Here is a 576,716-nt window from a genome sequence, read left to right as displayed (position 1 = left end):
ACTTGTTGAAGAAACTCTTTTCTCCATTGTATATTCTTGCCTTCTTTGTCATAGATTAATTGACCATAAGTGCGTGGGTTTACTTCTGGTCTCTCTATTATGTTTCATTTATCTACTTGACTGTTTTTCTGCCAGTGCTTTATTTATTTATTTTTTTATTTAACACCTTTACTGGAGTATAACTGCTTTACAATATTGTGTTAGTTTCTGCTGTATAACAAAGTGAATCAGCTATATGTATACATATATCCCCATATCCCCTCCCTCTTGCATCTCCCTCCAACCCTCCCTATCCCACCCCACTAGGTGGCCACAAAGCACTGAGCTGATCTCCCTGTGCTATGCAGCTGCTTCCCACTAGCTATCTGTTTTACATTTGGTAGTGTATATATGTAATGCTACTCTCTCTCACTTCGTCCCAGCTTACCCTTCCCTCTCCCTATGTCCTCAAGTCCATTCTCTACGTCTGTGTCTTTATTCCCGTCCTGCCCGTAGGTTTATCAGAACCATTTTTTTCTTTTTCTTTTTTTTTTTTAGATTCCATATATATGTGTTAGCATATGGTATTTGTTTTTATTTGTTTTTCTCTTTCTGACTTACTTCACTCTGTATGACAGATTCTGGGTCCATCCACCTCACTACAAATAACTCAATTTCATTTCTTTTTATGGCTGAGTAATATTCCATTGTATATATGTGCCACATCTTCTTTATACATTCATCTAATGATGGACACCTAGGTTGGTTCCATGTCCTGGTTATTGTAAATAGTGCTTCAATGAACATTGTGGGACATGACTCTTTTTGAATTATGGCTTTCTCAGGGTATATGCCCAGTAGTGGAATTTCTGGGTCATATGGTAGTTCTATTTTTAGTTTTTTAAGGAATCTCCGTACTGTTCTCCATAGTGGCTGTATCAATTTACATTCCCACCAACAGTGCAAGAGGGTTCCCTTTTCTCCACACCGTCTCCAGCATTTATTGTTTATAGATTTTTTAATGATGGCCATTCTGACCGGTGTGAGGTGATACCTCATTGTAGTTTTGATTTGCATTTCTCTAATGATTAGTGATGTTGAGCATCCTTTCATGTGTTTGTTGGCAGTCTATATATCTTCTTTGGAGAAATGTGTATTTGGGTCTTCTGCCCATTTTTGGATTGGGTTGTTTATTTTTTTGATATTGAGCTGCATGAGCTGCTTGTATATTTTGGAGATTAGTCTTTGTCAGTTGTTTTGTTTGCAAGTCTTTTCTCCCATTCTGAGGGTTGTCTTTTCATCTTGTTTATGGTTTCCTTTGCTGTGCAAAAGCTTTTAAGTTTCATTAGGTATCATTTGTTTATTTTTTTTATTTCCATTTCTCTAGGAGGTGGGTCAAAAAAGGATCTTTCTGTGATTTATGTCAAAGAGTGTTCTTCCTATGTTTCCCTCTAAGAGTTTTATAGTGTTTGGCCTTACATTTAGGTCTTTAATCCATTTTGAGTTTATTTTTGTATATGATGTGAGGGAGTGTTCTAATTTCATTCTTTTACATGTAGCTATCCGGTTTTCCCAGCAGTACTTGTTGAAGAAACTCTTTTCTCCATTGTATATTCTTGCCTTCTTTGTTATAGATTAGCTGACCATAAGTGCATGGGTTTATTTCTGGGCTCTCTATTATGTTTCATTTATCTACTTGTCTGTTTTTGTTTCAGTACTTTAGATTTCTTTCTTTTATGTCTAAAATTTTTGGATAGTTCTTCCCAAATCCACAGTATCTCCATCTTTCCCAACTTCCAAATTTAATTTTTTCTATACTCTCAAAACAAAATCTCTCTGTAAAAATTGGGAAATGTCATGACCATAGTAATGACAAAGTGAATAATTTACAAAAATTCTAAAAAAGAAAAAAACTCTATAAAATAGTGTCTTCTTATGACCCTTAAATATGTTTTAAGAAGTAAGTAAAACCCATGCTTTTATTATCATATTTTCTTTGGTACCAGGATGTCTCTTTATGGGCAGGGTTCTCATTTATCACTTAAGTAAGCTATTATGAGGCACAGCTTGGCCAAAAGTCCTAGAATGCTGAAGTCAGTGACCCGAGCTTCCTGAGGGACTAGTTAAGTAACTTCATATGATATGCCTAGAAACGCTAACAACAATATTACTTGATAAATCAGGGCAGGGCTGGAGATCCTCTTTTTGATAAGTATTACTGTAGGTCATATTGCAATAAGGATCTCCATTTAAATATGGTGTATTTAACACCATGTTTATCTCTACTATCTACCAAGACTCACTAAAGCTAGAGTAAGGAAATTTAAAAGATATGAAGCCAGAAGAATAAAGAAAAATGGAGATAAGAAAAAGAAAAGAAAGAGGAAATGAGAAAAAAGCAGGTAAAATGTCAACATTTTGGAAACTAGAAAGTAGACAGATGAATAATAACTGATGTATAAAGCTGAACTTGAATTGTTACCAGGAGAAAAGCCAATAAAAAGTAAGGTATTTCCAACTACAGTGCACCTCCTCCTCTTACTGCTGCCACTGAAAAGTTGTGGAAGCACCAGGTCCACCTGCAGGTGGATGTTAGGAGCAGGGCTAAAAACTGGAGGATTGACTGAAATTTGATATAAGGAACAAATATACTAATTATAAAGAGTTCAAGATACCCATGCACACCCTATGTAGCCAGGCTAGTTCCTCACTCTGGCAGAAGACAGTTGATTCGCTTGGGACCATGCAGTCCATGGAGCTAGAGACATTGTAACAGAGAAGAGCAAACCTGACTCCATATTGAATCTATTCCTTTAGCTCTAACCTTTGTGCTCTGTTGCCTATGCTTAGTCAGCTAGCTCTGCACCTCTGTAAAAGAGTGTTGCCTGTAGCCTGAAATGTACATAATAGCCCTTTCTCAAGGCTCTGCCTCCCATGCTTGACCCTTAAAAGTATAACACTTTAAAGCTAAAAAGTTGCAAAATAGAAAATTTGAGGTTTACAGGAACACGGTGACCAGACCTACCTGGGCAGCTGTAAGAATAAAGGATTATCACATCTGCTCTGTGCAACAACCAGCCACACCCCCTTACCTTTTAGTATAAAAGGAGGCTGAATTCTAACATGGATAAGATTGTTCTTTGGGACACTAGTCAACCATCTTTGCAGTCTACTCGCTTTTCAAATAAAGTTGCTCTTCCTTGCCCCAACATTTGTGTTTCAATTTATTGACCTGTCATGCAGCGAGCAGTATGAGCTGGGATTCAGTAACAACATTACATACAGCTGCAAGTGGTGGTACGGGACTGAATTGAAGGCAAGTATAGAAATCTACATTCTCAAAAGTGAGACTTCTAAATCTACACCTGTCCACCACTAACCTCCATACGGCTTCCAAAACATGAGTGATAAATCCATAGGCAGAAGACCGGAGAATTTCTCTCTGAGGAAACTGACTAAATCAAGAAAAAAAGAGAAAAATAATATTGATATTCAGGGGCCTCCACTTGATCATGAAGTGATGAAGACCACCAGTTGGCAAGGCCTACAATACACAGGAATTCCTAGCAGCTTTTTAGGGGTCCTGTTGCTGGCTGCAGAGCTCCAGACAATTGCTCTCTGATTGTCCCTGAGATTTCTTAAACTGCTCTCGTCTGTTTAAATCATCCAGAGGAAATTCTGGTGTGCACGACTAAGAATCATGAAAATTACCATACAATGAAAAATAGAATGCTACCCAGACATTAAAATTATGAAGTTCACTGATGTGTCCTCATATACAAAGAGTTCCAAGGTATATTGTTAAACAACAAAAAAGAAAAGATGCAGAACAATGTGCAGTATTCAAAATAAATAAATATAAGAAGGGCCCTTAGGGTCACTGAAATATATTAACTTGATAGAATGCTGAAATATCGCCATATATGGGTAGTCAGATCGTCATTGTGGAAAGAACAAAACCTTAATATAAAGCAGACCTATGTTCAAACCCTAGTTTTGGCAGTGAATGACCATTAGGTCTTTGACAAATCTCTATCCTTACCTTCTCTGAACCTCAGTTTAGAAACATGTAAAATAATGGCAATATCTGGTGCCATCATTGTAAAAATTTAAAAAGATTGTGGTAAAGCTCTGAGTATAGTGCCTGGCCACTTTCAGGCTCTTAATAAGTGGTACCCACTTACCTAGTGATGCTCCCCCCTAGCTTACCACGTGGATGGGAAACCCTAAACCCTGCTTTGGTTCACATCGTGGGGTGTCCGAGGGAAGTGGAGGAAGGCTGGAACAGACAACGGACTGGTTGTCTATCCTGCATTAAAGCAGAGTGTGGATCATTGGCAATTACACTTTGGGCTGAGGAATCTTAGCATTATGAGAAAAGAAACTTGGCTGGCATCCCTTTTCTCCCATTTCCCTCATCCCCAAGGTCTGGCTCTAGAAATGGACACCCTAACCAGTGGAGTGGGTAGGCATGTGTGACTGGGAGAATGAGGACTGAATAGCTAAGCCATCAAGGCTTGAGGTTGTGAGAGGCTAGGTGCCACTTAGGATGGCAATGTAGTGGATACGCTGGGAAACCAGCAAGGAGTAGGCACCACCAAACCCCTCCTAGCCCCGTCACAGGTGTAGCACTGCCACATCAAGCCAACTGTTTGAGGCTCTACTTCACAGAGAGGTAGAATTAGGAGGAAAAATTCCTGTGAAATCCAGGCCTTAAAAGTTGTGCTTGGGGAAATGCTTTATACTATTAAGCGAAGGGGAAAAAAAAAAAAGACTAAAATGCAGCGTGTGGAGATGCTTGTGTGTGTGTATGTGTGTATATGGCCATCCCTCAGTATCCCTGGGGGATGGATTCCAAGACCCTCTGTGGATACCAAAGTCCACAGAAGCTCAAATTCCTTCTATAGGATGATGTAGTATTTGCGTATAACCTATGCACATCCTCCTGTATACTTTAAATCATCTCTAGATTTCTTATAATATGTAGTATGATGTAAATGCTATATAAATAGTTGTCAGGCATGCAGCAAATTCAAGTTTTGCTTTTTGGAACTTTCTGGAATTTAAAAAAATATTTTCAATCGACGGTTGTTGGAATCTGTGTATATAAAACCTGCAGATAAGGAGAACTGACTGTGTGTGTGTGTTTGTGTCTGTAACTAAAGAAGACTAGAAGGGACTATACCAAAACGTCAGCAATAATTTACAGTTTAAAGGAAGATTTCAGAGAAATCCAAATCCTGGAAAAACAATATAACCATTTTAAAGGGTAAGAGTTAATAAACAAACCAACCCAAACCTCATATAATTCACTTCAGTTTTGGCCAGAAAAAAAAAAAAATCAAAGTGATCATCCTATCAACATGAAATAAATAATCCTTAGGCTGTTAGTGTTCTTTTCATCTCCTTGCTCTAGAGGCATGCTGATTTGTGGGCTTTGGTTCTTTGTTTAGATAATGATCTTTAAGATTGTTTCTGGGTGTGGCCGAAGAAGCCAGCAGGGTAGTGAAAGCTGGAACTCCACAGCCCTGCAATTCTTATTTTAGTTTCTCCTTTGCACAGAAACCTGATACTCTGGGTTCAGTCTTTTCCTTTGAGTTGCAGGGCTCAAGTAGAAGAAAACAAAGAAATCTTTTCCTGATTAACATATTGAAATACACTTGGAGAAGTTAGGCTGTCATTATCTGCTTTTAACTTCCTCCTGGAAAGAGATACTGTTTGTGCTTAAGGATATTTCAGAGCAGCAAATAATTTTCAGTGTTATAAGCAGCATGTGGAAACAGGAATAACATCTTTAAGCGGTAACATCCTACTAGCTATAATTAAAATAACACTCCTTGAGCAAAATATAAAATAAAACGACACTCTTTTGTGGGAGTTCCCTGGTGGTCCAGTGGTTAGGACTCAGTGCTTTCACTGCTGTGGTTCTGGGTTCAATCCCTGGTAGGGGAACTAAAATCCCACAAGTTATGCTGCATGGCCAAACAAAAACAAAAACAACCTCTTTTTTCCTTGCCCAGCTGAGCCAATGGTTTTCAATAACTGGAATGCCTGAATAAAACTGCTAATTAGAATGATAACAAGTCTTAAAAACTAATGTAAGTAGAAAGTATTTCTTGTTTTATAAATTTCACGTCAACCCTATGAGGTTTATAGTATCATTTGTTCAGTTTTACAGATGAGGAAACAGGCTTATGGAGATTAAATAGCTTGCCTAAAGCTATTCACATGTCAGGAAGTAAAAGAGCCAGAATGACAAATTAGGGCAGCCTGCCTGGGAAGCCCAGGCTCTTACCCAATGGATGACATGGCCTTGCTACAGCCAACCACCCAAAACGGCTTAAAGTGTCAGGTCACCTCTCCTTCCCAACTCTCAGTCTCCCAATCCCCTCCCTCCACTGTCTCCACTACTGCCTACTACACACTGACACTGATTTGCCAGGGCAAATCTAGAACTATTGAAAAGTTTGACTCTCCTGAGGTCAGAAGGACTGAGGTCAGAAAGAATGTGTACTTTAGAACAAGATTTTAAACAAGCCAGGAAGAACTTGCTCTTTAAAGTAATACCATAAATAAATCATTTCCAAGGCAATAGTTGTGTTTGTGTGTTTTTTTGTGTGTGTGCATGCATGCATATGCATGTTTATTTGGGCAAATTTGGATTTCTTTTTTTTTAAATTAATTATTTTTCTCTGTGTTGGGTCTTCTTTGCTGCCCGTGGGCTTTGTCTAGTTGCAGTAAGTGGGGGCTACTCTTTGTTGAAGTGCGCAGGCTCTAGAGCATAGGCTCAGTAGTTGTGGCACCTGGACTTAGCTGCTCTGTGGTATGGGGGATCTTCGTGGACCAGGGATCAAACCCATGTCCCCTGCATTGGCAGGTGGATTCTTAACCACTGCGCCACCAGGGAAGTCCCAAATTTGGATTTCTTTTTTTTTTTTTTTGTGCTGTACGCAGGCCTCTCACTGTTGTGGCCTCTCCCGTTGCGGAGCACAGGCTCCGGACGCGCAGGCTCAGCGGCCATGGCTCATGGGCCCAGCCGCTCCGTGGCATGTGGGATCCTCCCGGACCGGGGCACGAACCCGTGTCCCCTGTGGACTCTCAACCACTGCGCCACCAGGGAAACCCCAAATTTGGATTTCTTGATATTCAGTTCGGATGTGTAGGTAGAACACACTCCTACAAAATACATTTCAGAATTGAGCAGTCAGGAAACATAGAATGAAAACAAGATTAAAGAACCATATTGGATTTATTATGAAATAGAGGTCATTTTATTTAAAAAGAGTAAGTAGATACTGAGGAACCCAACTGCGTATATGGAGGGCCAACTATAAATTATGCTTGGATTTTGACTCTGTGGAGGGTGGGCGTCCCTAACTCCTGCGTTGTTCAAGGAGCAACTACATTTGCCTTTTATTAATCAGTGTTGGGGTTTGCACATATTTTATATATTAAAGGAAATAGCATCTGAGAGTATTTTCAGCTCCATCAGGGCAGACATCAATGCAGGTCTGTTTCACAGACAAAACTATAATTCAAAATATTCATTCACCCCTATGATGATGAGCATCTTTTCATGTGCCTATTGGCCATCTGTATGTCTTCTTTGAGGAAATGTCTATTTAGATCATCTGCCCATTTTTTGATTGGGTTGTTTGTTTTTTTTTTCTATTGAGTTGAATGAGCTGTATTTTGGAAATTAAGTCCTGTCCGTTGCATCATTTGCAAATATTTTCTCCCAGTCTGTAGGTTGTCTTTTCATTTTGTTTATGGTTTCCTTTGCTATACAGAAGCTTGTAAGTGTGATTAGGTCCCCTTTGTTTATTTTTGCTTTTATTTGTATTTCCTTGGGAGACTGACCTAATAAAACATTCGTTCAATTTATGTCAGAGAATGTTTTGCCTATGTTCTCTTCTAGGAGCTTTATGGTGTTATGTCTTATATTTAAGTCTTTAAGCCATTTTGAGTTTATTTTTGTGTATGGTGTGAGGGTGTGCTCTAACTTCATTGGTTTACATGTGGCTGTTCAACTTTTCCAACACCACTTGTTGAAGAGACTGTCTTTTCCCTTTTGTTGAAGATTAATTGTCCATAGGTGTGTGGGTTTAATTCTGGGCTCTCTATTCTGTTCCATTGATCCATATGTCTGTTTTTGTGCTGATATATGCTGTTTTGATTACTGTAGCTTTGTAGTATTATCTGAAGTCTGGGAGGGTTATTCCTCCTGCTTTCTTCCTTCTTTTTCCTAAGGATTGCTTTGGCAATTCTGAGTCTTTTATGGTTCCATATAAATTTTAGGATTATTTGTTCTAGTTCTGTGAAAAATGCCATGGGTAATTTGATAAGGATCACATTAAATCTGTAGATTGCTTTGGGTAGTATGGCCATTCTAACAATATTAATTCTTCCAATCCAAGAGCATGGGAATATATCTTTTTACATTAATGTTTTTATTTTCTTCAGATATATACCCAGGAGTGGAATTGCTGGATCTTATGGTAGTTCTATTTTTAGTTTTTTGAGGACACTCCATACTGTTTCCACAGTGCCTACACCAATTTATATTCCTACCAACAGTTACAAGGGTTCCCTCTTCTCCACATCCTTGTCAACATTTGTTATTTGAGGTCTTTTTGATGATAGCCATCTGACAGGTGTGAAGTGATATATCACTGTGGTTTTGATTTGCATTTCTGTGATAATTACTGATGTTGAGCACATTTTCATGTGTCTGCTGGCCATTTATATGTCTTCTTTGGAAAAATGTCTACTCAGGTCTTCTGCCCATTTTTTAATCAGGTTTTCTTTTATATATATTGAGCTGTATGAGCTGTTTATATATTTTGGGTATGAATCCCTTATTGGTCATAACATTTGCAAATATTTTCTCCCATTCAGTAAGTTGTCTTTTCATTTTGTCAGTGGTTTCCATTGCTGTGCAAAAGCTTTTAAGTTTAATTAGGTCCCATTTGTTTATTTTTGCTTTTGTTTCTTTTGCCTTAGGAAACAGATCGAAAAAATATCGCTATGGTTTATGGCAAAGAGTGCTCTGCCAATGTTTTCTTCTAGGATTATGATTTCCAGTCTCACATTTAGATTTTTAATCCATCTTGAGTTTATTTTTGTGTATAGTGTGAGAAAATGTTCTAACATTACATGTAGCTGTCCAGTTTTCCCAGCACCACTTATTGAAGAGACTGTCTTTTCTCCATTGTATATTCTTGCCTCCTTTGTCATAGATTAATTGACCATGAGTGTATGGGTGTATTTCTGGGCTCTCTATTATGTTCCATTAATCTATGTGCCTGTTTCTGTGCTAGTACCATACTGTTTTGATGACTGTAGTGTTGTAGTATAGTCTGAAGTCTGGGAGCATTACACCTCCGGCTCTGTTCTTTTTCTCAAGGTTGTTTTGGCTATTTGGGTTTTTTTTTTTTTTTCAGTTTCCATAAAAAATTTTAAATTATTTGTTCTAGTTCCGTGAAAAATGCTATTGGTATTTTAATAGGGATTGCATTGACTGTAGATTGCCTTGGATAGTATGACCACTTTAACAATATTAATCAATATTAATTCTTCCAATCAATGAACATGGTATATTTTTCCATTTGCTTATGTCATCTTCAATTTCTTTCATCAGTGCCTTATAGTTTCTCAGGTACAGGTCTTTTACCTCCTTAGGAAAGTTTATTCCTAGGTATTTTATTCTATTTGATGCAGTTGTAAATGGGATAATTTTCTTAATTTCTCTTTCTGGTAGTTCATTGCAAATGTGTAGACATGCAACGGATTCCTCTTTATTAATTTTGTATCCTGCAACTTTACCGAATTCATTGATAAGCTCAAGTAGCTTTTATTAGCATCTTCAGAATTGTCTATGTAAAATATCAGGTCATCTGCAAACAGTGACAGTTTTACTTCTGCCTTTCCAATTTGGATTCCTTTTATTTATTTATTTCTTTTCTGATGTCTATGGCTAGGACTTCCAATACTGTATTGAATAAAAGTGGCAAGGAAGGACATCTTGTCTTATTCCTGATCTTAGATGAAATGCTTTCAGCTTTTCACTGTTGAGTATGTTGTTAGCTGCAGCTTATCATATATGGCCTGTATTGTGTTGAGATATATTCTCTCTATACTCACTTTGTGGAGAATTTTTATCATATATGGATGTTGAATGTTGTCAGAAGCTTTTTCTGCATCTATTGAGATGATCATATGATTGTTATTCTTTAATTTGTTAATGTGATGTATCACATTGATTGATTTGTGGATATTTAATCATCCTTGAATCCCTGGGATAAATCCCACTTGATCATGGTGTATGATCCTTTTAATGTATGGTTGAATTCAGTTTGCTGATACTTTATTGAGGATTTTTGCATCTATGTTCATCACTGATATTGGCCTATGATTTTCTTTTTTGTGTGATATCTTTGTCTGATTTTGGTATCCCAGTGATGCTGGCCTTGTGAAATGAGTTTGGAAGTGTTCCTTCCGCTGCAATTTTTTGGAATAGTTTGGGAAGGATAAGTGTTAATTCTTCTCCAATTGTTTGGTAGAAATCACCTGTGACACCATCTGGTCCTGGAATTTGGTTCATCAGGAGTTTTTTAAAACTACTGATTCAATTTCATTACTGGTAACTGGGCTGTTCATATTTTATATTTCTTCCTGGTTCAGTCTTGGGAGTTTGTACACTTTTAGGAATTTGTCCATTTCTAAGTTGTCCACTTTATTGGCATAGAGTAGTTCATAGTAGTCTCTTATGATCTTTTGTATTTCTGTGGTATCGGTGTAACTTCTTTTTCATGTCTGATTTTATTGACTTGGATTCTCTCTCTTTTGTTTCTTGATGAGTTTGGCTAAAGGTTTATCAATTTTGTTTATCTTTTCAAAGAACCAGCTCTTAGTTTCATTGATCTTTTCTGTTGATTTTTTAGTCTCTATTTCATTTGTTTCTGCTCTGACCTTTATGATTTCTTTCCTTCTACTAACTTTGGGCTTTGTTCTCCTTTTTCTAGTTCCTTTAGGTGTAAAGTTAGGTTGTTTATTTGAGATTTTTCTTGTTTCCTGAAGTCAGCTTGTACTGCTCTAAACTTCCCTCTTAGAATTGCTTTTTCTGTGTCACGTAGCTTTTGCATCATTGTGTTTTCAGTTTCATTTGTCTCCAGGTATTTATTTACTTCCTTTTTGATTTTTTCAGTGATCCATTGGTTGTTTAGTGGCATATTGTTTAGCTTTCATGTGTTTGTATTTTCTGAATTTTTTCTTCTAATTGATTTCTGGTCTCATAGTGTTGTGGTTGGAAAAAATGCTTGATATGATTTCAAGTTTCTTAAATTTACTGAGGTTTGTTTTGTGGCATAGCATGTATAGCATGTGATCTATCCTGGTGAATGATTCATGTGCACTTGAGAAGAATGTATATTCTGCTGCTTTTGGATGGAATGTTCTATATATATATATCTATCTATTAATCCATTTGGCCTAATGTGTCATTTAAGACCAGTGTATTCTTATTGATTTTCTGTCTGGGTGATCTGTCCATTGATGTAAGTTGGGTTATTATTATTAACACACTACTATTATTGTGTTACTGTCAGTTTCTCCCTTTATGTCTGTTAATATTTGCTTTGTGTATTTAGGTGTTTCTATGTTGGGTGCATATGTATTTACAATTGTTATATCTTCTTCTTGGATTGATCCCTTGATTATATCATTATGTAATGTCACACTTTTTCTCTTGTAATGGTCTTAAAGTCTATTTTTTCTGATTCAAGTATTGCTACCCTGGCTTTCTTTTGATTTCCATTTGCATTGAATACCTTTTTCCATCCCTTCACTTTCAGTCTGTGTGTGTCTTTAGATTTAAAGTGAGTCTCTTATAAGCAGCATATATACAGGCCTTGTTTTTGTATCCATTCAGTCACTCTATGTCTTTTGGTTGGAACATTTAGTCTATTTACACTGAAAGTACCTATTGATACATATGTTCTTATTGCTATTTTGTTAATTGTTTGGGGGTTGTTTTTGTAGTTCGTTTTTGTTCCCTTTTTCTTCTGTTCTTGTATGATTTGATGACTATCTTTAGTGTTATGCCTGGATTCTTTTCTTGTTTTTGTGTGTGTATCTATTATTGATTTTTGGCTTGTGTTTACCATGAGATTTATACACAGATATAAAAAAATCACAGATATTTATATCTATCTGTCTATCTATCCATCTAGCTATCTACATATGTATGATTGTTATAACAATCATATCTATATATAGCTCTGTGATTTTTTTAAGTTGATAAACTTTTAATTTCAAACGCATTTTATGAAAACTGTGTTTATACTCTCCTCTCCTCACAATTACTGTTTTTGACAATATATTTTACATCTAATTGTTTTGTGTATCCCTTATCTGCTTATCCTGGATATAGATGATTTTACTACTTTTGTCTGCTAACCTTCCTACTACCTTTGTATGTGGTTGATTTTCTAACTTTACTGTATATTTGCCTTTACTGATGAGCTTTTTCATTTGTAATTTTCATGTTTCTCATGGCCTTTACTTTTTGCTTAGAGAAATCCCTTTAACATTGCTCATAAACTCATTTGGTGGTGCCAAACTCTTTTAGATTTCATTTGTTTGTTGCTCTCTCCATGAAATCTGAACAAGAGACTTGCCGTGTAGAATATTCTTTGTTGTAGGTTTTTCTCTTCCATCACTTTATGTATATTGTGACACTCCTTTCTGCACTTCAGAGTTTCTGCTGAAAAGTCAGCTAATAGCCTTGTGGGAATTCCTTTTTATACAACTTACTGCTTCTCCTTGTTGTTTTTAATAGTCTCTCTTCATCTTTAATTTTTGCCATTTTAGTTGCAATGTATCTTGGCATGTTCCTCTTTGGGTTGATCCTGTATGGGACTCTGTACTTTCTGAACTTGGAAATCTGTTTCCTTTCCCAGGTTTGGGAAGTTTTCAGCCCTTATGTCTAATATGTTCTCTGCCCCTTTCTCTCTTTCTTCTGGGACTCTTATAATGTGAATGTTAGTATGCTTGATGTTGTCGCAGAGTTCTCTTAAACTGTCCTCATTTGTTTTTATTCTTTTTTCGTTTTTCTGTTCACCTTCAGTGATTTCCACTGTCTTCCAGCTTGCGGATCCATTCCTCTGTATCATTTAATCTACTGTTGATTGCTTCTAGTGTATTTTTCATTTCAATTACTGTATTCTTCATCTCTGTTTGGTTCTTCTTTATATTTTCCAACTATTTGTTTAAAACTTCTAACTTCTTGCTCTGTGTATCCTCTGGAGTTCTTTGATCATCTTTACCCTGAACTCTTTCTTGGGTAGATTGTCTATCTCCACTTCACTTAGTTCCCTTCATTTGGAATATTCCTTTGTTGACTCATTTTGCCTAACTTACTGTTATTTTCTTTTCTATATATGCGGTAGGTTGGTTACATTGTCCTGCCTTGGAGAAGTGGCCTTTTGTAGGAGATGTCCTGTGCATCTCAGCAGTGCACTGCCCTCTGGTCATCAGAGTTATATGTTATAGGTGCCCCCTCTTTGGGCTGTGTGGATCCTTCTGTTGTGGTGGACTGACAATTGTGTTTGGTTTGGTAGGCTTGGTTGGCCCCTGGTCTGGTTGGTTGCCAGGGCATGCCTCATGTGGAGCCTTCCAGCTGCTGGCTGATGTGCCAATTTGGGGTCCAGGAGATCCCAGGGCTGGTGTCTGCCCACCAGAATGTAAAATCAGACCTGCGTCTAGTGCCAGCCCACTGGCAGAGCCAGGTCCTGGGGTCTGGTTGCAGGGCCCAGGGGTCCTAGAGCTGGTGTTGGACCACTGATGGGGGGTGTCAGCTCCTGATGCAGCTGGCTGTAGCGTCCAGGGTATCCTGAAACTTGTTTTGGCCTTCTTGTAGGTGGGGTCAGGGCCCAGCCAGTCCCGGGGCAGGTGTTGGCCTGCTGACTGGTGGGCTGGGTCTGTGGGCTGTGGAGCTGTTGTTGTCCTGGAGCTGGTGTCTGCCTGCTGGTGGGTTAGGCTGGTCCCAAGGCTAGGCATGCTTCATGGTGGTTGGGGCTTGGTATTTTGGGGTTGATACCTGCCCACTGGTGGATGGAGCTGGGTCATAGGGTTTCTGGCTGCAGGGCCCTAGGGGTCCGGAGTCTAGTGCCTGCACACTAGTGTGTGGGACCAGGTCCTGGACTCTCTGGTGGGCAGGGCTGTGCCCAGGGGAAGCTGTGGGCTGAGGGAGTTTTAAGGCAGGCTCTCTTCTGGTGGATGGGGCTGTGTGCCTGCCCAGTTAGTTGCTTGGCCTGAGGTGCCCCAGTACTGGTGCCTACAGGTGGTAGGCAGGGGAGTGGGGCTGGGTCCCAAGGTCAGTACGCTAAAGGGAGGATTCCAGAATGGTGCTTGCCAGCCCCAGTGTCCATGTGGTAGAACAAACTCCCAATAATGGCTTCTACCAGTGTCTGTGTCCCCAGGTTAAGCTCCAGTTGCCTCCTGCTGCTCTTAGAGACTCACCAAGATTAGCATGTAGGTCTGACCCAGGCTGTTATCAAATTACTGCTTCTGCCCTGGGTCCCAGAGCATGAGATTTTGTGCGTGCCCTTAAGAGTGGAGTTTCTATGTCCCACAGCCCTCTGGGTCTTTCAAAAGTAAGCCCCGCTGGCCTTCAAAGCCAAGCGTTCTGAGGTTCATCTACTTGGCGCAGGACCCTTGGGCTCGGTAACCTGATGTGGAGTTAGACCCATCACTCCTTAGAAGGAACCTCTGCAGTTGTAGTCATTCTCCTGTTTGTGGGTCACCCACCTGGCAGTATGGGACTTGACTATACCTCAACTCTGCCCATCCCACTTGTCTTGGGGTTCCTTCTTTTTTTTTTTTTTTTTTTTTGCAGTACGCGGGCCTCTCACTGCTGTGGCCTCTCCCGTTGCGGAGCACAGGCTCCGGATGCGCAGGCTCAGCGGCCATGGCTCACGGGCCCAGCCACTCCGCGGCATGTGGGATCTTCCCGGACCGGGGCACGAACCCGTGTCCCCTGCATCGGCAGGCGGACTCTCAACCACTGCGCCACCAGGGAAGCCCTGGGGTTCCTTCTTTATATCTTTAGTTGTAGACAGTCTTTTCTGGCAGGTTCCAATCTTCTTCACTGATGATTGTTCTGTGAATAGTTGTAATTTTGCTGTGCCCATGAGAAGAGGTGCACTTAGGGTCTTTCTATGCTGCCATCTTGGCTGATCCTCTGCAATCACATTTCTTTCTGATTAGATTTTTAAAATAGTTTTATAGATAAGGAAAAGGGTCTGAAATTAGTATAGTATATAGAGAGTGAGAAAGTGGGTAACCCAGTAGACAATTAGGTTACCTCAAGACTTAAACCGGATGCTTAAAACTAAAAACGAAAGGCTCTGGAGGGACTTCAAATAGTTATTTACTTGATTTAAATAAATTCGAAAATGTCAGAAATGACCGTAATTTTCAATGAGATAGATTTAGCCAGTGAATACTCAAATTCACTATGAAACCAGACAGCTGCAAGTCACCCAGATTCAAATTACAGCACAAATAAAATTTCATTCTATGTTAGCTGCATCTCCATGCTCCTTTGCCTGGGGAATGTGGGCATCCTTGCACATAGCATCAGAGTACTCAGGAAATGTGGTTTATAAATATCTCTAGGTGAGTTCAAATGGAACAGCCTTTCAGATGCACCATTTTGCACCATTTCTCATTTTGTACCATGAATTACTGGGTTGTATTAATTTGAATTGCCAACTCCAAAAAAAATGACCTGAATTCATAGTCTGGTATAGTTGCCAGATAAAATACAGGATGCCTAGTTAAATTTCAATTTCAGATAAACAGTGAATATTTATTTTTAGTATAAGTATGTTCCAAATACTGCATGGGACATACTTATACTAAAAAAAAAATATTTTTTAACTGAAATTCAAATGGGCATCCTTTATTTTTATTTGCTAAATCTGGCCACCCTACCTTCTGCTCATAATAAAAACATAAAATTTCCCTTTAACCACTGCTCCCGTATCCATTCATGGGTGAGGGGAGGAGAGAATACTAGTTTAAGAGGTGATGGAAAATATTTACTATTTGTCCTGGCTTTGAGCAGAGAGAAAAGAAATAGAGAAGGAAAAAAGTAAAGAATACCTACATGACTGACAGTTTTGCCACATTAGGACAGTCAGCTATTTTCTAATATTAACTAAAATCTGCTCAACGAAGACTATTGGGCCCTTCAGAAACTTCAACTTCCCTGCAATGGTTGAGAAGAACAAAAATGAGAAAAGGCAGCAGGAGACCATGGAATGGATAAGATGTTAGGATTTTCTGAGAGGCTGAGCCTGCAAGGTGGACACAGTGTAAGGAGACAGCTGACACAGGTTAAGACGTTGGCTTTCAAAGTTTCATCCTGTGGAATATATTGCAGAGTGAGAAAGGGCTTGATGTTTCTTAACTGCTGAAATGGAATAATGGCTTCCCCCCACCCCCTTAACCTTTTTTTATATAAACTCTGGAACAGACTGACAGAGTTCAAATCTCAGCTCCATTACTTAACCATGTAGTTTTGGGTGAGTTACATAACACTTCTCTATATTTTATTTGGGGATAGTAGACCTTCAGAGTGTGGAAAATTCAGTAAGTATATAAAAGACACGTAACAGAGCCTGGTATGCAATGAGGATTAAATAATTGCACAGAAACTCTGGATTCTCAAATGCATCCTGTAGAGTAGTGTGAAGGAACTTGGATTTTTAGGGTCCTAGTAGTCTTGATTTGACTACCAGCTCTATGACTTCAGACAAAATTATGTAAGCTTCCTAAGTCAGTTTCCTCATTAGTGAGAAGAGGTATAATAACAGTACTTCAATCATATAGTTATTGAGAATTTCAACTGAAATAATGCATGCTATTATTAAAAGCTCATAAATGTTAGCTACTGTTTTTGTTGAATGTTTTTCTTGTTTGGCTTCCATATTGCTGTAACATTCTGATTCTCTTCTTACCTCTCTGTCCTTTCTTTGCTTGTTGTTGTCTTGGATTCTTTCTCTTTGCCCTGCCTCACTCAATCAACATTTTGCATGTATTCTCTGAGGGAGTCTTTCCAGTCTCTCTGCTCCAGCCCACACCTATATGCTGTCAATTCCTAAGTCTTTTATCTTCAATCTTTTTCCCTCCACTTATACCACACTCATATACAATTTCTACTACCCTAATGTTTTACTTCAGAGTATTACTATCATCTCAAAATGTGCATGTCCAAAATAAAATTCTCAGTTCCCACCCACCACTAATTTCCATTGGGATTAGGGAGGAAGTAGCAGCTTTTTCCAATTTCCCTGTTTTTGGTGAACATGACCATTCTCTTGTCGTCCCCAATGTCAAGACCTTGTAGTCATCCTTGACACATCCATTCCTATCATCCTTCATATCCAGTCAATCACCAAAGCACTAAGCAACCTCCCAAATACCAGGAAAAGAGAAGTAAAAATCCTTGAAAAACAAAAACAAAACTAACTTACAAAGACACATCTTATAGGAAAACAAAATTAGTTATTATTTAAAATTACCCTCCTGCTCCATACACACACTTCCAACCACCCTTCCCAGGAGGATGAATATTGGTTGGTAATTGAAATATCTTTTGCTTGTCATCTTCAGGATAAATGCTTTTGCATATTTGAAATAGTAGGAGTAGGAAGGACAACCGAGACAGCTGGAACAGAGCTAAGTTGTACTGTATGAAAAGGAGGAGAGATGAGGGGGTCAAGAAGGTGATGATGGGGAGGTAGAGACGCTGCAAGGGAAGGCTAAGGAGACCACTTCAGCAGCACGTAGCTGAAGATGAACTGCAGGAGAAAACAGAAGTAGTGCTGACAAACTCTTCCATTAAGCGTGGGACCTGGTTTGGTCCCGGCTGTACCACTGTGATGGTTAATTTTATGTGTCAGCTTGACTGGGATAAGGAATGCCCAGACAGCTGGTAAAACATTATTTCTTGGTGTGTTTGTGAGGGTGTTTCCAGAAGAGATTAGCATTTGAATCTGTAGACTGAGTAAAGGTTGCCCTCACCAATGTGGGTAGCATCATTCAATCCTTTGAAGGCCTAATAGAAAGAAGTAGTGGAGGACGAGTGAATTTGTTCTCTTGCTTGAGCTAGGGCATCCATCTTCTCCTACCCTTGGACATCCACACTCCTGGTTCTTGGGCCTTCAGACTCAGATGGGGATTTACACCATTGGCTTCCCTGGTTCTCAGGCCTTTGGGTTTGTACTGGAACTACATCACCCAGCTTCCCTAAGCTTCCAGCTTGCAGACAGCAAATAGACAGTAGGACTTCTCTATCAGACAAAATTCACTTACATTGCCATGAACAAGAACCATATGCATGGTTATCAGTTTTCCACAGATTAACTTTCATCCCTACAGAGTTGTAAAATAGCCTAATTAGATCAAAGGCAATTGCTATAGACTGAATGTTTGTGTCCCCCCCCACCACCCAACAAATTCAAATACTGAACCCCTACCTCCCATGTGATGGTATTAGGCAGTGGGGCCTTTGGGAGGTAATTAGGATGAGATGAGGGTGGAGTCTTTATGAATTGGATTAGTGACATTACAAGAGTCATGTGAGAGCTGGTTTTCTCTCTCTGCTCTCTATTATGTGAGAATACAAGGAGAAGTCAGCAGTCTACAACATGAAAGAGGGCCCTCACAAGAACTCAACCATGCTGGCACCCTGATCTTGGATGTCCAGCCTCCAAAACTACAAGAAGTAAACTTCTGTTTATAAGTCACCTGGTCTATGGTATTTTTGTCATGGCGGCCTGATCTAAGACAACAAAGGTGCATCCCTCTTTAGTATCAGATAATCCTCAGCAGGACTGCTAGGTAATGCCTAACGCCTACTGCAAGGACAGCCAGGGACCCTTTTGCTCATTACTGAAGCTTTGTCAATTTTTCCTGACATTGCTATATTAACAATTTTCTTGGTGTTTTGAAGCACTTATAAACCTCTTTTCTAGTATATGTCAATGATTGCATAGTTTTGAGTAATTTCTTTAATCTATATTTATGCAGAGTGATACTATTCATGCATTCTCTTGACTGGATTGCCAAATGACAAAGTTGTCTAAATTTGCTCCGCAAGTAAGCTAATTGAAAGTCTTGCCTTATAAAAAACTCAGTGTCCTTGCACTGGATTTTTAAATCAATAAAATGTTTTCATTGCACCACTAATTCCTCCTCAAACATACTGGAAATAACTTGGCAGAACCAGTTAGTAAGTCATTTTGGCATTTGTTCCCTGAACACAGCAGTACAGTATTTACCGTCTGAGTGGTATGTTGCTGAAGCCAGGTTTGCTGAGAAAAAAACACACACTGCAGTATTAGGTCCTTCTTAAGCATATTAGGTTAACAACCTCTTCTGGTCCACCCAAAGATACTCTAATCGATTTCCTGCTTTAGGCTCTTCCCAACTTCCTGGGGGGCACAGTGAAGGCCACAGCCCCTTCCCACTCCCATACATCAACCCATACCAGTTAAATGCAGAAAATGCATCAGATACTAAATGATCAAGGCACAAATTATTGTTGTTAAGAAGATGGATGAGATTGATTTATGTCCATGATAATTTAGGATATTAATATTAATTCGGGGAGCAAATCAATTAAATCTCTTAATATATGATAAATATATTTTTTCTAAATCAAACTGTGAGAAAAGAGGAGCAACAGACAATAGGCATTACTAGAAATACATCTAATTTTAAAAGCCTTTTGTAATATGCGGGAATAAAATAGATTCACTACTGAAATAATCTTTTTTTTTTTTTTTTGGGGGGTGGGGTACGCGGGCCTCTCACTGTTGTGGCCTCTCCCGTCGCAGAGCACAGGCTCTGGACGCGCAGGCTCAGCAGCCATGGCTCACAGGCCTAGCCGCTCTGAGGCATGTGGGATCTTCCCGGACCGGGGCACGAACCTGTGTCCTCTGCATCGGCAGGCGGACTCTCAACCCCTGCGCCACCAGGGAAGCCCTGAAATAATCTTTTAAGCATGCTTGCTGACGATATTTTCCAAACCAAAAATTAGGCTTCATAAAGTCTAGCAAAATGTATCTTTTGTTTTTGTTTTTTGCTATGAGAATATAAAGACATGGGAAAGTTTTGTAGATTTTTTAAAACCATTGTCATACATGGTTATATATTTAATAAATACACTTACTGAAAAAAATACATATAATTGGGACGATCTGGAAAAATCCAAGATGTGTAATCTTCCTGACCAACAATAGTCAATCTTTAAAGTGCTGTATTTCATTGACTCAATTAAACCATCATCTAAAAATCTCACCATTATTTTATGTACTGCTAAGAAAAATAAAATGGCCAATTAAAATATAAAACAATGTTTTCTTATTACTTATTATTCTTATCAACTGTAAGACACACTATGATTTCAGAGAGGTTAAAATGTAAATTAAAAAGGGTGTCTTAGAAGAGATATGGTATTTGATATGGCTTCAACAGACATGAATCGTTTAGCTTTTATTTCTCTGATCAGTAAGGCTTTTTTCACAAAGAGATCTTATGGCTATTATTGCGTCTTATAAGGAAATGATTCCATTGTAAAAGTATAAGTATACAAGAGTTTGTAAAATAAAACATAAGTGGGAAAGGTGAGCTATGGCAACGGTGGCACCCAGTGGCTGGCGCCCTCACAGTGATGGTGCAAGCTGTGGTGGTCTGTGCCAGTGGGTCTAGCAATGTGGGCCCTAGTTGGCTGGTATGGGTATGGCTTTGACTATGGTCCTTGCTGCTGCTGGGCATCCTTTGTTTCTGCCAGTTTTCTATGCTGGGTCCTCCAGCTTTCCAAAGAGTTCTGTGAGCTTCTTATTAACCTTTCAATAAATTCTTTGCCTAAGTCAGCCAGACTTGCATCTAAGGACCTTGACTGATACTTCTGGATTTCAGCCATTTGTTGAACAGAGATAATTGATATAATTTGAAGCAAATCAGTGATTTACTCTTCTAAGGACAGTTACCAATCTCTTCCACTTCTCTAAATGACCATCTCCAAAAAAGATATAAATCCAGCTATATTCAACATTTAAAAAATAGTTGAATCATGCAGCATCAAAAGCACACATACACCCATTCTTTTAGAATATAACTTACAAAGTCCTAGAAGGAATAGGGACTTCCCTCGTGGTGCAGTGGTTAAGAAACCACCTGCCAATGCAGGGGACACGGGTTCAAGCCCTGGTCTGGGAAGATCCCACATGCCGCAGAGCAGCTAAGCCCAACTAAGTCCACAACTACTGAGCCTGTGCTCTAGAGCCCAGAAGCCACAACTACTGAGTCTGCATGCCTAGAGACTGTGCTCTGCAACAAGAGAAGCCACCACAATGAGAAGCCCACACACCGCAACGAAGAGTAGCCCCCGCTCACCGCAACTAGAGAAAGCCCGCACGCAGCAACAGAGACCCAATGCAGCCAAAAATAAATAAATAAATAAATAAGGAATATACTACCTATTTTCCAAAGGAATTAAATCACCAAAATATAATTTGCTCAGATTTACTATGATTCAGTGGAGAAGCTAGAAATGGAAGGAATTCTGTAGTCATCATAAATATGCAAACTACATGGTAGTAAATTGATTCTAGTTCTTACTACTGCTGAAGGATAAAGCAAAAATTAATTAATTTGATAGGCTGATGATTTCTTTGCAATTATTTGCAGAGTTTCCCTACCTCATTTCATAATTTCTATGCACTTTACCAAAGCAATGTCAGCATGTCCCTTTTTCTTCAAAGTCTTCTGGGGTGTTGCAGCTTTAGTGAGTTTAGAAGCTGAATATTGCTCTCCTTGAGACATGCAGCTTTTAATAATATATTGATAAATGGTAATAATAGGTAACACCTGTATAGTGCTTCATTAGGCCCAAGCATTGTTCTAAGTACTTTACGTATATTAACCAATTCAATCTTCATAAGAATTCTGGGAGGAAAATAGTATCTCCCTTATCCTCATTTTTTTTTTTTTTTTGCGGTACGCGGGCCTCCCACTGCCACGGCCCCTCCTGCCGCTCCGCGGCATGCGGGACCCTCCCGTACCGGGGCACGAACCCACATCCCTCCCCCGCATCGGCAGGCAGACCCGTAACCACTGCGCCACCAGGGAAGCCCACCTTTGTCCTCATTTTATGCATGAGGACACTGAGGCACAGAGGGGTTAAGTTACCTGACTGGTGACACGGGCCAGTAGGTGGCAGAGCTGGGACTTGAATTCAGGCAGGTTTGCTGATGAATTCCTGTGCTTAATTGTTATAACAAGTTGTCTTCTCTTAGAATTTACTTGTTTTTGCTACTACTTACTTGCAGTACATAGTGAACCTGACAGAATTTAAAATACAAAAACCCTGGGTTTCAATTCCAAATTTCCTTGGCAAACCTGGGTAGTTTACAGGCTGAACCTCATATTTTTTTCCATGTAAAATAAGAATAGGGCTTCCCTGGTGGCGCAGTGGTTGAGAGTCCGCCTTCCGATGCAGGGGACACGGGTTCGTGCCCCGGTCCGGGAGGATCCCACATGCCGCGGAGCGGCTGGGCCCGTGAGCCATGGCCGCTGAGCCTGTGTGTCCGGAGCCTGTGCTCTGCAATGGGAGAGGCCACAGCAGTGAGAGGCCCACGTACCGCAAAAAAAAAAAAAAAAAAAAAAAAAGAATAATAATATTTGTCTTGCCTACTTCATAGGTTGTTGACTAGAATAAATAAAATCATGTGAAAATGCTTTTTAAAGTGTTACATAAAGAGTTATTACTTAAACTTTGGGCACTTCAGTTAGGATGTACCTTCAGCTGTGTGTGATCAAATGTTCTATAAATTTAATTGGGTCACACCTAGAAGATGGCGGAGCTATGACTTGAAACCAGGGTCGCCCGTATATAAAACCGTGCTTCTTACTATATCACTGTACTTGCTCCTCTGATAGTCAGATGTAATTGATGGTACACTGTTGTTTTCCTGTGCAGTTTCATTGAAAATAAGAATGTAAACATAAATTGTCCTTCAATAATTTACCACAAAATGTTTCTCTGGTTGGCCTAAATCATAAATTTCTATCTCTGACTTACAGATGGAACTGGACGGAGGGCAACAGAGGAAGATAGGTCAAGCGACAAAAACTATAATGCGGGTGTCCAAGCAACCAGAAACGCTTGGCTGAGGAAGATTTCTTCTTTCCCTGGCAGGCTGGGGACATTCCAGTTGAGCGCCTTTGAGCCTCTGATGTGGAAAGCAGCTCAAATCCCCACACAAGAGGGGAATGTTTATCACTCTGGGAACATTTTGAGGGTACTCAGGGAAGAGGGTGATAAGGGGTCTCTCCATCTCATAAGCTTACTACTTCGGGCAAGGTCCCTCCATCTTTGGGCAAAAGCGGAGGTAAAAAAAAAAATCTAATAAAAATCATATAAATAGTTAGGACTTTCTCTTTCCTCTTTAGCAAATGCCTTGCTAAGAGTTACAAATCATTTCAATATCACTAAAGTAGAAAATCTATAATCAACCAAGAAATGTTGGCCGAGTGTCTCCTGTGATTAGCCTATGCATGTGCTTTGAGTTTACATGGTGCCCTTTAGCAGATTAAATTCTTTTTTTTTTTTAATTATTTATTTATTTATGGCTGTGTTGGCTCTTCATTTCTGTGCGAGGCTTTCTCCAGTTGCGGCAAGTGGGGGCCACTTCTCATCGCGGTGCGCGGGCCTCTCACTATCGCGGCCTCTCTTGTTGCGGAGCACAGGCTCCAGACGCGCAGGCTCAGTAATTATGGCTCACGGGGCTAGTTGCTGCACGGTATGTGGGATCTTCCCAGACCAGGGCTCGAACCCGTGTCCCCTGCATTGGCAGGCAGATTCTCAACCACTGCGCCACCAGGGAAGCCCTAGCAGATTAAATTCTTATAAACCTAACAGGTGAGGCCTTAGAAACCATTACGTGCCAGATTTTGTGTCATCGAACATAAATGTAATAAACTTTGAGAACGTAAGCTCTCTGAATGAAGAAAAATGAAAGATAAAAATGAAAAAGAAAAGAAGACGTTAAAAAAGTTTGAGACTATACGGCTCAGTAAGGCCAGTTCTGGTTGACTATATCATAATATACCTTAAGTAAACTGCACCAGTCATTACTGTAACCCCGTTTTAATACATCTTAAAATCAATCTTTCTCCTTTTCACATAAAGTGAAAACAAAGACACGTGAGTACCTTTCTAAGACTAATATAGACCTTTTTAGTTAAAAAAAATACAAATACTATATATCTTTCCCTGGTTATGCTATACCTCTGCCATTCATTCATTTCTTCGTTCATTTTTTCAACAAAAGTGTTGACTGTATGAGAGTGGGGACCAGCCCTGTGGCAAGGGATTGGGCTGTGAAGATGAATAAACAGTGGTTCCGTCTGTCTGGGTTCAGTGTAATCACTCAACGAGTGGCAATAACTATAATGAAGGCAGAAAGAAATGACCATTTCCACTGAAATACAGAGCTTAAAGAAGGGTGAGATAAAGTAGTAAACCACTCTAGTCTGGCAGTCTCTGCCCTGGTCCCACATTTCCTGGGTCAGGGAATACTATTTCGCGTGGCGTGCATTCCTGTCCTCTGTTGTTCCCTCCTGCCACTTTTCTCATTACCACTTTTTCTCCTGCAGCAAAGGGTGGAGAAAGTCAATGGAGCTATTGGGTTTACTAGGGGAAGGGGAAGGAGGAAATCATTCAGGTGCAATGCTAGGTCCCCTTTTCTTGAGGCATGGGAGAAAGGAAGGTCTGGGTTCTGATAGAGAGAGGCTTTAGTTGCAGAATCGTGTGTAAGCTGGAAGGGACCACAGAGGCCATCCTCCTTACTATCCACTTCATAGTTGGGGACATTGAGGCTTAATGACTTATCCAAGGCCACACCCAGTTAGTGGCATTGGTGGAACTAGGACTCAGGTGGGAAACTCCACCACTGCCTTCAGCAGTCTCTTCAACCTTATGTTCCTGACCATCAGGCAGTGTTTCATCTCTGGTCCTCCAAAGAAATGAAGAACAATTGATTAAACTAGTCACCCCATAGTCTTCTGTTCCTTAAGGAAAACCGCACCATGACTGTGACTCAAAGGACTTATTTGCATATCTTTTGTCATTTTTGTTACTCTTCCCATAAGACTGACTGATTCTTCTCTCTATCCCTTTGATAATATGGTGACCTAATCTGAGCTCAGAGCTTTAAAGATTTGTTTGATGAAGTAAAATAATGTCTTTGTGCTCTGCTTTTCAATGCCTCCTACTTTGACTTTCTGTTTTTGCTTGTTATTCAATTTTTGGAACAACCTTACTTATTTTCAGGGTGTCAGTAATGACCTGAAGAAATTTCTATTTTTGATTTATTTCTATAAGGGTGCTTTCCTGAACGTTGTCCTGTTTGTATGACGGCCTGTCTCCTCCCCCCGCCTCCCATTTGTCAGCTTGTCAGTAATGACCAGGTGGTACATACATGTCAAGAAAACTAATCACCTTCTAACAGGATTTGGAACGGAATTAATGCGGATCTTGTGCCCTTCCTGTTCCAACTTTAGCAGCCCAAGGTCTATGACTGCTTAGAGATTAGCTGGTTGGCAACTGCATCCCCTGGCACCTCAGGGTCTTGGTTCTCTCTTCAGGCCCTAGGCAGTGAATTTTGAGAGATTCAATACTCGAGTTCCTTGGAGACAGAGTTTGGGTATGTGGTTGAAACTGGCCAACCCGGGACGCCCAGTGAGGCAAAGGCATCTCCTATTTTGCAAGCGATGCCACTGGGTCACAATGCCGCGAAGTCATCGAGTTCCTCCTGCCAGACAAGTTTCTGCTTCTGGTCGCCTCTGAACCTCCGACACTCCGCGGTGTATCAAGCTGCGGCGGCCGCGGAGCCGTTCGAAGGGGTAGTGCTGAGTGCTGTCAGTATTGACCAGGCGTCTTCGAGTAGTTCTTTCAGCCCAGTTGCTCCGTGACGAGTCCACAAGTTCTCACGCCTCACTTCTAAGCAAGCTGCTCATCCCTCCTCCACCTCCCTGCTCCTCACCTTTGTTCCAGCCCGCACATTTTCTCAGCGCCGCCACCTGTGTGCTCGCAGAGACCCGGGCGGAGCCTCGGTCCGGACCCATGACGTCACCCCTCCGCGATGGAGGCGGGGCTGTGGGAACCGCAGTGCAGCGCAGAGGGGCGGGGTGGGGCGGGGCTTGCGGCGCGTGACCTGGCTGCGGGAGGCAGCAACCCAGAGAAAGGTGTAGGGGGGCCGGGACCTGCCGACTCCTGAGTCTGGGGGCGGGGCGGGGAGTGGCAGGGCCCGGGCGGCCGGAGCCCGGTGAAGCGCTAAAACGGGTCACGCTTCCTCCTTCCCTCCCCGTCCTTTCTTCTCCTCCCACCTGGGCCTCTGCGTGGGGACGCGCACCTGGCAACCAGCGGCCGGGCTCCGCCGTGCCCCCACCTTCTCCGCTCGGGCCGGGCGCCCCGAGCCTGCCCCGCACTCCGAGCTCGCCCCCGGCTCCCGCCCCTCTTCTCTCTACCGGCCCCGCGCTCGCAGGGGGCGGCCTCGAGCGCTCGCTCGTTGATGCCGTTTTGGGGGTGACCCGGCGCGGCAGGAGGCGGCGGCGGCGCCTCCACGGTGGGGGCGTGTTAGTGGCCGTGGCTTTGCGGGACGTCGGTTGTGTAGCTGCGGGGTGGCAGGGCGGCCAGCCGGCGAGTCCGCGCGTGCAGCTCGGGTTTCGGGACGCTGGAGGAGAGCGCCACGGCCGCGCGGGAGCGGGACATGTGGGAGCTCAGGCACCGGGGAGGCTGCCCCGGCCCCGTGGGAGCGGTGGCGCCGCCACCCCGCGAGGGAGAGGCGGCCGGCGGCGACCACGAAACCGAGAGCACCAGTGACAAAGTAAGTAGAGCCGCGAGAGGCGCACACCCGCGCCCCGGCTGGGTCCTGGCTGGGGCCGGGACACCTGGGAGGGAGGGTGGGGCCCCACTGAATGTCAGGTGAAGTTGCGGGCTGCGCCGCCCTCCCGGCCTGGCTTTGTTTCCTTCTCCCTCAAGTGGGACCCGGACCCTAGCGATGGTGCGTTTCCCAGTATGACCTCGACCGCTGCCAGGGTAGCTGGATGATTCAACTTGACTCTAATTTAGTTTCTGCCCATTCCAGTCCCCCTTCCCGGGATCTGGGGCCGACGCTAGAATCGGGATGGAGCCTGCCACCCTGAGAGCTGCAGCTTTCTAGTAGCTGCCACTTCACACCTCTTCTCGGGAGAGGAGCACAGTTAGTAAGAACTAAACTTAAGTCATGCACCTTCGCTTCTAACATGTCATTGGATCCTGACGCTGGAGGCTTGGCTTCTCGCGCTCCCCCATCAGCACTTTCGTTTCCTCTCTCCTTTTTCAGTATAATAGATTTTGGACGTTTGAGAGGCTCCTACACGTGACCCAGTTGTGACCCTCCACGGCCGACAGTGCAGCAGTAGATTTCATTTTACCTGACACGTTAATTCATGAGGACTTTTAAAATTCCCATTTCTGTAGATTGCCTTTGTAAGCAGATGTAATGCCACTATTCTTTTTAAAGGTAGAAGAAAGTCAAAGTGCAGCTTATTTGGTAATAAGTTTAGGAAATTGGGCCAGGCAATAGATTGTTTTATGAAATCTTCTGTTTATAAAATTCCATTTTATCTTAGAAACTCAAAGCACTTAAGCTATTCCTAGAAGCATTCTTTTTTGGAAGCAGGTATTGCAGTTTGAATTACAGAAGTGAAGTAGATTGCTCAAGGTCAAGTCGGTGGCCTTTTGGAACTAGAAACTGTTTCCTGATTTCCTTTTTTCTGGTTTGCACTGTTGCTGAGACTCATTCACTCATCAGAACTCAGAAGTTCTGATTTGGGGGAGGTTCCACGTGGAACTTGCTGTTGATGAACTTGAGGTCACCCCTTATAAAGCTCTGGCAGGAACATATCCCACAATATCATGAAATAATAAATTTAACAGTGATTTTAGGCATGAAACTTTAGAATCAATGGGAAGACAGATCCTATTTTTCCCCCTACCCTTGATAGGCAGGTGGAATACAATGAGTCTGTGATAGAACATATGTATCAAGGAATTATACAAAGTGTAACAGTTTCTAGCTTCTGAAGGTTGATGTTACAAAGCTAAAAAGAGTGGGCAAAGAATAGTTTTTGTGAAAACTGCCTTGGAAACTAGAACAAAAATAGAATTAATTAGGTTGGGGTTTGTTTTGTTTTAGCACTGATACAGTTTAGAATCAAGGAAATACCAGCTTCCCCATGTTCACTTCCTTAACTGGAACAAGCTTTTAATAAGAAAAAACATGTTCAAGGAAGCCATCCATAAAATAACTTTTGAATTAATTAGTTTCTTAACACCCTAATATATTTAAAATGGAAACTACTTCTCTGGTTTGATTTGACTCATTAGAACTGTTGTCTCTAGCTATCTGTGAGTGGGTTACCTCACTGCATATTTATTTATTTATTTATAGATGCCACACTATTGGTTTTCATTAATACATACCCAGCGGGATTTTTTTCCTGAGAGTAGGTGTTGCCATGTGTAACCTGTTCTGTTAAGATTTCTTAGACAAGGATGAGCATTTTCTAAACCATATCTAAAATATTGCATACTTTTAGAGTTTATTGCAAGGAACTTTTGACTTGGCAAGCTTTGTGTCACTGAACTCTATCCTCTGTATGTCCTTTCTTATCAGGGTGTATATTTGAATGCACCTGTATTTCCAGGTCAAGGACCATTATAAAATCAGTTTGCACATCGGAGGCTGGTTAATATTTGGTCCATTGAAATTCTTTTAAGTGCCTTCTCCATTCAAGTTGCAGTAAAGGCAAAACTCTTATGGAATTAATGAAAGAAGTGCAGGAAGTGTGTTATATTCTGCTGTTATGGTATACTCCTGTGCCATTTTGTAGTCTTTTCTTATAACGGCATTATTAACATGACCTTCTCATTGTTTAGGACCTGGAGACATACTGAGAGAAAGTTCTGTGGTCCAGAGAATTGCTTAGAGGATATTCTCACTAGTATTTAGAAATGAGGAAGGGGCAGAGAACATGGAATTTAGCAAAAGATCTTTTATATTTTTATAATACTCATTCATTTAATTTCCCTCTCAATTTCTTTCTTTATTTTTATTTATGGCTGCATTGGGTCTTCGTTGCTGTGCACAGGCTTTCTCTAGTTGCGGCAAGTGGGGGCTACTCTTCGTTGTGGTGCACGAGGTTCTCATTGCAGTGGCTTCTTTTGTTGCGGAGCACGGGCTCTAGGCGCGTGGGCTTCAGTAGTTGCAGCACACGGGCTCAGTAGTTGTGGTACACGGGCTTAGTTGCTCTGTGGCATGTGGGGTCTTCCCGGACCAGGGCTCGAACCCGTGTCCCCTGCATTGGCAGACGGATTCTTAACCACTGTGCCATCAGGGAAGTCCCAGCAAAAGATCTTAAGAGAAGCCACGTTTTAGGCCGAGGAACGTGAGATGTAAAATATTGGTAGTAATTGTAGGAAGTGCCGGTGGAAGGGAGTACAGGATAGCAGCTAGAGAGGACTTGGAGGATCAAGTGAAAATATCCTTTTTCAAAGAAGGGAAGATAGGTATTCATATAAAGAAGTCAGTGGACTTCTGGTGGTGCAGTGGTTAAGAATCCGCCTGCCGATGCAGGGGATACGGGTTCAAGCCCTGGTCCGGGAAGAACCCACATGCCCCAGAGCATCTAAGCCCGCGCGCCACAACTACTGAGCCTGCGCTCTAGAGCCTGCAAGCCACAACTACTGAAGCCTGAGTGCTGCAACTACTGAAGCCCACGTGTCTAGAGCCTGTGCCCCACAACATAGGCAAGCCACCGCAATGAGAAGCTCGTGCACCTCAACTAGAGAAGGCCCGTGTGCAGCAAAGAAGACCCAACGCAGCCAAAGATAAAGAAAGAAAGAAAGAGAGAGAGGGAGGGAGGGAGAAAGAAAGAGAGGAAGGGAGGGAGAGAGGGAGGAAGAAAGGAGGAAGGAAGGAAGGAAGGAGGAAAGAAGTGGGAGTGCAGATGCTGATATGAGGGTGGGCAGTCCCTAGGAAAAAGAAAGTAGACATGGTGTGGAGAGTACAGGTGGTTGGAGTATTCAAGGAAAGGAAAGAAGGAATCGAGGTTAGATACAGAAACATTTTGAAAAGCAGAAGAGGAGAGATCAGTGTTTGATGCTTTAAATTTTCCCAGTAAAGTAGGGTCTGAGAAACACAGAGCGTCAAGAGATCTTAGAAACAATTTAGTTCAACCATACATATATACATATATATGTGTGTGAGTGTGTATATATATATGTGTGTGTGTGTGTGTGTATTTTTAAATAATAAACTTGCCCTAGACTGCGTTTGTTATTGCCCGAAATGACCTTAAATGGGTAGCAGAGCTGGAACTAGAGCTCATCTCTGACTGGGACACCTTTGGAATGTCATTTTAGAGAGTGTGATGTAAGATGACCAAGAGGCAACTGACAGAATTATCAAACTCAGTGAAGCTTCAGTTGAACTAAAATAACACAAATTTGTTATGTATTGAATTAGCATGGTTCTTAACTCAGTAGCAGTAGTAGTCATAATAGTTGATGCTTGTAGAGTGATATAGAGAAAACAGTAATTTCACATCTTTCTTTTTTTGTTCCTCAGCTATATGGGTTAGGAATATTTCCCATTTAATAACTGAGAATAAGAAAGGCACTGGGAGTGATTGTGGTCGGGAATGCCAGGACAAGGATGCCAGAGAGGAGTGAGTGAGCCAGGGGGGCCAGGATTGAACACAGTTAGGGTAGGCAAGAAAGTGGACGGAAGCTCAAAGAGGGCTGTTGAAGCCCTGGATGGATTGAGAGAGATTGAGCAATTGAAGTGAAGCTAAGACCTAACTGACTGGACAGGAAGTGAGAGAGAAGGGGGTGCACAGGGAATCCGTGGCCAGTACAGGGAGCACAGGTGGAATAGTGCACTGGTCAGACGAGGACCCCATGTACTCATATGTGGGGATGCTACTCTGATACAGATTTGGGTTTGCGAAGTTGAGGGTGAAACAGTCTGGAGGTCAATTAACTTCTGTCCTTCCTCATTTGAGATGGGTGTAGTTTCTTTCAAAAATATTCTAATATTTAAAAAATAAATTTTTAATTTTGGAACTTGTATTTCCATAAATTCTTCACTTTGGTACACTTCACTGTGAGTTGTCTTGGTGTCACTTGAAGGTGTACTAAACATTTTCTATATTTTTTCCATCTAAATATAGGCCATTAATAAAATATGAATATGTAGATCTAGATGTCCAGAATAAAATGTAAGTTGGTATTCCCCAATTGTTCATCAATTGTTAGTCACTGTTATCACCCAAATAAGTTTCCATGTTGTCATTTGCAGCATATTCATTTTATTTAACAACAGTTTTTGAATGCTGGCTCCCCAGATATCACGAACCCACCAGCTGATAAGACAAAGTTGAGTTTATTGCTTCCTGTGGTGAGGAAAAACACCACCTCACTACTAAGCTTTGGCAGAGCTTGGAGGGGGAAAGGCAAGGTTGGATTTTATTGAGAATTGGAAGTTTGGTTTAAGGCAGGTCTTTCAATGCAGGGTCTTGATCAGGACTGGGTAAGGATCACAATGTAACAGTTTGGGATTGGTGGCAATTGCCAGGCAAGGATTTTGAGGCAAGGGATCAAAGAGTTTTAGGAGGAAACTTGTTCGTTGGTGCTTCCTATTAAAGGATTGATGTTTTTCAGAAGTTCTTGTGATGAACGGTTAGCTCCAGAGCAAGCATCTGGGAATAGTAAAGCTATGGTAATGAAGATGATTGGATTCTAAAGTCATGTTCATGGAGGCAGTAAGCTTTGTGGGGTGAAGGCATGTAGTTTCTTTCTCACATCTTTAAAATACATGGAAACAATGAAGAGACTGAGAGAAAATGCTGAAATGAGTAGTATAACCTACCATTCTTTCAAGTAAGACCTGTTAAGCTTCAAGATTTTTAAAAGGCCCCCTCCTTTTAGGCACAGAGCTCTGTGTCATTTGAGGGTTTCCTTTTGCTTGTTTGCAATTTTAATGCTGTACTAGGTACAGCATGGGATCAGTGTGAACCTCAAGGGACGTATAGTGGAGAAGCTGACCCTGATTGACTCACTTTTTATGGGACCAGGTGTAAAAGGGGTGGAAATTGTGATTGATTTAGTACGTTATCCTTTGTTTCATTCTAAATTGCTGCTTACCTTCATTAGTTTAGAGACTTTGGAGCCATCATCTTGAATGGTCTGGAATCCCATGCCCTTGTTCTTCCTGCTTTCCATTCTCCAGTATTGAGAAGCACCTCAGTCCTCTTTCCTTGTCCGCTGGCTCCTGCGCACTCTTCAGGAGTCACCATAGCTACAAGTGACAAACACTAAAGTGACCATACTTACACTGTGCAGTTGGACATGTGCAACACTGATGAGTTCATCACTGCAGTAAAGATGATTAACAAACCCTGTCACCACTAAAAGTCTGCTCCTGCCCTTCTGTAATTCCCCTTCTACACCTTGATAACCACTGATCTGCTTTTTGGCACTATAGATGAGTATGTATTTTCTAGAATGTTATATAAGTGGAATTCTAAACATACGTGTATGCATATACGCATATGCATATGTATGTATACATATACGTACTATATGTACATTTTGTCTGGCTTCTTTTATTTGTTTATTTTTAATTTATTTTTTGGCTGCATTGGGTCTTTATTGCTGTGCGCAGGCTTTCTCTAGTTGCAGTGAGCAGGGGCTACTCTTCATTGCAGTGCGGGGGCTTCTCATCGCGGTGGCTTCTCTTGTTGCGGAGCACGAGCTCTAGGCACATGGGCTTCAGTAGTTGTGGCTTGTGGGCTCAGTAGTTGTGACTCGTGAGCTCTAGAGCACAGGCTCAGTAGTTGTGGTGCACAGGCTTTGCTGCTCCGTGGCATGTGGGATCTTCCCGGACCAGGGCTCGAACCTGTGTCCCCCGCGTTGGCAGGCGGATTCTTAACCACCGCCCCACCAGGTAAGTCCATGTCTGGCTTCTTTTTACTGAGCATAATTTTGAAATTCATCCATATTGTTGCATACTTCAATAGTTCATTTTTGTTGCCGAGTAGTATTCCACTGTATGGATGTAGCCCAATTCGTTTTTTTCAACATTTGAGTTGTTTCCAGTTTGGAGCTATTACAAATATAGCTGCCATGAACATTGTGTACAGTCTTTGTGTGGATATATACTTTCATTTATTTGGGGCAGATACCTAGGAATGAAATGACTATGTCATAGGGTGGATGTATTACTTAACTTTTTAAGAAACTGCCAAACTGCTTTCCAAAGTGGTTGTACCATTTCACACTTCCACCAGCAGTGTGTGAGAGGTCCAGTTTCAACACATCTTCTCTGAGACTTGGTATGTTCAGTTTTAAATTTTAGCTATGCTAGAAGATGTGTCATAGTATCTTACTGCGGTTTTGATTTGCATTTCCCTAGTAACTAAGATGTTGAACATTTCTTCATATGCTAATTTGCCATCTGTGTATTGCCTTTGGTGAGATGTCTGTTCAAATATTTTGCCCATGTATTTTAATTGAGTTGATTGTTTCCTTATTGAATTTTGAGAATTCTTTATGTGTTCTGGACACAAGACCTTTATTTGACATGTGATTTGCAAATATCTTTTCCCAGTCTATAGCTGTTTTTTCATTCTCTTAACACTGTCTTTTTTTTTTTTAATAATGATTTTGGAAATCTTCTAGGATTTACTATTTATTTTTAAAATTTTATTTACTTATTTTTGGCTGTGTTGGGTCTTCATTGCTGCATGCGGGCTTTCTCTAGTTGCAGAGAGTGGGGGGCTACTCTTCGTTGCAGTGCACGGGCTTCTCATTGCGGTGGCTTCTCTTGTTGTGGAGCACGGGCTCTAGGCGTGCAGGCTTCAATAGTTGTGGCTCGCGGGCTCTAGAGCACAGGCTCAGTAGTTGTGGCACACGGGCCTAGTTGGTCTGCAGCATGTGGGATCTTCCCGGACCAGGGCTTGAACCCGTGTCCCCCGTGTTGGCAGGTGGATTCTTAACCACTGTGCCACCAGGGAAGCCCAACACTTTCTTTTGAAAAGCAGAAAATTTTAATTTTGAAGTACTTTTATTTATCAGTTTTTCTTATATAAATCATACTTGTTTTCATATTTAAGAAATCTTTGCCTAACCCTAGGTCCCAAAGATTTTATGGAATTTTTATATCTTTATGTAAATGTCTATGATTTGTTTTGAATTAATTTTTGTAAATGGTGTGAAGTACAGATCAAAGTTTTTTCTTCTTCCTTCCTTCCTTTCACATATGGATATTTAATTATTCCAGCATCATGTATTGAATTTACCTTTCAACTTTGTTGAAATCAGTTGGCCATAGAAATGTGGATTTATTTCTGGACTCTGTCTTCTGTTCCATTGACATTTTTTTTTCTTTTATGCCAGTACCGCAGTAACAACTTTATAATAACTTTTGAAAACAGGTAGTGTAAGTCCTTCAGTTTTAGTTCTTTTCCCCAGGTGGTTTTCGCTCTTCTAGGTCCTTTGCATTTTCATATAAATTTTAGAATCAGTCTGTACATTTCCACACACAAAAAAAGCCTAATGAGATGATTGCGGTTGCATTGAATTTGTAGATCACTTTGGAGGAAAATTGTCATTTTAATTTCCTTTCTGCATCCTGGCTACATTGCTTAGAGCTGTGTAAACTTGGGCACTTTACTTAACCTTTCTGAGCCTAAATTTTTTCAGTTACAAAAAGGATGTGATTACTTATCTGTAAGGTAATGTGAGGTATAAATAAATCAATATTTGTAAAGTACTTTTGCTCTTATTTTCTAAGTACATTTCACTGTAGGAATTAGATTTACAGGGTAATAAAGAAAATTTAATTTTTTCAACTTTCATCCACCATTTACCAGAAATACTTTCATTATCATTTTACATTTGGAAAAGAGTAGTCTTTCATAGTCAGAAGCCCTCATTTTATGTAAGTGCTACTGAGCTCCCAAGCAAGGTGACTTGGCCAAAATTACTCACCTAGCAAGAACAGTTGAGAACTATTTTAATCTTAAATGTTAGCATGAGCTGACAGACTCAGTTCATTCAACACATATTTACATAGTGCCTAATAAATGCCAGCCACTGCGCAAGGTCGTCTGCCAGCCTCTTGTGAGTCAAAAGTGAGGCCAATAGTATTTCTTCTTCTCACAAAGCTTATGAACTACTGGGGAGGGTTGTGGCACATCACCATTATTGCCAAGTGGACTTTGAGGTGGTGTGCTGAAAGTCCAATGGCTTTATTTTTTAAGGAAACTAAGGGCTGAGTTTCTTTAGGGTTAAGTGTTTTGCCTTTTGTCATAGTGCTAGTTAGAGGTGGAATCAGTACCGTCAGCCCTCATATCCGTGGGTTGCAAATCCGTGGATTCAACCAACTGTGGATCAAGATATTTGAAAAAAAAAAAAATCCTAGACGGTTCCAACAAGCAAAACTTGAATTTTCTGCATACTCACAACTGTTTACATTGTACTTACAACTATTTACATTGTATTGGGTTTTATAAGTAATCTAGAGATGATTTAAAGTGTATGAGAGGATTGTGTAGGTTATATTCTCTGATTTTTGTATCTGAGGGTGTCCAGGAACTATTCCCCACCCCCTTCCCCTACTCCCACCAGGTACTGAGTGATCACTGTACTTGCAACTCCTGACTCCTAGTCTGGTGCTCTTTCTGCAACCTGGTCATGTGCCCTTATGGAGCCATTTCCATTAGTCACTGTCTCGACTACCACTCACACTAAGTCTGCAACGCTCTGGGTTACTGAAGGTGAAAAAAAAGAGAGCAAAGCAAAGAAAAAAATGTGATGTGTTCCATCATTCTAGATGTCAAAACCCTGCTGGCACATCCGACTAACAGCAGGTTCCCTGATGTTTTCAGGAGATGTCCTGTCTGGTGGTTTACTAGTCAACATCTCTCTTTGTTTAAGTTGCTGTGGGGCCAACTGACTCAGTGTCACAGTGGAAATGCGACATTTGTTTCATTTGTCATTTTTGGTATAATGTCACATTTAATTTTATAATTGTTTAGTAAGAAAGTTGTAGTTAGTAAACAAAAGTTTATTATTGCTTTATGAAAACTGATAATACAGCCTCAAGGCTAACATTTTATTTGTTAAGCCACTTAATGAGGAATTGGATTCGATAGTAATAATAGCTTACTATTTCATTGACTTAACTGAGTCCTTGGCATTATATTAAATGTTTCCATTTTATGGATAAAGGATCAGTTAGAAGGGGTGATGAAATTTGCCAAAACCTTGGTGCTAATAAAGCCTGAGTTTGGTTTGAGATTCCTAAACGTTTTGAATCCCTAGGCGCTTTCATTCCTAGTATCACTTCTGGCCCAAGATTCTGCTCAATGCTCCTTCTGCCTGTATTCACTTCCTGTGAATATTCTCTTCCCTCTGACCCAGTTCAGTCCCCTTCCCCCAATTCCCCCCTCAGTAAACCACTCTCCCAAGGCATTTGTGTGTGTAGCACTCTTTAATGAAGGTTGCTGCTAGGGGTGGGTATAGGAGACGGGAGGACATAGGAGTGGAGGCTGTTCCTTACAGCAGAATGAACAACTTCAAAACTGAGCATGAGGCAACTCTTTTCTTAAAATTCCTTAGCCACTCTATCCCTGGAGGTTCTACAGTGACCATCTGTGTGTAACGGCCCCAGCATACACACATAGTTCTTGTCCATGCACTCTTAGAAGTCAGTTTGGGTTTTAAATAACTTTATAAAAAATCACACCACCAGAGCAAATGCTTTTGATCATAGTTTACCTATAAGTAAAACAGCAATGATAGTGTCTGTTTGACCTGTTTCATTAGGATTGTCTCCTTTTTTGAAAAAACATATTTTTTTTTCTGTACCTTATATCCTTGTAGTTATTTACTTTATACACAGTAATTGGTACCTTTTATCCCCTACCCCTATCACGCCTGTCTCCCCTTCCCTCTCCCCCCTGGTAACCAGTAGTCTGTTCTCTATATCTGTGAGTCTGTTTCTGTTTTGTTAGCTTCGTGTTTTTTGTTTTGTTTTGTTTTTGTTTGTTTGTTTTAGAGTCCGCAGGTAATTGATAAGATGCACTGTTTGTCTTTCTCTGTTTGACTTATTTCACTAAGCATAATACACTCCAGGTCCATCCACGTTGTTACAAATGGCAAAATTTATTCTTTTTATGGTTGAGTAGCATTCCATTGTATATATATATATATATACACCACATCTTCTTTATCCATTCATTGGTTGATGACACCTAGCTTGCTTCCATATGTTGGCTATTGTAAATAATGCTGCTTTGAACATTGGGGTGCATGTATCTTTTTTAATTAGTGTTTTTGATTTTTTCAGATATATACCCAGAAGTGGAATTGCTGGATCATATGGTAGTTCTATTTTTAGTTTTTTCAGAAACCTCTGTACTGTTTCCACAGTGCCTACACCGATTTACAATCCCACCAACAGTGCACAGAGTTCCTTTTTCTCCATATCCTTGACAACATTTGTTATTTGTGGTCTTTTTGACGATAGTCATTCTGACAGGTGTGAGATGATATATCATTGTGGTTTTGATTTGCATTTCTATGATAATTAGTAATGTTGAGCACCTTTTCATGTGCCTTTTGGCCATTCCTATCTCTTCTTTGGAAAAATGTCTATACAGGTCTTCTGCCTATTTTTTGATTGAGTTGTTTAGATTTTTTGATATTGAGTTGTATGAGCTGTTTATATATTTTGGATATTAATCCCTTATCAGTCACAACATTTGCATATATTTTCTCTCATTCAGTAGGTTGTCTTTTTGTTTTGTTGATGGTTTTCACTGCTGTGCAAAAGTCTTTAAGTTTAATTAGGTCTCATTTATTTATTTTTGCTTTTATTTCCTTGCTTTAGGAAACTGATCCAAAAAAATACTGCTACAATTTATGTCAAAGAGTGTTCTGCCAGTGTTTTCTTATAGGATTTTTATGATTTCCAGTCTTACATTTAGGTCTTTAATCCATTTTGAGTTTATTTTTGTATATGGTATGAGAAAACGTTATAATTGCACTCTTTCACATGTAGCTGCCCAGTTTCCAGCACCAGTTATTGAAGAGACTGTTTTTTCTCCATTGTATATTCTTGCCTCCTTTGTCATAGATTAATTGACCATAAGTGCCTGGGTTTACTTCTAGGCTCTCTATTCTGTTCCATTGATCTATGTGTCTGTTCTTGTGCCAGTACTATACTGTTTTGATGACTGTGGCTTTGTAGTATAGTATGAAGTCAGGGAATGTGATGCTTCCAGCTCCATTCTTCTTTCTCAAGATTGTTTTGACTATTTGAGGTCTTTTGTGATTCCATACAAATTTTAAAATTATTTGTTCTACTTTTGTGAAAAATGCCATTGGTATTTTGTTAGGGATTGCATTGAATCTGTAGATTGCCTTGGGTAGTATGGTCATTTTAACAATATTAGTCTTCCAAATTCATGAACATGGTATATCTTTCCATCTGTTTGTGTCGTCTTCAATTTCTTTCATCAGTGTCTTATGGTTTCCTGAGTACAGGTCTTTTATTTCCTTAGGAAAGTTTATTCCTAGGTATTTTATTCTTTTTGATGTGATTGTAAATGGGATAGTTTCCTCAATTTCTCTTTCTGGTAGTTCACTGTTAGTGTACAGAAATGCAATAGGTTTTTGTATATTAATTTTGTATTCTCCAACTTTATCATCATTGATGAGCCCTAGTAGTTTTTTAGTGGCATCCTTAGGGTTTTCTGTGTATAATATGTCAACTGCAAACAGTAACAGTTTTACTTCTTCCTTTCCAGTTTGGATTCCTTTTATTTCTTTTTCTTGTTTGATTGCTATGGCTAGGACTTCCAATACTGTGTTGAATAAAAGTGGCAAGAGTGGGCATCCTCACCCTGTTCCTGATCTTAGAGGAAACGCTTTCAGCTTTTCACTGTTAGGTATGATGTTAGCTGTGGGCTTATCATATATGGCCTGTATTATGTTGAGGTATGCTCCCTGTATACTTACTTTGTTGACAGTTTTTGTCATAAATGGGTGTTTTACATAAAAATTTTTGTCAAAAACTTTTTCTGCATCTATTGAGACAATCATATGATTTTTATTATTCAGTCTATTAATTTGTTGTTGTATCATGTTGATTGATTTGTGGATATTGAAAAATCCTTGCATCTGAGACAGATCCCACTTGATCATGGTGTATGATCTTTTAAATATATTGTTGGATTCAGTTTGCTAATATTTTGTTGAGGATTTCTGCATCTATGTTTATCAGTGATATTGACCTGTAATTTTCATTTTTTGTGATATCTTTCTCTGGATTTGGTATCAGGGTGATGCTGGTACCATAGAATGAGTTTGGAAGCATTCCTTCCTCTGCAAATTTTTGGAATAGTTTGAGAAAAATAGATGGTAACTCTTCCCTAAATGTTTGGTTAGAATTCACTTGTGAAGCCATCTGGTCCTGGACATTTTTGTTGGAGTTTTTTTCAAATAAATTTATTTATTTATTTATTTATTTATTTTTGGCTGCATTGATTTCTTCAGTGAGCCATTGGTTGTTTAGTAGCATATTGTTTAGCCTTTTGTGTTTAGCCACGTGTTTGTGGTTTTTTGCATTTTTTTCTTGTAATTGAAATAGTGTTGTAGTCAGAAATGATGCTTGATATGATTTCAGTTTCCTTAAATTTATCAAGGCTTGTTTTGTGCCCTAACACGTGCAGCTTGTGATCTATCCTGGAGAATGTATTCTACGTGCACTTGAAAAGAATGTGTATTCTGCTGCTTTTGGATGGTATGTTCTATATATATCTATTAAATTCATTTGGCTTAATGTGTCATTTAAGGCCAGTGTTTCCTTATTGACTTTCTGTCTGAATGATCTGTCCATTAATATAAGTGGGGTGTTAAGGTCCCCTACTATTTTTGTGTTACTGTCAATTTCTCCCTTTATGTCTGTTAATATTTGCCTTATTTATTTAGGTGTTCCTATGTTGGGTGCATATGTATTTGCAATTGTTATATCTTCTTGAATTGATCACTTGATAATATCATTATGTAATATTCTTTGTCTCTTATAACAGTCTTTGTCTTAAAGTCTATTTTTGTCTGATATAATTATTACTTCCCTGGCTTTCTTTTGATTTCCATTTGCATGGAATACCTTTTTCCATCTCCTCACTTTTAGTCTTGTGTGTGTCTTTAGATCTGAAGTGAGTCTCTTATAGGCAGCATATATACAGGCCTTGTTTTTATATGCATTCTGTCACTTTGTGACTTTTGATTGGAGCATTTGGTCCATTTACATTGAAAGTAGTTATTGATATGTATGTTCTTGGTGCCATTTTTTAAATTGTTTTTGCAGTTCTTTTTTGTTCCTTTCTTCTTTTGTTGTCTCTTATGATTTGATGATTATCTTTAGTGTTATGTTTGGATTATTTCCTCTTTTTTGTGTGTGTGTCTATTTTTGATTTTTGGTTTCTAGTTATCATCAGGTTTATACATAGCAATCTGTATACATACATGATTGTCTTAAGTTGCGGATTTCTTAATTTCAAATACATTTTAACAACAGTGCATTTGTTCTCACCAACCCTTACAATGACTGTTTTCAACATTATATTTTACATCTTTTTGTTTTGTGTATTCCTTGACTCCTTATTACAGACATAGATGATTTTACTAGTTTTGTCTTTTAGCCTTCCTACTAGCTTTGTATGTAGTTGATTTACTACCTTTACTATATATTTGCCTTTACCAATGAGCTTTTTCCTTTGTAGTTTTCATGTTTCTAGTTGTGGCCTTTTCTTTTTCTCTTAGAGAAGTCCTTGTGACTTTTCTTGTAAAGATGATTTGGTGGTGTTGAACTCTTCTAGCTTTTGCTTGTCTGCAAAACTTTTCATCTCTTCATCAAATCTGAATGAAAGCCTTCCCAGGTAGAGTATTGCTGGTGCTAGGTTTTCCCCTTTCAACACTTTAAGTATATCGTGCCACTCCCTTCTGGCCTGCAGAGTTTGTGCTGAAAAGTCAGTTGATAAACTTATGGGAGTTCCTTTTTATATAACTTGTTGATTTTTACCTTGCTGCTTTTAATATTCTCTCTTTATCTTTAATTTTTGCCATTTTAATTATGATGTGTCTTGGTGTGTTCCTCTTTGGGTTGATCCTGTATGGGATGCCCTGTGCTTCCTGGACCTGTATGTTTGCTTCCTATTCCAGGTTAGGGAACTTTTCAGCTATTATGTCTGCCAATATGTTCTCTGCCCCTTTCTATTTCTCTTCTCCTTCTGGGACCTCTGTGATGCAAATATTAGTATGCCTGATGTTGAAGTGGAGCTCTCTTAAACTGTTCTCATTTCTTTTTGTTTGTTTTTCTTTTTTCTGTTCAGCTTCAGTGGTATCCACTATTCTGTCTTCCAGTTCACTGATCTGTTCCCTTGTATCATTTAATCTCCTGTTGATTCCTTCTAGTGTATTTTTCATTACAGTTATTGTGTTCTTCATCTCTTTTTGGTTCTCCTTTATATCTTCTAACTCTTTGTTATGAACTTCTAACTTCTCACTCATCCATTCTTCTTCCAAGTTCTTTGATAGTCTTATGATCATTACCCTGAACTCTTTCTTGGGTAGATTGCCTATCTCCACTTCACTTAGCCTTCTTCCAGGGTTTTATCTTGTTTCTTCATTTGGAACATGTTCCTCTGTTGCCTCATTTTGCCTAATTTGCTGTTATTATTTCTATGTATCTGGTAGACTGGTTACATTTGACCTTGGAGAAGTGGCTCTTTGTAGGAGATGTCCTATCAGCACATTCCCCTCTGATCATCAGAGCTATATACTATAAGCATGCCCCCTATGTGGACTGCATGGCACCTTCTCTCATGGAGGGCTGTCTAATGGGGGTGGTCTGGTTGGCATGGCTGGCCCCTCGTCCAGTTGGTTGCTGGACCCTGCCATGTGCACAGGCTGCCAGCTGCTGTTTGGCAGGGCTGGGTCACAAGGTCACTGGGTGCAGAACCCCAGGGGGTCCCAGGGCTAGTGCTGGCTCACTGATGAGCAGAGCGAGATTCTGGGGTGGGAGGTTGTGGGGCCTAGGCATCAGAACTGGTGTCAGACTGCTATTGGCTGGGACTGGTTCCTGACATAGCTGGTGTGGAACCCAGGGTGTCCAGAAGCTTGTGTCAGCCCCCTGGTTAGTGGGGCCAGATCCAGGAGTGACTGGCTGAGGGGTGTCTCAGAGCTGGTGTTGTCCTGCTGGTGGGTGTGGCTGGCTTGTCCTGAGGCTAGAGGTGGCTCACTGGTGGGCAGGGCCTAAACCCATAGCATTTGGGGGCCAGTGCCTGCTCACTGGTGTGTGGAGCTGGGTTCCAGGGTCTCTGGCTGTAGGGCCATGGGGGTTCTGAGTCTAGTGCCTGGGCACCGGTGTATGGCGCCAGGTCCTGGGCCCTCTGGTGGACAGGGATGTGTCCACGGGTGGCTGTGGGCTCAGAGGGGCTGCAAGTAACATGCTCAGCTACTTACTAGGCTTGACGTATCCCAGTACTGGTGCCTGTAGCCTGGTGGGTGGGGGTGGGGTGGGGTGGCAGACGGGGTCCCAAGGCTAGTAAGCTAGAAGGAGAATTCCAGATGGACATTTGCCAGCATCCAGCATCACTCGACAGCATCAGAATTCTAGATGGACACTTCTACATGGTAGAAGGAGCTCCCCAAGATGGCTGCCACCAGTGTCTGCTTCCCTGGGGCAAACTCCAGTTGTCTCCTGCCTCTACTTGAGACTTGCCAACATTAGCAGATGGATCTGATCCAGGCTCCCTTCAAATTACTGCCTCTGTCCTGGGTCCCAGAGTGTGAGAAGTTTTCTGTGCACTCTTTAAGAATGGAGTTTCTATTTCCCACAGCCTCTGGGTCTCCCAAAAGTAAGTCCACCGGCCTTCAAAGCCAAGTGTTCTGAGGGCTCGTTTTCCCCGTGTAAAACCCCCAGGCTGGGGAGCCTAATGTGTGGGGCTCAGACCCTTCACTCCTAGGGGAGAACCTCTGCAATTGTAATTATTCTTCTGTTTGTGGGTTGCCCACCTAGTGGTATGGCTCTTGACTATACCACAACACTGCCCCTCCTACCCATCTCCTGTGGTTCCTTCTTTGGATCTTTAGTTGTAGAAGATCTTTTCTGGTAGATTCTATCACTCTCATCAGTAGTTGTTCTGTTAATAGTTGTAAAGTTGGTGTGCCCATGAAAGGAGGTGAGCTCAAGGTTTTTGTACTCCACCGTCTTGGCCGTGATTGTCTCTTGAGGGTCTAATAAAATGATGGAAGTTTAAACACTTAAAAAAACTATATATGTGTGTGTGTGTATATATATATATATATTCATACATATATATATGTGTGTATATCTATATATCTACATATCTATACCTATCTATCGATTGATACAGAGCAGGGCCCTGTGGGGCTCTTGGGCACAAAGACTTTCTGAGTCCCCCATTTCTTTGATTACAGGAAATAGCCTTCATTCAGCCTCCATGACTTTCCCTGAGTTCCAGTGAGCAGATTCAAGCGGTTGTTAATTAGGGAAGGGAAGGGATGTGAGACAAGAGAGAAACAGTCAAGAGACACAATAGTGCAGGCTTGGGGCAAGGTCCTGGTTCCCCATCAACGGATACACACAACCATACCTTTGAGCTGTTTTGCAGATACTGAAATCCCCTCCAGGTGGGAAGTGCTAACAAGTAATGATGGTATGCTTCCCACAAGCATGTAGACCCCAGACCAGTTGGAACCTGAAGGTTGATGATGCTGACTCCTACTTAGCTCACTGCCAACCAACCAATCAGAAGAATGTCCACAAGCTGATCACACCCCATTACTGTAAAACTTCTCACTACCCTCTCCAAGTTGGGACACACGGTTTTGAGGGCATTAGCCTGCTGTGGCCCCCTTTGCCTGGCAAAGCAATAAAGCTATTCTTTTCTACTTCACCCAAAACTCTGTCTCCAAGATTTAACTCGGTGTCGGGGTACAGAGGCCGGATTTGGCTTCAATTTTGGTGTGCAGCGTGGGACTGACTTAGGGACAGTCCCAGGTCGGGGTGGGGGGTCCCTTGGCTTGATTGGACGCTCCGAGGTTTTCTCCATGCCAGCCTCTTTCAAGAGAGCAGAAGGTTGGAGAATTCCTTTAGAGGCCAGATCGCCTGGGACTCTTGCCTGGAAAGGCCAAGCCCCAGTTTATCCTGTCCGCCATCCTGGCAGCTGGAACTCCAAGGCGGGAGTAGGGCAGAAGAGGGACCACCCTAGCAGCTGCCAAGGCCATCTCTGCCTTGAGGACATTCCTCTCTTCCTCCCCCCTCACTGCCCTGGACTTCCTACTCCAAGGAATTGTTTTGGGGAAGCAGAAAAGTAGCGTTTGGGATGTTACGACACCTCTGCCAGTGTTTTGGTAAGCCCCCTCAGCTTGCATTGCTGAGGCCACTTGGTTTGGTCTGTTTGGCGAACCTCTGGTTCCCGTTTGGGGATTTTTCCATTAGGAAGATCCAAGGCCACCGGGTTAGTGGGAGTTGGAAGCCAGTTTGAGCCTTGGGCTGTTTGTTTCTTTTTGTGTGTGTGTGGCTTCTGTTTGGCGGCGAGGATTCTGGTTTTGCTTTCCATTTTGTGTGCGAGGCTGTTTAATTTGACTCAACATGGGAAGCGCTTCTTCTTGTATTCCATCTGATAGCCCCCCGGGAAAATGTTGGCAGATTGGTCGACCTATAACTATGAATCTATGACTAAAAAGAATAAGGTTCTATTGTAATTCTGTTTGGCCAAAGTATATTCTTAAAAGTGAGGAGAGGTGGCCTTTGCATGGTGGCCTAAATTATTATACTATTCTTCAGGTAGAATTGTTTTGTCACAGGAATGGAAAGGCTGGTAATTCTCTCCACTCCATCTGGGCTAGCCACTCTGGGCTCCCTGAGAGCCACCTCCGGGTTTGTTCTCTTTCAAGAACTGACCCAATCTATTTGCAAGCCTTTCTCTGGGAATGGAAGTGGAATTTTTAAACTATACCTCCTCTGATATTCTGTCTGTGTGGCCGTAGTTTATCTGTTGTTTGTGTTTTTGTGGATATTGTTTTGGGGTACGCCACTCAGGCTTGCACAGGATGGGAAAATTCTACCCAATCATTGCAAGCCATTTTGAGTTCTCAGTCTGGGAGTGGAAATGGAATCTTTGGGCTACACCTTGTCTGATCTTTTGTTTGTGGGACCGTGTTTGTTGTTTGTATGTATGTGTGTCAGTACTTATATTGACTGGTCGAGATGTCTTTGCTAAATAACAGGGCTCACATGAGACAATACCAGGGAATCCTTCCCTGTAGTGTCAGGCTTTGCCTGTGGCAGAATGCTGGTTGGGATTTTCCCTTTGGGACAAGCCTTGTTATGGGTAACCAGAGTTCTGTTCCATCTTGTAACCGCCCCCTGCCCCCCAGGGTATTGTTACAAAACTTCGAGAGACCACTGTGCCCAGACCCTCAGGAATACTTATCTTATCTAGACTATCTGTAGAAAAAAAAAAAAAAGATGGGGGGCAGAGGGGGGAAGCCTTTTTAAAATCAAGTGGAAAAACTGAGATTCTGGTTGTCTTTATGTAAAAGTTAACTTGTAAATGAGCTCTATTTAATTCACTTAAAATTGAGCACTTACAAATTAAATCTAAATGTGTAGAAAATGGCCAAGATAAATTTTGGGACCACATGATCTGGGGATTATTCAGTACTGAACTGATATTTGCTATTGAAGGTGGCTTAAGCTTGTTGGTTTGATTAATATAGACCTTTCTTTAGAGTTATCAATGTTAAGTAATGCAAGTGAGATAAGAGCTTTTGGGTAAAACTCTTTAGGAATAATTGTTTTAGGAATGTGTACTTAAGAATAATCTTTTCAGCTGCTTGGTAGCTTAATAATTTAGAGTTAAGTTAAATGATGGAAGTTTATTGAATAGATAGATCATTTCCAAATAAAATATTAAGATACTGAAACATTAATTAGTGAATGTTGGCTTCCCTTGGCAGAGAGGAGACTAAAGGAGGAATCTAAAGGTATTTGGTGCCACCCTGGGATATTCTCCATAAGAAAGCACATGTTTTGAGAATTGTGCGCGGTCAGGATTTTCTAAGATTGGATTATTAAATCTAGTTAGGTAGATGGATTTTGTTGGGAGTGGGCTAGAGCAAGACCAGATTCAGATTCGGTTTCTCCCTTCAAAGTTTTCTTAGAATACTGCTTTTGACGACAGCTCGTGAGTTTCTTTGCCTTTAAGCGATCTATATTTGCTTTTGAAGTCTCTTCACTTTGGTTAAATGAAATAAGTATTGTGTGACAGATTCTAAAAGTTCTTTCAACCTCCAACTAACGTTAAGATGCTTTAGAAGGCCGAGGCATCTCAGAGAGAAATATTTAATTAGTATGTTAAATTACATGGCATTCCTAAAAATCTAGTATGTCCTTGTAAAATGTTATCAGTCGTAATTCTAGTTATTTAAAAATGTTGCACGTTACAGCAATAACTAAGTTTCTTTTTGTCAATCCCATTGTGATCAAATGTTTAACCATGACTTTTTAAGTCTATGATTTGTAGACAGTTATTATTTTGTATTTTGATAAATCTCAGGTTGTACTGGGAAACTGGGTAAGAAATTAAAAAAAAAAATCCTAAGGGAAAGCTTGATGGTTTCATAAAAAGTTAACAAGAGGATTGGTTACTAAATGAACTGGTGAATATGGTTATAATTTTTATGGGTTTTGTCTGAAATGTTACTGGCTTTGATCTGTGTTTTCCAGATATAGGAAAAAAACTTCCCCTCAAGTTGGTTATGATTTGCAACAATTTGGTAAATTACACCTCTGTGAGTAAAATTGAGATATTTTTCTTTTCCCTCTGCCTGTTCCCTTCAAAAATTGGAGACTCTTGGGTTCTGAGCAGCCTTATCAGGCGAATGAGAAAAACTGTCTCCTGGCATGTGCAGAAATCTTGATATTTTGGGGACCTCTAAAAGAGAGAAATCAACCTAGGCAAAATCTGATGGCAGGCCTTTGATATGGCTTTCTTGGCCTTGAGAGGCCTTTTGGAAATTTAGTCTGAGACTTCTTCTGAGGAATTACACCAGAGTCAATGTGGAAGAACCTATGTGGTCAATGGACCAATCTTATTTTAGAAACAAATTAGTCTTGGCTATACTTGATGAACATGGGGGCAATTTTAGAAAAAAATTATGTTTCACTGAATATTAAATTCTAGTTTTGTTAATTAATGTCTGTGCTTACCAAGACTTACTTCCCAGATAGTTCCTTGTGGTTATGTTATATTGTTCCAAAATTTAATTAAATTGTCAGAAGAACACTCTAAGTTTGTTTCTGAAGCCTAACTTTGTAATCAATCTTTGGATAAAGATCAGATGCTCCATGATCTAGGAGATTAACACCAGGAGATTAACACCAGGTTATGTTCATTCAAATTTAAAGGGTCACTTATGTTGGGGACAATTAAACCCATACTAGGGATAACCAGACTAGTAACACTAGGAAACTGGGCTGGGTGCCTTATGGATAATGCCAATATATAATTTCCCTTAAAGATGAGGATTGGTACAGAACAGACTAAGTCAGAAGACCTGGGATATACTGGGCTGCACCTAATGGAAGTTCTTAACTTATATTCTGAATTATGACCTTACTAATCTGCTAGCTATATTGTTTTTTATATTGCCTGTTTTGCAAAATTGTTGTTTCTTGCATTACCAAATGTGTGACTGAGCCTCTGATAAAATGATGATGTATAGTTCCATATGAGATCAATGATTGTAATAGTGTAACTAGATATGGGAAGAAGCAACAAGAGGGAATAGTTTCCTGGACCATAAGAGACTAGTAAGACAGGTGGCCCAGAGACTTTTGGTTACTAGTAAGGCCTAGTCCAGTAAGTAAGAGCACATTGAGTGGCCTATCAGCAAAATCTTTGCCAGACCTGGGAATGAGCATTCCTAGCACTGTGGGACAAAATGGTCATGAAATGCCCCCCAAACCATGGTCAAGTTTATGATCCTGAAGGGGCTCTGCCAACTGCAAATTGCCATCTGCCTCTGCAAGGATTAGGCCAATGGCCACTGTGGCCACTGACCTTCAACACCCCCTGAAAGGAATTCAGGGTGGAGATCAGGAATGAGTCACTCTGCTCTGAGAAAAACTGGCAGAACAGGGCTTTAGATAGTTAGATATTTTCAGAAGATTTTATGAGCCCAAATTCTTGCATCTTCTCATATCTAGAAAAGCACTGAAATCATTAACGGTGACATCTGCTTTGGCCATTAAGAAGAGAAATGCAATTGGAAGTCAAAATGGAGGAGCTGTTGGTTCAGACATATGGATGTGATTTCAGACATGTTCCTGTATTGCTGAGAGCTTGAATTTTCTGAGCTGTGTCAGACCTAGGGGATGGCACCAGCCAATCTCAAAACAGTGTCCACTGGTAACTGCAACCTTATGGTTTCAAGGTATCCCCTTGTAACTATTAAACTTTTTAGACAATAAAATTGCTTTAGATCAGATATTAACAACAAAAGAGGAGACATATTTAATGGCCAATGGCTCCTGTTATATATATCTGAATACCATATCAGAAGTTAAAACCTAGTTAGATAAAATTAGACAACTGGCTACCTGGCTACAAGTCTCCCTTAAAGAGCCAGGTCCAGACTGGGTTTCAGGCTTAAATTCCCAGGGGATTGAGACCTTAATCATACTAAACTCAGATCCAGGACTTGGAACTCAGTAATATTTCCAACTCGGTGTCCCAAATTGAGGCAGGACTATGCCCCATTTCAGCTGGAAGTAGTCAGAGCGGTTGTCACCCTATTCCCTAAAAGATTCAGGGAAAGTTAAAAAAGGGAGATTAAAACCAAGTCCCCTGAAACCAAGTTCCTCTGCTGAGTTTATGATTAATGTCTCTATCCAAAACAGTTATTCCCTTCCTTGTCCAACATCTGTTCTCAAGATTGAGGAATATCAAAGAAAAGGGGGGATTGATACTGAGCAGGGCCCTGTGGGGCTCTTGGGCACAAAGACTTTCTGTGTCCCCCCATTTCTCTGATTGCAGAAAATAGCCTTCATTCAGCCTCCATGACCTTCTCTGAGTTCCAATGGGCAGATTCAAGCAGTTGTTAATTAGGGAATGGAGGGGATGTGAGACAAGGGAGAAACAGTCAAGAGAAACAATAGTGCAGCCTTGGGGCAGGGTCCTGGTTCCCCATCAATGGATACACACAACAGTATCTTGAGCTGTTTTGCAGATACTGAAACCCCCTCCAGGTGGGAAGAGTTAACAATTAATGACGGTATGCTTCCCACAAGCACGTAGACCCCAGACCAGTTGGAACCTTAAGGTTGATGATGCTGACTTCTACTTACCACATCAACCAACCAATCAGAAGAATGTCCACAAGCTGATCACACCCCATTACTGTAAAACTTCTCACTACCCTCTCCACGTTGGGACACATGGGTTTTGAGGGCATTAGCCCACTGTGGCCCCCTTTGCCTGGCAAAGCAATAAAGCTATTCTTTTCTACTTCACCCAGAACTGTCTGAGATTTAACTCAGGGTCGGGGTACAGAGGCTGGATTCGGCTTCTCTATCTATCTATCTATCTAAAATGCTATGCCAGTGTAAGACATTTCTCTTGTTGTTGATGCTTTGATTGTAATCAAATAAGAAAAGAGACTATGTACAGTTGATCAGAATCTATGTGGCATTAACACCATATTCTTTGTTAAGTAGAAAAACAATGAATGTTTGATTCTGTGGAAAATTTCTGATTTAGATAATATAAGAGTTTCTTTTTGTGTCTTTTGTTTAAATTAATCCTTTATATTGATAGACTTTAGCAAAGATAATCAAACTTTCCTAACTAGGATGTACAACAGTGCTTGGATATTCAAGGTAAGTTAATAGTTATTTTTTTGTTTTAAGTTATGTAAATGAGAGTTGGCACACTGAGCAATAAATAAATGCATTGGCAAGCATGTGCTTTTTCTTCCTTTTATTTTGCAAAGTGATTTTCTTTTTTCTTTAATTTCAGGAAACAGATATTGATGACAGATATGGAGATTTGGATTCCAGAACAGATTCTGATATTCCAGAAATTCCACCATCCTCAGATAGAACCCCTGAGATCCTCAAGAAAGCTCTATCTGGTTTGTCTTCAAGGTAAGGTTGTTTGAAGATGAATCTAATGGGTACACAAGATAAACTGTGAGGTTATCCTGGACCATGTCCAATGTAATAAATTTCACTTTTGGTGAGTTTTAGAGCTATGAGAGGAGGCTTTACACTTTTTCACCATATATGAGCACAGTATTAGAGGCTTGATGTACATCCTTTCGTTCATCCTTAAAATCTTGTTAAGTGTGAGAAAACCAAGTCTGAGAGGTTAACTGGTGAAGGTTACAGAGCTAGCAAGTTGTGGACCTGGCATTTCTGCCCTTGTCTGACAGGTTTCTGAAGCCAGTGACCCATTTACCAAATCAGGTTGCCTTTTCTGGTATTGGAACATCTAAAAAAGAAAATTCTATATTCTCTGTTCCCTGTTTTTCAAATGCCAGATGGAAATAGGTATTTTTTTTACTTTTAACAGAGTTTAAAATCATTGTCCAAAACTCTACAACCCTTTACCACTTTATATTTGTGCTATACTTTTAAATGTTTAATAACCACCCAATTTCAGCTAATTTTATATTGCCCTTCATTGTAGTCTTTGTAATATGAATTATAAAATTTATAAAAGCAAAATAAATACAATATCAAGATTAACATATGAAACCTGAAATATTGGTACAGAACACTCTTTTTTCAAGTTTTTAATACTGTTACACACGGTAAGAGGTCCATTTTACACCATGCCCCAAGAGACACACAAATGTATATTTTAACTGCTGTAAAAATGTTATAAAGCAATTCTTGCCATTGCTATGTGTGATGCTCTCTGATTTCTTTTATTTTTGATAGCTGTTCTATGTTATTGAACAAAAATACGCTGGATTACTAAATTGATTTTACTACCCATGGGTCATAAATTGGAGTTTGAAAAATACTGATTTAGTCATATCTAGTGAATATAATGTGAGCTTTTCTGATTTTTAATTTCCTAGAGGATGATCATAGTAGAATAAATTGGTTCAAAACAAAATTTTCATAATTTTTAGCCAATAGATATATAGTTTTTTGCTGTCCATTATTAAAAGCATGGTTATCATTTTAGTAGTTCTTGTTCCCAGTTGTTTTCATGACCTAGTTCACAGATGTACCTTTTTTTAAAAATCTCACCTGGTCTTTCTCAGATCTGGATTTTTTTTCATATTGATGTTATATAAGAATAATGCTGGATTCCTTTGTGTCACTCATAACAAGATTTTCCTTAATAATTTTTTTTTCCTGGCATAAAGCAACAATGGCAAGTAGTAGTAGCTGGTATTTATTGAGCATGTATATTTGCTAGGTGCTGCTCCAAGCACTTTATATGTGTTGACTAATTTATTCTCACAACAACCCTGTAACTGTATAAATGGAGAAACTGAAGCACAGAAATGTTTTATATCAAGGGTCGTGTAGCTAGCAAGTGATAGAGCCACATTCTGAACCTAGGCATTGTGCTCTATTTATGAAAGAATTGGTTTTAACAGCAGATAATATATGACTAGTTTCAATCTTTTTGAGAAACTTCTCTGTAAAGATTAAATAAATGTTTTAAAATCTACATTTTACACATTTTAGCCTCTTTTTAATACCCCAAATAGTCTGCCTTACAAAGATTTAGAAATTGTAGATGCATAGGATTAAAAATACTAATTGTATAAGGAATGTACATGGTTTGTCGAAGAAAACCCTATAATCCTCCTACCAAGACATTAATATTTAAAATACTGTGATGTTTATCTTTGAAACTTTTTTTTTACATTGTGTGCATGTGTGTGCCTGTGTGTGTAATGTAAAAATAGCACTGTACTGTTTTCTGCCTTGTTATTTTCATTTTCATTCCATGGTATTAGGAACAACATCCTGAAATATGTGTAAATATTTTAATGACTGTATGATATATTTCTTTGTAGAGCTATAGTTCAACTTACTTAACTTAAACAGCAACTGCTAGACATTTAGCCAATTTCTAAATTTTCACAAAACCAACTCTGCTTTAAATATATTTCTTTATAGCTAACTTTTATTTAGAATCAATAATTATTTTCTTAGTATAAAACTTTAAAAGTGAAATTCCTTGGTCAAAATTTATGTTCATTTTTTAAGGCTCTAATATATAATGCCAGAAAGAGCATAAGCCATTGAAATTGGAAAGAGCGTGAAAGGTCTTCAGTCACTTGGCAGTTGTCCCAGTCTGTTTCTTGACCCGTGTATGGGTCTGTGGAAATGAATATTCATTAGCTAGTGAAGTCTGGCTGTCTCCTTTAGTAAAGAGCTTCTTCAGCAATGAATCTAACTTAGTAGTTCTCTCTGGAAGGGGCAATGCCTTGGATTTTGTACCTTCCCCCAACCAGTGAACATTTGGCAGTGTCTGGAGACATTTTAGGTTGTCACAATAAGAGATGGTGCTGCTGGGGCTTCCCTGGTAGCGCAGTGGTTGAGAGTCCGCCTGCCGATGCAGGGGACACGGGTTCGTGCCCCAGTCCGGGAAGATCCCACATGCCGTGGAGCGGCTGGGCCCATGAGCCATGGCCGCTGAGCCTGTGCGTCCGGAGCCTGTGCTCCACAACGGGAGAGGCCACAGCAGTGAGAGGCCCGCATACTGCAAAAAAAAAAAAAAAAAGAGATGGTGCTGCTGGCACTTAGTAGGTAGAGGCCAGGGAAGATCCTACAGTACACAGAACAACTCTTCACAACAAAGAATGATCTGGCTCAAATGTTACTATTGAAGGTTGAGAAACCGTGGAAATACCCAGGCATAGTCTTGCTGGTGCTCTTGTACTCTATAATGCCATCTTCTTTGTCCCTGGGAACTTGCACACATCCCGTTAACTTCCTTCTAAGGCTGGTAGATAGACTTTCTCAAAACCCCTGCTCTTTGCTAGATGGCCCACCAAGTTCTTGTTTGTTCTTGAAGAGTGCTTCTGTGCCCTAATTCTTGGCTCAGGTGAACTGCCTTGCCAACCTAGGTCTTTCTCATTATGCTTGTACCACTAGGAAAATTTTTTTAAAAATTTTATTACTTTTGGGACTTCCCCAGCGGTCCAGTGGTTAAAACTCCGCATTTCCACTGCAAGGGGCATGGGTTCGATCCCTGGTCGAGGAACTAGGATCCCACATGCTGTGTGGCATGGCCAAAAAAAAAAAGCCAATAAATTTTTATTACTTTTTTTGTTTTTGCGGTACGCAGGCCTCTCACTGTTGTGGCCTCTCCTGTCGCGGAGCACAGGCTCCGGACGCGCAGGCTCAGCGGCCAGGGCTCACGGGCCCAGCCGCTCCGCGGCATGTGGGATCTTCCCGGACCAGGGCACGAACCCGTGTCCCCTGCATCGGCAGGCGGACTATCAACCACTGCGCCACCAGGGAAGCCCAAATTTTTATTACTTTTGAAATAAAAACCCCTTAAGAGTTGTAGTAACAGTAAGACATTGTGCATCACATAACTGATTTGAGCAATAAATGTGTAACCACTTTAGATAATCACTTTAAAGGACGCTGCTTAATTATATACTTTTTAGAAATTTCATTTCTAGCTCATATAGGTCCTGGAAACATGAGACTTGAATGGATTTCCCTACTGATTCTGAGTTCCTTTACCTAAAACAATCTGTGAGGTGATGACTTGGACTCAAAATTAAGGCTTACTCTAATGTGATCATGGTGGCATGGTAAAGGAAATCAAGAATTTTGAATTCGGAACCAGACTTTCCTCTGGATTTTAGTTACAATGGTACATATTCTTTTACATATCAGTGCTCTGTTTTGAACTCAGTGCTTCTCCCCTGAGAGATAACTTTGGGTTACTGTATCAATGGATATATATATTAAGTTTAAGTGTGTGCTTTTATGTGCTTAACTTTGTGTTAGGTATTCTTGGGAGATTTGGGGAGTCATTTAAATTAAAATAAGGCAATTAAGTCTTGTTGGGGAGGGGAATTTTTCTGCCTGGAGTAACATCTGTATAATAAAAGAGAGTAGGTCTTTGTTTAAATCTCTGGTTCTCAGAAGCTACCGTTCTCTGCTGGTCAGAGCCACCCCTTTAACATTAGAGGTACACTTGGCCCTTTCAACTCCCACCAGAGTCTGATTTCTGACACTTGGGTAGTGTCCTCTTCTCTAGAAGAGGTTCTCAGTAATTCTGAGTCTAAGAATCAGTTATGAAGGAGGGCTAAGTACATTTCTGAGGTTCGTGCAAGGAAGACAGGATTATTATCAGGAGACTGGCTTATGGTCTTTTATTTACCTCTGACTAGCTGTGCGACCTAGCCCAGTTTCCTAATCCATTCATTCATCCTCAAAGAGTTCGTTCTATTAAGTCAAATAGAACCTTTCAGCTGTAGCATTTTTGATTCTGCATTCATTTCAGTTCAGCCCCAAAGCTTACAGTCTCATGAAAAATGTATGAGTCTACATACTTATAACAGTAGAGGGAAATAAAGTTGGGTAAGTACAATTTGACCACCATGTGAAAAACCTTGGAAACTATATAAAAGAGTTTGGACTTACTGTTGGCATTTTAGGTCTTGTGTGGACATGATCAAAGGGATATTTGAGGAAGAGTAGTTAGGGGTATCTAGGCTATATAGGAGAGTGATTGAAAGCAGGGAGTGTAATCAGTATTCGATAAATGGATGAAATCAGCTAATATTTCTGTTACAGAGAGGAGAACGAGGGCTTGTGCTTAGAATACAGTGCATATATGCTACTATACGTTGGGTCAAAATCTCTTGTGATATAATTTAAATGTTAGCATTTGAATTAGTAGAAATCAGAAAATTATTTAAAAACTTTACTGTGAGTATAATGTAAAATGAGTGTAGAATGAATAAACTCAGAGGGCAGCAGTTTTAGATTCAGAAAGCATCATGCTTCTATAGGTGTTGTTAGAACGATCTGAGGTGTTTCATACAGTGGCTGCTGACATTTCTTATGACGTAGCCACATAAAGAGTGAAAATATTTGTAAGGTACACTGGGGGTGAAGTGTGAGGCTCCTGCGGTGATGGAGGGCAGGCAGATGGGCTCCCCAGGCTCTTACTGACAGCAGAGGGTCGAGGAGGTCAATTCTCAGTCTACCGGGGACCAGCCAGGTGTGCCTCAGGGAAGCTGTGCTCTAAGCACCAGCAGAGGCCCAAGGAGAAGAGAATACTTTTCTGTGAAAGGCTCTGTCCTCGCAGGAAAGCAGGCAGCACACGCTGAGCAACAGAAAGAACTGACCTTCAGTCTGGCCTTGCCCTCAATGACGGACCTCCCCACACCTTCCTCATTTCCTTGAAATCATGGTGCTTTCCAGTTTCAGTTCCGCATTTTCCTTTCTTTACTTTTTCTCACTGCAAGGCCGTGCTCTCTGTTCTACACCACCTTAAAATCCGTACTCTTTTTATCCACCACACAGAAGGACAGACACCCTTTGGGAGGGCTGTGCACCTGGCCCCTCCTTCCCACCTGAGTGGCCCCGGGCGGACACGTGCGCACACCTGCGTTGGCCACCTCACCTCCCAGCCTCGTGATTCATCCTGTTCACATGGAGCAAAAACTAGTTCTTTTCTTCGGCTAACAGGATTTTTACATTTCCTTTAGCTCTCAGTGAGTGAGCGAATGCTATTGGTTTGTTTGGTTGGTTTGCGTTGTTGTTATTGTATAAGGTAAAGTATAGGGGATTCCTAAAATATAGTTAAGGGAAACCTGTAAGTCTGGCAACTCATTACTGTAACAACACACAGAAATTTAAGAACACGTTAATGCTAACTCTACAAATATTTCCTTTTTAGGTGGAAAAACTGGTGGATTCGTGGAATCCTTACTCTAACTATGATTTCATTGTTTTTCCTGATCATCTATATGGGATCCTTTATGCTGATGCTTCTTGTAAGTGTTTGCCCAAGTGTCTCTTGCTTTGTTTTTCAGCACTGATATTGAAGTAAATTTGAGCATGTCATGAAAAAGAAGGTGGTTCAAGACTTGACAGCAACAAATTTAGTTCCTTTAAGCATCTTCTGGTTCATGAAATGACCTGGACTAATCTTTTCCATTTGCAAATTGGCCATTCAGTGTGTATCAAGTATACGTGATATTCAGTAGATACACAACTTTGTGTCAGACATTGCACCAAGCGTTAGGTAGAACAGAAACACACGACTTCAACGTATATGACTGTTAGCTAGATCCCTGACTTCAGGGGACTCATTCTAATGGCAGAGACATGTAAGTAACCATATGAATAAATGGTGTAGTAAATGAGTGGAATAAACCCCATGATAGATCTTGTTGGAAGAGCACAGCAAAAAAATGACCTCATCCAGTGTGAGAGAGAGATGAGGGAAGACTTCCAGAGGAGGTGATGTGAAAGCTGAGTCATAAAGAAGCACTGGATGGGGGAGGGCATTCCAAGTTGGGGATATCAGGGGCAGGGGTGTAGTAAGGAGAGATTGTGGTCCGTTGGGGGGTTTGTGAGTTATACATGTGGAGAGTGTCTAGGGATGAGACTAGAGAGGCAAGCAAAAGCCATTCTGGGAGTTGGATTTTGTTGTATATGGGAAGCCCAACAAGTTATGAAGTCAGACACATTTTTTCAGCTTTGTAATTCATTCATTTAACACATGCTTCAGGATGCCTGCTACATGCCAGGCAGTTCTGGGGAATGATGCAGTCATGCTGAGAAAAATGCACCTGTGTCTGCCCTCATGGAGCTTACTGTCTACATATTAAAGAACTGATCAGATATGTAATCATAAACTGCAGTAAGCATTTGAAAACAAGAATTGGATGCTATGAGAGCAAAGGGGGGGAGCCAGGAGACTTTCCAGACTTTATCCAGTGCCCAGCATCTGCACTGCGGTCTTGAAAGTTGAGTAGGATTCACTGGGGTGAAGGGAGACCTTGGAGGAAGGATTTTGCTTTTTGCGGTACGCGGGCCTCTCACTGTTGTGGCCTCTCCCGTTGCGGAGCACAGGCTCCGGATGCGCAGGCTCAGCGGCCATGGCTCATGGGCCCAGCCACTCCGCGGCATGTGGGATCTTCCCGGACCGGGGCACGAACCCATGTCCCCTGCATTGGCAGGCGGACTCTCAACCACTGCGCCACCAGGGAAGCCCCTGGAGGAAGGATTTTCACAGCAAACGATTCCCTGTGTATAAAAGCCTTTATATCTAAAGAAGTATGAAACACTTGAAGCCCAAAGTGATAGAAGTAAGAAGGAGAAATACATTCATGACAAACATCACGCATTTCCTGGGTGCTGAACATGGTTTAGCAGTGAACAGCGAGGGCCTGCTCTCGGGGATATGTACAATGTCCCTCCTTTTTATTATTTGTCTTCATCCATCGCAATTGTATTTATGATGTTTATGTTAAGGGAACATGAATGGATATACACACACTTGGTGCTCAATTGATACTACCTTTATGTGTTTTAAGGTATTATTTACATTCACAACCCTGACTAGGTCATTTATATTTTGAGAAGTACATTTTGTACCTAGCTTGCATTTGCCTTATAATATCAGCACTCAAAAATGACGAATTCAAGAGAGTTTTATTAAAAACTTACTTCTAGCAAATGATAGTTACTATTCTAAGATGGAACTCATACTCATATTCCTTAAAATAAAAGGAGTTTTTTCCCTCCAACCTTCTATTTATAGTGCTTTAATTGTTGCAGTCACAGCTTGGAATCACGCTTTCTAAGTGATGGAGTTGCTAAAGCGTATTTTGATTTAAAGGTAGATGTGAACATATAAAAGATATGAGGTTCCCCCACCCCTTCCTGGAACTCCTATAATAACTGTTTTAATTCACATTATTTAACTTATTTTTAAATAGTGCATTAGTTTTTTTCCCATTGTGAGAGTTATAAAAGTATATTGAAATTACTTTGGAAAAGAGATAATTAAAAAAAAAATCACCCCAACCCTATCATCAACCACCACAACTCAATTAATACTGCCATTTGATGTATTTCCTTTCATCTTTTTTTTCTTTTAAAAACCATGATTGTAATTATAGTGTGACTAAAATTTTGTATCCTTTTTAAACTAAATATTGAATGTTTTGTGTTGCTCCATGGTCTTTATAGCCATCAACTTTAATACCTTCATCTACTCAATGAAATGTAGTACATCATAAGTTATTTAGAGCAGCGTGTTATTTTTAGACATTCAGGTTATAGTCTGGTTTTTATTTATTGTGAATAACATTATCCTAAACATATTAGAATATAAAGCTTTTTCATATGCAGGATTATTTTCTTCAAATAGATTCCTAGAGTGAAAATAGGCACTTTTATTTGGATAACACATAGTTCCAGCTCAACATATCTAAATCTGAACTTCTGTTCTATCACCAGCCATTCTGCATAACTCTGTCTACTTTACCAAGCCTTCCCTGGTGTTGTCCTGCGTTTCCCTCTCTCCCTTAGCTCCCCAGTTTCCTCAAGCACCAAATCCAGTCAGTTCTACCTCCTTGATGTCTCTCATTCCTTATACTCCACCCTCTTCTGGCACTTATCCATACTCATCTGGATGGTGGTATCTTGCCTGCCTTACTGTCTCTTCTCTTGCTGCTTCTCCAGTCAGTTCTTTCTACCTCTGTTATCCCCAGAAATTCACGTCTGATCACGTCCTTTCATGATCGGCACCAACTCCTTTGTGCAGCCTTTCATGCTGTTTCCTGTGGTGCTGTGACCAGACTCATCTCTCTCTACTTCTCACCCCAGCTTTGTGTTCCAGCAGCTCTGGACTACTTGTAGTTCCCTTAACATCCTCCTCCTCTCCTATGTACATGACTCTGTACATCCTTCTCCTTCACCCCAACTAAGCCCATCCCCACCCTTACCACAGGTTTTTTGTCTGCCTGTGCTTATATCCATGTGGCTGTTTCCATGTAGCTGGTAAGCTATAAGTGACAACCATATACATGGATGTGTGTGATATTAAAAATTCTTTTTTTCTTCTTTCAGTGAAACACCATATATAGTGCTAATGGTTGCTCTTGAACAAATGTATTCATAGAAGTAGCATCAGTTCATTTGATATTCTAAAAGCCCTTGGTTCTATAAATAACATGACTTTGCCATTTTATCTTAACATCTAGCATTGTCCCCATTCTCGGATTATTACTGTTAAAAAAATGACTTGATGTTACACACAAAGGCTATTTGAAGGACAGTATTTAAATTTCCTCTTGTGTTTATAATATAACACATTTATGAGTTTTTCTTAAAAGAACTATTTGTAATAGTTAGGCATAATATTTTCTTACTGTATGGCTGAGGGGACACAACTACTTCTTTTAAGTATGTCATTGGACATGTACTAGGTATAGTGGGAAAAAATAGCTTAAGAATATCCTGGGTAGTAGGATTGGGAAAGCTGGTTTGTGGCGATCTCAAAAAGAAATCCCAAAGTATATTCTTTGGCAGACTTTGGTTAGCTCTTTCTGTAAAGGACCAGATTGTTGTATTTTAGGCTTTAAGGAGCCACATATGTGTCTGTCATATAATCTTTGTTTTTTATTTTTAACTCTTTAAAAATAAAAAATCCAGGGTCTTCCCTGGTGGCGCAGTGGTTGAGAGTCCGCCTGCCGATGCAGGGGACACGGGTTCGTGCCCCGGTCCGGGAAGATCCCACATGCCGCAGAGTGGCTGGGCCCATGAGCCATGGCCATTGAGCCTGTGCGTCCGGAGCCTGTGCTCCGCAATGGAAGAGGTCACAACAGTGAGAGGCCCGCGTACCGCAAAAAAAAAAAAAAAAAAAAAAAAATATATATATATATATATATAAAATCCATTCTTAACTCCAGGGTTGTACAAAAACAAGCCCTTGGGTATATTCTCTAGAGGTTGAAAAAGTCTGCTATATTCACAAAGCTGTTAGTTTACGGTGATGAGTGTTCAGCTTGCCATTTGCTCTTTGAGTCTTGGAATTGTCTTAAGCCAAACACTGGATATGATGCTACAGTCTCAGAAATTACCTTTACCCAGATTGGTGGATTTAGCAGTTTGAAGGACAGCTACATAGACCATCAAAAAGGGATTCTTGAATATAAACCCATTTACTAGGCATGTGTATTGGACACTATTCAGAGAGAACCGCATGGACTCACTTGACTGGCCAGTGGGGCTGCAGATGTAGAAGGCTGCTTATAATTTGTCAAGGAAGCACTGCTTGGGTTGATCAGAGATGTGTGTAGCTGGCTATGGGAGAGTTGGCATGGAGGGAAGAATGAAAAGCTCATGCCCAAACCCCTGGGTGACTGGGTAAAGATATTTTAGCCATTTGTCCTGATAGTATCTTTATCCTTGGCAAGAATACCAGGTTGAACGGTTAAAAATATATACAAGCAAACTTTCACTTATGATCATTTTCCTAGGATAACTCAAGAAACAAATGGACAGAAAGACCATCCATCTTGAGATGGACAACCACAAGAAATGAAGCAGTAATTAGGGATAAAGCCAAGTCAGCTGTGATCCCAATCAGACTACACCCCTCAAACTCTAAACTACAATGCCACCTCCTACCCCGGGAAGGATCTCTCAAACTTTTTGAATAAAACATTGTTTTGCTTGCCTCTTTGGGATATCACTTGATTATAGAGAAGTTGAATATTGAATTTTTGCTGCTGATATTTAGACTAACTAAAAGTGGGTAGGCTGAAGATTTTTAAAATACATGTGACAACAAGCTACTTATTAAATAACTAACCATAAATGTAAATATTGAGAAATGTATGTTAATGTTTTCTCTTGGTTTCAGGTTCTAGGCATCCAAGTGAAATGCTTCCATGAAATTATCACTATAGGTTACAGAGTCTATCGTTCTTATGACCTACCTTGGTTTAGAACACTAAGCTGGTAAGTGACTTAAAACTGTTTCAGATATGAAAATCTGATTCTTTTCTGAAGTTTGTAAGGAAGCATCCTGATCAATCAGTATCTACATGGTTGACCTTATAGATTGATTTTAAATAAATATAAAAAAGAATGAAATTGAATTTTGAAAGAAGGAAATTACCTTTAACTCTCCCATTTCAACACAACTATTTTCATATCTCATCTTTCACTCTTTGTAGAGATACCTGATTTAAATTGAATATAAACATTATTCTTGTGCCCTTTTTAAAAACCTCAGCATTATATTTGACACATTTTTATATCCTTTATAATTACAATTTTAACAGAAAGTTTCATTTTGTAAAATGTTATGAATATGTGTAATCTTTTGCCTTATTTCCCCTCAGTTGATATGAGACCACACACAAAATTTGATATTTCTACAAAGACTTGAAGATGAGATATGAAAATAGTTTGGGGTTTTTTTGTTTTGTTTTGTCTTTTTTTTTTTTTTTTTTGAGTGATCAGTGGTTTATTCAGAACGGGAAAGCCCAAGCTGAATGTCTGTCTCCCTCCTCCCCTCCCATCCACCCCTGCAGGCTGGCCCACCTTCTCCAAAGCCCCCATAGGCCCCAGGATGCCGTTGGGGGGTGGGGGGCAGGGCAGTGAGAGGAGGGATGACCTCACCTTTGCTGCTTCTGGTTTGGTCTCCTCCAGGCCCTGGGCCCTGTGACATGCAACAAGGAGGGTAGTCAGAGGGATGAGGAAGACTCTGGGGTCAGTGCGTAAGGCACCCTGCTAAATATTTCAGGGCAGTTACCAGCCTCTGAAATATTGTATATGTACAGATGCATGCAAAATTAGTAAATAAAAATCACCAAATAATTTTAATATTTAAAGCTTTATATATTTTTAAAACTTTCTAGGTTTCTTAGTTATCAGGACCTTGACCATGAAACATGATAATATGATAGTTCATAATTAACCTAACAGGCCATGTCTTTGAATATAGTTGTTTGATTAGTATCAGCCAGAGGGGCCAGTGTCTTATTATAACAAACGTATCACTTTTTGGGTTTACAGTAGTCAAAAACAGTTTCTTGGTTTTGTTAACACTTAATTTTTCCTTCTGGAAAGTTTCTTCATGAGTGGCAGTGTGTACAGGGAGTGTTAGGTAGATTAAGTAGTCGGAGAGTAATTAAAAGCTAAACTGTGCAGGATTGATTTTAAGTGTAGGGGGAAGAAAAAGGTAGGTCAAGATGGGCTCCAGTGATTGTAGAGGCTTCTTGGAGAAGGTGAGAGAGAAACTGTTACTTGAAATAAAGACAGGCTTTGGCTAGAGAAGAGTGTTCTGGGTTGGGGAAGCAGCATCCATCAGGTTTCAGATGCGGGACAGAGGAGGCATGTGCCACAGATGGTGAGATCTTCCTGGCCCTCCTGAGCAGAAGGTGTATATTTATTAGGAAGTAGTGGCCAAAAAGTTGGATTGGTGGCTGGAGTAGGCTTTGACAGCCTTACAGAGGCGACACAGACAGTTTCCATTGTAGGAGAGAGAAAAATGGTAATACAGCTGATAAAAATTAAAATACTTCCCTTTGGGAACAGTAGGGTATAATTCCATTCATTAGAACCAGAGGGAAACCACCCCTTTCGTCTTCTACTGCCCTCCTGGCTGCCTAGGACTCTGCCCTTCTAAGGAGGATTCCGGGAGGAACCCTAAGGCAGTGTTTCTCAGCCTTTTTTTCTGGCTCACACATGCTCCCATCAGCAAAATCTCATGGGTTCAACTTCTCCCCGGGGACAAAGATATACCAGAACTGGGAGAAGGGATAGGCCATTTATCAAGTTTTTAAAGTTTTTCCAGAGATTTTTACCCGCTGCTAGCTCCGTTCCCCACAGCTACCCTTTTTGAGTCACTGCTCAACTAGAGTGCATCTGGAGCATTGAGAAGAGGGGGCAAGACCCCAGTATGTGCAGGGCAGGAGGGTGAGGTTAGAGGTCAAATTACCTCTACCTTCTTTTCCTGTTGATCTTCCCTAGGGCAGGTGGGAATTTGGCTTAGGATCTTTACAAAGCATTAGACCTGTGAGTAGCTGGGAGTGAATTTTCATTATAAACTTAATGCTGTGTGTGTGTGTGTCTGAGAGTGTATGAGAGTGAGTGTATGTCTAGTATTTTCTACAATGTTTCCTAATTATCTGTTTCTGGCATTTAGATATTGAGCTAAATAAAGGCATGAACTATTCAGTAAGTTTTTATTGACTGATAAGTTTGAAATTAAGTTTAAAACAGGAAAAAAAGCATTTGGTGGAATATATCATGAACTGGTCTTCTCGACTTGGTTCTGAACTTTTTGTCATCATCAAACTGTAGAAAATAGTTTTGTTGAGTTTGAGGGGGAAAAAATTCAAATCTAAAGAAGCTAATTGTTTTAAAATTGTAGGTACTTTCTACTGTGTGTAAACTACTTTTTCTATGGAGAGACTGTAGCTGATTATTTTGCTACATTTGTTCAAAGAGAAGAGCAACTTCAGTTCCTCATTCGCTACCACAGATTTATATCATTTGCCCTCTATCTGGCAGGTAAGTTAAGGAAAAGTCTTTATTGATATGTAGCCAATATATGTTACATGCTTATTTTTATTTAAATTTATAACATCCTTTATTTGTTACATTTTAATCCAGCTTCTCTTTGTAAAAAGTCTCATATATAAAGCTATTTCTTTCATCACAGTCTTAAGCAGTAGTCACTCCCTAATGGTGGTTTAAAAAAAAGTACTTGCTTAATAGTCACTCCATATATTTGAAAATTTTCTTCACAAATTATAGTAAAGGCACTTTTAAATATATGGGTTATTTACCAAGTATAATTTACAAAGAAACTTTCACATATGTATTGCTTTATTTGTTCCTAGGAAATAGAGTTTTCATATAGAATTATTCGGGGTACTTAGTTTTCCTGACATGGTTTATTATATGTTCATTTATATATATATATATATATATATATATAAAATATACATATTTGTTTATAGTAGGCTATGCCACATGTTTTTATGATTTTAGATTAAGAATCAGATAGTTAGGATAACATTAGAATTAATAGATTTGTTTTCCATTAAAGTTTACCAATCATAAAAGAAATTTCTAAGAAATTGATTTAGATATGTACCATTTAAAAATCAGATTGCCAGTATGAATCCTGGTTCCACCCTTTACTAGCTGAATAAACCTTGGGAAATTTAATTAATTTACCTGTGCCTCAGTTTCTTTGTCAAGCACTTAGAACAGTACCTGGTACTATTTAAGTATTTATCATTATCATTATTTCCACTTTTAAAGGAGGAAATGAAATTTATTTGTGAGTTTTCACTTTAGCTTTTAATAGTTACTGTTTTAGCTCTTAGGAGTTTCTCATAAATAAATTCTTCTCCAGTTAATACAATTCTGGAAACTGAATACAATATGGATGACTTCCATTTCTCATTAAACAAAAAATATACAGAATATGTGGGGAAGAATGTCCAGTCCTTTAAAAGTATGTCATTTATATTCAGTAATTATGATCTTTTTCATGGTGTTCAATTTTAATAAACATCCCTGCAGATCTTGGTCTCTATTTTATTTCTGATTCTAGGAAGCCAGAGAATGAAATACAATCTGAAATGATAATGGTAATTTTCAGAGAATCATTTTTGGGGCAGGGGAACCTACATTTTCCAAAGAAATTGCCTGTTTTACATTCAGGTTTTTTGTTAAGTCCAGTTTTCTCAGTCCATTACTTAATTTTTTAAAATTATAAATGATATGTCTAACATACATTCTTGGAAATAGATATTGAATGTAGGTATCTTCATTCTTGGAAATAGATATTGAAAAGTATTTTTGTTCTTTCAAGGGCAAAAGAAGTTATTCATTCTAAGGTAGCTATTTCATTTTAAATTCTAATCAGTTTAGAAGAATCATGATTATTAGAGAGATTAATTATGACTGCTAACAGCTAAAATTTTGGAGAATAATATGCTTGACTCTGATTTTACGTTCATTAAACATCATCTGTGACATTTTTTTTCATGGTAGAAAGAAATTTTGCATAGTTTCTCTTATCAAACAAACACGTTTGATTCATTTTGTTAAATGTAAGGTAAATTCTGGGATGGATTCTTTACTATTACAGGAGAGAAGCATACTGTACCTTCTTAGTCTATATTTTTACAGACAAGACTTCTTATTAGCAAGAAAAGTGTCTGTAATAACAATAACTTTATTTCATATATAATTCTTATAATTACTTAATAGTAAAATTGTGATTAATTAAAATATAAATCATTAACATATGTGCATTAGTTAAAAAATCTGATATGTCAAAAGAATCTGATAATGTTATTGTTAATGTAAACAATAACCCTGCACCCCAACACTTGCAGATTGTTTTCATTTTTCTAAGTAATACGCCTATTTCTTAATTTATTTAGGCATTATCTATTGACTTCCTGTAATAACCTCTGTCTCTTCTCCATACTCAGTTTTTTATTGTCATTATTTATATTATTAAATAGGTACCTAAAATATCACTTTCTATAGAGCCAGATAGTATCTTTGATTACATTTCCATTCTTTTACGATTTTTTGCTTTTCCTGCCCTTAATAGCTGCTCTTTACCTTTTCTTTTCCACCTTCATAAATTTCTGTGTAGGAATCCTTAATTTTCCTTTTGAGTCTGTCCCACGTCTGTTGGTCATTTTTTCAGATGTTCACAGAAATCAGAGAGTTCATTAGTTCCCGTTTTTCCTGGTGACCTTTATCCCAGGGACGTCTGGGCTCCTGTTCCTGTTTGGACTGGCTGCTTGTAGGCCTGCTGTCAGCTGTCCCCTCATGATTTGGCTTTTCCTGTGTCTTCCAATTTCTAGGATAACACCCTCATTCTGCTGCAGCATAGCCTCTAATAGTTTCCTATGAAATGTGCTTAGAAGGTAAATATTTTATGTTCATACATTTCTAATAATATCTTTGTTCTGTTCTCACAATTGACTGCTTTGGCTAGGGTTCCACTTACTAGTAGTAGACTTGTACTTAGTCCTCTAGTTTAGAAGCCCAAGCCTTAACCTTGCCTTCCAGTGAGCCTTTCCTGTTCAGTTTTCTCTAGAAAATACTTCTACTTGTCCCTGATTTCTCAGATCTGCTGAAAGTCATCCAGTCGGTTTTCCAGCTTCCAAACTTTGTAGCCATTTTTCTTCTTTTTTCCTTGACATTTCTTCAATTCTCTTTGCTCTGTAGGTTTTTGCCTTAATTTCTTTTAACATGATTTAGTGGGCTACCAGGACGGAAGAGAAAGAAATGTAATACATGAACAATCAACCATTTAAAAACAGAAATCCTTGATTAGTATTTTATTTTTCCCTTGGCTTAAAACAACAACTAATTTTTTTCTCCTGGTCCTGTGGATTGACTGGGCTTCACTGGGCAGTTCTAACTTAAGACCTCCCCTACAGTTGCAGTCAGATGGCGGTAGTGCTGGTCATGTGTGTCCTAAGTGGGCTAGACGTCCAAGGTGGCTCACTCTCACGGGCACGGTTAGTTCTGGCTGGTGACCCGTAGTGCTGGCTGGTGGCCCGTAGTGCTGGCTGGTGACCCGGGCTCCCGAGTGTGGGCTCTCCATGGGGCTTGGCTCTCTCAGCACCACGCCTGAGTTCTGAATAGGGAGGGCACCAAAAGCCAAGCATCTCAAGAGTCCTTACCTAGGATGTTTTGTTTTGTTTTGTTTTGTTTTTGCGGTACACGGGCCTCTCACTGTTGTGGCCTCTCCCATTGCGGAGCACAGGCTCCGGACGCGCAGGCTCAGCAGCCATGGCTTATGGGCCCAGCCGCTCCACGGTATGTGGGATCTTCCCGGACCGGGGCACGAATCCGTGTCCCCTGCATCGGCAGGCGGACTCTCAACCACTGCGCCACCAGGGAAGCCCCCTAGGATGGTTTTTTAAAACTAGTTTTTAAAAATGAAAACATAATACGTTCCCACAGTAAAAATTCGGGCTGAAAAGGAGTATTCCATGATATCTCCCTCCCCGCTCAGAGCCTTACTTACTCTTTCCAGGGGCTTCCTACCACTATTCAGACATTATCTGAGTATTCAAGCTTATATGTTTATATCCTCCTTCCCTCATTTTTGTACACAAATGAGAGCAGACCATCCTGTACCTGTTTTTTCCCACTTAATGTAGCTTATTTGTGGTTTTATATTGGCACATCTAAACTTATCTCACTTTTTCCGTATCTGCAGTTACATCTGATGTGCATACAGCAAAATTTGATGGGTAGCATGTCAGAAAATAAGGCAACTACTATTTCCTTGCTTTGCATTTGCTCTAACTTATACTTGAAAATAACTTCTCAATTGAGAGGGTAAAGACAATATAATTTATTTTCTTTCTTGTTTCTTTTTATAACATTGTATACATGATAGCCTCCCAACCAACCCTTTTCAGTCATTGTTTCTTCATTCCCTAAAATTTCTGACTCTACTTTTATAAAACAAAATCAGTATTTCTTCTTTTTTCTAACTGATTTCCACCATGGACATAGCTTACCACTTGCTCTTTTATAGAATCATGGAAGCTTATTGAAAATCATCAGTGTTGTTCCTTCAACAAACATTTGAGTGCCTTCCAAGTGCCAGTACTGTACATGGTGTTGAGGATACCAAGGGAAATAGGCTGGTAGCGTGCCTTCCAGGGTATTGCAACTGCTGAGACACATGTCCCCTAGTTCATTGCTGGAATGTGAACAAGGACCTCTAAGAGCATAAAGAAGGGGAAGGAGGGCCTTGCTTTGCGGGGGTGGGAAGGCCATAGAACACCTTGAAGAAGAGATGACAGGTGTCGTGAGAAGCAAAGAACAATCAGGTGTTTGCCAGGTGGACAGAAGGAAAGGGCATTCCAGGAGGAGGGAACAGCTGTACAGTCTTGAGAACGAGAGAGGGTGGCGTGTTCAGGACCAGTGAGAGGCAGTGCAGGTTGCAGAGGTAAGCAGGAGCCCCGTCTTGAGAAGCTTTGTGTATTCTGGGAAGAGTTTGGGCTTTATCCCAGGAAAACTACTGGAGGATTTTAAGCTAAGAGATGATATAACCAGATCTGTAATTAAATGAAGGATGAGTTGGATAACGTTAATAGAGTGACAAGATAGGAACCTGTTGCTCTAATTCATACTAAATATAATGTAGGCTTGGCCTGAGGTTTATATTTAATAGTAAGAGGGTTATAAATTTTAAAAAATTATGGGACTTCCCTGGCGGTCCAGTGGTTAAGACTCCGAGCTCCCACTGCAGGGCGCGGGTGTTCATTCCCTGGTTGGGGATCTAAGATCCCACATGCTGCGTGGCACAGCCAAAAAATTAAAAAAAAAAAAACCTAAAATACTGTGGGCTGATCTTAGAAACCAACTGCTATTTATGATAGTCTATGAAAAATTGCTTTTGTATCCCAAATTATTGGCTTGAAATGTACTTTTTGTTGAGATAATTATGTATTTCCATGTAGTTTTAAGAAATAATAGAGAGTCATTTATGCACTTTGCCTAGTTTCCACTAATGGTAATATTTTGAAAAATTACAGTGTAAGATAACACCAGGATATTGACATTATTACAGTCTTACAGAAGTATTTTTAAAGCAAAACTTTTTTTTGTTTTAAAGTGTAGTTGATTTACAATGTTGTGTTAGTTTCTGGTGTACATCAAAGTGATTCATATATAAATTCTTTTTCATGTTCTTTTCCATTTTGGTTTGTTATAGGGTATTGAATATAGTTCCCTGTGTTATACAGTTGGCCCTTGTTGTTTATCTATTTTATATATATTTTATAGATTGCATCTGCTAACCCCCAAATCCTAATTTATCCCTTCCCCACCCCTTTTCCTCTTTGGTAACTGTAAGTTTGTTTTTTATGTCTGTGAGTCTGTTTCTGTAAAACACAACTTTGTAGTAAGCTAGGAGCTACTGGGATAAGAGATGAAACTTCCAATATAAATTATTCATAGTATTCTATATCTGTTATCATTTTACACGTGTCCTAAATATGGTCCTATTAAATGACCATAAGCACTCACTTTATGTTTCTCTTGTTTTTTTAATTTCCAGTGCCTAGCACAGGGTCTGGCATTTAGGTTCCCAATACACATTTACTAGATGAATGATCAGAGGCTGAGAACATGCACATCCACACACAGTGCTTTTTAGAGAGATTTTTTTTCAGCATCAGTGTTTTGGTTGCTGGGTCTTGAGGCCTTACTGGTGATTCTTGAAGTGATTAGCAACATTCATGAGCTTAGTCTAGCAAATGAAGGTAGACTTTAAAACAGGAGTAAGGAAATAGAAAGTGTGCTCTGTTGAGAGATTTGTACCTTTCTCTCAAATTATGCTGATAAAAATCTCTGGAATTCTTCTCGTTAAACAGCATTCCAAGGGTCCTGCCCAAATTTTAGTTCTGCAGTGGTCAAATGACTTTTATAGGTCTTAGTAGATTTAAAAACCAGAGACAACACAAGCTCTTTCATTGACGTTGAATTTTATTAAAATAAAATGTATGTATATCCAGGTCTGACCCACTCACCAAGGCCCACCACATTAAATGACGTGTTTAATATTATACCAGATGACTCACTGACTAGGACCTGGAAATCATCCTGACACTTAGATAATTTTGTTGTAAAATGAATTTGAGTGATAGCAAAAAGAAAATTATAGGAACAACATTTTCTCTAGAGTCTGGATATATTTTAAAAAGATCTTGGGGCCTTGGATTTGGGGCTCTTTAGAAACCAGAGCAACTATGTGATTACATGTCTAGTAATGATGGGTGAATAAGCTTAAGATGTTGGACCCTTAATATCATCACCTTAAGATCTCTTTATCCAACCAGTGATAGGCATATTAAAGGCGTATTAAGTTTAGTGGTTTGGTTGTTTTGTTTTGTTTTGTTTTTGCTTGTATTTGTGCATGGCTAACTGTTTTGACTTCTTTTTAAAAACCCTTAAGGGTAAGTTATAACTTGAATATAATACTTTGAATTCAAGAAAAATCAATGGACTTATAAGATTAAATTATAGCTAAAATTAATGCATGATTAAGAATGTTTTTCCAAATATCCTGAATATGTTTTATCTCAAAGGATGGTGATGAAATCTTTGAAAGATGTCACAAACAACTGTTCATAAAGGACTGTATCTTCAAAACCACTTACAGTTTTTAAATTCAGATGATTAGAATCTATACACATATCAGTCTTGTTCTATACCTTAAACTCACCGTGCAGATTAAGAGAAAACTTTTCTCTATCTTAGCCAATATAATGGTTGGTTTGTGTGAATTTCTACAGTGCACGTTCAAACTTTTTTAAAACAACTCAGTTGTATTCTAGTGGCTGAATATGGGCACACATAATGCAGTGTGCTTCTGAATTTGTTGAACATGATGTTTGAAATGTTTTGGAGTTAGATTAGTTAGGGAAGTGTAATGAAAAATACAGCCATGTGAAAGTAAAGGATGAGTCAGTAAGCTCCAGTATTTAATCCTGGGTCCATCTTTGTTTTTTGAGTTAAGGACTGCATGTGTTTACTGAATTGGTTAATCACCAATAAGAAATTTTAAAAATAACTTGATTATTTCTTTATATTTTCCTGTCTCTTCAACTAGATTATGAGCTCCTTGAGTGGAATGACTATCTTATCCATTTTTTTGTATCTTGTGTCTAGTGCTCCATAAATATTTTTTGATTGTCCATTTTTTCGGAAATTTCCTCTATCCCATCTTTTGGACTTTTCAGTGTCTTTTTTTTTTCCCTTCACTTCTCCTGACTGCTTTAGAAATCTCATTCTTTTTTGTTCTTTTTGAATATAATTGTCTGTAATCTGTTGGGTAACTGGCTCTCCCTAACCACCTGGGAACTCCTTGATACTGGGCAACAGGATATACACATCTTTGCATGGACAGCACAGTGCTGTTTATATAAATGGTGATCAGTAAGTGTAACTAAACATAATTATATATCAAGAACTGTATGTTAGGAAACTTTTTCAATGAATACTTTTGTTTACAATACTGTAACAAATCCTATGATTTTAATTGGAAATATAACCGTACAAATGTTCTTTGTTAATTGGGGAAAAAGTAAAACTATGGATCTAAATGTATAAAGTTATGCTTTCCATAGATTTATTGAAATATAGCATGTATGTATTTTTACACGGTTAAACATAAAATATACACATAGCTAGATGGTTGTGAATGAAAAAGTAAACTTATGTTTCTTTTTTGGATTCTTTTTCTTTGAAAATAATATTTAACCTTAGATATGCTAGGAAAACACTTTACATCCTCCTCTTCCACATTAAGAGAACTGTATTATTTTAATGTATCTAGGAGTCAGATAATTATATCCTTTATTAGAGCACCCTAAACAGCTGCATTGCTACTGGTTGATTTAACAGTGAAATTGGATCAGGTAAAAGTGAGTTGCCAAGACTGTCCTGGATAAAAATCATCATTAGGAAAGTACTGAATAAGTCTGCTGGTAATTTTATTTGAAGAAGTGCTTAAGGGTGAATGGTATTATATAATTTCAAGAAAGAGACCAACCAAACGTGTTGTACTAGTATTTGTGAAGAGGTAATTCATAGTTAATGATGTTGAGAGGTTCCCGAGGCTGTGCAGGGAGAGCCAGAGAGGTCCGTTTGGACAGAAGGGGAGGGTCCAGAGGCATCTGTCTTGCCTCTGCTTTGCTTTTACCCTATTAGCCTCTGAACCAAGTCCAATCTACCTTTAACCATGGACCAATGGCATAAAGCAGCATAGAAATTTCATTATTCCTTAAGCAAAAAAATAAATCTACCTGCTATTGAAGAGAAATTTAAAAGCAATGATTTTTAAAGAGGTCTTTTATGCTACTGGTGATTTCAGTGCCATGAATTCCATGTTTTAATCTCCCCCTGCCCCACCTTGCTTTCTTTTTCTCAAGAAAGTGACATATGGCTGTCAGTTTGCCTCTACTCAGAGAATGTTTCCATATTTCTTTTGCAGTTCAATCAGTTAGATTCTATAGGTGACAAATAGGAGGTGAGGTAGGATCTGGGAGCCAGTGTGCATTCTCTTCCTTTATCATTATCCTTTACACTGACATTACAAATCGGTCATCAAAAAATAGCTGCCGGCAGCTGCTGTTTGATTCTTTGCTCTGGTCAGAGTAGTATCAACCTTGCTTACTCCAGTGGGTAGAATTGCCTTGGTAAGTATAACTTAGATATACAAAGTCTAGTACTTTATTTCATATGGGATAGATTAGGTGACAGTTCGTTTTCTATCTTAGAGAACTCTCTAAAGATATTGCAGAATAGAATGCATGAGTAGCTGTTTAGCTGAAATTAAACTTGGCTTATGCATTTCCAGTATCTACTTCTGTAAAAAAAAAATTATCTTTAAAACTTCACAGATATATTGGGCAAAAAGTGCTTCATATTGCCTCCCATTACTTAGTATATAACTATTAGATTTCATTTCATTAGTTTAGAATTTTTATTTAGTAAAATTTTATGGTAATAAATTTGTAGGATATAAACAGAAACACAAATACTGTTTGTACATCATGAAATTATTAAGAGTATTATGTTTTACTGTAATTATTATAACATGGGTCTGAGAAATTTCAAATCACTCTTAACCTGAATCTTGCTGATGATAGTTTATGGAACCACAAGACTCTTGAGAGTCATTAGGATCTAAGGGTTTAACTCTTTTCTAGCGCTGTGATCCCCAGTAAATTAATGAAGTCCTTTGTGTATTTTTCTTCATCTGTAAATTGGAGATGATAATGGGTACTTACATCATAGGAAGGTTGGAAGGGTTAAATGAGTTAATGCTTCTCAAATGCTTATACAAGAGCCTGGAACATAGTAAGTGTTCAGTAGATGTCAGCTGCCATAATAATTATTATTAATTTTTATATTATATAGAGATTGAAACATTCTACACAGACATTTGATGGATTGACTAGCAAATAAATTTTAGTGAACTGAAATTCAGGATCTGTTTTTCCATGTCCACACATTAGCAAGGGACTAATTCACTTAATTAATGTAGAAGATGTTTATTGAATTTATGCCATGGACTATATTAGGCATTTTGAAGAATACAGGGTCATTTCCCTCTAGAAGCTTTTACTTAAAATGCTTAATAGAAGAGCAGGAGAGCGTATGAGTGAGTAGCTAAAGCATAGCTAGATGTGGTATAGAAATTTGGCTTATATGAGCTCAGTGAATCTTAAACTTTGTAACAAATTATACAATAAGCCATGTTTTTTGTTCTTGAACAGGTTTCTGCATGTTTGTGCTGAGCTTGGTGAAGAAACATTATCGTCTGCAGTTTTATATGGTGTGTATTAACCATTATTCTGTAGTCACTGTATGTAATAAAAACCTTTACCTTTATTTTTTTCTGTGGTGAGAAGATATAATCTAATCTTCTAGTTGCCTAAATGTGAGGGATATTTGAATTTTGGATTACTATTATATATAAAAAGTTGAAGTTGAAAATTTTTTGAGGATTTAAAAATTTTAACTGTTTCCAAAGTTTTCCTAAAAACTTTTTCTTTGAATATTTTCAAAGGCTATAAAATTAAATTCAAGTATTTGGGTTCCCTAAATTTGTAGAAATTTGAGGTGTTTCCACAGTCTCCTGGACAGTTAGTAAGTCTTGGAAACATCTACCATCTTTTTGTATGGAAAGTAGCTATGTTTACTTGCCCTTAGCCTGGGCATAAGGGGAACAGAGCTTACATTTTCTTGGCAGCTATAGTTAGTTATACAGTCACATGATTCTTCGTGGCCAAAGATACTTCATTCAGTGTATCATTGAACAGTGTTCAGTGTTTTATGAAGTTTATCATTGTACATGATGACCTTCTCTTATTTCCTTAAAAGGTAGCTAATTATAAGACTGTAAAACGCAAAATGTAGTATTTAGATCTGTGAATTCATGTATTAGTAAGGCTTGTTTTGGATTTGGGGTATATTTCCTATTTTTCATGCTGTGCTTTTTCCCATTAAGACATCCTGCTGAGCACCATAGCTGGGAACTTGTAGTATTTCTTACATTTCTAATTTCTGGGGGTCTTGAGAGGAAAGAGTAGAATTCTCAGTGAAAATCTAGAAACCATCAAGACAATTAGAAATACTAGAATCTGCTATGAAAATATAAATGGTTCCTACTGGAAAAAATCATTTATGCATTTGGAAGCAATCAAGGTAGAAGAGAATTGGATTGTATAAGCAGATGAAAATTAAAAAAAAAAAACCAACCAATATAATATATTTTTTGCTGAAATGGAAAATAGGTTTATTTTGAATAAATCAAAATCCTAAGAATTTTGAAAAGTCATAACTTCCAATAAAAATTATGAGACTAGTACATAGAAATGTTAGCGCTTTTTGTTCACAATTTGCTTATACTAATGATGCTAAAAGTGGTTAAAGTGGCCATCTCTCAGGCTAGATGGAATTGATGAAACACAGAGGACTTTGAAATTTGAAATGGAGTACTGTCATTGCACAGAGCTGTGAAGATCAGCTTTCAAGTATGAAAAGATTGAGTTTAAGGGCAATTGATCCCTGCTGGTTTGAATCATTTGAAGTTAGAAATAACTCTTTATTGGAAAATGGTACCATAGTGAACTCAGAGAAAAACCGTTTTTAGCAATTCTAATAACTAGAGAATGCAGCCAGAGTAGAGTTTTAGCTCCTATCTAAATGCCATAGCAACAGCATAAACTTCTCATTATCATTTTAATCTCATGATTCAAGATTATGTTTTTTTTAATATGTCTTTTTTAAACTTAGTAGTGTATCTCAATATTATTAGCATTCGATTTGTGTATAAATTAAGGTTACTTTGTTAAATGTGTTCATGGTTTTCAGATCTCAGTAGGCACTAAAATTAATATAATTTACTAACGGCATTTATTTTGTATGACCTTATCTTATGAAATGTGACCAACAGTCATGCTAGAAATTTGTGATTCAGAATTGCTTCGTGGGCTGCACTGATCCGTTGTGTTCACTAATTGTTGTATTGTTGTGCTATTAACAGTTCGCATGGACTCATGTCACTTTACTGATAACAGTTACTCAGTCACATCTTGTCATCCAAAATCTGTTTGAAGGCATGATATGGTAAGGGGACAGTATTATGCTGCTTTATATTTAAGTCATAGCACTTTTAAAGCTCTTTTACATTCGACAATGTCTTACAGATTTCTACTAAAATGTACTATTTGTTGTTGCTCTATTCCATTAAAATAGCTTACTGAGTTTTGCTTACTGTTTGACAACTGAAGACAAATGCTTTGTTAACAACTGGAAAGCTTCCTTATTCAGGTTTCAAATAAAATGCAGGAAGTCCTCATAAAAGCACCAAACAATTAATTACATTTTCAGGTGTTACTACACCTTAATATGACTTTTTTTAAAAAAACAAAGAATTGTGTTTAAAAAGAGTGTATTGTTTATGTGGGATGCAAAAAAAAAAAAAGAAAAAAGGGAAAGTTTGCTTTTCGGCAAACAATGTGAAAGTTGGGTAAGTTCTACTCTGCCTTTATAATAGGAGTTGGTGTCCAGATTTCGGGTATTTGGAGTTACTTGCTATATAAGCAGTGGGTTGCAGATTCAGAAAGCATTTTTATCAGTTAAAAATTAACTTAAATTATAACAATTATTATAAATTAAAAATAAGAGTGGAGAAAAACTTAAGATTTTAAGAAATCTGACTATATTTTCTCCACATACTTTTAAAATACAGTAATTAAAATCTTCTATAATTGATGGGTTTATTCAAGATAAATTTGTTCCCTTGACAGGTTTGTGTTTTTTTAACCAAGATATGTATGTGTGTGTAAACAATTGGAATCATTTTAAGATTGTCTTCCATATACAAACTTTTAGTTGATGGGAGGCAGTTACTGAAATTAGTAGGGTCTGTACAGTTAGTAGGGTTTTAATGCAACTACAGGCTAAGATAGTATTAAAATAATTTTTCCTGAAGGAGTTTGTATTAAGAGCTTGGTGTAAGTTTATCAGATTATACTGTCTGAACAATTGACTCATTTCTCTTTTGAAAGGCTGTTTTTAAAAAATTATACCATTGTAACTTGTTCCTGTCAGCTGAAAAAAATGCACAACGTGAACGTTGTGAGTTAAGTTTTATTTGGAGCCAAATGAGGACTATAGCCTGGGAGAACAGCCTCTCAGATAGCTCTGAGGACCTGCTGCGAAGAGGTCGGAGGGGAGGTCAGTAATACTTGGTTTTAGTGAAGGGGGCACGTGCCAGCAAGCACACATTTTGGCAGAAGGTTGCTGCTGGTCATGGGGAGCAGATGCCTCCGTTAATGATTTTAGTGCTTTTCTAGATATGAGAAGATGTAAGAAATGGGGCTCATAAAATCTTCTCCTAAAAAATATCTAACTCTCTGAAGGACTGTTCTGCCAGTGTTTCCCAGAGCACACAAGTGCCTCATTCCTGATCTCAGTGCTGAACTCCTTTCAGGGTGTGTTGGAGGTCAGCGACTGCAGTGGCTAGTGACCTAATCCTTGTAGAGCCAGATGGCGAGTGACAGTTTTTAGTTGGCATTGCTCATAAAACTGAAATTTGAAAGTCCATAGCTATAGAAATTGATTGTTTAATTTTAAAGTTAAGTTGATTATTTAATATTTTCATTAGCAATATTCTTCTCATATGTTTATAGATTTTGCTCTGCTTAATTGCTAAATGGGCAAATTTGGTTGGTATTTATTGTGTCTGTTAATTAATCTTTTAGTACGTGCTGTGTTCTGGGCTAGGCTGCAATGTAATCCAAAGGATTATTGCATTGGTTCATTATGAGTCATAAGCTGTAGAAATAGTTGCCACTTAATCATACGGACTTTTTTTTTTTTTTAAGGTTCCTTGTTCCAATATCAAGTGTTATTTGCAATGACATAACTGCTTACCTTTTTGGATTTTTTTTTGGAAGAACTCCATTAATTAAGGTAATGGAAAAATACCACAAGCGAACCCTGACCATAACTTAAAAGATTAGCCACTGGAGAAATTCCCAGCCATTTGGTGCTGTTGCACATTTTTGATTTCTGAGGTGCTTTGATTTTCCTTAGTTGCCCTCAGCAGCCACAGTGCAGAGGCAGTGATCTGTATTTCCCAATGATTCCGTCTGGTTCTTCATCAGATACTCTCTTGGCTCCTTGGTCATTTCCCCTCTCTCGTGAAGGCTCATGTCATCTTTTTGCTGGTTTCTTTCCCTTGGCTGTTGTGCGGTTCTTTATTCTGCTTCCCAACAACCCTCTAAACAGGCCTGTCCTTGACTCTGCTTTCCTCTCAAGCCATCTCATTTGTCTCCTCCTTCACCAGATTGTTTGAAAGTGTATATTATACCATTGTCACATACTCATGTCCATTTGAAAGACTTTTATACCCAAATTTGTTTTAAGAAAAAATTTGAGGTCCTACAATAAAACACTGATGAATGATGCAAGTGATAAGGAAAAGTGAAGATAAGGGACAGGAAAGTACACATGAGGAGACCATGTAGTTTTGCCTTAGATTTGGTTCTGTTTACAGTCAGTGGAGGCAAAGAAGAAAATGAAGTAATTTATACAGTTCCCATCTTGGGAAAGAAAGAAAGAAACCAACTCCTCATGGAAAAACAGACCTTTTTCTAGAACTGATTTCTTTTAAAAATAAAAATAAAAAAGCTTTTCACGCTGGGGCTACATAGAGGATTCACTCAGTTCAGATATTGGGCAAAGTCTTTTATAACATTCTGACAAATGCATTAATTGGCTATTTTGATGTAATCACATGAAGGCATTTATGGAGGGACTGAGACAATTGTTGAGATAGAAAACCTGTTTTGTTCAGAGTGATGTAAGGATAGTTTATCATTCCTAGAGGAGTGCGTGGACGGCCTGTCCTTCAAAAACACCTTCCTTAAATTCTTCCCCACATAGGAGTCCAGCACACAGCATTAAGCTGAGCTGTGGGGATACTGGCCAGTAAGCTATATACATTTTTAAAGTCTCTAAAGCTTATTTCAGCACAAGAGCAAGTGGTGAAGTAGTCAAGGATTTTATACCAGCTGAGAAGTTGTTGGCTTAGGAGCCCTCAGAGGCTGTAGAAGAATCTCACTGTCTGATTTTGAACATCAATTTCTAGTGAATTACCAGGCTGGATTAGTTGTATAATATACGCAGATGTAATTAAGCAAGTTAACCCCTAAATCAGTATGATATGGGGGGCTTCCCTGGTGGCGCAGTGGTTGAGAGTCCGCCTGCCAATGCAGGGGACACGGGTTCGTGCCCTGGTCCGGGAAGATCCCACATGCCGCGGAGTGGCTAGGCCCATGAGCCATGGCCGCTGAGCCTGTGCATCCAGAGCCTGTGCTCCGCAACGGGAGAGGCCACAACAGTGAGAGGCCCACGTACCACAAAAAGAAAAAAATTAAAATAAAAAAAATATATATATATGATATGGGTCAATTTAATTCGATGAGCTATCTTTAAAATAATCAGCAGGCACTTCTGAATTTGAGTCAACTCCTACTTCATGACAATAATATTGAATTATCCTAGGAGACATTGTATATCAGTCACTTCTCTATGGCGGAATTGTTGTCAGATTGGTCAAGAAAGCCTTGGTACTTTATAAACTTCAGGACAAGCGCTCATGTAGTTTAGCATATCACCCATTTCTATCTCAGAAACTTCCCTCCGATATTTATTTGGCTTCTGTTCCCATTGATCCACTGAAAGGAACATCACAGAGGCTGTCAGTGATCTCCTGACGATCATAGCCCTGTACTGAGTCCTTATCTTACAGAGCACCTCAGCCAGTTAGCACTGTCTACTCCTAAATCTTTTTCTCCTGCCCCTGCTTCACCAAGTTCTAGACTTTCCTCCAGATTTCTCTCCCTGAATGCTCCATGGACTAATAAACAATAGCCGGAATTTGAAACAAACAGTATTCTCAGAAGCCCAATATGTTTCTTCATGGAGAAAGACATATATAGTGACTAAAGGAGGGAGGATATGTGCATACTTGTGAGGCAAATACTGTACCTAGGGCTGTGGAGCTTTTTGCCATTTCAGAAAGAGGACTGTTGTAAGCTTGGCATTTGGGAATATATGAAAATCTGGGGTGCTGCAGAATCCATGTTTTGTTATACTCATTCTATTTTTGATCAGTAGTAGGTCAACACAGACCGTGTATACTTAGAATGAATGAATATGTCTCATCCTTATTACATTATTCTGGGGGTTTATATAAGCATGAACATTATGGGACAATTATTTCAGCATAGAGTTTATAGTCCTTTGAGTGAAAAAAGCAAATTGAGGCTATTTACAGAAACAAACATATTCACAGTATGTAGGATGTCTGAAGGCCTAATATGTGTTCGACTCTACTAGAGAGATTTGCACAAATAAATCACCATCATGGACTGAAGGAAAAAGGGTTGCAAAGCCTTTCCAATATGAAAAAAAGAAGGAGAGAGGTACAAGGTATTATGGGAATTTATTGAACATATGTATCTGTGTGTTTTGTGAGTGCAGTAACTCTTTCTAATTCTATTTGGCCTTTTTCAGTTGTCTCCTAAAAAGACTTGGGAAGGATTCATTGGCGGTTTCTTTTCCACAGTCATCTTTGGATTCATTGTGAGTTTCACTAGGATTTTTATTTTATTTATATTTTGAAAAGTGGTAGCAAGTTTATTAGTCTAGTCTGAACCTAAAAGAATTAAATCAGAAAATGCTAATAATGTATTAACTGAAGCCCACTAGACGGAATCCACAGGCATACCTCAGAGATATTGCAGCTTCAGTTCCAGGCCACCACAATAAAGCGAGTATTGCTATAACGCAAGTCACGTGAATGTTTTGGTTTCCCAATGCATATAAAAGTTACAGTTACATTATACTGTAGTCTATTAAGTGTGTACTAGATTAAGTCTAAAAAAAACAGTGTATATGCCTTAATTTTAAATACTTTATGGCTAAAAAATGCTAAGCATCATCTGTGCCTTCGTTGAGTCATAATCTTTTTGCTGGCGGGGGGTCTTGCCCGGATGTTGATGCTGCTGACTGATCAGGGTGGTGGTTGCTGAAGGTGGGTGGCTGAGGCAGTCTCTTGAATAAGACAGCAAGGAGGTCTGCCACATCGATCGTCTCTTCTTTCATGAAGGATTTCTCTGTAGCATGCAAGGCTGTTTGATAGCACTTTACCCTGCTCAGTAGAACTTCTTTCAGAATTGGAGTCAACCCTCTCAAACTCTGCAACTGCTTTACCAACTACGTTTATGTAATATTCTAAATCCTTTGTTGTCATTTCAACAGTCTTCACAGCATCTTCACCAGGAATAGAGTTCATCTCAAGAAACCACTTTGTTTACTCATTCATAAGTAATTCCTCATCCGTGAACGTTTTATAATGAGATTGCAGCAATTCATTCCCCTCTTCAGGCTCCACTTCTAATTCTCTTGCTATTTTACCACATCTGTAGTTACTTCCTCCACTGAAGTCTTGCAGTTGGAAGAATGGTGCCATTAGACTTGTTTGAGGCAGGGTTGCCATAGACCTTCAATTTGTGAAAAACACAGTACCTGTGAAGCACAATAAAGTGAGTGCAATAAAATGAGGTATGCCTGCATTGTATAGCCCAGTAACTCTCATCCTGGCCTCATAACAGAACCACCTGGGGAGCTTACACAACACCTATGTCCCAGCCCTCTTCCAGGTCAATTAACTCCCTCAGCTGATTCTCATATAAAGCTAGGCTTGAGACCTGCTGTTGTGTTTTGGTAGTTTCTAACAGCTGTTCTGCCTTGTGGGTGCACAGGTGCTGGGACGGGTGGTGGCTTTGAATAAAAGCAGAGAATGCAAATGATATTGAAGAGTTCTGTCTCTTTAACACGTGCCAGCTGCTTGGCCTAGTGGGTGCTTACTGCTGTGAGTCCAGTTTACAGAAAAAGCTTGTTAAAAATAATTGATGTTTACTTTTAGCTATGAATAATGGATATTGTTAATGTTTTAAAAATTAGTGTACAGTTATGGAATTTATGTTTTTATTCAAAGGTGTCTTGTGAGAAATCAAAAAAGGTACAGAAAAATGGCTGGATATAAGATAAATATACCAAAAAAAATTACTGTCAGGAAGTTTAATTTTTTAAGAGTCTTGTCCCTAACAGTTCTAGAATATATTCTATAGCCAAATATAGAGTGACTAATAACAACATGGAGCTTTGAGAGGGAGCAAATATACGAATAAGTGGAAATGGGCCAGGCTGGAGGGGAAAACCACCATAATTCCTGTTTATCAGTGTAGTTCATTCTCAATGAAAATTGCGATAGAATTAAAAAAATTATTCCAGTGTTTATTTGTTAGAATATCAATGAGGTAATAACTGATGAACAGAATAATGAAAAGGGATCTGGTCCTGTCCAATGATTATACATTACGAAGAAGGGATTATTAAGTTAAATACTACTACAAGAGTCTAGTATCATTAAAGACAATTTAGAAATACTACAAGAACAGCCATATCATTGGAAGAAAATAAAGAGCTATCCTATAAGAATGTAATGCATGATGAAATAAGGAGGAGGGAGCTTATATATTTTTTAATAAGTAATTTTGAGGAAACTGGTTGTTTGGAAGCAAAATCAACTTATATCCATTTCTAGTGTCATATTTGCACTTCTATCAACCATTTTTGAGCAGTATAATGGTGTGAATGTCTGTAAAAGAAAGAAAATGAACTATTGTATAGCAATTTAAATTTGTAATAAGATATTTTGTTTTTATGTATCTTCTTCCATGGCTGAGGACAGATAGTTTTAAAAATTGCAGTGATGTGTCCAGGGAAAGAATAATTTAGTCAACATTGTCTGGGTTGGTTAAGAACAATGGTGTTTTTCACCTGTGCTGTTTTCTTAGTAATTTTGAATCACTGTTTATTTTTTTAATTGATGAAATTAATATAACCTTTATGCAAGAAACTTTAGTCCTGTACTCTCCCATACCTTTATAATTGTTAGCTTCTGCTGACATTAAATGTGTTCTTAAAAAAAGTAAAACCTTGCTATAATTCTTGTCTAAATGTTCAAATTGGCTTCTTTTTCTAACTTTCCCCTTCCCTCTTTCCCTATACTGAGATTATAATCATACGGATTTCCAAAAAGTTTTGTTTTCTAATGGCTTTTTAAAGTTTTTTATTCCATCAGTTATGGTCAGTTAACTTTGAAAATACATGGCAGGATGTGAATGCGAGGAAAATTTGGCATTCTGTTTCTGGCCTTTCTGACACATAACATATATACGTTTAAAAAATTTTATATATATACACACACGCACACACACACACACACATACACATACATATATTTTCATGCAATGTTTTACAAACGCTTGCTTTGTTATTTAGGCCGCTTACGTGTTATCCAAATACCAGTACTTTGTCTGCCCAGTGGAATACCGAAGTGATGTAAACTCCTTCGTTACAGAATGTGAACCCTCAGAACTTTTCCAGCTTCAGAGTTATTCACTTCCTCCCTTTTTGAAGGCATTGTTGAGACGGGTAAGATAAACATGGTGGGGATCCTCCCTCCCAAAAATTAAGCTTCATTTATTGCAAGAGATCGATTTCTGCAGAATTTTTAACTCTGTAATACAGATCATTGTCTGCTTGACATCAATCATATATTCTATCCCCTTGTGATTTCCCTTTTTTGTATATAAAGTGAATATTACTGTCACAAACCAGTTGTCTGTTAGAAACTTACTTGCCTAATGGTTTGAATACTGGTGGTAATTTATCTTGAAAACATTTTTAAATGTCTCTTAGATTTCTACAAATCAAATGAGTTATAATGAGTTTCACGTGTAACTGGTATAAATTGACTCAATTTAAAACTTAATTAAAATTCACCAGCTCAAAAATTACTTGATTTTTAGGGGACTTTTACTAGTACAGAAAGCTGCTGTTTCTAAAAATCACTTTCCCTTCCAAAAACACTGCTGCCATTTAAAGGTAACCTTGAAGGATGTTGACATGCTGTCCAGTAGATCCCTGCTGATCTATGCTACCAGGACTAGTGGGTGGTTGGTTAAAGTGGGGAATCAAATAATTGTGTGTGTGTACACATGAATGCATCTGAAACATTTATTATTTATTTATTTATTTGGCCGTGCTACACAGCTTGCGGGATCTTAGTTCCCTGACCAGGAATTGAACCCTGGGCTCTGGCAGTGAAAGCACCAAGTCCTAATCACTGGACCTCCAGGGAATTCCCTGAAATATTTAACTTTTAACTAAAGTTACTTTTTAAGAAGAAGGTTAACCAACAAATTATTTCTCTACTTGAGGGCTCAATACATTGATTCCAAGAATTTTTTCAGTGTCCAAGCCATCTATTATCTGCTGTAAAACTCTTTGATACTGCTCATCTTTGATTGGGGCAAGGCCGTTCCTTTGCGAACAGGTCCAAAGATTGGAGTTCTTAGTGATCTTTCTTAAACCACACCCATTATGCACTCTCTACAATTTGTAGTTTCAGTTTATTTAAAGTGGAATAAGAACTAAGAATTTACAAAATAATTTGGCTGCAGAATTCTTCTCAACTTTTCATAATTGTCTTGCTGATGTTAATTTTGGTAGAAAATAAAGCATTTTATTTTCAGGTGTTTCCACAGCATTTAACTTAATTTTAAGAGAAAGACCAACTTTCCCATCATTTGTCATATAAAATTAAAGTGAAATAAAATACAAGTACAAAATACATTATATAATTACAAAAACAAAGTGCTACTGGTAAAAAACAATGTCAGAAATTAACTGATTCTTGGTAAGCCTATGACCCAAGTGATGTAGAAGTTTCTAGACAAATTAGAAAAGTAGCCTATCAGATTTTAGCACACCAGGCGCTTTCAGTACGCTTACACAGGGAATAGGGAGTGCTGGCTGAATAAGCAGAGTGGTAACGAGAGCTTACACATTTATTTTTTCCTATGATCTTGAAAGTTTGTGAAATTAACAAAAATATGGCATGTGCTTTGACTTAGTGTTTATATATAATGGCTCTGAGTTTAGGTGGCGTGCTCGAATACATTTTTCATGCAGTTAGCCCCAACCCCTCTCCTTTTTCTTCCCTCTTTAGGAAACAATAAGCTTGTATCCTTTCCAGATACACAGCATTGCTCTTTCCACATTTGCATCTTTGATTGGCCCATTCGGAGGATTCTTTGCCAGCGGATTCAAAAGAGCTTTCAAAATCAAGGTGTGTGTTTTAGATTCCTTGTTACAGTGTTACAGAATATAATTAGAGAATGTAATATAGTTGGAATTTGGTTCTCTTTTGGTCTCCCGCATTAAGCCCCTGGGCAAAAACTTTTCCACCCTATTTGTGTCAGCCTCACAGAGTATATATTCTTTCTTGTTAGGTTTTGGTCATGCCGTGTTAATACATTTTAAAGTGGTATATCACCCTTTTTTCTAGAAATGGCATGTGTCACTTGATGCTGGGACAGACACAGAATCTTGGTCCTTCAAGTGTTCATCCAAGAATCCAGCTATGAATTGTCTAAGTTTAGTGTCCTGTCACAGTCTCAAGTGAAGGGAAGTGCAAGAGTGCCTTTGGATATGTAACTCTCCATTCTGCTGGACCAGGGGTCAGCAAACTCTTTCTGTAAAGGGCCAAATCATACGCTAATAGCAACAATATCGCAAACTACTCAGTTCTGAAGTCTTCCACCATAGTGTGAGAGCCCCATGGACAATACATCAATGAGTGAGTGTGGCTGGGTTCTAATAAAACTTTACTTACAAGAAACAGGCAGCGGGCTGGAATTGGTCTGTGGGACATAGTTTGCTGATCCCTGTTCCAGATACTTAAAATTAGCCCTATGTTTTGTTTACCTTAAATTCTCGTAAAGTGAGATATATTTGGCCTATTATCTCAACTCTCCTCACATGGCTTCACTAAGTTAAGACTGAATGTGTGCCATTGGGAGTTAGAGAGTGTCTACTGAAGGTGGGGTGCTCAGGGCAAGCTTCTCTGAGGAGGTGGCGTTTAAGCAGGGATACCAGGAAAGGAAGAGAATGAGTCCTGCAGAGAAATTGAAGGAAGGGAGTTCCAGCAAGTGCAAAGGAGTAGAGGAGATCAGCTGCTGGAAGGGGAAGAGGAACACTGTGGCCATGGTAGGGAGTAGGTGGTCAGACTACAGAGAGTGGTGGCCAGATCCCAGAGGCCAGGGAAATAAATACGCGAACTCAGCGAGCACTTGCAATGGGGAAGATACTACCTTAGGTGGAATGCAATATGCAAAAGTGTACAAGATGTTGTCCCTGTTCTCATGATGCTCACCACCGACTAGGGGAGATAATACACATCCACAAAGAATCGTAGCAATAGCTATGCAAGACGAGAAGCCTGTAAAGGCTGCAAACAGCAAAGTGGGATGGAGTTACCACGGCTCTATTGTGCTTGGGTTAGTAGGGAAGAGAAGGAAGGAAATGTGTTGGCAAAAATTAACCAAAGAGTTTTTCAATAGTTGTTTTAAACAGAGAAATGTTATGTTTAGAATGGTCTTTAATGGTCTCCAATCCAAGGTTTCTTGGTGAATGGTGAGGTTTCTTTTCATGTCTGAAATGAAGGTAGAATCGCTGTTGCATTTTAGAGGTTTTTAGGCTGCTTGAGTAAACGAGAAGGACAATTAGTCATTTACATTTCCTGGGCCCTGACACGTGTAGATGGATCTATACAGGGTCAATCTGCAGAGGCTTACTAACCATTCCCTTAATCTGGCCATTTAATGGACTAACATGTCCCAAATGAACTATCTATTTTGATTTCCTTTTTACCCCAACACATTAAAAAAAAGAAATATTTATCACAGTAGTAAAATATTTATTTCAGAGTAAGAACCATTAGGATAAACATGAGCTAGAACCAGTTGTATATCTGTCAACAACACTAAAATAGCTCCCCAAATAGTTTCTGATTAAACAGAAGAGCCAGCTATAAGATTAGATTAGTAATAGCTGATAGCATTTTTGATTTAGAAAAAGTTTTATTAACTAAAAAAAGTTAGTGCTAGATTTAATTAATATTTAATTAGTGTTATTTGAAAGCTGTGTGTCAATTCAATAGTCATTCTAACATAGGCACATATTCCAACATGCAGTTTTAATCTGTTGGACATGTTCTAATAAGTTTGTATTTAGTGGGAAAATCCAATAGTAAAGTATTTTCCTTCAAGTCCATGATGTCAAGGAGACATTTACAGGTAGGAATTTTAGAGCAGGTGATTTTTTTGAAAAGTTACTAATATGTTTGTTTTTTTCTGAAGGATTTTGCAAACACCATTCCTGGACATGGAGGGATAATGGACAGATTTGATTGCCAGTATTTGATGGCAACTTTTGTGCATGTGTACATCACAAGTTTTATAAGGTACTTCTAGATTTTTAAAAAATGTTTTATTAGATGATTTCTTGGAGTTCTCATTTCGATAGGCATTAGTTTGAATTCGTTACTTTTTTTGTCATTGGTAATCTATAATAGCGAAGGGAACGGTGGCTCCTGGAACCGTGTCACACTGTAGCCTTGGGCAGTATGATTAAATTATAATTATTTCCCTTACATTTGAACAAGTTAAAAAAATAGTATATGTCATAGTCTAATAGGGCTGAGTTAAGATTCAGTTAGAGTGGGTGAATGGTACTAGATTTGGAACAGCAGGAGATTTAATTTCTCAACTGTGGACATTGTGGTGACAGTGAACCCTAAGAGTTACTTAAAAAGGAGGAGGACATAATGATTCATCCAGTCCACCAGTTATTGCTTGAGTGCCTGTTATGTGTTGGGGCATGTTCTGGGCATGGATATAGCAGAGAACAAAACAAACCAAGTTCCTGTCCTCAGGGCTTATTTTCTTCCTGGGGAGTTGGAGGGAGAAGGGGCAGAAGTGGAGAACAAACAAATGTAGCTTGTCTGGTGGTTATAAGAGCCATGGAGAAAAACAGAGCAGTCCGCAGGATTATGGGTGTGTATGTGGTGGGGGTGGGGGGTGGAGAGGCGGGGAGGGGTAGGTGGAGGGTGTTGCTGTTTTATATGGGGTGCTTTATTCTCATTACTAAACTTTAATGTTTTGGATCTGCCCTGAAATGCCAGTTTGAGGTGTGAAAGCTAACCACATCAACCACATGTTTACTTTATATGCCATGGCCTCTACTGGTGTCTGAGCCTAGAAAACCTGTATTTCCTTTAGAGTTATGTGGATTGAAACTCATATTTATAGGTCTCTAAATATGCATTTTAAATATATACCCATAGTAGTGTGAGCATTTCTGTATTAACTTTTATTTTCCTTGAGCCGTCTTGTTAGGAGTTTATCTATTTCATTAATCTTTTCAAAGAATCAAATTCTGACTTCACCTTTCTCTGTTGTGTATTTGTTTTCTATTTCATTGATGTCTACTCTCATCTTTCATTCCTTTATCTTTTTTAAAAACTGTATTGCCGTATAGCTGATTTACAATGCTGTGCTAGTTTCAGGTGTAGAGCAAAGTGATTCAGTTTTACAAATATTCATTCTTTTTCAGACTATTTACCCATATAGGTTATTATAGAATATTGAGTAGAGTTCCCTGTGCTATACAGTAGGTCCTTGTTGGTTATCTATTTTATATATAGTAGTGTGTGTATGTTAATCACAAGCTCCTAATTTATCGGCCCCCCCCGCCATGTTTCGCCTTTGGTAACCATAAGTTTGTTTTCGAAATCTGTGAGTCTGTTTCTGTTTTGTAAATAAGTTCATTTGTAAAAATTAGATTCCATATATGAGTGATATCGTATGGTATTTGTCCTTGTCTGACTTACTTCACTTACTTTACTTAGTATGATAATCTCTAGGTCCATCCGTGTTGCTGCAAATGGCATTATTTTGTTCTTTTTTATGGCTGAGTAATATTCCATTGTATATATGTACATCTTCTTTATCTACTCCTCTGTCAATGAACATGTAGGTTACTTCCATGTCTTGGCTATTGTACCATAGTGCTGCAGTGAATATTGGGGTTGCATGTATCTTTTTGAATTATGGTTTTCTCTGAATATATGCCCAGGAGTTGGATTGCTGGATCATATGGTAGTTCTATTTTTAATTTTTTAAGGAACCTCTGTAGTGTTCTCCACAGTGGGTTTACCAATTTACATTCCCACCAACAGTGTAGGAGGGTTCCCTTTTCTCCACACCCTCTTTAGCATTTATTGTTTGTGGACTTCTTGATGATGGGCATTCTGACTGGTGTGAGGTGATACTTCATTGTAGTTTTTTAATTTTTTAATTTTATTTTTTTATACAGGAGGTTCTTATTAGTTATCCATTTTATACATATTAGTGTATACATGTCAATCCCAATCTCTCCATTCATCGCACCACCACCACCACCACCTCACCAGTTTCCCCCCTTGGTGTCCATACGTTTGTTCTCTACATCTGTGTCTCTGTTTCTGCCCTGCAAACCGGTTCATCTGTACCATTTTTCTAGGTTCCACATATATGCATTAATATACGGTATTTGCTTTTCTCTTTCTGACTTACTTCACTCTGTATGACAGTCTCTAGATCCATCCACGTCTCTACAAATGACCCAGTTTTGTTCCTTTTTCTGGCTGTACCTCACTGTAGTTTTGATTTGCATTTCTCTGATAATTAATGATGTTGAGCATCTTTCCATGTGCTTCTTGGCCATCTGTATGTCTTCTTTGGAGAAATGTCTATTTAGATCTTCTGCCCATTTTTTGACTGGGTTGTGTTTTTTTGACATAGAGCTGCATGAGTTGTTTGTATATTTTGGAGATTAATCCCTTGTTAGTCTCTTCATTTGCAAATATTTTCTCCCATTCTGTGGGAGGTCTTTTCATTTTGTTTGTGGTTTCCTTTTTCTGTGGAAAAGCTTTTAAGTTTAATTAGGTCTCATTTGTTTATTTATTTTTGTTTTTATTTTCATTACTCTAGGAGGTGGATCCCAAAAGATATTGCTGCAATTTATGTCAAAGAGTGTTCTCCCTATGTTTTCCGCTCAGAGTTTTATAGTGTTCGGCCTTATATTTAGGTCTTTGATCCATTTTGAGTTTATTTTTGTGTATGTATAGTGTTAGAGAATGTTCTAATTTCATTCTTTTACATGTAGCTGTCCAGTTTTCCCAGCACCACTTATTGAAGAGACTGTCTTGAGAATTCTCCATTGTATATTCTTGCCTCCTTTGTCACAGATTAATTGACCATAGGTGTGTGGGTTTACTTCTGGGCTTTCTATCCTGTTCCATTGATCTATATTTCTGGTTTTGCATCCTTTATCTTTCTTTAGGTTCAATTTTCTGTTCCTTCTCAAGCTTCTTGAGATAAAGCTTAGATTACTGATTTTCAGCTTTCTTGTGTAATATATTTATCTAACATTATATATTTCCTCTTAACTACTGCTTTTTGAGTGCTCTTTTTAAGTACTTTCAAGTATTCTCATCCCACATGTTATATGTGTAGTTTCATTTTTCAGATACAAATATTTTCTGATTTCCAGTTCTATATCTTCTTTGACATGGGATTATTTAGAAGTATATTAGAAGTATATTGATTTGCTTCCAAAGAAATGGAGATTTTCTCATTCTCCTTCCTTTTTTGATTTTTGCTTTAATTCCACTGTGGTCAGAAAACATACTCTTTATTACTTCAGTATTAATATTTGTCATGACTTCCTTTGTGCCCAGGCACATTGTCTACTCAGATATACATTGTATGTACACATGAACCAAATATGCATTGTGCAGTTTCAGGATTAGTGTTGTAAGTCAACTGGGTGAAGTTTAGCTAAATCTTCTGTACTGAATTTTTTGGTTTGTTTTTCCATCTGCTTGTTCTGTATCAGTTACGAAGAGAGCTTTGTCAGAATCTCCCAGTTTTTGCTTTATATACGTTGAGGTTGTATTAGGTGTCCACACATTTAGAACTCGTGTCTCACTGTTGAATCACTCTTAGTATCATTCTATAATGCCCATCTTTATATACTACTTGTTTAAAGCTTATTTTGTTGAATATAAGTATAGCTACATCAGCCTTCTTCTTAATTGTGTTTGCATAATATTTCTTTGTCTATCCTTTTATTTTTTGTGTGCCTTTTTCCTTATATTTAAAGTGTGTTTCACTCTTTTCTTCTCACAAGGATTTTCTTTTTTTTATAACCCAGCTGACAATCTTTGTCTTTTTAATTGGAGTATTTAATCCATTTGCATATGATTTATTTACTGATATATTTGAGTATTAGTAATTAGTGGCTTTAAATCCTTAGAACTCTTTATCTGCAGAAGATGGCAGCTTTTAGAGCATTAACTCATACTTTTTTTTTTTTTTGATCTGCTGTTCTCTCAGTAGGGAAAAGTTGTGCTGAGCCATGTTGTCCTCCATTTGAAAGTACACATTTAGACGATTAGAAATACAGAGCTAGAGCCAGTGTGCAACTAGCTGGAAGCCCCTGCTGACAATTTTGCATTTAGCTGAAGTTGCTAGAATAGCATTCCTTTTCTCTGTGGGCCCTACTCTGGGTTTATGTTAGGAAGTTGCTGAATCTTTTGAAGAAACGTAAGGCAAGTTGTGTCCTGACTTGAGTAGACTGTAGCTGCGAGAGACATATGGCTTCAGTTTCTGGCAAATGAGTTGAGCCACGTGTACAAAGGTGACCCATGGGACAGCTAATCCATGCTATTGTGCAATAAGTCATAAATTTAATTACCCATGTAGATGTCTTTCTCAGAATTCTGTGCCATTCTCCATCTTGCTTTTTCTCATTGGATTTCCCTAATCCCTCTCCACAAAAAGTAAGCCCACTCTGCTTTTCCTATTCAAGTGGATTGTAGAAATTGCAAAGAACAATACATCTACATCACAGTCTGAATTAGGTTCATTCTGAATTTAACAAAATAGCACTTTAGCAGTGTAAGTGCAGAAACACAAGTGATCTCCAGCTTATAAATGGGTTGAGTTCTAGTGTGCAAAGGTAGGAAATTGCAATCCCCTTACTGTCATGGTGTCTCTGGAGGGTGGGAATCCTGGTTGGGGTCTTTTCTGACCCAGAGTGCACCATCAGAAGGTGCAGAGAGAAGGGCTGGCATGGGGATGTTGGAGGAGCTTCCCCAGAAGGAGCCGCCCAGGGAGAGGCCCCTGCACAGGCTGGTATGATACCTGTTGGAGAGCAGTGTCACTGCCCAGTGGATACTTTACTTAACACTGCCTGGGCTTATTTCCTCCCCAGTGGGGATGCTGGGCAAGACGGGCAGGGCTCTCCACCTGCTAAAGGAGATCCGCTTTTATTTTGTTTCCTATATTGGGGTTTACCTAAGACCTTCTTTGAAAAAAGGCTGTTGTTCCCATTGTAGATCCCAGGTGGGGGCTTCAGGGCTGGGCTCGGGAAGTGTTCCCCGATGGTATTTCTTCAACAGGGTACCTTCCCTGTCTGACGTTTCTTTGAAGCTAAAGACTTATATTATGTCTTCATGTTCTCTTTTGGTTTATCCTCATCAGGAATGGTCCTTTTTTTTACAGAATGGTTTCCGTGTCTTGTCCAATCTCAGGATTTGCCTTTTTGCAGATTTTTGTGAAACTTAGATCTGCACTCCCTAAATTGCCTCGTGTTCCTGTCTTCTGTGTTTGCACATTCTTCCCACATCTAGACTGTATGCCTCTCAATGCAGATAGTTCTAGGGTTTTTTTTTTTCTCCCTTTGACACTAACGTTGGGCATTAAAGTGGGCTCTGATCAAGAGCTGTTCCGATTCTGTAAAGATTGATCCTCTGCACTTAAATGCATGGTTTATTTTAAATTACAAGTATATGCTTCCTTTAGCTCTCTTAAAATAATAGTGTGAACTTTGTCTTTTCTGCTCTGTTATCAGGGGTCCAAATCCCAGCAAAGTGCTACAGCAGTTGTTGGTGCTTCAACCAGAACAGCAGTTAAATATATACAAAACGCTGAAGACTCATCTCATTGAGAAGGGAATCCTACAGCCCACCTTGAAGGTATAACTGGATCTGGAGAGGGAAGGACTGACAGTAAAGAATTCTACAGGAAAGCACCGACAGATGACATTTTGTAATTGTACAGAAAAGTGTCGAAAATGCAATAGATTGAAGTTTTACAGACATGAATGTTTCTTCTCTGAAATTACTGTGAATATTTAACACTTACTTGATCTAAGTTATGAAATAAGTAGCAAATGCCAGGCAAAATATCCTGTACTTTTTCTAAGTGTATTTTCTGATGTTAACTTCCTTCCCATTACTTGCTAGGTTTCATCACTTAAAAGACTTGTGTTTTAAAGAGTCACAACACTATGAGTAAATTGAGGATGTCTTGAGATTGCACCTGGCAAAGTGCCCTTTGCACAAATATTTACTTTTGTAGTCGGAGTGGCTCTTCATTTCAGCAAAATGTTTTATGTAAGGCACGATAGGAAGTTAGTTCTCCTCTACTTCCTCCTCTTTCAGTCTGAAGTATTTTCTGAAGGGCTGAGTTGGATCCAAAAAAGAAAGACTGTCCACTTTTCAAAGAAGTAAGTAATCATTTGCCAGCGAAAAACATTCCACTTTTAGGTGAGTTTGAAATTCAAGAGAGAGGCTGAAATTTCTACCATTATTGGTTTGCCAGAAAGAGCAGACATCAGACTCTACTTTGATCGAATTGTCTGGAAAAACAAACATAACCTTCTCAAAAACTTTCAAGAGAAACACAGGAGAATTCTGCTATGAAGAACATATGTTCCCATCCTCCACCCATGATCACAACAGACAGTAGCTCAGGAGGCAGCACTGGATGATGACACATGCATAGCCCACCTCTTGGTTGAGTTCTCCACTTTTGTTTCCCTGTGAACTGGTTTCCATAAGTTCTGTAGCCACGAGCATCAGTACATAGGGTAGTGAGTAGGGGTGGTGAATGAGGCAGAGAAGGGGGTGCTCAGCTGAGCCAGAGTGACCCGTCCCTGGATGCGGCTCAGCACACCTGGGTCCTAGGCACCTACCTCTTGGTTCCCGTGAAGCCCACTGGACCCTCACCTGGGAAGAAGCGAGATCTGCCTGGAAACCCATTCCCAGACTAACTCCATGGTAGCAGCTAATTTTTATCACATTCTTCTTTCACATCATGTCAGAAAATCTGAGGCCATCAGCTGATTTTTTTTTTTCTTCCAACAATGAAAATCAAGCAGAAGTGATTCCCACCAAGAACAAAAAGCACACGAATGCCAAACCTTTCCTTTGGGGGACTGGACACTGTAACCAGATGAGAATAAATTTCTTCTCAGTGGATGTAAATAAGCTATTGTTGCTGTGTGCTCTCTACAGCTGTATTTATTGTATTGTACAGTCAGCATTGAAACCTTCAAAAATTGCCTAGTGCTCCTTGGCTAAATGTTCAGAGGAAAAATAGATATATTTTAAAGAATGTTTTGCTAATGAAAAGAGTAAATATTTTTGTTTAAATCAGAAACAAATTTTAATTCTTTTATATTTCTGTTCTATTACTCAAAAAAAAAAATTGCAGATATGCCTGGGTTCCACAGATGTCATCTATAACTAGCAGCCTCATCATGTGTACTACAGGATTATGGTGGATATAGTTAAAGTCAGTCCCAAGAGTCTCATTTCTTGGCGTGGCATGCACTCAGTCAATTCATCGCCACTGGATGTGTGCAGTCAGCATTATTTCACACTATTCCATAAAAATTTAGAATTGGCATTGGAGGTATTATTACAGAAGGAAGTGATTATTTTTAAAATCAGGCTACCTTTAAGTTAATTTTCAACATTGCTCATTTTTACTTGCTGCATTAAAAGCTCCAAATGTAGATCATAAAAGAATTTACTTACCAAAATTTAAAAAATAAAATTAAAATTTTGTAATAGGAACTTATGTTGAAAACATGGTGAATTGCACCGTAAGAACTTGGAGATATGCAGTTCCCTCTGCATTTTTCTTTAAAGTGATGAGTGAGGCACTGCAAAACAGAATTATGAGCACATTACTGAATACGTATTATAAAATCAATATTATGGTAAACAAAATATGAAGCTAGAAATATTTGGGGTCACAGTAATAGCTATCCTCAAATACATTTAGAGTTGGATGTATATTATTCTATATGTAAAAAAGTAAATTCTTAATTTTAACAACACTCTAAAGGTTGACGTTTTTAGTGTACTTTTATAGCATGTATATTAAAATAGAATATATTTTATCAAGAATATACTTTAGGGCTTCCCTGGTGGCGCAGTGGTTGAGAGTCCGCCTGCCGATGCAGGGGACACGGGTTCGTGCCCCGGTCCGGGAAGATCCCACATGCCGCGGAGCGGCTGGGCCCGTGAGCCATGGCCGCTGAGCCTGCGTGTCCGGAGCCTGTGCTCCGCAACGGAAGAGGCCACAACAGTGAGAGGCCCGTGTACCGCAAAAAAAAAAAGAAAAAAAGGAAATAAAAAAATATACTTTAGCTAAGATTGCCATAAAACCCTGACTTTGATCATTTTTATATTTGCACTCTGAAGAGGGTTTATATTCCAGTGTAGCAATGTGATGGCAGAAAAATGAAAGACTAGGAACTTCCTTTACAGTAATGGCTAATTGTTCCAAATTTGCTGTTTGGAGAGGTACTCTAATGGTACTAACTGCTTAGTACAAATGTTTCCTCAGTGCTTTTCCCCTTGTGGTGGTGGGTATACATTTTACTGTCTGAGAATAAAAAGACCACACCCACACACACGCACACACCACCGTTTTATTCTCTTTTATAGTATCTCTTCATTTGTAATTTGGTTTGAACAAAGATAGTACCACCTTGTTCAGGGGAAAAGAAAAAGTGGAAACAGTGTATACTGTATATGGGTGGGAGATAGCTTTTGATACGTGTCAATCAGTTCGCTGAACCTTTTACTGAAACTGAGATAGGAAAATAAAACTGAAACAAATCACATTTTGACTCTGTTGTGCCATTTTCTCTTTGGAGAGGAAACATTCATTCAACTAGTGTTTACAAAATGACAAATACAGAAATACTGTATGCTGTGTATATTTCATCACCGATACCTACAGTGACATCTTCAGGGCTGGGAATACATAAGTTCTGGTGATCACTGAACATGTGTGTTTGTCTAGAGGTGATGTCCTCTTAATTGAAACAGCACCGAATTTCTAGGGTACTTTTTAGTTTATAATTACGTATTTATTTTTGTGAATCTTTGATCCAGTCACCACTAGAGCTTTAAGCTACTTGGACAGTGAGAGGCGTCTGTTTTGATGGCCACTGTGTTCTGGCTCAATGCTGGCAACTCCCTAGGCCCTCAAGCTTCTGAACAAATGAAAGGTTTGGGGTCTGAAGACCCAACTGTGTACATTCCCATTTGTGTCTCTTGGACAGCCCCTCCACACTCATCCCAGTTTTCAATTTTGTGTGGTTCTAAGACAGGCTTCATTATTCTTAGTTCCTAGGGTTGTTTTAAGGGTTAAGTGAAAACTCATATGAATGTGCCTTTGTGTTCAACATAGAGGAGTTGATCCTGAGTTCCTTCCTTCTTCCTATCTGCTCCTTTCCTGTTGTCCGTCTCCACTGGGAAGAGACAGTTTGATAGGACCGAACAGAAAGGTAAGCACGTCTCTGGTCACATCTGATTTAGGTAGTGTTAATGTAAGTGTTCCTTGAATGGACACCATCATTCTGACCTCCATGGAGGAGCTGTCTGTCCTGCAGAAAGTCCACAGCCAGATCTTGCCACTGGCTCCTGAAACTTAAGAGCTTACAATTCACTCCTTCGGCGGAGGGGGGCTCTATTTGGGAATCTGCGTGTAGTGGCTGCAAATAAAAGCAGATCTAGACAATTTAACCAAAATCAAAAGCCTGTCCTACCTTAATTCCATTGTCTTCCTGCACAGAAGGGGAGAAGGTTTTAGAATCATCAGATAACAAGGAGAGTCATTTAGTAAGGGCCGATAAACGGAATGTTATCATCTGTTGATGGCAAATTGAGTTTCCAAAATGAGCTGAGAGAATACAGTCTGGTCCTCTAATGTGTACAACGGACATGGGCGGTAAAGCAGCCTTGTTTCCCAGAGAGAGAAAATCATTGAGGGACAGCCTGCCCAAAGATGTCCTCTTGGGGAGAGAATGAAATGTCAAACTGCTCTGTCAAACTTATAGGACGACAGGTTATGGATTGGGGGTTTAAGCTCTTAGACTCTCCTTTTCCACTGTGTGTCCAGCTTGAGTTTAATGGATCCAGGTGGTTTTCAAGAAGGTTCATTGTCAAACTTCAGACAGGACCTAGAAAAGTGATAAGTTTGGAGAACATTCTTGAGTAATAAGTATATTTTTGATCAGTTTTAATAAATCTCAAAACTTTGTGAAGGAACCAGAAGCTTCAGCTAGTACAGGTAAGAGAGACACATTTGAATCATTAGCAATTCTGTTTTTTTCAATAGCTTTATTGAGATATAGTTTATGTACCATAACACTGTGCAACTATTACCACCTCTGATTTGAGAATATTTCCATCACTCCAAAAAATTCCCTGATGCCCATTTGCAGTTAATCGTCACTCCAACCCCCAGCTTTAGGCAACCACTGATTTGCTTTCTGTCTCTATAAATTTGCCTTTTCTGGACATTGCGTGTAAATAGAATCATACACTATGTAGTGTTCTGTGTCTGGCATAATATTTTTGCATGTATCAGTACTTTGTTCTTTTTTATTAATACCGTATTTTGATGACCCATTTTCCTGTTGATTATTTGGGTTATTTCCAATTTTTGGTTCTTATGAGAAATGCTGCTGTAAATACTTGTGGACATGTCGTGTGGGCATGTCTGCATTTCTGTCAGATTTCTAGGGTGGAATTCCTGGGTCGTATAGTAAGTTTATGTTTAACTTTTAAAGAAATGGCCAAACTGTCCAAAGTGGCTATACAATCTTACATTCCTACTGCAGTGTACAAGGTTCCAGTTTCCTTACATCCTCACCAAAACTCAGCTTTGTCTTTTTAAAGATAGCCTTTCTAGCTGGTGTCCAAGGTGGTTTTAGTTTGCATTTCCCCAATGGCTATTGGTATTGAGCATCTTTTCATGTGCCACTTGTATACCTTCTTTGATAAAATGTTCATATCTTTGCACATTTTTCATTTGATGTTTTTTCTTAAGTTGTAAGACATTGTTATATATCCTGGATATAAATCCCTTATCAGATATATGACAACAAATATTTTCTCCAAGGCTGTGGCTTTTTTCTTTTTTCCTTCATTCTTAAGACAATTTAGAGCAGTTTAAGGTTCATGGGGAAACTGGGGGGAAGGTACAGAGATTGCCCATATACCCTCTGCTCTGCCCCACCCTCCAGCCCTGCCTACCACATGCAGAGCCTCTCCCACTGTCAGTATCCCCAACCAGAATGGTACGTTTGTTACAACTGATAAACCTACAGTGACACATCAAAGTCACCCAAAGTGCATAGTTCACATTATGGCTCATTCTTGGTAGTGTACATTCTTTGGATTTGGAGAAATGTATGACATGTACCCATCACTATCGTTCCATACAGAGGATTTTCACTGCCCTAAAAATCCTCTGTGCTTCCCCTATTCATTCCTCCTACACACCCCCAACCCCTGATCTTTTTACCGTCTCCATTGTTTTGCCTTTTCCAGAATGTCATACAGTTAGAATCATACAGTATGCAGCCTTTTCAGATTGGCTTCTTTCACTTAGTAATATGCATTTAAGATTCTTCCATGTCTTTTCATGGCTTTAACTCATTTCTTTTTAGTGCTAAATGATATTCCATTGTCTGGATGTACCATAGTTATTTACCCATTCACCTACTGAAGGAATCTTGCTTGCTTCCAAGTTTTGGCAAAAATGAATAACGCTGCTGTCAACATCAGTGTGCAGGTTTTATTTATTTATTTATTTATTTTTGCGGTACGCGTGTTTCTCACTGTTTTGGCCTCTCCCGTTGCGGAGCACAGGCTCCGGACGCGCAGGCTCAGCGGCCATGGCTCACGGCCCAGCCGCTCTGCGGCATGTGGGATCTTCCCGGACCAGGGCACGAACCCGTGTCCCCTGCATCGGCAGGCAGACTCTTGACCACTGCGCCACCAGAGAAGATCAGTGTGCAGGTTTTTTGACGGACATAATTTTTCAACTCCTTTGGGTAAATACCAAGAATTGTGGTTGCTTGATCACATGGTAAGAATATGTTCAGTTTTGTCAGAAACCACCAAACTGTCTTCCAAAGTGGCTGTACCATTTTGCATTCTCACCATCAATGAATGAGGGTTCCTATTGTTCCACACCCTTGTCAGCATTTGGTTCTGTCAGTGTTCTGGATTTTGGTCATTTTATACATAATGTAATGTTTTAACTTGCATTTCCCTGATGACATATGGTGTGGAGCATCTTTTCATATGCTTATTTGCTATCCGTATATCTTCTTTGGTGAGGTGTCTGTTAATGTCTTCAGCCCATTTTAAAATCAGGTTATTTTCTTACTGTTGAGTTTTAAGTGTTCATGGTATATTTTAGATAACAGTCCTTCATCACATTTGTCTTTTGCAAATATTTTCTACTAATCTGTGGCTTGTCTTCTCCTTCTCTTGACAGTATGTTTTGCAGGACAAAAGTTTTTACTTTTAATGAAGTCTGCTTTACCAATTCTTTCTTTCATGGATTGTGCCTTTGATGTTGTAACCATGATGTACCAACAATTTTAATGTTGTAAATCACTGCCATACCCAAGGTTATCTAGGTTTTCTGTTAAATTCTAGTTTTATAATTTTGCATTTTACATTTAGGTTTATGAACCATCTTGAGTTAATTTTTCTAAAAGGTGTAAGGTCTGTGACTAGATTCATTTTTTTGCATGTGGATGACCAGTTGTTCCAGTACCATTTGTTAAAAGACTATCTTTGCTCCATTGTGTAGGCTTTGTTCCTTTGTCAAAGATCTGTTGACTGTATTTATGTGCTTCCATTTCTGGGCTCTGTATTCTGTTCCATCGATCTATTTCTCTGTTCTTTCACCAATACCACACTGTCTTGATGATTGTAGCTTTATGGTAAGTCTTGAGGTCAGGTAGTGTCGGTCCTCTAAGTTAGTTTTCCTACAGTATTGTCCTGGTATTCTAGGTCTTTTGCCTCTCCATATGAACTTTAGAATCAGTTCACTGATAGCCACAAAATAACTTGGGATTTTGATTGGGATTGCATTGAATCTACAGATCAAGTAGGGAAGAAGTGATATCTTGACAATATTGAGTTTTCCTATCCATGAACATGGAATATCTCTCTCCATTTATTTATTCTTTGATTTCATATACAGACACACCTCATTTTATTGCACTTTGCAGATTTTGTGTTTTTTTTTTTTTTTTTACAGATTGAGGTTTAGTGACAGCCCTGCATTGAGCAAGGGTTGGAGCTATTGGAGATATTTTTCCAACAGCATTTGTTCACTTGGAGTCTCTGTATCACAAATTGGTAATTCTCGTGATATTTTAAACTTTTTCATTATTATATTTGTTATAAATATCAAACTAATGGATGAGGAGTTGCTTCTTATGGATGAGAAGTGGTTCCTTGAGATAGAATCTACTCCCGGTGAAGATGTGAAGACACAAAGGATTTAGAATGTTACATAAAGCAATTCATAAAGCAGCAGCAGGGTTTGAGAGGACTGACTCTAATTTTGAAAGAAATTCTACTAAGGGTAAAGTGCTATCAAACAGCATTGCATGCTACAGAGAAATCGATTATGAAAGGAAAAGTCAATCAATGGGGCAAAATCATCATTATTTTAAGAAATTGCCTCAGCCACCCCAACCTCAGCAACCACCACCCTGATCAGTCAGCAGCATCAACACTGAGGCAAGATCCTCCAGCAGCAAAAAGATTGCAGCTCACTGAAGGCTCAGGTGATGGTTAGCATTTTTAGCAATAAACTAGTTTTCTTTTGGCTGCACAGCATGCAGGATCTTAGTTCCCCAAACAGGGATCAAACCCCCTGTGGTGGAAGTGCAGTCTTAAGCACTGGACTGCCAGAGAAATCCCTATACCTAAGTATTTTATTTTGGGGGTTGCTAATGTAAATGGAATTGTGTTTTTAATTTCAAATTTCACTTGTTCATTGCTGGTATATAGGAAAGTGATTGACTGTTTTATACTACCCTTATAATCTGCAAACTTCCTATAATTGCTTATTAGTTCTAGGAGTTTTTGATCAATTTTTTGGGGGGTTTTCTACATACGATCCTGTCATCTGCCAACAAAAACAGTCATGTTCCCTGCTGTATACTTATTTCTTTTTTGTGTCTTATTGCATTAGGTAGAACTTCCAGTATGATGTTGAGGAGCAGTGAAAGGAGACATCCTTGCTTTGTAGCTGATTTTAGTGATAAAGCTTTGAGTTTCTCACCATTGAGTACAATGTTAGCTGTAGTATTTTTAAAGACAGCCTTTATCAAGTTGAGGTGGTTCTCCTTCTATTCCTATTTTACTGAGTTTTTTTTTTTTATCATGAATGAGTTGGATTTTGTCAAATGCTTTTTTATTTTTGCATATGATATGATCATGTGATTTTTCTTTTTCAGCTAAATGATGTGATGGATTACATTAATTGATTTTCAAATGGTGAACCAGTCTTGAACACTTGAAATAAATCTCACTTGGTTATGGTACATAATTCTTTTTATACATTGTTGGATTTGATTTGCTAATATTTTGTTGAGGATTTTGCACCTATGTTCATGAGAGATTGGTCTGTAGTTTTCTTATAATGTCTTTGTCTGGTTTTGGTACTAGGGTAATGCTAGCCTCATAGAATGAGTTAGGAAGTATTCCCTCTGCTTCTGTCCTCTGAATAAGATTGTAGAGAATTGGTGTAATTTCTCCTTGTTTGGTAGAATTCACCAGTGAACCCACCTGGGCCTGTTGTTTTCTGTTTTAGAAGGTTATTATTTCTTTGATAGATATACGCCTATTCAGACAATTTCTTCTTGTGTGAGCTTTGGCAATTTGTGCCTTTCAAGGAATTGGTCCATTTCATCTACGTTATCAAATTTGTGGGCATAGAGTTGTTCACAGTGTTGCTTTATTATCTTTTTGATTTCACAGGATCTGCAGTGATGGCCTCTATTTCTTTTCTAATATCAGTAATTGGTGTCTTCCCTCCTTCTTCCTCTCTTTCTCCTTTTTTTCTTTTAAGGTAGACTGGCTAGAGGCTTATTGATTTTTATTGGTATTTTCAAAGAGCCAGATTTTGGTTTCACTGATTTTTTGGTATTGATTTCCTATTTTCAATTTCACTAATTTCTGATCTAATTCATATCATTTCTCTTCTTCTGCTTACTTTGGATTTAATTTGCTCTTCTTTTCCTGGTTTCCTAAGGTGAAACCTTAGGTTATTGATTTTTTGTCTTTTCTAATACATGCATTCAATGGTATAAATCTCCCTCTATGCACTACTTTCACTTACAAATTTTGGTAAGTTGCGTTTTCATTTAGCTCAAAATATTTTAAAATTTCTTTTGAGATTTCTTCTTTGGCTGATGTGTTATTTAGAAGTGTGGTGTTTAATCTCCATATATTTGGGGATTTCTAGTTTAATTCCTTTGTGGTCTGAGAGCGGACATTATATGATTTCATTCCTTTTAAATTAAGATGTATTTTATGGCCCAGAATGTGGTCTATTTTGGTGAATTGCATGGGAGCTTGAGAAGAATGTGTATTCTGCTGTTGTTGGGTGTATATGGGTGTCAATTTTATCCAGTTGATTGACGGTGCTGCTGAGTTCAACTATGTCTGTACTGAATTTCTCTCCGCTGCCTCTGTCCATTTCTGATAGTGAGGTGTTGAGGTCTCCAACTATGATAGTGTATCCATCTGTTTCTCCTTGAAGTTCTATCTCATCATTCCCAGGGTGCTAGTGCAGGCTGTTGCTGTCAGCTACTTTCTTAACAGATACCTTCTTGAGAGTATATTCAAAAGTGGCCTGTCTCTAAATCAAAGAAACATTTTAAAGAGGGCTTGTAGGTGACCGAGAAAGGAGTGAGGGTTGGTTGGTGCTGTTCCCTGAGAATAAAAACCAGTTGGACGCATTGCTGGAGTGAATGTAAAACAGTTTGATGGTTCCTCAACATGCTAAAGATTTACCATATGATCCAGCAATTCCAGTCTTTGGTATATACCCAAGAGAAATGAAAATGCCCATCCACACAAAAACCTGTACATGAATGTTTACAACAGCATTACCTACAATAGTAAGAAAGTAGAAGCAAACTAAATGTCCATCAAGTGGGAAATGGATAAATAAAATGTGGTATATCCACACAACGGACTAAAGTACTTGGCAATACAAAGGAAGGAAGTTCTGATACATGCTACAATATGAATGAATCTCCAAAATACTATGTTCACTGAAATGAGATAGTTCCTAAAGACCACATATTACACAATTCCATTATACAAAATGTCCAGAATAGGCAAATCTATAGACAGAGGGTAGATTAGTGGCTGCCAGGGGGTGGGGAAAGAGAGAATGGGGAGTGACGGCAAAAGGTGTGAGGTTTCCTTTGGTGTGATGAAAATGTTCTGAAATTAGACGATGGTGATAGTTGCACAACTGTAAAGATACTAAACCCATTAAGTTGCATACTTTGATGAATTTTACAGTATGTTAATTATATCTCAATATAGTTGTTTAAAAATCTGACTAGAGAATCTGTAATGGTAGGATCTACAGAGGAAGGTGTTTCGGGTCTGGGGAGGGGTGGGAAAGGGATGCCAGTTGACTCTGCCACTGGGGACCCCACAGCTTGTTCAGTCTCCCATCCTTGCTATCTGATGGGCAGCGCTGAGGGATGGGTGGCTCAATACTGCAGGGTGGTCAGGGAAGGCTTCCCTTAGAAGGTGACCATTGAGACATGACTGAAACGGGTGAGGGGTTGGGGGAGCAGAGCACAGCTGGGTTAGGAGCCACAAGGCAGAGGTTATGGTGGGGCGGGGGGGGGGCGGGTGCGGGCGCAGGCGTGGCAAGTATTCGAGCAGACTAGCAGAGTGAAAGAGGGGAGGAGGTGAGGAGACCTGCAGGGTTTTAAGCAGGGACTGACAGGATCAGGTATCTTAGTGGGCTTGCCTGGCTGCTGAGTTGAGAATGGACCATAGCGGCAAAGGCAGAGGTAGAAAAATATTCACTTTGCTGTACAGCAGAAACTAACACAACATTGTCAATCAACTATACTCCAATAAAGACTAATAAAAAAAAGAAGCCCACAGCCAGCCCCAAACTAAGGATGAATTCACTCACACTTTATGTCAGCAAATGCAAAGTCTGGGTTGGAGTATCCACATTTAAAAGGAGGAAGATGCAAATTAATGCTATGACACCAACACAAAACAAAGGCAGGCAGGTAAGAAGGCAGGAAAGTATTCACACATGACCAAGAACCCAGTCTGGAGGGAAAACAACCCTAAAAGAAGAGAATTTTCTGGAAAGCCTTTGTATTATGTAACTTACTGAAAACATATATGAATTCAATAAAGGATCAAAGATGAGATGATATAAAAATACAATGATATGAAAATGAAGATCACAGAGCTAAGAAAACCAGTTGTGATGACAGTGTCCTTCTTACTGAATTAGACACGGTGAGAAATGTAATAGACTTGCTGAAAATTCAGTTACAGATACTATACCTACATGAAGGCAAGCCCCTGGTTTATAGGCTAGACAGTTCTTGAACAGGGTAGTTATGTCATTTTTATATTATCCTCAAGGCTCAGTGTAATATGTATCATCAAGGACATGTAAATTGCTACCTTAAGAGAAGGGAAAATAAATCTACGTGGGTGGATCCAAACTTGAGCCACAAGCATACTCGATAACATTGCTGGAGTATGTCTGTGTTCCTTCCTCTTAGCAGAATCAGCCCGCAGGGCCAGACTGTAATGATCCTTAAGTTTACAGCCAGGCTCCTTAGGTTGACCTTTGCTCCCTGGTTTATTTCTGTCTAAATCAGTTTGCAAAGGAGTGTCTGGCTTTTATGAACAGAAAGTGTTTTTAGGATATAACTTTTGTTTGAAATGGACAGCAGTGCTTCAGAGCAAGATCAAGAAGGATTTGTTTTCCTTTAATGGTCCTCTGTTCTGGAATGCAGCTTGCAACTTTCCTTTGTCTTTGTTGAGCAGGAAGTGTAATACTGCAGTTGAAGGCCAAGGTTGAAGTTCCAACCCTTTATCTTCATGATAAAGCAGGGCAGGATGGTAGGGAAATGATATCCTAAGTACATTTTCATTGTAGTCCCCACTCCTACAAAAAAAAAAAAAAAAGACCTGGAAGCTGTTTCTAAAGATCATTGGCCTAAGAGTCGGAAGTTTAGGGGTAGAGCAGGGAGTTAAACTTAACAAGCAACAGGGCTTTGGGAATGTCAAAACATCTGAGTCCCTTTCCTCTTGTGCTAAATGAAGGTTTGAGCGGCATGATTTCCCAGGGCTCTTTCCAGGCTAACATTCTGCCTGCTGTGTACCTGACTGAAGACAAACTCCCCATCAGTGGATTTAAATATTTAGGCTTTAGGAAATGTTCTAGTGCACCACTTCATGTTCATATTTCTAAATTAATGCTACAATATATTGAGAACATCTGGTCAAGCACTACATGTCCTACATATATTACCTGATTTAATCTTTGTAACAATTGTCTGGAGGCAGGTATCATAATACAAAATTTACTTATGAGGAAGTTCAGATGTGGAGAAGTGGCCTAATATCACACAGTAAGTGGTAGAACGAGAACTTAAATCCCAGACTGACTCTTGGTCATCAATCTCCTGATCAGTGCACCATATTAGGTAGAACAGTATCCAATATCAAAGGATTACAGTTTTTTTTTTTTACATTATCAAAAATTTGGAGTCTTGACTAGAAGAATGTTACTATAAAAAGACCTTCTTAGAAACTCCAGCACTTCAGAGATGCACTCTTGGTCCCTGTGTGCTTTGGGCTGGGGAGGCAGTATTCCAGCAGATGGCCATGGCCCCAGTGGCGAGCCCAGTGAGGCAGGGCCTGGTCTTGCACTTGGCAGGTTTCAACAGGAGCCCCGCTGAAAGCCCTGGGTCTATGATTAGGAACACTGTTCCCAGATGAGATTCAGACCTGCCGCTTTACAATTTAGGGATCATCTCACGTATCTTCTCCTTGGACAACTGCTTCTCAAAGTCTGGGAGTCCCAGACCCCTGGGAGTCCTGAAGACCCTTTCATGGGGTCTACAAGATGAAGACTATTTTCATAATAATATTGAAATGTTGTTTGCCTTTTTCACTGCATTGATATTTGTACAGAACTCAGGTGCAACAGCAACAGTGAGTAAAACTGCTGGAATCCAAGCATGAAATCAGGCAGTGGCACCAAACTACTACTAGTCATCATCAAGCACTCCCAGTAGAAAGAAGGCTCTGTTTCGCTTAAGCATGTCCTTGGAGAAGCAGTAAAATTACTTTTATTAAACCTTGAACCTTAAGTTATGTGACACAAAATGAGAGGTACCCACAAGGCGTCTGCATCCTTAAGTACAATGTTTGTCTCGAAGTACTTGTGCAATTGAGTTGCGGCTGGCCTGCTGCTTTTCTCACAGCACATCTTTTCGCCCTGAAAGAACAGCTGACAAACCACGGTTCTTTGACAGAAATATTCTTGAAATTAACAGAGTGAGACTATTGCTTCAAAGAAAACAGCAAACAGTAACTGGTGCCAATGAAAAAATGTTAGGTTTTAAGCAAAAATTCTAATTTTGAAAAACCTGTGATATCCACAACTGTTTGACTTAGAATTTTCTGAGACTGCTGGAGATATTCTGATATTATGTATGATGTGATTTTTTTGATATATTACAGAATAAAACGTCTTGGAAGATGTACACACACTGTAGTAGTAGTAATGATGTAGTGCTAAATGGCCAATGGGTGCTATAAAATTACATATTGGTGGGGCTTCCCTGGTGGCGCAGTGGTTGAGAGTCCGCCTGCCGATGCAGGGGACGCGGGTTCGTGCCCCGGTCCGGGAAGATCCCACATGCCGCGGAGCGGCTGGGCCCGTGAGCCATGGCCGCTGAGCCTGCGCGTCCGGAGCCTGTGCTCCGCAACGGGAGAGGCCACAACAGTGAGAGGCCCGCGTACCGCAAAAAAAAAAAAAAAAAAAATTACATATTGGTAAAAGATAGATTCAATGTACCAGACAGACTAATGGAGTTTAAAGTAGTAGAGTATAAAAAGTTCACTGATGTAGTTTCAAATGCCACATAGTGATCAATCTTTAAGAAACTGAAAGCTATTCAGAAACAATGACCTGCATAAGGTATTAAAATATCCTTCTCCCCGCCCCCTTTTAACCACATACCTGTGTGAGACTGGATTTTCCTCATATGCTTCAACCAAAACGAAGAATCACAAGAGACTGAATGTAGGCGCAGATATGAGAATCCACCTGTGTTCAATTAAGCCAGACATAAAAGAGATTTGCAAAATCGTAAAACCATTCCACTCTCTTCACTAATATTTTTTGTTTATTTGGAAAAGTTTTTTTTCATATAAACACGTAATTGATGTTATTGCATAATAGTTTCATCATTGCTACTTCTAAATAAATTATTTTTAAGATCTCAGTTTTGATCTCTAATACAATGACTACTTATAGATGCAGCCCCTATAAACAAAAATGGTTGGAGGCCTCAAGTTTTTAAGGATCAAAAGGTCTTAAGACCAGAAAGTTGAAAAAGCATTACTTTAGTCTCATCCCATTCTCAGGGTCAGTGTTGACACAGGAAACCTGGTGCACCAAGAGGGATCACATGAGGGGCTTCGGAAGTCCACAAGCTGGGGAGAGCTGCAGGCTCCATCTCTGAATTATTGTGCCAGGGCTCTCCCAACACCATGCTATCTCTGAGTGTGGTAGCTTGGTTTGGTGCCATTTCTAGCAAAAGTCAACAGGAACAATAAATAAATAAAAAGGAGCTTTGCAATGGGTGGGAGAAAATGAGAATATTGATAAGACAAAAAAGACTAAGCTAGTGCTAAGCCAATTCCATTGGACTGCTTCTTCAACACTCCAAAAGGGCCAAAATGAGGGCTGAAGAGGAAATTTTATTAAAGATGAGAAGCAAATGGCAGAAAAGGGACTCACTGAAGATCATTTGCACATTTAAACCCTGAAAAGAATTTTTGCAAGCCCGTATTTGATAGCAACTCTTCTTGAGGTCATTAGAATTATGAGTAGTATTGCATTAAAACAATGAGAACTGCCCTAGGTTTTCTCTCTTACCACTGAGTTATTTTTGAAGAAATATCTACTGTCATAGAAGTTGTTAGCATTCTCTATCTTCTGCCTCTAAAGTGGAGTTGCACTGGGGTGGAATTTGTAATAAGCACAATATCCTCAAATGTGGAACTCTGCTGATCATACTAAAAATGAACTGGGAATTTTGTTAGTATCTTTAGAAAGAAGAAAAATCACTAAAGCACCCTAAATAAACTTAAAAATTGTTTTCTACATTCTCCTGTTCTGGGAAGTCAATTTTCAAACCAAATAAGTGAGTAACTATAAAAACGGATGTAAGTTGCTAACACTCTCAAAGACTGAAATGGCAAATTATCTAGCTAATGACAGTGGGGCACTGTGCTTCCAGAAAGGGGGGGCAGGACACCAGAGTATTCCTGATGTGAATATGGCAGGGGCGGGAAATAGACAGTTAGATGTATAATTTATTACTGCTTACTTTCCACAATATGATGGGTAGAGAATAGGCTCAGGGAAAAGGAGCCCAAACCATGCGATGCAGTCCTTTTCCACAGGTCCATTCAAGTCTGAGGGTCGTGTCTCCCAGAAGCCACTTGCCTCTCCCTGCGGCTGTGCACACAGCCCCAGGAGTCCAGCACAACTGGGAAGCTCAGGATGCAGAAAGCCTGGTTTTTAAAGATGGATCGCACTAGAACTGGAACCAGACCCTAGCAGCCAACAACTCTGCAAGCAGAGACTTTAAGCAGGCACTTCTGAAAGATATATTCACAACTAGAAAAGAACTACACAAAGTTTTATTAGACCTCAGTTTTGTTTTGTTTGTTTTTCCTCCCCTGAAGAGCTGGCTTAAAAACTTTCCTTTTTCTTTTCTTTTTTTTTGGGAGGGGGGTGAGAAGGGGTGGTGGTAGATAGTAGGTATTTATTTGAAATGAAAAAAAAAAGTATCTGGACTATTGCATTTAATCATGTATTGTAATTGTGTTACTCTACCTTTTTGCATCAGAGACAGATATACAATGAACATTCAGTTATCACAGATTGCACACTAGATAGTAATTCTTCAGGCCTTTTACATAACCACCAAAGAACAGATATTGGATTCTGCAATATAGTACAAAAGTCCACAATCAATCCAGTCTTAGCCAGTATCTTCAATTTACTTCTGTTGCTGTACAAATAATTGGCCATTACTAGGGCTTACAAGTTAATAACAGGACAAAAAAATATACATTGCACTGACACAAAAAGTCAGCTGTGTTAATAGTCATGCAACAAGTAACCAAACTTGCTGAAATTAAAAATACTTTCTAAAAACAGTTTTAATGGCATAAATATTTTATACACAGTTCATTTACCAAAACAAAATGTATTTAAATGATACAAAGGAAAAATAAGTTTCTACCAACTTTATACATAAGAAAGTGCAAAATAACTTATCTAGAGTGTTTTGCTATCATTCAGATGGATGGCTGCTAGGGGCAGCTATTCTTCTCTTCAAAAGCATGACATTACAGTTGCACAATACACACGAATGTTAGAGGACATGGATGGATGGATGGATGGACAAACTACAAAGATCAGGCAGAAGCCCTGTGAGGTACTCTCAGAGAAAGAATATGGACCACACAAAGGTGGATGTACATGCTGAGAATATATGTTGGTAAACAAATTTACATGGAACAAAGGACATTCAGAGGAACGATTAGTTTACGTGAGTGTACTTGTATGTGTGAGTGATTTGTGATTTCTACATTAAAAGCAAAAAGAAAAGAAACCCACTGAACAAATCAGTTGCCCACAGCACCAGCTGCCAGAGGAAATACTATCATGAGGGTTTTGGTTTCCACCTTCTAGTTATGGAAGTTGTGTTGGAAAGTTTAAAAGTGTTCATCCCATATAACTTCATATCACATAGAGGAATAACCTTTAAATAGCTACATACAGACATTCATATATTCAAGTCTTTAAAGAACATCTCTGCCATTGGGTTTGGGGTAAACATGGTTTGTGGACACAAGGAGGACGCCTCTTTTAAAAAGTGTAGAATAACACTGCTACAACTCATCTCTAGGGCCGGACAGGGGCAAAGCCCATGATTATGTGAGAGCACAAGTCCTGCAACTGTTGAACATCCAGCATTATTTATTAGAATTGAAGAAAGAAGGTGAGGGGGGAAGAGGAAGGTGGGGAGGAGTGAGACACAGAAAGGAAAACAGAACACAACTTTTCTTCAAGTTAAAGTATTAATGCCAATAATCCTTTTATTAACAAGTATATTTGAACTTTTAGAAATGGAAGTGTTTTAATCAATTTTGATATGTAATCATAAATAGACTGTAGGCTCAAACCTAGGTAAATAAAGGTTTAAATTTAGTAAGCATAAGGCACTAAAGCAGCCTTTATATTTTCTCTTGGAGACCTAGTTATCAGGAAGAACAAATTTGTTCTTAAGCTGGTTTCAGCCCATTAGGTACAAGATTACTATTGTACCAATGCCTATTTTTGAATGCATGTGCATATATGTGCATTTTAGTGCATAAGTGTGCCTGTCACCAGGGCCTAAAGATGAAAAATCGGGAAAGCCAAAGCCGCTGTCCTTCATATGATAACTCCATGAGGTGTGAAGGCCTCTCCTTCCTTTCTTGGGCCATAAATGCTTCTACATTTTCCAAATCACAGGGCTTTTAGAATTGTTCATAATATTATCACTAAATATCTGAAAATGTTAAAATCTAGATTAATTGTTTCATTTGTTTTATATATATATATTTATATATGTACATAACACACATTTAAAAAAATCCCACCACCAAAGCTTTTTTTCTGTAAACTAATCTCTTAGCCCCCACCAGCTTTAGTCTCCCTGGATTTGTGTGTTCTGTATCCAACTAGAACAAATTAAATAACTAAATATTAAAATACTGTAATTATATTCATAGCAAAAACAAAAAAATAGACATTGATACAGTATAAATCTCACTGTTTTCAGGTAGATGGCATTAAATGGTAAAGGTTAATTATAAGCAGTTCTGACATGATTCAGTTTTACAACAAGGTTTATATGTTAATTCTGTACACTTCTTTTTTTAACCCTTTTTTGAAAATAAGCTATAGTAGAACATTAGTGTCACCAAAGACACATACCTCTTATGTTCTATGCAGGAGAAGTTAAAGTGGGTTACATGCAAATATGTTTCCATTAGCTGAGGCAGGGCTGTTTCCTGCACTGCGTCGATTGCCCGACCACCGCTATGTAGTGCTAAGAGGAGACGCTATGACCAAAGGGCAGTCCAAAGAGAAGTTTACAAGGGGCCTTATGACATTAGAACAACACTGAGGTGGTGCGTAGCCACGTGTGAGATGTAGCCACGTATGACATGCCCAAAGATTTCCAGGGTATCTCATGACCAGACTCTTATTCTCCCACACTGTTTCCTAAAGAAGGTCCACATGACACTGTTTTGGTTACTAGCTTAGGTTAAGTGGAGATACTGCGGGCAACTTGAAAGAAATGACATCAGGCACATGGGCTGGGTTTGAAAGGGGGGGGGCGGAAAGACCACAGATAACGTCTTTGAGGATTAAAAAATAAAACATATTTATAATTAATTGGTAAGCAATGTCAGACAAACCATACGTATTTCATTGAGTTAGTGGTTTAGTTTGAAGTCTCATGTTACAGGCAGTTAAGTCCTTATTTAGAAAAAAGGCCTTTGTACCTATTTACAATATACACAGTTACTTGCAAAGAAGTCAGATTTACAACTATTTTCTAAAAGCCTTTTTTTTTTTTTTTTTTTTTGTAGTCGTTGGTTTTTCCAAATAAGGATGAGGAGCTCTACAAAAATGAGATGCAAGAAAAGGGCAGTTAATACATGAGGATTTTCTCTTGGAGACAGCTATTGTTAAGGGAGAATCGGATATTGAAATGTTGCTCCTAGGAACCACCTTGTATTCTTCTTGTGCTGTTCACCTGAATAGTGTCTGCCCCATGACTGTACTCTACACCCGTTTATTCAATGTTCCCTTTGAATCCCACACTTCAAACACGTGGTATGAAGAGATGTGTAAACGGAGACTGTTTTGATGCCTTCCGAGCTGCGAGTTGTGACAGGGGAATAGGGAAGGGGGTCTACAGACCGTGGTCTCCAATCGGCTTGTTGAATCTTCAGCAATTTCGAGGCCCATCTTCTGAACCTCTCTCATGCTGTAAATTGTAATAACAGTTCTGACAAACACGTACCGGGGATGAGATTTTCAAGCGTTTGATTTCTGACTGAAATCGGCTGCACCTAAAGGAAAGGCAAAATGAGGTAGTTATGGGTCTTCTCCATGTTTGATCACTGGGCTCAGAAACACGAAATTAAAATCTGAATGGACAGCTTGCAGTATAACACCCAAGACTGTATGGGGCCAGAAGAATGCCCAGAGCCATACTGGTTTGGGTCATGTGGTTTGACCAAGGACCAAAATGAGTGCTGTATTATTTGTGTCATTCTATGAAAAAAAGTAACATTAAACCATTTATTTGACTGCAGAGAATTTAAAAAAAAAAAAAAAAGATTTTTCTACAGGATGAAGCCAAGGAAGTGAACATCTATGAGGCTACTCTTCCTGTGCAGGATGGAAATGCATTCTTCCTCATGCCCTATAAACTTGGGCAGTATGCCAATGTCTTTACTTGGAGCCTTTTTTCTCTTGGCAAGAGAGGACTTACCACCCATTTCAAAAGACACTTTGGTCACTATCAACTTCCTTTGGGCTTTTAAACACTTTGGTTCACTCCTCAGTCATTTCTTAAACAGGTAGTTTGGCTTTTCTGTCTGGCCCAAATTTTCTCATTTTCTGTTTATCTTGACAGAATTCCCTGAAGTGGACTATACTTAGCGATGTCAGAGTCCTTCATAGAAAGCACTCCTATTCCCAGCCTAAGGCAGGGTATGACCTTGGGTGTGGCACTTCATCACTTTGACCTTGGCTCTTCATAAGACTGAAACAGTTTTATTTCTTCCATTAGACCAGTAAAAGTAGCCAGAGAATACATGAAGTGCAAGCAGCCTAGGGGGTTTAAAGAACTGGACTTTGAGGAGACCCTCAAGAATGAAGGCTGGCAAGCTCCCTCAGCAACAGAAGGGCACAAAGATCACGGTAGAGCTACGCCCTCCTGGACAGCATTCCTTCTGTGCCTGCTCTGTCATCATCAATCACTTGTTTGGTTTGTATTTCAAATAAAGCCTCCCTCCCACATTTGAGAGCAATAGCTAATTTAAAGAATTACCTACATTTAAACAGTACTTTACAAATTAAACTCTATAAAGAACAGATGTGTGCCAGCATGCAAATGGAGGTGCTGACTATCAGAAATTATTAGATTGGGGACTTCCCTGGTGGCACAGTGGTTAAGACTCTGTGCTCCCGAAGCAGGGGGCCCTGGTTCAATCCCTGGTCAGGGAACTAGATCCCATATGCATGCTGCAACTAGGAGCTTGCATGCCACAACTAAGGAGGTGGTGAGCTGCAACTAAGGAGCCCACGTGCTGCAACTAAGGAGCCTGCCTGCCACAATTAAGACCCGGTGCAATCAAATAACTAACTAACTAAATAAACATTAAAAAAAAAAAGAAATTATCAGATCACTAGGCTTTACAGAGTGGGTGTCTCAAAGCACAGGACCGCAAGACAGAATCCTCTGCCAGCCTCATAGAAATTCCTATAAGAAACGGCTGGCAGCAACATTCTGCTGCTTCATCTTGAATAAGACTTCCCAGGAGAAAAGGAAGACATTAGTCTGAAAAAAATTAATAATTATAATAACACTTCTTACTGAACACCTATATCACCAGACTTTGCACCTGGTGCTTTACAAAACTCATACACAATTTCATTTAATTCTCTCAACACCTCTGTTGGGCAGGTGTAATTATCCACATTTTACAGATGAAGAAACTGAAGCTCAGAGAGGTTAGTAATGTGCCTGAGATGGCACAATGGACAGCAGCCCAGGGAGCATTTGTCAGTGTAAACCCAAGGCCACCCCCTTTCCAATAAGCCAATGCCCCTCAATAACTAACTCAGAAGCAATGATATAATTTGCGTTTTCTGTGAAAGCATCTCTCTAGTAAGGCAATATAAGCATTAGAGGGTACTGCCCATGGGATCTTTTCTGTTGTCTGCCATGGAAAGGACTGTACATGCATATGTGGGACCCCAGGGTATAACAGAGAAGGTATCCAAATCAATGGTGATGGGACAGCTGACTCTTCATACTGGGGAAATATAAGTGATCCCCACCCCATGTCATACTCTCAAATAAATTCCAAATGGATTTGGACCTAAAGACCTCAACATGAAAAACAAAACTTTGAGGACTTCCCTGGTGGCGCAGTGGTTAAGGATCTGCCTGCCAATGCAGGGGACATGGGTTCGAGCCCTGGTCCGGGAAGATCCCACATGCTGTAGGGCAACTAAGCCAGTGTGCGCCACAACTACTGAGCCTGTGCTCTAGCGCCCGAGAGCCACAACTACTGAGCAGCCCGAGTGCCACAACTACTGAACCCTGCGTGCCTCGAGCCGGTGCTCTGCAACAAAAGAAGCCACCGCAATTAGAAGCCCGCGAACCGCAACAAAGAGTAGCCCCAGCCTGCCACAACTACAGAAAGCCCGTGCATAGCAACGAAGACCCAATGCAGCCAAGAATAAATTAAAAAAATAAGAATAAAAAAATAAAAATAAATACCAGGTGCTTTGCACATATTAGCCAAAAAAAAAGAAAAAAGAAAAACAAAACTTTGAAACTTTTAAAAGAAAATAAATAAGGCTATCTTTATGACCACAGGACAGGGAAAGATTTTTTAAGACCAAAAAACAGCAAAAGTCATAAAAAGCAATACATGCTACTACATCAAAATTAAAAACTTGTGTGACAGAAAAAACATACATAAAGTTAAAACACAAGCCACAGACTGGCAGAAGGTATCTGCAAGACATGTGAAAGACAAAGGATTAGAGCCCAGAATACATAAAACAACTCCTCAAGTAGGGGGAAAAAAATCGAAGAGCAAACGCAAAAGGAAACTGGGCCAAGTTACCCAAGAGGAAACTCAAACTGGCAATAAGCATATGAAAAGATGTTCAACCTCAGAAGCACTGCAAGTTAAAACAACAAAGCACTACTGGCTATCAGATTGGCAAAAGTGGAAAAGTTTGGCAATACCAGTTGTGAATAAGAACAGGGAGAATTTGCATATCCTGCTGGCGGTGGAGTAAACTAGCACTACTGTTCTGGAGAGTATTTTGAATAACTAGTTAAGCTCACGAGTATGTCTACCATCTTCAAGTCCGTTCTGTGGTATCTCCTCTAGGGAAACTCTGGCTTGTGTATTAAGAGGGCATTTATACGGGTGTGCATTGCAGCATTGTTTGTAGTACTGATAAAATGAAAGAAAATCCTTTAACAGTCCATCAAAAGGGAAGGAGATAAATACTGATATATTCATACAAAAAATATGACAGCAGTTAAGATGAAATTATTAGAATAATAGTTATTTATGTGAATGAATTTCAAAAACAATGTTGAGTAAAAAAAAAAAAAAAGTTACGGAGGGGTACAGACAGTATGCTACATTTATGTAAAACTGAAAACACAATAAACAATAATATAGTGTTATCTATGAACACAACGTATGCACTCAAAGTAAAAACACATGGAGAAGAGGGTGTGATGGGTGAGGGTGAAGAGAGGACCTAAAATGAATCTGTACTGTTTTATATGCAAATGTGATCAAATGTTAGCACCTTCCCAGCCTGAGTCACGGGTGGCCATGTGTTTGTGATGATTACCTCTGTATTTTCCAATGTGACAAATATTTCACAATGGCAGTAAAAAAGAACAAGGAGGAAGTGAAGGCTGGTTTAGACAGACACAGCGTATGGGCATAACGCACATCCTCAGAGCTTAACCCACAGACACTCAGGAAGCTTGTATCTCATCTTACTTCTGGCAGAAGAGCTGACCGCAGTTCCTGCAATGGTGCCGTCTTTCCGTGAGAGAAAACCGCACGGAGCAGCCCGAACAGCTGTCCCCTCCTTCGTCCTTCACCCAGTGGTCAGCGGCGGAACGGCCCGGCTGGTCACTCACAGACCAGCTGAAAACCCGGCCTCGACTATCGCCCACGAGGATCCTACTGTGGTCCCTGCAGGAGACACGACGCAGAGTCACCGCATGGAAGGCCCCGGCCCCCGGCCCCGCCATGCGGCCGGAGAGCTTCCGGTGACGCCAGTTCCCAGGGGGCGTGTGCGCTGGGGAGGGGGTCGTGCGTGCAAAGGGACAAAAATGGGACTGAGCCCGAATGTACGCTTCCGTTTCAGCTCCCCTGGAATCGAACCGTGCCGTACCTTTGAAGAACACAGAAGGTGAAGTTTTCGTTTTTGTTTTATTTTTTTTTTGAAGGCAAAGCTTTTTGGTTTTTGACATTCGGAAGTGAAATCCACACACCGGCAGGTTTCTTCTTCTGATTCGTCTGTTGGAGCCACACATGATGATGCAGATGAAACCTGTGCTCCCAGAGACTGCCTGAGTGTGTGCGCCCAGGCTGAGCAAATGGCCCCGTGGGGAAGAGTGGCCGAAAGAGCTTGGACACTTACTTGGAGACGCCCAGGGCAGTGATCTCGGCCGGGTGTGCGTTGTCCTTCCGGTCAAAGGCCGTGTGCATAGTCAGCTTACTCCTGAACACCAGCTGCCGTTCCCACCGGTACCCTGGGGTGGAAAAGTGCGACGTGTGACTGACAAAGTGAGGGGAGCCAGCGTTTGTTAGGTGCACCCTAACCCGCTGCCCTCAAACGTCAGGGTGCTGCAACACACAGCTCCGGCAGCCTCTCTGTTCTTGGCAGCTGCTGCCTCAGTTAGAGGCACAGAAGTCTGGCTTGACACTGACCATGGACCAGTTCAGGCCTTCACAAAGACACACACGGAGAAGGGGAAATCCTCAGTGCAAGAAGACACAATTTCTCCGGTTGAGGACCCTGCCCCAACTCTATCATAGGCAAAGTTACCCGTGAATACAATTTTATCTATTTATCTATAATCAACAGCTTGCCCATTTTCAAAGGCTTTCATAATCTGTGAATGAACTAAGTTTTGGTCTGAGGTGTTATTCTTTAAAAAATGCCCAACGTATTGCAAACACCATGGTAGGAGAGAATGCCCAAGGGCCTTTAAGTCTGCCTTACACAAGAAGAAACTTGAGGCCCTCTTTGTGGGGGGTCTTTGTCACAGGAATGGGGCAAGGGAGAGCTACAGCTCACTGCCTCCGTCCACCAACCCTCGCGCCACCCACAAGAGGTGAGAAACAGACACCAGGCTTCAAGTTACCGGGCTTCAATCTGCTGAAATTCCGCGCTTCAGCGGGATTGGGGTGGGGGTGATTAAGGGGAGCCTGCAGGTGAGGTCTGGTCTGGCCCTCTGAATAGTTCACAAATACGAAGCCGTCTTTCTCATCGAGGCTGAGCTGGTCGGACCAGCGCCTGGAGTCATCGGAGCCACTGTCATTACACCAGGTGGCTGTGGCTCGGCAGGAGGCCGCCCGGGGCCTGTGGCTGGTGCTGCTGGGCTGGCTGGGAGTGTCCCCGGGGTCCTGGATGATGCTCTGCTCATCTGCTTCGGAGTCGCTGCTGTCCTCTTCCTGGGCTTCTGGCCCTGGGTATTGCGGTGGGAGAATTAGAGAACACACACACATTAGAGTTAGACCCAGCGTTGTCCCGTTGGTATTTTTCCTCTACTAGTTAAGACACAAGAGACATACTATTTTAAGCTCAATATTACAGTAAGAGAAAATAAATTGCCAGAATTTCCAGCTAGGTACAGATATCAAAACGGTAGAATTCCGGAGTTCACAGAATGCTTCTGGCCAAAATCCTTAGCTTGGCATTCATTCTTTCACAATCTGGCCCAAACCTGCCTTTGTGGATTCTCACTACCTGCCTCACATTTCTACCACAGTTCAGCTGGATGGTGCCAACTCTGCTCTCCACGCAGCCTGGCTGCTCCTCTGTAGAGCTAATTTTGCACACTCGGGTTGGCCCTACCTAGACTCACCTTCCCAATCTCTGTGTGTTCCGATGTTACCTATCTTTGAAAGCACAGCTTAAATACTTCTTTCTCTAAAATCTTACCTGGTTCCTGCAACAGAAAGTAACTCTCTCTTCTGGACTCCTTTAACAGCTGTATGGCTCTCACATATTTAAAATTTTCACCCCAAACTATTACTTTCCGTCATTCTTTCTACAACACAGTGGTCAGTTGGAGAGAAGGGGTCCCAAGCACAGTGCCTTCCATACAGCAGTCAATATAAATGACAACATAGATGAACGAACTGTGGATGTAAGCTTTAATTTAGAGTTTTGTTCTTCCTCCTCTTTCCATTGTTACTGTGCATTTCTTCATCTCAATTCCCTTGCAGTAAAGTCTACTGCAGGGAAAATTTATGGGAAATAAATATATGTAACTGGAAAAAAGGAGAGCAAGAACAAGTGAGCAAGCACCAGCCCACTACAAATATTTTTTAGCAAGACAAATACTTAATTTGGCTTATGATCATGAAAGTCTTCAAACAGCAGTCTTTGAAGCAGCTTTGATTTCCAGAGAACCATTAGCTTATCTTCCCTTTCACCCAGGCCACTGTCCTCAAGTCCCACCACTTCGACACCGTCCCAAGTCATTCCTTCCTGTGGGCTGCTCTCCCCTCTGCCGCTTCTGCCAAACTTCGTCCACAGTGTGAAACATAAGGAAGACGAAGACATACAAATGTCTCTCCTCCCCAAATCCAACCCCTTCTTCTATCTCTCTTATTCATCTTTCGCTGTTATCTACTTAACACGCTTTGTTAAAAGGAAGGGAAGGGACCCACTTCTCACTGGACCACACAATCCAATGTCTGACACACAATAGCTATTAACCCCCAAATACTAACTGAATTGAACTGAATTTTTAGGTCCCCAAATGCCCAGATGACTTTCTCAGTGGAGCTACATTTGACTATGGAAATTTACATGCATTAAAGTAATACAAGCTTTAAAATGTTCTGTCCACCGGTTCTGGCAAAGAAAGTAAAGACTACTTTCAGCTTACAAGGGCAGGGGATTTGTGTCTCTCTGATAATGAGCCTTTTTCCTTAACAACTCCCTCACATCGTCAAATTCACGCTGAATTCCCAGTGTACAAAAATTAACCATGGAGAGACGATTTAGAGGTTGAACTTAAAAAAAAAAAAACCCTGTTCCTTTCTATGAAGTGTCTTACACCAACTGTTCTAAATTGATGAGGGGTAACTTCTCTGGAATTCAGTAACCCAAAGCACATCTTAGCCTGATTCTCTGGCATTGTTTCCAAACATTCTGCATAAATATAATCTATCTTTATATTTCACGGGAAAATTTTAAAGTGCTTCACAAATAACAGATAGCAGAATACAGATCACCAAGTTTCTGTTTGATGAATGTTCTTCTTGAGCAGGTCCAGGGCGTGGACCCTGGTCTGCCTCTGTGAATAGTTTACAAACACGATACTGCCCTGTCACTCATAGGGAGCTGTTCAAGTGAAGGGTGAGACAGATGTGGGACTGAGGTGTGGCCCTCTGACTCATCCAACACTGTGCCCTCTGGATCTGCTTTGTATTTTTCAGAACTGAAAGCCCAAGCCTCTGGTATTCCAGGAAGCTTGTAACTGTATTTATTATGGGATGTGGAAGCCGACCACAAAGACACTACCACAAGGGTTGCTGCCTGGTGAACCACACAGAACTTTGCATGCCTGCTCAGCTGGCTTACTAGGCAGTGATCCTGCTTCTGACAGCAACGCCCAGCCTCAGGCTCTTGCTTATCTTGGTTGATGTAAGTTTACGCATAATGACTTAAAAAAAAAGAAACATGAAAACTATTGAAAAACTTTTTAGAAAGTATTAAATACCTATTTGTGCTTCTGGACAGTCTTCCTGCATTTCTAGGACTTCAACAGTCTCAGGAGCTGGTGTTTCAGGAACTTGCAAAAATTCCATTCTCCAAAACTGAATTTAAGTAAGTATGGAAATGAAAAACAGTTGAACTGATTACAGAAACAATTTACCAGTTACTGGATGAAGATTGGTTCGCAGGGTTAAACAGATAACTTAATTCCTATTATTGTGTATAGTTAATTTCCCTGTATCTTGAAAAATGTGGCAGGGACTGCTTACAAATAAACAGTTCTCCCCAAACCGTGTTCCATGAGATATGAGTGGGTGTTTCATGGTTGACAGAAAAGGACTGGGGTCAAAGAGATTTCAAAAACATAGTTCAACTAAGTACACGTCTTTGGTTCTGACAAAGAACCTTGCATATACTAACATATACTCTAGATCTCCAAGAAGGCATACAGGAAGCAGGATCCCCAGACATATTTGGCTACGGAGCTCTTCACGATGCCCCACAGATGGGGTAATGTGGAATGCTGCTCTGCAGACTTTAGGGTGTGCCTGCTGTCTGAGGTGCAGGGTGTGGCGTGGGATTGGCCGATGGCCTCATCGTTGCTCAGCATGTGACTGTGATTACAAGGGCAGCAGCCAGCTGCTCTCTGCTTTTATAGAGTGCAATTAATGAAGAAAGACACAAAGAAAAATCTCCCGAGAGAAAAACCCAAATATTAGAACAGGCTACAAAGGTAAATACTCTGTGGATTTCATTTTCGGTAGAGGCCCAAGGCATGAAAACTAAGAAAAGGATAAAGTATCTAGGATTCAGGTGAAATCATACAGGATCCTAGACAGGGAATGAATGGATGACCTGAGGCCCCTGGAAGCATTTTCTAGCTCAGTGATTCTCTGTAGAGGAGACACAGTCCCCGTTTTCCCTAAGAAGCCGTTTGACAAGCTAAAAAGCCAATACTTATGCAAGTGACATTTTTAGCAATCCCGAGGTGACATGGAAATCGTGTTTAAGTGATCTGCTTGTGTCAAGCTGTCAAGTGGTTAGCGGCACTAATAGATCTACTTAATGGGAAGAAAAGAAGCTGAGTCACTGATGTTCTCTGCGTCTGATAACCCAATGGACAATGTTTCTTTGCATCTGAGTGAGAGTTTGCTGAGCAATACAACAACCTCCAGGTGTCCTTCAACTGTGGACAGCTTCAGAAGTTTCAGGTGAACCACGGCAGCAAATACTCTAATGCGTTTCCTCACGGCCGACTTACCCGGACCACACCGTCTGAGTGTCCTGTGACTATGACATTCTGTGTGTCCCACTCGTTCATCTCCGACACGCAGCAGCAGATGATCTGCTGGCTCCTGCCTGTGAATGTGTTCACACTCACGACAGGGTTCCCATTGATGCTCCACACATGGATGTACGTGCCAGCGCAGGACACAATGTCCCCCTGAGAAGGTGAAGAGAAACTTCACTCACTCCAGATTACATTCTAATTTCAGAAGCAAACTGAATCCTTGGCTTTGCTCTTTGGAACCCTCTCAGTCCTCTGACTAGTGACTGGGGAATTTCTGAGGTAGACAGGAATCCAGTGCTTGCTGACTTAAAAAACAGAGGCCTCTTTAAGAATCTAAGGTTGCATGGAGGCTGCGGCTGAGGTGATCTCGCGTGGAGATGGGGCAGGAGCCCTTCCACGCTCCCAGCCTATGCCCCGACGCAGTGCTGAGCCCCGCTTCATTCCAAGTCAAAGCTACCTGTAATCTGAGGGTTGATGAACTGCTCTTTTTCCTCCCAGTATTTACAAAATCTATTTATACCTTCCACTGAGAGGTAGGAATCCACTTAGTTTTATCAAGTGAGCCAAATCACCAAAACCATAGGGTAGAAGAGAAATTTGTCAGTCCATGTACAGCTGTAACTCTCTCCAATAAGTGCAAAGATGAAATCCTGGTAACACCGTTAACACCCTATTAAAAAATTTGTTATTCACAATAAGAGTGGGGGAATGAGGAAAAAAAGAAGAGAACTAGTATATAGGTCATTTCTTGGCAAACTGAATAAACCCTAAGAACTCTCTCAGCTGATAGCTCAGGTTTTCATGAGTTCTAAAGATGGGAAAAAAACTAACCTTTTCCTTCAAATTCTACCAGGTTGGGGGGAATACAACCTGGTGAGAATACTATCCACTACTGTTAAAGGAAATAAGACACTTCCTGAAGCATCTACTCTGTGTCAGTTAGTGTGGTGGACCCTTTAGACATCCCAAAACTTATTCACCATCTCATGCGGCCTCCCTTACCCCTGAGACAGCCTGACTGGCCTGATGCTAGGTAGTGACTTCAGAAATGATTCGGTGAGTTTCAGTACATGTAGTAGGCACATGAGAACCTACAGAAATTGGCAGATGGTCATCAAAAGCAGAGGGAAGTTAGACACTGAACAGCAGTGCTAACACAAGAAAGAAGGTAAAGGGGAGGCAGGGGTGGCATGATAAGGCGGCCTGGGGCTTTTCCAAACCACTGTCTGTGCTGGTCTTGCTACTGTTTTCTCCCCCCGCCCCCACCCCACCCCCCTCCTCCCTCTGCCCTTAGTCTACCAAGGTGGCAAGAAGCAAACCAAAACCCAAACAAAAATAATACTTAGCAAAGCACTGCTGTGTCTACCTCTGTATCAGCCCTGAACCACCTCTGACAATGCGTGTCAGCAGCTGAATTTTAATCAATGGCCTCAGTCTCTGCAGGAGACAGGAGAGAGCCACTCCACGGTGCACTATGCAAGACCTTCTGCAATTACTCCAGGGTGCCTCCATTAGAGCAAACCCTGTGCTTATGAGGGCTGAGAGTAAGAAGAAGAATCAAGGGCAGCTGCAATGTAGCTTACGCCCAAAGTGCAGAATGAAGTAAAGTAGGCTTGACAATGGCTGAAAAAACATAACAAACAGAAATCTTTTCATGAGTTATGAAGAGATTACAAAAGCATCTTAAAAGGGAAAAATCAAACACATCCATAGTGTCCGCAGCAACTACTGCAATCCAATGGGTGTATGCTGGCTCAAATAACAACTAACGATAAATAAAATTGTCAGCATTTGAGTTAAGAACAACCCCAAAACAGAGTGCTTGAAATAGTACAATTAAGCATTTGACTCAGAGCAACACAGCGGGGATCAGAGTGGTTCCGTTGCACTGACATTTCCATAAACCTCTTACGTGCACTCGTAGGACCAACCCAAGGTGCTGTTCTAAAGACATTTTAAGCCTTTCAAATATACCAGAAGCAAATTTGACTCTTTTTCCCCACATGCTCCCACTCATTCCCAACTCTGATTACTCTTATTATTATGAGACATTCCAAGTGCCATTAACTAGAACTGAGTTAACTTCCCTTTTCCTTTGAATGACTACAAGGTATCTGACTAAAAGCATAGTACTTAGCATCTTCTGGTAGAAATTAAAGATGTAGCCTCCCTCAAAAGGAAAGCTGCCTGTGGGTGATGATACGACATGGCTAGAACTACTCTGCGTCATGTAGGATGATCCCAGGCAGGGCTAAGGGGAAGAGTTGGAATGGATATTTAGAGCTAAGAAGTGATGAGGCTGTGGGGGAGCTGGTTGATTTGCAAGACTGATCTGCCTATGTGATCATCTGTCCCTTGGACACAGAGACCTCAGTCTCTCAAAACCTATCATTAGCATCCCCTGTTTACCAATACGACTTGCAATGACTATCCTCCCCTCCCTGCTCAGTCTGCATGGGGGGTTTCTACACCAGTGCATTTATTTTCTTCTGATTCACTGTATTTTTGAAAAAAGATAATTTCTTTGATAACTTTGGAATCTGTTTAGAAAACAGTTTTACAAGAATTTTTCTCTTGTTTGGGTACCCAAATGTTACTCTTTTCACTTTATATAATAATTACTTTGAGTATACTTCATAAAACTTCAACAATTTTGACAAATCCCACAAATTCCTCACCTTAAAAAAAAGCGTATTCTAGAATGTTTAATTTTGTAATAAATCTTGCTCTTTAAAGTATGTTGCAGTGACTGGATTTGAAGACAAAATTGCTCTCTGGGGTACAAACTTTAATATCCATTCGCTTTTGCAAACAACATCTAAAACAAGTGGCTTTTATAAAATGCATGCCTATCAACTTAGAAAACAGAGTCATTTTTTATTTATGTAGGCCAGAGCTATTTGTCTTCCTACATATAAACCAAGTGGCCAATTTACTACTTACTGTTAATTCATTGATACAGAGAGCAGAAACGGGAGCCCGATGGCCTCGGAGCTGGGTTAGGAACGACAGTTTGTTCAGATCCCAAATGATGCAGGTTCGGTCACGGGACCCGCTGACGATGATGTGATAGGCTAATGATGCGGTGGCACAGGTGACAGTATCAGTGTGGCCAAGTAAGGCCTAAAAGGAGAACAGACAAAACCAGGCTGACCACAGTGGCAGTGCTCCTCACGGGACTCCAGGAGAGCCGGACGCGCTGGGAGCTGACAGGTGCACGTACTGGGAGGGGGTGCCTTGCATAGCAGTATCTGGAAGGTCTTCATTCTCTTCTTGCCACTGTCCCTGCCTCATCCCACCAGGGGGAAGGGAGAAGTCTGGAGGACTCTGGAGGCTCTAATCTCCATTTTTATATTACTTCTCTCCTGGACTCGGGCCAGTACCTTAGAAGGAAAGGAGAATGGCAACTGCAACCCAGCTGGGGTTTCTTCATACCTTTTACACATGGAGATGTATCGATTATGGCCCCCAAATTCAGAATTTAAACTCAGAATCTATTCTTTTGTGCCATCAACTCCTCTAAGTCCATTCTAAGGAACTACAATTGGATGGATTTTTAAAAATCCTAGGGCATGGGTGTAGTACATGGTCCCAGAAAGATACAGGAAAATGCAGTCCTGATGTGTCTGCTGAGCGTCTGTTACTGAACTGGAGACACCTGGACATCTCCTGTGCCTGAGAGGGACCCCTTCTTCAAACTAGAATAAAAGCTTCTCTTTTGCTGGAATATGAAGAGAAACAGGATCCAGGGAAATGGCAACGTGGGAAAATAAACATTTTGAAGGAAAAGATTCAGATTACTGTTACGAATTCCTGAGTATTTACTATTTACTTAATGAGCTGGCTTAAAATTTTGGTGATGCAGACACCCTTACTGTATACTTAGCAAACGCCAGAAGGCTGTTTTAAGTAAGAAGTACTTTCTACTGAGGGGTTACAGGCACACTAGCTTTGAAGTCCATTTTCTAAACTGAAAACACTGGAAGCAGGAGCGTTTGGATCAGCAAACTGCACTGTCAGCCTTTTACCTGTTCACGTCGAGACCGTGTCTCTTATGGGCTTCCCTTTTTTTTTTTTAAATCTTTTTTGTCTTTTTTTGCGGTACGCGGGCCTCTCACTGTTGTGGCCTCTCCCGCTGCGGAGCACAGGCTCCAGATGCACAGGCCCACGTACCGCAAAAAAAAAAAAAGAAAGCTTGGGGCTTCCCTGGTGGCAGAGTGGTTGGGAATCCGCCTGTCAATGCAGGGCACACGGGTTCGGGCCCTGGCCTGGGAAGATCCCACATGCCGCAGAGCTGCTAAGCCCGTGTGCCACAACTACTGAGCCTGCGCTCTAGAGCCCACGTGCCACAACTACTGAGCCCACGTGCCACAACTACTGAGCCCTCGCACCACAACTACTGAGGCCCGCGCACCACAACTACTGAGGCCCGCGCACCTAGGGCCCGTGCTACACAACAAGAGAGGCCACCGCAGTGAAAGGCCCACACACCGCAACAAAGAGTAGCCCCCGCTCAATGCAACTAGAGAAAGCCTGAGTGCAGTGGCAAAGACCCAATGCAGCCATACATACATACGTACATACGTACATACATACATAAGTAGAAACCTTTATGGTAAATTCACATATCAAATATTAAAAGATGATGGTTTAATTATAAAAGGATTCTTGCTTTCATTAAAAATTTATAATAGTACATAACAAGTGATCAAAAATATTTGTTAATAATATCATCAGTGTTTCTTCTGAATACATTCATGAGTTTGTCAGGTTCTTAAGCATTACGATAAATGAAGAAACAGAAAAACAAAAGAATCAAAGATTGAATGGTCTAGATGAATGAAAATCATCCAAAAGAAGTTATTATGAATCAATAGCAAATATAACTTGGTTTGCAAAAATTTAACCTACATATAACTTCTGAGAAACATTTATATTACTTAAATATATTAAAAAAATATCACCTAAAGACAACTTACTTCAGATTTTTAAAAAGGACAGCTTGGATCATTTTCAGAAATAGTATCTTCTGATTTCATTTCCTTTTTAAATTATTTATTTATTTATGCAGTATGCGGGCCTCTCACCATTGTGGCCTCTCCCATTGTGGAGCACAGGCTCCGGACGCGCAGGCTCAGTGGCCATGGCTCACGGGCCCAGCCTCTCCGCGGCATGCGGGATCCTCCCGGACCGGGGCACGAACCCGCGTCCCCTGCATCGGCAGGCAGACTCAACTACTGCACCACTAGGGAAGCCCCATTTCCTTTTTTTAAGACCCATTTCTAGCAAAAGAACATACAGTGTTTGCTTTTGTCCATTTATGTCTAAATCACCTTGGAATTAACGACAGTTTTCAGTTTCTCTAGAGTGTGGGCAGCTGGGATGGACTGTTACCTGTTTGAGAGTGAGGGTCTTAGCCTTTTCTTTTGAGGCACCCATCTCCCACACACACACGACCGTGCTTGTTCCACCTGTGATGACCAGCTTGGGGTTGGGGCAGATTGCACAGAGAATCTGGGCCCACTCTGACAAACATTCATAAACTGTCACTACCTGTGAAATAGAACAGATGTGAGACACGCATGCCATTAAGCACTACAAACTCCTGGGACAGAACGAGCATACCAAGCAAAGGAGAACCTCTATGTAGGTCCCCCCCAGGCAAATAGCTGCGCATGTGCTGGGCTGGCTTCAGCTTAGCAACACTTTACTGAAACTCTACTCTGAACTCCTCCCTACAGCCTCCCAACTATAGTTGCTGTTAAAAACCATAATAAGCATTTTGCTCATAATGGGGGTCTCCAGTTTCTCCAGTCTGGGAAAATGACGTTCAGATTGTGTGATGCTCTGTGAGATGCAGGGGGTGATCTGGTGAAAGGATGCGTCTGCTGGAGCCAGGTAGAATGTAAAAGGAAAGCATGAGTGCTGCTGTTCATGAGAGCGTGACTAAATAGAACTGTTACTGACTTGCACAGACTATGCCCCTCGTGCGTTCAGGAGAGGACTGTCAAGGGCAAACAGAGGGCACCAAAGAATCACTACATGCTGCCTCTCCAAGAGATGCTTATGGGACTCAAAACAGTAGCTGCTGCTTCTTGGGGGAAGGGGGGCAGGTATTCTGCCAGCCATTTAAGAGTAGTGAAATGATTAGAGGGCCGGATGGTGACTCAAAAGGAAGCTCTTCTGGTTGGCAGAAATATTAAATACCTGGTTGGCTAGGACCTCCTGGAGGAATTCTTTGAGTGGGGGGAAATTGCTAGCCCCTAGTACACAACCTTCCAAGGGAGGCTTTTCTGCAGGAAACATGACTTGTCCACTAGCTCCTTTATCCTGATCTGATGCAGTGAAGCTCTCCTTTCCTCTGGGCTGTGGAGAAACAGCTGAGAAGCCCTTGGCCTGAGCTCTCCCCATCCCCATTTAAGCAGGATATCCAGACCACGGAAGAGCAACATTAAATGAGCGAGCCAAGAAACAATGCAAACCTTGTCTGACTCATAGGTTCCTAGCCTGCAGCTGAGGTCTGCGTAGCCCCATGCAAAAGTTTTGTTCCAGGTTGGTGGGATGAGAACCTTATTCTGTTCTACTGCAAGAATGCCTTTGTCTGTGCAGACGATTTGTCCCACAGGCTCTTTGAGTTCTATAAAAAACAATCAACACATTAGAACAAGGACAGGGAAAACTAACTTCATTATCCCATAGGGGATGGTAAAGGGATCTCAAATATTCATACAAATGAAGCATCTTGACACCTACATTAATAAAAAATGACCTTAGAAGTAAGTAGGGCTTGCGTTTTGAGTCTTCTGCAGACCTGCTGGGCGGACATCGACCCTGACTGGTGTCTCCAGTCTGCCTGTTTCTGGACACTTGCTTGGGTTTGGTTCCCAGCCATCAGGCCCGCCTTCTTGATCTTCAGGACTGCCAGAGTGATGTGGGATGCTCCCCAGAATGCTGTACAGACCGTCAATCAACCTAGGCCTTCAGGACCTCCCAGCCTGAAGCTTCTTGAAGGAAGGCTGTGACGTTCCCCAAGAAGCCCGACTCTGCCAGAGGACTCTGCCGACTGACCACACCAGTGTTCCACAACCATCTCTGGGCAGTGGCTGGAGCTGGCATGGGGCAGAGTCTCTGGAATGAGACAAATGGCAGAGAGCTTGTAGCCAATCCAATTAACCAGACTTTGATGCTCCAAGTTTTGGATTTAAGTGACAACTTCAAGACTCTGTAAACCAGTTTTTCATTCTAAGTGAAACGGAGAAGAACCCTGTGGTCCTTGCCCCCCATGTCCTCTGCCTGCCTTTTGTCTGTGGAAAAACTTTAGCCAAAGAATAAGTTTAATCAGAGAAGTGAGAAAATACAGAAGCAAAGGAAAACAGTCAAAGGAAACCAAATAATAATAGTCTAGTCATTAAGCATAGTCAAGGACCTTTAGTTCCTCCTCAAGGGCTCTAGATAATGTTCTGAGCCGTGTCCTGTGAGCTGTCTTGTAGATACTGAAACCCACACCCAGTGGAAGAAGTTAACTACACGATGACCAGACTGTAGCCATGACGTAAGCTGCCAAAATTCTGAGAACTGGACCCAAGGAAACGGGAACAAACCAACCTTGGAACTGAACTCATTAACTGTACTTAAAACAATCAAGATGATGCTGGTCAGACCACTGCACAAGAATTTCAAGATGACTGTCAGAGCTGACTGTGCTATTTCTGCATGTAGTCCCCTCCCTCCATCTACAAAAGCTCTTGCCCACTGGTTGTCAGTGCCGGGGTTGGGGGGTTGCCTTTGGACAGGAGTCCCCCCCGGGTCCCCACAGTTGCTGGCATCCAAAATAAAGTAAACTTCCCTTTCCACCAACCTTGCCTCTTTATTGGCTTTTGAGAGGCAAGCAGCTGGACCCCACTTTCGGTTACACAAGGGAAAAAAAATCTACTTGGAAAAGTAATTTAAGATAACTTAAGATAACGTTAGATAAAAGACAGAGGCTTTTAGTTGGCATATTAAAAGCGTAGTCTTCTTACTGCTCTAAATTGGTGGAACGTGTGTAAATGAAGATGACAGAAGTTTTTCTACATGTAGAATATAAAGTTGAACTATAAGGTTTGGTATATTAGAGTTTTTACTATCCTACCAGAGAGGAGAAACTTGTTGGGTTCTTTTTGATGCAAAATCCAATAGGCCCAAAGAAGAAAACAGAAAAGGAAAAAGAGAATCTAACAAGTATTTGGTGATTTACCACTTATTACAAATTATGCTATTGTTGAGAAGCAAATTTATTATTCCTAAACTAGGATTATTAAATATTCCCACAGAATCATGAATCAAAAGCTTATTTCCTGCCATTTTACCTTTTACAGGTGTTAGAGAAGGCCTCAAGTTGTCTAGATGATGAAAAAAGATCTTGTCACTGGTAGATCCTGGTGGGACCAAGATCCCTGCATTGTCTCCGTTGAGTCGACTCCTGACTCGCTTCGGTGGATGAGGTTTTTTAAATAACTGGTATGAGAGATAATGACACATTTTATACCGAAGCTAACATTTATTAAGCCCTTTTATATGCCAAGTATTTTGTTGTTATTTCACTTAAGCTTCACAACAATCATTAGGTATCACATTATCACATTTGACACTGGAGGAAAGAAATTTAAAAAGGCTCAGAAGGTTGCCAGAGACCTCATGCCGCAGTCAGTGGGGACAGGACTCCTACACAAAACCTTGGGTTACCAGCATGCTCTATGCTACACTGAGCTCATAAGAATTTTTCAAAAGGAAATTAATCTCCTCAAATGATAGTAGGTTGACAACTATTTTCCAGTGATGTTTAAAAATTAACCAATTTCTTAGAATGCGATACCATTCTGTGCCACTGAGGGCAGGCAGCCATTCTCTCTAACCAGGTTACTTCTGGCTCCAACATGGGCTTTCTGTATGTGACATCATTTCTGTATCGTTTAGGTGCTACTAATTTGCTGACAGTGTGAGCATTGTTGTCTTCTTTTTACTTTGCAATGTTGTAAAGGAAAAAAAGAAAAGAAGATCTTTGGCATTTCTGTTCAGTATTTCTAAAGAACTGAAAAGTCTTAATATACATTTAAGATAACTGTTCTTAAAATACCATAGATCGGGCTTCCCTGGTGGTGCAGTGGTTGAGAGTCCGCCTGCCGATGCAGGGGACAGGGGTTCGTGCCCCGGTCTGGGAAGATCCCACACGCCGCGGAGCGGCTAGGCCCATGAGCCATGGCCTGCTGGGCCTGCGTGCCTGGAGCCTGTGCTCTGCAATGGGAGAGGCCGCAGCAGTGAGAGGCCCGCGTACCGCAAAAAAAAAAAAAAGAAAAAAAAATACCATAGATCATCAAAATAGGCAGACTCTTTTTTGATGGACAACTGATATTTGAAGAAGTTATCTGTAAAACCTTAGATGAAATGAGATTTAAGATGACTACAACACCATCACACTCTGTGAATTTGACATTCTGGATTTCCAGAAGTAATAGAAAAAAATGCTTTGTATAGAGAAAGATATACATTTTAGGCTCCCAAAACTTTAAACACATAACTCCCATTTTATCTACATACAGGGCTTAGGATCAGGGTTCTGCTATTTCTCATAAATGATAATAATGAGATAAGACTCTGAAGTTCTATAAAAAGACTCACATACTTTAAAGCATGTTCATGAAAGAACATTTACCGAAGAACTTTACAAGGACCTGAGGACAGAGCAGGCCAGGCTAGCGTATATAAGGATATATCAATATGGTGATCACAAAGCTTAGCTGTTTCTAGGATGGTTACACTTGGAAGTACTCTCTATTAGTTCCTGTAATGTCCTACAAATATGTTAGTATCCTAACTCTTCTATCTCCCAGACTATTTGTCTCTTAAACTCAAAAGTGGAACAAAAATCCTGCAACAGTGCATGTGTCTAGATTTTTTTGTTCAGAGTATTTGTTTCCCAGAAGGTATGAAACACGGTTCCCGCACTTGTAACCCTCAAAAAATGGCTAAGGTTCTTCTGCTATGATTAGAGTTTATCAACAAGCATTTCACTTTAAAAGTAAACATGGTTCCTGCATTGGGGAATCAGATTACACTGTAAGTGGTGCAGTTACAGGGTGTCCCGCTGTCTATCATGGCTTTTCCACGAACAAAGACTTGCCATTGTTCTGTGTTTCCAACTGTCAACCCCGGAAACCTCAAAGTTGGTTAACCTAAGAAAAGGGATTCCAGGAGAGATGTCTGAAGCAGGAACAAAGAAGGGTAGCCAGGGCCAAAATGCAGAGGCCAGGGCACTAGGGAAAAGGTGGTGGTCTAAACGGGCGGCAGAGCTAGCCTTCTCCACTGTGCTGCAGTTTCTTCTGGTGCACCCTGCCCTCCTGGTGTGCCTGAGACAATGAGGATGGAGGAAGGGACGAACTCCCTTAACAGAGGTTCGCTCGTTGCCCAAGGTGAGAGATCTACAGCATCTGGGTGCTGAGAGGGTCTGGGTCTTCCTCGCCAGGTTCCAGATAGTGGTTGGAGCAGCTGGTGCAGGGCCGGGCCTAGGCGTTACCATGGTGTGCACTCTCACACCCCAGCACCTGTCAGACCTACACCAATAATCAAATCCAAACCGCTCCTATCTGTCTGTTCCCTGAACCACTGTGAGAGCTTCCTGCTCCTCATTTGGCTCCCCTACAGCATGTGCATGTGTAAGATTGTGACCAGAGGGATCTCTAAAGTCTAAATATGACTTTATATGACAATGCTTAAAGTCAGCATTGGTTTTTTACTGGCCGTGGGATGAAACCCCATCTCTGTGTATCCTGTGGCCTCCAAGGCCACATCTGCTTCCCTGACCATGCTCTTCCCGTCTTCCTGCCAGGAATTGTGTGGGTAAGCACTAGCCTGTGAGGAAAACTGCTCTTTGACCAGCAAAGCTTCTGTTTATCTAGACTGTAAAAGGGAGGAGAAAGTAATAATCTAGGGACCTACTGAACCTATTGGGTGATATTTATGGTTCTTAATTAAAAACTCTGTCTAAACTTAATTATTATATGGTCATCTACCATCTATAGAAATATTACAGAGCTTAAAAAAATGTAACAGAAAATATCAGTGATAAGGAAAAAACATCCATACCTGTTTAGGGATCTGACCAAAGTTATTAATGAACCCTATGGTGGCTGTCTCCTTTAGTGGGTCATTTATGTTGTAGATATCCACTTGACCCTCGTAAAAAAGATGATGGAAGACATTTACAGCTTCTACTGCAGCAGGACCTTGCTGTTTATAGCCGAAGATTAAGTCAATCCACTCATGCAGATGGGCACTCACATAGTCACATTCCAAAGCCTGTAATTTCAAAACACAGGTTCAGTCGCTGGCTGGCTTTTATTACTTCCTTAGAAAATAAAAGAATTCATCAGTGGTCTATAGGAACCAGAATAACTAAAATTCATACGAACAACATTAGTAACTTAAACACATGGGGGATACATTGCTCAAGGTCTTCTCTTTGTACTGTGGTCAGTGACCCAGTGAGATCTCAGTTCAACTGTAGAGCGTACTGCCATTACCTCACGGTGCACTCGGATGAATTCTCGTGGGTCCCCTTTTGCCCAGGGTGGAAGGATAACATCTCCAAGCTTGGTGCCATTTTGTTTACAACCTGTGTAATTGGATATATTAAACAGAAAATAAAAGAATGAGAAAAATAGTAAAGTAACAGAGAAATAGTGGGTTAGTTTCATTACCAGGACTATAAAATTTTACCACAGAAAGGACCCTCAGAGATATCTACTCTGGTATTTCCCCAAGACGACTCCTCCGAGCACTCCCTCAGAGAAATTAACTGAGTGTCAGCAAAACTGAGGGGCTCCCGCTGTCAAATGACTTCAGGGAATGCTGAGCTATGCAAGCTTAAACATGTTTCTTTCCTGCAAGACTCCTTGGAGGCACTGCTCTTCTCTAGGAAGGACATTAGATACAACATTTCTGAAACTTAATTGAGGACAGGAATGAAACATTTTATGGGTCTACTGTTTTGAGTTTGGAAAAACTGCTCAAATCAATTTTTAAGCCCCTTAAGATCACTCATTTGTAAGACCATTAGCAATTTCTCAAAAACTGTTCATTTAGGCTTTTCCAGAATGCTTTAAGCTTGGTGAGTCAATAGCAGTTACCTAGTACTGAATTTCTTGTCTGGTCTGCCATTCACATGGAAGAGGTTATTGAAAGGATATCTAACTCCTCAGCCATTTTCAGTCTGAATGCTCTCTTGGCTTAAGGGAAAATAAAAGTACCACAGTCTCCTAGAAATATTTGCAATACATGTGTTCACTCATATTTCTGATTCTTAAATTCTTGAGAGAGCTCTGTAGAACCCACATGTATTTTGCTGTAAGGATCCTCATTAATAAAATAAAATAAAATCTGAAACAATATAACTTTTGGCTGTTATATCATTTAACAGAAAAAAAATTGGGGGAAGACTATGTGGCTACGGGGGGAGTTTTAATAATTTATAACAAAGTAATATTTATTCCACGTAAACTGTTATTTTAAGTCATAGCCAGATAATCTCTAAAATATTAAAGAAACCGTTTGCTATGAAATCTATTGACAACAAAACACATTAAATGGGACTGGCATCTGAGGAAATAGGTTTTTTTCTTCTTTTCGAAATAACATCAAAAAGTTAATTTTAGCTTACAGAGTTTTCCTAGGCACAAATCAGACGGTCACTGTAAAAAAATGACTCTATAAATAATGTTGACTCATTAGCTTAATGGCAGATGGTTAGATAAAAAGCTGAATTATAAATTTTCATAGGGAAGTATAATTGTTCACATTTTAGAACACAAAAGGCAGTTTCCAAGTAAGGGCCAGTAAAAATATTTCCTTTAGAAATAATCTTGTTTTCATCATTGCAATTTGATGGCTTCTTTACAATGTGATATAAGTGAGAGATACAAAAATCAGTTTATTGTTTAAAGGAATGTCTTGACTTAGTTGGAAAAATTACCATATAACTTAAAAAAAAATAAAACAATCAAGTTATTACAGCCCCTCCCCTCTCTCTCAGGCCCTTACCCCACCTTCCTTGAAATGCCCTCTAGGCCTACAAGAATAAGAAGCAAGTAATAATTTTTTTTGATAAAAAGAAGCAAGTAATAATCCCCAGGCTACCTGAGATATAATCTACTTTTCAAAATTTTGCTCATAATCCCTAAATACTGTGTGATATAAGTTTATTTTACCAGCACTATCTATAATTTAAAAATGTCATTTAAAGGGAACAGTCTGTAGAAAAGTCTTGGTCTGATTCTGCTACTCTGCAGTTCCCCTCCATGTATATCCAAGGGTACAAAGATAAGAAGACCAGACAAAAAAACCTAATTGCTCCAGAGCCAGGGGAAAAAACCTAAGTGCTTTCTTTTATATCATTTACCATCTTTTCTGGGTGGAGAGATCAACAGTGTTTTGTTTGATTTTCTTTATATTGAGGTAAAGTTCACATAACATAAAATCAACCTTTTTTTTTTTTTCCTGTATGCGGGCCTCTCACTGTTGTGGCCTCTCCCGTTGTGGAGCACAGGTTCCGGATGCGCAAGCTCAGCGGCCATGGCTCACGGCCCCAGCCGCTCTGCGGCATGTGGGATCTTCCCGGAACGGGGCACGAACCTGTGTCGCCTGCATCGGCAGGCGGACTCTCAACCACTGCGCCACCAGGGAAGCCCAAAATCAACCATTTTAAAGTGAACAATTCAGTGGCATTTCGTACGTTCACAATATTGTGCAACTACCATTTCTATCTAGTCCTAAAACATTTTCATCACATCAAAAAGAAATCTTAGGGCTTCCCTGGTGGCGCAGTGGTTGAGGGTCCGCCTGCCGATGCAGGCGACAGGGGTTTGTGCCCCGGTCCGGGAAGATCCCACATGCCGCGGAGCAGCTGGGCCCGTGAGCCATGGCCGCTGGGCCTGTGCGTCCGGAGCCTGTGCTCCGCAATGGGAGAGGCCGCAACAGTGAGAGGCCCGCGTACCACAAAAAAAAAAAAAAAAGAAATCTTAAAAGAATCAAACAGTTGTTCCCCATTCCTCCCCACCCCTGCTCCCATTCCCTGGTAACCACCAATCTGTGTTCTGTCTCTCTAGATTTACCTATTCTGGACATTCCATGTAAGTGGAAATCATACATTATGTGACCTTTTGTGTCTGGCTTCTTTTACTTGGTGCAATGTTTTTGAGGTTCATCCATGTTGTAGCATTTATCATTATTTCATACCATTTTATGGCTGAATAATATTCCATTATATGTATATTCCACAATTTGTTTATCCATTGATAGGTATGTGGGCTGTTTCTGCCATCTGGCTATTGTGAATAATGCTGCAATGAATGTGCATGTACAGGTCTTTGTTTAAGTCCCTGTTTTCAGTTCTTCTGGACAGTTCTTGGAGTGGATTTGCTTGGTCATATGGCAATTCAACATTTCCTACCAAACTGCTTCCCACAGTGCCAAACCATTTTACATTCTGACAAGAAACATACAAAGGTTCTACTTTCTCCATATCCTCACTAGCCCTTGTCATCTTCTGTTTGTGTGCTTTTTTTTCATCACAGCCACCCTAGTGAATGTGAAGTGGTACCTCACTGTGGTTTTGACATGCATTTCCTTAATGACTAATGATCTTTTCGTATGCTTATTGGCCATTTGTATAACTTCTTTGGAGAAATGGCTATTCAGGTCTTTTGCCCTTTTGCTTAACCTATTGCTGTTAAGTTGTAAGAGTTCTTTATATTCTGAATATTAGACCCTTATAAGATACATCATTTGCAAATATTTTCTCGCATTCTGTAGGTTTTCTTCATAATGCCCTTGGATGCAGAAGTTTTAAATTTTGATAAAGTCCAATTTATCTTTTTTTGTTGCTTTTGCTTATGCTGTTGATCCAAATCCAAGATCATGAGGATTTACCCCTATGTTTTCTTTTGAGTTTTATAGCTTTAGCTCTTACATGCAAATAGTGTTTTTTAACGTGTGTGATTTCAAGGAGGGAAGATGAAGGTGAGCATGACAAACATACATGACCTTTCTTTTATTTACTTATTTAAAAATAGATGATTTGGTTGGGTTTGTAAGTAGTCTGGCTAGAACATTTCTGCGACATAGATTATTATAACGGACTGTTTCTGGAATATTGAGGGTATCTCTTTCTTTCTGCACCTCTCCGTTATCTGTCTCTTTGAAAGTGATGTCCTTAGGGAAGAAAGTAGCATTCTCCAAAGGTGAATTATAAGTGAACATAATAAAACACTAACGTGCATTCATATTCAAATGCTGTGCACACATTTGTTGTTTTTCCCTGTTCACCATCTACTCTATTTCTTTGAGGAACTGCCACTCCCTTCGACTCTAAGTGTTAGAACTTGATGTCTTTAGCTGCTCAAGGGTGAGCTCCAGGCCCAATCAGAGGTAATGAGACTCAGTTTCAGGCCTTTTGCTGGGGTTATTGAGAGTCTTACTGCCTTTCCTATTGCATCTAGACCTACAATTTCACAAGGTTCAAGCTGCTGATGAACAATTAAATAAATAAAAATTATATTACAAAGAAAAAACACTCAAATATATTGGATATGAATATTCCTTGAATTTTCCATTAATGAATTTTATGAGGTAGTATAGTAATGGTTTATATGTTGAACTCTTAAATACAGTATGATACAGAGCATGAAAAAAGTATGAAAACAGAACAATATCTGGCACTAATATTCTAAAGTGAAACAACGGAATTTTGATATGTCGTAAAAATAAATATTCAGAAACATAGATCAGCAAACTGTCTTCCAAGAAACTGTAGCCAAGGTCAAATCTACTTCCTGAAACTGCTGGACAATATAAAGAGAGAAGAGTACCGAGGAAATTTCTCTCCTTTTTATAAGTGTTGATTTGGTTCTGTTTTTCTAGAAAATAGTACCCTAACAGGATGAAGAAAGGGATTTACCTAAAGTTATTCTGAAATTCTAACTTTAAATTTTATTAGCATGTAAGCTGAGAATGCTTCAGGCAATACAAAAGATTTAAACAATACATGAAAAATATGGATATGCCACTCTTGGCTGTGAGTTTCAATCATATTAATTTTCAAACAAAATTTCACCTCACCTTTGTTTTCACTGAAATAAATAATGATATTCTGACCATTAGATGTAATTTGTTAATTCTTAATTTTTCCCCAAACTATAGGTTTGAAACAGCTTATTTGGGGGCATAAATCTATTTTCCTTTGTTATATTTACTCTCATACACCCAGTTGTAATTAGCAGCAGCTAAACTCACAAGGAAATAGAAACCAAGCAGGAACCTGCAAGGCCTTCCCAAGAACAATACTCCCTTGCCCCCCAACATGTCCCCTGCCTCTTGTTTGCAGAAAAGCTTTAGCCTCCTAGGCCTACCCCAAGTTCCAAAGAGTAAATTTAATCAGAGAAGTAAGAAAATGCAGAAACAAAGGAAAACACTCAAGCAAGACAAAATAATATTAGTTTAGCCATAGAGCAAAGTCAAGGATCTTTAGTTCCTCCTCAAGGGCTACAGACAATATCCTGTGCCATGTCCTTGAGCTGTTTTGCAGATACTAAAACCCCTACCAGGTGGACAAAGTTAACTACACCAGCACACAGACCCCAGACCAGTTGGAACCAGAAGGTTGATGACTGATATTCCCGAAACATCACCCTGTTACCCTCACTGTCAACCAATCGTAGACTTGTGCACAAGCTGAATGCATATCATGTGACCCTCTCCCTCACACTTTTTAAAAACCCTCCTCTGAAAGCCATCACTGGGAAGTTCAGGCCTTTTCAGCATGAGCTGCCCATTCTCCTTGCTTGGCCCTGCAATAAGTGCTGTCCTTTCCCTTCACCATAACCAACCCAGTGTCAGTAGATTGGCTTTGCTGCATGTTGGGTGAGTGGATCCAAGTTTGGTCTGGAAACAAAATCTTTTCTTGTCAGTGTGTACTACAGACAATCGTCAGAAAACTGACTTATTTCTGTTGGTCTTTTCCTGGCTAACGATCCTAAGATAGTGCCATAGTGCTACATACCTAGATCAAAGTTGTTGGAATTGAACAGGAATTCTGGTAAGTAAAAAAATTCTGGGATAAGTTCCTTTACATCTGCCATGTTGTGCTTTGATGCTGAATACCAGGCCTCGCGTACACTGTGAAACATCCGGTCAGCCAGGTCAAAATGGCCTCCCTGTGGGCAGAACGAGAAGGCACCTTTCTGTTAGAGAACCACTCCCACCTCACAGCTTCCAAGTTCAAGGGCTTGAAACCCAAGTAAATATGTTTGATGACAACTCAATTTCCCATCATCCTATGTTAAATACACAAAATTTTAAATAATCACAGAAAGAAAATTAATCTAATTCTTTTCGGGGTACTCCTTACCAAGGGTGCTCTTGCTCTGTATCAAAGTGAAATCCAAGTACAAAGACTTTAAAAAGTCATTAAAAAAAAAGATCAGTTTTTAGAGAGGGCAAGACTATAAGGAAATTGAGGAGTTCCTCCATTGTTTGATAATGCTCTCCTAAAAAAAAAAGATTCTAATGTAGCCATCTACAGTTGGAAATATTCAGTTTATATATGAATTTGACTAATTTTATAAATTAACATGACATTCAGGTTCTCACACCAATGAGAATTAAGTGGAGAACTCGGAAGGTGATCAAAAAGTTATAGATTGATAAAACAAATTTAAATAGAAAAGGGATTTCTTTTGCTTACACAGCCTCACAGATAACACCACTCCCTTCCTCAGTCCAACTCCCTATGCTGCATTTGAGTGAATACAGTGTGTTTGTCTTTACAATGACGTTCACTGTGTAAAAATGCTGAAGTCCATACAATGGCCACCAAGGCCTACCACCATCTGGCCCCTGCTACCTCTCTGACCTCATCCCCTATTGCTTTCCCCTGCAGTCACTCTGCTCCAGACATACTGGCTTCCTTGCTGTTCCTCAAGCATCTCAGGGATATGCCTGACTCAGGGCCCCTCATAGGCCGTTCTCTCTGCCTGGAACATACTTTCTCCAGATATCTGCACCAGTAACTCCCTCACCTCCTTCAAGTTTCTGTTCAGATATCACCTTTTCAAGGAGACCTACTCTGACCATCATGTCCTCCTCCACCTCCCATTCCTGTACTTCCCATTCCGTTTCCCTGACCTACATTTTTCTGATAGCACTTATCACATTCTGAAACATTTTACAATATACTTATTTTGTTTGTCTGTCTCCCTCAACTAAAATATATAAATTCCATAAGGCAGGACTTTTGTCTTTATTCACTGATATCTCTAAGCACCTGGACCAGTGCCTGGAATACAGTAAGTATTCAACAAATATTTGCTGAATAAATGAAAGAGAATGTGGAGAAAGGCAATTATAATACAGAAGACAGCAAATGAGCTAGACAGTATTACTCTTTTTTAAATGTTTGTTGAATTCAACCAGTTAAGGCTGAATTCCATATACCTGGCTGGAAAGCATATGTTACTTGCTTATTTGACTAAAGGACCCTGGCACTTGTTTAGTGTAAACAAATTCTAGTTTATTTATCAATTTTGGTCCAGTGAAATTCCACTTTCACTATGTTTTGACTACTTTTGTGACTAAAAACTTCACAGGGCTTCTTGTCAGGCAAGGTAACAACATTAAAGAAAAAAGCAACAATCTTAAATAAAAGGCTTGAATAAAATGCAAAAATTCCAAACTTAAGAGTTTTACCTGTAGCCTTAGGAATATCTGTGTGAAGGGCTCCATCCTTACTAGGTACGAAGCCACAATCATTGCAGATGAATAGTGTGTCCCATAGTGGTAGGCTGGAGTTTCTCCTTGCCAAGAAAATTAAAGCATAATTGAAAATGAAAGAGTAATATGAAAAATAAAATTTGCATTCATCAATAGACTTGAAAATGCTAACGTATGTGATAACTGTGACACTAAGTGCAATTAGCACTGGCATTTGCAGCATGAAAACTTTATGATGACACTGCAACCTCTCACTTATATGTTTGGCAGTTATCCAGTTTAGTATAATTCTGTGCCTTTCCCCCAAACTGAGCACATCTAGCAATTCATGTTTTGAGGCTAAACTGTAACAGGTAATCCTTAATAGCAAACCATCTTTGACTAAAGCAAGATAATGAGCAACTTTTTATTAGGTTCTAGCTTTGCAACAGTATAAATTTCTCTAAATTGTTGTCTTCGAATATTATGCAATTTTTATTACATACATATTACATACTCCTTGCAGGAAAAAGAAAGGATTCCACACAGGGAATATAGTTAGGCTTAGTTTTTTTCTCTTTTGTTTGTTTTGCCTGTTTGAAGGGGATACATGATAAACATTAAACATAAAAAAACATAAGTAGGTAAACTGTAGTATTTTAGAAGGTAATCAACTATAATTTTTTAATGCAAAAGGTTTCTAAAAAGTGCCTCAATAAAATTAAAAGAACCTATAATGGAAAACAATCTGAAAAAACTGAATGACTGAATCACTTTGCTGTACACCTGAAACACTGTAAATCAACTATACTTCAATAAAAAAAATTAAAAGAGTCAATAAAGGAAAGTTTAGTTTCTGACCTAAATACAATTAGAGATAATGGCATATTATGATGGGAAATTTCTACCCTAGACAAAGCAGACATACTTTGCTTTCTGCCAGTACCTGACAAGCTACCTAAAAAATGCCTTCTAAGCATGGCCATCAGTTGGCATGCAAAACCTCATTCTTCTACTCTGATAGTTGTGTATTAAGTGTGCATACGCAACATATATAGATATAATGATATATAAGCAATCTGGGGAAAGATGGAAGGGCATCAGACCGCTAAATAATGGCTTACTTTTGAAACTTGGGTACAAAGTCCCATGACAGGAAAAGTTACTTACCATTAGGATCTTCCCAGTCTTTATATCGCTTCTTATACTGAGCTAATCGTTCATCTGTCTGTGCTCCCATTGGCTTAGCCAGGTTTCTAAATGTCTTGGGATTAGTAAGATCTACCTCCTAAAATACAAAACGAAACCCAATTCCAAATTACTATACATCCTCTATTCTCACCAATGTAGACACAGTGGCTATAGCAATGATGATCTGTAAATGTGCTAGTATCTATGGGGTCACACCAGCAGAACTGGACTCCAAGACAATGCCATGCACCTACTGGTTATCCATATTTTATGGACAGGCACATGGCAGTTTGTTAATTGGTTTGGCTTGAAGACAACTGTTTTGGAAATTAAGTGTTCACAGAGGAAGGCACTCAGGATCCAGGTTTGGAGATGAGGAATAAGAGGGAAAACTGTTCCCAGTCTTGGCAAGGGCACAGCAGGAGACTGTGGACACAAAAGCTCCAATTCATCTTTATCCTCTGTCACCCACATAACTGGAGGATCAAATCTCCTTTTTGTTCTCTTCCCCTCTCCCCCATTTCACTCCAACTTCACTTCTGAGCATTTTCTTCCTAGAGGTGAAAGGGAAGTGAAATAAACTAGAGCACTCAGTAATTTGTTCACCTCCAAAAGACAACATCATACCAGATCAAGTGACTCCAAATGAGATGGTTTCTTTCAGTCTACCAGAGATTATTTTAAAAGCTCATTTCTAGCTGACCTAATTCATGTATTTAAAAGGAAACCAAAATTTACCTCCTGAGGGTTTTAAAAGTAGAAATTTGAAGTACATACCCATGGGATACGTAATTTGTGTCATTTCTATAGGGCATCATGGCCCACCAATTTTGCCAACTTATATTTTTAAAGTCTTGAACAGGAGAAACTGATCCACATTACCAATATAAGTCAAGTTAGTATTTGTCCTCTGAAAATCTACATGTAAAATACCTCATTCATACTTTTTTTGGTTATTTCAACAAAGATTAAAAGTATTTACTAAGAACCGGGCATTGCTCTAGAGCAGCGGTCCCCAACCTTTTTGGCACCAGGGACCGTTTTCATGGAAGACAATTTTTCCAAGGCCCGGTGGGGGGGAGGATGGTTTTGGGATGATTCAAGCGCATTACATTTATTGTGCACTTTACTTCTATTATTATTACATCAGCTCCACCTCAGATCATCAGGCATCAGATCCTGGGGGCTGGGGACCCCTTCTCTAGAGGTTGGAACTTAAGAGCTACATAAGATAGTCTTTGTTTTTAAGGACCTCATAGTTGAGTACGGTCAGACAAAAATCATGACTACAACATGCTGTAAAAGAAAGCAGCATGATACAGCTACAAGGCAGTGTGGGAACAGAGGAAGAAGGAAGAGGACAGAAGGCTCCCCGGAGGTATACTGGAGTGTGTCCTGCAGGATGAAATACAGCTAGCCAGAGGAACCTGTCAGCGGGAGAGAAGATGGGCATGGGCATGGGGAGAAGTGCAGGCAGGGAGAGCAGCACAGGCAGAGCTGCTGAGAGAGAACGGGGTAGCCCAGGACAGCGGTTCTCGAAGCACAGGAGGGAGATCTACGTATCAGCTACTTTGTGAAGGGTGCTATACCGAGGTTTTAAAATTCTCTCCAAATTGTGATGATGATTTATGCAATAATTTAAAACTGAGGAATGACTCAATTAGATTTGTTCCTGCTGGCTGCAGTGTAGAGGACAGTGACATCCTCCAGTGGATACAAATTTATTAGCACTTTAGGAAATTCAATAGATATCATGAATCCAAGAAGTTCATCAAGTATCCAAACTTTGTACAAGTCTAAGCTAAAGCTCTTCTCATCTTCTTGGGAGTAAGTCCCCTTTGAGAACTTAAACTATAAAGCATATAAATCATTTCAGCCACTGCATTATCTTTTAATTACTTTCGAGAATGTGTTCCACTTTCACAAAATGATTTGAAATTTACCTCTGAGTCGTAATCTGCAAGGATCCAGGGGAAGACAGGATACTGCATGAGGTCATTATATGATCTGCCAGCCAAAGTGTTCAAGTGCATCAAATACTGAAAGTTGCTGATTTCACCTCTCTTGGGAAAGATAAATAGATTCATTTTAAAGCAATCAAATATTTCTGCTACATTCAATTTTAAAAATTTATATGCAAAATGAGGTAAAGGATAATTTCTTGCAGATTTCAGAATAAAGCATTTTTTTCCCTTAAAAACAAAAACAAAACTTTTTTTCTATGGTATATATTTTATAAATTATTAAAGTACTTTTAACTGTATGACTTATACTTTCTAGCTACAAATTACGAAGGAAGCTTACATTTTCATTGAACTTACCTCCCATCTCTGAGTCACAGACTTCTCTCCAACCAGAGTGCTAAGCAACCCAGATCTAAAAATGATAAATAATAAATTGTAGGCAACATAACTTTAAAAATATGTGTAATTACAAAGCTGAAAATTTTAAGTCAATGGTCCACGAATTTTTCAAACTATGGAGGACAACCTATTAGTGGGTCATGAAATCAGTTTAGGGGGTTGTGAACAGCATTTTGAATTATGAAATAACAGAATCAAATTGAAGAAAATAGAAAACATTGGAAGGCACTACATGCAGGAAGGAAAAATCTCTTCTGTGAATTTTATTGTACTATTTGTAACTAAGTTTGTGTGAGTTGGGATGCAATGTAGTATTTTTTTTTTTTTTTTTTTTTGCGTTACGCGGGCCTCTCACTGTTGTGGCCCCTCCCATCGCAGAGCACAGGCTCCAGACGCTCAGGCCCAGTGGCCATGGCCCACGGGCCCAGCCGCTCCGTGGCACGTGGGATCCTCCCGGACCGGGGCACGAACCCATGTCCCCTGCATTGGCAGGCGGATTCTCAACCACTGCACCACCAGGGAAGCCCACAATGTAGTATTTTTACCGTGGGTTACAGAAAATGAGTTTGAAAAACATTGATCTAGTTCAACTTTCTAACCTTTACAATAGTTTCTATATAAACTGATCTAAAGACATTAAATTGGAATAACTGATAAGAGTATACAATATTTTGTACATAGTAGGTGCACAGTACATTTCCTAAAAGAGGTGTTGAAAAAGTGAATGAAAATATAAATATTTTATGACAGGAAAGTCACTGCTGTTTAGAAAATTATAGAACATTTTCTATAGCAGATTTTCTAGAATGCTATAAAACCTTAAGGTTATAATATTGATAATTATTAATCTGAAGATTGTGAGTTGACCACTGAACAAGTAGGAAAGCACTTAACTATATATTTTATTGTCTGAAAGGAAATTAAGAGATTTGTAAACCTTAGTTCATAAACATATCTAGGTCAAAGGTACAGATACCACTTTTCACTTCCAGATAAATTCTTCCCTTCAGGCAAATTGAATGCATAGGGTACTCTCCCTGGAAAAAGAGCTATGATCATTCCTCAACATTGTAGGAAAGGGAACAATTGAAAAGAAGATTAAAGTTGGGAATGAATTTCTGCTTCTTGTCTTTGAGTTTTCAATAGTTCTTCAAGAACTGCCAACTCAGCACAGACAGTAGTAAGAACAATGAAATAGCAAGCTGAAGATTATCTAGGCAAGCAAAAGTACTAGCAATTTGCTTACAACTAGAAAAAAGGCTTAGTATGCTTTAAGGGAGCCTTTCACTTCCTATATTTATCTTAACAGCAACACAAACGATTAGGAATAGAACAGGTTTCTAAGGTTAACAAAAGCATATAAGCAGCATTTGTAAATCTCAGCTAAAGAAAAATAAAAGCAGTAAGTTAAAGAGAAATACACAAATTAATATATTTAGACACATATAGATTGAAATAAAATTTTATTTACAAATTACAGAATCCCCAGAAGTTTTAAGTTATTTTCTTGCATGTTGTAATAATTAATTTGTAGCCCCAAAGCACTGCTTCTTTTTCTTTTGAATTTTATTTATTTTTTTATACAGCAGGTTCTTATTAGTTATCTATTTTATACATATTAGAGTATATATGTCCATCCCAATCTCCCAATTCATCCCACCCACCCCGGCTCTGCCCTCTTGGTGTCCATACATTTGTTCTCTACATCTGTGTCTCTATTTCTGCTTTGCAAACTGGTTCATCTGTACCATTTTTCTAGATTCTACATATATGCGTTAATATACAATATTTGTTTTTCACTTTAGTTTGCTTCCATGTCTTGGCTATTGAAAACAGTGTGGCAATGAACACTGGGTGCATGTGTCTTTTTGAATTAAGGTTTCCTCTAGATATATGCCCAGTAGTGGGACTGCTGGGTCATATGGTAGTTCTATTTTCAGGAACCTCCATAGTGGCTGTATCAATTTACATTCCCACCAACAGTGCAAGAGGGTTCCCTTTTCTCCACACCCTCTGCAGTTTTTCTTGTTTGTAGATTTTCTGATGATGCCCATTCTAACTGGTGTGAGGTGATACCTCACTGTAGTTTTCATTTGCATTTCTTTAATAATTAGTGATGTTGAGCAGCTTTTCATTTGTCTGTTAGCCATCTGTATGTCTTCTTTGGAGAAATGTCTATTTAGGTCTTCTGCCCAATTTTTTGATTAGGTTGTTTGTTTTTTTAATATTGAGCTGCATGAGCGGCTTATATATTTTGGAGATTAATCTTTTGTCTGCTGATTTGTTTGCAAATATTTTCTCCCATTCTAAGCGTTGTCTTTTCATCTTGTTTACAGTTTCCGTTACTGTACAAAAGCTTTTAAGTTTCACTAGGTCCCATTTGTTTATTTTTATTTCCATTACTCTAGGAGGTGGGTCAAAAAAGATCTTGCTGTGATTTATGTCAAAGAGTGTTGTTATTCCTATGCTTTCCTCTATGAGTTTAATAGTGTCTGGTCTTACATTTAGGTCTTTAATCCACTTTGAGTTTATTTTTGTGTATGGTGATAGGGACTGTTCTAATTTCATTCTTTTACATGTAGTCCAGTTTCCCCAGCACCACTTATTGAAGAGGCTGTCTTTTCTCCATTATATATTCTTGCCTCTTTTATCAAAGATAAGGTGACTGTATGTGCATGGTTTTATCTCTGGGCTTTCTATCCTGTTCCATTGATCTATATTTCTGTTTTTGTGCCAGTACCGTACTGTCTTGATTACTGTGGCTTTGTAGTATCCTCTGAGGTCAGGGAGCCTGATTCCTCCAGCTCCATTTTGCTTTCTCAAGATTGCTTTGGCTATTCGGGGCCTTTGTGTTTCCATACAACTTGTGAATTTTTTTGTTCTAGTTCTGTGAAAAATGCCATTGGTAGCTTGATAGGGATTGCATTGAATTTGCAGATTGCTTTGGGTAGTATAGTTATTTTCACAATGTTGATTCTTCCAATCCAAGAACATGGTATATCTCTACATCTGTTGGTGTCATCTTTGATTTCTTTCATCAGTGTCTTACAGTTTTCTGAGTACAGGTCTTTTACCTCCTTAGGTAGGTTTATTCCTAGGTATTTTATTCTTTTTGTTGCAGTGGTGAATGGGATTGTTTCCTTAATTTCCCCTTCTGATCTTTTGTTGTTAAGTGTATAGGAATGCAAGAGATTTCTGTGTATTAATTTTGTATCCTGCAACTTTTACCAAATTCATTGATTAGCTCTAGCAATTTTCTGGTGGCATCTTTAGGATTCTCTATGTATAGTATCATGTCATCTGCAAACAGTGACAGTTTTACTTCTTCTTTTCCAATTTGTATTCCTCTAATTTCTTTTTCTTCTCTTGTTGCCATGGCTAGGACTTCCAAAACAATGTTGAATAACAGTGGTGAGAGTAGACATCCTTGTCTTGTTCCTGATCTTAGAGGAAATGCTTTCAGTTTTTCACCATTGAGAATGATGTTTGCTGTGGGTTTGTCGTATATGGCCTTTGTTACGTTGAGGTAGGTTCCCTCTATGCCCACTTTCTGGAGAGGTTTTATCATAAATGAGTGTTGAATTTTGTCAAAAGCTTTTTCTATGTCTATTGAGATGATTATATGGTTTTTATTCTTCAATTTGTTAATACAGTGTATCAAATTGATTGATTTGCATATATTGAAGAATTCTCGCATCCCTGGGATAAATCCCACTTGATCATGGTGTATGATCCTTTTAATGTGCTGATGGATTCTGTTTGCTAGAATTCTGTTAAGGATTTTTGCATCTATATTCATCAGGGATATTGGTCTATAATTTTTTTTTTTTTGTAGTATCTTTGTCTGGTTTTGGTATCAGGGTGATGGTGGCCTTGTAGAATGAGTTTGGGAGTGTTCCTTCCTCTGCAATTTTTTTGAAGAGTTTAAGAAGGATGAGTGTTAGCTCTTCTCTAAATATTTGACAGAATTCACCTGTGAAGCCATCTGGTCCTGGACTTTTGTTTGTTGGAAGATTTTAAATCACAGTTTCAATTTCATTACTTGTGATTGGTCTGTTCATATTTTCTATTTCTTCCTGGTTCAGTCTCGGAAGGTTATACCTTTCTAAGAATTTGTCCATTTCTTCCAGGTTGTCCATTTTATTGGCATAGAGCTGCTTGCAGTAGTCTCTTATGATTCTTTGTATTTCTGTGGTGTCCATTGTAACTTTTCCTTTTTCATTTCTAAGTTTATTGATTTGAGTCCTCTCCCTCTTTTTCCTGATGAGTCTGGCTAAAGGTTTATCAATTTTGTTTATCTTCTCAAAGGACCAGCTTTTAGTTTTATTGATCTTTGCTACTGTTTTCTTTGTTTCTATTTCATTTATTTCTGCTCTTATCTTTATGATTTCTTTCCTTCTCCTAACTTTGGGTTTAATTTGTTCTTCTTTCTCTAGTTGCTTCAGGTGTAAGGTTAGATTGTTTATTTGAGATATTTCTTGTTTCTTGAGGTAGGACTGTATTGCTATAAACTTCTGTCTTAGAACTGCTTTTGCTGCATCCCATAGGTTTTGGATCATCGTGTTTTTGTTGTCAGTGGACTCCAGGTATTTTTTGATTTCCTCTTTGATTTCTTCAGTGATCTCTTGGTTATTTAGTAATGTATTGTTTAGCCTCCATGTGTCTGTGTTATGTTTTTTCCCTGTAATTTATTTCTAATCTCATAGCATTGTGGTCGGAAAAAATGCTTGATATGATTTCAATTTTCTTAAATTTACCAAGGCTTGATTTGTGACCCAAGATTTGATCTATCCTGGAGAATGTTCCATGTGCACTTGAGAAGAAAGTGTAATCTGCTGTTTTTGGATGGAATGTCCTATAAATATCAATTAAATCCATCTGGTCTCTTGTGTCTTTTAAAGCTTGTGTTTCCTTATTAATCTTCTGTCTGGATGATCTGTCCATTGGTGTAGTTGAGGTGTTAAAGTCCCCCACTATTATTGTGTTACTGTCAATTTCCTCTTTTATAGCTTTTAGCATTTGCCTTATGTATTGAGGTACTCCTATGCTGGGTGCATATATATTTATAATTGTTACATCTTCTTCATGGATTTATCCCTTGATCATTATGTAGTATCCTTCCTTGTCTCTTGTAACATTATTTTAAAGTGTATTTTATCTGATATGAGTATTGCTACTCCAGCTTTCTTTTGATTTCCATTTGCATGGAATATCTTTTTCCATTCCCTCACTTTCAGTCTGTATGTGTCCCTAGGTCTGAAGTGGGTCTCTTGTAGACAGCATATATATGGGTCTTGCTTTTGTATCCATTCAGCGAGCCTGTGTCTTTTGGTTGGAGCATTTAATCCATTCACATTTAAGGTTATTATCAATATGTATGTTCCTATTATCATTTTCTTAATTGTTTTGGGTTTGTTTGTAGGTCCTTTTCTTCTCTTGTTTTTCCCACTTAGAGAAGTCCCTTTAGCATTTGTTGTAGAGCTGGTTTGGTGGTGCTGAATTCTCTTAGCTTTGCTTGTCTGTAAAGCTTTTGATTTCTCCATTGAATCAGAATGAGTTCCTTGCTGGGTAGAGTAATCTTGGTTGTAGGTTCTTCCCTTTCATCACTTTAAATATATTGTGCCACTCCCTTGTGGCTTGTAGAGTTTCTGCTGAGAAATCAGCTGTTAACCTTATGGGAGTTCCCTTGTATGTTACTTGTCATTTTTCCCTTGTTGCTTTTAATAATTTTTGTCTTTAATTTTTGTCAATTTGATTACTATGTGTCTTGGTGTTCTCCTTGGGTTTATCCTGCCTGGGACTCTCTGTGCTTCCTAGATTTGCTATTTTCTTGCCCAAGTTCGGGAAGTTTTTGACTATAACCTCTTCAAATATTTTCTTGGTTCCTTTCTCTCTCTCTTCTTCTGGGACACCTATAATGCAAATGTTGATGCATTTAATGTTGTCCCAGAGGTCTCTTAGGCTGTCTTTATTTCTTTTCATTCTTTTCCCTTTATTCTGTTCCCCGGCAGTGAATTCCACCATTCTGTCTTCCAGGTCACTTACCCATTCTTCTGCCTCAGTTATTCTGCTATTGATTCCTTCTAGTATATTTTTCATTTCAGTTATTGTATTGTTCATCTCTGTTTGTCTGTTCTTTAATTCTTTTAGGTGTTTGTTCTTCAATTCTTCTAGGTCTTTGTTAAACATTTCTTGCGTCTTCTCGATCTTTGCTGCCATTCTTTTTCCGAGGTCCTGGATCATCTTCACTATCATTATTCTGAATTCTTTTTCTGGAAGGTTGCCTAGGTCCACTTCATTTAGTTGTTTTTCTGGGGTTTTGTCTTGTTCCTTCATGTGGCACATAGTCCTTTGCCTTTTCATTTTGTCTATCCTTCTGTGAATGTGGCTTTCTTTCCACAGGCTGCAGGATTGTAGTTCTTCTTGCTTCTGCTGTCTACTGCTTCTTTTCTAATGGATTATAAAGGGCTACCAGTTCCTGAGTACCCGAAAATGAAGCTAGGTATACAGATTCTTGAAATGGCTTTATCATCCAAAAGACTTCCTAAGATTAAAAGCAGCTGAAAAGAGCACAAAGGAACCACTGATAGGTTTGAACACACAAAAACAGAAGTTTATTTTTAAATGTAAGAAAAAAAAATTAAGAGAAAATTTGGCAATTTGTAACAAATATGACAAGCAAAGGGATAATATGCTATTACCAAAAAATCTCATGCACATTGATAATAAGGATTCAGAGGAAATGTTAACTAGACTTACTGAGGTGGTCATTTCACAATATATACAAAATTGAATTATTATATTGTTCACCTAAAACTAATGTAATGTCAATTATATCTGGAAAAAAAAAAAAACTACAAAAAAACCCAAACCGCCACCACCACCAATAAAGAACTCAGTGGAAAAAAATGGGCAAAAGTTACAGATAACTCATAAATGATAATTTTAAATGGCTAACAAATATATACAGAGCTCAAGATTTCTAATATGAAAAGAAATGCACATTTAAAAACAAAGCATCTTTAAACATCGGTAAAAGTGAAAAAGTAAATATAAAAAGCTGGTATCTATTGAGATAAGCTAACTTATCCACTATCGGTGGAATATAGATGTGTATAATTTTTATAGAAATCTAGTTGGTTTTGCATATTAAGAGTCTTAAAATTCATACTATTTTACTACGGGAATTTTATCCTAAAAAAATAATGAGGTATCACATTTCCATTATTATAACAGGGAAACCTGATAAAGATGAAATATCCAAGAACAAGAGAATGCTTTATACATATGATGAAGGGCTAGTAAATAAAGGCAAAGTTTCTAAAGAATTTTTTTAAAACCAGGAGGCAATATTTACATATAAGACTGAATAAAAGACACAGAATAAAAATCTGTGTTTTTAGTATGGACTCAATTGTGCACATAGGAATATATGCATGCTTAAAAGATTAAAGGGAATTGATCAAAATGTGATCAATTTGACACTGATCTGACATGAGCCATCATGCATACATTTTCTTTTTTTTTTTTCTAGTTTTCAGTAGTTAAAATTTTTTGCAAACCCCTGGGGGTTGGGGTGGGGTGGCAGAACACTCATTAAAAATATTAAATAGTACTGTCCAGATAGAAATGATCCAACTGCAGTATTAAACTATAATGTGCAAGAAGCAAGCAACCTACCCCTGCTCCACGCTTGTGTTTGGTCGTTGCCCAGACACAGACTCTGAACTGTCAGTTAGAGATGGCACTACAGCCAAAAACCTGGAAAATTTAAAAACAGTATAAAATTGGAAATGATGTTTCAGTCAGGATCTAATGGGAACTTACAAAAGCATGATTCATTTAGATCTTAATTGCTGCATTTACCCCACCACTACTCAGTAAATGGCAGGCAAAGGGAATATACAATAATTAGAACATTCTTTAACAAAAAAGGGTAGGATGATGGCTTCCAAAGCCAAATATAAAGATCCATAGCAAAATCTGTCATTTTGGATTTTTACATATGCTGCCACATTACTTGAAGAAAAGCCCTGACACACTGAATCACAGGAATTAACTCAACTTAATGATGTCCTAAAGAGTGATTAAAAGCTAAATATTCACATGACAGTCAGTAGTGCTAACAGCTAAACAAATGATAGGACAGAGACATCTCTAACAAATGAAAATATATACATGATAAGAACCTTTATGTGACACTACTATAATTATTTTCAGAGTTGCTCATAATGTCAACATACATTTTTTAAGAGCAAAAAAGAATTGTGGGAAAATTCTTGGAATGAATGTGGACCTTGAACTTGGCATATACACAGACATTTCTCATATAAAGACAATCTCATCTCCTTGCCACAGGTTCTAGTTGGGAAGAGCAGATAATTTATTAACACCGAAAGCAATATCACCTTTAGAAATTCATAAGATAGGTAACTAAAATTTCAGTCATTTACTTAGCTCTTCCCAATCAACATCCACAGGCACTTTATTTGAAGAAACTCCCTCATTTCCCTCGTGCTCACAGGTAGTATTACTGTACTGCAATGATAAGCAATGTTGCTTGGTATTAGTTATTCCTCACTTGAAATACAAAACTTCTCTAATAGAGGGATTGCCAGGATCTACACCACTCTTCAAAGAATAAGAGGGCTCTCCTATTATATTATGATAAGTTCATAAAAGCCTTACTATTCACATGCCAACAGAAGTATTTTGAAGCACATGGAAATATACTATTTTTCTAAGATAAAATTTAAACACAGTTTACCAAAAATGAAATATGGTTAGATTACATCATCTGCTTTACTTGGCTATGCTACTTTTTCAAGGATGAAGGTATCCAACTTCTCTTCCAAAGTCAGAAAAGTTTCATATGAATACAAATTCTAAGGAAACTCAGGCTCTGCATTCAATAGCAAGGTATGACACTGTCTTCATTTTGGTAAATATGAAAGAAGCCTATTTTGAATCTGAAGTATTATTTTTTTAAGCTCCAGTTTCATCACCCTTTTACACTGAGAGACATGGGACTTTATCACTAAGGTGGCTTTTGATGATATCTACTACAAGTTACCAGAAAGAAAAATGTGATTTCAAAATAGAATAGCATCAGAAGAATCACATTTCAAGAGGCTGGCAAAAATGAAACAAACATTTTCTTCAAAGAAGTTAATTCATGGATTTAACAGATTTTTAAAAAACTAGCTGAACTGGCAATGCTTTACCTCCCATTTCTTCCCATGACAGCATTATGAAGTATTTCTAATAAACAATACCTTTGATAGACTTTGTTTCTAATTCCTTTTTGAAAAGCAAGGAGGTAATTCCGTCCATCTCCAGAGAAAACTTCCACAGCAATAGGCTGAAATGATCAGAGAGAAAAACATTAAGAAAAAACACAAATAGGGTTATATATTAACTTTTCCACTATGAATTTCTATAATGCTGAAGAAATTAACTTGTTGACTGAAGAACATTTTTAGAGTCATGAATTCCCAGCAAATTAAATTACACAATAAACAGTGCCAGTTTATTCTGCTCAATTTGTTTCTAAAAACGTTAACAGAATAATGGTAAAATAATTATAAAATTTTGTAAATTTATAGTGAGAATGCAATTTTTATATACAAAGAAAATTATAATATAAATTTGGATAGCTATAGGGAAAGATGGATAACAACATATCACTCAAAGTTTTAGGTTTTTTTTTTTATTAAGAAGGGGGATGTATTGTAAAGTTATGCACCCATGTGACATGAGCTTGTCTATCATACAACCAAATCTAATACTCTAAGGAATAATGTGGATCCTATCATGTATACATCCTCTAAGTAAAGGAACCTGACAAAACATTTATTACTACTAAATCAACCCACCTGTAGGAGATACCTCCTTTTATGAACTTCCTTGATATCTTCATAGGCAAAAATGCTGCATGTTCTCTTGAGTTGACTGGGGCCTTGCCTGGCTCCTCTAGGGATAATTGGCTCATGCATACTATAGGCAGCCCAGAGAAAGGAGATAATAAAAACACAGCAAGAGATAAATTCACTGTTCAATAAAGAGTGTGTTATTTTCAACACGTGAAGAGAAGCAGGAATCGATATATCTGAATATTTAGTTCAAAAAAGACATACCTTTAAGAGAATAATTTGGTAGTTATTCAGTATACCAGAAACCCCCTTTGATGAATATAACTTTAAAAAAATACTATTCATGCTGTCAGGGCTTATTTTTCAGGCACAGCTGGCAAGTGCCAAGGCCTATATTCTTTTAGGCGGGCCAAGAAAATGTTTTAATTTCTTTTAAAATCAAGAGAAAAAACAACTTTTTGTTGTTGTTGTTGTGGTACGCGGGCCTCTCACTGCTGTGGCCTCTCCCGCTGCGGAGCAACAGGCTCCGGACGCGCAGGCTCAGCGGCCATGGCTCACGGGCGCAGCTGCTCCGCGGCACATGGGATCCTCCCGGACCGGGGCACGAACCCACGTCCCCTGAATCGGCAGGCGGACTCTCAACCACTGCGCCACCAGGGAAGCCCAAAAAACTGAATTTTTAGGTAGAAGAAAATGTTTAAATATATAATATGAATATATTCATCTTTAAACCAACACAGTCAGAAAAACATCATTTTAGGTATCTTTATATGTAGGAAGAGGACCGTAAAAGTCATAATGTGGCCCTGACTGCTACTGAAAGTAATTATTTGAAATATCTCCTAGCAATGAAGATGACCATGTCCACATTCACAGTGCATGTTAGGTGTTCAAAATGTTAAAGGAAGAGAAGAGCATGTTGATTTTCTAAGCTTTAAGCTTTTTCATCTTCCTTTGGGCTTTGTCTGTCTCTGGGTTTTCCATTACCCACTATCACGTCCATCATAGGGCTGGCAGAAGAAAAGGAAGATGGATAAACTCAGTTAATTCCTGCCTGTGCTTCAGTCACACTGCTTCTAGGGTACTCAGAGGACATGGATACTTTTACATTTGTTAGAGTATTATATAACTGCCTGTATGTTCTCTACAACTGTGTTCGCACTGAAATTTGAAAAAAAGAACAATTTACAAATTCATAATAACTTTATAAATATATAGATTATAATACAAGGAACTTGTATTATATCTAGTGCTATTAATGCATAGCAATAAATTTAATTTAGTTTTCGTTTTGATAAATAAGGTAAATTTGTCTCTTATAGCCTTGAAATAACTATTACTCTGGTGAATATTTAATGATGGATGCACAAAAACTGAGAGATAACATTACTTGAAACACAATTTTTGCATTAAAAAAAACTATGTAGGACTTTCCTCGTGGCACAGTGGTTAAGAATCCGTGTGCCAAGCAGGGGACGCAGTTTTGAGCCCTGGTCTGGGAAGATCCCACATGCTGCAGAGCAACTAAGCCCGTGTGCTACAACTACTGAGCCTGCGCTCTAGAGCCTGTGAGCCACAACTACTGAGCCTGCGTGCCACAACTACTGAAGCCTGCGCACCTAGAGCCCATGCTCCGCAACAAGAGAAGCCACTGCAGTGAGAAGCCTGCGCACCACAACGAAGAGTAGCCCCCGCTCGCCGCAACTAGAGAAAGCCTGCGCGCAGCAATGAAGACCCAATGCAGCCAAAAAAAAAAGAAAAAAAGCAAACAAACCCATGTAGATGTATTGCTTTCTAAAGATAGCTGTACTTTGTATCTCTTCATTCACTTACTTTGGAGGTAAGGTTTCAATATCTCTTATTTCCCTGGTTGCTGTCATTGTAAATCCGTCAATCACATAAAAATGCTCTTTACCAAAAAGAAGTAGCCCTTCACTGGTATCTAGGCCCTGGACTCGAGCACAGCGGTACATGTGTTGGATCTAAAAAGAAAACCATAAACATTCATTAATATAGTTTTTAAAAATCAGGTAATTTCTGTTTTTGATATAAATGAAGCAAAATGTCTTTAAACATGGATTTAATGGGCAAACAAGATTTTATGAAGATGTCACTCTGTGATGGCATCCCCTGAGCTAAGCATATTAACCAGAGTTTAAGCATATTAAAAAGAATAGCTAAGATTGCAGTCTGAGTTGCAGCTGACTTTAGTAAAAGGAAACAACCATTACTCATATCCATCCACCCAATCCACTTATCCTAATATTCACTGAGTACTAACTCCGTGCTAGGCACATGTGTACTAGGCTCTACAGTCAATGAACAAGTTAGAAAAGGAAGGAGACAGACACAAACTTTGCAGGAAAGAGAATTGAGGCATACATGCGAGGAGATTAGGATTGTGCCCTGGGCCAGGCAGGATGATACAGAGTGAAAAAGGTATGCAGAGCCTGACAATCCTGAGTGAATTCCCAGTTCTGTTGTTTAACTATAGATTTGGTCAAATTTCTTAATGTTTCTGGGCTTCTGTGTCTTCATATAAGTTTCAAATATACTTCATTGGTTTGTCATGAGAGTTAGTGAGACAATGTACATAATCATGTTAGGAATTGTTGGCTGTCTTCTCTTCCACATAGCTTACTTTCCTCTTTTTCCATAACAACCCCTGGAACTGGAGTTGTGGAATTTGTCTCTATTTGCTCTCCACTGGAGTCTGCCTGCCTGGCAGCCTGTTGTGCCATTGTAAAAAGCCAAACTTGGCAGAAGTTGCATTTTCCTCATAGAAGGAAGGACTTGCTAAATCTCTCAACGTTAGCAGTGTTTTCTTTCCAACTGGCAGGATCTAGTCCTTAGTAAAAATTCTTTCTTGCACTCAGTTCAACACGAATCAAGGAAAAAAAATCAGCAATTAAATCAGAGTCAAACAAATGTCAAATAAATGTCAGTCTAAATACACCTCCTTCACTATTCAAACTTAAAGCAATTAGAGCAAAAACTGTACTCATGAGTTTAAAAAGTTAAAAAAATGACAGCATCAGAAAATAGATTTTCTAAAATATGCAAATATAAGTTAATTTTCATCACCACATCTGAACTACTTCAATAATAAAAACTTAGAATGTTACAGGAGAAAAACTGACATACTTTTAAAATAACTCTATTGTAATAATACACACAGAAAAAAATGTTTATTTCATAAGTGCATAGCTTGATGAATTTTCAAATGCTTAAAATATGATGCAACCAGCATCCAGATCAAGAAACAGAACATTCCCAAGCCCCTAGAAGCCTCTCTTGTACTTCCTTCAGATCTAATGGACTTTTATAGTTACATACTTTTTTCTTTTTATGTTTTCATTTAAGATTAATCAGGCCATATATTTGAACAGAATTTAAAAAATTAAACCCTAATTTCTAGTTACTATTTCTTAGTGGATAAGATTTCAAGTGTTATACCAAGATCTAATATAATAGGCAAAACAACCTTTAAAAAGGTGATACTCACTATACATTCAATTCATTCATTCCTTTACTCATTTATCCCTTTATTTATTCAACCAATCACTCCTTCATTCAAGGTTTACTGAGTTTCTATCAGGTGAGTGAAACTGTGTAAAGCACTGGGACAGAAATAAGAAACAGTGCCTGCCTCAAAAGAGCTCACTATCTAGGTGAAGAGACAGACACAGGAACAAATAATAATAACATAACAAAATGAGTGATATATATATAACGTGCTATAAAAGCATAGAGGAGGGTGTCTAACTAAGCCTGAGCTGGCAAGACAGTGAAGGAAAGCTTCCTCTGTGTGAGCATTAAAGACATCCAGATAAATGATGTTGCATCAAATGGGAGTTACTAGGACAGAGGTTATGCAAGTGATGGAAAGAGGGGCATTTAGGCAGAGAACACAATGAGTAAAGCACAGAGTAAAGAAATATCATGGATGTACCGAACTGCAAGGACAAAATGCAAGGGACAAAATGCAGGGGGCTCAGGCTACATGGCAGAGTCAGTAAAGTGAGCCTGGAGGGGTCGCAGGGTATAAGAGGCTGAGAGAAACAGGAAGGCAAAGCAGTCTTTTGTGAATGAAGCAAAGCAGGGGTTAAGTACAAGGCTGGGGATGATGGGCTAGTTGAAGTTGCTTGTGTGGTTACTGGAATTACAGAGGTATAGGAAAAAATATAGGGCCAAATTACCGAATGGGTTGTGTATATGGGTTTGAAACGAGAATTATGGCAAGAGTTGCAGCCTAATGAAGGGTTTAGAGGAAGACAGTGAACTAGGTGTCAACTGTTAATACTATATCTGATGCAACTTCTTGCTGTTCAGCGTGTTCAGAGAGGTCAGAAAACCCTACAGATGAAAGACACAGAGTGTTGAACCCAAAAGGGCACATAATACTGATTTCACTGCAGAGGCTAAAATACTTACCTTTGGCTGCCAGATAAATACCCTTCAACTAGTCTTGTAAAATGGAAACAAACCACTTAATACAATCCCTCCTTTTCAGAAGTAAGGTACCTTTTCTCCCTCTTCTAATAGGCGCAGCAGGGTGGCGTTGTCCGTCTTCTCCTCCTCTTCTATAGAGCTACCCTCAGCAATCTGGTCTTGTAGCTGCTCCTGGGTCTCCTCATCTCCTCCATCAGGTGCAGATCGAGACCGTTTTAGAGGCGGCTTGACCAGTCCTGCAGGGTAAGAGCCAAGAGGGTCATGTGGTCTTGCTGGGGTCATTTGAGAGCCGTTTAGTCTCATGTAGTCCCTCCTCTACATTTCCAATTTGAGATAGTTCTGAAAGGTATGGGGAGGCAGCACAGTTCAGTGGTCAACAGCACAGGCTCTGGAGTTAAACAGCTGCATGACCCTGGAGTATTATTTGTCCCCTCTGAACCTCAGTTTCTCATCTATAAAACCGGGACAAGAATACTATCTATCATGGATACCAGGAGGATTGTTGGAGAACTAAATGAGGTAATTCATGTCAAGTGTTTAGTATCATGCATAATAAATAGTAAATTCTCAGTAAGTGTCAGATGATGATGATAAACAGAGGTCTTATCATAATTAATGGTAAAAGTGGTGGTGCTAATGGGCAGGTGTCATTGAGGGGATATCCTCAATAAATGATCAGTCATTATCAGAAACAAAAATTAGGACAGCAAGTTATAAACATGATTATAAGAGATTCCACCTACTTGGAGGGCCCATGAGGACTACTTCAAGACTCATATTACAAGTGGCAGTATGGTCATTCATACATGAATGAATTTGATTAAATCATCAGGTCATAAAGAATAAGAAAACAATTCTTTTAAAAATATAGGGCCAGACAATTTAATGTGCCATATAAGTTATCATTTTACTGCCTACATTTTGATAATTTTATTGATAATCACAGATGAAATTAAAATCAGCTGATGAAAGTAACCACTGATAACCCAGAGTATGGGAAGCACTCAAAATAAACTCTAAATCTCACATTTAATTTCATATTCTTTAGTTCTGTACCAAAAAAAGTAATGTTGTATCTACCAACGATAGTTACACTAAGAATTTTGGATAAACGTAAATCAGCCTGTTAGAATCCTAGCCTTTGAACACAAGTTATCAGAGGTTCTGTTCTGCCTTGGGAAGAACCTCATTTTCACATGTGAAAGAGTATAATAAATAAACAATAAAGATCAAGTCTTGCTGAGAATATCCACAAGGCGAAAAGCTTCCAGCTGCTTTATTTTTAGTTTGACGAATCAAAACCTCCAACTCTATGTCTAGCATAGCATCTTGCATATCATAGTAGTGACACCAAAATTTGTGGTTTTAGCTCAATTAGACATTAGGAAAATGAGGCCAAGAGAAGTTAAATGCCAATGACCCAAACACAAGACATCACAAACTCTGTGAATTATACACCTTGGTTATAGCCAGGAAATACAACTTTGGACCCATCTCAATAACTTTGCTGATGCAGTGTCAAGAAATGATAAGGCTGAAAACTTTGTTCAACTAATAAAAGTTTCAGTGATTCTATGAAAATGTTAGATGGATTATGAAATCTTTAGTAATTCATAGTTATCACAGGAGAGAACAGGTATAATGTAATAGGAGAAACCGATCACAACAGCAGATAAATTTTTTTGTTGACATGGTCATATACTGTTAGTTTTTTATCAATGAGATCTGAAAATAATTTTTAATTTAGAGTTCTTAATTTATATTCTAGGGTTTTATCTATAGACTACGCCAAGACTTTTGAATTTATGATAAATCAGAGGCTTAAAAAATTAAAACAATGTACTGATTTACTTATTGAATATTGACTGAATTCCCATTTTGTGCCAGGCATGTGCCAAAATCTATAGAGTAAGAGGAGAAATAATCTCTGCCTCTGAGAAACTTATAATTTAGGAAAACATAAATCAGTGAAAGAAATCACTGAAACTGCTATAAAAGATATGAGCAAAGTGCTACTGGAGGACAGCGGAGTTGGAAAAGCCTTCAGAGGAGGACAGTTTGACCAGTATCTTCAAGACTGGGTAGGTCCAGATCACAAAGAAGCTGTAGCAAGAGGGCAGGGGGCACACATATGCAGAAGTACAAATCAAAAAGTCCATGGCCATTTTAGTCCAATTCATCACCATATGCATGTCTTTCTAGGCTCATAAAGTATAGCTTTGGAATAATTTGTCTTAGCTCATTAGAAGAAAGACCATTATTTCTTACTGTTAGCCAACATGCACTAATGACACATTTAGTGGTTGTTTTAGTTTTATATATATTTATTCAGTTTTCAGGGCCTTAACTTAAATATCAGGCACCACTGAGAATTCTGCCAGATACAGTGAAAAAAAATTATCAAGCCAACAGGCACATTACATTCATCTGTAGGCAATAAAGAAGAGACAGTCTCTTTAGTTCTGATATAGAAATCAATCTTTAAGAAGGATGTGATAGTAAAATATGTACGGATACTTTTAGGTTGACCCTACTGTTTATAGTTGCTAATATTTTCATATAGATTCAAGTAAAAGGAATGCTCCCAAATGGTTTTTAATTAAAATCAGAGAGGAAGGCTGACCTTTGACTTTAGCAATAGTGTCTTCACCATGTTCTGGTTCTTGTTGAGTAGTTTCACCTTCCGAACTCTCTACGATGGCATCTTGGACAATGGCTGGGTTGCCAGAGGCTAGTCGCTTGTAGTATTCTTTACTGTCATAACTTACAGCTCTTCTGTATCGAGCAGGTTTCTAAGAAACAACAAAAGGAAAGGACTCAGATAATTTATCTTCAAGAATTAATAGACTGTATTTATACAGGGTAAATCCACAGTCTTTTGGGTTAAGTTTCTCTATTTTTAAATTGCACTGATTTAAAAAAAAATATATAAAACAACAATATTAGAAGTTTTGTTCCTCCCGAAAAAAGAAACACATCATCTTTAGCCAAATGTTTCCATGTTAGTATAGTACAGCCTTACTGATGCATCAGTACAGTAGAGAGAATGCCCAGTGTCGGAGAGTAGTATCAAGTTGCAAGGGGATGTCTAGTTTCTGAGGAGCCTGAAACCTTGCTTCCACCCCAAGTAAATAGGCCTAAAGGGCCATCCATTCAGTTGGAATTACCTGTGTGAGTGTTTACTTCAGATATTTGGAGGTAGGGACCCAGAACTGCCCTGTTCTCATATTCCCATGTCTCTCTGGAACTCTGGAAATGGCCCAAACCTTCAGAGAGTCCTGACCCAATATGGAATCGACCGACTTCAGGCCAGATGACACTGTTTGGTTGGCCTGCCACTCCGAGCTGGTATGTCTAATTTGCTAAAACATCCTGTTGTTTGTGTGTAAAAGAATGTGATCCATAAACTTACTAACTAAATGAGTATATCAAGAACATATAAGTCCATTTTGAAGAAGAAATTAATTATGTAAAAACATTAGAAAAGATTTACCTTTTTGGTGTATGATACAAGAGCATTTCCTTTTCAGAATAATTTTTATCCTAAAAACAGGTTCTCCAATTGACCCAAAGTTTTTTTTTTCTTAAAACAATAGTTAATGAAAAATTAAGGTCTAAAATTTCCTACAAAAATGTAAAACCATAGGGAAAAATTTATATGTATACACGTTGATCATAATGAGACCCAGACTTTAAATTAACAATTAAGAAAACGACAGGGTTTGAAACATGCTTAAAGACCTTCCCTTTCTAAACATTATCTTACCTTTCTTTTCCTATGAATGTCTAATTGAAAGTATTCTATCAGCCTAACTCTTCGACTCAGGTAGTTATATGTATTGTCTACAATAATGCTTATTTTAAGTAAGACCTTTTTAAAAAAATGATTTTCAACTAAAGTAGAAAACAAGTGTCCAACAGGAATATTTAGACTAAAATACTGAACCAATTTTGAGATGAAAAGATGCCTAACTCAAGCCACCATTACCCTTCTTTTAACTTCAGGTATAAAGTTAGAGAATGAAGAGAGCTGCAAGCTACCTTGATGAATGATATCAGCAAATGGAAACTGAAATACATAACACAGGAAAGTACTGAAATGCTATTTAAAAAAATTACAGTTATGGAAGGAAGGATCTGATGAACCAACTAATAATACTGCAATATTTTTGAAATGAAAGCAGGGTAGTAAATTTTGTACTATAACAATTCTCTACATGAGATCTAACAATTATCTTCAACTCATAACTGTTCATTTTTAAAAAGATGAAAGCATAGTTAGTGATGGGCAAGACAATGAATTAACAGATGTGGGACAACATCTTGGTTACTGACTTCATACCTGACTTAAACTTGGAACTATAAGCATTTTCCCTTAAATATTTTGAGGTATATTTCTGTGACATTTCTGAACTGCATTTTTTTTTTTTTTTTACTTTATTGTGTACTGAATCCTTCTGGAAAAAGAAAACAATTATATAAATTTAAATTAATTAAAATAAATTAAAATTGTATTTTAAAAAGTGGTCATATATGCTTAGTTTCCATTTAGTTCCTTCTGATTGAAAAAGTAATTTTAAAAGAGAATACACCTGCATTCTCAAAATATATACTGTTTAATATCTAGAAGAATAAATTGAGTAATTGAAAAAAAAAGTTGGTAGTGTCAGGCTGCCCATTACTAACATGCCTTGGGACTTGTTAGTTTAAGTGTGAAGCAGTACACATTTCATGGTGAGAGCAGTGAATACTCAGCCTGTTAGTGAGCAACATACAGACCCTACAAAGCTAATCAGAACAAAGCAAGAGAGACGAGGACCTCTCTCAGCATGAATGAAATTCACTTTTCAACTCTAAGGAACTTATAGAAACAACAAATCGAAAGTCAACCCTTTAGGTTAGTCTAGTCTACCATGCACTAAAATAAAACAAAATAAAACAAAACAAAATAACACAAAGGAAAAAAAAACAAAACTGCAAGTATTTTGCATTCTTTTATGGTATTTTGTGTTTTACCTTTTGAGGAATGATATCATCGGGTGTCTCAGGCTGTTTACTTGGGATCTCAGACTGAAAACAGGGTATTAAGTATAGACACATCAGAAAAAAATAACAAAGAACAACACAAAAATAAAATATTCTTGAGGACTGTATGGAATATGGAAGATACACTCACACAAAATTAATATGATATCCTAAGCTGCTTGAAATAATCACTTAGCATCTTGTGATTATTTTCTCACTTATCCAAAGTAGTTTTAAAGTAAAAGAAACTACACTAAAATTCTCAAGGCTACTGAACAGGACAAACTTAAAAATCACAGAGACAAAACTTCACCACAGGCTGCCAGTGTCATGGATGATTTACAGGCAACTCTTTATATGGCTTCAAAGGAAAAAACAGAAAACCAGATAATAGAACCTAGTGCTAGCTATCACCTTCCACCTACCTTTTACTGTGTTTATCCCTAGATCTGTTTTGTAACAGAAGCAACTGGTTTAAACTATTATCTGCAATATCCCATACCACAGAAATCACTAAGTGCTTGTTAGTGAAAAAACACCTTCCCCTAAAAGCCCAAGGACCTATTTCCTTTGCTACCTTCACAGCTATGACCTCAGAAAGGCTGAAAGCAGAAGGAAGCCTGGATCATCACCTTCCAAACCAAAAGTTTTTGTAAAAATTACTTTCTAAAGAATTAGGTAGTTACTCTATATTTTATTCTCAATAAAATCTCGACTAACAAGAAGGCAGTATCTGTTGAGCTGGAGTGTGTGACTTGTGCGTGTAAACACACAGACAGCTACAGACAGACAGTAACACATCCAAGAATCATTCCAATTTTTCTTCCTTTTCACAGTTTGTACCTGGAGATGACTTCTAGTACCTTTCCCTAGAGTAAATATGAGCAAGCAAAATGCTTTTACAGATGTTTGCTTCCCCTGGCAAAACAAACATTGAACTACTGGGCATACTTTCAAATACTTAATATGGTTTTAATAAACCTCTCTCCTTAAAAGCAAACTTTTAAAAGCATACCTTATGTTGAAGGATAATCTTGAAAATATACATCTATGTTCTCAATCTTGGTAAAGATTTGGGTTACATGAGTATTACTACACATTTGTTAAAACTCACTGAACGGTACACTTAGAATTTATATATTTCAATATATTAAAATTTATGTCAATAAAAAAGAATTATGAACAAATGTTGAACTCTATTGATATGCATGGGGAAGTATTTAGGGGTGAAGGGTACTGACTCTGCAACTCATTTTGAAATTAATAAAAAAACAAGGTGGATCACTGGATAGATATGTGATAAACCAATATAGCAAAATGACCAATTACTATTGTCAAACCCAATTCTGATGTCCACTATATATCCCCAACCAGAATGTGGGCAGGGTCTGACATGTACACAATTGTATTTTCCCTGCAGCACAGGGCACAGTGCTAGTTTAATACATATTTGCTCACTGAACCACTTACTGACTGAGGATCTTATTTTACTAAAAGGTACAACATTCATTAGCGAAGATATATGTTATACTAATAATTTTAGTATTATCATAGCGCTCTTTAAACTTTTATAACTGAATTATTATTATAATTATGTTTATATAGAAACCTAAATTTTTCAAAGTCAGAATTTGTAGAAAATAATTTTATATTCCCTTTTACTTCCAATTTTTCTATATTGCTGGCAATGGAATTTCTTGAATGAGTTGCTTAGTTCCTATGAGTCCTGTGATATCTATATATTATATAAAAATATATGTGGAGGCACCCACATGAGACTCCCTTAATTAGAAAAGGAACTTCAGGTAAGTCATTTACCCTTCTGCCCCAAGCAGTCCAACCCAACATTAACAGGAAACGGTGAGGTCTTTGCCCCAATGATATTTGCAAAGAATAGTCAATTTGTTTGAGATTATTATTCTGTGATTATTATTCTGTGAAAATAAGGGGATTACAGAACTAAAACCTGGTTTTAGTACTTAAATATAACTTCTTAAATGGCAAGATATGGAATTTTAGTCTCATTCCTTAGGATTCAGAGTAATTAGACAACTGCTTAAAAACAACCATATTTTGTATTTTCATCATATCCCAGGCTCACATCTTAATATTTATAACTAATACTACCACTTAAAATACAGAATTACAGTGCAATTCAGTATAGCTATTTTAGTTTTGAAAATGGTCCCCTAAGGAAAGTCCCTGTGCAAAGGGGATAAATTATTTTTTTGTGAGATAGGAGAATTTTCCACATGTACATAACTTTTCTCAGGACAAAAAAAATATTGTTGTTCTCATTAAAACAATTTTAGTTGATAAACTTTCAAGGCTTTTAAGTCGGTGGCAAATGAAACACTCACATATGTTCTACATTCTATAAATAAACAACTAATTTAAAAATAAAATTCAAAACTAATAATAAAGGGTAAGCTATTTTTTAATACAGTATGTAGCATTATCCAGGTTTAAGAAATAAAACTATAATAACTAAAGAAATAATCACTTGATTCTAACACATCAAACATCTTGTTTCTTTAAAACAAGAAATAACTTTTAAATCATCACTCTATTTCTTAGTTCAATTAAGAGGCCTAAAGATTTAAATTTTACTTAAAACAATAATTGTTCTTCATAAATAAAGCAAAGATCAAATCATTTGTCCTTACTCCTGGCAAAGCCTGTTTTACCTATCAAAAGGCCTTAAAAGCAATTTTCAGTTTGTACCTGTTATACCTGAAATACCTGTAACGTCGCAAAAAGTACTGCCTATATATTTTATAAACATGGGTGCAAGGAGGGCAACACGTTTATGGGAGCTGAAAGGGAAGACGTGACTGATCTCTAACTCTGGGAGGCAATATTTAATACAGCTCAGACCACAGGAGGATTTATGGTGAAATTAACGAAGCATATACCTCAACAGCCGTCACTTCCCATGGGGTCCTTTCAAAGTCCTGGAAGTGGGGCCCTAGTAATTTTGTATTCATAATTTTGTACTCTTTTTCTTATAGTGCCTCCCCAAGTTATATAAACTTCACACCCCATAAAATTTGACTCTAGCCCTTTTTAGTGGAAAAATAATTAGGAAAATTCTATAAGCATGCTGAATGGGAAGCAATGGATAAACTCTAACTTAGGAAGAAAGAGTGCTGGTAAGTCCATTCACTCAACATTAAGTTCTAGATATTCTTTAGCATTAGAGAGACAAAACCTAGTATTGGGTTGGCCAAAAAGTTCGTGTAGGTTTTTCCATAAGACATTACGGAAAAACCCACACGAGCTTTTTGGCCAACCCAATATGTGGTTCTGTCTGGAAGAAATTCACTGTCCACTGACAACTTCTCAAAACCACCAAAGATTGGAATCCTTTTTCAAGAGTGAGGAACGTCTGAGGAACTGTCAATCTATAGTCATTATATCTTGCTCCAGTACTTAGCATGACCTAGAAGGTGTTCCTTAATTTTCTAGGCTTCTATTTATCATCTGTGGAATTGGGATAATAATATAATTATACTTCAGAGGGCTGTCATGAGACATACAGGAAACTGCAAGTGACCGCTCTGCAGACTATCAAGGCTCACTGTGCTTCGTTAAATATCTGCTCTCCTTTTTTGATTTCACAACAGAAGTTAGTGGGATAGCAGCTGCTCTACTTTTTGGAATTTTCTTTGCTGTTGATATTGCCAGACTGCATATTCCATAAGAAAAAAAGTGGACATTTAATGGGGTTTCAAATTTACAAAAGAGTTTGAACGAGCAACACCAAAATCATTATTCATTCAGAAAACTTCATCATAGCAGATTAACCTTGACTTGTTCATGAACTTAAGCAGCAGCATGAATTCTACAATCTGTAATCATCTCCCCTTCCCACCTGCTTTTTCCTTTTTTGTAAACGTATCTCTAACATTTCTTGACTGCCTTGTATTTCCCAATATGTAACCCATCTGGTTTAAAAAAAAAAAAAGTTCCGTATGGTTCATACTTATTTCTGAGACTGTCTGTTTAGATTTCACAGACTGATGAACTCCTTGGCTTAGGTAAAATGCTAATGATATTAAGGTTGTAAGTGTGGACTCTGAATAGGTTATTTTGTTTTTATCTGATACAGAACTTCAAATATACTTTTGTAAAACAAATGACACTGTTATAAAGAAGGAAAGGTGTAGACACAATAAAAAAAAATACTATGGTTATGTAACTCAAAAAGTATATGCCTCAGTTATATAGAAATAGTGAATGGTCACGTATTTAGGAGAGCACATCTTCTATTTTCCTATCCCTGAATGGATTCAATTTGAATGAGTGTTGACTCAGTAAGAAATATTTTATCAAATTGCTACAGGCTTAAACTCTTATTCAATTATTTATTTGGGAAAAATGGATGAAGAATAGAGATTATATTGCTAGTCTGATCTGACAAATGTAGGTGCTATTAAAAGGCTGCAAAAATATGGGTGGATTTTTTTTTCTACATAGTGTGCTAGTATTAGAAATTACAGTGCTTTAAATTAAAATTTATCAAGTATGGCATTCTTTTTTATTTTATTTTTATCATTTTTTAAAAGTCTTTATTGAATTTGTTCTTCTGTTTTAAAATTTTACTTTATTTTTTATTTATTTATTTTTGGTTGCATTGGGTGTTTGTTGCTGCACATGGGCTTTCTCTAGTTGTGGCGAGCGGGGGCTACTCTTCGTGTGGTGCATGGGCTTCTCATTGCGGTGGCTTCTCTTGCTGAGGAGCACGGGCTCTAGGCACACAGGCTTCAGTAGTTGTGGCTCGCAAGCTCTAGGGCCCAGGCTCAGTAGTTGTGGCACACGGGCTTAGCTGCTCTGCGGCATGTGGGATCTTTCCGGACCAAGGATTGAACACATGTCCCCTGCATTGGCAGGCAGATTCTTAACCACTGTGCCATCAGGGAAGTCCCGATATGTTTTGGGTTTTTGGCCACAAGGCATGTGTGATCTTAGCTCTTTGACCAGGGAGCCAATCCACGCCCCCTGCATTGGAAAGCGAAGTCTTAACCAGGGAAGTCCCCCAAGTACGGCATTCTTGACAGAACGGAATAATTTTGAGAAAAGTAAACTTCAGGGAGCTATCTTAAAAAAAAAAAAACTTAAATAACTATATATTAGCAGGTCTAAGGCCTATATTCTAAGTAGCATCAGGACAAATGTATAGTCAATTAGCACAAGATAAATGGAGCCAGGGTTTTGGTTGGGAAAAAAAGAGACACTGGAACAATGCAAGTTGTCTCATGTTATATGATCTGAACTACTTACTAGAAGACACATGTGTCAAGTCTTCTTTATAAATCTTAGTTTCTTCAATTGTTGAGAGAATCATATTAAAGTCAAGTATGTGAAAGTACTTAAACCATGAAGGGTTTCTCTTCCAAATTTGCAGTGACTTTATTGGGGAAGACTGTATTTTCCCGAACACAAAAACATGATTCCTAGATCATGATTATTTCAGACAAAATTTTTATGGTCAGTGCAAAAATCTGAATGAAGGCTTTAGGAAGGGCAACCTGTCTGAATAAAAAGGAACTTGAGGGGCAAATGTTGTTCGTTTTATACCCGTGGAGCCAGTGATGAAGCTTCTCAATATAAATGGGAAGATCTATACACTCAGGCTATCATTATTCTTTAACTGTGCTCTGTATTTCTTCAAAGAATATTGCTTAGTGGCAATGTTTATTTTATTAACACTCACTTATATAGTGCTTATTCTGTGCCAGACACTATTCTAAGTACTTTATTAATTTTAATTAATTTAATCCTCCCAATAGCTTCTAAGATGGAACTGTTATTTTCTCCATTTTAGGCATAAAGAAAGCAGAAGCTGAAGAGGTTAACGTGGCCGGTACAAGGTCACCAGCTAGTGAAGGGGCAGAGGCAGGTTTCAAACCTGGCAGCTGGCTCCAGGGTCTAAGATCCAAACCACTGCACTGTGAAGGCTCCCTGCTGCACCTTTTCATTCCACCGCCAGCACCCTGGCATTATCAACTTATTATAGTTCATCAAATCTTCTAAATTAGGTGTTTTTCGTAATTAACCAAATAAGGGAAAACGCTTACAAAAAAGAAGAAAGACATGGAAGCGTCACTACAAACGCTGAATTCTGCGCACTCACCGCCACATTTGTCTCTTGTTCCGTTTCCGGCACGTAAGGGTAATGGGTGTAAAACATATCATTCCGCACCATTTTCTTCCTCATTCTGCAGGGCCCTTCCGTCATCTCCAACATCCATTTGTCGAGATGGGAACCAATAGGGGGGCCCCAGAGCCCCCGCTCCCGCAGCAGCTCGTACTCGATTTGGCACCACTCCTCCGTCACGTACTTCAGGGCATTCTGCTGACGCTAACAAGAGGGAGTCCAGGTTGGTTTTCAAGCAAAAGCACAAGCAACAATGAACAGTCTACAAGTACCTTGAAACCAAGTTATTCTTTGGAAACAAAAACCAATCCAGGTAATTTCAGGCAATATTATAAAAGTAAAGTTACATTTATTTATGGTTAAAGTAAGCTGCCGATCTTGTGAGAAGGTGGGGTTTTAGTGATGGCCCGATTATTTTAGCACCAAGTATACAATACATGGAAGATCCCTACAGGGTAGCGTGTGCAGTACACCTGACCAGAGTGCTGAAGGAACTTGTAGCTCAGGGACAGGGACGATGGTAATATTACTTATGAAAATACATGGAAATGGTTTGTCCAGTGTGAGTTAATAAAGACAGTAATTTAAGGATGAAACCCCTTCCCCACCCCCAATTGTAAAACAGTTACTAGAACATGAATAAAAGAAAATCTAGAAAGCCACATCAAGAAATATTGCCAACACACTAGATTCCTGGTAATCACCGTAACATTTCCAATAATTTTAGGTAAAGAATATACACATGCATCTCTGATAGGGAACTTAACATTCATATAAAAATTAAAGGAAAACCATTGTTACTTGGCCCTGGTATAGATCCAAACCACCTTACTTAAATGGAAATTTATGACTTGGAATAACTTCTTCCTATTTGTCAAATGTCAAAATGTGTAACATTTCAACAGTAGATGCTTAAAACTAAGCACCTAATGATTAGATGCTTATCTAATAATTCATGGAATATAAGTATACAATTTAAGAATAAAGATCCCTTTATACTGTACAACTAACACTAATGATTATTGAAGGAGTAATCTTGATATTATAATGATACCATCATAGTACTTATGTGTTCCTGGCAGGAGGAAATCCCCTGTAACAACTAAGTATCTAGTATCATGCCCATAAAATATTAGCAGCTTATCATTCAGAAATCTTTAATAAGATATAACTCAGCTGCCATGGAAATAAAATATTTCGAATAAGTTGTTGAGTAACTATGAATTCATCAAGAGGATTTCACTGAAAATATTTCTTACTGACAAAATCACCAAGCACTTGTAATAAAAAATACCTTTATCTTTTAATTTTTTAGAATTTTAGAGACTTCTTAGAGATTTTGATGCACATTTTCATGGTCTCCTTGTTAAGTATGAAAGAAAGGGATCTTTCCAATATTTTAATTTTTATTAAGAACAGACACATGCAATATGTTGGTAGTGAATGTCATTAGGATTCAGCTGTGCTGATCTCCAGTCTGTCACTTTTTAATGCAGTTTGCCTGTAGGAAGTTCCAGTCTTTCTATGTTAAAACCAATGGCCAAAGTAGCTGCTGGCAGGGATAATAAAAAACATTATCTGGGCTTCCCTGTGGCGCAGTGGTTGAGAGTCCGCCTGCCGATGCAGGGGACACGGGTTCGTGCCCCAGTCCGGGAAGATTCCACATGCTGCGGAGTGGCTACGCCCGTGAGCCATGGCCATTGAGCCTGCGCGTCCGGAGCCTGTGCTCCGCAACGGGAGAGGCCACAACATGAGAGGCATGCGTACCGCAAAAAAAACAAAACAAAACATTATCTCATGATAAATTCAGTTCAGCAACTTATTCTTAAAAGCAGGAGGAAGATACCAAGGGAAACAATCTTTTCTCACTCAAAGAATGCAAAACAAACCATTATTATGATTATGATTCTTACCTCCTGATATTCCTTATATTGTGTGTCTACTAAGTCACGAACAACCGCGATGTGTGTAAACATCCACTGAGAAATCTCCTAACAATGAGTGGAAAAAGTCTTAATATTTCATGATTTCCTGAAAAAAAATGTTAACTAGCCTTGAAATAATGCCCCCAAGTTAGTTAAAATTCTATTAAAGGCATCACAACAACACCCAAAAAACCCCACAGAAAACTCTGAAAGATTAATTATATAATGAATCTGATAGAGGCTTATGTGATGGACACAGATCCATATACCCCCCATCCCCCAGTGCCCCTTTCAAGGAAGGGCTCACTGCCACAACTTCTGGGAGCGCTGTCAGTATTTCAGGGATCTCCTCAGCTGCAGAGAGCTGTGGGCACCCCACAATCACTGGCTGATTTGGAGGCAAGCAGGCTCAGCCATTTCAGCTCAGTAAAGGTCAACTCTGACAGGTCATTTTGGTACCAAAGCTCCACCTGGGTTACAGCTGGGTCTGTCGCCAGACCTGCATTGTAGCCTGACATTTCCCTGTGACCAATCCTGCTTCCTTCTTCTCCCATCCACAAATATCAAGGGCACCCCTAATAAACATCCTGCACACTAAACTCCCTCTCAGAGTGTGCTTCCTGGGGAACCCAACCTGACACATGGAATGACTCATACACATGGTTTCTCCCAGGCCCTTTTCACAGCTGCCACTAATATTCTGCGATGGCAAAGACAGTATGATGAGGAAGAAATTAATGCTGGAGGTAGATGAGTTAAAAAAAAAAAATCAATCTCAGGCATGTAGAACAAAATTATAAAAAATAAAAAGCTATTTTGTCTGCTGTTGCTTTAAAATTTATATAACTATTAATAAAATGGAAGGTTTGGGAGAGCTGAGAAAAAATTATCCATAGTCTATCATATATCAATATCTGAATCTCATCTTATGTCCAGTTATGCAATGGATGTAAATACACAACACTCATAGTGCAATTTTATAATAAAATGGGAGAAGGCTCCACAACCTGAGTTATTTCTCTCTTCTGTCTAAAGCAAAAATGCAGAAAAGTTCCATTTCAAATCATATGCTTGCATGTATTAAGTGTATTATATAAAACACTACAACTAAACCTTGAATTACAAATTTCTAATCATATCATTAATAAAACGAAACAATGTACCTGGGTGGAAAGACTGTGTTTATGAAGCCCACTTTCCTTTCGATTCCTTCTCGATCCCGTTAACTTGGAAAGACCAAAACCACTGCTGACACGGGACAATTTGGATTGTGTGGTGGGCACTAAAGCTTCTCCTCGACTTATGCATTTCTTTTCATGGGCTACAAAATTAAAATTAGAGTATTTTACAGTTTCTCCATGTATTTATTAGCCTTACTTTTAATACTTTGGCATAATAGTTACAAACCACAATTCTGTAGTTATCAAAAGCAGCTTATGTTACAGATGCAGACACTCTCAGATATTATATTTACTTATCTTGTATAAGGATAGCTGCATGACATTTATTGTACTAGTTGAACTCACATTTGCTTGAAACCTCATAGCTCTGCAGTAATATGCAAATTTATTTTAACTGTAATCAGTTTCTATGTTAATAACAATTCACAGTCCCCTACCTAAAATCTTTGGTGTTGTGTATACTTTGGAATTTAGAATTTTAAGAAAGTGATACACTGGCTTCCCTGGTGGCGCAGTGGTTTATAGTCTGCCTGCCGATGCAGGGGACACGGGTTCGTGCCCCGGTCCGGGAAGATCCCACATGCTGCGGAGCGGCTGGGCCCGTGAGCCATGGCCACTGAGCCTGCACGTCCGGAGCCTGTGCTCCGCAACGGGAGAGGCCACAACGGTGAGAGGCCCACATACCGCAAAAAAAAAAAAAAAAAAAAAAAAAAAAATGGTGATACAGTACATGTACTGTATCACCCTAGACCACCAGAAGGTCTAAGGTAACAAACAATAATTAATAATATAATAATTAATATTTCTGCAGCAAAATGTATTAATATTAATGCCTCGTAGGATAAACAAAGATAGGTTAGGTTTTGCTACCAAGTGAGTTTTGGCATCAAATTAATAATAACACCTTGGGTTTTCAGGGCTTTTTGAATTTCAGAATTATAGATAAGGGATGTAGACTCATAACCAAGATGGTGACCATACTAAAGTTGTGAGCAATGTATTATTTACCAAGCTCATAGATGCCTGATGTATAACACATATAAAAAAAAAATTTTTTTTTTAAATTAAAAGAGGGCTTCCCTGGTGGCGCAGTGGTTGAGCCTGCTGATGCGGGGGACATGAGTTCGTGCCCCGGTCTGGGAAGATCCCACATACTGCGGAGTGGCTGGGCCCATGAGCCATGGCTGCTGAGCATGCGCGTCCAGAGCCTGTGCTCCACAACGGGAGAGGCCACAACAGTGAGAGGCCCGTGTACCGCAAAAAAAAAAAAAAACAAACAAAAACAAAATAAAATTAAAAGAAAAATCTAAGAAGAAAAGCCTAATCTCAGCATAATCATTCTATAATGGGCTATACTGTATTGATTTTCATTTCTATTGTCATCATAATATCTTTCGGGGAAAGTTTTAATTTCATATCCAAAGTGCACCCATATATGATAGTTGTATGTAAGTCCCTTTGTCACATGATATCTGTAAACTGTCTTACCTAGATGATTCTGCCAACATTTCAAACCGGCTTCTTCAATGAGCGGCTTTGCTATAGCTATGTCCACATGGCCTCTTTCATTCACTGGTAGAGTGACTTTGAAAAGCTCCTCCAAGGTTTGTTTCTTACTATGAATCAATTCAGTCCAAACTCTGTTGACAGCTTTTATGAGAAGCTGACGCCCTAGGAAATAAAAAACAGCAACTGATCAAAAAGAATATAAAGGTAGTTAGTATTTTTTTTCTTTTTTATACTTAGATGTATAGTACTTAATTGTCCAAAAAATGCTTCATATCATAGCCAGTTCAGTAAAAAAGGATTATAGCCAGTTCAGTAAAAAAGGATTATTCAGGGCTTCCCTGGTGGCGCAGTGGTTGATAGTCTGCCTGCCGATGCAGGGGACATGGGTTCGTGCCCCGGTCCGGGAAGATCCCACATGCCGCGGAGCGGCTGGGCCCGTGAACCATGGCTGCTGAGCCTGCGCGTCCGGAGCCTGTGCTTCGCAACGTGAGAGGCCCGCGTACCGCAAAAACAAACAAACAAACCAAAAAAAAAAAACAAAACAACAAAAAAAGGATTATTCAGATAACCAAAAATGCGATTGGCTACTTGGAAAACTTAAAAAAAAACCCCAAAAACTTTATATCAAGCAAAAAGACTACATATTTATTTATAAAACTGGAAATTACATATATATTTCATTGTCTAGCTTCTTCTATAAAAGAAAAGAACTTATTCTCCACTTAAAAGTAAATTTTAGATCTAAATATTTAAGGTATATTCACAAATAAGTTAATTGTTCTTGATGATTTTGCAAAAGGAAAGAAATAGTAAACAAATATTTTTAGAGCTTTTACTATTAAATTCCATCTTGCTTTGGACTCCTTGCTAATTTGTCCGACTCCTGCTCTAGGCCAGTCCATCTTTAGCAAGCATCAAAATCACCTGGGAGGTTGTTCAAACAGATTGCTGGTCTTCATCCCCCAGAGTATCTGAGTACTGAGTACTCAGTAGATCTGAATGGGGCCAGAGAATCTGCTTTTCTAACTAGTTCCCAAATGATGTCAATGTTACTAGTCTGAGCACCTCACTTTGAGAACCAGTGTTCTAGACTGTTAGTTCCTTGGGGGGTGAAAACAATCACTGTGTCCTTAGTGTCTGGGGTTTAAGAAATTTTAGTGAAAGAACAGAAAACAAATTAATGCTTAAATGAATGAAAGAATGAGTGCTGGACCTACAAAGGATAAAATCATATGCAAAACTACCACACTAAATATTGCTGGAGAGACAAACACTTCTGTAATTATCTAATCTTTTCAACTGAACAACGTTGGAAATTAGAAATCAATCCACCCAAAGACTCTCATATGCATGATAATTACAAAATCAGTGGGAAAACTAGATTTAAAAAAGGGAGAAAGAATAAAAATGGTAGTACTGACAATCTGTCTCAAGCAATATTTGCCTCTACTGTGATTGGCCTAATACTATCAATAGCCAGCTCTCTTAATAGTAAGCGCCAAGTTAGTATCATATTTGCACTACTGCTTGTGCAAATGTAAGTATCACCAAGTTTCCTGGTGTTACTATAAAATGTGGAGGGCGAGCAATATCAGGGGTTTACTCATCCTGGCATAAGGAGATGTACAGCTAGCACGTTGGTATATGCTGGCGGGCATATTGGTATATGTTCAGGTATGCCCTATGAAGAGATTGGTTGTCAATGTTGGCGGTTTCTGAAGTCGGATTTTTTGGTTATATCTTAGAAATGAGTGGAGAGAAAAGGGGGAAAAAATTGAGATAACTACCTTCACTAATATCTTGGCTGTAACCACCATCTGGTTCAATGTCCGAGGGGATCATAATGTGCCATGTAGTCATGCGGGCTTCTGCTTCCAGTCCAAACCCATCCACATTGCTGAAAAATTCCAGTCAGTTTAAACTATATGAAGGAAATTACTGCAGCTGTAAACTGTGATGACTAAGTACTACTCTGCAGACACAAGTAAACGCTGGCTCTGTCACAGAGCTCCATAAGTGGCAGACATTTGGCAGATGCACAGAACAGAACTTATAGTTTATCATGAAAATGCCATTTTTAAGCAATGATGTCACAAATCCACTCGACTGAATGTAATTAAACTAAATTACAGCATTAAGAGGAGAATCGTACTATTTAAGACACTTTTTTATCACTATTAACATTTTTACCTAAAAATTACGAAAAGTTCATTTAAGAACATTCTCCTCCTATGACTGTGCCCCCTTTCCCATATCTTATCTCACCACTCTTTGCTCCAGCAGCAGTGAAATACCTGCAGTTTCCTACATGTGCCATATTCTTTTTGCCCTCTGGGCAATCGCATAGATGACTCTTTCTTCCCACATCACTCTTCCCCATTCTCGTTGGAGGATTAACTTCATCCTCAACCAGGTTCAAGCTGTAACTCAGCAGGTGTCTCTCCCAGGCTAGGGGCACCTGTTATGTGTTCCCAAAGCACCGTGCTTGTAGCAAGAGCACATTGCTTAGTTATGGATCCTCCCTCGTAGACTGCATGCTCCAAGACCTGCCACAGGGTCTGTCTCATTCACATTTCATCCCAGTCCCTAATCCAATGCCTGGCCCCCAGCAGACACCAAAGAAATACCTTGCAAAGCAATCAGTGGCAAAATACTAATTTTACCCATTTAACATATATTGCATTTATTTATTGCATTCTTATCTTTTTACCCCTCTTAACCTCCAATAGTGTGTATCTAATTTACTTGAAAAGCAAACTCTTATTTAAAAATTATATATGTGACATGTGATTAACAAAAAATTTAAAGATACAGAAAATTAAAGCAAAAATATACTCATTATTTCACTGCAGAAATTCAACCCTTGTCTTTTACCTTCTCATGAAGTTTTAAGTAAAACCGAGATTAAAGAAAAAAGAAATGTTATAATCAGAAAAGTAGAACAAAGAGTTCTGGTAGAAAAATATCAGACAAATTCAAACTGAACCTAAAAGAGTTACCTTCCAACATGCAGGTTAATGAGGCAGTGAGCCAGACAGCTAATGAATTCTTGGTCATGGTTCCCAGGGCCCAGGATCAAGTTCCTGTTTACAGTCAGGACCCTGAGTGAATCAAGGAGAGCTACTTGCTGCGGGACTGTTTTGTGTGCCCGGGAGAACTGGTACAATATGGTCCTATTGAGGCAGTGATAAACCGCATCCAGTGACAATCCCTGGGATCTTCTTTTTGACTAAAGATATGAGAGATACTTTAATAAAATGGACAAAAAAAGTCTGCTTATCATTCACACATGAACATTTATTAGGTTTATTATGTATCAGACACCATGCTAAGTACTGGGGTGCTAAGATAAAAAATACAAAGCTCTTGCTATTATGAGGTTCAGAACCCACGAGACACATAAATGTAATGAGATGAGTGCTGTGTGTATATACATCTGTGTTCAGAGCAGCCTCCCTCAGAACACGGGCAAGTGCCATCTGGGTAGAGACTCCTACCCCACAAGTTTTGTAAGGGTGATCAATCGCTACTCAAAATTACTAAAAAAAAAAAAATTACCTAAAATGTTAGTAAAGAACTTCTGACGTTGTTTCATCTCACGTGAGAACTTTTCTCTTTGGCTTAAATACAAATTTATTCTTAAAAAATTCTTGGGTGACATGTGTGTGTCTAATAACATGACAACAGTATTTCCTACTTTCTACATTGTGTGTTGAATAAGATTTATCACTTGTGCCAAACCGGAAAAGGTACCACAAACACACACTAATATGACATCTTCAAAGGAACAAGGACTACAGTGAACTTTGTAAAGATTCAATTACAAGAAGAGAATACTCCTCTAATATCAACTCTTCATGCTCTGTTAAATCTTGACACACTGATGCATCATACTATGAAAATCTATCAAATCGTATTAACTTAAGGTCTTTAAACCAACAGGAAGCTGTCCAGCTATGTGGTTAGCAATGAGCAATGCCAGTGGGGAAGGCAGTGGGAGCCCACAGCCTGAGAGAATGAGGAAGCTTTACATACTGGACACACTGGCACCGGGCCACGGGTAAGGGGGGGAATGGTTACAGACCTACGTTTTATTCACTTCTAATAAGCTGAACTTTACATTAAAATGTCAACATTCATTATCTTACTAGTTACACTTATTTCCAACAATTTTGACACCCGAGGCAAAGTTTTTCAATAGGAAAACATGTACTCTACAACTAATGTGACAATGGATTACCTGTGCAATTAGTTGAATTATAAAATCTATAAGAAGTTTAGATTCTTTGTTGAACATGCCTTGCCAAAGCTTGTCCACCACACGTTGTGTGAAATAAAACACATTGTTCACCAATACTTGGTAGCTCCCTCCACTGGTAATAGGCAGAGATGCATCTTCCCCTAAATTCCAGCAGGAAAAAAATGTCTTAAGAAAATTGATGTCCACCAGCCTAAGACCAGACCCTCCAACAAATCAGGCTAAGGCAAGATGAGTACATCTACTACCGTTAGAAATAAGACCATTAGCTCTTATGTACTACTTTAAGCAAAATGATGTTCATGGCCAGAAGTCATGATAAATGTTGGAAGAAATAATTTCTGCAGGATAAAAGTGTTATGGATGGAGACTGAAGTTTCTTACTGACTTAAGACAGTCTGTGATAAGCAAACAGTTCGTCAACTGTCAGTGACACATAGCCTCCCTTTGAGAGAAAAATTAAGTCAGTTTATTAGTTGTAAATTGATTCTGTCTAACTACTAAAGGGCAAAACAAATCATCAAACAAAACTTTAAGCACAATGAAGTAATGGAGGCAAAAGAGAGGTCCAAAAGAACTGTAAAACACAGAGTACCATCAGTGGTGGTGGTGCCATGGGGTACCTCTCACCCCTTCCATGATTCCCATCAGCACTGTTTCTCTTCTACAAGCTGCCCCGGTGGCTTCAGTGTGCTCGCTGTGTACATACTGCCTCAACACTAATCCTCCTGGCTCCTCCTCCAACAGAATGCCCCCTTTAAGCCCCTCCCTCCTTTCTAGAAATTAGGAGCCTTAACTGACTGTAATTATTATTCCCACCTAACTCTAAATCACTACACAATGCAAAACTCTTCGTTTTGTGTCTTTATGTAGTAAGACTGATGTTACTTAAGATTCTCAAGCGATAAGAACAAATACAAAAGTCTGACTTGACACCACAGTTTGAGAGTTGCATGTTATGACAACACTAAAGATTTTCTTGGCAAACTTACTTTGTTAAAAAAAAATGATAATGTAATAGCATGGAGGTTCTATGATTTATATAATTACCAGAAATTCAAGTAGCAAATATGCTAAATCATTACTTTTCCTTCTTTAAATTTTGTCATTGTTTTACATATAAATGTTAGCTCCACTGTAAATGTATCAAGTTTTGTAGTTTTATTGTAACTAGAGACATACAGGAAAAACATTTTAATGTGCTTTGAATTTACATCCTGAAAGCCATTCTAAAGAATAACATAGATACCTATAACTGAATAATTCCACTAATAGGTATAGTTTCTGAGGGTGCTGGTAATGCATTTCTGAGTGCTCTTATACAGGCATGTTGCCTGGGTGGTAATTCAGAGTGCTACATTTGTAACTTATTTGTAAGTATATCACAGTAATTTTTAAAAGTATTAGATAATTCATAAAAATATACTGTTCACATAATATGGTTTTAAAAACATTTTTTCTCTTTCCTTGTCCTCTTCCTGCCACCTCTGAGCATATGAACGTGGACAAGCAGCTTAAGTACTCCCTGTTGTTGATCCTTTATCCCAGGTTCAAAGGAAGGAGATAGATGGGCCTTTTCCTCATTATAGGAAAATACCAATAAGGGGAAAATGCACAGAAAAGAAGGAAAAAGATGAAGTTAAAAAAGTGGTATACTTGGGGTTTAGATAGAGAAGGGAAGTGATTATAGGTACTTTTAACAGAGTGAAAATAAAACATGATATTACCCAATAAAACATCAGCTGCAAGCAAATGGTCCATCACACTATCCAAAATATAAGTCTGAAATTCTTTTTGCTGAGTTCTTGTCGATCTTTCAGGGGAAGCCTAATCAATAAAATTTAGAATTAGAAACAGAACCCAGTAAACAAAGGTAAGGCTCATCAACCATAGTTATATGAAAAAAAACTACTGGTAAGTAGTAGAATATGTCACAAGAGATGGTATATATGCTTATACTCTCTTATTTTTCTGACCATAGATTAAAAAACAAATAGAAGCAAAGGTGAAACAATACCTTCTTTTGAATCCTTTCCTCCAAAAGCAGTATTCTAAACATTTTAAGTATTTAATAAATATTTGATATCTATTATCCATCTACCTCACTTCCAAAAGAGATCTGGCAGTTTCTAATGAGATACAGATAAAATAAATCATAAAGCCATTTAAACAAACACAAAAGCTCAGGAGTCTAGTAACCAAGAAGGTAAAGTCAATGGGGAGGCAAGTATTTATATCAAAAAAATCAATTAAGCACACAATTTTGCTTTGAGCTTCCTAGGGTCAAGAAGGAGAAAAAATAATAATATGACTTACAAAGCCTTTAATTATCTATAAAAAAGGAAGCATACTATATAGTCAGCAAAGATGTTTTCCTAAGATTGTTCTGAGAAGAATGTTCCCTGTGGGTTTTTATAAAGAGGACAATGAACAGCCCTGTAGGTTGTACCTTTGATAATGGTTTTATACAGTACAAAGACGATTTTTAAAATTATCTTGAATAAAAGTTTAGGGCACAAAGTTAAACTATAGTTCTCTGATGGCAGTTCTTTTGGTAATTACGGTGGTATGATCCAGGTGCATAACTTTCAAGTCTCTAGCCTGAGAGGTGGTAAAGCACTGGGAACACAGGGATGAAAGGTAGGAAAGATCTTTTTGTCATTCTTCTCAAATGCCAGTCATGTTAGCTGGCTTTGGATAGGAGCTGGATATTGAACGATTCAATAAACTGACATAAATTTGTTTCTTAAAAAGAGATCTGGATGTTGTAGTTACAAGCAGAGTACTGATGCTTTGCAAGTGAAGTTAAAGAATCTATTTCTTCTCGCACAGACAGGTCCAGGACTATGTTTATGACCATGCCGCAAAAGTGGGCTATAGAACACTGTTCTGCTTTATGCATTTAAAGTTAAAATCTGTTCCACTGGGGAAAAACCCACTTCTTTCTATTCTGATTTTCAAAGTGGTGCTGGTGAAGATTTTAAAAAAGCAGTTAAAATTGGAATCCTATATTCAGATCAAAGATATTATTCTAAGGATTCAAAAACCAACCAAAGTTGTAATGAACGTTTCTCTGTTTTTCTGATAAAACATATTTTGTTTTAAAATGAAAAACATGGGCCTAGCAACAGTTAAAAGAATATTAGTTCTTAGGAGTTTGGTTTGGCATTAGAATAATTTGGGAAAAAGTGAAGGTCATGACATGTTGTTTATAATCTTTTTTTAGAAAATTTATTTATTGATTTATTTTTGACTGCGTTGGGTCTTCATTGCTGCGCGTGGGCTTTCTCTAGTTATGGTGTGCGGGCTTCTAATTGCAGTGGCTTCTCTTGTTGCAGAGCACGGGCTCTAGGTGTGCACGCTTCAGTAGTTGTGGCACACAGGCTCAGTAGTTGTGGCTCGTGGGCCCTAGAGCACAGGCTCAGTAGTTGTGGCTAGCAGGCTCTAGAGCGCAGGCTCAGTAGTTGTGGTGCACAGGCTTAGCTGCTCCGCGGCATGTGGGATCTTCCCGGACCAGGGCTCGAACCCGTGTCCCCTGCATTGGCAGACGGATTCTTAATGACTGAGACACCAAGGAAGTCCCTGTTTATAATCTTAATACATTTTCCTGTGTAGAACAGACTAATACAATGGTCAGCAGAAGAGTTGGGGCCAAGGCCTGCCTATTCCTCATGCTGACAGTACATCAAGACCCCACCCCTGTTAACGGAAGGAAAGCGAGGACCTTCAAGTGGTTAAGTGACAAGACAGATTGATAGGTCTGAGGACTACCCTGCAATCAGATAAGAGACCATTTTCAAACAGCTTGAGTGATCAAAATTTATGAAGGAGTAAGGCTCTCCACTCACAGGAGGATTTAAATACCCCTGAGGATGGCAATACTCATTCAGGATTATAATCAACTCAATGTGGCTAATGGGATAAGTAATAATGAGTAGGGTTTACAAAATCTTAATTAGACAAAGTTTTGGAGTATGTAAAACAGGGAACATAGAACATAGAGAAGTAGTTTGATCTGTCAACAATAGTTATTTTTACTTAATTAGAAAGTATTCTTTTGTATTCTATAAGGATTTAAGGCTGGCTCAGTCACCAACAGGCGTATTTAATCCTCTGATTCCTCTCACTGAAACTGTTTCATGAATGATCATGACCCAGAATTAACTCTGTTATTGGCTCTAACTGCCAAGTTCAAATGTTCTTGCTGATACTCATAGTAGCCTAACTTTTAACGGACTTAAGACTTTATGAGTGCATGCATAGTTTTCTTGGGTGTTTTTTTCTTTTTTTAAAACAATTCACTGGACTACAATTATGTAACTACACAGTGCTTAGTTTTATGTACCTTATCTCATTGTGCACAATATCCTTTTGAAGTAGATACTATCATCTCCACTTTAGAGATAAGGTAATTGAGGCTTTGAGAGGTCAAGTCACTTGGTCAAGTCACAACTAGGTTTCAAACGTCAGTTTCTTTGACGCCAAAGTTCAGCACTTCACCTGCCATTCCATACTCTTCCAGCCCTACTAAAAATCTCCATACTGAAGTTAACAAATGCACAACAAGAGCAATTCAGCCACAAGCTCTCCATTTTTTTAGATAAACCTGGTTGGCCCACCAGACAACCAGGATGAATTCAGGGCAGAAGGAAGAGAGGGTGAGCCCTATGCTCTGCTCTGCCTGTGAGATCTGTCTTCCCAGAGAAGACAGTGAAGCCAGTCAACAACACGAGTCTTCAAAGATTCAAAGCGTCCTTTTTGAGGCCTGGGAACACCATGCAGAGTCGTCGTGGGCATGTGTGCTGCCCGTGGCTGAGAGCCCTCTGGCTCTGCGGGGGAGGCCTTTAGTGCTCCGTAACAGGAAAAGCCTTCAAGGAAGAGGGGTTTGCGCTCTGTCCTTCTGACTGCAGAAGCCTGACTGGCTTCTCTTCTCTCAGTTATTTCATAGCACTCTCTTTGCCCACTTTTGCCACTTCTTTTGGTTTGTTTATTGCTCTGCAGGGGGCGCTGCACTCCGATGGGAACGGGGAGGTCTTTTAGAAGATGGCGGGAGCAGAAAGCAGCGAACTCCTCAGACAGGCACACACTCCAAATCAGCCTCCTTTGTTGCATCATATTTCTTTCCTTCAGGTATATACAAGTACTTTTTGATCTGTTCTCAGGTACTTTCCTTCCGTGGCCACATGCAGCAAATTCATTTGGCCTTTCATTAGATGCCTGGTGGTGACAGCAGAGGACGCTGGTGATTGTATAAGCCACCACAGGCCATTTGATTTTTGAGCAGGTCTTACGTGCCAGGCACTGTGTTATGAATCTTATACCTTACTTAATTCTCACAACAGTCCTCAGAGACAGGTTCTATTTTTATGCTATCTTAAAGATGGGCAAACTGTAAGGGGTGAAGAGAACTAAGCTGGGCAAGGTTACACAGCTATAAGCAGCACATGTTTAATTTCTCAAAATAGTTTTGCTGGGTGATTTATATATATTTAACTGTCACAAAAATCATGCAGGGGAGATAGTATATAACATCATTCTCTAGAGGATGAATTTAGCTCAGTGAGAATAAAATGTTTACATAATAAACCACAGGGCCAGAATTCAAACCAGGTCCTTCTATGACACCACACTGCTTCCCTTGTATTTGGCCTGACTCACACTCAAGCCAATCTATATGAATGGGAAGCTTTTATTTTTATAGACTGCTAATAAAGATAACTTCACACATTCTTTTATAGATACAATCAAGTAAGTAGACACTCTTACGATGACATCCCAACAATCATAAGACTGAAAATGGCCTGGCTTGAGCATATCAGCCCAAAAATCAGTTGGTTCAAACACCTTCCTTCACGTAGGTAAATGGTAAATATATAGGATAGTTCTTCTGTTGACTTTCTTCAGAGATAGACTTCATAACTGTAACATTCAGAATCATATGCTTGTAATTTATTATTTTACACCATGGGAAGACATGGAATGCAACAGCATTTCCACTAAATATTTTTTGTATGTGTATTCTGTGTTTGTGTATTAGATTTGAAGTTCCTCAAAGCACTGATTTTTAAAAGCAAATTTATCTCTTTCTTATTAGATGGTATCATATCTTCCTGTTTGGGAACTGCCAGGGATATAGTTATAGTTAAATAATTCAAAAAAACTTAAAGAACACACCAAGGCACTGAGCTAACTTTGTGAGAGACAAAAGGACACATGAAAGTTGGTCCCTAACTTTAAAGAGTTGATAATTTATTTGGGAAATTCAATCTTGACACTCCCTGGTTCTTCCTAAAATACTACCACCCCTGACTCCCTAATGCAATCAGATACAATTCCACTTCAGGGCAAGTTAGTGTCCACAATAATGAGAATGTTATCTCAAGGTTAATACATGTCATATCAAACTTTCCTTACTGAAAAATACAGAAAACCAAAATAAAAGACAATTATACAATTTACCCGTTGCTAGTTAATTAGCTATTAGGATTCCTACAAGACTGTTATTACTGAATACATACACTTACCCCATTTCCTCTACATATGTGTATTTTATTTTTTGGCTCAGTTATGCTTTCTTACACACACCTATTCTTAACTTTATCCTGTTATTTTCTGAAAACCATTTTATTTTGCACAGAATGCTTCAAATTCTTACCCCATGCACTAAAACACTAGCCATCTCTCTTCTTAAAGTTTCCAAAGAGGACAAGCTCCACCAGGCAGGCTTTTAAATTCTACCAGATGAATTCTTGATGAAATCAATTATTTTTCTGCCAATATTGAACACTGTGGTCCCGGTTAACACGCTTTGCATAGGACTTCCCTGGTGGCGCAGTGGTTAAGAATCTGCCTGCCGATGCAGGGGACACGGGTTTGAGCCCTGGTCCAGGAAGATCCCACATGCCGCAGAGCAGCTAAGCCTGTGCGCCACAACTACTGAGCCTGCGCTCTATCTAGAGCCCGTGAGCCACAACTACTGAGCCCGAGTGCTGCAACTACTGAAGCCCACGTGCCTAGAGCCCGTGCTCTGCAGCAAGAGAAGCCACTGCAATGAGAAGCCTGCTCACCACAACGAAGAGTAGCCCCCGCTCGCCGCAACTAGAGAAAGCCCGCACGCAGCAACGAAGACCCAAAGCGGCCAAAGATATATAAATAATAAATAAATTAAAAAATGCTTTAAAGTGCTTAGCGTGACTGGTACCTAAATTACACTGATTTCTTTTAATTGATCAAACAGGTATTTTCACATGAATAAGATAAAACATTTGCTGGGATTTTAAGGTTTCAAATAAAAAGTTAACTGTTTTCGCCACTAGAGGGAGCAGAGAAAGTGCAGGTTCAGTTGTCAAACTGCTGAGGGCGGCATGTGGAAAGCTCCTCACAGAGAGAAGCAGTTAGTCTTTTACACTGATTGAATCTTTCATAAAACATTATTTTCAGAGCTCTGGCATGTACTGCTTGACCCTATTTATATGAATTGGCCAAAAGAATGAATGTATAGGCAACTAATTATATATTAGATCCCCTTCAATGATCTTCTATTTTTTCTTGAGATTTTTCTAGGTGAACATTTGGTTTTCAGGGATGGTCAATTTCTAGAGCCAGCAGTGTGACCACTTTAGGGTTTGTTTTCTGATGCATCAGCTAGTTCTTATCACTTATCAGGAGAATTAGCAAGTGCAATGGACTAAATGTGTCCCCCCGCAAAATTCATAAATTAAGCCCTAACCCTCAATGTGATGATATTAGAGAGGTGGAGCTTTCTGGAGGTAATCAGGTTTAGAAGAGGTCATGGGGAGTCCACATGAGGGGATTCATGCCCTTATAAGAAGAGGAATAACCACATGAGGTCTTTCTCTGCCATGTGAGAGCAAGGCAGCCATCTGCAAGCCAGGAAGAGGGCCCTCACCACAACCTGCCCAAGCTGGCATCCTGACATCAGACTTCTCAGTCTCCAGAACTGTGAGAAATGACTGTCTGCTACTGAAGCCACCCAGTCTATGGTATTTTGTTATAGGAGCCTGAGCTCAGATACCAAACAACCTACAAGTTTGCTGCCTTGGGGAAAATTCAGTAAGTGCATATTGAGCACCTATTATGTGCAATGCACCACACCTTAAGCCCCACAGGACACTAAAAGCAATAATACTGGAAGTGATAAATAAGAGGGACTGAAGTAGGAAGTTATAAGCTAAGGAGACAATGCTGCTGTAAATGACTAGGGAAGGAGCTGTAACACTAAGGTCCATGGGCCAAATTCAGCCTATAGTTGTTACTGTACATAAAGTTGTACTGGAACACGGCCACGCTCACTCATTTATGTATTGTCTGTGGCTGCTTTCTCATTAATGGCAGAGTGAAGTAGTTGTGAGAGACTGTACAGCCCACAAAGCTGAAAATATTTACTATTTGGCCCTTTACAGAAAACGTTTGTCAATTCCTGGTCTATCCAGGGTAAGGGTGATAAAGGACTAAATTAAGGACATACCAAGAGGAACAGAAAGAAGAGAAACAAATTGATAGGGTGTATATTAGCACATTTGTGATAAAAAATTCCCATAGCTCATGATATGTTCTGCCTTTACAACCCAAAAGAATTAGAAATCTGAAAGGTATGTGGCATAAAACTTGCTTGGTTATTAACGCTCTCATTATAAAAACAAATTGAAAGAGATGTAAATGCATTTCTTTGTCTTTACCTCCAACAAAAGATCAATTAGTGGAGTCTGCTTGCTGGCAGGGGTAAGACAGAGGTTGTCTATTATTAAGACCCGCATGAAGTCAAAAACGAACTTTTTAGCAGGGTGATTGGTCAGGTATGTCTTGACACCCACGTTGCAGTACTCTGATTGGCTTCTGTTCATCCCTGTGTCTGCTGCAAAGGCTTTAAACTCTTCTGCTGGAGATCCAACTTCATCATCAAGATCAGTCACCTAGTAAAATCAAGTGGAAATATATCCTAGTCACATTCGATTTCATTTGATATTTTTACTTCCACCAAATTGTAGCAGCAACAGTATTTTTGTTCAGTGTTTCCCTCCTATTAAGCTATTCAGTGCATTACATCGTTCACTTTGCTTTACTTGTTTTCTCTTTTCAGGGTGGTAATCGGGCACCATATGTCACGATTACTCAACACATGCTCTTTCTAATATTAAACTACTCACTGGCCACTAACCATATAACTGCTTTATGTTGAATTTTATCTCTATTGTGGATAACTGAACTTGAAATAAATGAAATAATAAAATGAGAATGACTATATTTGCTTATTTAAAACATACCTACTGAGAAGTCAAGTGTTATAGACTTTCAGATAAAGATCTGGCATAATGATTGCACCCAAGGGCTGACCCATTTTTGTAGGTTAAAAAAAAAAAAAAAACCCAAATAAGTAAGCAATACAAAACTAGTACCAAGTTTGAGCCAACAGAAAAAGAAAGGATTAGAAGACAGATTACAAGATGCCGACAAGGAAAATACATCGAAATATTACTAAAATCTTTTTTTACCAAAAATGTGGATTCTAAAATTATAAACAAGCCATGGTGTTAAGGTTATGTGCTATACTTGCTTTTTTCCTAAAAATCGCCATAATTTTAGAACGAGTATTTCACCATTATACATGAAGAAAAATTAGTATGAAGAAGATACCTTATTCCAGCCTCTTGAGTAAGTGGTAGAAGTAAGACAAAACATCATGAAATTCTGAAGTTCTATGGAAGAACAACTGTCTTTTGGGTTCGTTTTAAAGGACAAAAGAAGTATTTATACTACGTATGATTACAGTCTAATAACTTTCTCTTTAGTGCAAAATATGAAAAATAACCGTTGAACAAAATAGAAAAAGTTGAACAGAAGGGACAAACATACATGTCATTTCTTATAAAGACAATCAATCCTGTAATTAATTTGCAAAGACTAAATGCAGGAGATGCCTAATTTCTGAGATAAATGAAGTGGAAATAAATTTGGTCTGACTAGAGTTCTGTAACCTGATTTCACAACTATACAGCTATCATTAAATATAAGAAGAAATGGATCAACAACTGCATGAAGATGGAATTCACTAATGAGGGACTTACAAGAATATGGTAAATGAAAACAGGAAGTAGAATTCACTGTTATTTCAAGGGAAAGCAGAAGGAGCGTGTGGGGAGCCAGATACCAGATAGTGATGTAAGAGATGAAGCAGAAAGTTATGAAACTGTAACTTGGTGAGAAGCTTAAAAGATTGGCCAAAAAAATCTGCTAACCATTGGAGCAGACTAATTCCAGTTTTGATATTTTCCTCCCCCTTTCCTACCATCTCTGAGTAAGGGCGAATGTTGAAGGGGAAGACCGTGGCTGCTAATGCACACAGGAAGTCGGGGCTCATCCACATGGAGGCCAGGTCTGGGACATTGTGATACAAGTATCTAAAGAACTGCATCAAGGTCACAGGATATTCCCGGAGCCAAGATCCCTCTTCTTCTGACTGCCAAGGCTGTCATGGGGACAAGAGAGGAAACAACATGTTAGAAAAACTGACACTACTAAAAGTTACTCACTACTCTTCTAAAACCGGATAAATTGATGGTCCAGAACTCTTGTAAACCACACACAGGAGCAAACACACAGGCCAACAAATCTAGAAATAAGCTAAAACAAAGGTGATACCCCTAGAAACTGACAGGATATTTTTCTATTCATTTCAGTACTCACAGCTCAGTAACTAGAGTCAATGGTTTTGATTATTCATCGTTATCAACATGAGTATGGTTGGAGCCAGTAGTGGCTCTATTCCCATCAAAGTTGCCCCATCCTCCATCACGCCAGAGAGTTAGGATTAAGATAAAAATGGGGAAGTTGGGCTTCCCTGGTGGCGCAGTGGTTGAGAATCCGCCTGCCGATGCAGGGGACACGGGTTCGTGCCCCGGTCCGGGAAGATCCCACATGCCGCGGAGCAGCTGGGCCTGTGAGCCATGGCCGCTGAGCCTGCGCGTCCGGAGCCTGTGCTCCGCAACGGGAGAGGCCACAACAGTGAGAGGCCCACGTACCGAAAAAAAAAAAAAAAAAAAAAAAAGAGGAAGTTACTTGACCTTTCTGAGCCTCCTACTGTCATATAAAAAATGAGAACAGTGCTCTTAACCATTATGCAACTGTGATATTGTGATTCATAATAAGAAATATATATTTAGTCTTTGTTCCATTTCAGGCACAGAGATCCTAAAACCCTTGGCATTTCCTAAGTGATAAAAGAGCCATAAATGTGTCTTTTTGTTAATCATAACAAGCTGCTTTCCACCACACTTGAGTTTATGTTGATGGGCTGTCTTGCCAGGGGAACCAACCATGGCACTAGAAGGCTGGAAGTTAACTGAACCTGTTCCCCACAGCCCCCAGGGACGAAGAGGGGCTGGAGACCAGGCTCAGTCACCAGTGACCAATGATTTAATTAATCATGCCTGTGTAATCAAGGTGCCATAAAAATAAAAAACATGGGGTTCAGAAAGCTTCTGGACTGATGAACACGTGGAGGTGCTGGGAGAGTAGCAGGACGGAGAGGGCATGGAGGCTCCGTGTCCCTTCCCACCTTGCCCTATGCACCTCTTCCAGCTGGTTGTTCCTGAGATACGTCCTTTTATAATAAACTGGTAATCTAGGAGGTAAAATGTTTTCCTCAGTCACGGGAACCTGAAATTTATAACTGGTGAGTCAGAAACACAGGTAACAACCTGGACTTGTGACTGGCATTTGAAGTGGGGCAGGGTTGGTGGGGGGGAGGGGTATCTTGTGAGACTGAGCCCTTAACCTGTGGTACCCGATGCTACCTCCCAGTAGATAGTGTCAGAACTGAATTGAACTGTTGAACACCCAGCTGGTGTGGTGAAACCTTCCACATACTTGGTGACCAGAAGTGTCAGAAGTAAAGTAGCGTTGTAGTAGAATATTGAATAAAGTAGACACATAGGAGTTGTTTTTCCTTAAAAGCCTTACAACAATAACAGTGATGATGATGATAAAAGAGTAACAAAAAAAGAATATATTTCAACAATGCTTATCTTCTGATACTTCCCCAGAGAGTGGCTTCTTTTTCAGCTTAGATTTTTATAATTGTTTATGAATAAAAACCAAAACAAGAATCCCAAAGCATTCTAAATTAACACATTTAATAGTAACGTTCTTTTCTTAGATGGCATAAGAATAGTTTTGACTAAAATCAGATTTATCAGGTACTTGTAATCCAAAGAGTCTGGTTAATAATTCCTCTTACAATGTGATCCTAAATCGTGTAAACAAATTAAATCATTATTCACGGTATTCCTGTAAGAAAGGTAGGAACATACATTTTGTCATTTACTCTTTCAATTTTTCATATCTAAGTTAGAAATAATTAGAATAGAAAACATAAAAACAAATACAAAATAAAACTTGCACTGATAACATTTTAAATCTCTAAATGAGAGTGATTTTAAAAGTTCAAACAACATATTGCAATGACATTCAGTACAATATATATTCGTTATATACACTTATACATTGAAATATGTATTTTATAGCGCTAACAGCATCAGTTAACACTTATGAAGTGCTTACTCTACACCAGGCACTCTTGTAAGTGCTTTGTGTATATACTAACTCATACATCCTCACAAGAGTCCTAAGAGATAAATTCTATTATTACCAGCATTTTATACATAAGGAAACTGACGCACATGAGGTTAGTATGTCTGAAGTACCAGAGTAGGGATTCTGAACCTAGCTCCCGAGCTCAGGATCTTACCAACTGCATGGTCTTTCCTTACACTAAAGATAACAAAACACAGAGGCTGAGGTTCCAGAGACCACATAGTAAATAAAGAGTTATGACAGCAAAGGATTCTTCTATTTTAAAAAATATCACAGGCAGGAAGAACTACCGACAGGTATCAGTATCTCAGGAACTTACTGAATTCAGCATGCTGCGGAGCATCCCCAATAATAAAAAAGCAGCTTCTGTGCATACGTTATGGATAGAAGACACCACAGTTCCACTGGAGGCAGGCACTCCAAAGATAAATGTCCAAATGGAATCTAAATCAAACTGCAGAGGTGAAAGTGAATAAAGATTAGCCGTTGCCAATTTTTTTCAGTAGAGACCCTCAAAAGTTCTAATATTCTAAAATTTCTTTGAAATTAATTACTTTTTCCAAAGTGAGCAATGACAAAGAGATAGAGACCTAGCACTCCTCCCTCCTATATTTTAAAACTCATTTTTACATTTACAAGGCAAAGTGAATATTATGTATCATCCCGTCTTAGATCTATGTTAAAAACATCATTTTCTTTTTTTTCCCTAAGGAAAACAAACAAAAATAAAATACTTGCTAATTAGCTAGGCGATGAAATTAAAGAACTGATGGTCTTAAGCAGGATCTTTTTAAAAAGCACATTGAACTTACTCTTTCCCCCACTCTCAGCAATGTTCTAATTCACTTTTAGGTTACATACAGATGAAGATTTGATGAAATAAAAATCAGTTTGAGGAGATTTATTCATAGTAGTTTTATATAACACTTTATGACTATGGTGTCATGCTTATTTTGAAAATTACATAACCAACCAAACTCTGCTAAGCATGAATCTGTACTGTGACTTAGTGTATGGGTACAGACTCAGCGTTTTCATTTAAAAGGTTTTGTCAATGACTAGAGTTGATTTGAATAGCATTTTGGCATTATTATGGAAGTATAACTGAGTTTAAAACTAAATTCCTATGTCTTTGCAGTGCCACAAACATGAACTATATAGAAATATCCATGACAGTCTCAGATTAGAAATCAGGTAAAGCCTTACTGTTTTCCTAACGTGGACATTATCTATCATTGAGAATTTAAAAACATTTTTCTAATCAGACTTGTACTAAGAATCCTTTCATACCCACCCAATTTATGGTATGTACACTACTCCATTTTTAATTCTACAGAAATTATATTTCTAGATAAAATCATGTTACTCAAAAGAATTCTTTTGATCACCATTAAAATATCATCCAAAGTCTTCACGCATATATAATCATATAGAGTAACCATAAAGAGAAAAAGACCAAATAGGTACAAAGGACTTCTTTTTGGGAAAATTGTCTATGGTACTTTCCGATTTTTATGTTCCAAATCAAATCCCAAACGTGAGAAAGGGATGGAACCAGTTGATTTTAGTGTGATTAACCCATCACCCTGTGGTGACTTTCTAACAAATGTAATTACACTTACACCCTACTAGATAATTCCTACCTGGCAACCCTGCTTACATCGGCTGCTGATGACAGGCACACTGACCTGCAGGTTCTCAGGCAGCTCACTAACTGGCTGCTGCAGAAACAATGCCATGAGGAGAAAATAGAGGGCAGGGACATTAGTGTGTTTAGGAAGGAATGACTGAAGAACTGGAAAACCAGGAAAATGACAAGCATCCCGGTTAATCTCCCTGACAGTCGATCTCCCACCAGCACTCCTGCCCACGTTGAATCCTAAGAGAAGAGGAAACAACGATAAGGACAAAATTAATAATCGATTACCATGCTACATTAACAAAGAAAGGAGTAATTCAGCATATGTGACATTTCCATCCAGAACATTCACATTAACATAAGTAATTAACTATTCAACTGTTGAATTAATCTTTCAGTCAAAAGTTTTACTTTACTATCTCTTTGACTTTGGCAAGCCTGTCTATTAGGATACATGTCTCAAAACACAGCTGAGGCAGTCAGATACAAGAGGTAGTATAAATTCTACTCATTAAAAGAATGACCTCCAAAGAGCTCTAACATTTCCCTAAGAAGAAAGTAATATTCAAAACAGCCAGAATTTAAGATGCTACAAAAAAATGTAACTTAAAAATATAGTTAATATATTTCATTTGTCCTGAAAATCATGATAAACTAATTACCTTAAATGATCTATGAATCAAGAGACAAGACAAAATGAATATGCAAAATAATCTTTCCTCACAACATGACCTGTAACTCTGCTGGAAAGCTGTCTGGCAGTGGGATAGCAAGTCTGAACCCACTGTCATTGTGGTTATCTGAACATCCAAAATCTGTTCTAGAACCACAGCTCTACCAGGAGATGATCACTGCTTATTAATGTGGCTTACAGCACCAGCCTTTCTATCAATCCTGTTTCCTCCTTTATATAACTAACTAACTAACTTTGGGAAACAACTCAAACATCTAGTTGTTTTTGTTTTTTTTTGCGGTACGCAGGCCTCTCCCATTGCTGAGCACAGGCTCCGGACGCGCAGGCTTAGAGGCCATGGCTCACAGGCCCAGCTGCTCTGCGGCATGTGGGATGTGGGATCTTCCTGGACCGGGGCACGAACCTGTGTCCCCTGCATCGGCAGGCGGACTCTCAACCGGTGCGCCACCAGGGAAGCCCTCAAACATCTAGTTCTTTTGCCACCCCAAACCTAGTACAGTGCTCAGTACAGAAGAAATGTTGGCTAGAGATTCAATGGAAAACTTCTGCAAACAGCAAGATGAAAGATTGACTTTTACTCTGAAACAATTTTTATTTCAAATGAATATTCACATTTTTTTCCAAGTTCTTTTTTCTATGATGAAGTAAGCACATACTTGTTACTACTTAAAATAATGAAAGAGAAATTTGTATCTAGGTGGCTTTTTAAACAGTTCATCCAAATCAATTGCTCAGTGTGATATGAATTAATCTTCTAAAGCATGCTCTTCTAATTAACAAAAAATTGGACAGCAAATTACCAACCTCTTTCATGTATCATCTCATTTCTTAGACAATGGGCATGTAAGAAACCGCTATTATCCTTTTTATAATGTAGAAAATATGCGATTTGTTCTAAGTCATAAAGTTAATGAGTGGTGGCACCAGGACTTGAAGCCTGTAAAGCTAAACTGTCTCCGTTGGCCTTCTCAATGACATTGTCACATTTCTGAAAAACTGGCTGCATTAGGATGCTGGGTGATTTTTGTTTGTAGTAAATTCTAAATGAAATCATGAATATAAAAAAGTCTGAGCCTTAAGAAATCAAAAAACATAAAGTGGTATTTTATACATTAAGTAGGAAAAGAAATTTTGATCAAATTATATGTCCTAAATGAAAACCAATACTAGCATTAATTTTCCTTTCCAAATTTTCACACTCTATTTCCACCCCATAATTGATATTAAAGAATATCTAATATGTTATTAGCAATTAAGCATTCATTTAGATTCAAGTTACAGCTACATGGAAGGTATTTTTATAAAGAAAAATCTGACAAAAAACTAAGAAATATGAATAAAATATTCAAAAACTTTAGGTTGTTCATCATATCAAAGAGAAACAGAATCAAATGAGATGATATATCTATATATATGTAGATATAGATATACATCCGTATATATACACAAGTATGTATGTATCAGATATTCAGGGAAAGTTATATTAAATTTAATCAAATTTAAATTAAACTTAAATACCTAGATTTCTCTTTTAGAACCAAAGCAGCATATGCAATATACAAGCAGGTATCAATGAAGCACAAATAAATTCTAAGACATGAAGTCAGGTAGGTCAGATAAGTTAAAAGCACCTTTTCCTGATATTACTGAAGTGATGTAGGACAGAAAAAAGGACAGAACTGACTGTCAGAAGACAGATACTCAGACATATTACTGTCTGACACAGGAAGCTTATGTATTTAACAGTATTATTTTCCTAATTAGAGAGAAATTAATTCTTAATGTATACTCATTAGGTTTATTTCCTATAATATATAACTTATATACCATAAAGTACATACACCCGTATCTGGAATCCTGAAGGCAAGTGAGATGACATATGTTAAATAATTTTGCAAACTGCAAAGTCCTAAGTGAAACTTAGGTATTATTTTGGCCTTCAGTGAGAAGCAGTGCTGTCAATTAGCATTTAAAACTCTTACATTCTCTGAACTCACACTGAATTGTGCCTTTCACTGTTTATTCTCTTAGTAGCTACTAGCTACTATTAAGGTCAAAAAGCTAAATTTCTTGCTACGAAACTGTTTATGACACTTGTTGGCTATATCTTTCTCCCAGAGTCAATGCAAAACAGCAATCTATTTTTCAGATCATAAAGTCTCTATAATGATAATAATTTAAAATGCATTTTTTTTTTTTTTTTTTTTTGCAGTACGCGGGCCTCTCACTGTTGTGGCCTCTCCCGTTGCAGAGCACAGGCTCCGGATGCGCAGGCTCAGTGGCCATGGCTCACAGGTCCAGCCGCTCCGCGGCATGTGGGATCTTCCCGGACCGGGGCACGAACTCGTGTCCCCTGCATTGGCAGGCAGACAGACTCTCAACCACTGTGCCACCAGGGAAGCCCTAAAATGCATATTTTAAAGCAGACAATTTTCTTGAGAAATCATTTCACAGTGAATTTCTTTCTTCATCACAAAGTTCCTTGAGACGTTTTTCACATGTGAAATAACAATAAAATAATCCTATGGTGTAAGCTCTATCTTCCTACCATTTGCTTTAACATTTGACAAAGTAGTGCAGGTTGCACCTAGGTATTGATACTTGAACATTTTTTTTTTAACAGATAAATTACATATTAAATTCTGATACCTAATTTTTCCACCTGACAGGGTAAATAGTTATTCTTAATGCTTATTGCAGAATACAATTATATATGATTTTAAACTGTAATGTTATAAAGACAAATATATTTTTTAAATACTTTAAGAACTGAATGACTATAATTTTCAATAAAAACATTATCTTAAATATATATTTTCCAAAATAAGATCATTAATATGAACAGAAATATATACCAGTTCAAATAAATCTAACACAGGAAACTGTAATTTTCTAATATTGTTTAAATGCTCAGTTCCGTGTTGAAAACAGCATAGAACCAGTAAGCAGAGAATAAGGAGCTTTGGCTGAAACTTCAATGAGCTTAAATATTTGTGTGGCAATATAACATAACTATTAAAAGCATGGGTTTTGGATTGAGCGACCTGGATTCAGATTTCTTTTTTTTTTTTTTTTTGAGGTACACGGGCCTCTCACTGTTGTGGCCTCTCCTGTTGCGGAGCACAGGCTCCGGACGCGCAGGCTCAGCGGCCATGGCTCATGGGCCCAGCCGCTCCGGAGCATGTGGGATCTTCCCGGACCGGGGAACGAACCCGTGTCCCCTGCATCGGCAGGCGGACTCTCAACCACTGCGCCACCAGGGAAGCCCTGGATTCAGATTTTGACACTTCTTACCTGACAAGTGACTTCACCCCTATGCCTTGACTTTCTCATCTGTAAAATGGGTATTTATATATCATAGTGTTACTGTGAAAATGAAATAAGTTATTGTGAAACTGAAAAGTGTTTGTAACTGGTACAGAATAGATGCTCAAAATATTATTATTAGTTCAGTTCTGATAATTTGCAAATTATTTATAGATCAGAAAGAGGACTATACAACAAAAAGAAATCATAAGAAATTTACTTGAGTTTTCACATCTTAATATCCTGTTTCTGACTTCAGTTTGATTTGCAATTAAAAAAGCCAAATTTGAAACTTTTTATTCTTTTTACTCTATCATTAATCAAAATTCATGACTCAATGGTTGTTAGACAAACTGAAGAGTATAAGCTTATATAAGATTTAAAAACAAAACACAAAACAGCTTATTTCAAAGCAGCCGACTGTAAAAGTCCCATACCTAATACAGTCCCGATCTTATTGGTTAAGACGGAATCTGTCTGTTCCAGCCACCCTCCACCACTGAGTCCTTCTTTGAACTTGATGAGAATAGACTGATTACTCAGTAGGACGACAAGAATCCTCATGGCTGCCGTAACTGTGGTGGAATGCAAGTGTTCTTCCATAAACATCATAATCCAGTCAAAACCCAGCGTCCTGACCAGCTCTTCGCAAGCTCTATTCAAAGATAGATGGATTAAACAAAACAAACATTAATTTAAAGGATTATGATTTCAAATTAAAAAAAATAAGACTAGTTTCATTCTGAGATACAATAAATTTCAGGGTTTAAAAAAAATCTATTAATAGTCAGTGGCAAATCTTTCTTTTGTCTACCATGAATTAACTAGTAGTAGCAACTATTACCATCAATGCTCAAAAGATTTTACTTACTGCAAATTAATGCTTGTCTTTTCTTTAGATGTGTAAACCAGTTTTAGTAAGATATCTAGAAGTCTGTTCCTCAAAAGTATAAGATTGGCAGATACAAGACCTCCAAACTCTTCTTCAGTTCCTACAATGAAAATAAATACATTAAATTGCCCTAGCTGATAAACTAGGATAAAATATCCAACACTGTTCTAGGAAATCTCACTGAAACACACCTTTCAGAAAACATTTTCTCTAGGAGTACTTTCCACTCAAGTGAACAAGAAAAAGGGTCCAACATTTCTCTTTAGAATCCTGAAAACTGTTCATTTACTTATGAAATTATCTAAACAAGTGATAATAAAGACTGTAAACCCTTTTTTATATTAATATTCCCTTCTCCTACCAACAGGGGTAAAGTAATCAAACGAGGATCACACGAACAAAAATAACAATGCAAACCCTTAATTTCTAGTCTTTTTGAAGGACTTAAATGGTTAAAATTTCCAGATTTAAAAATGAAAAGAGGAAGCATAAATTATTCAATAATTATAATACATAAAGTAAAGTGAGAATTAAATAGCACAGACAAGAGGGAAAGGCACACAAATGCACAGGAGAACTTGGGGAAGAAAGGAAGGAAGACATAAAGCTTACGGTTCTCAATGGATAGTACTGGAAGCACAAGGGACTGGGATCAATGGCCTAGTGTTGCAGGCCCAGCTCTGCCACTAAGAGCTCGGGGTTAGTAAGTCACAATCCACATGCTTTCTTTCCTTTATTCTATAATTGAAGCTCAGGCTAAAGTTTAATGACCATGGTTATATGCTTTTACTTGTTTGGGCAAGGGACTATTTTTACTTTTAAATAGTATCTTTTAAAATGCTAACTTAGTGCCTTAATCATTGAGAAGGGTGCTTTAAGCTTACCAAGGGGAACTCAAGATTCCCTCCCAGGCTAACAGGCCTAGGACTCGTAATTTACAAATTGCCTTGTGACAAATGGAATGGACAACCTAAATTGACAAATGAATTACTTCCTTTCAATAAAATGACAATCCACATAGAAATTAAGAATTCTCCTTAGTTTTTATGCCTATTTTTTTCACTGTCAGTTATGTCCCGCTAATTTTCAAATACAGTTTAAAACAATTAACTCTGAAAGAAATTTCCAGGTTAACTTCTTTCCATTCGAACTGATGCTTTACTCCACATTGCACTGTGCTTTCATGCAATTTATTTTATTTTGCATTAATTATTACATCACCGTTCACCATTATTCAAGCCATTTTTTTGGCAGGTGTATCCTGAATACTATGTAAGCTACATGAAAGAAAAAATTATGGTTTTAATTTTTTGGAACATCCTGTTATACTTAAGACGGTCCAGTCCACACAATTAAACAATCAAGGTCATATACTAACAAGACCAGCAATATGCTCCTGACTTTCTCTATTCTTTCAAATGGCAATAAATTGATGAGGAGACTAGTCTAATCAACTTGGCAGATCAAGAGAAAATTTTCCTAATTTATACATCCCTGCTACTGTGCTCTTGTCAAAAAAAGTTTACAGCACTAGTTGTAGTTATTGAATTCAATGGCCAGCAAGAAATATGGAGACTAGAGAAATATTTTTCCCATATCTTTTTTTTTATACTTGAAATAAACATGTTATACAGTTCCAAAGATTTTAAAAGGACTTTCCTTTTTTTTTTTGGCCGCATGGCACAGCATGTAGGATCTTAGTTCCCTGACCAGGGATCGAACCCGATCCCCCTGCAGTGGAAGTGTGGAGTGTTAACCACTGGACTGCTAGGAAAGTCCCAGGACTTCCCTTTTTAATTCCTATTTACTTGGCTTATACTAATTCAGAACTTAGAAATAATCTTTGTATAAGGTAGAATAGTGCAGTGGTTTAGAATGTTAGTATTCAGGATGGCTTAGAATGTTGGACTACCTGAGTTCAAATGCAGTAGTATGATCTCAGGTAAGTTTCTCTTAAACCTTCTGGGCCTCAGTGTCCTCACTTTTTGTAAAACTGTGATAACAACAGGACCAATTTCATAGGACTGTTATAAGATTATATAGAGCACTTAACAGTGCCTGGCAAATATTAAGCACTAAATAAGTGTTATCCATTGATTTGATCTATATGCTTCTCACCCACTGCTAATTTGCTTCACCAAAGAAATATCAACATTCTTCCAAATGGTAGGAAGAAGTGGTTACTGGCCTTATATTCTGCTCTATGATTAGTAGAAGTCAGCCTCTCAAATCTCTGTTTCACCTTTGAAAAACATAATTACACCACTTTCTCGTCTTATTCATGAAGCACCAGAGAGGCTGTGCACTGATTGATATAGCCAACGTGGAAGAGAACTCCCAGATGGATAGGGTCATAAGAGTTTTAAAGGAAATCATTTATGTGACATAATTTGGGAATAATGTAACAGGATAATAATGTAAATAATGCTGAACAAATATAAAATATTGTGAATTTAATTACAGGTTAATCTAAAGGTCCTTTTGATGTTTTCCAAGCAAATCTCCTGCTCTAGAATACACAACTGGAAAAATACATTCTAACAAGAGAAAAATATGCTTCAAGGGAGGAAAGTTTTTTTTTCAAAAAAAAAAGTGGTTGTCATGGGCCCAGGAACTACAACTTAAGAAAATTTTATTCTACACTTACATAAAGTGAGTCTAGTAAAATGTTCTTTCCCTCAATGACTATTAAATATTTAACAGGGAAATAAAAATAACCGCAATATAGATACAATTCACTTTAGCAAGAATCGATGTTTCTGAAGAGTTTTACATAAATTAAAAAAAATGTTCAAAAATTAACTGGAAGAGTTTATTATTTAAAGGAACATTGCTATAAATCCTGTAAAAATAAGAAAGATTTTATTTTTAAAGTAAATTCACACCCTATTCAATTTGTAGGTAATTCTGTACTTCTGCATATTGTAGAGCCTTGGTCTAAGACAAATACATCTGTGAAAGACCAAAAAAAGTAATGTAAGGAGAAAAGTAATATAACAGTGTCACATATAATTCAGGTCTAACTTGTGTCAGAAGAAAACAGGGTATAGTAATTAGGTTCCAAGCTCCAGAACCGACTCACCAGTGTCAGGCTTCTCTTCATGGTTTATTTCCATAACTACAAATTTCTCACAAACTGCGAAGGTTGGTAAAGTAGAAGAAATAAACTGGCCAAACCTTTAAATACAAGAAAAAAGAGGTTATAGATTTTATTTTTTCTCTCTCCGAAACAAACAATACTAAGAAACAAAAAGCAAAGAAATGGAAACCAAAATAGTACTTCTTATTTTAACTAATCTTTTACAGACCTCACATGATTGTATTTCATTTGCTTCCCCTCGAACTGTTGCAATTAACATTATATGTTATAATGTTTTAAAATACGTATAGGGAAAAATACACTTCATCAGAAATATGAGTCCTTTAATGCACTAATCTAAATTTCAAAAACCAAATGGTATGATCCAAATTAAAATGTCCTAACATTATCTATATGGATCTACTGTAGCCTAGTAGTCAAGTACTTGGGTTTTGGAAACACAGGTAAGATCAAAATCCTAGCTCTATCAGTTTTTAATCGTGTTACTTGGGGCAAGTAGCTTAACCTCTCTGGGCTTTAATTTCTTAATTTGTAATGCAGAGAAAAATAAAAGCCTTGATAGGTTTCAGTGATAATTTCAGCAAAGTGATCATCATAACACCAGGATAAGACCTAAATAAATATTGTTAATAATAATGACAAGCTCCAAAATAATTTTTAAACTCGAGTTTTAAATCTGTCACCAAGTTAAAAAAAAATGCTTTCAAGATAACTGTATATAAAATGAGTGATTTATGTGCTACATCAATTAGAGATTAGTTTACTGGGAATACTCTAGCAATAATGTGTGATTTCACCTGTAATACCTGAGCAATTACATGACAAGCAGTGATTAAGTCTAATTTAAGCAGTTATCTACTTGGAAAATATCTTAGGTAGTTTTTTTCCTTCCATTTTCAGTCAAGATGAGAATTATCATGTGCCTATTAGAACAGTTCTACATACACTCCATAAATATGTCTTAAGCCATATTTCACACTGGCAGCAAAATAATACTCATATAAAAGGTCTGAATATACAACAATAAAATACCACCATCAGTTTGGGTGATAGAGAACAAATACAAAAGACATGGCATGTCCACTTTGGGTGTACGTGCATGTGTATATGTGCTTCTGCACGTGCATTTGAGAAGTAGCAAGGCTTGGGGAAGAGGGCTGTGGACCAAGAATTCCTACACTGAACGTTTTTATGTCCAGAACAATCAGCCTCACTGGGCTAATTTTAACAACTTTTCTCACCAGAATTCTATTATTCGCTAGTGACAACAACTGGCTTTGCAAGATACATTCATTTTTTCCATGCCTTACAAATATCTTGAATAGTATTACTTTTACACGTGTTACCTAGGCATAGGAACCAATTATGTTCATCTCAATCATCTTAACCTCGTTGGTACTTTTAGTTAACAAACAAACAAATACAGAAGTTTTCACTACCTGAGCAGATCATTGCTGTTGGGAAAACCTTGCAGTAAGAAGCTCAGCACATTACTAATAGCAGCAATTGTAGGCTGGGATAAAGACATATCTCGAAGAGTCAGTAGTAGCTTTGGGATTAGCTGGAATTCCCTCATTAACTTGGCATTCTTTGAAGCTTCACTATAAGAGAAGGAAGACTTTATACACTGTACTAGTATCTCTTCTATAACTGAACAGCTAACAATTTAGGTATCAACTAATACCTGGACTCTGTGAGCAATTCAATGAAGTGTTCAAATAAGGAAAGATGAAGTTCATACGGTGCATGGAGCCAGACCTATAATAAAATAAAGACCAGTGGTATATTTAGGGTTAAAAATACCCCAAGTTCCAATCCAATAAGCGCAAATGCAGCACATATAACTTATTTCACTTAATTAATTGAATATAACCACTTCATTAGTTTTTATTTATTGTAGCCCTTTAAAACTGCCTGTATATAGGACTTCTGGTTCTGTTCATAAAGAGATAATTGCTGTGGAAATTACCCTCCTAGAGTAAACAACTAGAAAGGCAAGATCTATAGAAAATTTCTCTGGAATCAATGACTGAATACTATTAGTGAATACTGAATACAATATACTGAATAGAATGAATACGGAATACAAAAACTGAATGACAGGAATCTTGTGTGGGTCCAAAACTGGAAATAACCACTGCAAACTGGCACAGCAAACAATTCCTAAAACTCACAAAGGGCTGAAACTACTTTGCACTCCCACCAACCAGTATAGAGACTTCAAAATACATGGGAAGGTTGGGTAGAGGTCTCAGAAGTGTAATACCTTAGTAGGGGGGCTAAATTACCACTAAAGATTAATCAAAGTCCACCCTAACAAAGCTTAAAAGCATGCCTCAAAAGAATCAAGATAACTGCAATACTAGAGCAAAGTTTAATACTCTTTAAAATAATAAAACAAAATTTAGCATTCAACAATGTAAAATTCAGCATCCAATCAAGTTCCCAAGAATGCAAAAAAAAAAGGGAAAATATGAGCCATAAGTAGGAGAAAAAACCCAATCATTATAAATAGGCCCAGAAATGACAGAGATGATAGAATTACTGAGATCTTTAAAAAGCTATTAAATACACTCCATAAGCTAAAGAATGTAACAAAAAATATGAAAATGATGAGGAGAGATATAGAAGATAACCAAGATCCAAAATGAACTTCTACAGATGAGAAATAAAATAATCAAAATGAAAAACAGGGGCTTCCCTGGTGGCGCAGTGGTTGAGAGTCCGCCTGCTGATGCAGGGGACACGGGTTCATGACCCGGTCCGGGAAGATCCCACATGCCGCGGAGCGGCTAGGCCCATGAGCCATGGCCGCTGAGCCTGCGCGTCTGGAGCCTGTGCTCCGCAACGGGAGAGGCCACAACAGTGAGTGGCCTGCGTACCGTAAAAAAACAAACAAACAAACAAAAGAAAAACATACTGGATGGGACTAACAGAGGATTAGACACTGCAGGAAAAATGTTCGGTAAACTTAAAGACATAACAGAAACTATTCAAAATGAAGCATGAGAAAAAAATACTGAAAATAAATGACTAGACAGAGTATTAGTGACTTGTGGGACAACAGCCAGGAACCTAAGATACATGTTAACTGCAGTCCAAAAAAGGTGTGTGTGAGTGGTGGCGCTGGAGGGGTGCGGGTGTCGACCAGGGAAAACAGCTGAAGAAATGATGGCTAAAAAATTTCCCATTTGATAAAAATGAGAAACTCACCAACTTAAAAAAGTCAACAAAGCCCAGGCAGAAGAAACATAAAGACAAGGGAATAACTGACAATTTTAAAGTATGAAAAGAATAAAAATCATCAACTAGAATTCTATTCTATGCAAAAATATCCTTCAAAAAAGAAGGAAAAATACTTATTCAGATGGGACAATTTATCATCAGTAAACATGCACTACAAGAAATGTTACAGCAAGTTTTTCAGGCAGACATATCATTCCATTACAAGATGGAAGTCTGGATCTACACAAAGGAATAAAAAATGCCATAAATACTGTTTGCTGCATATACTATGTGGGCAACTATAAAAATTTTTTAATGCCTTTAAAAGATAATCGACTATTTAAAGCAAAAATAATACAAATATTCTGGGGATTATAAACATATAGAAGTAAAATGTATGACAACAATGGCACAAAGGACAGGAAGGGAGAAATGGAAGGGTACCATCGCAAGGTTTTTACACTATAGGTGAAGTGGTATAATGTACTTTGAAGACAGACTGAATTGTTACACATGTATATTGCAAATTCTAGAACAACCATTAAAAAAGAAAATGCTTGGATGCTATTACAATTATTTTACTTATATTGTCAAAGAGCTGTTCTAAAAATAGGGTAAATTAAGTATTTATTGACCACTACAGTTTGGGGTTATTAGGAATGCCATATGAAGCCACAAAGGGAGCAGAGTACTATAAAATGAAGCCAAAATTTGTCAAGCAACTAAATTTCTGATGTTTATATACTGAATTTCAGTCAGAAATCTGAAACTAAAGATAATGTGTCAATTACCACATGTATACAAAGCTAGGCTTATTAAGTAGGTCCCTTAGTACTCTCATAATCCTCTCTGCATACCTTTACCTTTGTGCTTTCACAAAATTTTTATTGTCTATTTGCTTTTCTCTTCTAATGCACTAAATGCCTTGAGGCATGGACTCTACCTTTTATTTTCACATCCTTAGCACCTAATACAGTGCTTGGCTCAAACATATTCAATAATTATTTTCTAACAGAATGAGAGGTCTGTGTATCAGAACTTTGCATATCAGGCTGAGAAATGTGTATTTTATTGTGTAGGAAAGAAAAAGCACTGCAAGTTTTTTAATAAGTTATATGATTATATCTCAGAAAGAATGAGGTTAAAAAAATATAAGGTAGATTGAGGAAAGGGAGAAAGAACTGATCATTATTTTAGTAAGAATAGAATTGATTAGGGCTTGGATTAGGATGTAGCAGGAGAAAGAGAAAACACAGACTACATGAAATGTGAAAGCAGAATCTATATGACTTAATATGGGCTGTTTATAAACAGTGAGGAAGGAGGAAGCTGATTTTTCAACTTCAAGCCTCAGTGAATGGGGGAATGGTGGTGCTATTAATAGAAACAGAAGTTAAAAGGAAGCTCTAACTTGGGGAAGGATGTTAAGTTCGGCGTAGGTGTTGCTGGGATATAAAAATGGAAATGTTGAGGAAGAAGTTAGAAATAAGCCTGGAGTTCAGATATCAAGCTAAAGATTTAGGTTTGTGAGTCACCTCTGTAGAAATGAGGCTGTGGGACTGGGTGAGAATCTAAAGGAAAGAAAACAACAAATAAAGGAAAGGATAAAGCAGCAAAGGTGGACACTTTTATACAAAGTAATGAAAAGTCTATAACCAGAAAATTATGGGGAAAGTAGTGAGCAAGATATATGAACCAGGAGAGTGATGCCTAAAAGCTAGTGAAAGAACTAGGAGATGCAAGAAGAGGGAAATGGACTGCATCAGATGCTGCTGAGAGCTAGGGGTACTGAGAACTCAGTAGATGCCATGGATTTTTATTTAGAAGAGGGCTGCTAATAAGCTTTCAAATAAAGTTTCAGAAAAGCAATTCGGGCACATAGTCTGTTTATTGGAGATTTAAAATAACTGACAAGATCGAGCTTATAAGAGTTACAAAGAAGAAGAGTGAGGGCCAGACATCACAGCAAACACCAAGTGCTAGGCACCATTCTGGGTGGTAGGGATACAAAGATGAAGATAGACATGATCTCTGCATTCATAAAGCCTTCAGCCTCACAGGGGGAGATTTTATACAGTGATGAGTATGCAAAGTGCTGTGAACAAGAAATGAAATGGAGAAAGGATATGCAAGATTAAGTGATGCCTTGAGAGGACAGAGTGGAAGCTGTTATGGTAATAAGACAGTAGAAATAAAAATTTTGCTATTTTGGCGAAAAGAATATTTTCCTATACAGCTACTAGTAACCAAAATTTCAGATCTAGCTCCTATTTATTGAGGAAAAGTTACTATCAAAATTTTTTGGTGAAAATATGTTTGCCTCTACTGTAATGCCAGTGGCAACAGCAAACTGGCTATAGTTAGGCATATGCATTGCACCATTTCACTTCTATACTACTTGTAAAATGGAATATCTTTGGGAAGAAAGAACCCAATCACTACCTTACTTTGTATATTTTACATTAACATGAGCATCATAAAATTTTAGAACATAAACACATCTTAGAGACAAAACTGTTCAATAGTTAACTCTATCAATATACAGAATAAGAAATCAGTTCCTTGATTATATATTACCAGTTAGTGTTTATATACATACTTCAAAATCACAAAGTAGATCCTGGAAAGCAGTTGAATTTGGAATAATGGAGGTCTCGTGTCCACTGTCAACAGTTCCCACCAAGGAAAAAGTTAGATGGAGAATGTGGCTGTTAAGAAGGGAACGTTTCTTCTTAAGCAGCATTGCCAGCAACTAAAAGAAAGCAACACCAAATGCCTGTCGGTCAATCATCATATACACATATACGCACACACACATACACACACACAAACACACATTGGAGAACACTAAGTAAAGCAATTCCTGAGACTTCTATGCTGGTTTCTAAATTTTTACTATGACAACGCAACATCAGAGAAAATCTGAAAAGCAGGGTAATCCCATCATCCTCTTATTAAAATATCCACTTTTACATAAACTATTCACACAGAAATATTTAAATTGTTGCCAACATGTGTATACAATTTTTTACTCTTGTTCTTTGCATAACATTTTATCCAAAGGATTTTTTTTCTTTTGCAACCTAGTTTCCATAATTATAATTTTGAAAGGTTGAATGATATGTGAGATGGTTATAGTATTATTAGTCATTCTCATACTACTGGAACGTTTAGATTATTCCTATTTTTTCATGATAAACAATGCTGCAATTATCATTTTGAAAGTTTTGCAAAACAAAACATCAAATTAAAAAAAAAACAAACATCAAATTAGGTAATTAAATCTACAGAAAACACTACAGTAAACAGCTTATCTACTACCAGTGAACTACTGGCTAAAGTTAAGAGAAGAAGGCATTTGTACTTCATCTACGCTAGAGGAATTTAATCTTGCTCCAAATACTTGTTCCTCTTCTTATAAGTAACTTTCTGCCTAAACCTAGTAGAGATTGTAAATACATGAACACAACATATTTTTTAATCCCACATGCGTTTTCAGGACTAGTAACGGCACACAGCGGCTCTCACATGCCCTAGGTAAGTAAGGGGGCGGGGCGAGTAAAAGATGACTGGGTGTGGAGGGGAGAGACAAGGGTAACGAGGAGAACTCTGGATCTATTAACAACTTGGCAGTCTCTAGAGCAGGTGGTTATACGACCCTATTTAATTTAATTCCTGTTTCCACAGAAAAAAATAACTCCAAACTAACAACTTATATTCTCACTCGAAATATGTTAGTTTTAATAAAAACTACCAACCTCTAAAGTTTACTTGGACAATACTATTCTTCCAGAGTTTGAAACTACATGAACTACAATGAAAATTAGAAGATTTTTAATGCAAAGTAAAGTGAAGACCAAGCTTTATGGTTACAAACCTGGTAGCCCTTGATTCTTTCCATCTCTTTGCTGGCTAGTGGGTTACTCTTGACCACACAAACCAGGGCTTTGACTGCTGCATATAGCCCTTCCACATCAGAAGCCATGGCCACCAGGCCCAGGATGGCTGCAGCTCCACCAATGTACTGCAAAGTAGTGGCAACAGGCTTAGGAACAAATGTTCTTACTCCTGATTAAAAGACAGTGAAAAATAATTAAAATAAATTCCCAACTGTAAACAAGAACTGAATAAATCATCTTAAGAAATATTTAATTTATTATAAATTATACCTAAAACCAAAATACCCTTCTATCCTAAAATAAAAATTCTAGGGCTTCCCTGGTGGTGCAGTGGTTGAGAGTTTGCCTGCTAATGCAAGGGACATGGGTTCGAGCCCTGGTCTGGGAGGATCCCACATGCCGTGGAGCAACTAGGCCCGTGAGCCACAACTACTGAGCCTGCGCGTCTGGAGCCTGTGCTCCGCAACAAGAGAGGCCGCGATAGTGAGAGGCCTGCGCACCGTGATGAAGAGTGGCCCCCGCTTGCTGCAACTAGAGAAAGCCCTCGCACAGATACGACCCAACACAGCCAAATAAATAAATTAATTAATAAACACCTACACCCAACATCAAAAGAAAAAAATTCTAAAAAAAAAAAATTCAGGGCTTCCCTGGTGGCGCAGTGGTTGAGAGTCTGCCTGCCGATGCAGGAGACACGGGTTCGTGCCCCGGTCCGGGAAGATCCCACATGCCGCAGAACGGCTGGGCCCGTGAGCCATGGCCGCTGAGCCTGCGCGTCCGGAGCCTGTGCTCCGCAACAGGAGAGGCCACAACAGTGAGAGGCCCGCGTACCACAAAAAAAAAAAAAAAAAAAAAAAAAAAAATTCAAGGTAGAATTTGGGAGAAGGCAATAAATGCTGATATATATACTTTCAGAGAAGAGTTGGGAGTAAAGGAGCGAATAGAGAAGAGCGGGTTTGAGAGCAAGCACAAGTGTTTCTACTCTATAGCTTTGGGCATGTAAAGACTCAGAAGTACAGAGGCCTTGGGAATATATTTCTGAAGTAAGGGAGAATGCCTTACTAGGTACTGCTGGAGAATAAACTTGGGGAGAGCAAAAGCACTTCATCTCTGTGAATTGGGGAATGGGATGGAGAAGCCACCCTGGCAAGGATGAAGTATTCCCTATAGAAAAGCCAAACAGAGCGCATTCTTGACCACTGCTCAAAGCTTCTCTTAGTTATGTAATCTGAGTAACAGTACATCAGTGACTCTGAAGAGCATAAATATGTGGAAACACAGTACTGGAAATAACTTTGTCAATTAAAAAAAAAATTCACATCTACATTCCTAACCTTGTTTTTTTTTTTTTTGCGGTACGCAGACCTCTCACTGCTGTTGCCTCTCTCATTGCGGAGCACAGGCTCCGGACGCGCAGGCTCAGCGGCCATGGCTCACGGGCCTAGCCGCTCCGCGGCATGTGGGATCTTCCCGGACCGGGTCACGAACCCACGTCCCCTGCATCGGCAGGCGGACTCTCAACCGCTGCGCCACCAGGGAAGCCCCCTAACCTTGTTTTTTAAAAAAGACATTGAATGTCATTTGACTACCAATCAAGATTGAGTTTTTAAAAAATAAAGCTAATATGCATTTTATATTTCTGTGTGCTCTCTAGTATCCACAGTACTTTCATATATTATGGCACTGGATTTTGAAAGCTACCTTCTAAGGTAATTAGGGCCAGTATTACTAGTTTGTAGATAAGAAAATTGACATCCATGGAGCTCAATGTCTGGCTTAAATCCACACAGTGACAGAACAGGGGTTAGAACCTAAATCTCTGAACTCTTCATTCACTGCTCTTTCTACTATACCACAGTGCTGCTGTATTTTTGCAAAGGACATAGAGCAGTGCTCATTAAATATTTGCTGAATCGTAAAAAGAAAAACTACCATGTGCCTTAGCATAAAGGAAACTTTTATCAATGCAACATAGCCAAAAAAGAAAAACAAAGTTAAGAGATGTGCACATTGCTGGGACAATAATAATCACCTGATAAACATGTAGGATGCTGACCAGCACAACACTTTTTATTTTAAAAGGAACCAATATTCTGTACTGATTTGTACATTAAAATACATAATTGCTAGCTCTGAATTTTAGATGGCATTATTGGGTTATGCCTCAAAATTCTACCTAACCAAAACAATCAATTCTTTCTATGCAGACATTGGGTAAGAGGCTCTGCAGCTCTGACTTTTATTATAGTTGGATCCACAGTGCTCATATTCTGAAGCTATTTCTAGCTCATTTCCAAATAAAAAGCACCATGAGTGTCACCACTGCAGCACCAAACCATGTAACAATAGCAATCATCAGTTATTTCCAAGTCTTTACATCTGTCCCTAAGTGTAGTGTGATCTTTACCTTGAAATTATGTAGACGTATACAGTCAGTGCTCATCAGTGTTGACAAAAGAGGGGAAAAGTTAATGGAATTTTATAAAAGATTATAATTTTTAAAGTTGACTAGAGTTTGGGATTGACATTAATCTCTAAATATTGTAAGAACATTACAGGTCAGCACTATCGAATATGAACTTAAAACACCACACTCAAGTGAAGAAAGTGAACGCAGATTTGAAGGCAAATAAGTCTGAAAGACAAAGGCAATCTGACTCACCCAAGTATCCAATCAGAGTAGCCCCAACTGTCCGTGCTGGTCCATTAAGATGCCCTGCTGAGTTGTGTATCAACTTCACAGGAGTGGCATTCTCATGGGAGGAAATGCCTAACTGAAGAATAGGAAAGGGAAAAATGTAACTATACAGGAACAGTCTGAACATTTTGACTGGGAAAGAAAAAAGAACATGATGGGGAACATATCTTTTCTCTCTCTCCATAACAGAATATTAAAAACATGAGTATTCATTTTTTAAAAAATGTGCAAATACTTCCAAAGGTGTGGAAACTCAGAGGTACCTGAGTAGACTCAGTTAAATACAGTCTACTGAGAGAAAGATGGTGAGGGGGTCTTGGAAAACAGCCTCAGGGGTCCTTCTGAATGAGACTGTTGTGGTTTAAAGGTTCTTATCACTCGCTGCCTCACAGTATTTCTGATTAGTGAATATAATACTTGCCTTACTCCATAGCCAAGTAAATGTCACATAGATTATCCAAAAGTTTATGGATAAAACATGCCCTGTACACAAAATAAATGTTAAATTTTGCACATACATACACAGTGTGCTTTTAAAGCAAATATAAGGCATAGACTTAATTCTGTTGTTACCGGTAGAATAAATTTATGTAGTTAATATTCCTTAGAAGATTTTATATATATATATATATATATATATATATATATATATATATATATATATATATTTTCACAGGCAAACCTCTGCAAAAGAGCTTGTCAATACTTACTATTCCCAAATCCTTTCCCTTCCAGCCTCTTGATTTCCTTCCCCTTAGCTTTGCCTCCTCTAATCAGCCAAAACGTCTTGTCAAGCTCACTGATGACTTCCACCTTCCTAAACCCGATGGCCAGCCTTCATCTTTCTGACTGCTCTAACACATCTGCCACAGTGAATAAGACTTCTACAACACCAGATTCTCCTAGTTTTTCTCCATTCTTGCCGGCTCCATAGTCTTTTCTGCTGGTTCTTCATCATCTTCCCAACGCTGTCACACTGGAATATCCCAGGTCTCCATCTGTAAACCTTTCCTCATCTCCATCTCCATCTCCTCTTTGGTAAGTGTACCTAGTCTTGTGGCCTTACCACCACCTAATGAACACCCGTGGCATTCGAACCTCTCCCCTGAACTCAGATTCATATTTCCAATGATGTCCCCCGCTAAGATGTCTAATATGTTTCTCAAACTTTTGCAAAACTTAATTCTCAGTACCTCCTCCACCCCCCAACTACTCTTCCTATTGTTTTCTCCATATCAGAAAAAGTGACTCTACTTTTGCCTCACCTACCCCGCAGGCCTTCTCTTGTTTTGTTTAGCCACACCTGCCTCTGTGGCAGGCATGCACTTTCCTCAGGGCCTTAGCACTTGTATTTCTGGAATGCAAACCCCACCTGCCCATACATGCATCTTATTCTCCATATTCTCATGCTTTGCTGCCTCATCTGTTTCAAAGGCTGCTCCAATTTCACCTTCTCAGTGAGGCTTCCTCTGACCATCCTACTTAAAACTGTAAGCTTCTTTCTCTCACCTTTCCTGCTTTATTTTTCCACATAGCACTCTTCATCTTCTAACATACTCTATGATCAGGTTATTTCTTTAGCTATTATTGTATGCCTCTTCCACTAGAATGTAAGAACCTTAATAAAGGCAGGGATTTTCTCTTTATCTACTGCTATGTCATGAACAAAATGGTGCCCGGCATTTAGTAGGTTATCCAGAAAAAAATTACAGCCTTAAAAATAGCAATTGTTGCCTTTAGTTTCCTAAAGTTCGATTTCTTAATTGCCAATAAAAATATAAGAATATAAACTATGCACTTGAATTCTCACTCTTCCAAATTAAACTATATATCTAAATATGTTTTGGCTTAAATTCAAAGGCAAATAAACCAAAACAATGTATGAAAGGCACTGTTTTTAGCAAGCACTCATACTTGTGTGGTGCCCAGAAGGAAGCTCTGGAACATCTTTCCAGTGAGAATCAGCAGCAGCCCACTGGGGAATCAATCTGCTTACCTGTTTAGCGATGGCTTTGCTGTCCAACTTGTTGTACACTTTCCGGATTCTTGCCACTGTTAGGGCGGACACAGACAGTGCATAAAGGCCAAATGACACCTTTTCCTCTGGCACTAACGACACAGGAGACGGGACCACACCTTCGGATTTTGCATCTTTACCTTCAAAAGAAGAATAATCCTTTTCAAAATCATCAGTTTTTCTCCTGATCCTAACACAACTTTTTAATTATTATTATCATTTTTAAATTTGAAAATCTTTTAAAGTGGAACAAGGGAGCTAAATTTAAAAACTGTTTTATTTAATTTCCAGCTTTTCATTTATTTCTTTAATTAGAAAATAAGGAAAAGCATCCAGTCATAAAGCTTTACATCCTAAGTTTTACTCTTCAAATATACTTAATATACAGCATAATGTAAAGGAAGAGGAAGAGTTTTAACTGTTACCAAACAAATCACAAAACACTTCCCCTTGGTTCCAAGGAACAAGGGAATGAAAATGAGTGGAATGTCTATGAGCTTTGTAGCACTAGGTCTCCTTCCCAATGAGAGCCCTCATATATGCCTCTCTTTATTCTTCCAGACAACATGGCAAAGTAGTTTTAAAGCGAGATGGTTTAAGTTTGAACCTCTGCTTTATCACTTAAAAGCTGTGTGACCTGTACATCGCTGCACCTCAGTTTCCTCATCTGTAAAATGGGGATGCAAACAACAGCCCCTAAGTCCCAGTGTTTTGAGGTGATGAATAAATACTTGTGAAGGGCTCAGAGTAGCTATGTCCTTCATGCATATTAACTTATTCAGCATACATTAAGTGCTCAGTCAGTGTTAGCTATTATCAGACACTCTGAATCAAGAACCTGAGTGAAAGAGAAATTACTTAGCCATAAGATTATTACCATTTACAACATATTTGTCCCAACTCTTCTGAGAACTTTGGCAGAATGAGAACAAGGGAATGGAAGACATCATTTGGAAAGAGTACTACAAAGGAACTGTAGCTTAACATCAACTCTCTGATTCTAAATTCCTTTTGGGAGAATGGATAACAGGAGTGGACTGCAGGAATAAAGACACGAGGAAAATTGATGTTAACTGGTCTAACCTAAAGAATACACGAGTGTATTTTCTAGACCCATCTTTCTTTCCTTTAACCAGAGTAGATATACTTTAAACTGCTTCATGTAATAGGAGAAATGACAGAGAGAAGAAGGCTGGGGTTAGACTGTTAGAAAGTATGTACCCACATCTTGAAGCCAACAAGAGAAACTGGAAAACTAGTGACTAGGCATGAAGACAAGAAACAAGAAAGCATAGGATGACCAGTGGAGGAGAGCATTTTGAATAGGAGTGAGTGGTCAATAGTATCATGCTGAAGAAAAGTGGAGGAGAAGGCCCTTTTTTTTGATAAATGTAATGTATAACCTAATCTACACATATGCACTTATTCATGCATCTATACCACAGGAGGTAAGTTTTATACAACTATATGAACAAAGAATATGTTACTCACATGGCATACATACGGCCTGAAAGCTTCCAACATAATTTGGTCCTAGTTCATAAATGGTAGTAACATTTGAAGGAGGTAAAACTTCTTCTAGAAAGTGCGTGGGTCCCAAGCGCCAAACCAACGAAGCGATTTGGCGTTGGGCGGGTGGAGTACCAATGTATGCATAGACTGTGCTAACCACCGGCGGATTGGCAGAGCCTGAGCCCCCGGGAGTACTGTGAACATAATGCAGCTGTAAAGAAAATGAAAGCAAATGTGTGAAATTCAACCCCAAAACACTTTCACCAGGAAAATAACCACTTTTTGTGTATATTTTCATTATCCCAAGGCCATGCAACTTTATGAATGTACAAAAGCTGTTGAGCAGAGAAACGTAAGGGCAGGCCAAGATTCTAGAACCCGAACAGCAAGTTGGAAATTTGTAATCCAACTCTGTAATACAGATTAATACAGATAAACTATCTAACGCTAGAAAGGGCAACAGTCAAATATAGGGATTCTGTTACTATCTGGTTGGTTTGCATACCAAATTAACGATGCTGCTATGAAATTTTCAGGTTGATATAAAAACAGCTTTCCAACTATGATATTCAGGCAGTCTTGAAATTAGTTATGATACCTTCAGTATGAGTCTGTTAAATAAAATTATTCATGCAAAGTGTTTTATAATGCATGAAGGGTTATAAAAGTATTAGAAAAATAGTCTATGTTATAATTTATACACACACGGTTTAATCTCAGTGAAAAATATATTCTCAGATTTGAAATTACACTGACAAGATGCTTAAATTATCATTCAATTCATTACAATAAATAGATAATTAGAGCGTAAGAGGTTAGGAAATCAAGTTGCTTCTTGCGGTACAGGCAGCCTTCATCGCTTGACAGAATGAGTAACATTCCCATAGATTGTTTTGTCATAACACCGTCCTAGCTTCAGATCATATTTATTATTCCATATATCAAAGAACAACTCCTTGTGATGTTAATAGTATGAGTATGAAGACCAACGTTTGACGTAAAGTTGGTTTCACAGGACTGTGACTTCTCACAGGCACAGTAATGATGATGATGTAAATATATTAATAATAAATCTCCTACGTCTCAATTCTAGAAATTGAGGACATTTTTATTTTCAATGATACTAAAAATAATGAAGGAGCAACCTACTAAAGAATCTACAAGCCCATTTCAAACACAATCCTGTATACAAAGAAAATAAATGACTATTCCCAGAGTTCATTTTAGGGTTTATCATACTGAAACACAATGTCACAATAAAATATCATTAAGGAAGGAAATGTATTCAAAAAGGCTGCCCATTTCACTGCTTTTAAAACTTCAATTCACACAAAAGGTAGACCTTTGCTGCTTCTTTTAAGTGATATCACTATAAAAATGGATACCATCTTTTAGAAGTTAAAGAATTTTAAGAGCTTGCTAGCTCAATTCGGTAGAAAGTAACTAGTAGCATTCATCCTGATTCACAAAAAGAACTTCTGATTCTTTACTGGTTGCTTTAATTCTGTTGCCTCTCCTCTGAATACTGTAGTATAGCTATCTAGAGTAATATTTATACATTCATTTATTCAACAAACAATAAGGGAACACCTTATTACTATTATTATCAGGGACTAATCTGGGTGATCTGAAAACAAGGATGAATAAAAACAGTTCCAGCTCTAAAGGAGCACAGAATCTACTGGACTGCATACAGTAATAACAATGAAGTGACAAAATACTGTGTTCATCATTTATTTAATTTAGGCATCCATCTGGTTTCCAACCATCCAACTGGTTTCTCTCTGGTGAAAAAGCACTTAACAATCTGGCTCAAGCACTGACATATTCGCTAACATCTTTAGTACCCTGTAACCCCTCCTTTCGAGTCTTTTCTAATCAAGTGACTTGAATTAACCAGCCACATGACTCTCACATATTGTTTAAATGGGTACTGAAGGTCAACTTAAAATTAAGACAGCAATTTAAAACAATACCCCTGCAAACACACATACAGGCAAACACACCCACCCCTAAACTGTCTTATAAAAGCAGGTTGAGATTTATAAGCACAAGTACGCTCACCTTCACGGTGCTAACAAGCTGTCCATCAATGTAGAGGGCTGCAGTGCTGTTCTTCAGCATCCCTCTGCTCATCACCAGAACCAGATGATGCCACTGTCCCTCAATGATCAGTTCTCCACAGCGGAAGCGAGCGCAGCATGGCAGAATCTCATAAAAAGAGGATTCTTCACTAAAATCATCAACTAAAATGAAGAGGGGAAAGAAATTAAAAACTTAACATCATCCTCATTCTAACAATTATTCACATCTAGACTTTGACTCTATGTTAAAATAATATGATGATGATGAAAATGAAAATACCCTATTCATTCAATAACTACCTAAAACCTGGGATATATTGTGCTTTGTTCTGTTCAAGATACATATAGTTATAATCAAATAAAGTTATAATAACTAATGAAATAAAAAATAATAAAATAGACAGTAAAATAAAGTTATAATAGACAACAACAAAAAGAGATTAGTTGATTATTACCTGTCATGGTCTGTTATAAAAGGTCTTTTAAAATCCTAGTTTGAGATGAATTTGATTATAGCACTGGTTAGACAAACAACAAAGAAAATCAAAAATTTTATTCTTACTTTATGCTCTCAATGATACAAGGGGGCAACTATCTGCTTTTAGTTTGTGGTTGTACCGCCCTGACCCTTGTCTAACAATAGCTGGTAGTAAGGAGGTGATTTATGGAGTGGAAAGGTATTTTTTTGGTCCAAGTTTCCTGTTTTACCTGACAACTCTGGTGATTTGCTAACATTTGCAATCACTATTGACTCTAATCTGGCTTGTCTCTGCTACCCTGTATGTTGTCAAATCATGCCAGGAAATAATGGGTTAAGTATTAACTTAATGTTAAGATAGTTAAAAATTAATTTATCTTTAATAAGAATTCAAGAGAAGGTGGGACAGCAGCAGAAATCCAGATGTTAAAAATTAATTCCTTCCCCCACCCCAAGAAAAATTTTTTAAAAAGAGCTAATCTTAACCATGTATCTTAAAGCAGACCCACCAGTTTTCAGTACAAGCACATATAATATACTGAAAGTTAAAAGTTTAAATTATTTGAAGAAAGAATCACAAAAATATTCTACTTCTGGAATCTTAAAATATTTGCATATACTGAAATGTCAAGATTATTATTATTTTTAAATTAATTAATTAATTTTTGGCTGCATTGGGTCTTCGTTGCTGTGCTCGGGCTTCCTCTAGTAGTGGTGAGCGGGGGCTACTCTTCGTTGCGGTGTGTGGGCTTCTCATTGCAGTGGCTTCTCTTGTTGCAAAGCACGGGCTCTAGGCACATGGGCTTCAGTAGTTGTGGCACACGGGCTCAGCAGTTGTGGCTCATGGGTTCTAGAGCACAGGCTCAGTAGTTGTGGTGCATGGGCTTAGTTGCTCCGTGGCATGTGGGATCTTCCTGGATCAGGGATCGAACCAATGTCCCCTGAACTGGCAGGTGGATTCTTAACCACTGTGCCACCAGGGAAGTCCCCCAAGATTATATTTTTAAATGACAATTCAGAAGATACATCTACTGATGAGTTAAGACCACTACAAAGACAGCATCTTATCCATAGGTGACCTAATTAGGAAGAGACTTGAATAAACTAGGCAAAAAGCAGGGTCAAATAGCTTTGAAAGGTCTAGTGTTATGGACCAAGGGATGTGAATGAAAAGATAAAAGGTTATGGGTGAAACCAAGAACTGTTCCCTCTCCCTTCCCCAGTTATTAGACTTAATCTTCTTGAGAACTATAGAAGATATTACTTATGAAAATTTTCTGAGGGCTTCACATTCTGACTCAGGCTTAAACTAAGATATACCCAGCATTCAGTGGTGTGTCAGGATATTTGGTAAGCCAACTGGTTTCTGACAGCTTTTAGTTACCTAGGCATCTTAATGGACTATAGCTGTTCAGAGGACAGATGCTTGTAATAGTAGCATCGTTTGTATTACTAAGGTATATGTTACTATAATTTCTAGTTATATATAGACTATCGTAGTCTTGAAAATTACATTTAGTGAAAATGATATAGTTAGAAAACATTTTTTATTGAAATATCCCTAGATCTAATCCTAACTTTTCCATTAAATTCTATCTTCTTTCCAAATTCTCCATTATTATTCACTTTTCTCATTATTTCCCTTTCAAGTCATCTGTGTTTTTCTTCCTTTATTTTTCCTTCTTCTCATTCATTCATTTATACTTTTATATAATATTTGTGGGCCTAATATATGCTAGGCACTATTTTCGGTGGCAGGGCCTAGATTACAAAGATAGTAACATTGTGTGTGGGAACTTAAGAGTTCTAGTAAGGTAGACAGACAAAAACAAAACAAAGAATTAAAATCTATGAAATCCAGATAAGTGATAAAGAATATTAAACAAAGGCTATGACAGTGGACATAGGGAGGAAAGGAAGATTCAAGAAATGTTAAGGAGGCATAATAAAGTAAGACTTAGTAGAAGGGGTGGTATTTTCAAGGATGATTTGAGGTTTCTAGATGGGATAACAGCTAGTGAGGGTGTCATTTACCAAGACAGGAAAATAGAAGGAGATACAGATTTTATGAACAAATATTACAGTTTGAAGTTTTTCAGGAGGACTATTCATATTAAGATATTTAATATGCAGTTGAAAATATGAGGACAAAGCCTGGGACACAGACATACTAAAATTTTTTAACTTCAGAGTCCCTGAGGGTAAAAAGACCTAATGCTATAAGAAACTGATGTTTTCTCATGAAGAACAGGTTGAGTACAAAGACTAAACATAAGAGCTTGAAGAATACTAATTTTAAGGGGAAGATGGAAGAGAAAGCTGTTGAAAGAAATTGCAAGAGAGGTCAGAGAAATAGTGAAAGAACAAGGAATGGGTATCTCAAATTGAAGACTGCAGATAGTTTTAATTAGGTAGAAAACATCAATAGGATCAAATGCCACAGAAGGGGCAAATAAAGTATCCACTAGGATTTTAAAGCACTTACTGTATTGATGCCTAACTCTGTGCTGATTGTGATGAAGAATCCTAAGTAAGACAAAAAGCCTTACAATCAAACTGAGGAGCTAACATTCATATTCAATTAATATGTGAATACCAACCACAGGGGAAGCAATATGTGCTATTATTTTATTTAGTCAGTTAAAAGACAAAAATCAGATGATAAAAAAGAGGTACATATATATATACACACATATACACATACACAAATGCTTATATTCGGAGCAAAGAAAATTCAGTGAACTGAGATTTCTATTTTATGTTACTCATATCATTTAGGAAGGTATTCATGAATGCCTTGAGTTTGAAGTTCTATTGCATAGTAACATTAACATTATGGCACATTGGAGGGAATTAGTGAATTAGGATTATTAAATGGACTGTATTAAGTCTTGAAGGTAAGTGATGAATAAAGTAATTAAAATGTTATTGTGTCTAGCACAGAGTGGCACATATGGTAGGCAGGTGCTCAATGAATATTCATTAGTTAAGCAGAATTCACAGCCAATGAAAATCCCTACTAAAATATATTAAACAAGCATCCTGCATTCCTAGCAAAAGCTGTGATTTCCTGGCAAGTACAGATGAATCCTTATTTTAGGAACTCTCTCCACTGTTTTCTATCTAAGTCTCTTTTGAAAGTGAAGGTGCCTTAAAATTTCACTGGTAAACAATATTCAAGATTTTATACAACCTGTTCTTTTCTGTAATAATTTAAATTAGAAAAGAATTACCAGCTGGACCTTAAAACCAACCATTAAAATGAAGTTTGCTCAGCCATAAAAAGAAACGAAATTAAGCTCTTTGTAATGAGGTGGATAGAACTAGAGTCTGTCATACAGAGTGAAGTAAGTCAGAAAGAGAAAGACAAATACCGTATGCTAACACATATATATGGAATTTAAGAAAAAAAAAGTCATGAAGAACCTAGGGGTAAGACAGGAATAAAGACACAGACCTACTAGAGAATGGACTTGAGGATATGGGGAGGGGGAAGGGTAAGCTGTGACAAAGCGAAAGAGAGGCATGGACATATATACACTACCAAACGTAAGGTAGATAGCTAGTGGGAAGCAACCGCATAGCACAGGGAGATCAGCTCGGTGCTTTGTGACCGCCTGGAGGGGTGGGATAGGGAGGGTGGGAGGGAGGGAGACGCAAGAGGGAAGAGATATGGGAACATATGTATATGAATAACTGATTCACTTCGTTATAAAGCAGAAACTAACACACCATTGTAAAGCAATTATACTCCAATAAAGATGTATAAAACAAAATTAAAAAAAAATAAAATGAAGTTTGCTACTTTTAATAGTCACAAGAAGCAAAAAGAAAAAGACAGATACTGACCATAGTTTTGGAGTAGTTCCTCTTTGGTGGAGACAATCAGCGATCGGTCTTTTGCTGATAGAACTATGGCAAGGCACACATAATGCTGCTCGGAAGAATTCGCTCGGCGAACAATAGTAAGAAGTCTGACAGGGTGGTTATTTGGAGGAGAACTGAAATGTTCAATGCAAAACCAGCTGGAGTAGCTTAAGCCAGATGGAGGAGGGAAGAATCTTTCACCTAAAGTGAAAATAGAAAAGTAACAATGAAAGAGTTTGTGTTGACTCATATTTATATTTTAAAAAGATGCCAAGAAAAGCAAAATCTCTAAATAAAATATAATCTACTGGGGGAAAGAAAAATCTCATAAGCAGATAAAGTAATATTTACCGGAACCAATGCCACTGACCACGGCCCCATCAGTAAGACCTGTTGTGACGGCATTGTTTGTAGGGGCATTATGAGGGGCCAAACTGGGCAGAAACAGGCAGCTGTTAAAGAAAAGAAAATGCACATATTAGAGAGCAACTGTTTTCTTCTCTTATTACTATGTACTTACCACAGTGGAATAAACTACCATTATTTAAGGGTAACCAGAGATAAGAGATCATGGAATAAGTCTGGATGCCTAACAAAGTCTTTTCCTTTCTTTCAATTGTGAGTACCAAAAGATATATTTAAAAAATCTCCATTTTAAAAAATTTAAATTAAAAAAGATCATAGTATAATTTGCACATGGTAAAATGCACCAAAGTATAACCTTGTTCAAGACATTGGAAATTTTTCATCACCGCAGAAAAATTCCCCTGTGCCCCTTTCTAGTGAGTCACTCTCCTCTGTTACACTGTCCTGATTAGTTTTGCCCAGTCCCAAATATGTTTTAATTCATTGTTCAATACTAACCCATGACAATGTTCTTAAAATACAATTTATAGTTTTAGATCAATGTAGAAGAATCCCACAAACAACCAGTATAGACATAGGTCTTCTCTCTTAGCGTTTATGTCCATTTTGAGGATGACAGACTTTATAAATATACTCTTCTAGATTCGCTATAGATTTTTTTTAAATGATTAATATACTTTATTATAGACAGACTTTATAAATATACTCTTCTAGATTCGCTATAGATTCTTTTTTTTAAATGGTTAATATACTTTATTATAGAGCTTTTTTTAACTTATTTTTTATAAGCAGAGGAGAATCTCTCTCTCTTTCTGTTTTTCGCCATGCGGCTTATGGGATCTCAGTTCCCCAACCACAGGTTGAACCCGGGCGAAGGCAGTGAAAGCCCAGAATCTTAACCACTAGGCCACCAGGGAACTCCCTAGATTCTTTGTTACTTCTGCTGTTTAAGTTTTTCTGCCACTTCAAAGTATTTATTCATTTAATGTGACAGTAACTGAATACTTATAATGTATAAAATACTAATATTTATAATGTATAAGATACTAAGTTAGGTAATTTGAGAGAAAAAAGGACAAAACCTAGCCAAAGAGCTTTTAATCTAATTTTAATTTGCATATTATCTGTAACTTTATTGTACTAAATCAGAAGTTGACAAACATTTTCTAGAGTGGGCCAGAGTATAAATATTTTATGCTTTGCAGACCAGATAGCCTCCATCATGACTTTGCAGTCTAGCATGAAAGCAGCCATAGATAACACATATACATAAATGAATGTGGCTGTGTTACCATGAAACTTTACAAAAAGAGAAAAAAAGAGAATTTACAAAAACAGATTTGGACTGTGCACCTTAGATTGCTGACTCTTATACCATATCAATTTATTTAGTATAATAAATAATTAAGAACAATTAAATCCAAAAATCTTAACATGCTCAAGGAACTCAATCATTTGAAAATATATAGCATATACTAAATTTTAATCAAGTAGATTTAAAACCAAAGATCTATTTCTCAAAGGCAAGACTGAGGCATGAAATATAATATAGCTTGGCTACCTGGCAAATTTCTTACCCAAACCCTTCAAGGGATGTGTCAAATTCAACAAAAGTCGGAGTAACTGATGACCCATGAAGTCTGATGTCATGTGGGGTTGTCATGGAGACCAAGCACTTCACCCTGGTCAGGGGTACAGTACTTCCTTCTGCAGATTTCACTAGGCTCTTGCTTATGCGGTAATGGTTATCTTCATGTAAGCTGAAGACACTATCAGAACCCAGACCTTCCATAGATGTGATCATACTACCTGTAAGTCAAAGAAAATCTCTTGAGAAAAATATCATATAGATTTCTAAAATAGTGACTTTAACAAGGCTGATTAATTTTAAATACACTCTTCAGTTTCAATATATACAATAATTTTATTTTTAAACTCCAAAGCTATTATACAGTTGTTTGTTTGTTTGTTTGTTTTTTTTTTTTTTTTTGCGTACACGGGCCTCTCACTGTTGTGGCCTCTCCCATTGCGGAGCACAGGCTCCGGACGCGCAGGGTCAGTGGCCATGGCTCACGGGCCCAGCCGCTCCACGGCATGTGGGATCCTCCCGGACCGGGGCACGAACCCAAGTCCCCTGCATCGGCAGGCGGACTCTCAACCACTGCGCCACCAGGGAAGCCCCTATTATCCAGTTTTAATGTAATTTATGTTCACTTAAAAACTTAAATAGCATATGTTTTTACTTATATTTACTACTAAAGTAATAAACACATTGCAGAAATGTTGGAAACTAGAGTACAAGATCAGATAGAAAAAGAATAAAAATCACCAATGACCACTATCCAAGCCACTGCTACAGTAAAATTTAATTATAAGCTACACTTAATGATGTTTATAAAAACCAGATCATACTTTTATTTCACAAAGTAATTTATTATTTCTCTTTTAGAAGAAAACAAAATATTTGAGAAGTATTATAATGGAAAGAAACAGGTCATCTTTCTTATTTAAAAAAATCGGAGATAAATAGCAGAAACTTGCTTCTCCCATTTCCCCCCCCCCCTTTTTTTTTTTTTTTTTTTTTGCAGTACGCGGGCCTCTCACTGTTGTGGCCTCTCCCATTGTGGAGCACAGGCTCCGGACGCACAGCCTCAGTGGCCATGGCTCACGGGCCCAGCCGCTCCGCAGCATGTGGGATCCTCCCGGACCAGGGCACGAACCCGTGTCGCCTGCATCGGCAGGCGGACTCTCAACCACTGCGCCACCAGGGATGCCCTCTCCCCATTTTTAATTCTTTCCATATAGCTATTAAAATTAGACACGTGATCACAAAAATACTTGAATTTTAAATTTCCTATATGCATGCAAATGGTAACACTTTTAAGAACAAAAAAATAAAATTTAAACAAGCTATTCTATTCTTTCAGGAATACATTATAAATGTAATGGAGAAAATATTCCCTCTCAAGATAAACCACATGAATTTAATTATTTCCCTCTTAAGTGTGCTAAGCAGTCAGGCAACCATAAAAATATTTCAATATTCTTAGAGAAAGGAACTATTTTTTGTCAATTCTAAGGAACTGCGTAAAGTACAAAAACAACAACAACAAAAATATATACATGCAGGGGATGTATATTAATTGATAAGAAAAATTGAAATACTGTTTTCCAATAAAACTGTGTTGGAACTCAAAAGGTCTTAGTGCTTCCAAAACACAGTATTCACTTATCACTGATAATAAATTGTAGGAGGAAATATTGAGGTTGAAATAATGGTTGAAGGTTGTTTAATCTCTTTGATTCTCACCTGAAAAAAAAAAAAAGCTTGAACTAAATGATTACTATGTGCTTGAACAACAGGCATTCTACTCTTCTAGGTTCCATTCTTTCCTGCTTCACTAGTAACGGTTATTTCAATCCATTAACACAAATGCCTTAACTATGGCTAACAACAAGACAAAACAAATTGTAAAGTTAAAACCCACCAAACTATAGAATTAACACTGGGAGGAAATCCAGGGCATCTGAGCTCTCTATTGAGAGTACTCTTTCCCCACAGCTCTTGAGTGGATGGAATCTGACGCTCCTCCATGGTCTATGCCGGATGGGTAGGCAGTGCCTACATTCTAACACACCCCTCTCCATCATCCTTGCATCAGCCTAATGCAAAAACTTCTCTTCCTTGGAGGTTCTGCATCAGCAATCCTATCACACACCTCTCTATGAAACTGCCACCTACTAATGCTGGCATTTCATTCTCACCTCTTCCTTGTACGAATTCTTACCAGTGCACTGGGGGATCTCAAGGTCCACATGAACAACCTATCTAACACCTCCCTTCTATGATCACCTTTCCTCCAATAAGCTTTACGTCTACTTTACTCCAGAGCCAAATTTTGGGCACAGTCCTTTTCTTTGCTTTTTCTCACCGCTCCAATTTTGATTGCCATTACCCTACCTCATTCCTCCAGTTTACCCATTCTTTTTCTCTCACTACATTTGCTTTTTAGCCTAGCCATTCTTCTCCAGCCCAGTGATCTATCCCTTTTCTCCCAGCCTATCACTAGCTGCTTGACTTTACTTCTTCCCCTATCTATCCTATACTCCTTGGTGTTTCTCTTTGACTACTTTTATTAGTATTTTAAATTTCCTGTCCTCCATGTCCTCCTGCACCAACTGTCCTGCAAAGCCACAGCCTGTGAATAGTCCAGTCAACCACTCTAGTTCAGGCAGCAAAGGCTAACTGAGAAAGGTAAAGAAATTACAGATCTTCTGAGAAAGAGGTATTCCCCCTTCCAAGCCAAGGGTTATTCTGCACATAGTTCTCACCTCCTCTGGATCTTGCTTGTATCACTGATTCCTTTGCCACCCCCATCTGCCCGCTTCTCCAGTCAAACAATGAGATCTTACGTTTTTCTATTTAAATAACAACAAATGAAAAACAACAACAAACCCTTCCTTTCTTTTTTTTTACAGTCGAACTTCTTGAAATAATTTTCTTCCCTTACATGATTTTCATTTATAAGATAAACCAAAAAAGGGAACTTCAAAGGTCAACTTACTTCTCATCTCTGGCTCATAACTCAGTGAACTTGGTTTGTGGACCCTATATTGTTTTAGCAGTTTTTTGTCCCAGGCACCACAATTTAATGGACTTGCCAAACGTAAAAACTCCCTGAAGAAGAGACAAAGCAAAGTTATTCCTTGATTGGGAACATTATATAATTCATAAACTAAACACACAAAAAATGTGACTTAATGAATTATAACAGACTAATTAAAAATACTAAAGCAATCTGAACAGTTACTATAATATACAATGCTAATTTTATGTTTTAATTCATCAAGCAGTGAAAAGAGCACCAAGTTTTGTGAAAAGTTACAAAGGAAACCTGAGGAGCATGTTCTCCTGGAATGTGATGGGCAGAAATATAGTGAATTGTCAAGGGGTTACAAAAATAGAAGCCCTTTATATCCAGTCATTTACAGCATCATGTAAAAGTAAAAAAATTAAAAAAAGAATACTTCTCTGAATTTTCAATTACCTACAGCAGAAAAAACAAATATTTAAAGGTCAGGTACCCTTTGCCAGTTTTTCACATAGAGTGTGATATACAATTAGCTCATAATCTATGGCTTGCCAGCAGCTAGGTGCCTATACCATCATGTGACCTTTGCATTCATCTAATTCATTCACTGTGAAAACTGAGCATGTCCAAATGGTTGGTTTCCATTGCTTCCTCTGTTTACCTAAGTAGCCGGTACAAGTTATTTAGTAAAATACAGCATTAGGTATGAGATAGTCTCTTTTTCTCATTCAGTCTCTCTACTTTTAAAGTAGCAGATCATCAAAAAGGATCATGGGAAAATCTCCATGCTGTTTTCAAAACTTTAGGTCTCTGAATACATTCATAATGTGACAAAGTGAGCAGAGACTGTGTCATTCATCTTCGTATTACTAAGGCCTGGCACACTGCCCTGTACAATACTGTTTAACAAATGTTAACCACAGAGGTTTTTCTTAGCTTGGAGTCAGTTAAAAAATATAAATTACAAATAGAGTCCAACCATTCTTAAGAAAGTTCCAAAAGTTTTATGAAAAAGGAGTACTTTAACAGCAGAAAAAAATTATTTTATTTATTTAAAAATATATTTATTTATTTATTTATTTACACTGGGCCTTAGTTGCAGTAGGCGGGCTCCTCAGTTGCAGCTGAAAGTAACAAGATATATGAGAGTATTTTTTTAAGGAAGGACAAGATGATTTAAACATTAAATCTGTTTGGCTAGGTAATTTCAAGGAAAGTTTTTTTTTTTAATGTTGTTTTATCCCTAAAACACAGAGCACTGTTTCTCTTATATTAAAAAAGGTTATTCAAATATACCTATTTCTCGAATGGCTAAACTGTGCAAGGTATATCCACACCATGGACTACAACTCAGCAATAGAAAGAAACAAACTCTTGATACATAACAATCTAGATGCATCTCAAAGGCACTATAACGAGTGAAAAAAGCTAATCACAAAAGGTCATATACTGTATGATTCAATTTACATAACATTTTCAAAGTGACAAAATTACGGAGATGGAGAACAGAGTTGTTTCTAGGGGTTAGAGATGGCGGGGGTTAGGGAAGTGGCTATGATAATAAAGAGGGAGCACTGGGGAGATCTTTGTGACATCTTAATTGCGTGATGGCACATCAATCTGACACAAGTGATAAATAACAGGGGAACTGTAGCATACGTGGATACATTGTACCAATGTCCGTTTCTTGGCTTTGATACTGTCCTGTAGTTACATAAGATGTAACCACTGGGGGAAACTGGATGCTGGGGACACAGAATCTCTCTGATCTACCTTTACAACTTCCTCTGAATCTCTAATTATTTTAAAATTTAAAAAGTGTTTCTTAAAAGAGTTCGTCCACATAAAATGTTCTTATCTATAAAGTAGATGCAAGTCATACAAATATAACATGACTCCATTTTTAAAGGGAAGTGAGAGTTTGCTGGATTCAAGCAGAAGAAATGACCAATGGACAAAAACATCCTGTTTACTAATAACTAGATTGATCTGTTTCTAAGTGCGATATTTTGGGCATTTTGCCCATTTTCGTGGTGTTTTGGTTTTGCCCACAGATAACTGAATATATGTTTATTAAAGCAAGACTCTTGACTATAAAGACTCTAGAAACGGCCATTACTAATGGTGGCTTATTTGAATGTGAAGAAGAGAACATACTGACCTCAGCACCATGGGCTCCAGAGCCTGAGAGGCTAATCGTTCAAACATTCGCTGGAGGGGCGGGTGCAGTGAGTGGTCCTCATCAGCCAGCGCAGCACTGCACCGCTGCAGCAGTCGCGCATGGAGACCAGCTTCACACATGACTTGCTGGTTTCTTTCTGTGTGCACCAGTGATTGTAAAATATTTGCCACGGCAAGTTGAAGGTCCAAAGCATGCTGGAGTTAACAAAGAAATTCATGCCACCAGGGCATTCTTAATAAGATAGGTGATAGTTCTCTCCTTTTAAGAGTTGAAGCACACCTTTAATTTTAATATGAGGTCTCTACATGCTTCAAATTACATTCAGATGAATTAAGTAGCTGACTTAGAGGGACACAGCAACTCCAGAACAGGGCCAGGGAAATATTTCTGGTCTTCATTCTGTTAGAAGCATACCTAGCTCAACTCCATTTTCTTCCAAGTCTTTCATATTACATGACTATATGTAACTAATAATATTTTTATTTTTATAGAAATAGTGGGTATAAAGTAAATATTTTTCATGGTAAGTAAATAACCAGTTTAAAGAATGACCTACTGTTAACATTTGTTACACTTTAGGCCTTCGAAACCATACAACATTTTAAACAAAACTAGTCACCCAAACTCCAGTTCACCCAAACTCCTGAGTGTTACAAATGAAAATACATAAATAGCCTCAAAATGGTACCTTCAGTCATTTTTCTTCCTGTATTATTTATTAACAACTTCCACTGCTGAGCAGGATTTACAAGGAGAAAGGGAATTATTTTAGTACCAGAAGTAACTGCATTTTAACAAATGAGTTGTATTCTAAAACATACGTATCTACTACTCATTAGGAAAGTTAAGACTCAAACACGAAAATCCTGTTTTTTTCCTTTACCTACTTCAGTATGTGACACAGAAAGGTTCCATGTTACCTTCTTGGTCCCACTCCCTTGCTCATGCAGTCACACCTTCCACTCATTAAAGACGGGAAGGAACCAATCTATCCAAGCTTACTTCTGGTTGTGTCACTGACCCAACAGAGGCCAGGAGGTCCAGCATAGAAAGCATGGCTCCAGGATGGATGATGACAGCATCAGAACTCTGGAGAGATGAAGTTGCCGCATGTAGTTTCAGGTCAGCAACATTTTTAGGAGGGTAGACAGGGGGAGTTGAAACAGAATGATATGCATGCCTATGAAAAGAAAGAAGGGTAATTGGGTATTTAATTCAATCACATTCTCTGTTCATTTTCTTCATCTTCTACTACCTTTCTCCACTGAGTAAAAAAAAGCCTTATAATTAGGGGTTGGGTAGCAAAACACCTTAACGTTGGGAAATTAAAAAACAATATATTATCAATTCTTGAGTCACATATAGACAACTTATCAAGTCTTTTAGGCTCTTATATGTTTTTATCACTTACTATTTGGAGTGTTTCATTAAAGAATGGCACATGATGACTAGTTAATATTACTCTATGGTGTATTTGAAAGTTGCTAAAAGAGTAGATCCTAGAAGTTCTCATCACAAGGAAGAAACCATTTTTTCCTTGAATCTATGTAAGGTGATGGATGTTCACTAAACCTACTGTAGTAATCATTTTGCAACACATGTAAGCCAAGTCATTATGATGTACACCTTAAACGTTATACAGTGCAGTATATCAATTATATCTCAGTAAAACTGAAAAAAAGAAAAACAAAAAGAATAACATACATGACAGCAGATATAAAGAATAGGTGAAATTACAGTGAGTCAAAGCTCTAAGAAAGATAATATTTCTGATAATTTGTGATGAGAGTACAAGTTATATTAAGTGCCTCAGTGAGAGTGTTTTCTTTGAAATTTCCTATGTGTTTTTAACCTTTCCTTAAACCATGGGTAATATAATCAAGAACAAACAAGATCAAAGCGGCCTACTCTATAACTGGTTCAACTGAGTCAGAGTTGGCTCAGAATGCTGGCCACATGTCAATAAATGTATTAAGAATCAAGGGAGTTCTCCTTTAGCTTATTTGGAACTACATTCATGCTCTTTTGCATTATCCTCCCTACCACTGAGAATATTCACAATTTTTAAAAACTTGGGATATTTTACGTAACAAGCTTCCATGAGTTAGAAAGCCTAGCCATGCCCTTGAATGCACAATATTTCTTCTCATCAATGATCTCCACCGTCTATTTCATACTCTTCTTCTGCAATTCATGAGTTTTGCACATTTTGTATCTTGGCACAAGGAAACAGATGCTTGTGGGTTCAGCCTATGGGAGCTCTTTGTTCCAATGAATTGGTTTCAGCATAATTTGTCTAATGTTGAGCTCTGTCACTGACAGCAGCGCAGTTTCAGCTCTCTGGCACAAGAGCAGCTTGGGAAACAGATGCTTTAAGTCACTGATTTAGTAGCAAAGAATTGGCACTGCCTTTTTTTTTTTTTTTTTTTTGAGTACCATTCTCTTTTTAACAGAGATTCTAGGAAAGTATTCAGCTTCACTTAAAAAAAAAAAAAAAAAACACATGTGCGCTACTGTTTAAAGTCAGCATATCCTCCACCTACTCTTTTCCACTCCCTGTTTTTTTTTCTGTTTTTGTTCAGAAAGATTTAATTTCTAAACTTACTACAATAGTTTTCTAAATGTTTATTAACAACAGGTATCCTCCTCCCATGTTTCTCCCTTTATTCTTTAAAATATTTTGACCTAACTAGAAAAAAAAAAAGATTCCTAATTCCTCTATTGTGTAATAGGAACTTCAAACCATTAAGAAATTTCATAAAAATTGTTTTCATTACACATAAAAACTAATGCAATTTTGAGAAAAAACATCAATTCTAATTGTATATTCTAGTTACAGGCCTTCCGAAATTATTTCTTAGTTGCCTGATTTAATATACATTTGAACTTAAATTACTGATATGTATAGCTAGGAAGAAGTCCTTTATGTCTTTGGAAACTGAACTCTACTAATATGTAACTATTAAAGTAGTAAACTTTTAAATCTTATATAGAAAAATATTCTAATGTAGGAATTATATTATTCTTCTCAAACTAGTAAAATACTGCAAACATTGTAGAAATCTAAAGTATGGTATTTATTAAGTAAAATTAGGTCTATTTTAACAGCCATTATATAACATTAATTCTTACTAAGTCACTTAGGTATTACCACTTTTTACATTTAGAGACTGTGGTAAGCTTATTAAATTGGTAACTACCAACCAAGACCTAACCATTTGCAAAGACAGGATAAAATGACATTGCAAAATTTAGTTAATTTTTATGTTGCAGTTACTTTTAAAGCTTAAAGAAATCGCTACTTAATATTTCAATCTAAATTCTCATATATACTTAAGACTTATCTACCTCTTTTGGGAATATATACTGAAATATTTAAATTCTGAATTTGCTTTGCCTTAATTATCAAGCGTGTATAGGCACTAAGTAATGGACACCATGTTCGAAAGATAACTAGTACTCGCCACCTATTTTGCAATTGCAGATATGTTCTGAGAGTCTTGATTACTATTTTGTATTTTGTTTTCACCTCCTCTGACTGTGATTGAATATTGTTCAGCATAATTCTGTTCCATTATTCCTTCTGAATAATGAAAAAAATTTTGAATTTTAGTTTTCCAAAATAAGGTTTCCTAGTTCTTCTTCCTCCGAGTCTTCAAATAGAGAAGAATCTCCAAGATTTTACTTGCCAGACAAGTATCACAAGTTGAAATTTCCTTAGTACCTTAATCTCCACAAGCCATAAAACTAACATAATGTTGGTTTTTCCTTTTGCAAACAAAACAAGACAAAACATGTTTTGCCACAAGAAAAAAGATGCCCATAAGCTGATGTAATTTGAAATGTTCTTGAGATATTCTAATTTCAAAAATTACTATACTGTGAAGTAAAAAAAGTTTTTATTAGCTTATGATTCTTATCACTGAGCAAAATGTATGTAACCTGACTAGAATGGCAAGCTACACTGATCTTATTATTAGCATGAACAGCACTGGGAGCTTCCTTGGGGTAACATCAACTTGTAAGCCTGATTAGAATTCCCATGGATAAGATACACTCAACTACAACTGCTGATTCAGTGACAGTTTCCCCTTAGGTCAAAGACAGGACATCCTTATATGTAGCTATGTTGCAAAAGATGAAAAAATGTTTTTGATCGAAGGCCTTAAATAACTACCATATAGAATAAAATGCTGTTTTCCCTTTGTCAAACTACTATTTAAATAAATAATAGGTTCTAATAGATTTTTAAATATTTGTCCCCTTAATCTGTGAATCCCTATTGAAAGTATTGTAATTTTTGGTTAATACTTAATGAATTTAAACACAGCAATTTTTAAGCCTTTACCATGTATGATAGAATCATAAATATGATTTTTTTAATGATTAAAACTATTTAGTAATTGAAACTATTTTTCTAACATCCAGTAGTTCTCTGGGATAGTAAGCACACATGAATCTTGCAACACAAAGTATACCTTTTACCTTATTCATTTTAGCAACAGAAAAATATACTAGGTCAACTCAAATTGATTTCATAATATCTTGAATCAAGAACTGCTCTTACAAAAACAAAAAAGAAACAGTAGTTTTTAAATACAAATACATTGAACAATACTAAATTCATTTAACTATGCCATGATTTACTAGAAGAAAATGAGCTGTAAGCCCCAGTGTAAATTTAAAAGAAAAGGAAAATATAAGCCCATATACCTAATGAATATAACTCTTAAAATATATTGAAATACCAAATTTATAACAAATACTTCAAATTTAGTACTAAATTAACCACAACTGTGTTCAAGTTTCCAAATCTGAACAACAGAAATAAAATTAAACAACAACATAGCAGAACCTCAGGATTCATTTTTAAAAAGCCATAGTGGGAGAGAATTAATACAAGACTTAAGGACTTGCACTTGCTTATGAGGAAAACAGGGGCAGGAAGAGTATTTAGTGCCAAGTGCACAGACTATGATCATTTTAAGTACAGGTCGCAAATGGAATCTCAAATGGATCTTAATTGTACTCTTGTCAATCAACTGCTGGTTCTTTATAGTCATAAGCATTATATATGAGGTAGACTACATTAGTTTAGAAAGAGATTTACACACAACTGATGAAAACAGGAGCTAGGGGAGATTTTTTTTATTCACTTTTTCAAAGGTTAGCCTGCATCACATTTCAACTGGTTGAACCCGATTGAGAAAATACACATTTCCTCAGCCAGTGCTGGGATGTTCATTTTGAAGTAATACTAAAAGCCAAAGAATGATCCCAAGCACATTTAAAGTGAAAAGAAAAGGGAGAAAAGTATTCTAGTTAAAGAGTAGAGGCATTACATCCTCATTTCTAAATTAATTTTAATAAAATACATGCTGGTTCTAAAATGCATATTTTAGTCCAAATAATAGAGTTGGATGACAAAATGCTACATGTCCTTCATATCTTCATAGCATCAACACATTTTACTCTCATAAATACACTCAGCAGAAGCTGACAGTTTTAAAAAACAAAAACAAAGATATCAAATAGAAAGAAAATAATTAAAGTTACAAAGCACAAAATCCACATTAATATATAACTGAACACAGAAGAAAAAAACCCACACAAGTAAAGATTGACTTCTGTTATTAGATCAGTACCTTTTCCTGGACAAAGCTGGTGTACCCCAAGGAGAGGGGAGAGAAGACTCACTTGTCAGGCAAGGAGGGATCTGTTCTGCACGACTACAGACAACAAAACAGGGTGGTTTAGAAAGGTTAGAACAGGACACAGTTGATTGGCAGTTGGTTAGTTTCACAAGAAATACCAGTAAAAGTTTAATAGGGAACATCCTCCATACTCAGCGGGAACAAGGAACAAGACTACAACACATGCACTGAGGGAAACAGAAAAGCATGCTTAAGGCAGATGCTTATTCATTAATGTTAACATGTAACATATTTGAAAACAGAGTACTATAGGCCTTGTTTCTTGAGGAAGCAAACTAAAAATAAGGTATACTAACTAGGATAAGTTAGAAAACAAGGGAAAAGAGGTTGAATCTAAATACACAAAATTTAATTTTAAAAAACACCTTATTCCCTCAACACTACACTCTCCCATGGTTTCTATAAGTTAACAATATATATCCATTTTTATTTTCAAGGCAGGGAAAATCTGAAAACCTTTTTTACATTACCTGTGTTTTCTATCTGAATACTAAGGCCAAAGAAATAATAAGAAACAAGAAACATCTCAGTAGGTATTTCAAAGTAGATAATTTTATAGTTAAGGATATAAAAGCTTTTAGCTCTACCCAATAGAGTTACTTGCTTTATTTATGGGGCCATTATAGAAACGATTCACTTGTTTTATGAAGTAAAACTATGGTAATGGTTAAAAGTGATAATGCTTGGGGCAAATTAGCAGCATGATCAGCATGATCACTCTCACATTATTTTCAAAGTGAGAGCTTAATTGAAAACACACTTTAAGAACTGAAAATAAGTGATTTAGGTAAAGCAGACTTATGATCTTAGAACCCTGGATTTTCCACATCATAGATTTTATCACAATATGTTATTGTTTATTCATGTGTTTGTATTTAAGGTAAAGGATGGATATAACCAAAGTAGCTTTGTGCTGAGTTGCACCCTCAATGCCTAGCATGATGGCATGCGATAGGTGTTTGTTAAGTACTTATTTAATGAAGGAATGAGTAAATTAATCTGATGGACTCTTGAACTATCAATGTCTCCCAGGGAGATATATCATTTTTTGAGGATTATAAAATGTTAGGAATGATTATGAATGTTGAGACTATATCATCTGTCTGAAAATACATGTAATCATAACTATGTTCTATTGATAACTAATATCAGTAAGTCTGGATGTACCTAACGTTCTTGAGAATAAAGAGGAAAAAGAAAACATAGGAAACACCACCATGAAAAGTAAACTTCAGGGACTTCCCTGGTGGCGCAGTGGTTAAGAATCTGCCTGCCAACGCAGGGGATATGGGTTTGATCCCTGGTCTGGGAAGATCCCATATGCTGTGGAACAACTAAGCCCATATGCCACAACTAGTGGGCCTGTGCTCTAGAGTCCACGCACCACAACTACGAAGCCTGCGCACCCTAGAGCCCGTGCGCTGCAACTACTGAGCCTGCGTGCTGCAACTACTGAAGCCCGTGTGCCTAGAGCCGGTGCTTCACAAGAAGAGAAGCCACCACAATGAGAAGCCCACGCACCGCAACGAAGAGTACCCCCGCTCGTCGCAAATAGAGAAAGCCCCCGCGTAGCAACTGAGACCCAACATGGGGGGAAAAAAAAGTCAACTTCATTGAAACTGCTCCGTTAACTGCATAGAGAGCTTAACTCTAACCTGGTTTTACAAATAATACACAGATGTCCATGCTGAAAAGCTTAAGATCAGAGCAATAGTAATATTCACAAATACAGTGATAAGTAAATGAGAGAGAAGATTCATTTGTTTTCATTTTCTTTCAGATTAAATTATAATTTAAGCCTTAATGTTGAAGTCATACATAGTATACCCTTTAATTCAGAGCACAGAGCAGAGCCATACCTGTCAAAAGAATCTGTGGCTACTTTGTAGAGATAAATAAAGAGTTTACTGCAGTGCCGTAGAGTGGGTGACACTGAATCCATCAAGATTACGTCTTCCTCTAAAAGTCTCTGAAATGGCTGTGTATTTGAGGGGAAGACATTCATGGGGCTTATTTTTCTTAGGTCTGAGAAACAGCCAAGAAATCGAACGGCATCTGCCAACTTCTCATACTGAATCTCTGTTTTGAAGAAATGAGAGTTGGCCGGCTCATAGCGCATTGCTGCAGTCAATGTGCAGAACACAGTGTGGAGAAGTTCAAACACTTGATTCTGGTTCACTTTCTCCCAGCCATTCTTGGGTGGTGAGCTCAAAGATCTTTCCATAGCAACAAGCAAGGACGTAATGTACACAAATCCTCCAACTTTCCTAAAAACTGTTCTTGAACGATGGCTTTCTCGAAGGACTGACAGGAGGGCCTACAGGGGACAAAGAAACAACACAAACAAACACAAACTTATAATTCAAATTAAAGAAAAATAACTGTACATGAATGTCAAAGGGGAATGCCATTCTGTGAACATCTGATATGAGTATTTTTGTCATTTACCGAATAAGCAGTCTTATGAAGCATGCCAAATATTTTGCTAATTAAAAAGTGCCATATTAAAAGCAGAAGATCGTTTTAGAAAACACTATCGCATATTGCTTTTGACAGAATAATGGATATATCCAAATCCTGGCCGAAAAACTTTTCCTATATAGTTGATGAATAATGACATCAATGAATTCAGTGATTTTTACAAAGTAATTTTATTAAATAAGTAAAATACACATTCAAGTATAATTTTACACAATCATGAAAACTTACGACTGTGTGTATACAAAATGATTTATTCTAGAAAGGATCAGAGAGATGATCAGGGAAGCCAAGAGCTGAAGTATTCCGATTCATATAAAATGACCATATCCCGATGCTTTGGAAAGAGCAGTCACTTCAGAGGAGTTATTAGACATTCTCTCTTGCAAAGTGAACTGCGGCCTGAGGGCTGAAAGCATGCTCTTTCCCAGAATAGCTGTTAAGGCCAAACAGGTAAAACAATCTTTTATAACTATAAGTTATTTTCTGAAGTGTCATACTTTTAACATAGTTTATTATTAAAAATAACACATTATAAAATTACTTAACATTTTATGGGGCACTTACTATGTATTAGGTATTTCTTTAAGTGCTTTAATACATTAGCTTATTTAATTCTCTCAATAATCCTATGCATTGGAACTATTATTATCCGCACTTTAGAGATGAAAAATTGAGGCCCCACGTGGTTAAATAATTTGCCAAAGGCTTATACAATGGCAAAGATAGGATTTAAATCCAGGCAGTCTGATTCCCCTACTCATGCACTTAACCATGAAGCTATACTGCCCCAAACAGCAATTCGAAATCTGTTTGCAGATACACAGGCTCCTTTTCCCTGTTTCAGCAACTGAAACACCATGAGAACTTAATTTTGCTTAAGATACAATTTACAATCTTCCCAGTCATTACATTTGAAAAGGCCATTTTATTAAAATATCTCATACATTTCTAATAGTATTTGCAAAAGGGAAAAGCTAAATATTCATATATATAATTACCTTTTTCAAATATACTATTGATACTTTAGAAATTATGAGATTCCACTGTACATACCTATACCTTATTATTTTAAAAGACAGAAAATGTACAATCTGTATATGTAAATAAAATTTAGAAATACAGTGTATTTCTTCCATTATTCTGCAGTTAGTTTCGTTTCCGTATCTTCTCAAATTTAATAAACTGTACTCATAATATCAACTCCTATTTACAACAAGACTTCATAACTTTTTGTTATTTTTAAGCATCTTATAACCTAGCCTGAAGGTTAAATGCAAGGGCTAGAGTTAGAACGCTTGGGTGGAAATTTTGACCCCAACATTAAAAATCATTTCATTGTGGTCAGTTGCTTAACCTTTCTGTGCCAGAGTTTCCTCTTATGTAAAATCTAGACAATAATAAGAACTTACTTTACAGGAAATACATGTAAAACCCTTAGCAAAGTGCCTGGCATAAAAACCCATAACCATCATCATCTTCAAAAACACACTGGGGAAAAACTGGACATGTATTATTTTATATATGAGGAAGCACGAGTTAGGAGTCAAAGTAATATGTACAAAATTGTATCGCTGGTCAGAATTATGATAGGGGTCAGAAAAACAGTGCTTATTAATCCTTAGTCCAAAAGTACTCTATGTTGTGTGTTTCTGGATAAGTTCACCTCCTACTGCCTCAAAACTGGTTACTCTGTTGGCACTGTGACATTATCACAGCATAATCTCAGTATCTGAACATTTCAGATACCATGAATAACTTAATATCCTGCTTAAAGCAATAATTAATGATAATGTAGCAAATGCCAAAGTTACAAGGAGATATAGATGCAAGGTGGTTAATTAGGCAAAATCATCAGCTACATATTCACTCCATTTGCATAAATCTAATGCTTACAATTCAAATTTGTACATTGGCAGAATTATAAAATACTACATATTACAAATTAAACTACATAGGTCTGTGGTTGTCTCAACTGAATGGAGACAGTGAAAAGCAATTCTGAATGAAGCAAAAATGGAAACTGAAACTGGAATCCCAAATCCTCCTCGCTGCTTTCCAACACTACTTCATGCCCTCAAAGCAGTGGAATGCTGGAGCCAGCTCATACTGGTCTGGAGAGCCAACAGTTTTATTTTTGGAATTCTGCATACCAGTTGTTAAAAACATAACCATAATTAAAAATTAAGTTCTATAAATTTAAAACTAAATTAATTATTGCAAAAACAAAAGTGGTAAACACTCAAAACTGTATTTCTTATTTTCTGTATTTTATTATTATTTGTGCCCTTGAGATATTATACAATGGGGTGCTACTGTATACCTCTTCCCAAGCCACATTCAGTAACACATTAGCTGCCTGAAACAGGTCACAGTGGGAGTATTGACACCATGGAAATCAGTAAATGCAGCAATATCAGGACCCCCTCCTGTCTTCCTCCTGTCTCAGAGTCAGTTACCACCATTTACCAGAACAACACTGTTTCAAAATTACAGGTCAGTTAATTGCCTCTTGTTGGCTTTATCTACCAATATTTTACAAATCCAATTACAAAGGTACCAAGAAAGGAGGAAAATGTATGTTTAAAAAGCTGGCAACCTTAATGACTTTTGAAGGCACTTGTTTTTACCCCACAATCCCCTCAAATATACAAATGTTCCTCAATATTGATATGCATGTGGATGTCTTCCTTGTCTAAGAGATAAATTGTGGTCAGATTATTCTTGCTTTTAAGTTAAAATGCACACTCAAAATTGTCATTATGGGAATTCCCTGGCGGTCCAGTGGTTAGGACTCCTGGCTTTCACTGTCAGGGCCTGGGTTGAATCCCTGGTCGGGGAACTAAGATCCCACAAGCTATGCAGCCAGGCCAGAAAAAAAAAATTGTCATTATGCTCAAAACAGGGTGAAACATACAACAGCATAAAGAAAAACACACAAATTTCTCATTATTGATGAGAAATTAACTGAATAAAGCAAAAGTTTAATAAAAGAAATACATGATTCTAGAAGGGAGCTATACTTCCTGTCATGTGTGTGCCAGGAACAGGGTGAGGGTCCCAGGAGAGGAAGTCAGAGGGAAAAGAGATAGCTGTCATCCCCAGGGCCCTTGGAGGTCAGGTTAGAGACACTGGCTTTTCTTCAATTATTATTTTGACATAATTTTAGACTTGACGAAAAATTGCAAGAATAGTTCATAATAGTTTTAAGTCATTTAAAAACAGCCACAGATTTTAGTAGTAAAAATCATACCAACACACTTATCAAACTTACTCTTAGGATGTCAGTCTTCAGCTGCAGTTCTGTTGGTGGGGCTGAGTGCATCAACCCCAGGAGCGTGCCCATGTCATCATCCCCATTTGGAGAAAGCACCAACTGCTGGATCATCATCAGGGCATGCTGCCGACATTGTGGGTACCTTACTATATTATGTGCACATCTTGCACCTCCAAATTCTCGAAAAATTCCTTGGAGGAAGGAGAAAAAAGAATATGGGCTAACTTAAAACATTCTAAGCCAAATGAATTAAAACCTGATCTTTTTGTAGAAAGAATAACTCTGAAGAATGCACATAAAATCCACCCAGCTATTTCACTTTTCAAATTACAATAGAAAAATCTCCTTTTAAATTTACAATTACAATACAATACAAAACTGTGGGTTGTCAGCAAAGGCATATACAAATTTTCGTAGATTTCCTTTATGCAAGAATACCCTGGGGCTTCCCTCGTAGCGCAGTGGTTAAGAATCTGCAACTAAGCCCACGCGCCACAGCTACTGAAGCCCGTGTGCCTAGAGCCTGTGCTCTGCAACAAGAGAAGCCCACACACCTCAATGAAGAGTAGCCCCCGCTCACTGAAACCAGAGAAAAGCCAGAGCACAGCAACGAAGACCCAATGCAGTCAAAAATAAAATAAATAAATTTGAAAATAAAAGAAAAGGAGAGAGAAGGAGCAACTGTAAAAAAAGGAAAAAAAGAAAAAAAGCATGTCCTGGTATGATCAACATGTCCAACTTCTCCAAATCTAGACTATTCGGAAATTTCATAGGTAGATACCAAAGAGGCCAATATTTTTATGTAGAGGCTTTACTGAACAATACTTGAAATCAGTTTAGTAAAAGGCTTTTAGGGGCTTCCCTGGTGGTGCAGTGGTTGAGAGTCCGCCTGCCGGTGCAGGGGACATGAGTTCGTGCCCCGGTCTGGGAGGCTCCCGCATGCTGTGGAGCGGCTGGGCCTGTGAGCCATGGCCGCTGAGCCTCCGCGCTGCAACGGGAGAGGCCACAACAGTGAGAGGCCCGCGTACCGCAAAGGTAAAAAAAAAAAAAAAAAAAAAAAAAGGCTTTTAGATGAACAATATTCCAAATAAATGAGGTTTAAACTGAACAAGGCTTCTAAAACAGTAGCAAGAAAACAATGGAATAAATTATTCTGCAATGAGAAAAATTACAAGGAACCAAACTTTATTAGTTAGTAGAGCACACAAACAAAAAGAAGACAAACGCTATAAACAGAAAGCATTAGGCACTGCTCTGTCCCAAAGGCTTTACGTAGATTGATTTATTTAATCCTCACCCCCTACTACACAGATGAACATATGAGACACACAGAAGTTGAGTAACTTCTCAAGAAGTTGAGTGGCCAAGGTCAGCCATACAGCTAGCAAACAGCCAGCAGGATTTATGTCTATATAGGCGCGTTCTATAGCCTGTGCTTTTGACCATGAATGATACTATTCTTATGTCAAATACCATCTTTTGAGTATATAAAAAAAATGGACCAAGTGATCTAAATCATCAATTAGTATTTCCTCCAAAGTAACTGTTCTATCCTTTATACGTTCAGAGTACCTTGTATATGCCACTATTGTAATAGTTTGTATCAAACCGTCTTAATATTATTTGCTTATATATTTGGTCCCCCGTTAATTTGATTTCTTTTTTTTTTTTTTTTTTTACGTCTTTATTGGAGTATAATTGCTTTACAATGGTATGTTAGTTTCTGCTTTATTTCCTTCTGGTCTGTGTTTCAAAAAGTGTTTCCTGAAGGAATAAATGTCAAGTATATTTTGTGGAAGTGGCCACTGTTCTCTCTATTTAGTGACTTTCTATTTGCTAACTTCATAAGAATTCTATAACCTTGAAGTGAGTGTAAGTCATGTGCCTGAGATTTAGCACATGGAAGGCCAGGTTTATTTACTTCCTGGTGGTCAAGTAGTGCCCATTAGACAATCATAATAGCTAATAATTTTTGAATACTTACTATGAGTGAAATACTATTTTAAGTGCTTGAGATCACACAGCTAATAACATCTTTCTTAAGAAGGAAAAGACAGTCAATAAGAAAAGAACTTTGTGAAAATGTCTGGCATGCTGGGAGATGGATTAAGCGACATTTGGTCTTATAGGGTCACCTCTTCAGTGGAATTGTTCAGTCTCTTCCTATGTAACTCTAGATCATGTCATAAAAAGCTAATTTGCAAAATAAATTGTTAGTACATCCTCATTACATTTCTATTTCAGCTAACTAAATTTAGTTAGTGGAAATAAGGAGATTATGATACCACAGACAAAATGTTAGTATCATACCCATTAAATTTTATCACACTTATTGTTTGTATTACCTTCTAAATTCATTCAACTCTGTACTGGCATTTACCAAAACTGTACTTAAATAATTACTTATACAATTATGTGTTTACATCTTTCTTTATCAGGTTGTAATTCCTTTGGGGCAAGAATTATCCTTTTTTGTGGGGCTGCCTTGGGTCTTCGTTGCTGCGCGCGGGCCTTCTCTAGTTGCGGTGAGTGGGGGCTATTCTTCGTTGTGGTGCGCGGGCTTCTCATTGAGGTGGCTTCTCTTGTTGTGGAGCATGGGCTCTAGGCGCGTGGGCTTCAGTAGTTGCCGCACGTGGGCTCAGTAGTTGCAGAACTAGGCCCTAGAGCGCACAGGCTTCAGTAGTTGTGGTGTGTGGGCTCAGTAGTTGCAGTGCGCGGGCTCTAGAACACAGGCTCAGTGGTGTGGCGCGCGGGCTTAGTTGCTCCGTGGCATGTGGGATCTTCCCAGACCAGGGATCGAACCCGTGTCCCCTGCATTGGATTCTTAACCACTGTACCACCAGGGAAGTCCAAGAATTATCTCTGCATTTTGAACGCCTAGCATGGTGTCTAGGACACATGATATATTTTATATGTTGCATGTTGGGCTCCTCCGCATTCAGGCAAATAGGCATGCATTTGTGTGTTTGCTAGTTCATTTATTTGTTCATTAACTCATTCATTTCTAGCTTGCCATAACACTTAAAATACAATTCAAGTTCCTCAGCATGGCCTAAAAAAGCTCTATATGATCTGGGCTCAGCCTACTCATCTGAACTCACCTCCTCATCACTTATTCCTTTCAAGTTGTATTGACATTGGTGCCTGGGAGGTTTCTGACATTGGCTGAAATTTTAAGTAAACTTTTTCAAAAGCAAGTGTGATATTTTATAAATACAGTTGGACCGTTTATTAATGACAGGTAGAAAAAGAATGAAGAAAAGTTGAGATTAAAGATAAACAAAAGATTTACTGAATCCATTTTTACCTGGGAGAGGCAAGTTTTATTCTTTTCAGTATTTCCCTAAGGTTGTAACATTATAATACTCTGACTTGAATTACTAAATAATTAAGAGAATCACCATGTTTTGGAAAATATTTAAATAAGCAAAGTTATTTGATGAAGAGTCTGTACTATATAAGTAAAAAAACAGAAAAAGAATACTTCAAACACAAGGCATACAATAAAGTATAAGAATATATTTTGAAGTAATAATAATGTTATATATTTTGCCATTCATAAACTTAGGAAGGTCAAAAGTATTGCATTTCTAGAGATATGATAGTGCCATCACTGAATCAGTAGTTTTTCCTCTAAGAGACAGGAGCATTTCAGAAGCAAGAATCATTACAGAAGACAGACCAGAGGTAATATCCTCCCAAAGCATTTGCTAGAAAATTTTCTAATTACCTGCATTTGTGTTTGATCCTTGAAGAAGCACTGTCAAGGTCTCCATGACCAACAAAGCCAGGTGTTTTTGGTCTTCAAATGAACTATTATTTCTTGAGTCCCCTAGGAAAAAAGAATTAAAGGTCCAAATCACAGAAGTTATAAGCTTACTTTTTTCTGGATTTAGCATTTTTTAAATAATTTTAAAAATAATTCCTATCACTTTTACCATCAACACAACTTACATAATACAGCCTTTAAAAACGATACACATGTCTACCAACTACCAAAAGTGAAGTCAAAATCAATGTTCATAGATTTCATTTTGGTGTGGCTAGAAAGCTAGAGCTACCTAACAAATATTAAAAAGGAAAATGCCAATCAAAGTAAAATGTATCCTTCTCACAGGTGCTTTCCTAATCAAGGAGGTCAACAGAAGAATGCTAGATTTTAATGCACCAAAGAGAATGAAGAGTTTATGAATAGTGCTGTCTATTCAACTTGCATTAATTCATTCAACATGTTTAATACTAAGTGCCAGATACTACTATGCTTTAAACAGATTTATCAGGAAGGACGAAAAACATCAAATTTAAGGTACCTAATGATAATACATATGTGTATATATAATATCACTAAAAAGATATATTTATTTGCTCTCTATAATTAATAAAAACATTTCAAGGCACCTAAACATCCCAACTGTTTCTAGAAGCTTTTTTTATTCCCTCTTAGAAACAAAGTAGTAGACATTGGTCACGTGGATCATAAATGTTTTCCTCAGTTTTTACCTTAAATTCTCTTCCACCACGACATACTTCTGTACCCCCCAACCCCCTGCCTTTCCCCAATTCCCTAACAGAGGTTGAATGAACAAGTTAACCTGTGGGAAACATTCACAAGGATCTCATAATAAAGCACATTATTAAGTAATTCAAATCAATAACAAAATGACAGGCAAAACATGAACAAAACACCCTGCTCAAACCCCTTTGTCAAATAAAAATAAAATTATGGAAAGTGCTTTACCTTGTTCATGTAGTGCCTGAGTTGGATCCTTCAAGAGGGCAGCATATTTGTGCAAAAGGTTTACCATGACCTCCAGAAGGCCCACCTCCCTGAACACATCTTTAAATATGTAGTCATGTCGTGTAAACTTAAGAAGTGTTTTCATTGCAATAATGCTACAGTGGTAAGAAGAGCTAGATTTTAAGAGGATGCTAACACTAATAAGTTCTTTACAAGGGATATAATTTAAGCTAAAAACGACAAACTCCAGCATCTCGAAGTATTTGTTTTGTACTTCTGGGAGTTTAGAAATCTTTTCTGCAAACTGTGACAGTGTGTGCTGTGACTCTAGGATGAAATAATTGGCATTGTCAGCCATGTAAATATTTGTGATGGCATCAAGAATGATGTGGGCAAGGAAGTTGGTTTTTGCTTTTAAAAATGCATTCTGAAGAACTGCAAAGGCCTGGACGTTTCTCACACTGTGACCTAAAATAGAAAACAAGAACACAAAAGTCAGTGCTATGTGATATTTTCAACATGGCAAACAAGTCTATTTATTTATTTTTAAAATATGGAATTTAATAAATTTATTTATTTTTGGCTGCATTGGGTCTTTGTTGCTACACGCAGGCTTTCTCCAGCTGCGGCGAGTGGGGGCTACTCTTCGTTGTGATGTGCTGCCTTCTCATTGCGGTGACTTCTCTTGTTGTGGAGCACGGGCTCTAGGCGCGCGGGCTTCAGTAGCTGTGGCACACGGGCTCAGCAGTTGTGGCTCGCGGGCTCTAGAGCACAAGCTCAGTAGTTGTGGCGCATGGGCTCAGTTGCTCTGAGGCATGTGGGATCTTCCTGGACCAGGGCTTGAACCCCTGTCCCCTGCATTGGCAGGCAGATTCTTTTTTTCTTTTTTTGGTAAGCAAAATAATATCTTTATTAATTTAATTTTTAACACCTTTATTGGAGTATAATAGTTTTACAATTGTGTGTTAGTTTCTGCTTTATAACAACGTGAATCAGTTATACATATACATATGTCCCCATATCTCTTCCCTCTTGCATCTCCCTCCCTCCTACCCTCCCTATCCCACTGCTCTAGGTGGTCACAAAGCACCAAGCTGATCTCCCTGGCAGGCAGATTCTTAACCACTGTGCCACCAGGGAAGTCCCAAAAGAAGTCTATTTAAACAGATTATGAATTGTAACGTCTATCAACTATTTACTAAGAATACATCCTGTTTTCACAAAAGGTCTTCTTTGTCTTCAACAGGTTCAGTCATTTAATTAAAAATAAATAACACTAATTAAGCTTTTAATGCAGCATTATGAATATTCTGATTCCAGAATAGTATATATTGAAACATCAGACTGTTTTAGAAAAAATAAAGCAAATTATACAGGTCTAGGCTTCAGAGTTTGGAAATGTGCAGGAGTGTTACTTTTTATTATCTGTAAGATTGACCTTGACTATAAGAACAGTTACCTCTCAATGTGAAAAGACTTTCAGGCTGAAGAGGTAACAGGCATGAGAACAGCAAAAATGGCAGTAGGAAAACAGGAGGGGAAAAAAATTCTCTAAGTTCCAGTTTTACATTTTTAATTATAACATTAGAACTTTCATGAAATTTTAATTCGGAAATTTATTTTGTTTTCAAGCTGGAAGTGCAATTTGTTTACATACACATTTGTTAAAGCAATTTATGGCCAGCTACTAGCTATATTTATAAATATCTGATTTTCAAACACACCAACTAGAAAAAACAAAAATCTGTATATAATAGCTCCTGTGAGGCAAATTAGTGACAATCATTATAAAGAAATTAACATAGGAAATATGTGAGGCAAATGAAAACAAGCGTTTGTCTATAAAAACTGTCCCCAGGTTCACAACCATTAGGAATATAAAGCATTTGCAAGAGTGACCAAACAGTTAACACAGAGCCTTACAGAATCAGCTGCATTTTAGAAATAGGATAAACACAGAACGAGGAAAAATATAAAATGGGTTAGAAAGACTGCTCAGAAATTCTGGTTTGGACATTATCTGAAAAATGCAAAGATTTAAAAAAATCTTCAGTCTATACGTGACTTTAAATTTGTTTGTTTATAACATACAAACTTATTCCATGTGTGCCAAATATCAAATCCTTACTTCCAGTTCCTTATTAATGTGATGCTTGCTCTTTTTGAGTACATCTTTACTTTTTATTACCTGCAGGTAGTCAAAAACCAAGCTTTGATAGACTGATGAACATACAAATGTACAAGTCTGACTACGTGTGATTAATAAGGTTAAAGAATAACTCTAATCAATATTTTGCATCTTTGGGCTATATGACAATATCATTTCTCACCATAAAGAAAGGAGTTAGAAAGAGCTGAACTTAGGGTAATGTGGGAAAATTTAGATTTTTCTGAGTTTAATTTTCGTGATCTGGTTTTAAGTGATGTCACTGACAAAACATAAGGCATGGGGCTTCCCTGGTGGCGCAGTGGTTCAGAGTCCACCTGCCGATGCAGGGGACACAGGTTCGTGCCCCAGTCCGGGAAGATCCCACATGCCACGGAGCGGCTGGGCCCGTGAGCCATGGCCGCTGAGCCTGCGCGTCCGGAGCCTGTGCTCCGCAACGGGAGAGGCCACAACATTGAGAGGCCCGCGTACCGCCGAAAAAAAAAAAAAATGGATAAGGCATATTAACCACCAACCCCAAAGAGCTGAACTGAACACAATATGTAAAAATACACACAATTAAAAGTCAAATGTAAAATGTGGTAATCCTCGCATATAAAGATAACAGTAGAAATGCAGTGGTCAGAGGAATTTTGGCTCTTTGTAATTTCTTTTTACTTACAGTAAGTAAGTAATGAATCTGCTCTGATTCATTACTTACTCCTTAATCCCCCTTTTTATCCAATTCATCTAGGGGCCATTAGCAAGTAGTTAAAGTAGGTTGATCAGAGTAAATGACCAAGGAACATCAAGACTAACTGGTCTCCAAGACCAGCTTCAAGAGCAGAGCATTTTAACCAATGCAATCAGTCTTATAGTAACATGTAAAATTCAATCATTCCTGTGACTAATCCAGAAAAAGATTCTGTAATATTATTTCCAAATTTAGTACACCTTATATACAATGAAACTAAACAGAATCTAATAATTTGGCTTTCTATCAGGAAAAACGATCTAAAGGAATGTCAGAACTCTAATTCCAAAATTAGTGGCATACACATTTGAAGTGCTGATGGTATCAGGAGTAATTATTCAGGACTGTCATAGCCATTAAATTCCTACAATATTTAATTGGGAAGGGAGCATAATTAAATCTAAAAGATAATTAAAAGATTGCTCTATATGAGACAGGAATATCCCCTAAATATTGACACATAAATACTCTAATATTTTAACTAAACAGATATATCCTGTATAAGTTTCAAAATTTGCATTAACTGACTAAAATCTGTTTAGCACACAAATAACTAAAATAAGAGTAAAGTAAGGAAATCATTCTAACAGATGACAATCGCCATCTCATTACTCTCAAGTCTATATAAGCAGAAACAAAAGAAACTAATTATTCTAAGGTTTAGAAGAACAAGTGTATATACAACAAAGAATAGAGCTTTCCTATTTTCAGAATCTAATGTAAAAGTGAACGCTTGAAAAAAGAGCTTATATGACACAAGCATAAGCAAAATGTAAAATGAAGTAAGAATAAAGGTCTGAATAAAGAAATGCAAGCATTCATTCAGTAAACACACACTGAATATTATTTTTCAGATTCCAAGTCACCAGAGTTAGATTCCATGCAACACTGCAGAGGACGGCTCTGAGGAGTAGAGATGAATAGAAAGGTGAACAGTTACAAAGACACCTATGGTAATCCAGGTGAGTGATCTGTACAGCCTCAACTAAGGTAGTGGCAGTAGGGCTGTTACCAGAAGGGAGGAAATTAATAAACTTTTAGGAAGTATAAGACAGAAAGTAACGAATGAATTACACATGTGAGTGACCAATCAGAATGACAGCTGGCTATAGACAATCCTCAGGGTTATACTCCCGCAAGCCAGCTGAACATCAGCCCTGGCCACATTGGCATCCAATATAAAGTGAACCAGAATAGATAAAAAGCTCTCAAAAGTAAACCCATGGGGCTTCCCTGGTGGCGCAGTGGTTGAGAGTCCGCCTGCCGATACGGGGACACGGGTTCGTTCCCCAGTCCGGGAAGATCCCACATGCCGCGGAGCGGTTAGGCCCGTGAGCCATGGCCACTGAGCCTGCGCGTCTGGAGCCTGCGCTCCGCAACGGGAGAGGCCACAACCGTGAGAGGCCCGCGTACCGCAAAAAAATAAAAAAAGTAAACCCATGATGAACAATGCAAGGCACTTTGGTTACTAGCGTGAACAAAAATACGAGAAAGGAAAAAATACATTATCCTTTTATATTGGTTAATGTGTTATGAGAATTAATATGTTACAAGACAATGTTTGTAAAGGTGAAGCCACAGAAAAGTTCTGAAAAAGACAGGTATGGTCTTTTTTAATGAAGAGATATATTCTCTATTAAACATGTATTAAAAGAACTCGCTGTGTTTAGGGAACAAATTTGGAAGCTATGAATTACAGAGTACAACCTTGCAAAGATGTTTCTAGCATAGTTAAGGTAAAAAACCACCATGGCGTTGTTATTAAACAGAAGGACTGCTACATTTTTCTTTAATTTCCTTCTTTAGAAAAATCTATCTGCTGGTGAGGATACAAAGTTTTATAAAAAGCATTTTCTATATAATATAGAAACGGGAGTCATTTTCAAGCTTTAACATACACACACAGATACATTTACCAGCTTCACTAATAACTCAGTCTACTTTTTCTTTTAAATTTTATATTTCTATACTGTTTCACTTGACCTAAAATCAGCAGTAAAAATAAGGTAGGTAAACTGTATCTATGTATAGAGCAATATAAGGCAGATATATTCATGTTTTCTCTTTTAAATGTAATTATCAATGAATGGGTAAAAATTCCTTGGTAACAGGAATTTTCTTTTCATAGATAATGAAAGGGAAACCAGTGACGTCAAAGAAAATATTCCCCAAAGTACCGCTAAGAAATAACTGACAAAAAGTATGATAGTGTCAAATATATCAGAATATACACAGCTCCAACTTATAAATAATCCAGACCAAAGAGTTAAAATCTGTAAAGGACTATCACTGCTTCATTCTATCAATGTTTAATAAACATGGCCTCATCACAGCTGGATTTCCTCATCTCCATTCCTGTGCAATAGTCCATTATCTCTTCTATAAACTACAACAAGCAATCCAAAATGAAATTACAAAAACAATTTTATTCACAACAGTATCAAAAAGAATAAAATATTTAAGAATAAATTTAACAAAAGAATTGAAAGTTCTATACAATGGACACTATAAAACATTGCTGAGAGAAAATACTAGGACCCAAATAAGGGATAGTTGTATGCTCATGAATTGAAGGACTCAATACTGTTAAGCTGTCAAGTCTCTCCAAACTGATCTATAGATTCAATGTACTCCCAACGAATATCTCTACAGGCTGTTTTTTTTTCGTTTTCAATAATTGACAAATTATTAAATTCATATGGAAGTTCAAAGGACCTAGAATAGCCAAAATAATTTTGAAAAGGAAGAACAAAATTGGACAACTTAAATGACTCTATTTCAAGACTTTAAAGATATAGCAATCAAGACCATATAGTATTGGCTTAAGGACAGACACATTAATGGAGCAGAACTGAGACAGAGTTCCAAATGTATCGTTAAATAATCTTTTTCAATAAACAGTCCTAGCACGTGTGCATATCCGTATCGGGAAAACAAACAAACCTTACTTCCTACCATATACAAAAATTAACTTGAAAGGTATCATAGACCTTAGTGTAAGAGTTAAAATATGAAACTCCTAGAAGAAATCAGGAGATCTCAGTGAATTTGGGTTAGGATTTCTTCAGTATGAGGCAAAACCCACAAAATATTTTAAAAGTGATAAATTGGACTTCATCAAAATTAAAAACTTGTGATCTTCAAAGATATTACCAAGAAAAGGCACAACAAGACTAAGAGAACATACTTACAAAATGTATGTATCTTATAAAGGACTTATCCAGAATATCTGAAGAACTCTTAAAATTCCAGTAAAACAAACAATCCTATCAAAAATTAGACACAGAGATCTGAACCAAAGTAGAGACACAGACAGCAAATAAGAACATAAAAAGATGCTTGAAATATTTTAGAAAAAGGCAAATTATATTTTAAAAAAGATACTATTACATACTTGAATATCTAAAATTAAGACTAATAACACCAAGTGTTTCTGAGGATGTAAAGCAAACTTTCATACATAGCTGATGTGAATGCAAAATGGGACAGCCACTTTAGAAAACAGTTTGGCAGTTTCTCATAAAGTTAAACATACATCTACCATATGAATCAGTAATTCCACTGCTTGGTATCACCCCAAAGAAATGAAAACATATGTCCACACAAAGACTTGTTTTATACGAAAGTTTCTGGTACATTTATTCATGACAGTTAAATAAACACCATCAACTGCTGAATGGATAAACAAATTGCAGGATATCTAAACAATGAAATACTATCCAGAATTAAAAAGGAACTTCGGATATATGCAATAACATGGATAAATGTTGAAAATGAACAAAGCCAGATACAAGAAACTACATAATTTATGAGTCTAGTTTATGAAATTCTAGAAAGGGCAAAACCAAAGCAGATCCGTGGTTACCAGGGCAAGGGGATAATGAGGGGGGGGGCACTGAATACAAAAAGGAACAAGGCAACGTTTAGAAGGATGGTAATATTCCATATCATGATTATGGTGGTGACAGCACAACCACATATATTTACCTAAACTCATCAAACTCAACACTTAAAATGTATACATTTTAATATATACAAATTATACCTCAATACTGCTGACAAAAAATAAAATATATTCCACATTCCCTTTATGTGGAATAGAACTATCTACTTTAGCCTGTATAATAACTGTACAAAGTAGGTCATGGGAAAGAGATAATTTTAAGTTATAAATGAAACTTAAAATGATCTAGCTTGACCCATTCATTTTATAGAATATTACATCAATGTTTCTGAAGAAGAAATTGATATCTAGAAAGGTTACGTCACTCATGATTACCTGAATTCTGACTCTTAGGGCAACGTCCTTTCTAGCTAACCTTGTTTTCATAAACATGTCACTGAATTCTCAAAATAACCCCCAGAGGTGCTAGGTTATGTATGTATCATCCTTGTTATGGATCAGGCAGACATATGAAGAAGGTTAATTTAGATGCATTAATTATCTCATTATAGTAGTGTAATTTCAAAATTATACTCTGTAACTAAATATTATGTCAGTGTTACAAGCAGATTGAGTAACCAAATGAAACAATGAAATCTAAAATAGGATATATATTGCTGAGCTATTTTTAGTTTGAACTCATAGAAAGAGTTAATTGTAGAATACTCAAGCTAGAGTCTACGAATTAGAAGAGTTAATTTAATATTGTTCCTTAATATTAAATAAAATGAAGCCTTGAACTGCTCAGTAAGATATTCCTAGATTTTGCTTATTTAAAAAGTTCTGTATAACCTATACACTGACAGTACATCTTATGGAAGTTTGACAACTTCAATCTAAGTTGTGACTTTTCAATATAATTTTCTCCAGTAAATTAAATTTAGGATTTTCTAGTATATCTATTTATTCTGACTTAAAAATTTATAACTGCTAGCTTCTATGTCATAAAATACATAGATAATGTACTGTGAAATTTAAATAACCAGACATACTGATATTTTTTGACTAGTTAAATTTTACATGCAAATATCATAATTGTATTGAATACTTAGTATGTAACAATAATGTGAAAGGAACTATTAGAGGCCTGTGGGCTCAGATTCTTTCAGAATGGTTATTATGCATTTAAAAAGTGAAAATAAACAATAAAACTAGCTTGCACTCTTACATAATTAAATGTTATTAATTATACAATAAATTTTCTTAGTAAAAGATCACTAGATGAAGAACCAAAGTTAGGAAATCTGAACTATAAAAATTATTCTCTGACCCGAAAATATGTAATGTAACTTCTCTGTACCTAGGTTTGCTTAAATAAAATATAAGCATGTACACCTGTGTTTTCTATATACCTCTTACATAAAGACAGGTATAGAGATCAGAGTGTGAATCAAGTTCCATCCACATAAATTGGAAATGTGTGAGTGTCAACATTAGACAGAGGCATGTTTGGATTATTAAATCGTTTGAACATTAAAATGAAATACTAAAATATAAATCTTACTGCTTTAAAAAATATTTTCATATTATATTCAAGTATTTGATCTGCTAAAGACTGTCACTCAAGAAATTATACCACAGAAAGCACCAACTTTAATGAAAAACAGCATATTACTTTTCTATAAATAACATAAATGAAGAGCAATCAAAATCTGACTAATTCATTCTTTCTCTATTTCTTTGAGTGGCTCAGAATGGGGGGGAAAAAAAAAAGACTCACCTTTGCCTGCAGGCTGAGGTACTGCAAATCCAGGCAATAAAAAGGGTGCCCCTGTGGTAATACCAGCTGGTTTTAGTTCACTGACACCATATGTTGTTAGGGAAGTTATCAGATTAACCAGATCTTTCAAGGCATCTTTGGATTCTGCCTCTTTTGCTTGTTCCAATCTAGGAAAAGTATGATTTAGCAAATATATTTTCTCTTGTGTTGTATTTTCAAATTTAATAAAGAAAATTTCAATTTTATATGCAATACATAAATGTATAGAGTACTACAAGAAGTTTCTTCTTACATTTTTTTCCTATATGAAAACATACTATTTTTATAAATCCACAAATTTTATTATAAGATATGACGGTGCATTTGAAAGAAATTATACCAATAGTCGGGACACCTGATAAATGCTGATTTTGCCACTAACAGTATTATTTTAGGTAAATCACTAATCTTTGGTATAGAAAGTCTCTATAATATAAAAGGATTAGATTAAATATCTCTTAAGTTCCTTAAGGCTCTAAGGTTATAAAAGTTTCACTGTTTATAACCAAAAACCTTATCTACCATTTCTTTCCTAAGAAATTTTCTCTGTTAATTTTTTTTTTAACATCTTTACTGGAGTATAATTGCTTTCCTCTGTTAATTTTAAAAAGTGAATTCCTTGGGAAGATTTGTAAGACTTTACCTGTATTTCATTAATTAATTCAAATACTCGCATTAGAATACATTTAAATAAACTTCTGAGAGTCTCTAACAATTTTTGAAAAGTCTTAATTCCTTTAAGGTTGTCTTTTCTTAATGTGAAAAGTTTTAATAACATTTTCATACCATACACAGAATGTTGTAACCTGTTTCTTTCATTAACTAGTGTTATGCACATGCCTCTCCGTGTTAGTATAAACTCGCAATAGATATGTTTTTAATGGCTATAGAGAGCCAACCGTAGATTTGGGGAGTGGAGGGTGGGACAGCTAGTAGATACCAGAATTCAGGAGCACTAACATGCATAAAACTTTGTGTGCCTTAGAATTATATCTTTAGGATCAATAAACATAAGTGAAATTATTTTGTAAATGAGTGTAAGGCTCTTGAATTCTCAAAGGACTGCATCAATTAGTAATGTGAATTAGTTATTTCATAAACTTTCATATGTCCTCGTTTGGAAATTAGGATATATATGCAAGATTATATTCTTGGGGGTTGCCTAGTATTAAGTAATGGCAATGAGGTCAAACTGGTGTTAGAAATAAAGTTTACAAAATAGTGCTGGTTTACAGTAAATCAAATGATTTAAAAATAATTAATGGCCCAGGAACAACTATCAAGACAAGAGTATCTTCTTCCTAATAAACTTGTAACCAGCCATTTTCCCAGTATATACATGGAACATTTGGGATGAAAAAGAAGGCTAGTGAAACATTTTTAGACTGACATTTGTTTTATATATATATTTGTAATGTCTCATTCAATCTACAAAATTACTCTTGTTATTAACTACATCAATAGTAACACTGGAGTTACTGGTAAGGAAAATCAAAAATATAATTAAGCAAGAAGAGTTTACACTTCAGGAAGATGTTAATTAGTTCATTCAAACTCTTCTCCCTCAGCTACTAAAGAAGAGCAGATTTCTTCTTCACATCTAACTATTGACTCCACGTTTGCAGCCTACATTTTCCAAATTAACTCTAAATTCGTACTTTGAACTCTCTTGACAGAACAGGAATAAAAAGAAGTGATTAAAGCTAAGAGGATAAAGTATACATTAAATAAGTGATTGGTTGATTTCTTCTTCCCTATAAGCCCAAACTACATTGTTTCCTTTGATGAAAAGACTAAGTAGAAATTTAAAATATATTCTTAAATTATGGGGTTTTACCTAAGCAAGAGATCACAAAGGAAACTGTATCCTTGCCATATCCGAAAATCATCCAAAAGAGTTTGGGAAACATCACTGGAATCTTTGAGGAAACAAGAAAGTCCAGCAAACATTTCAACAATTTCTAGGGGAGACAGGTCATCTGATTGCTGCATATTCTGAACACACGTAGATAAACATTCTTTTTCTGTAAAAATAAAGAACTGAATAAGTATATATATGTATAATTTGTCAACTGCTTAAGAAAATTTCCTTCATTCTTAACTGGTGTTTAATAAAACATTAAATTTTAGTGTATCTATAAAATATTGTAAGATAAATGTTACACATTCTAAAAGCCAATATAAGATTCAAATTGACTGAGAAAGCTCTACCTCTAAGTAGTAAACAAAGAGTAATACAGGAAGTGTTAAAAATTAGTTGACATTTATTACAGTTTTTACATCATATTTAGATGTTTTACTATTCAACAAAATGACTGCCTGCTGACATGACATTTTTGATTTTTATGAATATAGTAAAAAGTGGAAAAAATAAAAAAACTATCTTCTAAGTTTAAGAAGAAAAATCTACTAATTAGTTAAAAGTTATAATTAGAGTGAATATAGACTACTGACATACAAAAATACTTAAGGAAATAAAATTTTAAAAATTATGTTTGTACTATATATTTACTACTTTAAAACACAGTTATACCCCATAATAACTTTTGGGATTGGAGGTGTTTCAAAGAAGACATTCCTCTCTTACCTTTAATGAAATTTATTTGTCTTAAGAAACCCAGTGTCACGTAACAAAAGCTAACAAGATTTAACATAACAACGGAGGCAAGAAACAATGAATGACTCACTGACCTCAGGTAAGTGAATAGTTGTACTAAAAATTATTTTGAAAGATTTTTCAGTTTATGTGTATCTATATCTGTATCTATATATATAGAGAGATATATATACACATCTATATATATATACGTAAATGGACTATTTGAGATGCTACAACTGTCTCCTATTTCTCCTAATTAGACATTTTAAGGGATAGTTGACACATTTATATATGAGTTAAACAGAATGGACAATTTCTCCTCAGTGCTGATAAAGAATCTACCTAATTTTATTTATGCTGCATTGGACAGGTTGTCTACTTATGAAATATCTTCAGAAAGACTTTAACTATAGTTTCTCAAAAGAACTTTTTATTCAGCAAAAAAGGAGGGAAGAATAGGCTATGACATAGAACTTACATTATATTACAATTGATCATTTACATAACAAAGCAGTTATTTTAACTCTTGTAGATATCCATCATTTGGAACATGAGATTTTCTTATACCTGAAATGCCTCACAAATAAAAAATAAATTTTTTTCTCCTGGTAAATATACTTTTAATTTAAAATAGAATCTTTGGAGAATTGAGAGATAAAAACAAATTTCCCATCATATGAGGAGAGAAAAGTGGAGGAAATTCAGAGCACCTAAAATGAATACATTACGAGATATTCACCGTGAATATACTTCACCACATTGACACTTAGACCATGTCGGGATATGGTCATAAGGACTTCTCCGGCACTCTTCCTCCAAGGCAGGTTATAGGGAGGGCACCAAGAGGTTATTGCACTGAATAAAAGCTGGAGATCGTCTTTTTGAGCCAGCTCCTCGGCCGGAGAAACAAAACTGCAGAGTTTCACTAAGATCTAAAGAACAAACAAAATAAGTACATAAATAAATGAATGGTTGGGGAAAGGGAGGAGCTAGAAAAGGACTAGATCTGATTATTAAAAACTCTGAAAGTTCAGGGTTAGTACTGAGCGATATCATTAAAGCCATAATGATGAGTGCTCTATCTTAGGCAACATTAAAAAAGACACCTACAATTTAGAAGTGTGTTATGGTAAAACAGTTAATCACCTCTACTTTTATCAGCTTATTTTTTAAAAAAAAATGTTCTATGTTTACCATCCTCTCTTTACCATGGTATTTTTTTTTTTTTTGCATTGCTTCACCCTACCATGAAACGGAATAAATCAAAGGTTAACTTTCAAGATCAGCACTCTAGTTTTCTATCGATAATTTGGTTCCTTAACTCTTAGTTTGTCATAAGTGAAATGTAATTTTCTTCTCTAAAAGGAACAGCTTTAGGGAGACAAGAAAGTAGAAATAGGTTTTTTAAAAGTAAAAGTATTCTCAAATTGTTCCAACTTCTATACAAGTAGAAGGGGATATCAGAACTAAAAAATCATCTTAATTCAGAAGTATCAGTTATGTCTAGTAGCCAAAAATCTTCTAAAGCATGATTCAACACTTCTTAAACCCTGGAATGAGAACTTATTCCTTACCTATGGTTTGCAAAATACACACTGCACAAGTGTTTACAGCCCTAAGGGCCTGCTACTTGGGGAATGCAGCTATGGTTTCTGCCCTCGATGGACCTTTTTCTTCTAATCTCGATTTGGTGTCAGAAAAAGTTAATTTTTCTTCTCTGTGCTTAATTTTCTCATCTAAATATTTTTTAAACTTTATAAAATAAATAAAATAAAATTGGAGTATTTTAATATTTGTGCGGAAACTACTAAACAGAAAAAAGTATTTAAAGTATCATGTTTTGTCCGAGAAAGCTCGGTCTTCCTTTTCCTATTTCCTTCAATGCAAAATTTTACTTAAATACAAGAATTTCTAATTCATAGCCGCCAAATACCAGGGAAAAAAATTAAGAATTCAGAGAAACAACAAAATATTTATAAAATCTGTAAGTGCAGGCAATCCCCCCCACCAAAAAAATGTCTGGAGACACTGTTGGATACCAAATTTCCATTCATACGTGTAACATGTGTATCTTTTTCCATATGTGTTAAATGCAATAAAAAAGATATATGAAAAAAAGATAATCAATTGCAGAAAAAAAAAAAAAAGCTCAGAAGAGTGTATTGTTGATTATACTTTTTGTTGGTTTTCACACTACCCTTATGTGATTAGAGGGACCGATGTCATTTCTCTAATCTGTAACATAAAAACAAACCTGAAAATAAAATACTTTTTTCCAAATCAAATCTTTGTCCTCAAAAATAAGCTAGATATAATTCCTTGATGTTGACTCTTAAGATAACTAGTTCTTAATCTTCAAAGGCAAAAGGCTTCTTAAAATAATCTAGTATAATCCTTTCATTTTACAGAAGAGAAAACTGAAGAGTCTACTCATTCCTCTTCGGCCCCTACACTAACCACTTCTATTTGTAGGGACTCTGTTATAAAGTCCAGCCAACTGTGGCAGAGCAGTAATTGGCCACATCAATGCAAATGCAAAGCAAAAAAAAAAAAAAAAAAAGCCTACATGAAGCAGTACCAACTGCTAAGGTCCCAGGAAACCATCTGTCACAAAATATAAACATAGGGATTTCATCTATCATAAACACTATGTGTTCTGAAAACATTTAATAAGTTGTGCCCATTGTTTTTCTAGACAAAATGATGAAAACAATGTCCAGCCTGCAATGAGGAACTAAAAAAGGTAAGTGAGACACTAAAGGAGTACTGGACTAGGTGGTGGGAGAGCTGGGCTCTAATCACTGCCACGCACCTGCTGTGGATCCGTTTCCATAACTGTAAATGAAGCGTTTCATTTAAATTTTCTTTTGAGTTCCTTTTGGCCTTTAACATTCAATGATTCCAATATGCTAAAGTGAATCTCACATTTAGTTCAAAGTCAGCACCCAGTGTTTTCAGATATAGAAAAAATTAAGTTTTAGGAAAAAAATCTCTGCTACTTATTTAGTGTTAAATATATAAAATTCAGCTTCCTCACTTTGTGTCTAAGTGAGATGATGGATGTTCACTAAACACTGTGGTCCTCATTTCATGATGTATGTAAGTCTAATCACCATGCTGCACACCTTAAACTTCAACAGTGCTGTAAGTCAATTATAGCTCAATAAAAGTGGAAGAAAAAAAATTCAGCTTCCATTTATTGCCTAAGGTATTAATTAGTTCTACAGAAGGGATTTATTGAAACAGGGCTCTAGTCTGATTACCAAAGACTAACCCACTCCATTCATCAATGTCTTAAAATAGCTTTAATTCCTATGTGATTTACTCTTTTATTTATTCCCACTGCTCTTCTCATCCAATCTAATTGAGGGGTTAGATAAACCTCAAGTCTAATCCCATTTCTGCCATCCACTCTCATCATCATTTTTGAGGAAAACAGAAGCTCTGAAGTCATGGATTGTCTTGTAAATTAACACGAGATAAGGGATGCTAAACACCAGCACAAAAGTATCTAATAAATCAAGTGTTGAATAAATATTTTTTGAATTAGTATTTTATTGATAATCTTGTCTTTTCCTTTCTAAACCATCTTGGTCTCCCTCTTCCCGATCTTCATTGCTAGACCTCAACAAAGCCTGGAGCATTCCTGGAGCAATAACCCCAGTTACACCAGGTGTCATCAACATGGGTCCCCAACTCTACCACACCTACTGCAGATCCACTGTCGTCTCTGTTCTCTCTTCCTACTCTCACAGATTATGGCGCTGGTGGTGGCAACAGCAGGAATCACATTTATTTATTAAAAAATAAATATTTTTATTTCATGTCTACTATGTCTGAAGCAGAGAACCATAGCTTTGGTTATTATTCATTTAATCTTTCCCAAAATCCTTGGCATCTTATTTCAGAAAACGGGACTCAAACAGGTGTTGGTTTTTTAAATTGAGGCATAAAAACACATAACAAAATTTAACCATCTTAAATCATACGCAAATATAGAGCACAGTAGTGTTAACTACATGCACATTATTGTGCAACACATCTCTAGAACATTTTCCTCTTGCAAAACTGAATCTCTGTAACACGGAACAACAACTTTCTTTTCCCCACCTCCCAGCCCCTGGCAACCAACACTCTACTTTTAAAAGTTTGACCACTTTACTTATAAATGGAACCATGCAGTATTTATCGTCTTGTGTCAAACATGTATTTTTACATGGACAGATTATATTCTAAATGTTTGTAGTTTGTTTGTTTTGAAAATTTTCTCCCAAGAAAGGATATCAAAATGATGATAATATCTCCAGGCTAGCTAACAAAGGTATACTTAATCTGCTAATGCTATTAAAAGAAGAGTGGCAACAGTGGGAAAGAAGGGCTTTATAGGCAGGGAGCAGAGGAGGTGGCAGCAGCCACTAAAATAAACTGTCTTTTCTAAGCTAAATATTTATAGGCTAAGGACTTCCTATATATAGACAGCAACAAAACAGAATTTCTTGACATTAGAAGAAATATTATGCAAAACTTAATTATATTGTCAATAAAAGTTTTCCTCGCTTAGTTCATTTTAGAGATGTTTTTGCTATATCAAAGGTAACCTCTGTTCAGAGAAACAAATTTGTTAATCCCTCATCTAAATATTCTTCAAAAGAAATATGACAGATGAGATAAAGTGAACTTATAATAAACAGCATGAAATACTATAGAAAATGGAATAGGCAGGACATCTATTTAAGGAGTGTACCTGTTACACTTTAAATAGAGTGGTATAGATGGCCAGGCAAATAGCACCTTCCATACCTGTACAAAAACTTTCTGGAGTAGTCCACGACGTTCTGCTAGAGGTAGCTCATTCTGTGCACCTCCAACTGCCTCAGGCACATGTGGAAGGTCAAAAAACAGATATAAACATTTAACCAGGGTGGAAGGCACTGACATCGTTGTCATGCAGTCCACGGTTTTCTGGAAAACAAACCGATAAATAAGTGAATAGACAGATAGACAGATAGACATAACTGTACTTGGTGTAGCTAAGTAAGCTCAAATTTTAAGCCAGAAAATTATATATCAAAATAACTTTTTAAATGCCTGAAAAAAAATTAAAATGACTCCATGCTGACAAATACGTATTTCCTATTTGGACAAATTTGCCGTAACCAAATATTGAGAAGTTTGTTATTTAGTAAGGTATTTATTAGGTTGACTATTAAGAGGCAGCATGTTACAAAGAACATAAACTTAAGGATTTAGAAAAGATTTTAACCATGAACTTATTAGGCAAACTAATTTTGTTAGACCTCACCTTTCTCTCCTATAAAATGGATATAATAGTACGTATCGCTTAGGGTTAATATGAGGGTTATATAACAAATGCAAAGATACACTGAGTACTAAACTATATATTAGTAGTTGCTTTACTATCACTTTTATTTTTATTGTAGATTCTTAGGGTTAGAAGGGCACTTGAAGGATATAGCCATCACTGACACAAAAAAATTTCTACATTATTTTCAAAGATTACTAAAGGAAGAAATTTTAGACATTCTTATGGTGAACATTTCAGCACTGTTAAGAAATATGCTATAATAATTATAAAAATCTTTCCATGGTACAGTTTGGAACAGAAAGTTCTTCCATGCTGGAGATCAACAGGTTAGCATCATCTGTTGATCTGTTTATTAATTTTGACATTAAACATTTCCTGAATGCCTAGGGTATGTCAGTCAGTGTGTTGGGAGCTCGGCATGCAATGATGAAGGATCCCTGCCCTTCAGAAGACTGTAGTCTAGAGCAGAAGCAGGTTTGTTAATAACTATGATTTAATCTCTTATGTGTAACAATGGTAGTACATTCAGGCTAATATAAAAGGGAATGATCACCACTGGCAGGAGTAGAATGGAAAAGTGTCGGAATTAAAACAAGAGGGGAAAGATCACCTGGAAGATACACAGGAGTTTAGGCCACATGGTACAGAATGTTTCAGGAACCTGAGTCCAAAACTGCTGACTCCTGAAAAGCCACAATAATAATGTCTAATCTTTAATGAGTGTTTATTATATAACAGGCATAAAGCTAAGCACTTTAAATACATGCTCTCACCTATTTCTCAAGTCATCCCTACAAGGTAGATTTTATTACTATATGCTCCTTACTTTACAAAGGGAGCAACTGAGGCTCATCACTTATATACCCTGTCTGGGGTTAGAGAGCGGGTTAAGTGGCCCATGGTTTATACATGCTCAATGACCTATGCGTGTGGTCTCCCATTTTACTTTTACTTTTATTTTGCTGGGATTGGAGACCCAATGAAGTGTTACAAAGGAGTTATAGAATCAGATTTTAGACAATTAGCTGGTGATAGTATAGACCATAGATTAAAGAGCAGGAAGGCGAGAGCAATTAGGAAACTAGTACCGAAAACTGTAAGAACGGCCGTGCTTGAACTAATGCAGTAGCCGGGTGACGGGGAGGAGAGAGCGCCTAAGGAACAATCCTTTCCAAGATCTGGCCCCTTTCTACATATCCACTATCATTTCCCTCTTCTAAAACTCAAAAGCTCTCTGCAGTTCTCATCTACCATTTATTGTTTCTAGACACCCCATGTCTCCATCTGACTCTCAATTTAAACGTCTGTTCATGCCTGAAACTTTCTTTAATTCCTCATCTTTCTTCCTACCCTCACCTACAAAATTTACAACTCCATTTCTATTTTCATAGTACTACATATAGCCCATTATTGCATTTTATGGTATTATCTTCATCCACTTCATCTCTGTCATCTACATGTTGATTCAGGACCATGTTTTTGTCATCTCTATCTCACTGCTGCCAACAGAAGATAGCATGCAAACAAGAAAGTCAGCTCAAGACATAACACTGGGGCTTCCCTGGTGGTGCAGTGGTTGAGAGTCCACCTGCCGATGCAGGGGACACAGGTTTGTGCCCTGGTCCAGGAAGATCCCACATGCCGCGGAGCGGCTGGGCCCGTAAGCCATGGCCGCTGAGTCTGCACGTCCGGGGCCTGTGCTCCGCAACGGGAGAAGCCACAACAGTGAGAGGCCCGCGTACCGCAAAAAAAAACCACAAAAAAACATAACACTGAATTTTCTTTTTAAAATGTCTTTTTCCAGTTAGACTATTACTAGCTATCCCTTCATATTAAGCAAAATGATATGATTTTTCATTTTCATCTTATAACGGATAGATTAAAAGTACAACTGGGTATCCAAACCGGTAATCGGCAACATTTGTAATTTTTTTAAGTGATTCTTTTCTCCTGATTCTTTTCTCCTGATTCTTTTCTTATGCTTTTAAATTGGTCTATCCATTTGTGCACATTTAAGTTAATACACATTTACTGATTTTCTACCATGTTCTAGGTGTTATGGTATGACACAGTCTATGCTCACAAGAGAGAAAGAAAAATAGTGCATCTACAGAAAACATGAATAAAACTTAGAAATATTCCAATTAAACACTATTATTTTATGTATTATTCTAAGCCAAACCAAACTTTGGTACAGTAACGTAGAGGCATTTATAGTTACCATCGATAGCAAGTAGAATTGGTATTTTGATAGTCACTTGATATGGCCATAGATACATGAAAACAATGGTCCACTTTAGGACTACCTGAAGGTTACTTAGTACTTAGGGTGAATAAACATCTCCATTTGCCCAGGACTGAGGGGTTTCCTGGGATGTGGGCCTTCTATGCCAAAACTCAGATAGTCCCAGGTAAATCAGTACAAGTTGGTCTTATTCGTTTTCTGATTTAAAAAACAAAACGTAACACAATATTGTAAATCAACTATACTCCAATATAAAATAAAAATTTAAAATATAATAAAATAAATAAAAAACAAAACGAAACAAAAACCCAGCAAATTAAAAAGGAAACAGGCCATTCCAAAGAAAAAAAATTCTAGTGCTGCTTACTTTAGGCTAGTAACTGGTTTCAGGATATGGTTACTAAGAAATGTGCACTGTTTCTCCTGTGGCCTGTCACGGTAGTATGATTGGTGTCACATTTACTTTTGTAAATTCCATGAGGTATTTGAAAGCCCATAGTAATTTAGACAATAGTCATTCTCAAGATTCGTGTGGACTTTGAAGGTAATTATACTCTGGATTTTAGAAGGCTGAATAAACTTCCTTCATTCCCAAGACATCACAGGTCACAAATCGGGTATTCAAACAGCACATAAATGACTACATGCCATGTGTATCATGACAGATGCTTCAACCTGATTTAAAGGGAAAAAAAGCAATCTCCAGAAAAAATCAAGTAGGAAGGAAATATGTATTATCCTGAAAATGACAATATTTCCTTATTTTGCATAAAAGTTAGAAAAATTTTAAAGTATTTTCCATGTCACTTATTCCTTATTAGCTAAGTGACCTTAGATGAATCTTAGATGACTCTTCCAAGTCAAAGTTTCCCTAACATGGGTTACAGAAATGCAGTTCCTGGGCTACTTCCCTTCAGCCACAGGTAGCCCATCTTTTTGCCCAGTGTGCTGTACAAATGGTACCATGCTCTATGTGTGCTATGATGTGACAAAGATGGAAAACACTGTTCTAATTTAAGCATTTCCTCATGTGTAAAATGGAAACATTAACCTCCTTATAGAGATGTTGTGAGAAGCATGAAATAATGTGTAAGAAGAATTAGAAGAATACACAGGTTATCATAAAATCTTATTTGGATATGATGATAAATTTAATTTCACAAAATCCCAAGAGGATAAAAAGACGCTTCAAACATGAAAGCCAAGAACTTACCTGACCAGAGGATGCTAACAAATTAATTGTTGTCAGAAGCATCCAACCTCTACTGGCTTCTTCACTCTGATTGATTTCCAAGAACTGGACTATGGCCCGACTTGCAGCCTCTATAAAACCAAAGGAAAGTCATTAGGTGGAGAGAAATCACGTACAAAATATGTTAAAGAGAGCAATGTTTTAATGGTATATGTAGATGTCATCATATCAATACAGAAATGTAAAAGTCAACCTATATATTTTAGGAAAAGGTACGTCACAAACTAGTCAAAAAGAGTCATGGAACAGGGGAAATTTGAGTTAAACCTGCCTGTAAAACAAGTCTCTCTAGAAACTGGGAGGGAGGGATAGAAACAGAGAGATTAGGCACACTGTATTAAAACAAAAGTGTGGCTAGAGGAATGATCAAGAGGAACAATTGTAATAACATAGGGTTCACATTCTAGAAGAGCATATGCTGAGAATTAGAGTCTAATATCAATAGTAGCGACAGAAAATGCCTACTTACGAAGGAAGGTAAGCTAAGGGCTGTCTGTATTTGACTCTTTGGGCAGGAGGGAGCAAATGTAGTTTCTTGAGCAAAGTAGATGTTGAAAGGCTTATTTTAAGACTATTAATTTAGAGTGATGTGTATGACAAACTTTAAGGGCAAAGAGATTGATGGGGGAAACAAATTAGGAGATTGGCTCAGTGATACAAGGGGTGACCTGAACAGCTGACATTAGGAAGAGATAAACAGTGAGGGAGTCATTCATAGAACTGTAGTGTTGGAAGAATCTTTGAAAGTCAACTTAGTTGATTATGTTTTTAAGGATAAGGGAAAATGGATAAATCCTTAACCATGCATTTAATTTTATCAGCACAGAGTTCATCAATTTTTACATTGTAATAGTAGATGAATTAAAGTCAGAAAATAAGTCCAATGTGTTCACTGTAAACCAACATGTTAAGTTTCTAAATGTATACTTAACACACGTCATAAAGACACAGGATGTAGAATAGAATTTAGGTTACTTTAGAGGTATTCTTTCCTTTAAGACATTTAAGACAATCAAGATAAAAGTGTTTTATTCAATAATTGAATGATACAAAACTTACACATGATACTGTGCTGGACATATTTCATCTTTATACACTTCCATTTGAAAGAACATGTTAAAGGAAAATTTTTTAAGATACCTTATTTTTACTGAGTCTTAACTGTACAACAAGCACTGTTTTTTTTTTTTTGCAGTACGTGGGCCTCTCACTGTTGTGGCGTCTCCCGTTGCGGAGCACAGGCTCCGGACGCGCAGGCTCAGCGGCCATGGCTCACGAGCCTAGCTGCTCCACGGCATGTGGGATCTTCCCGGACCGGGGCACGATCCCACGTCCCCTGCATCGGCAGGTGGACTCTCAACCCACTGCGCCACCAGGGAAGCCCAACAAACACTGTTTTAAGTGCTTGCAGATTCAACTCATTTCATCTTTATGTAGAACCCTGTAAGTTATTTTCTATTCTTAGACCCCTTATTATAATATAAATTGAGAAATGGAGAGGATAAGTAATTTGCCTAGAATCAGGGACAGAACTTATATTCAAATCCAGCCTGCTTAGCCTGTAAAAGATAGTGATAAAAAATTTTTACTGGAAAAGAGAAGTCAACAGAACCCTGGCTTACTTCGGGTATTCAGTATCTGGTAAATGTTGAAATTACTGTATTCATGCTCACTGATTTTACAGTCTCTTGCCCCTCTCTAGAAAACAAACACCGTGGGAGCAGACTTTGTCAGCCTTGTTCAGAGCTGATCCCCAGTATGGAGCACATCACTGGCAATAAGTGGGCACTCAATAAACATCTGTTAAATGAGTGAATAAATCAACCCAGGGAGATCAAAGAAGGACACATTGAATTCAACTTCTCAAGAACATCAGGAGGTTTGCATTTATTATGGGTAACAGAGATTCCTGAAAGTTTTCAAAGGGGAGTAATACAAAGAAAGCAATGTTCAAGGCTGATTAAATAGAGAAAGAAGAAAACAAAGAATGCCATTGAGAAACCATCTTTAGCAACCATGGTTTAAGATCATTGGCAAAAACTAACCTGCAAATTTTTCCTGCAAGCCTACAATGGACCCCAGCCATTTGCTATATAACACGAGCAGTCTTTCCTTGATAGTAATTAAACGCTCATGTAAGGAAAACAGCTCCTTACCAGTTGGCTAAAATTCTTAATCAAAGGCTGACATGCTATGTTTTCATTTCCTAGGCTTCTTCATAACCAGGCGACTTTGGTTTGAAATTGTGCATTTCCAATTTCGTAACTCAACATCTTAAAAAAAAACACCTGCAGTCTTCAAATTGCTTTATTTTACAATTACACAAATGTAATGAAATTCTATTTCATTAAAAAAAGAAACATTGATTGGTAAATCAACTGATCAATACCACCTATGTCTCTCACAGAGGGAAAAAAATATTTTGAAGAACTAAGCCTACTTTAAAAGATAAACAAATTTATCTCCCTGGTAGAGAATCTAGAAACCTACAGATAAGACACATTTTGAGTGACTCCAGATTCCACCCATAGTACTTAACACTATTAACATTAAAAGAAGTTTGGACAAATATGTTTTTTCACTGCTATTCAACAAGTTGCCAATTATGAACAATGAATGCCAATGGTTATTTTGAGAACCAAAACACCAAAAATGTACTCTTGGTTTGAAACAGTTCCATATATCTATCTGATCAATGGCATTTACAAAAGTGTGTGGTTTCTTTCGTTTTGGTTGACAATGAACATTAAGATATTCCTCAAGATAAGAAAAGACAATGTATTTTCAAAAATGTCCTATTTGTTATTAAACATTACAACAGTTCAGTAGATTGCTGAGCTGATGAAATGAGATAATACGTATGAAAATAAACCTTGAAAAGGATCAAGACAGTATAATTATTAATGGTGTCCCTTTAACAATTTACCAACTTAATAATAACAACTGCTCTTTTTGAGAAGAAGATAGAGACTTCAGTTACATCAGCAATAATGTATAATTATGTTATCTGGCTTTGAATTACAGGTGCACACAAAGAAGTCTTGACAATAGTTGTGGCTGAATAATACAGGAGAGATTGGAAACTCTCATTGATCAAATAGACTATCTTTACATATCACACATATTCAGAAGAACTATTTTACTTTCACCTACTAATTTCAGTAAGTTGCCATACAAAACAACTTGATGGGATCTCCGAGTTTTCATTTTAAATAAATCAAGAAGCTCATTGTAAAAGTATGTAACATTTAGTGCTATCTTTAAAAAGTTATGTAGACAACATATTAAACCTCCATAAACCACACAATTTCTTAAAACTTTGAAAAACGCTCCTAGTCAAAAAATAGAGCATTATGATCTTTTATTTTCACCAATTTTTAACAAATACAAATTTAAAGACTGATTTAACTTAAGATTATAATAAAAAGAACATATTAATATCAGCCCATCTTGAGAGTTGCCAATCATTTTGATTTAAGCTTTAGCTTTCATGCTGCATTACAGTACACATAGTTAGGCCAAAAAATGCAGAAATGAAGTTAGTAGAGCTCATTATTAGATTAAATAAGAATATGTAGACGGTTTTAAAGGAAATGTTAAGTTCCCAGTCTACACTGAGAGAGTGTAAGTAAATTCAATTAGACTGCATTCAGAACAACCAGAACACAAAACGTGTTAATAATAAGTGTAATACAATATTTTTTCCTTTTGCAAAGTCCATTTAAAGCATAGTCATTTTCAAACTTATGCTTCAGGATGATAATGTGAGACACATCAATAGTACTATTACACTTTTTTCATTAACGAAGAAACCAAGCCCTAAACGCCCATTCCCACCCCTCCCTTCCAAAAAAAACCACTTCCACGTTAGTGAGAAAAATAGTATTAGGACTCATAGCTTCCATGCTTCTTTCAATTTGATAATACATCATCACACCTTGGGAATGAAATTACCTGAAGGTGTTGTGGCTTTGAAATCCTTGGAGGACAGCGGGGCACACTGTTTTTCTGTTTAAAAAGAAAGGCTGGGTTGTCTAACTGGGGATTCACTACATTATACTAATCCCACCACAAGATGCTGCACCAGGTGCCAACTGTGGTCAGCATCATTTGGCTTCTCTATCACTGGGCCACTGCCCAGTGGGCATTACAGCACTGGGCTTAACAGTGGTACCTAGCATGCAGCAAAGTCATTAACAATAAACTGAAGATACTATTTTTACACAGGTGGGAATTTTCTCTTTCAATGACGTAAAATCGACCATGTGACTGACCTTAGAATTAAACAGACTGCATGGCTGAACTTAACAAATAACTAGAAGAGATAGGGAAAAGTCTTAAGCCATGTCCTGTACACAATATGGCTACAAAATTATATATTTTTTCAAATTAGTTGAAAGTCACTATAGATTTTTAACAAAACCACAGGGAGGCTATAACCAAGAGAATTAAGAGAGACAGAGAGAAGAGGACTACTGTATTACAAATCAGCCCATGTACCCACTTTGCATTGACCTACCTAAAATTTTCCATTTTTACTAACTTCTGATGGATAGATTTAAACAATATAATTGCCAATAAGCATGGTTCCTACTGAGATATCTACAATGAATGTTAGAAGTGATCTGGTAAAAAGACTTGATATGTGAATGGTGATTAGGTAACAAACAAAGTAAGTATTTCACACCGAATTCAGAGGAGCTCTGGAAAAATAATCTTTCTCTGATGCACAACAGATAGAGCCAATTTTCAAAAGAATAATAGAGGACTCATTCCACCTGCTTCTTTTTGGAGAAAAATTATGTTCATGTAAATCATAACAAAAATTACTTTCAATGAAAACTTCCTATAAAATAAAAGGTTATGTGAGGTATTGAAAGCAGCCAAACTCATAGAAGCAGAAAGTGGAACGTTGGTTGCCAAAGGCTGAGAGGAGGAAGAAATGGAAAGTTGCTGATAAATGTGTATAAAGTTACAGTTGTGTAATATGAAAAAGTTCTAGAGATCTACTGTACAACATTGTACTTACAATTTACTGTACTGTACATGTAAAAGTTTGTTAAGAGGGCAGATCTAATGTTAGTGTTTTTACCACAATAGAAATCAATTGATCAATCGGAAAACTAGAATGGGATATGCAAGAAGAAAGATGATTCAGGATGTACCTAGATCCTCAACATCTAGAATTTTTTACTAGAAAAATCAAAATATCAAAAAATCTCCATGGAAGTACTTTTGATAACAGCACTGATCAAAAGAAACTTCCAATGTTCAAAACTAAAAATGAAAGAAGAGAACAAGGATTCCAAAGGCCAGAGTTCTTCAAGGCTGACAGAGGAGACACTCCAAAACTATGCTTTTCTCTCTTAAACATCAGTAAGCTGGCTTTTCTAACACTCTTCTAACTCTTAAAGCATAATGGGGTAGGGGGGAGCACAGAGAAATCCTATGTCAAAATCAGTAAAAAATTTTTTGAGCACCTAATCTGTGACAAGCATTCTTTTACAGGGGTGAACACAAGAGACAATAACATTAAATAAGTAAATAAACAAGGTACTTTCAGATGACTCCAAACCTCTAAAGGAAGTATTTAAGGTGACTGAATAAATACTCACTGGTGTGGAGATACAGGATAAAAGATCTATATTTGAGATAGGGTGATTTGGAAAGGTTTCTCTTGTGGAGGTAAAACTTACACAAAATTGAATTGAATCTCACTGGATTCTGAAGTTAACGAATTTCAAAAGTTTAAAACTAAAACTTACATGGAATCACATGATATGAAAAAATGTATCTTAAAATACCTGGCAAACAGTATGTCACCAATGGAAGAAGGAAGGGCACAAGGGGCTCTCTCTATGTTTGCAACTTCCTGTGAGTCCATAAATATTTCAAAATAGAAAGTTTAAAAAAAAAAAAACTTATGTAACTATTATTGTAATTAACAATGAGACATCTCCTCCATTTAAGACACTCTTCATTATTTCCCTATGGATATAAAACTGTAAAGAGATTTAGGAAAACAAATCTCCAATGTAGAAAAATGTTTTTCTACAAACATGCAGATTAGGTATTCATAAAGACAGCAACAGTGAACAGAGTATAAATAAGCTTTGGAATTTTTTTTTCTAATCTAGGGCTGTCACTCAAAAAAGAAAATGCAATGACAGGAGTCAACATGTGACAAAGAAATTTCCCTTCATACTACCTATTTAAAATAGCTAAAAAGGCATAAAACACAGAAATCTTATATTTAAGACAAACTTTTCACTTGTATAGGAACAACTGAAATCAATAAAGATAAAAAAAGGATGCAATCCCATTCTGGTGGAGAAGGGAAAAGACAGGAAGTTTACCTTAAACTATCTTGACCATCTCTCACCAGACTTGCTTCAAGGACTACAAATATAATTAAAACTGCCTCATTTTAAAATCCATACATCAATTCATATAACGTACAGCTTCTGATTAAGAGATTTTGTCCTCAATCTAAAAATACTTTAATGGCTGTTGCTCCAAAGACTCCATAATGGGTCCCCTGTTAAAGATGGAAGGTTGAGCACATGCATTTATCTCTTCTCTGTCCTGAAACCTCACTGCTATAAACTGAATTGTGCCCCCCCAGAATTCATATTTGAAGCCTTAGTTCCTAATGTGATGGTATTTGGAGATGGAGCCTTTGGGAGGTAATTGGGTTTAGATGAGGTCATGAGGGTGTGCCCCTCATAATGGGATTAATGCCCTTATAAGAAGAGACACCAGAGAGCTCTCTCTCCTGGAGGTGAGGCCACATTGAGAAGGTGCCATCTGCAAGCCAGGAAGAGAGATCTCACCAGAAACCAATCATGCTGGCACCATGCTCTTAGAATTTCAGCCTCTAGAATTGTGAAAAAAAATTCCTGTTTTATACTGGTCTATGATATTTTTGTTATGGCAGTCCAAGCAGACTAATACACCCACTAAAATTGTTGTTTAAGGATTTTTTAAAAAAAATCATAAACCCATAAGTACAAAGAAAATAGGAAAGGTGAAAACAACAACGTTTTGGATACTAAAACAGCAGAGAAATTAGTGGGAACTGATTTAGCAGACTCTAGAATCTTAAAGCAAGTACAAGGAAAACACAAAAAAGCAGCTAACTACAACACAACCTCCAAGAGGCTCAGGAATTGGTGGCACTAAGTACCTTTAGAAGCAGAAGTAAATGTGGGACTGTACACAGAAGGACTGGTGAAGTCTGTGTAAGAGCAGCTAGACCCCCAGATCCCCACTACTGTGTGGGTAGTAGACTAGAGATTTATTCACTAAAAAGAAAAACAGAGGATGTTTGGATTGGGGTGGAGGGGGGACAATGACATTAAACCAGGCACAGTTGTGGGCTCATCATGAAGATAAAATAGAAGCTTATGTATTGATACTAAATGTTGAGGGTCCTCAGACACTGGCTTCTAAAATGTTCAGAGTCAGACATATACTGTCTAAGTAAACACTGGACATTCCTCTCTGGGGACTCTGTCTAGCTCAAGGGAAAGATGGTCAACAGAATGGCTCAGCAAAATGACCCTAGGCTGAGGCCCAGGCAAGCTCCAGCCACAATTACAAAGCTACCCAACAACTTTCCAAGATTCCATTCTTATACAGCAGTAGAGGGCCAAGGATGAGACACGGGAGGACATTCTCCAATATAAAAGAGACAAAAATAAAGTAACAAAAAAGACTACCTGAAAGAAACAGACTGTGGAGGAAGATAAAAATCTGAAAAGAAATTTTAAAAAAAGAAAAGAAAAAGAAACCTCAGAGAGTTAAGAGAAGCCATGAAAGGAAAGCAAAAGACATCAATAAAAAAGAAAAAAAAATCTCTTAGAAATTAAAAGTATCGTGTCACAAATGGGGGAAAAAAAAAAAAACCCATGGAAGGAATATATGGTAAAACCAAAAAGCTCTCCTAGCAAAGAGAGTAAAAAAGTAAAGACAGAAAATAAGAGAGGAAAGATAAGAAAATGAGAGGGACAGTCTTAGGGGTACACGTGATAAGAAAGAGAAAACAGAGGGGAGGATATTATTATATAAACAATTCACAAACCTTTCTCAAAATTAAAGGATATGAATTTCCAGACTAAACAGGTCCAGTGAGTACTCAGCATAATGAATAAAAATAGGTCCACTCCAAGGCATGTTATCATGAAATTTTAGAAGAGGAGGGCCAACGAGAGGATTCTAAATGCTTTTATAAAACACACACACAAACACACACAATACAGGCCACAGAGAAAGAATGGAGAATTTAGGTAGCTTCAGACTTCTTACTAGGAGTATAGGAATCTAAAATATGATGGAGAAATTATTTTTAAATTCTGAAATAAAATGATTTCCAATCTAGGACCTTATATCCACCGAAAGGAGGATAAATGTAATGCGAGCTGAGAGATTTTCAAAATAACCTTGGGAGTTCAACCTAGGCTGCCTGGAGAAGGACCCACTGACCATGTTCCCAGAGGTGCTGCACCCAAGCTTAATTTTCTATGACACGCGTAGCTTCCACTCCTTGTGGGAGGGCCTGTAGCTTCCTCTGAGCCCCCAAGTCTCCTGGAACTAAACAGTTAGCATTCTCAAACAACTCCTAGAAACATCCAATGAGAACTCAGATTCAGTACTCAAACAGCTTAGATCACAAACGGTGTTTCTTCACCATTATGATTGCATTCATGCTCTGGGTGGGGAATATCCCAAGCACACTTCTGTGAGATAACGAGGGTGATGGATCTGTGCCTTCTTTTCTCTTGTTGAAGCCTGGTTCTACAAGTTCCCCTTTCTGCAATAAAGCCATCCTGTATGATGTGATAAAGTTTGTTCTAAGCCCCGTACCTGAAAGCTTGTCACCTTCCATGGTTAAGGGGAAGGAACTCATTTTATATAGCAAGAGTCAAAGGAATTTTCACTCACAGATTTCTAATGTTTTTTTTTTTTGGTGATACGCGGGCCTCTCACTGTTGTGGCCTCTCCCGTTGCGGAGCACAGGCTCCAGACGCGCAGGCTCAGTGGCCATGGCTCACAGACCCAGCCACTCCGCGGCATGTGGGATCTTCCCGGACCGGGGCACGAACCCATGTCCCCTGCATCGGCAGGTGGACTCTCAACCACTGCGCCACCAGGGAAGCCCTCACTCACAGATTTCTAAAAACAAATACAAAATCCAAAAACCAAAATAATAACTGCCCTGCATCCTTTTTCAGGAGGCTGCTGGAAAAAATATTTTACCAAAAATGAGGAAGTTAATTTGAGAAAAAAGATGACATGAGATTTTGGAAACAGAGACTCTATCCCAAAGAAGTGGAAAAACATCCCAGGATGAACTGAGTGAAGATGAAAAAGTGACAGTTGTCCAGCTGGCCTAGAGAGCAACTACTACAGATTAAAGCAGAACAGAAGGTTCTGGAAGAGCTATTTGCAAGAAGATGAAACTGACAGAATATCTGATGTCTTCAATGATATTGGGGGAAATTCAGAAAAACAGAGGAGTAGGGGAAGAATGCATAATGAAAATGTAGAAAACTAGTTTTTTTAAAAAAAGGCAATTATTAACTCTGATTGATAAAGGGGGAGAAGTTTTCAAGAAAGAAAGAGTAATCAGAGTATATCATATGGCTCATCTTTGTATAATGTTTTCAGTCACAATAATATAATGAATACTGATCTAATCAAATTATGATAGAATGATATGGGGATATAGAAGTGAGAATCTGTGGGATAGTGGTGAGCTTAAAAGTCTCACTTCTCTTGTGGTAAGCCTGGAGATGGTATCTAAATATGAAAAATCAAGGGCACACAGTATAAGCACATTAGTTAGAGACACAGAGGTAAATATCAAAAAAAGTTAAGAGACGTAAAAAGTCAGTGTATCTTAGGAGTGCAAAATGAGGATGAACCAGGATGATGGAAGGGAGATACTGTTTTTAATAAACCTATAAACTATTTGACCCTTAAAACCATGCACCTATATACTTTTAAAACTAAAAGTAAAAACTAAATTAAAAAATGGGATTATAGGGCTTCCCTGGTGGCGCAGGGGTTGAGAGTCTGCCTGCTGATGCAGGGGACACGGGTTCGTGCCTGGGTCCGGGAAAATCCCACATGCCGCGGAGTGGCTGGGCCCGTGAGCCATGGCCGCTGAGCCTGCGTGTCCGGAGCCTGTGCTCCGCAACGGGAGAAGCCACGACAGTGAGAGGCCCACGTACCGCAAAAAAAAAAAAAAGTATTATATAACAAAGGCATTACCGTTACAATTGGAAAGATAATAATTCAATGGGTGGAAACGATCAGTGATTTTTCAAAGAGACACTAGAAACAAAACTTAAATTATTGATTTCTTGGTCTAATGCTTCAGTAGGAAAGCGATCACTCAACCACTAAAAACCAAAGCAACAAGATAAAAATTAAGATAAAATCCTTCAAACATATTGCTAATTTAGAAAATGAGTAATGGTAATTAAAATCAAAAAATTTTATTTTAATCTTGATTAAATGGGATGATACTTTATGAAGTTTAAAATTACCTAATTATGAATAAGAATAGTTATTCAGGCAGCATTTATAAAAGGCCTACTGTGTAAAGCACTGTGGTAAATAAAGACTGTAGGTTATACAAAGACTCATAAATAGTTTATGGTCTAATAGAAAGATAAAGATACATATATAAACACCACTCGTGAAGCTGAGTAGTTAAGAAGAGAAAACTTTTCCTTTGATTAAGGAAATCAAGAAACATTCTATCTAGGAAGTGTGACTTAATCCAAGCTGAGAAGATTTAGATGTACTAAGACGCGGGGAGATGCTCCTTCCTGAATGAAGCATCACAAGGATAGAAAAAAGAGCACAGAAATGTCTGGGACTATAAGTAACTCATGATTTGGTTGAAATATAGAAAAAGGAAACAAGAAATTAAAAAGGGTATGCAAAAATGGTGGGTATATATATGTATTTCCAGGTCCTGAGTTTGTGTTGAATGTCATGCTAGGAATTTGGATTTTGTTCAGAAGGAAACAGAGTGCTGTTAAAAGGGTTAGGTCAGGGGTGGTAGTGGTCCAAGGAAAGTAGCCTTGGGTAGAACTACTCCACTTGAGAGTAAAAGGTGCTGACAGTAAGAATATGACAGTAAGAATGGGAATGGGGACTGGTACTGAAATCCATGTGCTTAAAATCAGGTCAATTTTTTGTTAGATTTCGACACCACTTTTACCAAACTGTCCATTCTAATAAATTAGTTTTTGCTGGTTTCTGTAAAAATACCTGTGGATTTGTTTGATGCTCTCCTTCGAATTTCTGTCACCATCAGTCGTGAGACTTGTGTTGTGAACTGCAGAAGATCAGAAAATTTTTCTGTCATTGTACTTGGCGGAGCATTTCCAAAAACCTGTGATGAGAAAAACAATTTTAATACAGCATTGTCAACTTTTTTCTTTCATTATGTGCTTTTCAAAGTGTGGTATGACTTGAAAATCAAATAAAAGAAAGTATCCTTGCATAGTTACTTCGATCTGAATAAGTTTAAAACATATCTCTTTCAATAAATGCCATCTAACCACATTTTCTTATACATGTAAAATAATTTGTTGAATGAATAATTAAATAAACAAAATCTAAAAGCCAAAGACCAGTTATCTATAAAATTTAAATCAAACTTACTAATAAACTTTAGAAAATATAATGTAAATATATTTTCTAAAGTTTATATTTAGAAAATAAATATAAACTTCTAAAGTTTATAAATAAATATAAACTTTATATAAACTTTATATTTATAAATAAATATAAAGTTATAAAAAATATAAACTTCTAAAGTTTATATTTAGAAAATATAATGGTAAAAGCAGGGACTTATCTAATGCTAAGTCCTGGGCTGAATACAGAATTTACTAAACTCATCTTATACCTCAGAATTTCTGAATTCTAACCATAATAATTCCCAAAACAAGACTTAACGAAAAGACTAGAATAAAAATGAATGAAAGGGTCATGAAATACACTTGTCTTTACAAAAATCTACACTAGATGAACTTTAGAATAAATCATTCTTAAACTGGCATAGGTTCAAGCAAAGAGAATGAAAAAACTAAAACCTGGACAGACTGTCATAGGAAAAGAAATAGTATTATAATAGCTATATAACTGGATGCATCCTGGAATATTGTTTTAAAAAATGTTTTTTATAGTGGGACATCCCTGGTGGCACAGTGGATAAGACTCCATGCTCCCAATGCAGGTGGCCTGGGCTCGATCCCTGGTCAGGGAACTAGATCCCACATACATGCCGCAACTAAGAGTTCACATGGGGCAACTAAGGAGCCAGCAAGCCGCACTTAAGAAGTCTGCCTGCCACAACTAAGGAGCCGGTGAGCCGCAACTAAGGAGCCCACCTGCTGCAACTAAGACCCAGCGCAACCAAATAAATATTTTTTTTTAAAAATATTCTTTATAGCTAAAAGAGAATTCTGTGTCTCCTAAAACTATTATGATAGCCCTCTACTGTAATATTAACTAAACAATATTTTATATTCTTGTTATCTGTTCAAATGTCACTGCAAAGGGAGGAAACGTATCTTACCCGTCATTGTGTTCCTTGCCAAGCTAGCACCCTGCCTTTTACAGGGATGTTCCCTGAATATGGCTGTTTGTTTGTATGCTGCCTGCCCCCACAACCAAATTCTAGAAAATGTTTAGGTAGCATGCAAGGACACAAATTATAATATGAGAATATAAACAAAAAGTAAGAACAAAACCAATCAAATAATAAAACCAAGGTTAGGGAGGTAGACTGGGGAAAAAAAGTCTATATTTGCCATATTTAGTCATGAATTTTGGCTCAAACATACAGGAGAGAAAACCTCATGAACTACATGGTTCTCAATGTCCTTAGGTAAGGAAAACATATATTTAACGAAGTACCTCTATTCTTCATACCATAATGTAAAGATTTTCTTCCAAGGATCCTATTAAAAGGATACAACTTATAATATCCTTGTAATAGGAATGTTTCTTACATTCTTACAATAGACAACATGTTTCTTACAATCACCCTCAAATTGAGCTGAAAGTATCAAACAAATGATAAATCAGTTCTACAGGTTATACTTTTAGCCAGGTAGTCTGTTCTTTAACTTGACACACAATTTTAAATTATTTCAAAGAACAAACAAACTGTTCTTTTCAGGAACTCCTCAATAATTGTTTTTCTGCTGATATTTTGATAAATGTTATGTGCTTACAGTTAACCTATGTCGCCTGCTAAATACCCATAGTCTTTAATAAACAAATTGGAGATAGATTAGAAATTGAGAAGCCTCAATTTTAAATTTGAGCATACTTTCAAGGAGAAGAGATTTTACCCGTCACTCTCTCTTGAAGTTTTTATTAAATAATTTGTGTCTTAGAAAAATAAAAAGAATGGCCAATTTATTGACCAAATTTATCTCACAGACTTAAAAAGTATGCCCAGTAAGCACAGCCCTGTAAGACTACATTAATATCAAACCAAAGCAATTTGGTTACTAAAATCAACCTTGCTTGAAGTTCACAGTTGATTATGACAAAGTTTATTCATTCCTTTCTTTCCTCCTTTTTTAAGTTTTTGGTCCATATAAAAATAACATATTGCAACTCAAAGTGCATCTTTTAAAATAAACCATCAACTATCTTTATCAAATAAAATATCTACACCATTTGGTTTCTAGTGAGGAAGGACACATGCTTGAATAGCCATTCTACTTCCACCCAGAGATGAGTATGTAACTGCCTAATGAAGGTGTTTACAAAGCAATTGTATATTTTGCTCAGGCAATTATTAAGCCTTTTGACAAACTGATTTAAAGTAGATAAGTATTCCTATTATTCAGAATATACTGATGTATATTTTGCTCCTAAGAATTATTAAGCACTATGTTATCCTAAGAGTAAGACAACTTCATAAAATAAATAGCTCTTTTCTTAGCATAAACATATGGTTATTCAAGCAGTCTTCACGCTGGGTGGATAATACACTGTTAAAAATGCAACTAACTTTTCATACAAATCCTGATATTTACAGCTTTATTTTCATAAGGAAATTTTTTTCAAAAGCTGTGTTGCTTGAATTGACCAAGCCAAATGTTACAGAAAAAGGACCATGTCCTACTTGCTAATCTGAAATGAACTACTGCTTCTTTAACGTAAACAATCTTTAATCTAGTGATCCAACACTACTGATTGATTCACTCTTTCATTTATTCACTCATAAATATTTACTGGTCTACTATATATGCCAGGCAATATTTGGAACCTTGAATACAAAAGTAAATAAAGAACTGTGAATGCAAAGGCAAATAAAGCAAATATAATTCCAGTTTTCACGGAATGTACATTTTAGCACAGGAGACAAAAGTTAAGCTATTTTAAAAATGAAAATTATGTTGGATAGTGATGCATTATAAAGGAAGTAAACAGGGTAACTGAAAGGGAATGCCTGGAGTGAGAAAAGGTTATCAGAAACGCTCTCTGAGATGACACTGACCCAGAAGGATGATACTGAATAATGAAAAAAGGTCACAATTCAAACAGCCAAGGAACGAGGGTTCTGGGCAGTGAGAAGAACTGTGCTAAGACCGTGGGCAAGAGATTGGGAGCTTGAGAGATCAAAAGGCGTGGGTGAAGCTGGAGTGTTTCCAATGAGAGGGGAAATGCAGCAAGAAAAGGCTGGAGAAGTACAGGGACTAAAACATGTATCTGGCATTTTAGATAATACTGAATGTGTAAGGCAGTAAAGAAAAGAGATTTTTTGGTGACTGACTTCAACAATTAAATCTAAAAATATTAGGTATGTATTCACCACCTTCCACAAATAGTGGGAAATAGAGGATGGAGCACAGAGCTGGGATTCACCTTCCCACCCACAGGGACTCTGGTCAAAATTTTCTGGTTCTTAGTTCCCTCATCTGTTAAAGGGGAGAGTTGAGCAAGAGAACTGGTCGGTAATACACTCAACTCAGAGGGATGATTCTATAATAGACATGTGACATTCATTACCCAGATGAAAAAAACAGTGCTGAGGAACAAAAAGCCTTTTAGCAAACTTAATAAAAATAACAACAATTATCATATAATGAGGCTTTACAGTGTGCCTAGCACTATTCAAATACTTGACATAATGTCATTCGAATCTCATGAAATCCTACACATTACTCCCATTTTTCAGAAAAAGAAATTAAGGGTTAGAGAAGGTAGATGCCAGGAGGTGGTGGAGACAGAATTCAAAACTAGGTCTGATTCCAAGCTGTGCTCTTAGTCACCCAGTAATATACTGCCTGAATTAAACTTTGCAGGAACCCTATCACTATACCTTTGCACAGTGTTCACCTTGCGAGGGAATTAGCACAGCTCAACTTGTTTTTAGAAGGGTCATTTTAAATATCCACCTAAATAAATTTCAGAAAATTTCCTGGCTGCTCCTCAACTAAAATATTTTTGGTATACTCAGGGGGAACAAATGAATGGTGTTGTATAATGGCATGCAGGAAGCAGCGGCTCAATATATATTTGTTACCAAATGAAGCTATTCAGTAAAATTTTATTAAATATTAGTAAAAGAGAGGTAGGAATTTTTACAAAGTTTTCTAAAATGGTGTCTTTTTCCCCCTAAATATACGTAATATCTAAAATTAAGTTACAGAGTATATGAATAATTTGATATATCTAACAGATTTTGAAAATTGACAGTGAAGATGTAATTGCATTTACCAATTAATATAAATCATTACATTAACACTTACAGTCTTCTTGTTCTAAGGACCACGAACTTGCAGGAGAAGAAAATGAGAAGGTGTATCTCAGTCCCTCTCTCTCCCTCTAGGGTACGCCCGCCTCAAGAGAACATGTACTCTCATCTGCTCTGAGTGTGGCTTGCCCACTTTTGCCAATGACTGGGTAAGTAAGCTTAACCATATCAAGGGTGAAACTAGGAAGTCCTTTGTTGCACAGACCTAAGCTCCATTCTCCAATATTGGTACTATGCAATAAGTAACAAAGCTGTATATTTGTAAACATAAGCCTCATATATGTTAATAGTTCATTTGTCTGACCCTTGATCTATCTCGCATTTGGTTCTGAACTTGAGTATCCTTCCTCTAAAGCCAACAATTTAAAAAGTAAAGGTTACTTGTGAGGGATAAAAAAAGAGACATTGGGGGCTTCCCTGGTGACGCAGTGGTTGAGAGTCCGCCTGCCGATGCAGGGGACACATGCCGCGGAGCTGTTGGGCCCGTGAGCCATGGCCGCTGAGCCTGCGCGTCCGGAGCCTGTGCTCCGCAACGGGAGAGGCCACAACAGTGAGAGGCCTGCGTACCGCAAAAAAAAAAAAAAAAAAAAAAAAAGAGACATTGGATTCAACTTAGATGTTTCTTGAATATAAATCAGAAGCAAATTCAAAAACAAGAGGAGTCTCTAAAAGAAGGTCCAGTTAGTAAAGATTATATTTTAACATACACAATTTAGTATGATAACATACACCAAGGTAATTAACAATGGCAGTTAACTTTTAGATGACTAAAATGCTATTCATGTTTTAATACGTTTAAATGAAGTATTTTTTTTCTGTAAGCTTTTGTTCTTGGGACTAAAGGTTAATTATTTTTAAGAATGCTGATTAAATATTATCCAGCTATTCTCAGACCTCACCATAATCTTTCAGTTTGAGAGAACTGGTGAGAAGGAGGATACCAGCAGTGCCCTTGCAGGACTGTGATGAAGAGCACAGGAGGCAGCTGAAGAACCCAGCATGAGTCCTGGCCCAGAAAAAGGGGCTTAACACATGCCATTTCTCAACCTCGTGTCTCTTAAAGGCCAAAATCACACACTGAAATAACAGTATGGAGCACACTTTAAAAACGATTCTGTAGATGGATATCCATGTCTAACTGTAATATGGTTTATTTGCCATTTGGCATGAATCAAACAAAGTCTCAAAAATCAACAGTATAGTTCATTTTTGGCAATCGTGGCAGGATGTCTGGAGCCATACTGAGCTATTCATTCATCTAAGCTATTTCTTACTAGTGTAGAACGTTCAAGTATAAATTGTCAAACCATTAAATAAATATGGTTATCTATATCAAAATTTAATGGATGTGATGTCTTATCTAAGGATAATTTTAGTTTGTTAATGATAGGCCAATGAATATAATTTATATATTTTTTAAATTGGTCACAATAGTACAGAAATAACTTTCTTTTCATTAGTTAAAAGTTGATAAAGGAAAAGAACCTGAAAAAGAATAAATATATGTATATATGTATAAAAATATATATATATAACTGAATCACTTTGCTGTACACCTGAAACTAACACAACATTGTAAATCAACTATACTTCAATAAAAAATTAATTAATTAAAAAAAACGCTAACCATCATCTGACAATGCAGGGTTGCCACAAACCTTTAATTTGTAAAAACTGCAATAAAGCGAAGCACAATAAAACAGAAAAAAAAGTTGAATGAAACTTTATGATATTTAAATCACTCATTGTATTAGAGGTTTAGGCAATGCATATGTATATGCTTTTAATCAGCCAACTAAAAACTTCTGACTTGAAAGAATAGAGACTCATGGCAACACAGAACACAACAGAACTAAGACAGTCTAAGCAATAGAGAATAATCACTAAAGCAACTTAAATCTTCTTAAAAAAAAAAACCCCAAAAACCTCAAGTATTTGTTTGAGTCTTCTAGTCTAAGACTCACTTGAATTGACTGTGGAAGCTTAACTGATGAAATACATGGGACACATATGCAGGATATTAGTTATTAATCTATATTAATAGCTGAGAATAACAATTGTCCTAACTACTCTTAACATTATCATCACCTTTTCAGTGTTTATGAATCTGAGAGAAGGAAATTATCTCAAACTACTTAATAGCTAATAGTACATTGTGACATTGAAGTAAAACAAAAACATTAAAATAAAAAACAACCAACTTCCCAGGACTGGTTGCAATAAAAATTAATGACTGTTACCTCAACAGGGCTTGAAAAAATAGCTTGTCCATAATCAGTTCTCTCCCAATTTCAAAACAGCTGTCTTAAACCTTTCCCTACCTCTCCTCATATTCCTACCCTATCATCCCCTCCCCTCCCTCACTCTCAGCCTTTTTATCTCATAGATTAAAAAATGAACATCCTCTGCTCTGTTCCTATGGTATCCCACCCAATTCCACGAGTGATATGTGAATTAGTCTCTCTAACTATGCTCTGTCCCTCTACTCCTGCCCTTCTTGCTTTACCAGCCCAGCAAAACCTCAGTCCCAATATAACGCATCTATCCGTCTTTTCTACTTCTACACACACGCTGCTTTGTAACTGAATGAGAAAAATCACACACGCCTGCATGGATAAGATCCAGTACAAATTTACTATCTCCAACCTTCACTGAGCCCTCAAAACTCTTTAAGCCCTTTATTGTCCCTTTCAACTATCCTTCTTGATTCCCTTTCATTAATATTCCAAACCATCACCATTCCCTAAAGTCTCCTACTCGACCTGCTTACTCCAGACTCTTAACAGACCACATCTTCTGTTGATAACTATAAGAAACTGAGGTCATCAAGCAAGATCTTATTCAACTTTCCACTACCTTCACTACAAATCTGTGCTCACACCCAACAAGACATGCTCTCCTGCAGCATGCGGTGTCTCTTGTTCAAGGCTCACTCACCCACCTGTAATTTGACTCTATGCTCAATTTCACTGTCTTAAAAATTTCCAATTTCCCCCTCTGCTGGTTTCTTTCCTTCTCTTCATGAGCATGCCTGGATCTCTCCCATTTTTAAAAACAAAGTAAAACACCAGAAATATACAAACACAAACCCCCTATTGCCAAATTCACCTCCATCAATCTCTTTTGTCCCCTCTTCTTTCATATTTCTACAAGCTGAGTCCATACTGTCTCTTCTCATCTCCCATTCACTGCTCAACTCACTGCTTTCTCGTGCTTCCATTCTAGTAACTTTCAAACTGGCAAATCTCATGTACATTTTTCAGTCTCCATCTTACTGGGTCTCTCTAATGTACAGGATGGTGTTGACTGCTCTCCTCCTTCTTGCAACTTTTATCTCTTGAGTTCCATAACCAGCCTCTCCTGATTCTTTTTGTACTGCTACTGACCCATTCCTGTTCTGTATCCTTTATGGGTTCCCCTTCTTTCACTAAACATTCATATTCTCCATGGTTCATCCTTAGCATACTACTCATGGGGCAGTAGGAGGCACGAGTAATGTCTTATCCCCTTCCAGGGTTCCAACTACCACATATCTGCAGTAGTCCCCACAGTCCCTCACCTGAGCTTTCTAATTGCCTACTGAATACCTCCACTTGGGAAGTTCACAAATATCAACAGTTTGGACTCAATGCCCCAGACTGAATCTGTCCCCTATATCTCTCCTTCTCAGCTACTAGGAAAAATATCCACCCAGTTTCCCAAATGAGAAACCTAAGAGACAGCCTTGCTTTGGTCCCTTCTCCTTTCTTATTCTATTGCTTAGAATACTTCATTGGCTCTGCACACCTCGGAGAAAAAGTATTAGCACTTAATATGATATAAAACCTGTCATGATGTGCCTATTAAACTTAACAGTACCCTTCCTCGACATAATGTCAACTTCTTGGACCACTTATAGATGCTAGCACACATCAAAATGTTTGTAGCCTTTACCTTGATTCATGCTTTAACTTCTTACTCTAATTACCTTCTTGGTTAATTTAGCCCAGTTAGTTCCAAGCTGGCTAATGCATATCTTTTAAGGACTCAAGAATCACATCCCATTCTCATGGGAGACGCCCCTTCCCTGATCCCCACAGACTTTCCGATAACTTTCTTCTCAGGGGTGCCATAATACTCTGCTGTGTCTCTAATACTACATTTCTTTGTTATTCCATTATCTGTTTATGTGTTTATCTCTTCTCCAACAGAAATACATGTTTATCTTCCTCATGACACTTCTGATTTATAAAACTGGACTATCTTATCTCAGAACTCCAATGTATAGCACAATGTCTATTTGTTTGACACATATTTACTGAATCAGTAATGCACAATAACAGAATAAATGAAGAGATAAGCAAACAAATAAACATAGAATATGTAGAGTCTATCCCTCCTCTCTGTTGTCTAATTAGCCTTTGGCTTGATGTGAGTAACACATAAACTAGATGTATTTCAGCATATATTCAATATGAAATTATTTCAGCATAAATAGTTTATAATCTTTGCTTCACCTTGTAATGTCTTTATTTTTAATGCCATAACAACAGTAACAATAATAGACACAAGTTCCCTAGGACAAGCATTTGTTAAGTGCTTTAAGTACATTATCTTACTTAATCTTCATACCAACCCCACAAGGTAGATATTCTTATTTAACAGCCCAGAAACTGAAGGTGACTGCTCCTCCCAAGTGCAGTACACACCTGGAGGTCTAACCCTTAGAGAGGAACAACCAAGAACACTGATAGGTGCAAACTGGAGATTAAGTGAAAGTCAATCTACTGAATATGAAACATAGAAAACACTAGCAAGTATATATGCTCCAGGCAGGAGACTGGAAAACATCCCTTCCTGGAATATCAACATATCCTAGGTTAACGAATCTCTGCATTTTATCCAGCCAGATCATCTTACTACTGGAAAAGTCTAACCCCTGCACACGTACTTTCCAATTAGTGTTTCAATACCTCATTCCTAAATATCAGTGTATAGACAATTATCACCAGACATCTGGAGACTACTCTAATATGAAAGAAAATAATATAAACAAAGAAAAAACAGTAATCTGAAGCAAATAACAATGAAAGAAGCATAAGAAAACTTGAAAAAGCTTTAATATTTTCAGAGGGATGAGGAGATATTACAGAATTTTAAATTAATAAAGAAGAATTCAAGGACGTTAAAAATATGACAGCATAAGGTTAATCCAAAAGAGTTAATATTTGATTGACAGAGCTGCAGAAAAGGGGAAGAATATTAACAAAGAAATATTTCAAAATATTTTCCCAGAATTGAAAAGTACAAGTTTGCAGATTAAGAAGGTTCATCATGAAGCCTCAATAAAATTTCAAAATATTGAGAAGAAGAACCTAGAAAATTTCAGACAGAAAGACTAACAGACACAGAGAACAAACAATAAAGAGATCAAGTGAGACTTTGGGAGGGAGACAATGAGTCACAGATGCAGGGGAAAGAGAAAGACATGGGAGGGGAGAAACAAGGAAAGAGAACTGGGGGGTCGGGGGGGAGAGACAGAGACCAAGAGAGGGGAACAGAGAGAGGAGAGAGAGATGGGGAAGAGAGACACAGGAAAAGACAGGCAGAGATGGGGAGAAAGAGACAGAAACAGGAAGGGAAGGAGAGAAAGATAGGGGAAGGACAGAGATAGGTCTAAGGAGAGAAAAAGAGAGATGGGGGAGAAAAAGAAAGAGACATGAGGAAAGACAGAAATTGAGACAGTTATGTTAAAAAGTCTGAGGAAAACAAGTTCTATAAGAGTGGCAAAATAGTGGTGGTTTGCTATAAGGTTCATCTATGAATAATATTTACAGCAGGGTCAGTAGACTGTAAGCACTGAATCTTATTTAAACAAATGGGATTATTGTATGGGAAGGACAAGAGGAGGGTAGCATGTATGAGTGAATGTATGTGTGTGCATGCTTTGGAGGCATGGGGAGTTTAAAAAAAAAGCTAATTCTCCTATTTCTCAGTAAGAAGTCAATTAAAACTGAACAATCACGACAGCAGTATAAGTATTGTTTGTTATGTAAAAGCTGAAATAGCTAAAAGTGGCAGCAACAATTAGCAGTGGAGAGCAGCAGGGCCCTATAAGCCTGCGGAAGTACTTGACTTTTTAAACTATGTACATATACATCTTTGATAAAAATTTTTAAAATCCCCATTAAGATTGCTACATGTGATCAACTTGACAAAATACATTAAAACATTAGCTCTATTTTGACTCTCTAGAGCCTATAACTATCCTCTTACAAGTTCTTTTACAGAAAATCCACCAAACAACAAAATAAACTGAGATGATTCTTCAAAGTGTAAAAAGGACTTGGGCGACTGCACCATTTGATGCCATAAATCATCACTTCAAAAGGTAATGGAAATAACATAAGTGGTAATTTACAACCTATCCCTCTTCCAAGTATCAACCATTAGAAGAACATTTTACAAAATGCTCGCAATCTTCCTTTTATCTGCTAGAACTAAGAGGAGTTCATTCTGACCAGATCTCACATCAAATCACCTTATAGCAAATTGAAAGGAAGGAATCAGCTTCTTAAAAATTCATTCATTCTATCATTTTTTTTTCCCATCTGTGACTTATTATAACCTCAAGACTCCTGCAGTACCACCCCATCACAAAAGGCATGTGCTTGGCAACCTGGACTCACCCTGTTAAACACTGGCAGCATCATGTACAGTTTCTCTTCTTGTTCCTTCTGAGTCATGTGCCGGGGAGGATGGCACAACTCCGTGAAGAGTCGGCGGAGGTGCATCAGTCCTAAGGCGTTGTCTTGCGGGCTGCACTCCTCCTGCCTCGGCCGCCCCATGATCCTCTTCACCATATTCATCTTGGCTGGTTGGTGATAAACACTTCTAATTCTGTAAGAAGATGTTCATACAGTCAAAATGTCATTGTCTTGACCAGGTCAAGCATGCACGGAGCTCATTAAAAGCCAGAAAAACAAAAAAATTCTGCCTAAAATATTTTTTCTACTTTTTTGAACAGAAAAGGTAGAGAGGCAAAGCTAATTTTGATAAATCTCCCTAAATGACAAGTTACAAATTATGCCACTCAGTGTTCCTTACCGGCTTTGCCACAATTTGTATAAAATGTAAAACATTAAATGTAAAAAATTAATTGTTGCTGGACGAGCAACAAACATTTCCAAGTTAGTCATAACAAAGTTCAACAAATAAAGGGATCATAAATCTTATAATTAATATGTTGCTTAATAGTTGACTATATGGAAAAAGAATAAAAGCACAGAAAATTCACCCTCACTTCAAAACATCCAAACAAGTGAAAAAAACAAAAATCCCCACAAAGTTTTCTGTTTTCAATTATTTAACTTTCTTTGTAGATGAAGGATTACACTTGGGATAGTCCTCACTGAAGACTTGTAGTTTGAAAAATGCAAATTAAATGAAATGATACCCTCAAATATATTATAAATCATAAGAAAAAAGTGAAAATTGTCATATAACTTAAGACTGTTTTTTCAAACTACAGTTTGAAACCCTTTGGCAGGTCATGTTAATTCATTTAATAGATCATGACAAGCAATTAAAAAAAAGAAGTAAAATATAATATTGTAAATCAACTATATACCTCAATAAAAATATTTTTAATGAAATAGAAGATATTGGAATACATGTAGTAAGGGTAATTATTATTTCATGAAACTTATTTTAGGTAAGGGTGTATTCATGTGTATTGAATCACAATGTAAAATGTATGTATCCCTGGCTAGAACTGCAGTTAAGAAATAAGTAAACCAATCACTGGGTTAGAACATACACCAGAATCAATAACGCTAAGCTTTCAGAAAGCATCATCAGCCCTTTTCAACCACCATGAACTGTGCCTGCCAGCAATTAGCTAATTTCAGACACAAAAACAGGATATCTTACAAAAAGAATCAGGAAGGCTGGGAGGACACTATGGGATATACTGAACTTGAGTAAAAGGCAATTTTGCTTTCTAACCTGTAGAAAAGCAGGAGTAATCTGAAGATTAATTTTTAATTTTGCCACATAAGCCAGCATGGCATTTCTTAAGAAATGAGAGACCACTGCAGAGCTAGACGTTTATTTACTAAACATCTATTGATTTTTTTAAACCATTAAGAAGAACTAGCATCTTAAATATGCTTGCCCTTGAGAATTTTGAGTGGATTCCGTGTTTGCCTGCGGGCGCATGTTTATGCATTCTAGCTTGACTGCAACAGGAGGCCACCTGCGACTCATCACAGGTGAGAAGCAGGAAAACACCCTGCCAAAGGCTGGTCTGCACCAAGGGACCTCTGTGCAAAGAGCACTCAATACTGCTAAGGTGTCCAGTAGTGGGGAAGAGTGCTCAGACCACAGGCACAGGGCCGAGGAGACCCTCTGAACTACAAAATGACAAGTGAAAGTCAGTCCGGTTCAAACTTGTTCAACATATTTCATTCTCGGAAAAACGTGTTAAGTTCCCCAAGTATACATTATAAAGATTTCAACAAATACATTCAAAGAGCCTACTATATGCTGGTATTTTTCGTCCTGGAAACCCCCAGGACAAATATAAAATTTGAAGTTAACTATAAAACTTGCATAAATTAGCTAACACTTCAGATTATACATAGATCTACTCTTTTTCCTTAACCCATAGCTTCAGTTCATAATCTAAAGCTTGTGGATAGGATTTACAGGATTCATGATCCCCTAACACTTCAAAAAACATTTTAAATAGATCTCCAGCTTTCAAAGGGGTCTAGGTCATTAAAAAGCCAAGCATCAATCCTTATTTATAGAGAGTCAAAGCACTTTCAGACCATTCCCTTTGGTCCTCATTCCAACTTAAGCAAGGGGACTGAGGAGGGGATTAATTCTACCTTTTTGTGAGGCCTCAAGACAAGAACAATTTGCTCAAAATCTCACAATGAAAAAGAACTGAATGAGAATCCAGGACTCCCACCTACTGGTTCAGCCCTTCCTGCTTACTTATATTCATGTGCCTATTTTAAATTACAAAATTTTTGGCAACTGTGACTCTAGAATATTTATTTAGCTAGCATCAAGTTGCAGTTAGAATGCAAAAGAAATGTTTGACTTTTCTGAAGATACACTAATCAATTATCAGTAAACACACACACATAATCACACAAAGACATTCGCTAGATGTAAATCAAGCTATCGTACCACCATTATTTTATATTTGTCGGATACAAAGGGATATATTGGGTTCGCCAAAAAGTTTGTTTGGGTTTTTCCGTAAGACGGTATGGAAAAACCTGAACGAACTTTTTGGCCAACCCAATATATCAATCAGCTAAATGGATTTACTGGTATTTCTCGATTACTCAGATAATCTCAGTAATGGGGAAAAAAATTCAGATTCCTCCTTTTCTCCTAATTTACCAAGAAACACTTAAGCATATCAGATTGCTGACTCATTGCTTTGTCTGCACTTCAATGTCTGTAACTTAAAGTATAATTCAGACCAAGAACTATCATGTTTAAAGTACCCTTCAGCAGTGAAAGAGCAGAAAAGAATGGGTACTTCTTGGTGAAATCTGTACCAACACGTCCATATAAGATAGGTAACTTCAGGTGAAAGTCTCTTAATTCCCTTGAATCTTGGGTTTTTCTCACCCGTAAAATCTTTCCTCATAGGCTTTTTGTAATGCATACATAAAATAACATCATTTATATAAAGTGCCAAACACATTAATTATGTTCAACAGTTTTTATACTTCTTCCTTCAGCTTGATCATGAAACATTTAATTTCTTTTCGTTTACATTTTTCGTTATTTAAGCAAGTAAGGCAAAGGAAAGAGTGTGGGCTCTTACAGTACTATGTTTTAGAGACTTACAAAGTGATAAATAAAAAATTAAGGGAAAATTTATTTCTTAGATACTCAATAAGAGGTTTCTAAAGCAATACAGAAGAGATAGGCAAAATTTAATAATACTGAGGACAAATCATAGAAGGATTATTTTGGGGGGTAATGTTATCAGGGATTTTCAAAATATTTACAAAGATTATTGTGCATAAGAACTAGTTTTCTAATGCAAACTCTATTTTGTTTCACAAGAGAAAAGTGTTTGTACTGCCAACAGGGGGTTATTTAAATAGCAATGAGATAATTATTGCAATGAGTCCAGACAGTAGTTCTTATTCTAATCTCTTGTGTTAAAGCTTAAAAATCCTCTGGAAATGCCTGAAAAACTGTTTAAGTCCTTTAAACAGTCTGCCATTATTTAAATTATAGAACAAGTAAATAGCCTAAATTTGTAAACATATATTTGCCAAGTAACTAATGGCCTTTGAGTAGCTCAGCTAAAAACTTAAAATAGCTTTTCTAAGTAACTCCTTAATTCCACGAGAAGAAATAAATAGCTCACAGGACTCAGGGAAAATCTTATAGTTTCATCAAATAATTATATATAATTCCTCAGGTTTTTAATTTTTTCTTAAACTTTCTGGGGAAAAAGATCCTATTTATTTTCTTACATTGTGAAGAGCAAAGGCAAAACTTCTTACACTTTTTTTTTTTTTTTTGCGGTACACGGGCCTCTCACTGTTGTGGCCTCTCCCGTTGCGGAGCACAGGCTGCGGACGCGCAGGCTCAGTGGCCATGGCTCACGGGCCCAGCCGCTCCACGGCATGTGGGATCTTCCCAGACCGGGGCACTTCCGGACCGGGGCACGAACCCGTGTCCCCTGCATCGGCAGGCGTACTCTCAACCACTGCGCCACCAGGGAAGCCCTTCTTACACTTTAGAATGAAAGCAGAACTCTGAGAGGCTCCCAAAAAACTGTGTATATAACCCAGCAATCTAACCCATACATTGAAAAAGAACTACTAATACAGTCCTGAATTAGAATTTAAAATTTCTACCTGCTGAAACATTGTTTTTGCCTTTCAAGAACAGTCATATCAGATTTTAGCCCCACCTATGAGACATGACAAGATCAGCCATCTCATTTCTATGGCAAAATACAATTACTTAAGACCTATTCCCAACATCCTTCACCCTTCTGACCCCATCGGTGAACTCATCATCCTACACATATATTGAACTGGACAATTTCTCAAAACATCTTTTCCATTGTGCTTAATTTTCTCTTCTCACAGATGAAAGGATATTGCTTCCATTTAAGGACACTTCATTTAGATATGATTTCCAATCATGGGTAGCCACTACTGACATCTCTCTGACACCTTTCTCAAACCCCTCCTTCTAGGGCCCTTGCTGCTGTTTTGGGAGCCCCAAAGGCACATTTACCCCAATAGTTACATGACAGTTATTTGATATGATTAAAATAGTACAATTAAATTATATTATGGGATAAACTTTTGTAGGCTGACCAGAAATTCTCCAGCATTCTCTGAAAGTGTATCTTTATAAGAAAATGTGTTCAAAATTTTGTATGAAAGACCTGTAAAAGAATTTTTGTAGCATGATGCTTCTGTTAAGTTGTGACTGCTTTCTACTGACACATTTTGCATTATACCTGTATCTCCACTAACCTCTAGCTCAAGTCATTCAGCTCTGTGAATGTATCAGTATCCTCAGTGGATGGATGGCACACAGCAGGGAGACTAACCTCAGGAGTGAAGTGCATATAAGTAGGCCTAGAACTTTCAGGGCCATATCCTAGACCTAACAGCACTAGGAATTTCTCTATTTCTGAAATTTCAAGTTTTGAAATCTTACTGTGAGATCTTAATTTTCAATCCACCTGCCTTTCCCACTTCCTAAATCTGTGGTCTTCACTGGAATCGCTTATTCCTCTTAACTTTTCCCAGTTCTACTCCTCAGATGATGTTCAGTCTCTTCAATACATTAACAACTGTACCTTCAGTTCTCCTGTACTCCTGCCTATACATATTTCCAACTAGTACCCATGCCTGGATGAATTCAACCACACAATTTCTCCACGTCTAATTTTGGGTTGCTGGATACTGTGGAGAAAATTCTACAATTCTGCAGACCTCTTACAACATAAAGTTTGATTTTTCTAAAATTATTATTTTCATAAATAAAAATAATTCCAAATGGATTAAAGATCTAAATGTAAACAAACAGTAAAACACTGGAAGCAAATATAAAAGGAAACACTTATAATTTAGGGTAAATTCTTCTTAAAAGGAAAAAAAGACAGATTTATAGCTAAAAATACCACAAAGTTAAAAGACAAGCAAAAAAAACACAAAAATAATAGCAACCTTATAACAAAGCATTAATAACGAGATTATCCATGGAACTCTTAAAATCAACAACACGATAACAAAATAAAAATTTAATAGAAATAGACTATCCCCCGTAAAAATACTATACACATGAAATGCAACACAATGCACATATAAAAAGGCACTTAAAAATCTCTAATAATCAGAGAAATGCAAATAAAAACAAGTACAACTATTTGCTCAATTTGGCAAAAAATTGATAGGACTTACAAAATATATACATAGTAAGAATAGAAAAAATTGAAATGTACACACCTTGTTGAATTAGCAGCCTTTTTAAGGGCAATCTCATAGTATCAACATACCTACTCTTTCATCTAGTGATACCTCTTCCAGGAAGCTGTCCTAGAGCAATACTCACAGTACAAGACAGTTTACTGCATTATATGTTATTATAATTGTTTACAATAACAAAAAATCAGAAATAGCCTAGTCCTTTAATAGATGAATAGGCAACTCATGGTACACCTGTATTATGGAATAGTACAATTCTTAAAAGTTAGGAGGAAAAAAGAAGTTAAATTTTTAAAAATCAGGATTTCAGCACCAAAATGTAAGGAGATTAGAAGTCATCATTCCTGTACTTACACAAGAAACAGCTGAATAAACTGGAAACCAAGGATTTTTCTGGAACCCTCAGGGAACTGAGGTTGCAGGGCAAACTAATCCCTGAAATCTGGAGAGACAAGCAAATCCAGAAATTCACAGATGAAATATGCTTATCTATTAACAGTAGGCTAGCATGAGAGGGAGAAACTCCTGGGGGCCACAGCCTTCAGGCTCTCACCACAACTTTCCTGGGTTGCACTTCTAGGAACCCCACCAGATTCTTTCTCACAGAGATGTGGGAAAGATCCCCTCCTCCTGGCTCTGGCAAGAGGGAAGGGAAGCACAATCACTTTGAAATGTTCCCAGAGGATACTCTATAACAAAGGCTGACTTTCCAGAGTAAAAGACTATCTTAGCCTTGTCTCACCTGAGGGAAGGGCATCTCTCCCACCCCACCTCTTCCTCCCCCCCTCCCCACCAACCTTCCAGTCTCACCTACGGGGGCTGAGGGAAGAAACAGCCCTGGAGAAATACTTGTGAAGGTCACAGCCCAAGAGTTACAGGCCCACTAAAACAATGAGATTTAATCACAGGATTATAAAACAGTTCCCCTCTTCCACACTTTACAACCACCAACTGTGCTCTAAGAAAGAATCAAAAGGAAATGCAAGAAATCAAAAGCACTGTAACAATTATGAAGAATGCTTTGATGAGCTCAGTAGTAGACGATATGGCCAAGGAAAGAATCAGTGAGCCTGAAGATAAATCAGCTTCCAGAAGAAGAGAAAAGGGAGGAGTGGCATATTTGAAGTAATAATGTCTAAGTACTTTGCAAAATTAATGACAGACACCAAACCACCGATACAGAAAGCTCAGAGAATATCAAGATTAAATACCTAAAAGAGTACATTTAAGCATATCATATTCAAACTATAGAAGGTCAAAGATAAGGAGAGACTCTTGAAAGGGACTGGGGTGAGGGGGTGGGAGGAGGAGGAAAACCTTACCTATAAAAGGACAAGGACGAATATTATAGTGGACTTCTCATCCAAAACGTTCAAGCAAGAAAAGAATGAAAGGAAATATTGAATATTTAAAATGTTGGAAGAAAAATCCGCCAGCCTAGAATTCTATATCCAATGAAAAAATCAGGGACCTCCCTGGTGGTCCAGTGGTAAAAAAAATCTGCCTTACAATGCAGGGGACGCGGGTTCGATCCCTTGTCGGGGAACTGGGATCCCACGTGCCACGGGGCAACCTCAGCCCACACGCCACAACTATTGAGCTCACGCACCTCAACTAGTGAGCCCACATGCCCTGGAGCCTGCGTGCCACAACTAGAGAGAAGGCTGTGTGCCCCAACGAAAGATCCCGCATGCCTCAACAAAGATCTCACGTGCCACAACTAAGACTTGATGCAGCCTAAAATAAATAAATAAATAATACATAAATCTTAAAAAAAAAAAAAAGGTGAAGAAAGAATAAAGAATTTCTCAGACACTCAAAAAATGTGAAAGTATTGTGAGGTGACATGCCATACCAGAAATATTAATAGCTGTTTGGGGAGAAAAAAATGATATAGGTCAGAAAATTGTACAGGCATACTGTGTTTTATTACGCTTCACAAATTGAGGTTTGTTTTTTGTTTTGTTTTGTTTTGTTTTTACCAATTGAAGGTTTGTGGCAACCCTGTGTTGTTAGATGATGGTCTTTTAGGAGTAAAAGATTATTTTACTCTTTTAGGAGTAAAAGTAAATTAAGGTATGTATACTTTTTTAGACAGAATGTTATTGCACACTCAATATACTACAGTATAGTGTAAACATAAATATTATATGCATTGGGGAACCAAAAAATTGGTGGGACTTGCTTTATTGAGGTGGTCTGGAATATCTCCAGGGTATGTCTCTATCTACATAATAAAGAGAAGGGTGTCAGAGAAGGAATAAATGAAGGTAAAATAAAATTGTTTTATTATCCTTAGCTGATCTAAAAGATTGTTTTTAAAGTAATAATAGTGATAATGCATTGGGTGCTTAAAGTTTCTGAATTAGTAAGATGAATAACAGCAATGTCATAAGGAACTGGGAATACTTTTATAAGATACCCATACCATACCTCAGTAATAAAGTGTTATTTGAAGGTAGATGAATATTAGTAAAAAAAAATGTTCACTCTAGGGCAACCACTAAATTTTTTTTAAAAAAGTTTAATTGATACACAGAGAGAGGAGATAAAAGGAAAACATGTAAAATGCTCAGTTAAAACCAGAGAAGACAGAAGGGGAGTAGGAAGAACCAAATAAAAAATGCAACAAATACGAAAGTTTTAAACAAGACAGATATTAATCCAACTATATCAAAACTCACTTTAAATGTGACTGGACTAAATGCACCAATTAAAAGACAGAAGGTCAGAGTGAATTAAAAAACACATCTCAACTATATAGTGTCTATAAGAAAGCCGCTTTAACTAATCAGATAGACTGAAAGTAAAGAGATGGAGAAAGGTAAACCATGCTAACTCCAGTCAAAAGAAAGCTGGAGTAACTATATTAATTTTAGACAACAGTCTTTACAACAAGGAAAACTATCGGGGATAGTTAGAGGTATTACATACTGACAAAAGGGTCAATTCTCTAAGAAGACTTAACAATCCTTAACATGTATAAGCCTAACATGAAAATCCCACATGTGGCAAGCACTGATAGAACTGAAGGAAGAAAAAAACAAATCCACTTTGGAGTTGGGGACTTCAATAGCCCTCATACAATAACTGATAGATCAAGTGTGCAGGAAATCAATACAGTTTACTGAACAGTACTATCAACCAACCAGAACTATAGTTGATATTTTCAGAACACTCCATCCAACAACAGCAGAACTCACATTCTTCTCAAACTCACATGGAACATTCACCAAGACAGATCACAGGGACTTCCCTGGTGGCATGGTGGTTAAGATTCTGCCTGCCAATGCAGGGTACACGGGTTCCATCCCTGGTCCGGGAAGATCCCACATGCAGTGGAGCAACTAAGCCCGTGTGCCACAACTACGGAGCCTGCGCTCTAGAGCCCATGAGCCACAACTACTGAAGCCCGCATGCCTTAAGCCCGTGCTCCGCGACAAGAGATGCCACCCACCGCAATGAGAAGCCCACGCACCGCAATGAAGAGTAACCCCCACTCGCCGCAACTAGAGAAAGCCTGAGCACAGCAATGAAGACCCAACGCAGCCAAAAAAAAAATTTAAAAAAAGACAGATCACATACTGAGCTGTAAACACACCTTAACAAATTCAAAAGAATAGAAATCATACCAAATATGCTATCAGATTACAGTGGAATTGAACAGAAAATCCGTAACAAAAGACAGCTGGAAACCCCCCAAATATTTGGAAATTAAACAACATGCATCTAAATAACATGAGACAAAGAAGTGTCAAAAGAAAGTTTTAAACATTTTAAACTGCATAAAAATATAACTTATCAAAATGCATAAAATGCAGTGAAAGCTGTTCTTAGAGGAAAATTTGTAGCACTAAAAACATATACTACAAAAGATATAAAAAATAGCCTAACCTTCCACCTTAGGAAACTAGAAAAATATGAGCGATTTAAGCTTAAAGGAAGCAAAAGAAAAGAAATAAATGAGGGCAACAAATCAATTAAATTGAAAACGAGCAAAACAGAGAAAATCAAAAAAACCAAAGCCTGGTTCTTTGAAACGATGGATAAAATTAGTCTCAGTCTCACTACCATATGACCGGTGCCCCTGTCTTGAGTGCATCTTCCCTACAGCTCCTCAGTTTTCTTCTGAAAAACAAAGCAGATATACCATTTCTCTGATTGAAAACCTCTGCTGATTCTCTATTGCCTAAGAATAAACTGAAGCATCTTAATCTAATATCTAAATTCTTAGACATTCTGGCCCCATTTATATTTCTAGCCCCTCTCTCACTAAGCCACCTTCTTTGCTCTAAATTCTGCTCCACTGAAAGTATCTCCCAGCCTTGTTGGTTTCTTTAGCCCTCTGTGTGTTTGTGTATGCTGTTCTCTCTGCCAAGGAAGGCCCCTCTACCACTTTTCCTAGCAGCTAAGCTCTCAGTCCGCCTTCTCAGAGAAGTCTTTCCCAAACCTCCAGGCAGAATTTGTTGTTTTATCCTACCATGGTACTTTAATAGTCTGGCATAAAATATTCATTAAGAGAGACAGTATAGTATAGTGGTTACAGAGGCTTTGCAACTAATTGCCTGGATTCAAATCCTAGCTGCACCATTTACCAGCTGCGTAACTTCAGCAGGTCAGTCACCATCCTTGTGTATCAGATTCCTCAAGTGTAAGAAGAGAGTAACTATCAGAACCTAGGCCAGAGTGGCGGTGTAGTGTAATTCACCGAATGCGGTACTACACAGAAAACGCTTTAGGGTAATGTCTGGCACTGGTGCTCAGTAAGCGACAGCTATTCTTACTGCTATTCTACTGTAACAAACATATACCAATTAGTGGTTATTTACTCCCACTAATTTATCATGTCTTCAGTGGTGGGAACCAAATCTTATTTAACTTTGTATCCCTAGTTCATAGTAGGTGGTGGGTAAATAAATGTTAAAAGGCTTACATATGGTCATACACCTACTATATGGTAGCATCATATTTTATGTACACACATTCTGAATTCCGGATGTGCTACTTTTACTATTCCTCACAAAAAATTACATATTACACATAAAAATTTTAAAAAGTTATGTCCTAGTTTTCGTTGTATAGAAAGTCTTCACAGTTCATAAACGTCGAAGTTCTTAAACATCTCCAGGAAAAAAGTACATTGACAACCATTTGTTCTTAGTTGAAAAGTTACCAAGTTGCTTAAATAAAGATCATTTCTTTCTGCTTAATTATCAGTATCTCTCATTAAATTACGAATTCCCTAAAAGCAGGCTATGCTCTCCAAATGCTTAACAACTAGCTGAGGATTTAGTACAGAGTAGAAATGAACAAATGAATGTAGCAACAATTCCCATAGCTTTAAGGGAAAGTACAACTTTCAAGGCTCTTCATTACCTGGCCCCTGGATCTAACCCTCCTCTTTATTCCACCCAGGCTTTGTCTCCTGCACGTCTCCCTGATGTGCCTTCACAGTTCTGTGCCTTCATATACCCTTCCTGGGGTGGGAGTGGTAGGCCTTCCCCCTGCAATTCTACATTTAGCTAATTACTAATCATCCTGCAAATCTCAGCTCAACTGTCCCCTCTTCTAGAAAGCATTCCCTAATCTCTCAGTTTAATAAAGTTGCTCCCTTCTTTTCCCATACAATCCTGGGCATATTTTTATTATAGCATTTCTCACCTTGTTATGTAACTGTTATTTTGTTTATCTTTTTCCAACACTAGACAAATAAGATTATGGAAGGCAAAGATCATGTCCTATGCAACTTCTTCCCTCAGTGTCTAACACAGTGCCTGGCAAAAAAGATACAAGCAATACATGATTAACAAATGAGTAAAAAGTGATCAATAAAAGTTTAGACAATGAATGAATTAGAGGCAGCTCAAGCCAAAAATAAGTTAAGGTTAATTTAAAACAGGCCAAAGAGAAAGAATTTTCTCTAAATTCCTTATCTGTTTATTTTAAAACAAAGAAGGCTTAGATGACTACTTTCTTCTTTATGGTTTGTTTAAATTCAGTCTTATTACTTGAAAAAGTAATAAACCATTACCATATGACTATTTTTATTGGGAGGTGTTAAGTACTCCATAGGAATAAAAGTATTCAGGGAAAACTGGTATAAATTTGGAAAGTAAGAACTATGAATGTGAATGCAGAGGCAGAAGCAGAAAAAAAAAATACTATTAATAGTTAGGGTTGGTTGGTAAGCAGAGGATGACAAAACAAAAGTCAATAAGTGGAATCCTCCACAGGGAATTGGTGCATCAACAACAAAGGAATATCAAAAAGAAGAGGTCAGCTCCCCAGTATTGATAACAAATCATCACGGAATGAGCTGGAATATATGCTGCGGTCTGAAAGCAATGAAAGGAAAATGACAAATGCAAAAGATTATGCAGAATTATATTAGTAAAACCTCACAAATGAAAGAAAAAAGTAATAAAATAATGATATCAACAAAAATAATAATGGTAATGAGGGTTTAAAACTGTGAGTTCCTATACTTTTATTTTTATAAAAACATCAACATTTATACATTCAGATAAATTCTGCCCCACCCATTAGTTATCTTAGAAGGTTATATTCACAAAATGATGCTGACATGGTTCAAAATACTTTTAAAAATTCCTCTTTAAAGATTGCTTTCAAGGCATTTTATAAGCTATATCTAAAACTTAGTGTCATCATGTATCATGTTTTACCAAAAGTGGAATTACCCAGCTTGCTCATTTGCCTTAGTTTCCAAACTTCCCCCAAGTAACTTCTGCAGATTACTAAATATCAAATCCTTTCAAAAAGACTGAAAATTCACCACTAATATTCAAAAGAATGCACTGCAGACTCTGAAGCTGATTATGGGGAAAAAATTCTAAATAGTTTCTGAGCAATGCCATTGTTGAAATTTCTTAAGTGTCTGCTTACTATATGCAAGTTGCTGTGGGAGTACCAACTCCAGTTTTTAACCACCTCCATGGAGTGGCTGTACTTTTTCTAAAATTCCAAACAGATCAGTATATAACTTTCCTTAAAAATGACACAATCGGGGGCTTCCCTGGTGGCGCAGTCATTAAGAATCCGCCTGCCAATGCAGGGGACACGGGTTTGAGCCCTGGTCCGGGAAGATTCCACATGCCACGGAGCAACTAAGCCCGTGCGCCACAACTACTGAGCCTGCGCTCTAGAGCCCGCGAGCCGCAAGTACTATGCCCGTGCGCCACAACTACTGAAGCCCGCATGCCTAGAGCCCATGCTCCGCAGCAAGAGAAGCCACCACGGTGAGAAGCCCGCGCACCACAAGGAAGAGTAGCCTCCGCTCGCCGCAACTAGAGAAAGCCCGCGCACAGCAACGAAGACCCAACGCAGCCAAAAATAAATAAATAAATTTATTAAAAAAGAAAAAAGACACAATCGCCTACAATGAGGTAGAGTCAAAACCCTTTGCAAGGTATAAAAAGCTCCTCAAAATCTGTTGTCCATCTAATTTTGAAGCTCCATCTTCTGCAATATCCCTCCTCTCAGCTTCGGCTCACACCACATCACCTAAGTTCTGTTCCCTGAACAGGCCATGCAATTTCAAACCCTTGTTGCTTTTCCCACATGGTCTTTCCTCTTCTGGAAATGGCCTACTCAGATTTTTTTACTGCCTGGCAATCTATCATGAATAGTTCAGGACCTTATTTAATTCCAAAACAATTTAAACCTAACTCTGCAGTAGCAACTTGATCACTGATTCAAAGAAATATTTATCAAGGCACTCCCCATCCCACCTGAATCTCTCTCTGCTCCAGCCACGTAGCTCTGCTTTCAGTAGCTTATATTCACCATGTCCTTGCCACCAAAGCAATTAAGACATTAATTTGAAAAGCAAAACTTTTAAAATATTTAGAAGAAAATGTTGGAAAATATCTTTATAATCTCAGGGTGAGGAAGAATGTCTTAAAAAAAAGAACCACACACACACAACCTTATCAAAACTAAAAACTTCTGTACATGAAAAATTAACAGAAAACACAAGCCACAAATTGGGAATGAAATATTTGCAACACCTATAAATAACAAAAAAGCATTAGATCCAAAATATGTAAAGAACAGCTACAAATCAATGAGAGAAAGGCAAACCATCCAATACAATAATGGACAAAAGACAAGCATTTCACAAAAAAAGGAAAATGAATGACCACAAATATACCAAAGGCTGCATAACCTCATCAGTAAATAAAGGAAATGGAAATCAATACACAATTTTCTGTCTGCTCTTTGTTCCTTGTTGTACGGATGTTTGTTCATTTACCCTGTATGTCTGATGCACCCCAAATCCACAAATACTCATTCTCATCCCCTAGAAAAACATGCACTTAATATCCACATCAAGCCTCTCCACAAGGGTTATGCTAACAGTCAACAGCCAATAACCTAGTCTGACCCCGTATAAGGGTATTTCTCAACCTACCCCAGGTACAGTAAAAACATCCTAGGATTTATGGAGGGTATTTCCAGTGAACAGAAAGCTTTTCCATCATTCCTTGAAAATGAACCTAGTGTGAGGTCAGTGACGTGTGTTTTTTATAATCAACTTTTTGGTATTTGCCACAGTACCTGAAACACTTTAGATAATTAATAAATGTATTATGGATGGCTGGGTGAATAGTTGGATGGATGGAGTGAGGCAGGAAATCTTCCTACTGACACCTTATTTGTTAACTTTTCCAGAAACTCCTCTATCATAATTATTTTAAATACTCTTTATTCACTTAATAGAGGTATATGAATGAAAACAATTAGGAAACTTATGGAATCTTTAAAGAACATACTTTAAAATATCAAAGGTGGTACTGATATAAATCTTAAGGACAAAAAAATTATGTGTTACCAGATATAACCCTTTGCTAATCAGTGTTATTGCTTCCTTATAATTTTGGCATTAGATCTTCTACAAATGAAACACAAAAATGTCTCATGGCTAAGGGGTACAGGTGCATTCTCACTAAAGGGGTTGAAGGATGGGGGTTGAAGACTGAAGAGGCTGAAAAGAAAGGAGGGGAGAAAAGAATAAGAAAGCTATGTTTCTCTATTCTTCCACCGGAGCAAAACATAAGAATGATTACCACAAATAGCCATGTCCCAATTATATCATTTCACTGTTGTTCACATGTAGCCTATTTTAAAAAATGCCTTTGGGGAAGAATGAGAGGAAAAATGCTATTCTTATCAGTTTGTTATTTAATAGATTTTATAAATCCATCTGAAATATTAACAATAATATTTAAAATATACTGTCTGTTATTCTTGGGAAGTAAGTTATTAAAGTGAATAATCCTGCATAGTACAACCCAGTTTACCATATTTTTCTTATAGTAGTCTCTCTTCCTCTTAGAAGGAATGCCATGTAATAAAATACATAAAATACTACCTTGAATGAACTGACCCCCTGACACTGGGGAGATGGCTATTTCCTAGGTTTGTTTATTTATTTTAAACATTCTATAATAAAGCCAAACTCTCATTATTTGGGGGAACAATTTAAAAAAGCCCTGATTTTTCTTTCAGGACTGAAGGATCAAGCACATTAGCTATTCTTCTCATTCTGCTCCTTTTATATTTCACAATTAACATCTCAACTAGAGCTGAGGGACAAGGGTAAAGACCTTACAACTAAAATCTCCTAGTTTTGATATCTGCTAGCAGGTTTAGCACTGGAGGTTAAAATTAAATACATCACCTAGTTATCTTATCTCAAATGTCTGGGCTTTTGAATCCAAAAGCCTAAACAGAAGAGTTGCTTAAACAGAAAATATAAGCTATAAGAAATAAAATTTTCAATAAATAAAGGGTACAGAGTTTCATGTTTCTAACCGCCTTCCACCTACAAAGCACATACAACATTCTAAAAATTACAATTGGTTTTAAGCAAAATTTACTAGGTAGGGAACAGCAGCAGGCAAAGACTTGAGATTCAAGAAAAGATAGATTATTTTTCATATTTATTTTTCTTTTTGAAATTACATTCAGGAAAGTTATCCTGTGGTCAAAAGTGAGTCATCCCAAGACATTTTCGTTTATGCATACATTTATGTTCCTAGTAGAACATACATTAATTCATTCAAAAGTACTGAGAGCTACACCAACTTTGATTACTTGAAATATTTGGACCTGTTTTTCAAAGTAACTATTCCTACAATGAAACTTGCTATTATATATCCAGGTTTTAAAAAAATTTCACTTATTTTTAATTTTTGAATGATTAAAAATTTTTTATACCATTTAATATACTCTTGAACTTCAGATAACAACTCATTTAATTTCAAATCGATTGTTCCTAAAAAGCAAAATTTAACACTTTAAACAAAATGAGAAAAAAAGAGACCCATGAAACAATTATATTTAATTATATTTTTTAAGTGGATTTTGAATTGGAATACAATAATATTTAAAGAAATTGATCAAGAATTTCCAATACATATGTTTCAAGGATCATAACAGTTACTAGTTAGATTGTTAAACATAACATAAATGTCTTTAAGGAAGATAAGAGGTAACAGTGAAACTTGCTGAAACTTCATGAAGCTTGAAAATTAAATCATATAATTTTAAATTTCAAAGACAGTCCTCTACCAAACCATGGTAATAAAACCAGTGGCTGACTGACATAAGAACAAACAAACCAAAGTACAGATGAGAGAGCTCAGAAACAGATCCTCATATGTATTGGGAACCTAATACATGATAAAGGTCACAGGAAAAGGGTGTGATTGTTATGTAGATGGTATTGGGAAAGTGACAAACTCTTAGAATAAAATACATTAGACTCACACCTACAGCCACACACAAAGGTGGGTAAAATTACAAAGTTAAGAGAAGAAAATATATAAGGATATCTTTATGAATCACACAAAAATTTCTTAAGCATAAGTTCAGAGCTGCATGTCATAAGCAAAACTAAAATGAATGTGATTACATCAAAATTAAATACTTTGGCTCAGTAAAGAACATTGTGAACCAAGCAAAAAGAGAGATAACACAATGGGAGAAGATATTTGAAATGTCTAAAACTGAAGGGATTATAACTTAGAATTTACAAGGAATTCCCAAATCAACAAGAAAAATATAGCAATCTCAATTTAAAAGGATATGAACAAGCAAAATGGAAGGCTATCAAACGTAACAAGAGATATTTTAATTTACTTGGTAATCAAAGAAATGCAGACTAAAATAAGGAAAGGCCGCTTTATACCTACTAGATTAGCAACAAGCAGAAAGCTGGAAAATGCCCTGTGTTCTTGGAGATGTGGACAGGACCCACATATATGACTGACGGAAAACAGACAGAGGATCTAAAGGGCAGTGTGTATTACTCAGTATTGCATTCTGCTCCTCAGCATATATCCCAAAGAAATTCTTAAGGGTGAGAACTTGTAAATGTATGTATACTGAACTGTTATTTGTGGTGACTGGGGACTTGTAGGCTATTTGGAGGTCCATATCACTGCCCATCACTAACAAACTGAGTAAGTAAAACCAGGTTGATGTACAATCATTCATATTCATTTAAAAGTATATATTTCACATGAATGCATCTTAAAAACATAATGATGAGTGAAAGGAACTAAGAAATAGGATGAAATATATATTACATACCAGTTCTTGAATATTAGATATACATACACACAAAACAAGTATTTTTCAAGAACACATATGAATGAAAGACAATACCAAATGCTTCAGAAGGGTTGTGCCTGTCCCTCACTAAATGTGCGGCTCTTTAAAGGAAATAATTAATTACTTTCCAGTACTTTTGAATTTAGTTAAACTAAGCCCAACAAATCACTGTTTTATATAAGAACTATGTATTTATATTAGACAACTAAAATTACTTAAATAACAACTTTTTCATTTCTTGAATGACTCTCAATGAAACCATATTTAAATCAGATACAAGTAGGGTTTTTTTCTAAAGCCATTTCCTCAATATAGCCTTTTTATTCCTCTGACATTAAAAAATTTCCTTTGGGCTTCCCTGGCGGCGCAGTGGTTGAGAGCCCGCCTGCCGATGCAGGGGACACGGGTTCGTGCCCCGGTCCGGGAGGATCCCACATGCCGCGGAGCGGCTGGGCCCGTGAGCCGTGGCCGCTGGGCCTGCGCATCCGGAGCCTGTGCTCCGCGACGGGAGAGGCCACAACAGTGAGAGGCCCGCGTAGCGCAAAAAAAAAAAAAAAAATTCCTTAAAGGAAATTTTATCTGCTCCATAAGCAACAAGAAAAAAACTGGTATCTGTAGGAATATTTGGCTAAAAGTTTCCTGGTTTTTGTTTGTTTTGTTTTGTTTTGTTTTAACATTCGTGACTGTTAGAATGGTATAAACAAAATAAAGTCTGGATCGACTCGTCCATCCTCTTGGGGAGGAGGGAATAACTCTCTTGGTTGGCCAGTGATGATAACTTGCCACCTATCATAAGCTATAAGGAAACAGGACCTGACTCAGAGAGGGAAGAGCCAAATCAGTCAACTTCCCTCAGATCCAGAAAGATTTCCACTATCGGAGAAAAAAAGGGGAAATAAAACTGGGTTCTTTATTATGTCAAAATAAATTGTGCAGTTTTTAAAAACAAAATAAATCTGAGCTTCTTCCAATCCTCAGAGAAGCCTACCCATGGTTTTTGTCAACAGGAAATCACATTGGGAATACCAAGATGGTACTGTAGTATTCAGTAACTTAGATATGGCTTTAATAAAAGAAAGCAATTTTCAATTAGTATTTTGGAGTCATTACAACTTTGGCATAATCTGCCATTCTTTCTATGGAATTATGGTTGAGGATGATGACTTCTGCACTATAATATTCTGAATCAAGAGTAAAGCGTAAAATGTCAGCCACTGTTGCTCTAGGTGGATCCTTGGGATACAGTGGTGAATACCAACAACTAGCAAATGTAACATTTACCATTGGTTATGAAATGACAACTCTTTTAGGATATCTGATTTCATGGAGCTTAGAGTCCATGGTGTGATATAGGTGTTGCATGTTATACCATGGAAGTATAAGACACTAGGAGAAAGAAAGCACAGCAGGGAAACCTAATCTATCTGCAGAGTAGCCGGGCTGTGGGGAGGAAGAGTATCAGGGAAGATTAAGCACATTTTTTGAAGATTTTTAACAGCAGAAGAAAACAAATAGACTTCACTGCCCATCCACAGGCTATTCTAGACAATCAGGTTTTTGCAGCTTTGTTTTCTGTATGTTAACGCTTCACGCACAAACTTTTCTATAAATGATTTGTAATCAGTTTTTCCAAGTGGAAAACACCAGCCGTTCCGCCCTTGAATCATTTTAAGAGTCTACAGGGACAGCATCAGCAATTAGCAGCCAGGGCTGGAGTTAATTCCTAAGGAACTCTCGTTTCCTGCTTCTGTGTCAGTTTTTGTCTAGGAAATACAGAGTTAAGATCCATACCCAAGTACAATGCTAGTTATTTTTACAGAAATGTATTCATTTATACCCTACCACAAGTGGTACAATGCCGACTTTATTAGATTAAGAAACTGAAGTTCAGAGAGGTGAAAGCAACTTGCCAAAAAATCCAATAACTAGCATTACGTGAAATTTGAATTCAAGACAGGTAACCTGAAGATCAGCGCTCTTCCTATTAACTGGAAGCTGTCTCTTTGTCTTTATGAAATAATTTTATTTAGGAAAGCAACTGTGATTTTATTTTCTAACTATTCCTAGCAATGATAGTACTATTTGTTCTTCTCTAAAAACATTTGGACAAAATTAACCCAAGTATTTCTGTCCCCAAGAAGTTAACCAAAAAAACACACAAAACCCATGTTTACTCTGTGTATCTCCCACCAAGGGTGTAACCAGACTAGCAACAGGAAATATGATTCATGAGTAATATCTTGGCTGAGAGTTCTTAGTATCTCGACACACATCTGACAGATCCAGGGAATATTATATACACCTAACTATATTTTCTTTTCCTTTGAATTTTCTGTTCTCTCTCTTTTTTTAAATATTTATTTTACTTATTTATTTATTTATTTTTTGGCTGCGTCGGGTCTTCGTTCCGGCATACAGAATCTCTGTTGCGGAGCGTGGGCTTCTCTCTAGTTGTGCCGCACAGGTTCCAGGTCGCATGGGCTCTGTAGTTGTGGCGTCTGGGCTCCACAGCGTGTGGGCTCTGTAGTTTGCAGCATGCGGGCTCTCTAGTGGAGGCGCGCGGGCTCAGCAGTTGTGGTAAACGGGCTTAGTCGCCCTGTGGCATGTGGGATCTTAGTTCCCCAACCAGGGATGGAACCCACATCCCATACATCGCGGAAGGATTCTTTACCACTTGGACCACTAGCAAAGTCCCCCCTGTTCTCTTTGGTTCAAGTCTTTCCCAATCCTCACACCATGCACTCAAACACATAGCCCCAAATATAGAACAACAGTCAGAAACAGTAAGGAAATAATTTCTTGGCAGAATTCATTGAAGTAAAATTACAAATAAAAATATATTACCAGCCATTAAATATAACAATGTATTATGTATGTACTTTAACATGTTCTGAGCAATTTTTTCCATTAAAGAAAAATAATATGAGATAATAACCTTAGAAAAAATTTACTCCAACATCGACAGAAACTATTCATCTTATTCTTCTATGAATAAAATAATATACTTTTATATTATCCTTATAAAATGATTGCTTTTGATGTAAAGAGAAATTCAGGTTTCATGGAATATTTTCCCTGCATATTCACTATAAATGTAAATGTCAACTATTTCAGCCTCTACTGTTCCTTACCTTGGTCTTAGGCAAAGCTAAGTGGTGTGGTGGATCCAGCTCATACTAGCTCGTGAAAGCTGATGGCCAAATTTTCAGAAATTGTAGAGAGCCAGTTGTCAAACCTTAATAGCCTGAAACTAGCCATGGGGATAACATTTATGTCAAAGAAATCAACAAACACTAAAAATGGGGGTTCCTTAGGGTCTTTTCCTGAATAGCCGGTTATTAAACATTTATCAGCACACTACTGTGCTTAGGCCTCACTAGCACTTTAAAAGCTTATATTTTATTTACTTCATTATGTCTCTTCTTTTTCTCTTTAAGCTCTGACTCTGCCTTTCTATTTAATTTTTTCCCAAAGCCTACCGTTGAAAATATTTAGACTTAACCTCAGAGAGTTACAAGATTATGACTAAGGATCTAAATTAAAAATATTATTTCACCAAAATACTCTCATAGGAAATGTTTCCCTGAATCCTTATCTGATTGACCTGATTTAGCATACTCTGCTACTTTAAAGGCAAAGTCTATTCCTTGTGAGGTTGCTAAGACTAAATTTTTATTCTGATATAAATATTATGCTTGAAGCTTATGCATATGTTCCTCATAAAACATAAATGTATATAATATCAATACTAAAATTTCTACAGTTTTTTGTCCAAGAAAGTAATAAATTATACAGTGTTGAACATCACAGGCCTTTTGCATTAAGTATGAATCCATATTAAACCAAAAAGAAGAGGATAAAGTCTATTAGTCTTTTACTGAAGAAATGAAGCAAGAGGTTATAACTTCTGTAAAGGCATTGAGAACTGAATTAGGCAGAATGTTTACATTATAGAAGCTGTAAAGCAAAGAGCAAGGTTTCCACAGACTCATGTGCAAATAGGTTCTTGCTGCCACTTAGGTTCAGCCAATCAAACCCACTTGCCCAAATTCTGAAAGGCAGAGGTGAAGGACTCTGGATGACATTTACATTTTTAAGCTACAGAGATTTCAGTAGTAATTACCCTCCTGTTTGCTTGAGAGGCAGGGTGTGACACATACATTTGGCTGCCCACAATAATGTGTGTATTCTAGAGCAGGGGTTAGCAAACTTTTTTTCTTAAGGGCTAGATAATAAATATTTTGCCATGTGTTTTCTGTTGCCATCGTAGTGTGAAAGCAACCATAGACAACAGGTAAATTAAAAACTATGGCTGTGTTCTAATAAAACTTTATGTATGGATACTGAAATTTGAATTTCATAAAATTTTTAGGTGCCACAAAACATTCAACCCTTGTGTACTGTTGGTGGGAATGTAAGTTGGTATAGCCACTATGGAAACAGTATGGAGGTTCCTCAAAAAATTTAAAATAAAGCTACCATATGATCCAGCAATTCCATTCCTGGGTATTTATCTGAAGAAAATTAAAACACTAACTAAACGCTAACACTAACTAAACACTAACACCAGCTAACACTAACTAAAGATATATGTACCCCCATGTTCACTGCAGCATTATATACAACAACCAAGATATGGAAACAACCAAAATGTCCACTGACAAATGAAGGATGAAGAAAATGTGTATATATACACAATGAAATATTATTCAGCCATTAAAAAAAAAGAAGGAAATCTTGCCATTTGTGACAACATGGGTGGGCCTTAAGGGCATATGCTAAGTGAAATAAGTCAGACAGAGAAAGACAAATGCCATATGATCTCACTTATATGTGGAATCTAAAAAAAAAAAAAACCAAGCTCATGGGTACAGAGAACAGATTGGTGGCTGCCAGAGGTGGGCCGGTGGGGGAGGGAATGGGCAAATGGGTAAACGGAGTCAAAAGATACAAACTTCCAGTTATAAAATGATTAAGTCATGAGGATGTAATGAACAGCATGGCAACTATAGTTAATAATACTGTATTATGTATTTGAAAGTTGCTAAGAAAGTAAATCTTTAAAGTTCTCATCATAAGAAAAAAAATAAAACTATGCATGGTGATAGATGTTAACTAGACTTTTTGTAATGGTAATATATACAAATACTTAATCATTCTGTAACCTAAAACTAATAAAATGTTGGATGTCAATTATACCTCAATAATAATTTTTTTTAAACCCTATTATTCTTTTGATTTTTTCAACCATTTAAAAATGCAAAGTCATTCTCAACTGGAGGGACACACATATATTGTTAAAGCCAGATTTTGCCTGTTGGCCATAGTTTGCTAACCCTTGCAACTGTATCCTGATCCATAGAGAAAGTAGCAGCTCCCCTGAAGGCCCAGCTCTGTGGTATAGCACTAGGAGATGTTTATAAAAGGTCAACCATGAGCCTAAAATCTGTTTCTTCAGCCCTTTCTATCCCTTCATAAACCACGAATACCCTGTAATAAGTATCTTTCTGCTTAAACAGGCTAGAATGGATTCTGTTCTCTGCAACTAAATCCTGACTGATTCATACTGCTACTATATATTCTTTAATATCAAGTATCCAGTGTTTCAATGTTCAATTACTTTATAAATGTCATTTTTTATAGTTATTTTATATGAATCAGGATCAAAATAGGGACCAATTATTGCTATTGGGTGATGATGTCCTTTAAGCCTCTCAGTGTGGGATTCCCCAGTTTGTACAGGGTACATACTGCTGCCTACTGGAAGACCTGTGTGTTCATTTATTAAGCAACCACCATGTTCCAGGCAGTGTTCTAGGTCCTCAGAATACAGAGGGGGAATATAGGCATAGTAATAAGTATGTGTCCCTTGGGAGCTCAGATTCTAGTGAAGGAGGGAAAAAAATAAACCAATATATGTCTAATGGTAATGGCTATGAAGAAAAACTAAGTAAGCTTTGAAAACAGAACATTCCCAGGTTGCTTGTTTGAGTCTGCACAGTCAAGGAATGCTTTTCTAAGGAGTTAACACCAGAACAGAAACTTGAATGAATGAGAGAGTAATCCATAAGGATTTCTAGGGGAAGAATCTTCCAGGCTGAGGGACAAGCAAAATCAAAGGCTGGATGGAAGAACGTGCTTAGCATGGTTGGATAACTGTAATGAAGCCAGTAAGGCTAAAGCAGAGAGAGAGGGGGAAAGTGTTAAGCTGTTGATTGTCTGCACTGTGATTCAGTGTTTACTTCTCTTCAGCCACTTTGAATCAACTGATACCAAGGCAACAGCTCTGTACACTGTCTCCTCCACTCTGCTCTGTCTTCCCACTGTTTTCTGCATAAAAAGTACATGTGTCTTTTCTTGCAGCCTCACCAAGCATGCCACTCTATAGCCCCTATGCCACCTACTTTGGGAGAGCTCTGTGCCATGTTTAAGATGTTTGCACACTTCCTCAATTTGCTCTAAAGTTTACAGGTCTTCTTGCAGTCTGAGGATTGGGATTGTGGCTTTCTACTCATTTCACTAAAGTTAAAAGATTTCTTCCCTAGTCTTCATCCTTTTAGTTATGGGCAGAACTTAAATTTCTCAGTTCCTACATTTTCTACTTCAGTCAACAGATTTTCCTATTTGAAAATCTGAGAAATTATAAACCACTGAGATCTATAAACTGATAACTCTTGTTCAAAAAAAATTAGCACAAAATTAATTTTAAATATATACTAAAGTATCTAAATGGAATATAAAATTGTGAACTATAGTAAATTTCTACTATGATACTTATATTCAAGCTAAGAAATGATAAAAGGCAAATAAATGGGTATCAATATCCAAATGAATATGCAGTGAAAAGAGAATAAGTAAACGCTGAAACAACAGAATATAAGTTAAGTAAATATAGCATTATTACTTTCAAGAACATAAGCTCCGGTTATGTTAATAAAAGCTTACTTTGGTTTCTGATTTAAATAATCATCAAAATGTCTTGTACTTACCATAAATCAATTTGCATAAAAAGTATTCTTCTGAATCATCTAAAGGTACTTTAAAAATGTCAGCTCTTTTAAACGGGTAAACATCTTCCTCAATCTCAGTTATTCGACTTAATAGACAAATCCTTTCTTCATAAATGCAAAGTTTAGGTTAGCTCTTACTAAGTTATTAAAAACATTGAATTAGTGAGTTCAAGTGATTATAAACAGCACAAAATTTTGTATGTGTTAACTTTTATTTCCTTGTTCATTTCTAACACTTTTTACATCCAGGTACTCTGCTAAGTGTTAGTAACAGAAAGATAAACAGACCATGTTCTACCCTCTAGGGTCTCACAGTTAAGTTAAAGATACAGAAGTAATGTGATAACTACTATAACAAACAATAAGTAAACAAGATGCTATGAGAACACAAAGGAACAAGCATTTGACGATCAACAGAGAAAATGACATTTGAACTTTGTTTTGGAAACTGAATAGGCGTTCATTCAGCTGACAAATAGGCCCGACCTTATTTCTGGCAAACAGACCATATGTATACTGAAGAGAAGGCACAAGACATGCTGTTGTGTCTTTCTAGTAGGTTAGCAGAGCTGGAACACAGGGTGAACATGGCGAAAAGCTGGAGATAAGGTTTGCATAGAATAGGTAGACATGGGCAGATCAAAAAAGGCCTTTCATACTAGGATAACAATAAATGCCCATTAAGCAGGAGAGCAATATATTTCTAAGCATAGTGTGAAGTGTGAGATGAATATTGTAATTATCCCTCAGTGATAAAATCAGTGGCAGTGGAGGTAGGGGTGAGGAGAAATGGTATGGGAAAATGTCACCAATACAGGATTAACAATCTGGGAATGAGATGTCTTTCGGGATCAAACAGAACAGACAAAGAAGAATAAGATTTCTAGCCTGAGGTACTGGAAGAATGGTAGTGTCATCGACTAAGTAAGGAAACAGAGTAAAGGAATAAGAACTAATAGGAGGGCTTCCCTGGTGGCGCAGTGGTTGAGAGTCCGCCTGCCGATGCAGGGGACACGGGTTCGTGATCCGGTCCGAGAAGATCCCACATGCCGCGGAGCGGCTTGGGCCCGTGAGCCAGGGCCGCTGGGCCTGCGCTCCACAACAGGAGAGGCCACAACAGTGAGAGGCCCGCGTACACCCCCCCCCCAAAAAAAAAAAAAGAACTAATAGGACAGATAAAAATAGAGACAAATTTAGCTATGGTGAAATAAAAGAGCCATGAGAAAATGTAAAGCAAAATAAAAACCCAGGATGTGGACTCAGGAGAGAAAAAAGCAGATATATACCTAAATAACACATCTAAAACAAGAGGTAATATACCAAATAATAAGCAGAGATCTTCAATTTAAATGACTGTAATGTTATTTTCTATTTTACAAATAGAAAAAACTATAAGCATATTTGTAAAACTTTTTTTTAAAAAAGCATTTCTATCTATTGAAAAAGATTTTCTGAAACTTAATATATATCTGGGGTTAAAATAAATACTGCAAAGAAGAAGATACAGTAAAAGTAAGTATCCCACCACTGGGCCCTAGTTGGCCTTCCCAGAATCGATTACTGTTTTCATTTCTTGAATATCTTTGCAAAGCTATGTTACATGTGTATAAGCATAAAGATAGATAGATATTATATGTATGCTTATTTAAATAGCCTATTAAAAATAAACAATATGTGAAGATACATTTGTATTTCCTAAACATGGTATTATATCAAGCAAATTTATAATGACAGCACTAAAAATCTAGTCAATTAAAAAAGACATTTCTACTCACAAGTAATGTGCAATCTTAATTTGCTAATAAACTTAATGGTAGTAAAGATTAAAAACAAAACCCCACTAAATTCTCTTCCCATACACTGATCTTTAGGGGGTTCCTTGGATAACAGGTTCTGAATGTGTGAGCACAATAAGGCCCATTTCCCTGACGGTATTTTTAACTCAAGACTTGAAATCTGGGCTCCAACTGGAAAGAGGGGCGGAGAAAGATTATGAATTAGTCTCTAATTCAGAATATTTTACTCGACATGGCTAGCCCAGGTCCACTAATTATGTTATACATGAGGGATTTTCAACCTGGCTGGACCTTATACATGAGGGATTTTCAACCTGGTTGAAAATCTGATTCAAATCTGATTCAACCTGATTCAATCAGAATCAAGTAAGGGCCCTGAAAAAAGACTCTGATGCCCAGGACCCACCCCATTCAAATCAAAATCTCTGGGGCTGGAGCCCAGGCATTGCTTGCACAGCTTCCCCAGTTGATTCTAACATGCACCCAGGGTTGAGAACAGAAACGTAAGATCAGATTTTATGGAAGGCACCCTTAACCTTTTTATCTTGTTACTAAATAATGTTCTAGTGTGGGAAATGTACTTTTAAAACTCTTGGGCAGGGCTTCCCTGGTGGCGCAGTGGTTAAGAATCTGCCTGTCAATGCAGGGGACACGAGTTCAAGCCCTGGTCCGGGAAGATCCCACATGCCGCGGAGCAACTAAGCCCGTGTACCACAACTACTGAGCCTGTGCTCTAGAGCCCGCGAGCCACAACTACTGAAGCCCACGTGCCACAACTACTGAAGCCCGCGCATCTAGAGCCCGTGCTCCACGGCAAGAGAAGCCACCGCGATGAGAAGCCCACGCACCACAATGAAGAGTAGCCCCCGCTCGCCGCAACTAGAGAAAGCCCGCGCGCAGCAACAGAGACCCAACTCAACCAATAAATAAATAATAAAAATGTAAAAAATTAGAAAAAAAAAACTCTTGGGCAAAGGTGGTTCTAAATCATCAGTGTTCCTCATATTGGACAAAGTGACATGGGAAATCTCACAGTGCAGCACTCAGTAGAGCATCACCTCACATTCTCTGGACAAGCCCAACAGCCCAGTACAAACCTGCTCCGAGTAACTGCATTATGGAAGAAACAGGATCAAATGGTGGAAATGCTTTTAAATCTCCCTGATTTACAAAGAAGTTTCACACTTAGAGACAACCAAACTTATATTAAAATTTAACAACCAAACAGCCAGAGACAATTACTACCGCTTGACTGCAAAAATTCAGAAGTGAAGTGAACAAATTAGACCCCCAAGAAGTTGCATACTCAACATCTCTTTTATAGGGATTCTAACCTAGGGGACATGGAAGAGCTTAAGCCTGTGATGTCCAATATGGCGGTCACTAGCCATACTTTGTAACAGGTACCTCCTATAAAAAAAGCATATATAAACAGTAGCACTTCCCACCCACGGACATAACCTTTCAATCATCACATCAAAACAAGTAGGACTATGATTAGTACCAAATGTTCTCCTACCTCTTTGATGTTGTCATGGTCCTGGGGCTTCACTGCTTTTTCAGAAGAGCATAACTAATCGTAAACCATAACCAGAAAGATACACCTCCTTTGCTTTATTCACCATCTCCAATTTCATTAGCTGGTGGTACATCCAAGATTCTTTGCCTTCCCTTTAACCCCACACCCTTGCTTTGTGGCAATGGGAATCACAACAAAATACTACTAATGGAAAGCTAATTCTGCATCCCACAGAAAAAACAAACAGAAACAACAACTTTCCAATAGCAACTGTAGAATGCTGTTCCTTAGAAGAACTCCAAGGCATGAGCATAAACCCAAGATTTAATGCCTAATTTGTCATCAGGAACTTCACAAAATAAAGACAATGATCTCCCAGATGGACTCCCATTATGGATAAACAATCTGGGTTTGAAACTGAAAAAATGAACAAACACACATAAAGAGACTGTATGCCATGGTGTGATGGCGGTCTATTCAGTCACACTCAATTTATAGGAAAAAAGTCAACTGTTTGATTTTTAAATCTAGCAGCTCTCACTCTGATTCTCTGTTCTTAATACATCCCTGAAAAAAACAACCTCCCTGCAATATCTCATCATATCTTAAGTAAGTCAAATAAAAATTACTGAAATTTGGGTATGTACTTTATCTGGGAAGACAAGATTCCTCTAAGCAAAAGACCTCACATAGGGCTTCCCTGGTGGCGCAGTGATTGAGAATCCGTCTGCCGATGCAGGGGACACGGGTTCGTGCCCGGGTCTGGGAAGATCCCACATGCCGCGGAGCGGCTGGGCCCGTGAGCCATGGCCGCTGAATCTGCGCGTCCGGAGCCTGTGCTCTGCAATGGGAGAGGCCACAACAGTGAGAGGCCCGCGTACCGCAAAAAAAAAAAAAAAGACCTCACATGAACATGAATATAAGTAGAAGGCAAAAAAGAGTCACAGTGTAAGACAAGACCAAAATCTGTCTTACCATAAATTATATAGGCCTGATGTGTGAACTATAAGGTCTGCGTTCATTAAAATTCCATAATTCAAATATTATTAAACTAAGTATTTAAAAAAATCAATAAACCAGCAGGTTCTTATCAAGTTAAATATATTGATCATGTAGCTGGCAATCCTGTTCTTAGACATTTACCATAGAACAGGGGTTGGAAAATTATGGCCATGTGCCATACCTGTTTTGTAAATCAAGTATTATTGGAACACAGCCACATCCATTCTTGTTTGTATTGTGTATGGCGGTTTTCATCCTACAAGAGCATAGCAGCTGCAACAGAGATCATATGGCCTAAAATAGAGCCTATCTAGTCCTTTACAGAAAAAGTTTGCTGATCTGTATAACTTATGATCATATAAAACTTATACACAAAAGTTTACAGCAGCTCTATTCATTATGGCCAGAAAAATGGAAACAACCCAAATGTCCTTCAACCAGTTAATGGATATACAAACTGTGGCACACACGTAACTCAACAGTAAAAGTGAATAAACTTGATACACACAATAACTTGAATGATTCTCAAAGGCATTATGCTGACTGAAAGAAAGCAGTCTCAAAAGGTTACACACTGCATGATTCCATTTATATGGTATTTTTAAAAAGAGAAAACTTTATTGATGAAGACATATTAGTGGTTGCCAGGGGCTAGAGGTGGAGAGAAAGTGTATAAACAGATAGGACAAGGAAGTTTTAGGGGTGGTAAAAGTGTTCTATGTCTGTATTGTGGTAGAGGTTACACTAATCTGTGTATCAAAGTTCATAGAGCTGTACTCCAAAGAAAGATAAATTTCACTGTGTAATAATTAGAAAAATAAAAATTTTATAAAACAGTATGTTAGGTTAAAGAAAAACAATAAACTAATAAGGAAACAGACTCCAAAAATTCAGGCCAAAGAATGAGAGTTTACCAAGAAAGATCAGATCAGCAAGTGTGGTCTAGGTCGCTATACTCTTGGGTTTTATTCCTGGTTTTTATCATTGAATCACTATAAAGCATTACATCACAGAGAAATACTCTCTGTGATTTTTGTGCACACAGTTTGACAAGTGATATCTGAGGGTGAACATAAAACCCTCAATGCAATACTTCCCCTGTCAAATATGACATATCACATGAAGAAATACTGCAATCCAAGTTATCTCAGAATACCCCCACTGTGCTCTCCAGATTAGCCATAAATGTACAGGTATGTTTTATATCATAGTTGTCAGCCCTTTTTCCACACTCATCATCTCCAAGCTGTCTAGAAAATCTGACATCTTATTCCATACACACATCGAAAGATTCTACCATATATGTTTTAGTTCTGTACAAGGTCTCTAACTTTCTTTTCGGCAGCCAGACCTGCAGACTGCCCATGAGCAGTGTGTAAACTAACTGCCAACCACATTTAATCAAAAGATAAATGTGGCAAATACAAAATAATTTTCAGAGAAAACAGAGGTATGGGAATTAGTTCTTTCACAGACTCAATAATAAAAACAACTTTTAAATTAGTTATATATTTTGTAAATCCAATAAAATAGATTAAAAAAAATCAAACATGAAAAACTAGAAGATTAAGATCCTTGTACCAGTAAGAACATTCAAATTGATTGCTTCCATTGTGTATAATTAACAGACCATGTCTCAAGTTAAAATCTGGAAGACAAAGGACTCAGGAATGACCACTAATTGTAAATCATTTACATCGACATCAAAGAGAAGAAAAATTTTTCATCTTGACAGAAAACACATCCAAAAGTCTCTAGCTTTTTGCGGTGACTTTAAAATGTCAACAAATTCTTAGATACCTTCAAAAAGAGGAGTCTATCTCCCTTCCTCCTGAATGGGGACTCCTAACAAACAGGATGCTGGGAGTTAACACTATGCAACTTCCAAGACTAGGTCATTAGAATGAATTCAAATCCTAGCTCTGCCATTTACATTAATTCCTCTTTCAGGTCTATTGTCAGGATCAGAGATAATGTGCGTTAAGCTGTTTACGTGATGCCAGAACATGAAAAGCTTAACATATAGCTTCTAACAACCATTTACATATAGTTCTCAAAGGCTCCTGGAAGGTGTGTATTATCAAAAGTTAAAGATGAAAAATGTTTATTATGTTGTTAAATGAATGAAAGTCACAAATTGCTGAAATCAAATGAAACTACAAACAGCATAAGACTTTAGAAAAAAAATCTTGCTTTCTATTAGGTTGGGTTATGTAAAATGCGATTTTTGTTAGGTCAGAAACAGTAGACTACCAGCAATTTTATATGGTTAAACCTAATGGTAGTTACACAAAGAAAATACAGGTAGGCATAGAAATATTATGGAAGAGGCATTTTCTTATTACCAAAAACTGAAATAAATTTGTATCTCACAAGTTATGGCATAAAAAAAACTGAAGCCAAGATTGCTATATAATGAACTAGTCAGTCTTTTTTTCACAGCCATTTTAATGTCAGTTGTTAACCCAGCCTATTCTGAGATCAAACAAAAGTTAACTATATTTGTATATAGTTATAGCAGTCTCTATCAGAAATATCACTAGGAGGCATTGAAAGTGAGGGAAATAATGGCTTACAGAAATGCATTAAGAACAATTAATTCAAAGATTTTTAGATTATAGTGAAATATAAAACATGTTTTTCAACAAGCAAGAGACTACTCTCTCCAAATCAGACAAAAGATGGGTCTTATAAAAGTTCGGAAAATAATTGGAAAAACAGCACCTTGAAACAAAAACACAAATTCCCATTCATTTAATTAACATTCACTGAAAGCCAGATGCTGGATGTTGCCATGGAGGTAAACACAGAGAAAACACTGATAGTTAAAATATGTTCATGGAAAAAAGGAGAAAATACTGCTCATTATGAGCTCCTTTTAATTTATCATTTTAAATTGCAAATATTCTGACAATTAAATTCAATAGTAATGGAATTATTTCTAAAGATCATATATCTTATGCTTAAAATCCAATTTATTTATGACAGTTATGTTCTTGGCACTCATTTAATATTCAAAACAACCCTGTAAGTACTGTTATTATCCTCATTTTAAAGAAGAGGAAACTGAGGCATAGAGAGGTTAAGTAAGCAGCCCAAGGTCACAAGACCAGTAAATGGTAGAGCCTAGATTTAATCAGGCTGTCTGGCTCCAGAGTTAGTACTCTTAATGACTTTATTATGCTACCTCTCATATTCAACTTCATTAGGTTACCGCTCAGATTCAACTTTATTAGCATGGATCCAAAGGCAGCTGACTTTCTGATACCAACTCTGACAAGCAAGGCAGAGGAATGAATTAAAATAAACTATTATTCTCAGGCACAGTATTTAAAAATCTCTGACTCATTAATCTGTTAATAGCTTTTCACTGCACAAACTGGCAAATTATTTGTCAGAGTGGGTAACAAATCTGAACCAAAGATCACTCACATGGACAAAGACAAATATCTACTGGTTCATGAACCTAAGTATGATGACCCTGATTTAGACACATACAGATGGAATAGATCAAACAACCAAAAGAAACAAAAAGAAAATTTTAGGTATAGAATACAGGCACAAAGGCTCAAAGATGATCCAGAAGTCACATTTTGGGGAGTGAACGTTCGAGAAGTTGTTTGATCATTACAATGTTCTGCTATGGACTGGCAAACTACAGCTCATGGGCCAAATTTGGCCCACAGCCTGTTTTTGTAAATAAAGTTTTATTGCAACAGAACTATTTTCAGATGTATTGTCTAAAGCTGCTTTTGTTGGAACAGCAGAGTTGAACAGCTGCAACAGGGACTGTATGGCCCACAAAGCCTAATATATTTACATTGTGGCCTTTTACAGAAAAAGTTTGCTGACCTCTTGTGTTATACTCAACAAATCAAGTAGAAAACAAATGTAAAAAACATGATCAGTTCTTAAAAAACTGATTCTTACTTTACATAAGCATTAATTAATATCAAATGCATTCTATGGCTAGAGACTTGCAGTTGAAGGGCTACCAAATTTCATCAAATCCAAGTTACCATCAATTATAAGACTACTGTTATTTTACATACCACCAAGAAAAAACACTGCCAATTTTAAAAAAAACATAACTTCCTATTATATCTACTGTAAGATGATTCTAGTTTCAAAATTCTGCAAATGAGATAAAAGTGCATCTTAGAATTGATGAAATACAGTACATCATTCTACAATCATTTAAATTCGTAAACGAAAGGTAATAAGGTTGTAATAAATCTACTAAACGGGATTTCTTATCACAGGGTACTTGAAGGCACAAGGAGTTTCTCTGTAATACTGTGCCAACACCTATAAGTACCGAGAAATATTAATAAAGAACAAAGGACTAAGGTTTTGCAGGCTGTCCCACATGTAGGGCACTAGATAAGGAGGTCTACTGTAAGCCCCACTGTACAATGCACGTTGGTCTTTCCAAAACATTGGTAGCTGTATTGGGTACATTTAGGTGACAGAAGACTGAAATAACACATAAGGAATACATGTTTTCCTTTTGATATTAAACACATGATCACTTATTTCAAAGCAAAGGGACACCTCTAGAGAATTTTCCATAGCAGAGCATACATGAAGAGAGTTTGAGTCACTGCTTTTACTTGGAAGGAGGGAGGGAGAGAAAGGGAAGAGACAAAGAGAGCAGGAAGGAGGGAGGGAGGAAAAGGATGAATTAGAAGCAGACCTCATAGATTCAAATTTAACACTTTATTTTTGCCTTCAAAGTATTAGATTATCCAATTTTATATCTGACAACGAACAATTTAATATGCAATTGAGAACTCTATGTTAATAATTACAAAGTTTTAATACATAAGAGTGAAAATTTTTATAATACTGTTTTAATTCATTCTCATACTCATTAGATTTCATATTTCAAAACAAACCTTTAGGGCTTCCCTGGTGATGCAGTGGTTGAGAGTCCGCCTGCCGATGCAGGGGACATGGGTTAGTGCCCCGGTCTGGGAAGATCCCACATGCCGCAGAGCGGCTGGGCCCGTGAGCCAAGGCCGCTGAGCCTGTGCGTCCAGAGACTGTGCTCCGCAACGGGAGAGGCCACAACAGTGAGAGGCCCGCGTACCACAAAAAAAAAAAAAAAAAAAAAAACACCTTTATCTTAGTATCTCATTATTTAAGAGATAATCTTCTTTGAAGGCAGCAGAGTTATGACAGTCTAAGAAAAGCAGGACAAAAACAGTGTATGAACATTTAGCAAAGAACTGTTTTCAGATATTTAAGAAACTATGCTACACACCCATACATTTATGTGTTACATGTCTATATCTACCTTTCTCTCTAACACTGCATGAGAACAGGGGGAAATGGCATTAAATATAACACCTGTTTCAGAGTGGCTCACCTGCTCACAGACACACATATAAACAAATTAAAAGCAAGGAAAGGGAAAATAAAGAATATTGAGTATTTACTATATACCAGACACTGTCCTAGGCGCTTTGGATAAATTAATTCATTTAATCTTCAAAATAACTCTCCTCTTACTTCCTTTAGCAGATAAGGAAACAGAGGCTCAGAGAGGTAAAATTCCAAAGTCATACAGCTAGTAAGTGGCTTAGTTATTCATTCAACAAGTGGCTGGGTGGAGCTTTAAACTTTTTTCTCATATACTACACTACTGTCAAATTGAAGGAAAGAAAGCATATGTATCTTCAATATATATTAGATAGAAATAAACCAAATTTTCTGTGCTGTAGTTTTGTCTTTTGTTGTTTCACAAAATAAAGCAAGAATGTTGCCCACACATGCAAATTCTAAAAGCTGGAGTTCCTAGGGCATTTCCTCCCTAGAAAGGATCTCAACCATTCCACAACTTTAAATACCATCTGTATATCTCCTCTTAAACCTCTGAGCTCCAGGACTGCATAACTGTCTGCCACCTGACATGTCCACCAAATGACTTGCAGACATCACAAAATTAACATTGTCAAAAAAATAAACCCAATTTTCCTTCTCACTGAGCTCCAATCTCATTTAAGGATATTACCATTCACTGGTCTGCTGAAGCCAAAAACCTGAGTATTGTCCATACTTTCCTTCTCCCTCACACTCCATGTTAAGTCCCACTGGTTCTACCTACAAACTAGACCTCAAACCCATCCTCTTCTCTCCCATCACTCTAGAACAAACCTCCATCATTGTTCATGTGGACTACTATCAATATAATGACCTCCTTACCATTTTCCCACTTCCCCTCTCTTCTCTTTTTTTGCAGGCAAAAAATCTTTCTTTGGGGGGCGAGGGGGTTAGCATAAATCATAACTTCAAAATCCTTCAATGGTTTTCAATATGCTGAATAAAATCCATATTGCTTATCATGGAGTCTTAAACTAGATAATATGATCCCTTTCTACCCCTCAAACTTCATTCCACTTTCCCCCCAGTGGACATCTCCAGGCATCCTTTCAACTCCTCATATACCAACTGTTCACACTGCAGGGCGTTAAAGCTCCTGGCAAGGATAACTCCTTCAGTTTTCAGCTTCAAGGTCACTTCCCCTGACAATCTTTTTCTAACAATGTGGAAGTATCTGTCTTCCCACAGTCCTCTGTCACTTTGCTTTATTTCCTCCATAGATATCTATTTATCTATTATCTGCTCTCCAACAGACGAACTCCAAGTGGAAAAAATATGTCTATTCTATTCACCAGTACATACCCAGCACCTAATAAAATGCCTGGCACATATTAGGGACTCCAATTTTTCTTGAATGAGCAAGTTATATATATTAGTCTAAAAAGACTAATTTTTGTACAATTAACTTAAACTGTTTTAAGCTACAAGTTCAAAAGATTATCATTTTCTCTTAAAAGTATGTAAATATGGCTCACAGATAGAGATGTTTGATTTTTTGAAGACCTACAATAAGCCTTAAAGCAGTGAATACTGTGTCACATTCATTTTACAGACAATACAAAACTTAGATGACTTTCTTATTTTATTTCCAGAATCTAAGTGAAAAAGCTACAATAAAAATATGAATATTTAGAAAATTAGCTCATTTAAATAACTGTATTTATGTGCAATCTAGTTATCATCACAAATAAGTAAAATATTAAATGGGAAAAGAATTTGAAAAAGAATAGATACATGTATATGTATAACTGAATCACTCTGCTGTACACCTGAAACTAACACAACATTTTTAATCAACTATACTCCAACATAAAATAAAAAGTTTAAAAAAATAAAATATTTTAAAGGCATACATTTAAAATTTATTTCCATTTGAACAAATGCATTTCAAAAGGAGGGAACATGACCTATTTTGGTCACGTCCAAGGGAGAATCATAAATTACTGTTCCACTCTGTGGTGGTTAGTTGTAAAATATAGCCACAAATTCTTTGATACTCCTCCTTTCAAAGGTTGAGTCTCAAAAAAAAGAAAAAAAAAGGTTGAGTCTCTTCTTAATTGTGAGTTAAATTTAGTGACAGAACAGAATGTAATGGCAGTGACTGTGTGATCATGTTATAAAAGGCACTGTGGCTTCCTCCTTGTTATCTCTCTTGGATCACCTGCGTTGTAGGAAGCTGACTTCCGTGTCATGAGGATACCCAAGCAGCCCTATGGAGAGGGCCTGACCAACATCTTGATGACTACAGCCTCATGAGAGATTCCAACCCAGAACGACCCACCTAAACCAATCCTGAATGGCTGACCTACAGAAACTATAAGATAATGAATGCTTGTTTATTTTTTTTAAGCTTTAGGGTAACATATCATAGCAATAGGTAACATTCATTCATTCATTCATTTATTCAATAAATGTCATTCTGTGCCTATTATGTCCCAGTCACCAGGCCCCAAAGATACAGAGAACAAATAAGACACTATATGTATCACAGAGGGGATGAAATTAAAAAGGCTGGTAATAAGGTAAAAGTGCTTTTAATTAAAAGGTAACTAACAAGACTCTACTAGTATACCCAGCACATAATACCAGATTTCAAAAGAAGAGAGAGGAAGATGAGAAGTTGTTGCAGGAGGCAAGAATGGTTATGGGTATAAATATCTACACGTAAGGGGTGAGGAAAGCACAAGAGACAACACCTGAAGGCACTGGACATAAAAGCTCCAACTGGGTAAAGAAATGTGTGATATACCATACTCTGGGCTTTATCTAAAGGCAGTAGGGAGGCATTGAGAATTTCCAAAAGGAGAGTAAGAAAATTAGATTTGCATTCTACAAAGAGGACTCGGGCTGCAGTATGGAAAAGGGCTCCAAAGGAGCGCTTTCTAGTGAAGACAGTTAAGAGGAAATTGCAGGGACTTCCCTGGTGGTCCCGTGGCTGAGACTCCACGCTCCCAATGAAAGGGGCCCGGGCTCAATCCCTGGTCAGGGAACTAGATCCCACGTGCATGTCGCAACTAAAGATCCCGTGTGCCGCAGCTAAGACCCGGCGCAGCCAAATAAATAAATAAATATTTTTAAAATTATTTAAAAAAGAGGAGATTGCAGCCATTCAGTTTAGGCAGGATGATGGCACTGAAAAATGTTAGCAACAAGAAAAAGTAGTAGGTGAAATCAATAGACATTAAAAAGGTACAAAAACAGAACTTTGGGATTATATTTGAAAGTAAATGTCATCAACATCTCAAAGCTCTAAAAAAGGAAAATTACAGTACTATAAAAAATATTTTGAACAAAGAAAAATCTTAATTGGTATATATTGTATACCTTCTAAATTAATAAAAATCACCAGTACATTCTAAAAATGGAAATGAATTTTAAAATTATGACTGTCCAAAAAAAAGGAGGTATAAAGTCAATATGATGAAAGTGTAAGTGGTTCTGCATCATTCTAATTCACGTAACCTAAAATTTTAAGTCATTTATAACTGATAAGCCCAACTCTATATATTTCTAACATTTTTTTATTGCTGATACCAAGTACAGTTTTATTTTTTCCCCTTTTAAGATAAAAGGACTAAAAGGATATGGCATTACCTCTCCTTGAGTATGTGAGTCAGGTATGTCAGAATACAGCTCACTGTTCTTATTTGGCTCAAGAGTTCTATTTAGTTTTTCTAAGGCTGGACTCAAATTCTTCAGGACTTCAGTGCCCACAAATTTTCAACTTAGGAACTGGCTCAAAGCTATAAAGTAAGCTCCTCTAGGACAGAGATGATGACTTCAAAATTTTTCTATCCCCCACTGCATCTGGACCATAGTAGAAATTCAAAAATTATTTAGTGAATGAATTTGCCCTAAACTGTATACTAGCAGTCTGTTTGTACACACATACACACACACACACACACACGCACACAACTACTAAAATATTTACTGATGAAATGATGTTTGGGATTTCTTTCAAAATAATTCAGGGGTAGAATAAGTGTATGAGGATACAGATAGAACAAGACTGGCCATTATACAACTTCTAAAAAATTGTGAGACCTATTAGAAAAAAGTGAAAGTAATCAATTGAGTTATTGAGGAGGGGTATCTTTTTAATGTATGGGACAGAATTAATTACTTTATAACAAACTTTAAAGAGGTTAAATTTACTTTCTTAGAGGCTTTTGCTTTTAATTTATTGCCCACTATTCTTGTTACAAAATATTTTTACTTCATGGTTCTAAATCCCAAATAATTTATTTAAGAACTATAGTTAAAATATTGGGGGGAATATTCTTTTAAGGGAAGGGGATACAAACCTACTCTGAAAAAAACTGATGAAAATAAAATTTGTATATCAACAGAGAAGGAAAATAACAGCTGATGTTCAAGTTTTCTAATCTTTGTTGCAGTCTGAAAGGACCAAAATTAAGTTGGATATTTGTAACATAAAAAAAAAAAAAAGTCTAGGGCTTCCCTGGTGGCGCAGTGGTTGAGAGTCCGCCTGCCGATGCAGGGGACACGGGTTCGTGCCCCGGTCCGGGAAGATCCCACATGCCGCGGAGCGGCTATGCCCGTGAGCCATGGCCGCTGAGCCAGCACGTCCGGAGCCTGTGCTCCGCAACGGGAGAGACCACAACAGAGAGAGGCCCGCGTGCCGGGGGGGGGGAAAAAAAAAAAAAAAAAAAAAGCCTAATAAACAGTTATTTGGTTCTGGCTTAATAATTAAGAGTCATTACGAGTTCCTTATTGAAAATGTCCCTTACAAAATGCCAATATTTTCTTTTATGAAATTCCTAAAGAGTTTCATTAAGTAGATTACTTCCAGAACTAAAATAAAAGTGACATTTAACATGAAATTAAAGGATAACTTAATAGATTATGTGAATAATTGGTCTTTCCCATTCTTTTTATTCTTTCTGTGAGCAAATACAATTAACGTTTCATTTTTTGTCTTTATGCTTTTCCTTCTAATTTCCAAAGAAAGTGCAATATCAGTTAAATAACCCCAAATTTGCTTGCTTTAATATTAATTTTCCTGGTAACCTAAATCCAGCAGAACTCATTATAAAGTTGATATTTACAGTTCTTTTTGGAGTACTATCAATTAAATGAAACTATTAAGTGCAAAATTTAAAGATATATTAGAAACCTTTTAAAAGGCACACAAGAATGATAAGTCAGTTAAAAATAAAACATTTGATATAGTAATCAAAACAACATTGTTCTGGCATAAGTATGGACATATAGACCAATGGAATAGAACAGAGAGCCCCAAAATAAACTCTCACATATATGCCCATTTGATTTTCAACAAGGGGGCCAAGACCATTCAACAGGGAAAGGACTTAAAAAAAAAAAAAAAAAAGTGATGGGAAAACTGGTAATCCACATGCAAAAAAAATTAAGTTGGACTCTTACCTTACACCACATACAAAAATAAACTTAAAATGGACCACAGACCTAATCTGAAAACTAAAACTATAAAATTCTTACAAGAAAACATAAGAGCACTTTTTCATGACCTTGGATTTAGCAATTGTTTCTTAAATGACACCAAAACCACAGGCATCAAAAGGAAAAACAAATAAATTTGACTTCATCAAAGTTAAAAACTTTGTGCATCAAATGGCACTATCTAAAGAGTGAAAAGACAATCCACAGAAAGGAGAAATATCTGCAACTCACATCTCTGACTAGGGTTTAATATCCAGAATATATAAAGAACATCAAAAAGACAACCTAATTCGGGCTCCGCAACGGGAGAGACCACAACAGAGAGAGGCCCGCGTGCCGGAAAAAAAAAAAAAAAGACAACCCAATTAAAAAATAGGACTTAAACAGGCATTTTACCAAAGAAGGTATACAGTAAATAAGCACATGAAAAAATGCTCAAAATCATTAGTTAGCAAGAAAATGCCCATCAAAACCACAATGAGATACTACTTCACATCCACTAGGATGGCTATTGTAAAAAAATAACAAGTTTTGGCAAAGATGTGGAGAAATTAGAATCCTTGTGTAGTGCTGGTGATAATGTAAAATGGTGCAGCCACCATGGAAAACAGTATGGCAGTTCCTCAAAAAATTAACCACAGAGTTACCACATGACCCAACAATCCCACTCCTGGGGTGTGTGTGTGTGTGTGTGTGTGTGTGTGTGTGTGTGTGTGTGTGTGTGTGTGTGTGTGTGTGTGTGTGTGTGTGTGTGTGTGTGTGTGTGTGTGTGTGTGTGTAACAGGTACTTGTGAGCCAACGTTCATAGCAGCAGATTTCACAATAGCAAAAGGTGGGAATAACCAAAGTGCTGTCAATAGATTAATGAATAAACAAAATGTGGTATATACATACAGTGGAAGATTACTGAGTCATAAAAAGGAATAAGGTTCTGATATATGCTACAACATGGATTGAACCTTGAAAACATACTAAGTGAAATAAGTCAGACACAAAAAGAAGGACAAATTTTGTATGATCACACCTACATAAAATATCTAGAATATGGACATTCATAGAGACAGAAATAGAGGTTACCAGGGGCCAAGAGAAAGGAGAATGGGGAATTATTGCCTAATAGATACAGAGTTTCTGTTTGGGATGATGAAAAAGCTCTGGAAATAGATAGTGGTGATGGTTAGACAACATTTGGAATATACATAATATCACTAAATTGTACACTTAAAAGTGGTTAAAATGGTAAATTTTAGGTTATGTATTTTACCAGAATTTTTTTAAATTAAAGCATTTAAGATTCAATATTATTCGTGAAACACAAAATTTAATTACACCTAAGCCTATTACAACAAAAATTTCAGATCAAGAAAAACTGATGCAGTACTACCTTCAAGATATATAGCCAACATTAATATCAAGCATCCAACTCCACTGGCCATACTAAAAAAGAAGCTTATAAATTAACCCAAAGAAACACATTCTTGTTTTTATAGAAAGAACTTGGCATTCAAGACAAGCTAAACTCAGAAATACTGCATGGAAATAAAAGCTAAGTTCATTGCAGGCTTGAAGTCTTTAGTTGTCTATTTTCACTTTGTTTCTATTTACACATGGACAACTCTCTCTTTAAACTTGGTTAAAAATGGGACTCCCAAGAAAAAATATGTGCATGTAAATTTTTAATAATCAAAACTATATAATTTCTTGGTAGTAGAAACTTTTTTTTTTTAAGATTTAATTTTACTTATTTTTGGCTGCGTTGGGTCTTTGTTGCTCCATGTGAGCTTTCTCTAGTTGTGGTGAGGGGGGGCTACTCTGCATTGCGGTGCGCAGGCTTCTCATTGTGGTGGCTTCTCTTATTGCAGAGCACAGGCTCTAGGTGTGCAGGCTTCAGTAGTTGTGGCACGCAGGCTCAGCAGTTGTGGCGCACGGACTTAGATGCTCCGCGGCATGTGGGATCTTCCCAGACCAGGGCTTGGACCCATGTCCCCTGCACTGGCAGGCGGATTCTTAACCACTGCACCACCAGGGAAGTCCAGTAGTAGAAACTTTAAGTGTGCAAACCTCAATTAACAGAAACTAGGAGAAAAGGTCTTACATGCTTTTGGCAAGCAGCACAAAAGCAATCACTTAACATGCTATTTTCTAATAAGGAATGCTACTATTTTCCAAAAACTAATAAAGAATTTGTTTCATAATAAAGTAAATCTTGAAATTCCATTTGATGTTCCTAATTTACAAAAGTAGAGCCTGTCATATATTTAGGGGTAGATATTAATCATAAAAATGTTTTAATATCATGTTGGATAGGATAAAAAGACCACCTTTTTGTGGACAAGCTGTAATTTTAGAAGAGGGATGAAAAACATCACAAACTAATGCAAAACAGAAAGACAAAAAGGACAAGTCAAGAAATGCAAAATACAAGCAAAAGATAACATTTAGTCCATAGAGGCAAGTTCACAGAAATGGGCAGAGGAAAAACAGTGAATACAGACATATGCAGCAACATTCCCCTGTGATTATTATCAGTCCTCTTCATCCACTTCTTGCCAGAAAGCCTTCTGTCTTGCCATGCTCACTACCATTGTTATCCTCAGTGAAAAAAAGAAACCAAATGTGGACTTTACTTATGCAAATTATTTACAGTCATTAGATGAAGAATTTACTGATTTTCCTTCCTGCCTCTGTTAAAGTATTTTTAAAAGAACAGTGATATTCTCAGAATATGATTACTTGCAAGTGACTATTTGGCTTCTATCTGAGAAGATAAAGCTATTCTAAAACTCTAAAGCTGTAATTCAACTGGGTTTTGATGTATCAAGAATGTTGTGCCAAATAGGATACAGGCCCTTAAACTAAAATGAAATGAAGAATCCCAGAGCTTTTGTGATCTCCAGGCATTCTCTGACACTAATCATTGCCTCTCGATAAACTGAAAATGAATATACTGAATTAATAAAACAATTTCCATGGAGGCTATCAAATGAAAACAATATAATTTCAGTTTAAAATAACTGCAGTACAAAGAAAATTCCATTAAGCAAGTTAGAATTTTTGAGTGTTTTCTGTGTTATGTTTAGATTCTAGTAGCAAGTTCCTGTAGGTTATCTTCTTAGATGCACTGATAAAAGATATTTGCTGGTTCTACTCTAATAACATTGAACCACGAAAAACATAAATACACTATATATGTAAATATATATGTACACAGTAAACAGTGTTTACTTTGACCTGAAATAAGAGATATAACTTTAAATGCATCGATCAAGCGGACCTCTCTTGAGTTACTCCACTGATCCATGGCAACATTACTACTCTCTGACTTATTATCTTTCTCAACTTTTTTCTATACAATTCAGATCTGTGGAGATGGTGGAGGTACAGAAGCCTGAAAGAGGTCAGGTCTGATGTCAAGATCATTGAAAAGAGGCCAGAGAGCTTGGGAGGCCAGTTGGCCGAAGCCTACTAAGCTAGTCCAAACTTTCCTCTTTACAAAGATAATTCACAATAACTGAAAACCTATAAATCTAGATCATTTGGCCCAGTAGCTTTAAAAGCTATACTGAAGCTATATGATAGGTATATATAAGTGTTCATTATATGGATGTTTAAAATCTTCTGTAATAAAAAGTTAAAAGTAAAATAAATATATTGGCATATTCTATGTATGAAATACCAGATTATTATTATTATGGTTCGGGCTTTAAAATGTAAAATTGTGAGTCAGTGAGAAACAGGGCACAGAGAATTATCTCTGTTTCTCTGGTATAGATTACTACCTCATTCCTTCACTGTGAAATACACCAAATTCATTATGTTTTCTAACTAAAACTCAAAAATGCCAGGGCAATAGAAGAAATCAATTATAAATTTGACTATATAAAATTTGTTTTTAATCTTTGAATGGCAAAAACACACCATAAGCAAAGTCGAAAGACAAATGAAAACACCGGGAGACATATTTCCAAATATACATTACAGGTAAAGAACTAATATCCCTAATATACGAAGACCTTAATAACTGAAGGAAAAAAAGACCAAAAATCTTAGCAAAAAATGGAAAAAGACATGTATAAATGTCTCCATATATCTATATATGGCTCTTACAGATCTGAAAGATATAAACTCAACTCACAGGAAAAATACACATTAAAACTATACTGAGATACTATTTCTTTGCCCTTCAGATTGGCAAAACTCAAAGGCTTGACAATATACTCTCTTGGTAAGGCTGTGGAAAAATAGGCAGTCTCATATACATTGCTGGTGGGAATGCAAAACAGTACAACAGCAGTGAAAGGGAATTTGGTGACATCTAGTAAAACTACATACATATCCATTTTACCCTTTGACCCAATAAACCCGCTCCTATATTAATCCTGAAGATACACCTCCAACAACAGAAAAAGACATATGCACAAGGTTATTCACTGCAGCACTCTAAAGTTGCAAAATATTACCTGGATAGCCAAACACAGAAGACAGGATGAATAAACTGGCAAACATACACAGAAGAATGATGGCAATCTCTATGAATTGATATGGAGTGATTTCCAGGGTATATTTTTCAGTGAAAATCACTACGTGCCCAAGTACTTATATAGACAGTATGCTACCTTTTGTGTTAGAAAAAAGTGAAATAAGAAAACATAGAGCTTCCCTGGTGGTGCAGTGGTTAAGAATCTGCCTGCCAATGCAAGGGGACACGGGTTCGAGCCCTGGTCCGGGAAGATCCCACATGCTGTGGAGCAACAAAGCCCGTGTGCCACAACTACTGAGCCTGCATGCCTAGAGCCCGTGCTCCACAACGAAGAGTAGCCCCCGCTCGCCGCAACTAGAGAAAGCCCGCGTGCAGCAACAAAGTCCCAATGCAGCCAAAAATAAATAAGTAAAATAAATTTATTAAAAAAAAAACCATATCTGCTCATCATTACCAAAAGAAAAATCAGAAGGATAAACAAGAAACCAATGAATGTTTTACCTACAAAAATGGAGTGTTGCTTTTGTTTTGTTTTTGTAGTGGTATAGATGAAACAATTCTGAAATTATTTTAGGTGATACTCATTTAGAGCAAATGCGTAAGAATGTTGGTACTGTTAGGAGCCCATGTTCTCACTACAGAACAAGGGAGAATTGGAGAAATCAGTGTGAATTCATATTCTAAAATATACATCCAGGTTCAAACATACATCCATGAGCATATGCATGCAAATGTGTATATACATACGTACGTGTGTACGTATAAAGACATATTTTCTAGCTCTGTCCCCTCACAGGGCTCAGAAGTAAATACATCAAGTAGCAATGTACATACTGTGTGTCCAGATCTTGGTTCCTACTGTCATTCCCCATTCCCCACTCAAAGGGGCCAGGGCTTCTAGGAGAAATGACTGACTCTAGGCTAGGCAGAGAAGATAAACAATGAGTTGTCTTATAAATGATGAAAATAATGAAGTGATTAAGAAAAAGTGATGGGGGCATGAAAAACGAAAGGAGGCAGCATGAAAAGAAGAGGGTCCCACTGGTGAGATCTGAGAAAATTTGAAGGCCAAAATATTTAAGGACAGTAATGAATTATTAATCATCAGGGAAAAAATAGGAATCCATGAGTTTAATAACTAATAATATATATAGAAAAATAAAAGGGCTCTTATTACAGTAGGATGCTGAGTAATGACTGGTAAAAGTAGGAGTTCTGGAGTTAGAAAAAACCATCATTTTAGAACCATGGTTCAAGCAAGCTATCATCAATGGATCCTACATATAGTGGATGACATTTTGATGAAGAGTGGGTTTAATTGTCTTAAAGTATCTCCTCACGGATTGCTTATTAGTTGTAAGGGAGGAGAGTAACACAGTGGAGAAATCAGACAATGAAACAGGTGGTCAAATTTTATATCACAAATAAACAGCAGATGGACATTGAAAGAATACACACATATGCATATGTATTTATAAATATATACACAGAAACATTCATTTACAAAGTGAATAATAAAGCATTTGAGGACAAATGGTTAGCAATAGGTGAATCTGGAGTGAGGGTACATCGATGTTCTTTATATTATTTTTGTAACTTTTCTGTAAGTTTGAAATTATTTCCCCCTAAAATCATTATGTTCAAAATCTAATATATTATTTTTCTCCCTAAATTCTATTTTTTTAAATTAAACTTTATTTATTTATTTTTGGCTGAGTTGGGTCTTTGTTGCTGGGCGCCGTCTTTCTCTAGTTGCCGCGAGCGGGGGCTACTCTTGTTGCGGTGCACGGGCTTCTCATTGTGGTGGCTTCTCTTGTTGCAGAGCACAGGCTCTAGGCGCATGGGTTTCAGCAGTTGTGGCACGTGGGCTCTAGAGCACAGACTCAGTAGTTGTGGCGCACGGGCTTAGCTGCTCGGCGTTACGTGGGATCTTCCCAGACCAGGGATCGAACCTGTGTCCCCTGAATTGGCAGGCCAATTCTCAACCACTGCGCCACCAGGGAAGTCCACTAAATTCTATTTTTTCTTCTATAATTTCTACATAGTGGAACAGGACCACTGTCAACCAGTCATCCAGCTAGAAACTTGGCAGTTAACCTAGATTACCCAAGGGTTTCAATTCATTTCCTTCCTTTCTTTCAACTCCCAAACCCAAAGGGACATATCCTAAGGGACTATCTTGTATATCTGTCCTGTTTTCTCCAATCATACCAAACTGGTTCAGGTCCTAATCATTTAGCATTTCTCCTCTGATTTACTGTTACAATCTACTAATGATCACCCTTTCTCCAGCCTTGGCTCTAAATCTCTCTAACCACCGCTACAGAGTGCCCTTTCCCACATGAAACCTGATCATGTCAGTCTCTATATTTCTCAACTGGTACTGAACATCGGCAGGAAAGAATGCACTGGGTCAACTTAAAAATCCCAATATTGATAAAATACACTGCTTTGGATCTTGAGATCCAAATAAGCAAAAATGATTGCCCAGAGCCTTAAGAGCTAGTCTAACATAATTGTAAACTTAGTCATGAAACAACTGCAAGAGCCATCTTGGACCCAATCCTAAAGCAATTGCTATTGAGCAATATATTCAGTGCCCGTTTTACACAAATAACATGAGATGGGACCTCTGGAAAAAGAGGTCATTAAAAGGAAAGAATGGAAAGAAAAGGTAGGGAATAGAAGGGAGGAAGGGTCAAGTATTGAAAAGTGAGCAGGGAAAAATAGAGAAGGTAACAGAAAGAAAGGGAAAAGAAAAAAAAATCTATTCTCTAGGATTTCAGGATAAAACATAGATCTGTCTCATGGTAAGATGTCAACCTTTTGAGAATTAACTAGCCCTCTTAATTGTTACTAATGGAACAATTTCTTTATGAAATTCTACGTTCTTTATGAACAGTTGACATTTTATCAGAAGTTACTTGAGAGCAATATTATTCATAATCAAAGTATATTCTACAAGCACTGAAAAGTATAAGCAGTTCAAGGAATCAATATAGACCCATATACTATATAAAACTATATACATATATAATATATATGCATATATTATATACAAAAGCTATGAAATATATATTTGTATCTCAATTCTAGGATCCCACTTTTATACCCATATTGTAGATTTTAGATATCAGTAATAGATTCAAATAATTTTCATGTGGCACTTTAAGCCTCACAATAAAGATAAATAAAACATTTTATTTTATAAATATAAAATTTCTTTATATTTTGTACTAAGAATATAAAAAAAAGATAGCAAATATATATTAAAGAGTTCATTAAACAATTTAGTTCCTCAGGGCAAAAATCTTACTTCTTATAGCTTTTTTCCAGTTTATAGAAATTATCATCCTCTTTTCCTAGAACTGGAACGTTTTTATGAAACTGTACTTTTAGGCAGTGAAAACAAAATCAAAAGGAAGAAAACTAAATATAAGTACTGAAGATTAAATAAGTTGGCATAGTCTGCTCTCCCCACAAAAATTTTGTTTTCATCACCATATTTACTCTTTCAGTAACAAGTAACATTTGTCCTTCAAACTTTAAAAATCTTGGGACTTCCCTGGAGATCCAGTGGTTGAGAATCCGCGCTTCCGGACTTCCTTGGTGGCGCAGTGGTTGCGCGTCCGCCTCCCGATGCAGGGGACACGGGTTCGTGTCCCGGACCGGGAAGATCCCACATGCCGCGGAGCGGCTGGGCCCGTGAGCCATGGCCGCTGAGCCTGCACGTCCGGAGCCTGTGCTCCGCAACGGGAGAGGCCACAACAGAGAGGACCGCGTACTGGAAAAAAAAAAAAAAAAAAAGAATCCGAGCTTTCGATGCAGAGGGTGTGGGTTCGATCCCTGGTTGGGGAACTATGATCCCACAGGCCGTGCGGTGCGGTGAAAAAAATAATAATAAAAAAATTTTTTAATAAAAATCTTAACTGTGCATGCGTGTGGAGGGGGTGGGATGGTGGGGGGAGAGAGAGACAGACAGAGAAGTAATACCAAAGGTCAATTCAGTTGACAGATGGTCTCTTTTGCTTGGATTTCTATAGGTCTAAGCATGTAAATATACTGTCCAATAGTACAGTAAAAACTTTTATATGCCACAAAGTTGTTTAATTTACTCTCCATACATATTGCTTAAAGAATTAAATGACAGTTGGGGCTTCCCTGGTGGCGCAGTGGTTGAGAGTCCACCTGCCAATGCTGGGGACACAGGTTCGTGCCCTGGTCCGGGAAGATCCCACATGCCGCGGAGCGGCTGGGCCCGTGAGCCATGGCCGCTGAGCCTGCGCATCCAGAGCCTGTGCTCTGCAACGGGAGAGGCCACAACAGTGAGAGGCCCGCGTACCGCAAAAAAAAAAAAAAAAAAAAAGCTTTCCTTCAACCAACTCTGGCCGAAAAAGGAAGCCCTTTTTCCAGAACGCCCACTTAGATACAGCAAAGCACAGGATAATCTACTGATGTCAGAGGAAGGTAAAAAATCTTTAAAAGATTTTTTTTAATTATAAAAGATTTAAAAAATAAAACAAATAGTAACTGCTCTCATAAAGTATGAATTCTGATTGGTTCAGAGGTAACTACAAAAATTCACTCATCTGGGGTTTTTTGGACTAGGCAATGATACAGTTAAGAAAGAGCTAGGGATACCATAAGGAGAAAAACAGCTTCCTACAAAACATGTGGTTAAGACCAAATATAAAAGAACCAACTGAAAGGTCAAAAAGTATGTGGAAGGAAACAAGGAAAGGAAGGGAAGGAAGATGGAAGGAAGAGAGAACAGACTATGACAAATAATTTCAGCTATCTGGAAGAGGAAAGAACCAAAATATCCTAATCTGTATTTAAAGACCCAAAATGATTATGTAAAAAATTAAAAAGCAAACAATTAAATCAACTTAAATTAAAAGGACCTGTACTTCCTTCCCTATACATTTTGAAATCAAATAATTCTTTAACTCACCTTCTGCTTCAGCATATAGACATATTCACGACAATCCTTCATTCAGTCAAGAGATACTGAATTTTTACTTTCAAAATATGATTCTGGGTTAGGCTTTTTAAAGCTCCTCCCCGACTACACACAAAGAAGATAATAAAACAGCTTTAGAGCTTATATTTCAGAATTCCCCTCCCCCATTCCCTTTCCTTCTATATCATGTATGTTGTATAACACTTTCCATTTACAAGCTCTTAGGAGAGCAGCGGTCTTCTTTGTTTTCATTTATATAAAGCACACACACAACAAAAATGTCCTCAGGCGAAGATAGAGCTGATGTTTGACCAAATTAGGAGCAAATGTACCTGAGCCAGAAACTTCCTCCTAAATTCCCTATTTCCCCCAACTTAGGCATAGATCCTATTTCTAAACGGAGGAGTTTAGCTTTCTTAGGATGCTACGAAGCAGCCACAGTCATCTCACAACCAGATTATATACTTAAAGATACCTTTTAGTAGAGGTCTTCATAAAACTGAGGTGCAAGGGACATTCCTACCACTGGGAACACAAGACCCAAAGGATATATCCTTTGTAAGACTAGGAAAAAAACAGGCACACCTTCTCCCACTCTTTTTCCCCAGGTCAAAACAAAACAAAACAAAACAAAAACCAGAACAGAGTGGCTAACAGTTAAAGTTTAAAAAGAAAATGAAAATGAAAAGCTGACATCCTAGTGTTTCCAGTTTTTTTAAAAAACTGTTGTTAGTGACTACAAAATCTCTCCTCAGACCTACAGCAAAAACGGCACACTTACCTGCTCCATTCCCTTTTTCTCCCCCCTTTTAAGTCAATAATTTTGGTGATGGCTCTAAACTCATAACCTTTTATGTAAACTCTATTCTACTTTTCAAAAATAAAGTCTATATGCTAATAAAATATGTAATCAATCAACTGAATACTAAGGGTTATATATTATCATTAACATGACATCATTTTGCTTATATTCTATCCTTCAAAAACATAAGTAAAAATGACTTAAGGCCGATGCTTGTAACAAGAAATGGCAGCTAACATGAATTTAGCTTTTACTTACTATGTGCCAGACACAATATTAAGCACTTTACAAGCATTATCTCATTTAACTCTTATGAACGTCCATTAAATACTATCAATAAACCCATCTAACAGATGAGGACATAAGAAATTAAGAAATTTATACTAGGGCAAACAGCTGTACGCAATGACACCAAGATTTAAACCAGGAAGTATGACTAAGTTTGGAAACTGAACCTTAATACATATTACACACTGCAGTTATCCCCTCTTATATCTACTTTTAATATTTTATACAGTTTTTTAACATATTGTCAATAAAGACTGATGCATAATTTGACCTCAAAACAAGAGCCAAATAAGTGATATTCAGGATCAAAATCAACTCAATGATATAGTCATAGAAACGGTAAGCTCTAGACAATAAACCAAAAGTCTAAGGAAAAAAAAAAAGAAAAAAGTTTCACAACATGGGTTAAAGTATGATTAAAATGATTCATATTTTTAAGTCGCAAACTTTAAGTATTATTTCTTAAAATAAAGAAAAATTGCATTAAATTTTTAAATCTCAATTCTCCAATTTGTAGTGCTACTTTACTTTTCAACTTATTTTTTCTGATTATAAAAACCTTTTAAATCTTGTAATTTAAGCTTCACATTAAGTACATCTGCACTTTTTATACTGCACTGAGTTCCCTTCTTTGAACTTTTTAAACTCTCTTAATATATGTTTCTAGAAAGAATACATTCTACAGACTTTCATTTGTGGGTAATAGTTTTCTAAATGACAAAAAATGCTATACTATTTTTCTCATATATAGTCTAAAGCCCAAAATCTAGTCATAAATCTATTCCCAGAAGTTTTCAAACAAGGGAGTAAATTATAAACAAAACTCTTAGCTCAATATCCTCGTAATGCAAAATACTAAGAGTTTAAGTTTAAAACTTCCTCTTTGCCATATCAATGCAACATTGCTTTTTTTCTACGAAAAACCATTACCATTTGTTCAACTATAAGAATGAATTCCCCAGTCCACTCTATGTGTGTCAAAAGGAAGTTTTAAATCAAAAATTTTGTATGGTTTCTATTAAACTACATTCCCCTAACAAGTATAAAGGGATATCACATAGAAATTCTATTGAATTCATACTCATTTAATTTCTGTACAGTATGAGAGAACTTTGAGTTCCAAACCTACTGAGATTTAAAAATAAGTCTCATCATTTCTAATAATAACTAAACTAAAATGTATGATATATATTTATAGTAATTCACAAATAATTATAATTTTAAAACTCCTTATAAAATTCAGTCATGTAATCAGATGCTTTAGAAGTACATGCTCAATCTACCCTAAAGGAGTTAAGACAATCTTTTCTCAATGAATTTGAGATTTTCTTAGACTAAATTTACTAAAACACTGTTATTCCATGTGCTAAACACACACACACACACACACACACACACACACACACACACACACACACCCATTAGATTAACTTACATAGATAATGCCAACTAGGTCAAATCTTGCTTCCAGAAACACAACTATACCGCCTTCCAAAACAAAGATTACAAAAATGAATCCATAACACTTTCCAATTATCTTTCCATCAATACAAATATTGAGAACTACTAGCTGGTAAATGAAGTATACATGATTGTGCCACTATATTCTGTAAAAGTAACTGTAATTGGGCATTTCCCTTAGCCAATTTGGTATACTAAATATCTTCACAAATGTCTGATAATTTCTCACACTTTATAACTTAGTTGTAGAAAGTGACCACAGAAAAGCTGATAAAATTAAAGTACTCAATAACCTACGACCCTTGCTCTTAACTATTTTAGGGAAACGAGGGTAGGCCTTTGGATATTTTATGAGAAATACCAGGTTTTACTCAGCAAAGTGAAAATTCAAGTACCACTTGAAGAATTCTACATAGGATTAAAAAAATAACAAATTTGATGAAATGGAACAAAATTAACTCCTCTTTGCTTTAAAAAAAAAGGAAATGATAAGAGATTTTTCCTTTTTTTAAGGGTGAGGGGGTACTTTCTGATTACAAAGCTATATGGCACAAAAGTGATAAACTTCTGCTTAGAGTTTAAGACTAAAGCTTCCTGAATATTAAATAATTTATATATTTTTCCACTTAGCATATTTTCTTCTTTCTTCATTCTTATAGTCTACGTAGGGAGCTTCAAAATGGCTTCCAATAACCTCCCCTCCTGGGATACACATCCCTGTGTAAGTGTGTACTGGACCTCTCCTTAAGTGTGGACTGGACCTAATGACTCACTCCTAGTGAATGGAATAGGGAAAAAGTGATGGGTTGCCACTTCCAAGACTACACTACAAAAACCAAAGGCTCACACAGCAAGGACTAGTAGGTTGCTGGCAAACAGCCAACATGAGGAACTGGGGCCTTCGGCCCGACAACCAGTGAGGAACTAAGTACTGCCAACAAGCATGTGAGTGAACTGCAGGCAGATCCCCCTCTAGGATTTTCAGATGAGACCAGCCCTGGCGGACGTGTCAAAGGTAGCTTTGCAAGAGACCCTGAGCCAGAGGACCCAGCAAACGGCACCCAGATTCTTGACCACAAGAACTGTGAGATAATGTTTGTTGTTTTAAGTCACTAACTTTTGGGGTAATCTGTTATGTAGTGCTATGGCTTGAACTGTGTCCTGCTCAAAATTCATATGTTGAAGTCCTAACCCCCAGCACCTCAGAATGTGACCTTATTTGGAGACATGACCTTTACAGGGGTAATCAAGTTAAACTGAGCTCATTAGGGTGGGCCCTAATCCAATATGACTGGTATCCTTATAAAAAGGAGAAATTTGAACAAAGAGACAGACACACATAAAGGGAAGACAATGCGAAGAGCTATGGAGAAAACGTGGCCATCTATAGGTCAAGGAAAGAGGCCTGGAACAGATCCTTCCCTCATAGATCTCAGAAGCAACCAATCCTGCTGACACTTTGATTTCAGACTTCTAGCCTCCAGACTGTGAGACAATAAATTTCTGCTGTTTAAGCCATTCAGTTTGTGGTAATTTGTTGTGACAACCTTAACTAATTAATACATGTAGCAAAAAGAACTAATACATACACTGAATTCAAAATGACTTTTATTGGCAATACCAAAATTAGCCTCAATGCAGGACTCAAGTAGATGGACAAAGCTTCTAAGTCTTTATTCTGAAAAAAGACATAAGGTTGTATCAGAAAATCTTAGACCACAGATTTTTTTTTTTAAGTTAGCTGGGACTCCTGCAATCATATAATGTAATTGACTCATTTCAAAAATTGACGCTGCTGCTGCTGATGTGCCAGGAATTGTTTTGAACACTTAACATATATTAATTCCTCACAAGAACCCTCTGGGGCACCACTATCATCAATTCCATTTTTAAGATGAAGAAACTGGTGTCCAGGAGTTAAGGACACAGCTGATAAGGAGCCAGGATTTAGTAAACCGAGCTACACAGAGAATAAGTGATTTATCCAAAATCACAGTTAGTAGTTGAGGTGGGACTAAGCCTAATGGTCCTTTCTTCTACCTTCAAATCTTTTCTCGAAAAAGGCAAATAGAAAGGCTTTTCTTTTACTTGCTGTATTCAATCTTTGTAACACTGCTACCTTAGAAGTATATATTTGACTATCTACCTGCCCTCCTCCTCTACCTACATAGTTACTCATTTTCTTCCACTCCCTGAAACCTAAAACACTACCTTTCAATTCCTAATACTTTTCTTGCATCTAGGTTAATCATTTTTATATACTACAACACAAGATTTCACTTCCACACAGTTTGGAAAAACAGCTTTAGCTTAACATTTAGAAAAACACCTTTAGCTTAACAAATACACCTGGAAGGAGTAATACTATATTATTGGTCATCTGCATTTTACTAGGAGTAAGTCAGATCCTTTTCAGAGAACAGGTCTTGAAACAAAGATGGCAAGACAGCCACTGCAAACTTGTGCAGGGAATCAGAGTTTTTTTCTGGAATATTTGGGATTAGGTACTTAAGAGTAAGCCTTTCTCTGGGAGTCTGAATTAGAAGATATAAATCATGGGCAGTGGTGGCAACCACGCTTCCCATGACAAAGAATGGAAACATGGAGAAAGCCAAAGAGAGTGAGACATGCACAGGAGAGGCATGCCACTGAGAGCTTGAGAGAGACCTGACTACATTTGATTCCTGGGTTCTCCTTGCACAGCCCAGCTGCATTTCTGCCCTGGATCCTTTGGTGTGCCCAAAAGGCTGATAACTTCCCCTTTCTGCTTAAGCTAATTTGAACTGAGTCACATGCAATCAATAGAGAACTAACATGGTCAAAAAGATACCCTCTCTACAGCTCAAGAACATTATCGAATGACTAGTAATTCAAAAAAAAAAGAGGAGAACAGAGCACTCCATGTAGTACCATGGCTACAAACAAAAGAACTGATTAACAGAAGCCAAGGTTTAAACAGCTGTTTGGAAGACTTTCCAGACATTGGTGGAACAGGAAAAAGAAGTTGCAATTACAAAAGACTATACCCTCTATCTTCCATTTGGGATTTTTTAGTTCTTCTAGTTAAAAAAAATCCCATCATCTATATACTTGCTAGGGGTGTGTAAATTATTACAACCACTTTAGAGATCAATTTGGAAATATCTAGAAAAGTTGAAAGTGCAGATTTCATACAACCCAGCAATCTTACTACTAGGTGGCTACTATGGACTGAACTGTGTTCCCCCAAAATTCATATGTTGAAGCCTTAACCCTCAACATGACTGTATTTGGAGATAGGGTCTTTAGTAGGCTATTAAGGTTAAATGAGGTCATAGGAGTGGGGCCCTAAACTGATATGATAAGAAGAGGTAAAGGGAGATCTCCCTCTCTTTCTCCTTTTCTTTGCCTTGTGAGGACAAAGCTAGACGGTGACCATCTACAGGTCAGAAGAGAGCTTGCACCAGAATCCAACCACACTGACACCCTGATCTTGGACTTCCAGCCTCTAGAATTGTTGAGAAAATAAATTTCTGTTGTTTAAAAATAAATAAACTTTTCAGTAACAACAGAGCAAAGTAAAATACTAAAACTCAGGCAACTAAGTAGCCATAGTACTCCCAAGTGCCTCACAACATAGTTCATTATTCAAACTAGTCACTCAAAGTTACTATAATACAATAAAGAGTTCCAAAGCCTGTGCTTACAACTAGATTTTTCCAGGAAAAAAAGGAAAAACTTTAATAACATGATTTTATTCTATGTAGGTGTCTACAATAAAAGTATGATGCTTTAAAGCCAGAACTGAAACTGAAATATATTCCAATATATCTTTTTTTTTTTTTTTTTTTTTTTTGGTGCAAAAAACTAAAAGCCATCCAGGAAAGGAAGTTTGTCTAGTTTACCCAGTCATCAGTGGTAAAGAAGGATTAAAACCCAGCCTTTCTGAGTCACAGTTCAGTTACAATGCAACGAGGCAGCAAAGATTATCATGATTCTGTTTCTGGCTTCTTGTTCAACAGACAAAACAATCCTAAAACTGACCTGATTCTATGTTCTGGGCTGGCATGAACCTGCGTAGAAACAATAGGAGTGGCAGGCACTTTCTTCCTGAAGCAGACGTGGAGAAGTATTATACCTGTGATGAAAGAAAAAAAAAAGAAAGCCCAGTTTATTTTCAGAATGTTTTTTATGAGTTGTTCATTTCCTACTAATTCTCTCTTTACCTCCTTATTTCTTGCCAATGGCTTCATACTGGAACACAAGACAACACTTTATTTAAGATAGATAAAATCTGCTATTCAAACTTCAAAGGAGAATATAGAGTCATTCAAAACTGATCTCTACAGACCATCTGGTTCAGCTTTTTTATTTTACTGGTGAGGAAGCCGAGACCAGGAATAGTTATGCAAAGAATCAACGACAACACCGTTATTTAGTGGCAGAGCCAGGTTCAGAACCTAATTCTTCCCACTCTAGTCCAGTATTCATCTGTACATCATAGATCACAATGTCTCTTTTTGGAGAACCAAATATGAGCAAAAAAGAAAAAAAAATCATGTTATTTCTCTAGGAGTAGTTGAAGATAAATGTGGTATAGAGCTGAATCGATATGTTCTAAGTTAAAATAAAAAATAGGGCTCCCCTGGTGGCGCAGTGGCTGGGAGTCCGCCTGCCGATGCAGGAGACGCGGGTTCGTGCCCCGGTCTGGGAGGATCCCACATGCTGTGGAGCGGCTGGGCCCGTGGGCCATGGCCGCTGGGCCTGCGCGTCCGGAGCCTGTGCTCTGCAACGGGAGAGGCTGCAGCAGTGAGAGGCCGCATACCGGAAGAAAAAAAAAAAAAAACAGTGCTTCCTCACTCAATGGTTATAATCCAACCTCGAGTTATTTAGCATGTCTCATATAGGATATTTAACTATTTCTTTTATTTACCATTCAATATTCCAAAATGAAAACACCAGCACACGAATGATGAGATATAGGTTCTGGTCTTTCTTAACTTTGCTCTTAACAAGTTCTATGCCCTTAATCAATTACTTCTTTGGTTCCAAACCTCCTTTATTCAAAAATGAGGAGCTTGGGGACTTCCCTGGTGGCACAGTGGTTAAGAATCCGCCTGCCAATGCAGGGGCCATGAGTTCGATCTCTAGTCCAGGAAGATCCCACATGCCATGGAGCAACTAAGCCTGTGTGCCACAACTACTGAGCCTGTGCTCTAGAGCCCACAAGCCACAACTACTGAAGCCCATGCACCTAGAGCCTGTGCTCCGCAGCAAGAGAAGCCACCTTAATGAGAAGGCCACGCACTGCAACCAAGAGTAGCCCCCACTTGCTGCAACTAGAGAAAGCCCGTGTGCAGCAATGAAGACCCAATGCAGCCAAAAATTAATAAATAATTTTTTTTAAAAAAATGAGGAGCTTGGATTAATCCCCATGGGCTTTCTAAGTCTAAAAAGTTATGCCTAAGAATAGATTCATCTTTTAACGACATTCTGCTTTTCTGATCAACTATTTGTTTTTGTCATATGTTTGTTAATCTCTGTAATCATGTTAGTACAATAGTTCAAACATCAATATTTGTTTTTGTCATGTTTGTTAATCTGATCAACTGATCAACTATTTGTTCTTGTCATATGTTTGTTAATCTCTGTGATATTAGTACAATAGTTCGAACATCAATAATATTGCCCTCAAATATACAGTTAGTTCTTATTCAAAAACCTAGTTTTGCAATAACCTAGTTTTGCTGTCTATCTCACTACTTATGAAAAAGTATTTTTAAAAATCTACCTCTGGTGGTCTTCCCTGGTGGCGCAGTGGTTAAGAGTCCGCCTGCCGATGCAGAGGACACGGGTTCGTGCCCCGGTCAGGTAAGATCCCACATGCCGCGGAGCGGCTGGGCCCGTGAGCCATGGCCGCTGAGCCTGCCCGTCCGGAACCTGTGCTCCGCAACGGTAGAGACCACAACAGTGAGAGGCCCGCGTACCGAAAAAAAAAAAAAAGACTAGCTGATCATGGTTTGTGCCCCGGTCCGGGAAGATCCCACATGCCGTGGAGCGGCTGGGCCCGTGAGCCATGGCCACTGAGCCTGCGCGTCCGGAGCCTGTGCTCCGCAACGGGAGAGACCACAACAGTGAGAGGCCCGCATATCTCAAAAAAAAAAAAAAAATTAGTTACAAATGATTACTGTTTTGGCCTTTCTCACCTTCTGAGATGACCCACACTCTGTCTGTGGAGTGTTTCTCTCTAAATAAATCCACTTCTTAAAAAAAAAAAAAAATCTACCTCTGGGACTTCCCTGGTGGTGCAGTGGTTAAGAATCCGCCTGCCAATGCAGGGGACACAGGTTCGAGCCCTGGTCCGGGAAGATCCCACATGCCACAGGGCAACTAAGGCTGTGCGCCACAGCTACTGAGCCTGCGCTCTAGAGCCCACAAGCCACAACAACTGAGTCCACGTGCCACAACTACTGAAGCCCGTGCACCTAGAGCCCGTGCTCTGCAACAAGAGAAGCCACTGCAATGAAAAGCCTGCGTGCTGCAACGAAGAGTAGTCTTAGCTCGCCACAACTAGAGAAAGCCCATGCACAGCAACGAAGATCAAATGCAGCCAAAACGATAAATAAATAAGTTTATTTAAAAAAGAAATCTACCTCTTAGGTGGTTTCTAAGAAAAATTCTGAACTATTTTCCCAAATCATTCATTCAGTTATTCAGCCAAGTTGTTATTGAGTGGCTTGTCAGATGGCAGACACATGCTTAATGAGATATAAGATTTTAAAACAAGATCCCTCTAGTGAAATTCTGAGTGATGTTTGGGATTCAACTGGCAGTGAGAAAGTAGGCAGAAATGATGACATGTCTCCTAAATCGTAACATCAGAATATACCTGCACTGTTTTTTTAATATATTAACTACCAACTTACGTAAAACATATTGGTTGTCACCCAACACGAGAACCTAAATATAAGTTGCTCATGTTTTACTGATTTGCCATTCCCTGTCCTATACGCCACCTCTCTCATCTTCAGTCCTCTGTAATTGCTATCCTATGTTTTGTGTTTATCATTCCTCTGATTTTTAGAAAGCATATCACACATGTACATATCCTTCAACAACACTTTCATTGTTTTTCATTCAATATTATGTTTTCAAGATGTATTCATGATACATATGCAACTAAATGTTGCATATAGTTGTAGTCCATTCATTTCAGGGCAGAATAACTCTACATTGTGTAAATACACCATGACTGAATTATTCATTCTCTTTATGATAGCACCTTATTTTCTCCCCAGGTTTTGTTTCGTTTTGCTATTATGAACATTACTGTTATGAAAGTTCTCATACACATCTGTTCCACATGTGCCAACGTTTCTCTTAAGTACTTGCCTAGGAGTTGAGGAATATATGTGTTTTCAATTTTTTCGTGAGGTCACCAATTTTTCTTTTTCCCAAAGTGTGTTTAGCAATGTATAATCTCATCAGCACCAGGTAGTTCATATTGATCTACATGCTCTCCAACATTTAGTAATGCTAACTTCTTAATTTGGGGGTGTAAAACCATCTAACTGTAGTCTTAATTTGCATTTTTCTGTTGATTAATGATACTGAGCATTTCTTCAGGTTTAGTGGCTAACTCATGTTTCCTCTTTTATGAAATGCCTCTTTATTTCTATTGGCCACTTCCTCCTTAGTTTTTTGCCCTTTACTTATTATTTCATAGAAATTATATATGTATTTTGGATGCTGATTATTTGGTTTTATCCATTTTGAATTACCAGGTACAGCCAAGTATTGAGATAAAGAAGCAGAAAGAGCAGAAAGCCAGACAGAACTGGAAACAGCAAGCTAGAATACCAATGCTTTTCTCAACCCATTTTTGTATTTTATTACAATCTACAGATGACTTAAAGTACCAGAAATTTAAAATGGTGTATTACTGATCCTGTTTTGTAATCTTTTAATATAAATTTAGCCAAGGGCAAATGCTTTGATATGATTTCAGTGCATTCTAATTACAATATGCAATATAATATAATTTCAGGTATCCATTTTATACAAATCAAAATTTAAATCACATTTTAGACAGAGTTACATTTTGATTCTGACATTTTAAGTGTTTTTATTTCATGCTTTGGTTTGCTCCAATTTAGAATAAGTTAGCTTTATTGTCAAAACGTTGAGTATGAATGTATATGTACATAGGTATAAAAACTGAATTTCAAAACTAAATTATATAAACAAGAACAAGAGACCTGTATTCCAGGCTTGGCTAGACAATTAGCTGTACCTCCTTGGCCTAACTATGTCTTTAAGTTGGTTTTCTTATACCTAACATGAAAATTGTGCTGGTAAATTCTAAGGACCTTTGAATCATACACTTTGAAGATCAATGAGAAAAAAATTTTTTTCCAGATATCCCCAAAAGAGTTTTAGGAATCTCTTCCCGAGTGTTAAGTAAACTGGAGAGAGTAACAAAAAGCTAAATATCTGAAAAACAAAAGTTAACAAGCAGGGCTATAGCCCTCCTATGGCTTCTCAGGACTCTTGGCAGATCACCTGATGAACAGCATCACACAGAAAAAAAAAATTGGAAGCCACATAAAATCCGAGATCACTCTACAATGCTGGCGTTGACTCCTATGTATGCAATCAGAAAAGAACTTATAGAACCACACTCACCCACTTACCTGAATCTGTACCCTTCTACTGTGCTTAAACTTTCTGAAACCACATCAAAGTCTAACTCTTTCACTTTAATACTAGATGTTATGTCCCTACTATTCAAGGAAATTGCTCTAGTAAGTCCCACTTCTCTTTCCTTTGTCATCAATTTCTTAATTTTGCCCTCCCAATAAAAGCAGAACCACTGGTGTGTGTGTGTGTATTTCCAATCATTAGAAAATAAACAACATCAGCAGCAAAGCTTTTGACCCCACACACCCCTCTAGATTATGGCCAATTTCTTTGATTCCCTCTTCAGTGAGAAGTCAGAAAAGAGTTGTCCTTACGGTCTTCAAGTATTCTTCAGTTCGAACTGAACATACTCCAATTAGACTTTTGATCCCGAACACAGCACTGAAACTCCAAAGTCACCAGTTACTTACATATATATTGTAAAATCCAAAAGCCAGTCAGATCTCATCTTTCTTGCCCTATCTGCAGCAATCGGCATGACTCATCAAGCCCTGATACACTTTCTTTACCTGGCTTCCAGAACAAAGACTCTCCTAGTTTCTCCTGGTTTCATCCTATCTCACTGGCCACTCCTCAGCTTCCTTTGCTTATTTCTCCTTTTCTCCATGATCGCTGAAGTTCAAGTTCCGACTCTTCTTTCTAACCCATCAGCAAATACTACTGGCTCTATATACAAAATATATCCAGAATCTGACTACTTCTCATCATCTACGTAGAAACTGTAGTAGTAACTATCATCTCTCACTAGGATTTTTTTCCATAGTTTAGTAACTGGCCTCCCAACTTCTACCCTTGCCCTATTTCAGCCCTTTTTCATCAAAGCAGCCACAGTGATCCTGATAATCTTACATAAATCATATAATGTAACATCTGTGCCCAAAATCTCCCAATGGCTTCTCATCTCATAAACGCCAAAATCTTTAAAACGGCAAAATAGAACCTACATAATTTAGCCCCCATTACCTCTGACCTCATTTCCTACTGACCTCCTTGCTATTCCTTATACAGGCTAGGCATACTTCTGCCTCAGAGCCTTTACACTTACTGTTCTCTCTGCCTCAAAGCTATTCTGAGATGATTATCTCCACCTGCCTCACTCCCTTGCTATCTTCAGATCTTTGCTCAAATGTCTGAGTTAACTCTTTCCTATTCGGTCTATTTTAAACTGTAACTATTCTGCTCCAAGCATCCCTAACACACTTCCCTGATTTATTTATCTCCAATGTTACTAATATTCGTTTATTTCACTTCTACTCCTGTTTGTGTATTTCCTCCCCCAAACACATAAAATCCACAAGGGCAAGAGCTTTGTTTTGTTTCCTGCTACATCTTCAATGCTTAGGAAGGGGTCCAGCACATAGTAGGCATTCAATAAACATTTTTTGAATGAAGAAATGAATAGTTACACTCTTAGGGCTAAATATGACCATCTTTCTGAGTTTACAAAAGAAAATAATCAGGAGACAATAGCTAGATTCTTGATGTAAAAGAATCATTCTAATATTTCTTCAATAGTTAAGTGATAACAACAATAACTCAAAGACTTCAGTAGATGTTGTAGCCAATACTTCCATAAACTTTAAGTAACCACTATAATAAATGGTTCCCCGCCCCCCAACCCCCGCCAGATTAGGTTTTAGTCTCTGGCTGTCCACAGGATGACATTTATTTCCCATCTGTTATCATATTCAACAATGGTTAGTTTGCAGAGCCGCAACACACATAGGAAAATATTATTAAAATGTTCATTCCAAACTTGTTCCAGATAAATAACTGAGCTCTTTATAAATAAAGAAAGTCTAAAAATAAAGGACAGATATTTTTAAGTGTTTTAACTATTTTGTTTGGAAATAGTTTCAAACTTACAGAAAAGTTGCAAATATAAGAATACAAGAATCACCCTTATACTCAAAGTCACCAATGGTTAACGTTACCTTCTTTATTTTGTCATTTGTGCTCATAAACTTTCTTTCCCTTCACACAGACACACTTGAGCTGTCTTTTTTTTCCCTAAAGCAACTGAGGATAAATTATGTATATCATGGTTCTTTGAGCCTTTGCTTCAATGTGTATTTCCTTAGAGATATTCTCTTTCATAACCACAGTACAGTTATTGTCAGTAATTTGAACATTGCTACAATATTTGTATTTAAGATCAGTACTCCAACTGAAATTTCAATTAATCCAATGATAATCATTTTATAGTATTTTTCTCCCCACCCAGTATAGGATCCAGTCCAGGGTCAGGTATTGCAGTTCATTCAATACCTAGGCTTATCTTTCTTAAGCCTCCCATAATTTGAAACATTTCCACAGCCTTTATCTTTTATGACATTGTTTTCTTGTTTTGTTTTGTTTTAAGAGTACAGCCTCCTCCCCTTTTTATTAAGTAGAATGTTCCTCATGTGGGGTTTGTCTATTGTTTCCTCCAGATTCAGGTTATGTAGTCTTGGCCAGAATACTACACAGATGACGATATATCCCCTCAGGGCATCATATCTAGATTCACGTAGTACCCATGTTGTTGTTGGATTTCACCAATGCATAATCCCTATTTTATACCTTGCAAATAATACACAGGTGGTGGGGAGACACTTTAACTCTATGGAAATACCCTGCTCCTCATCAATATTTCCCCCCTAGATTCTGTTATGATTCTTGCCCTGCCTAATAAGAGCTGCAAAATGATGATTTTTCCAACTCTAGAATTCAGAATTCTACTGTAAACATGAGAGCTCTCTTCTTTATTTGTCCATTTATTTACTAGTTTATTATCTTATGGGTAATGGATTCCTATTTTTAATGGTTCATAGTTCATTACTAATCTGATGACTAGACCAGTAGGACCTCCAACAGGCTTGTGACATGCTCCCATATTTTTCAAAAACATTTTATTTTCTAGCATTAAAAAAAAGGTACAGATTCACCTGGTATATACCCTTGCAATCAGCCATTCCTCTGAGGAACTCCAGTTCCTTTGTGTTGGGAATACTATTAGAGATCGAGATTGGGGGGTTGGTGTGCCCACTGCTCTTTGCCTTTTACTTGGACAGAACTACTAGGAAATACATGCATGCATATACACATATGCATATAAATATATATGTGTGTTCATACATACATATGCATGTGCATATGCGCATACATACTGGTTTCAAAAATAATAAATTTAAGCTGATACCTTCAATTCCAATCCATCCCCACAGGATTCATTTTTCCCTTCTCCCAATGCATATTTGTATGTCCCTCCTTCCTCAGGTCCTAGCTTCAACAACCTGAAAACATTTACTCAATCCATAATACACCTAAAAATGACCCAGAGTTGCTTTGTCCATATCACTACAAAAAATAAACTCTAGAGGAAACAGTTCAGGATTTGTTTGCAATCCCTCTCTCTTACTGCTACCCAGGATGAGGGTAAACAGTCAAATATTATGTTAAAAAATTACTTAGAGTCACTCTTTCTTCCCCTTCAATGTAAGTATAGTACTAATTTATGGTACAATCAGGTTCATTTGTTCTGGTGGTTTAGGACTTTCCCCATTCCCATCTTTATTTTCAATATGGAAGATAATATGCTTTGAAAACTCAAAACTATATAAAAAGGTATATAGCCTTAAGAAGTGTCATTCTCTCCCATAAATCTTTGTTCCCTACTGCCCCTTCTTTTTGTAAAGTTAAGCAGATATGAGTGCATTTTACCACCCCCCCCCGCCATTTTTTCACGAAAGATAGCAAACTAATATGTGTGTTTACACTAACCAGCTCAATCGAGACTGGAGGAAGCTCTTCCCAAATTAATTTATAAGACTAGCAACACCTTAATACCAAAACCAGACAGAAACATTAAGAGAAAAGAAGACTAGAAATCCAATATCCTTTCTGAACACAGATGCAAAAAATTTTAACAGAATATTAGCAGTATATAAAAGGGATATTATTACATCATGACCAACTGAAATTTACCCTGGAAATATAAGGCTGGTTCAACATTCAAAAATTAATCAATATAATTCACCATATCAACAGAATAAAGAAAAGCCCATACGATGATTTCAATAGATGCAAAAATAGCATTTGACAAAATTCAACATTCATTCATGATTTAAAAAACTCTTAGTAAACAAGGAATACAACGGAACTTAAGCTGATAAATGGCATCTTTAAAACAAATACAGGGACTTCCCTGGTGGCACACTGGTTAAGAATCTGCCTGCCAATACAGGGGACACAGTTTCGAGCCCTGGTCCGGGAAGATCCCACATGCCACAGCGTAACTAAGCCCGTGCGACACAACTACTGAGCCTGCACTCTAGGGCCTGCATGTCACAACTACTGAACCCGCACGCTCCAACTACTGAAGCCCACGCACCTAGAGCCTGTGCTCCACAACAAGAGAAGCCACTGCAATGAGGAGCCCATGCCCCGCCACAAAGAGTAGCCCCCACTCACCCCAACTAGAGAAAGCCACGTGCAGCAAAGACCCAACACAGCCAAAAATAAAAATAAATAAATAAATAAAACAAATACAGCTAACATCATACATAATGGCGAAGGACAGAATGTTTTCTGTCTTTAACATTATACTGGAAATACTAGCCAGTGCTATATGGTATGAAAAAGAAATAAAAGGTATACATTACTATGGAAGAAATAAGACTGTCGTTATTCCAGGCAACATGACTGTCTATATAGACAGAAAATCCCAAAGAATCTACAAAAAACAACAACAAAAAGCCTACTAGATATAATAAGGGAATTTAACAAGGTTGTAGTATACAAAGTCCAATATATAAAGATCAATCATGTTTCCACATATCAACAATGAAACACTTGGAAATTACATATTTATATTGGGTTGGCCAAAAAGTTTGTTTGGGTTTCTCCATTAAGATGTTATGGGAGAAGGCGGAAGATGGCGGAAGAGTAAGACGCGGAGATCACCTTCCTCCCCACAGATACACCAGAAATACATCTACACGTGGAACAACTCCTACAGAACACCTACTGAAGGCTGGCAGAAGACCTCAGACCTCCCAAAAGGCAAGAAACTCCCCACGTACCTGGGTAGGGCAAAAGAAAAAACAGAGACAAAAGAATAGGGACGGCACCTGCACCAGTGGGAGGGAGCTGTGAAGGAGGAAAAGTTTCCACACTCTAGGAAGCCCCTTCGCGGGCGGAGACTGCGGGAGGCGGAGGGGGGAGTTTCGAGGCTGCGGAGGAGAGCACAGCAACGGGTGCGGAGGGCAAAGCGGGGAGATTCCCGCACAGAGGATCGGTGCCGACCGGCACTCACCAGCCCGAGAGGCTTGTCTGCTCACCCGCCGGGGCGGGCGGGGCTGCGAGCTGAGGCCGGAGCGCAGCGAGAGGACTGGGGTTGGCGGCTTGAACATAGCCTGAAGGGGTTAGTGCACCACAGCTAGCCGGGAGGGAGTCCGGGGAAAAGCCTGCACCTGCAGAAGAGGCAGGAGACTTTTCCTTCCCTCTTTGTTTCCTGGGGCGTGAGGAGAGGGGTTTAAGAACGCTGCTTAAAGGAACTCCAGAGACGGGCGCGAGCCGCGGCTAAAAGCGCGAACCCCAGAGACGGGCGCGAGCCGCGGCTGAAAGCACGGACCCCAGAGACGGGCGCGAGCCGCGGCTGAAAGCGCGGAATCCAGAGACGGGCGCGAGCCGCGGCTGAAAGCGCGGAATCCAGAGACGGGCGCGAGCCGCGGCTGAAAGCGCGGAATCCAGAGACGGGCGCAAGCCGCGGCTAAAAGCGCGGACCCCAGAGGCGGGCGGGAGACGTTGAGGCTGCTGCTGCCGCCACCGAGGGGCCTGTGTGCGAGCACAGGTCACTCTCCACACCCCTCTTCCGCGGAGCCTGTGCAGCCCGCCACTGCCGGGTTCCCGGGATCCAGGGACAACTTCCCCGGGAGAGCGCACAGCGCGCCTCAGGCTGGTGCAAAGTCACGCTGGCCTTTGCCACCGCAGGCCCGCCCCGCACTCTGTGCCCCTCCGTCCCCGCCGGCCTGAGTGCGCCAGAGCCCCCAATCAGCGGCTCTTTTAACCCCATCCTGTCTGAGCAAAAAACAGACGCCCTCCAGCGATCTACACGCAGTGGCAGGGCCAAATCCAAAGCTTAGCCCTGGGAGCTGTGAGAACAAAGAAGAGAAAGGGAAATCTCTCCCAGCAGCCTCAGAAGCAGCGGATTAAAGCTCCACAATCAACTTGATGTACCCTGCATCTGTGGAATACCTGAATAGACAACCAATCATCCCAAATTAAGGAAGTGGACTTTAGGAGCAAGATCTATGATTTTTTCCCCTTTCCTCTTTTTGTGAATGTGTATGTGTATGCTTCTGTGTGAGACCTTGTCTGTATAGTCTTGCTTCCACCATTTGTCCTAGGGTTCTATCCGTCCATGTTTTTTTTTTTAATTTTTTTTTCTTAATAATTAATTTTAATAACCTTATTATACTTTACCTTCGTTCTTTCTTTCTTTCCGTCCTTCCTTCCCTCCTTTAGACAACGAATCATCCCAAATTGAGGAGGTGGTCTCTGAGAGCAAGATTTATGATTTTTCCCCCTTTACCTCTTTTAGTGAGGGTGTATGTGTATGCTTCTGTGTAAGATTTTGTCGGTATAGCTTTGCTTCCAACATTTGTCCTAAGGTTCTTTCCGTCCCTTTTTTTTTTTTCTAAATAAGAAGTTTTTAATTCAATAACTTTATTATACTTTATTTTATTTTTACTGTATCTTCTTTCTTTCTGTCTTTTTTCCTTCTTTCCCTCCTTCCTTCCTTCCTCCCTCCCTCCCTCCCTCCTTTCTTTCCTTCTTGCCTTCTTTCCTTCTTTGCTTCTTTCTTTCTTCCTTCCTTCCTTCCTACCCTCCTTTCCTTCTTTCTTTCCTCATACTTCTACTAATTCCCTCTACTTTTTCTCCCTTTTATCCTGAGCCTGTGGATGAAAAGCTTTTGGTGCTCCAGCCAGGAGGCAGGGCTCTGCCTCTGAGGTAGGACAGCCAACTTCAGGACACTGATCAACAAGAGACCTCCCAGCTCCACATAATATCAAACGGCGAAAATCTCCCAGAGACCTCCATCTTAACACCAGCACCCAGCTTCACTCAACGACCAGCAAGCCACAGTGCTGGAAAACCTATGCCAAACAACTAGCAAAACAGGAACACAACCCCACCCATTAGCAGAGAGGCTGCCTAAAATCATAATAAGGCCACAGACACCCCCAAACACACCACCAGATGTGAACCTGCCCACTAGAGAGACAAGATCCAGCCTCATCCACCACAACACAGGCACTAGCCCCCTCCACCAGGAAGCCTACACAACCCACTGAACCAACCTTAGCCACTGGAGACAGACATCAAAAACAGGAGGAACTACAAACCTGCAGCCTGCAAAAAGGAGACCCCAAACACAGTAAGATAAGCAAAATGAGAAGACAGAAAAACACACAGCAGATAAAGGAGCAAGATAAAAATGCACCAGACCTAACAAATGAAGAGGAAATAGGCAGTCTACCTGAAAGAGAATTCAGAATAATGATAGTAAGGTTGATCCGAAATCTTGGAGATAGAATGGACAATAGATTGGACAAAATGCAAGAATCAGTTAACAAGGACCTAGAAGAACTAAAGATGAAACAAGCAACAATGAACAACACAATAAATGAAATTAAAAGTACTCTAGATGGGATCAATAGCAGAATAACTGAGGCAGAAGAACGCATAACTGACCTGGAAGATAAAATAGTGGAAATAACTACTGCAGAGCAGAATAAAGAAAAAAGAATGAAAAGAACTGAGGACAGTCTCAGAGACCTCTGGGACAACATTAAACGCACCAACATTCGAATTATAGGGGTTCCAGAAGAAGAAGAGAAAAAGAAAGGGACTGAGAAAATATTTGAAGAGATTATAGTTGAAAACTTCCCTAATATGGGAAAGGAAATAGTTAATCAAGTCCAGGAAGCACAGAGAGTCCCATACAGGATAAATACAAGGAGAAATACGCCAAGACACATATTAATCAAACTGTCAAAAATTAAATACAAAGAAAGCATATTAAAAGCAGCAAAGGAAAAACAACAAATAACACATAAGGGAATCCCCATAAGGTTAACAGCTGATCTCTCAGCAGAAACCCTACAAGCCAGAAGGGAGTGGCAGGACATACTGAAAGTGATGAAGGAGAAAAACATGCAGCCAAGACTACTCTACCCAGCAAGGATCTCATTCAGATTTGATGGAGAAATTAAAACCTTTACAGACAAGCAAAAGCTGAGAGAGTTCAGCACCACCAAACCAGCTTTACAACAACTGCTAAAGGATCTTCTCTAGACAAGAAACACAAGAGAAGGAAAAGACCTACAATAACGAACCCAAAACAATTAAGAAAATGGGAATAGGAACATACATATCGATAATTACCTTAAATGTAAATGGACTAAATGCTCCCACCAAAAGACACAGATTAGCTGAATGGATACAAAAACAAGACCCTTATATATGCTGTCTACAAGAGACCCACTTCAGACCTAGAGACACATACAGACTGAAAGTAAGGGGATGGAAAAAGATATTCCATGCAAATGGAAGCCAAAAGAAAGCTGGAGTAGCAATTCTCATATCAGACAAAATAGACTTTAAAATAAGGACTATTAAAAGAGACAAAGAAGGACACTACATAATGATCAAGGGATCGATCCAAGAAGAAGATATAACAATTGTAAATATTTATGCACCCAACATAGGAGCACCTCAATACATAAGGCAAATACTAACAGCCATAAAAGGGGAAATCGACAGTAACACATTCATAGTAGGGGACTTAAACACCCCACTTTCACCCATGGACAGATCATCCAAAATGAAAATAAATAAGGAAACACAAGCTTTAAATGATACATTAAACAAGATGGACTTAATTGATATTTATAGGACACTCCATCCAAAAACAACAGAATACACATTTTTCTCAAGTGCTCATGGAACATTCTCCAGGATAGATCATATCTTAGGTCACAAATCAAGCCTTGGTAAATTTAAGAAAATTGAAATTGTATCAAGTATCTTTTCTGACCACAACGCCATGAGACTAGATATCAATTACAGGAAAAGATCTGTAAAAAATACAAACACATGGAGGCTAAACAATACACTACTTAATAATGAAGAGATCACTGAAGAAATCAAAGAGGAAATCAAAAAATACCTAGAAACAAATGACAATGGAGACACAACGACCCAAAACCTGTGGGATGCAGCAAAAGCAGTTCTAAGGGGGAAGTTTATAGCAATACAAGCCCACCTTAAGAAGCAGGAAACATCTCGAATAAACAACCTAACCTTGCACCTCAAGCAATTAGAGAAAGAAGAACAAAAAAACCCCAAAGCTAGCAGAAGGAAAGAAATCATAAAAATCAGATCAGAAATAAATGAAAAAGAAATGAAGGAAACAATAGCAAAGATCAATAAAACTAAAAGCTGGTTCTTTGAGAAGATAAACAAAATAGATAAACCACTAGCCAGACTCATCAAGAAAAAAAGGGAGAAGACTCAAATCAATAGAATTAGAAATGCAAAAGGAGAGGTAACAACTGACACTGCAGAGATAAATGAGATCATGAGAGATTACTACAAGCAACTCTATGCCAATAAAATGGACAATCTGGAAGAAATGGACAAATTCTTAGAAATGCACAACCTGCCAAGACTGAATCAGGAAGAAATAGAAAATATGAACAGACCAATCACAAGCACTGAAATTGAAACTGTGATTAAAAATCTTCCAACAAAGAAAAGCCCAGGACCAGATGGCTTCACAGGCGAATTCTATCAAACATTTAGAGAAGAGCTAACACCTATCCTTCTCAAACTCTTCCAAAATATAGCAGAGGGAGGACCACTCCCTAACTCCTTCTACGAGGCCACCATCACCTTGATACCAAAACCAGACAAGGATGTCACAAAGAAAGAAAACTACAGGCCAATATCACTGATGAACATAGATGCAAAAATCCTCAACAAAATACTAGCAAACAGAATCCAACAGCACATTAAAAGGATCATACACCATGATCAAGTGGGGTTTATTCCAGGAATGCAAGGATTCTTCAATATACGCAAATCTATCAACGTGATAAACCATATTAACAAACTGAAGGAGAAAAACCATATGATCATCTCAATAGATGCAGAGAAAGCTTTTGACAAAATTCAACACCCATTTATGATAAAAACCCTGCAGAAAGTAGGCATAGAGGGAACTTTCCTCAACATAATAAAGGCCATATATGACAAGCCCACAGCAAACATCATCCTCAATGGTGAAAAACTGAAAGCATTTCCACTAAGATCAGGAACAAGACAAGGTTGCCCACTCTCACCACTCTTATTCAACATTGTTTTGGAAGTTTTAGCCACAGCAATCAGAGAAGAAAAGGCAATAAAAGGAATCCAAATCGGAAAAGAAGAAGTAAAGCTGTCACTGTTTGCCGATGACATGATCCTATACATAGAGAACCCTAAAGATGCTACTAGAAAACTACTAGAGCTAATCAATGAATTTGGTAAAGTGGCAGGATACAAAATTAATGCACAGAAATCTCTGGCATTCCTATATACTAATGATGAAAAATCTGAAAGTGAAATCAAGAAAACACTCCCATTTACCATTGCAACAAAAAGAATAAAATATCTAGGAATAAACCTACCTAAGGAGACAAAAGACCTGTATGCAGAAAATTATAAGACACTGATGAAAGAAATTAAAGATGATATAAATAGATGGAGAGATATACCATGTTCTTGGATTGGAAGAATCAACATTGTGAAAATGACTCTACTACCCAAAGCAATCTATAGATTCAATGCAATCCCTATCAAACTACCACTGGCATTTTTCACAGAACTAGAACAAAAAATTTCACAATTTGTATGGAAACACAAAAGACCCCGAATAGCCAAAGCAATCTTGAGAACGAAAGAAGGAACTGGAGGAATCAGGCTCCCTGACTTCAGACTATACTACAAAGCTACAGTCATCAAGACGGTATGGTACTGGCACAAAAACAGAAAGATAGATCAATGGAACAGGATAGAAAGCCCAGAGATAAACCCATGCACATATGGACACCTTATCTTTGATAAAGGTGGCAGTAATGTACAATGGAGAAAGGACAGCCTCTTCAATAAGTGGTGCTGGGAAAACTGGACAGGTACATGTAAAACTATGAGATTAGATCACTCCCTAACACCATACACAAAAATAAGCTCAAAATGGATTAAAGAACTAAATGTAAGGCCAGAAACTATCAAACTCTTAGAGGAAAACATAGGCAGAACACTCTATGACATAAATCAAAGCAAGATCCTTTCTGACCCACCTCCTAGAGTAATGGAAATAAAAACAAAAATAAACAAATGGGACCTAATGAAACTTCAAAGCTTTTGCACAGCAAAGGAAACCATAAACAAGACCAAAAGACAACCCTCAGAATGGGAGAAAATATTTGCAAATGAAGCAACCGACAAAGGATTAATCTCCAATATTTACAAGCAGCTCATGCAGCTCAATAACAAGAAAACAAACAACCCAATCCAAAAATGGGCAGAAGACCTAAATAGACATTTCTCCAAAGAAGATATACAGACTGCCAACAAACACATGAAAGAATGCTCAACATCATTAATCATTAGAGAAATGCAAATCAAAACTACAATGAGATATCATCTCACACCAGTCAGAATGGCCATCATCAAAAAATCTAGAAACAATAAATGCTGGAGAGGGTGTGGAGAAAAGGGAACACTCTTGCACTGCTGGTGGGAATGTGAATTGGTTCAGCCACTATGGAGAACAGTATGGAGGTTCCTTAAAAAACTACAAATAGAACTACCATATGACCCAGCAATCCCACTACTGGGCATATACCCTGAGAAAACCAAAATTCAAAAAGAGTCATGTACCAAAATGTTCATTGCAGCTCTATTTACAATAGCCCGGAGATGGAAACAACCTAAGTGCCCGTCATCGGATGAATGGATAAAGAAGATGTGGCACATATATACAATGGAATATTACTCAGCCATAAAAAGAAATGAAATTGAGCTATTTGTAATGAGGTGGATAGACCTAGAGTCTGTCATACAGAGTGAAGTAAGTCAGAAAGAAAAAGACAAATACCGTATGCTAACACATATATATGGAATTTAAGAAAAAAATGTCATGAAGAACCTAGGGGTAAAGCAGGAATAAAGACGCAGACCTCTTAGAGAACGGACTTGAGGTTATGGGGAGGGGGAAGGGTGAGCTGTGACAGGGCGAGAGAGAGTCATGGGCATATACACACTAACAAACGCAGTAAGGTAGATAGCTAGTGGGAAGCAGCCGCATGGCACAGGGATATTGGCTCGGTGCTTTGTGACAGCCTGGAGGGGTGGGATGGGGAGGGTGGGAGGGAGGGAGACGCAACAGGGAAGACATATGGGAACATATGTTTATGTATGACTGATTCACTTTGTTATAAAGGAGAAGCTAACACACCATTGTAAAGTAATTATACCCCAATAAAGATGTTAAAAAAAAAAAAAAAAAAGATGTTATGGAAGAACCTGAATGAACTTTTTGGCCAATCCACTACATTGCCATTTATAATACCACCACCAAACCATGAAATTCTTAAGGATAAATCTAACAAACTATATGCAAGATTTGTATTTTGAAAACCATAAAACACTGATGAGATAAATCAAAGATGATGTGAGTAAATGAAGAGATATCCCATATTCACGGACTGGGAGACTCAACATAGTTAAATTATCACTCCTCTCCAAAATTCATCTACAGATTCAATGCAACCCCAATCAAAACTCAGGTAGATTTTTTTTTTTTTTTTTGGAAACCATCAGAATGATTCTAAAATTTACATAGAAAAGCCAGGAAACTAGAATAGCCAAAACAATTTCAAAACAAAACAAAACTGGAGTACTCATATTACATGATACCAAGATTTATTATTATAAAGCCACAGTAATCAAGACAGTGCAGTACTGGTGAAAGGACAGAAACCTAAATCAATGGAAAAGAATGATTTCAGAAACAGAGATAGACATACATGGTCAAATGACTTTTGACAAAGATGTCAAGCAACTGAATGGAGAACAGAAAAGCTTTTCACCAGTGCTAGAACAATTGGACATCCACGTACAAAAATCCAAAACAAAACAAAAAAAACTCAATCAACCCATACATCACATTACATCCAACCTTTAACTCAAAATGGATCACAGACCTAAATGTAAAACCTTAAACTTATCAAACTTCTAGAATAAAACGGTGCTAGGGCTTCCCTGGTGGCGCAGTGGTTGAGAGCCCGCCTGCTGATGCAGGGGACACGGGTTCGTGCCCCCGTCCAGGGGGATCCCACATGCCGCGGAGCGGCTGGGCCCGTGAGCCATGGCCACTGGGCCTGCACGTCCGGAGCCTGTGCTCCACAGGAGGAGAGGCCACAGCAGTGAGAGGCCCACATACCACAAAAAAAAAAAAAAAAAGGTGCTAAATCAGTGACTTTGGGTTAGGCAAAAAGTTCTATGGGATATAAAGCACAAACCGTAAAAGATAAAACTGAGAAACTGGATTTCAACAAAATTAACTTCTGCTGGGGCTTCCCTGGTGGCGCAGTGGTTGAGAGTCTGCCTGCTGATGCAGGGAACACGGGTTCGTGCCCCGGTCCAGGAAGATCCCACATGCTGCAGAGCGGCTGGGCCCATGAGCCATGGCTGCTGAGCCTGCACGTCCGGAGCCTGTGCTCCGCAACGGGAGAGGCCACAACAGTGAGAGGCCCGTGTACCGCAAAAAAAAAAATTAACTTCTGCTCTTCAAAAGACACTGTTTTAAAAATGAAGCCACTATTTTAAAAATGGGAGAAAGTATTTGTAAAACAAATACCAGCTAAAAGACCGGTATTTCCAAAATATATAAAGAACTCTTATAACTCAATAATAATAAAATAAGCAGCCTAATTTTATTTATTTTTTGGCCGCATCTTGTGGCTTGTGGGATCTTAGTTCCCCAACCATGGATTGAACCCACGCCCTCGGCAGTGAAAGTGCGGAGTCCTAACCACTGGACCACCAGGGAATTCCCAAGAAGCCTAATTTTCAAAAGAGCAAAAGATGTCAATACTTCTAAAATAAACCAGATGTAGATGGTAAACAAGCAGATGAAAGGATGTAAATATCCTTACTCATGAAAAGCAAATTAAAACCATTTTTAATAATGCTGCCATGAAAATCAGCTTTTTTGCAGACATATCCTTTCAGTTCTCTTGGATATATACCTAGGAATGGAATTTACAGCTCATAAGGAATAAGTTTAACTGTGTAAGAAGCTAACCAACTATTTGCTAAAGTGGCTATACCATTTTACCAGCAATGTATGAGAGGAAACTTCTAGTTGCTCCACATCCTCATCAATCTTAACACTGTGAGACTTGATTCTTGGACATGCTAGTGGGTGTATAGTAGTATCTTCATGTTTGTTTGTTGTTTTTAATATATCTTCATTGGAGTATAATTGCTTTACAATACTGCGTTAGTTTCTGTTGTACAACAAACTGAATCAGCCATATGCTTACATATATCCCCATATCCCCTCCCTCTTGAGCTTCCCTCCCACCCTCCCAATCCCACCCCTCTAGGTTGTCACAGATCACCAAGCTGATCTCCCTGTGCTATGCAGCTGCTTCACACTAGCTATCTATTTTACATTTGGTAGTGTATATATGTCGATGTTACTCTCACTTCAACCCAGCTTTCCCCTCCCCTCACCATGTCCTCAAGTCCATTCTCTACATCTACGTCTTATTCCTGCCCTGCCACTAGGTTCATCAGTACCATTTTTTTTTAGATTTCGTATATATGTGTTAGCATACAGTATTTGTTTTTCTCTTTATGACTTACTTCACTCTGTATGACAGTCTCTATGTCCATCCACCTCACTACAAATAACTCAATTTCGTTTCTTTTTATGGCGAGTAATATTCCATTGTGTATATGTGCCACATCTTCTTTATCCATTCATCTGTCGATGGACATTTAGGTTGCTTCCATGTCCCGGCTATTGTAAATAGGGCTGCAATGAACACTGTGGTACATGACTCTTTTTGAATTATGTTTTGCTCAGGGTATATGCCCAGTAGTGGGATTGCTGGGTCATATGGTAGCCCTATTTTTAGTTTTTTAAGGAACCTCCATACTGTTCTCCATAGTGGTTGTATCAATTTACATTCCCACCAACAGTGCAGGATTCCCTTTTCACCACACCCTATCCAGCATTAATTGTTTCTAGATTTTTTGATAATGGCCATTCTGACCAGTGTGAGGTGATACCTCCTTGTAGTTTTGATTTGCATTTCTCTAATTAGTGATGTTGAGCAGCTTTTCATGTGCCACTTGGCCATCTGTATGTCTTCTTTGGTGAAATGTCTATTTAGGTCTTCTACCCATTTTTTGATTGGGTTGTTTTTTTGATATTGAGCTCCATGAGCTCTTTGTATATTTTGGACACTAATCCTTTGTCCGTTGTTTCATTTACAAATATTTTCTCCCATTCTGAGGGCTGTCTTTTCTTCTTGTTTATGGTTTCCTTTGCTGTGCAAAAGCTTTTACGTTTAATTAGGTCCCATTTGTTTATTTTTGTTTTTATTTTCATTACCCTAGGAAGTAGGTCAAAAAAGATCTTGCTGTGGTTTATGTCAAAGAGTGTTTTCCTCCAAGAGTTTTATACTGTATGGTCTTACATTTAGGTCTTTAATCCATTTTATTTTTGTGTATGGTGTTAGGGAGTGTTGTAGTTTCATTCTTTTACATGTAGCTGTCCAGTTTTCCCAGCACCACTTATTGAAGAGGCTTTCTTTTCTCCATTGTACGTTCTTGCCTCCTTTGTTGTAAATTAGGTGACTATATGTGTGTGGGTTATCTCCGGGCTTTCTATCCTGTATCATTGATCTATATTTCTCTTTTTTATGCCAGTATCATACTGTCGTGATTACTGTAGCTTTGTAGTATAGTTTGAAGTCAGGGAGCCCGATTCCTCCAGCTCCGTTTTTCTTTCTCAAGATTGCTTTGGCTATTCGGGGTCTTTTGTGTGTCCATGTGAACTGTAAATTTTTTTATTCTAATTCTGTGAAGAATGCCATTACTAGTTTGATAGGGATTACACTGAATCTGTAGATTGCTTTGGGTAGTATAGTCATTTTCACAATACTGATTCTTCCAATCCAAGAACATGGTATACTTCTCCATCTGTTTATGTCATCCTTGATTCCTTTCATCAGTGTTTCATAGTTTTCTGAGTACAAGTCTTTTGCCTCCTTAGGCAGGTTTATTCCTAGGTATTTTATTCTTTTTGCTGCAATGGTAAATAGGATTGTTTCCTTAATTTCTCTTTCCGATTTTTCGTTGTTAGTGTATAGGAATGCCAGAGATTTCTGTACATTAATTTTGTACCCTGCAACCCTACCAAATTCACTGATTAGTTCTAGTAGTTTTCTGGTGGCATCCTTAGGATTTTCTATGTATATTATCATGACAATTGCAAACACTGACAGTTTTACTTCTTTTCCACTTTTTATTCCTTTTATTTCTTTTTTTTCTCTGATTGCCGTGGCTAGGTCTTCCAAAACTGTGTTGAATAAGAGTGGCAAGAATGGACGTTCTTGTCTTGTTCCTGATCTTAGCGGAAATGCTTTCAGTTTTTTACCACTGAGTATGATGTCTGCTGTGTGTTTGTCAAATATGGCCTTTATTATGTTGAGGTAGGTTCCCTCTATGCCCATTTTCTGGAGAGTTTTTATCATAAATGGGTGTTGAATTTTGTCAAAAGCTTTTTCTGCATCTACTGAGATGATCATATAGTTTTTATTCCTTAATTTGTTAATATGGTGTATCACACTGATTGATTTGCATATATTGAAGAATCCTTGCAACCCTGGGATAAATCCCACTTGATCATGATGTATGATCCTTTTAATATGTTGTTGGATTCTGTTTGCTAGTATTTTGTTCAGGATTTTTGCATCTATGTTTATCAGTGATGCTGGTCTACAATTTTCTTTTTTTGTGATATCTTTTTCTGGTTTTGATATCAGGGTGATGGTGGCTTTGAGGATGAATTTGGGAGTGTTCCTCCCTCTGTAATTTTTTGGAAGAGTTTGAGAAGGATGGGTGTTAGCTCTTCTCTAGATGTTTGATAGAATTCACCTGTGAAGCCACCTGGTCCTGGACTTTTGTTTGTTGAAGGATTTTTATTTACAGTTTCAATTTCATTACTTGTGATATGTCTGTTTATATTTTCTAATTCTTCCTGGTTCAGTCTTAGAAAATTGTACCTTTCCAAGAATTTGCCCATTTCTTCGTGGTTGTCCGTTTTATTGGCATATAGTTGTTTGTAGTAGTTTCCTATAATCCTTTGTATTTCTGCAGTGTCAGTTGTGATTTCTCCTTTTTCATTTCTAATTTTATTGATTTGCATCCTCTCCCTTCTTTTCTTGATGAGGCTGGCTAAGGGTTTATCAATTTTGCTTACCTTCTCAAAGAACCAGCTTTTAGTTTTATTGATCTTTGCTATTGTTTTCTTTGTTTCTATTTCACTTATTTTTGTTCTGATCTTTATGATTTCCTTCCTTCTACTCACTTTGGGTTTTCTTTATTCTTTCTCTAGTTGCTTTAGGTGTAGGGTTAGATTATTTATTTGAGATTTTTCTTGTTTCTTGAGGTGAAACTGAATTGCTATAAACTTCCCTCTTAGAACTGCTTTTGCTTCATCCCATAGGCTTTGGGTCCTCGTGTTTTCGTTGTCATTTGTTTCTATGTATTTTTTTAATTTCTTCTTTGATTTCTTTAGTGATCTCTTGGTTATTTAGTAGTGCACTGATTAGCCTCCATGTGTTTGTGTTTTTTACTGTTTTTTTCCTGATATTGGCTTCCGATCTCATAGCGTTGTGGTCAGAAAAGATGCTTAATGTGATTTCAATTTTCTCAAATTTTCTGAGGCTTGATTTGTGACCCAAGATGTGATCTATCCTGGAGAATGTTCCATGTGCACTTGAGAAGAAAGTGTATTCTGCTACTTTCGGGTGGAATGTTCTATAAATATCCATTGAATCTATCTGATCTATCGTATCATTTTAAGTTTGTGTTTCCTTATTTGTTTTGTTTGGATGATCTGTTCATTGGTGTAAGTGAAGTGTTAAAGTCCTCTACTATTATTGCGTCACTGTTGATTTCTCCTTTCATGACTGTTAGCATCTGCCTTATTTATTTAGATGCTCCTATGTTGGGTGCATAAACATTTATAATTGTTATATCTTCTTCTTGGATTGATCACTTGATTGTTACATAGTGTCCTTCCTTATCTCTTGTTACAGTCTTTATTTTAAAGTCTATTTTATCTGATATGAGTATTGTTACTACAGCTTTCTTTTTTTTTTTTTTTTTGGCTGTACGCAGGCCTCTCACCGTTGTGGCCTCTCCCATTGCGGAGCACAAGCTCCGGACGTGCAGGCTCAGCGGCCATGGCTCATGGGCCCAGCCGCTCCGCAGCATGTGGGATCTTCCCAGACCTGGGCACGAACCTGTGTCCCCTGCATTGGCAGGCGGACTCTCAACCACTGCGCCACCAGGGAAGCCCCCAGCTTTCTTTTGATTTCTATTTGCATGGAATATCTTTTTCCATCCCCTCACTTTCAGTCTGTATGTGTCCCTAGGTCTGCAGTGGGTCTCTTGTAGACAGCATATATACGGGTCTTGTTTTTGCATCCATTCAGCCAGTCTGTGTCTTTTGGTTGGAGCATTTACTCCATTTATATTTAAGGTAATTATTGATATGTATGTTCCTATTACCATTTTCTTAATTGTTTTGGGTTTGTTTTTGTGGGTCTTTTTCTTCTCTTGTGTTTCCCGCCCAGAGAAGTTTCTTTAGCATTTATTGTAAAGCTGGTTTGGTGGTGCTGAATTCTCTTAGCTTTTACTTGTCTGAAAAGTTCAATTTCTCCATCAAATCTGAATGAGATCCTTGCTGGGTAGAGTAATCTTGGTTGTAGCTTTTTCTCTTTCATCACTTTAAGTATATCCTGCCACTCCCTTCTAGCCTGCAGAGTTTCCGCTGAAAAATCAGCTGATAACCTTATGGGAATTCCTTTGTATGTTATTTGTTGTTTTTCGCTTGCTACTTTTAGTATTTTTTCTTCGAATTTAATTTTTGTTAGTTTGATTAATATGTGTCTTGGTGTGTTTCTCCTAGGGTTTATCCTGTATGGGACTCTCTGTGCTTCCTGGACTTGGGTGACTATTTCCTTTCCCATGTTAGGGAAGTTTTCCATTTCCTTGATGATTAGTGATGTTGAGCATCCTTCTATGTACTTATATCTTTCTATGGGGTACGTATTGGCCATTCATATACCCACAGTGAAATGTCTGTTGAAATCCTTGGCCCATTTTTTGACACAGTTCTTTGTCTTATTATTAAATTATGAGAGTTCTTAAGATATTGCGGTTCAAATGCTTTGCTGGATATATGTTTTGCAAATATTTTTCCCAGTCTTTGGCTAACCTTTTCATTTTTTTAATGGTACAGAATGTTCATTTAGAAAAAATTCATTGAGCTGTACACCTACAGTTTCTTCATTTTTATTTATGTATATACTCAAAGGAATAGGTTTATTTAAAAAGAGAAAGAGGGAGCTAGATAATGGATGGTTCTTTGAAAGGTGACAAAATCATCAACTAGTAGTCTGAAGATGATACAAAATGGTCTGCAAATACTAAAACCTAGAAAATATATCCATATACTGTAAGAGCCCTTCATAGCATAGGTCCGGGTCCTATCAGATGCCCAGGCATGAAAACTAAAATTAGCAAAGGAAAATAATGTGTTGAAGGCCTCTCTTCTGCAATTCCTTATTGCAATTTGACCTCTGAATTCTAGGCATTTCAGATTAGGATATATTATACTTTTTGTCAATTACAGTTTGTTTTGTTTTGTTTTTGTGGTACGTGCGCCTCTCACTGCTGTGGCCTCTCCCGTTGCAGAGCACAGGCTCCGGACGCGCAGGCTCAGCGGCCATGGCTCACGGGCCCAGCCGCTCCGCGGCATGTGGAATCCTCCCGGACCAGGGCACGAACCTGTGTCCCCTGCATCGGCAGGCAGACTCTCAACCACTGCGCCACCAGGGAAGCCCTCAATTACAGTTTTAAGTGGAAACTTTATGTTGATGAGAAAAGCAAAGAGATTCAACTTTAGTGTAATTACATAAAAAACTAATTCATGCAATGCCTTTCAAAAAGCATCTGATTGTCAAATACATATGCTAAAAAAAATTTAAAACATTACATATATACTTAAAATAGATAAGCAACAAAGATTTACTGTATAGCACAGGGAACTATATTCAATATCTTATAATAACAAATAATTGAAAATAACCTGAAATATGTATATATATATATATACACACAGGTGAGTCTCTTTGCTGTACACCTGAAACTAACACAATATTGTAAATCAACTGTACTTCAATTTAAACAAAAATTTCATATGCTTTTGTTGGCAGCACAGATAGCTTTATATGTAAGTACTATTTTTTAGTCCTTAATCATCCCAAAATTATCTCTCCTAACATTATAAGAAACAAAAATCATATGTTGGCATTTTTCATATTAATAAAAATACATGCTTAGTAGAATATGAAATGTCAAGTAGAACACATTTTTTGAAGCGAAACAATAATACTGCTCTCCACCACAACACCAACTCTTCTTTTTCCCTAACCCATGCCCCAAATATAGTCTTTAACAGTCTTTAGACATTTTCTCTGCTCAAATGAGTATATATAGGTACACACACACGCCATCACAAATACAGGATATATGACATTTTAAAATTCTATTAACCAAAATTTTTTAAATGAGGCTTTTATGACTGAGGAACTGTAAAACATGAAATCAAAAGGGGAAAAGATTTGAGTCAAGTAAGACAAAAATAGGTTAAAATTTAACACAGCCATTGGATGTGACTTGAAATCTTGCTTAAGTTTTGGGAACTTACAGAATATATTATTATTTCTGTTGTAGACACTTCTTAAGAGTAGCTAGAGTGCCTACAATCCTTCCCTTTTCTGTGCCATGATCAATGGCCTTAAAGAAAAAGATCAGAGATAAAACTAATAGGGAGATTTAGGGAATGGCTATTTGAATGAACCTCTCACAACAGAACCACAGTAAAAAGATTCCTCACCAGAACCCTGCCATTGCCAATCAATGCAAACAAATCAAAATATAAAGCCTGTTAATAATTGGGTGGACAAGATGACTGTCATCATAGATCAAGTCATACTTCCTCTCTAGCCAGCCTAGTCCTTGCTCAGTGGTTTCATGAAAATAACCACAAGCAGCTGGCAGGAGAAGCAGTTATGCAAGGGATCAATTACATTGACTCACTAAGACTGACCTCACTGCCTCTACTATTGAGAAGCCAATTGCCTGAGTCCCCCACAGGCACTACCTCTTAGCAGGCATCAAGCCCCTTGGATTACAGAAATGGTGACGGCGATCCTTGCTGTAAGAGTCACCAATTCTGAATTTGCCTCTGCCAGCACCACTATGCAGGATTAACTGAATGCTTCTTATAAATCACATGGCGTCTGATCCAGGAATTCACTTCAAATGGCAAAGGGTAGATGCACATGCCCTGATTAATCTTACCAAATACTCTTATTCAGACACAGGTGTCCCCACAGTAGGAAGCAATGATTATAGAAGCTTGATGTAAGAATTACTGCCAGAGCTAAAAACTTCTGAATTTTGGGTGCTGTCCTGCAGGATACAAAATGGGCTCGGAATCATCTACCAAAATATGCTGTCTCCCATCTCCAGAATATACTGGATGTGGGAACCAAACAGTAATAGTGGAGTGGTGTCTTTTCTGCTCTCAAAGTTTTGCTTTTTATCTTATGAACTCTGGAATCTGCTGACCTAGAAGTTTTAGTACCAAAAAAAAAAAAAAAAATACTTCTACCAGGAGACAGAATAACTGTTTTACTCCACTGAAAGCTGAGCTTATCATGTTCAGTTTGATTTCTTCATGACAGTAGAAAAACAAGCAAAAATGAAGGCTACAGGATGGGTTAAGAATGACTGTCCATGACTATCAAGGGGAAGAGAGGTTGCTACTCTACCTTTGGGGGCTAGGAAGACCATGAGAAGAACTCAGGGGAATCCACTGGAGTAAGTTCTGGTAGTACTATGCAGTGTTAAGGTTAGTGGAAGCCTATCACAACACCATACAGTCAGAGCTACAAGGAGCTCAAACGCTTTCAGGAATGAAGGACTGGGTCAGGTTGTGAGAAAAAGAACCCTGATAAGCCGAGATGCTAGCAGAAGGTATGAAATCTGAAGTGAAACAGGTCAGGGTGTGTGCACTAATACAATATTAAGGATTGTAGCCACGATTAGTTTCCATACTAGTCACTGGTAGATGGTAAGTACCCCCGTCTTTCCCTTTAAATACATTTTCTTTTTATTTCCTTTCTCCCAATCATGAAGATGGCAAGTTAGCAGGAATTAAATTTACGTTGTAAAATATCAAGATAGAATCACAGTGGAACCAGGGGCAGCATGATATCATCCCGAATCAGTAGCCCTATGGTACTGCCTCTGAATATGGCACTTCAGCTTGCATTTAGATTTTCTCCCACTGGAAAAGTTGCCTCCATGGATGGCATATAGCAGGGTTATCTCAACATTTATACAAGTGGGGAGGGAAGTGAGTGGAAAGAAGAGAAGGGAAGGAAAAGGGGTAGTTAAACTACTAATGGGTGAGATCTTCTAAACGTCCCCTAGGAGGGCTGCCTGGCTTTCCATTTCTCTTTCTGTGGGGATGGTCCCCACCACACAGGGGCAGACTCCTGGGGTTATGACTGCACATCATAACCGTGGGTCCTCTGGCTCTAGGAGACAGATCCCTGAGCTGAAAATGGCTAATCTAATAATTTCTTGTTGGAATATAAAAATTGAAAAGGCAAGGCAGAGAATAAATCTTTACAGTGAAGTCACATTAATGGCAGGGGTCTGGAAAGAAGGTATAAAAACTCCTGCTGATGAGCTCCCAAGAGCTGCTCTGGTTTCTTCTATTCAAGCCCCACTCATTCCATTCATCAATTTCCAGTATGGGTTCCAAAAATGCCTTTTGGTCCCCCTTAAGCTGGTGAGTATCAGCTGACTGAAACCCCAAAATGCTACTGACTTCTTCTAGGAAGTAAAAAGGTATGCAAGGTTCTCATTTTAACGTCAAATTATCACAGTCATACATTTTCCTTGCTTCCTCTTAGCCCGCTCAAAAACTAAACTAACAGTGTACTTTTGCCTTCAGAATTGTGACATTAGAACTCTCATGCCTAACGTGCTTTTTCATATCCTCCTATTTTGCAAGAAAGCACATTTACCCCAAAGCTTCAGTCTGTTCATTTTAGCACCAGTTCCGTGTTAAGACATTACTCTGAAATGTCAGCAGTTCTCTGCATCTCGTGATCCCATACTAGTGCCAACAAAGCAAAGTGAATGATTACTGATTAACAATGGAAATGAATTCTGTCCTTAAAAGACAATAGTATATTAAAAAAATTTCAAGTCTAGTCTGTTTGTGCTCTCCATGTGCCTTGCTTCTCCGGTCACTTATAACCTAGATATAGACTTCTGACAAGGGATGCTTAAGCAGTTTCAGCCCTAATCTTCAATTCTGGATCAAGTCACTATTAACATTAATTCACCCAGCCTTTACATCCCAGATTAGATTACTAGGGTTCCTAGCTTGTTCTGATACCCACTGCGTTCTACTCTTACCCTCTCTGCTGTTCTAGCCCTGTTTATACCTCAGTTATTGTAATTAGGCCTCTGTTCTAACACTTCTGGAGATTCCTAGTCTGGTCCCTGCCTGGTGTCTTCCTAGTACTGGGACGCCTACTTTCGATTATCAGTCCCAATCCCAAGGACTGGTATCAGGCCATTATCTAGAGTCCAGTACCCAGACAGAATTCTCTGGCAGCCAATCATATAAATATATGTATAAATTTATGAACTCACTCATTAATTTCTCTCTCTCTCTCTCAATTCTATGTGCTTCTTCACCTTGAATTCCCATTAGCAATAGATTGTGCAGATTGTTCTCTGCCTGTTCTATCCCTGACATGGGCTACCAAAGAGAACTTTTTCTCAAACACCTGTAGTTTAGGTGAGATTGGCTCTAACATGCAGCAAACTTTCAAATGTGGACTCATTCTAGTCTGTCCTGTATAACAGTAAGCTCGGCCCTACTCTAAAACTTGGCCATGCTCTGTCATATCACAAATACAATAAAACTCTATCAAATCTTGAGATATGGTAAAAGTATACAAACGTAACATAATTTAGAAACAAAACAAACAAATGAGAAATTTTTCCTAAATGGTATGAATTGGAAACTTTGTAGTACAGTGATATTAAAATAACATCATATGAATCCTGGACATTTACATGCCAAAATTTTTTTTTAAATCATCAGATTATAATTTCTAAAACTAGAGAAAAAAAAATCACATTTTATAACTATATTCTATTATAGCATACAGAAATGACCATTTCATTCCCAAGAGTTCAAGCAGAAATTTCTTGACACAAAACAAATAAGGTACATCAAAACAATAAAGTATATACATCTAATCATATAAATTAGTATCTCTTTTGATCAATGCTGAATTCTTCTTTATGAAACATGATTAAATTTCTAATTCCATCCATTGCCAAAAAATGGGATTCCCATTATTTTCTCCAAAGTCTAGCTTTGTTATTAATAGTATATCCTCATTAAAGGTGTTTCCCCTCCTGGCTTTCTCTACCTTGATTCCTAACTAAAGATCAAGTTACAAATGGGATCATTATGGACATAACAAAAAACTGCAAAATAGCCCAAGATTCAAGGGAAAAGGTGTGTGTATTTACCTCAGGCCTCTTACAAGCCAAGAGGGCTGCAGTAAGAACAAGTACAATGGATAATAAGGAACTCCAAATACTGTGGCTAGAAAGGAAAGCCAATAAAACCTCAAAGCAGATGTCGTTACCACATTATTTAATAATTATCTGTTCATAAACTAAACTAGTTTACTAGCTCTTTGAATGGAGAAATAGTATCTTATCATCTTATTATTTTCAGAACCCAAAGTAGACAGTTAATATTCTCTTGTTGAATGAAAAAAAAACAAAAAAAAATCAAGGATTCAGATGGCTAGTAAAACAGTGTCAAATGTACTCATCTTACAGTGTAATAAAGCCACTGTGGAATGACAACTGCCAGGCAGGACCTTACTCGAAGAAAACCAAGTATAATGTGAGTCCTAAGTCCCATTTCCCCAAAACACTCCGTACTAGTCGATAAACACAAGGCAAAATGTAGCTCATGTGATGGATTAATTTCATCTGCTTTTAACTATTCACCAGGTAATTATTTCCCTCTATTCTAACTTAATATTACTATAACACTTTCCTCAAACACTATGTTTAATATTTATCTTTTAAAAATTCACCTTACTACTTGTTTACATTGGTAGGACTTCTCTATTTCAGTCATCTGGCCAATTTATCTTCTAAATTGCTGTTCATAGACATTTTCTAGTGATTTGAAGTCCCAAGAGGAAAATAATAATGAAATTTAGTTTTAACTGTAACTCCAATAAGCTATAGCATTTTTTACTAGTCACTCTGCCATCTTTAAACTTTTTTTAAATAAAAACAGGACTTTCTTATTGATCTCTTAATGATAATTGATGACAAAATGCAAGTCTAACTCAAAACCTGTGCATAGTACTTAACTCTGCTACTTAGAAAAATGAGATAAAAAAAATTTAATACAAATCAGTGTCACCATTACGTTAATCATGTAAGAGCATTTCTAAACTTTAACAAAACACAAGAAAGCACATCCAGGTGTGATTACTATCTATAATGTATGCTTGCTTAATGTTAAATAACAGGACCAAATTAACAATTAGGTCCTGAAATGCAACCAGTCTTCTTCCATTAAAATAGCACTCACTGGCTTCCCTGGGGGCGCAGTGGTTGAGAGTCCGCCTGCCGATGCAGGAAACACGGGTTCGTGCCCCGGTCTGGGAAGATCCCACATGCCGCAGAGCGGCTGGGCCCGTGAGCCATGGCCGCTGAGCCTGCGCGTCCGGAGCCTGTGCTCCGCAACGGGAGAGGCCACAACAGTGAGAGGCCCACGTACCGCGGAAAAAAAAAAAAAAATAGCACTCACTGAACAGAACTTCACTGGACTGGAATGATGCTTTGTTGGATGACATTAGGATATGCAAAGCAACTATTAAATTCTGCACTAAAGTGGGCGTCAACAAGCAGAGTAGCAAGAAGAAAGGTTAGAATATGGGGATCCTTTTAAAGATCTCTTAATGCCGGCAAACAGCAGTCAAAAAATGGCTCATTTCTGATGAATGCATTAGGCTGAGAAAAATCAGAGTTCATGAAAATCCATAAAGAGAAAAAAGAATAAGCTTTCTAAGAAAGACACAATACCCCTAGCTACGAATAGACATCACTAGTATTATCATCTCAGAAAGGCTATTCAGCACATTTTCCCCCTGCCCTCTCCCAACTACACAAGTGCATGTTGGTGCAATGGTGGCCTTAATGCCTTTTCCACAGCTGCCATGTCGTGTCAGGATTCCCCATATCCTCCTTAAAGTATAAACACCTATGCCAACGCATGTGGTGGTTATGTAACCTAACTCAAGCGGGGAATCACTGAACTTATTTACTCTGGTGATTCAGATTTAAATCTAGGTCTCTGTGGAAAAGGAGGCAAAGAATACAAATGCATGTTATGACACCATTTTTCATTAATATTTATTGTATAACTGAAGCAAACTCAACATTTTCTGCTCTTTTATAAGTTTGACGAAGAAACGAGCTTTCGGAAATGCTCCAGGTTTGACTAGGTATAGGTCAGCATCTGCTAGACTGAATGACCTGGGCAGAACAAGTCCCTTTTACAGGGAACTCTTTATTTTCTCTCTCTCTCCCTGTTCCCCCCTCATGGTGTTTCCACTCACCCACACTGTCCTTTCCCTTCCTTCTCCAGCCTTTGCTTTAAGCCCACCACCAATAGCTACCTCCTAGCAATGCTGAAGTTCACAATGTCAAGATAATTTTTTCAATGCTACTTCACTCCGAGATAATAAAAATACTTTAAACAGTGGTCAGACTTCAGAAATAATAAAACAGCAACAAATCAGTTTTCATCTTGACCAAAGAGGTAACTCATCTAATTTATTTCTGGACTTAGCAAATGAAATGAAATACATAAAGCATGTCTGTCATCAATCCAACAGATCAAGTTATCTTTAAAAAGAATACATGCTAGGGAAGTCATATTTAGTACAATTTTCATGGTGACCTAGTTGTAAAATGCTTCAGGAGCAAAGCTAAGGTTTTCATGTTAAAAATATGTTTTCTTCTAAATGTTTTACTTTATCCTTATTCCTTTTCTTCATTACTTAAATAATAAATTCAGACTAATTTTTTCCCAAGAGACCTCATCTGATTCATTGATGGTGAAATCGATTGATTTTATAATTTTCTGTAATTCTGATATAAGTAAATCTCACAGTTTTCACCAAGGAATTTCTACCAATCCACCTGATATTCAGATCAAACCTCATCTTAGGGTTACCCTAAGCATTTCAACTAAAAGTAATCTTTCTACTCTCTAAGTATCCATAGAACTTCTGTACCCCTCAGACAGACTAATCACATACTGTTCAATTATTTATGCATTCATCTTATCTCCATTATATTATAAAGTTATTGAGAGCAGGACTATCCATGTCTTAAAACATCCATGTATCTACCAGAGTACTCAGGACAGCACACAATAAAACATTTAATAAATAATTAGGAAAAGAGTATAGAATTATTAATATACATTATAGCATCATTTGAGAATCTACTTACAGTGTATTATCATTTTGGGAAATAAGAAGTAGGCTCCCAGAGCAAGTTGAATATAATAAAATTATTAGGCAATCAATCGACAATGATATTTCTAAAAATAACTGAGTTTATTTTTATTTCATACTTGTTTACTTAACTGTGGCATTTATCATCTAAATCACTGTGTTTTAATGAGCAGTGTGCCACAGGAAAAGAACTTGGGCTTTAGAGTCAGAGAAACCCAGGCTTTAATCAAGAAGAACTGATTATGAATTTACTGAGGGATTTCTAGGACAAAGAGAATAAGGAAACATAAAAAAACATATTATCATTCTTTCACTTGATAATGAAGTCTTAGAATTCCTAGGAGTGACAGTAAACATTTATTTTCTTAAGACTTACAGCCATTTGCGTAGTTACCTGTTGCCCTTTTCACAGAAAATTAAGGGAAGGAACAGACCCTTGGTCTGCTGGCCCATGGAAACAAAGTATAGAATCTAACCTCTTCACTCTCTGGGGAGAACAAAAATATCAACATTCTTGTATTTGTCAACATTTTTCAAGGCTAGCAAGATCACTGTGCTTTTAGTAATAAAGTATGTAAATCAGTATTGTACTATAGTCATGTAAGATATTACCACTGGTCAAGAGTGATAGGTGAAGGGTACATGGGACTCTACTATTTTCGCAACTTACTGTGAGTTTATAATTTCTTCAAAATTTAAAAAATATATCAGTAAGGTAATGCAGTTTGAACAAATGTTAGGGAAATTAAAACAAGTAAGCTGCTTTTCTAAACTCAAACACTCAAAATGTACTAAGAAATCTGGATATTTTGAGAAGATACTTGTGGGATTCTTTTTAAAGTGTTGAGTCCTATATATTTACAATAATTAATCACCTCCTAAGTTATATAATTTATGAGCAAAATTTTACTTACATGCTTTTTTTTAGTGGATGCTTTACTTAGGGGAAGGCAATAAACCTAAAAGATTCTGTGCAGATAAACTAGTTGTCCCCCCTAAAGAAAAAATACAAAATAATTTTGGTATGACTTTCTAATATTAGATAATGACTGTGTACCAGATTCCTACTTTTCTTAGGCTAATATTAAATTAATTGGCCTCCGTGAAGTCCATACTGGCTGGAGAACAGAGGGACACAACTAGGAAGAAACATTATACAGGAAGAGGAAGCTGGGCCTGGCAGATTCATCACGTGTTGAAGATATACCTATCAAAGGTATGTCAAAGGGCTTCCCTGGTGGCGCAGTGGTTGAGAGTCCGCCTGCCGATGCAGGGGATGCGGGTTCGTGCCCCGGTCCGGGAAGATCCCACATGCCGCGGAGCGCCTGGGCCCGTGAGCCACGGCCGCTGAGCCTGCGCATCCGGAGCCTGTGCTCCGCAACGGGAGAGGTCTCAGCAGTGAGAGGCCCGCGTACCGCAAAAAAAAAAATGGAGGGAAAATGACTCATATCACTAAAAAACATTACTTTAAATATTCTTCCTCAAGTCTTTACAGCTTCTGCAGATGCAATACTTAGCATCTCCCAATGTCCTTCTCCTGCAGGTTCAAACACATGCAGGTACTGGGGAATCAGACTGAACGAGGAAGGCTGAGATGTAAGGACGGAGGGATTCGCAGTTACCGTTAACAATTCTAGGCTTAAGATGATAAACTAGATGTTCCAGTGTTGAGCGTGTCTGTGCTGGAGCCTGACATTTCTACAAACTCAGTGGTGAGCACAAAACCCCAAAACTCTGCATCCATACAGTCGAATAATACAGCAGCTATGACTGCCTGTTCAACCAAATGAAACACTACAAAATATCGGCTTTATTGCTATACTAGACTTTTCTCACTCTGCAGCGCTTCTGCTTCAGTTGTTTATAGAAGTGATATTCTAGACCTTGTGTCTTGTTTATTAAATAATCAGTGTCATGTTTATTAAAGATTCAGGGGCCCAGTAATAAAGTAACCTCAAAAATTCCCATTAAAGAAAGGAAAACAGAAGTGTGAATGAACAAAAACATTGTGCAATGAATCCTATTTAGCTTGGAGAGAAATTATCTACATTTCTTTATTATTACATTTGTTTAGAATGAATGAATGAGTGAATGTCCTAAGTATTTGGCATTTCTTGAGCATGCAGTTAAAGGAAGGCCATAGGGAAACATGTTAAGGGATTTGCCCATGGTAAACATGTTAAGGGATTTGCCCAAGGGAAGCAGAGGAAAGAGTGAGCAGAGGCTGGCACATGGATGTCCACTCAGTCATTCATCAAGTATTTATTGAGCACCTATTATGCACAGCTCATTGCCCCAGCACTAAATGTACAGCGGTCAGCAAAACAGACAGAATCCACGTCCACATGAGCAATACTCTTGGGAATCTCATACCCAGTTTTTAATGATTAACACCATTTTCAGCAACATAATTCCACAAGCATTCATCCAATGAAACAGGAATTCAGAGGTTTAAAAGAAAAATCTAGGACCTCCATCTAGGGGGAGGAGACAGATAAATAAAGCAGCTATTAAGTAAAGGTATGACAAAAGGTGCTAAGGGAACACATAGGGGAGGGACAACCAAGTACTACTTCTGCTAAAAGGACCAGCTTCCAGGAAGGAGAGGGTAGCACACTTCAGAAACTTCAAGCAGGAAACAGAACACTTCTCTGTCCATGCAGAGGACACGCTCTAGGCTCAAACTGAGATCAGAAGTCCTTACACTGCCTACAGGGTCCGTGGGCCTCCACTACCCTGACCTCAGCTCTCACCTCCCTCCAGCCAACCCCCTACTGTTCTCTAAACACTTCAACACCCTCCTGCTTCAGGGCCTCAGCACCTGCTTTTCTCCCAGATCTAAAACTCTCTCACTCCCTTAAATGCGTTAAACCTCTGCTCAAAAGTCACCTTAACAGAGGGGAACACACATTGTAATATTACATGAAAATCAGCTTTCTAAATATTGAAAAGTAATGCTGCAATTATTCATGGATTAATGCTCCTTACAAGATCTGGGATGACTTCAAAGACTACTTGACTGAATTATTTCAGTCTATTGTTTTCCCTTTAAGTCCAAGTAAAAATCGAAGAAATGCTTTATCATTTGAGAATTTTTTAATTCTAAATTTTTCTTAAAGAAACAAAACTTTACCTAGTTTTTTCTAAAACCACATTAAAAAATGTTAACAGCTAAGTATCAGAATTCTCTAATGATGCTTTCTTTTATAAAAGCAATTTTAATAAATGAAAGCCAACTGTACAATAAGAAACTCAAAGAAACATCCTTTAAGTGCTATTGCCTTCATATTGAGATCATGACCAATGACCAGACCAAAAATTATTTAGCAATGTCTGTCATAAACTTCCTACGCTGGTTCAAATACTATTGAAAGTAAGAATTAATAAGTCAAAAACATTAAAGGAGACCACTAGACATATAACAAACAGCTAAAGTTTTAATAACTGACAATACTAAGTGTCAACAAGGGTGTAGAGCGACTGAAATTTTCTTACGTTGCTTCAGATAAGAATGCAAAACAGTAGTCATTTTGGAAAACAGTTTGGCAGTTCAATACCAATATTGATAAATATACACTTTTCATAGGACCCAGTAACCCCACTCCTAGGTACAACTCAAGAAAACTGAAAACATTTGTCGTACACACAGACCTGTACATAACTGTTTACAGCAGCTTTATTTATAATCGTCCAAAACGGAGAACTCAAATGTCCAACTCATGAACGGATGAACAAATCGTGGTACCTCAATATAATGGAATGCTACTCAACAATACAAAGGAACAAATTTAGTGGCGTGCTAGGGCTGACTGGTACAGCTTATGAAAGCCCACTGTTAATTTTCAGGAGTTTTGCAAGCTGATTTAGGTAGCTTAACACGGGCCATGATGAGAGTATACACACTGCAATAATTAGCAGATGCTATCAATCAGGGATTGTTTTTTCTTTTCTGGAGAGCAGGCTGTTACAATGTTTATCAGCACACCATTAAAAAAACTACTGATACATGCAACAACTTAATGAATATCAAAAGTATTATGATATATATATGGAATCTAAAAGAAAAAATGGTTCTGAAGAAACTAGGGGCCAGACAGGAATAAAGACACAGACGTGGAGAGTGGACTTGAGGATACGGGGAGGGGGAAGGGTAAGCTGGGATGAAGTGAGAGAGTGGCATGGACATATATACACTACCAAATATAAAATAGATAGCTAGTGGGAAGCAGCCACATAGCACAGGGAGATCAGCTCGGTGCTTTGTGACCACCTAGAGGGGTGGGAGAGGGAGGGTGAGAGGGAGACGCAAGAGGGACGGGATATGGGGATATGTGTATATGTATGGCTGATTCACTTTGTTATATATAGCAGAAGCTAACACACAATTGTAGAGCAATTATACTCCCATAAAGATGTTGGAAAAAAAAAAAAGGATTACGATAAATGAAAGAAGACACCAAAGACTACATACTGTACGATTTCATTTATGTGATATTATAAAAGACAACAGGGACATTAATTTGATTAACAGTTGCCAAGGCCTGGAGGTAGAGGGAACAGATTCGCTACAGAGGGGCATGAGAGAACTTTTTGGAGTGATAGAAATGTTTCATATGTTGATTGTGGTGGTGATCAGCCAATTGTATACATCTGCCAAAACTTTTACCACATGTAAATTATACCCAGTAAACCTGACTACAAAAAAATTATAGAGTAGAAGTCATTTATCTCTTAATTCTTTTATGGATGACAAATGCATCACACATACAAAGAGGGAACTGGAACTTAGTGGAAATAGATAACTCACATAAAGAGAAAATGGTAGAAAAAAAAAAGTGAACTTGTAATCACAGGAAGTAAAAAAACAGGGTCGGGATAATCCTGCCAAGAATAATGTAGAAATGGCCCTACTTTGAGTGTCATTCCAGACTAGTATCATTAAGAGAGGTTAGTGTCACTAAGGTCTCTTCCTACTCAGAGTCAGTGGCTCAAAAATCCCGTGATATTTTGTGTTATGACAATGTCAGATCCACTTTTCAACTACAACGAAACATCAATTACTCATTTTAACATCAAGCAAATGCTGTCATTGACTTAGAGCCAAGTGCAGCCTTGTTGTTAGGAGTGCTGGCTCTGACTTTAGACAGTCTGTGCTCAAATGCTGGCCCGCCAGTGGCTATGACTTTGAACAAGCTTCTCTCGATATCTATTTCCCCATCTGTAAAATGGGATTAACATTTTCCTGAGGTTTCAATAAGAATGCATGAAAAATGACTTCTATGTGCTAAACTGTCAATAACAAACATTTCTTATGTATAATTGGAAGTGAAAGATATAAATTATCAAATCTAATCCTAAGAATTTTAATTTTCCTAACATAGGAGATTTATTCTTTAATTATATATCCAGTGGTTCATAATTCTTTGCATACATAGCCAGATCTTTTTGAGAATGTGTTGACTCCATGGACCCTTTCCCCAGAAGAAAATGCAAATATATGCTACATTCATATGATTCCCAAGGATTCAAGGACCCTCTGAAGCTCATGCATGAAATTAAAAATGCCTGATGTAAACTCTTAAAATTACAAAGTTGAGCAGTGGATTTTAAGAATTGTCAAAGTAGAGAATCCAACTAATATTGAAACAGCACACTGTCATTTACTTTTTTAAAAAAACTTTTCTTTTCCAAGTAAGACCAGAACATCATGTTTCTAATTCATATCTCCTTTCTACAGAAATTTTAAATTAGAAGCATAACATTTTTTACATGAATCAATTTCAACTCACAAAAAGACACTAGTAGTAGAAACCTATATTTCTACCAGCCAGAGAATGAATGGTTCATAGTGTAACATGCACCACTGATGCTCAAATATCATAGGAAGGGTTCCCAAGTCAGTCTAATGCAGTATGTATTTTTAAATATCAAAAAAACCTGATTCCTATGCTTAGCGTCCCATGTTAAAGTTTTATTTTTCTTTTCAAGCGAGATTTATATTTTCCTAGACGTACGCACTACTAGCACATCTAGTTTATTTATTTTTTTAATCAAACATATTTTTGGTTGTTTTATGTTGTTTATTTGTTACCCCGTCTGATGGTGGAAACTGTTCCAAACCTGCTATCAAATAATTCCAACCTGGAAATATGCTGCTATCTCAAAGCAAAAGGTTTTGTTTTTCTTTAATTGTTTCGTTTTCATACTACAATAACCACTTGGCACTGACCAACTCATGCCCATCACTGAACAAAAAATAGTTTTTCGCATGCAGTAGCACCATTTTCCCACAGGAAACAACGATTTTTAAGGCACTGGAAGTCGAGGCAAGGGTTCACATACATAGTAAACATCCTTTCAATCGGTTTTATCTGATTATTTCAGTGAAAGGAAAACCTAACACCGTAGATCTCGGAATTCAATGGTAAAAATCAATGAAACGCTGCACCTGAGGATCACACACTGGCCAGGTCTGCCGAATGGCTTTTGGTCGGAAAGGTCACATCTGCTGTTTAAATCCCACAGTAACCGTGAATGTTCGCGATGCCACCACATCCCCCGTACAAGAGAAAAAAAGGGCAAACACACTCCGCGAGAGCATCTCTGGTTGCTTCCACAAACGAAGGTTTCCAGCGCAGGGCGTGGGGGTGGGGGGAAGAGCAGGGCTCGGGAATAAGCCAGGAGAGGCCCGCAGTCAGCGGAGACAGCGCCCGAGGGATGGAGGCCTCGCTCGACGGCGCCCGGGGGCGGGGGGCTCCGGAAGCCGAGACCCCGCGGGGTCTGGCTGAGGGACCCGGACCGGACCCCGGTTCCTGTATCGCCAAGTTACGCCCCCACTGCTTACAGGAGGTAGCGTCCAGCCCCCTCCTCCCCCACCCCCCGAACTACCCCAGCATCGCTCCCCACCGACCGCAGCCCTTGACCCCAACCCCGACCCGTCCGCTACGGCGCCCTCTCCAGGCCGCGGTGGAGGACACAGGCCAGGCCGCCAGCCCTGGAGACGGCGGCGGTGGCTCTGGGGCAGCGCTGTCCCGGGGGAGGACGGCAGCTGGGCCGCGGCCTGTCCCCAGGGGCAGCAGGCGCAGGGCCGCGAGTGGGCAGCGCCTTCGCCCCTTACGAACAAAGCGGCCGCGGCGCGCCGGGCGCAGGGCTGGGGGTGGGAGGCGGCGGGCAGGGGGCACTACTCACCGGAGGGCGGGTGGGCGCAGGCTGGCCTGACCCGGAGCGGGACCGGGGCGGGCCGGGCTCCGCGCCGCAGGCGCGCTGGCGACGGGGAGGGGGCGGCGGGCGCGGCGTCCACGGTGGGGCCCGGGAGCCCCGCTGAGGGGGACGAGGCTTCGGGCCGGGATCGATGCTGCGGCCGTGGGGTGCGGGAGCCGGTCGGCCGAGGCGTGCAGCGGCGCTAGGCGGCCAGGGTAGCGACGCCGCCGCCTCTCCCTTCTCCTGCCCCTCTCCCTGCTCCCCTGCGTCCTCCTCCTCGCTGGGTCCCCGCCGCCGCCGCCGCCTCAGCCTCGGCGCTTCTCGGGCTTCTCTTCTCCATCAAGGCCGGGCCGCCCCGCAGGGACCATCCCGGAAAGTGAGGGGCTGTTGCCGTTTCCCGCAGCTGTTGGTGGCCATCTTTAATCCTCCTCCTCCTCCGGCTTTCTCCACCTCCCGCTGGCTGCCTGACTGACTGACTCTGGATCCTCCTCTTTCCCTTCCTGCCCCTCCTACTGAGCCGGCCGCAGAAATTGCAGACGCTCTTCCTCTTAACCCTTCTGTCTTTCCTTCCTCTTTCCTTACTTCCCTTCCCTCTGCTTCCCGCTTTTACCCTTCTCTTACTAGCTGGCTTCGCCCGCTCTTGCAGGCAGCGGGCTCCGATTCTCTTAGCCTGAGTTTGGCCCCCCTTTTCACTCTTGTCCCTCTCTCCCTTCCCTTCCAAGAGGTACACACCCCAGCTTCCTTCCTTTCCCCCGTCCTGCTCTCAGCTGCTCCCGTTTCCCTCTCCCAATCCCAGCCCCTCTCCCGCGGTTCTCACCCTCCTCTGTCCCAATTAGTCCAAAGACTCAGCTAAGAAAGGACAGCTGGGTTCTGCTCTCCTTAACCCATTTGCTGGATGCTGTCAGGCAGCGATGGAAGAACGGGAGGCTGGGTTAATTTTACACAAGCTGGAGTACAAAAGGACTGCCCACGCTAGCTGTTCTACTACGCAGCTTTGAAACTCCTGGATGGTGTCGTGTTTGGCTCCGGCCCAATAAAGGACCGAGGCATTGAAAAGCCCAGTCTCGGTTGCCTTCCCTCAGTGACCTTGAGCTGGTCACCTTAAGATTTTAGGGTTTTTTTTTTTCCCCTTTCCTGTAAAGGGCATTACTTATACCTTTGCAGTCCTAACAAACAAGTGTTTAGACCCAATTAGCACGCTTTGGTAAAGCTAGAGATGCTAGTGATCATCAGTTTGCCCCTCTGTTGTTTGTTGCTAATCAACCCAGTGGACAGTTTGGGGCATACTGTAGTTCTGGCAATGGAGGCAAGCTGAGCCAGCAATTGTGAGTGGACTCCCTTAAGCAGGCTTAGAGTGGGGAAGTGGTAATATCATCGTTCTAATGACAAACTTGTTTTTCCTAACACAGCAATCTACAGAAGCTTGTGAATTTCCTCTACTGAAGATGAAGCAAGCTGGACTTGCTGTTTGCTTCTTTTCAGCCACTTGGCCTTTGGCAAGTTGGACCCATTTGTAAGGATTCACTCACAGATTACTTCAAGACCCAGCATTGCTGACAAATACAGGGGATATTATATGTGAGCACTTTGGGAAGGGTCAGAGTGGCTATCAAAAAAAAGCACCTTGCCCTTGAAGAATAAGATGAGTAGACGTGTTCAAAGGTTATTCCCTTCCATAGGCCAATTATAGAGAGAAATGTTTTAAAATGTAGTTTTATATTCTACTTCAAAGTGAGTAATTTTTTTAAGTTCAAATGTAAAATTTTGTTATAAATATGTGTTTCAAGCTGTTTGAAAAGGATATGTCAAAACAAACCTAAAAATATGTTTTAATAAAAAACATTGGTATACTGTGGGAGGCAGGGAGGTGGGGTTCTAATCTTTTTCTTTGATCCTCACAAAGTAACCTGTACCTAGTTCGGTTCCAGATTTCAGTTGCCATCTTTCAATACCAGTAATTCTTCTATTTGAAATCAACAACCTGTATCAACATCTAAAACTCTTTTAAACCCAAATAAAGTCTTTGAGACGGCTTTGTATAATACATTTTAGAATAAATTATTAAAAACAAAGCACCTGGGCTTCCCTGGTGGCGCAGTGGTTGGGGGTCCGCCTTCCGATGCGGGGGGCGCGGGTTCGTGGCCCGGTCTGGGGGGATCCCGCGTGCCGCGGAGCGGCTGGGTCTGCGTCGGGGGTGGGGGGGGCGCAGCGGTGAGAGGCCCGCGTGCCGCAAAAAAATTAAAAAAATAAAGTAAAAACAAAGCACCTACATGGTGTAAGGCTGTGTGTGTGTGTGTGTGTGTGTGTGTGTGTGTGTCTACATGTGTGTTTTCTTTCTGGCCTTTAGGTGTTTATTCTTTATTTAGATTTTGTGTTTCTCCAGTTTATTACTAGACAAAATTACCACAAAATTCTTGATTCTTAAGTATTTCCTTATAAAAGTGAATATTTTCAGAGAAAATAAAATGGATAACATGAACACAGAGTAAGAAAATGAGTTGACTTAAAATAAACACTGTGGGCAGCATGGGTTTTAAAAGGATTTTCAGTTAAATATGAGGTTTCAGGAAACTTATTATGATTTTATTTACACCGAAGAAAGAAGAGTTCTACATTTTTAAAGTCATTAACACTTTAATTAGAAACGTTTTTCTTTTGAAGAAAATACACTGCAATGAAGTGCATGGATAGATCAGTATGCAAATGCAGCCCTTTCTTGTTAATGTCTTACAAACTAAAAATCTCACATAGTTTCTTCAGTGATATAAATATTGACAGGGGTGTGATAGGGAGGGTATTGGGGATATATGTATGCATATAGCTGATTCACTTTGTTGTACAGCAGAAAGTAACAACATTGTAAAGCAATTATACTCCAATAAAGATGTGTAAAAATAAACTAAATATTGACAAAAAGATAAAATATTAAAAAAGTGATAAAAATGTAGCAAGCTTTTTCTGTTTTTACTGAAGCCATGTAAACATAAGCACTGTAATAATGGACAGTACCCAGAAAAATCAGACCCTGCATATTCACTTTTTTGCAGCTCTGCTTCAGATCTGTCATCATTACAGCCCTTACCTTCTTTAGTCTTTGTTGCTGGCTAAGTGTAGTTTCTCTGTCATCTTAGGGTTCGGGGATAAAAATAAAGGTCAGATCAGGTTCTCCAGCAACATGGTTATTGTTTCATATGTATTCACTCTCAGATAAACTCAAGGTCCTCTATAAAACAAAGAATTGTGTTAAACTCGGGTAAACCCTTTGTGCAGAGGCCAGATGGAAAAGGATCGAGACATGTGCAACAAACTCCTCTGGGAATAGAGGAGCAAACACGAAGGGCTATTTCTAAGCAGAGTCTGGTCCCGAAATTACAATTCATGAATAAAATGACTGTGGAGAATAACGATCAAGAGAATATCTGTGACAATAAACAAAACCCATATTTGTTTTTAACATGATTGAGAATTCTATGAACATGAATAAGCAAAGCATAACTTTGGCTCATGAAGAATATTGAAATGTAAGTGGAAGAAAATAAAAAATAGTAGAAAATAACAAATTTGGAAAATTGTTAGGATAAATAATATGTATTGACAATTTGTTATTTAAACAATTATTTTCTTTACATTTACATTTAACACTAAGAATTTAAAGTTAAACAGGTAGAATTATCTCACAGATAAACATAAGTAAGTTATAGAATTTTTAAGATATTTATCACCAGGATACAGAATGCTAAATTATGCTGGAACACAAAGATTAAAAGGAATTGAAACTTCAATCAACATATTTTTAAATTACATAACTATTATTTTTGAAATATGTGTCCATTTTCCCAAGCTATTAGGTACAACAATAGAAATGCCATATTGTTTTCCCTTGCTTGACAGAGCCAAATGGAAAATAAACAGGGCAAGCAAATGAAAGTCTCTGGGGATCATGGGAATTGAATGACTATAAAAAACATACTCCAGACAAGAATATAGTCTTGGATAAATATTCAGTTTTATTCTCATAATCTCTGTTCTTTTAGAAAAGACAGTTAATAATATTTCTGCTCCACCTCTTCCTCTTTAGATGGACTGTCTAAAATATCAAGTGAATAATGACAAGCCATATTTATCTGCACTGGTTGAAATTTAGTATCATTCTTCACTCCTCAATTTAGAGAACTCCATATAATTAACTGATGAGCTGTCCTCCAGACAGTGCCATTTAGAGTCATTACTGCACTCTAATTGGGGAGAAATGCTTTTAGAAAGTTCTAATTAGAGACTTTTTTTGTTCTTCTTATACATACATTCAAAAGAGGTACTGTTTTGTGGGGGTTTTGTCGGGGTGGGGGTGGGGGGAGGTTAGGTTGTAGCTTGGTGTATTGTTTTTGTATTTTTACTTAAGTAAGTGATACAAGGTAAAGCTTCTTCAGATTTTGAAGAGTAAATGACCACATGAGGAAACTGAATACTAACAATTTTGCTTTTGCTCATCATAATGATCATGATTATAATAGAAATGGATTTTTGAACAATTCATTATTAATGATTTGTATTTCTACTTAAAGTTTGAAGGTTCTCTTAACTTTCAATTCCTTATATCAATATTTCTTTATAGAGAGTTCAGACTTTTAAAACAGTACCTTGACAATGTTTTTACAAGTTAAATATAGTAGTATGCAGACTAGATTTATTAAACTCATTTTAAAAATTTGGCAAAAAATTCAAATGGCTTATTATAGGTCACTTAGTGTATATTTGGGGGTACTCTGAATAAAACCAAGATCTCCCGACTCACTCTCAAGTTCAAAAACTTCAGAGTTGAAAGGATTAATCCTACAGGTGAGAAACTGAAGCCCAATGAAACTTTTAACTATGCCACATTAAATATAATTTAAACTTTATTTCCAGAAGTACTGTTCAACATTGACCTTTCTCAGAAATAAAGCCAAGGAACAAAGTAAAATAAACTGGGTTTTCCTGTTGTTTACAAAAATGAGAACAATTTTTAAAAAATAAAAAGAATTTAAGAAAGTTCAAGTTGACTAAAAAAAAAAAGTGTGAATTATTTTTTAATCTGGACCAGCCCCATTCTATAATATTTATTTTTAGATCAAAAAGTGTAAAGTTGACTCTCAAAAATACTGTGTAATTTAATAGGTTGAGTCTAAATTGTAAGAGTCTAAAGGACTCAGGAGAGAGAAAGAAAACAACAAAAACACCTCTATTACCTAAATAAAGTAAAACAGTGCCATCTGCTGACCAGAATGAAAAAAGTAGTTGGTCTTTGACTCATCTATGAGAAAATAAAGGAGTTCAAGCAATAGATATTAATTTATTCTACGTCTTTTCTTTTTTCTTAATTTTTTTTTTTGGCTGCATTGGGTCTTTGTTGCTGCATGCGGAATTTCTCTAGTTGCAGTGGGAAGGGGCTACCCTTCCTTGCAGTGTGCGGGCTTCTCTTTGAGGAGCATGGGTTCCAGGCTCACAGGCTTCAGTAGTTACAGCAGGTGGGCTCAGTAGTTGCGGCACGTGGGCCCTAGAACGTGCGGGTTTCAGTAGTTGCGGAGCATGGGCTCTAGGGCTCCTGGGCTTCAGTAGTTGTGGCGTGTGGGCTTAGTTGCTCCGCGGCATGTGGGATCTTCCCGGACCAGGGATCAAACCCATGTCCCCTGCACTGGCAGGCAGATTCTTAACCACTGCACCACCAGGGAAGTCCCTCCACACGTCTTTGAATCATGCTAAAAAGTACTATGCTGGTGATGTAAAATTAATCAGCCTCCTATACGGAAATTTCAGATTATATTCTGTACTAGCTTGTGATTGTTAGTATTATTCAAAATCCAGCCAACAGTTAAATCTGATCATATCAGTAAATGTGGCCATTTGGCTAAAACCACATTCAGTTTTATGGATAAAATGCAAATGAGTACATGAAGTTATTAACCTGTAATTTTGAATTTGATAAATTTTATATAAAGATTTTTGTTTCTAAATGTATAATCACTCTAAAAATAATTTGGAAAATAGAAAAATTTAAAGTTTGATTCTTGACCTAAATATTTCACTTTGCAAATATGTGAGGGACTGCTAGGCCATAAACTTGATTGCCTGCAGGAGATATAAATAAGATCTAGTATATGCCCTCATTTAGTTCACCATCTAGTGAAGGAGACAGAGGTAAACCTGAAATTATAATGTCTTAAGAACTATAGCAGAGCATATACAGGATGGTACAGAAATACCTCATTCTACGCTAGTGAGACACACAAATCATTATCAACAATTCATATAAACTGAAATATAATAAGCATTTGTTCTTGTCGTCAACTGCTATGACTAATCCTCTGACTTGTGCAAGAACTTTATTTTAAAACTTTCTCCCCGCATGGTGTTTTTGTTCTATTGCTTTACTCCGAAACCTCAAAAGGCTAACACATCCTTAACACTTCAATTTCTCTCGTTTCTTGCATCAAGTCTACTGCCAGATACAATTTTACTCCCTAAGTATCTCTTAAACATTAACCTTCTTTCTATTTTCTCTGGCACTATCCTAGGCTCACTATCACAACTGCAATAACCTCTTATCTGATCTACCCACATTCACTTGGATCCCTTCCAATCCATTGTTCCCACTTAAAAATTTCAGTGCCTCTCAGGACCTGGCATGGTTGGTTCACCAACCACCTCTCTAGCATCAGCTCACACCATGATTTCTTGCAATTTCTCTGCTGCTGTCACCCTGGCCTGCTTTCAGTTCCTATGTCTTGGCATGCTCCCTCTGCCACAGCTATTCCCTATCACTCTGCTCTTTACTACCTTAAATAAGCCTTCACTGAACTACCTAAGTCACAAAATTCCACCATTAAACATTTTCATAGAACCACTCAGCTTCCTTCATACCACTCATCACAGATGCAGCTTTGTAGTTTTATATGTTATTAAGTGACTTATGTCTGTAAATTCAATGAGGACAATGACTGTGTCTGTTTTGGCTCTTTATTGTTCCAAACTTATCAACATCATTTTTCATTACAAAAATTTTCCAATTCATATAGAAAAGTTTTGAATCAAGCAATTAAGAACTATCATAACTCAATAAAGTATACTAATAAAAAGGATGAATAAAATAAGCTGGATTATTGATGATTCCAAATGTACACTATTTTCTTTTATTGAAACACTAATTTAGTTTATTATTTTCTCCTGCTTCTTTCCTATATGTCACAATAAGACTAGAAAACATATTTGTTTTCTTTAAGATTTGCCTACTGAGTCTAGTTATCTTAATCAGAATGCTTGCTAATTTGGGGGTGCACTATCTTCAAGACATTATTATATTGGGGGAGGAACTACAAATAAAGTTAAACATGGACCTAATATTTTCTAGATCTTCTCCATCATTGAAATGTTTTGTGCTTCCTCTTTTGTTCTTTCTTATCTCCTGACACTTCTACTATCATTATGTGCCTTTAAAAATCAAGTTCCTTTTTTACTGTACTTTTGAAATTTCCAGCAAGTGGGATGGGAATAGAGGGACACAACAACAAACAAATCAACCAAAACACAACCTACAGCTTCTTTGTTTTATTTTTAAAATTTTCTCAGTAGCTTGGGTTTTCAGATAGAACCAATCACTAATAAATAGATTTCTATTTTCTTACCTTGTCAAGAAATTAAATCATTCTGAATTTAAATTGAGGTTATATAAAATCAGTTGAGGTTTTATGGCATCAATCAATGCAATAACAAATACTAGTTTTTCTTTAAATAAACCAAATTTAATTTAATAATATACTGATGGCTAATTTTATGTATCAACTTGACTGAACCATGAGGTACCCAGATATTTGGGTAAACATGTTTGATGTGTCTGTGAGAGTGTTTCTGGATGAGGTTAACATCTGAATTGGTAGACTGAGTAAAGCAGATTGCCCTCACCAATGTAGGTGGGCCTCATCCAATCTGTAGAAGACCTTAATAAAATAAAAAGGCAGAGTAAGGGAGAATTTGCTCTCTGTGTGACTGTCTTCAAACTGGGACATTGGTCTTCTCCTCCTTTGGACTGGAACTTATACCATTGACTCTCCTGGATCTCCAGCTTGCTGACTAAAGCTCTTGGGACTTCTGAGCCTCCATAACTGTGTGAATCAATCCCTTATATTGGATCTCTTCATTTTATCTATATATATAATATTATATATATTATATTATATATATTATATATTATATTATTATATATATTATATTATATATTATATATTATATTATTATATATTATATTATATATAATATATATATTATATATATATCTCCTACTGGTTTTGTTTGTATTGGTCTGGAGGACGCAGACTAATCATGTACCATGACATTAAAGAACGACTATAGGTACCTGGATTTTACACTATTTAAACATAGTTATGTTGATTGATTTTGGTTTTAAATTCCATTCAATTTCATCTTGCATATCCATCAGTTTATAAAATAAGATTGAATACACACACACACACACACACACACACACACACACAATCCTTGGTCCTTTAATTCCAAGTCTCTTCATTGTTCAAATGTGGGGGAATATCTCCCAACCTCTTTTCTTTTCCCTCCAAATTTTGCAAAGTGGTGGCCTATTTATACTCAATTTCTCCACTCAAATCCCTAATAGTCATCAATTGCCTGACTTTAACACTCTGTTGAAACTACTCTCACCAAAATCACTAATGATCTCCTAGTGCAACATCAAATGATTTCCATTTTAAACTATAGGTTCTCTATCCTTATTTTGGAAATGCTGATATTGGTTTGGCCAAAAAGTGCCTTCGATTTTTAAGTAAAAATAAAAGACACACTTTTCATTTTTACCAAGAGCTTTATTGAACAACGTATTCACCATTTTGTTCCACTACCTTCTACCATTTTTCAGGCAACTTCATAATTCCATCTTCCCAAAACTTTTTATCTTTTGAGCAAAGAACTGTTCCAGGTGCCTTTTACAGTCTTCCAGGGAATTGAAATTTTTTCCATTAAGAGAATTTTGTAAAGACCTAAATAAATGGAAATCCGAAGGTGCAATATCTGGTGAATATGGTGGTTGAATCAGAACTTCCCAGCCAAGCTGTAACAGTTTTTATCTGGTCATCAAAGAAACATGTGGTCTTGCGTTAACCTGATGGAAGATTATGCATTTTCTGTTGACTAATTCTGGATGCTTTTTGTCAAGTGCTGCTTTCAGTTGGGCTAACTGGGAGCAGTACCTGTTGGAATTAATCATTTGGTTTTCTGGAAGGAGCTCATAATAGAGGACTCCCTTCCAATCCCACCATATACATGACATCAGCTTCTTTGGATGAAGACCGGCCTTTCGTGTGGTTGGTGGTGGTTCATTTCACTTGCCCCACAATCTCTTCCATTCCACATAATTGTACAGTATCCACTTTTCATCACCCATCACAATTTGTTATAAAAACAGAATGTTTTCATTATGTTTAAGTATAGAATCACATGAGGAAATATGGTCAAGAAGGTTTTTCTTGCTTAACTATGTGGAACCCAAACATCAAAGCGATTAACATAACCAAGCTGGTGCAAATGATTTTCAATGCTTGATTTGGCTATTTTGAGTATGTTGGCTGTCTCCCGAGTGGTATAACGTTGATTGTTCTCAATTAATGTCTCGATTTGATCGCTATCAGCTTCAACTGGTGTACCCGACTGTGGAGCATTGTCCAGTGAGAAATCTCCAACACGAAATTTTGCAAACCACTTTTGACACATTCGATCAGTCACAGCACCTTCTCCATACACTGTACAAATCTTTTTTCGCGTTTCAGTTGCGTTTTTACCTTTCTTGAAATAAAGCATAATATGCCGAAAATGTTGCTTTTTTCTTCCATCTTCAATATTAAAATGGCTACACAAAAATTCACGAATTTTGATAAGTCTCTTTTTAAATGCCACCTGTTATGGCAGCTGTCACGTACAATCTAACAAAATTGTCTCAAGTGAAGTTAAAGACAACTAGATGCTATTAGAGCCATCTTATGGAAAAAAAAATCAAATGAACCCTTTGACCAACCCAATACTTTCTCTCCCTGATAGTTTCTTTAGTTTATGTGACACTGCTTCTGGACTCCTCTCAAATTCTCTACCCATTCTTTCTGTTTCCTTTACCAAATCTATTTCTTCTGCCTGATCCTTACAGTTATTGCTTTCCAAGTTGACACTGTCATTCCACTTGTCCTGTCAGTAATTCTTCTGAATTCATTTCTATACACTGATTACATAACTTGATATCCCCAACCTAGACCATTCCCCATACTTTTAGTCTCATATCCAATTACTTGTTAGATACTTTGTATTCAATCTCTAAAACTGAAATTATTATCTTCCCCTAAACCTGTTTCTATTCCTATTTCCTATATTTCAGTTGTAGTAGTCTTCATTTGTTTGTTTGTTTTGTTTTTTGCAGTACACGGGCCTCTCACTGTTGTGGCCTCTCCTATTGTGGAGCACAGGCTCCGGACGCGCAGGCTCAGCGGCCATGGCTCACGGGCCCAGCTGCTCCGCGGCATGCAGGATCTTCCCGGACCGGGGCACGAACCCGTGTCCCCTGCTTTGGCAGGCGGACTCTCAATCACTGCACCACCAGGGAAGCCCAGTAGTCTTCATTTGACCTTTTTTTTTTTGAATGAATGAAAATGCCAGCATAGTGGGGCAATCTCTGTGACATATGGAGGGTGTAGTAAATTGCATTATTGTTTACTATTTTGCTGTTGATCCCTGGTGGACAGTTGTACTTTCCTGCCTTAATGACAGCAGATTTGACCATGAGACTTGCTCTGGCTAGTAAAATGCAAGCATAATGACTGTGTCACTTCCCAGCAGATACTTAAGAGCCAGAACACACTTTGCCATGCTCTTTTTGCCCTATACCAGGACAATCAACAATATTCTAGATGCTTCATCAGCTCAGGTGCTGGCATGAAGGTGACGCCATAGTCGCATGACTGAAAATAAAACCTGAAGATTACAGTCACTGAAATTTGGGGGTCATTTGTTAACATAATAAATCCTAGCCTATACTGACTGATCTAGGGCTGGAGAAGTTTTACCCAAATAATTTTACAGTTATCCATGTAATTAATAATGTACAAAGGCAACAGAAAGATGTTCTCAGATATGCAAGTCCTATCAGACATCTTTATATGATTTTTAAGAATGAATACCTTAAATATTTCTCCAACAACTGAAATATGAGAGCCAATGAGAATGAGGGTTTGAAATGACTGTCTGAAACCAATGAAACTAGGTAAAAGAGTGATATCTGAAAAAAAGGGTTGCAAATCTGCTTACAAACTGAATGCAAATATCATAAATAATTCTTAAAAAGGAGATATAAAATATTCATATAGTAACACTTTGGATCTAAATTCCATATTGTATTAGCAAAACTGATAAGGAAAAGAGAAAAATTTACAAAATTCACTGTATCAAATAGAATTAGAAATATATCATTTTACTCTGAACTTTGAATATTAAGTAAGGTTAAATAATTATGTTAAAATTCTTAAAGATAGTTTAGTAGAAACTTGTAGTTAAGATGGAAAAATAAAGATATTTTTATTTCATACCCCTCCTTGATACCTACTAATTGTTAAAAAGTAAATTAAAAAAAAATGCAGAAGGGGAAAAAAAAAATCTCTCATTTTCAATGAAATAAGGAAATGATACAACCCTAAATTACAAAACAGGAAGCAGGTTTACCAAGCAATGAAGTGAAATGCGGGAAGAGGCTGAGTGCTGAGAATCAAAGCATGCCTTCTCTAGCCTTGAGCAGGACACAGATTTCTCACCAAGAAAGAGGAACAATCCTGAAAAACTGTGATCTGAATAGCAAGGTCTGGGCCTGGAGGAGCCTCGGGAAAAGTGGAATGTCTAGTTTGATGGGGAAATGGAACTAGAGAAGACACCAGGCTGGCATGCCATCTTTACAGCCTCCAGCCTGTTGGCGATTGCTAGAGCTAAAGCAGAATGAGGAAAGGAAGAAAGGAGCCAGAAATTTCATATCACTCCCCACCCCTAAACAGATTTTTGCCAATAACTCATTGATGAGTACTCTGTGTCATGGCAGCCACTAGCTCTAAGGAAGGCAGGGAAAACACACAACTATTACAGTTTCTGTGGTACAGACAGGCAATGGAGAAGGTAAGTGAGTCTGCAATTTTTGCCACTACAAAAAAAAAAAAAAAAAATCAGGATGGCAACTAGAAAAAAAGAAAAGAAACAAAAAGAGAAAGAGAAGATAAATGACCTATGAGAGAGAGAGAATACAGTGCAAGATAAATTACCTAATAAATAGACTGAAAGTTAAAATATGCATTTCCTCATAGTCTCTGTAGTGGGCTGAAGATTGTCACCCCCAAATTCATGTCTACACAGAACTTCAGAATGTGATCTTATTAGGGAATAAGTCTCTGCAGATGTAATTAGTTAAGACAAGGTCATGCTGGATTAGAGTGGGCCCTAAATCAAATGGCTGATATCCTTATAATAAGGGAAGAGGACAAGCAGAGACACACATAGGAAAGAAGGTCATGTATTAGTGGAGGCAGAGACTGGAGTGATTATCTACAAGCCAAAGAATACCAAGAATTTCAGGGAGCCACCAGAAGGTAGGAGGAGGCTAGGAAGGATCCTTTTCTAGATCCTTCAGAAAGAGCATAGCCCTGCTGCCACCTTGTTTTCAGCTTTTTAGCCTCTGAACTATGAATCAATAAATTCCTGTTTTTTCAAGCCATCCAGTTTGTGACTTTGTTATGGAAGCCCCAGGAAACTAATACAGTCTCCAAGAAATTACATACAGCATGAGTGTGGTAGACAGACTCTAGGGTGGCCTTCATGATTTCTGCCTCTTGGTGTTTATACCCTTGTGTTAGTTCCTCTCACTGAGTGAAGGTAGGACCTATGATGCTTCTAACCAATTGAATTCAGTAAATGGATAGGATGTATATGATTATTATATGTGATTACATTACATCACATTGTAATCCAACCTGTTAGGAGACTCTGTCTTGCTGGCTTTGAAGAAGTAAGCTACCATGCTGTGAGCTCCATGCCATATGGAGAGAGCCACAAAGCAAGGAGGTAAGGTTACAACAGCAAGAAAATGGGACTCTCAGTCTGGCAGCCTGCAAGGAACTAAATTCTGTAAACAACCAAATTGAGTTGGAAAGCAGATCCATCTCCAGTCAAGCCTCAGATGAGACAGCAGCCCCAACTGACAAAATGATTGCAGCCTTGTGAGACTTTCAAGCACAGGACCCAACTAAGCTGTGCTCAGACACCTGATGCACAGAAACTGTGAGATAACAAGTATGTGATGCTTTAAGCCACTAAGTTTTTGGTAATATTGTTATGCAGCAATAGATAACTAGTACAACACTCTGTAGAACTTGGAGAATCAATAGTTCAAAATAATAATTTAACGCATGAGAGGAGGAAATATTGAGATGGAATATCTCAGAAAATAAACTAAATAGGTAAAAACTACATTAGACAAATACAGACCAGAGGGCAGACAGCAGAAGCAAGAAGAACTATAATCCTGCAGCCTGTGGAATGAAAACCACATTCACAGAAAGATAGAAAAAATGAAAAGGCAGAGGGCTATGTACCAGATGAAGGAACAAGATAAAACCCCAGAAAAACAATGAAATGGAGATAGGCAACCTTCCAGAAAAAGAATTCAGAATAATGATAGTGAAGATGATCCAAGACCTTGGAAAAAAGATGGAGGCAAAGATCAAGAAGATGCAAGAAATGGTTAACAAAGACTTAGAAGAATTAAAGAACAAACAAACATAGATGAAAACAATACAATAACTGAAATGAAAACTACACTAGAAGGAATCAATAGCAGAATAACCGAGGCAGAAGAACGGATAAGTGACCTGGAAGACAGAATGGTGGAATTCACTGCCGGGGAACAGAATAAAGAGAAAAGAACGAAAAGAAATGAAGACAGCCTAAGAGACCTCTGGGACAACACTAAACACACCAACATTTGCATTATAAGGGTCCCAGAGGCAAAGAGACAAAGGACCCAAGAAAATATTTGAAGAGAATATAGTTGAAAACTTCCCTAACATGGGAAAAGAAATAGCCACGTAAGTCTAGGAAGCACAGAGTCCCAGGCAGGATAAACCCAAGGAGAAACACACCAAGACACATAGTAATCAAATTGACAAAAACTAAAGACAAAGAAAAATTATTAAAAGCAACAAGGGAAAAATGACAAATAACAAACAAGGGAACTCCCATAAGGTTAACAGCTGATTTCTCAGCAGAAGCTCTACAAGCCAGAAGGGAGTGACACGATATATTTAAAGTGATAAAAGGGAAGAAACTACAACCAAGATTACTCTACCTGGCAAGGATCTCATTCAGATATGACAGAGAAATAAAAAGCTTAACAGACAAGCAAAAGCTAAGAGAATTCAGCACCACCAAACCAGTTTTACAACAAATGCTAATGGAACTTCTCTAAGTGGGAAAAACAAGAGAAGAAAAGGACCTACAAAAACAAACCCCAAAAAATTAAGAAAATGGTCATAGGAACATACATATCGATAATTACCTTAAATGTGAATGGATTAAATGCTTCAACCAAAAGACACAGTCTTGCTGAATAGATACAAAAGCAAGACCTATATATGCTGTCTACAAGATACCCACTTCAGACCTAGGGACACATACAGACTGAAAATGAGGGGATGGAAAAAGATATTCCATGCAAATGGAAATCAAAAGAAAGCTGGAGTAGCAATACTCATATCAGATAAAATAGACTTTAAAATAAAGAATGTTACAAGAGACAAGGAAGGACACTACATAATGATCAAGGGATCAATCCAAGAAGGAGATATAACAACTATAAATATATATGCACCCAACATAGGAGCACCTCAATACATAAGACAACTGCTAACAGCTTATAAAAGAGGAAATCGACAGTAACACACTGATAGTGGGGGACTTTAACACCTCACTTACACCAATGGACAGATCATCCAGACAGAAAATTAATAAGGAGACACAAGCTTTAAATGACAAAATAGACCAGATAGATTTAATTGATATTTATAGGACATTCCATCCAAAAACCGCAGATTACACTTTCTTCTCAAGTGCACACAGAACATTCTCCAGGATAGATCACATCTTGGGTCACAAATCAAGCGTCAGTAAATTTAAGAAATTTGAAATCATATCAAGCATCTTTTCTGACCACAATGCTATGAGATTACGAATAAATTACGGGGAAAAAAACCCATAAAAAACACAAACACATGGAGGCTAAACAATACGTTACTAAACAACCAAAAGATCACTGAAGAAATCAAAGAAGACATCAAAAAATACCTAGAGACAAATGACGACAAAAACATGATGATCCAAAACCTATGGGAGGGACTTCCCTGGTGGTGCAGTGGTTAAGAATCTGCCTGCCAATGCAGGGGACACGGGTTCGAGCCCTGGTCTGGGAAGATTCCACATGCTGCGGAGCAGCTAAGCCCATGTGCCACAACTACTGAGCCCATGTGCCACAACTACTGAAGCCTGCACGCCTAGAGCCTGTGCTCGAAACAAGAGAAGCCACCGTAATGAGAAGCCTGTGCACCACAGCAAAGAGTAGCCCCTGCTTGCTGCAACTAGAGAAGGACCACGCAGCAATGAAGACCCAACACAGTCAAAAGAAAAGAATAAATAAATAAGCAAATTTTTTTAAAAAAAAATACCAAAAAATCTCTGAAACCTATGGGATGCAGCAAAAGCAGTTCTAAGAGGGAAGTTTATAGCAATACAATCCTACCTCAAGAAACAAGAAAAATCTCAAATAAACAATCTAATCTTACACCTAAAAGAACTAGAGAAAGATGAACAAACAAAACCCAAAGTTAGTAGAAGGAAAGAAATCATAAAGTTCAGAGCAGAAATGAATGAAATAGAAGCAAAGAAAACAATAGCAAAGATCAATAAAACTAAAAGCTGGTTCTTTGAGAAGATAAACAAAATTGATAAACCTTTAGCCAGACTCATCAAGAAAAAGACGGAGAGAACACAAATCAGTAAAATTAGAAATGAAAAAGGAGACATTACAATGGACACTGCAGAAATACAAAGCATCATAAGAGACTACTAAAAAGTGACACTATGCCAATAAAATGGACAACCTGGAAGAAACTGGCAAATTCTCAGAAAGGTATAACCTTCCAAGACTGAACCAGGAAGAAATAGAATATATGAACAGACCAGTCACAAGTAATGAAATTGAAACTGTGATTAAAAATCTTCCAACAAACAAAAGTCCAGGACCAGATGGCTTCACAGACGAATTCTATCAAACATTTAGAGCAGAGCTAACACCCATCCTTCTCAAACTCTTCCAAAAAATTGCAGAGGAAGGAACACTCCCAAACTCATTCTACGAGGCCACCATCACCCTGATACCAAAACCAGACAAAGATACTACAAAAAAAGAAAATTACAGACCAATATCCCTGATGAATATAGATGCAAAAATCCTCAACAAAATACTAGCAAACAGAATCCGACAACACATTAAAAGGATCATACACCATGATCAAGTGGGATTTATCCCAGGGATGCAAGAATTCTTCAATATATGCAAATAAATCAATGTGATATACCATATTAACAAATTGAAGAATAAAAACCATATGATCATCTCAATAGAGGCAGAAAAAGCTTTTGACAAAATTCAACACCCATTTATGATAAAAACTCTACAGAAAGTCTTCCCAGTGGCACAGTGGTTGAGAGTCTGCCTGCTGATGCAGGGGACACGGGTTCGTGCCCCGGTCTGGGAAGATCCCACATGCTGCGGAGCAGCTGGGCCCGTGAGCCATGACCACTGAGCCTGCGCGTCCAGAGTCCGTGCTCCACAATGGGAGAGGCCACAACAGTGAGAAGCCCATGTACCGAGAAAAAAAAAACAAACAAAAAACTCTCCAGAAAGTGGGCGTAGAGGGAACCTACCTCAACATAACAAAGGCCATATATGACAAACCCATAGCAAACATCATTCTCAATGGCGAAAAACTGAAAGCATTTCCTCTAAGATCAGGAACAAGACAAGGATGTCCACTCTCACCACTCTTATTCAACATAGTTTTGGAAGTCCTAGCCATGGCAATCAGAGAAGAAAAAGAAATAAAAAGAATACAAATTGGAAAAGAAGTAAAACTGTCACTGTTTGCAGATGACATGATCCTATACATAGAGGCTCCTAAAGATGCCACCAGAAAACTACTAGAGCTAATCAATGAATCTGGTAAAGTTGCAGGCTACAAAATTAATGTACAGAAATCTCTTGCATTCCTATACACTAACAATGAAAGATCAGAAAGAGAAATTAAGGAAGAAATCTCATTCACCATTGCAACAAAAAGAAGAACATACCTAATAATAAACCTACTTAAGGAGGTAAAAAAAAGAAAAGAAAAGAAAAATACAGTAAAGAAAAGAATAAAACTTGACTGAATATACAATCTCAAGAAATCACATAATGCAAAATGAAAAAGTATAGCAATATAATAACAATTAGATTTGGTATGAAGAAAAGAAAATACCATATAGGCATAAAGAAGAAAATAGATTTGAGGAAGAAATTTGAGGAAGAAATAGAAATTGAGAAAGAAAATAGAACGAATGAAGTTAAATAAATAAGAAAAAAAGAATTAGATGATATTTACAAGGATTTAATAGTTCCTCTTTCTTTCTTTTTTTGTTACTTTTTATTTGTCTAGATTTATTGCACTATGATCAGAGAATACGGTCCTCTGTCTTTCAGAAATTTTTATAAATTTTTTTTCGCTTAATGTACAGTCCAATTTTATAGATGTTCTTCAGCACTGAAAAATGACAATATATGTTTGTAGGGTACAAATCAATCTTCTAATATTTTGTATATTTTAAATTCTTTTTTTGTCTACTCTAAATTAAATCTTCTCATTTATATTTCTGCCAATTTCTTCTTTTATTCAAATAGCTTTTACCTAAAATACTATAATACACATGTAAATAATATTTTGTAAAGAATCATGGGTTAAAAGAGGAAATGAAACTTGCAATTATATACTAGTTAGATAGTAACAACAACACTACCCATATCAAAATATGGGTTGAACCCAAAGCTGTTCTCAGAGAAAAATGCATAGTGTTTGATGTATTTACTCTTAAACAAGAAAAGAAATAAAGGAAGGAAGAAAGATAATAAGGAAAGAGGGAAGGAGTGAAGAAAGGAAGAAAGGAAAGAAAGAAAAAAAGGAAAGAAGGAAGAAAATGAAATATATCTAAGAACAAATAAAAGTAACAATAGACAACTATATAGGGAAATGGAATGAATAAAGATAATCAGAAATTAGTAAGTTAGAAAATAGTAAGACTATTAGAAATAATTAGGTTTAGGAAACAGAAACCATTCTACTTTCAATAGAAATTTAATACAGTAAATTTGGTACTTACAACATAATTGGTACGTCAGGAGAATCAGTCTTTTGTCTGGGTATTCAGGGATTAATGAAAAAAGATTGCTGAACTGCACTGCCAGTGTCAACTTTGCATCTCAAGAAGATGGAGGTTTAGGAGGCTACAACTGCAGTGATTGAATTCAAGAAGACAATAGCAGACTTTATACAGGAATCAGGAATCTCGGTTCATAAGCTACCCCTGCTACCATTGCTGTTTCTTCTTTGCTCTTCACCACTGGGCTTTGTTCTTGAAGAAAAACTCAATGTCTCTATGATTGGGACAGGCTGCAGCTGCAGCTAGATTAGATGGGACCTAATTTTTACCCAGAACCCTGACTCAAATAGATCTAGAAAATGTGGTTTTCAGATGCTACAGTGTAGAATGCAACGTTTGGAACAGGCTGGAGTGGATGCTGCATACCAGTTACATATAACTACCACAGTAGCTAATATTTCCTGAGCAGCAACATCAGGCACTGTTTTAGGCATTGTACATGTCTTAATTGATATGATCTACACAATATCCCTATAAGTTTGGTACAACTATTAACCTCTAGTTTACAGGCAAGAACAATGCATATAGAGATCAAGTAACTTACTCCAAGTCTTATGGTAAAGGGCTGAGTCAGGATACAAATACAGTTAATCTCTGACTCTAGAAGTTGTACTCTGAACTGTGACATACAACACTTGTTTTCTGTTCTTTCTTTTATAAAGATGAATAAAAATTTAGAACTTTCATCAAAGTTAATAGAGAAAAAAAACTAGGAAACTGAATGCATACCATTAGCAATTAGTGATTCTACCACTGAGCAAAGGAGATGACAAATGCTCCATCATGGTACCAATGGTATGTACCTTGATGGTATTAAATTTGTCAATCTTAATGAAATAGATATTTCTGAGAAACTATAATAGTCCAAAACGGATGCAAAAATGAATTTGGAAACCTGATTGTATCAATAGCCATGGTGAAAAGCAGCCACTCCCCAAAAAAGTATAAGACTGAGTTTAATAAACCACTACTGTAAAATCCTCAAGGAACAGAGAATTCTATATCATGCCTTTTATAAAATTTCTGAGCTACATTATCAGGTATAATGAAAATGTCACATTGTTTACCTGTAGTTTAACTTAACCACAATGAAAATAAGCACATTATTTCAGGGCCGCTATTACAGAGGAAAAATCACCATTGTCAGGTAAACATAATTCCCTTCGTTCTTTTCCCCCTTCCCCTCCCCTCCTTGGCACAGCATTTACCTTCAAAGGGCTTAAGCATAGTCATAATACGGTGGTGTGAGCGGCCTCCAGCTCTTGGCTTGGCCTCTGCCGGGTGGTTCAATTCCCAGTTATAGCAGTCTCTCATTGTCATCTGCTGGGTCCTGGTTGGCCTTATCTGGTTTCCTGTCACGTAATTCTAGTACTGTCTTCGGCTTAATTCCCTCTCTCATCCGTGAGACCTCTCCAGTCTTCACAGCATTCAAACTACCAAGGAAGAAAAACATTTGGCTGCTCTCTCATTCCTTCTTAGGATGTAAAGGGCTCTCTTAGGATGTAAAGGGCATCTTCTTAGGATGTTAAGTGAGTCTGTCTCACTTCGGGCCTCCTAGACATTGGGGAGAGGTCTTACCTAGCTATCTCATACTATGTAGGGCTGAAGAACTCTTTTGTGCTTAGTGTCTTTCAGGTGCAACCAGACCTGAAGCTTTGTTTGTTCTTTTTCATATTCCTTTAAATGCATATGTAATTGTTTATTTTAGAATTTTCTTATTTCTTGAGGTAGGCCTCTATTGTTATGAATTTCCTTCTTAGAGCTACTTTTGCTGCCTCCCACAGATTTTGGACAGTTGTGTTTCCATTTTCATTAGTCTCAAGGTATTTTAAAATTTACTCTTTGATATCTTCATCAACCCAATAACAATACATTGATTGATTAGTAGCATGTTGCTTAGTCTCCACGTGTCTGTGTTTTTTCCAGTTTTCTTCTTGTAGTTGATTTCTGGTTAATACCATTGTGGTTGGAAAAGATGCTTGATATGATTTCAGTCTTTTTAAATTTATTGAGACTAGTTTTGTAGTCTAACATGTAATCTGTCCTAGAGAATGTTCCATGGGCACTTGAGAAGAATATGTATTCTGCTGTTTTTAGGTGGAGAGTTCTGTATATATCTATTAAATCTATCCAACTCTAATGTGTTGTTTAAAGCCAGTGTTTCCATATTGATTTTCTGTCTGGGTAATCTATCCATTGATGTAAATGGGGTATTAAAATCCCCTACTATTGGGACTTACCTGGTGGTGCAGTGGCTAGGACTCTGCCTCCCAATGCAGGGGGCCTGGGTTTGATCCCTGGTCAGGGAACTAGATTCCACATGCATGCCGCAACTGAGTTCAGATGCCATAACTAAGGAGACTGTCTCCTGCAACCAAAGAGCTGACATATTGCAACTAAGAGCCAGCGCAACCAAAATAAATACATAAATAAATATTTTAAAAAAGGAACCAATATACACGAAGTTTTAAATATTGAAAAAAAATCCCCTACCATTATTGTGTTGCAGTCCCCTATTTCTGTTACTATTTGCTTTGCACAGTTGGGTGCTCCTATGTTGGGTGCATAAATGTTTACAATTGTTATATCCTTTTGTTGGATTGACCCCTTTATCATTATGTAATGTCCTTCTTTGTCTTTTGTTACAGTCCTTGTTTTAAGGTCTATTTTGTGTGATCTGCATGTTGCTACTCAGCTTTCTTTTCTTTTCCATGTGCATGGAATATATTTTTCCATCCTTTCACTTTCAGTCTATGTGTGTCTTTAGATCTGAGGTGAGTCTCTTGTATGCGACGTATAGATGGGTCTTATTTTTTTTTTAATCCATTCAATTATCCTATGTCTTTTTTTTGTGTGTGTGGTACACGGGCCTCTCACTGCTGTGGCCTCTCCCGTTGCGGAGTACAGGCTCCGGACGCGCAGGCCCAGCGGCCATGGCCCATGGGCCCAGCTGCTCCACCGCACATAGGATCCTCCCGGACCGGGGCACGAACCGCATCCCCTGCATCGGCAGGCGGACTCTCAACCACTACGCCACCAGGAAAGCCCTATCCTATGTCTTCTGATTGAAGCATTCAGTCCATTTATTGATACATTTAAAGTAATTATTGATAGGTATGTACTATTGCCATTTTGTTTTTTTTTTAATTTTATTTATTAAAATTTTTATTGGCATATAGTTGATTTTGTTAATTGTTTTCTGATTCTTTTTGTACTTCTCTGTTTCTGTCTTCTTCTCTTGTTTTTTTCTCTTGTGTTCTGATGTGTTCCTTTAGTGTTTTGTTTAGATTCTTTTTATTTTTTGTGTGTCCATTGGAGTTTTTTGGTTATCATGAGGTTCATATATACCAACCTGCAAATATAGCCATCTATTTTAAGCTGATAGTCATGTAATTTCAAATACATTCTAAAAGCACTACATTTTCAGTCCTTCTACCCAATTTTATGTTTTTGTGGTCATATTTTACATATTTTCATTTTGTGTATACCTTAAATACTTATTGTAGTTATAATTGATTGTTGTACTGCTTTCGTCTTTTAACTTTCATACTAGCTTTCTAAGTGATTGATTCACTGCCTGCCCTTATATTTGTCTTTGCCAGTGAGATTCTTTTGTTTCATATGTTTTTTTATTCCTAGTTGTGGCCTTTCCTTTTCTGCTTAAAGAAGACTCTCTAAGAAGCCGCCTGCCAATGCAGGGGACATGGGTTTGAGCCCTGGTCTTGGAATATCCCACATGCCGCAGAGCAACTAAGCCTGTGTGCCACAACTACTGAGCCTGCGTTCTAGAGCCCACGAGCCGCAACTACTGAGCCCACGTGCCACAGCTACTGAAGCCCGCACACCTAGAGCCCGTGCTCTGCAACAAGAGAAGCCACTGCAATGAGAAGCCTGCACACTGCCACAAAGAGTAGCCCCTGATCACTGCAACTAGAGAAAGCCCGCATGCAGCAATGAAGACCCAAGGCAGCCAAAAAAAAAAAAAAAAAAAAATACTCTAACATTTCTTGTAAGGCTCGTTTAGTGGTGATTAACTCCTTTAGTCTTTGCTTATCTGGGAAACTCTTTATCTCTCCTTCAATTCTGAATGGTAACCTTGCTAGATGGAGTATTATAGGTTGTAAGTTTTTTCCTTTCAGCACATTAAATATATCATGCCACTCCATTCTGGCCTGTAAAGTTTCTGCTGAGATATCAGCTGATAGTCTTATGGGGTTTCCCTTGTATACGATTAGTTGTTTTTGTCTTGCTGCCTCTAAGAGTCTCTCTTTATCTTTAACTTTTGCCATTGTAATTATAATATGTCTTGGTGTGGATATCTTTGGGTCCATCTTGTTTGGTACTCTCTGCACTTCCTAGACCTGGATGTCTGGTTATTTTTTCCTCCAAATGAGGGAAGGTATTATTTCTTCATATAAGTTCTGTGACTTTTTCTCTTCCTCTTCTCCTACTGGAACCCTTACAATATGAATGTTAGTATACTTGATGTCATCTCAGAGGTCCCTTAAGCTCTCCTCACTTACAAAAATTCTTTCTTTTTGCTATTCTGATTGGGTGATTTCCACTATTCTATCTTCCAGATTGCTTGTCCATTCTTCTGTATGATCTAAAATGCTGTTGATTCTCTGTAGTGTATTTTTTAATTAAGTCACAGTATTTTTCAACGCTGGTTGGTTCTCTCTTACATTTTCTAAGTCTTTGTTGACATTCTCACTGAGTTCCTCCATTCTTCTCCTGAGTTTGTTAAACATCCTTATGACCCTTTCTTTGGATTTAGTTTCCATGAATTAGGTGAAAAAATTACTTCTACTGGTCTTGAAAAAGTGGCCTTGCGTGGGAGACTGCTTTGTAGAGACTATGTAGACTGCTTTGGCAGATTGATTGGAGCTAGAAGTGTGGTTTTGGGGCAGTCCCTGGGGAGTGCCACACTGAGGCAACATTGGCAGGATGGCTGGTGCTGGCATGGGCCTGGAACAGTCCTGGTGGGAAGTCAAACAATGGTGCTCACTGGCACCTTTTACCCTGGAGAGAGCTCCAGCAGTTCCCTGCCCATTTGGCAGAAAACTTAGGTTTAGTAAATGCATTTCCTTCCTGCATTTCTAGGTGCCCTTTTAACTGCTCGGTTTTTTTTTTTTTTTTTTTTTTTTTTTGCTGTGTCCCAGGTTGGCGAGTCTGCTCCCAGCTTCTGTCCAACACAGGGGGAATCAAGGTGGCAAACGGCTGAAATGCTCCAACGAGAGGGTAAAGGAAGTGAGGGAAAGGAAGTTCCCACCTGTGCACAGCTCCTACACCCTGGGGCTGGAAGAAGGCAGACCTTGGTTGTAAAGTGCTGTAGCCGCCAGCAGGGCTGGGCCCTGGGCAAGCTTGCAAGAATGCAGGCCAGGCAAGGGCACAGGAGCTAGGCATTCCTGACCAGCACATGCCCTGCCATGCTCCTCGGAGGGATAGCTGGGAAAGGGGGACTGGTAACTCCGCCATCAGCCACCGGTCACCTCTTGTCCACATACAAAGCAACACCCAACCAGCACTGCGGGACGGCCCTGCTCACAGCTGAAGGTTCCGGGCCACGGGAGTTTATTGATGTTATGGCCTCAGCCTAGGTTCCTCAATGGAAGCCACACCTGGAGCCTGGGGGTTTCTTGCTGGGGCAGGGGGTGTTTATGCCTGCCACCCCCCAGGCTCACACCTCAAAGAGGATCACAGGGAAATCCACGTGGATGCGGGGTGGGGTGGGGGGCGGGTGGTGGATCCAGCTTCACGATGCCCTGAGGAATCAGGTTCTCATGCACTTGCCTCTGCTTGGCCTGCTTCTGCCCGTTCTTGGTGATGACTGTCTCCTCATAGAGCTCGTGAGCCAGATCCCCATCCTCCTCCTAGAACATGGAGCCACAGCACTCCATGATAGAATACGAAGGGGGGCATGACTCAGCCTTGCGGTCACACCAAAGCTTGCTCAGCAACAGAGCCTCCAGGCCGCTGCCCTCCGCCGCCAAGGCGAAGGGCCGCAGGCCCTGAGCTTTGGAGCCGTGGGTGCCCATGTCAGGGCCGCCGGCGCACGGCGGGGCCCGCGGCAGCTTCGCTCTCACAGGGCCTATGCTCGTAGGTGCCGCCGCCTCCACCACCTTCCACAGGCTCCCAAAAAGTTTTTTTAACAATCGAAAATAATATTTAAAATAGAGATTTACATCCACTGTCATTATTCATGAATATCACATGAAGTGTATATTTTCCCTTGATACACTGGTTAATGATCAGCAAGCCATTTTAACACTAAGTATCTAGAACATGAAGACAAATTCTATAACTCTTCATCAATGTTTGAAGTTATACTCAATCCAGAACTTTATAAAACTTTGCTAAAAATTAATAAAAACATTGAGAGCCTCCTTTAACATTTCTTATTTAATTGCAAAGGCAACAAGCAGTTGTTCACGCTGTTACAGTAAAATGCCTGAAAGAATCCACCAAACCAACAGGCACTCCTTTTACATAAAGAATTATCAGGAGATGCAGAGTGAACATTGCTGAAGATATGAAAAAAGTTACAACAAATTACACAGTAAAGGAGGACATGATATATAGTAAAATACCAATATTTCTCCAAAGTTTAAGCTTGTGGCATTTGCTAGGTTCTATTTCAATAATTAAATCTACAAAAAAGTTCTACTTTTTGTGTAAGCCACCAGGTAACTTTATCCATAAATCCTTTAATATGTACCACCAAAAAATAAGGATTTGTTTCTGACATAAAGACACTGTTAACGTCATATTAAGTTCAATTAACATATTTTCTTCATATCATTTAATATGTAGTCCACATTTAAGTTTCTCCAATTGCATAAAAAATGTCTTTTTTTCATGGATGATTTATTTGATTCAGGAAGCACATGAGGTTCACAGTTATTATCACACTTATTATATTATTTGCTCTATTTTAATCTAGAACAGTCTCACCTCCATTTTTCCCCTTGCCATTGATTTATTGGAGAAACTGGGTCATTTGTCTCAGGTCTTGAGGAATGATTAATATTCTGCATTTGTCTGCTTATTTCCTGTGGTATTGCTTCCTTATGGTATTGTTTAACTTGTCTCTATCTCCTATATTTCTTAAATTAGAAGTTCGTTTGAAAGCTTTGATTAGATTTAGACTGAATCTGTTGACAAGACTACTTATGCTGTTTACTCCATATTGCATCATACTTAAAGGCTCATAGTAAGTGGCTGACCAACTTTTAGTGATGCTTAAGTTGGATCATTGGTTTTGGTGGTGGCAAGTTGATCCTCCCATTGCTAAGGTCTGTCAGAAAAAACTGATAGTTTTTTCTCTTAATGTTTTTTTCCCATTCTACCATTTCTTTTACATTTACTTTCTGCAATTTTTCTCTAAGTAACTTTCCTTCATCAACTAGGTCTATTTTAAATAAATTGCACAGGACTGATGAGATAAAAGCTTATTTCTTTCTCTATAATTGTCATTTTCAAAATAAAAAGTCAGTGCTCTAACTACCTCTAATGATTTCTGATGAGTTCTTGTTAATTTTTGTTTTTGCTCTCTCGTTCTCTTTTGGAATATCATTATGACTCATACATTTTTATACAATTATTTTCAGTGAATTGAAATGATTATTTATTTTTTTTTTTTAAATTTATTTTTATTTATTTATTTTTGGCTGCATTGGGTCTTCATTGCTGTGTGCGGGCTTTCTCTAGTTATGGCGAGCGGGGGTCGCTCAGCAGTTGTGGCGCAGGGGCTCAGCTGCTCTGCAGCATGTGGGATCCTCCCGGGCCAGGGCTCGAACCCGTGTCCCCCGCACCGGCAGGCAGACTCCCAACCGCTGCGCCACCAGGGAGGTCCCGAAATGATTATTTTTATGTTCAGATTATTCCATCTTTGGCCAAGCTGGCTTTTATGTCCTTTTGACTAACCCTATTATAGTTTGGTGGTTTCTTTGATTTTTGGCACAAGATATCTAAGGCTCATCTTATAAATTTCCTGAACTGAACCTGAATCTGGCCATTTCTGTAAGGACCTCTAGTTTTTTTTTTATTGGTGAATGATATTTAGAGCTCACAACCTGACACTAGGTGTGGTCACTGATTTTAGACCTTTTCAGTAGACAGGGCTAACTTCTTATCATAGAAATATTTAAACATAGCTAAAAGTCGAGAGAGTAGCATAAGAAATCCCTCTTGTGCCATCATCCAACTTTAGCAGATATCAATATTTTGCTCACTTGGTTTTATCTATTTCCAACACTTTCTATAAAAAGCCCTTGAACATCTATGATAGAAAAATGAGCAAGGGACAAGAAGTAGAACTCCATAACTGAGGAACCACAAATGGAAATCAAAAATAAACAAATAGGACTACATCAAACTAAAAAGCTTTTGCACAGTGAAGGAAACCATCAACAAAATGAAAAGGCAACCTACTGAATGCGAGAAGATATTGGCAAATGGTATAGATAATAAAGGATTAATATCCAAATTATATGAATAACTCATACAACTCAATATCAAAAACCCCAAACAATCTGGTTAAAAAATGGGCCAAGATTCTGAATAGATATTTCTCCAAAGAAGACATTCAAATGCCCTGCAGACACATGAAAAGATGTTCAGCATCACTAATCATCAGGGAAATGCAACTCAAAACCACAATGAGATATTGCTGCATACCTGTCAGAATGGCTATCATCAAAGAGACAACAAATAACAAGTGTTGGTGAGAATGTGGAGAAAAGGCAACCCTCATGCACTGTTGGTGGGAATGTAAATTGGAGCAGCCCCTATGGAAAATTGTGGGAGGGTCCTCAAAAATTTAAAAATAGAACTACCATATGATCTAGCAATTCCAGTTCTGCGTAGTTACCCAAAGAAAACAAGAATACTAGTTTGAAAAGATATATTCACCTTTATATTCAGTGCAGCACTGCTTACAATAGCCAAGATATGGGAGTAACCTAAGTGTCCATCAACAGATATGGTATATGTATGTACACACAATGGAATATTACTCAACTGTAAAAAAGAATGAAATCTTGCCATTTGGGACAACATGGATGGACCTAGAAGGTATTATGCTAAGTGAAATAAGTCAGACAGAGAAAGACAAATACCATATGGTTTCACTTATATATGGAATCTAAACAATAAAGCAAATGAACAAACAAAACAAAACAGAAACAGAGTTACAGATACAGAGAGCAAACTGGTGGTTGCCAGAGGGGAGGGGGGGTGCAGGTTTGGGTGAAAGGGATTAAGAGGTACAAACTTACAGTTGTAAAATAAATAAGTCACAGGGATGCAATACATAGTATAAGGAATATAGTCAATAATACTGTAATAATTTTGTATGATGACAGATGGTTATTAGACATTATGGTGATCACTTTGCAATGTATTTAAATGTTGAATCACTATGTTGTATACCTGAAAGTAACATAATATTGTACATCAACTATACTTCAAAAAAAGAAACGAAGATAAATTACCATATGGAAAATTATAGGCTCTGTATTTTATGGATTTATTGAAAACATTAACATATTTACCATTTATACATTTTAATCTAATTTGCTTTTGTAATTCTTAATGTGAGATTAAGGGATAAGGAGATTTGGAGGAAGACGTGATTGGTATTGAAATCAGATATCCATGTAGCAGGACTTTCCTGGTGGTCCAGTGGTAAAGAGTCCACCTTACAATGCAGCGGACACAAGTTCGATCCCTGGTCAGGGAACTAAGATCCCACATGCTGTGGGGCAATTAAGCCTGCACGCCACAACTACTGAGCTCGCGTGCCTCAACTAGAGAGCTTGAGTGCTGCAAACTACAGAGTCCATGTGCTCTGGAACCCGCTCACCACAACTACAGAGCCCACGCACCCTGGAGCCTGTGCGCCACAACCAGAGAGAGAAAACCTGCACACCACAATAAGAGAGAAGCCCGTGCCTCAACGAAAAGCCCATGTGCCACAACGAAAGATCCTGCATGCCTCAACAAAGATCTGGCGTGCCACAACTAAGGCCTGATGCAGCCAAAAATAAATAAAATAAATAAATAAATAAATAATAAATCTTTAAAAACATATTTAGCATTAAAAAGAAAAGATATCAGTGTGGCATTTGTGCTTTGATTTTTCTAACATACAGAGGGGAAAATTCTCAAGGAATGAGACTTGTCATGAGAAGGCTTCAAACTTGATTACCATATGCACAAAACAACCACATTGTTTTGCCTAATCTGCATGAAACCTCCCACAGTGGTAATAATATGAGCCTCTTAACTGAAATAGCATGTTATATTTTTGGCAAGGAAACAGCAAGACAAAAAAAAAACAAACAAAGCAATTAGAATACGAATTAAGATATAGAAAAGTCATTTGAAAAAATAGCTGTTAACACTTCTCAATTTCAGTAGCAATTCTGCCTCTGAGGCAATATAAATCATGTATTAGACTTTCAGCCTCCTCAATAAATTCTTTATCGGCACCACAAATTTAGAACATATAAAAATATCAGCACCATTATCCCGTGTTAACCAGCATACCTTGGTTCAGCTCTCACAACTGTAGTTCTGTAAAAGCAGATTTAGAGAATCACCAGAACAAATTAGCAATGTTGTTTAATAGAAGACATTATTAAGGTATAAAATATATTTTGTTAGGGAATAGTTACTTATAATTGACAAACAATAATTTGTTTGCAGGCTTTCAATTTTGGATAGTCCAATTTGTCTAAAATCATCTTTCTTTAGTATTTCCTTTTGTCAATTTTATTTTCCTTATTCTATTATTTAGTCTTAACATAGCATTATCTCTGATTTGTTCCAGTGTTATTAAATGTCTACAATTTGCTAGGTGCTGGATAGGAAAAGGAAGGGATAAGAAGATAAGCTATTTTTCTACATTTGTAACATAAATACAGACAAATTGCTAAAATGTAAGTAGTACTTTTAGAAATAATGTAAGTGACTAATAATTTAGAAATAATCCATCAACATTTTTCTAGTTTATTAGATCTGTAATTTTAATGTAAATGTTTAGAATTTATTCTCATCATAATGTAAAAGCATGTTCTTTTATCTATAGAAAAAGTATCACAAATTATTTATTATATTTTAAGACAAAGTGTGTGACAGTTGAATAAAAAAAAGTTTATTAACTTTTTTAATTAAATCAAAATTATAATTCAAATGAACTTTGGAAAACACTAACTCGTTTGATTGGTTATTTTAATCGAGCCTCTACAATAACCATTGCACTTTAATATTCAAAATTGATAGTCATTCTCTCATGTCACACAGTAGTATAAGTACAGAGACTATTCCTCAATACCTTCTGCAGAAACTATGACCCTACTAATGCGAAAGGGCAAGGCTGTTGATGACCAGACAGCAGGTAGCAGGGAGTCAGGCTGCCCTCTTTTTGAATGCTACCTCTCTTCTAACTATTGTATTGTGTTCCATGGTGTGGGAGGAGGTCAGCGGGAGGACGTAACTGCCGGTTGACCTGTGAACTGGACCTGGGCAGTGGAAGGCTCCTCGCCCCCTCCCCGTCCTTGGGATGAACTTCTGCCTACCGTTCCCACAGTGGGAGCCGTTTTCAAGGATGCAGCCTTGAGAGAGCAATGTGTTGCCAAGATCTTCTGGACAGAATATGTGACTGAACCCCGTTAAGGCCTCTATAAAAACTCAAGATTCTGGCGGGCAGGTGCGAAGATGTACTGGTCTAGCAGCCGCCCAAGATAAGCCTCGTATGTAATTCCCTAGCTTATTAAGCTCGCCACCTACCTGGCACGGCTGCGGCTTTCTTCGGTTTCTCCCCTACCTCCGTGAACAGGGGCCAGTTTCAGATTTCACCTGGGAAGCTCCTGAGGGTGCCAACCAACAACGGAAGGGTCTGTTTCATTCTTTTTTGTTGTTGTTGTTGGGGGTAGGAGTTTATTAATTAATTTATTTTTTGCTGTGTTGGGTCTTCGTTTCTGTGTGAGGGCTTTCTCTAGTTGCGGTGAGCGGGGGCCACTCTTCATCGCGGTGCACGGGCCTCTTACTATCGCGGCCTCTCTTGTTGAGGAGCACAGGCTCCAGATTCGCAGGCTCAGTAGTTGTGGCTCACGGGCCCAGTTGCTCCGCGTTATGTGTGATCTTCCCAGACCAGGGCTCGAACCCGTGTCCCCTGCATTGGCAGGCAGATTCTCAACCACTGTGCCACCAGGGAAGCCCTGTATCATTCTTCTCTCTCTCCTTGCCCTATGTGTTTTGGGCCAGTTTCGAATTTCATCTGGGAGAAGTCCTGAGCTTGTGAACCAACATATGGTAAGACAGTTTTGTTCTATTTTGTTTCATTTTTTAAGCTGAAATGTTTACCCTAGAGTATAAAATTGGAAGGTGGGAGTTTTAACTTTAAATGTTTGTTCTCCTATGGTCCATGGAAGAGTGATGAAACCTTTTTCTGACCCATTCTCATCTTCATTCCCAATTTGCTCTCCTCTCACTGTCCCCTGCCCTCAGTCCCCTCATCAAGTACTCCCTGGGGAGACTCCAACTCTCTCCATGTGCCAGGAGAATCTTAAGGGGGTCTTGGCCCCAGAGCTTTTCACGTCTCTTATCAGCTCCCCTGTAGCAGATTTCAGCTGCCAAGGGCCTTACTTCTGCTTTGAGACTCCTGGTCTGAAGGGGTAGGAGGGAGGCTGCTCTGCAGAGCTGCAGTGAGTTGGGGTAGGAGGGAGGCTGCTCTGCAGAGCTGCAGTGAGATGTCTGACTTTGTTTCAGGCTCTCCACCAACAATAACTGAGGCTCTTTTCTTCCAGAATTTATCTAAGTACAAATATACTTTACATACCTTAGTTTTCTTCCAAAAACCAATCTATTCCTAATGTGAAGAATATTAATACAACACTCCTGTTAAGCTTCATAAAGTTGTAGTGTTCAGGTAATTAACAAGGAAGCCATTAGACCAAGGTGTCTCTAATGCCTGGGCTGCCTATGTAAACAAACCAAAACCTAAGCCAGAGTCAATTCCTGCAGATGCCTCAAGGTCAAGAAATGGAAACCTGAGAACAACCAATCACAAAGAGCCAACTAGGCTTTCCCAGATAAGGCAGGGTTTAAGCTACAGCCAATCAAATAATTTCCTTGCATTGTTTCTTAATCTGCTCTCTAAAAGCCTTTTCCTGGCTCCTGTTGGGGAGGGCACCTAATCATTTTCAGTTTGGTGCTGCCTGATTTGAATCACTGTATGCTCAAAGAAACTTTTCAAGAGTTTAATTTACCTTAGTTTATCTTTTAACTATAGTATGTTATTATTTTTAATAGTGTGCAATTATTATTGTGTTAAAGGAACACAGAGGTGATGGATTATTTATGTTGGTATTTAATAGTGTTGGATTGGGTCAGCAATAATACCAATGCTTTAAACCTGGGTGCAGTTTTCCTCCTAGTAGCGTGTGATGAATTTCAGTTCACCTCCCAAGACAGAAACCTGGGAGTCAAGGCTCTTTTCTTGTCCAGTCTAATTTGCCATCATGCCCAGTTAATCCCACTTCACTGTTATCTCTTGACTCTGTTTTCTTTTCCCCAGCCCCTTTCTTATACTATAGGACTGCAGGATAAATTATAAACTTTGAATACAAGGCACTTTATCATCTGACCCTTGCCTACCTACTTTGTGGCCTCATTTGTAGCTACTACTCATTTGTGGTCATAAAAATACAGCACTCATGTTTCCTTCCGCAGGAAGCATAATTGACTGATGGCCCCAGCTGCTGTCCTTCTGGATTCACTCTTGTGTTCATGTAAAGGCCATGTTTCCCAAAGCCTTCTCTCAGCCAAAGTCTGAGTAGCACGGGGATTTGTTCTAATGTGTACCCATTCTTATAGTTACAGGAGTCCTTGAATAGGTGACTTTGGCCAGAGGACTCCCCTGAGTTCTGCCTGGTGGAGACTTAGAACTGTGCCACATCTGAGACCCTGCCTATACAATCCTTCTCCATCCTCTCTCTCACAGGGCAGATGTGCATCATGATTTGAAGGCTTTTCCTACCTCCACAAGCTCCTTCTCCTTCACAGGATTTTCTCCCAATAAATCTTTTGTACATCTAATCCCATCTTGGCATTTTCTTTTTGGAGAACCCAAACTAACAAACGTGGTGCCAGGAATGATTTGAAGAAAACTACAGGGACAAGAGGGGCTTTATAGCCAAGGAGCAAGGTGGGGATCAGTGTATGGAAAATTACTAAGAAGAAACATCAGGAGTAAGGAAGGATTCTGGTTAAACTGACTTGACAGGATTCTTGCTGAGGACAGGCTAGGGTGATTAGATATCACCTGGAGGATGGTGAGAAATGAGGAATTTGATCAGATACGGAGGGTGGAGGATTCTGTCTAAACTGACTTAATGGATTCTTGCTGAACTGGGTGTGCAGGCCCAGCCAGGATGGACACTGAAGCCCAAGGTCAAAGCCTAATTGAGAAGGGGGCTTAGAAGAGCCTGACTAAAGTTTGGCCAAATAGAGAGTTTTTGTCCAACAGGAAGTGATCACATATGTACTGCTACCTTTTTACTGCTAACCTGAATAGGAAATATTAATCTTGTGTAGAATGCAGGGTCCAGAGAAAATCACACTATGATTTTATTCAGAGACATTAGCATTAAGTGGATCTTAAAGGCAATCTTAAGGGGAAAAGAAAATGTTATAGGAGATCCACATGCATTTTTTTTGAAGGAGGTATAAGAAGGAGAAACAATAAACCAGTTATATCTTCAATACCTTAATCACCGAGGAAGCAGTGGATAAGTATTTTCAGAACCAGTAAAGGCTCCACTTTATTCTAGGAAAATGAATTATGGTGCTTGCTGCATTCACAACCCTTGCACAACTCTACCCATCTCCCTCACCCCCATACTCACAGCATATACGAAAAAGATAAGCCAAAACAGTCATATAATATAAAATAGCACCCTTGGCTACAGGTATTGGATTAGGAGCACTTGATCTAATGGCAGCCAGTGCATAGATATGTCTGTAATCTATGACATGCATGACTTAGCATGAAATGATGATCTGGGCCAATCATATTCTTACTCCCACATATATGACTGAGAAAAGAGAGAATCAGACAGTTAATAGTGAGTTTGAAGCCAAAGATGCATAGAGAGAAGCTCTTGAGATAGATTTGGGGCTATATATGAGGGATTAGATTTAGGTCTATGAAAAGTCAGGGCAATCTGAGTTATAAGCAGAAGCTTCAGGTGGAGAAAAGTTCCAGAATAAAGAGAGAAAAGAACTGGGCTAGTTGGTATAGTAGAATAAGATGGTTGCAGATTCTTTGACACTTTGTCAAAGGTGAGGCAGACTTTTTTTTTTTTTTTTTTTGAACACTTGACCACTGCTTAAAATACAGTGGGAGTGATCCTGTGCCACTTTGGAATCTCAAGAGATTGTTAGCTTCCAATTCCCATTTCTTCGAATACTTACTCTGGGAAATAAGCAACATGCTATGCCACCAAAAGGCTCATGGAGAGGCCTATGTAGAGAACTAAGGTCCCTGATCAATAGCCTGGGGTGAGCTCCCAGCCAACAGCAGCACCAGTTTGCCAGGCATGTGAGTAAGCCATGATGGAAGTGGATCCTCCAGGTGTAGTTGAGCTGCCCCTACTGATACCATGTGGACCAGGAGAGAGCTATCCACGACCAGCTCTGCCCAGATTGTGGGTTCATGAGCAGAATAAATGACTGATGTTGGTATTTTTACTTATTATTTTTAATTGTGGTGAAATACACATAACATGAAAGTTATCATCTTAACCATTTTTAAGTATACAGTTCAACGTTATTACGTGTATTCATGTTGTTGTGCAGCCATAATCACCATTCATCTCCAGAACTCTTTTCATTGTACAAAACTGAAACTCTATACCCAGTGAACAACAACTCCCCATTCTTCTTTTCCCTAAGCGCTGACAACCACCATTCTACTTTCTGTCTCTATTAATTTGACTCTTCTAGGAACCTCATATAAGTGCAATAACACAGTATTTGTCTTTTTGTGACTGGCTTATTTCACTTAGCATAATGTCCTCAAGGTTCATCCATGTTGTAGCATGTGTCAGAATTTCGTTTGTTTTCAAGGCTGTATTAAATTCCATTATATATGTATATCACATGTTGTTTATTCATTCTTCTGTTGATAGACACTTGGGTTGCTTTCACCTTTTGGTTATCGTGAATAATGCTGCTATGAACATGAATGTATTAATATCTGTTTGAGCCTCTGTTTTCAGTTACTTTGGATATATATTCAGAAGTGGAATTGCTCACTGCCATTTGTTTCTGAAAAGTGAAAATAAATTAAACTAAGGAGTACCATTCTACTTGTTATGAGTGAACCAAACTGGTCAAAAGAAAGAAATTCCTTTAGTATAGGATACATAGCAAACAAATCATTAAACATACAAATATAAATTTTCTAGATAAAAAATTTGACAAGGTATGGCAAATTAAATGTTTTTACAGGATATTATGGTGCCTTGTTCTACAAATTAAAGTTCTTAGTCAACAGGTATGGTCAAAACAAGACAACTTTTTCCAAAGCCATTCAAAAGTTTATGAATTCCTATAAGTACAGATGTTCCAGAGCTTTATAATATTATAAATATATTTTCACAAATGAGTTTATTTTTAGATAATTTTTCACTTAAAAAGACACACTTTATTTTGTCTCTGACTTGTATTAGTCTTTGGATTTTTTTGTGATTGTCCTAAGATTCACAGGTTAACAGAGCCATTGATTTTAACCATTAGCTTCAAGCTCCTATTTTATCTAACGTCTCATCAATAGTAAAATCTCTACCTCCCATGTGCCTATATTACTACCTTCATAAACTCTCTGAAAGGGGAAATTAAGAGCATTGAAATAACTCGAAGATAGCAAGGATCTCAACCATTAAGACAGAAAATTGTCATAGCTAACCATTTCCTGAATATTTGAGTTAGAAGTGTGAATGATCATGAAGAGTGTTGATATGTGAAGGGGTTTAATGTGTGTGTATGTTACATGTGTTTTTGTGCATCACTTGGACTGTCGGAGCTCAGAGAAATCTTGACCCCAGCTGCCAAATATTAGCATCACCTGGGGAGCTTTTATTTTTTTTTTTGGTTAATTAATTAATTTATTTTTGGCAGCATTGAGTCTTCATTGCTGCGCACTGGCTTTCTCTAGTTGCAGTGAGCGGGGGCTACTCTTTGTTGTGGTGCGCGGGCTTCTCATTGTGGTGGCTTCTCTTGTTGTGGAGCACGGGCTCTAGGCATGCGGGCTTCAGTAGTTGTGGCTCGTGGGCTCTAGAGCGCAGGCTCAGTAGCTGTGGTGCATAGGCTTAGTTGCTCTGTGGCATGTGGAATCTTCCCGGACAAGGGCTTGAACCCGTGTGCAGGAGGTGGAAGATTTTCTGAGCCCGCTGCTGGGGAAAACACCTATCACCCAGGTCAATGAGGTGACAGGTACCCTTCGGGTCAAGGGCTACTTTGACCAGCAGCTCAAAGCCTGGCTCCTGGAGAAGGGCTTCTGAAGCCCAGCTGAGCAGCCTGCATGCCCAGCATCCCCCTGAGACTGGAGTCCCGGGGATCTCAGGAGGAAGGAAGTGGCTGTTGGAGCAGCTAGGAGAAAGGGGTACAGAGACCGGGGCTGAGGGCCTTGGAGCAGGCCTTGTTTGCATAAAGGAGGAAATGGGACTCTGTATAGGTGCCAGCACTGGGGGAGGGCTGTCTAATATTGGAGACCTACCGGGAACAGCCAAGCTAGGGGGGAGCATTAGTCACTCCCCCCAACTTTGGCGTGTTCCTGCTTTCCCTTCATTGGAGCTCCTTGGACTCAGGTATTCAAACTGTAGAGGTTGTTGACTGCCCCTCTGTTGGAAACAATAGCCCAGCCTAGTTTACAGGAGGGTAACACAGGGCAGACCCATTGGGCACATTCCTTCCTTGGCCTGCAGACCCCCACTGCTGCAAAACATCACTGCGCCCTTGCTCTAGGTCAGACCCGACTTGGTAGAGGCTACAGAGAACACAACATGACTCAGACGTGGGTCCTGGAAATCTTCAGTTCCAAATGTAGTGCACGTCAGCCCCTCGGCTCATTCCTTTTACCCATGGAGAGGTAAAAAGGCCAGTCACCTCTATTCCATTCCATATTAGAGTTGGGCCTGACTGGGTTTCCAGCTCCAGGGAATTAAATGGTTAGCTTTAGCTGTTCTGCCCACAAGGGGCTCCTTGAGAGCTCCTAGCAGCCCAGCACAGAGCCATCCTTCCCAGGTTGCTGACCTAGTATCAAGGCTGGACAGGGGTTTTGCAGGCAGGAAGATGCTGACCTTTTGTCCCTGCCATCCTATCCCACCCCAGCTAAGGAACCTTCACACTTGCCCCATCCTTGGGAGTCACAAGGGCCAAAGGCCTGAGTTCGCACCCCACTCAGCAACAAGCTGGCTTAAGACAGGGTTCAGAGCCTGGCTCCCCTACTTGCTCTGACCTAAGGCAGGGTATGTAACCTTTCTGGGGTTCAGTTTCTTCATATGTAAAATGAGTATATCTTCCTAATACCTTAATATTCAATACTGTGACCAAGAACAGTGCTGGCTTGTATAAGTAAACCCTCACTCCTGGAGATTCCAGGCCACTCTCGAGTCTACGGCCTGAATTAAGAAAAAGGAGTGTGGCACACTGATCATATCACACCAGTTCCACAAGTCATTAATGCAAGTGTTTACTTGGCTGTATATACAATTTAAGCTATTAAAATTTGTGCAATATTTACAAATTAAATAATCATCTGAAACTGTCAAAAAAAAAAGTTCTCCAGATGATTCTAATGAGCACCCAGAGTAGAGAACAACTGGACAATAGGAAAGAAACTATGTTTGTACATTTTGTACATTTTGCCCAAGGCCAAATACACTTTGAGTGCTTATTAAACATTAAGGGTTTCTCTATAGGGCTAGGTCATTTAGTAAACAGATGAGGCTTCAATTAGATAGCCAGTCACTCTATTTTATAGGGCTTTCAGTTTTCGAGTTCACATAGATAAGATGAACAGTATCCATGACAATGGCAGATGTGATTCATCCATTCCTTAGCTTTCTGTTTCCTTTAGGACATTCTGTTCCCTCAGATGACATTTGGGGCAGCTCATACACTCTAACAGCCTTCTGGCATAGCTGGTGATTTGAGTTTTTCTTCATCTATGTCTTTTTAACTTTATAATCCTAAGGCTCTGCCTAATGTATATCAGTTCACATATGCTTTAAAAAATGACACTATATTTTCATGTTATGCTAAAATATACTGATTGATTAATTTATTCTTGAAGAATTTACTGAATATGTGTTTCATGGTCAATACTTAAAGGTTGATCCTTGCCCTCAAAAATCTTATATTCCAAGTGATGTTAGTACCCTATTTTATACCATCAAATCTATTTTATGATTTAGGTTCTCAAACTTGTATATGGTGCTGTATTAACCAAGGTTCTCCAAGGAAACAGAACCAACAGGATGTGTATATATAGAGAAAGAGACTTATTGTAAGGAATTTGTGCACAGGATTACGGAAACTGGCAAGTCCAAATCTACAGCGTGGACCAGCAGGCAGAGACCCAGGAGAACTGAAGTTCCAGTTCCAGTCCAAAGGCTGGCAGGATGGAGACCCAGGAGAGCTGTTAGTGCAGATGAAGTCCAAAGGCAATCATCTGGAGAATTCCCTGTTGCCTGGGGAGGCAGGCCTTCAGCTGATTGGATGTAGTCTAATTGGAGGGCAATCTGTTTAAAGTTCACTGATTTAAATGCTAGTACCATCCAAAAACACCCTCCTAGGTAACACATAAAATTATCCATCACAGGTGCTTAGAGCCAGTGATGATGATGATGATGACGATGCGTACACTATATTGTGTCCTTAGCATGTGCCAGACACTGTGCTACTCAGTGTACACCTTTTAATCCTCACATCAACCCTACGAGGGAATTACTGCTACTATTATCATTGTATAGACAAGGAAATTGAGACTTGTTAACAGTTAAATAACTTGTCCAAGCCACGGTTTGTAAGCCTTGGTTCTACAATTTAAACCCAGGTCTGCCTGGCTCATAGCCCTTGCCCTTAACTACCACAAAGCTCCACAAAGATGTTTTTGGAAGTTTCCTTTCTGCTCTCCTCTGAAGTATACTCTTAAGGGGGAAAAGACATTTTGTTGACCTTACAGAGGAGAATTTTTCATTATTTGCAATGTTTTATTTAATACTAACATGAAATACTGTAGGCAACAGCATTCTAATGTGTTAAATTCAGAGTGAAGACCTATCACTTTCCACTGGAAAATTTTTATTAAAATTAAGTATGCCTCCGCTTCTTCCTATTAAAATGGGGAGGAGATACTTATCACTAAGGGTTTATAAAGTGCCTTGAGATCCTCAAGTGAGAAATACTTCAAGGGGACGTGTTGCCATGCTGAGTTAAATAATTGAGTCAATTAACTTCATTTCCTCTGATCAATGTAAAATATCAATATTGCTTCTTGGCTCTTCTGACTGAATTGCATAGGTCATATTATGAGCATAAAAGTAATGTTGTTAGTAGAGCTGTGCTGAAAATCTGTTAGAATGGGAAGCATAGTTTTACCCTTCATAAGAATGGAGAAAATTGGCTGAGTCACACAAATTATCTTTCAGTACAATATCCTTCATGTCCCTGGTTCACTTTGCATTAATTTTAACTAATTATTTAGTTAACTGACAATTATTCCTTCAAAAAACTTTTATTAAGTGTTTCTCATGTGACTGGTGGCTAACACCTATTTAGAACTTTATAAAGCAGCTTTACACACAGCTCATTATTCTTGCCCCTGTTCTAAGGTGGAGAGTATTAGTTCTTTTCCCTAGGCACTTATTATTTTTGTCATGTTCCCACTCCTTTTCAAAAGTTAATTTTGTTTTAATACAATTTTACTGATGAAGCTGAAGATCCAGTCTCCCTTCAGAGACAAGTTTATAACTGCTGATGTCCAAAGTGTATGGCTTTCACTGACATCTTCCTGCTTGATCCTCCCATTTCAGTCAGTGAGATTAGTTTTTACCATCTGTAAGCCTTTAGTTGAACGAATCAAAGTATATTGGTTCCTGTCATTTCCTTCAAAACGTATCAACGATCAGAGTATCAGATTTTTGGAACATTATTTTTGAGAAAATGTTATAGGATGAGAAGAAAAACCTTATTATGTTTTATATTTGTATTTAAATGAAGGGTTGGACATGAGAGGATCATATTGTAAAGGCACATGATAGTATTTGGAAAAGGAATTCAAATATGATCAGCCAATGCTTGCCAAGACTAGGCCCTTTATGTCGCAAAAATAACAGTAGCTAGAAATGTCAACGACAGGTATAAGGCCCCTTTCTGAACTGGATTTCCCTCTCCTCTTTAACGATAAATATTGTATTCACCATTTCTCACTAATCATACTATGCTTTGCTTTGGAAAAGGCTGTCAATTAACTGCCGAATCATTTCCAATATGCTGGACTATGGATTGTACGTTAACAAGTCATGAGATCATTATGACTGTGGACATAGCAAGGTTTCAGTTAGTTCTTTAATCTAGTAGGTTGACTTCATTTTTATTGATACTTAACATCAGTGTTCCTGGAGCCCTGAGCGTCACTATCTATTTTAGGATTATGTAGAGATATCTATCTTTCCATATTTTTCTGCAAATGCAGTGATCATAAACACATTAAAATTAATTCATATGAGCTGAAGGCTTGTAGATCCTCATAGTTTTATTTTATTAAACACTTTAAAGTTAATGAGAAAACCTCTTGCTGACCTTTTGGGGAATATTTTCTATATCCCCCAGCTGAATGGGATTCATCAAGGCATTATCCAGGCCACATTTTTAGAGTGAAGTTTAATCAGGAGGGTATGAATAAGACAGCACGCTCTTGTCCTCCCTTCTCAGCTTTCTGTATAAAATTGACAAAATAAGATCTGAGACTTGGACTTGATTTTGGAGTGGAAATAAATGAAGCAGACCTTCTGATTCAGGGCTCCTTAGGCCTATCTAGTGAAGAAAAGGGGTTTGTACTTGGTCTAATCTAGAAAATTGGGGTTTAACATTGGAGCCTATGACAGGACCCAGGCAGTAATAAAGTGACTTTGTTTTGATTCATCATATGCTCATATACCTCCTTTACAACATTGTGGGGAGAGGTAGGTTAAGGAAGGTTTGGGTATTTGTGTGTGTTAGCAAAGACCACCATAATGGATCTTAATTTTATCTTAATGGCATCCAATCAATTAATACTTTAATCTAGCATTTTAATGGACTATCATACCTGGTATAATAACAGAGCCTCAAATTAAGCTCACATGGTCCATTTCCACCCCCAAACTCAAACCAGAGTCTTGAATCTCACTGTTTCAATTCAATGAAAAGTCATACTTGCCTTCTTCAGACAAAAAAGAGGGAATGGGGAAGCATTATGTATTTAGTAGAAGCTTAGAGTAATGGACCAAGCAGTAAACCCGGACTCTAATCTCTGGGGATAGATAAGGGTAGAGGTGATAAGGATATATAACAATTAAATTTAAATACGCTTAGAGAAGATATAGAAACAAAATATTTGATAACATTTATTGAGTACTTTCTATGTTCTATTTATTCTATTACATCCTTGTTTAACTTTCATCACCACTATGTGACTAGCTAAACTTTACAGATTAGGAAAGTGGGGCTTTGAGATGTTAATATTTCAGAGGTCAAACAAGTAGTTAAGTGATAGCCCCTGATTCTCTGTTCTGTGTACTCAAGAGCCAGTCTTCCTATTTGCTATGTTATTCTATCTCTATTATATACATCTATCAGTATAGCTTAATTTTTCTAGTTTAAATATTTGGTTCTGTTATGAAACTATTGCTATGCTGGGCCAATGTCCTCCGAAATATTGGCATTCCAATTATACGCTATTCACTAGTACTCTTTGTAAGTGTGGTACTATTTGGATGCTAAACTATTGTGAAAAATAATTAAAATTCTTTTTTCCCCCTACTGAGAAGAAATCTCTACAGTTTTCCTGCTTAAATGTCTGTACAAAACAATTATTCTGTGATTTTTCTGTATTTTTTTTCTGGAGTACGTGATAGTTCTTAGATATTAACATTTCATTTAATTTGAATCAGAAATAGAGCCAATCTTGAATATAAGGTCCTGTATCTTAAGAGCTTGATTACAAGATCTAAAGCTTAAAGTCTTTCATGTACTCAATTTGGAAAATAGTTCTATATGGCTGGAATAGAGAGTCCATGAGTGTGTAGAGAAATAAAGATGTGGTCAAAAAGGCAGACTGGGGCCCAGTTGTAATATGGCGCACATGCAAGCGTTGTTGGAATAGTGTTGCTTTTAGCTGTTGGACTACCCCACTCTTTGGAATTAGTCTGCACTAGGCACAGTACCTGGCATATAGTAGGTGCTCATTAACCCTTGAAGGAAAACCAACTCTGGCAATAAAACAAAATTTTAATAGAACATCATTAAGAATCACAGCTGGATTAACGTTTAATATTCTTATTTTTAGTAGCAAAACTAGTTTTGGGAAGAAAACATAAAGGAATATTAGAGAAGGATTAACTTTAAATTAGATAATACGATGAGGAAGAACAAGGTTTCTGGAATAACATTGAATGCAACGCCTACTGCACAGGGAGAGGCTCAAGAAATGTTGAATAAATTAATGAAGAATGATTTAAAAGTGTACAGTGTGTGTTGTGTGTGTGCACATGCTCACAGATCATACCAGTAAATGGTAACTGGACTTTAAAAATGAAAGTTTAGTGTATTCAAATATATTCACATAAAACTCAAATTTCAACTTTGGAAAAACCTAATGGGAGCACACATTTAACAAAGCTTATTTTTTAATCTTTATCCACTGCTGTTAAGCCTTTTTACAGCTTCCTTAAAATCTCAAGTTCCCCAATGCAATACTATTAGAAAAGAAAATCTGAAAGATGGTGTTGAAGAGTAATTAGCATTTAACTGGCTGTGAATACAATCATGAAACAATGTCCCAGGGGTAGCAGATAGGAAAAAGACTTGAAGAAGAAGAAAATAATGATTATCAAAACAACAAAAGAAAATGCTTTTTAGACTTCAGGTTGTAACATCTTTGACATACCATTGAAGGTTTCAGTAACAGAGAGTGGCTTGTGGGACATCTGAACACTCCTGCTTTATTTGTTTGGTTTTGGGAAACTTAAAAGTAATCTTGGGCCTACAGAGCAAGTGTGGCTTTGTAAAACAATAATTTTAAACCATACCATCCTTTTCCTGCTTCCTCCATGTTTATATGATCTCATTCCATATGAATTCCCTCCTATGTGAGTGCCTCAAGCCAGTCAACTTTAGAGGCTGAGTCTAAAGTTAAACCTCAAGTGGGTAGAATTTTGTAGAATCATTAGGAGTATGTTAGAGTTTGCTTTTGTTAGAAATATCAAACACAAAGAGGGCAACATTTTAATTTTGCCAAGTTATTAATTCAGTTTTAAAATAACACCATCTTTGGTGAGGAGGATACTGAAATTCTTTATCTCCAGCTTTGATCTTTTGTGAATATTCCAGTGCCACTTCTTTTGCATCTCTATAGGACTTTTCTTCTTTTTCTTTTAACTAATTTATTTATTTTTGGCTGCACTGGGTCTTCGTTGCTGTGTGCTGACTTTTCCCTAGTCATGGCGAGCAGGGGCTACTCTTTGTTGCGGTGCGCGGGCTTCTCATTGCGGTGGCTTCTCCTGTTTTGGAGCAACGGCTCTAGGTGTGTGAGCTCAGTAGTTGTGGCTCGCGGGCCCTAGAGTGCAGGCTCAGTAGTTGTGTCGCACGGGCTTAGTTGCTCCGTGGCATCTTCCCGGACCAGGGTTCGAACCCCTGTTCCCTGCACTGGCAGGCGGATTCTTAACCGCTGCGCCACCAGGGAAGCCTGTACTTTTCTATTTAGGTGTTCTGCTAAAACTTTATACTTTTCCTCCAACCAATTTTGAACTGTCCCAATCAACACCCTGTTAGTGAATTTTGGAATAATTTTTCCTTATCTTTCCTTGTCTGTTCACAATTTATTACCTTGTCTAATTTTCTCTTTGAAAAATTAAATATTTAAAAATTAAAATTTGATATTTAAATACATCTACTCTTATTGCTATAGACTGAATTATCCTCACTAATTAATTGCTTGTCCAAAATATTCTTCAGGAAAATGAAGGTAACAACAGGGCTGTTGTAAGTTTTAAATGAAATAATGTATGCAAGAGTATGTAGCATAGAGTAGATTCTTAGAAACGATATTTAATAATACGTTTTCCTGTTAAAAACTTTTCATTATTTTGTTGCCTCCAGGATAAAATCTAGAAATTCAGACTGATAGTCAAGATCATAAAAGTTTGGCTCTAACTACCTATATCAAATTATTTCCCACTAATATCTAATTGTTATTTAATTGCACAAATCTCTTTATGCCACAAACAGGCCATATTCATTTCAACATCTATGCCAACATTCCTGTTCTTTGTTTGTGGGGAATACTAATTCCTCTATTTAATCATACGCTCCTAGTATCAACTCCAGTTTTGCCATATCTATGGAACTTCCTTTAATTGTTCTAGGTGTAAGGGATACAGCAATGAACAAAGTAGAAAATGTCTCTGTTCTCAGGAAGCTTACAGACTAGCAGGGGAACAGATAGCCAGATTGACCGAGAAATTAACAAAATGTGGCCCATACATACAATGAAATATCATTCAGCCTTAACAAGTAAAGAAATTCTGCAATATGTTACAATGTGGATGAAACTTGATATTATGTTAATCACAAAAAGATAAATACTGTCTGATTCCACTTAATATGAGCTATGTGGAGGAGTCAAATTCATAGAAACAAAAAGTAGAATGGTGGTTTCCAGGGGCAGGGGGTGGGGAAAAAGGAAGTTGTTGTTCAGTGGATTTAGAGTCTCAGTTTTGCAAGGTGGAAATGTCGATGTCTTGTACAATATTCGTGTAGTTAACACAACTGTACTGAGTACTTAAAAATGGTTAAGATGGTAAATTTTATGCTTTGTATTTCTTAACACAATAAAAAAGAGAAATAATTGAGATAATCTCAGCTAATTATAAGTACTATTAAGACAATAAAGCAGGATAAGAGGAGAGCTCCTGAGAGGAAATGCTACTTTAGAAAGCCCCTATGAGAGAGTGACTTTGAGCTGAGGCCTGAATGATGGCATGTGTCAGCCATGAGCATCAGAAGGAATGATAAATGCAAAGGTCATGAGGCCGAAACAGATTTGGCCTATTCAAGGAAAAGGAGGAAGGCAGCGTACAGAGTACATGCAGTGAATTTGTTGAGGAAGGCAGACCCTAGATTCTGTAGGGACTGGTGGGCTGCAGAAAGGAGAGTGAATTGCATTTAAGTGCAATAGAAATTCATTGAAGAGTTTTAAGCAGTGGATGATATGGTCTGATTTACAGGTTTTAAAAACTCAGCTAGGTGTAATGTGGAAACAGACCCATAGAGGTAAATATAGAAGCTGAAACACCAGTTAGAATGCATTTACATCTACATATAGGTGATGGTGACTTGGACTAGAGCTGAGAAGGAGTGAGGATGTCAGAATTGGGACATATTTTGAGGCAGTGACAATTGGATTTGTGGATGGATTGGATGTGGGAATGTATAAAGAAGAATCAAGGATGACTTCTATGCTATTGGCCTGGACACCTAGGGGAAAACTGGGAGAGAACCAGCTTTGGGTTTGAGGGAGTAAGCAGTTAAGGGTTCAGTTTTAACCTCGTTAAGGTCTTTTTTTAAAATATCTGTATTGAGATATAATTCACATACCATATAATTCACACATTTGAAGAAATTCAAGGACTTTTCAGTGTATTCACAGAGTCATGGAATCATCATCACTATCTAAGTTTAGAATATTTTATCACTTCAAAAAAAAAACCCTTTACTTATTCCCCTGCCCCTAGGCAACCATTAACCTACTTTCTGTCTCTATAAATTTCTCCAATTTTGGCATTTCATATTAAGAAATGCTACAATATGTGAGCCTTTAGTAACTGGATTCTTTCATTTAACTTAATGTTTTCAAGGCTCATCCATGTTGTAGCATGTATCAATCAATCAGTACTTTAATCCTTTTTATTGCTGAATAATATTCTATCATAGAGATATACTACCTGTTATTTATCCATTCAACTGTTGGACATTTGTGTTGTTTCTACTTTTGGGCTGCTATGAATGATGCTGCTATGAATGTTTGTGTACAAGTTTTTGTTTGGATATATGTTTTCATTTCTCTTCAGTAAATAATCAAGAGTGGAATTGCTAGGTTATGTAGTAACTCTGATTAATATTTTGGGAAACTGCCAAACTATTTTCTAAAGTGGCTGCACCATTTTTTATGCCCCTCAACAATGAATAAGGGTTTTAATTCCTCCGAATTCTTGCCAACACTTGTCATTGTCTGTATTTTTTTATTGTAACCACCCTAGTGGGTGTGAAGTGGTATGTCATGGTGATTTTGATTTGCGTTTCCCTAATTACTAATGATGTTGAGCACGTTTGCATGTGTGTATTGGCCATCTGTATATCTTCTTTGGAGAAATATGTATTGAAATCCTTTGTGCATTTTAAAATTGGGTGTTTTTTTTTGTTGAGTTGTACAAATTCATTATATATTCTGGATACCAGCCCCTTGTCAGACATATGATTTGCAAATACTTTCTCCCCTTCTTTGGGTTGGATTTTCAACTTTATGATGGTATTGTTTGCAGCACAAAAGTTTTAAATTTTAATGGAGTCCAATTTATATTTTTTCTTTTGTCATTTTTGCTCTCAGTGTCATATCTAAGAAATGGCTACGTTAAATTTTAGTAACATATTAGACACCAAATGGAGATAGGCAGTTGAAAGTGAGTCTGGACTTTAGAGGAGAGATCAGTTGGATAGAAATTGGGGAGCAATCAGTGTACAGATAGTATTGGGTTGGCCAAAAAGTTCATTTAGGTTTTTCTGTAACACCAAAAATGAACTTTTAACCAACCCAATATTTAAAACCCTGGGACTTTATGAAATCACTTAGAAAGAGAGAGCAGAAGTAGACAAGTCTTGAAAGATACAATTTCCATTATACATAGCATGGGGTTCAGTGTGTGCCTGGAGTTCTGGGGTAAGCTACCAATAAAGAGAAGCTAAGTTACTGAGTAAACACTAAGACTGCCTAGTTAGGGGTAAGCAGATATCCCCCTGGAAGAGTTTGTGAAATAGTTTCCACTCTGTGGCTGCTATAGTCAAATTGAGTTTTCTAAATAAACTGGATTAGAATTTTCTTCACATGTTCTTAACCTCCTAAGAAGCTGATCAAATCCCTGTATAGGATGTCCATACTGGTCAAAGAAGCAAATGGAATCCATTCCAGCTTGTTTAAGCTAACAAAGAATTTAGTAGAGAACATCAGGTAGCTCACAGAATCCTCAGCAGGGCTGAAGAAGTAGGCACTAGGTCAAATACCAGCAACCACATCCAGAACCAACGACATACTGGCCGGATAAGCATATTGTTGCAGCTGCCTCTGGCCCCAGAAGCACGGTGCAGAACTTGCCTAGTGTGGGAACTGCCACTGTCATTGCTACCACAACCCATACTTTAGATGCCAGGAACTCAACTTCCCTCAAATTGCTATACATATCTCTAAAATTGCTTTAGATGCCAGGTAGTCAACTTTACTGCAGGTTCTACTTTACCCTTTAAAGAAGCTACTCAACTGCCACTGGCATTAGGAAAGTAGATGTCCAACATTTAGCTTGTATCCTGTTGTTATGAACTGAAACCTCATGTGGGTGACCCTGATTGGTGGAACCAAGGTCATCTATTTGCATCCTAGATGCCTAGGATGGTGGGAAAATAGATTTTCCGAGTTTTATCTTGGGAGGGCAAAACTCACAATGAAGAAACATAAAATATAGAGGATATTATTGAAAAGATGATGGGAGGCCATGTGTGAGAAGTCTTCACTATAATGGGCCATGCACACTTACCAATTACAGCATTTCACTAAATACCTGTGAGAGTTTCTTATCCAGATATCATATAATTGATAAAGATTACTGTAGGGCTTCCCTGGTGGCACAGTGGTTAAGAACCTGCCTGCCAACGCAGGGGACACAGGTTCGAGCCCCGGTCTGGGAAGATCGCACATGCCGCGGAGCAGATAAGCCTGTGCGCCGCAACTACTGAAGCCCGCGCACGTAGAGCCCGTGCTCCGCCACAAGAGAAGCCACCACAATGAGAAGCCCGTGCACTGCAACCAAGAGTAGCCCCTGCTCACCGCAACTAGAGAAAACCCGTACGCAGCAACAAAGACCCAATGCAGCCAAAAATAAATAAATTTATTAAAAAATCATAAAATAAAGGTTACTGTTAAATGTCCTCCATTTAGAAGTGACAATTTCTCCACCTAAATATAACATATTTAGATGAACTATATTTGTGAATTCACAGGTTTATCAGCTATTTGCTTTTCTTTTAGAGCAGGCCTCAGAACTGGATGGTAAGTTGTTATACACATGGAATGTTATACACATTTTAATATACACATTTTAATATACATGAGCAACTCAGTGACCTTATATTATTGAACATTAATAATTTCTCTTCATAGAGAAAGACATTTTATTATGTTATTCATTTAATGAGATCTATGTGCATTATTTTTGTTTGTGACATAACTGGCAAAGAAAAGTCACCATAAGATATAGAACTTATCATTAATTTATTATAAATATTCAAAACAATTTAATGGGGCTTGAACAAAATAAGAATTTTGCATTGCTTAGCTACTGACTTATTTTTAGTCAATTTCACTGAGGTATAATTTACATAAAATTAAATAAACCCTCTTTCAAGTGTGATAAATTTTGACAAATATATCCACCCAAATAATCATCAGCCACAATCAAGATATAAAACATTTCTATAACCCCCCAAAACTCCTTTACGATGCTTTATATCATCCTCACTTCCCCAGCCCTATGAAAACAGCAATCTACTTTCTGTCACTACAGATATTGATTTTTGCAAATTACTGAGGCATAATTTACATACAAGATAATGCATTCATTTTAAGTGTGCAGTTTGCTATAGCTATTGATTTTCAGAAAGTAAAATTACTCTCTCTATATGTTTTTCTCTTGAATTTTCAGCTGTAGTTATTAATTAAAAAAACAAACTTACCAATCATTTGGTTATATAGGAACGCATTAAATAAAGTTCTCTTTGTTTTCTATACACACAGACTCACACAGAGTACCTCCATACTTTCTGCACACAAACTGTGTGATATCACAGTATTCTTGATCCAAAAACTATTCTTGAAAAATTGCTGATACAAAGGCCAGTGAAAGCAGACATAAAACTAAGCTACTGATTTAGAACCAAGCTGTTATTAGCTACTGCAACACACATATGCATCATAAGGTCCCTGAAATATCGACATTAATGGTATTCCTAGCTAATCACTCCTATAAAATTATGTTAAGGAAGGTAGAGTATAAATCTTAAGTAAACAAATGAATAAATAAATATACATAGTTGGTGATTTAATGCTTGTGTGTGGGAGAGGATGGATAGAGAATATGTTATCCAGCGACTTCCACTAATTGATGCTATTAGCATGTTTTATGAGTTATTGATTTCTAAATGTCTTCTTCCCAGTTTAGCAAGAGAATCAGATCTTAGAGGACCATGCCAGCTAATCTTTTTTTTATCAGGTAGGATGGATAATGGTTTGAATGTAATCCAGCTTCCTGAAAGTGAATGAATAGAATGACTTCCCACAGTGTGGTATCCCAATTTGCATGTGAGTTACAGTAACAATTTCTGGGAGCAAATTCTTGTAATTTAGAAATTTGGAGCTCCTGAGAAAATTTTGAAGGAAGGGGCACCTGAACCATTTTAAAATTCACAAAATAAACAAGAATAGCCATCATATAATCAATCAATAGCCATTGTACAATTAATCTATCACTTCATTTTGACAAACGTGTCATGAATGTATTGTATATGAAATACCACTTAAGGCCATGGCGATACACAAACAAAGGAGGGCTTCTGCTCTCGAGTTCCCACTTTAAACAGGCAGGAGAAAGAGAACATTAAATTAACAATTATAACATAGAGTGCTAAGTACACTTAGAAATGTGTCCAGAGTGCCATGGTAGCAGGGATAAAGAACACTGGATTTAGGTCAAGAGAATCAGAGAAAAACTTTCTAAAGGTGATGATATTTTTGTTACCTCAAGGAGGAGCAGAAATTAGGCAAATTAGAGGAAGTAGAGTTTGGCTGCATTCCTAAGAAACCTCTTGTTATTAAAAGTCACATTATAACTTCTTCAATGAAAAAAGGTAAGATGCTAGAGAACTTCGAAATTGTAATAGTAAGGTTTTTTCTCCTGCAGAAATTTCAGTAATAAAGATATCTCTACTGTTATAAGGGTATTTTTATATTATAAACAGCAAAAACAAAAAAATCAAAATGGGCAAAATCAAAACTAAACAGTTTCTCATTTACTCTTTGGTCCACACAGCCTCAGTTCCTTTTTTGCTGAGTCCTGACCTCACAATTGTGCTTGCTAGGCTTATCGCAGCTGCCAAAGGTAAAGAAAACAGCCCAAGAACAGAAATCCATGGAAAGATGTTGGCAGAGCATCTGGCCATGCAGTCAAAGCAGTCATGTGTTTCCATGCACTGTCTGCATGAATTTCCCCCCTCTACTAGTGAGCTATTAATTCCTAATAGAGACTGACTTATAATCAATAGTAGTTTACACAATGCAAAGTAGGTTTCATAATTAATTGATTGCATTATATCTAATTCCCATTATAAAAGCTTGTTCTGTTGGAGATATGCCTGAAGTTTGGTGTGACTGGAGCACAAAATGTAACTGGGGGTAGTTTCCTTCAAAAGTGAGCCTGGAGAAGTACCTAGATCCTGGAGGCCTTTGTGTGCCATGCTAAGGAATTTGGATTTTATTCTGAAAGCAATACGGGAGATTGATTAATGAATTACAGGGAGGGTTGAGAGAGAACCTAAGATTTGAATTTAGAAAAAGCTCCCTGGCAGCAGTGTAAAAAATAGATTGTGTGTTGGATGTTGGTGAGAGAGACTATTTATTAGGATAATGAGGACCTAAAGTAAGGCAGTAGGAAAGAAAAGAAGGGACCAATTTAGACAGATAAGAAACACTGAATGATTTTACTTAGTGACAAACTTGATGTAGAGGTGTGTATACATGTGTGTGTGGTGTGTGGTGTGTGTGTGTGTGTGTGTGTGTGTGTGTGTGTGTGTGTGTGTGTGTGTGTGGCAATACTTGCAACTGTGTAGAGGGAGTTTAATGGCTATCTTTATGTCTTAGGGCTACCAGGTGAGATAAGAAAGACAGTAGGAGAATCAGGAACAGGATTTCTGGAGGGGAGCGATGGAGGAGGATGGCTCATTCATAAATTTAATTTATGTATGAAATATAAGAGGAAATACTCAATAGGTAGGCCTGAAAATCTGGGAATTACATTACAGATAAACAGGATTTTAGAAAATAAAATTCTACTTAAAATTTTATCAAAGTAAAACATACATGTGGTTAAAAGCATCAATTTATCAGTAATGGCTTAGAAAGAAAAACCATGATTAATTACAGTGTGGCAGTTATGGATTGGAGCCTCTCGGCTCCAAATCCATCTGCCATTGTCAGCTCTGGACCCTCGAAGCATTTCCCTTTTGCAACAAGCACAGTGTTACGCTTTTACAGCAGAGGGCACTGGAAGGACACTGGAAAAGGAAGGGATTTCTCTTACTGATTCCTGATGTTGCTTCAGTCGGCTCCTGCAGCATGGGTGGCTTCTGCAGGATCCAGCACCAAAAGCCTGAGAGGCCTTCTGCAGATCTAGGCCTGGCAGCGTGCACAGCTTCTCCAGCACACAGTGGTCAGCAGCTTTCTCAGACACCTCCTCTGGCAGCTTTGTGGCAAGTTCCTAGGTGTAACACCTCCCTGTAAAGGGCTTACCTATGAATGCCCTCCTCTGGCACCTCGGAGGGTGGATTTCCAGCCAGCTCCAGGTGACAGATTTCCAGAAAATTCTGCTGGCATGGCACCATGGCAACTCCTCTGTCATCCAGTGAGCCACAGCTGTGCCCTCTCCTGGAAGGTCTGGATATCAGCTCTGAGGAAGAGACTTTCCTTAAGCACTCTAGCTCAGACCTAGGCGGAGGGGCTGCTCTTTTTTTTATACGTTATTCCTATATTCTTCAGAGTCCTCTTCAGTTCTTACTAGTCAATCGTTTGTTACTTCAATTCTGTTTTAGTTAGTAGCATTTTGTATTTAACTTTCCATCTTCAGATTACTGGGATGTTTCTCTCTTCTGATTGAACCCTGACTGATACATCTTTTCTACTTCTCACAAAACTAATGCCACCCTCCAGAGGCAGTAACTTTTTACTATTTTTTTTTTTTTTTTTTTACTATTTCTCATTTTAGCTTTCCTGATGGTTTTATGGGCTATTCTAAGATAATGAGGATTTAGTGTATTTCCATATCACCCCCCACCTCTGTCACTTCCATCACTTTCTCCCTTTCTCCCATGTCCCTTCCTCTTCCCCTGGATACGAATATCACCTTTCTCAGTTCCTCCACTGGTCACTCTGCAAAATGTCAAACTATGTACCTAATTCTCATTTCTTATTCTATTACCTAAGTAAAGTATATGTTTTTTCCTACTAATCTTGTAATGTGAGAACATTGTCATTCTTTCCCTTTGCTCCACCTTTGTCTCTCTTTCACCTCCATATATGTATCAGCCCTGCTTTTATTTTCTTAAAATTAAAAAAATATGGACAAAATTTAATTTGGAAAAATTAAAAACGAAAGACATCATATTATAGGTAAATTCTTAACATTGAAGGCCAACACACAACATTCAGAGTCTTTCAGCTGTTAAAAAAAATATTGCTCTGTGAGGCAAGTAATGCACTCTGATGATACTTCCTTCTCTAAGTTTACAAAGTCAGGATCCAGTGTTACGTACCAGAGAATAAAACTAATATCAAGTTCAAAAGATTTCTTTTTATCATTTCTTCAAACTTACGTTGTGTTTTAGTTTCCTTTAAACTTAAGCTGCCTTTCTTTTATAGCTTTTTTTTCTTCCTGTTTGCTGATTTATCTCTCATTCTTTATTTACTTGCACTATGTGCATAAATGCACATAGTCTTGTGCTTTTTCAAGCTCTCGTCCATACTATCAATTATGTTGAATTCTCCCCCATCCCTTTTTCCCTTAAAGATCTCCTGGTACAGTTTTCCACTCTTCTTTTCCAGCTTAAGTTCTTTATTTTCTATGCCTGCTGAACAACTTGAAAATTCTCTTAACTGTTGTTTTTTCCCAATGGTTCAATTTCTTCTTTTGTCATGGTTTATTTTCCTGTTTTGTTGGACCATATCCTCAGACAACTTCCTAAAAAAAGTTTAGTGTGTATAAATTTTGAGTTCTCACATGTTTGAAAATGCCCATATTTTGTCTCCACATTTTATTTGGCTAGGTTGAGTACACCAGGTTAAAATATTTTTTTTCTTGAGAACTTTGAAGACATTGCACCATTATGTTCTGACACCCAGCACTGCTCATGAGAAGCCTACTTCTATAAACTTTTAGGATTTTCCTTTTATTCTTGGTCTCATGAACATTCATAATGATGTATTTCTGATGAAGCAGGGGGGAGGTGATATAACTGCGTGTGGGTACTTTTTCACTCATTCTTCTTGAAACTCAATTGGCCCTTTTATTCCTCACTACTTCATCAGTCACTACCCCTCATCTATTTTCTGTCTCCTATAACTTTGTTGAACTCTATCATGTGTTGGCCCCTGTGCTAGATAGTCTCCATTTGTCTCTGCAGATTCACTTTCCACTCTTCTTCTTCCTGCTGCATGCCCCAGGAGGGTGGTTTTTACAGATGGCAGCACAAGCTTCCTGGCTTCCGAAGTTGGGTTTGAACAATGGGCGGCATCAGCAGGTTATTGGAATGTGGAAGAAGGTACAGTTGATGTATTTATTCCTATGGAAACCTCCCTGCTGAGCCATGTAAGGGCAGTGGTTGAATTTCTTTACAGAGTGTCATAGCTCTTGCGAGGCTTAACAAGTATTAACAAGGCATAACAAGTAGGTTCTTGGAACTGCTCATTCTTCTTGCCTCTTCAGACAGAGGGATAGTAGTTGCCTCTCACTTTTGCTAGACTCATTAGTCTGTACTGGATTCCCCTTATCACTGACCACACTTTTGTAAGTTAGGTATATATTAAGCTCTCTTCAGTATCCATTTTGGGGGTGCTATTTGATGTTTATGAAGAATCTGATTGATACAGATCCCCAAGTTGTTTTCTTGGTAGGTGAATATATGCATTGAGAAGAGATCATACTTCTGCTTAATCTCCTGTTATTTGAGAATATAAGTGAATCAGAATCAGAACATAGGTAATAGTTGAGGCTTGGATAAGGTTACCCAAGATTATGCTTTGTAGCACATGTTGCATTTTCACCTATCTTGTCAGTGCCTATATTAGTAATTAACTTTAAAAAGTTAATCAACTGAATGTCAGCACATTTAGTTTAGCTCAAACTGAGTATTATAGGAAATATTTTTTTAGTAACTTATTAGGCTTGTTTAAAATTAGATAAAATCAGTCGTTCCTTGGTGTCTGCAGTTGCTGATGTCTCATATATAAAATGGTGTAGTACAGTTGGTCCTCCGTATCTACAGATGCAGAACCTGTGGATATGGACGGTCGACTGTAATTCATTAATTTAGAAGACTTTTCATTCATAAGTAGGTGAATTCTATTTTTGGAGATTTTAGGTTATTTCCTATCAGCTTTTTGTACCTTCAGTGTTTGTTGTTACAATGCATAAAGTAGAAAATAATTTCGCTTACACTGAAAATTTTAACTGGAAGTTTTTATTATTGCTTCTGCTGTAATTAACAATATACATATGTTCTAAAGGGCTAGATACATTTCAGAATTGCATTCCTATGGTTATTTTAGGAAGAGATTAGGAAGCATGGAATTTATATGTATGGAGAAAAATGCAAGAGATCCCAGAGACTTCATAGAGCAGGATAAGTCAGGGTTCATCCTACTAGAAATTTAAGTGCACAGTCACAATAGATTGAGGGGTACACAAGGCAACTCTCTTTGATCTAAACTTTTATCCTTGCTTGTCTGCCATGACATCATTTTCCATTCTAATTTTCTCAAAATTCTTTTTATCTGAGTCATTACTTTGGTGAGCTAATGAAGTTAGGGAGGGGAAAATGGAGAACAAGCATAGCTTGGTGTGGTAACTGGCTACTCCAAAAACTCTTAAGTCCATCCATAGGGGTCAAGATGATGATATAGGCTTAAAATAAAATTGCCCTTTCCCCAACAGAGGCTAAGAGAGAAATGGTACATTAGATTGTGATCATTTTACCTCTAGCCTTCTATTCTCATTGTTAGGAAGACCTAGAAATCCATCTTTCCCTACCCACCAATACTCATAACCTGTCAGCATCCGCATCATGGCTACTGGGAGTACTCTAATATTCCATTTATGTCAGCCACCAAAGGAGTCGCTAGACATCCAGGTTACCTCTTCTCTCCCACACTCTAATCCCCATTGAATTCCATATACTTCCATTCTGGTTTCTTTCCCTACCCTAAAATTCTTCCATGATGCCCTCAGGAATCCCAGTTCCATTAGAATTAAAATCTCCTGTATCCTCAACCTATTCTCTGAATAGTCCTTTCACTTTCTTGCTGTAAAAGAAACCTGGGGGCTTCCCTGATGGCTCAGTGGTTAAGAATCTGCCTGCAGGAGACATAGGTTCGAGCCCTGGTCCAGGAAGATCCCACATGCCACGGAGTGACTAAGCCTGTGCGCCACAACTGCTGAGCCTGTGCTCTAGAGCCTGCGAGCCACAACTACTGAGCCTGTGTGCCACAACTACTGAAGCCCACATACTTAGAGCCTGTGCTCCACAACAAGAGAAGCTACCGCAATGAGAAGCCCGCACACCACAATGAAGAGTAGCCCCCCCGCCGCAACTAGAGAAAGCCCATGCGCAGCAACAAAGACCCAATGCAGCTAATAAATAAATAAATAAATAAATTAAAAAATAAGAAAAAGAAAAAGAAACCTGGAATTCTTCTGAAGTTTCTGCTTCCCTGAGAGCTGTCTCAAGTGATGGGTGTTTTTCTTATTCATCTCTCCCACCTCTGGGCCTGAGAGTGGAGAAGTTCTCCTTGTACCTCATTGCTGCTTCACACCATTCTCTCTTTTTCCTCCCTAAAACTTTTAAACATTGAATCTCATGCCATCATATTATATCATTCATTACCCCTTATTGTTGCCATTATCTACTGATTCTCTAGCCTTTTCCTCTTACCTTCTACAGTTTTTCTCCTGGCTCATTCTTGCTATCTCTAATACACTCACAATTCTTGCTAATTTAATGTGGACTAAAGGAATCATTGCAACAATCTGATCTGTTATTTCCTCGGACTCTTCTTCAAAGAACTTGTCTCCAGCTTAGTGCAGCCCCTCACTCTCTTGGTTATATCCTAGACCTTGAGATTACCATAAATGCAAACCCTACATAATCTCAATATATATATTTTTTAACATCTTTATTGGCGTATAATTGCTTTACAATGGTGTGTTAGTTTCTGCTTTATAACAAAGTGAATCAGTTATACATATACATATGTCCCCGATATCTCTTCCGTCTTCCGTCTCCCTCCCTCCCACCCTCCCTATCCCACCCCTCTAGGTGGTCACAAAGCACCGAGCTGATCTCCCTGTGCTGTGTGGCTGCTTCCCACTAGCTATCTATTTTATGTTTGGTAGTGTATATATGTCCAATCTCAATATTCTCATACCCCACTCTCTAACCAGTACCTCTCCCAGCTCACATCCAGCCATACTTGACCTCCACTGGGACCTACAGTTCATTAACCTAAATTGTCCCTCTCCTTGTGACATCTTCATTACCCTCTTACCTGGATTCATCTGTAGGCAATCATAATAATCTCCTTCACACTTGCTCTTGTCTTCCTTGTCCCATTTCTCCCTTCTTTGTACTGCTTCATGAAACTACATTTGGGTTAAATCCTTCCTTGTCTGGGCCATGCAGCTGAGTATTGCTGGAGAAAAACTTGCAACTATAATCATAGTGTCACTTTAAATGAAATATACAAACCATAATGCTACCAGGCAATTGTTCTGGCCCATTCAGTCTCTCATTTTCGTAGACAACTACTTCACATTTTTTTCAGAAGCAAAGGAACGCTTTATTCTTATTCTTTGATCAGAGAATGGAGAGGTGCAGGCTCCCGGTCTAGAGCACTCACTCCCCACCACAGGCCATGGGTGGGGCTGCTTTATAGGGATCTTGTGAGGGTGGGGCAGTGGGGGGTGTTCTCACAGGATTGGAGCAGAGTCTCTGCACACGATCTGCTGCTGCCATCTTGAATTGATGTGTCACGCTCAGCACTCAGCCAGCAGATTTGGTATGTCACAGCAGCAGTTCTGCATTGGGAACTGTAATCCAATGTGTTAGGTGCAAGGCTTCTGCACACGGACTCCCTATAGGCAAGTGAAACCAGACTAAGCACAAAAGGAGAGCTTAGACTTTATCTTATTTTTCCTAGATATTATCTTATTTTTCCTGGGGAGCCCTGTGGGCTTTGCTGGTGACATTTATAGGTCATGAAATGGACTTTGCATTTCATTCTAAGTGTTATGGGGAGCCATTTAAGGGTTTTAAGTAAACGAGTGAGATGATCTGATTCACATTTTCAAAAGCCTCCCCTGGTGGCTTCGTGGAGAAAAACATGAAAGGGGGATGAGGGGCAAGCCTGGAAGCAAGGACACATGGGCTTGGCAACTGTGCTCCACGCTCCTAATGTTTTCATGTTACCCGAAGCTCTCACTTGAGAATCTGAAAGGATTATGAATCAAGGGCAAAGGGAAAGGAGCTAACAGATGTGGTGAGGGCCAGGAGAAGCAGGAAACGTTGAGGCAGAAACCACAGAAAATTTCAGAGGGTTCCAGCAGGATTAAGTTTAATGGCTGTTACCATCTTTTGTCTCTAATAAATGTAAATGTTCACCACAAATAAAGCTTTCACAAGTGGCAATTTCCCCTGAAATTCTGGGAATAGGGAGAAGGTCCAGAACCCTGGAGCTGAACAACAGAGTGTACAAAAATCTAGTCAGAGACTCCCAAATGAACAAAGAATGCTGAAAGGAAGGTGAAAAGGGTCAGCAACATAGGGTCTTGAGATGAGCACAATTTTGCCATCTGAATCTGCATTTGCTGCCCAACCTGCTAAGCTTTGCTACTGTCAGCCACTGAGCACAGGTGAGTATACTGGAAGATAGTAACCCCAATTTCATGTTTATTACTGATTCTCCTTCAACGTGGCAAGGATAAACGATGGAAATCAGTGTTCTCATCCTTGACTCCTCTCTATCAAGCTTCCCCATGTTCAGTTTTCTGTGAAAATGCAAAGAGCTCAGGTGTTTTTTGTGTCAATGAAAAGAGCTGATGGCATCTTTTCATATCTAAAGTTGTGAGAGCACTATTTCAATGCATATTTCATCTTGACGCTCTTCTGTCCCATGGCTGCACTTCATGGGAAAGGACTACTGCTTTAGTCATGATTAATCAGTAACTGACTTACTCTGTAACTGGAAATGCAGCACAAGCCTGAGAATGATAATGCAGCTTCAAAGTCCTTTGTTTATGAAGTGTTTTTATCATAATTTAAAAATTCTACTTGTTTTCACGTAAAGCTATGAGGTAGGTTATCGTCACTGCCATTCTAAAGATGAGAATGTGGAGCTTGGATGACTCCTACAAGGTCATAAGAGAAGTTATTTGCTTAGTCAGGATGGAACTCACAGGCCTGTTTCACCAGATTATTGTCCTTTGAGTCACATAATTACAGTGACAAATGGAGTGACCAGAGATAAAATGTTAAGTGAGACAAGCATAGAAGTCCATTGATGCAAAAAGCTGGAAGGCAAAATGTGCCATTTTTCATGCAAGAAACATAGTCTGTGCCATGCTTTTAAGCCACTAAGGAGAAGTAAAATAAAGTTATATATTTGCTTTTTCTTCATTGTTGTTGCTATTTGTGCTGTCTCTATTCTGTGAATACTGTCCTTGCTTTTAGGTTTGTCGAATGACTCTACTGTGGCTCTTGTCACTGGTAGAAACCATAGAAGAGAGCTTGATGTTTCCATGAAGTTCGATGTTTCCATGTTTCCTACTCAAAGGGCAAATGGTGAGTGCAATATAAAATAAGATCGAAATCCAGTAGAGGTTTTGACAATCTCATTCTGCCTTTCCTTTTTAGAATCTTATGAGATATATTGCTCTGCTGAGAGAGAAGGATGTTGAGGGTGAGAACAAAAGAGAACGGTCTATCGTTGCACTCAATTTCTTTTTTTTTTTTTTTTTTTGGTACGCGGCCCTCTCACTGTTGTGGCCTCTCCCGTTGTGGAGCACAGGCTCCAGACACGCAGGCTCAGCAGCCATGGCTCACGGGCCCAGCCGCTCCGCGGCATGTGGGATCTTCCCGGACCGGGGCACGAACCTGTGTCTCCTGCATCGGCAGGCGGACTCTCAACCACTGCGCCACCAGGGAAGCCCTCAATTTCTTGATGTAGTGATTAACAAAAGGAAGTCTTTACATATTAAGTATGTTAATCATAGACGAAGCCTGAGGTGGGGTCAAAAGAAAAGGTCCAGCTTTATGAGCTGGAGAAGGGAATTATTTTATTCAGATCTGATGCTGAAGATTTAAAAGGAATGTCCTTATCATTCCATATCAATTGCCATCCCATCCAGGAGTGATAGGCATAAGCAAGGGCAAGTTGAGTGGTGACAGCTCTAAACAAAATAGACTTAAGGGTGGCTTCTAAGTGTGGAGAGTAACACAGCTTGTAGACAGACACGGGCAGGACCAACCTATAACAGAGTAACAGCATAGGGAACCATTTCTCACCTCTGCACATCAAGAGGAAAAATACTTATCAGTAGGAGAAAGAGTGAATGCAGTGAACATGTGGAAAAAGCCTTGGGAATCCCACGTCAAGCCAAGAGGTGCAAGGGAAAATTGTCCAGCCTGCTTTCCTTTCCTTGGGAGAAAAATCATCTATGAGATACTCATGTATATCAGTTGACTATTGTGGAATTTTTCCTGCACTTCAGGACAATTAGTAACTGAATATTTTGGAGGGGGGAGAGAAAACTGGCCAGGGTAAGCCCCTTCCATTGTTTCCCCAAGGTAACTGCGCTTACAATATTGTGATTGTCTATTTTCTCATTTCTATCTCTGCACAGCTGAAGGCTCTCCGAGGGCAGGGGTCTTGTCTGGCTTGTTCAGTGTGGTATCTCCAGTGCCTAGCACATTGTACTTGGCACTTAATACATTTGATGGTTGTTGGTTGTCCAAAGGAGTGAATGGTGGATCAAGTAAAGGCAGCGTACAGACAGGAGAACAAGTAAACTTTTGTTTTCTGAATCTAATCCTACTGGTAATCTTTAAGGAGATATATAGCATATAATTAAGAACCAGGCTGCCTAGTTTCCAAATCCAGTTTTGTCATCTCCAAGCTGTGTCATTACAGGATGTTTCTTAACCTTACCTGTGAATGGGGACAAAGATACCCACTTATATCAGTGGTTATGTCAGGATAGCAGAGTTTGGCTGCATGTACAGAAAACCCAAATAAGAGTAGTTCAAATAGGATAACGGTTTATCTTTTATTACCTAATAATGTCAGTTGGAAGAAAGGTAGTCCAGGGCTGCATGGCAGGTCTACTATGAAATCAGGACCCAAGCTCTTTCTACCTTTTCTTTTAGCCAGCCTTGGTGTGTGCCTTTTACAATGGTCATGTGGTGGTTGCTGGAGCTCCAGCTATTGCATCTGCTTTCTAGGCAGGAAAAAGGAGATGAACAAAAGCAAACTCCACATGACACTGAGTCTCCACCCTTTAAAGAGATTCTGAGAAGACTCAACCAAAAACTTTCATTTATAACTCATTGGCCAGAACTGTGTCACACGTTTGCCCATCTGGGAAGGAGTCTGGGAAATGTATTTTTTGTCTTTTAGCTGGGCATATTGCTAGTCTTAAAATAAAAAGGGTCATGTTGGTAAGGAAAAAGTGGAGATTGGATATTGGATAGGCAACTAACCGTATTGGAACAGGTAAAGACTCACACAGTAGGCACTCAGGAAATGTGTTGTGCTCACGTTTAAATTAGACTTGTGATTGTAATTGAAAATGTATTAAAATATATAGAAATGATGGATATGTAGACTTGAACATTGAATTTATAGGACGTATCTTTTGGGTAGCTTCCCAGCTCATGGGTAATGATTAACGCTGACACGGTATTTACTGTGAACCTGGATCCTGATATATAATCACTCATTTAATCCTTAACCACAACTCTGAGAAGTAGCTACGGATATCATTTTCACTTTGTGGATGAGAAAAACTGAGAGTTAAGTAGGATGCTACCACAATCATCAAATGGTAGAACTAGGTAACATTTAAACTTAGACAATCTGCTTTCATGGTCTGTGCTCTTAATCACCAGTGTAAGTGAGAGAATGTCTTCCAATAAAAGTGTATTTAAAAGACCTCATTTCCGGGACTTCTCTGGTGGCGCAGTGGTTAAGAACCCGCCTGCCAATGCAGGGGGCACGGGTTTGAGCCCTGGTCCCGGATGATCCCACATGCCGCAGAGCAACTAAGCCCGTGTGCCACAACTACTGAGACTGTGCTCTGAGAAGCCTACGCACCGCAACGAAGAGTAGCACCCGCTCTCCGCAACTAGAGAAAGCCCATATGCAGCACTGAAGACCCAACACAGCCAATAAGTAAATCAATAAATAATTTAAAAAATAAAAAAATAAAACACTTGGAGTTTTTTAAAAAAATAAAATAAAACACCTCATTTCCTTCCTCTAAAAATTTTCCAGTTCCCTGGCTGGAATAAGCTAACTATGAAACCTTACAAATATATTTAAATTTATTGTGTCTCTTTGATGCCATGTTCGAAATAAGGAGAATAAATAGCAGATGGTGATATCTGTTAGAATATAAACCAAATAGGGAAAAGACTGCCATTTTTTTCTGGCTGCAGGAAGTGCCTAATTTAGTGTCTCAAATATTATGAAAGTACTTGGCAAATCACATTTTTTAGTGAAGCTCGCACTTTGACTTTCCCAGCTACTGAGGCTCACCACATAAAGATGCTGCAATTTAAGAGCTTCCTTTACAGATGGTCTCCCTGTGCTATGCGGCTGCTTTGCACTAGCTATCTATTTGTGACCACCTAGAGGGGTGGGATAGGGAGGGTGGGAGGGAGACGCAAGAGCGAGGGGATATGGGGATATATGTATATGTATAGCATAGCTGATTCACTTTGTTTTATAGCAGAAACTAACACAACAATGTAAAGCAATTTTACTCCAATAAAGATGTTGTTTAAAAAAAAAGAGTGCTTCCTTTACAGATGGAGCTAAAATTCTCATCTTTAGTCAACATGAAAATATGCTGTTTATAAAAACATTTAAAGCCGAATGATCAGCAACCAAACAGTTCATAAAGAAAGGCACAAGGGCTTCCCTGGTGGCGCAGTGGTTGAGAGTCCGCCTGCCGATGCAGGGTACACGGGTTCGTGCCCTGGTCCGGGAAGATCCCACATGCCGCGGAGCGGCTAGGCCCGTGAGCCGTGACCGCTGAGCCTGTGCGTCCGGAGCCTGTGCTCCGCAACGGGAGAGGCCACAACAGTGAGAGGCCCGCGTACCGCAAAAAAAAAAAAAAAAAAAAAAAAAAAAAAGAAAGGCACATATAATCAATTTGCATGCATATATGTATACACACATACGCATATGTACATATTTTGCATGTATATATTATAAATGCTCATGCTTATAAAAGAAAACACTACCCTGATTATTTTTAGAACATCTGTTGGGAGAAAAGGATATTACCCAGGCACCCTTCAAGGATGACACGGATGGTAGGTAGTGACTGATTATGAAGAAGTGCATGTCATCTATACAAGATCAGGCAAAACAAAGCTTTGAGCCATTTCGGTGTTACCATGAAGGCAACTGCAATGCAATTTGCTAGTGACCAAATGATTATCAGTATTAACCCTGTCTGCAAAGGCAGGAGAGGGGGTGGCACTTAGCTCCTGTTCACTTTCTATTGTCAACCTACAAGGCATCAGTGGTGGGATGGGTGGCACCTACAACTGCATCTGATTGGCTGCTTTCACATCCTATGAAAGGAGAAGGAAGGGGCATCAGCAGGTGGGTTTACAGGAACAGTTTCATAAGCTGGAGACTGGATGCTATTTCTACTGCAGTAAACCTCAGGGGGCTGCTTTTTCCCTTTCTTCCCTTCTTTGGATTTTGCTAGTTAATACCCAAAAGGTTGACCCTTCACTCTGCCCTCAAAGAAGCCCTTCTGCCAGGGCTGGTGGCTATAGCTTTCAGCCACATGCACTCAGAAGTCAGTAAGTATTTCTCAGACTAGTGTATTTCTTTTCCTGTGGGCTTCATTGTTTTGGTGGTTGTTCTTTCCTTCATGTTTCAACATCTACTGTCATAAAAGTGACTCTGAGGGCCAAAGGAAGGCTGACAATTCTACTCGAGCCCTCTGTGGTACTTGTTGCCTGTTTCAAAAAGTGCCATTGTTTTCGGGTGGTCGGGGGATCATTTGCTGCTCTTGGGGTAGGGGAACCCTATAATGAAACAAATCTCCATAAAGAATATCACCTCTTGTAACATAATATTAATGTTGTTACTTTTGAAATTATTAGAGCAACAATCTTAGCTAGAAAATATCATTGAAGTATAGGAAATCAACTGCCTTTTGATTTCAGTAAAGGAGAAAAGGTTTTTTATCTTGTTATCTTGTCATTGCTTTGTAGTTTTTGAAAATGTGTGTAATTTCCAAGAAAGTGCATATTTCCTTAAGGCTAGCAGGAGATGAATGAGTAACAAGAGGACAATGATACCTACTTCTTTTAATAGAAGTTTTACTTGGTATGCTTTTTTAAAACTTTGTAAAAGATATACACTGATGTTTGGAATTTTAAAAACATCTACTTTTTAAACTGTTTATAAAAATTAGTTACATGGATTAGGGTTTTTGTGCGAGACTATTCAAATGTATTTACATGGTAACAGGATAAAAAATGTGGAATAGATTAGTTAAATCTGATTATTAAAAGAAAACAGCTACTTATGTATTTTGTGGCACCCCAGTTCTTAGTATCTCTTTTCCCCTTAGAAACACTCATACCTCATTAATTTGGATGACATTCACTAGCAATTTGTCATAGTTTAGGCTGGGTGAAATTTTTCTAGCCAGGTCTTAAATCAACGGTAGAGTAAATAAGTTGAGAAAAGAAGATCATAGAAGTCATGTTTCAACACTGTTTTTTATCTATTCACTCATTCTCTACCCAGAAATAATTTGGAAGCATATTTGCATTCAAACAACCCAGTGGTTATAGGCTTTCTACTTTACCTACAAATGAGTGATACTTCCATTCACCAACTACGTACTGAAAATCTATCTTGTCCCAGGAACTGTGCTAAGCACTTGAGATATCAGAACGAATCAGAGAGGTCGCCACCTTTGGAGAGCTCAAAGACTAGTGACGTGGTAGACGGGAAGTAAATAAACCACAGTGAGAGTCGTCAGTGCTCTTGTATGTGTATGAACAAATTGTGTGTGGATACAACAAGGTGTTAATGTCAGTGGAGCAGCAAGAGACAAGGCTGGAAAGGTAGGTTGGGCCCCTCTCTCTACCTCTGCCCTCTGAGGCACTGTGGAGGTTAAGAAACAGCAGGCCAATGGAAAAAGCACTGAACTTCATCATTGCTGAAGCTTTCTGAGCTAGTTTATGTAAAATGGTGTAATAATACCTGCCTCTCAGACTAATGGGAAAATAAAATTAGGAAAAACATGAAAAGTGCCTAAAAACCTACTTGGTTCATAATTAGCTTGGGTACTTTCCTTTCCCTCTTAAAATGCTATTTCTAGGAATCCTCCAAGAACTGTTTTTGTAAGTGAACAAACCCCCTAACTGAATCTTTTTGTTTCTTTGTCTGTTTTGTAAATATGACCTATGGCTTGTATTGTCTGTAAATTTTAATAACCTTCCAAATTTCTTTGATTATAGAAACATGAGTACAGAATCTGGAAATTAGAGGATTTGGATCTTTAGGCTGAGTTAGATCTATCATTCAGATGCCAACCGGATTTAAACTCACTTAAAGTTTTGGCAAAATTTCTTTCTCCTAGCCTTTTTGTCAAGAAGTAGAAATAATATATTTCTGAGCTAGTTCCTATGGAAATCTTTAAAGGATACATTTAATAATGTATGCAAAAGTGATTTGAAGAGATCCATACAAAGTAATAATAACAATACCTTACAAAATCTTTCATTAGGTAAATGTGGGTTATTTTAATTCTTTTATTTTATTTTATTTTAGTATCTCTCCTGAACATTATTTTCTTTTCATTCGTTCTATAGTTTATCTGCATCTTCTCTTTTTTCAGATTAGTCTTACCAAAGATTTTTTTCTCATTATTTTTAATATTTTTTTTACATCTTTATTGGCGTATAATTGCTTTACAATGGTATGTTAGTTTCTGCTTTTTATAACAAAGTGAATCAGTTATACATATACATATGTTCCCATATCTCTTCCCTCTTGCGTCTCCCTCCCTCCCACCCTCCCTATCCCACCCCTCCAGGCGGTCACAAAGCACCGAGCTGATCTCCCTGTGCTATGCGGCTGCTTCCCACTGTCTATCTACCTTACTTTGGTAGTGTATATATGTCCATGCCTTTCTCTCGCTTTGTCACAGCTTACCCTTCCCCCTCCCCATATCCTCAAGCCCATTCTCTAGTAGGTCTGTGTCTTTATTCCTGTCTTACCCCTAGGTTCTTCATGACATTTTTTTCCCCTTAAATTCCATATATATGTGTTAGCATACGGTATTTGTCTTTCTCTTTCTGACTTACTTCATTCTGTATGACAGACTCTAGGTCTATCCATCTCATTACAAATAGCTCAATTTCGTTTGTTTTTATGGCTACTATTCCACTGTATATATGTGCCACATCTTCATCCATTCATCTGATGATGGACACTTAGGTTGTTTCCATCTCTGGGCTATTGTAAATAGAGCTGCAATGAACATTTTGGTACATGACTCTTTTTGAATTATGGTTTTCTCAGGGTATATACCCAGTAGTGGGATTGCTGGGTCATATGGTAGTTCTATTTGTAGTTTTTTAAGGAACCTCCATACTGTTCTCCACAGTGGTTGTATCAATTTACATTCCCACCAGCAGTGCAAGAGCGTTCTCTTTTCTCCACACCCTCTCCAGCATTATTGTTTCTAGATTTTTTGATGATGGCCATTCTGAGTGGTGTGAGATGATATCTCGTTGTAGTTTTGATTTGCATTTCTCTAATGATTAATGATGTTGAGCCTTCTTTCATGTGTTTATTGGCAGTCTGTATATCTTCTTTGGAGAAATGTCTATTTAGGTCTACTGCCCATTTTTGGATTGGGTTGTTTGGTTTTTTGTTATTGAGCTGCATGAGCTGCTTATAAATTTTGGAGATTAATCCTTTGTCAGTTGCTTCATTTGCAAATATTTTCTCCCATTCTGAGGGTTGTCTTTTGGTCTTGTTTATGGTTTCCTTTGCTGTGCAAAAGCTTTGAAATTTCATTAGGTCCCATTTGTTTATTTTTGTTTTTATTTCCATTTCTCTAGGAGGTGGGTCAAAAAGGATCTTGCTGTGATTTATGTCATAGAGTGTTCTGCCAATGTTTTCCTCTAAGAGTTTGATAGTTTCTGGCCTTACATTTAGGTTTTTAATCCATTTTGAGCTTATTTTTGTGTATGGTGTTAGGGAGTGATCTAATCTCATACTTTTACATGTACCTGTCCAGTTTTCCCAGCACCACTTATTGAAGAGGATGTCCTTTCTCCACTGTACATTCCTGCCTCCTTTATCAAAGATAAGGTGACCATATGTGCGTGGGTTTATCTCTGGGCTTTCTATCCTGTTACCTCGATCTATCTTTCTGTTTTTGTGCCAGTACCATACTGTCTTGATTACTGTAGCTTTGTAGTATAGTCTGAAGTCAGGGAGCCTGATTCCTCCAGCTCCATTTTTCATTCTCAAGATTGCTTTGGCTATTCGGGGTCTTTTGTGTTTCCATACAAATTGTGAAAGTTTTTGTTCTAGTTCTGTGAAAAATGCCAGTGGCAGTTTGTTAGGGATTGCATTGAATCTGTAGATTGCTTTGGGTAGTAGAGTCATTTTCACAATGTTGATTCTTCCCATCCAAGAACATGGTATATCTCTCCATCTATTTGTATCATCTTTAATTTCTTTGATCAGTGTCTTATAATTTTCTGCATACAGGTCTTTTGTCTCCTTAGGTAGGTTTATTCCTAGATATTTTATTCTTTTTGTTGCAATGGTAAATGGGAGTGTTTTCTTGATTTCACTTTCAGATTTTTCATCATTAGTTTATAAGAATGCCAGAGATTTCTGTGCATTAATTTTGTATCCTGCTACTTTACCAAATTCATTGATTAGCTCTAGTAGTTTTCTGGTAGCATCTTTAAGATTATCTACGTATAGTATCATGTCATCTGCAAACAGTGACAGCTTAACTTTTTCTTTTCCGATTTGGATTCCTTTTATTTCCTTTTCTTCTCTGATTGCTGTGACTAAAACTTTGAAAACTATGTTGAATAATAGTGGTGAGAGTGGGCAACCTTGTCTTGTTCCTGATCTTAGTGGAAATGCTTTCAGTTTTTCACCATTGAGGATGATGTTGGCTGTGGGTTTGTCATATATGGGCTTTATTATGTTGAGGAAAGTTCCCTCTGTGCCTACTTTCTGCAGGGTTTTTATCATAAATGGGTGTTGAATTTTGTTGAAAGCTTTCTCTGCATCTATTGATATGATCATATGGTTTTTCTCATTCATTTTGTTAATATGGTGTATCACGTTGATTCATTTGCGTATATTGAAGAATCCTTGCATTCCTGGAATAAACCCCACTTGATCATGGTGTATGATCCTTTTAATGTGCTGTTGGATTCTGTTTGCTAGTATTTTGTTGAGGATTTTTGCATCTATGTTCGTCAGTGATATTGGCCTGTAGTTTTCTTTCTTTGTGACATCCTTGTCTGGTTTTGGTATCAGGGTGATCGTGGCCTCATAGAATAAGTTTGGGAGTGTTCCTCCCTCTGCTATATTTTGGAAGAGTTTGAGAAGGATAGGTGTTAGCTCTTCTCTAAATGTTTGAGAGAATTCACCTGTGAAGCCATCTGGTCCTGGGGTTTTGTTTGTTGGAAGATTTTTAATCACAGTTTCAATTTCAGGGCTTGTGATTGGTCTGTTCACATTTTCTATTTCTTCCTGATTCAGTCTTGGAAGGTTGTGCATTTCTAAGAATTTGTCCATTTCTTCCAGGTTGTCCATCTTATTGGCATAGAGTTGCTTGTAGTAATCTCTCATGATCTTTTGTATTTCTGCAGTGTCAGTTGTTACTTCTCCCTTTTCATTTCTAATTCTATTGATTTGAGTCTTCTCTCTTTTTTTCTTGATGAGTCTGGCTAATGTTTTATCAATTTTGTTTATCTTCTCAAAGAACCAGCTTTTAGTTTTATTGATCTTTGCTATCGTTTCCTTCATTTCTTTTTCATTTATTTCTGATCTGATTTTTATGATTTCTTTCCTTCTGCTAACTTTGGGGGTTTTTTGTTCTTCTTTCTCTAATTGCTTTAGGTGCAAGGTTAGTTTGTTTATTCGAGATGTTTCCTGTTTCTTACGGTATGATTGTATTGCTATAAACTTCCCTCTTAGAACTGCTTTTGCTGCATCCCATAGATTTTGGGTCATCGTGTCTCCATTGTCATTTGTTTCTAGGTATTTTTTGATTTCCTCTTTGATTTCTTCAGTGATCACTTCGTTAGTAAGTAGTGTATTGTTTAGCCTCCATGTGTTTGTATTTTTTACAAATCTTTTCCTGTAATTGATATTTAGTCTCATAGCATTGTGGTTGGAAAAGATACTTGATACAATTTCAATTATCTTAAATTTACCAAGGCTTGATTTGTGACCCAAGATATGATCTATCCTGGAGAATGTTCCATGAGCACTTGAGAAAAATGTGTATTCTGTTGTTTTTGGATGGAGTGTCCTATAAATATCAATTAAGTCCAACTTGTTTAATGTTTAATTTAAAGCTTGTGTTTCCTTATTTATTTTCATTTTGGATGATCTGACCATTGGTGAAAGTGGGGTGTTAAAGTCCCCTACTATGAATGTGTTACTGTTGATTTCCCCTTTTATAGCTGTTAGTATTTGCCTTATGTATTGAGGTGCTCCTATGTTGGGTGCATAAATATTTACAATTGTTATATCTTCTTCTTGCATCGATCCGTTGATCATTATATAGTGTCCTTCTTTGTCTCTTGTAATAGTCTTTATTTTAAAGTCTATTTTGTCTGATATGAGAATTGCTACTCCAGGTTCCTTTTGGTTTCCATTTGCATGGAATATCTTTTTCCATCCCCTCACTTTCAGTCTGTATGTGTCTCTAGGTCTGAAGTGGGTCTCTTGTAGACAGCAAATATATGGGTCTTGTTTTTGTAACCATTCAGCCAATCTGTGTCTTTTGGTGGGAGCATTTAGTCCATTTACATTTAAGGTAATTATTGATATGTATGTTCCTATTCCCATTTTCTTAATTGTTTTGGGTTCGTTATTGTAGTTCTTTTCCTTCTCTTGTGTTTCTTGCCTAGAGAAGTTCCATTAGCATTTGTTGTAAAGCTGGTTTGGTGGTGCTGAACTCTCTCAGCTTTTGCTTGACTGTAAAGATTTTAATTTCTCTATCAAATCTGAATGAGATCCTTGCTGGGTAGAGTAATCTTGGTTGCAGGTTTTTCTCCTTCATCACTTTAAATACGTCCTGCCAGTCCCTTCTGGCTTGCAGAGCTTCTGCTGAAAGATCAGCTGTTAATCTTATGGGGATTCCCTTGTGTGTTATTTGTTGTTTTTCCCTTGCTGCTTTTAATATGTTTTCTTTGTATTTAATTTTTGACAGTTTGATTAATATGTGTCTTGGCATATTTCTCCTTGGATTTATCCTGTATGGGACTCTCTGTGCTTCCTGGACTTGATTGACTATTTCCTTTCCCATATTAGGGACGTTTTCAACTATAATCTCTTCAAATATTTTCTCAGTCCCTTTCTTTTTCTCTTCTTCTTCTGGAACGCCTATAATTTGAATGTTGGTGCCTTTAATGTTGTCCCAGAGGTCTCTGAGACTGTCCTCAGTTCTTTTCATTCTTTTTTCTTTATTCTGCTCTGCAGTAGTTATTTCCACTCTTTTATCTTCCAGGTCACTTATCCGTTCTTCTGCCTCAGTTATTCTGCTATTTATCCCATGTAGGGTATTTTTAATTTCATTTATTGTGTTGTTCATTGTTGTTTGTTTCATCTTTAGTTCTTCTAGGTCCTTGTTAAATGTTTCTTGCATTTTGTCTATTCTATTTCCAAGATTTTGGATCATGTTTACTATCATTATTCTGAATTCTTTTTCAGGTAGGCTGCCTATTTCCTCTTCATTTATTAGGTCTGGTGGGTTTTTATCTTGCTCCTTCATCTGCTGTGTGTTTTTCTGTCTTCCCATTTTGCTTATCTTACTGTGTTTAGGGTCTCCTTTTTGCAGGCTGCAGGTTCGTAGTTCCCGTTGTTTTTGTTGTCTGTCCCCAGTGGCTAAGGTTGGTTCAGTGGGTTGTGTAGGCTTCCTGGTGGAGGGGACTAGTGCCTGTGTTCTGGTGGATGAGGCTGGATCTTGTCTTTCTGTTGGGCAGGTCCACGTCTGGTGGTGTGTTTTGGGGTGTCTGTGGACTTATTATGATTTTAGGCAGCCTCTCTGCTAATGGGTGGGGTTGTGTTCCTGTCTTGCTAGTTGTTTGGCATAGGATGTCCAGCACTGTAGCTTGCTGGTCGTTGAGTGAAGCTGGGTGCTGGTGTTGAGATGGAGATCTCTGGGAGATTTTCACCATTTGATATTATGTGGAGCTGGGAGGTCTCTTGTGGACCAGTGTCCTGAAGTTGGCTCTCCCACCTCAGAGGCACAGCACTGACTCCTTGCTGCAGCACCAAGAGCCTTTCATCCACACAGCTCAGAATAAAAGGGAGAAAAAGTAGAAAGAAAGAATTAGTAGAAGTAGAAAGAGAGAAAGAAAGAAAGAAGGAAAGAGAGAGGGAGGGAGGGAGGGAGGAAGGAAGGAAGGAGGGAAGGAAGGAAAAAAAGAAAGGAGATAAAGTAAAATAAAGTAAGATAAAATGTAATAAAGTTATTAAAATAAAAAAATAATTATTAAGAGATAAAAAAAGAAAAAAAATTAAAAAACCAAAAATAAAACTGACAGAACCCTAGGACAAATGGTGGAAGCAATGCTATACAGACAAAATCTCACACAGAAGCATACACATACACACTCACAAAAAGAGGAAAAGGGGAAAAAATAACAAATCTTGCTCTCAAAGTCCACCTCCTTGATTTGGGATGATTGGTTGTCTGTTCATATATTCCACAGATGCAGGCTACATCAAGTTGATTGTGGAGCTTTAATCCGCTGCTCCTGAGGCTGCTGCGAGAGATTTCCCTTTCTCTTCTTTGTTCTCACAGCTCCCAGGGGCTCAGCTTTGGATTTTGCCCCGCCTCTGCGTGTACGTCCCCGGAGGGCGTCTGTTCTTCGCTCAGACAGGACGGGGTTAAAGGAGCCGCTGATTCGGGGGCTCTGGCTCACTCAGGCCGGGGGGGAGGGAGGAGCACTGCGTGCGGGGCGGGCCTGCGGCGGCAGAGGCCAGCGTGACGTTGCACCAGCCTGAGGCGCGCCTTGCGTTCTCCTGGAGGAGTTGACCCTGGATTCCGGGACCCTGGCAGTGGCGGGCTGCACAGGCTCCCCAGAAGGGGGGTTTGGATAGTGACCTGTGCTCGCACACAGGCTTCTTGGTGGCGGCAGCAGCAGCTTTAGCGTCTCATGTCCGTCTCTGGTGTCCGCGCTTTTATCCGCGGCTCGCGCCCGTCTCTGGAGCTCCTTTAAGCAGCGCGCTTAATCCCCTCTCCTCACGCACCAGGAAACAAAGAGGTAAGAAAAAGTCTCTTGTCTCTTCGGCAGGTCCAGACTTTTCCCCGGACTCCCTCCCGGCTAGCCGTGGTGCACTAACCCCCTGCAGGCTGTGTTCACGCCACCAACCCCAGTCCTCTCTCTGCCCTCCGCCGAAGCCCGAGCCTCAGCTCCCAGCCCCGCCCGCTCTGGCGGGTGAGCAGACAAGCCTCTCGGGCTGGTGAGTGCCGGTCGGCCCCGACTCTCTGTGTGGGAATCTCGCCGCTTTGCCCCCGCACCCCTGTTGCTGTGCTCTCCTTCGCGGCTCCGAAGCTTTCCCTCTCCGCCACCCGCAGTCTCCGCCCACGAAGGGACTTCCTAGTGTGTGGAAACATTTCCTCCTTCACAGCTCCCTCCCACTGGTGCAGGTCCCGTCCCTATTCTTTTGTCTCTGTTTATTCTTTTTTCTTTTGCCCTACCCAGGTACGTGGGAGGTTTCTTGCCTTTTGGGAGGTCTGTGGTCTTCTGCCAGCGTCCAGTAGGTGTTCTGTAGGAGTTGTTCCATGTGTAGATGTATTTCTGGTGTATCTGTGGGGAAGAAGGTGATCTCCGCGTCTTACTCTTCCGCCATCTTCCCGGAAGCCCTCCTATTTTAATTCTTAATAACTTAACACGTCAATAATCTCTTGGGATAGAAATTTCTGGATAAAAATGCAGGTGTCTAAAAGTTTTGAGTGTTTCATTAAAGATGATAAGTACTCAATTCCATACCTAGTTTAGAGATTATTCTTTTTCATTTGGTATAGTTATGCTATGTGGTAGAACTAGAACAGTGCTTTTCTTTCTTTCCTTTTTTTTTTTTTTTGCGGTATGCGGGCCTCTCACTGTCATTGCCTCTCCCGTTGCGGAGCACAGGCTCCGGACGCGCAGGCTCGGCGGCCATGGCTCACGGGCCCAGCCGCTCCTAGGCATACGGTATCCTCCCGGACCAGGGCACGAACCTGTGTCCCCTGCATCAGCAGGCGGACTCTCAACCACTGTGCCACCAGGGAAGCCCAAGAACAGTGCTTTTCATATTTATTTTATTGAATCTCAGGACTCTTAGTATGTTGGCCAAGATTCATTGGTCAGTTCTATAGTCGTTAGTATTGAATACATCTTGTAACAGCTATTTTCAAGATAGTCCTAAATTCTCAGAGAATTATGTTAATTGTTTATCATCATACATAAGGGTTAATTTCTGATTTGTAATCTTAACGTAATAATGAAGGTTGGTAAAGTCCACAGTTACTGAGATGGAGCTTTTCCTTATGTTACATGTTTACCTGGGTCCTTACCAGTTACTGTATCTCATTTGATTTCATGAGTAGCTGATGTTTTCTTTCTGGTTGTGATTTTAGTGGGGTTTTTTTTGTTTTTGTTTTATGTGCGTTTTTTTTGGCCATGCTGTGCAGCATGTGGGATCTTAATTCCCCGACTAGGGATTGAACCCTCACCCCCTGCAGTGGAAGCATGGAGTTTTAACCACTGGACTGCCAGGAAAGTCCTGATTTTAGTGTTCTTGATTGCTGCCATACATATGTCTGTTAGCCTCATGCAATTGCTTGTGTTACTGTCAGGCTATAACCAGTGCATTTTAGGATGTAAACTGTACTTATGTCCAGTGATCAGTTTATAGAGGTAGTAATCACCCAGGTTTATACTTGACAGCCATATGAATGGCTCATGTGAACAATTCTTTTTTTACTTTATTATGTGATATGCAGAGTATTTTAGTTGTTAGGTTTAGATGTTGCAGAAGAAATATTGCCATTTTTACACGGCCTCAGTACCTTTTAGAATTTGCTTGAAACTTTTAGAATGTAGTAAAATAGTAACATGGTTTATGTATTCCTTTAACTTCATTGCTTTAACTGAGAAGTTTTAATGTTATCTCCACAGGAAAACAAAATGTTTTTCAAGAAAATGATAATAATATTAGTAGCATTAGTATCAACAGTCATCATTGTTTTTGTAAAAGTTTAGTGGCCAACCCTAGCCATCTAATTTAGCACATTTTGTTGTAACATAAAAGAGAAACTATGAGGAAAAAAAATCTCAATAATTTATATGCAATAGATTTGTTTTACTATTCACCTCTGAGGTCTCTTGTAATTTGACCTCTGTGGTAACTATAAAATATTAGAGTAAAATAAGATCATACTAAGAATATTTACCTAAGGCAACACATAATTTTAGAATCAGTTTTAATGTATACATTATAATAATAAAATAAGAAAAATCTCCTTGTTATGGTGATGACTTCAAATGCTAATTACAAACATTAATTATTGTTAGCTGCCAATTAATTCTAGGATTTAACCTAAATGTTTCCACTTCATGTTCTTAAATGAAAACAACTGTCACTTTAAGGGATTCTATTCTGTCTCCATATGATTGTGATAGAATTTCCTAAAAGCAAAGCAAAAATTTTCTGAAAGGAAATTGATTGCTAAAATATACATTCAATAACATTGAATACTTATTTTCCCGGTCCTTGACAAATCATGAGGGAATGAATAATAACTGAATGTCTTCTCTGGGTCCAACCCTGCTCTAGGCATGGAGGCTGTACTAGTAAACGAAGCAAAGTGGCTGCTTTTATGAGCTTCTGTTCTATAGCTAAATGGTTTACTGTCTAACACTTGCCAAAACTCCAACTGATGGAAGTGTTGTTTAAACTACTCTAATGAGCAGCTGTTTTCCCAAGGGGAAACTCTGACCAATGGCTGATTTCAAATTGCTGCATTTTTAATGACATGAAAGTTGCATTTGGAATTAGATCGCAACCCTGTGGTCATGATGGAGAGTCTCCATGGATCCCTATGGAATGAGCTTCTCATCAGAGCTCTAGATGGTCTACATCAGTGGTTCTTAAACTTTAGAATACATATGAAACAACTTTGGAACTTGTCAAATTCAGACCTCACCTGGAGAAATTCAGTTTCTTTAGATTTAGAGAGGTGCTTAAGAATCTGCATTTTTAACAAGCAGCAGGTGGTTGTGATGATAGTGGTACCACGATCATATTTTGAGAAACACTTGTATTTAGATTTTATATATGTGGCATTTACTAATATTATAAACTTAATCTAATTTTACTAATTACTACTAACATTACAAACTTATAGACAACCTTAGCTGTTCATTGGTGTAGATGAGATATATGACCCATGTGAGAAATTAATTTTAGCATGAGATGTAGGAAATGTTTATTTTCCCTGGAGAATTATTTTATCATAGTGGAGAATTATTTTATCATAGTGGATAATGTTAAATGTGTAACTTACCATGCTTCCTTTTCCATTTTGACATTCAGGTAGCTTTGTATTAAATTGATAACTGAAAAATAGTCATAAATTTGATCATCATAGGTATTCTGATTTCTCCACATCACCCTCCCTTAATGCCACCAGTTTCTAATTGTCTCTTCCAACTCTTCTCAGTGGTTCTGATGATAAATGTTTATTCATATTTAGCAATTACACTCCATAAGGAGCTGCAAATACTCTGTGATAAATGAGATATATTATAAGCAAGACACTTTGTAATTCAGACTTTTATTAATACAGACAAGTATTTCTTCCAATTTAGTTTAATTTATGTATCACTCTGCTAAAGAGAAAAGCTTGTTTATTCATTTTGCAGTAATCATATTTTTGAAATTTGTATTCATTTAGGAAATACTGAGAATGTGGCTAATAAATATTAGCAATTTTAATAACAATCGTGCCTGGGAATACTTGATTATGCAAAAGTGATATGAAACAGGCAGTACGCTGAAGTGGAGTCCTGGACCAAGAGTCAGGAGCATGGGATTTAGTCCTAGCTCTATTTATTTTAATGACATGAAAGCTGCATTTGGAATTAGATCACAACCATGTGGCCATTCTGATTATATAGTCATAATAATCACCTTATGACTCTGGAGAAATTGCAACCTCTTTGAACCTCTGTTTTTCCCTCCATGAAATCACATGGCTTTGAGTAAATAATCTCTGGGCTCTTTTAAGGCTTATTTGCAGATTATTATAATTTCCTTAAGATTTATATGATATAAATTCTCTTTAAGTATGGCTTTAAAAGAACAGATAAATGCAAATATCTAAATGGGATATTTTTTAAAGTTGGAAAATCCATCCTCAAGAATTGATTCTGACATTAAGAAATGGGCCAGACTCAATTTTGTGTAAGATGTTTCTTACACGTGAGACTGAAAGTGCAGATAAACTGTTGGTGATACCCCCTCCTCCTTTCTTTTTCACAGTAGCTATACAAAGGAGGATATAGGTATGTGTACATATGCTATCAAGAAAATTAAATTATATTCAGACAAATGTAAAGTTTTCATCTCCAGATTTGTCTCAGTACCTTTCTGCCCACTTCCCCTATATCCTGTCTACCTTTCACGCACTTTATTCTCCTCACTCACTTGATTCTTCAGGATAGACCTGAGGTGGAGATGACAAACTACCGACATGGTGATTTTCTAATGCTAACTTCTGTAAAACTAAAATCAGGCTGGAGAATGTTTATCTCTCATAATTGCTCACTTAAAAGATTAGACTTTTAAAAACATTTTTGGATGACTAAAAAATACACTTCCATTTTGCAGTGTTATAGCCTTGATGAGAACCTCAAAGTATTGTAAAATTCAAGGCCTCCTGATAGAATTTGCTGAACACACGATGCAATCTTGTTGCCTAGAGAAGGAGAGAAAAGACATTTTCAGCACTTATAATGGCTGGAGCATCCTTTTGTTTGTTTCTTCTATGATAAACCTGCAGCAAGTTGAAGCTGTCAGAATATGTCCAGAAGCAGCACAGTTTTTAGACGTCTGGTGAGTAAGAATATCTCTAATCATGAACACACAAACCAGAACCAGCACTAATTAGTCTTTTTTTTCATTGCACTGGGACAACAGGAATTATCATCAACAAGAATGGCCATCAGATATTGTATTAACATGTGCATGTTCTTTGTCAAGCTTATAATTTTTAAGAAATGTTTGTCTTAATGTAGTCCTAGGGACCACATTAGAGGAGTACAAATAATAGTGGCTGAAATTTATGGCCCATTTTTTTCCATTTCATAAAAGATATTCATCAATGATTAGATAGCAGACTTTTCCTTAAAAACTGTCAGGAGTTGGCTTTTAGCGGACCAGCAGGGACAAACACAACTTTTATTCAAAAATTATTTTGAGCCTATGTATCCCCTATTGCACTGTGTACAAAGATTTGTAACACATGGTCTCAGCCCTTAGGGAACTGGGAAGACAAGGTATCAGTTCATAAAAGTGTGACTAGTTTGTTAAAAAGAAAACTACAAAGGATATCTTCAACAAAGATAGTGTAGGAAGTGCTAAAAGAATGGTTTAGACAATAAATCCTGAATGTACAGGATGGACAAATTACTGTGGGTAGGAGAAATCAGGAAGGCATTATTGAGGAAGGTGAACTTCAGCTGCTTGTGATTTTATGGCCATTGAGGAAGGAGTGCGACATTTCATACAAACAAATAGTTTATGTAATATTAAAGTGAGGGCAAGTAGAACTCTAGGAAATAGATTAGACCCACTTATAGAATAGGGTTTGGTTACTGTAGACGGTTTCTGGCAGACAACATTGGAAAGATAGATTGATGTCAGAGAATGATATCTTCTTTAAAAGCTGGCTCAGTAGTTGGAACTCTGTAATATAGGTGATGGAGAACAATCAACAAGCAATCATTTAGGAAAACCTAATTGCAAGATACAGGAAGACTAAAGGAACAGTTTTCAAAGTATGGTCCACAGACCCCTGGACATCCCTCAGATTTTTTTAGGGATCTGTGAAGTGAAATCTAATGTTCATGATAATACTAAAATCTTGTTTACCTCTTTCACTATGTTGACATTTGCACTGATATTACAAAGCAGTGATGGGTAAGACAGTGGTGGGTGGCATCTTTGCATGAATCAAAGCAGTGACACCAAATAGTGCTAATAGTCAGTAGATTCTTTGTCCCCACACACTTGCAGTGTGAATTTTGCTTAAGAATGTCCCTGACAAAGCTGTAAAAATGATTAATTTTATTGTCTCACTCTTGAGTACACATCTTTATGTTCTTTGTGACAAAATGGAAAGTATGCATAAAGCACTGCTGCATACTGAAATATGATGGTATTCTTAAGAAAAAGCACTTGCTTTGAGGTAAGCTGACCTAGCCACTTAAAAAAAAAATAAAACATCATTTTCATTTGAGATAAAGGCAACCTATGGTCATTCAGAGGAGGTACTTGGTAGACATGTTCTCAGAGACAAAATGGATGGGTAGGTTAGTTAGCTTGATTGGCAGAATCATTTCACAATGTACATGTACTTCAAAACATCATGTTACATATCATGTTTGTTTGTAAATCATACCTCAGTAAAGCTGGAAAAAATAAAGTAAAATTGGTTAATCAAAACAAACAGACAAACAGAGTGAGCCTGTCATCTCAAAGAAGACAACTGACAACATTTGTTGCCAATTACAGAATTTGACCTTTCAGGTGAAAATTAGACTTTGGAAAACTTTTGTCTGCCACACTGAGATTGACAGCTTCCCAATACTTGGACACATTTCTGTTGAGATCAGTATCGATATTAACTAGTGTGATTTATATTATGTAGAATGAAAATTGTCAATATTTGGAAGACCTTTATAACTCACTGAAGTAATACTTTCAGTGGCTAGTGCATGTTGTTACAAAATAATGCATGGGTAAAAAAAATCCATTTAAAGTTCAAGACAAACCAATGAAGTTTAGTGTATTCAAGTTAAAAAAATTGATATGATTTCAGATTCCACATTGCAACTAACCTTCAGGAAACTACCACTTTTTGAGTTTTGCTGGTAGTATTAAGGTAGTATCCACAATTGCCTCCTTTTTTCAACTGCTTATCTGTGTGAGGATGGATTTTCTTCATATATTCAACCACAACAGCATATTGCAGCAGATTGAATGCAGAAGCAGACGGAAGTGTACAACTCTCTTTTGCTAAGTCATTCGCTATAGAGATTGGCAAAAATATAAAACAATAGCACTTAAGACATTTTTTTTGCTTGGAAAAAGTAATTATTTTCATAAAAGTATAATTTGTGTTTATATATAATAGATCTATTATTTTTTAAATGAATTAAATTTTTTTAAATGAAAATTTTATACAATTCTCAGTTTTAATTTCCTATATAATAAATATCAATAACTATCACCTAAATAGTAGGACGTACCCCAAAGAGTTATTGTAAGGGTTAAATGATTTAATATATGTAAAACCTTAAGAAAATGATGGTGCAGAGTAAAGACTTCATAAATGTCTTAAATTATTATTATGTCTCTTTTTACTGCTTGATCAGCTCCTTAAGAAATGGGTAATTTGCAGACAAACTCTAAGGGATTCATGTCTTTCAATGGTCATGTATCTGCCCACATAAATAATAGAGTGAAACAGTTGCTTCTGTTTTTCTTTTGCCTTCTAAATCTCATGAGAGCATCTCTCCCTGGTGTATTATAACCCAGAACCATGCCAGCAAGGGATTCTGCGAAATATTGTTCCCTGGCCTTCAGACCCTGTTGTGTAGGAGAGTGGGGAATGGTGCTGAGTTGCTAACAGATAATATGAAGCACAAGGGTTAACAAAATTAAACACAATTGAAATAATTAATTTGGGATTTCTTAAAGTCTTAACTATGCTAATAGGCACTGTAAAACTCCAAAGGAGATTAGCTTAGGTTTTCCAAACATATTTGACACAGAGCTTTTTTCTCCAGATTACTTATTTTCCATGGAGCACCTGGGCCGGGAAGAGTCTATTGTTTTCTCTGAACATACTGGGCTCAATAAAGCATTATGACACATCTTGGCATTGATGAACTAGTCATTAAGGGCCAAATGTCATAGAATCAGTGCTTTAATTCTTGTGATGCTATCAGTTTCCTAGGAACATAGGACATTTCAACACTTGGAACCACTGGGAAACTGCCAGAGTTTGTAAATAACCTCCCATCCCCTGAAGTTTCTCAACTCCAAACTACCCTATTCATCTTTGGTATATCATGTGCAAATTTTAGAACAGTCAATAATAATATAGAAATAAATGAGAGTCAACTGATATAACCTTCATAAAATATGTTACTACAACTGTGAATTTTGAATAGTCAGAGGTGCTTTATCTAATTAGTGAGTTATCAGTATGAATCAATTATCAGTGTCTTCATCCTTTCAATCCTTAATTGATGTAATGCATACATACATGTTTGTATGTATGTATGTGTGTATATAGAGAGAGTCCAGGTATGGTGCTAGACATGGAAACATCACATTAGTAATGAAAACTTATCTTTCTCTCAAGGACTGTACAGTAAAGTTTAGTGGATTTCCTTTTCTTTTTCTTCTTTAATTAAAAATTTTTAAAATTTAAGTATAGTTAATTTACAATGTCGTAATAGTGTCTGGTGTACAGCGAAGTGATTCAGTTATACATACACATATATATATTCTTTTTCATATTCTTTTACATTCTGGTTTATTACAGAATATTGAATATAGTTCCCTGTGCTATACAGTAGAACCTTGTTGTTTGTACCTGCTAATCCCAAACCCCTAATTTACCCCTCCCCCACCCCATTTCCCCTTTGGAAACCATAAGTTTGTTTTCTATATCTTTGTTTCTGTTTTGTAAAAAAGTTCATTTGTATTATATTTTAGATTCCACATATAAGTGAGATCATGTGGTATTTGTCTTTTTCTTTCTGACTTACTTCACTTAGTATGATAATTTCTAGGTCCATCCATGTTGCTGCAAATGGCATTATTTTATCCTTTTTTATTGCTGAGTAATATTCCACTGTATATATATACCACATCTTCTTTATCCATTCATCGGTCAATGGACATTTAGGTTGCTTCCATGTCTTGGCTATTGTAAATTATGCTGCTATGAACATTGAGGTGCATGTATCTTTTCGAATTACAGTTTTCTCTGGATATATGTTCAGGAGTGGGATTGCTGGATCATATGGCAACTCTATTTTTAGGTTTTTAAGGAACCTCCGTACTGTTTTTCACAGTGGCTGCACCGATTTACATTCCTACCAACAATGCAGGAGGGTTCCCTTTTCTTCATACCCTCTCCAGCATTTATTATTTGTAGACTTTGTAATGATGGCCATTCTGACCAGTGTGAGGTGACACCTCATTGTAGTTTTGATTTGCATTTCTCTAATAATTAACGATTTTGAGCATCTTCTCGTGTGCCTGTTGGCCATCTGTATGTCTTTAGAGAAATGTCTATTTAGGTCTTCTGCCCATTTTTTGATTGGGTTGTTTGTTTGTTTGATATTAAGCTGTATGAGATGTTTGTGTATTTTGAAAATTAAGCCCTTGTCAGTCTTATCATTTGTAAATATTTTCTCCCACTCTCTAGGTTTTCTTTCCATTTTGTTTATGGTTTCCTTTGCTGTGCAAAAGCTTATACGTTTGATTAGGTTCCATTTGTTTATTTTTCCTTTTATTTCTATTGCCTTGGGAGACTGACCTAAGAAAACACTGCTATGATTTATGTTAGAGAATGTTTTGCCTATGTTCTAGGAGATTTATGGTGTCGTGTCTGTGTCATGTCATTTCTTTTTTCTTTAAACACTGTTGATTTTGTTGTTGATTGAAAGTTTAGTGGGTGGACCAGAGGACTCTCAAAGTGTGACTAAAGTAAGATTCCTTATAACTTTTTTTTTTTATACGTGGAAAGATTAGCCATTTTCATTAAAGCAATATAGAAATCCATAGGGGAGACAATACAAAATTATTGAATGAAATAATTTTTTTGCTCCTTTATTATGTTACTTATCTGTGCTTTTCTTGTCTCCTGTTGCAACTGATCTGAACTTCATTTTTTTAAAGAGTCAAACAGGTGCATTTTCTACTTTTTATTACATTAAAATTACTGTCATGAGTTAGTGCGTCTATGATAGCATGATAAATTCTGTTGGTGTTTGTACCAGTAAACTTAAAACTCAAGCTGTATGAATTATATTCCTTCTACAACTATATATCTACAACTATATGGGTGCACATCTGTAAGAAAATTTTATCAATGGGGCTGCTATGGACTGACTCGTGTCCTCGCAAAGTTCTTATGTTGCAACCTTAATCTCCAGTGAGACTGTATTTGGAATAAGGAAGCAATTAAAGTTCAATGAGGTTATGGGGTGGGGACTGGATCCAACAGAATTAGTGTCTTTGTAAGAGGAGACACCAGAGAGCTTGCTTTTTCTCTCTCTGCCATTGCCATGTGAGGACACAGTGAGAAGATGGCTGTTTGTAAACCAGGAGGAGAGATCTCACCAGAAATTAAATCTGCTAACATCTTGATCTTGCACTTACTAACCTCTAGCACTGTGAGAATAAATTTCTGTTGTTTAAGCCATTCAGTCTATTGTATTATGTTACGGCAGCCCTAGCTGGCTAATACAGATTTTGATAGTGAGAAGTGGAGGTGCTGCTGTAACAAATACCAGGGATGTGGAAGCAGCTTTGGAACAGGGTAATGGGTAGAGTTTGGAGAAGTTTTGAGGTGCATGCTAGAAAAAAAACTGGATTGCTGTGAAGGGACTGCTGGTAGGAATATGGATGTGAAAGGCATTCTGGTGAGGGTGCAGAAAGAAGAGAACTTAAGAGAAAGCCTCCATCTTTTTAGAGAATATGTAAATAATCATGAACAGAATGTTGGTAGCAATATGCATGGTAAAGATCATTCTGGTGAAATATCAGATGGAAATGAGGAACATATTGGAAACTGGAGGAAAGGTGATTCTTATATAGTGGCAAAGAACTTGGCTGAACTCTGCTGTAGTGTTTTGTGGAAGGTAGAACCTGCAACTGATGAAAGTGGATATTTAGCTGAGTAGATTTCTAAGAAAAGTGTTGAAAGAGGGGCTTGATTCCTCCTGCCTGCTTGTAGTAAAATGTGAGAGGAGAGAGGTGAATTGAAGAAACATGTGCTAACAAAAGGGAGCAGAAGTTAACGATTTGGAAAATTCTCAGCCTGTCTGTATTACAAAAAATGAGAAAGTATGTTCTAAAGAACAACAAGGTTGTAGCTGGATTATCCTAATGAAGAGCTCATAGGATTATGCAAACAGAAACACTGCCAGTTTGAGAAGGAGACAGAGAGGGGTACAGTGAAGGAAGGCTGTCAAACTTCTTGAATTATACAGGACAAGATTATAGAGCTATTTGGGTGTGAATGTGCACTATTCTTCAAAAAAAGGGAAAAATGATTCTGAAGACAATTTGGAAGTCATCAGGGCTACCACTCCCATCACAGGCCCAGGGGAGGCTTTCCTCTTCAGTTTCAGAAGACAAGGCCCTGGCAAAGCTGTATAGGTGGGGGGGCCCTTCCGAGTCAAAGGGGTGGGGCCACCCCAGTAAGCTGTAGAGGTGATGCTGTCACCCGGCAGGACTGGAAGGCAGGGCTTTGAGCCAAATAGGATTATTCTCAAGCCTTAAGATTTAACTGAATGTGATGTTCTAGGTTTTGAACTTACTTGGGACCTGTCATCCCTTCTTTCTCTATTTTTCTCTTTTAGTTTGGAGATGTCTATCCTATGCCTGTCCCACCATGGTATTTGGAAGCACGTAACTTGTCTGATTTCACAAGTTCATAGCTGGAGATGAATTTTGCCTCAGGATGAATAGTATCTCAAGTCTCTTTCATACCTGATTTAGATGATATTTGATAAGACTTTGGACTTTAGACTTCATAGAGTTAATGCAGGAATGAGTTAAGCCCTTTAGGGTTGTTGGGATAAAATGAACGTATTTTGCATTTGACAGGGACATGGATTTTTGAGGGCCAGGGCTGAATGCTATGGACTGAATTTTGTCCTCCCAGATTCATATGTTGAAGTCCTAACCTCTAATGTGATTGTATTTGGAATTAAGAAGTAATTAAGGTGAAATGAGGTTTTAAAGGTGGGGCCCTGATTCAATTGGATTAGTGTCCTTATATGAGGAGACATGAGAGAGATCACTCTTTCTCTTTTGACACGTGAGGACACAGTAAGAAGGCGCTTTGCAAACCAGCACCAGGAAGAGAGCTCTCACTGGTAACCAAATCCCCAGCTACCTTGATCTCTGACTTCCTAGCCTCCAGAATTGTGAGAAATAAAATTTGCTGTTTAAGTCACCCAGTTTGTGGTGTTTGATTATAGCAGCCCTATCTGACTAATACAGGGGCCAAATAGATAAAATATTTACCTGTGAAGGTTGAAAACAAGGAAATCTATAATCTTGTTTATTCTAAGAGCCAATGCCAGTTTAAAAGGGATTATTATTATTTTTATTGTGGTAAAAAACACATAGTATTAAAATTACCAACTTAACCTTTTTTTTTTTTGTGGTACGCGGGCCTCTCACTGTTGTGGCCTCTCCCATTGCGGAGCACAGGCTCCGGAGGCGCAGGCTCAGCGGCCATGGCTCACGGGCCCAGCCTCTCTGTAGCATGTGGGATCTTCCTGGACCGGGGCACGAACCCATGTCCCCTGCATCGGCAGGCGGACTCTCAACCACTGCACCACCAGGGAAGCCCAACTTAACCATTTTTAAGTGTACAGTTTAGCAGTGTTAAGTATGTTCACACTGCTGTGCAAAAAATCTCTATAATTTTTTCATATTGCAAAACTAAAACTCTATACCTATTAAACACTAATTTTTCCTCCCCCCCAAGCCCTTGAAAACCATCTTTCTATTTTCTGTTCCTATGATTTTGACTACTTTAGGTATTTCATAAGAGTAGAATCATACAACATTTGTCCTTTTGTGACTGTCTTATTTTTTTTAACATAATGTCCTCAAGATTTATCCACATTGTAGTATGTGACAGGATTTCTTTATCTTTAAAGGCTGCATAATATTCCATTACATGTGTACACCACATTTTCTTTATCCATTCATCTCTCAAAGGACATTTGGGTTGCTTCCACCTTTTGGCTATTGTGAATAATGCTGAATGCAAAGGGGATTATTTATCTCTTTATTCCATGAGATGATTTTGGAGAGTATGCTATTTCTAAGGGCAGTAGATTATTTTACGTTTTCATGTCAGTGATAATGATGTATAATAAATGCCTGTCAATACTATGATGACTAAATAATTGGAGGTGTGAAAGAGGACTTTAAAAACAAATATAGAGAAGAAACTGCAAAGATTGTATTTATTGGCATAATTGACATAAATCAATTATACATCAGTTCTTGTCATATAATTCATTTGAACTTTTGTAACTGTTGTCATAGACAAGCTCCCAATGTTTTTCTGTCAATGATAATATGATTACTATAATGTATAAAGTCATTTATACATTATAGTAATCATAGTTCTTTTCTGCTAGTTTTCTTTGGAGACATTAATTGGAAATGAAAGACTCAGTTATTTGCATTCTTTTGCTTCTCTCTCTGTCTCTCTCTCATCTTTGTTTTATCCTGTATTATACTCAAGTACATTTTTCTTATGGGGTCCTTTTGACATGATGGAATACTCCAGACCCAGTCTTTTTTTTTTTTTTTTCATCTTTATTGGAGTATAATTGCTTTACAATGTTGTGTTAGTTTCTGCTGCATAACAAAGTGAATCAGCTATATGTATACATATATCCCCATATCCCCTCCCTCTTGCGTCTCTCTCCCACCCTCCCTATCCCACCCCTCTAGCTGGTCACAAAGCACCGAGCAGATCTCTCTGTGCTATGTGGCTGCTTCCGACTAGCTATGTATACAGACCCAGTCTTTGCACCTCTTTTCCATCTTCACTTTCTCATCCAGTCCCATGGTTTCAAATATCATACATATGGTAATAACTTATATATCCTATTCCTGCCTCTCCCTTGAACTGATACCCCTGTATTAAATCTCTACCTCAGTTTCTGTAGCAACCTCCTAACTGGTGTCCTTGCTCCAAACTGTTGCCAGTTCAATCCTTTTTTAGTTTTTTTTAAAATAGACTTTATTTATTAAAGAAGTTTTAGGATCATAGCAAAATCGAGCGGAAGGTACAGAGATTTTCCATATATTTATTTTCCTGTTTGGAATCCCCCATATCATATATAGATTAAAAGCCACACTTCTCACCTACAAGGCTCTTCATGACCTGAACCCTGGCTACCTTTTCAACTTCCTTTCCTGTCATTTTTCTTTACTCTCGAGCTACTCCAGCCACATGACTAGCTATTTCTCAAACACACTAAGTCCATGCCTGTTCCTGGACTTTTTATTTGCTGTTTGTTTCGTGTGGACTGCTCATTTGCCAGAATTGTACATGGCCCCCTACCTCACTTATTCAGGTATCAGCTCATTTGTCACGTTGCTCATTTGTCATTCCTTGGCAATCTTCTCTAAAAGAGCAACCCCTGTCACTTTCTATCCTCTTCCCCTCACTACCTGACATTATATTATATGTTACTTTGTGTTTATCTGACTCCCCCAGTAGAATGTAAGCTACATGAGAGCAGAGACGTTTCCAGTTTGTTTTCAACTGAATCCTCAGTTGCCGAAAACAGTGCTTAGCACGTAGAAGGTTCTTTATACCAACTGGTTGAATGAATGAATATGGATAAATTTTGTGCTGTTGTTTGAATGTTGATTAGTTCCATGTTTTTATGCTCAACTGTTCTGTCTTCTGCTCTCCCTTTTTATTCTTATAACAAGTAGTTAGATTTTGCAGCAGTGGGTTTTGGTTCATTGGAATATTTCTTTGTAATTTAACGGCATGCAATTTTGATATTCTTATAGTTATCTCTAATGACTTGCTATTTCATTCCCTCTTTCACTACCCATGATCAACACTTCCTACCTTTATATTTGTGGATTCCTTAACCCATCCAACACACTTCTTAGAATATTTTCTCACGTATCCAATGAGAATATAGGTGCTCTTATGTATGAATTCCCTCATGTTCTTTGTTCTTTTAAACCTCAAATTGTATTTACTCCTTATTTAAACTTTCTTCTTTTCCTCTTACAGCAGAGAAAGAGGGCTCCAAGCCTTTTTCGAAGTTTAAGCTTTCTTAATCCTTCTTTTAACTCTCTTTCTTGACATCTCATCTCCACTGCTCTTTCCCTTGAGCTCAAATATGTTTACCAAACTTCTTTGTATCAACTCTTGTCTGTTTTCTTTTAAGCCACTGCCGTAGCTTACCTTCCTCATACCCATATTATTTTATCATAGGATATTGAATATAATTCCCTGTGCTGTACAGTAGGACCTTTTCGTTTATCCATTCTATATATACCAGTTTGCATCCGCTAATCCAAACTCTCAATCCAATCCTCTCCCACCTGCCTCCCCCTTGGCAACCACCAGTCTGTTCTTATGTCCCTGATTCTGTTTCTGTTTCATAGATAGGTTCATTTGTGTCATATTTTAGATTCCACATATAAGTGATATCATATGGTATTTGTCTTTCTCTTTCTGACTTACTTCACTTAGTGTGACATTTATACTGTTTTTTTATATCCACAACTTTTATCTCAAAATCAACTGTTATCTTCTAATTATCAACTTTAATCATTTCTTCTTCATCTTCATGTCATATGACCTTTCTTTGACATTTGACTTTTTTGATCCATCCTATATCTCACAATCCCATCTCATTTCATAACTTTCTTTAGCTTCATTGTTTCTCTTCACACATATTTGGCTATCATATGTAATTTATTTCACTGGTTCTTGTTTTTCATATTCAACAAAAAAATGGGTGCTACCTGAGGTTATATACTCAGATATTAGTGATAAAAACCCAACTCAGACCAGTCTAAGCAATAACAGATTGTGTAGATGTGGGCCTGACTACGGGCTCTAATATTGTCGTTAGAATCTCTCTATTCTGTATTCCTCCATTCTGTGGGCTCCACGTGGTGGCAAAGTTGACCACTGACAGCTCTAGCTTACAGTATTCTTATAGTTAACAATTATGGTGTAAAGAGAATGTCCCTTTTCTGATAACTTTTTATATATCTAAGATATGATACTTACTGGCCCAGCACGGATTCTGGGATTATCCCTGAATCAATCGCTACAGTCAAGGAAAGGAAGGACTGGAATTACTAGGCCTAGATCACAAACGCCTGTAAATTGGGATTTTTGTCATATGCCTGCCTGAAGCACATGGCGTAAGAATGGGAGAGAGAAATACTGAACATCTTCTCTTCCTATTCTTTACATTGTGTCCCTGTGCTATCATGTCCGCTGTTACAAATTCTGCTATCTTTATGCTGATACCTTGCAAATCTCATAATACAAATAAGCCTTTCCTGTAAAGCCATTGGAAAATTAAATGAAGCTGGAGTTACTGCTCTAAATGCAATGGCTGGTCCTGATGAAGAAAACTAAAGGCACAGCGTCCAAAGTGAATGCCACGTTCATGCCTGGTTTGTAAAGTATTGCTACCCGGATCTGGCAAATGAATTAAATAACTGAGTAGGTAGGTATTACTCAAATCTAGGTAGACTTGGAGGACTTCTTTCCAGTCTCATCAGGAAGCCCACCCAAGGCAGGTATGAAGCAGGATCTGACCCTGCAGCTGAGGGAAGACTGGCAGTAACCAGATGGGGCTTCAGGGCCCTACTCAAGCAGGTTGGTTTTCAGTATTACACCCTAGTGCTGAGGCAGACTAGCAAAGTATATAGATTCACTGGGAAGAGCATAGGATGGTGGCAAGCAGGAGTCTAATATGGATGGGACCCGTACAAGGCGGGGAGGGGAATTGGGAAAGCAGTGGCTTGGCATCTACACCCAGGTCTTATTCTTGTATAACAAGTACCAGGTGTGGTTGGAAATAAAACTTTGCTTTAAACCCAAAATATTGTGAATGCTCAAAGATAGGTTGTTTTTTTTTATTTGTTTGTTTGTTTGTTTTTGCGGTACGCGGGCCTCTCACTGCTGTGGCCTCTCCCGTTGCGGAGCACAGGCTCCGGACGCGCAGGCTCAGCGGCCATGGCCCTCGGGCCCAGCCGCTCCGCGGTATGTGGGATCCTCCTGGACCAGGGCACGAACCCGCGTCCCCTGCATCGGCCGGTGGACTTCCAACCACTGCGCCACCAGGGAAACCCAAAGATAGGTTTTTGAGTACTTCTGTTCCTACCATTTGCATTTGTATTTTCCTCTTTGTAAATAATGAATTACAAATGAAACAACTAGGTTGAATGAACTAATCTCTATCTTCCCAACTATACAAGTATTGATATCTTCCCAACTATACAAGTCTATTATTCTAGGAGTATTCAAGAATATAATTAATAATTTAAGTAAAGGCAGAGATTTTGTCTGTTTTTTTCCCCATTAATTCATTAACCTAGAACAGTACCTTGCAAAAAATGATAAATATTTATTGAATTTGAAAGAATGTTGTACATGGAAAAATAAAATGTAGTCTACTTCTTTCACTCTGTATCTTGGAATTGAAGAATATTAAAAAAATTTTTTTTTTGCAGTATGTGATGTGAAAGGGAGATGCTAACAATTTGACTGGAAACATGGAGAATTCATCACTATTATAAGAAAACTGTGGGGCTTCCCTGGTGGCGCAGTGGTTGAGAGTCCGCCTGCCGATGCAGGGGACTCTGCAGGGGACCGATGCAGGGGACTCTTCCCCGGTCTGGGAAGATCCCACATGCCGCGGAGCGGCTGGGCCGTGAGCCATGGCCGCTGAGCCTGCACGTCCAGAGCCTGTGCTCCGCAACAGAAGAGGCTACAATAGTGAGAGGCCCAAGTACAGCTTAAAAAAAAAAAAAAGAAAAAAAAAGAAAACTGTGATAGAGACAGGTCAATTCTTAATGTTGATTTTCAGACAGGTTTGCTTTCAATTTATTTGAATAGCTCTTGGACTTACCTTAAGGGAAGAAAGGAGGTAGTTAGATTCATAAAACAAAATGTTTTTGTTTTAATATTTATTTTCAATTAGCTTTAATTCTAAAAAATAAGACCTTTATCCAGTACCATTCTGTGGAAGACTTTTACCATATGATGGCATAAAGTGAGAAATTTCCTCAGAATCATTAATTTAGGTAGGAAACTAAGAATTTCAAGTTGTCTTTTTCAGAGCTGAAATCATTATTCTTGGTATTGTCAAGCTGTAAGACCAAATTATATCACTAGGTGGCATGAGTTGCAAATTGAAAAGCTGTAGTGTTACCAGATATGAAGTATAATAGCTGATATTTACCTGCACCCTAGCTTATCTTTGTGTGTAGGTATATTAATCTTGGAAACTCTCACCAGGGAGAATATACATTTTGTTTGGATCTTCACTTACGAGCTACATATAATAAAATAGAAAACAGGCATTAAGCTCTTAGTTTAAGAACAATTAAAGAATACAAGAGCTATAGTTTTTATTAATCAAAGTCATTCACTACTGAGTTAAAAAATGAGGGGGCACTATAGGGTAAGTAAAGTTATCCCCAGGCAAAACTGCAGAGTGGTGGATTAATCCCTCTCTCTGTATCCTGTAGGACCAAAATAGATAGTTCTCTTTCTTCCCCATTCGCTTTTGGAAAGTCCCTTCTCCCAGCTGCTGCTCTTCTTGCTGTCCCAGCTGCTCTATGTTCACCACTGTGGGCACTCAGCAAACTCATTTTACTCGTACATTTATCAAAACATGCCTATTCTATGTCTCATCCTCTTAGAGTCAGAACTTTGAGTTCTTTCCATATATTTGCTAATCAAGAAACAAACCCATGCCCATGTATGAACGGGAATTAGGTTTTAATGGGAGAACTGGCTCAGCTTTGTTTCATTCTCCTCTCTTAGATAAAGTGTATTTTCATAGAGGTTCTAGTGGTCAAGATTTGAACGGGAAACAGAAGGCATACTCAAATGGGGTAAGTGGAGAGAACATCAAGTAGTGGTAGGGACCCACTCTGGGACTACTGACAGTGATAAAACTATTACTATTCCCTTTGCCATGGACTAGGGGCATCCCACAAGGAGCTGTGGACATAAATAAGACAGTCGCTATAAACTCGAGGCTCCAGGCTGCTGCTGCTGGTGTGTGTAGGGGGAGGGCCAGGATTAAATATTCGGGTTTTTCTTTCCTTTCATAGTCTAGTTTCCTGATGTTGCTTCCCACTGGGGAGATCTTAACCAGAAGCCAGAAGTCAAAGGAGCCTGTGAATGTGGTACATAGAGGTCAACATCTCAGGTCGCAGAATGGGGCAGAGAAATTGGAAAGTGATTGTGGAGTGGCAAATGAAAGCATCCAGCACAGGGGACTTCTGAAAACAGTACTTCTTTTTCTAGACAGGGTCTCCAGGTTGGGAATTTCAACTAATCAGCTTGTTGGCAAATGGGGCCTTAATGTATTACTCAAGTTCCACAAATATACCTTTTTTTAGTCGTGAACTATACTTGCTAAATGTCACATAGCTGATATCTATTTATTCATGATTGTCTTTGTACATCAACAAACTAGATAATTTATCAGGATATTTGATTCCCCAAAGAGATATTTTTGGAAGTGCTTTCTTCCACCTTCATTAGTGTTTCTTAGTATATCAAAGAACATAGTGCCATATACTCCCATCTTCTAAAAAATAGTCTTGAGAATACTAATACAAGCATGTATTTTGTACCACAAAGATTTTACAGTTCCAGTTTTTATACAATATGCCCCCAACTTTTTCTAAAGTAAGAAACCTTTAGGCCAGAATATGTTTTATTTATATATGTATATATATATCAATACAGGCAATTTCTACTGTGCTAACTCAAGCTTGCTCAGGTGGCTGAGTTGTAGTTTGAGCCCCCTAATAGGTTAATTCTTTTTTCTCCCCATGCAAAATAGTCCTGGCACTTTTACAGTGAGGAAATAACATGGCCATGAGAGGGACTGAAGCAGGGAGGAATTTGCCTGGGACATCACCCAGGATTGATTTGGAAGATTCCATAAAGGATTGAGCCCAAACACAGTTCAATATTCTGCATACAACAGGCAGTTCTGCTCTGCTGGGTCTTAAATAAAAATAATTAAAACACAAAGTGAATTTTCTTGTTCTTTTTTCCCTCGCCCAGATTGCTTTTCTATGAGAAAAGATTAGAATGCCCCCAGAGAATCTGGTAGCAAAGATTTAGAAATGCTGTACCACCTCAGACTGCTAGTTTACTGAGGAGAAATTGTACAAATGATTAGGATTTTGGTCACCCTCTGACTTAGATCCTTAGATTCTCCTGGTACTTCGCTCCAGGTTGCTAAGCATCTGAGGTAAAACTAGGTCATCCTTGGCACTCTTATTCTTTTACTTTAAACATTCTCCAGGCAAATTTATGTGAGCCCATTGCCCTAGCTACCAAATATACACAGATGATCCTTAGCTAAAACATTCTCCTCAGATTCAAACACAACTGCTTTATAACCTACTTTCTAATCTCCTTTTCAGATAATGCCACTACAATCTACCTGTGAGTAATCCTGCATGCCACCTCCTTCCTTGCTTCTCAGTAAGTCACTAATAATAAAAAAACTTATTATGTAGTGAATCTTGATTGTTCTTTTTACCTTAAGATCTCTCTTTGTCTGATATTAATATAGCCTTACTAGATTTCCTTTGAGTGATTTTTATCTGTAACATGTTCTTTATTATTAAAAAAGCTATATCTTTATGTTGATCATATATATATGTCTTGTAAACAACATCTAGCTGAACAATTTTTGTAAACCTAACATGACAATCTTTGTTGGTAAACTTAAATATTTATATATGAATTTTATACTTAATGTAATTTATGACATATTTGGATTTAATTCTTCCATGTTATTTTATAGTTTTTTTTTTTTTGCGGTATGCGGGCCTCTCACTGTTGTGGCCTCTCCCGTCACGGAGCACAGGCTCCGGACGTGCAGGCCCAGCGGCCACAGCTCATGGGCCCAGCCGCTCCGCGGCATGTGGGATCTTCCCGGACCGGGGCATGAACCTGCGTCCCCTGCATCGGCAGGCGGACTCTCAACCACTGCACCACCCGGGAAGCCCTATTTTATAGTTTTTATTTGTCCCTTTTATATGATTCTTTTCTCTTTTCCTACCTTCTTTTGAATAGATCAAGATTTAAAAAATTCCACTTTCCTTTCAACCAGAGTATGTGCATCATTACTTTCCTAGCTGATGCCAAACTGTTTTCCAAAATGACTTTACCAATTATATTCCCACCAGCAGCACATGAGAATTTTCTTTGCTTCCATTCTCACCAGCACTTGATATTGTTCGGCTTCCTTTATTTTTGGTAATCTGGGAGGTATGCAATGGTATTTCAAGGTGCTTTAATTTGCATTTATCTGATGCTAGTGAGGCAGATTATCTTTTCATATATTTAGTGACCATTAAGATCCTTCTTTTCTAAAGTGCTTAATCTTTAGCCCATTTTTTCTATTAGGTAGTTTGTTTCTTTCACATAGATTAGTAGCAGTTCTTTATGTCTTCTTTATACTAGTCCTTTGTCAATTATATGTGTTGCAAATGTCGTTTTCCACTTTTTTGCTCATCTCCTCTTTCTGTGGTGTCTTTTAATGAAGAGTTTTTAGTGTTAATGTCATTAAATATATCATTCTTTTTTTTATAGTTAGTAATTTTTGTATCTTTAGATGTCTTTCCGTCTCCTGAAATCTTGAGGATATTTTCCTATATTATCTTCTGAAAGCTTTCTAGTTTGTTTTCCTCATAGGTCTCTAACTTACTGTGAGGTGACATTAGTCTGTGGCAGGAGGCAGAGCTTTTTTAAATGAAGGTACCCAGTTACCAATACCCAGACCCTTTATTTATAATTTGTAAAACACCTCTGTCATATGACCCATTTCCCTCAATTGGTAATAACCTCTCCCTCAATTTGTAATAATGCCTCTGTCATTTATATATGTGTGTAATTTTTGGATACTCTTTTCTGTTCTATTGATAATCTATTTATCTATACCTGCAGCATTACTAAACAGTCATATTTATCTAGCTATATAATAAAAGTTGTTGTCTTGTGGCAAATTTCTTTCTAATCCATCCAATGTAGCCTTAACACGTAAGGCTGTAGGTTCCAGGGGTCAGCACATATCCTCAGGACCGAAATCATTTGAGTACTAGTTTATCACACTGTATTTCTGCTTACTTTTTGGATTTTTAGCTATGTATTTAAAAGAATCTTTAGTGCAAGTCATCTCGCATTGATGTTTCGTCTGGAAGGATTTCTCAGGATATCTTGTTCTCCATATTGCCAGAGGCCAAAGCCTCCTTCATTTGGCAAGGAGAAACAAAACCTGCTTTAAAGAGCATTTCCAGATTTTAAGAGGAAATATTGCTCAAAAATTTTTGTGTGAATATGAACAGGGAGAGGAGGATGGAAAAGAGAAGTTTAATTTTATGACTTATCCCCATCATCATGCAATCAGTTATTTTTAGGTCTCTATAGGCTCTATAAATTAAAATATTACATCTAGCATTAAATATTTTCATAGAAATATTTAGTAGCCTTAGTAGCCTACCATGACTTTTTTTTTCTATAACAAATACTTAGTAAATTCTTCTTGGTTGACTGATGGTAGTATCTCAGAAAACAACTTAAAAAAAACATTTATATAATCCTTAGCATGTGCCAGACACTATTTTAAATGGTTTATAAATATTAGCTCATTTAATACTCATACAACTTGGTGAAGTAGGTAGTGTTATAACAAACGAATTAACTAAGATATGGAGTAATTAGTTAGGTTGCCTCACATCAACAGCTGGCAAGTGGTGGAGCAGGGATTTGAATCCAGACAGTCTGGCTCCAGAGTCAGCACTTTTAACCACAATACTATGCAAAATTCAGCTCATGTTTCTATGGAGTTTGTTGTCTCTCACAGGTGATAGAAGTTTTAATGATAAAACATGATAGTAAACTCTGAAGAGAGAAATAAAAAATCATCTAAAGTTATTTCACTACCTATATTTGACATGATTTACAATAATTTGGCAGTGAGATGTCAAATGCAAGCATGATTTGGAAGTGGACCATAGCATATTTTATTTTTTAAATAAATGTATTTATTTATTTATTTATTTATTGGCTGCGTTGGGTCTTTGTTGCTGTGCGCGGGCTTTCTCTAGTTGCGGCGAGCGGGGGCTACTCTTCGCTGTGATGAGCGGGCTTCTCATTCCCGTGGCTTCTCTTGTTGCAGAGCATGGACTCTAGGTGTGTGGGCTTCAGTAGTTGTGGCACATGGGCTCAGTAGTTATGGCTCACGGGCTCTAGAGCACAGGCTCAGTAGTTGTGGCACGGGCTTAGTTGCTCCGTGGCATGTGGGATCTTCCCGGACCAGGGCTTGAACCCGTGTCCCCTGCATTGGTAGGTGGATTCTTAACCACTGGCATCAGGGAAGCCCCACATTATATTTTACTCATCAACATTTTTGAGTACCAATTATGTGGCAAGCATTTTGCTACATCCTGCGGTTAAAAATATGAATAAGATATGCCCTTCCTCTTTCAATTCTCACTTCTAGAATCTAGCAGCAATTTCTCCAGAATGGCAGAAATGGGTTTCAGTGAACAGAAGTACATCTCTGTAGGAACTTTCTTAGATAAGTACAGTTTGGGGTGGGAAGTGTAAGAGAAAAAGGTAAATATATATAAAAGAAACAAATAAATAAAAAGAAGCAAGCAAGAAGATGGATTGATGACCACTGACGGACTTGTTCCTATTTTACCTATACTAGTGGCCTATTTCTAGGTTTCTGAGACAGTACCCAAGGATTTTTTTCCTCTGCTTTGAACATTACAGATAAGATATGGATGTGCTAGGTAATTTTGAGCATGTTAGTTTCCTTCCATCTTAGTGAGGAAGAAAAAAGATGACACATCTCAGAGTTCACTAATTGTCATTTTTCCTGGAATGTGAAACAGGGAAAGCAAAATTGCAAAGTGTTATAAGGTACTAAGGCAAAAGATTATCTGCAATGTGATTGTGGCTGCTAAGACTTCTCATTCCAGTTGAGTAATCAACTTGTATGTGACCTTGAACAATTTGTGCTTGGGGATTTTTCACTACCTAATTCTCAGAACTGTAAAATAAAAGCAACACCAAAATGGAATTCAATCAAAGTATCAAAAACCAAAGTTGATAATTAAGTACAGTTTCTCTGAGTTTTTAAGTTATTGTTTAGTTGCAAATTTTGTATTTTTATACTGCTTTGTGAACACTTTCAAGTCATGTAAATACTTGCAGAAAAATCCACACAATATATTCTTTATATAGAGCTAGCTCTACTAGTCCATGATTGGTAATATAGTTTCTTGGGTTCCTCTTCAAGCAGGGGATAGTTCTATATTACTCTTTCCATTGTTTCCTTTCTCCTGGCTCCCTTCCCCTTTGTGACAAATACCATGTAGAAGACCATTTACGTGGTATTCTGGTGAGATAAAGCATTTATGTAAATTGATTTAATTAGAACATAATTACTTTATTGATTTTTGTACTAAAGAAAATGTTTTTATCATTGCGTTTGTTACATGTCATATTAGAAACCATGTAGAAAACTTCTAGAAAAATGAAGAATTAGGCCAAGGCTTTCAAAGAAATATATATTAAAATAGCAATTCTTTAGGGGATATTAGTAAGAAGATTTATAGGTGAGATGAAACAAAAAGAGATCAGTAGCATCTTAATAATCAGGACAGTGAATGGAACTCAGGTACACATCATTATAAAAGCCTTTTAAAGGGCTGGGAAGCTATCCCACTTGGAGCTTTGTGCTTGATTCCGAACCTTATATGATAGGTATGGTAACGAAACATCAATAAAGACCGCCATGATGATAAAGGATCTTTAGGTCATATGTCCTTGTGGAGACCAAAAAAATGAGATGAGTGTTCATTTTTGAGAAGGAAATGAAAGGTGAACATGACTAATGCAGATAAAGTTTCATGTGTAGGGCTTCCCTGGTGGCGCAGTGGTTGAGAGTCCACCTGCCGATGCAGGGGATACGGGTTCGTGCCCCGGTCTGGGAAGATCCCACATGCCGCGGAGTGGCTAGGCCTGTGAGCCATGGCCACTGAGCCTGCGCATCCGGAGCCTGTACTCCGCAACTGGAGAGGCCACAACAGTGAGAGGCCCGTGTACCGCAAAAAAAAAAAGTTTCGTGTATAAAAAAGGTATATAAAAGGAAACTCTTCAAGGATATAATAGTTCAAAAGCAAGAGGGCATGAAATAGAGTACAAGGGACTGATGTTTGAAGAATGTTATTAAGACAGTGCAGTTCATATGTGGAAATAATGGCCAAAGGACCATGGAGTTTACCATTTAGGGAGAAGGAACTTATTAGATAGGTAATATCATGAAACAAATTGGAGGGTGTTGCAAGTATGACCTGGATGTTCTTTCATGAAGAATTTTTATTTTTTTAACCTCTTTACTGGAGTATAATTGTTTTACAATGGTGTATTGGTTTCTGCTTTATAACAAAGGGAATCAGCTATACATATACATATATCCCCATATATCCTCCCTCTTGTGTCTCCCTCCCACACTCCCTATCCCACCCCTCTAAGTGGTCACAAAGCACCGAGCTGATCTCCCTGTACTATGCAGCTGTTTCCCACTAGCTATCTATTTTATATTTGTTAGTATATTTAAGTCCATGCCACTCTCTCACTTCGTCCCAGCTTACCCTTTCTTCTCCCCGTGTCCTCAAGTCCATTCTCTATGTCTGCATCTTTATTCCTGTTCTGCCCCTAGGTTCTTCAGAACCATTTTTTTTTTTTAGATTCCATATATATGTGTTACCATATGGTATTTGTTTTTCTCTTTCTGACTTACTTCACTCCATATGACAGACTCTAGGTCCATCCACCTCACTACAAATAACTCAATTTCATTTCCTTTTATGGCTGAGTAATATTCCATTGTATGTATACATGTGCCACATCTTCTTTATCCATTCACCTGTTGATGGACACTTAGGTTGCTTCCATGTCCTGGGTATTGTAAATAGAGCTTCAGTGAACATTGTGGTACATGACTCTTTTTGAATTATGGTTTTCTCAGGGTGTATGCCCAGTAGTGGGATTGTTGGGTCATATGGTAGTTCTATTTGTAGTTTTTTAAGGAACCTCCATACTGTTCTCCATAGTGGCTGTATCAATTTACATTCCCACCAACAGTGCAAGAGGGTACCCTTTTCTCCACACCCTCTCCAGCATTTATTGTTTGTAGATGTTTTGATGATGGCCATTCTGACTGGTGTGAGGTGATACCTCGTAGTTTTGATTTGCATTTCTCTAATGATTAGTGATGTTGAGCATCCTTTCATGTGTTTGTTGGCAATCTGTATTTCTTCTTTGGAGCAATGTCTATTTAGGTCTTCTGCCCATTTTTGGATTGGGTTGTTTGATTTTTTGATATTGAGCTGCATGTAAATTTTGGAGATTAATCCTTTGTCGGTTGCTTCATTTGCAACTATTTTCTCCCATTCTGAGGCTTGTCTTTTCATTTTGCTTATGGCTTCCTTTGCTGTGCAAAAGCTTTTAAGTTTCATTAGGTCCCATTTGTTTATTTTTGTTTTTATTTCCATTTCTCTAGGAAGTGGGTCAAAAAGGATCTTGCTGTGATTTATGTCATAGAGTGTTCTGCCTATGTTTTCCTCTAAGAGCTTGATAGTGTCTGGCCTTCCATTTAGGTCTTTAATCCATTTTGAGTTTATTTTTGTGTATGGTGTTAGGGAGTGTTCTAATTTCATTCTTTTCCATGTAGCTGTCCAGTTTTCCCAGCACCACTTATTGAAGAGGCTGTCTTTTGTCCATTGTATATTCTTGCCTCCTTTATCAAAACTAAGGTGACCATATGTGCGTGGGTTTAACTCTGGGCTTTCTATCCTGTTCCATTGATCTATATTTCTCTTTATGTGACAGTGTCAGACTGTCTTGATTACTGTAGCTTTGTAGTATAGTCTGAAGTCTGGGAGCCTGATTCCTCCAGCTCTCTTTTTCTTTCTCAAGATTGCATTGGCTACTCGGGGTCTTTTGTGTTTCCATACAAGTTGTGAAATTTTTTGTTCTAGTTCTGTGAAAAATGCCATTGGTAGTATGATAGGGATTGCATTGAATCTGTATATTGCTTTCAGTAGTGTAGTCATTTTCACAGTGTTGATTCTACCAATCCAAGAACATGGTATATCTCTCCATCTGTTTGTATCATCTTTAATTTCTTTCATCAATGTCATAGTTTTCTGCATACAGGTCTTTTGTTTCCTTAGGTAGGTTTATTCCTAGGTATTTTATTTTTTTTGTTGCAATGGTAAATGCGAGTGTTTCCTTAATTTCACTTTCAGATTTTTCATCATTAGTGTATAGGAATGTAAGAGATTTCTGTGCGTTCATTTTGTATCCTGCAACTTTACCAAATTCATTGATTAGCTCTAGTAGTTTTCTGGTGGCATCTTTAGGATTCTCTAAGTAGAGTATCATGTCATCTGCAAACAGTGACAGCTTTACTTCTTCTTTTCCGATTTGGATTCCTTTTATTTCTTTCTCTTCTATGATTGCTGTGGCTAAGACTTCCAAACTATGTTGAATAATAATGGTGAGAGTGGGCAATCTTGTCTTGTTCCTCATCTTAGTGGAAATGCTTTCAGTTTTTCACCCTTGAGAACGATGTTGGCTGTGGGTTTGTCATATATGGACTTTATTATGTTGAGGTAAGTTCCCTCTATGCCTACTTTCTGGAGGGTTTTTATCATAAATGGGTGTTGAATTTTGTCGAAAGCTTTTTCTGCATCTATTGAGATGATCATATGGTTTTTATCCTTCAGTTTTTTAATATGGTGTATCACATTGATTGATTTACATATATTAAAGAATCCTTGCATTCCTGGGATAAACCCCACTTGATCATGTGTATGATCCTTTTTTTTGCGGTACGCGGGCCTTTGACTGTTGTGGCCTCTCCCGTTGTGGAGCACAGGCTCTGGACGCGCAGGCTCAGCGGCCATGGCTCACGGGTCCAGCCGCTCCGCGGCATGTGGGATCTTCCCGGACCGGGGCACGAACCTGCGTCCCCCCTGCATCGGCAGGCGGACTCTCAACCACTGCGCCACCAGGGAAGCCGTATGATCCTTTTAATGTGCTGTTGGATTCTGTTTGCTAGTATCTTGTTGAGGATTTTTGCATCTATGTTCATCAGTGATATTGCCCTGTAGTTTTCTTTCTTTGTGACATCTTTGTCTGGTTTTGATATCAGGGTGATGGTGGCCTTGTAGAATGAGTTTGGGAGTGTTCCTCCCTCTGCTGTATTTTGGAAGAGTTTGAGAAGGATAGGTGGTAGCTCTTCTCTAAATGTTTGGTAGAATTCACCTGTGAAGCCAACTGGTCCTGGGGTTTTGTTTGTTGGAAGATTTTTAATCACAGTCTCAATTTCAGTGCTTGTGATTGGTCTGTTTATATTTTCTATTTCTTCCTGCTTCAGTCTCGGAAGGTTGTGCTTGTCTAAGAATTTGTCCATTTCTTCCAGGTTGTCCATTTTATTGGCATAGAGTTGTTTGTAGTAATCTGTCTTGATACTTTGTATTTCTGCAGTGTCAGTTGTTACTTCTCCCTTTTCATTACTAATTATATTGATTTGAGTCTTCTCCCTTTGTTTCGTGATGAGTCTGGCTAATGGTTTATCAATTTTGTTTATCTTCTCAAAGAACCAGCTTTTAGTTTTATTGATCTTTGCTATTGTTTCCTTCATTTCTTTTTCATTTATTTCTGAACTGATTTTTACGGTTTGTTTCCTTCTGGCTAACTTTAGGGGTTTTTTTGTTCTTCTTTCTCTAATTGCTTTAGGTATAAGGTTAGGTTGTTTATTTGAGATATTTCTTGTTTCTTGAGGTAGGATTGTATTGCTATAAACTTCCCTCTTAGACTGCTTTTGCTGAATCCCATAGGTTTTGGGTCGTCGTGTTTTCATTGTCATTTCTTTGTAGGTATTTTTTGATTTTCTCTTTGATTTCTTCAGTGATCTTTTGGTTACTAAGTAGTTTATTGTTTACCCTCCATGTGTTTGTATCTTTTACAGATTTTTTCCTGTAGTTGATATCCAGTCTCATAGCATTGTGGTCGGAAAAGATACATGATACGATTTCAGTTTTCTTAAATTTACCAAGACTTGATTTGTGACCCAAGATATGATCTGTCCTGGAGAATGTTCCATGAGCACTTGAGAAAAATGTGTATTCTGTTGTTTTCACGTAGAATGTCCTATAAATATCAGTTAAGTACATCTTGTTTAATGTATCTTTTAAAGGTTGTGTTTCCTTATTTACTTTCATTTTGGATGATATGTTCATTGATGAAAGTGGGGTGTTAACGTCCCCTACTGTGATTGTGTTACTGTTGATTTCCCCTTTTATGGCTGTTAGCATTTGCCTTATGTTTTGAGGTGCTCCTATGTTGGTTGCATAAATATTTACAATTGTTATATCTTCTTCTGGATTGATCCTTTGATCATTATATAGTGTCCTCCTTTGTCTCTTGTAGTAGTCTTTATTTTAAAGTCTATTTTGTCTGATATGAGAATTGCTACTCCAGCTTTCTTTTGATTTCCATTTGCATGGAATATCTTTTTCCATCCCCTCACTTTCAGTCTGTATGTGTTCCTAGGTCTGAAGCTCGTCTCTTGTAGATAGCATATACAGGTCTTGTTTTTATATCCATTCAGCCAGTCTGTGTCTTTTGGTGGGAGCATTAAATCCATTTACACTTAAGGTAATTATCAATATGTATGTTCCTATTACCATTTTCTTAATTGTTTTGGGTTTGTTATTGTAGGTCTTTTCCTCCTCTTGTGTTTCCTGCATAGAGAAGTTCCTTTAGCATTTGTTGTAAAGCTGGTGTGGTGGTGCTGAATTCTCTTAGCTTTTGCTTGTCTGTAAAGATTTTAATTTCTCCATCGAATCTGAATGAGATCCTTGCGAGGTAGAGTAATCTTCATTGTAGGTTTTTCCCTTTCATCACTTTAAATATGTCCTGCTACTCCCTTCTGGCTCTCAGAGTTTCTCCTGAAAGATCAGCTGTTAACCTTATGGAGATTCCCTTGTATGTTATTTGTTGTTTTTCCCTTGCTGCTTTTAATATTTTTTCTTTGAATTTAATTTTTGCTAGTTTGATTAGTATGTGTCTTGATGTGTTTCTCCTTGGATTTATCCTGTATGGAATCTCTGTGCTTCCTGGACTTCATTGACTATTTCCTTTCCCATATTAGGGAAGTTTTCAACTATAATCTCTTCAAATATTTTTTCAGTCCCTTTCTTTTTCTCTTCTTCTTCTGGGACCCCTATAATTTGAATGTTGGTGCCTTTAATGTTGTCCCAGAGATCTCTAAGACAGTACTCAATTCTTTTCATTCTTTTTTCTTTATTCTGCTCTGCAGTAGTTATTTCCACTGTTTTATCTTCCAGGTCACTTATCTGTTCTTCTGCCTTAGTTATTCTGCTATTGATTCTTGCTAGAGAATTTTTAATTTCATTTATTGTGTTTTTCATCATTGTTTGTTTGCTCTTTAGTTCTTCTAGGTCCTTGTTAAATGTTTCTTATAGTTTCTCCATTCTATTTCCATGATTTTGGATCATCTTTACTATCATTACTCTGAATTCTTTTTCAGGTAGATTGCCTATTTCCTCTTCATTTGTTTGGTGGGTTTTTACCTTGCTCCTTCATCTTCTGTGTGTTTCTCTGTCTTCTCATTTTGCTTAACTTACTGTGCTTGAGGTCTCCTTTTCGTAGGATGCAGGTTCGTAGCTCCCGTTGGTTTTGGTGTTTGCCCCCAGTGGCTAAGGTTGATTCAGTGTGTTGTGTAGGCTTCCTGGTGGAGGGGACTAGTGCCTTTGTTCTGGTGGATGAGGCTGGATCTTGCCTTTGTGGTGGGCTGGACCATGTCCAGTGGTGTGTTTTGTGGTGTCTGTGACCTTATTATGATTTTAGGCAGCCTCTCTGCTAATGGGTGGGGTTGTGTTCCAGTGTTGCTAGTTGTTTGGCATAGGGTGTCCAGCACTGTAGCTTCCTGGTTGTTGAGTAGAGCTGGGTCTTAGTGTTGAGATGGAGATCTCTGGGAGAGCTTTCGCCATTTGATATTACTTGGTGCCGCGAGGTCTCTGGTGGACCAATGTCCTGAACTTGACTCTCTCACCTCAGAGGCACAGGCCTGACACCCCACTGGAGCACCAAGACCCTGTCCAGGTACTGGGGAGTTTCTTGCCTTTTGGGAAATCTGAGGTCTTTGGCCAGCATTCAGTAGGTGTTTTGTAGGAGTTGTTCCACATGTAGATGTATTTCTGATGTATTTGTGGGGAGGAAGGTGATCTCCACGTCTTACTCCTCCGCCATCTTGAAGGTCTCTCAGAATTTTTATTTTATATTTTGGAGTATAGCTTATAGTTTGCTCAGAGGTAAAAGATCATGTCTATTGGACAGCAGGTAGTATGTTACGTGCTGCATTTAATTCAATGCAATCAATTATTGTAATGTGAAATTACATTTTAAAGTTTTTATTTACAAGCACATTTATATGCTGGTATAAAAAGAAACCTGTCAGTGGAGAAAGCTTTAGCTTACTAACAATATAATTATAGGAAGACATACATAAGGGCTACTCAGGTAGATATGGGAGGAGACCGAGGTCAGTTTTTCCAATTCAGTAATACTGGATGTACATGAATCTTATCTTTTCCTGAGTTAATCCAGCTTAAGGGTATAAGTGTACTTATGTTCATTACAGTAAATTGTGCTTTTTTTCTGGATATTTTACTATTTAGTATTCCATTGTTTACATAACCCCTCATATCTCTTCTATACATATCGAGGGTATATAGGTACATCAACAGGGGGTGTCTCCTGTGACCTCACAATTATTTCAATTATTTGTTTTAAGCAGTGCTACTTATGTAAGGTATTTAGCTAGTTGTTTCTGGTGCCCATGGCCTCCTACTCGGCACTGCCACTGGGCACCACCACCAGGTGCCACTGCTGCCCTGGGATGTCCTAAGGCAGCACCGTGCTATGTGAGACCTCAGTGAAATATAGGGCCCTCATCCACACTCAGCTTCCCCCTGCCAAAGTAAGAGGGTGTCTCTTTTCCATGTTGGGTTTGTTTCGTCATGTGGATGTCAAACTGGTGCTGCCTTGGTCTAGGTGCCTTACAAGTTTTAGTGAAAAGATTACACATTAATGTAAACATAACTGGGACTGAGTCAATGGGTCAGGGCAGATGACTTATGGTATACACTTTGCTTTCTCTTTGTTGGTGCCTAAGGTTTTCTTATTGGACCAAATCATTTATGTTTTTTGAACATATTCCTACCCCAGGTGCTTGCTTCTCAGTCCTGAATGTAAATGGATTTCTGTATTTCTCTCCTTCACCCATTTCCCCGTCTGTCAGAACCTTTAGTAATGCCTGCAGCCTAGAAATGAACCATTTAGGTAAGAGCTGGGAGATGGGGTTGAATGAGGAATCTTCAAAACAAAAAACAAACACACAGAAACAATAAGGAGGAGAAGAGGTAGAAAAGTAGATGGAGAAGGAGAAAAGGGTAAAAAAGAAAAAAAATAAGAAGGTGAAGATACTCCATTTTTCCATACTTGGTCTTTCATTAATACTCTGACTCTGATGTTCCTTAGTTTAATATTCAACATTTCCCTTCTATTGATATTAAAATCTGATATTTCTTGTCAGATAGGATAAGTTAGATCCCACCAAAATCTTTACATTTTACACTTTAGAGAGTAGATGCAATTTCATGGTTCAAACGAAATTCAGTTTTAAGCATTGGCTACCTTACCAGCATCTAGCTTGATTCTCTTTTTATTTCTGAGAGAATGCCAGAAGTGTACCCCTTTGGTTACTGAAGAGAAATTCTCTTTACAGCTCTTTCCAATTCTCATTACCCCCTGCTTTATGCCAGAATATTTTCGTTGGTGGCTGGCTGCATCTTTTTAATTTTCCATGGCATAAAATATTTTTTCCTTGGAATGTAAGTCACCGTTTCAACCCAGTCAGACAGATCCTTTTCACAGATGTTTCAGTGACATCAATAAAGCTGTGAGCCATGGAACACTGGCAGGGCATGCCATGTGGACTTTGATTCTTTTGATCTCTGGAAGGTAGGGCTGCACAACCTTGCAGGCAAGGTGACGCAAGCCTCCAATACTGGGACACAGGCAATTTCTAAGGCCAGAATAGCTTTCTGTTCTCAAAGAGTAGAAGCATGTCCCGTTCATTTGCTGATGACTTTAGCTGCAGAGTCAACATTGACTGTAAACAGCAAAATTAAGAGGGTGATGGCAGGTTTCTATGGCGTTAGTAAAACCTGTTGGAGAATTTAAGGTAGTCTGGTTTTAAAATTGAGATAATTATAATTCACATGCAGTTGTAGTAAATAATACAGAGTGATCTCTTGCACATTTTGCCTATTTTCCCCCAGTGGAAAACTATAGTGGAATAACAACCAGGACATTGACATGGATACAATTTGACAATCTTAGATTTCCCCAGTTTTACTTATACTTGCACACAGCATGCTCTTGAATGAATGCGTGCATATTAAGTCCTATGTAGTTTTATCATCTGGTATCCACCACCACAGTCAAGACACTGAACAGTTCCAGCACCATAAACATCCCTCGTGTTGTCCTTTTATTACCACATCCACCTCCCTCCTGCCCCCATGTCCCCCTTAACCACTAATCTCTTCCTTATTTCTATATTTTGTCATTTAAATAATGTTATACAAATGGAATCATACACTAGGTAGCCTTTAAAAGAAATAGACTTTATTTTTTAGAACAGTTTTAGGTTCACAGCAAAATGGAGCAGAAAACACAGAGAGCTTCCATATACCCCCTGCTCTCCCACATGCACAGCCTCCCGCATTACCAACATCCCTCACCAGAGTGACACATATATTACAGTGGATGAACCTACACTGACATATTATCACCCAAAGTCCGTGGTTTATATATAAGTCCATAGTTTTTATATTTTACATAGCATTCACTTTTGGTAGTGTATATTCTATGGATTTGGACAAATGTATACTGACATATGTCTATTATTATAGTATCACACAAAATAGTTTCACTGTCCTAAAAATCCTCTGTGCTCTGCCTATTCATCCCTTCCTTTCCCCAGTTCCTGCAACCATGGATCTTTTTACTGTCTCTATAGTTCTGCCTTTTCCAGAATGTTATATAGTTGGAATCATAATATCATAGTTGGATTTTGTAGTTGGCTTTTTTTTCACACAGTGAAAGAGAGTCATCCAGGTTGTTGCATGTATGCATAGTTTCTGTTTTTTTTTTTCGGTATGCGGGCCTCTTACTAATGTGGCCTCTCCCGTTGTGGAGCACAGACTCCGGACGCGCAGGCTCAGCGACCATGGCTCACGGGCCTAGCCGCTCCGCGGCATGTGGGATCTTCCTGGACTGGGGCACGAACCTGTGTCCCCTGCATCGGCAGGCGGACTCTCAACCACTGATCCACCAGGGAAGCCCTCTTTTTTTTTTAATTGCTGGTAGTATCCCACAATTTATTTGACCATTCATCCGCTGAAGGACATCTGGGCTGATGCCGTTTTTTGGCTGTTATGAATAAGGCAGCTAGGTATGTTCGTGTACAGGTTTTTATGCGACTGTGTTTTCCTTTCTCTGGGATAAAAGCCTAGGAGCACAATTATTGGATTGTATGATAGTTTAGTGTTTAGTTTTACAAGAAACTGCCAAATTGTTTACCAAAATGTATGATTGTAATACCACCAGCTATGTATGAATGATCCAGTTTCTGAAAACAGCTTTGCTAGCCTTTGGTGTTGTCACTTTTTTATTTTAGCCATTGTGTCAGATGTGTAGTGAAATTACATTGTAGTTTTGTTTTGTTTTGTGTTTTTGGATGCTTCTGTTTTTTAAATTGAAGAATAGTTGATTTACAATGTTGTGTTAGTTTCAGGTGTACAGCAAAAGTGATTGCAAAAAGAATCTGAAAAAGAACATATATATTCTTTAACCATTATAGGTCATTGGTTATTACAAGATATTGAATATAGTTTCTTGTGCTATATAGTAGGTCCTTGTTATTTATCTATTTTATATATAGTAGTGTGTATCTGTTAACCCCAAACTCCTAATTTAAATTTGTATTTTCCTAATAGCTGATGATGTTGAACAACTTTTCATGTGCCTATTGCTGTCTGCTTATTCTCTTCTCATGGGCTTTCATAGAGAAAAATTTTAAATTTTGATGAGGTCCTATTTATCAGTTTTTCTTTTTAGGGATTGTGCTTTTGGCACCAATTCTAAGCCTACCTCTAGATTCCAAAGGATTTCTGTATATTTTTTCGTAAATGTTTTACAGTTTCAGGTATTATATTTAAGTCTATGATCTACTTTGAGTTAATTTTTGTATACTGTGATCTCCTTTGAGTTAATTTTTGTATAAGGTATAAATTTAAATCAAGGTTTATTTTTCTTTGCCTGTGGATGTCCAATTGCTGCATAATCATTTGTTGAAAAGGCAATCCACTGAATTGCTTTTGTAGCTTTGTCAAAAATCAGTTAAGCTTATTTATGTGGGAGCATTTTTGGGTCCTCCATTTTGTTTCATTGATCTATGTGTTTATTACCAAAGTAGTCTATTTTTGTCATCTAATTTAGAGATGAGTGCATGCACTTTAAATGAATTCACTCAGGTCATTCCAGGTTTTTCATGTTTTTAAAAACTAAACTGGTGAATCCAAAAGCTGAGAAAATGAAAATGACTAAAATTTACTGGGAGTGTATTATTTGCCAGGAACTACTCTAAGTAAATTTTTTCTTTTTTGTATTATTTAAGTTGCACAACAATGCTAAGCTGTAGGTACTATCTTTATTTTATAGATGAAGAAACTGAAGCAGAGAGGAGATAAAGGTTATACTGCTCTTAAGTCAGAATATGCCCTATGATTCTGGAGATAAGACGGTTATTCAGTGTTTGACAAGTTCTTACAGAGGGTACGTATTTATACCTTGTAGGATCGCAGATGATATTTCTCATGAAAACTAGCTTTTAATGCCATTATGAAAATTTGCACCTATATTTTGCTAACAAGCTGACCTACCATAAGAATGAGGATGTAGTTTAAAAACAAAATGTGACTACCTGAATAATTTTCTGAAAGCCACCTTTGAATGACGTTTTAAAAACTTTGTTTACTTTCCCTTGCTATTTGATGACCTTTACTTTGATAATATCCACCCATAGTTATACTAATTATAATCAAAAGACATGAAGAAAAAGGTGATCATCTCTGGGACTCTAGGCAGTGTATTGCCCTACTGTGATTACTCCATGGCTTTATTTAAATTACGCCTTGTATACGTAGAAATTGTTACATTAATCTTTTTGTAAGTGAGGTTAGATTTTTTTTTTTTCTGTGGTACGCAGGCCTCTCACTGTTGTGGCTTCTCCTGTTGCGGAGCACAGGCTCCGGACGCGCAGGCTCAGCGGCCATGGCTCACGGGCCTAGCCGCTCCGCGGCATGTGGGATCTTCCTGGACCGGGGCACGAACCCGTGTCCCCTGCATCGGCAGGCGGACTCTCAACCACTGCGCCACCAGGGAAGCCCAGATTTTTTTTTTAATAGTGAAAAGAAAAGTGACTTTTCATGGAGCCCTTCCCACTTGGGTGTTTAAAGAAAAATTTATGAAACTCTTTAAATGTAGTCAAAGAATTGTATTGTCAATATTATGAAAATATTGTTATTTTCTTAAAAAATAACTCTTTTAATGACTGTTTTTGTTACCTTTTTATTGTGACTATAGTAGTTTCTTTCACTTTCATGGTGGTATTGACATATGGCATTTTTCTGTTATTATATACTAGGGGCTGTGGTAGGCCAAATAATTCCCGACCAAAGATATCCATGTCCTAATCCCTGGACCCTGTGACTGTCACCCTATATGGCAAAAGGGCCTCTGTAGATGTGATTAAGTCAAGGATCTCCAGATGCGAAGATTATTCTGGGTTATGTGGGTAGGCCCTAAATGTAATCACAAGAGACCTCATAAAAAGAAGGTGGAGAGGGTTTTGTGAAGAAGTAAATGCAATGATGGAAGCAAGAGATTGAAGTGATTCAAGGTACAAGTCATGAGCCAAGGAATGTAGATGGCCTCTAGGAGCTAGGAAAAAACAAGAAAATGAATTCTCCCCAGGGCCTCCAGAAGGAATCAGCCCTGCCAACACCTTGACTTTAGCCATGTGAAACTGATTTCAGACTTCTGGTCTCCAACACTGTCAGAGAATAAATTTATGTTGTTTTAAGTTATCAAGTTTATGGTTACAGTAACCATAGAAAACTATAATCATCTTACACACAGGTAGAGTGATGGAATATTGCAAGCATAGTCTGATTTGAAACACGTCGAAGCCAGCAATTCCTGAAATTTAGCTTAAGGTGGTTGGTTGATTGCACTCTTATTTCCCTTTTGATACAGATATCTTTAAAAAGGTGGTCTGCTCCACCTTTGAGTCCAGGAAAACCAGTGAGAGGAGAGCCTATGGGATGCTATCCAAGGGAAAAGTTGGCATGGCAGGGATCAGGACAAGCCAAGAAGGAACTTTCAAGATGCAGTTCAGGTGAAGAGTTCTTTATGACAAGTCAAAGTCTTAAGGAGGAAGAAACCTAAAGGGCAAGGTGAAGATGGAAGAGAAACACAAAAAAAGACTAACAGGATCAGTGGAGGGAAAAGCTGAGCTAGGCAAGGTTATGAAAGTTGGTGTTAGTTAAAGACCCACCAGAACCATGAAGGAAATGGCTCAAGGTTACTTTCACTTTGATTGCCTAGATGAACTATGTAAATTATGTCCACCAGAAAAGTACACAAATGAATGTATGCAATCACCTGATGCCTCCCTTGTTACTTAAGGATCTGCCACCTAGATCCTGTGATCAGTGCTGCCTATGGGGAATTTAAAAGCCACCAGTTTAGAGGAGATGAGAAACCTCAGGCCTTTCTCTGACTTTTAAACACTTAGTCTGGGTGTGGGGACACGAAACATAAGTGGTCCACTTACTGCTGCTAAAGACATTCCTACCTGTACCTCAGTCACATATGTCTGTGTTTTATTTTTTGTTGTGTTTTGGGCCTCTAGCAGACCTGGACATGACCTGCCACATACGATTTCCAAGTGTTAAAGAATAATATTTAATAAAATTTCCATTTCACAGTCTCATTTATTTTTTAGTAATTGAGTCTATGTTGTAACTTTCCTCCTTTATTTACCGATAAGGGAAAGAGGATCTGTTCACTTTTGAACTTGTCTGCAGTTCCTGTCAGATAAAAAAGGAAAGTTGAAAACCCTCTGTTATGGGTTGAGAGGGAGAGGAAGAGAGAGCAAGGGGTAAAACAAGAGTGTCTTGTTTCTTCCTTTTCAGGGTGTATATTAGGAAACTCTCAAGCCCCTTCTCGCATTCTGCGTGGTACCAAAATGACATGGCACTGTCATAGTGGGAGATTAGAGCTGGTTGAGGACGGTGTTGGGGGCTAAGGATGGAACATACTCAGAGAGAAGTCTGATGTTATCAGGCTTCATATGGGGGATAAGGAAGTCAGCTGTAGCCTAGAAGAGCCCTGTGGTTGAGGCAAAGAGGATGCAGTGTGGAGCCTAGAGATGCTATAGAAAAAGTCATATTTTATCAGATACCAGTGCAGCAGATGTAGCATATCATGTGAAATGAAGGACATTTTTCGAGGAGGTGAGGAAGATCTGAAAAGCAGAGACAAGAGTATATCAGACATCCCTGTACTGGTGCCACAATAATAAGTAAGGTCCCAAGATTTAGATCAAGCAGAAAAGGGAGGACCTAAACAAGTGATCCCTGAGATGACACCCCTGAAGACTAATCTGAAAGAGGCTGAATTATTCTAAAGACTGAGATAACTTAAGTGGTCAAATGAAAGTTTTTGTTTTGTTTTGTTTGGCTACTGTATAGGAATGGGGGATCAAAACAGAATAAAGTTAGTTATAAAAATAAATTTACATTAAATTTTTTCGTGCAATTGAGTGGGAGGGTGCAAATTTTGACCCTTATCACCCAAGGTTAATCCTTTAATTTGTATTCTTAAATCCACTTTCTCTATCTGCTCCAGGACTGTATGCTTTACCTCTCTGCCTTCTTCCCCACAAACTCTAAGTACTTCTTAGTTATCTCAAGATTAGTCATCATTGACTTCATACTTGCCAAACCTAATGTTCTCTCTATAGTCCTTTTCTATATAATTCCTGTGCTGGTCCAGGGACTATCTGTCCTCAGATTCCTTCTCGTTCATACCTGGTCTGTGTTGTAAGCTGGGGTCTGAACCCTATAGGCTGTTTTCTAGTCTCCCATAGGACTCATTTATGGCTGGGTTGAGACAAGGGGAGGTGATGGCTGAAGACTATAAGGGAACATTTCTGCTAATTCCAGTATCTGAATCATCCCTGGATCTGCTCTGATTGTGTTTTTTATTCTCTTGGTTTTCAGACACATTTTATTTTTTTTCCAAAGATCTATAAATTTTTATTGTTGCATTATGTTACAATGGACTATTCACTGTCTTCTCTATCCCCAACCTAAAAAGTATGTTTCTTAATGATTGCACAGCACTTCACTTATAGAGAACAGACTTTAAATGTTGATTGGCTGAGACATGGAAGCAACCTAAATGTCCATTGATAGATGAATAGGTAAAGCAGATGTGGTACATATATACAATGGAATACTACTCAGCCATAAAAAGGAATGAAATAATGCTATTTGCAACAACATGGTTGGACCTAGAGATTATCATACTAAGTGAAGTAAATCAGAAAGAGAAAGACAAATACCACATGATTTCACTTATATGTGGAATCTAAAATATGACACAAATGAACTTACTTACGAAACAGAAACAGACTCACAGACATAGAAAACAAACTATGGTTACCAAAAGAGAAAGGGGGTGGCGGAGGGATAAATCAGGAGTTTGGGATTAGCAGAACACACTACTATATATAAAATAGATAAACAACAAGGTCCTACTGTACAGCACAAAAAACTATATTCAATATCCTATAGTAAACCATAATGGAAAAGAATATGTATATATATGTATAAGTGAATCACTTTGCTATACACCAGAAATTAATACATTGTAAATCAATTATACTTCAATTAAAAAATACATGTTGATTGGCTAAATGAATAGGTAGAAGAATGGAATGAGATAATAGAGACACTCCCTCCCCCCTCCTGAGGGAATGATCAGTCAGCTATTTGCCAAGATTCTGACATCCTGCTGAGAATCACTCTCTATAAGTGTTACTTATGGAAGAGTGTCTTATCCCCAGGTGTATTCATGCAGAAAAAAGGTAAGAACCATTGCCCTATGGAAATGAGAGCTTCCTATATAGATCTGTTTCTTGACTCATTGGAAAGTAGTAGGACTGGACTGAAAATTAAATTCATCCCCAAATAGTACAAGTATGGAGATAGTACTTCTCAAAGTTTTCCTCCTAAGCATCCATCAGGGTAGAGGAAGGTAAATATATACATCTGGCACTTCCCTGGTGGCGCAGTGGTTGAGAGTCCGCCTGCCGATGCAGGGGACGCGGGTTTGTGCCCCGGTCCGGGAAGATCCCACATGCCGCGGAGTGGCTGGGCCCTTGAGCCATGGCCGCTGAGCCTGCGCGTCCGGAGCCTGCGCTCCGCAACGGGAGAAGCCACAACAGTGAGAGGCCCGCGTACCACAAAAAAAAAAAAAAAAATATATATATATATATATATATGTGCGGCGAGCCGCCTCCGACCAGCAGAATGACGAGTCGCCACACGCAAGATTCTTCTCGTATCACACTTTATTGGAGCACAGCTTGGTTAAAGAAAAGATGGAAGGAAGACCCCGCAATCCTATAGCAGTCTGCTTATATAGGAATTAAGAACATGTGTCGCTCTGTGATTGGCTTTCGCTGATGGTGCGACTTGTGAGCCAGCATCGGATAGGTCGCTACTTTAAAACCTCATTAGTATACTTAGCGCAAGCGCAGTGGCCACAGGAAGGATGATTCAGCTTACTTCAGCTTCCTGCTGCGTGGCAGTTAGCTGACCGCGCCCTACATCTCCCCCTTTTTTATTTACTAGAATCACCAAGCAGAATGTAGCCCGTACAAGTGTTCACCTCATGATGTGCTCACTGTTCGAGGGCAGCCTTCCGTTGGCATGTCTGAGACACCTTCCTGCGTGCAATGCCAACAAGGGCTGCAGGGTGCAAAGGCTGACTCAGAATAAGTTTTGATTCCCTATAGAGGTGCAATGGCAACAGGGCCTCTCTGTGCAAGGGCAATCAATTCGAACTGTTCAGGACGGAGACCCAGGCTGCGGGAGAATCACCTTCACTAACAGCCAAAAGCGCTTGAGTGAGTAGGACCTTATCTCGATGTGCCCTGACGCGCATGCGACAGACCAACCAGAGACATATTATAATCAGAGCCCAAAGATCCCCACCCCTCTCCACTCTTTAAAGAAGGAAAAGGCAGAAGAGAGCCAAGAGGTAAAATCTCCAAAGGTCTTTAAAGAAGGAAAAGGCAGAAGAGAGCCAAGAGGTAAAATCTCCAAAGGTAACGGGTTCCAGCTTGGTAGCATTCAGTTGCATAATCTGAATCTTTTGCTTAAATATCATCCGTTCAGCTTCTTGAGACCAGTTTCCCTTTAGGAATTCTCCAATCTCTGCACTCCTATTCAGGGCATCTGTAAAGTGGCCAAAGCAGAAATATCCATGCCTACTCCTGCCTCATTAACTAATAACCAAGAATAAAATGGCCATCCTTCAAAATACCACTTTGTACTATCATTTCCTTTTGCCTCATTAGTATCATTTCCTTTTTCCTTTCTTCCCATATAGGACTTTAAATCAGGGGAAAATTGAAAGCCTGAACTAAGTTCATACTTAGCATAAGTTCCCCCCTGACAAGGGGTAAAGACTGGGGGTGTTGATGTGACTGGCTCACAATAGGGGGCGACAACAGTCCTGTTGGCACTTGTTTTATCAGAAGCATTATTTCTTAAAGGAACTATCCCTGTATGTTCCAAAACTAAAGTGGTAATATTCATCTCATTTTCACTGGAATTCCCTATACCTGAACCTGAAGTGTGGCCTTGAGTTATCTTGCTCAAAGCTTCATTCAACATATTCAATGGAACCAAATTATTTCTAAGTGGATTGTTCCAAGTGGTCAAGGTTATCCTGGCCAAAAGGATACAATCCTTTGTGGAATTCCAACTAATACAAAGACTTCGATTCAAAATAAAATCACTGGCATTATACGGTGCCCAGTCATAATTCAATGGCTGGGTACAGGCCGTATTCATTTCACAACTAGTGGAATAAAATATTGGAAGAACTCTGCTCTGAGAGTGAACCGGCATGGGAACTGGCCAGGTCCGGCTAATTCCCCAGAACGTCATATTCTCTGCCCTAAGCAAGGGAAGAATCATCAGGAACATCCAGCTCAGCATCTTCTCTGAAGTTTTCTTCAACAATTCTCGTCAGTCTTGATGGCACCCTGATCGGATCTTGATCCTGTGGGGAGACACAAAGAGATCCCCTGGATCGAGTAATAACACGATCCGGGCCCTTCCATTGATTGGACAACACATCTTTCCACATTACTTTGCCATAATTTTTATGGTTTGTTGCCACATGGCGTTCAGCAGAGGTTTCTTTATCATCATTTAAATGTAAAAAATTTATGGTAAATAAGGCAAGTGAAAGTCTCTGTCTAGGGGTACAGTTCTCTGCGATTCCCCCTTTTTGTTTTATTAAGAGTTCTTTAAGCGTGCGATTTGTGCGTTCTATAATTCCTTGTCCTTGTGGATTATAGGGCAAGCCTGTAATATGAATCACCTGCATTTTTTGACAAAAAAGAGCAAAGCTTTTGGAAGTATAGGCTGGGCCATTATCAGTCTTAATCTTAGCGGGTTTGCCCCACGCTGCCCAAGCTTCAAGGCAGTGGGTAATAACATTTTGAACCTTTTCTCCAAAAAGAGGCGTGGCATGTACCACTCCAGAACAGGTATCCACTGAAACATGTACATATTGGAGCGTTCCAAAGGAGGAAACATGGGTAACATCCATTTGCCATAATTCATTTGGAAGAATGCCTCTGGGGTTAACCCCAGTCTTTTGGGTAGGCAAAAATTGGGCGCAAGCAGAACAACTCTTCACAATATTCCTAGCCAAAGCTCTGGTAATGTTAAATTTTTTTCTTAAGACTGTAGATGACACATGATATAGCTTATGAAACTCTTGAGCCTGTGTCATAGAGTCTAGCGCTGTTAGAGCGCGTGTGGCCAGATCAGCTTGTTCATTAGCTTTAGCCATGGGGCCGGGTAACAAAGAATGAGCCCGAATATGGGTAATATAAAAGGGATGTTGACGATGTAATATTTGACATCTTATTCCTGTCAACAAGGAAGCTACAGTGCTAGATGTTTTAACAAAAGAAATAACTTCTAAGTGCTTAACAGCATTCACCACATATAAGGAATCAGAAATTAAATTAAAAGGCTCTTGAAAGCGTCTAAAAACTTCTAAAACTACTTGACATTCAACCACTTGAGGAGCATCAGGTCGACATTCAATGATCACTGGTTGTTTTCCTTGGACCATATAAGCTCCTTTTCCCGTTTTAGACCCGTCTGTATAAATGGTCAAAGCATTAAACAGTGGCTGATCTACAGTAATTCTTGGGAATACAACAGGTTGTTGAGTCACAAACTTCAAAAGTTCACTCTTTGGCAAATGATTATCAATAATACCAGAAAATATACATATAAGTATGGACCACTCGGAAGTAGTTGCTGCTAGCACTTCTACTTGATCTTTCGTATATGGGACTACAAGCCTTTCGGGCGTTCTTGCAAAAGAGGAAACACATTGCTTAATACCCAATAAGGCGACCTCGGCAACCATAGATGGGTAATGTGACAAAGTTCTCATTCCCATAGATTTTGTGTGAATCCACAATAAAGGTCCACTTTGCCAAAGAACACCAGTTGGAAACCCCAAGGTAGGAAGGATACACATCCAAACAGGTTGAGAATCATCACAGCGTTCTAATTGTGCATTTGTAATAGCTTGTTCTACCTTTTGAAGTGCCTGATGGGCTTCTGGGGTCAATTGGCGTGGGGAATTAAGATCAGGATTTCCCTCTAATATACTAAACAAAGGTTTTAGATCCAAGCGGGTTAAACTTAAATATGGCCGAATCCAATTCACATCTCCAAGTAACCTTTGAAAATCATTTAATGTTTTTAAGCAATTAGTCCTAATCTCAATTTTTTGAGGTACTATCTTATTCCTATGTACAGTAGCTCCTAAAAAATTTACAACATCTCCCTTCTGTATTTTTTCGGGAGCAAGAAATAATCCCCTATTCCCTAAATATTTGATCAAAACGCCTAAGGCCTGTTCAAGCAACTCCATACAAGGGGCTGACAATAAAGCATCATCCATATAGTGAATAATCCTAACTTTAGGAAATTCATTTCTTACTGGTTGCAAGGCCATGTCAACATAAAGTTGGCACATAGTAGGACTATTGGCCATACCTTGAGGGAGCACAACACAATGATATCTCTTATCGGGCTGTTCATGATTAACAGAGGGCAGAGTAAAGGCAAATCTTTCTTTATCTCGACTATTCAAAGGAATAGAAAAGAAACAATCTTTAATATCTACTGCTATAACAGGCCAGTTTCGCGGAAGAGCTGTCAATACTGGCAAACCGCGCTGTATAGGCCCCATAATTTGCATTTGCTGATTTATAGCTCGCAGATCATGAAGCAAACGCCATTTCCCTAATTTTTTCTTAATAACAAAAATCGGAGTATTCCAGGGTGACTGGGAGGGTTCTAAATGCCCTAATTGTAGCTGCTCATCCACTAGTTTGGATGCCGCCTCCAGCTTTTCCTTTGAAAAAGGCCACTGAGGTACCCACACAGGTGTTGTGGTCCTCCATGTAATAGGAATCATAAACTCAGTGACCCTTGAGAAAAACCCAAGCCTCGGCGGTTTAAATTTCCGCGGGCTTCTATAGGGGCGGTCATGCCTTGTAACTTACGTCCTATCCCTCTATTAGGTATAAATCCCGATTTAAGCATAATGTTTTGTGCGACTTCAGAATAATCATTAGTAAGTCTAAGTTTCATTTGACTTTGTACATCCCTTCCCCATAAATTAAATGGCAATCCCTCAACCACAAAGGGTTGAAATCTTCCCTTCTGATCTTTAGAGATCCAAGTTAATTCCTTGGAGCTAACTTTGGGTGTCTGTGCATATCCTAGACCTTGCAAGGTTTGAGAAGACTCTTGTAGGGGCCAAGAGCCTGGCCAATCTCTAGTAGTTATAATGCTCCGATCTGCTCCGGTATCTACCAAACCTGAAAATGTTTTCCCTTCTACGGTTAGACTCATCATAGGACGATCATCAAGGGATAATGACAAAAAGGCTAAATCAATTCCAGTGGATCCAAAACCCTTGGATCCTCGTTCTGCAGAACATGCGGGATAATTTTCATGAAAAGAGGGCAAAATTAACAATTGAGCTATCCGATCACCAGGGGCTATAGTAATGATCCCTCTGGGGGATTGACACATTACCTTAATAACTCCGATATAATCAGGATCAATCACTCCGGGGAGGACAATAAGTCCTTTCAAAATAGAGGAGGATCGTCCTAACACCAACCCAACCGTCCCTCTAGGTAGTGGTCCTTTCATGTCTGTATCTATGGGCTGTATGCCCATGGTTATTGTTAATACCATTCTGGAGGTGGCACGGAGGTCCAACCCTACGGAGCCTGACGTGGCTCGCCTTGGGGTCGGAGTGGCTGAAGGTTCACACTCTCGTGGGCCCCAAAAATCTTCGGGCCCTGGGACCGGGGGCCCGTTATCCCGTTTTTTGAATTGGCTGTATGGATATTTCTTGGATTAGCTACCTGTGCAGCGGGCTGAATGGGCTGCCCATTTATATCTTTAACAGATCTACATTCATTAGCCCAATGTTTTCCTTTTTTGCATCTAGGACAAGTTCCTGGAACTCTTTGAGCTTGTAGCATTTTAGGTCTCGCACCTGCATTTTTGCACTGCTTCTTAATGTGCCCAGGCTTTCCACATTGGAAACAAACCCCTGACTTGGCAGGGTTCTGTACACTGTGGGCGGCAGCCAGCACAGCCGCAGCAAGCCCTGTATTAGACAAAGGCCCTCCGATCTCTCTACATGCTTTCATCCAGGTTTCAATGCCCTTCCCTTTATAAGGTGTTATCGCTCTGCGACACTCTTTTGTGCATTGTTCATAAACTAATTGTTTTACTAATGGCATAGCCTCATCTACATTACCAAAAATCCGTCCGGCAGCCTCCATCATTCTAGCTACAAAATCGGAAAATGGTTCTGTGCCGCCCTGTATAATCTTGGTTAAATTCCCTGAAACTTCTCCTTTGTTGGGGAGGGCTCGCCAGGCCCGCATGTTAATTTCGTTTATTTGGCTGTAAACTTGCACAGGGAACATGGTCTGATTATTTATCCATTGTCCCTGTCCCAACAGCATGTCAACATTCCAGGCCGGCTGCCCATTGGCAGCATTCTCCCGCGCCTGACTATGTGCTAGGTCAGACACGATTGATTTCCAATCTAGGTATTGCCCCATCGTTAAGCAAGCGCGGGCAATATCCTGCCAGTCTGTAGGTGTTAACGCATTTCGCGTGAGGCGCTGCAACAACATGATAGTGTAATTGGCGGACACGCCATCTCTTTTAGCCGCTTCTGCAAGATCCCTAATGAGCTTATGATCTATCATCTCATAATATCGTTGGCGTGTAGCTGGATCTTCAAACACGGGGAAAGCAGTGGCCAACTGGGACCATGCTTCCCGAGGAATAAAAGTACACTTTGGCATAGGAGGGGGAGCATTAGCTGCCGCAACTGAGGTGGAGGCCTGAGCAGGGGCGGAAGCTCTAGCCTCCGCAGGATTAAAATATGGTGGGCTAGCGAGCGGCGGCATGTACCAATGCCCATACCGCTCTTGTTCATATGCCGCGGCCGCTCCTTCTAAATCTTCCTCCTTTCTAGGATTTAATTCATCTTGAAACAAATATAATTCCTTAAACTCATCTAGGATTGGATATAATCCTGGCACCGTTTCTTGCTTTTCCTTTTGTTTTCTTTTTTCTCTTTTCATAATTTCAGGCCTGTCTACCGTAGTCCCTGTTTGTTCATTCTCTGATGCGCTATCTTGACACATGCTAAGAGCCTTGCGTCCTCGTTGAATAATTTCTTCACATTTTCCTTCCTTTAGGCAAGAAAGTATCATGCTCCACAAGGGGAGAGCGCCTCGAGAAAGTTCTCCCCTTGTGTTACACTCCTCTAGGTCTTTTCCGAGTTTTTCCCATGACGGAACAGTCAAGCTGCCTGATACCCCAAACCACGGCGCGGCACTTTCGATATCTTGTAGCAGCCTACTTATGGTTTTATGAGAGAGCTTTAGCCCTCGGTCCCTTAAAAGGGCTTGAATAGGCTCATGAAAATCAGTTGTAGGCTCCGTGGACGAACTATTCCCCATTTTGCGCCCTTATCTACGAGCGACTTATTAAATTGGAAAAATGCTTGACTTATCTATCGGCCAGGGAAGACACACTCGATCGGGCTGGTGGCACTGTAGCCACAAGCAAACGAAAAATATGAGAAACACTAAAAGGACAAAAGCGAAAGTAAAAACTTCAGGCTCCAAACCCCCGAAAAACATACCTGACTGGACTACTCACCGACGGTTCACTCCGTGTGTCGAGTTCTGAATCGGTCCTCCATGCAGGGCGCGAAGTTCCCGGGTTTCGGCACCAAATGCGGCGAGCCGCCTCCGACCAGCAGAATGACGAGTCGCCACACGCAAGATTCTTCTCGTATCACACTTTATTGGAGCACAGCTTGGTTAAAGAAAAGATGGAAGGAAGACCCCGCAATCCTATAGCAGTCTGCTTATATAGGGATTAAGAACATGTGTCGCTCTGTGATTGGCTTTCGCTGATGGTGCGACTTGTGAGCCAGCATCGGATAGGTCGCTACTTTAAAACCTCATTAGTATACTTAGCGCAAGCGCAGTGGCCACAGGAAGGATGATTCAGCTTACTTCAGCTTCCTGCTGCGTGGCAGTTAGCTGACCGCGTCCTACATATATGCATCTGGACCTGACCTGGAGGTGGTATGGATCAGGAAGCCAATCTGCCCTGAACTGAGAGTTTATCTCTAGAATTAATTTTAAAGTAGATACTCTGCTTTTGTGTTTATTTTAATAGCAAAGTCTTCTACTTTGAATCAAGTTGACTTTCTCAATGCATGGCATGAGTTTTACTCTGAGAGTTTCTCTACCCATAGCTACATTGTTCCCCAGCAGCTGCTCCATGTTCTTTGTTGAAAAGTACAGATAGACAACTTGCTGGTAGCAGATCTCTTTCTAAGAGAACATTTTGATAGAGAAAGAGAGCTGGAGGCCATTAGGTGCTTGTAATGAGGGGCAGGAGAGAAGAGTTTGTCGTGGGGGTGGGAGAGGTCATTGAAAGGTTAGAGTGGATTCCCTTTGGGTTTTTTCTTAACCTAGTCCCGATGTCTTAGAATTGGGATATTGATTTTGATTAATACTAGTCACAACTTTTCCCTTCAGTAGTTCTAAATGCTCCATCATCCTGTTGAAGATACTGCCAGTAAGAGAAAATCTTGCTAGATAACCTGTGTGTCCTGCCCCAAACAGCAACTGTGAATCTAACTGCAGCTTCACCATCTGCTTAAACACTGTTACTGTGATCCCAGAGGATGACAGAAAGTCACATATATGTTCCTTTTATTAAGGCTGACATTCCTTGCTGTGCACTTTACCTTTGCTCTTACCAGATATGTACAATCTCATTTAGGAGAGAAGTGCTGAGATGGGGGAAATAGAAGCTTTGAATACACTGTAAAATCTGATATGAAAATTTTATCACAGTTGCACTATTTACTAAAGTTCATTTTGAGGCACTCTGAGATGTGCCTGAAATTTTAAGGGGAAAACAGGATGTTGTCTACTGAATTTAGAGGCCCTGCAGAATAAATGAACCTGCTTGTTTTCTTATTACCAAGGGAATTTTAAATATAAAATGGAAGCATAACAGTTAGAGAAGAACATTGTAGTATATTATTTGTACTGGGGCATAAACTATACTTGGAGATGAGCTACAGGGTAAATGGGTCTATTGCAGCATAGGTCAAGCTAATAAAATAAAAAGATGTTAAGTTCTGTCTATTTGTACTCTTCTGTACAAGAGTGCCTTGTACTTCTTGGAGAAAAGATTATCTTATTTCTTTCTATCTACCTACCTATGTATCTATCATCTATCTATCTATCTATCTATCTATCTATCTATCTATCTATCTATCTTTTCAAACTCTTTGAGATTTCCCCAGCCATAATTTACTACTTCCTTATCAAAACTCATATTCCATAAATCTGCAACAATTATTTGGCAATTGGTCTTATGTTATTTTAAAATTGATATTTAGATTATGTATTGATATTGTTGCACAGCTAGTATATTTTCTTCCTAACTGGATCATAAGCCTTCAGAGAGCAGGGACTATGATTTCCTTTTTGTATTACCTAAAGGTGCTAATGTAGTGCTCAGTGAATATTTTATTGAGTTTCAGTTATAGGCATACCTCATTTTATTGTGCTTTGCTTTATTGTACTTCACAGATACCGCATGCTTTACAAATAGAAGGTTTGTGCCAACAAACCTTGCATTGAGCAAGTCTATCGGTGCCATTTTTCCAACAGCATTTGCTCACTTCATGTCTCTGTGTCACATATTGGTAATTCTTGCAATATTTCAAACCCTCCACCAGGAAAACGATTATGACTTGCTGAAGGCTCAGATGATGATTAACATTTGTTAGCAATAAAGTATGTTTAAATTAAGGTACCTATATATATTTTTTAGACATGATACTATTTGCACACTTAATAAACTACATTATAGTGTAACATATATGCACTCGGAAACCGAAGCATTTATGTGACTCATTTTATCGCGACATTTGTTTTATTACAGTAATCTAGAACTGAACCTGCAATAGCTAAGAGGTATGTATTGATATATGGCACATTTTTTAAACCAATAAAACAAAACAGAGTTTCTAAATATTTTCCAATTACTTAGTAGCCAGGTGTATGAAGTCAGATTATTTTCCTGTTCATGGATAACTACCCATGCCAATTCATTTCATGAATATTGCTGAGAATTTAGCTTTTAAGCACAGTTATGCATAGTGGCAGGTAGCATGGGTAATTTTTTTTTTTAGTTCATGAAATTATTTTATATTTACACTGGGCATACAGGAAGACATATTTCCCTTTATTTTCTTGACTCTAGGGACTGTGTCACCGAGCTCTTCCAATGGAGGGTGAGTGGAAATGATGTGCCACTTCCAGGCCTGGACATAAAAAGTCCCTATGCGATCTGCCTTGATTTTCCCCCCAACCATATAGTAGGAAAAGGAGACTTTTGAGATGGTGGAACACACAATAGAAATATCCTGAATCCTGAGTTGACTGCTTAAAGAAGCCGCCCAGGAGATCTCCTGGCCAGGAACTTCAGCTCTGGATTTTATAAGAGCAAAAATATTGTATTGTTGTATAAAGCTGCTGAGACACTGGGGTTAATGTTGAATAATACAGTAGAAAAATCAGTGATAGAGATTGAAAGGTTAAGGGCTGAAATTAAGGACTTCCCTGGCAGTCCAGTGGTTAAGACTCCATGCTTCCAATGCAGGGTGCCAGGGTTTGATCCCTGGTCAGGGAACTAAGATCCCACATGCCGTGCAGTGTGGCCAAAAGATTAAAACAAAAAAAGAGCTGGAATTAGAGGAAAGCAAATGAGAGGAGAGAGGGAGGGAGAATGGAACCAAATAAGGTGGTCTTCAGTTGGGCTCCATGGAAGGGATGATCAGAAATAAGACATTGCAGGGACTTCCCTGGTGGTCCAGTGGTTGAGACTCTGCACTCCCAGTGCAGGGGGCCCAGGTTCGATCCCTGATCAAGGAGCTAGATCCGGCATGCATGCTGCAACTAAAAGATCCTGCAATCGGCAACGTAGATCCCATGTGCTGCAACTAAGACCTGGCACAGCCAAATAAATAAATTAATTTTTTTAAAAAAAGAAATAATATATTGTTGGAGGTGTTAATGTCTGTAGGAACTTTAAGAATGGAGGTGCCAAATATTTAGTTAAAACGTTTTTAGAAAGTAATACTTGATACATATAAAAGAATATACATACAGTGATATATAGTTTAATTTTTGAAGGATAATAATAAAAGGAACACTTGTGGACCTATCACCCCCTGCCTAAGAATCAGAACATTATCATTATTGTTGAAGCGGCAACTGTATGGATACATTTTAGAAACATGAACTAAAAAAGCAAGTCTCAGAAGATTATATACTAGATAGTAACATTTTTTATAAAGCTCAAAAAGTATAACAAAATAATGAGATATTCAGGGATACATACATGTTTAGTTTTTAAGTTGCTATGCTGTGGTATTTTGCCCTAAACCTTCAGCAAAACCTTTTTTGAATTTTGTTGGTACATTGGGAGGATAAATTGTGAAATTTAATGAGGGAAGAGAGATACATAAACAACTGATTATGGTTTTATTTCTCAAAGTATGTTCTGTGGACCTGCAGCCTTGGCATAACTTTGGATCCATTAGAAATGGAGAATCTCAGCACCAATGAGACCTACTGAAACAATCTGCATTTTAACCAGGTCCTAGGTGATTTGTGTGCACATTATATTTGAGAAGCTCTGGACTACAGCACACTCTCCAGAGTCATCATTGTTTCCCTTCTTCTGAATTGGCTCCATATATGATGTTCATCAGATAGTTCCACAGGGCACAAAAGAATGGGGCAGGAGGAACTAATGTCTATTGAGTACTGATCTAGAAATACAGATATATCTAGGGTTATCCTTCTTTTCTCTTCCCCCACAGGCTGATTCTCTATTATAATCAGGCTTATGGTAGCAGGAGTCACTGACTCAAGTAAACCCCAAATCACTATAATTGCTGTTTAGCCATATGTCTGTGGCATGCCTACTTCCAGGGAAATAGCAGTTGGAGTACCTGTTATTGGTTATACTCCCACCGAATGACATACTCCTGAAGAGGATCATGTGTTACAACTTGGGTTAGGGTGCAGGAGTGATTGGGATGAAGCAGTAGTGTGTTCCCTTCTCAAGTGGCACCTCTGTCTATTTGAAATGCTTCGTGTATTTCAAACACTAGTGAATGACATTGCTGGCTGCTAATGAATGCCAGAAAGCATGAATTTGATCCAGTTTTTACCACGTGCTGATGGATCCTGTCAGGAATAGGGCTAAAAGATGAGATTAGACATTTCTTTAACTAGATTTTAAAAAAGGACACTCTCTTTAATTCTGTAAAATGAGTTGACATGTGACATTAAATTCATGGCTGTTATCTGTCATTGGGTTTTCTGAGAAGAATAATGAATGCTAAACTTTATTAGAAATATAGCTCAATCTTAATATCACAAATGTGTTGGTAGACCAGAAGGAATGTAATTGTTTTATCAGAGTAACTTTGGTTTGTGGAAGTATAATTAATGGAAGGGATAGTTTATACCATCAGAATTTCCCATTTAGGTTTTAAAAATCTAACAAAAACCTAACAATGAAATATGCCAAAAATAAATCATACTTCAGAATATAAAAGAGATTGAAGAATAAATGAGGTAACTTATCATTAAGCATGTTAGATAGCATATATGCATTCACTACCACCTCCACTGAAAACTTTGTAGAGATTAAAAAAAAAAAAAGTTGTAATCCTAAGGACAAAAAGACTAAGAGAAGGGACAAGTACAACATAGTTTGGAAGCGAGAAGCAGATGGTTCTGGCTATCTATGTCTGCAAAATTAACTATCTCAGAAGTTAATGGATTGAAACAAAAACTATCTTGTACTTCACAATTTTCTATGGTCAAAAACTTGGGCAGAGTTAAGTTGGGTGATTCTTCCATTTCATACAGCATGTCTATGAGACCTCAGGGCTATCTATCTGGCAGCAGGGCTGATCTGGACTATCCAAGATACTTTACTCATGCACCTTAGCAGAGGCAGCTGGGAGGCTGGGCTCAGCTGGATCTCTTTCCCTCTCCGTGAAGTCTCAGTCAGGGCCTTGCACGTTGCCCCTCCTGCAGGGTGGTTGGATTGTTCAGCTGGCAGCTCAGGGCACCTACAATAAGTTTCCAAGAGATAGGATATGGAGGTGTCACACTGTTAAGGCCTGTGTTTGACAAGTGGCACAGCTCCACTTCTGCCATATTTTGTTAGTCGAAGTAGTAGTCTCAATAGAACAATGAGGCAAAACTTCATGACCATCTTTAATCTATTACCTAGATATATGAATAATAACAGACTTAGGAGACAAGAGGAATCTGAAACCCAAGGTAGCAGTGATGGAAACACAGGGTCAGCTGAGTCTGCCACAGAGCCCTAGAAAGGTTTAGGTATTTCAGGTACTTCTGAAAAGAGGAAAGGGGTACAAATAGGGTTGAAAATATAAGGATTGGTTGAAAGTCCATATAAAAACAGTTGGATCCCCTGATCCCCTCTCACAGTTTGCTGAGCCCCTTCTCCATGCTGATAGAAGACTAGAGGTTTAATTTCCAGAGAGGTTGGACCAGACTCTTGACTTGGGCACAACTTAAAGGAGAGGAAGCATACAGAAAACAAATACATTGAATTAAAATCTACATATTGTGCCATGACATTCCCTTCCTCTCATTTCCTAAATCAGCTCTGATAATACTGCCAGACTCTTAGGTGAACTGGAAGTTCCTCTCTGCTGAAATTTACCAGTCCAAGAGAAAATGTCTACAGATGTTGACGGTTGGAGGCCCAGTGAAATGGCACCATGAGATCCACATCAATGAAGCAGTCAACAAGTCCCATCTACACACAGAGTGTCTATCAGCTTTTAGTGCCTCACTTTTAAAATGAGCAGGCAATCAAGGATTGATAGACATTTGAGGCAGCTCTTAACATGCAGAGCCCAAACCAAATAAGCAGAAATAAAGAACATAGGGTAAATAAAAAATGTAAAGAAGAAAGATAAGAAAACTGTAATTAATATCCCAAAATAGGGGTCTTCCCTAGTGGTCCAGTGGCTGAGACTCTGTGCTCCCAATGCAGGGAGCCCGGGTTTGATCCCTGGTCAGGGAACTAGATCCCACATGCCTCAACTAAGACCCAACACTGCCAAATAAATAAAAAAATTCTTTAAATACATGACAAAATATATTCTATACATGAAACAAAAAGGGACATTGAGTAGACAAACTAGAATTCTTAGAAATAAAAACTATGGAATTAGAAATTAAAAATTCAATAGAGGGCTTCCCTGGTGGCACAGTGGTTGGGGGTTCGCCTGCTGATGCAGGGTACACGGGTTCGTACCCCGGTCTGGGAGGATCCCACATGCCGCGGAGCAGCTGGGCCCGTGAGCCATGGCCGCTGAGCCTGCGCGTCCGGAGCCTGTGCTCCGCAACGGGAGAGGCCGCAACAGTGAGAGGCACGCGTACCGGAAAAAAAAAAAAATTCAATAGAATGATTGAAAGGTATATTTGAGGAAATTTTATGAGTAAAACAAAGAGGTGAGAAATAGTTGAGAAAGTATAAAAAAATTAAATAATAAGTCCAAGGGGTTCCCTATCTAGATAATAGAAAAAACAGAACAGAGAAGACAGAGGGGAATAAACAATTGGGGAAATATATCAGGAAAATATATCTGAAGGATATGAATTGCCAGATTGAGAGGGACCACCAAGAGACCACAGAACAAAGGTTGAGGCAAAGATCCACATTATGGTACATCATCATGAAATTTCAGAAAACCAGGAATAAAGAGAAACTCCCAAAAGCTTACATGGAGGGAAAAAAAATGACCAGGATTCAAAATTGCACACTTCTCATGAGCAACACTTAGATGCTAAGAGGTAATGGAGTGGCATTCAAAATTCTGACTGAAATGATTTCCAATTTGGAATTCTATGTTCAGCTAAGCTATGAATCAAGTGGATAGAAAAAAGGCATAGTGCTTTTAGCTGGTTAAAATGTGATAGAATGTGTTCAGGATCCCTGAAAGTTGAGAGTAATCATTTCTCTTTAGTATGCATTCCCAGCCTCAATTAGACTCTACGGTTCCCAAGGCATAGAATTTTAATTTTTAATTTGCCCTGCATAACGTGTGTGTAAGGTAGGCATTTATGAATGGTGTTTATGAATACATGGACTCTGCTCTACTTTAAGTCATATTTTTTTGAAGTGCTGAATAAACAGCATTGCTTTGAAATGTATGAAAGTAACTTATTTCCTTAGTTGCCATTTTTGATATCATATCTATTATTTATTCTCAGATTTTTTTATCTCTGTTTAGGAAAAAAAAGATCTTTTGTTTTTTTATTCTCTCATTTGGTCCAATAGCTTAAAGGATTTTTTTGCTTGACTCTTCAGGAGGAGGAGTAGAATATGATGCTCATATTTGTTATAATGAAATACTTTCAAGCCTTTTATTATGATCTTGACCTGAGAACAGCTAGTACCAATAAACTAAGGACAAAATATGAATTTTTCCCATTGTAATTACTATCCAGACCAGGAAAATCAGGTGTTTAATTACTCCCAGCATTATTGTTGTTATATATTGGTATATATACCAATAGGAATATATATAACCAATAAGAATAGGAGCTGGTAATGAATAAGGGAATAAACTGATTGGTTTATATAGTAGAGACAGATGGTTCTGGACCCTGAGAAATGGCTCAGAGAGAACGTGGGAATCTGTATGAGGACCTGGAAATCAAAAAAAAACATTAGCTAGAGTTGTCCAAGAGGGATAAGGAAAGGGAAAGTCAACCTGGATCAGATGTAGAAATATTTTGGGTTTTGAGAGACTGTGGACTTCAGAATGATAGGAAGTGAAACTGACCTCAGGTGGCTGAGCAGAATCAAAGAATATAGGAAATCACTCATTAACCAACACACACCCATTTGTTTTTATTCTGCATACAGGTAACTGTGTATGATTCTTTCTTTTTGTAGTAAAGTTATTTATTTTCCCTTGTGTGCTTTTAGGAAGCCTGACTTATGAATGTGGGATATTTGCTTCCCATTGAGATAATTATAGAGGATGTGGCAAGAATTTTACCAAGAGTCCAAAAGAGAGTCTTCTGTGACCTCACTTATTACTTACAATTCCAAGGCCATGCCAAGGCTGATTGTTAGCACTGTGTGTTCACCCCTGAGTTAATCATTGGCACATGCTTGGTGTGCTGAGACCTGTCCAAGTGCAAAGACTGGAACATGTGGGACGTGAAGAATGAATGCCTTTATGGTGGAGATGCCAATCATCCTTTCCCTACACACACCCCTTCCTTAGGGAATCTGGCTTCCTTTAATCCCTGGAAAGGGTAGCCTTCTGTACCACATGAGTTAATTCTCTATGCTGTGGCTGATTGGACCGTAGATGGACCTCTGACCCAGACTGAGCCTGGAATTTGGAGTTGAGCAACAGAGCTTGATTCAAATAGACAGTGGTAGGCACTGGACCCAGGAGATCATGTAAACTTGGGACTTGTTGCCTTGTTGGCCACATGTAGTCATGGAGAGGGAGGGAGCAGAAGAAAGAAGGAAAGACTAAGCTAATGCTTGTGTGACTGCTGCCTGATGGAGTGTGTGATAGTGACTGGCTTTTCAAGTCCAGTTCTTATTCATAGGAATCCTGACCTACTTAGATACTTTGAGGATGTAAACTTAAAATACCCTCCAATCCCCATAGCTTGAGTGGGATCTGTCCTTTCAACAATCAATTCACATTCATTATTCCATTCAATTTTTCTATCCCAGAAATAAGGCTGACTCACCTGCAGACCAGTTAATATATGTTTAGAGAATGCCCAGTTAATTGCAATCACACAATTTCATAATTACTTGGGTTTTATGTCTCATTTGGATGATTGTGAAGTTCTTGAATTGCTTCATATAATAGGGGGTAATTGCTTTTTGAAATTGGGCATTGATGAACTGTAGTAAACTTAGCTTATGAGAACATGCTTTCTCATAAGGGAACAATATTCCTAGCACTAACTATTGGCATGTTTTCAATAAATCCCCTTTAAAGTTTTATTTATAGGAAAAACTAAGGGTGTGTGTGTGTGTTGTGTGTGTTACAATGTGAACATCCTCTGACCCAAACTATTGACTGTATTAAGGATATCAGGTCCTTTGTGACTCAAGGAGGAATCAGTTCTGAGGTCATCAGCCTGCCTTTCAACAGCAGGAGTGAGGAGGTGAGCCTGGCAGTGTATAGCCAGAAGCCTTTGGTCATTATGGTTCCCAAAGAGCCGTTCTGATTCCAGATGGTGTGTATGGCAGATGGTGGGCTTCTCCAGCTTAAAGAACATTTGGGTAAGTATGTATCACTGTAGATATAATTATTTGGCAATTGTTGAGTAAAATCATATTTAGAAAATAAACTGTCTTTAGAGCTAGTTTTTGCATTTCCAAATTAAAAAAAATAGCCTAGACAGTAACACAAGTGTAATATCATTTAATTAGGCTGCCTATTGACTTTCCCAGGAGACTTTTTTCTGGCTTTTCCTGTAATACGTTATAACATTATCATAATGGGACTTTATTATTTATTTTCCACATACATTGCTCTTATAAGTGGAAAAAGTCAGAAAATTCAGCTATTGAAATAAGTGACCTTTACATTTGGAAAAGTAATTTGTTCGACATAAATATAGGAACTCTCATCATGCCACTTAAAATACATAGAATTAATGGTCAGTTTAATTTTTTTTTTGGTTTGTAATTACTAAATTTTAATCAATCAATTCCCCTGAGTATTCTGAGACTACTGTTAAAATACTTTTTGAATTTTATTTTATTATTTTATACAACAGGCTATTATTAGTTATCCATTTTATACACATCAGTGTATACATGTCAATCCCAATCTCCCAACTCATCACACCACCCCCCCCGCCACCGCCTTCCCCCGTTGATGTCCATACGTTTGTTCTCTACATCTGTGCCTCAATTTCTGCCCTGCAGACTGGTTCATCTGTACCATTTTTCTAGGTTCCACATATATGCGTTAATATACGATATTTGTTTTTCTCTTTCTGACTTACTTCACCTTGTATGACAGTCTCTGGTCTCTTATAAAAGGAAATTGTTTACTTAGTCAAAATATGCATAACATATCTTTCTCTGTTTTCTTTCAGTCACTCATTCTACTTTTTTGTCTCCTCCTTCCCAAGTTTAATATGTTTTCGATATTTATTTTTGCATTTGAGATTTTAAAGATTCCAGATATAAGCAGTAATAATGTCCAGGAAATTAGCAGCAAATGGGTTATAATGGGTATAGGTTGGAGAGAGAACATGATTTATTCACCTTCTAACCCAAGTTCCTCCCAGACTTACTATCAAGAAGCACAGTCTTGGGCTTTAGGAGGTCTTGTTCTTTTCTTCTTCTTTTTTCTTTAAATTGCAAATTACATCAATTTGTACATTTAGAAAGCAATAGTGTCCTAGAACTGGTTCCTTAGTATTTCCTTACTTCTATTTTAGCCTCTCAGGCCCTAGGTTATTGCCTTGTTTAGTTTTCAGCCTAGTCCTTGGCTATTTTGATGAGGGGAAGATAGCATTTATCTATAAAAGGACATCCAGACCTGAAGGCATTACTTCGACCTCTCCAGCTGTGGGCGGGAACCACTGAGAGCTCCTGGAAGCCAACGTCTCTTCCCATGGGCCTGAGCTGAAGGCTCCAGGAGTGCCAGGACTAGTTCCAACAAGCATTCCTGCTTACCTTCAGCTTTACCATTAAAAGATGAGGCCTCCCAGATTATCCATCATTTCAAAACAATTCTCCTCTTCTTCCTCAGGACATACCCTGGTTTGATGCCATCTCCTGCCTTTCCCTGTCCATCCAAACACTCCCACTCTTCCCTCAGGAACCCAGGGTCTATCATCTGGAAACTGCTCAACATCCTCCAGCCCTTGTCTGATTGTTCCTATCACATTCTTGTTCAAGTGACAACAGCTTGTACTTCCTCTGCAATCACTTCAGGGGCAACTGTGTTTTCTCTCATACTCAGTGTGAACTTTAGGGTCTGACAGTGAGTAGATGGCCTCTTATTCTTCATCACTGCCTGCAAACCTTCCTCTCTTTCTCATTTCCTTTTTAGCTCATGGCTTCAGATTTTACCATAGCCCTCCTTGCAGCTGCTTCCTCTCACTCCTGGATGAACATAACCATGGCTTACTCCTTTATGTCTTCCACTTCCCTTGTGGCTATGCTCAGTTGCTTTTGACTTTCTTAGCTCCAGGAATCTCTCCTTCCTCTCCAACTTCCTGACTCATGCATACAGTTATATGCACACCGGGTATCACTACTGACTTTATCACCTCCAACATCCCATTTTCCCCTCCGACTTTGCCTCCCAGCCTACTAACTCCCAACTCCTGTACTTCCACTTTGGTAATTCTACCCCTTAAAGATTTCTTATCAACTGACCCTCCACATTTTTGTTATTCATAACCCCTTAATGTCCTCCTTCCCCTTTTTACCCAACTTAGATTCCATATTTTGACACCATAACCATTCTGCTAAAATCTTTAATTCTCCTGACTTCCCTAATCCTTCCATTGTATGCACCTGACCAAACTTCAGCCCTCCTTAAGCCTGGTTATCTGTGCATCCTGGCCCTATACTGGAGCAGCTGAACAGTGCTGGCTAACAATCACACTACAGTGCTGGTTGGCCTCGCTGCAAATTTATGACCCCAGATCTCAAAACACTGAACACTGTCAGAAAATCCTGTTTTCCTTTTCTAGTAAATTCACCTTCATCCTCCTTAGGTGACTATTTGACACCTTCTCTTCTCCCCTCCAACCTCAAAATGTTGCTTATTCTTTCTTACTCTCAATTGATGACTTGGTCTTATCTTTCCTAGAGAAAATAGATGCGATCAACAAGAATTACCTATTTTTTCTACTACCTGCCTGTCTTTATATCCACATACTCTGCCTTCCTCCTCTATTACTCTTGGCTTGTATTCTTGATCAGTTTGCTTTCTCAAATTGTTCTTAGGTTTGTCATCTCCATTTCTTTAGCACATCTCTAAATGTTAGAGTGCCCCAGAGTTTATTATTTTTTTTTTATTTTTTGCGGTACACGGGCCTCTCACTGCTGTGGCCTCATCCATTGTGGAGCACAGGCTCCGGACGTGCAGGCTCAGCGGCCATGGCTCACGGGCCCAGCCGCTCCGCAGCATGTGGGATCTTCCCGGACCAGGGCACGAACCCGTGTACCCTGCATTGGCAGGCGGACTCTCAACCACTGTGCCACCAGGGAAGCCCCCATGCACAACTTTGATGATACTTGACACCCACTGTTTCCAGTTATTATATCTCTTAGCCCAATGCTGTATGAACATACGTGTAATTTGGAATCTTATCTATCTGTATTTGTATAATTTTCTTTCAAGTTTTTTTTTTTTCTTTTAGTTTGTGGTACTTTTTTCTCAGGCTGACCCTCATTTTGTATCACTTGATTGTACTCAATCATTGATTCTAGTAATCTCTTTAGCTCTCTTGAAATAAAGATCTTATCACTGTTGCTGCAGTGACTACAGTCCTAGATTTAACTAATTCTAGCCATGCTTATTCTCTGGTAACTGTGAAATTTAAGTGACAGTATCCTGCTGAAGTCTGACAATGTCTGTGATAACATCACCAGGATTGGGGAACACAGACAAAGATCCTGATCATCAATGTTCTGGTCTGACTTTTGCAATATAGTTGACACAAGAAGATTTCTCATGTTTGGGATTTCAGTTCACGTTTTCTCCTTGACTTCCAGTAAAAACTTTTGAGGAGGTGAGAGTGGCTTAGCAATTATATTTTTAGTTATTATCCAAGAGTTAGCAACTGTGCCACCTGACCCGTATAAAAAGAGTACATTTCCCCCAGTTTTGCTCCAAGTACCAGTAAGGTCAATGCATTTTAATGCATGTATGCTATTTATTACATGGATCACTCATATGTCAGAAATAAGCTGATATTTTTCAGAGGCAGTACCATACAGTAGAAAAGTCCCAGGCATTCAACTCACTTATTGTTAGTACGGTTTTTAACAATTACCTTGTACTTCAGTTTTTACATATTTAAGATGGGAAAATGTTCTCCTCACAAGCTTTTTGTGTTAAACGGGATACTAAATGCAAAGTTCCTAGTGTAGTGCTTGGGACAGAGTAGTATTTTTACTAAATTGTATTACTACTGGCTTGATGATGTCTACTATCATCATCATGCATCCTTATCACCACCACCACAACCACTACCCCTGCCTGGGAAAGCACTGTTCATCTTTACCATTCTTCCCCAAGGAAGAACCTAACACCATAGCAAAACCCCAGGTGGTTTATAACAGATCCCCCAAAAAGCTTTAGGCTCAGCTTTTGGGTACTCTTGTAACATGGACTGAGAAGGTTAATAGAAGTAGATATCTTTACTAGAATTGTCTCTCCTTATTTTATTTATCTCAAGGACCTTCCTATCTAAAAGCTAGTAGAAGGTATTCACCACACACACACACACACACACACACACACACACACACACACACACCTACAATCTTTTTGTTCTGTCATTTCAAGTTGAACTTGTGCCCCTGAGAAGCTCTCCTGCTACAGACAATGTTTAGAAACTGTCCTGAATAATTGGCTCCAATCCTGGAGAAAAAAACCTTATAGTTCAGAAAAGATGGTCTAAATCATACATCTGTGTGTCCTAAATTATAAACTGATCTGTTTGTTGAATGTTCATGCAAACCTTTGAGCAGATTTATCATTATTGAGCTAATTTTGTTCTCTTTGAAAATTGAAACTTTTCCAAACTACTTTACACAGGAAGATTAGATTGGGGTGATGGGTATTTTGGAGGAAGACCACAGAGGTGATGTGCCATTTTCATCACATAATATCAGGAGTACCTACTATCAGCACGACTTATTACTGTTGACATCGGCCTTGACTACATGTCTAAGGTAGTATTTGTCAGGTTTCTACCCTGTAAAGTTGCTCTTTCTTCATCCCCCTTTCCATATGGTACTCTTTGAAGAAAGTCATTATGTCCATCCCACACTTGAGGAATGGACAGTTAGCCTCCATTGCCTCGAGGGCAGAGTATCTATGTACATTATTTGGAGTTTTTCTGCGTGGGAGATGTATCTAATTTCCCCCATTCATTTATTTATTCAATCGTTTCAGTTGTATTCATACTGGTACTCATGCATATTATATTGAATTTTTACATTATTGTGAAATAGAAGACCCAGGGTAAAGCAGGAAAGATGAAATTAAGAAATACCTAGTAGTCTCACTGCAAGTTTATTCTCACTTTAAGTACTAATGAGCAAAAGTTCAGAAATATTCTCTTTTTTCTCTACCAGTCAGGCAGATGTGTGTAGGTAATTTTCACTTTACAAAACTTAAAGTATATGTAGGGAGCTAGGATTTGTGTTTTAAAATAAAATACTTCTGAGGACTCATCTCCTTAGACATTCACTGTCAGAAAATATTGGGAGCATAAGACAACAGAATATAACAACTGTAATTTGTATCAGAATCTTTGATGTTATCTTAACAAAGACAGTAAGAAGTTTTGTATATCACCAGGTACAGTAGACATTTCCAAGCAAGGGCAATTTGCTTCACTACTCCTGAAACAAAAATCTAGTAATTGCTTCATAATTTCCCTTTCAAGTTAATTCTCAAAGGGGAGACTTATAGTTCTGATTTCATATTTTTTTCACACATGCACACTGTATTTTATTTTTACAAGAGATAAATAAACTGACACCAAGCATTGTAAATGGATGGCCACAACAAAAGCAACGATTGCAATTACCAAACACGAAACACACTCATACTATATCATAATATTGACATTCAGTCCAGTAATCCTCCACTGTAACAGCTCCTTTACTTTGCAGTGAAAATTGATTTGTATATTTTTTGCCTCTGAGTCCTTGTGGGAGTTTTTTTTATTCAAACAGAAAGTCACAAAAATTATAATCATCCTCATCAGTTCACTCAGTCCCATGTAATTAATTTTTTTTATCTTGATCTTTTGTTAGCACTTTTGTGAATTCATCAGTTTCCCATTAGAGTTCTGAAAATGCTTATTCATTCAGTTCAGCAGTATAGTCAGTTACCAGAAACCTGTACTTGTCAGAGTCTTTTCCATGAATTCCTTGAAGCTGAAACCCTTTTATAGGAACATTTTTACAAAAGCATCAGAGTACACCCAGAACTGTCTGTAAATGACAAAAGACTTAAAAATGACCACGGTTAAAGATTTGATGAAAGTTCATAATAATGCAATTGACAAGGAAATTTAGTTATTTCTGAGATATACATTTTAAAGTAATAACTAGAATTATGACTTATAACATTATACCAGAACATATAAGATTTTTAGAAATTTCATGTAATGTCTGAAACATTTATATTAACATATTTCCATACAAATAACCCAAAGAAAGTTTAGTATTAGTTGCTTTTTTGTTTGTTTGTTTATATTGCAGGTTCTTATTAGTCATCAATTTTATACACATCAGTGGATACATGTCAATCCCAATCGCCCAATTCAGCACACTACCATCCCCACCCCACCGCGGTTTTCCTCCCTTGGTGTCCATACATTTGTTCTCTACATCTGTGTCTCAATTTCTGCCCTGCAAACCGGTTCATCTGTACCATTTTTCTAGGTTCCACATACATGCGTTAATATACGATATTTGTTTTTCTCTTTCTGACTTACTTCACTCATATGATAATCTCTAGATCCATCCACATCTCAACAAATGACTCAATTTCGTTCCTTTTTATGGCTGAGTAATATTCCATTGTATATATGTACCAAATCTTCTTTATCCATTCGTCTGTTGATGGGCATTTAGGTTGCTTCCATGACCTGGCTATTGTAAATAGTGCTGCAACGAACATTGGGGTGCATGTGTCTTTTTGAATTATGGTATTCTCTGGGTATATGCCCAGTAGTGGGATTGCTGGACCATATGGTAATTCTAGTTTTAGTTTCTTAAGGAACCTGCATACTGTTCTCCATAGTGGCTGTATCAATTTACATTCCCACCAACAGTGCAAGAGGGTTCCCTTTCCTCCACACCCTCTCCAGCATTTGTTGTTTGGAGATTTTCTGATGATGCCCATTCTAACTGGTGTGAGGTGATACCTCATTGTAGTTTTGACTTGCATTACTCTAATAATTAGTGATGTTGAGCAGCTTTTCATGTGCTTCCTGGCCATCAGTATGTCTTCTTTGGAGAAATGTCTATTTAGGTCTTCTGCCCATTTTTGGATTGGGTTGTTTGTTTGTTTAATATTGAGCTGAATGAACTGTTTATATATTTTGGAGATTAATCCTTTGTCCATTGATTCGTTTGTAAATATTTTCTCCCATTCTGAGGGTTGTCTTTTTGTCTTTTTTATGGTTTCCTTTGCTGTGCAAAAGCATTGAAGTTTCATTAGGACCCATTTGTTTATTTTTGTTTTTATTTCCATTACTGTAGGAGGTGGATCAAAAAAGATCTTGCTGTGATTTATGTCAAAGAGTGATCGTCCTATGTTTTCCTCTAAGAGTTTTATACTGTCCGGTCTTACATTTAGATCTTGAATACATTTTGAGTTTATTTTTGTGTATGGTGTTAGGGAGTGTTTTAATTTCATTCTTTTACATGGAGCTGTCCAGTTTTCCCAGCACCACTTATTGAAGAGACTGTCTTTTCTCCATTGTATATCTTTGCCTCCTTTGTCATAGATTAGTTGATCATAAGTGCATGGGTTTATCTCTGGGATTTCTATCTTGTTCCTTTGATCTATGTTTCTGTTCTTGTGCCAGTACCATATTGTCTTGATTACTGTAGCTTTGTAGTATAGTCTGAAGTCAGGGAGTCTGATTCCTCCAGCTCCGTTTTTTCCCCTCAAGATTGCATTGGCTATTCGGGGTCTTTTGTGTCTTCATACAAATTTTAAGATGATTTGTTCTAGTTCCATAAAATATGCCATTGGTAATTTGAGAGCAATTGCATTGAATCTGTAGATTGCTTTGGGTAGTATAGTCATTTTCACAATGTTGATTCTTCCAATACAAGAACATGATATCTCTCCATCTGTTGGTATCATCTTTAATTTCTTTCATCAGTGTCTTATAGTTTTCTGCATACAGGTCTTTTGTCTCCCTAGGTAGGTTTATTCCTAGGTATTTTATTCTATTTGTCGCAATGGTAAATGCGAGTGTTTCCATAATTTCTCTTTCAGATTTTTCATCATTAGTGTATAGGAATGCAAGAGATTTCTGTGCATTAATTTTGTATCCTGCTACTTTACCAAATTCATTGATTAGCTCTAGTAGTTTTCTGGTGGCATTTTTAGGATTCTCTATGTATAGTATCATGTCATCTGCAAACAGTGACAGTTTTACTTCTTTTCCAATTTATATTCCTTTTATTTCTTTTTCTTTTCTGATTGCTGTGGCTAGGACTTCCAAAACTATGTTGAATAATAGTGGTGAGAGTGGACATCGTTGTCTCATTCCTGATCTTAGAGGAAATGCTTTCAGTTTTTCACCATTGAGAATGATGTTTGCTGTGGGTTTGTCGTATATGGCCTTTATTATGTAGAGGTAGGTTCCCTCTATGCCCACTTTCTGGAGAGTTTTTATCATAAATGGGTGTTGAATTTTGTCAAAAGCTTTTTCTGCATCTATTGAGATGATCGTATGGTTTTTATTCTTTAATTTGTTAATGTGGTGTATCACATTGATTGATTTGCGTATATTGAAGAATTCTTGCCTCTGTGGGACAAATCCCACTTGATCGTCGTGTATGATCCTTTTAATGTGTTGTTGGATTCTGTTTGCTAGTATTTTGTTGAGGATTTTTGCATTTATATTCATCAGTGATATTGGTCTATAATTTTCTTTTTTTTTAGTATCTTTGTCTGGTTTTGGTATCAGGGTGATGGTGGCCTCATAGAATGAGTTTGGGAGTGTTCCTTCCTCTGCAATTTTTTGGAAGAGTTTGAAAAGGATGGGTGTTAGCACTTCTCTAAATGTTTGATAGAATTCACCTGTGAAGCCATCTGGTCCTGGACTTTTGTTTGTTGGAAGATTTTTAATCACAGTTTCAATTTCAGTGCTTGTGATTGGCCTGTTCATATTTTCTGTTTCTTTCTGGTTCAATCTTGGAAGGTTATACCTTTCTAAGAATTTGTCCATTTCCTCCAGGTTGTCCATTTTATTGCCATAGAGTTGCTTGTAGCAGTCTCTTAAGATGCTTTGTATTTCTGCAGTGTCTGTTGTAACTTCTCCTTTTTCATTTCTAATTTTATTGACTTGAGTCCTGTCCCTCCTTTTCTTGATGAGTCTGGCTAAAGGTTTATCCATTTTGTTTATCTTCTCAAAGAACCAGCTTTTAGTTTTATTGATCTTTGCTCTTGTTTTCTTTGTTTCTATTTCATTTATTTCTGCTCTGATCTTTATGCTTTCTTTCCTTTTGGTAACTTTGGGTTTTGTTTGTTCTTCTTTCTCTAGTTCCTTTAGGTGTAAGGTTAGATTGTTTACTTGAGATTTTTCTTGTTTGTTGAGGTAGGCTTGTATTGCTATAAACTTCCCTCTTAGAACTGCTTTTGCTGCATCCCATAGGTTTTGGATCGTTGTGTTTTCATTGTCATTTGTCTCTAGGTATTTTTTGATTTCCTCTTTTATTTCTTCAGTGATCACTTGGTTATTTAGTAATGTATTGTTTAGCCTCCAGGTGTTTGTGTTTTTTACGTTTTTTCCCCTGTAATTCATTTCTAATCTCATAACATTGTGGTCAGAAAAGATGCTTGATATGATTTCAATTTTCTTAAATTTACTGAGGCTTGATTTGTGACCCAAGGTGTGATCTATCTTGGAGAATGTTCCATGTGCACTTGAGAAGAAAGTGTAATCTGCTGTTTTTGGATGAAGTGTCCTGTAAATATCAATTAAATCTATCTGGTCTATTTTGTCATTTAAAGCTACTGTTTCCTTATTTATTTTCATTTCAAATGATCTGTCCATTGGTGTAAGTGAGGTGTTAAAGTCCCCCACTATTATTGTGTTACTGTCGATTTCCTCTTTTATAGCTGTTAGCAGTTGCCTTATGTATTGAGGTGCCCCTATGTTGGGTGCATATATATTTATAATGGTTATATCTTCTTCTTGGATTGATCCCTTGATCTTTATGTAGTGTCCTTCCATGTCTCTTATAACATTATTTTAAAGTCTGTTTTATCTGATATGAGTATAGCTACTCCAGCTTTCTTTTGATTTCCATTTGCATGGAATATCTTTTTCCATCCCCTCAGTTTCAGTCTGTCTGTGTCCCTAGGTCTGAAGTGGGTCTCTTGTAGACAGCATATAGTTGGGTCTTGTTTTTGTATCCATTCAGCCAGCCTGTGTCTTTTGGTTGGAGCATTTAATCCATTCACGTTTAAGGTAATTATCGATATGTATGTTCCTATGACCATTTTCTTAATTTTTTTGGGTTTGTTTTTGTAGGTCCTTTTCTTCTCTTGTTTTTCCCACTTAGAGAAGTTCCTTTAGCATTTGTTGTAGAGCTGGTTTGGTGGTGCTGAGTTCTCTTAGCTTTTGGTTTTCTGTAAAGCTTTTGATTTCTCCATCGAATCTGAATGAGATCCTTGCCAGGTAGAGTAATCTTGGTTGTAGGTTCTTCCCTTTTGTCACTTTAAGTATATCATGCCACTTCCTTCTGGCTTGTATAGCTTCTGCTGAGAAATCAGCTGTTAACCTTATGGGAGTTCCTTTGTATGTTATTTGTCTTTTTTCCCTTGCTGCTTTCAATAATTTTTCTTTGTCTTTAATTTTTGCCAATTTGATTACTATGTTTCTCGGTGTGTTTCTCCTTGGATTTATCCTGTATGGGACTTGCTGCACTTCCTGGACTTGGGTGGCTCTTTCCTTTCCCATGTTAGGGAAGTTTTCGACTATAATCTCTTCAAATATTTTCTCTGGTCCTGTCTCTCTCTCTTCTCCTTCTGGGACCCCTATAATGTGAATGTTGTTGTGTTTAGTGTTGTCCCAGAGGTCTCTTAGACTGTCTTCATTTCTTTTCATTCTTTTTTCTTTATTCTGTTCCACAGCAGTGAATTCCATCATTCTGTCTTCCAGGTCACTTATCCGTTCTTCTGCCTCAGTTATTCTGCATTGATTCCTTCTAGTGTAGTTTCCATTTCAGTTATTGTATTATTCATCTCTGTTTGTTTGTTTTTTAATTCTTCTAGGTCTTAAACATTTCTTGCATATTCTCGATCATTGCCTCCATTCTTTTTCTGAGGTCCTGGATCATCTTCACTATCATTATTCTGAATTCTTTTTCTGGAAGGTTGCCTATCTCCACTTCATTTAGTTGTTTTTCTGGGGTTTTATCTTGTTCCTTCATCTGGTACATAGCCCTCGGCCTTTTCATCTTGTCTATCTTTCTGTGAATGTGGTTTTTGTTCCACAGGCTGCAGGATTGTAGTTCTTGCTTCTGCTCTCTACCCTCTGGTGGATGAGGCTATCTAAGGGGCTTGATGGGAGGGACTGGTGGTGGGTAGAGCTGACTGTTGCTCTGGTGGGCAGAGCTCAGTGAAACTTTAATCCACTTGACTGTTGATGGGTGGGGCTGGGTTCCCTCCCTGTTGGTTGTTTGGCCTGAGGCAACCCAACACTGGAGCCTACCTGGGCTCTTTGGTGGGGCTAATGACAGACTCTGAGAGGGCTCACACCAAGGAGTACTTCCCAGAACTTCTGCTGCCAGTGTCCTTGTCCCCCCGGTGAAACAGAGCCACCCCCCTTCTCTGTAGGAGACCTTCCAACACTAGCAAGTAGGTCTGGTTCAGTCTCCCCTGGGGTCACTGCTCCTTCCCCTTGGTCCCAATGCACACACTACTTTGTGTGTGCCCTCCAAGAGTGGAGTCTCTTTTTCCCCCAGTCCTGTCAAAGTCCTGCAATCAATTCCCACTAGGCCTCAAAATCTGATTCTCTAGGAATTCCTCCTCCCGTTGCTGGACCACCAGGTTGGGAAGCCTGATGTGGGGCTCAGAAACTTCACTCCAGTGGGTGGACTTCTGTGATATAAGTGTTCTCCAGTCTGTGAGTCACCTACCCAGCAGTTATGGGATTTGATTTTTACTGTGATTGCACCCCTCCCACCATCTCATTGTGGCTTCTCCTTTGTCTTTGGCTGTGGGGTATCTTTTTTGGTGAGTTCCAGTGTCTTCCTGTCGATGATTGTCCAGCAGCTAGTTGTGATTCTGGTGTTCTCGCAAGAGTGAGTGAGAGCACATCCTTCTTCTCTGCCATCTTGGTTCCTCTCCTGATTTCATATTCTCTATCTCAATTAGGTGGCTTATGCTACTGTGATTCCATGATGATGACCAAGAGTAATTGTATCTGTTCCCAAATCTGTTTATGCTGGTTAAACTTGTGCTTTTAAATTCTATACTTTAATTAAATATTATAAAAATCTATCTGAGTGTATTGAAACAGTAGTTGTTCTTATGAAAACTAAACTTAATACCGTGGAAAGACTTGTTAAATGTAATTTGCTGAATTAGGTAAAAGATTAAGCTGCATAAAAGACTGAGAAGAAAACTGTCAAATGAATTTATAATTCATGAATTGTGAAAAAATTATGAATTCAGATTACTTAGCAAGTATTTAACTTTTTACTCTGTTTAAAAAACCCTCAAATTGAAAATCACAGACATCATATTATAGATAGGATGACTACACATCCTGTCTTGTCTGGAACCGTTTGTTTTATGGTTGGTGATCCAGCATCCTATTTAATTCAGCATTTTTACTGAAACTAAGTATTATCATTAATATTTGCATTGAAGTAAGCCAGGGTGGGTCAGACCTCTGTTTTGTATTGGAAGCTTCTGCCATGGCCTTTTTACTGGTGTGTGAGATGCATGTGCAGTAAACAGAGATGACTTGTTTAACAAGTTTTGTCTTATATAAATACTTACTGAAGAAAGGCACCCTGAACGTAGGTAAAAAAGCAATATTCTGAAAATATTGTGTTGAAATATTTACAGATTTCTAAGTGAAAAATTACTGTGTGTAGGGAGTAAATATTTTTTAATTTAAATAACATTATGCCTTCACAGAAAAGTTCATTGAAAGTGTCAATATTTTAAAGTTTATTGGCTATAAAATGCAATCTTGAAGATGATTGTAGGCAATTTTGTGGGAAAAAAAACAAGAAAACAAATCATTAAAAGCATATTAGAAAAATTACATCAGAAAAATACCAGTGACCTAGTATTAGACAGATATGGCTAAGAAACTGATTAAAGCATGTGAATGCATATCAAGACTACTTAATTATTCTGCTTATTGTATTTTAAAATATTCAGATAATTAATATGAAGATTTTTAAACATTTGTTTTAATACTTGTATACATACATTATTTTTTAGCAAGAAATAAAATTTTTTAAAAAGCTGTTTGTCAATAAGTAAATATTTCAAAAAATTATACAACTTTAATTACTTTAGTGACCTCTTTCACTCTCAAGAGTCCTAATTTGGATGATAAATAATATGGTCACACACAATATTGATTTGAACGCCAGTAAGTGATTTCATAATCAAGGAAAAGTCCTTTGGTCCTCATTTCACAGATTGGTGAAAAATTGTACAATTCTATTTCTAAACAAGTATACAATGTTTAATATATCTCTGCATCCTTTTTTTTTGCTTGTAATTATCTGTTTCATTGATTAATGGACTCAGTTGGGATTAGTTTTAATTGCATAGAACAAAACCAGTTAGAAGAAACTAGCTAGAAGTTTATTTGAATCTCAGTATAAAAAGTAGTACATGGTAAAGATAGGATTTGATTCAAAATCTGTGCTCTTGTCCATTGCATGGTGTATAGCAGTTAGAATGTGTTCAACTGTAAGTAAGCCATGTTACCACACATGCAAAATGAGTCTTCTATGGGAATATATACAGTTGTGTTTGAGCTTCTTTTCAAAATAGTCTCAATTCTCTTGTATAAGTTAGATACATGCTCTACTTCCATAGTGTTAATTTAAGTAAGTATTAATGCATACCTAATATATGAAAAGTAATCCATGAATTATAGTGGGATATAGAATGAATAAAGTATGATTTCTGTCTTTAAGTATCTTAGATTATAATAAGCTTAAAGATAATTATCATCATTTAAGCCTGTGACATAATTTTATTTTGTAAGTAGAATAAGTTTCAAGAAGCACCTAGATCTATCAGCCAGTAATTCTCCTAGGGAGAGAAACACCAATTACATGAAAATTTAAAAATTTCCAATAGTGTATGTCCTTTTTTACAGTTAAAATAAAATCCCAGTCCAAGTTTATTTAATAAAGATGCTGTCCTAATTGGCAATCTGTGTGGAAGAAAACAAAGTTAGATCCCTTCCTCACAACGTGTATCAAATTCCAGATGGACCAAAATTTTTTAAAAAGGAAATATTAAAGAAAACAGGAAACCTGGCAGAAAACAAGATAGGAAACTTAAGCGCATAAAGGGAAAGGCAAATGTAATTCATCATAGAAAAATAAATATAAGTTAATATGACAAAAGACAACAGAAATGAAGTCAAAAACACAAACGGTAGTGTGAAAAAACAATAATGGAAATCACAGATCAAGGGTTATATCCCCAATATAAAAAGATTCCTGTAAATTGTTACATGTGCAAGTGCTCTTATGCACTATACAACCAACATGTACGGATGCTTAGAAAGTTTTCAAGTCCTTGTTTAATTAGCTCAGTTTGGGGAGGAGGTGTCTATCTCTGTACATACAGAGCAGGTTAGCTTCCTGTCTAGGCAAAACACCAGGCATGCTGGTACATTTTTCACAACATAACAAATAGTTTACCAACTTTATCTCTGATATCTAAAGCACATATTTTGAACCTCAGCTGACATTACAGTCTAGATACAATACAAATGCAGTTAGAGAAAGCAACTTATACTGACCAGAAAGCTGCTTTGCATAAAGTTCCCTTAAGACATCTGATGTTTGAGAAAGAGTTCATTCCATTCTTTGGTGAAATCATCAAGCAGCAGCATTTCTAGGCCACAGTATCTCATCCTAGTATCCTTTTAAGTTTTGCTATGTCTTTATTGAGAGGGTTTATAATTGAAACCTGCATGTGAGTGTCATTTCTATGCCATTTATAAAGCTGTAATTGATTAAATGACACATTTTTACAATGTTAGCCAGACTATTATAGTACAGAGATGAATTAGTTCCTATTTATTTCCAGGAATAAGTTTGTTTTTGCTGATGAATTCTTTTTTCTTTCAAAATAAACATTATCACCATGAAACTTTTTATCAAATACAGTATCCCAATCTAGCAATTAGTTTCTTTCAGAAATCCTGTAACAGCTAATCCCATTTATCTTTTTAGATGGTCAACCTTTGACTTTGAATTTTTTTAAACTGGAATTCTCAAGTTTTACAATATTTTAAATTTATAAAGTCATGCAAATCATTTCAGAAGCAGAAAGCACAAATCCCTCATCTTATAGCAACAAAACTGAGGTTCAGAAATGCTAATTGGCTGGTCTATTCTACTGTTAATTTACAGTTGAACAAGGGCTAGAGACCCAGTCCCTTGACTATCAGTATAGAACTCATCTCAGGTTGCTTTCTAATTTTCTGGCCAAGCTTTCATGAGATATTATTCTTCCAGAATCAAGCCAATTGGAGATTCTAAGGTTTAACAGCAAATCTCAATTTCTAAGTGGGTCTTAGAAGACATTTTTAATTTTTAAAAAGCAGTTCCTAATGTGGTTTAATATCTTTTTAAAGGTATATAATAAGAGCAAGTAGAAATATATTTAGATTTCTAATTGTATTTTTATGATTTTGACTTTGAAAAACCTAAATGTAATATGTGCTTATAATTGTAATATATAGAATGTCACATAACATTTCTCCTAAAATAACTCGTGAATCCTATTTTGTAAGTGTTCCTACCCAGAAAAAACACCACTCGATATATAATCATTGGAATATGTTTTAGGTTTTTTCTTTGTAACCTCTTCAGCTTCATCTCCATTTGATTCTCAGACTAAGAATTCTTAAAAGTGGCAGATGTTCTCCAGATTTTCATAATGCTCTATTCAAAACAAACAATTTTCTATAATTTCCTTTTTAATGGTACTGCATACCATATGACCTAACCTCTGATATCTGGGTTACTAGTCTCCCAAAGGCTGTTGGAGCTACATACAGCATCCAAGTATTTGCCAAGTAAAAAAAGTGTTTCCGTCTGAGGATTGCACAAAAGGAAGCCCTGCTTAGCCATAGCTGCCAAACTGTCTGACCATTTCTCCCTGATACTTTCTACTGCAGATGAAGAATGTGCACGGTTGCCTTTCCCCAAAGAAAAAAAAAAAAAGACTTTTCAACTAAAGTACATCGCTGGTTACACTAAAATAAACATTCTTGAAAAAACAAAAGCCAAATTATCGGGGAGTATCTTTTTCTTTGTATTGAGCCCCTCGAAGTCACTGGAAACTATGTGCAGAAGAATTGAACAAGGGTGGGCAGTGGTGAAACGCTGCCAAGTTTGTAGTGAGTTATCATAACCACCACCAACACATGTTTCCTAGAGCTTTCCACAAGTCTGGATGGCACCAGGGTGGTTGCTATGGGAATTATGTTTTAGTTTCATACTGTTATGCAGGGTTATGGGTGACAGCAGGTCACGGGTTTGTGGCAGGAAGAGTGGCTGCCTCTCCACTCCCAACCTCAGCACAAGTACCAGATTTTCAGCTGTGAGGCAAGTGAGAAAGGTGATCATAAAGTCTTGCCTTTTTATTTGCTTTTTGTTCTAAAAGGTAGAAGCTGTCTGTGGTTATACTCAATATTTCAAAAAGGTCATTTAAGTGAGAGAATGTGTAGTTAATAGACCTGAGAAAAAAGGTGACCACTAAAAATCATTAGGGATAAAGATTAGCAGGCAAGATTACAGAGTTAGGCAAATAACAGGAGGAAGAAAAAAAAAACTGTAAGCAATCCTGATTCTAGGTAGGCAGGTTAAATTTGGAGGGTCTCCATGATAAGCAATATTTAGGCAGGTTAGGTAGGTCTAGACAATGATTATCCAAATGTGGCAATGTGACCTGAGGCACAGATTCTGTGACATAGATATTCCAAATATTCTTGCCAAAAGGGAGACCAGTATGATAGCCAAGATATAGAAGTATATGAAAGGTGGAGGACAAAGTGAGACTTAACAAATTAAAGTGAAGAAGATTTTCATGTGAACAGAATCAGCCAGTGTATCAGAGACAAGAGGAACTTTAATAGTGTTATAAAACATTACCCCAGAAAGAACTCTGTTTTGCTCTTCCAGCCATATCATGCATGAGCCTATCTAGATTTCTAGAGATGGGGACGCAACTGGTTACTGCAATGCTACTCCTCACTCCTCACAAGGCCTAGAAAATTCATTTTATGTTACAGAGATATCATTTTCTATAAACTTTATTAGGTAATCTGCTTTATCATTCATTGTGGAAAATTTACAATAAAAGCAGAAGAGAGAATATAAAGAACTATCAACAAGCTTCAACAATTGCCAACATATGGCCAACTTTATTTCAACTATAATCTTTATATTCTCCAACTTGCTGCCCTCTCCCCATGGATATGTTGAAGCAAACCTCAGCTAACCTATTATTTTACCTGCTAAAATTCAGTACGTATTGTAAAAAACTAAGGACTGTTTATAACATCATCACACCCATCATAATTAACAGGCATTTCTTTTTTTAAAAAATAAATTTATTTATTTATTTTTGGCTACATTGGTCTTTGTTGCTGTGTGCGGGCTTGCTGCACGTGGGCTTTCTCTATTTGCAGCGGGTGGGGGCTACTCTTCATTGTGGTGCACGGGCTTCTCATTCTGTGGCTTCTCTTGTGGAGCACAGGCTCTAGGCGCGTGGCATTCAGTAGTTGCAGCACACTGGCTCAGTAGTTGCAGCTTGTGGGCTCTAGAGCGCAGGCTCAGTAGTTGTGGCACATGGGCTTAGCTGCTCCGCGGCATCTTCCCGGACCAGGGCTTGAACCTGTGTCCCCTGCATTGGCAGGCAGATTCTTAACTACTGAGCCATCAGGGAAGCCCAACATTTCTTAATGTCACTAAATATTTCTTAATGTCACTAAATATTCATTCAGTATCCAAATTTCCCTGATTATCTCATAAATTTCTGTTTATGGTTGGTATTATTTGAATTGAGTCCCAAACAAGGTCCACATTAAGAGCACATATAAAGCATATAAAGTGCAAATTAAGACTCTTTAATAACAGTTCTTCCTGTTTATTTTGCCATTTACTTGTTGAATAAAACAGGTCACTCGTGTTTAGAATTTCCTACATCCTGGTTTTAGTTGATTGAATTCCAGTATGTGTCATTTACCATGTTCCTCTCATTCCCTGGACTTTACGTGAAAGAGTGGGTAGGTCTAGAATCTTGATCAGATTCACATTTGCTTTTGTAGCAAGAACACTTCATTACTGGTACTATGTATTTTTTATTGAATCATATCAGAAAACTCATAATGTCTTGATTATCTCTTGTGATAAGATCGATTGGTGGGTTCAGATGTTGTCAGCTGATCTACCATTATAATTTCCAAAATAGCCCTTCATCTAATTGTTTCAGTAGCCACTGATGATTATTGCTTAGATTATTTCATTAGAGTTCCAAAAGGGTTATACTCTAATCCTATCATCCTATCTGTATTTATTACCTAGAATTTATCCATAAAAACATTCTAAAGTCTAGAAAAGTTTGTATAGCAAAGGCAAGGCAACTATTTGATTTTTTATCTTCTGTTTTCATTTTATTTATTTACCTCATTATAACTTTGAGGAAATTATTAAGCCCTCATCCTAATACATTATAAGAAGGTACACACAAACCAGAGAAGCGGCATAATACAATGGGAAAACCAGGGGTATAGACACATGAGAACTAAGGACCCTTATCTTGCTATCGTATGGTGTGTTGAGGTTGGTTTGTACGTGTGACATTTCTGATATATGCAGTTCCTCTGTAGGCTAAAGAAATATCTTTAATTATGAAGTTCATGTTTCTACAAAGAAATTTAATTCTTTCATTCTCATAATTTCCAGCATTATCAGGACCTCTGTCTGCTGCCTTTATTGATACATGCATTCTTAGTTCTGATAAATATATTTGTAATCCCTCTTGTTGCTCATTCTGTTTCCTGTCATCTTCTGTTGTTTATTATAGAAGCATCCACTGAATATCTGGCTCCATTTTATAGAAATAAATTTCCTATTTTGTGTTTTTTATCTCACTTTTCAACTTAATCCATCCAGTCATACTACTTTTATTGAGTTATCAAGCACTTATTTCTGGCAGAATACTTATGTATTTACCTACTATGTTTTTCACTTTGATTCTGCTTCTTATTAGTTATGAGAAATTGGGCAACTCACTCCTCTAGACTAAGTTTCCTCATTAGTAAAATTGAGATCAAGAAATCGAACTCCAGGGGTGTTCTGAAGATTAACAAAGATAATTTATAAGAAATTATCAATCAAAGGACCATTCTTACATTCTGATCTGATGAGTACTTGGTGAGCTCTTTTTGTAGTAGCCACTGTGCTAAGTTCCAAGGATTTGCCAACTAAAGCAGATATGGGTCTTGCTCTCATAGAACTCCAACTAATGGTTCTATGACATTGGAATACCAACATCAAAATATAATTGCATTTATTCCATAGATGTTCTGCACATGTTGCTGAATTTGACTATTTTGTCTATTCTATTGGTGATTTATTTCTATGTATTCCCAATTATTAGAAGTTGATGTTTAGTTCTGGTTCACTGCTATTTTCACTGTGCAGATGTCATCTTGGTTTTCTTTACTGGGTTCCAAAGATTAATATACTACTAAGTCTTACTGTAGAACTTCCTAAGTATTAAATATGTAAATATTATGTAGGGAAGCAGGGAATTTCCATTTCATTCATGCATTCATCCATTTATCAAATATTCAATTAGACTAAAATATGCAGAATGATTTCAGAGAAGATAGAGATGCTCAGACCAAATTGTTTTATAAGGCAACAGAAATGAGTTAATCAGAATTAGACAATGTCTCTTCTGTGTTTGACTGGCCATTACTGCCTGCAAATTGAATCAAATATTTGAGATGAAAGATTTGGATCAATATGTCTGATTTAATACACTAGTAAGGCACTAATAACTTGACATAGATTGACCATACTTTAAAAAATAATTTCCTTTAAAATATAGGTAGGACTATGAGATAAGGAAATGAATAGGGAATGTCACCTGCCAGAACTGAACCATGGCTTCCTGTCTGTCCCTTTATAAGCAAAGTTGTTCAGTCTTTTTCTCATTGTCCCCACCCTCACCCCTATTTCCGTTTAAAAAATTTTTATTAATTGACAAACATATCTTTGGCTAGCTTGTTCTGTGCCCTCAGTAATATATTCTCTGTGTTGATATGAGTTATTCTACAACCTGTCGTTTAAAATATCTAAATGTGTGTGTGCATGTGTGTATGTGTGTTTAAGATATTCATTGAGATGATTCAGAAATCTAATTTCTATTCATGTGTGCTAATGGGATTCAGGTCATATCTTTTCATTGAATTCTTAGCTTTATTACATTTTTTGGTGGTGATCAAGGAGAGTATATAATCTCATCGATACTTTGGTTCTTTTACTCTTTTCCATGATTTGGCTACAATTTATTTCCTTTTAAATTTGTCATAACTTTCTCATAATATTCTCTTAACATTTAGTTTCCAAGAGTGAAGTATTCAAATATATTATTTTTCTCAATTATTTTTTCCCCTTTTCTGTTTGAACATTATACTTTCTGACCCCACTGATATCAGATTTGTTCAGTTGACTTGCTGGGCCAATGGGATGCAAGTGGAAGTAACATTTAAGGGCCATCATTTAGTTCTACCATTATAGGCATATCTCAGTTTATTGTGCTTCACTTTATTGCGCTTCTTACAAATTGAAGATTGTGGCAACCCTGTGTTGAGCAAGGCTATCAGCACCATTTTTCTAACAGCATTTGCTCATTTTGTATCTCTGTGTCACATTTTGGTAATTCTTGCAATATTTCAAACTTTTTCATTATTATTACATTTGTTTTGGTGATCTGTGATCAGTAATGTTTGATGTTTACTATTATGACTCACTGAAGTCTCAGATGATGGTTAGCATTTTTTAGCAATAAAGCATTTTAAAATTAAAGTATGTACATTGTTTTTTAGACATAATGCTATTTCACACTTAATAGGCTACAGGATGGTATAAACATAACTTTTATATGCACTGGGAAACGAGAAAATTTGTGTGAGTCACTTTATTGAGATATTTGCTTTATCATGGTGGTCTGGAACTGAATCCACAATATCTCTGAGGTATACCTGTATTCTTTTCCTTCTGCTATGACATCAAAATAAGGGCTGCTCCTTCAGCTTGGGCCCCAGGATGAAGAAGTCATTCAGCAGGAACTGAGGCTGACACAGACATAAATGATGTTATTATTAAAAAGCTCAGATTTTCAGGGTCATTTGTTACTGCAGTATATAACTAAGCTGATTAACACAAAGGAACATGGTAGTTTTATTACTATTAAGAAGTAGGGGGATGAACTGTTAGTGTAACACAGAGGACTGAACATATGTTTTGGAGTTTGAGAGTTATGGGTTTGACCCAGGTTTGAATGTAATTAGTTGTGACTACTTGGAGTAGTTATTAAACTATTTGAACTTCAGTATTTTCACTTCTAAAATGGGATCAACCCACATAAACTTACAACTTTGCTGTGAAGATTAAATAACTGCATTTAAGGTAATGCTTACTGCTGTAACTAACAATCGAATGCAAAACTGCATAATGACTCAGAATGTATAGAAGTTTGTTTCTAACTCACTTAAACTGCAAAATTCGTGATCCTGATTATCCAATGTTTTCTCTCCAAGCAATGATTCAGGGACTTGGCTCCTTCCTTCCATTTTGTGGTTCTGCTATCTGCAAAACACGGTGACCAAGGTTGCTTGGGAACTATCTCCATTCCTGTCATCCAGAAATGGCAAAGGAACATGGAGGATCTCAAGAGGGAGGTTTTCATAGACTAGGTGTGGAAGTGCTAACACATTGCTTCTGCTCATTTTCCAATGGTTAGAACCCAGTTACATGGTCACACCCAAGTACAATGTAAGCTGGAAATGTAGTCAGCTATGTGCTTAAGAAGAAAAGGAAATAGATTTGATGAACAGTTAGCAGTCTCTGCCACAGTGATATATGTTAAGGGCAAGATTACCTACAAGAACCTAGTAGATGCTTAATAAACATTCTTTCCTGTTTGCTTTCTCTAGGTTTCTTCAAGCCTTATGTAACTATCAAAAAATTTTTATCTACTGGGCATCAAACACACGGCTTTAAGATGGAATATATAAATCTTGCAGCCATGAAAAAATGATTAGTTCAGGAGTTTTTCTTGCCTGATAATTCTTTTTTTTTAAACATCTTTATTGGAGTATAATTGCTTTACAATGGTGTGTTATTTTCTGTTTTATAACAAAGTGAATCAGCTATACTTATACATATATCCCCATATCTCCTCCCTCTTGCGTCTCTCTCCCACCCTCCCTATCTCACCTCTCCAGATGGTCACAAAGCACGGAGCTGATCTCCCTGTGCTATGCGGCCTGCTTCCCACTAGCTATTTTACATTTGTAGTATATATAAGTCCATGCCACTCTCTTACTTCACCCCAGCTTACCCTTCCCCCTCCCCGTGTCCTCAAGTCCATTCTCTACATCTGCATCTTTACTCCTGTCCTACCCCTACGTTCTTCAGAACCTTCATTCTTTTTTTTTTAGATTCCATATATATGTGTTACCATATGGTATTTGTTTTTCTCTTTCTGACTTACTTCACTCTGTATGACAGACTCTAGGTCCATCCACCTCACTACAAATAACTCAATTTTGTTTCTTTTTATTTGCCTGATAATTCTTGATATTCATAAAGCAACATGCTTAGTGAAAGTATCTTGGTTCATTGCCTGTCAGAACTAGAGGTAAAGCTAGAAGCATTCAATAAATGTTTGTTGAATGCCTAACTGAGTAAATATGCCTCTTTTGATTTAATAAAATATCATGACTGAACAAGTGTTATACCCTTCTGTAAGGCATATGGTAAAATATGAGAACTAAACTGGCTCTCCAGGGACTTTGCCAACGGAGAATTGGTATCTGACTTTTATTTACTATGGAAAATGCTTGTATTTCTAACATAAAATTAAAAGACTTTACACAAATTTTCAGTTTTTTATTATGTTATTGAATAATTCCTTTGGGTTTACACTTTCATGATTCTGGATACATGTGAAAGCTACTGGTAATTTCTGCTAGTCGAAATCAGTTTTGTAAGTCTTTGCAGACATATGAAGATGGGCTTGCCCCTCAATTTTTCTTTACCTCTTCCTAGGTACTTGACTTTGGGCAACTTACATTACCTATATGGGCCTCAATATTTTCATCCAAAGCAACAGGATGAAGATAAATCTAGGTTATATATTTATAGTGAGTTTTAAAAGAGGTATAAGACATATAAAACAATGAATACATTTTCTGTAATATAGTAAATACTCAGTAAATGGCAACTTTTCTATTAATATTAATAGCAGTGATGATATTAGTAATATCATAAATAATAATAATAGAATAATAACAAACTATTACCATGGAAAGGTATATCTTTCTCAGAAGTACACTATATATGTGAAATAAGAATGATGTTTAAAAATATTTTCCTTTAAAAGCCATCATCCCTAGAGAAAACATGGAATGAGGTTGGAATATACATCCTATAATGCCCAGACCAGGCTTTTGTTCTCACCTGAGTATTTTGATATTGCGTAATTGCATAGTAAACAATATGTCACGTGCTTGGCATGTACTTCTTAATAATTTTGAAAAGCCACTAGAGGGTGCTACTTTGTTAGGAAAATAAAAGCACTTCCCAACAGTAGTGTTCAGTCTGCAGCAGGGACGTCTGATGTTAGGGGCCAGAACTGAGCTCTCTGCTGTGAGTATCCGGATACAATTTATTCATTTATTGTTTATGTCGGAAGTAAATAGCAATAGTTTAGGCAAGCTACAAAAGTTGATACAGATAAAATCCTAGTCTTTTCTTTCAGTAAATATTTATACCAGTTCTGTTATGCAAAAGCTGTGAATATTTCTTACCAAACAAAATTCTGAGGCTATATGACTTTCTTATGGGAGATAAGCTGGCTTTAATTATGTGTGTTGGGTTTTGACTAGATATCTGTTGCTCTAAGTTTGGTGTAATGATTTTCTTCTGTCTTTGGTAGTTTTTATCATAAAGATTGGTGAAAATGAAGATCCTGTATTATTTTTGCCCTCTGAAAAATAACATTTCAGTGATCCAAAGGTCACAGATATGTTCAGGTGGGTGAGCTGCAGATAAACTAAGTATATGACCTTCGTTTTCGTAACTCTGAGTTTAAAGTGAATGTTATGCTGATGAGAGATTGTATGAAGTGTCAGCCTCAATAATGAATAAAGCCTTTAGTCTGTAGTTCTTATTCAGTGGCAAAAGCATCTTTGTGAAGCCAATTACCTAAGGATGAAACACAGTCAACATGGGTTTAGTAAAAAGATTTCTGCAGATTAACTTTTGTCTTTTCAGCCAACCATGAAGTAATGATAGAGATGGAGAAAGATTGTCAGTAGTTGGAGGAGAGGAAGAAATAAATGGGGAAACCTAAAAAAACCCTAATTCTCCAGTAGAAGTGAACTGCACAAAAACTGGGTGTTCTCAGTGTGCACATTTTTGATCCCTGATAGAGGAGTTAACTTCCTGAGGGATTTTTTCCTACTACATATTACTTCTGAAATATGAGTGGGGGGAAAGGGTTTTGGTTTGACTTGCATTAATAAAAGGAACAACTAAAAAATCTCAGAGAAAATTATCTGGAAGAGTCTAGCTCCTCAAGTCTTCCGAGATTCCCCAGAGCCAAAGTAACTGCTCATTAGTCCGGATTGGACTTGATGATTACACAGAATATATTCAGGTTACTGGCTCATGGTGTGTGTGTGTGTGTGTGTGTGTGTGTGTGTGTGTGTGTACGCACTCCATACACACACATACACTTTATCACAACTCTAAGAGGTCATGTCAGTCAAGAGCTCACTCTTACCCTACTCTAATTTTTAATGTTAATTCAGCTTCTATAGCTTGTTTCTCTTTTGGAACAGCTGACCCCTCCCCGTGGTGGGAGCTGGGAGGGGTCAGGAGGCTCTGATTATTATTCACTGTTGAGATGTTTTAAATCCACCTTCAAATCTTTTCCAGAGAATTTGAGACTGGGAACACATGGGTGGCACTAGAATATGAAAAAACTATTTTTCATCTCTCTTTTTCATTAGTGTCGATCATGTGTTTCTTTTTGTAAGTGCACTGGAGAATAGTGATGAAATGGAATGGGGTTATCCCATTGTCCATGTTAGGGGTGTAAGGAAACTCTAATTCACCCTTCTCTGATCAGAAAGGGCTGAATTTTTACTGAGAAGTATACCTCTGCTTTAATTTGCCAGCTGTGTGAAAGCATGGATTACAGAAAATAATATGGAACTAGAAGGGAGATGTCTGTTTTAAGCCCTCTGCTTCTGATCTGCTATTCTTAGTTGTGGCAAGTGGGTTTATCTTAAACCATGAACATGACTAAGCTTTAGTTTAGTTTTTAAATTAAAATCTTTTTTTTTTGGTAAGAAAGAATATTGTCTATTTGGTTTGCGACAGAAAAGTGCCCTCAAACTATAGAGGCCAATAGAAGTGTTGTCATGGTCTGTGACAATATGGTAAAAATTAGGCTTTACTAGATTAATTGAACACTATTAAGAAAATACCCTGTTTGCTTTCCCATTCCTTGATTTTCTTTAGCGTTCCAATTTCTCATTCTGTATACTGCTATCTTGCAAATGACTATATTGAATGGTTCAGCCTGAGAGCAGATGTTAAAGGTGTAATGATGAGGGAAGTAGAAAAGGTAGTTTATCTTCTCATGTAATACACAGTGTCACTGCCAACAGCTGTGCTTTTGCTTTTGTTATAACTTTTCTATGACCCAGTTCCTGCTTTAAGGCATATTGTACTCTTGTCCTTTTAAGTGTAGATGTTCAAATAATTCCATGGAATCCCCTTTACTGACTTAAAACCTGAGTGGATGTGAAATTTGAAATACTGTACTTGAAAGTTTTTTTTTTTTTGCTCGATTTTCTCATTTGGAAACTTGAGGGGAGCAAGTTTTTTCAGTAGCTTTCTTTGGTATAGCTCCATGATTCTCAAACCCTAGACTGAGGCTTCCCTTCAGTCCCTCACTGGACTGAATTTTGTGAGGGAGTCCTCTTCTTTTGCTTTGTACATCCCTAAACAAACCTTGTTTAAGTAAAAAATAAGTGAAAGTCTTGGTTTCCCTGCTTAAGTTAATAACACACATACCTATATGTATATATGTCAGTCTTACCCATAAGGATTGGGTAAGACAGATGGAGATCAAAGAGATCAAAATATCACCTTTATCCTTTATGATTGATAAAACTAATATTGGAGACTGTGATTTGGAGAAGTGGCAATAATGACATCTTAATACCAAACTCCAAGCTCAGCCAGAGGCAGGCAGCTGGGAAGATACTGGGTGGAAGTCTGCCTTTGTTCCACCTAAAGGCAGGTAGAGTGTGTATACTCTCTCAGGGCAGCTAGCTCCCTCCAGGATGTAGGGAACAGAGACTGAGCTGGGTCTACCTAGTTCTTCTCCCAAAAACTCATCAATCAGCTCCCTGACTTTCTGAGGTGAGAAACCTTGGAAATGCCTCATTACAGAAACCTGAGGGGAGGAAAGAATGTCCCAACCCCACTACCCCTCAAAATATTCTCCAGGGCTTTGTTTTCTTACTTTATGGAGCTTAACCATTAAGCTGATGAAAAGCAAGATTACTGCTGTTGTCTTAGTGGAGAAACTCTGCGGTCTGTCAAGACAGCCTGCCCCTACCACCGTGAGGCTGTTGTCCAACCACTGATCTCTGACTTGTTGTAGATCTGCCTGGGAAACCGGTGAGAGAGACACCTTATTCCCCTAGAAGTGTCCAAAAGGGTCAGTCTGTACTACAGCTGAAAACTCCTCTTTCTGTTCCCAACCCAAATTACTATCTAGCTACATTGTCCAAGTTTATTAGAGCTTTTGCAATAATATCCAGTGACCACATGGAGCTATTCCAATAATAATATGTCAAAAAGCTAGATGTCCCAAATATAAATATAAATCTCTGTCCACTATTAAATTCCTCAACAAAAATTAAAGCGCAAATTTAAACTCCCTTGAATTTTACAGTTCAAATGAATTAGAGCCCAGAATCAAATTATCTTACCTTTGTGATTTCAAAGAAATTAGTGAAAAAAAAATCATCCTTGCCAATTTCTTAGTCTAATCAGCCTCAACAGAGACTTCTTAGTGGCTGGAGAGGATGAGTTTCCCTCAGCAGCTGCAGCATAGCTTTTTTCTCATGGAAATAGATGTAATTCCTTCACAACTTTCAGAAATAGCATTAATTCATTGCCAAGTTTCTGATGTACCTAATTTTTTAGAAAAGTGTTCACAAGATTATTATAGCACTGGCCCCATTCTCACCAAATTTAGAAAAAAAATTAATAATTAATACTTAGTTCCTAGAGTAGTTTTTATGTTCCCCAAACTCAGTTTTCAGTGATGTTAAAGATTCTAGAAGAGACTTATTGAGATCTGAGAACAGGGTGGACAGTCTAGATTTTAGTCTGACTGAGATGCCAGACTTAGAGAATCAATGATTTGGGAACTTGAATTCAACTGGGAGAAATCACCTGTAAATACATTACTTTTGGCCCTGGGGAATTACCAGATCTTGAGAGAAAATGAATTTATGAACACAATCTCTTCTCCAAGAAAGGAACATTTGAGATGTGCTGGGCAAGCTTAGGACTTTGTCCAGGTTTCTACATTCTTATTTGGCATGCTTTTGGGCCTTTTTGGGAGGCATCCTGATGGTGATTTAGTGTGGATTCTGTCTAGTGACAAGTCCCCCACTCTTTTTCCGTGGTGGTTGGTTCCATTACTCTGGCTATAAAATTGCTAGAAATGAAATGAAATATCCTACAGAAACTTTCTTTCTCCTCTTCATCCTTCCTCCAGCTGGGGAAATATCTTCAGCAGATTCCTGAACTCACAATGTCATTGATATTTCTTAAAGCTTGTAGCCTTAGAAGGGTTTAGTGAGAACAGGTATCTCCCTGTGTCCTTCAAGAAAATGTTACCTGGCACAAAAATTTTAAACTAGGACCTCACCCATGTGTACTCTGAAAGCACTCATAGAACTTAGGCATGCAATTAAAGACAATGCCTACATACATGGTTGAGAAACAGTCAAATAAAAATTGATTCACCTATTGTCCACACACAATAGATAGTTTAAGGTCATGTTGTAGCAGCCTAGTTCTGAAGGTCTCTGTGCCCCATATGACATTATTTAAGGTGTGGGAAGCCCTGCTTGTGTAAAAACAGCCTCTCGCTCTATAAAAATAGACACACATCTGCGGACAAGCCACTGTAAGCTGCAGTCCTCCACCAAATGCAAAATCCCATAGTGACCTATTCCTTTAAAGTACAAGATCTAAAGATGCTACTTAGGCTGCAGTGATTGTAAGCACACCACAAAACTGTGAAAGCCAGTTGCAAGATACAACATAAGCCCCTGCAAACCACCAAAGTCAACCACAGACAGAGCCTGACTTCATCCAGTGCCTCATGATTCAATATTATTTTTGCTCTCCAACTTCCACTCCATGTCTATTTCTCAATATTCCTGGCTCAAGGCGCCATATCCTAACAATCCCTTGAATTGAACTTCCAGATCTTGGGCAGAGGCAGAATCTGCCCTGTAAAACATGGGATTTGGAATAACAGAACTGAATGCCTACACTCCATAGTTACCTGGATCACAAGGGAGGGGAAGGCAGAAGGAGCTGGGCTACTCATGTCCAGTTCTTTTCTAAAATCCACCAGTCAGGTAACTCACTGTTCTTTGTGCACGAGTAGCTGGTGGTATTTAGAACATTTAGGGCATTTCGCCTCATAGAAAGCAGAGGACTAGAAAAGTTCTTTCCCCCTTAACAGAATTTGATTGGATGTTCCCCCTGTGGCCTCCTTTGATAGCTTGTTCTTAAAACCACTTCCACTCTCCAGAATAAAAAACCCAAACCGAACAAATAAGTACAAAAGACTTAGGTCTTCTAAGTAATTGAGCAGCTCAACAGCTAAATGGCTCAACTGATGCATCATCAATTTCAATTCTGCTGCAGGTTTTCCCATGTGTTTTACATATGTTAGCTGTAACTGATCTCTTCAAACACTCAATGTAACACATTTCTGGAAATGCTTGGTTAAGTCTGGTTTTCCAAAAGTAGGTTGGAAAGATTTCAAATAACACAAATGGGAAAAAAAATGGAATGAATAGGAAAATGATTCACAGTGCCCATTGATACAGGAAGATGTAATTACATTAAGTTAAATGAGGTAATAGTTGTGAAAGCACTTGGCAAACTTGTAAAATACCATATGAAGGTAAAATCTTAGCTGTTACATTCTGTGCAAATGGATTGCAATTTGAAGTCCACAGTTCCTATGGTAAGAATTTTGGTAGGAACTTTAAAATCAAGTTCCGCTCTCTCTTAAAGAAACAGAGGCCTTGAAGTGGTCAATTTCTCTAAGCCTTAGAGTCTATGGTCATGGTCACCCATTTAATGAATGGCCCAATGGGACCAGAAGACCATTTGGTTCTCTTAATGATTGGCGCCAGAGCTGGTGTTTGCCTAGATTAGTGTGAAATGCAAGCTGCCAGGGCGTGAGATGCCAACAAAGATAAAAACTTGACCATAAATAATGTTGGTAACATCAACTCTAGGTATGAAGGAAAAGAGATAGGTATATTTTGGAACCTAACAGGAATTAATTCCCTTTGTTTTCCTTTTTTTATAATGTCAGGAAATTATGTGATCAGTAGTAGTTTCTTTAAAATGTAGTAAAACAGTATTACAAAGACCCCAATCTATGTCCTACTTCTATATAAGTTTAGTGTACATAAAGATTTTATCCAGAGGACTTGTTATTTTGCATTTTATTTAAATGATTAGTTCAATGATGTATTCTTTTATGTCTTAATGAAATATTCCCTTTCAATTAACAAAAAATCCTTATGGATCTTACAACGTACAGTAAATTCTGCTATAATGCATGTTTTGAAAACGTGAAATTGTTCCAACACAACTGATATTTTAGGGAACTTTGAGCATGACACAAATTTTGTCTTTGCCTCTGCACAGTTTTGTTTATAAGAAACTCTAGGTGAATGCAGTGACCTGCAGCCGGCTGAACCCAGCTGCAGAGGAATTTGCATAACACACATGCATGCATCTCAAATTCTACCAGGTATCTCCTTTCACCCCATGTATTATAAGCCTCGCCCACCCACATCTGGTGTTAGAACTTTCAGACCCATTTCAGGTAACCCTCCTTTCATCATTTTACAATGACTTACAAGGTGCAACCCTTCTGTAAACTTCAGGTCTTTTTCAAGGTAAAGTGCCACTCTTATTGTAATATTTATATATTTTGTAACTATTTCACATGTGTAAAACTGTGCTACCATTTTTATTAGGTTCCTACCTTTAAAAAAAAAGTCACTGATGAGATTTCTAAGTATTGTGTCCCCAAACCCATTTTCTCGTAAGCCCTGTGGTTTTTATTGTGTGATTTTGCAAAGCATGGTAATTTTGAGGAATGCAGATGTCGTGTTCTAGCAGAACTGACTGGATTTTAAATTCAGTTTTTCACTTTTATTTATATTTTGGAACAACAAGTAATACAATTATCTATTTCTCTTCTTCCCTCCCCCCAACTTTTTTGGTAGTGCTGTTAGTTTATTGCAAGATCCCTGCAAAGTGTCTGCAGGCTAGTTTCTGTGGGAAGCAAGCATGTCTTCATTTGCATGGACTGTGAACAATTTTGTGCAAATATACACCTTTGAAACTTTAGGCTCAGAGATATTGACAACATGCATTCTTGTTTTTTCATGCTCTGAAATTGAGACAAACTTTGGCTGTCAAAAACTTCCATATATGATATTTAATAAATATGTGTATGAAATATACATAAGGAAAAAACACTTTTGCAGCATTTTATTTTTATTTTGTGCATCTGTCTCATGCCACATGAGTACTATCACATATATGGTGTATGCATCTACTCTACTCTGATATTTATTGTTGTATTTGTCTTTAGAAGCCCCTTTTTCTTTTCTTTTTTAAACTTTACAAGGTATAATTGACAAGTAAAATTGTAACATATTTAAAGTGTACATCGCGATAATTTGATATATGTATACATTATAAAAGGCTTCTTCCCATCTAGTTAATTAACACATCAATCACATCACATATTTATCTTTTTTTTTTTAGAAACTCCTTTGCTTTTCTATACTCCCTTTCCCGTTCATCATGTGATGTACCCTATGCACAGCCACAGTGCATAAAACATAAGTTTTAGACTAGAAGTTCAATGATGTGAAAGAAATGTACTTGTTCATAAAAGCTGAAAAGAGATATTAATATTTATTAACTTCCTTCTATGTTCCAGGAAGTTGGCTACCTTGTTCACTGATGATATATCTCATTCAATCTTCACAATATCCCATACAGTTTTTACTCTCCATTTTAACAGATGAAGAAACTAAAGATCATGCAAGGTCATTAGTTATCCTAATATCAAGTGGTGTTAGAGTCATGTGTCCTTTTGGGTCCCCTGATAAGTGAACACAAAGATGGGATTAGATTTGTAAGAGATTTATTGAGGGAACTGCCTGTGAAAGATAAAGGAGGGAGCAGGAGAGTCTTCAGACAATGATGCAGGTCTGAAACCCAGGAAAGGAGAGAAAAGAAAGGAAAAGCCACAAATTGAATGGAGTTCTGAGAAAGTCTCAGCCAGGCCAGTGCCTCAGGGAATCCCTGAACAAAAGATGTCCATTAGAGGAGTCCTGCACTGGGGAGAAGTGGCCCATTTCTAGTACTCCTGCCATATCAGTCATTGGTTGGGAGCAGCCCAAGGGAAGCATGGACTCTCTAAGCTCTATGTTGGGTCCAAAGGTGTGGACAGCAAGAGGCTGCCAGTCAGCTGTGATCCCATGCACAGATTCTCCTGAAAGATCTGAGCAGTGCACCTCTATGGCCACCCACAGTCATAACTCAAGAAGAGACATGCCTGAGTACAAAGTTCTTCTCTACATGGGTAGCACACAGGGTTAGTGGCAGGGGTCGTTTCCCGCCAAGCAAAATAACACCCTCACTCACCTCTAAATAATATAACCTAAGTAAAATTTGTCGGTTTGATAAGCAGACACAGCTTCAGGATATGTTTCTCAGTCCCCTAGCTTTTAACGGCTTGTTTCATCCAAGTCCCTCCTAAAATTTTGTAGCTGCCACTGAAGAGCCAAGAACAGAGAAGCAGTTTTCTAGAGCAAAGGTTCTAATGTTGGCAGCACATTAGAATCAGGGTGAGGGGATGATTAACCTTTCCTATGGCCAATCTGCACCTCCAGCCAATTAAATTGAATCTCTCAGGGTAGAGTCTAGCGATCAGTATTTTTTAAAGGTTTGCAGGTGATTTCAGTGTGTATTCAAGGTTGAGAGTTACTGTTGTAAAGAATATCTGCCTGAGGTAGAAGAATAGCTGTATCTTTGAACATTCTTCTAAATACTCAGTCTCTCTACCAGTTCCACTCATATCCACCCCAGGGATTTACCTAATTAGTTCAAGAATGTTCCTAGAGGCCATTAAGTTCAAAATTTTTTTTAGTCTTTGTGACAGTTATCCTATACAAAATTTTCCTATCCTTAAGTTATACTTGCATTCTCATTTCTGTTTTCACCATACTATAACTTGAGCACATCTGTATATTTTTATACAAAAGTATGATACAAATCATAACAAGAAGGAATCCTGGTTCTCTGGCTACACTTAGCAGTGTAGCTTTCAAAAGTGCTCAGAACTCTAAGAAATTCTGGAGGTAGAGGTAGAGAGAAGCCTTTTTGTCTTAACACGGGAAAGACATTGCCACATTTTCTCAAAATTTGAAAGGAAAACAGGAAGAGAGTTAAGAGTGTGGACTGAACCAAATGGAGAGTTAGATTGGGTGTGTTTTATTTATACTCTTATTTTTATGTTAAATGAGTATCAGTGAAAGTAATATGTTCATTGTAAAACTTTGGAAAAAGACAATGTAGACAGATGAAAGTAGTATGTTTAATACTAATATTAGTTATTTGTTCAGAAATCCAAGTTGGTCAATATATTTGCCTCCAGTGAGCTCTACTTGTTAGATTAGGATGAATTGATCAAGGTGTAGCTGTTGGTACCTGACCTCCACTGTGGGATTAATTTTTCTCTGTTATCAAGAAAAAACAAAAAGCAAACAAACAAACCACCCCACCGTATGTCTATTCATCTGCAGTGGCAGATCAAGAGTAGAGTTGGAGCAGTGGAAATTACCAGAAACAGGCAATAAGGGGAGGCATGGTCTGTAGAAAAGTTAAAAACAGTAATAAAACTAACTTAAAATTGATTTTTAAAATTATCATCATGCATTGGCAACTCTAAAATGATGTCAGTGATAAAAGTACTCCTTTCTAAAAAAATATATTTTCTTGGTCTAAGTTCTAAATTTCAAATCAACACTTTTTAAAAACTTATTTTAAAATAAACATTGTATTCTTCATTGTATTCTCCATGGAATATTCCCATTTATATTATTGACCTCTGACATGTGAAATCATTTCATACCTTGCTTCCAGAGCTTATTTGTAAAGGTTTGGCCTCCTTCTGGCTTGCTTAAGGCATAGCTTGTCTCCAACCTTTTGACAACATATAGTCCGGCATTTAAACAATAGATTAAAAATAACAATAGTGACACAGAATGTGTAAAGATGATGAACTAGAACTTGAGTTACTTCAATTTTGTCTTTCTTTGTGACTAGTTGGAGTTTTCATATGCATTTAAAGTTTAAACAGTGAAATAATGCAGACTGAGAGATGTAATATTTTTGTTTGGTAAGTGCAAATTTTAGTGCTTACATGAACTATTTTACTGAATTCTTTTTATATATGTTAATTGCTTTAAAACTAAAGAACTACAAGGGAGTAAAACATTGCATCAATATGATTTAGTAGGTTTAGCCATTTTGGTTTTATTAAAATTCACTTAAAAAACTGGCATGATTATATATACACAGAATTTAATAAAAGGAAAAAGTCACTATCTTCATATCTCTTCTGGTTATTACTCATTCTATTTCATATTATTACTGAAAATAATTTTGCTGTATAGAGTAGGATAGCACTGAGAAATGCTCCACTCTCAGTGCCAAATAATCCAGATATGGCACTGCTCAACTGCTTTTTCAAAGAGCTTGAAAGTCACTTAATGGGCCTTGTATTTTTTCCTTCATAGTGTCAGTTTTCCCCTTTTCTCCATTCCTATGTCCTTTGCTTGCTCTTAACATCCAATCTCCTAGGGCAGGAAATATCTCCTAGAAAAGTAGAAAGAAGTCATTAATTATATTTACAGTTCTGGCTTTCCTGTATTGTCAAAGAGGGTTAAAGTAATCCTGTCACAGACCTGGTCAAAGATTAGCTGAGAAAGCCTGAAGAAATCAATGAGATTGGTTGTCCAACCCTAAGGGAAGTGTGATGAGTATTCTATTGAGAAAAGTAATCTAATTTGGGTGGTCCAAAGGAGACTGCTCAGATTAAATGGTCACTATATACTACGAGTTCTGTTCAGCAGAAATGTTCAAACATTTAATTGCTCTTTAGTGGGTAAGCAAAGCTGACAACCTCTTCTTGAGGTGCATTTTGAGGGTGAAAGGAAAAAAAGGGTCTCCATAGATTTAGGCTATTAAAGTATGGAAGTAAAAGAAATATAAGATTGGCAGAGTTATTTCCCCTGTACTCCTGGTTCCAAACAGAACGAGGTGCAGGAGTGTGTGTGGCTAAAATGAGTGGCCAAAGCCCCCAAAGGCAAGTTATGCCAAGAGGATCTGAATTGTCTGAAATGCCTAACAGGTGTCTGATGTAATTTCTATGGACTTGAGATGCAAAGCAGGGAGCAGAGCTAAAGCCACTGTCTACTAGGCTTAGATTTGGAAGCAGACAATGACCTCCATCACATATGACAATGATAATCGCAAAATCCAGGCTGGTGTTTACTCCTAGGGAAAAAGGGAGAGGAAACAGGATCAGGAAGAAGTAAACCGGGATTCAACAGTAGCCATCATTCTTTATCTCTTCAAAAGAGCTCTGAGGGGAAAATGGCAAAATATTACACTTGTGTAAAATTGAGCATTGGGTACATGAGTATTTGCTATATTATTCTCTTAACTTTTTGTATATTTGAAGAATAGCTTAATAAATAAAATTCAATAAATTAAAATAGATATTATCAAAGTGATACTGATAATGATACAGGAATGTGTTATAGGTATTTGAGTCCTAAAGTCATATGTTTTAGTTGAAGATATTCCCCTCTAGTTTATTTTTGTAAAAATTCAGTGTGATTTCAAGAATTATTTCTTGTTGACAAACATTAAAGGAAACAGTATACTTTTTTGTAGTACTTTTATAGCTCAAGTCAATCTTTAAGACACCATTAAAAGTAATCCAATTCATCTCTATTTTGACTCCCAAGAATGCATAGCCTTGGGCAAAGGCTAACTATTAGGTAGTAAAATCCCATGGAAAAAAATTAAGGGAAAGAGGAATGAGACATAGAAGAAGGAAAAACCAGTTCAAGGTATTTAGCATGACTGATAGACCATCTCATAAAACTGTCTTCTGAGAGGCTATATAAACAACTTCCCAATCCATGGAAAAAAAAGGAAGAATTTATCTGTAGGCTTCCATCTCCCGTTGGTTAAAGCTTTACTACACAGGTGTTTAACTCTTTCCCATCCACCACTCTCACACACATAATTCTCTGTTGTACATGCTTGGGACCATAGCATCACCTGCCTGTTATGAATGAGGATTAGCGGGGGAGGAGATAAGAGTGTGCACAGTGAGTGCTTTTTACTTGCATATGTTTGAAGGTTTTTGGCTTCTCCAAAGAAGACTAATTGATTATATAAGTGTGGGTTTTTTTTCTGGGCTCTCTATTCTGTTGTGTGGATATATGTGTTTTGGGGCCAGTACAATACTGTTTTGATTACTATTGCTTTGTAGTGTAGTTTGAAATCAGGTAGTGTGATACCACCAGCTTTGTTCTTCTTTCTTAAGTTTGCTTTGACTATTTGGAGTCTTTGGTGGTTCCATACAAATTTTAGGATTGTTTGTTCTAGTTTTGTGTAGAATGTCATGGGTATTTTGATAGAGATTATATTGAATCTGTAGGTTGCCTTGGGTAGTATGATCATTTTAACAATATTAATCCTTCCAATCCATGAATATGGAATATCTTTCCATTTATTTGTGTTGTCTTCTATTTATTTATTTAAGTTGAAGTACAGTTGATTTACTATGTTGTACCAATCTCTGACGTATGTGTTGTCTTCAGTTGCTTTCCTCAACATCTTATAGTTTTCTGAGTACAGGTCTTTTACCTCCATGGTTAGGTTTATTCCTAGATATTTTATTCTTTTTGATTTAATTGTAAACTGGATTGTTTTCTTAATTTATCTTCCTGCTAGTTCATTATTAGTGTATAGAAATGTAATAGACTTCTGTATATTAGTTTTGTATCCTGAAACTACTGAGTTCATTTATTCTAACAGTGTTTGGTGGTATCTCTAGGATTTTCTATATATAGTATCACATTATCTGAAAACAGTGACATTTTAATTTTTCCTTTCCAACTTTGATTCTTTTTCTTTCTCCTTCTGGTTTGATTACTGTGTCTAGGCCTTCCAATACTATATTGAATAAAAGTGGCAAGATCAGGCATCCTTGTCTTGTTCCTGATCTTAAAACAATTTTTTTAGCTTTTCACCATTGAGTATAATGTTGGCTGTAGGTTTGTCATAGATGACCTTTATTATGTTGAGGTATGTTCCCTCTATACCCACTTTGTTGAGAGTTTTTATCACAAATCAATGTTGAATTTTGTCAAATGCTTTTTCTACATCTATTGAGACAATCATATGATTTTTATTCTTCAATTTATTAATGTGGGGACTTCCCTGGAAGTCCAGTGGTTGGGACTTGGCGCTTTCACTATTGATGGCCTGGGTTCAAGCCTTGGTTGGGGAACTAAGATCCTGCAAGCCATGAGGAGTGGCCAAAAAATAAATGATCAGTGTGGTGTATCACACTGATTGATTTGTGGATGTTGAACTATTCATGCATCCTCAGAATAAATCCCATGGTGTATATGTATTGTTGAATTTGTTTTACTAATATGTTGTTGAGGATTTTTGCATCTATGTTTATCAGTGATATTGGCTTGTAATTTTCTTTTTTTGTAGTGTCTTTGTCTGGTTTTGATATCAGGGTGAGGCTGGCCTCACAGAGTGAATTCAGAAGCATTCCTTCTTCTGTAATTTTTGGAATAGTTTGAGAAGATAAGTGTTAATTTTTCTTTAAATGTTTTGTAGAATTCACCTGTGAGGTTCTGGACTTTTGTTTGCTGGGAGCTTTTTGATTACCAGTTCAATTTCATTACTGGTAATCTGCTTGATCATATTTTCCATTTCATCCTGATTAAGTCTTGGGAGATTGCATGTTTCTAGTAATTTATCGATTTCTTCAATGTTGTCCATTTTATTTGAGTTTTATTTGTTCATAGTAATATCTTAGGATCCTTTGTATTTCTGTGATGTTGGTTGTAACTTCTCTTTCATTTCCAACTTTATTGATTTGGGCCCTCTGTTTGTTTTTCTTGATGAGTCTGGCTAAAGGTTTATAAATTTTGTTTGTCTTTGCAGAAAAGTAGCTCTCAGTTTCATTGATCTTTTCTATTTTTTCAAGCCTCTACTTCATTTATTTCTTCTCTAAATTTTATGATTTCTTTCCTTCTACTGATTTTGGGCTTTGTTCATTTTTTTCTAGTTCCTTTAGGTGTAAGATTAGGTTGTTTGTTTGATATTTTTCTTGTTTTCTGTGGTAGGCTTGTAGCACTATAATCTTCCTTCTTATAGCTGCTTTTGTTGCATCCCATAGATTTTGGATCATTGTTTTTTGCTTATTTTTCCATGGGTATTTTTTTACTTCCTCTTTTTTTTCACTAGTGATCGATTGGTTGTTTAGTAGCATATTATTTAGCCTCTACATGTTTGTGTGCTTTTGCGGTTTTTTAAAGTGCAGTTGATTTCTAGTCTCATAGCACTGTGGTTGGAAAAGATGCTTGATATGATTTCAATTTTCTTAAATTTACTGACTTGTTTTGTGGCCTAGCATGTGATCCAGCCTGGAGAATGTTACATGTGCACTTGAAAAGAATGTGTATTCTGGTGTTTTTGGACGGAATTTTCTAAATACACCTATTAAGTCCATCTGTTCTAATGTATCATTTAAGGCCAGTGTCTCCTTATTGATTTTCTATCTGGATGATTTCTCCATTGATGTAAATGGGGTGTTAAAGTCCCCTACTATTATTATATTGTATTATTGTCAGTTTTTTCCTTTATGTCTGCTAAAATTTTCTTTAAATATTTAAGTGTTCCTATGTTGGGTGCATATATATTTATGATTGTTATATCTTCTTCTTGGATTGATCCCTGGAACATTATGTAATGTCCTTCTTTGTCTCTTATTAGAGTCTTTGTTAAAGTCTATTTTGTCTGATATAAGTATTGCTACCCTGGCTTTCTTTTGATTTCCATTTTCATGGAATACCTTTTTCACTTTCAGTCTCTGTATGCCTTTAGAGGTGAAGTGAGTCTTGTAGGCAGCATATAGATGGGTCTTTAAAAAAAAAATCTATTGAGCCACTCTATGTCTTTTGATTGGAACATTTACATTTAAAATAATAATTATTATTATTTTTAACATGTTTATTGGAGTATAATTGCTTTACAATGGTGTGTTAGTTTCTGCTGTATAACAAAGTGAATCAGCTATACATAAACATATATCCCCATATTCCCTCCCTCTTGCATCTCCTTCCCCCCTCCCTATCCCTCCTCTCTAGGTGGTCACAAAGCACGGAGTTGATGTCCCTGTGCTATGCGGCTACTTCCCACTAACTATCTATTTTACATTTGGTAGTGTATATGTGTCCATGCCACTCTCTCACTTCATCCCATCTTACCCTTCCCCCTCCACATGTCCTCAAGTCCATTCTCTACATCTGTGTCTTTATTCCTGTCCTGCCCTAGGTTCTTCAGAACCATTTTTTTCTTTTTATATTCCATATGTACATGTTAGCATACGGTATTTGTTTTTCTCTTTCTGACTTACTTCACTCTGTATGACAGACTCTAGGTCCATCCACCTCATTACAAATACCTCAATTTCATTTCTTTTTATGGGTGAGTAATATTCTAAAGTAATTATTGATAGGTATGTACTTATTGCCATTTTGTTAATTGTTTTGGAGTTCTTTTTGTAGATATTTTTGGTTCCTTATTTTTTGCTCTCTTCTCTTGTGATTTGATGACTATCATTAGTGTTATGTTTAGATTTCTTTCTCTTTTTCTGTGTGTATCTGTTATAGATTTTTGGTTAGTGGTTACCATGAGGTTCATATATAACAACATATATATGATATATATGATTATTTTAAGTTGATGATTTCTTAAATTTGAATGCATTCTAACAACTTTGCTTTTTTACTGTACCCCCTGTATTTACTGTTTTTGACATCATATTTTGCATCTTTTTATTTGTATATTCCTTAACTACTTATTTTGGATATTTACCACCTATATAAACCACCTACTAGCTTTATAAGTGGTTGATCTGATTGATCATGCTTTTACTATGTATTTGCCTTTACCAATGAGATTTTCCTTTTGTAATTTACATATGTCTAGTTGTGGCCTTTTCTTTTCCACTTAGAGAAGCCCCTTTAACATCTCTTGTAGAGCTGGTTTAGTGGTGCTGAACTCTTTTAGCTTTTGCTTGTCTGTAAAACTCTTGATCTCTTCTTCAAATCTGAATGATAGCCTTTCCAGGTAGAGCATTCTTGGTTGTAGGTTTTTTCCTTTTATCATTTTGAATACATTGTGTCACTCCATTCTGACCTGCAAAGTTTCTGCTGAAGCTGATTGTCTTATGCAAGTTTCCTTGTATGTAACTGGTTGCTTTTCTCTTGGTGTTTTTCATACTCTTTCTTTATCTCTAATTTTTGCCATTTTAATTATAATGTGTCTTGGAGTGGACCTCTTTGGGTTGATCTTGTTTAAGACTCTCTGTGTTTCCTGGAACTAGATGTCTGTTTCCTTCCCCAGGTTAGGGAAGTTTTTAGCTATTATTTCTTTAAATAAGTTTTCTGTCCCTTTCTCTCTCTGTCCTCCTTCTGGGATCCCTATAATGCAAATATTACCATGTTTGATGTTGTCCCAGAGGTCTCTTAAACTGTCTTCATTTTTAAAAATTCTTTTTTCTTTTTTCTGTTCATCTTGGGTAATTTTCACTGCTGTGTCTTCCAGTTTGCTTATCTGTTCCTCTGTGTCATGTAATCTACTCTTGTTTCCTTCTAGTGTATTTTTAAAATTTCAGTTCTTGTATTCTTCAGCTGTGTTTGGTTCTTCTTTATATTTTCTAACTCTCTGTTAAACTCCTCAGTGTGTTCCTCCATTCTTCTCCCAAGTTCATTAAGCATATTTGTGATCATTACCTGAATTCTTTATCTGGTAGACTGCTTATCTTCACTTTGCTTAGTTTTTCTTCTGGGGTTTTGTACTGTTTCTATGTTTTGGACATATTCTTCTGCCTCCTCATTTTGCCTAATTCTCTGTGTTTATTTCTATGTAGTAGGTAGATCAGTTATGTTTCTTGATCTTGAAGAAGTGGCCTAATGAGGAGATATCTATGGGATCCAGCATCAGACTCCCCTCTGGTCATGAGAGCTGTATGCTCTCGTGGTGCCCCCTATTGGGATGCATGCACCCTTCTATTTTGGCAGGCCAACTACTGTGGGCATGCTGGTCCCTGGCCTGATTGGATCCCAGACTCTGCACTGTGTTGTGGTGGTCACTAGCCTGGCCCAGCTGGTTATGGGGGTCTGGGCAGGTGCTGCCTGATGGTGGGTGGGGCCTGGTCCTGGGGTAGCTAGCTCTGGTGACTGGGGCATCCTGGGACTGGTGCTGGCCTGAAGTTGTGTGGATAAGCCTGTTGTACTAATAGGCTAAGGGGAGGACTCCAAAATGGAGCTTGCCAGCAACAGTGTTCTCATGGTAGAATGAGCTGCCACACATGGCTGCTGCCAGTGTCTGTGTCTCCAGGGGGAGTCCCATTTGCCTCTTACTTCCCCAGAAGATGCTCCAAGGTCAGCAAGTGGGTCTGACTCAGGCTCCTTTCAGATTACTGCCTCTGTTCTGGGTCTTGGAGCATGTGAGATTTTGCATGTGTCCTTTAAGAGTGAAGTCTCTGTTTCCTACAGTCTTCTGGCTTTCCAGTACATAAGACCTGGTGGACTTCAATGCCAGATATTCTGAAGATTCATCTTCTCAGGGCAGGACCCCCAGGCTGGGGATCCTGATGTGGAGCTCAGACTCCTTGCTCCCTGAGGAGAACTTCTGCAATTGGGATCATCCTCTTTTTTTGTGGGTTGCCTCCTGTGGGGTGTGAGTCTTGATTACACTGTGTTCCTCCCCTCCTGCCTTTCTTGTTGTGGTTCCTTTTTTGTATCTTTAGTTGTGGAAAATCTTTTCTGTTAGTCTTCAGGTTATTCTCATCAATAGTTGCTCTGTAAATAGGTGTAATTTTGGTGTGCCTGTAGGAGTAGATGAGCTCAGGTCTTATTACTCTGCCATCTTTGCCACACTTCTCTTTGCAGTTTTTCTTACTGAAAGACATCAACATTACTTTTATAGTTACCAAGAAATCTTCAGCATCAGTTATTCATACTTTTCCTGTTACATATAAAGCAATATGAACAAACTTTTAGCAGAGAGCCTAACATAGACAAGGAACAGAATGAATATTAATTCCATTCCTGTACCTTTTTCTAAAATGTTATTCCCAAAGGTCCCAGAACTTGGACAACATTTCCTATGCTTTGTAATTGTTTGCACTACAATAGATACCTCATGTTGGATTTTTTAAAAAAAATATATGTCTTTCTCTCAAGACTATGAACTTGAAGGCAGGAATTATATCTCATTCGTCTTTGTGAACAGCACAGTGGTTGGCCCAGTTGACTCTCAGTTAATGGTAGTCAAACAGACCTGACATTTGGTGTGTACATACGTAAGCAGGCATAAACATTTTGGGTATTTAATTGCTTCTCTCTTGATTTCTTCTCTGAACATAGAAAACTATCAGTAGATTGTTGGGAGTTCACTGTGGGGATGGCATGTGTGATTCCTGCTGCTATGTGCAGCTGTTGGAGCAAATGTACTCACTGATATGGTAGTTTACCTGGAAAAGGGAATACTCTACAAACAGCATACTCCCAGACAAAACTTATAATGAGGATTCTATAATATCATAAGTGTCTCATTAGCAATAAAAACTGTTAAAGCCACTGTTCTTAATGAAGAATTAAAATAGCATCCTTCATTAGAAAGGGTAAGAGTAATGCAATCAACGTCGTGGATGGAGAGTTGGTGAATGTTTGGATGTTGAGGGAGAAAAATAGCTACAATAGAAAATGATCCCAAGGTTTAGAATATTGAGAGTATGAAAGAATGACTATGTTATTTTATGAGTCAGAGAAATAGGAATAAAGAAAGATGTTTAAGGAAAGTAGATGAGCTTGATTTTTAACTGGCTTTAATATTAAGGAATGTCCATTATTTCAGGAATTAATACATTCCATTTATATTGAATACCTATTATTACCACACATTGTTGTAAGCTCTGAGCACAGAAATAATATTGTCTGTCAGGAATCTCATTAAAGAACTGTTTGTCAACAGATTTTCAAGTGACTCAAATACAGGTGCAATAACAATTCTGCTAGAAGAAATAATATGAATTTAAAATTCATATTATGAATTGGCAATGATGGTACAAAATTAAAGAGATGAAACTTAATAAAAGTAATTTTGTGTGAAAAAAACTTGGTGTCTGTTAGTAGTATGAAATGGCTACCCTCCAAAATCAAATATATTCTTAAGCTGTATTAATACAAATGTACAATAAAACAAGGGGTATAGTACATGCTTGTAAAATAAAAGATGTATAAGTGATAATCCATTGTGAACTTCTCAGATCACATCTAGGGTACTGCGTTCAACTCCAGGTGCTACATTTTAAGGACTAGTCAGCGAGATGAGCTTATTTCTGTTATGTGAAGGGGCATTAAAGGACCTAATCAGAACTAAGAGAAAAATTGCTTTGCAGTGTTTGGCTTGTCTACCCAATGTCAATGTCAAAACTGAGGCCATTTAGGTAGAAATGCTAGGCAGGAAGATTTGACACATTATCAGATGTAACAGTCTAATACCTGGAGTTATCTGGTGTGAATGAGAGCTGTTCACACCACAGATGGATGAAGGAGAAGTAGTAGAAGGCACTGCTGCTAACAGGCAGTAGACTTTATTTATTGTTGCATGAAGTTTAAAGCTATGCATTAACAGCTTAGCAGCCCACTGTCTACTCTGTCTAAAGAAAAAGAAACAAAAGTGTTCAATATTTTAAAAAATCAACCTAAAGACTAAAACAGGAGGAAGTAGATCTATAAAATGACTTTGTGATCCAATTCTCTGGGCATTTTTTTGTCAGTTGTTCTGTGAGGTGACATTATCATAGAAGAGGAAAATAAAAAGTATCTTAATTTACAAGATTGGTTGGAGAAGATGCTGTTATGGTTGCATACAGATAAAAAGGTCACATTTAAAGATTCTTCTGTCCCAGGATGTTAAAAAAACATGGAATTCCTTTAAGAAGAGTCTATTAGGGGAACAAAATGGTATATACATTTTAAGTCTTTGTATTCCAGTTGAATTTGCAAATCTAAATAAATAATTGTTTGTGGTTGGGTACTGCTGATGTTGCAATTGTTCATAATTATTCATTCATCTGTTCATCCATTCATTTATCAAACATCTACTCAGGTGCTACCAGAAAATAAGGAATAAATTCAAAAAGTAATGTCTGCAAAATAACTGAGACTGTAGTGAGGCAGACAGGAAGTAATCAAATGATTGAATGCAATGTGATGGGTCATATATTAGGGGCAGTGGTATCCCTAAGTAAGCATGATCAACTTTGCATGTGTATTGAAGAATGTAATTCAGATGGAGGGAAGAACATTTGCGCATAAGAAAGCAATATATGTTAGTATACCAAGATACAATACACTACTATCTGTTTTTCAGGGTTCTGTAAGCAATTCAACACAACAACAACAATAATGATACCTAACAATTATTTTGTGTGTATTATGTCCAAAGTACCAGTCTAAACATGTTATATGTATTAACTAATCTAATCTTCATAGCAATTTAGAATAGTCTGGCTCCAAAATCTTCACCTTTAACTTCCATGTTATATATACTTTCTTGAAGAGATGGTTTTGACAATATGGGAGATTAGATACCTTAAAACTAAGTGGAAATAGGAATCTGGGGGCATAGCTGGATTATGTGTATGCTGCTTCTGGGAGGGTAAATTGTTGTAAACACTTTGGAAAAGAATTTGCTATTGTTTTGTAAAATTGCTTTGGTTCAATCCTAGTTTAAACACAAAAATTTCACTCCTGGATATATTCCTTAGAGAAGCTCTTGAATATGTGCTGCAGGAGACAAGTAGAAAGAGTGTTCATGTCAGCATGTTTGTAATGGCACACACACAAAAAGCAAGCACCCAAAGGTTCATCATCAGCACATCATAAGTAACAGCAGAGTAGATAGAAACATTGTGGTAAATGTACATAATAGAACACTACTGGCAGTAAAAATCAATGAGTTATAGTGCCAAAATGGATGAACATCAGGAAGATTATACTAAGTAACAATAGCACATTTCAGAATACATAAAGCACACATTTGTATAAAGTTCAAAATATGCTAAAATAACATACTGGTTAGAGATAAAAGATATGTAGTAAAATATATAAAAGCAAGGGATGATTCTTTAAAGAAGTCAAAATAGTGTTTCTTCTAAAGGGAGAACAGAGGAATAAAATATGATAAAAGTGTAAACGTAGATGTCACAGTACAGTTCAATTCACCATGTTATTATTCTTCATATCTTATACATATTTTATAAATATTGTTTTGTATCTACTCAATGATCACCATATTTCATAAATTTTTTTAAAGGAATTTTGCCTTTTTAAAAAAAAATTTAATTAATTAATTTATTTATGGCTGTGTTGGTTCTTTGTTTCTGTGTGAGGGCTTTCTCTAGTTGCGGCAGGTGGGGGCCACTCCTCATCGCGGTGCGTGGGCCTCTCACTATCGCGGCCTCTCTTGTTGTGGAGCACAGGCTCCAGGTGCGGAGGCTCAGTAATTGTGGCTCACAGGGCTAGTTGCTCCGCGGCATGTGGGATCTTCCCAGAACAGGGCTCGAACTCGTGTCCCCTGCATTGGCAGGCAGATTCTCAACCACTGCGCCACCAGGGAAACCCCATAAATTTTTAAGCCAATATTTTTTCATGTTTTAATATTTCTTAAACTGAGATGCATCTTAAAATTGAAGCATTTTTCTTTCTTAGTTGTTTGCAGAAAATAATGCAGTACCTTATAATTGAGGACATCTGAGATCTAGTGAAAAACAAAACTGTGGGAATAATTCTGATAAATGCCCTTGAGACTGTGTGGAGAATATGCAGAAATATGGTAGGGTATGAGACCATAGTGGTAGGTGGGGGCCAGATCATTGGAGTGGCTGCATGTCATTGCTGAAGTTGTAAATTCCATAAGAGATTGGAAGCTATTAAAGGGTTTCATGAAGGAAAATAACATGACAAATTTATACAAATTTGGGGGACTTAATTATGATATTGGTTTAAACTGATTCTTTGCATTCTTGCTTCAACTTTTAAACAGTAAAGATTATCCTAAAAAACAATGAACTTGAGTAACAATGAATGCAACAATGATTTTTAAAAATAATATCCCATGTGACAGCAAAGAGGTGCCACTCCCTCCTTTCTGGGGTGGTATCAGAGAAGGCCTAGTGAAGAGTCAAGACTTTCACCATTGCCCAGTGGTAATGAGGCCACTTCCATTGCAGTGTCAGTGTAGACCATATGGGGTGTTGTAACTCCCATCCTGCCTAGCAATAATGAAGAGCTGTCCTCCTCTCCTTTAATGTCAATGAAGGCTAAGTGATAACCTGGACTTCTGCGTCTACCTAGCAATAACAAGGCAGTGCCTCCCCTCTCCTCCCAATAGAGTGGCGTTATAGAAAGCTAACTAAAACAGAAGGTTTAAATAAGATCTAGAGTTTCACAACATATTATGAAAATATGCAGCTTTCAAGTAAGAAAAATACTCATAATATTAAGAACCAAGAAGATCTCAAACTAAATGAAAGGAGGCAATCAAAAGCTATAATATCAATATGGCAGTGATGTTAGAATTATCTGAAAAAGCCACTCTAATAAGAATGCTTCAGCAAGCAATTATAAATACACTTGAAACAAATGAAAAAACAGAAGACATCAGCAAAGAAAGAGAAGGTATAATAAAGAAGCAGGTGGAAACTTTACAACTTAAAAGCACAGTATCTGAAAAGAAAACTCACTGGTTGGGCTCAATATCAGAATGGAAGGAAAAGGGAAAAGAATCAGTGAACTACAAGATATTAATAGAAGAATAGAAACAAACCTAATCTGAATGACAGAGAGAAAATAGACTGGGAAAAACCAAATAAACAACCAACTAACAAAGCCTAGGTATCTGTGAGACTCTAACAAGAGTTCTGACATTCATATCTTTAGAATCCCCAAAGGAGAGAAGGAAGAGGATGGGGTTGAAAAAGTACTCTAAGAAATAATAGTTAAAACTTTCCAAATTTGGCAAGAGACATAAACCTATGGATTCAAGAAGTTGAGTGAATCCCCAAAAGGATAAAACAAACAAACAAACAAAAAGCTAGACACATCATAGTTAAAATTCTGAAAACCAAGGCAATAAAAAGTCCTGAAAGTAGCCAAAGTAAAATGATTTCTATCTTTAGGAAAACAAGCAAACAAAAATGATAGTAGATTTTTTTATCACAAACCATGGAGGCCAAATGGACAAGGCATAATATTTTTCAAGTTGTGAAAGAAAAGAAATTTCAACCCAGCATTTTATACCCAGCCAAAAAACAACAACAACAACAAACCCTGAATAAAGAGAATTCATCACCAGCAGACCTACCTTGGCTTAAGGAAGTTCTCTAAAGAGAAAGGAAACAATAAAAGGAGATAACAATAAAAGGAGATATGGAAGATCATAAAGGAATAATGAACATGATAATCAAGAATATTGCTAAGTAAAATAGCCTTTCCTTCTCCTCTTGAGTTTTCTAAATTTTATGATTGAAGCAAAAACTCTAATATGTATGTCTGATGTGATTTTAAATGTATGTAGAGGAAATATTTAAAATAATTGTAGTATAAGAAGGGGGAAGAAAAGAATGTAAAGGTACATAAGGTCTCTGTACTTGGAATTATAAAATGACAACACCAACAGACTGTGAAAAGTTATGCATAAGTAACATAATATCTAGAGCAACCAGTACAAAAGCTATATAAAAAGATACACTTAAAAACGCTATGGAAAATCAGAATAGAATTCTAAAAAAATGTTGAAATAACCAACAGAAATCTATGAAAAAGGATACAAATGAAAAACAGGGAGAACAGTCAACAAAAAATAAAACAGTAGAGCTAATCCTTAAGATATCAATAATTATATTAAATGCAAATATGCTAAATAAACCAATTAAAAGACAGAGATTGGTAGAATGGGTTAAAAAATGACAAAACTATATGCTATCAATAAGAAACTCACTCCAAATATATGATATAGGAAAGCTGAAAGTAAAAGGATGGAAAAAGATACATCTTGGAAACATTAGGCAAAGTAAAGTTGGAGTGACTGGATTAATATAAGTTCAAATAGACTTGAGAGAAAGAAAACTATTAGAAACAGAGGGTCAATCCACTAAAAGACCCAGAAATGCTAAATGTGAATGTACCAAACAGTAGAGCTGCATATTAGGTGGGAAAAAAACTCATAGAACTGAGAGATAGACAACATCACTATTATAGCTGGTGACTTCAAGACACCTCTCATTAATTGATAGATAAGACAAGACAAAATCAGCAAAGGTATAGAAGAACTCAACAACACCATCACCTAACAGGATCTATAGAACATTCCATTCAACAACAGCAGAATACACATTCTTTTCAAGTGCTTATGGAACATATACTAAGATAGACCATATCTTGGACCATAAAATAAACTTCAACAAATTTAAAACAATTGAAATCATGGAGATTGTGTTCTCTAACTACGATGAAGCCAAACTAGAAATCAGTAACAGAAAGATGGCAGGAAAATCTCCAAACACTCGGAAACTAAATAATACACTTCTAAATAATCCATGGGTCAAAGAGGAAGTCTCAAGGGAGATAAAAAATACATTGAAGTGAATGACATTGAAAATATAGTATATCAAAAATTGTGGGACACAGCTAAAGCAGTGCTAAAAGGGAAATTTATAGCAATAAATGCATGCATTAGACAAGGGGAAAATTCTTAAGTCAATAATTTTAAGATCTCCTCTCGAGAACCTAGAAAAAGAAGAGCAAAATAACCCCAAAACAAGCAGAAAAAAATAAGAGCAGAAATCATTGAAGGAACAAGGAACTGTTTATAAACATCTAAATGCAGTAGTATCATTTATTAAAATGGCAGTATGTTCTCCATTGAGTTTCATTCTCACCTTTGTCAAAAATCAATTGGGTATATTTACATGTGTCTATTTTTGGGTCTCTGTTCTTTGACCCTCAGTTCTCTTCTGATTGTTCCTTAATACTCATTATGCGGGAATTAAATTAACCTCTTACAGATAGTAATGGTTATAAAGATAAATACAAAAGATTGTAAAGGATAATATATAGCTTTGGTAAAAATAGGTGATTTATTTTCTAGGCATTGTTTTCTGACCCCCTTCTACGTCTTATGTAAAATGCCTGTAGATACAGGGGACCCTTTTCTCCTTTTTTAATACAGAATGCCAGTTCTATAATAAGCTTTGAATGTTGGTCATATGGTTGTTAGACATCAACCAGCCCATCACTCTTTCTAGAGGGGCCTCTGATGGGTTAGAATAGTTAATCCTCATGAACCATAAATCAGGTGACCTCCAGAGAGAAGGAGAGGCACTAAAGATATTTCACCCTCTACCTGAAGCCAGAGGCCTGAAGTTCTCCTGGTACGTTCAACTCTCATCTTCTTCTGTGGGATCACTATCTGAACTATGCTCAATGAATGTACAAGGATAATATTCTATGTGTGAAAGCATTCTGGAGCCCTGCCTTCAATTCAGATCTTCTTCATCTCTTTGCTAAAGAATGACTCTTTTCTTTTCCAGGAACTTAGTCAATTTTTTTTTTCTTTTTTTTGTGGTACATGGGTCTCTCACTGTTGTGGCCTCTCCCATTGTGGAACACAGGCTCCGGACGCTCAGGCTCAGTGGCCATGGCTCACGGGCCCAGCTGCCCCGCGGCATGTGGGATCTTCCCGGACCGGGGCATGAACCCGTGTCCCCTGCATCAGCAGGCGGACTCTCAACCACTGTGCCACCAGGGAAGCCCAGTCAATATTTTTTGAAACCAGTTTTTTTTTTTTTTTTTTTTTCTGTACGCGGGCCTCTCACTGCTGTGGCCTCTCCCGTTGCGGAGCACAGGCTCCAGACGCGCAGGCCCAGCGGCCATGGCTCACGGGCCCAGCCGCTCCGCGGCACGTGGGATCCTCCCGGACCGGGTCACGAACCCGTGTCCCCTGCATCGGCAGGCGGACCCCCAACCACTGCGCCACCAGGGAAGCCCTGAAACCAGTTTTTTTTAAGAACTATTTTCTAATGTTTTTCTTTAAAAGGCTTAAGCCATTTTGTAAGTAGGCAAGATGGAAAACTTGTTTGGATTGGATTGATAGATGACATAAAAATTTACGGGGGATTCATTTTTACCTTTGGTATCTACAAATTAAATTACCTTTCAGCCAAGGAATTTCACACCCTGCCTTCTAATGTTTGCTAGTGTGATATTGTTTTCCCTTGTGGTAAATGCCCACACAAGGAACAGGAGTCATGTGGATTACTCTCTCTCACTCTCTCTTTCTAGACAGACAGACAGACAGACAGATGACACTCATTTGTACCTAGGTCCATTTTACATGTCTACCTGACAAGGAGATATATACGACAGCTACTGTATTTAAAAAGAAACAAATCTAGGGCTTCCCTGGTGGCGCAGTGGTTGAGAGTCCGCCTGCTGATGAAGGGGACGCGGGTTCGTGCCCCTGTCTGGGAAGATCCCACATACCGTGGAGCGGCTGGGCCCGTGAGCCATGGCCACTGAGCCTGCGCGTCCGGAGTCTGTGTTCCGCAACGGGAGAGGCCACAACAGTGAGAGGCCCGCGTACCGCAAAAAAAAAATCTAATAATACAATCTGCTTTATGTCCTTTAATAAAAACCAATCCATTTGGAAAGAAGAGAAAGTCTTAAAAAGTAGCATAACATCCCCTTTCAGTTTATCATTAATTCATCCTCTCAATCTTTCTTAGTAAGTTTAGAAGCCTTCATTTCTTAGTCTTGTCCATCTCTGATAGATATCAGTATTTTTTGTCTCAACTATTGCAGTTAGAAAAGACCACACAAATAGCCACAGCTTCTCTGAGTGCTGACAGACACTAGTAAATAAATCAAATGGTATTAATTTTATTTCCCAGGGTGCATAATCACAGACTGCTTCTCTTATTTTAAATTACTTGGCTGGCATAGATATAAACTATTGGCTAAAAGAGAGTCCAGCTGAGAGTGTACAGATAACTGTACACAAATTTGTTAACACTGTCAGAAAAAGAACTGAAAATGAATATGTAATAGTCATATGGGGCAGTAGTGTCACATCTCATAAAACAAATAATTATCTTCTATGTTCCCAAAATCAATGCTTAGTTTTATTTCCCCTAAAGTTGCATAGTAGGGAGAGAGAAATGTGTCTTTGGATACCCTGTAATTTATACTACTAAATTAACAATTTATAGTATAAAGTAATTTTTAACAAGTGGAAAAATCAAATTCTTAAAGGTGAAGTTAATATTAACCATAAAAACAAATGAAATAATGCCATTTGCAGCAACATGGATGGACCTAGAGATTTTCATACTAAGTGAAGTAAGTCAGACAGAGAAAGACAGATATCATATGATATCACTTATATGTGAAATCTAAAAAAATGATACAGATGAACTTATTTACAAAATAGAAACAGACTCATAGACATAGAAAATAAACTTATGGTTACCAAAGGGGAAGGGGGGAGGGGTAAATTGGGAGTATGGGATTAACAGATGCACATTACCACATTACATTACCATATATAAAATAGTTAAACAACAAGGATTTACTGTATAGCACAGGTAACTATATTCAATATCTTATAGTATACTATAATGGAAACGAATAAAAAAGAATTTAGATATATACATATATATGAATAACGGAATCACTGCTGTATGTTTAAAACTAACACAACATTGTAAATCAACTATACTTCAGTTTAGAAAAAAGGTAAAGTTAATTTGGCTTTAAATTTCTTATATTAACATAGTGACTTTTCTGGTCAGCTTAGATTTGACTGAAGGGTGTTTGGGTTTTTAAAAATGCAAAGTGAGTGAGTCAATATAGTGATTCATTTTGTACTTTACATATTAAGCCTTTAGTAAGAACACCCACACATTTTTATTGAGTGCCTGTCTTGAGTTAAAAACGGTGCTTATTGGTGGTGGAGAGAGGGGGCTGTGTGTTACAGCTGCCCTCTCCTGATAGCTATGTGCAGGAGAAGAAAAGTTGTGATGTGTTAAAGCTTTGTCTATGGTCCTGTCTTACTGTGTTATCTCTTGGTTACCTGGACGCTTGGTCTCCTGGTGTGCCCAAGCTCTGGGTGGTTTCAGTTCTTACACCCACACTCTCATCATCAAAAACTACCTGTCCCATACCCTATCTCAACTGGTCGCTTTCCTTATTATCCAAAATGGCAGCCAACTATGTGATCAAAGGGTATGTATACACAAGCCTTCCTATGATTCTTATGTATTATATGTATTTTACAAGTCATCTTTGGGAAGCAAAACTTAAACCCAGGGAGTAATGGTAACATAGGAATTTCAAGTGTTGTGGAAGATACACAGGTTGGTGATTCCATGTGGCTTTCCTGACATCATACTCTGTGAATAGCTGCCTACATTTTCATAGGATTCAGTCTATACATGATAGACGAACATGTTTGTTATACTAGATTTTTATTGCAACAATTAAGTGCACAATCCTGAGATTAAAACATAATGAAAAGTGTTAAATTGATGACATGTTCATTTTTTTTTTTTGCAGTTCTAATATAAGTGTGGTAAATATATTACAACTAGAAATGCATGTAAGATAGGTTATGCTTTACAATTAGACCCTCAGTTTTGTGTAATATTCATTAGTACACTGGCAATTTTTAAATAATCTGAATCATTTAAATATTTGGAATAGACAGTTATTATTTGTACATGTTCCTAGGTTTTTAAACATTCATTTATTTATAAATTCAGGCACATTCCTTGAATTCGTATTGTGTTGCAAACTCTGAGTTAGTCTAGGGAACATGAACATTTTCATGAAGAGAAAAAGCACACTGATCATTTGGGATGTATGAGTGGTAACTAGGCATTATACAAATCTTATGCAACTTACGTGTTATTGAAATGAAAAAATAGAAAAAAACAAGCACCCACACACAAACAACAAAAACAAAACAAGCATCAGGAAAAATTTAACTCAGAGTGTATAGTCATCAGCTTTCCAAACTCCAAATCCCAAGCCGATCCTCTTACAGATGCCTACCTCTGCTGCACTGCTTCCTCATTTACAAGATCACCGTATGTACCTTTTAAATCAAGGTTTTCTCAACGTGTTCAACCTATTGCTCACCAACTCTGCAAGGCAGATGGCAAATTTGCATTTAACTACACTCTGGAAAGCAGTTTTTTTTTTTGGTATCAAGTCAATGGTTTCATTTTATTAGTGAAACAGCATGGAGAACCTCTTAACTACAATGAAGTATTAACCCACTTTAAATTATTTTCCCTTTAGAAGTAGATTTCGTAATTTTTACCTGGAACATTGTGAAGGATTTCAACTTAGTGGTTGCTTGCAACTACAATATATAAATTTCTTATTTTCCATGTAATGTTGTATAAAACGTAAATCTCCAAGGAATTCTAGCCCTTAAATGAGCCAAATTTGTTTTCTTCTCTAAAGTCAAAGACCATGAGAAAATACATGTCTAGACAAATATGTTATCTAATTTAGAATAAAGTTAGGCTAAGAAATATAAAAATATTGCTGAGTCTACAAAATCTTCACCACCTTCCTGCAGTTACCAACTATATATATATATATATATATATATATATATATATATATATTTTTTTTTTTTTTTTTTTGCGGTACCTGGGCCTCTCACTGTTGCGGCCTCTCCCGTTGCGGAGCACAGGCTCCGGACGCGCAGGCTCAGCGGCCATGGCTCACGGGCCCAGCCGCTCCGCGGCATGTGGGATCTTCCTGGACTGGGGCACGAACCCTTGTCCCCTGCATTGGCAGGTGGACTCTCAACCACTGCGCCACCAGGGAAGCCCAAACAATATAGTTTTAAAATTTGTTTTCCTTGTGGTATTAATGCTATTCCAATGATCCTTTACTTATAGTCAGTTTAGAACTTTCACAGATATGTACAGAGCTGTTTTCCAGAGCAAATTATTTTAGTTCTGCTCTCCATCAACACACAGTATTTAATAGCGTTCTATAGTCTTTTTAGTGTTGGCTGTGTGTTGTTGGTTACTGTAAGGCGTTAGTCATAAATTGGTGTCCCTTGGACAGCAAACCATTTTATTTTGCCAACTCAGTGCTTTTATTTTTATTTTTTGTTCAGTTTGTGTTCTTTTAGGTGAACAGGCACTTTTCAATTTTGCTGTAAACCCCAGTAAACCCTTTTATATGTAGCCTATTTATTTTAAATGCCTGTACTTAGCTGGCATTTAAGTTTGTCATATTGGCTGTGTATGTGCTCATAAGACGAGGGATAAATGGTAAAATTGAAAGTGGCAAAAATAAAAGGTAAACATTGCATATAAATATAGCATATAGGATGAATTATTTCACAGCAGAAACAGAAAGAATAAGAATTGGTCATCTATTTTTGAGAAAAGTGTTGGGTGGGCCTGTGCAATGATAATAGGAAAACTGATTGACAAAATTGAAAATCTTTGATTGAGAAGCTAGAGGATCAAAGTTGAATGTTTACTAGCATAATGTGCATTCAGAAGATGTCTAGGAGTTTGTTGGAAGAACTAAAATCCAAGCATGGTGAAAATGAGGTTAATGAGATTATTGCTGAAAGCTATGGCTAGTTCTATAGGTTCCAGGCCCATTTGAATCTGCACAACATCAAAGTGAAGCGAGAGGCTGCAACTGCTGATAAGGTAATTTTTTAGAAGAAGGAGAATTCTTTATCCAACAGAGATGAGATTGTTCAATTTTGGGAAAAAGAGACCAATAGAATATATATGTAATGAGGTGGTGAATAGTATGCAGGATTTTAAAACTTCGAAGGACCAATGCAAACCTCCATTGGGAGAATGCATCCTGGGATTGCAAATTTAAGCCTCCCTTATTTCAAACAGCTTTTCAGATTAGGACTATTTCATAATTCACAGAGTTTAAGTCCGGGGGAATGGAGGAATAGATTTGTCCATTGCTATAGCCCTAGTATTATCACATATGAAAGCAAAAATGAACATCTATAACTTAATGTTATGAATGATACAGTTATGTTTTTGGTATAGGTTAAAATTTATTTTTTATTTTTAAAATTGTGATTCAATTATATGTAACATGAAATTTACCATTTTAACCATGTTTAAGTGTACAATTCTGTGGCATTAAGTACATTCACATAGTTGTGCAACAATTGCCACCATCCATTTTCCAAACTTTTTCATCTTTCCCAACTGAAACTCTGTACCCGTTATACACTAACTCCCTATTTCTGCCTCCCCTCAGCTCCTGACAACCACCATTTTACTTTCTGTCTTTATGGATTTGACTATTTTAGGTACCTCATATAAGTGGAATCACATAATATTTGTTCTTTTATGAGTGGCTTATTTAATTTAGCGTTAACGTCCTCAAGGTCCATCCATATTATAGCATGTGTCAGAATTTCCTTCCTTCTTAAGGCTGAATAGTATTCTATTGTATGTATATACCACATTTTGTTTATCCATTTATCTTTCCATGAACACTAGGATTGCTTCCATCTTTTGGCTATTCTGAATAATTGTGCTATGAACACGGGTGTACAAATATCTATTTGAGTCTCTGCTTTCAGTTCTTTTCGTATATACCCAGAAGTGAATTGCTGGATCATATCATAATTCTATTTTCAACTTTTTGAGGAATAACCATATCATTTGCCACAGCAGCTGCACCATTTTACATTCCTACCAGAAATGCAAAAGTTTCCAATTTCTGTACATCCTTGCCAACACTTGCTTTAATTTCTTTTTCTTCCCCCCACTTTTCTTTTTTTTTGGATAATGGCTATCCAAATGGGTATGATACCTCATTTTGGTTTTGATTTGCATTTCCCTAAAAATTAGTGATGTTAAACATTTTTTTCATGTACTTATTGTCCATTTGCATATCTTCTTTGGAAAAATATTTAAGTCCTTTGCCTATTTTTGAATCCTTTGTCTTTTGTTGTTAAGTTGTAGGAATTCTTCATATATTTTGGATACTGATCTCTTATCATCTATCTGATTTGCAAATATTTTCTCCAATTCTGTTGGCTGCCTGTTCACTCTGTTGATAGTGTCTTTTGGTGCACAAAAGTTTATAATTATTTTTTTAATGGTAACTTTTTAATATATATATATTTAAAATTAACTTATTTATTTTTGGCTGCATTGGGTCTTTGTTGCTGCACACAGCCTTCTCATTGCGGTGGCTTCTCTTGTGGTGGAGCAGGGTTCTAGGCGCACGGGCTTCAGTAGCTGTGGCATGCGGGCTCAGTAGTTGTGGCTTGTGAGCTCTAGAGTGCAGGCTCAGTAGTTGTGGTGCATGGGCTGAGTTGCTCTGCAGCATGTGGGATGTTCCTGGACCAGGGATTGAACCAGTGTCCCCTGCATTGGCAGGCGGATCCTTAACCACTGCATCACCAGGAAAGTCCCAAGTTTATAATTTTGATGTAGTCCATTTATCTATTTTTTCTTTTGTTACCTGTGCCTTTGATGTTATCTGCAAGAAAGCACTGTTATATGTAATGCTATGAAGGTTTTCCCCTTGATTTTCCTCTTAGAGTTTTATAATTTTATTTATTACTTTTGGGTCTTTGATTCATTTTGAGTTAATTTTTGTATAGGGTGTGAGGTCAGCATTCAACTTTATTTTTTTTTTGCATGTGGATATCTAGTTTTTCCAACAATATCTACTGAATAATTTTTATTTTTAATGGAAAATTCTGAGTTTTATCATGCTGTTTGGTCTATGATTAACCTTTGCTTATGTTCATCACTTTTTTCTATTAGTTTAATGTGAAAAGAGCTTAGTACATCTACTGCAGGAATGTCTGGATAGACACACACCACAGATACACACACAGACACATGCACATCAGTAAATTATAAACTATATGAGCTGTGTTTGCATGAGACCCCACTAGGCTGCTTGGGAAAATTATAGCAAATAAGACATTGTGGGACATATAGACACCACTGAATTTTAAAGAAAGGCTTTTGCAACATTTTGAAGAAAACTAAAGATAAGTTCCTTGCCTTATGGTTTAATCTCTACTGTATATTTTTGTGATTATCAGAGAAAATGATTAGTTAATCACAATATTCTTCAGATATTTAAGTAACAATGGTGGTGGGACATGTATAATGTAACAGCATAAGTCTAACCACCGCCAACTCTGATGTACACAATTTATGATTAATATATTATTTATTTGAAATAAATTCATGATAATTATACCTTTGACAGTTTTTCTTTAATAATTTCATGTATACTTTTTTAAATTAATAAATTAATTTAAAAGGAATTTAAAAGGAATAGCACTTCATATTTGCCAAGTTTCAGCCACATTTCTTTATTATTTCTCAACACATTAAAACATGTCTACTTAATGTTTGGTTATTTTTGTTGTTCCTACAAAGTCTTGTTGAATTATAACAGTTTCTAAACAAAATTTTAAGCTCATAAATAAATGCAAAAAGAAAACTCCTCACTAAGTTATAAGCTACCACTAGACTATGTCTAGCACAAGCAATTAATTTGTTAAACATCTATATGCCAGACACTGTAAGTCTTTGGTATATAATGGTGAGAAACTTGGAACTTAAGAGATGAAGACAAGAAAGTAGGCAATTAAAATATGTTGTAATATGTTATTAAGGTTTTTAAAAACATTTTAAAGGATGTCTCATAGTTTCTTAATGTTTGACCCAAATCATATCCATACCCATGCATGTATTGGATGGCAAAGAACAATTTTTGACTCTAAAAAATTAAAGTCAAAGTTTGTAAGGTAAACATTTCATTTTTAATAGGATTACATGTCTGTCTTTGATTAAGTGAGTTCTGCTCAAGAGCTGTATTTGGCTATTTGTGAAGAGGTCAGAATAAGGACATTTGTTTTGTAATGTTTTTGTATTTTTTTAGGATATTGGTTTTAGCTAGTTTTAATAGTTTTCCTTTTGTACTTTTCAGGAGTATAAAGAAAATTAAAATGGAGTGTTGAAAATTCCTTATACTTTCTAGTAATTACATAGCCAATCTAGGTTCACAATTTAAAGAAAGAAAAGAATAGACAAATAAGTCAAGGACCAGCTTGTTTTGTTTTCTTTAAAATAAGTAAAGTTATTTTTACGTTAACTCCAGGACTCCAAGTAAAAAGATAAGCCAGATACCTAACAGCAAAAACAAGCATATAACGAAAAAATTTTGTAATCCTAGACAGTAATCAAATTACTTGAAATAGAAGAAATATTTGAATTTTTAAAATTCAGAGCAATGAAAGAATAAACCAGTGTTTTAGGATCTCATAACTGAGGCAACAAGATAGAAATCTGGATTATAAATTTAAAGATTATGAAATCTGATTTAAAGGTTATGAAGTTTCTGGTTGTGCTATAGGAAAACAGTGTGATCTTGTTTTCCCCCAGTTGAGTCATTTATAAAGTAAAGATAATACCTACCGTGGCTGCTAAGAAATGAAAATAAAAAGTCCAGTCAATTCTTGGTCTAAGTAAGGCATTACCTTAAGGACTGGGGAATTTTCCTGTTCTTTTGTTTCATTTTCACTTAATCTAAACTACCCATCTTCTGACTATATTGCCATTTGTTATTGATTATATTAATGTGGTCATTAATGAAAAGAAATAGAATGTAAAAGCATTTTTTCTCATTTTATCTTTACCTGTTTTTGTGTAGGTTATCAAAAAGCATTGATTAAAATAAGATTTGAGGTTGTTGGTTGAATGCAACAGTCTAGGGCTGTTTCTTGGGGCTGTACAATGGGCAATATCAGAGGGAACTGGCCTAAGTTAGTTGTAGAACCCAGGTTAGAGGCTACTTACATCTTCTACAGATGAAACCTTTTTCCTGACTTAACTGGTTTGGAAATTTATACATTCAATTTATTTTATTTTAGTGATTATTACTTTATAACATTTACATGTAACAAATTAAAATTGAGTCAAGAGCTCTACCCTTCTTCCAAACAATATAAAGAAATTAATTGCTTTAACTCTGAACTTCCATCTTTCAGCTTCAGTGCTATTGTTGTTGTGTATTTTAGTTGCATCTTGTTCTCTGACCCACCATAATCAGTGATAATTATTATTGTTTTAACAATTAATATTTATTTAAATTTCCATCAATTAAGTAATATCTTTATTTAGTCTTGGTTCTTGCATCCAAAGCCTGCCTTCTTGATTCAATTTTCTTATTGCTGAGTTACTTACTTGGTAGTTATTTCAGCAAAGGTCTGTGAGTGACAAATATTTAAGACATTGTGCAGGAAAATGTTTTAATTTCACTGTTACCTGTGAATGATCGTTTAGCTGAATATAGGTTGACAGTAATTTTTCCTCAGCACTTTGAAATTGTCTTCTGGCAAGTATTAGTGCTTATGGTTTGCTATCAATATAGTTGTGCTTTTGTAGATAATTTGTATTTTCTCTCAGATATTTTGTAAAATGTTCTCTTTGTTTTGATAGCTTGCATTCCATTAGATGGAGATCTATATTTGTTTATCCTGTTTGGAACTTGTTGTGCTTCTTCAATCTGAGAATAACTCATGTCTTTATTTAATTCAGGACAATTTTCAGTTTTTTAAAATAAAATTTTTTGCCATTCTTTATCCTCTATTTTTTATTTTCATTTTTATTGAAGTGTAGTTGATGTACAATGTTTCAGGTATACAGCAAAGTGATTCTGTTATACATATATTCTTTATCCTCATTTTATTGGAAATTTCTGTCATACATATCTTGGAGCTACTCATTCTATCATCCATGCCACTTAAATAGTCTGTCATATTTCCCATCTGTTTTACCTGTGTTTTGTATTTTGGGTAATTACTTTCAATCCATTCCAATTCATTATTTTTTTTCCAGCTATTTCTAGTCAACTCTTCAACCTATCCATTGAATTTTTTAGTTCGATGACTCTAATTTTTGCTTCTAGCATAAAAAGTGTTTTTCAAATCTGTTTTTTTCCCTACCTTTCTGTTGTTACCTCATGGCTTCTACTTTTCTCTTTTATAGATTACTATATTCAGTTTTGAAGTGCACATTCCACCATTGCTTTAGGTGACTACTTCAAAGAGACTTATTTTCTTGTGTGGTTTGTAATCTTGTGAGCTAGTCTTCACAAGAAGCTGTTTTTCATGAGAATCAAGAGTATTCTGCACAATGGAAGTATGTCATCAGTTGTTTCAATTTTGTCTCTGTAGAGGTGCCAATAGCATTGTAGACAAGTTCACCCTGATGTCTCACAGATTCTTAAAATTCAGTTTCTCCACAAAGACTACATCATTTCCTCTACCCCAAACTTGCTTCTCCTGTTGTGTATTCCCTTTCTCAATGAAGGGGACTGTATTAGTTTGCTAGGGCTGCTCATAACAAAGCATCACAGACAGGGTGTATTAAGCCACAAAAATTTATTTTCTTACAGTTGTGGAGACTAGAAGTTGGAGATCAAGGTGTCAGCAGGGTTGATTCGTCTGAGGCCTCACATTGGCTTGTAGGTGGCCACCTTCTCCCTTTGTCTTCACATAGTCTTCCTTCTGTGTGACTGTGTCCTAATCTCTTCTTCTTATGAGGACACCTGTCATACTGGATTAGGGCTTACACTAACGACCTCATTTTGACTTAATTACCTCTTTGAAGGCCTTATCTCTAAATACAGCACTTTCTGAGGTACTAGGGGTTAGAACTTCAACATATAAATTTTTGGGGAGGGGAACAGAATTCCGGACACAACAGGTATCAACCAGTTACTCAAGCTAGAAATCTGGACATTGTGCTTTACTACTCCCTATTTACCCTCTTGCTTCAAGCAGTCACCATTGATTCTATTTCCTAAATATCTTACAAATTTATCCAATTCTAAGAATTTCACTGCCACTTGCCAACTTTTGGCCATAATTATTTTTTCCCCGGGATAACAGCAATAATTTCTTTGCTGATTTCTTTCCCCCCAATATTGCATTCTTGTACTCTTTCTTCCACATGATTATAGAATAATTTTTTTAAAAAAGGAAATACTTATGATTATAGCTTTGTCTATCCCTGCTGAAAATTCTTTAGAAGTCCAAAATCTTTTCTGTGGTTAAGGAATCTTTGATGAATGGAGTCTACATTTCTTTCTATGTGTTTAGAAACATTTTTTGTCTTATGCTTTTTTTGTTGTTGTTGTGGCCTCTCCCGTTGCGGAGCACAGGCTCTGACGCACGGGCTCAGTGGCCATGGCTCACTGGCCCAGCCGCTCCGTGGCCTGTGGGATCTTCCCGGACCAGGGCATGAAACCACGTCCCCTGTATCTGCAGGTGGACTCTCAACCACTGCACCACCAGGGAAGCCCCTGTCTTATGCTTTTTACTAAACCGTTTTAAATTCCCTGCACAAGATATATACTCTCCAGCCTCTGGCCATTTGCATCTTGTTCTTCATACTTGGAGCAGTCTCCTCCCTCCCCTTCACCTCACTTTTGAACTCCTACTTATCTTTTAGATTTTGGCATAAAATTTTTTTTTTTTTTTTTTTTTTATGAGGAAGAATTTCACCACCCTCTAAGTCAGGTAAGGGGCTCCTTAAATTGTCCCCCCATCATAGTGCACACCATGTTGCAATTGCTTATTTCCTGGCTGTATTATCCTCTATTCTGGAAGCTCCATTAGAGCAGGGATTATTTGTATGTAGTTCACAACTGTGTCAGTACTGCCTAACCCATAGTAGGCGCTTAGTAAATACTGACACTTGGCATACTCCATATTATTTTTTTGAAATAGTGGATTGAATGGTACCTCATTTTCCCGACCATCCTATTTAAAAGTTCAACCCTATTGTCCTTTCATGCTTTATTTTATAGAGAAGTATCCATATCTGATTTTCTATCTATCTATATCTATCTATCTATTGTCTTTCTCCTCCCTGTCTTTACAAGTGTAAAGCTTGTACTACAGACTAAACATACATGAGAACTGAAAAGTTTACTTATGCTTTTATATGTCTGATGATTGAAGAAATTTTATACAAACTAATTTCCTGCTTCTTACATTTCAAACCTTGGTGCCTTCCATAAGACATGTTCACATCACTATACTACTTCTGGCCCTACACCTTTGTGTCACGATGCTAGGTGAGTTGGCACAGTGAATGATGGGAGGATCCTGGAAGCCATCCCTGCACTGGGGTAGCTAGCAATAACTCAGCCATACACAGGCATGACTGTGACGCTCATAATATATCCCGTGCCACCCCCAACAAAATCTGTCTTCAAATTTCTCTTTAACTTCATCCCCCAAAATGCCTGTGACCACTCCAGTGCCATATAATATCAAGGGAAATTAGAATGAAAAGAGATAGTGGCCTTAACTAATTGTGTCTGTTTGTTTTTTACTTTTGCAAGTTTTACAAAACATTCAACCATGTGAACACATCGCTAGGGGACTTGGAAAGGTCTGTGCAAGTGAGGGTCCTTGAAGCTTAACTTCATTCTGTTCAAGATAAACGTGCTACTGAAGGCAATGCTGCTCTGGTTAGAGTGAGGACATAGGTGGGATTGGGGGCTGGAGCCAGACCCTGTGAAATCAACTAATTCCTCCCTTCCCACTGCTAGGAAGACTCTAAGAGCCCCCCTAAATTATTTCTGATCACAGATGAAAACAACTGCCCTGTACCATCTTACTTTCCAGTGTCAATTCCTTGAACTTGCTTAAGAACCAGACTTGGAGTAAGAAACATTAATTTTTCAAACATGGAGATAAAGGACAATTTCTTTCAGCCGAAAAGCTCTTTCATATTGTTAAGACTGGTTCTATCATTTACTATCAAAAGGATAATTCAAATCTCTACTCCTGATCTCTTAGAAAATAGCCAGACTTTCGAGATCATATCAAAACAAGTGGCAAATACCCTCTTTTGAAGGGGAAATGAAGAATCAGTGCAGAGAGCTGCTGTGAAGGCAGTGAGGCGTAGTTCAATCAGACTTTGATTATAGGTATATTACCTCTGTCAGCTGAGCCATCAAACCAGCCGTAGTGATTAAGGTGCACAATATAAATGCCTGCCCATATGAACACAATTTTGTAGGTAGCACATGAAAGTTTCCAGCCATAACCAAGTAATATTATTCAAGAAGAGATGACTTCAAGACTCTCCATGCATGCTATTGGCCCCTTACATGGAAACCGTTTTTAGATTCAGTGATATTCAGCCTCCTGCTGTGAACTCGCAGGCACACAGAGAAAAAATTTAGAATGCAGCTATCATCCAAGAAATGAAGGTGGTATGTAGTTTTGTAACCAAACTGTGGCAAGTGGTATGTAGTTTAATCCCTGAAAAGACAATCCCTGCTCTTTTGTTTTTAATAAAATGGAAACTGAAGTCTAATGTTTGTGAACATTGATAGAGATGATGACAAAGCACAAGTATATGGTTAATTTATATAGTGTAGAAAACTGAACTTTATTCCTGGTGTCAGGATAGGGGAACCCAATGAAGTATCTTCCAAGGACTCAAAAATTTCGATTGTCTACTAAGAGTTAAATTAATCAAGTCCAAATATAATAGATGTTATTATCTGTAAGAGTAAATATGTGGCCAACGAGTAAGGGAACAACTAAAATACCAACAAAGGTGAACTGGACGGAGTCATTTATAGGAGAAAGTAGGGGAATGAGATTACATTTGGGGAGAGGAAACATCACCAATTATTTCATGGTCAGTTTGGAGAATGTGTGACAGTGATGGGCCTTGGAGGCACTGATGGGGAATACTCAGAAGAGCCAATGTTGACAGTGTCCATCTAAATACTATCCAGTGGTGAGAATGACTTGGCCAAGTAGATATGTGTCTCTCAAGATAAACTCCATGAGAGCAGGAACACTGCATTTCTTGTTTACTGGCACACAGTAGTCACCCAATAAATACATGTTAAATGAAGTTGTGAAGAAATAATGGTGGCAAGCCTGTCCTTTCATTGAGTGCTGTATCTTATCAACTAACTTGCCTTGTTCTGAATCTATGCAAATTTATGATAATTTGTATTCTTATGTAGCTTGTTTATAGGGAAAAATCTTCTGATTTGGTCAAATTGTCATTCTAGTATCTGAAAGTTTAGTTAATGTTGTCTACTCCTGAGAACTTTATTATTCTCATTTGTGTTCACAAATTTAGGTATCTCTCCTGCACAGTTTATGCCTACAATGAACTTACAGTGGATAACAACCACCTTGGGAGTCTTTTCTGGGAGTTGCTGGTCTTCTTAGGTGACATTCCATTTCACTGACATCTTCTGAGAATGTGCGTTACTTTCTATTAATATTAGCTTTTGGGAGACCTTTTGTTATTTTTAAAGACATAGGCTTTATGATTACAAGGAATATTTTCATTTTGTGTTCATCAGATATAAAGCATTTCCTAAGTAGAATCAATTATGCTCTTGCAACAGGACCATGAAGAGGTGGCTCGAGGCTACTTTCTACAACATAAATAGCTTAAGGATTTAAAAAGTTGTAATAGAGCCTATTTGTTATTCCTCTGCTTATTAAAAGAAAAGACATCTTTCATCACTACTTTATGTTAAAGATGTGGTAGAAATATCAACAAGCCAGGACAAATAAATGTGCTAGCAAGATGTCCAGGCTAGGAAAGTATCACTATTAGCAGGAAACCACTGCTCCTGATCATGATTGCACTATCAAAGTAGAAAGATTATGTTACTGTTCTTACTAATCACATTTGCCAAGATGCTCACAACATAATCCCAGAGCCCTGGTGGTGCTGGGAGAATTGGCAGCAGTGGCAGAGGAGACCATTAATGCCTCTTGCCTTATACAGGGTTTTGTAATTAGAGAATATGCAAGGTGACACATTATCTTAGTGGACATCAAAGGTTATTATTTAATTATTGCTCAAGTGTAAAAACATTGTTAAGATTGCTGTCATGATTTTATTTTTTCACATTGCAAATTAAATAAACAATGACTAAGAGACACTTTATTTCCTCATAGGAATTCAGAATTGAGTATTATTTTTATTTGCAATGAATTGTGAAGGCCACTTCTCTAGTTTAATATTCAGTTCATGTTCAGTTATATAGATTCTCATGCTGTAGTTTTTTGGCGTAGTTACAAATTGACTTGAGAGTTTTGACTACGTTTGAATTCATTCATATAATTCAGAACAGAGATACCACTTAGTGATTTGGATCAGAGAAAGTAAATGTAGTTGAACTCTGGGATACACAAAGAATCTCCATATCAAAAAATGATGTAATTATAGCATTTAATAAATATTTGTTCTGGAGTTTAGCATGACTCACTTCTAAGTGGGAGGAATAAATGTACTGAACTTCTAAAGTTATTGTTCTTTTTATCAGTTAATATTTTTATTTTTAAAATAAAATACGAGTTTACTTTCATTGAAATGCACATTATAAATTCAATGAATTTGATAAATGCATACTCCACTGTAACAACACTTTTATCAAGATAAAGACCATTTTAGGTTTGTACAATTATAAATAAAGCTGCTGAAAGCAGTCGTGTACAAGTCTTTTTGTGGACATACATTTTTATTCTATTGGTAAATACTTAGAAATGGAATTACTGGGTCATAGCTTGGGAATATATTTAACTTTACAAGAAACTGCTAAACTGTTTTCCAAAATTATTGTCCATTTTATATTTATATATCCACAAGCAATGTATGAGAGTTCTGGGTGCTCCACATCCTGGTCAACATTTGACACTGTCATTTTTTAATTTTTCTCCCCATTCTAGTGGGTGTGTGGTTATGTCTCACTCTGCTTTTAATTTGCATTTCCCTATAATTAATACTGCTGAACATATACTCATGTCTCTATTGTCTATTAATATAACTTCTTTTGTGAGGTGACTGTACAAATCTTTTGCTCATATTTAACTGGGGTAAATGGAAATTTATCATTGAAATTTTCTTTCATTTCAC

At 37.9% G+C, this 576,716-nt stretch overlaps 3 protein-coding genes and 1 pseudogene across 5 annotated transcripts; 1 reads left to right on the top strand and 3 right to left on the bottom strand.

The window, feature by feature from the left end:
• Positions 1–26,825: 26,825 nt before the first annotated feature.
• Positions 26,826–92,388, top strand: CDS1 (CDP-diacylglycerol synthase 1; the record flags this gene model as incomplete). Its single annotated transcript, XM_082653382.1, has 13 exons — positions 26,826–26,942; positions 50,284–50,411; positions 56,167–56,263; positions 61,150–61,247; positions 63,670–63,809; positions 73,586–73,644; positions 75,358–75,440; positions 77,204–77,291; positions 79,902–79,970; positions 82,737–82,889; positions 84,469–84,588; positions 86,660–86,763; positions 92,259–92,388. The coding sequence occupies 13 exons, from the start codon at positions 26,826–26,828 to the stop codon at positions 92,386–92,388; spliced, it is 1,386 nt and encodes a 461-aa protein (XP_082509508.1).
• A 16,185-nt stretch (positions 92,389–108,573) lies between these two features.
• On the bottom strand, positions 108,574–341,148 carry WDFY3 (WD repeat and FYVE domain containing 3). Of its 2 annotated transcripts, XM_082652754.1 has the most exons (67): positions 341,126–341,148; positions 285,510–285,720; positions 274,326–274,449; positions 266,994–267,047; positions 263,001–263,110; positions 259,017–259,178; positions 254,956–255,148; positions 253,455–253,641; positions 251,579–251,745; positions 243,016–243,483; positions 242,008–242,109; positions 238,275–238,468; positions 234,382–234,839; positions 232,454–232,537; positions 227,811–227,988; positions 226,788–227,002; positions 224,600–224,712; positions 221,612–221,843; positions 220,020–220,120; positions 219,651–219,869; positions 215,304–215,485; positions 213,219–213,450; positions 211,707–211,867; positions 209,675–209,786; positions 206,991–207,181; positions 205,713–205,865; positions 201,573–201,646; positions 201,328–201,489; positions 199,871–199,965; positions 196,768–196,888; positions 196,334–196,551; positions 191,901–192,136; positions 190,577–190,711; positions 187,952–188,131; positions 186,345–186,578; positions 179,373–179,472; positions 177,628–177,788; positions 176,387–176,616; positions 175,175–175,284; positions 173,367–173,549; positions 171,861–172,018; positions 170,686–170,763; positions 168,749–168,976; positions 162,604–162,657; positions 160,211–160,379; positions 157,660–157,823; positions 154,969–155,117; positions 153,139–153,259; positions 152,539–152,624; positions 150,944–151,024; positions 143,222–143,276; positions 142,844–142,963; positions 140,880–140,997; positions 139,707–139,813; positions 138,022–138,175; positions 132,491–132,582; positions 132,054–132,266; positions 129,281–129,428; positions 127,415–127,569; positions 126,327–126,485; positions 123,876–124,055; positions 120,903–121,085; positions 119,646–119,742; positions 117,054–117,377; positions 116,327–116,438; positions 115,678–115,875; positions 108,574–111,975 (listed from the first exon to the last, which is right to left on the bottom strand). In XM_082652754.1, exons 2-67 carry the CDS (start codon positions 285,687–285,689, stop codon positions 111,852–111,854), a joined length of 10,638 nt encoding a protein of 3,545 aa, XP_082508880.1. In that variant the 5' UTR covers positions 285,690–285,720; positions 341,126–341,148; the 3' UTR covers positions 108,574–111,851. The 2 variants fall into 2 exon arrangements, with proteins under 2 accessions (XP_082508880.1, XP_082508881.1); XM_082652755.1 differs by lacking the exon at positions 266,994–267,047.
• Positions 341,149–405,325: 64,177 nt separating this feature from the next.
• On the bottom strand, positions 405,326–405,683 carry LOC309821761 (tumor suppressor candidate 2-like; annotated as a pseudogene). Its single transcript has one exon. The product of its transcript is annotated as a tumor suppressor candidate 2-like (transcript).
• A 93,301-nt stretch (positions 405,684–498,984) lies between these two features.
• Positions 498,985–500,754, bottom strand: LOC309822253 (endogenous retrovirus group K member 10 Gag polyprotein-like; the record flags this gene model as incomplete). The annotated part of the gene is made up of 1 exon (XM_082653994.1): positions 498,985–500,754. The coding sequence occupies one exon, from the start codon at positions 500,752–500,754 to the stop codon at positions 498,985–498,987; it is 1,770 nt and encodes a 589-aa protein (XP_082510120.1).
• Between the last annotated feature and the right edge of the window lie 75,962 nt (positions 500,755–576,716).

Source organism: Grampus griseus (assembly GCF_964374135.1).
Source record: "Grampus griseus genome assembly, chromosome: 4".
Classification (NCBI taxonomy): domain Eukaryota; kingdom Metazoa; phylum Chordata; class Mammalia; order Artiodactyla; family Delphinidae; genus Grampus; species Grampus griseus.
Note: the sequence above shows the minus strand (reverse complement) of the source record. Positions and strands in the feature narration are given on the sequence as shown.

What these genes read in the sequence shown, in the direction of transcription:
- WDFY3 (XM_082652754.1), bottom strand. Translation starts at nt 285,689, where the DNA reads ATGAATATGGTGAAGAGGATCATGGGGCGGCCGAGGCAGGAGGAGTGC. An exon ending in TCAGGCCGTATGTATGCCAT is followed by an intron (nt 211,868 to 213,218) that starts GTGAGTAACATA and finishes CTTCTTTTGAAG; the next exon opens with GTAAAGATGCAAAATCCGAA. An exon ending in TTGCAGATTACGACTCAGAG is followed by an intron (nt 140,998 to 142,843) that starts GTAAATTTCAAA and finishes TTTGTATTTTAG; the next exon opens with GAGGTAGATCTTACTAATCC.